At 37.0% G+C, this 508505-nt stretch overlaps 1 protein-coding gene, 3 long non-coding RNA genes and 1 pseudogene across 9 annotated transcripts; 2 read left to right on the top strand and 3 right to left on the bottom strand.

The window, feature by feature from the left end:
* Positions 1-167871: 167871 nt before the first annotated feature.
* On the bottom strand, positions 167872-198538 carry LOC105491114 (uncharacterized). Its single transcript, XR_011606566.1, has 3 exons — positions 198463-198538; positions 193647-193758; positions 167872-168451 (listed from the first exon to the last, which is right to left on the bottom strand). It is a non-coding gene; the product is annotated as an uncharacterized lncRNA (long non-coding RNA).
* A 39532-nt stretch (positions 198539-238070) lies between these two features.
* Positions 238071-279840, top strand: LOC139355914 (uncharacterized). Of its 3 annotated transcripts, none has more exons than XR_011607216.1 (4): positions 238071-238187; positions 238783-238934; positions 239804-239941; positions 279764-279840. It is a non-coding gene; the product is annotated as an uncharacterized lncRNA (long non-coding RNA). The 3 variants fall into 3 exon arrangements; XR_011607215.1 differs by lacking the exon at positions 279764-279840 and adding an exon at positions 241317-241843 and having other exon boundaries at positions 239804-239963; XR_011607214.1 differs by lacking the exon at positions 279764-279840 and having other exon boundaries at positions 239804-240114.
* Positions 274934-289191, bottom strand: LOC139355913 (uncharacterized). Its single transcript, XR_011607213.1, has 3 exons — positions 289064-289191; positions 279783-279929; positions 274934-276120 (listed from the first exon to the last, which is right to left on the bottom strand). It is a non-coding gene; the product is annotated as an uncharacterized lncRNA (long non-coding RNA).
* On the top strand, positions 288663-498104 carry LOC105491113 (tumor suppressor candidate 3). Of its 4 annotated transcripts, XM_011757271.3 has the most exons (11): positions 288821-289144; positions 363875-364044; positions 385556-385673; positions 394779-394919; positions 398857-398997; positions 412555-412644; positions 464977-465040; positions 477775-477849; positions 482522-482612; positions 491247-491311; positions 497659-498104. In XM_011757271.3, exons 1-10 carry the CDS (start codon positions 289007-289009, stop codon positions 491263-491265), a joined length of 1047 nt encoding a protein of 348 aa, XP_011755573.1. In that variant the 5' UTR covers positions 288821-289006; the 3' UTR covers positions 491266-491311; positions 497659-498104. The 4 variants fall into 4 exon arrangements, with proteins under 4 accessions (XP_070924711.1, XP_070924710.1, XP_011755573.1 ...); XM_071068610.1 differs by lacking the exon at positions 491247-491311 and having other exon boundaries at positions 288663-289144; XM_071068609.1 differs by lacking the exons at positions 491247-491311; positions 497659-498104 and adding an exon at positions 485266-488286 and having other exon boundaries at positions 288819-289144.
* Positions 423488-424539, bottom strand: LOC139355912 (clathrin light chain A pseudogene; annotated as a pseudogene).
* Positions 498105-508505: the final 10401 nt, after the last annotated feature.

Genomic DNA, 508505 nt, shown 5'->3' with positions numbered 1-508505 from the left:
GGGAAGGATCCATTGGGAGGTAATTTGAATCATGGCGACAGTTTCCCCCGTACTGTTCTAATGGTGGTGAATAAGTCTCACGAGATCTGATGGTTTTGTCAGGGGTTTCTGCTTTTGCATCATACTCATTTTCTGTTGCTGCTGCCATGTAAGAAGTGACTTTTCCCTCCCACCATGATTCAGGGGCCTCCCCAGCCATGTGGAACTGTAAGTCCAATTAAACCTCTTTTTCTTTCCGATCTTGAGTATGTCTTTATCAGTAGCACGAAAATGGACTAATACAAAACTCTTCTCCTCTTCAAAGGCGATGATTTTCTAAATGAATGTTCACATGAGTGGAATTTCTAAAAATCATAAATTGAACATGTGAGTGTCTTTATCTGTGATTAAGCCCTTTTTGTTTTGATTTGTAAAGCACATATGGACAACGTGCATGTTTATTACAGGTCTGAACATTACAGACAGAATGAAACATTTTTATGGATTTTTATTTTGATAATACATTTTAGAAGCAGTCTCAGTATATAGTGAATTGCAACTCATGTTGTAAAATCACCTTCATAATTCCTTATTACTATATTTTTATTTTTCACATGGTACTATTGTAAACTTAAGTTTCTACCTGTTTTATAGAAAACAGCAATATATAAATTTTCTATATTTTCATTAAAAACTAATTTCAGAAAAGTACATTTTTCAAAGGTGTTTTATAAATGTTTGTACATTGAGTACCTATAAAAATGGAGAAGTATTGTTTTTAAATTTCTGCCTACATTCGACTTAGCCCTGAATTACCAAATGCAATTTCTATCCATAATTATATGCCCAACAAACTTAACTGTTATGTGTAACATAAGAACTTGACTCAAAGATGACATTTTTATAGTTCCAGAAATAAACTATTACTTTTTTCTTTTATGATTAAAAACAAGAACATGCCTTCTTAACTTTAATCAACTTACTTGAATGTTCTTTAAAAACAAAAAAGGTAAAATTTTGGCAAAGTAATATTAAGAATGTTGAGACCACTAATTGAACAGAATCTTTATAACAACTGTGTGATTCAGGTTAATCAGTAACATTATTGAAAATCAATATGCTTGAAACCACACAGTTTTAAGAAGTGTAAGCTACTAAGCACATAGATTTTACAATATAATCAATAGCAGACAATGGAAAAAGCCAAACACCTCTTCTAGACAATCATAAAGGACATATACGAGGTGCCATAATCCAGTTTTAAGTGTATAATCAAGGACTGACAAAATCTCAACCTTTGCTTTAGGATTTCAGGTGTAGAAAAATGTGTTCATATTATTTTTACTCCCTCAAAACTTTTAATGTGGAATATGGTGGAAAGATAACTAAAATAGAAATCAGGAGAAATAGATTATTGTCTTGGCTTTGTACTTATTAATTTGTGACTTTATGACTAGTCTTACTTCACGTTTCTATAAAATAATGAGGTTCTCTTAGGCTTCTATAAATTAATGAGCCACATAGAAATTAGAAGAGTTATAATTACTTTATATCATGCTTTTTAAAAGATATTGAGTTAAATTAAAAAATACATGTAAAGTACATTACCACAAAGCCTATTATGTTATAGATACTCAATAGATGTTAGTATATTTCCCTTTAAAAAACCTTCTCATTCTAAAAATCTATGATAAACTGTCATTTCCTCACAGGTTCTCACTAAATAAAAATATACCAACTATTAAGAGTTGCTACCTTTACTGGTAGGATTATTGTGAATTTTTGTTTTCCAAATTTTCTACAATCTGCATATATTAAGTGGATTAATAATATCAATTGAACACAGATACCATAAAGAACACATACTTCAAACTGGGAGGAGATATTTGCAAGATATATAGCAGACAAAGAGTTAGTAACTATGTGTGTTGGTAGGGGGAGAGAGAGGTCACAAAGAACCTAACAAAAAAAAAAATGAGTAAAAGACTTGCACAAGTGTATCATGGAAGAAGTTAACCAAAGAGTCAATAAGCATATGTCCATTCTCATTAGTTACTCAGGAAAATTCAAATTAAATCTGTGTTCAATATTTTATACCACTCTATTGGCAAAAATGTTTAAATCTGACAACAGAAAGTGTTGGGGAGAATATGAAGCCACTAGAATACTTTCATAGTGTACTCATGTGACTATACATTGATTCAACAATAATTGTAAAGTTTCATTTTCTAGTAAATTTGGACCTACTCATAGCCTGTGATCCAGCAAGTCTACTCATAAGTCAACATAAATTATACTAGTTATAGCAAACAACACTCAAACTTCAGTGTCTTACTGCAACAAAGTTCTATTTCTTGCTCATATCACATACTGATGTAGCAAGAGTTCTACTCCACACAGTTACTCAATCTAGTAGTTATTCTGAGTCTTGAGACTTCTCCTGGATTACCTTCACCCAGTCAGGAGACAAGGGTAAAGAATAAATGAGGAGTAGGGAATTTTATGCAATAGACCTGGAAGTGGTTATACATCACCCCCTTCAAGATTCTATCAGCCTAAACTTAGTCAAATGGCTTGACCTAACTGTAGGGGATACTGGATAAGGTAGTGGAGTTTTGTAGAGAGAAGGGACAGGAGAATATGGATACTGATGAGCATTAGCAATCTCTGTCACAATTGATCCTTTTGGTCACCAAATAGCTTCTTGCTTCCTTATTAACCACAAATAGAAGGCAGCACTGTCTTCCCAAGGAAGACCAACTCATCTGAACACTTTATCAAGCTCAGTGTCTAGGATCTCTGGCTTACGTGCAATCTTCTCCAGATATGGTCCTCAGAGTCCAGTCACATGGAAATTTAAAAGACAATCAACTTTCTCCAAAACTCCCACATGTAAATGTGCAACAATGACAAGATAGCAGTAAGAAATCATGCCTGTTAAGAAAGAGGAAGAACTGGAGACGCCCAGTATTCAGTGACCTAGAGCCATTAGGAAGAACCCTTAAAAGACACTGCACAGATCCCTTATCCTGAAAGTAGAGTGTTCCTCGATTTGACCCTGATGTTAGCAGGCAGAACTCTCCCATCCAATGCTGTTTTACCTCCATGCTCTGGAACCTTATTTCATGTTAACCATCCTCCTTGCCCACATTTGAAATGAGTGTTGGAGAGTAGGCTTTGCTCAGAGTCTGGAAAACTTTTGCAAGCCATTCCCTGCTGAAGTTAGCTTGCAAGTGTGTTAGTTCACTAGGATTGCCATAAAAAGGCACCACAGACTGTGTGGCTTGAACAACAGAAATTGATGTTCTCACAGTTCTGGAGCTAGAAATCAAGGATCAAGATGCCAGCAGGTTTGGTTTCTTACTGGACTTGCAGGTAGCTGCCTTCTCACTGTGTCACTGACCTTTCCTCTGTGTGTGCACCTCCATGATGTCTCTTTGCGTGTCCATATTTCCTCTTCTTACAAGCACTCTAGTCAGATTGAATTAGCCCTGAACGAAAGGTCTCATTTTGACCTAAACGCATCTGCTAAGTCCCTATCTCTGAATATAGTCTCATTATGCATTGCTGGGGTTCGATTTCAACATGTGAATTTTGGGGGCGGGGGTACAATACAGCCCACATCAGGAGTCCAAATGTTGTTTAGCAGTTGGAATATCCAATATTAAAGTTAGTTTCTTTGGCAGTGAAATTCCCTCAAGATAGGAGTGGGCATATGATCTATTTGTTTTTGTTTAATTTTATGTATCAGTGACCACACCCAAATTTCTTTCCTAGAATTCTTAGACATGCTTTATTTATTTGCTTACTATTCAATGCCTCCTTTGCTAAACTAATGGGTGATTATGTGATGACATGGGACAGTAGGCTTGGGAGGCAGACACTCATCTCCATTTCCCCCTGAATCTGACTTTTATTAAACAGATTTTTTACTGTCCCTTTGCCATGCACAGCTTCTTAGACGTTTTCTCTCTTCCCTTATGGGTTCTAGAAGAACTGATAACTCCACCTTTGTGGTGTCCTAAGTTTCTAGACTGGCTCTGTTTCCACTGTTTTCCCTCTTAAATATTATTCTTATAAAACCTTTTATTTTCTACTTTTAAATTTTACTATAATACCTATAATAAAAGACACCTAATTGTAGCAAACCCACTGTAAACATTCTCTTTTCTAATCTTCTTGAGCTGAAAGTTCAGCAGGTGAGTGATCTGCCTTCCAAGTTATCAATAGCAACCATCTTACTAGATTCTTGCCATGCTGTTACAGGGATCTCCAACCCTTTTTTCTTTTTTTCTTTTTTTTGAGACGGAATCTCACCCTGTCGTTCAGGCTGGAGTGCAGTGGCACAATATCAGCTCACTGCAACCTCCGCCTCCCAGGTTCAAATGATTCTCCTACTTCAGCCTCCTGAGTAGCTGGGATTACAGGCGCCTGCCAACACGCCTAGCTAACTTTTGTATTTTTAGTAGAGATGGGGTTTCACCATGTTGGCCAGGCTGATCTCGAACTCCTGACCTCGTGATCTGCCCGCCTCGGCCGCCCAAAGTGCTGGGATTACAGACGTTAGCCACTGCGCCCGGCCAGATCTCCAGCCTTTAAAGCTTTGATATTTGATCCCTTGCTATGGTGACTGCTGAGCCAATGCCACATGTGAGGTCTTTCTGGTTAGGAGATAAGGAAAGAGAATGAGGATGGGATTTCTGGAAATAAGCCTGGAAGTGGCATACATCACTTCTCTTCACATTGCCTTGACCACAAGGGAATCACACAGCCCCATCTAGTTGCAGAGGAGGCTTAGAAATGCGGTACTGGTGCATGGCTTGAAAGGAGAGGAGAACATGTGAGCACAGGCATTCTCTAACACAAGACCTTAGAGAAGCTTTTGCTTATTCATTGGTTGTAGTCAAGACAAAACAAACAAAAAGCCGGAAAAAATAACTCAAGTATACATTAACACAAGAATGGATACATACATATATACACACCTACATAGTCACATTATATATACTTAAGCACAAAATCATGCAAAACTAAATAAAATATTAAGATGGTTAATATTTAATTATATAAGCATCTGTTGTAAAATTATCAAAAAATTCAAAGGGTTAGAAGATGTATGTGATGGGCACATTTCTTCATACCATCTCATGGAATCCGAGTTATTTAAAACTGGGAAGAGACCGTTAAGATAGTGTAGGTTAATTCTCATTTTACAGGAAAAAAAAAAGATGCATACAAAAATACAACTGTCTAAAGAAGATAGCACCATATGCAAAATTAGAACCTCTCCAAGGAGAGAATAAGAAATATTGAAATGGGGCACTATCTCAAAAGATACCAATATACGTATGTGATGGCAGCAAAAATAAGAGAAATTGTGGAATTAATGAGCTTACTATTTATAAAATGATGATTTTTCACATGTAGGAAATGTGCCTATGTTCTCTACAAATAAGTCTATTTTTCGCCCTTTCGTGTTGCATCTGTAACTTATTTAGAAGACTCCTTATTTACTTTCAGTGTTCATCACTTTCTTGCTCCAATTACAAACTGAATATTATTAAATTTTATTACTATTAATAGCTCATCATTGGCAGATTTTTCTACTCAATTTTTAAGGAAGTAATAGCAATTTTTTTTATGTTATGGAATAAATACTGTTACAAAATATGGCATAAGCACAGCCATTTAACCATACCGGAATTTCCTCTTCTAAGCTCGGATAGTAGCATTTTATGTGTTCTCATCTCTCTGCCAGGGTTTTAAACTGGTGCCCACTTGTCTAGCGTAACACCTTGCACAGAGTAAAAGTTACATAATTATTTTTGGAGTAAGGGAATTTTTACTGATGGACAATCTCTCCCTCTCTCCCCACCATTACACACATACACATACACACACACACACACACACACACACACACACACACACAGAGTTACAATGGCTGATTGTTAACTTAAAGTCCTTATGGTTTACTTTTGTGTGTTTGACTTTGGGAATATAGATGTAGTCAGACATCTTTTGATGACAAATATGAGAAAACCTAGATATTTATTACATTATTCAGTATTTTGTATTATTACTATGACAATGTGATATTAGTCGGGGTGGGGTGGCTTCATTTCACAAATTATGCTTAAAAACTTAAAAAGCATGCCTTGTCACAGCTTGGTCAAATCACACTGAGTCCCATGGGATTGGCAGGGAAAGGGCAGAGCAATGGCAAAAGTTTCTAGTTTCAAACACTCTTCTCTAAGACAGGAAGGGGGAATGAGGGAAGTTGTTCCAGGAATATCAGACTACCAAGAGCATCAGTAGAAGAGCATCATGAGAACAGCTCACCAGAAAGGACCCTGAGGCTAAGCCAGTGAAGGCAAGGCAAAAATTCTAAGTGGAAGTATCATGCACGGAACAGAGATGTGGCCTCTAGATTCCAGATCCCCCATTAGGAACTCTGGACTTGAGGGGAGTTACTTCATTTTCTATGGCACGATGTTTTAATCTGTAAATTGAGGCTTTTGTGAAAATTAATAAATTCCAAGTACTTAGAACAATCATGGGCACCTGGTAAGCAATGGATAAATGTAAGCCTTTATCAACCCGATAATAAAATATTTTGTCATCAACCTGATCATAAAATAAAGGTTTTTATTATCGTCATTATTATTGCTAACCCAGGCACCACAGGCCCAGGAGTCAGTGGTAAATCCAGAGACTGGGCGTCAATGTGGTTGGTTGAATATCTGACTCCTAATGGAACTGAGATGAATGATCAACAGAGGATAAGATACACATGTGGAGAAGGGATGGTCCTTGGACAAGAGATTTAAGTGAATAAGGAACATTTTAATTGTTACTGCATGCTTTTGTCTTTCTGATTTGACACCGCCTCATTGGGCTGGGAAAGGTGCTTTAAGTGTTTACAACTTAGGGGGATATTATTCAAATGGACTTGCATTTTCTTGCTGTCACTGTTATTGGGCTTTCTAATATGCAAACATACATATATTTTTTGTTGATGTATCTCTCTGTTGGCCAAACCAATAGCCCCTTGCAATATCTGGATAATATTATGGAGTGACTGAGAAAAATTCTATTTTGTTTACTTTGCTTTTCAGAGATTAAATGCTTTCAAAATGAAATTGTATTTCCCTTTTTCAAGTTTTAATAACAGTGAGAGAATTTAGATTTTCTCTAGTGGAATGATTGAAAAAGACACTGTTGATGATCTACTCACAATTCATTAAATGGGAACCCAGAGGATGCTATGTACCATGAGGTAATCATAATTTTAGGGAATTCCTATTCGTTAAATGTATCAAGAGTAATATTTTAAAAGGGCAATTTTAAAAGTAAAGTAAAATCCAGATGTATCTGATTTCCTTTGTTAGCTACATTACTACCCACTTATTCTCGTGTGAGTAACCAGTGTTGTTTCTTCATGCTAATAGTAAATAACTTATGCCAGAAAGAGAACTTTCATTTTTTAGAGCGAAGTTTGAAAAGTTGTTCAAAATGAAAATTTTATCATGTTAGCTTTAAAAATAAGAGTAAGAAGCATAATTAGGAAGGAGTAAATATTATTAAATGTATTTAATACACACATAATATTATAATCGTATTATGAAAAGGCAAAACTATGAATATAAAGGATTTGGTGTTACTGTTTTATTCACAAAGAGATAGCTTAAGTGTAATGATATATTCCAGTGAAAATAACCAAATTCCTAATATTCTATAGCAATATAACTTTAACAACTGCTATTATTGGTTTAATTTGCATAATTTCATATCCAATTTCAGCTTTTCATATAATGTGTTCTTATTTAGACAGGTTAATTAAATTTTCTTATTCAAAGACAAACATAAAAGCCTAGTGCAGTGACTCATGCCTATAGTCCCAGTGCTTTGGGAGGTCAACGCAGGAGGATCACTTGAGCCTAGCAGTTCGAGAAAAGCCTGGACAACACAGCAAGACCCCATCTCTACAAAAAATTTTTAAAAATTAGCCAGGTGTGATGGCACGTGCCTGTAGTCCCAGCTACTCAGGAGGCTGAAGCAAGAGGATCGCTTGAGCCCAGGAGGTTGAGGATACAGGGAGCTATGATCATGCCACAGCACTCCAACCTGGGTGATAGAGTAAGACCCTGTCTCTAAAAACAACAATACAAAGACAAAAAATAGAAAGAGGAAAGCATCTCTCACAGAATATCAGCCCACATAGGACTTTCCTTGTTACTGTACCATGTAGGTTTATAGTACACAAAGGAGCAGCTTGAGATGTAAGGTCACATCTGCAGTAAGGGGTGAAAGTCATTTTAGCATCAAGAACAGAGTTAACAGTTTTTAGCCCTAGCTCCACAAAACTAGGTATGCAAATGTGGCTATTGATGTTCATCTCTTCGAATTTCAATTTCACAATATAAACCTGCAAAATAAGGATATTACCTCTCTTCTGGGGTTATATTTTTGAGGCTGAAATGAGATGATTGAGATACAGTTATTAACAAATATACACTGGCACGTAGTAGTAGATAAGTATGCTATAAAATGTATGACTACTATCATTTTTGTTACTTTAGCAGCGGTAGTAGTCATTTTAAAAGATGGATACAAACTTAAAAGTAGGAGAGGAAAAAGGAGGATTTAAGGCCTGTGAATATGAAGCCCTTGTTTTCCTGGTTATCTCACTGGGGGCTAAAATGAGGATCTACATGTCAGCTATAACACAGTTATTCTCTTCATCTGCTTTCTGAACACCCTAAATCCTTCATCTCGGTTTCTCGGGTAATGCTTTTGGGAATACCACGGAGATGCCTCTGGTCTCCACAGATGAGTTTGCAGATAATTACATGGAATGGGTCTTGTCTCCCTCCGCAGCACCCCTGGGGTGTCTGTTGTGTGTGTCAAGAGCTATGCTTCCAGTGTCCTCTGACCAGATCGCCACTGAGCATCCCCCAAGGTGACTCCACTGTTCACAAGCCCTGCCAATGTCAAGACCACTCCTGCCAAGCCTACTGATGTCTGCACTGAGGCTGCAGAGCCCAGTCAAGAGTGCTGATGCCTCCAGGACACAGCCCAAAGTCACAAAGGGCTAGAACTGTGCCAGGGACTGGCTCTGAATTTGGCCCAGCTTCCAATAGATACCTGGATTCCCCAAACACTGACTGAGTGACTCCTACGTGTGAGGCATTTTCCTTGACTTTTTTCCTTTTTTACTATAGCATGCTCAAGTGGCGATTTTTGTTGTACTTCATAATTACCAAGAGACTGGTGAGTAGAAGGTGATCTATTAGATGGTTTTTAACGCATAAAATGGGATAATCTTTTCTTTACTTAAAGGCAATGAAAATATAATTATGTGTTTCTGTAAGATAATTGCAAAAGAAAACAATTTTAGGAATGATCATATTAAAAACAAAAAGAATTCTCGAGGAGAGAAAAATTAGAAAACTATAGATATGTATTTTTAATTTTTTATTGATTCAACTTCAGGGAAATAAATAAAACACTCTAGAAATAATCCTCTTGCGAAGCAGATATTCTCTTAGTAAGTAAAATGCAAGAGTCAATACTCAAGAAGAGATTCGCATCATTGGTTTATAAATCTGCTTTTAGTCCAACTCTTCTTTTTTTGGGCCTCAGTGGCACTTCTTAGTTCAATTTAAACAGTAAGCCCTTTACCATTGCTTCAGTAATTGAAAATCGCATAATGAGTTTTACTAATGCTTTTCTGCATTTTTGGTCAACAACAACCCTTCTATTTCAGTACTCTGCTTTTCAACTCCATCTACGAATTCATTTACCTCTAAAACCATTATTACTTTATTTCCTCCTGTGGCAGAGAATCATGTATTTCTCTTGCTGTCTGGAGTTAATTAATCTCTGTACTTGTGTTGTGGTTTATTTTCCTTTTTCAAGCAGAATTTTCGGACTCTTCTCTTTTATATTTTCAAGCTCTTTCTGTTCATAGGTTATACAAAGATACAAGTCTTTGTACCTTTGAACATATAAAAAATTTTAAATCCTATGATTCCTCTGTGTCCAACTTCCCTTCCCAGTCAAGCACTTAGAAATAATTTTGTAAATTCCCTTCCTCCAATTGCTCATTTTCCATTCTCTCTGCAATCCCTTATAATCTAAGCTCCAGAAGGAGAGCAGACAACAATAATGAAATGACTCTCAAATCCACTGGCTACTTTTTGGCTTTTACTTAATATTTCTGCACTTTTTAATTGAATCAATCTCTCTCCCTCTCCTCTCCTCTCCTCTCCTCTCTCCTCTTCTCTCCTCCCCTCCCCTCCCTTCCCCTCCCTTCCCCTCCTCTCTCTCTCTCTCTCTCTGTCTCCCTGCACTGGCTCTCTTATTTCATCTACCTTCTCAGTCTAGACAATCCTTCTCATTACCTTTGTAGGTTCATCTACTTCTGTCTTTCCCTTAAAAGTTGATCCATCCAAGTCAACACCACAACCTTCTTTCTAAAATGCAAATCAAATGTAACTCTTTCTTTTAAATTAAAGTTGCTTCCCATTGCCTACAAAGCTTACTTTTTCAGCTTTACATTCTACTCTATAAATCCAACTCTCCACTCTCTATCAGACCCATAATCATGTTTGCAATATGCCAGAACTTTTCACGCTTCAGGGCTTGTGCACGTTGTTTCCACTGCCTGAGATATTTCTGCGATAGGCCTAGCATATTTGCTTTTGGTCAGCAACTATTCATTAAGCATCTATAATACACAAGAAAACATGCTGGGCACCAAAAAAGCAAGGAGAATGACCATGTGTCCTACTTTTAGTACAAGCCATCTCATAGCCTTAGCAAGGGACATGTTTTATGTGCTATCATATCTGACTTTATTAGCCATTCCTTTAAAACTTTTTGATGGTTTCCCATTATGTTCCACTTCTAATACCATTCACAAGGCTGTCATAAACCACATAACTTCCTCTGCCCTTTCTGCTTTTGCAGGTTTTCATTCCACACCTGTCTCTAATACATGTTCAAAAAAGTCAAGAAATATGCTTTCTTCACCCTATAAGTCCATACGTTGACAGCTCATGAAAGCATATCCTTTCTATAGTCTTCTCAAATTAAAGAATAAGAACTATATGACACTGAAATATAGCAAAAAGTACATGAAATTTTCAGGACTGAACTTTCTGAACTGCGACCAATTATATATTTATTACTCACAACTTTTGTTCCCCAAACCGTAGGCACACATACATTCCAAATATACCTATTTTTAAAGAGGGATATATACACTATAAATTGTTATTTTTACATAATTTCAGGTCTCATTTTATCTCTTCCTTGTGTGTAAGACAATGTGACAAAGATTGATAATGCAATCTTTGTCACTATCAGCTGTTCCTTTCTTTAACTTTTCTTCTTCTTTAACATTTGATTTTCCTCTTACCTTTCCAAACTCAGCTTCTCACTCTCCTTTGTAGGTCTCACTTTACCAGCCTTTGAAGTTGCTGTTATCAGTGTTTTTTCTTTGCATATCTAGGTCCCCTTTACATTACCCCTCTCTGAAAATGTCATCCAAAGCATAACTTCGATTATTACACAGATAGTAATGAAACCCGTATTTTTATCTGCACATCAGATCTTTCATGCTTTGGATTTATATAATCTTACTTAGCATCCACCCTTGAACACACCACCAGTACCTTGTATACAACATAGACAGAAATATATCTACATATTCATCTTCTAAATTTGTTTATTTCCCTGCATTCCTAATCTCAATTTAGAAGTAATCATTCTCATATGTTTCTCCTTCATGTTCCACCATCCAATTAATTTTCCAATACTTTTTAATATTTTTTCTAGGCACATTTCTCCAAATTTTATCCTTGAACCATTTTCTTGCTGGCCACTCTCCAATCTGATTTCTTTTCTACTACCAGGGTTATGTATCTCACAATTCTACTTATTAAGTGCAAAATCTATGACTTAGTGAGAATCACTTTCCCTAGCAGAAGGCCTGGGACATAGAATTAGCACAGCATAAAGCCTTGGTCATTCATTCATTCAACAACAATACAATGAGTAACTACTATTTTCAAGGCACTATTCTAGATGCTCTGGATATATCAGTATCAGAGACCTGAAGTTTACATTCTAGCAAGGGTCAACAGAGAATAAATAATAAGGAAAATAAATAAGTAAATTACTAGCATGTTAGAAAATGATACGTGACACAGAAATAAGAAAAGGAAGCTCAAATGAATGGGGTCGAGGAAAACCAGGGGTGGACAAGTTGGAAACTGTCAAGGTAGCCCTGTGCAGGTAGAATTTAGTAAAAACTTTAAGGCGATGAGGGAGTTACACATGCATTTAATAGGAGTAAAAAAGATTCAGGCAGGAGAAACAACTGATACAAATGTCCTAAAATGAAAACAGTGTGTGTTCAAGAAACAGTAAGAAAGCCATGGCTAGAAGAGAGTTAAAAGGGATTCAGATGTAGGAGGTGAGATCAGAGCTTATAGGCATCTCAGATCATTGTGAGACTTACTCTAGGAAAAATTGTTGAATAAAAGCAGGAAAAGCTAATTGAGAAAGAAGTACACTGGAAATGCTAAAATCAACTGAGGCGAGAGAGAAGGGACATGACGGCTTCATGAACTGTCAGTTAACTCAGTGCATCTAGTAAAATATCCTCATTTTAAAATATGATTAGATAGTTAATGCTGGATTCCTTTAATATATCTTCTAAATTTGGATGAGTCAAATAAGTCAACAATCTTTTGACTGTGCCATTTTGGAAGCTGATCTTGGATGTGTTTCTGACACCATAGCATTCTGACCACTGTTGTTCTAGCTTCCTTGAGCAACAGGGACTATGAAATATTCCTACTGGTCTAGAAAGGAAAAGCAACACCAAACACTGATTAAGCTCTATGAAGTCCTGCAAAGAAACCCCAATTTTAAAATTGCTTCTATAATTGAGTGTGAATGAAAAAGGTAGACTCTTAAAATGGTGATGCAAACATTCATGATTCACAATTAATTAGTAAGAAATGTCACTTTATTTTGAAAACTACCTTTGAAGCCTAATTTTTCTGCATCTCTCATTTAGAGAGCTTTGATATTGATGGGAAACTTGAAGTTTGAGGGTGGAAGGAGTTGTAAGCCCTTTACAATTCCATTAGTGACCTGGTGCACAGACAAAACACCTTATTTGGAGAAAATGGCTTCATCTTGACACTATGCAAGGCTTTAGATGACCTCCTGTGCCATAGGCAGGCATCCAACAAGGTAGTTACAGAATAAGAAGATATATCCACTGATTAAGAAAACCTACTGTATGTGTTCCACTTTCTAATGTGTATGCAACCTAAAATTTAATCTGATCTATCTCCCAGTATAACTCTAGGTATTATTTTCCCAGTATAACTCTAGGTATTATTTTGCCAAAGCTAAAATCACATTAGATAAATGAATTTTGTTTCATATATCTTTAAATCATTATTATCTACATGTATAAAAAGTAAATCCAGGGATGTATAGTTTTGGCAACATGTCAAGAGTATGGAAGCAGGCCAGTTGCATTGGCTCACGCCTGTAATCCTAGCACTTTGGGAAGCCTAGGCAGGCAGATCACTTGAGGTCAGGTGTTCAAAACCAGCCTGGCCAACATGGTGAAACCCTGTCTCTACTAAAAATACAAAAAAATTAGCCAGGCATGGTGGTGGGCACCTGTAATCCCAGCTACTCCGGAGGCTGAGGCAGGAAAATCACTTGAACCCTGGAGGCAGAGTTTGCGGCAAGCCGAAGTTGCACCACTGCACTCCAGCCTGAGTGACACAGTAAGACTCCATCTCAAAAAAAAAAAAAAAAAAAAAAAAAAAAAAAAAAAAAAAGAGTATAGAAGTCATCATTCCCCCTCTTACAGCAAGAGAGAAAATATGACAAAATAAAAATAAGTGGCCTATCTTTGACCCATCAAGGAACCATGGTTGTAAGGCAACTGTGGTTGTAAGCCATCCCCAAATCTGGAGAGAGAGATCAGACAGTTACCTCCAATATCTGCATCTGCTTTCCCAGAGCAGAAGCCATAAAACAGTAGAAAGAGCTAAATGGTAGTTGCAAGAAATTGCTGGAGGCTGAGTGTAAACTAGCATGAGAATGAGAAATTCCAGGGACTGCAGTCTTAGGGGGTCCACATATTTCTGTGAGTTTTAACTCTATGATCCCCACCGGGATCTTATGTTAAAAAGTTAAAAGACTCTGGCTTCAGCAGGGGTAGGAAAAGAAAAATCATTATGCAATCTTCCCAGGGTGTTCTTCATAACAAAAGCTTACTCTCCAAAGGAAAAGATTTTGCCAGAACCTTATTTCACCTAGAGAAATAGTATTTCTTCCAGTCTATCCCTCTTTACCTTTCCTGTCTCACCGGATCAGGGAGGAAACTATGCTATTGGAGCTACCATTGTGAAAGTCACAGTCCAGGAAAATAGGCCTACTAAGGGACTAATATTTAATCGAAAGGCACACAGTGCTTCCCCTATAGCACACCTGACCACCACAGGTTGTACAAGGCTCCAATATGTTAGCAGTGGATTACAGCAGAAAGAAATACAAAATTCAGACTTTCTCTGAGAAGTAGTACTTAGGAAACCCAGTGTCAAGAGGGGAGACAAAAACAAGGATGCTAGATAAATTTTAAGCCTCTGCCACTTACAGCTACAGGAAATATTAACACAGCCCAACTCCTAGCCAGATTACCATAAATTCCTACAGTAAAGACCTATTTGCTTTAGTTCTCCTTACTCAGTGTAAAATGTCTAGCCACTAACAAAAATGACAATGCATACCAAAAGGAAAAATAAAATTCTAAAGTGACAAAGCAGTTGTCAGACTGAGACAGAGCTATGACACAAACATTCAAATTACAAGAGAATTTTAATTAAAATGCTAACAACTGTTCAAATTACAAGAGAATTTTAATTAAAATGCTAACAACTGTAATGAATAAAACTATACAGCATGAAAGAACAAATGCATAATGTAAGATGTAAGCATAGAGGTAAATATTGTAACAGAGCATCAAAAGGGGATGCTAGAAATTAAAAACACAGTAACAGAAATGAAGAATGCCTTTGATGGACTCATCAGTAGATTGTACAGATCAGAAGAAAGAATCAGCAACCTTAAAGATAAACCTATGGAAACTTTCCAAATAGAAGTGCCAAAAAGAAAAGAGAATGGGATAAAAGTATATCATCCATAAACCTCTGGACAATTTTAAAAGGTGTAAATATAAATTAAAATATCACAAGGTGAAGAATAAACAGAGGTAGGAAGGGAGGAATGAAGGAAGAGGGGAAGGGAGAGAGGGAAGGAAGGAAGGAAGGAAATGGGAACAGAACAAATATTTGAAGTCATCATGACCAAGAACTTTCCAAAATTAGTAGCAGAAACCAAAGCATAAATTATGGAGCTCAGGAAGGACCAACCAGAAACAGTAATTTCAGAAACTATACTTATTTATAGTGTATTTAAACTGCAGGAAGCCAGAAACATAGAGAAAATCTTGAAAGAAATCGAAGGGAAAAAATCACTTTGTCTATAAAGGAACAAAGATAATATTTTTCTTCTTCATTAGAAACCATGAAAAAGTAAGAAGCAAGAAAATAGTAGAGTGAAATATTTGAAATATTGAAAGGAAAAAAAATACTAATCAAGAATTTTATTTCCAGCAAAGTTGTCCTCAAAGTCCAGAAGTAAATATGTTCACTGGCAAACAAGGACAGAAAGAATTAGTTGCTACTAGACTTTCCTAGCAAGATATGTTAAAAAAAGTTATTGAGGCAAAAAGAAAAAAAAATACCATTCAGAAACTCAGGTTTATACAAAGGAAGAGCTATAAAAAGGATTTCTTTTTTTAATTTCTCAATCTTAATCTAAAAGATAACTATGTTTAAAGTTGTAACAGCAACAATGTATGCTTATAGCATATGGATAACTATGTAATTAAAAGGAATATTACAAGGGACTAGAAGCAGGAATTAGGGGAATATTCCCTTATAAGGTATCTACCCTACACTTAAAGGAAGATAGTGTTCATTGCAGTTGGACTTAGATTGGTTTAAAAACCCTAACAGAAACCCTAAAACAACCAGTAAAAAAAGTTTTAAAAGCCGTATAATTGATCTACTAAGGGAGGAGATAAAATCAAGTGTCTATGCAAAAAAATAGTAATAGAAAAGCAGTAGGAAGTGATTTGTAACAGGACTCTCAGATGCAAACCACAGAAGCTGACTGTGGCTGGCCAAGCAAAAACGGAGATTATGGGGTGGAAATATTAGACAAGTGGCCCGGAGAACCAGATTGAAGACCACACTTCCAAAAACAATGCTCTAAACTACATTATAGAAGGGGCCAATGAGAAAACCACTGCCGTGGACACTCCATTAACATGCAGTAATTATTTCAGTTTTTAAAATTTGTGGCAAGGAACTTGATTTTACTGCAACTGCTCCTGACACCAGCTAGAATAACACTCCTATCCCAGAACCCAGAACAAACATCCACCCCTACCACCTAAGTTAGATGCTTCTGCCATCATCCTCCCCACAAAAACGGGTTCACCACTTTGAGTCTTTCATCAAATTGCCAACTTCCCAATTGGATTATCTTATTAATACGCCCAGTGAATGGAGATTTGTACACATGTCTGGGCTCCGCCACAAAGAATGCTGGGAATCTGTTTTCTGGTTTCTATCATGGGAAGATGAGACTCACAGGGAAGAAAATTTCCAAGCGGGCAAGATTGTATTAAAAAGTTCTCAGCAGACAGAAAAACTGAAACTAAGAGATGTTTACAACATTTCAAACTTTTATCACTGGCAGAAATTCAAAAATATAATGATCACATTTCTTAAAGGAAAAGAATATGATAATGTTTTTACTCAAAGTTACATAGGGAGTGGAAAAGCATCTGTGTTTGCAACACACTCATGGAAATTTCTGTGTAAAAAAAAAGACCTTTGTAGCCCTTTAACCAGCATAATAACTTAAATAAAGTTACGATAAAGTAGATACAGTGAAGCGTAGCACCCAACTGCCATAGTGTGAAAAGCTATAAAATAACTCTTTGTCCAGCTTTCTAGCATCAAACTTTTAGTTGTATGTAAGTCTATATTCACTGAACTTGCAGTAAATATTTTAAAACTCAAGAAACAACATAAAAGTTGCTGAATACACAAGAGAAATTGTATATATAATAGAAATGAGGGCTAGATTTTTAGTCGTACAAACTGCTATGTTTGTTTTTTAAATTTAAATATTCTGGTTTCAAAAAAAAAATTTTTTTTTTTTTTTTGAGACAGAGTCCCGCTGTGTCGCCCAGGCTGAAGTGCAGTGGCGCGATCTCGGCTCACTGCAAACTCCGCCTCCTGGGTTCACGCCATTCTCCTGCCTCAGCCTCCCGAGTGGCTGGGACTACAGGCGCCCGCCACCACGCCCGGCTAATTTTTTGTATTTTTAGTAGAGATGGGATTTCACCGTGTTAGCCAGGATGGTCTCGATCTCCTGACCTCGTGATCCATCCGCCTTGGCCTCCCAAAGTGCTGGGATTACAGGCATGAGCCACTGCACCCGGCCTGGTTTCAAAAATTTCATACTGACTTCCATTTTCTGGTTTTGTGTGTAAGTAGCTTGGAAGTGGCCACTCTGGTCAAACAACAAGTAATAAACTGGACAGACTGAAAAATCAACTCCTCCTGGATCTATAAAAGAGGTGAAGATAGCGGGCAAACCATTGCGCCCAAGGTTAGAGAGGCAGACAGGCAAATACAGGAAGCTACAGCTTGCCAGAGCAGAAACTGCCCTGGGAACCAGTGCAAGCACAGGAAAACTTGAACTGTAGTTAACAAATTGCTGGAGACTCAGTGTGAACAAGTATGAGAGTTTAAAACTCCATCATTGACCAACAACTCACAGAACATCCCCAATAGTTTAATAAGTTTTACCTCCAGGAGCTCAACCAGGTTCTCACAGTAAATGCTGGAGGAAAATCCCTTCTTGTTTCTCGAATGAGGAGGGGAAAAGAAACCATTCTGAAATACACCAGAGAACTCTCTTCTTCTTAACAAGGCCTGCCCTCAGGAGAAACTATTTAACCAGAGCTAACCCTGCTGGAATTTTATCCAGACCTAACAGACCTGGGGGAAGCGAAATCCAAACTCCAGCTGGCTTTAGCCCTCCATGAGGTGGAAGGAAAATAATCAACTCCAGCCCACTCTAGCCATCCTGTCTCATATGAGAGAGGGCTGGGGAACACTGGGAAGCACTTGTGAAACCCACAGTCAAAGTTACAGGCTCATTGAAAGACTGAGATCTAATCACAGGAGGATAGAATACATTCCCCTTACCTTCCTACCACCCTATTACAGCAGTAACTTTTACTTCCTACACCATGTCCGGCTATCAAGAAAAAGCTACAAGACATACTAAAAAGAAAAGGATACAATTTGAAGATACGGAGTGTATTAGTTTGTTTTCACATTGCTATAAAGAAATACCTGAGACTGGGTAATTTAAAAGAAAAGAGGTTTAATGCCTCACAGTCCCACATGGCTCGGGAGGCCTCAGGAAACTTACAATGATGGTGGAAGGCAAATGGGAAACAAGGCACGTCTTACAGTGTGGCAGGAAAAAGAGAGAAAGTGAAGGGCAAACTGCCTCTTGTAAACTACAAGATCTCATGAGAACTCATTCACTATCATAGGAAGAGCATACAGAAAACCACCCTCATAATCCGATCACCTCCCACCAGATCCCTCCTTTCATGTGTGGGGATTAATAATTTGAGATGAGATTTGGGTGGGGACACACACAGCAAGCATCCAAACAAGACTCAGATATAACAGGGATAGTGAAATTATCACAATAAGAATTTAAAACAACTGTAATTGGAGTGACATCAGTAAGATGGTAAAATAGGACTTACTGGGCTTGTCTCCTCACAGAAACATCAATTTGAACAACTATCCACATTCAAAACTACTTAACAAAAGCTAAGGAATTCAGGTGAGAGACTACAGCACTAAATGTACTATAAAAATAAGAAAAGACACATTGATGAAGATAGAAAGGACAGTTTCACGTTACCTGCATTACTCATTCCCCAAGCCCAGGCAGCATAGCATGGAGAGAGGAACTCTCTGCATGGGAGAAAGGGAGGGAAATGAGCAGGCATCTTTGCTATGAACCCCAGCAGCAGGCCTGCCCCAATGAAATCTGATCCCAGGTCTGCCCCACAACCAGGCTATCCCCCATGGCCTTCACAGACACAAGCTGTAGTCCCACACCAGATTTTGTCTATTCCTCACGGACCGAGGCTCCAAAGCAGTCCTTTTGGCCCCAGGATCCAGCCCAGCACCCCCACTGACATAGTATCCAGACCAGGTCCTATGGAACCAGGCTCCAGGTCAACCCCAGTGTCAGGCTTGATCCAGTAGGCCAAGAGTCCCAGTCCAACTCTGCAGACCTACGCCCCAGGCTTGTTCAGGTCTGTCCCTGCAGACCCAGACTTCAGGCTTGTCCCATGACACTAAACTGGACTCAAGTTCCAGGTCTAGCCCTACAAACCAAGGCGCAAGGCTGGTCCACGTGGACTCAGTCACCAGACCTGCCTACCTGCTGACCCAGATACTAGACAGACCTACCCAAGGACCCTAACAGCAAGCTTGCTCATGAATCTCTGGAAGGGCCAACTGGTGAAGCACTTTTCCTACTGAAGTCAGCTCACAAATATTGAAAGAGGTGCCTCTTTCCTCCGACGCACAGATACAAACACAAGGCCACAAGGATCATGAATAATCAAGGAAACATGACACTGCCAGAGGAATGAAATAATCAACGAAACAAGACACCACCAAAGCACTAGTAACTGATATGACATGAATGGAGATCTATGAACTACCTAATAAAGAATTCAAAATAATCATATTAAAGAAGTTCAGTGAGCTGCAAAAGAACACAAACAGAAAATGAAACAAATTAAGGAGAGCAATACATGAACAAAATAAGGAGTTCACGAAAGAGATGGAAAACAGTATTCTGAATTTGATTATATTCTTAACTTTATAGTGAGTTTTACCCTTTCATAGGTTTTTATCTTGTTACTTAGCATCCTTTCATCTCCACTTGAAAAACTCCACTTAACATTTCTTGTAAGGCAGGTCTAGTGGATAACCTTCCACTGTTTTTGTTTTATTCTGGAAAATTCTTTATCTCTCTTTCATTTCTGAAGGACAGCTTTGCTATGTATAATGTTCTTGAGTGGCTGGTTTTCTCTTTCAGTGCTTTGAGTATATCATCCCATTTGCCTCTGGCCTGCACCTAATGGCAAATATTAACTGAAAGGAGATAAAGACAACAATTCCATAATAGTGGAGACCTCAATACCCTACTTTCAACAACAGATAGGTCATTCAAACAAAATCAATAAGGAAATATCAAACTAAACAACACAATAGAACAAACAGACTTAACACTTAAATAGAACATTGCATAAAAGCAGCAGCGGAATACATACTTTTTCCAAGTGAACATGAAACATTTTCCAGCATAACTCATATGTTAGGCAACAAAACAAGTCTTAATAAATTTGAGAATATTGAAATTATATCAAGTATCTTTTGTGACCACATGATATAAAGCTAGTAATCAATAATTGGAAGAAATTTAAAAATTTACAAATGTGTGAAAATTAAACAACATTTTTATTAAAAAATCAATGGGTCAAAGATGAAATCAAGAGAGAGAAAAAAAATCTTTAGACAAGTGAAGAGGGAAATACCACATACCAGTACTTATGGGATGCAGTGAAAGTTCTAAGAGGAAAGCTTGCTTGCAGCAATAAATGCCTGCATTAAAAAAGAAGTATCTCCAATAAATAATATAGTTTACATTTCAAAGAACTAGAAAGAGAAGAAACCTAGCCCCAAGTCATCAGAAGACAGGAATTACTAAAGATAGGGGCAGAAATAAATGAAAGAATACTAGAAAAACAACAGGAGATATCAAAGAACCTAAGAATTGTTTTTATACACCAATAAACAAAATTAACAAATCTATGGTTAGGCTTAAAAGAAGAGAAGATTCAAATAAATTATAAATGAATGAGATGACCTTAGAACTGATACTACAGAAATATAAAGGATCATAAGAGACTATTGTGAATAATGATGCACCAACAAATTAACCTAGAAGGAATGAATACATTCCTGGACACATACACCCTAACAATATTAAATTACAGAGAAATAGAATAACTGAACAAATCAGTAACAAGCAAGTGGATAGAATCAGTAATCTAAAATATAAAATCTTCCCTTCCAAAAAAAAAAGAATCTGATGTCTTCACTCATTAATTTACCAAACATCTAAAGAGGAATTAATGCCAATCTTCTCAAACTCTTCCAAAACAAATGAAGAGGAAGGCACACTTCCAAACACTTTTTAAAAGGCCAGCATCATTCCGATACCAAAGCAAGGCAAGGAAATAATAAGAAAAAAAAATACAGGACAATGTTTCTGATGAACATAAGTGCAAACATGTTTAACAAAATACCAACAAACTGAATTAAACAACAGGTTAAAAGTATCATTCACCATAATCAAGTGGGATGTATCCCAGGGATGCAAGCATGGTTCAGCATACACAAACCTATAAATGTGATATGCCACATTAATAGAATAAAGAATAAAAATAACATGATCATCTGAATAGATTCAGAAAAGGCATTTGACAAGATGCAACCTGCTTTTATTGTTAAAAAGAAAACACTGAACACATTATGTATAGAAGGAACTGATCTCAATAAAATATAGGCCACATGTAACAAGCCCAGAGCTTACATCATACTCCACCATGGAAAGTCAAAAGCTTTTCCTCCAAGATTAGGACAAGATAAAGACATCCACTCTCTTTCTCCTTCTCTAGTATAATACTAGATTTCCTCGCCACGGCAATTAGTCAAGGAAAAAAAGTAGAAACAAATCAGAAAGGAAAAAGTTAAATTGTCTCTGTTTTCAGATGATAATGTTTTATAGAGAAAACCATAAAAACTCCACCAAGAAACTCTTAGTCCTAATGAGGGTACTCAGTAAAGTTGCTGAATACAGAATCAACATAGAGAAATCAGAACTGTTTCTATACACTAACAATGAACTATCTAAAAGAAATTTTTAAAATTCCATTTACAGGCCGGGCGCGGTGGCTCAAGCCTGTAATCCCAGCACTTTGGGAGGCCGAGACGGGCGGATCACGAGGTCAGGAGATCGAGACCATCCTGGCTAATATGGTGAAACCCCGTCTCTACTAAAAATACAAAAAACTAGCCGGGCGAGGTGGTGGGCGCCTGTAGTCCCAGCTACTCGGGAGGCTGAGGCAGGAGAATGGCGTAAACCCGGGAGGCGGAGCTTGCAGTGAGCCGAGATCGCGCCACTGCACTCCAGCCTGGGCGACAAAGCGAGACTCCGTCTCAAAAAAAAAAAAAAAAAAAAAAAAAAAAAAAAAAAAAAAAAAAAAAATTCCATTTACAGAAGTATCAAAAAAAAAATGAAACACTTGGTAATATATTTAATGAAGAAAGTTAAATCTCTTTATGATAAAAATAAAAGGTTGATGAAAAATATTAAAAAGACAAAAATAAATGGAAAATATCCTATGTTAATGAACGTCTACTGATAGAATTAATAAAAGAATTAATATTGAATTAATATTCTTTTTTTTTTTTTTTTTTTTTTGAGACGCAGTCTCTCTCTGCCGCCCAGGCTGGAGTACAGTGGCCCGATCTCAGCTCACTGCAAGCTCCGCCTCCCGGGTTTACGCCATTCTCCTGCCTCAGCCTCCCGAGTAGCTGGGACTACAGGCGCCCGCCACCTCGCCCGGCTAGTTTTTTGTATTTTTTAGTAGAGACGGAGTTTCACCCTGTTAGCCAGGATGGTCTCGATCTCCTGACCTTGTGATCCGCCCGTCTCGGCCTCCCAAAGTGCTGGGATTACAGGCTTGAGCCGCCGCGCCCGGCCTGAATTAATATTCTTAAAATGTGGATACAATCAAAAGTGATCTACAGATTCAGCGCAATCCCTATCAAAATTTTAATATTTTTCACAGAAATAAAATATACTTTTTGGAAATCATTAGATATCACATAGAACCCCAAAAAATCCTGAAGAGTAAAAGCAACCTTGAAAAGGAAGAAGAAAATTTCAGGTATCGACTGGGTACAGTGGCTCATGCCTGTAATCACAGCACTTTGGGAGGCTGAGGCAAGCGGATCGCTTGAGCTCAGGAGTTCAAGACCAGCCTGGAAAAGATGGTGAAACCCTGTCTCTACAAAAAATACAAAAAAATAGCTGAGTGTGGTGGTGTGTGCCTGCAGTACCAGCTACTTGCGGGTGCTAAAACAGGAGAATCGCTTGAGTCCAGGAGGTTGAGTCTGCAGTGAGCAGCAAACTGCACTCCAGCCTGGGTGAAAAGGTGAGAACCTGTCTCAAAAAACAAATAAAAAACAACAAAAAAGAAAGAGTTATCACACTACATTATTTCAAATAACTACAAAACCATAGTAATAAAGCTGTATGATACTGGCATAAAAATAGAAATATAGACCAATGGAAGAGAATAGAGAGGTCAGAAATAAACCCACACATTTACAGTAAGTTGCTCTTTGGCAAAAATATCAGGGACATGCAATGGGGAACGTTCAGTCTCTTCAGTAAAAGGTGCTGAGAAAACTGGATATTCACAGAATAATAACATTGAATTCTTACCTCACACAATATATAAAAAGAAATTCAAAGTGAATTAAAGACTTAAATATAAGATCTGAAACTAAAAACCTATTAGAAGAAAACATAGGAAAAACCTTGACATTGGCCTTGCCAATAATTTTTGGATATGCCTACAAAAGTAAAGTCAGCAAAAGCGAAAATAGATGAATGCAATTCCATCAAACTAAAATGCTTCTGTACAGAAAGGAAACAGTCAACAGAATTAAGATATGACCAAGAGAATGGGAGAAATATTTGCAAACCATACATATGTTAAAGGACTATTATCCAAAATGTATAAAAAAATCAATATCCTATGTTCATGAAAGTCTATTGATAGAATTAATAAAAGTGTTAATATTGAATTAATATTGTTAAAATGTCTATACAACCAAAAATGATCTACAGATTCAATACAATCCCTATCAAAAATTTAATGACATTTTTCACAGAGATATACTTTTTGGAAATATTTACAATATTCAATATTTCAATAGAAACAACCCAATTTTTTAAATGGTCAAAGTACCCGAATAGATATTTTCCAAAAGAAGACATATGAATGGCCAACAGATATAAGAAGACACGCTCAATATCTCTAGTCACCAGGGAAATGCAAATTAAAGCCACAATGAGACATCACTTCACAGATATTAGAATGGCTATTGCCCAAAAGAAAAAAGATAACAAATGTTGATGAGACTGTGGAACAAGGGAACTCTTGTATGCTGTTGGTCAGAATGTAAATTAGTATAGCAATTATGAAAAAGAGCATAGCGGTTCCTCAGAAAATTTAAAATAGAACTAATATATGATCCAATAATTCCACATCTGGATATATATCCAAAGATATAAAGTCAGTATGTCAAAGAGGTATCTTCTGTGTGCATTGAAGCATTGTTCACAATAGTAAAATATGGAATTTACCTAAATGTCCATTATTAGATGAAACAATAACATAAATGTGTTATATATACCATGGAATATTATTCCACCTTTAAAAAGAAGAAAATTCTGTCTTTTTGACACATGGATGAAATTAGAGGATGTTATGCCAAGTAAAAGAAGTCGGGCCTACAAAGACAAACACTGCATGATCTCACTTATATGTATACTCTAAAAAATGTTGGACTCATAAAAGCATCGAATGGTGCTTGCTCAAAGTTGGAGACTGCAGGGAGGGGACAAGGAGGAGATGCCAGTCAAAGAACACCAAGTTATAGCGAGAAAGAATAAGTAATTTTTACAGATCGATTGAAAAACATGGTGACTGTGTTTAATAATCATGTACTATATTCCTGAAAATTGCTAAGAAAGTAGATCTTAAATGTTCTGACCACAAAAAAAAAAAAAAAAAAATTGTGATCAAAATGTGAGATGTTGGATATATTAGATTACTTGTGGTAATCGTTTCAAAATGTAGATATATACCAAAAACAAACCACCTTATGCAGGGCTGGGTGTGGTGGTGGCTCATGCCTGTAATCCCAGCACTTTGGGAGGCTGAGGCGGGTGAATCACCTGAGGTCAGGAGTTTGAGACCAGCCTGGCCAACATGGCGAAAACCCATCTGTGCTAAAAATACAAAAAATTAGCCAAGTGTGGTGCCATGCGCCTGTAGTCCCAACTGCTCAGGAGGCTGAGGCAGGAGAATTGCTTGAACCAGGGGAAAAAAAAAAAAAAAAACACCTTATGTACCAAAACATGTCCAATATTTATTTATCAATTATATCTCAATAAAGATGGAATAAAAAATTTAATTTTTTAAAACATGAAAAAGTGTAAAAGAAAAGAAATTAAGTTAAAATAACAATCATTAATATGGCAAGGGTTGTACAGAATACACTAGATGAACAGATAGAAAATGTAAGAAAAAAAGATACAAATCCCATTAAAGAACCAAGTAGAAATGCCAGAGATAAAAAAAACTATAACAAAAACAGTGATTTTGATGGGCTTATTAACGGGCTGCTCACAGCTGAGAAAGACTCTCTGAACTTGAGGATGTCTCAATAGAAACCCCCAAAACTGAAAATAAACAGAAGAAAAGACCGAAAAAAAAAAAAAGATATCAAGGGACTGTGGGACAACCACAAAAAGTGTAACATACTTGTAATGGGAATATCAGAGAAAGGAGAGAGAAAGGAATATAAAATATTTGAAACAATGACTGACCGAACTTCCACAAATTAATGTCGGATAACAAACCACAGATTCAGGTAGCTCAGAGAATTTCAAGCAGGATAAATGCAAGGGAGAAAAAAAAGGAAACAAAACAAAACACACAAACAAAAACCAAAAACAAATACACACAAACTACACCTAGGTATATCATTTCCAAACTACAGAAAATCAAAGATAAAAAAATTGTGAAAAGCAGCAACAGGAAAAAATCACATTATCTGAGAGGAACAAAGATCCAACTTCCCCATAGGACCATGTAATCAAAAGTCAATGGAATAAGATATTCAAAGTATTGAGAGAAAAAGAAAATCACCAACCAAAAAATTCTATACCTTTGTGACATTATCCTTCAAAAGTGATGGAGAAAGAAAGACTGTGTCAGACAAACAAAACCAAAAATTTCTTTGCCAGTAGACTTGATTTGCAGGAAATGATAGAAGCCATTCTTTGAGAGAAAGAAAAAAATATATAGGTCTGAAACTGGGATGCACATAAAGTTTTTATTCCATTTCCACTTGTTGTTTCACACATACTCATTCTTCTCAAGCTCGCATGGAACATTCACTGAGATAGACAAGTAGGCCATAAAACACACCTTAACAAAGCTGAAAGAATAGAAATTATATAATGTGTACTGTGAGATAAAAATGGAATTATTGATTAATAATTGCCCAAAGTAGATATCAATAACAGAAGTATAACTGGAAAATTCCAGAATGTGTTCTAAATAACACAGTGGTCAAAGATGAAATCTCAACGGAAATTTTAAAAGATTTCAAACTAAATGAAAGTGAAAACACAACTTACCAAACATTGTGGAGTGCAGCAAAAGCAGTGCTTAGAAAGAAACACAGCTTTGGATGCATGTATCAGAAAAGAATATCTAGAATCAATAATGTAAGTTATTACCTTAGGAAACTAGAAAAGGAAAAACAAATTCATTCCAAAGTAAACAGAATAAAAGAAATAAGAATTAAGTCAGAAATCAATAAAATTGATACACAAAATCAGTAGAGATAATAATACCACAAACTTTTTTTTTTTAATATCAGTATAATTGATAAGCCTCTAATGAGGCTGACCATGAAAAGAGAGAGAGAAGACACAGGTTACACAGTAATTAGGGGATATCTCCACAGATCCCATAGACATTCATAGGATTAAAAAGAATATTATAAACAAGCCTATGCCCCCAAATTTTACAATCTAGATAAACTGGGCAAATCCTCAAATGACAAAATCTGCCAAAACTCACACAAGAATAGACAATCTGAATAGGCCTATATCAATTAAAGAAATAGAATCAATAATTAGTTACCTTTCATAACAAAAAGCAGCATCAGGCCCAAAGTGATTGATTCACTTCCAAATTATACCAAACGTTTAAGAAAGACATTATGCCAGTTTTCTACAATCTGTTTCAGAAGATAGAAGAATACGGAATACTGTCTAACTAATTCCATGAGCCCAAAGTTACTCTAACACCAAAAACAGACAAAGAAAATAAAAGAATTTTTTAACCTTCAGATCAATATTTTTCGTGAATGTAAATATAAAAATCCTTAAGAAAATATTAGCAAACTGGATCCAACAAGACATAAAAAGAACTATATACCATGACATAGTAAAAAAATCCTGAAACAAAAGTAATTATAGTAAGGTTACAGGATATAAGGTTAGTACAGAAAAGTCAATAACTTTCCTATATACCAGCAATGAACAAGTGGAATTTTAAATAAAAATATGTAAGATTCATGATAAGATATGTAAGGCTGGCACAATATTCAAAATCAATTAATTTATCACATCAATAGGTTCAAAAGAAAAATCACATGGTTATATCAATAGACAGTGAAAAAGGATTTGATGAAGTCTAACAAATACTTATAGTTTAAAAAAGAAAGCTAGAAACAGAGGGAAATGTCCTCAACTTAATGAAGAATGTCTACCAAACAGCAACAACAACAAAAGCCCTATGGGTAACATCATACTTTATAGTGAGAAACTATAAGGCCCCCTCTCTCAACTCCTTTCCAGCATTATACTGAAAGCTCTAGATAGCAATAAGACAAGGAAATATAACATATACATATTGGGAAGGAAGAAATAAAATTATCTTAGTTCACAGGTGACATGACCTTCTGTGTATAAAATCCAAGTATAAAAATTCCTAGAACAAATGTAATTATAGTAAGGTTACAGGATACAAGGTTAGTATGGAAAAGTCAATAACTTTCCTACATACCAGCAATGAACGAGTGGAATTTTAAATTAAGAACGCAATACCATTTACATTAGCATTTCAAATAATGAAATACTTAGGCATAAATCTAACAATATATATATAAACTCTATATGATGAAAACCAATGAGCTCTAATGAAATAAATCAAAGAACTAAGTAAATGAAGAGATATTACATGCTTATGGATAAGAAGACTCAAGATTGTTAAAATTTCAGTTCTTCTCAAATTGATCTACATAGTTAATACAATCCCAATAAAAATCCCTGCAAGTTATTTTGTGGATATCAATAAACTGATTCAAAAATTTATAGAGAGAGGTAAAAGATTTAGCATAGACAACATAATACTGAAGAACAAAATTAGAAGACTAGCATTACCTGACTTCAAGATTCATTATAAAACTACAGTAATCAAGACAGTGTGGTGTTAGTGGAAAACAATAAACCAGAAATACATCAACATAAATATGGTCAACTGATCTTTAACAAAGTGGCGAAAGCAATACAATAGAGCAAAGATAGTATTTTCAACAAATGGTGTTGGAAGAACTGTGTATCTATAAGCCAAAAAATGAGTCTAGATACAGATCTTATACCCTTCAAAAAAATGAACTCAATTGGATCATAGACCTAAATGTAAAACGCAAAACTATAAAACTCCTATAAGAAAACATAGGAAAAAGCCTAGATTACATTGTATATGAGATGAGTATTTAGATACAACACCAAAGGCAGAAATTACAAAATAAGCAATTGTTAAGTTGGACCTAATGAAAATTAAAAACTTCTCTTTGAAAGAGGATGTGAAGACAATAAGAAGACAAACAACAGACTGGGAGAAATATTTGCAATGACAACATCTAATAAGGGACTGTTTCCAAAATATACAAAGAACTCCTAAAACTCAACAATCAGAAAACAAGTCAACTAGAACTTGGGTCAAGAATCCTAACAGACCTCTCACCAAAGAAGATATACAGATGACAAATAAGTATATAAAAAGATGCTCCACATCATAGGTCATCAGGGAAATGCCAATTGAAATTTAGCTATCACCACACACCTATTAGAATGGGCAAAACCCAAAACACTAGATACACCAAGTATTGGTAAGGATGTGAAGCAACAGGAATTCTCATTTACTGCTGGGGGGAGTGCAAAATAGTACAAGTACTTTGGAAAACAGTCCGAGAGTTTGTTATAAAAATACATATACTCTTGTCATATAATCAAGCAATTGCACTCTTTGTTATTTGCCCAAATGAGTTGAAAATGCTACAACCGTATTTGCCCAAATGAGTTGAAACACTGCAACATTTGGCTATTTCTAAATTTTTGCAATTGTAAATACAGCTGTTTTTAAAAGCTGTATTTATAGTTGCCAAAATTTAGAAATAGCCAAAATGTTCTTCATAGGTGAATGGATAAACAAACTGTGGCACACCTAAACAATAGAATACGTATTACTCAGTGCTAAAAAGAAATGTGCTGCCAAGCCATGAAAAGGCATGGAGGAAAGTTAAATGCATATTACTAGGTGAAAGAAACCAGTCTAGAAAGGCTACATACTCTATGATTCCAACTAAATGATTCTGGAAAGGGTAAAACTATGGAGACAGTAAAAAGTTCAGTGGTTTCTGAGAGTATGGAGGAAGAAGTGTGGCTAGGGATTAGATGAATAGGTGGAGCACAGGATTTTTAGGGCAGTGAAATACTTTGTGTGATATTATAATGGCAGAGGCCTGCCATTATACATTTGTCTAAACCCCTTAGAATGTACAACATCAAGCGTCAACCCTAATGTAAACTATGAACTTTGGGCAATCATGGTGTGTCAATATAGGTTTACAAATTACAATAAAGTTCCACTTCTGGTGGAGGATGTTGATAATAGGGAAGGCTATGCATGTGTGTGGGCTGGGTTGTATGGAGAATTTCTATACTTTTCCCTCAATTTTGCTGTGAACCTAAAACTGCTCCCAAAAAGTTATTCAAAACTGCATGCAGTTTGAAAGGGGCTTAATTTATAATCAGGGATTATTTTCTAGTTTGAAAGAATTTATTTCAAAAACTAAAGTATCATAGATTAGCATGAAAGATAAGGTTAATTGAGATATTTTTTGTGTAAGCTGCTAACTGGATGTAGAATGTGAAACATGACTAATAATAGATATTTCTCTAAGTAGGTGTTTGATGTCTTCATATAAATGAAATCTCTTAATCCTTCAAATCATTGAAATATGAAATACAGCATATATTTTTATATGTTCTGATGAAAATACAGTTGGAAACATGGCATAAAATGAAAAGTTAGATGGATTCCAAATGAATTGTTTCTTAGAAATACGTTAATGTTTCATACAATATATATCTTAATTTTATATTTACCTATTCCAACTATGGTTCAATAATTCAACAATAGATTTGTCCTAATTTTATAAACCTAACTGATGTGTATGTCAAAGTCAATAAACATTTTTTTGAAACAAATCAGCCTGTTTGGCTGTATACCCACAACATCACTTAAGTTCCTAGGCTCCCAGAAGTGTTTGTTTACCAAAAGCTGCATTCACAGAACAGTCTATAAACATGCCCACACTGACAATCTTCAAAACTTCCAAAAACGAGAATTTCTGCACTGAACTCACTTCATATGTGAGCTGTTTGTAGACAAATAAATAATTATGGAAGTAAACTATAAAAAAAGATAAATTAGAGTTTCTTTTATTCTTGGTACTGTTAGCAAAGGGACTTGTATTATGGTAAACCAAATTCTCTGAGTGCATTAAACAGTCCCTGGAAATAAATTAGGTGCTTTGGGAAGCTACATTAACTCTTCCTACTCACAAGAGTCCTATTTGTTGCCAGGAGACATCGGCACAGGATGGCTTGCCCACACAAGAGTGCTAGAGGACGCACTGATTCTTGCCATTAACCACTGACTCTCCATTATGGCGTTTCTTTGGAACATACTTCCAGTTTTTCATGTTGATAGTTTTTCATGTATTATGTTTTGTCTGCTTCTGTAATAAAGACTTTTGATTGCCTAGGAGGTCAGAAACTTTAGCAGAAAGTCCACGGATCAGAAAGACTTGAAAATAAGATATCAGGTAAAATGCTGAAAGAACTGTTAAATGTATTCAAAAAATAAGAAAGTTGAAGGAAGTGTTGAAAATAACCTGAAATACCTGAAGGTTGTAATATATACATGATGTTTTGCACAAAAATAGTAATTAGCTGTTCTCTATCTCAAGTTGAGAATAAAAAAAGAAAAAAATTGTCTTCACAATAACACAAGAAAGTGGATGCAATTTTTAAAATCTGACAGTATTTACCTAAAAGTATTGTTTTCTTCTCATTACAAAAAAATGTATTCTATACACAGAAAGTTTTTTTAAGGTACAAAAATAAAATTAAAAATTAAAAATCACATATATTTCTATTACCCAAGGATGATCACTGATAACGTGTTGGTTTCCTACATGATTTTTAATTCAGTTGTAATATCTCATGGATGTGTCATAAGTTATTCAGTAAGTTACATATATCACATTTTGACTATTGATGAATATGTTGTGTTTAATACTTGAGGAATAATATTGTGCAATAATCTCTGTGCATATACAGGCAGACCTCATGTTATTCTGCTTCACTTTATTGAGCTTTGCAGATACTGCATGTTTTACAAAGTGAACGTTTGTAACAACCCTCTATCAAGCAAGTCTATCAGTAGCATTTTTCCAACAGCATGACATCGATGTCCATGTTTCACATTTTGATAATTCTCATAATATTTCAAGCTTTTCCATTATTATTATTATGTCTGTTTTAGTGATCTGTGATCAGGGATCTTTAAGGTTATTATTGCAATTGTTTCGGGGTGCCACAAACAACACCCATAAAAGATGGCAAATTTAATCAATAAATGCTGTGTGTGTTCAGCCTGCTCCACTGACCAGCCGTTCTTAGATCTCTCTCTTTCTCCTAGGGCCTCTCTGTTCCCTAAGACACAACAATATTGAAATTAGGCCAATTAATAACCCTATAATGGCCTCTAAGTGCTCTCAAGTGAAAGAAAGAGTCACATGTCTCTCATATGAAATCAAAAGCTAGAAAAGATTAAGCTTAGTGAGGAAGGCATGTTGAAAGCTGAGACAGACCCAAAGCTAGGCCTCTAGTAGCAGTTAGACAAATTATAAATGCAAAAGAAAAGTTCTTGAAGAAAATTAAAAGTGTTACTCCAGTGAACATCTGAATGATAAGGAATCCGTTTTTTGGGGATTTTTTGTAGACAAAGTCTCACTCTGTCACCAGACTGGAGTGCGGTGGTGCGATCTCAGCTCACTGCAACCTCTGCTTCTCAGGTTCAAGCAATTCTCCTGCCTCAGCCTTCCAAGTAATTGGGGCTACAGGCACGTGCCACCCGCCTAGCTAATTTTTGCATTTTTAGTAGAGATGGAGTTTCATCATGTTGGCCAGGATGGTCTCGATCTCTTGACCTCGTGATCCACCTGCCTCATTCTCCCAAGGAAGCATTCTTATTGTTGATATGGAGAAAGTTTTAGTGGTCTGGATACAAGATCAAACTAGCACCACTTTCCTTTAGGCCAAAACCTAACCCAGAGCAAAGCTCTACATCTTCTCAGTTCTATGAAGGCTGAGAGAGGTGGAGTAGGGAAAGCTACATAACAAAAGTCGGAAGCTAGTAGAGGCTGGTTCTTGAAGTTTAAGGAAAGAAATTATCTTTGTAACATACAACCGCAACATGAAGCAGCAGGTGCTATTGTAGAAGCTGTAGGAAGTTATCCAGATAATCTAGCTAGGATAATTGATGAGGCCAGCTACACTAAATAACAGATATTCCATGTAGATAAAACAGTCTGCTATTGGAAGAAGATGCCTTCTAGGACTTTCTAAGCTAGTGAAGAGATGTCAGTGTCTGACTTCAAAGACAGGCTGACTCTAGTTAGGAGCCAATGCAGCTGGTGACTTTCAATTGTAGCCAATGCTCATTTACCATTCTGAAAACCCCAGGGCTCTTAAGAATTATCCTAAATCTAATCTGTCTGTTCTCTAGAAATGGAATAATAAAACCTGGATGACAGAACATCTCTTTAGAGCATGATTTACTGAATATTTTAAGTCTATTGTTGAGACCTAAAAGAAAACAAAATTCTTTAAAAATATTACTGATCATTGAAAACGCCGTTAGTCATCCAAGGGCTCTGATGGAGATGTGCAAAGGGATTCATGCTTTCATGCCTGTTAACACAGCATCCATTGTGGAGCCCATGGAGCAGGGAGTAATTTCAATGTTCAAGTCTTTATTTAGGAAATACATTTTGTAAGACTGTAACTGTAACTGTCATAGATAGTGATTCCTCTCGTAAGTTTGGGCAAAGTAAATTGAAAAACTTTCTGGAAAGCTGTCACCATTCTAGACATCATTAAGAATATTCGTGATTTATGGGAAGAGGTCAAAATATCAACATAAACAGGCATTTGGAAGAAATCGATTCCAGCCTTCATGCTTGACTTTGAGGGGTTCAAGACTTTAGTGGACGAAGTCACTGCAGCTATAGTAAAAAGAGCAAGAGAGCTAAAATGCTAAGTGGAGCCTGAAGATATGACGGAATTGCTCTATTCTCATGATAGTACTTTCAGAGATGAGCAGTTGCTTATTAACAGTAAGCAAAGAAAGCAATTACTTGAGATAGAATCTACTCCTGGTGAAGATGCTGTGAACATTGTTGAGATGACAACAAAGGATTTAATATATTCCACTAACTTGGTTGATAAAGCAGTGGCAAAGTTTGAGAGAATTCACTCCAAGTTTTAAAGTTCTGTTGTCAATAAAATGCTAACAAATAGCATGACATGGCACAGAGAAGTCTTTCAGGAAAGGAAAAATCAATCAGTATGGCAAATCTCATTGCTGTCTTATTTCAAGAAATTGCCACAGCCACGCCAACCTTCAGTAGCCACCATCTTGATCAGTCGGCAGCCATCAGTTGAGTCAAGATCCTCCAGCAGCAAAAAGATCACGACTCTCTGAAGGCTTAGATGATCATGACCAATTTTCAGCGATAAAGTATTTTTAAATTAAGGTATGTAAATTTTTTTAGACATAATGCTATTGCACACTTAATAAACTACAGTGTAGTGTAAACGTAAGTTGTTATGTACTGGGAAATCAAAAAATATGTATGAGTTGCTTTATCGCAATATTAGCTTTATTGGAACTATCTGGAACCAGACCCGCACTATTTTGGAGAAATTCCTGTATTTGATTTTTGTCAGTGTAAATCACAGAATACAGAGGTTTAAAGAGTATGAGTATGCTGTTTTATGTTGTAAAAGTGCCCCCAAAATAACTGTTTCAATGTAACTTCTATCATCAAATGTATGAGTGTTCTTGGTCTATATGAAATTGTGTTTCCTCCATCTTGTTTTGCTCTGTAGTATGTTTGATTTTTTCCTTGGATGCATGGGTCTCATTCTTAGTATTCTGCAGGTGTTTTTCATATATGTGGAGTTTGCTAATTTATTATTTGCCTTTTACTTATGGGACATGTTATTGTATGTCTTCTTTTCTCTTTATGACTTCTTTCTCTTTATTATTCCTTTAATAATCATCTCTTGCAGTCATGTTCTAACTAATGTTAAACAATATTTTCAAGTACCTTTATTTATTTTTAATGTTTGATTATTATTATGTTGAGTAATATGATGTGGAGTTATAACTTTAATTGTATAGTTGGTCATATAGTTGACCAAATATATCCATTTAGTGAGTAGTCCATATTAGTTCTTCTAACTTTAATTGCAACCCAAGAATATCTCCAAAATACTTTCATGAATATTTATCTTTTTTTGTGCTTTGTACTTCGTTTTACTGATTTCTTTTGCCAATACCATATTATTTTAATAACTAGGTTTGGAAATACGTTTTAACATTCTTCAGTTCTAGTTAGCCCCCTTCCGCAATTATTTTTATTTTTACAAAGTTACCTTAATTGTATGTGCTTCTTGTAAACTTTAGTTCCAAAATATAATTCATTTAGTTTTTTTTTTTTTTTTTTTTTTTTTTTTTTGAGACGGAGTCTCACTCTGTCGCCCAGGCTGGAGTACAGTGGCATGATCTTAGCTCACTACAACCTGCACTTCCCGGGTTCAAGTAATTCTCCTGCCTCAGCCTCCCAAGTACCTGGGATTACAGGTGGGTGCCACCATGCCCAGCTAATTTTTGTGTTTTTCAGTAGAGATGGATTTTCACCGTATTGCACAGGCTTGTCTCGAACTCCTGACCTCGTGATCCACCCACTCGGCCTCCCAAAGTGTTGGGATTACAGGCGTGAGCCACCACGCCCGGCCTTCATTTAGTATTTTTACTGCAATGAAATTAGAAATATGTCAACCTGGGTTTTGGTTCACTCTTCAATATATCTTCTTCACAGCAAACATATAATAATAATGAATAAAAGTGTAAAAAACAATGAAAAATAAATAATGAGATGATCTGAAGCTAAGCATTTGCTCAGCTTTGAACTCAGGATCAGCTTTTGCGAGTCAAAGACAACCAAAGTGCCTCGCTTGAGATGAGTATTTCAAGCTAAGTTTACTGTTTAAAGTCAACAGCATAGGTAAGTTAAGAAAAACAAGAGATGCCTTCAAGGAAATTTACTGTAGCTGTATGTTACGGATTAAATTGCGTCCTCCCAAAACTCATAGGTCGAAGTTTCCGAATGTGACCCGCTTTGAAGATAAAGTCTTTACAGGGGTAATCACATTAAAATTAGGTCATTTGGGTAGGGCTTAATCCGATATGACAGGTGTCTGTATAGAAAGGGAAAATTTAGAGACACACTCACAGAGGGAATACCATGTGTAGATGAAGGCAGTGATTTATGGTGATATTCTATCATCCAAAGAAACCAAAGATGACCAGCAACCTTCTAGAAGCCAGGAGAGATGAATCCAACAAAATTTTTCCCAACACCCCTCAAAAAGAACAAACTCTGCCAACACCTTGCTCTCTGACTTCTAGACTATGCAATTGTGAGACAGTCAAATTCCGCTGTTTAAGCCACCTCAGTTTGTGGCACTTTGTTACGCTGCCCAAGCAAACTAATGCATAATGAGTTTATAGAAAAGTCTGGACCTAGAGAAGTTGAAAGACAAAGACATGGTATATTGAGCAGGAACTGAGCCAAGTCAGCTGAGCTTGGTGACAAGATCTGTGATATATCCAGAGCCATAGGTGGTCATTATAAGATGTGACTCTTGCCTCAGAAACAATGAGAAGAGGGGACAATGGGGAGACACATACAAAACTAAAACCAGGCTGAGCACGATGGCTCATACCTGTAATCCCAGCACTTTGGGAGGCCGGGTGAGCAGATCACTTGAGGTCAGGAGTTTGAGACCAGCCTGGCAACATGGTGAAACCCCGTCTCTGCTAAAAATACAAAAATTAGCCGGGCGTGGTGGCGGGCGCTTGTAGTCCCAGATACTCAGGAGGCTGAGGCAGGAGAATCGCTTGAACCCGGAAGGCAGAGGTTGCAGTGAGCCGAGATGGTGCCACTGCACTCTAGCCTGGGCGACAGAGTGAGACTCCATCTCAAAGAAAAAAAAAAAAAGAAAAAAGCATATAGCAAAGAAATAACTAAGAAATGGTTATAAGAACATGCAGAAATCTTGAATATGAATAACAACCATTGAATTAAGGTACTACATAACAGATAAATTCTAAACCAGAACCGATTGAAAAGAGAAGAAACACAGCAATGGCATATATATTCAAAAATCAATTCATAAAGAGGTAAAATGTGAAAAGTACAATTACGATACATGAGTAAAAGTTTGAATGGCCACAGTCTATGTTCAATCAGAGTTTCAGGTGAAAATGAGACGAATGGCAGAGAAGGCTCTACTTGACAGGAACAGAGTTGAGAGTTTTCCAGAATTTAAAAAAAAACATGGTTCTCAGATCAAATGTTTCTATAAGACTGAGTAGCATATAAATAAAAATGCAGATTTAGGCATAACATTGTAAAACTTCAAACCATCAGTTTTGTTTTTTTTTTCATTCTTTAAATTTACCAGAAAGAGAAGACAGATTACCTATAAATTGTTGCAAATTAACCTGAAACTGACATCTTGACAGCAATTATAGAAACTGAAAAAATAATAGAGTATCTTCAGAGTGCTAAGACAATGAACACAATGTTACATTCTTCTAAATGGTCATTCCACAGCACAGGCGAAATAAAGACATTGCAAATATACAAAGGCGAATGTAGATCCTCCTTCAAATTTTTAAAAATAATATAAGCTCAGAGAGATAGCATGAGACTAAAATAACATCAATAAGTGAAAATGTTAATAAAATTATGTTGGAAATTCTAGTTGACAGCTGATAGTAAAACTAATTACAGATTTTTTTTTGATGAAACTAAAATTCTAGGAAGCAATATACCTGAGGACTTTAAGTGTGGAATTTCATCCTAAAATCCTTTTTATGTTTAGGAAACATAAATAATTACAGATTTGCAGTAATAACTTCTGTGACTAATTAAAGATTAGTTAAATTAAAAGAAATTACTAAATGAATATATTACTTCAAAGTCAGCAGATGAGACCAATGTACATGTAGAAAAATTTTATTCAGCAGAACACAGTAAAGGAGCAAGAATAAAAGAAAGAAACATGATTATAGACGATAGAATGTAAGTTGGAAGAAATAGATACAAATATGTCAATAATCACAATAAGTGCAATTTAATTATTTTCATCATTTGAACTGGAGAAAAATAAATCTAGTTTGTGATATTTTACTTTAAGAAGAAAACCTAAACAGAGTAACATAGAAGGTTAAATATAATGGAAGAGAAAAATGGTAAACTATTGCAGGTTCTCATCGAAATAAATACGATATAGCGATGTTAATACAGGGCAAGTTAAACTTTACGGTAAATGACATCATTAGAAATGCAGTGAATGGCACAGAAGTAGTGTGATATGTTAGAAGGTGATGGGTGGCTCTTTTAGGTTGAAATCTCGGTTATGCGGTGATATGAAAGCTGAGACCTAAATTGTAAGGAGAGGTCAGTCATAGCAAGATTTGGGAGCTGAACGTTACAGCCAGCAAAAACAGCAAGCAAGTGTGATGAGTTTAGTGTGTTGGAAGAGCCCACAGAGGGCTGTGTGACTGGGTCCTCAGGAAAGGATGAATGGCAAATGATGACTTTAGAGGTAGGCAGTGGATAGATTCCAGTGGCCTTTGTAGGCAGTGGTAAGAAGTATGCTTTTATTTTTAAAAATTTTACTTTAAGTTCTGGGATACATGTGCGGAACGTGCAGGTTTGTTAGATAGGTATACATGTGCCATGGTGGTTTGCTGCACCTATCAACCTGTCATCTAGGTTTTAAGCCCCGCATGCATTAGGTATTTGTCTTAATGTTATCCCTCCCCTTCCCCTCCCCCGATAGTCTCCAGTGTGTGATGTTCCCTTCCCTGTGTCCATGTGTTCTCATTGTTCAACTCCCACTTATGAGTGAGAACATGAAGTGTTTGGTTTTCTGTTCCTGTGATAGTTTGCTGAGTATGATGGTTTCCAGCTTCATCCATGTCCCTGCAAAGGGCATGAATTCATTCTTCTTTATTGCTGCATAGTATTCCATGGTGTATATGTGCCACATTTTCTTATTCTAGTCTCTCATTGATGGGCATTTGGGTTGGTTCCAAGTCTTTGCTATTGTAAATAAGACTGCAATAAACATCTGTGTGCATGTGTCTTTATAGTAGAATAATTTATAATCCTTTGGGTATATACCCAGTAATGGGATTGCTGGGTCAAATGACATTTCTAGTTCTAGATCCTTGAGGAACTGCCACACAGAAGTGTGCCTTTAGACCAAGGGTCATGGAAACTATTGGTACATTGTAAGCCAGAATACGACAAAATTCTATGAATCAGAAAACAGGCCCTTACCCGACACCAGATATGCCAACATGGTTCCCAGCCTTCAGAACTGTGAGAAATTAATTTATGTTGCATATAAGCCACACAATCTGTGGTACTTCATTGTAGCAGCTAGAAAGAACTAAAACGAGATGTGTTCTAGTCACTTCTCTTACAGAACAAGTAACCTAGTTCTACATAAAGCTGGGCAGTTGCTAGAGACAAAAAGCAACCAGCAAACAATGTGTCAAGACATGTAAAAATAATGTTAGAAAAGCATTGTTCATAAAAGCAAAGTAACAGAAATTATTAAATGCTCACGATTTAATTGGAGATTAGCTAAACACATTGTGGGAAATCCATCAAATAAAAAACCAGGTATAATTAACTAGAGAAGCTCCGCTCTGCGTCTGATAGAAATGTTTTCCAAAATAAATTGAAAAGTAAAAATGCATGATGAAGATGATTATGTTTATGAACATGAAGATAGAGATAATAAACCCTGGGAACTCCAGAAGGGGAGATGTGGAGAGGGGGGTGAGGGCTGAAAAATTACCTATTATATACAACGTTCACTGACTGATAGCTACATAGAAGCCCAAACCCCACCATTATGCACTATATCCATGCAATAGACCTGCATATGTACTTCCTGAATCTAAAATAAAATAAAAATGTTTAAGGACTATTGTATTTAAATAGTATGCCCATTATGCTCACTTGTGTAAAAAAAAAATAATACACTCACCTGTATGGCAAACATTTTGAAGCATTCAAAACAAGCTCTTAATAATGACTACCCCTGCAGAGGTTGGGAACAGTGGAAGAGCTGTCCTTTCTACCTTCATGTTCAGTTTTGGTTTTGGGGTTTTTTTGTTTTGTTTGTTTCTTTTTTTTTTTTTTTTTTTTTTTTTTTTTGAGACAGTCTCATTATCTTGCCCAGGCTGGAGTGTAGTGGCGCGATCTCAGCGCATTGTAACCTCCACCTTCCAGGTTCAAGCAATTCTCCTGCCTCAGACTCCTGAGTAGGCAGGATTACAGGCAAACACCACCACGCCCAGCTAATTTTTGTAGTTTTACTAGAGATGGGTTTTTGCCGTGTTGGCCAGGCTTATCTCAAACTCCTGACCTCAAGTGGTCTGCCCACCTCTGCCTCCCAAAGTTCTGGGATGACAGGTGTGAACCACCGCACCTGGCCCAGTTTTGCATTTGAATGGTCAACATGTATTCTTTCAGTTTTTGAAAACTTTAGTCATTTTAAAATTTACTTTATTATGCTAGCCCTTTCCATTTTGCTCATGTATCCTGTACTTGAATAATTTGCCTGTCAAAAATCCCCACATGAATTCTGTGGCAGGAAGGATGAAAACAAATTACTTAAGGATAATCTTATTTTACATATAAGTTTTGCCTATACTAATAGAAATAAGAGGTGTGAAACATGTTAATACTGTACATTTAAGACTAAAATTTTTTAGACAGAAATATTTATAATTCCTTTAAATGGGTTCTTTGAAGTCATATGAAGGTATTTGTTTTGACAGATAATTTTCTGTTCATGTTTAAAATCTACTCTATTTCTGACATTTTTTCCTCTGAAATTGTGGCAAGTGAGTCACTAAAAAAATTCACCTAACATTTTCCTCTTGAACAAATTGAAAAATTAACATATATGTGACAAAAGACTCAATTCAATTTAGATAATATAGGATTATATTTATTTCTGCAGAATCAATAGACCAGTAATCTTCTATAATTATGTGTATGTATTGACATACTCTGTATTTACTAATACATGTCTTTATTATTAAAATCCATTTTCAGGCAAAAAGACGCATATAACTACTCTAGGTTTTTACTTGAACCCAATAGTAAGCTTCTGGGAACACGATTTGGTGGGGAAGAAGGAGTTTATATTTTATAAATACAATAAACATATCTGTACATTTTGTAACTTTTATGTGTTTTTCTGTCTCTGATATTGCCAGTATGAAATCGGATTTTATTAATAATAAGATTAAGTAATGACAGCGTGAACAAATGAGGGATGATACTTAGTAGAAAGGACTGTTGATAGTGTAAACATTTACTAAGTCTTAACATATCTTCTTTCCTTGAGTGATTTTCAGTGTAAGAAAGTGAAAAGAAATTGACAGCAATTGCATATCTGCATGTACCAGACATTCTATTTGTTTCTTATTTCATTTTATTTTTTTGAGACAGGGTCTCGCTCTGTCACCCAGGCTGGAATGCAAAAGCGGGAAGATTGCTGGAGCCTAGGATGTTGAGTCTGCAATAGCTGCATTCATGCCATTACATTCTTGTCTGGTTGTTTTTTTAATCATATAACATATAAGATAGGTACTAGAGCCCACTTCACAGATGATACAAGGGAGAAGAGAAGGACTCATAACAATATGGGGATGACTAGGCTATAGGGCACTTTTTCTCAAAATATGTTCTGTGGAACATGATCCTTTTACCAAGTTCGGGGAAAGAGATTTCCAGAGTGAGTGTTATCTGAGGGTGAACATGCCAAGCTCTTTCCCACCTGGGCTTTTCTCATGTTCTCTTATCTCATCTGGAATTGTCCTGTCTCAGAGCTTTGTAGAACCCTTTTCTTCTCATTCAGGGATGTTTCCGTATCTACCAGATCACTGTGTGTTTTTTTCTTCTCAACACTTCACATGATCCCAAAGTATTCGTTTTTTGTATTTGTTTACTTGCATCTTTTATTTTCTGCTGCCTCCTCCTCTAAACCACCACCACCTAAGCTCAAGCCCTGAACTGTCAAGTTCATGAGAACAACGATCTTGACTTACTCAATACTATTGCCATCAGCACCTAGGACAGTGCCTGGTGCATAGCAGATGCTCGATAAATAATTGTAAAATGAATGATTTTCAGTGTAATCACTGTACACTCCTTGTCTACAGTGTGCATTACCTCTTAAGGCCTCCAAGCAGGATGACAGTCAATGAATCTGCTTAATTTTGTTTAACACAGTCTCTCCACAATACATGTGATCATTTTTTTCCTTGTTACATCTAAGTAGTCAATTTTTAAAATCCTTTGGTAAATATTGTCACAACGAAACCAAAAAGGACCCATGTCCCAAAATCCCCACCTCATCTGCTAAACTTCCTGTTCAAATGCAAATGTCACTTAGAAGGTGTATTTTAGGAAGCTTTTGGCAGCCATCAGTACCACACCAAAATGAGTTTGTCGATTTAACTAACAGAGGGTCATGTGTAGAGAGAATGGATGCCCCCACCACCCGCAGAGCCAGCCTCAGGACACAGGTGAGGTAGGAAGCAAGATTACAAGGGAAGACTTCAGCCATCCAGGGGACCCAAGGAGGTTACCATCCTGGGAGGAGCCGATGCGGAAAGTTACACTGGTGAAGAAAAGAGCTTCCCACATTTTCCCCTCCACCAACTGTGGCTACTGGGCTTATTACATGGTTATTTTTTCACTCTGCCAATCTAGTTTGAGGCACAGAAGCGTTATACAACTCCTTCGACTTTAGGGTAGTTAATGAAGCAGTTAGAATTCAAACCCACGACTAACTGACTAAATCACATTGTCTTTCTCTTCTTCCATGATACCCTTCCTTTTCTCTTTAATTCTTAAGACATACAAAGGGGAAAAATCAATGATCACCCATTTTCTTAATTAGCAAGAAATGCAGAGGGGAAAGAAAGATCATTGCTCCACCTGCAGCAGGTGTCTACCTGGCTCTGCAGTGTCCTTTGCTGCATGATTGGTTAGTTGGTTGCATACCATACAAGGTGGAAATAGGACATGCTCTTAAGGGTAAGTCAATGTAAAGGAAGAAAAGGAGAGAAACACGCTAAAGAGTTCAGCATTGATCAGTCATCTATGTCCATTTCTTGATGCTTCAGAAAAAAAAATCATGATTTTTAAAAATCTAAGTGGCTATTACATAAGAGAAAAGGAAATTAACTCATCTGATTCCTTAAAATTTTATAAGCATCGAACGACCTTGAGAAATGTCTGCAATTTGTAATTCTTAACTATGTAAGAAAAGATATTGTACAGAGTTAATATCAGGTTCTTTGTTTGTTTGTAGTTTAGAATTTACATATGCCTACTTGATTTTGAGGACCCTTACAAGATTTTATGGTATATTACACAAGGTAATCAAATTACATTGATCATAAACCAAAAATCCCAATAAATGGTAGACACACAGATGTTTTTGGAAAATTAGAATAAGTCCGTTACACAGAACTCATGGTTAATTAGAGAAAATACACAGGTATATCTACAAAGGCAAACTTTTTACTTGAACTAAACTTCAAGGAGAGATAAATATTTTAATAGGTCCCTTACATAAAAGGTTTCTTAGCAAATTAATGAACAGTTTCCACTAGGAGTGAAGCTTAGAGCTTGGCAGATTTCAAATTCTTTGTTCTTAATAGGTTCTAGAATGTTAGCCATGCATTGATTACCAAAGGATATTTTGGGCAACATTTGGAAAGCAAAGTAATAAGCAGATCTGGTCAGGTCTCTCCTAAAGACCCTTTGAGAGTAATCTCAACCCAAGCCATTTATTGGCTTTAATAATGAGAAAAGTGAGTTGGGAAATACCAGATGTTAATGAAAATCTGTTCAAATCTCTGCCGTGAATGGGAGCGTCATCAGTTTATTCAAGTCTAATTTAGACTAGAGGCAGATTATTTAATTATTATTCAGTATACTTCCTCCAAAATGTGCCATGAAAGTTCTAAACAATCTGTTCACTTTTTAAAATTATACCTATATAGGGCAGATTTAAGGTAGCTGTTTTCAAGCCATAATTTCTGGGAAAGCATGGATTATATGAAAAAATTTACAAATCGTGGACTTTTTTGTCCAAAGTAAATTGAATAAATAATAATAACCACAATGTTTTAAACTCATATAGTACTAACTAGGTACAAAGAAGTAGTTTTTCATGTATTATCTCATTCACGTATATCGAATTGAGATGTCTGATCTGAAATTAATTGTATATTAATTTGCAATTAAATGTGCTCTAAACCATGGCTCTTTGACATTTTGAATTGAGCCTTTTTTATCAATTAAGGTTGAGCCTTTGAGGTTACCAAATGGTCTGATTACTTATTCTTGTACTTATGTATTCCACCATTATTTATTGGACACTGTGCTAAGTGCTGGGGATACAAAAGTAAAAAAGACAGAATGTTATGATGAAATGCAAAATTAATTATTTCATAATGATTGTAATTAAGTGCTCTCAGCAAAGAAGTATAGGCAGTTATATTAGTGATTAACAGGAAGATTTGACACATTCTTGTACATTAAGAAAGACGTACTCCAGGAAGTAATATTTTCCTGAGGTCTGAAAGATAGGTAGGAATTATGAAGTGGAAATACTACTTTAGGTAGATGAGAAAACAAGTATAAATTCATTTAGGTAGAATAAAGTGGTCAACATTTCAAGATAAGAATTTAGCAAAAGCAGGTACGCTGTACTAAAAAAGTATGTGTGGAAGAGGTACAGTAGTAGACGGAGTTACAGAATAGCCAAGATAAGTAGTGGTCAGGTCATGCAAAATCCTACTATAGATTTTCATCCACGTCCACATAACAACAGCAATAAATGCTTATTAAGCCTTAATACATGCCTGGTAGTGTTTTAAGTATTTGGCATGCTTTAAACTTCACAACATGCCTTTGTATTAGATCTTTATATCATCCTCATTGTACAGCTAAACACACAGAAGAGTTTAGGTCACTTGCTTACACAGCTAAGAAATGAGCAACTTGAGTTCTGATGGAGGTGGTGTTGCTCCAGGACCTCCTATGCTGAGTGATAAAAAAACCAATGAAGGCTTTGAACAAGGAATGGACATACCCGTCTCCCACTTACCTACCCTTGCACTAAAGGTATGGGTTTCAGTCAATGAACATTTATCGATGTACACACCAGTGATGTACAGAGCACTGTAGTAGATACTGTGATATCTTATGTACTCACATCCACACATTATTCTGTTAGTACAAACCCTTCAAGAAGCAGCACAAATACCAAGATTAAGGAGGGACTTTGACAGGCATGGATTGGTGAGGAATATGCAAAAGATTGTTATCATGATGATGACATGAATCTTTTTCTAGTCTGTCATTTTACCAAGTTTCTATAATTTCATTCAATTCTCACAATAGTTTGCTGATGTAGACACGACAGGGATTATTTCCACTTTATACGTAAGGAAGCTAAAGTTTTAAAAGGGTGAAGCACCTCTGCTAAGCACACATACCAGTGATGGAACTGGATTCAAATTTAACTTTCCTGACTCTACTTGAGGCCTGCTTTTATGCAATGTCTGTACAGAAGGGAGAGCCTGTGGAAAACTAGAAAAGAGGGAAACATAAAGTACTGTGTGTGATAAATATTGTAAAACATTTAGAATTTTCCCAGAAACTATGAAAATAAAAAGAGTAATAACGTCATAATATTTAATTTTCTAGTTAAAATATGCTCAAAATATCTGTCACAGAACCACCTTTATGGCTCCTAACTGCAATCCTACTCTTTCAAATGCACCTTATGTTTTATCATATTTCCCTAAACAGATGCAAGTCTTAGGAGATTATTAGAGATTATTAGGAAGGAGTGATTTCTTAAAAAATGAAAGCCAAGTGAATTAATTGAGTTTGGAAATGCGACTAGTTGGCATGGCTTGTTATAATTTTTTTTCTCTGTATAGGAGTAATTAATCGTTAGAGAGCATGAAGAAAAGCTGTGTAGTTATCCACATGCCTTTTTTATACAATGACTCATTTTATAAAAGAAAAGTGCAATCAGTCTTGAATTGTGAATTGTGATCTTGGGCCAATATGCTGGTAAAAGACGGCATACATTAGGCCAGTGCCGGTGCTACATTAGGCCAATGTCACTGTGGAAAAATAACTTCTTGTGTGTGGGAGGGTGGTGGGTGGGTGTGTGATTTATTTCCTACCTGGGTTTTTGTTGTATCAAGTACCCAAGGTGACACCTCTGCCGTGAACTTAACAAACCCCGATTTTGGTCACAGGTTCTCACATCTTGGGGTCATGAACTTAGGAATAAAAGCAATTAAAAGATATACATTTGTCCCTTTTGAATTATTGTTCATTTTGGCCTACCTCCTTTTCCTTCATTAGTTCTAGGCATGAAGCCAACATGAGATTTATTTCTCACTTATGGCCTCTCTTTTCCAAATTGTCTTTCTGTTATTTATGGGCAGTAAAACTAAGGTCTGAACAAATGCTGAATTCCACTTAAACCCTTACTCACCTCAAATAATGAATGATCAAGTTATCTGACAGCTTGTGAACACATTTCAAGTGAGATTATGGCAACTTACTTACGATAATGCCAACAATTTTGAAATTATTCTTTGGAGTCATTTTCTTTTCCATGTATTTTAAATTAACTCATTAGTTCTCAAAATGTTCTATTCGTAAGATTTTGCAATATTTTCTTGGAGTATTGCCAAAAGTCCTTGTGCTAATCAGTAGTACATCAAGCCAAAACACAGGAAAATTTAAGTTTGGACAGCAATTTTGCTCACTATATCCATCTTAGAGGTTTGTAATCCACATTAGCATTTACTTTAATTTTATTTTTTAATTAGCACATAAAACACATTTTTGGTGTACAATGCTATGAATGTTAACTAATGTATGGAGTCTTATAACCACCATCCCAATCAAGACACACAATAGTTCCATGACACTCTAAAACACACATTGATTTAATCCATTTACATTTCAACAACAATCTTCTAAAGTAGATGCTGTATCAATCTCATTTTACAACTGGAAAAACAGAGGTACCAGGAAGTTTAGGTCGCTGTCCCAAGGCTAAACAGCTCAGAAGTGAGCAAATTGGGATTTGAGCCAAGAAGCCTTGCTCCAGGGCCTTCTCTCCTAACCCCTATGCTTACGAACAAATCCTCCCCACACCTCCAAAGCCTGGAAACCTGTTATCTTCTCTATCACTACAATTTCATATTTACCAGAACGCCATATAAATGAAGTTGTATAGAATCATATAGTATGTAACCTTCAGAAATGGGCTTTTTTTTCACTCAGTATAAAGACTTTGAGATTCACCCATGCTTCTGTGTGCATTAATAGTTTATTATTTTTATTGCAGAGTCCATGGTATGGGCATAGCATAATTTGTTTTTCTGTTTACCCATTGGGGGACACTTACATCATTTTCAGTTCAAAGATCACAGAGTCAACTGGTAAAAACATTAACGGATAGATTTTGTGTGCACATATCTTTTCATTTTTCTAGGATGAATATGTAGGAATTGGATTGCTGGGTAATAGGGTAAATGGGGGTTTAATGTTAGATAAAATCGCCAAACTGTTTTCTAGATGGCTGTGTCGCATTTCATTCCCACCACTAACATATGATAATTCCAGTTTCATCCCCTCCTCGCTAGCTCTTCATATTGCCAGTTGTATTTTTATTTCAAAATTTATTTTTTATTTTAAAATTAAAATGGCTAAAATATAAACTACTGACAATATGAAGAACTGGTAACTTGGTAAACTCACAAATCACTTACTAGATCTGATTACATCTAGAGTATTCTTTTTTTCTTTTTGGAATATTCTAATAGCTGAGTAGTGGAATTTCATCATGATTTTAATTTTCATTTCCCAATTGTCTAGAGGTGCTGAACATCTTTCTGTGTTCTTATTTGCCTTCTGTATATTGTCTTTGTTCATTTTTAAAATCAGATTGTTTTCTTACCTGTGAACTTTATTCTTTATGTATTCTGAACATAAACCCTTTGTCAGATAAACTGCAAATATTTTATGTCAGACTAGCTTCTCTTATTTTATCTTTTGGGGAGCAAAGTTTTTCATTTCCATGAAGTCCAATTTATCAAGATTTTATGTAATGGATTTTGATTTTTGTCATCACATCTAAGTACTCTGAGACCTATTCTTAGGTTATAAAAATTTTCTCCTATTCTACTGGAATATTTATACTTTTATTTTTTTACATTTAAATATATAATCTTTTCTGAAATAATTATTGTATAAAATGTGATGAATGTCAAGGTTTATTTATTTATTTAACTCAAAGCTGTCAATTTGAGCACCATTTGTTGAAAAGATTACCTTGTCTCCATTGAATTACTTTTGCACAGTTGTCAAATATCAATTGACCATATCTGTATGAGTCTATGCCTGAAATTTCTATTCTAATTAGTTTATCTAAGTGTCAATCCCTTTAAGAACACCAAAGACTCTTAATTATTGGAGCTTTCAAAATTTTTCTGACTATTCTACTTCCTTTCCACATAAAGTTTATAATAAGCTTGTCCACATCCATAAAAATTATTCTGGGAATTTTGATTGGAATTACAATAAATCTCTAGACCTAATTCAAGAAAATTGACATTTTTTTGTAATTTGAGTCTTTGAATGCCTGAACACAGTATCTCTCTCTACTTAGAAGTTTTCATTGATCTATTTTTCAGCAGTGTATTGTAGTTCTTAATATAATGATCCTGTACATGTTTTATTATGTTTATACCTAAGTATGTTGCTTGAGAAGAGTTACTGTAACTGATACTTTTTTAAAATATCAGTTTCCAGTTGTTTGTTGTTATAATATATAAGTAAAATTTCTATCATGTGATAATGTTGCATCTTGTGACCTTGGTAAACTCACAACTTACTTACTGGGTCCAATTATATCTAGATGCTTTTTTTTTTCTTTTTTAGTATATTCCTTGGGATTTTCTACAGACAATAATATACTTTGTACATAAAATGAGTTTTATTTCTTCCATTCCTGTCTGTAGAATTTTCACTTCTCTTGCCTTGTTCAACTGGCTAGTGTTTATAATAATATTTTGAAATGGAGTAGTGAGAATGGTGGACATCATCATTTCATTCCTGATGTCAGGAGGAAAGAACTCAGTCTTTCACAATTAAGAATGGTACCAAATATAGGTATTCTTATAGATAACTTTTATCAGGCTGAAAAAATTCCTTCTAATTCTAGTTTGCTCAGACTTTTACACATTTTATTAAAATGCCTTTTCCACATCAATGGATTTGATCATTTTTTTGGACAGTTAATGTGATGGAGTTCATAGGCAGATTTTCAGTTGTTGAACCGGTATTGCATATCCATAACCAACTACACTATATCCATAACAAATTACACTTAGTTATGACACGGCCTTCGCCAATTTTCAGTTGTTGAACCGGTATTGCATATCCACAACAAACTACACTTAGTTATGATACAGCCTTCCTTTTATATGTTGCTGAATTTTATTTCAAAATATTTTGTTGAGGATTTTTACATCTATTTTCATGAGATATATTGGCCTGAACTTTTCTTATATTGTCTTTATATGCTTTTATCAGAGAACTGCTAACCTTATAAAATAAATTAGAATGTGCTCTTTCCTCTTCTATATTCTGAAAGAAATTGAGTAGAATTGATGCTATTTCTCATTTAAATATCCAGTAGATTTCACTTGTGAAACTATGTGAGCCAGATGCTTTACTTTTGAGGGTGTTTCCAAACTGGGAATTCAATGTATTTAATAGTAATAGAACTATACAAGTTTTCTATTTAGTCTTAGGTAAGTTTTGAGAATTTAGTTTCTGAGGAATTAGAGCTATGCGTATGCAACTCAGGGTGAGCACAATAAACAATTTTACTGAGTCACTTTTTTGAGCTCCATAATGTCCCTGGTACATTTGTTCCCCTTTATAGCCTTGGGCCAAAAATTGGAGCTTTATTTCTCTTCTTCTGTTGTATACTTTCCTCAAATGCACTCATGTCTGCAGCCAAGGGACAGAGGACAGAAAAGGAGAGAAAGAAGTAGAGTTTTACTCCCAACTTCTTTGTATTAGTCAGTTCCCACATTGCTATAAAGAAGTACCTGAGACTGGGTAATTTATTTAAAGAAGAAGTTTAACTGGATCACTTTTCTGCAGGCTGTACAGGAAGCATGATGCTGGCATCTGCTCAACTTTTGAGGAGGCTTCAGGAAAACTTACCATCATAGCAAAAAGGGAGCAAGGCATCTCACATGGCGGGAGCAGGAGCAAGAAATGGGGGATGCCACAAACTTTTAAACAACCAGACCTCAAGAGACCTCACTCACTATGGCAAGGAAAGTACCAAAGGGGAAATCTGCCCCCATGCTCCATTCATCCCCCGCCAGTCTCCACCTCCAACATTGGGGATAATATTTCTACATGAGATTTGGATAGGGATGACACCCAAACTGTATCACTCATACCACAGCTCCTGAGAAAGAGCCACAGCTCCTCTGAAAGGATATTAAATGTCTTCATGTCTCTGCTGCCATCACTGTTGTGGGGACCCCTTTCCCATTCCTTGAATCTAAACCAGAAAGATTCTCCAGGAACTCTCTCGGTCATGCACAAGTCTACTTGTGGGTTTCAGATGCCTAAGATACAGGCCAGTAGACATAATAGAGGGAAACACGGTACACCACAGCCTTTCTGGTGGTATTTTGATTCTGATTTTTAAAAAATTCATTTGCTGCTGTTTACTTTTAAGAGCTGCTCTGTTCATTCTGCCCTAATTCTGTGACTACATTCAGTAGGAGAAACAGGGAGTGGGAGGAGTATGCTTACTCTGTCTTACCGGGAATTGCACTACCGTCATTAGCATTTTTCAATTCTACAAGGTCCTGCAAAAGATTTCTTTAATTGTTTTAACCTCTATGTTCTTCAGAACCCAATTTTTACCTAACATTTACTAACAGCTTGTGGAACCTTTATTCCTGGAAAATGCATTTTCAAAAGCACTGTTCTAAAATAAAACTGACATTTAATAAAATTCTTGAACTATTGGTGATCTTATTATGTAAGTGCTAGAAAAATAAATACATGGAAATTATGTGACATTATCGACTTATTTGGCTAGGTCTGTGTTTAAGAAAAGAATGACTTTTTTGTTTTGTTTTGTTTTCTTGTTTATTTGTTTGGTTGTTTTTGTTGTTGTTGTTTGTTTTTGAGATGGAGTCTCACTTTATCGCCCAGTCTGGAGTGCAGTGATGCGATCTTGGCTCGCTGCAACCTTTGCCTGGTGGGTTTAAGTGATTCTCCTGCCTCAGCCTCCCAAGTAGCTGGGATTACAGGCACCCACCACCATGCCCAGCTAATTTTTGTGTTTTTAGTAGGCACAGGGTTTCGCCATGTTAGCCATGCTGGTCTCGAACTCCTGACTTCTGGTGATCTGCCTGCCTTGGCCTCCCAAAGTGCTGGGATTACAGGCGTAAGCCACCTAATCCGGCCAGAAAAGAATGACTTTATAGTAGCTGTATTTAAGAATCCCAACAGTACATGTAGATTTGCCTATGATTTGCTTAATATTAGAATATTAATATTCTAATATTAATATTTGTCTTTTGACTTTATGATAGTGGATTTAGAATCATTAATCAATTTAGCTCAATGTGGATTTAGAATCATTCATCAATTTAGCTCTCTATGGTGATTCTACAGACTCAATGTACAGCCTCCACTTGACTCATGTACTACATTGCTTTATGTAATGACTTTTGTTTATATAGAAACATAGTGACAGGCTTAGTGTTAAAGTCTAATAAAAGAAAGCAGGGCTGCAAGATCCATGCTTGTGAGTGTAATCCACCCAGGATTTTCCTACAAGTATGTCAACAGTAGATTCTCTAATTTTAGATTTCTACTAAACAGAGGAGCCTGTTAAAAGGGACCCTAGTATTTTGTTCCATTTCATGAGGCCACATATACAAAGACAGACAAATGAACAGGCATCATTTTATTGAGCAACCTACAGGTGCTCCTCAACTTACAATTAGGTTAGGTCCTAACAAATCAGTTTTAAGTTGAAAATATCTTAAGTTAAAAATACATTTAATCCATCTAACTTACTGAATATCATAGCTTAGCCTACCTCACCTTAAACATGTTCAGAATATTTATGTTTGCCAGTAGTTGGGGAAAATCACCTAAAACAAAGTCAATTTTATAATAAAAAATAAAAATAATAAAATTCAAAGTACCATTTCTATTGAATGTGTATCACTTTCACACCATCGTGGAGTCAAAAATTGTTAAGTTAAACCCCCATAAGATGGGGACTTTCTGTATTTCTATTTATGGCATATGAATTGTTGAATGACTTTTCTTGTACTAGACACCTAAAACATCCCTTGACTTCTTTTGACAAAACCTATAAACATCTGCACTATTGGTTATTTTCTTAGTGACCTCTCTGGAAGAGTCACAGTTTGACTTGGGAAAATTTGTGGTTATCAGTAATCAATCCAGAAATGACGACATAAAGCATTGCTTTATGTAATATCCTTTCACCATAAAACATAAAGCAGAATTTCTCTTTTTGGCAACCCAGCATCTGTTAATAACAGATTGGCTCACCCATACACAGTTTATGAAGAAATATTAAATCGCAAGGGCTTTCTTAGAGTGGCTTTAGATGTTCTGATGTTCAGAGCCCCTTTGTAGTAAGAATTTTACTTTTATTTTATATCTGATATTTTTTATTTTTGCCTATATTTTATCTGTGTTCCTGTCTAAGAAAAACCGATTTCTAGTGTACTTGCTCCTCTCCTTGAAATTCTAACTATACAAAGATATAATTTGTTCGTGTCTGTGGATGTGTGATATAAATTCTTTCTAATTTGTTCTTAAGGTCTTTCTCTGGAGAATAACTATAAATTCTCGCACTGCCCTGTCAGGGCTCAATGGAGGTGGTTCTGGATGTTTTCAGTGTACTTTTCATGGGATTCTTGTTTATCCTGGTTGACGGCCTAATGCCTGAGTGTCCAACCCATAGCCATGTGTCACTGTCACAGGAAATTTGTTTATACTGGCAGACACCTGTGTGACTCCTGTCTGACCAGGATTTGGATTATTCCTACCAAGATAACCACTCTCTAGGAGATCCTTCACCAGGAATGAACTTAGGTCTGAGTCTGTTGGTCAGATGAGGCACAGAGGAGGCAACTCAAGAAAATATATGAAAAAACAGAAGCAGTTTATTACTCACAGATCCCAGAAACAAGAAGGCAGCATGGCTCTCATGGCCAATGGGAAGGACGGAGTTGTCTGGGACATACTCAACAGATTAAAAATATGTCCCTCAATTAAAGAGTGGATAAAGAAATTGTGAGAAAGAATCTCTCACCGTGAAATACTAGTCAGCCATAAAAAGGAATGAAATAATGGCATTTGCGGCAACCTAGATGGAATTGGAGGTCATTATTCTCAGTGAAGTAACTCAGGAATGAAAAAGCAAACATCAGATGTTCTCACTCCTAAGTGAGAGCTAAGCTATAAGAATGCAAAGGCATAAGAATGATACAGTGGACTTTGGGACTTTGGGTAAAGGGTGTGAGGCAGGTGAGGGATAAAAGACTACAAACTGGGCACAGTGTATACTGCTCAGGTAATGGATGGACCAAAATCTCAGAAATCCCCGCTAAAGAACTTACTCAGGTAACCAAACATAACCTGTTCCCCAAAAATCTATGGATATTAAAAAATAAATTAAAAGTGTTAAAAAATATATGTCACGTACAGTAAGCCCTTCTTATATTTTTTTCCTTTATTTGTACTTTGAGGGCTATCGAATTGGTTTGGAGGAGAAAATGAAATATCCATTGAGATAAATTTCTCAAATATATCATTTTGTCTATTAAAAAAATCTGCATGAGGCATATGTTTTCCTTTTATAACAATTTAAATAATCAGTTATACGAATTCATAGTTTTTCCGTTCTCTCTTTAAGGTTTCGTTATATTCACACAAAAAAAGCAATTTAAAGATCAGAAGGTTCTGGAGTCTGGAATAAAACTACACTCCATTGTCCGATTAAAATTTTGATTTTTCTGGGTTTCAACATTCTAATAAGTAAGACAGTAGAATCAGCTATTTTGTTGAATAATTCTCGGAGGGAAGTTAGAAATCATGTCATCTGCCCTCAGGCTTATAAGTGAAGATGATCTTACATTATATTCAAGTAGGAAAAATTACCCTAATTATATAATTAAGGAAACTATACGAAGGGTTTTTTTTCAAAATTGGCTATTCAATTCATCATAACAGAGATTTATTTAGTCCCCACTATGTACTGCACACTCTATTACAGGCTTTGAGAGACACAATAGTGAATAGTATCTATCATGTGCCTTCACTTTATTATTTGGTAGAGGAGGCAATGTACACTCGTGAGTATCTCGGTTTGAGAGTAAGGTTGGATGTAAGGGTGGGGACTCATGACTTCTGAGTGCTTTTCTAATCTGTACGTGACACCTCCACTCAAATTCTAGGGTCCCTTATCATCATGGTGCTCATCATGGTGCTCCCGAGCCACTCCTGCCCCAACCACTGAGATTCACTGCCATGGCGAGTCACTATTAGAAATAGAAATAATGTAAATTGTTGTGTTTATAAGTATAAAAAAAAAAGTAGGGAAACAAGGATGATACAGTTAACCAGAATTTAAGAAAGGGCATACAATATGCCATTAGACAGTTCTCTAAAAAGGGATAAGGGATTCAAGTCAGGCATGATTTGGTAAATTACGCTGTGAAATAGTTAAAATATTAAAATTGGCTTTGAAACATCACTTGAAAGTTTACATTGCCTTCTGGCGCCCCTGTTTTCTGTTGGATTATTTAGTTTGCCACTTTCTTATATTTGTTCCCAAAGCATTAGAATTTACTAACCCCATTCAGCTTTTGGCATCTTGTGTTAAGAAGCCCAGTAATTGACCTTGACTTTTCCACGTACTCGTCTCTATCAGATGATCACCCAGCTTACCTGTTAGCGTACCCGTAATTTATGTCTAGACTTTAATTAAGAGGTAACTTTTTCAAGGGAGGCAATGACTTCTAGTTTCAAAAATCAGAAAAAAATAAGATAAGGCCTCATGTGGCAGGGTAGTTTTAAAATTTCGACAAATAGAAACAGAGAATTAAATTTACCAAGCAGAGGAAATAGCAAGAGAAATTAGTAACTATGTTTTTAAGAAATAAAGGGAATATTCAGAATTTGATGAATACTGTCATTTGGGTGGCAAATATTTCAAAAAATGGAACATAAACTTGGAAAGGGAAATTGTAATCACACTTAAGTTTGGATATATATAACTTTATTAAGCAAGAGAGTGACATTTTTGCTTTGAAGAATTAAATAAATCCATGCTTTAGAAAGATTAACATGAAAGAAATATAAAAATTGTGTGGATCCATAAATTATATTATGAAGAAATAGGATATCAAAGACAATCCAGGAAGCAGCGTACAACTCCAAGCTAGCAGAACTGGCAACTGACGAAGGAAATTGAGAGGGACAGACAGAATCCAGAGGCAAAGATGTAAAGATCTGGATCTCGAAATGTGGCCATTTGTTGGTGAAGTGACTGGAAGGGATGAGCAACCACAAAAAGTACAACTACTTTTCTGGAAGTTTCTGGCCTGAGTGACTAAAACAATGATGCTATTATGTTATTATTTAATTTAATTGTTTGAGACGGAGTTTTGCTCTTGTCGCGCAGGCTGGAGTGCAAAGGCGCGATCTCGGTTCTCTACAACCTCCGTCTCCCAGGTTTAAGTGATTCTCCTGCCTCAGCTTCCTGAGTAGCTGGGATTACAGGCTCCCACCACCACGCCCAGGTAATGTTTTTATTTTTTAGTAGAGATGGGGTTTCACCACCTTGGCAGGCTGGTCTCAAAGTCCTGATCTCGGATGATCCACCCACCTCGGTCTCCCAAAGTGCTGGGATTAAAAGCATGAGCGACTGCGCCTGGCCAATGATGCTATGAAATTTTGAAATCAAAATTTCAAAGTTAGGGGAAACAATTAGTTTGGAAGAAACAGAATGCTTCACTTTTATGTCTGTTAAGTTTAGGGTGCCAGTAAAAAATAAAGCAGGATGTAGATGCAACTCTGGCATCTACATACGCAAGGTAAGATCTCTGTAGCTCTGTGGAGAAAAAGTTTGGAAAGAAGAAACCTTGGGGGTGTAAAATTGTGAACAGGGAAAGAGATGATAACAGTGGTGATGATGATGATGAAGATGATGACAGCAATAACAGTAAAAATTAATGAAACAAGAGAAACAAAAACAGAGGGTGAAAAAATAAGAAGAGTAAACACAACAGAGAAAAAGTTCAAAATAAGTGACAAAAAAATAGGTTAATGTTCTGGAAGCAAGGGAAACTCACAAAGGTAGGTGGAGGCGGTGATCATGTGAGCAGAGGAAGGAGGAGGAGAATTTGAAAAGTTATGAGTAGAATTGGTGATTAGGGAGTCATTTAAGTAGCGGGCTAAGAATTTGAACAAGAAGAGGTGGAAAGGAGGAAATGTTGTGGAGGCAGCAAGTGTAAACTATTCAAGATGTGTGATCATGAAAGAAAGAGATAAAGAATGGTAACTTGAGAGAAAGATGTTTATGAGAGGAAACGCCAGGTAGGATGGCTCATGCCTGTCATCATGCCTATAATCCCAGCACTTTGGAAGGCCAAGGCAGGAAAACCGCTTGAGCCCAAGAGTTGGAGATAGCCTGGGCAACATAGTGAGACTCCATCGCTCCACTATATATATATATATATACACATACACACACACACATACACACACACACACACGAATATATATATATTCAAATAGCCAGGAGTGGGTGGCATGCACCTGTAGTACCAGCTACTCAGGAGGCTGAGATGGGAGGATCACTTGAGACTGGGAGATTGAGGCCACAGTGAGCTGTGATTGTACCACTGCACTCCAGCCTGTGCAACAGAGCAAGACCCTGTCTCAAAGAGCAAAAACAGGAAAGACCTAAATACTGTGTTTGCAGGTAGAGGGTGGCAATACATACGCAAAATTAAATGTATACTAAAGAAGAATTTGGGGAAAGTAACTGACAAATTACTAAGAGAAAATCAAAGAATGGGAATATAGAGCATATGGGTTAGAACTGAATAGGAAAGGAAAGAATATCAAAGAATGGAGTGAACTGAAGGGAAGATATGTGAGGTTATAAGAATTTGGTGTAAATGTTGCTACAATTGGAGAAAAATACAAGCAGTATCTCCTGAGAGTAAAAGAATGGAAAATTGAAATGGACCTTAAAAATAACGGCACATTTGCAGAAAAACCACACTGATAAGTAGGACTGATGATGAATAAGAGGTAAATTAAAAACTGCCCACGATAGGAAGGCTCATATCTCAAGTCCATCAGTTGTGTGTAGAAACCAAGCAGTTGCAGAGGACACCACAAAATGCTTTTGTGAATTACTGCAGTGGTGTTCATTAGTTTAGGACAAGGAACTGTGAAACTAAGTGATAAAACTCATCTAGAGCTGAGGACTCAAAGACTACACAGAGAAAATTCACAATCAGGAATTTCATAATTCTAATAAAGGTATTTTCGTAACAGCGACCAGATTAGGAGAGAAGCCAAACAAACAAAAGCAGAAGAGGACATGACAGACTTTGGAAATAAAGAAGAATTAAGGGTTTAAAAGTTATAAGAATAGTGGAAAATACAGTAGGAGTTATTGAGTGAGCTAAAAATTGATAGGTTGTCATTAGAACTGGGATCTTTGGACTCCTGGACCTAGACTCAAGGTAACGTCCTGATCCTGTGGGCTGAAAGTGAAGGGAAGGGGTAACTGTCCTCATCTTCTTTGCAGGACGCAGCCACTTGTGCATAAGCAATAAATACTGGAGTGCTCAAGTGCCACCTTTTTTTCTCTATATACACATTCCTCTAAATTATATCAGTGCCAAATCTTTGCATATCATCTATATGTGCATGACCCCCAAAGCTATTTCTCCAGCTCTTTCATCATGTCTGAATTCCATTGTTTTTGTATTCAGCTGCATTTCTGACATCTCCGGTTAGATGCCATTTCAAAACCAAACTGTTCACCCTCATAAGCCTGTCCCTTCCAAGCCTTCCAATTACATTAAATGGCACAATCATGCCCAAGCTGCTTAGCCAAGAGCCTAGGAATATCATTGGTGCTTCTTCCCCCTACTGCCTGCAAACACATTGAAATCACCAGCAAATCTTCACTACTCTCTTTCTAGTACCTATTCTGAATCTGAGCACTAACCCACCTCCATTCCCTCCATCACTTATCAACTGGACACCAGCAATAGAATGGCATCTGATATTTTGTTTCCACTCTCAGAACCACCTCCAACAAACCATTTTACACAAAGCAGCCAAAACAATCATTTTAAAACCAAGATGAGAATTTTTTTATCTGTGGATGGAAGCCCTTGAATGAATTTCATTTCACTTTTAATAAAATTCAGACTTCTTACCATGCTCTATATAGTTTTCTCTGACAAGTCCCCTGACAGCATTCTCACCGTCATCTGTGACCATTCTCTCCCTTGTCCGTTCCTTACAAGTCACACTGTCTCTCTTCATATTACAAGGTGATTCTCTCCTCTTTTCACCTGATGGTTTTTATGCTGCGCTCTCTCTGCCATGAAGGGTCTTCCACAGCTGTTCCTCTTGACTCTTCAGGTCTCAGTTTAAATGCACTTCAGTGACAAAACAACTCAGTCTGATGTTACCTCCTGGTCACTATTTAGCTCTTTTCATTCTATGACTTTTCTGCAGAGCCCTCTAAAGGGCCTGAACTTTTATTGCTAATTTACTTACGTTTCTATCTCAAATACTAGATTTTTAAGCTTTGTCTGCCTTACCAATCACTATATCCCTAGCACCTAAAACAGTGCCTGATATATAAAAGGCACTTACTATCTGCTCATCAAATAAGTGAATAGATCCTTAAATCGTTAAAGTTGAATTTGTCACTATAAGTAATCCACATTCAGTAGGTAGTGACAAAAGAACATTAAAAATGTATTTTATTCAGACCAATCCTTACACTGTGTCTCAATCATGGCACCAAGGGAGACCATATCTACTTTATTCCAGAATGATTTCAGCTAACAGTGCAGCCCTACCCTTCCATAGTCTCTTATTATCTCTGATCTATTCATATATATAGTATTTTGGACTGTACAACCTTTTGTAGTGATGGCTACGATATTTACTACTTGCTACGATGGCTTTTCACATGGGAATCACTCAATAAATATCATACTAGTGATGCTTACCACTTATTTTATAACAAATAGTCATGTTTATTTGTCCTAAAATTATCTTTGACTTCTTTATGGCTTTCTGAAAAATAAGAAGTCATAATTATTAACTAAAATACATGGTTGAAAGAAAATGTACATGGCATTTTATTACTCACTCTCTACTTCTTGGTAAATTCATGAAACCTATTCACCAGGAGAAGATCCCTCAGATATTCATCTCAGACTTACAGCTAGTGGTGATACCATCCCTGATTCTCTACATTTCAGTTGGAAGAAATAGAAATAAAAGAGCTAGGCCAAAGTTTTGCAAGATGGAATTACATAGGGTTGAGGAAGTCTTGGTCTCTTTACACTGGATGATTTCATCTTTTTCCTCCACAAAATCTTTTGCCTTCAGGAGCTTCCATAGAGCAGAATAAAGTGGCTGATTCAAATTCTATGTCTTAGAAATTTATTTTTAAATCAACTTTTTCTTCTAGAGTTTCCACTGATGAAGGAAATGTTTTCATTTTCAGTTGGAAAAATTGCCTCCGTGATCCTACAAAATAAAGCTCCAAGAACAGCCTTGAGGAGATTTGCAATTAAATGTTTTCCAACGGGTTGAAATTCTTTCATTTATCAATTATTGGCACTTATCATTTCTAGCATCTTATTTATATGCCTTATTATAGGCAGAATTTCATCTATAACATTCACAAATGCGTGCATCATTTATATTGTCAGCTATCCACCATAGAACCTTTGCTACAACTGCAATCAAATCACCATTGCGAGGAGAATGGCATACAGACATCTGCACAGGTTACTGTCAACGATGGAGTGTTAATGGGTCCATACAAATATGCCATGATTTTATAGTTGCAAAATCATGGACTCCTTTTAGAAGTAAAAAAAAAAGATAAACAAAACTGGTCATGGTAATCTTCATAACGTGTACCACCATTTGTTTTGCTGAATACATTCTTGTCAGTGTCCATTGAAGTGGTTTGTAGTGTCTATAGACAATACTGTTGCAAAAATGAAAGTATAGAGTGTTGACATGTTGACAAGTCTCCATTAATCTTTTGTCATCAGTATCTCTAGTGTCTTGCAAGTTTGGCTTGTCAAACATTTTCACTATTATCAGAGATTGTCCAGTTGAGTTATATTGTTGTCTTCTTACCCTGCTTTCTTCATAATACAAAAATTCCATTTTACATAATAGTTTTTACTCAATTTTCTTCAAGAATGTAACAAGGAGCTCTAAACTATTTTCTGCCATGTAATGAAAAATTATTTTACACTCTGTAGTCGCTGTATTTGATCGGAGGTTTTGGTGATGGGCATTCAAGAATTTTTAATGCTGAGCTCTCCACACTGGAACTTCCAAAATGATTTAAGTCTTCAAAGAGTGGCAATAACTGATGCTATTTCTGAAGAACACACCAGTCACACACAAGCCAGGGTCAGGGAAGTCTTGAATTAAACTCAAGATTTTCTTCAGAAATACACTGAGATGAGCAGTTCCTGCATTTTTCTAATGAAACCATGCAAGTTAGCAAATTAATAAAAAACAAAGTTCAAAAGACTCTGTTCTTTGAAAGGTGGGTATGATTCAGAAGTGGATACTTCAAAGTAGTATTTTAATTTAGACCTAAAAATTAAGCTAAGTGGTGTTTCTATCCAAATTTAGCAACAACTTAACTTTAAAAGAAAAACAAAACAAAGCAAACAGAAAAGAAAAATATACTGGATTGAGAATCAAGTCATAGGTTTCAAATGTTTATTCTGACACTTCCTACTAGCTGAATCTAGGGAAAATATTTAAATTGGTAAAATATAAAGATTAATTTATTCGATGGTATTTATTGAGCATATACTGTGGGATAGCTATGCAAAAAGGAGAAAGATAGTGTCTCTCAGGTGCTCCCTGCAGTAATAGCCTATGCTTCCAAATAACTGCAAGATCTAGGGAATAAAAACTGAGTGGCTTTATTTTTCCAATAGTTGTTATCACCTTGGGCTTTATTTACTCTTTCCCTGAGTAGTGGGCACTGGGCTTCCTTAAGAACTAATCAATCTGGTTCTTAAATTTTTGATCACTTTTCATTTCACATACTTTAACTCTTTCATTTAAAAATCTCAAACTCACTGTAATCCCAGCACTTTGGGAGACTGAGGTGGTAGGTTACCTGAGGTCAGGAATTCGAGTCCAGCCTGGCCAACACAGTGAAACCCCATCTCTGCCAAAAATACAAAAAATAACCTGGGCGTGATGGCCGGTGTGGGTAATCCCAGCTACTAGGGAGACTGAAGCAGGAGAATCGCTTGAACCTGGGATGCGGAGCTTGCAGTGAGCCGATGTCGCGCCATTGCACTGCAGCCTGGGCAACAAGAGGGAAACTCTGGCTGGGAAAAAACAAAACAAAAAAAAAAACAAAAAAAAACCCTCGAACTCGTATTCAAAGCAAAGTTCTCAAATAAATAAATAACAAAACACAAAGCAAAGTTCTCTCTTTGGTCTGCTCTCTTCTTTCCCCTCCTACTCCCTCATTCCCCACACATACTCTTCCCTGCACTGACCCATATGGTTTTGGAGTAGAGACAGAAGAGAGAAATTTCTCCTTGGGAAAGTACCCATGGTTAGGTAACTGTCTCTTTATTTAGTTCACGTTTATAGGCCCAATGGGGAAGAGCAGAGAATGCAAGAGGCCCTGCTGTCCACCCAGGGACCAATCCCAATCGGCACCCAAGATACAAACAGTTCCCTCTAAGACTCAGCTCCATTTTCTGCCTGCCCCCAGTCAATAGCCCTGACGCTTCTTTCTTTCAAGGGGCCAGTGTCCTTGTCATCCTGTAGTGTTTCCTGCAAGATTTCAGCCAGCTATTTCATCACACTGGAACCTGTGGTCACAGGCGGGGTTCATCTTCCGCTTGCCTCAGAGCCTGGGCACTCTAGAAAGTAGCCTATTCCCTCCATTCTGATTCAGCATCCCACTGTGCCATCTCTTCCCACCTGTCACTTGTCCAGAGCACCAAGGCAAACCAGCAGACTTGGGGTAAAGCAGATTTCTAGCTAGGGAAGATGGCAGCCTACCCCAATGGAGACACGACCAAACTTTAAGAATTATTCTTCGGAAGACCTATTTCCTTAGCTTTAACAAAGAAAACCAGGTGAGTGTACCCAATATTGCCTCAAGAGGTTAAGCAAAGGCGTAGGTTTTCTGCACTCTCCCTGTGCTCCCTGACCTTCTTTTTTGTTCCAGATGGTAAAGGCTGCTGTTCCACTATTCCAGTTAGTCTCCCTCACTCCTGATGGGCAGCTAGAGTCTTGTCCAAGATAACTGGGTAAGTTTGTTCTCAGAAGTCTTCTAATATTGGCACTGTTCAGTAAAGCCTGAGGGAAACAAATAATTTTGCAGTATTTTCTGTAACATAGAGTCCTTGAAAGTTTTCACTAACATTAGCCATAATTTAGTAGCCACCCTCAACGTAACTAAGAGAAATACTTTTTTACACTATTGGCATCTTAGTAGCAACAATATTAATACTTCTTTTTTACATGGCAAGCAAATTAAAAGTAACCCAAGCCAAGAAGCAGGATCAAAGTAATCTTTAAATAATCACAAATCTTATAAAGAAAATTATTAGTTTCAAATTCATATTGAAACCATGAATGTAAGTGGTCAAACCTAAAGCATGTGATGTCTCTGGAAATGTCAAGGTACATCATTTAATAATTATTTGAGTGTTCGAGATTGCTGAATTTTAAACCTGTCATGGCAAAATGAGAATTAATGTGATTAATATGAAAGCACATATAATACATGATTTATCTAAATAATTTCTTTGATTTCTGCATTACTTAACTGTACTGGTTATATTTGTGGTTAATATTAGATTTTTTTCCTTTTCCACTTTTTTTTACAGAAGATAGGTGGGTGTTAAAATTACAGATTATTATTTTTAAGTTATCACTTATTAAATAAGAATAAATAATTTACTGAGAAAATTAACACCAAATTTATAAAAAATCAATGTATATTTTAAACAGCTTTCTTTAGCTAGCCATAGTGAGCAAAGGAACAAAATGTTAACATCCTAAACCCCAATACAGAGAAAACTAATCAGATTTAGTTTATAAAACTTTAAACATATACATAATACATTCACACATAATTCTTATACTGTACTGCTTGAAATATAAGTGGCAATATTGTTTATGAATCTTTTTTAGGAGAGCACTATGTTCAAAAATCATTTTTCTTGAATATAACTCATTAAAACACTATTTTTTAAAAATACATTCTATTTATGCATTCTATATCTGGAATGTGACGTAGGAAATATTTCAGTCAAGGAGATTATGTCCTGGGGAAAGATCAGGAAATTCAGATGTCAGAAAGTTAAGGCTGCTAGAGCCACAAATGCAATTTTAACACATGAGGAAAATGGGAGCAGAACTCTTGAGTTCTCTCATAGCCTGTGTTTGTCAGACTCACTAGAAAAGATATGATGTTAGATAAACAAAAGCTATACAATCACGACTTAACAACCAGCCGTGAGAGTTTAGTTTAACAACATTTAGCTGAAACATCTTGAACAATATATACATAAATCTTATAATCTGAATGTAGTTGAAGCTTTTATTAGCTCTAACACAAATACTCCATGTCTTCGAATTATAGAAATTATGATTTCATTATACCTTTTTGAAAGTCAATTTATGTTAACACAAATGTTTCACAGTATTTTGTCTAGAGATGTTACAACTAATAACTATTGTTGCATTCAAGTAAAGGGGGAGAAAAGTAATTTTTAAAATTCTGTACACACAGTGTCTTTGGAATTGTATGCTCAATTGTGATATTTTTCCAAAACGATCAGAGAACATGTTGAGAGGGTCTAAAAAAATGCACGGGAATTTGGCACAGAACCAATATTTATTGAACAAGTAGAGAAAATGTGCAAATAAATGAGTAAAAGCTCTGATACGCTGACAAATAATTATCTGATATGCTGACAAATAAAACAATAAGAAAATCATTTTCAGGACTTTATGGCCATACCAGTCACAAATTTTACTTTTTCCCAAAAATGTTCCTATTCTATTTCTTGACCTATTTTACTCAAACTTAATATAAAATTTATTGCAGCCAATTCAGAGCATGAAAATTTTTATAAACTGAGCAATTCCAAGAAACATGTTTCAGGATCTGAATACAAATTCAAAGCAGGATTTTGAAGAATATTTTTCAGCACTGACAACATCTGTTTTCATTTTTGAGATGGAAAACCAGAGAACACTGAGGTATTCTTTCCTAGCTCAAACCCTAGATACAGTTGAAAAGATAGTTTTTAAAAAATGGCTACAAAGCCCAGTCTCTGAAAACCAAAAGTTATGGAATAGCCACAACACTAAAAGCCAAGGAGTCATAAATTTGAGAAGAAAACATCAGTCCAGCATGCAAGAATGAGATCAGAAGGTACAGCCAACAGAAGTCAAAGCAAATCCTGTGAGGTTTGAGAAACCTCAAAGAAACCACAGGGAACAAAACGATAGGTAAGTTTCAACACATCAGTAAGAGGACCAAGGTGGTAGATCCCTTCTGACCACTACTCCTTTACCCAGTACAAGCAGCCTCTCTACATCTGTCCAGCTCCAACGGCGGTGCCCGTTTGCTCTGTTTAAATGCTGCTTCTTCGGAACCAAAACCACTATCTCAGAAAAAAATTATTGAATGAGAGGGTAAAGTAGAGAAAGTTTAAGCCAGAAAAGAAAAAAAGTGAGCTTTTTGGTCATCTAAATTCCAACCAAATAAATGGCAGCATGAATTTATCTGTCTCTGTCTGTCCGTCTATCTACTGACCTACCAGTGTGTTCCTTCATTTATTTAATTATTTAATAATTGGCTGCATTTGAAATAATGGCATTCTCAGCAAGCTGGATGAAATTGGGGACTATTATTCTAAGTGAAGTAACTCAGGAATGAAAAACCAAACATCTTATGTTCTCACTCACATGTGGGAGCTAAGCTATGAGGACACAACAGCATAAGAATGATACACTGGACTTTGGAGACTCCGGGCAAAGGGTGGAGGATGGCGAGGCATAAAAGACTGCACATTTGGTACAGTGTACACTTCTTGGGTGATGGGTGCACTGAAATCTCAGAAATCACCACTAAAGAACTTATTCATGTAACCAAACCCCACCTGTTCCCCAAAAAACCTACTGAAATAAAAATAAAAAATTAAAAGAAAAACAAAAAATAATAATTTACTGCATTTAGGTCAGAGAAGCCCACATGGCAAGTAAACCTTTCATATGAAACTGTCCTGGGCCTGGCAGGGTGTGGCGTCTCACATCTGTAATCCCAGCACTTTGGGAGGCTGAGGAGGGAGGATCCCTCCAGTCTAGTTCAAGACCAGCCTACGCAACATAGTAGATCCCGTCTCTGGAAAAAAAAAAAAAAAAATTAGCCAGGCATGATGGCCTGTGCCTGTGTTCCCAGCTACTCCAGAGGCTCGAGGGGAGAAAATCACTTGAACCCAGAAGGTCGAGGCTGCGGTGAGCCATGATTGTGCCACTGCACTCCAGTCTGGGCAACAAAGCAAGACACTGACTCCAAAAGAAGAAAAGTTTTAAAACTATGGTGAGCCTGCCGCCACCCTCAAGGTGGCTGCGGATTTCCATGTGAACGAGGCTCCTGAAACTGTCTTCCCATCGTATGTCCAGAGGAGTCAAGCCTAACCACACTGAAGTACTGCCGAGAACGTGCCTTTGATGATTACCAAATTATATTTTAATCCCATGAGTTGTCAGAAAAAGTATTCCAGTGTCTGCCGGTGAATGTTCTGCGGTGTTAGAAGCAGCATTAATAGCAAAGTAAAGAAACCATCTTTTTGTGTAAGAGAGGAATGGGTCATATTCTCAATGAGGGCAAGGCCCAGGGCAGAGCAGCCTGAGTAGCTAGCTCCACATGCAACCTTGAGGAGGGTTCACAACCTCCTTCCACTCCGTTTTCGCATCTATCAAATGGGAAAAATAATAATTATGCCTACCTCGTGGTATGAGTTAATAGAAGTATAGGTCTTAAAATAGTCCTTGTCAATTACTGTTTAATGAATAGTGGCGATTATTAAAGTGAGTTGCAGTAAAAACAGAAAAAAAAAAACTTTCTAATTAGGATTTCACTGATTGTATTTGAGACTTAGTTCCTTTCAGTTATATCCTATAGCGTTTTCACTGGATGGTAAGTAAAATCTTGTTCCAGTTCAGTACCTTGCTGCTATCAAGGAGAGTGGAAAAATCTTAATCTGAGGTCTTCAAAACTCATTTCCTTTTTTTTCTTACTCCTGTTTCACTAATCTCAGTAGACTCCCTCTTGGCTTCTGCATCTCTGCCTTACCCCATATAAGATGTTGTCCATCAGGACTAGAAAGACAGAGAAAAAGCGTCTTTCAACCTTCTGTTGCTTTAGCTCTAAAATAGAATAGAAAAACAAAAACAGTATTCCTGAAAGCAGGCAATATTCCAGTTGCCCATCTCTAACTCTCATCTATACATTTTTGGATACTAAAAATTAGGAAGAAGAAAGGGCTTCAGAGTAACATATAGACAGAAAATCATGCAAATAACATTTTCTTTCCTGAGTTCACCTACATCTCCTGTTTACTTTGTGTTTCTCCCGACTGCCAGAGACATTCAAAACAGACTGGCCATAGCACCAGGGGACTCATTGAAGAAGAAGAGCAAGTTGAGTTATGTTAATTGAGTGTCTACACCAACTGTCTTAGGGTGTAGAGGCAGTTTGTTTTTGCTGCTTCATCATCAGTTATGAAGCTCTGCCTTAAGTTTCTTCACTTTTAAAAGAGCATAATATCAGTTTCACAGCTCAATTAATTCTCATTAATTTCTAGAAAATTAATGAGATTATACAACTGTTAAATTTTTTAAAAACTCAAAAACCGTTGGGAGTTATAACTGATGTAAATGACAAGTTGATGGGTGGTGACGAGTTGATGGGTGCAGCACACCAACATGGCACATGTATACATATGTAACAAATCTGCATGTTGTGCACATGTACCCTAGAACTTAAAGTATAATAATAACAAAAAAAAACTTCAAAAACCTCAGGAGAGAGGCAACCAGCAAATAAATCTGACATTCTAGCAAGCATAGGGGAAGGGGTTTCAAACCCTTCTGATGTATTGCTTGGATGCAGTCTTACCAAAAAAAAAAAAAAAAAAGACCGTATGTTTAGGAAGCTTAAGACAATTTAGAATCCCTTCTAAATTCTTCCTACAAAAAGGTTTTGCAGTTACTTCTGAATGATAGACTAAAATACAGTTGAAAACAATTGGAGGAAACTGTTCTATCATTCATACAAGGAAAAGAATCTTACAAGAAATGACAACTAGATATGGAAAAGTATTTGGGGTTTTTTAGTTTATACATTAACAGCATGTAAGTCTGATGCTACATTCTATTTTCAGGTCTCTCACTCATATTACTTGAACTTTTTTCAGAAATAAATATTTTCCAGCTCGTCCTTAGAGACACCTAGTTTTCCATCTCTGTTTAAATGCTACACACATTTTCCTTCTTTTAATTATTTCAATTCTCTTTGGAAGGTTTTTCCTGAGGATAGCACCATTCTGGTATTCATAGGACAATGCCTATTTATATATTAATTCAGTTTCCAGAGTTTCACATTACCCCGAGTCTTAGTTTGGGAATTAATGTTACTCTGTATCTGATGCAGTAAAATAAACACATCCCTTTTCGAAGGACTCAGATTACGATTTTTCCACTCTCCCTGATAGCACCAAGGTACTGAACTGAAACAAGGTGATTTTACTTACCATCCAGTGAAAACTTGGTAGGATATAACTGAAAATAATAGAGTTGACCTTGAGATCTGATAGGAATAAAGCAAACTTTGGTGTACTCCCAAACAACAATAAACCCAGGAATTGCTAACATTTGTATTAGGTAAAGATACTTGCCCATAACTCGAAGAGCTCTTTTTGCAGACTTTGATGATATCCACTTCACCTCTTAATAACTTGTGCTGCTTTCCATTTCAGAAAGGGACAGTTCCACAGCTGGCAAACAATGGCTCGCAAATATGTTCTTCTTCACTGGATGAAACCTAAAATTGTCAAATGCAGTTTACTAGGTATTTGTTCAGTAGTTACATAGAAGTACACTTCCAGTTAAAAAACATTTTGTCATTGTGGTAAAATACACATAAAATGTTTCATCTTAACAATTTTTAAGTGCACAGTTCAGTGATATTAAGGACATCCATGTTGTTGTGTAACCATCACCACTATCCATCTCCAGAACTTTTTTACTTCTTTTTTCTTTTTTTTTTTTTTTTTTTGAGACAGAGTCTTACTCTGTCACCAGGCTGGAGTACAATGGCACGATCTTGGCTTACTGCAACCTCTGCCTCCCGGGTCCAAGTGGTTCTCCTGCCTCAGCCTCCTGAGTACTTGGGATTACAGGTGCCTGCCACCTGTAATCTGGCTTATTTTTGTATTTTTAGTAGAGACGGGGTTTCACCATTTTGGCCAGGCTGGTCTTGAACTCCTGATCTCAGATGATATGCCCATTTCAGTCTCCCAAAGTGCTGTGATTACAGGCATAAGCAACCCAGCCCAGAACTCTTTTTATCATGTAAAACTGAAACTCTACATACCCCTCTTCTCAGTCCCTGGCAACCACAAATCTACTTTCTGTCTCAATGATTGTGAGTACTCTCAGTACCTAAGTAAAATCATACAGTATTTATCGTTTTTCTTTGTGACTATTTCACTTAGCATGATATCCTCAAGTTTCATCCGTGTTATAGTATATATCAGAATTTCAGAAGGTTGAACAACATTCCACTGTATATACCACATTTTGCATCTCTATTCATCTGCTAATGGATACTTGGGTTGCTTCTGTTTTAGCTATTGTGATTAATGCTGCTGTGAATATGTATGTACAAATATCTCTTCGAGACCCTGCTTTCAATTCTTTTGGGTATATACTGTCCACTGAAGAATGATGAAGTTCATAAATTCAGAAAGGAGAGTTTCCTTTCTAGGACTTTTGCAGCCATTCTGACAGGCTGGGAAACGTAGCCTCTGGCCAGAAGCCAGAAACAGGCACTTTGAGGGAAGGACAAAGGGAACTGAAATTGATGCTGAGCAATAGGGGATAGGAGGATCATGAATATTTATGAAAGTAGAAACATGTACATGTGCAGTTGAGGTTCATGCCCTTTCATGGGTCTCGTGTACAAAAAAAAAAAAAATGGCAGCATTGGCATGATCCAAGGGTGGAGTTTTCAACTGTCTTGTGTCAAAAGGTAAAGTAGAAGACATGAAAACTCTTACTGTGCATTCTCCATAGAATGGCCAGAAACTCTGTGGTTGGTGGTCTCTTATCAGGAAGGAATACCAATCAATTGTTTTTGTCAAAACCACAACAGGGAGGGGAAACAGTCAGGCTGTTGATACCAGAAATGGAGTCTTTAGAAAGGACTGGTTTCTCATTAGCCCTGTGGGGAGAAAGGCTAATTGTGGTTGGCAAGGGAGGGGGTATGACAAGGTCTGTCTGACCTCCTATTCCATCGCAGCCAAGAAATCAGTATTTTTTAAGGTTACTCTGGGGTCCTCTTGGCCAAGAGAAGGTCCCCTCAATTGGTTGGGGGGCTTAAGATTTCGTTTTTGTCAATACCCATAAGTGAAGTTTCTGGATCATATGGCAATTCTATTTTTAGTTTTTTGAAGAACTGCCATGCCATTTTCCATAGCAGCTGCACCATTTTATATTTCCACCAATAGTGACAATGGTTCCAGCTTCTTTACATCCTCATCCACACTTGTTATTTTCTGTTTTGTTTTGTTTTGTTTTGGGATAGCAGCCATTCTATTCCATGTATGAAGTGGTATCTCTTCTTGGTGTTGATCTGTATTTCCCAAATGATTAGTGATGTTGAGCATCTTTTCCTGTGCTTATTGATCATTTTTATATCTTCTTTGGAGAAATGTGTATTTAAGGCCTTTGCCCATTTTTGAATCAATTTATTTATTTTTGTTGTTGTTGTTATTGAGTTGTAGACGTTCTCTATTATTCTGGATATTAACTGTTTATGAGACCTATGATTTACAAATATTTTCTCCCATTCTAAGGGTTGCCTTTTGACTCTGTTGACAGTGTCCAGACCCTTCATCCAAAAAATTCAGTTCAAATAACATAAATATTCCTTTCAACACAATTGGCAATAAGAATGGGATCATCCTAAATTTGGGTAGGAAGTCCCTCAAAAATGCCCTTCAACTTCTCATGGCTCCCTAAGTGACTAGCTTGATTGGGTTCTACCATTTGGGAGAGCTCTTTATCCTGCTGGACACTCTTACATGCTGTTTCACATGGCTTTGTGTTGCCTCTTCCGAGTTCTGCCACAACTCAAGACTCTTTATCCTGACATGCACGTCCTATCCCACTCCTAGTAACTCACCACGAGATACCATTTCTCAGACATGATCCCAGCAAGAGGGTAATAATTATCCTACCACTCCACAGGATCTAGAGTCCCTGGGTCATGTGAATTTGCTATGTTTCTGTGTGTCTTTTAATGATGCAATTTGAAGAAGGACCCCTGCGGAGTACATATCTCTGAGTGCTAGCCTGGAAGTTGAATGGGATGGTGAGCTGGTCTGCAGCACAGGTGGGTGACCCCTTCCTCACCATTCAATGTGTGGTCATTAGTAGCACTTGGGAGAAGCAGATAATTTTTCTCTTCCCTCTCAGCAATCAAAATTTGTGCACTATATGAATGGAGCTGTTAACCGTCATGTGTGGTGGAGATCAGTGGAATGTTTGTTGCTGCTTTCCATTCCTCAGCTGAATGTCCTTGATACAGGATGGAACCCAAGAAACAATCATTTGGCCAAACTTGAGGCAGTTGTCTTACCTCTGGGTGCCATGGCTAACAAGTGGTTCTATTTTCACTTTTATTTAAACTATCGAGCCATTGCCAAAGCGTTGTTCCCTTCAAGGTAAAAAATCCCTAGGAATATCTTGCCTCATAGATACTCACATTAAAAAATCAAAGTCATCCACATCTCTACATATATCAAGGCTACAATACAAGGCCTTACCAGAACACTCCTTACTCCCTTCAGAGTTACAGACATTACTAATTGTAACTAAGACATACATTTCACTTGTTAGACTACACAATGGTGAGCTTTTGGAAAAGGCATTTAATGGCACTCTCGTGTCCTTAGTAGGTCCCCAAAAGTACTTTTAACTCAGAGACATAATGGTGTCCTCGAACAACTACTTTTCAAATTCTAGCCCAACAAGTAAACCCCTAAAGATCTCTATCTTGTCCAACATCTTAACCTATCTTTATATATATTCAGTCTTGACCCTATTCCACAGGGACTGGAAGCCAGATTGAGGGCACATACTCTCCTGAGACGCATTAACCATAGATAGTGCCATGGTCCAGGCAGGTGCTCATCTCACAAGAGACCCATTTGAACCTAAACTTCCACTAAAGGCAAAAACACTATCATATGCAGCTGTACACAATTCTATTGACTATTGGTCTATCTTTACTGATCTAGGTGCTTTCATTGGTTTACAGTCAGGAGGCCCACATCAACCAGAGTGGGTACCCACCTGGAAAGGCTACTCCCGTTCCACATCACAGATGACATCACCCTGGTCCAAAATCTCACGGCTGGAAATGACATTACCTCTGATGACACTGTCACAACCCAAAATCTTGCCTTTGGAGATGACGTTTCTCACTGTGCTGGAAAGGAATTTCCCCATTATTCTGAAATATCCACCCCAGCAATGCCCATAGACTTTCTCTTCCTAAGGCACAAATTGGGCACAGGATATATTTTGCTTTTCTTTCTGAGCTCCCTGTCTCCTTAACTCATGATTCTGTTATACCTCTTGCTGTCTGCTAAAAACATACAGACAGAAAATCTCACAGAGGTTACTAAAATTAGTCGAGATTGTTTCTTTCTCCAGGAGGCATCTACCTCATGTCAATAAACTCATTGACACCCACTGGGGAAAGGATCACCCACTTCCTTATGCCTTTTCTTGCTACTCTCCTCCAGATTTTTCATTTTCACCCCTTGAGTCTCTGATCATGACCACCCAAACCACTCTTTCTCCTTGGCTAAACACAGCACGCATTCTCAAGGGTACATTATACCCTGAATAATGACACTTTCAGGTTCTATTGTGATCCAAACACATAGGCACAGTCCCTAATGTATTTTTCCTTGCCAACTCTTCTGCATGCTTTCCCTGATAAAACAATAGCCCAGTGTACAGTTGTTACCCTGGGGATTCCCATAGTTTATTGTCTACCAGGTTCCTCCCCATTTCCATTAACCTAAGGATGTAGGGAAAAACAGACAATATTTGTTCCTCCCTTAATAGGACTTGCCATAACCACAGGCACCACCAGCATTGGCCATTACTGCAGTCTTTGTCAAACAAAATCATATCATAACTGCCAACTACTATCTTTCAGTAGCCCTTTTAGATTGTATTCAAAGGTTGCATGAAACATGGTCCCTTATACAACAAGCCTATGAGTCTATAGCCCAAATGATGATAGATAACAGACTGACTTTTGACTACTTACCAGCCAGGGCGGCAGGAATTTGTGCCATTCAGGGTCCCTCCTGTTGTATGTACATTATTAGCCCTTGATAGCTACAAGCCAAACTGTAAGGAATGGGCTAAAAGATAAAGATATTTTATAATGTGGCCCAACAAGTTCCTTTAAAATGAGAGATTTATGACCTTTTCTCTTGGCTATTGCCCCCCAGGGACAATTACTTCCACTTCTAAATAAATGATAAGAGTATTGAGAATAGTATGAGCAATTGGATGTCAACAAATTAGACAATCTAGATGAAATGCAAACTGTTAGAGACACATAACCTGTCAAGACTGAATCACAAAGAAATAGAAAATCTGAATAGACCTATAAATTGTAGAGATTGAATCAGTAACCAAAAATCTTCTGACAAAAAAAAAAAGCACTGGACCTGATGGCTTCATATCTGAATTCTCCCAAATATTTAAAGAACTAACACCAATCCTCCAACATTTTCAAACATTGTAGAAAAGGGAACATTTTCCGACTCATTCTAAAAAGAAAACTCAAGACCTACTTATCTTATCAACATTGATACAAAAATCTTTAAGAAAATCTCAGCAAACCAAATTCAACCATATATCAAAGGGTTGTATACCATGGCCAAGTGAGATTTATTCCTGAGATGCAAGAATAGTTTAACATATGAAAATTGATCAATATAATACACCATATTAACAGAATGAAGAAGAAAAAAACAACATGGTCGTCTTTATGCAGAAAAGCATCTGAAAAAATTTAACATCCTTTTATGGCAAAAAACAGTCAAGAAACTAGAAGTAGAAGGAAATTACCTCAACATAATAAACGCAATATATGTAACATCCACAACAAACATCACACTCAGTGGTGAAAGGCCTAACGCTTTTTCTCTAAGGTCAGGAAACAGACAAGGATACTTTTGCCACTTCTATTCAACATTACTGAAAGTCCTGACCATAGTAATTAGGCAAGAAAATGAAATAAAAGGCATTCAAATTGGAAAAGAAGTAACATTTTCTCTGTTGGCTGATTATATGATCTTATGTGTAGAAAATCCCAAAGATTTCACCACAAAAAAAAAACCTGTTAGAACTGATAAATTTAGCAAATTTGCAGATACAAAGTCAACACACAAAAATCAATTGCATTTCTTTACACCAGCAATGAACAATGTGAAAAGGAAATTAAACAACTCTGTGTACAATAACATTGAAAAATTAAAAGACTAATGAATTAACTAAGAAATGAAAGACTTAGACAATGACAACTATAAAATATTGCTGCTGAAAGAAAATAGAAAGGACACACATAAATGGAAACACATCCCTTGTCAATGAACTAGAAGATTCGGTATTATTAAATGTCAATACTACTCCGACCTACAGATTTAATGAAGTGCCTATCACAATCTCATTGATGAATTTTTTGCAGAAAATGATCACCCATCCTAAAACTCATATGGAATCTCTATAGCCAAAATTATCTTGAATATCTAAAATAAATAGAAAACACAAAACACGCAATAATTTTAAAAATCTTGACTAGCCAAAAAATACTGGAAAAAGAAAAACAAAGTTGGAAGATTCACACTTCCTGATTTCAAAGATTACTACACCACAATAATCAAAGCAGTGGTGCTGGCATAACGATAGATATAAAGACCAACAGAACACAATAGAGTCCTCAGACTTTGTATACATAGTCAATTGATTTTTGACAAGGGCATCAAGATCATTCAATGGGGAAAGGATTGTGTTATCCACAAATGCTGGCTTCCCTCAGCATCCCATTCTAGGCCCACTATTTTGTCCAGAACAGCTTTGAACAGGTGCTTTTGAGGTCAATTTGGTCCTGCACAGTTTTACTTAATTAGCACAGTGATTAAAGGTGTCTAGGTCCAACCTTAAATTCATCTTTACTTACTTGTCTGACTAAATACTCCTTCCCTGTACTCAGAGAGGCTACAACTCCACCCAGCCTAGATCCTTGGTGTCATCATTGTCTACTCCTAAACTTTCCTTCCTCACATCTAAGTGATGACTGTGCATCCAACCACTTAAGCTCGTGTATTTCTCTGTGTCTAATCTCCTCTGTGCTCTATTCATTCCTTTAGTTCTCTTGCTGTAATATCTCAAGCAGATTTTAGCCAATCCATCAAAAGCAGCCTCCCTCCCTTTGATATTTTCCCAAACCTACACCCAGAGCGTACTTTCCTGAAATGCAAATGTGACCATGACACTTCTTTGATTATAACCCCGACACAGTTCCAAACTGTCTTCAAAACAAAATATGAACATTTAGTTTTGATATAAAAGGCCCCTCGTGATCTGCCACGTAGTGATCTGCATTTATTTTATGACTTTTTCACACTGTCACAGAAAGGGCTTTAGAAGTGGGCAGTTTTGATAGGCCACCAGTTTTTCCCTGAGTCCTGCCCCTCTTCTAGAATAATAGAGGGTGGCTGGCCACAAGGCCACTCTGCTAGAGACTGTACATTCCAACCTCCCCTAAAGATAAGTGCAGCCATATAGCCATATTATTACCAACCGAAGATGAGTAGAAATTATGCATAAAACTTCTGCATCATTTCCCCAAAAGAAAATTGCTATAATCTTAATTTCTCTCCCTCTTCCCATGGACTAGAAGATAGACAAGGAGCTGTCAGTGTTAAACAGTCAAATGAGGACAATTTCCTGGGAACGAGAAGCTGAAAGAAACAATCTTGAAATAACTTTCTGGAATGAAAGCTACTTTCTTTCCCTAAACCACCACCAAACTCCAGACTATTACATATGAGATAGAGACATTTTAGCTCTTTGAGTCACTGTATTTTGGAATCCTTTTGGAGCAACTAGCTTAGCCTGCAACTTATCCAGTGCAGCAGCTGAAGAGGAAATGCTTGTGTATTTCCAATATACAAACTATATTAAGAAGAAATTGCAAACATAGTTGCAAAGAATAGAAAAAAAATGAATGAATATTTCTGTCTTGAGTACTTGAATTTTGAACAAGTCTGTACCAATTCCAGTTAGATAAAAGACCAATTCAGTCTCTCATGTCTTGGCCCTTGTATACATTATTTCCTCTACGGGAACACATTTTCAACCTTCTTTTCCAGAAAAAAAAACTCTGCCAATCTTTCAAGTTTTAACATAAATGACACAGTATATGGGAAGTTTTTTTGCTAAAATCCATACCATGTATACATGTATCCCACTGAGTTGTAATTACTTGTTTAGTTGCCTATATTCACCACTAGATTGTATACCCCTTGATGACAGGGACAGTGTCTATCATGTGTGGTATTTTATAACCAAAGCCTAGTTTAATGTGTGGTATGTAGTGGGTTCTCAAATAATATTTGTGGAGTCTTGATTATATCGCTCAGTTAATTATACAAAATGAATCTATTATTGCAACCTCCACCTATGTCAAGAATTTTGTATGGTCCAGTTAAAGAAGAATTATACAAGAATGTTTCAAAGTCTAAGAAGCTGTATCTATAGGCTTTTCCCAATCATAGCTGCCCCTCCTCTCCAAAGATAATCACTATCTTGACACCACTGATTAGCTCTGCTTGTTTTTGAACTTTAGTAAATAGAATCATTCAGTATGAGGATATAAATTATGGGAGGAAATAAGAGAATAAATCAAAGCATTAACAGATGAGAACTAAGTGTTATAAAATCTGAATAATTATAGCTGGAAGCTCACTTATATGAGAATAATTAATTTACTTTAAAAAGATATAAATATTTCCTATTTACATTGGATTTTTACTTGTCAAATACCTAGTTTTAGCATCAGTGTTCACTTTGTAAAGAATCTGGCTTCTGGCTAATATTAAGAAAAACAAGTATCTGCTCTTTGAATGTTTTTTAATTATGAATTTAACAGATTAAATTAACAAGGCTTAAAACTTAAGATTGCTAATGTTCTGTCTTATAAAACTATTTTATTTAAGTGAATTTATTCAAAAGATTATTTTAAATCTAATATCAGATGTTCGTAAACTTCATCAACTTTAACGTTGGAGTGTGTATTGATCATGCGTACTCATATGTATACATATGAATATACATACTCATATGAATGTATAAAAGCAGTGTAAACTTTTTTCCTTCTTTAAGCTCACTTAAGTTTAAGAGAGTAACTTACACAAAATGGTTCCCTCAACTGCAGTCTCCTAGAAAGAGCTTTTCTCTGTCATTTGTGTTATTTTCAACCTTAAGCCACTATACGATCCACACAGACCTTTATTAAAGATATTTACGTGCCATTCCAGTATCACAAAAGATTATCATTGACTTTATCTAAATACTATCATCCTCTTTTAAACATAAAAGATATTTATTTTCCTTGAAATAAGAAAACACGTGGATGTTAAAGAAATGCACTGTTTCCAAATATCTCTCCTTTATCTTCAATGGTCTCACTAACTCAGTAGGCAATACTCAATCAGCTTTTGTATATCTGTTACTCAAAATAGATCTTTATCTGTTCTAAACTCTACTATCTCCTTGTCATTGATTTTTGACTTTAAAGGAATATGAAGAGATTGCAAATACTTACACTTTTCATGAACAAATGATTAGAAAGATCCATTTTGTATTATTCTGCTTTCTTACATATATATAATATGTATATAAAATACATATTCATATAAAAAGTTTGAAGCCATGTAAATATAGACACAGGTATAGATATAGATAGCTGTTTTTTATTCAGGTCATTTTTCTTTAAATCATATATTAAAAAAAACAACAAACCTGCATTATCGTAAGTGGCAAGTTTCATAACATTTAAATTCCAGAACTTGTTCTCTGAACCTACTGACTTGATATAAGTTGGAATAATCTTTAGCTGTTCATAAAATTTAACAAGAGGAATAATTCTGAAGTCTGAAAGGAATATATTAATATTTGCAAAATAATAGAATTTTACCTCAATATTGGTGACTTTAATTTTAAGGTAAAGTGAGTAAGAAACTAACTTCACCAAAAATAATACATCTTGAAAAACTAAACAGATACAATATTATATGAAAGAAGGTTTGTGAAAAGATAACTAACTATATTACAAAAATAGAAGATATATTGAGAGACTATTTAATAAGTCCTTGACTTTTAATAAACTTCACACCACCCAACATCTGAAAATACTTTAGGCATATAACTCATTTAAAAAAATTTATAGAGAAAATTTATAGACTTCCACTTATTATTCTGTAATGTGAGGAAATAGAAATAGCCTAGTTACCATTATCTGCTTAAGAGGAATCACGTCATTCCCCAGCCTTCATTCTGCAGACCAAATCACCCCAATTTCCTTCTTTTTTTTATTAGTTGAATTTTAATCACCTTTTTGGAGCTCAACCGCATAGCTATAAAATGTAGCCTCTGAGAAAATTAGAGTGGGAAGATAAGAAGTTAATCTAAACTGTATGTGGATGAAATCCAAACCATAGCAAGCTTTTCATGGTCTATATTCATTGTAAACTTCAAGACATAATAAGAAAGGTCACCACATTACATTTAAATTCAGTATTACTATTTTATTGTATCCAACTCTCATGCTAGTTTTCTTAACCATGATTTATTCACTATTGTATTTTGCCCTCTATTTTACGATTGCTAGGTTTTCGTGTTACATTTGTGCATTGTAAGGTATGCCCAGAATTATATTTGTTTAGCATCCTATTTTATAACTTCAAACTTATTTTAATTTGCTATCTGACGCATATTCCCATTTGAATTTACCATGATTAGTTAAGTTTGATTAGGCTTTTCACTATGACTATGTGGGCTTATTCTGTCCATGGGTAAAATTCTCTATATTCTAGTTATCAGTCAACTCACTCATCTTTACAAAAATAACCAACTTACTTAATTACAGCTGCCTTTTCTGACAGTGTCATCCTTCTAAACAATACATGCATCACTGTCCTCATTCCTCTCTGCACCTGGGAACTTAGACCTTGACTTTTCATTTTAATCATCAGTGTTAGAGAGCTGTAATAAATTACAGTAGCAAGACTACACTGTGATAACGTTAGTAACTTATTAATGTGAATGTGGATAAAGAATATTCCAACATCCATCGGTCTCAATATTCTTTCATTAATAGTATATGTACCAGATAATCTACATGTCTTAAACTTCATAGAAGCATAGATGTTCAGTTTGAATAAATGTGTGACACCCGCTAATCCAATTCCTAGTCTTATACTTAAATTTCTTCAATTCACTATCTTGGGAAGCAGCCTATTTTATTTTCAGATTTTCAACTATTTTACATGTTGAGACCATTTATCAGGTACAAGGCCAGCTTCACTCGTGGGCCATAGTTCTTCCCTTGAGGCGTTGTAGACAGTTCCTTTTGCTGTTCTGAAGAACAGGTGTTCTCATATTTGAAGACAGCTCCCATTTCAGCTTTAAGTCTCTTTTCTTTCAGGGTAAGTGTTTTCAGGTTTCTCTCATTCAAAGCCTCCTCAACTTTCTGAAAGACCTCCTCTACAAGCTTTAATTTGTTGAAGTCCTTCCTAAAGTTCACACAACATATCAAGTATCATTAATCAGCATACAGTTGTGCAAGAGCTCTCTTATTCTAAATATTTCACTTTATTTAATCTACTGAGCAAGTACATTAGCACGTACGCAGTTACAACATTTAACTCTTCAAGTTAATCTTCAACAAAAAACTTTAGAAGTTGTAACCATGAGAGGGATCCAAATTTCAATCATGCATCATGTTAAAGTCCTTGAGAATACATGGTCCTAAAACATGATGTACAAAAAATAATAATTTAGGTTTATAGCAGACCAATTGCTTATTAGAATTAGATGGATGACTTTTATATAGCTTAACAGGCAGACGCAAAATCCAATCCAATGTTCAACTGGATTGGAAACAGCCAGCTTGGGAAGGAATGGAAAAATTCAGGTAACTTGTTTTACTGAAACCTTAAGGTCCTGGAGTAAATCAAATTCAAAGCATTATACAATCATTGATACAAAAATTTCCACTGGGGTCTGTGCACACATCTCACTGTAGTCACCAACAAGAATCCAGTTGGTGAAATGGCCAAAATTTGGGGTCTTTCTGCTTTGTCCAGCATACTGAGAAGGTAACTCTCTAAGTGATGATTCTTTAGTGGGGGTTGAGATCAATCACCCTGGATGTCTTCACCTCTAGATGTCACACTGAGGAGACATCTCTGGTCAAAAGTAATCTCCATTAACTGAGAATCAAAACTATAGCATTAATATTTTATACATAGGAAGCTGTGTGGTTTTGATACTTTATTTGAGAAAATGGCCTAGTAGAGTGATGGCTTTGTAACTTCCATTTAAAATGTGTAATTGAGTACCTAATTTAGACTTGTGATTGTTAGAAGAAATGTTACAAGTTTATATGTAGAATTAGATCAATTAGAAGAACTTTTAGTTTCACTATGTTTATTAAAGTTGATTAACCTTAGAACAATTATTTGAATACTTGGAAAACATCAAACAAGATGAGATAAATTGAATACATTTAACTTACAAATCCAGTTGTAAACAGAAACTGATATTATTCAAAACTCACTACAGTGATCATTAAAAATTGCACAACTTATATATATAATAAAAAATTCACAAGCAAGACATATAAAAAGAATAATAATATGCTAAGGATTAAAAGCTCAACAAAAACTTGAGTTTATGAATCTCGATTTTATTAAGTTGCCTATCATTTTCAAAAGCTAGAATAAGATTCTCAATAGTCTCTTTAGCACACAATTTCTTTGGTAAATCACATTAACAGTTTTCAGGATTTATTGAGTGTTCACTGTATACCAGGCAATGTGCTCATTATACCATTTATGTGTATATTCAAAATATTTGTATACCCTTTGTGGCCAATTTAGCCACTCTGCCCAAATAAACTGATAAATCTTTTCGTTATATGTTGGGCATTCATAATTAATAGTTTCCATTCAAATGTAAGTATATATATGTAATTTTCTCCTTTAAATTGAATCCAGTTTAACTTTCTAACACATGCAAACACACATACACACATACACACACAATGAAGTACAGTCAGTTTTATGAGTGAGTTTTACCAAACTTCCAGTGAACAGTTGATAGCTATGCTATGCACATTCTTCGAGAGAATAGAATAAAAGGGATTTCCTCCAGTCCTTTTCATGAGAGTATGGTTGCTGATACGACGCAATCTGGAGCAGATGAGAATTTTAACTGGGCACACTGCCAGCCTGAACAGAATCAAGATTCTGCATGGAAAGAAAAAGGGTTAATAGGCCGGGCGCGGTGGCTCAAGCCTGTAATCCCAGCACTTTGGGAGGCCGAGACGGGCGGATCACGAGGTCAGGAGATCCAGACCATCCTGGTTAACACGGTGAAACCCCGTCTCTACTAAAAAATACAAAAAACTAGCCGGGCGAGGTGGCGGGCGCCTGTAGTCCCAGCTACTCGGAAGGCTGAGGCAGGAGAATGGCGTGAACCCGGGAGGCGGAGCTTGCAGTGAGCTGAGATCCGGCCACTGCACTCCAGCCTGGGTGACAGAGCGAGACTCCGTCTCAAAAAAAAAAAAAAAAAAAAAAAAGAAAAAGGGTTAATAGAAACTAGATGGTGAGCAATGATCAGTGTCTTCAGAAAATAGTTAGAAGATTGTGGCAAGGTAAGGAACTATATAAAAGTTCCTTTTTAAACATGTTGATTTTAAGTTGCTTCTGAAACATCCAAAGAGACCTGTCAAGTGGTAGTGGGACATATTATCTATATGGACATATGAATCTGCAGTTCAGGGAAGAAGTTTGCAAAGAAACTTTTGTGTGTATGTGGTATATAAAGCCTTGGGAATGGGTGAAATTGCCTAAAGAATAAGTGAAGATAAGAAAATCCATGGTAGAAAAGTGAAACCTTTGAGCAGGCCAACATTCAAAGGATAGAAAGGAGAAAAGGGCCTAGCAAGCATCCTGTGAAATGCTTCTTCACATGACCCAGACATGTGTAATGAAAAGCTTAATCTGAGTGGGTTCAAGAAAAATAAAAACTTTCAAGATAGGGAAGAGATTATACAGACGACTTTGTTTCAATAGATTTTATTAGAAAAAGGAGCAGAGAAATGGTGGTCACTGAAGGACAAGCTGTAATTAAAAGAAGGGACTTTTCCATAAGACTGAAAATATTTTATGATGTTTGCATGTTGATGGAAATGATCCATTAGGTGAGAAAAGAACTTGATGATGCCAGAGAGAAAAAAAAGACAATTGTAGGAGTAAAGATCTTTAACAGAAATCAGAGCATGAGTTTCAGTGTTCACGTGAAGACTTAGGCCGTAATGATGAGCAAGGATAATTTATTTTGATTGGTGGGGAAACAGAGGAGTCCTAACTACTATTAGACTGGACATTTGTGGCAGAAGAAAAAAGGCGCTCTTTTCTCGAAAACAGAAGTTGGAGAGATGATACGACGAAAAATAGTTGACTTAACAAAGCAGAAGACCAAATTAACTAAGAAAATAGTTAGGCTTGCCAAAGCCGTGCTGAGTGCTCAGCAAAGGTTTGTAGCAATACATGAAAAGCAAACCCAGTCCATGTGATGTTCCCTCCGAACACATTCTGCATATGCAGAGCAGGTGATCACGCATTAAGCCAATGTCGGGGTTTTACCAGGCCGGTATGATGAAGAGAAAGAGAGGAAGTTAGAAATTACATTTGAAATAGTGATGAAGTTCTCTATATTTTTTACATGGAAATATGCCCTTGCTATATTAAGATGATTTAAAGCTATTTATAAAACAGCATATGTAGTTTGATCCTCTTTGTTTCTATCTATATTTGAGTGGGTAGGTGTGAGCGTATATGCATATATGGAGAAAAAAGTAGAAAAATATATACCAAATTATTACTAATTATTTTCTGTGTTTATTTTAGAAGGCTTCTTTATAGCTACTCTAATAGTGTGCTACATGATCCCCAGAGATGTCAGAGGAAAGTATCCTCTGTTCTAATACAGTGACATTGAGCTGAAATATCAACTCAGATAAGGACGAATTAGCCTGGATGACAACGTTGTGCCTAAAATGTTATGTACCGCATTTTGCAATCAGATGATGCATTGATAAATTCCAGAGTTTATCAGGTACTTGTGGCCCAGGTCAAGCGTTGCCCACATCTAGTCACATAAGGCCGTGGGCAGGACTCCAACTTCTGGAATTTAAGATGCACGTATAAAAAGCTGAACCCAGCAGTAGAAAGGGACACTTCCAGAAAATTTCATATGACTCTTATTCATCCATTCAGAGTTGTTGACTGTAAATCTGTGTTCCCTAGTGAGGCCTTTTTTGAGACAGGGACCTTACACATTTTTGAGTCCTTGATAATTATGCTGAGTTCTGAGCTATGTATCCTGACTCTACACAGTACAAGTCTGTATAAGTTAAAGAAGAAAAACATGATTGAATTACAAAAATATTTCCTATGCATCGTTTTCCATTTAAACAATAATTATTTGATAACCATCAATACAGCATTCATGAATACATGGTCAAAAAAGGAAAAATTCTGTTTCTCCTTCCCACACATATGCCGCACTCACAGTCTAACCACTCATTATGTTTCTCATATGATCTTTTCTTCTATAATCAGAAAAGAAATCATGCCATTTCGACTTTGAAAAATACAAGCATGAAAACTCTTGTTTTTAATTCATTCCGAGTGACAGTGAGGAAAAAGCCAGAATTCAACTCCAGAGGCAGGGCTTAGACACTCAACCAAATTGAGGACCTGCTAAAACAGGTCAGGGCGGAAGCACCTCCCCATAAGACATGCCCACCAGTGTGCCATGTCATTTTATTACTGCCATGGCAATACCTTAAAGTCACCACCCCTTTCCATGGCAACAACTCAAAAGATAGAAAGTTACCACTGTCATCCTAGAAATTTCTGCAAATTCCACCCTTTAATATGCATATAATTAAAAGTGGCTATAAATATGACTACAGACCTACCTCTCAGCTGCTACTCTGGGCACACTGTCTTTGGGGTAGCCCTGCTCCACCACCCCTGCTCTGCCTCTGCTGCACACTGCCGCTTCAATAAAAGTTGCTGTTTAACACCACACCACCTTGCCTTTGAATTCTTTCCTGAGCAAAGCCAAGAACCCTCTTGGACTAAGCCCCAGTTTGGTGACTTGTCTGTCCTGCATCAGTAGAATTTCTAAATTTTTATCTGATTATCCAAATTGTACACATTAATTGAGGTCCAGATCCAAGGCAACCTTGTCCATAACTACCTTCCTGATAAATCTGTCTTTACTAATCTTTTGGGTCTTTGACCTCCTACCTCATCACCATCACAGGCAGTACCATCATCTAATCAAACTTAGCATGCAAAATGGTACCCTAGAGCTCCTTCCTATTCACTGTGTGGCAAATACTAATAATATCAATAATTACAATAGCTTAAAGAGTAAAAGATCTCTAATACCATGAGTTGCTTTTAAAAATATATTTTTATATTTGATCTTTATTTCAAATGAAATTTAAGCTTCTGTATGACAAAGATTTCATTTACATTTCCTGTTAATAGATTATCACATTTTTGACAAGTATTGTTTCACTATGCTAAATTCAACAGGCTTTGTCTAAGTCAACTCATACACTAATCATTTTTTAGAAATTGAGTACTAATTTATGCATGTGTTATGTAAACAGAATTAAACATGTGTACACAAGAGTAATTTAAAAAGAGCTTTATATATACATGCACATAATTACATATTTCAAGAATAATCTATAGATTGCATAAAATAGAGATTGTAGAATCATATTTGACTAAAGGTATAATTATTTTCATTTTATTTCTTGACACTTAGTTATCCTGGAAACTTAGCAATAAATTCATGAAATTGATGGTCTAAATTTAGTCTTCCATGAATAATGTAAGTCTAGAATATACTTCGTCTTTATTTTCTGTGCAGTTCTTTATATGTTCATATGCACTTGGTTAACTTTAAATGACATTGCTCAGGCAATTAAGGCAATTGCATTGCCCTAGTGTTATTAAATGAATTTCCTCATGCCAGATAAAGGAGTTACCCGACTCTTTGTTAACTCTCATTAAAGGTTTGCATAATTTTTGCTGGGTTCACAAAGGTCCTGACAGGACGGCTAATTGGATCCTACCAAACAGTTAAACACAGTGACAATTTCTTCAATTGCAGAATTTAGAACTGGAAAGGTTTAGAAAGGTTATCTGGTTTAACCTTCAACACAATAGTAAATCCTTTCTTCAGCATCCAAACATTTAAACATGGATTTTTTTTTTTTAGCTTGAGCTTATTTTTCTTTAATTCATAAAGTATGTTTAATTCTTCAGTGTTTTCACTGTAGTTATAAAGCTGAAAAAAATTACCTGGAGTAATATAAAAATAGCTTCTTTCACTCTCTTGTAATGTAATTAGGATGACTTCTTCAAAGATGCATGTATCTAGTGAAGATAAAATGTTAAGAAGGGCTGCTATCTTTAGTATTTTCTTAATTTAGGCAAAAATAATTTATTCAAAAAAATGAAAAGTATTGTGGTTGATTTCCTTTGTTTCTGTCTTAGTCTGCTTGGGCTACCACAAAAATACACCGTAGCCTGGGTGGTTTAAATAAGGAAAATTTACTTTCTCACAGTCTTGGAGACTGGATGTGTGAGATCAGTGTGCCAACATGGTCAGTTTCTGGTGAGGCATCTCTTCCCGACCTGCAGATGGCCTCATTCCTGATGTGCTGTTACATGACAGAGACAGAGAAAGAGAGAGAGAGAGAGAGAGAGAGAGAGAGAGAGAGAGAGAAAGCTCTGGTGTCCCTTCTCATCCAGACACTAGTCCCATCATGAGGACCCCAGTCTCACAACTTCATCTAAACCTAATTACCTTTCTAAGGCTCCATCTGCCGAAACCATTAAGTTGGGGTTAGGGCTTCAACATATGAATGGTGGGGCAATGCAGTTGAATACATGGCAATTTCCCCAAGTGGTGTCTGTTTTTGTTTTCGTTTTATGACAATGCAAAGACATAGAGAAAACATTTCCTCAATTGTTCACTGCTTGTCAAACTATTTTCAACCCAATGGCCAAGCCACTAAAAAGAGTATGTTATGTTAAAATACAAAATGGTGATGGCAGCACCTCAACACCAATTATTAAGCCAATTCATCTTAGACATCAACATCTATTAAACTACTTGTTGCCCTTATAATCAGAGGCTTCCTCCAATAACTTATGAGAAAATTGTTTATAAAGTCAGTCTAATCTAAGAACAAGGGTTTTCCTTTTTTAAAGAAAATGTTTTTGGTGTGTTTTTGCTTCTAAATTCATTATTTATCTAATCCTATTTACAGATTACATTTTCTGGCAAGTATTAAGTAGAAGACACTGCCTGTTATATGAGCTCAAATGATTCAATCATTCCTCAGACACAAAATGAATCCTTGTAGGCACACTTTCTCTAGCTGTGTCCTCTGGAAAACCAAGACGCTTATTTTCTCTTCCTTGAAAATGTAGACAAATCCACATTAGTATCTTAACTAGTTTGGGCTGCTATAACAAAGTACCATACACTGAGCGACTTATAAATAACATACATTTATTTCTCACAGCTCTGGAAGCTGCAAGCCTGTGATCAAGGTGCCCGTGTAGTGAGATTTTGATGAGGGCTTTCTTCCAGGTTGTAGATAGATGGCCATCTCGTCAATGTATCCGCACATGGCAGAAAGAGTAAGCTAGTCTTCTGGCCTCTTTTTATAGGGACATTAATCCCATTTATAAAGTTGCCACCCTCATAATCCAATTTGCTCCCAAAGGTACAATTTCCAAATATCATCGCAATGGGGATTACCTTTCTTCTATTTATTTATTTTTTTGAGACACAGTCTCATCTATTGCCCAGGCTAGAGTGTGTGGATGTGATCACGACTCACTGCAAGCTCCACCTCCTGGGCTCAAGTGATCCTCCCACCTCAGCCTCCTGAGTAGCTGGGACTACAGGAACACACCATCATGCCGTGCTAATTTTTGTATTTTTTTGTAGACGCGGGATATTAATCAATATTAATAAACCATAGTTCCAACATATAAATTATTGCAACACTTAGCTCTGTTCTTAGTACCACATGTTCCACATTCTCTCTGTCATCATGTCATCATATTTGTAAGTGTCTGCCTCTTTGACCACATCCTGGTGGTCAAATAGTCAAGCATCAGAAGCATTTAGAATCCTACCTTGCAGTTATTTCCCAAAATGTCATTATTACATTGGATGGCTTGAAAATAGACTTCATGGTGCCATTGTAAAGGGTTTTTATTTTTTTTCTTTGCACTTGTAACAGAAACATTTAGTGTTAGATAAATGTACTATGATGTAATCCTGAGATCTCATTATTTGAGAGCCTAGATCTTCATATATGGTCTGTAGTTAATCTTGATCAAATACTAGAGTTGTATATAGAATAACTGTATAATTTACTGTCAAAGCCCTAGACTCATTTATGAATGAAAGAAAGCACTATCAATAATTATGCCAAGACAACTGGCATAAACCAGACCTGTCCTGGGCAAACCAAAATGTCTAGGCATCCAGTTATATGTCACATCTGGAACAGGTTCTTTTTCTTAGAAGAGCTAAATTGAGTTAAATTATGGAGATGTCTTGTATAACTTGTCTTCCCAGAATAATGGTGAGAACAGATGAAAATTTCAACATGGAAATTTGCTTGCTTTTATCTCATGTAACATTACTTAAATGCAAATATTTTACTGACCGGCATAATAGATGCATATGCGCTTGCAGTACTTTACTAAGAAAATATTTACTGAGGAGTTCTAAGGGCACAATTTGCAATTAAAATCATAGAACAAATACATTATTACTCACTAGAAAGGCTTGAAAATGAGTGGAAATTTACTGTATGCCATTGATGTTTTAGTGTGTAAGAGCAAATCCTGCAAGCTAAGCAATAGAGAGGCTATTCAAATGGCTTGTGAGGGCATTTTGGTAACATACATTTTTGAGGACAAAGTTGTTTTTTTAATAATTATTTGTAATGAAGGTCTATTTTTCTAAAACTTATACCATAGCAGAGCCATTTGCTAGGTAATTACTCCAGAAAAAGGAATTTTTAAAAATAAGTATTTGTACTTAGTCATTGCGTAAGTATAGCGGGGAGGGTTATGGAAAGACATAAACAAGCAGAGAGTGAAAAAGAATTCACAAGCACTACGATGTCCATATCATACTCCACAGCTGTAGATTTGGAAATCTGGAGCAGGACAGAAGTTGATGTTAAAGAGGAATGTTTCTTCACCACTCCTGGCATTTCCTCCCATCCATGTGCAAAGAAAGCTATGAGGGTAGTTCCTGGCCCCTCTCTGCCACTTGACGCCCTGAGTTCCAGGGGTAGTGCTCCGTCCCGCTTTGCCAGTCTGTTTTCTGGAGCAGATGAAGGCATTACCAGACTAGTAATGCCTGGGACTACTGGTGTAATAGTGTAACAGGGATTCAGCGTTTGGAAATGTCTTCAGTTCTATACCAAGTTAAGACCTCCAAATAGCCTCAACCAGTAATTGTGGTAATATCTTCATGCCTCTCCTCACACACATCTTTAATTTTTCATGTGGTTCAGAACAAATGCGGTAAAGAAGGGTATTAATTATTGTGCCTTTCAAATACTATCTTTTTTTGCATAATTTCAACTTTTATTTTAGATTCACGGGGTACCTGTGCAGGTTTGTTACATGGGTATATTGAATGAGACTGTGGTTTAGGGTCCGACTGGTCCCGTCACCCAGGTACTGACCGTAGTACCCAAGAATTAGTTTTCCAACCCATGTCCCTCTTCTTCCTTCCTTCCATTAGCAGCCCCTGGTGTCTGTTATGTCCATGAGTACCCAATGTCTAGCTACCACTTACAGGTGAGAACATGTGATATTTGGTTTTCTGCCCCTGCGTTAATTCACTTAGAATAATGCCCCCCCACAACTGCATCCATGTAGCTGCAAGGGACATGATTTTGTTCTTTTTCATGGCTGCATAGTATTTGGTGGTGTATATGTGTACGTTTTCTTTATCCAGTCCACTGCTGGTAGGCACCTAGGTTGATCTCAGGTCTTTGCTATTGTGAATACTGTTGTGCTAAACATGCAATTGCATGTCATTTTTTTTTTGTGTGTGTGTATTGATTTATTTTCCTATGGATATATTCCCAGAAGAATGTATTTCTATTATTTTAAGACTTTGAAATTTTATACACAACATAGCACTGATGTAGGTACTTCTTTCTTATTCTTTCTCCCTTTTCCTCCCTTCAATTACTCTTTTCCCATACCCTCTAAATCCCAATGCCTAAGATGTTGACAGATATGAGAAGATGTTTGATGAGAGGGAGAACACATATACACTTGGGGAAAGAAGAAAAGTTTGCTCAAGGTTGAATGCTGGCTTGACTAAGCATTGGGTCGAATGTTAGCTCTGTTTTAAATTCTTTGAGAAACCTCCATAAGTGGCTGAACTAATTTACATTCTCACCAACAGTGTATCAACATTCCCTTTTGTCCACAACCTTGACAGCACCTGTTGTTATTTGACTTTTTAATAATAGCCATTCTGAGTGGTTGAGATGATATCTCATTGTGATTTTGATTTGCATTTCTCTGATGAAAAGACAATTGTCTAATGAGGAGCACTTGTTATCCCACAGCTGAGACTTGTTGATATGGTTTGGCTGTGAGTCCCCACCTATATCTCATGTCGAATCATAATTCCCAATGTTGGGAGAGGGACCTAGTGGGAGGTGATTGGATCATGGGGGCAGATTTCCCCCTTGCTGCTCTCGTGATAGTGAATGAGTTCTCGGGAGATCTGTTTGTTTAAAAGTGTGTAGCACCTCCCCCTTCACACTCTGTCTCCCGCTTTGTCTTGGTAAGACATGCCTGCTTTCCCTTAGCCTTCTGCCATCATTGTAAGTTTCCTGAGGCCTCTCAGCCATGCTTCCTGTACAGCCTGAAGAAATGTGAGTCAATTAAACCTCTTTTCTTCATGAATTACCCACTCTCAGACATTTCTTTATAGCAGTGTCAGAACGAACTAATAACACTTGTCATGATTAGCAAATGATAAGAGAGGCATGCTTTGGAAGGAACCAATGTATTTTAAGTTTTCCTCTTTCTCCAAGTGTGTAAGAGTAATTGAAGGTAGGAAAAGGGGAGAAAGAATAAGAATTAAGCACCTATATTGGTGCTATGTTATGTATAAAATTTCAAAGTCTTATAATAACACTAGCAGCTAATTATAATTATCTCAAGTTCATAGATGAAGAATGCTTTCTTTATCTATTGCTGTATAATAAACCACCCCAAAACTTTGAAACTTTAAACAGTAATGATTTATTAGTTATCATAATACTGTGAGTTGGCTGGGCTCAGCCCAGTGGTTCTTCTGCTCCACTGGGTGAAGACAGAGTTCACTCATATGACTGCACCCCAGATGGCTTCATTCATTTGTCTGGTGCCTCAAATGGGATGACTGGAACTAATGGGGGAAGGATGAGCCTCTATCTCCATCAGGATAATTGGACTTCTTACACAGTGACCCATAACTCCATGTGCATGGTAACAGACACCACCTAAACTCTTATGACCTAGTTCCAGGACTGGCACTGCATCTGTTCTGCCATATTCCATAAATCACAGCAAGTCACAAAACTGGCTCAGATTTAAAGTAGGGAGAAACAGACTGTACCTCTGGATAGGATGAGCAGCATATGTATAAAGAGATAGTAGATATTGTCAGCAGCCCCTTTTGAAGACAATTTTGTACAAAGACATTAAAGGTCAGAGGAGACAAATAATTTCTTCAAGATCACACTGCTGCAAAGTGGCAAATCTGGTATTAAACTACCCTATCTGCCTGATTCTAAAGAAGGGTCTTTCAACTACAGCAGTGGTTTTTAGACCATGCTCAGTTTACAACCCTGCAGTGCCAACTGGGGCAGTTCCATCCTTAGCTGGGTGATAATGTATTGTTTATGTATGGTTTTCTTTGAAGGGAAGACTCAGAGGCTAAACAAATTTGAAAAATAACACCCTACACTGCATTTGCTTGCTTTGAGAGATGAAGCAGTAACTGTGTCCTCAAGTACTTTACAGCCACTCAAAAATAAAACAGCAGAATTTTGGTCACATAGAAAAGAGCTGGAAGTTTTCTCACCCAGTCCTAAGAACTTTTGTCCTGATCTATACAAATATAAATACAAAAGTTCTTTTAACATTTTTCTATAAAAGATCTTATAATTTTTTTAATGTTTTTGAGTAAATTTTGCCACCTAAAAAATTTAATACCACAGCATAAAATAATTTCTAATGAAATTAAGAAAAAAAATCAAAACCAGTTTCACGTGGCTTTTTATATGCTTCCAGATTATTTTTATCTTCTATCAGTTGGTGGCTGTGTACAAAATTGGTCTGTGCAAATGCATGGTCCATAAACAAATGAAAGTGATTTGGCTGAAACAGAAGCATAATTTGCACACTTTTAAATCGAATAGACTACTTAAATAGGTTCCTACTTTATATAATACTACTATTCTAGTCTCCATAAGGTGATGCTCAAAAGATAATTGTAATTACTCAAATCTTATTTTTATGGAAATAATTGAGAATATCTAGAAACATTATGTATAGCTTTGATGTTTTGATTGATAATTAAAGTTAAGTAAATATGGACAAGAAGTTTTAGAGAAAATTCTCTATTCATTTGTTTTCTTACTCATGAGAATAAAAGTAGCCCAAATAATAACAAATGAGGTATTTTCTCTTTATATTTATAAAATTTGGAGAATATGAATTATTGTACAGCTTACAGGAAAAAAAAATTGACATTTAGAGTGTCGATGACACATATTTGGGGAAGGGATTTTACTGTGAATAACAGATTTGGATATTAGTATAGTAAAACTGGAAAGGATATTAAAATCATCTAGTTTATCTCCCATTTTAATTTGGGTAGCTAATACCGAAAGACTTGTACTTAGCTTCACATAGTACATCTAAGTTGGCAGTAACCCTGGGGATAATCTCAGGTCATCTCTCCATCACACCATACTATGTAATACATGGGTTGCTTTTTCTCTCCTTGCATTTATCTTGCCACTTAATAAACCTCAACTTGCATATTGCAGTGGAAAGGAAGCTGAAACACAATATAAGATAATTAGGGTATGTGAGGAGACATACTTACCATAAATCAAACTTGAATGACTGACCTAACATACCCAAGCCTAAGCTTAAGTGGGGTACTGTGTCATTTGAATGCTGTCATGTTTTAGAATATTCTTCTGTTCTTTAAGAAATGATAGAACCCTGTAATTTTACCCCAAGGCTGTCAACGCATCCAAATTCTGATTTGAAGACTTTAAAATAACAAATAATTGAGTTGTGAGTAGGTCTGAAATAATTTTATTTTATTTGATTGCAGTAGAGTGTGCCTAGCAACCTATATATAAGGTATTAGTAAAGTGAATTCTGTTCAGACTAGTGACTTAGATTTGTTCTTTTCATGCATGTACTTTCACATATATTATTCTCATAAGTTTAGAAGGTGTTATATTCCTACTTATATACTGAGGTACAAGCACTATGATATTGTTCAACAAAAATTGTATTTACATGAAGTTATATCTCAACTTACCCAAAACTTTAAGAAAATGCTTCTCTAACAGTATGGCTTCTGCAATTAGGATGTGGAAATAAGTAAATACTGAACATACTTTTTAAATGAATGTAATTATTTTTCATTGAGTCAAAGATGAGGAAACAATCTTTCCTGTCAATATCACTCATCCAACGTAGCACCCAACAAAAAACAATTTTCTGGCTATCAGATTATCTAATCTTTTCCTGATCTTTTATTTCGTAACAAAAAGAAAAATGTTTGCTCTTCATGGTAGCATTTCAAAGACAATTAATTAACCTCTAACCCCTTGTACTGTAGTACTCATTGAAGCACTATTTTAAAGCTGCTCTCGGCGTGTATTACTCGCTCAGTTTTTATTTCATTTATGCATTCACTCAAGTAATTATTGGATGGGTAATATGTAAAATGAAACATTAAGATATCATCCTTGCTCTTGATGAATTTACCACTAATCTAGCAGGAGGAAAAATAAATTGTTACTCTATTAGCAACAAAAACAACACACTGCAGTTTTTGCTGCTTCGTGAGTGGGTGACACAATTCATATTAATGGAAAAAATAAAGCTCTACATTTCTTTCTTCCACTTAGATGGACAGGGATGGAATAAGGAAAAACCTGGACTGTCGGAGCTTTAGTGACGCTAAAGAGCGAAGTCTGAAATGATTACCTTTTTTTTTTTCGTTAGTAGAACATATTAATTTCTGACAATGCAAAGTGAATCCCTTAGCTACATAGGATATGGAAACAAAGATTGTGTTGTGTGAAAATGAAAAGGGAGAGTTTCATTTCAATCACTGGCAGGCTAGGTTGCTCGAGAAGCTGTAAAGTCAGGACAAAATATACAAGCATATATTTGAATACATCAAGTCAGAGAAAAGATAACTCAGAGAAGTAAACCCAGCAATTGAGGCTGCTTTTCCTCCTGATGGTTCTACTAAGTCTAGAGCACATAGTAAGAGACTAAGAAGCTGAGAATAGGTTTCAAAAAACTCATGAAACTATAAGGAGAAATAACGGATTTCAGAGCCACCAGTAAGGAGTGTTTGGATCAACCCAATCAGGTGGATGTTTGAAGATAGACTGATCTGGAAATTCAATAGACCAAAGCTAAGACCCAGTTTTGAATATCCCCAATTATTGATTGAATTAAGATTTACTGGAACTACAGGTACCCATGGAGTAACAGGCAACTATAAGCAAACATTGCTTTCTGAAGAAAGATAACATCATCCAAAGCTTCAGATTATCTCCAATTTTTTTTTTTTACCATGTCCAGCACTCAATTAAAAATACAAGACGTATGAGATCATGTTACTGAAAACCAGTGAAACAACACGATATACAATCACATCCACAGGTGATCCAGTAAAAAGAGGTGTCACACAAATTTGAAATAATTTGTCTTAATAGACTCAAGAAATTAAAATCTGATTAATTTTGGTAGACTACTAAAAGGTATAAAAGCTATAAAAACAGTCTAAGTGTAACTCAACACTGAAAAATATAAAAACTGAAAATAAAACTCATAGGCTTTTTTTGTTTGTTTGTTTGTTTTTTGTTTGTTTGTTTGTTTTTTGAGACAGAGTCTCACTCTGTTGCCCAGGCTGGAGTGCAGTGGTGTGCTCTTGGTTCACTGCAACCTCTGCCTCCTGGGTTCAAGCAATTCTCTCACCTCAGCCTCCCAAGTGGCTGGAATTACAGGCGCCCACCACCACACCCAGCTAATTTTTGTATTTTTAGTAGAGACAGGATTTCACCATGTTTGTCTCGAACTCCTGACCTCAGGTTATCCACCCTCCTCGGTCTCTTAAAGTGGTGGGATAACAGGCATGAGCCTCATGGATAGTTTGTTGTTGTTGTTTATTTTTTTCTTTTTTTGATGTTGCTTAATATATTTATTATAAATTGATACTTGCTTTACAGAAAGGATTATTGCTTTTTCTCCTTTCTTTTTTTTATTTTTTTATTTTTTATTTTTAGTTTTTATTATACTTTAAGTTCTAGGGTACATGTGTACAACATGGAGGTTTGTTACATAGGTATACATGTGCCATGTTGGTTTGTTGCACCTATCAACTCATCATTTACATTAGGTATTTCTCCTAATGCTATCCCTCCCCCAGCCCCCCACCTCCCGACAGTCCCGGTGTGTGATGTTCCCCACCCTGTGTCCATGTGTTTTCATTGTTCAGCTCCCACATATGAGTGAGAACATGCAGTGTTTGGTTTTCTGTCCTTGTGAAAGTTTGCTGAGAATAATGGTTTCCAGCTTTATTCATGTCCCTGCAAAGGACATGAACTCATTGTTTTCTATGGCTGCATGGTATTCCATGGTATATATGTGCCACATTTTCTTTATCCAGTCTATCATTGATGAAGATTTGGGTTGGTTCCAAGTCATTGCTATTGTGAGTAGTGCCACAATAAACATACATGTGCATGTGTCTTTATAGTAGCGTGATTTATAATCCTTTTACGTATACACCCAGTAATGGGATGGCTGGATCAAATGGTATTTCTAGTTCTAGATCCTTGGGGAATCACCACACTGTCTTCCACAATGGTTGAACTAACTTACACTCCCACCAACAATGTAAAAGCGTTTCTATTTCTCCACATCCTCTCCAGCATCTGTTGTTTCCTGACTTTTTAATGATCGTCATTCTAACAGGCGTGAGATGGTATCTCACTGTGGTTTTGATTTGCATTTCTCTAATGACCAGTGATGATGAGCATTTTTTCATGTGTCTGTTGGCTGCATAAATGTCTTCTTTTGAGAAGTGTCTGTTCATATCCTTTGCCCACTTTTTGATTTTTTTTTTCTTGTAAATTTGTTTAAGTTATTCATAGATTCTGGATATTAGCCCTTTGTCAGATGGATAGATTGCAAAAATTTTCTCCCATTCTGTAGGTTGCCTATTCACTCTGATGATAGTTACTTTTGCTGTGCAGAAGCTCTTTAATTTAATTAGACCCCATTTGTCCATTTTGGCTTCTGTTCCCATTGCTTTTGGTGTTTTAGTCATGAACTCTTTGCCCATACCTGTGTCCTGAATTGTGTTGCCTAGGTTTTCTTCTAAGGTTTTTAGAGTGTTAAGTCTTACATTTAAGTCTTTAATCTGCCTCATGGATAGTTTTGATAGAAGATTAGACATAATTGAAGAGACATTTGGTAGGCTGAAAGATTGATAAGATTAAAATAATTAGAAAGAAACACAGAGAACATGAGTGATACATAATAATAAAAGTGTTTGAGACATACATAGATGTAATAAAAATGTCTAATTTATTTGTAACTGGAGTCCCAGGTTGAGAACAAAGATAATGGGTCAGAAGTATTATTTGAAGAAAACAGCTAAGAATGTCCCTAATCTTACAGGTCATTAAACCACACTTTGAGGAAGTACCACATACTCCATCTAGCACAAGACACACACATAAGAAAACACACTTAACCATTGTATTATTTTCCCAGGGCAGTCATTTAAAAAATCACCACAAACTTAGCAGCTGAAAACAATAGAAATGTATTCTCTTACAGTTCTGGAGGCCAGAAGTTCTTAAATCAGAATATTAGTAGGGTCGCATTCCCTCTGAAGCTTCTAGGGAGGAATCCTTCCTTGCCATTTCTTGGTTTCTAGCGTCTCCTGTTTACATGACACTCTTTGGCTTGTAGCTGCATCACGACAGCCTCTGCTCTGTCTTCATATGGGCTTCTTCTGTCTCTCTCTCTCCTTTTTTTTTTTTTGAGACTTTGAGACTGAGTCTCACTGTCGCCAGACTGGAGTGCATTGGTGCTATCCAGGCTCACTGCCAACTCCGCCTCCTGTGTTCAAGCAATTCTCATGCCTCAGCCTCCCAAGTAGCTGGGATTACAGGCACGCACCACCACACCCAATTAATTTTATTTTTAGTAGAGACAGGATTTCACCATGTTGGCCAGGATGGTCTCGATCTCCTGACCTCATGATCCACCTGCCTCGTCCTCCCAAAGTGCTGGGATTACAGGCGTGAGCCATCATGTCCAGCCCTTCTTCTGTCTCTTATAAGTACAAACAGCTTAGATTTAGGACCTAACCAGATCCAGTATGATCTCATCTTGATCCTTATCTAATTACATTTGCAAACATCCCATGTCCATGTAAGGCCACACGCTGAAGTTCTTGGTAGAAATAAATATTGGGAGAGATGATATTTGGCCTGCTACAAACATATAATAATAAAATTGTTGAAAATAAGTGACAAAGAGGAATATTGAAAACTTTGCATAAGAAAGGACAGATTATCTTCAAAAACTGCAAAACAAGACTAATAGTTGACCTCTCAAGACAAATAGAAGTCAGAAGACATAAAACTATATTTTAATAGTGCTGAAAGAAAATAATTGTCAGTCTAAAATTCTACACATAGCAAAATATCATTTAAAAATGAGGTTAAGATGAAAACTTTCAAACAAACCAAATCAATAGCAATTGTATAGAATACTCTTGCATTAAATGAGTCTGTGATAAGTACAGATATCAGATATCTATACTTATCAGATAGAAGGAAATTTATCCCAGCAGGAAGCTCAAAAATTCAGGAACAGATAAAGAGCAAAATAGAATAACTATGTGGATAAATGTAAACAAATACTAACTGCATAAAGCAATTATAATAATTTATCATGTTTTTTAAACATACACACACATACACACACATATATTCACAGTTAAAAAAGATGAAAACAGTATCCAAAAGTAGTAAATTTGTCCAAGTATCAAACTAGACATTGAGGCAAAAATTAATAAATTTAGAAAGAGATACTCTACAACAATAAAAGAATTAATTCACCTGGAAAATAATTAAAAATTTCTATATATAAAAATTATTTGATTTCAAACATTTAAAGCAAAATGAACAAAACTAAAGGTTAACTATCAGGTCAGGTGCGGTGGCTGATGCCTGTAATCCCAGTACTTGGGGAGGCCGAGGCAGATGGATTACAAGGTCAGGAGTTTGTGACCAGCCTGGCCAACATGGTGAAGCCCTGTTTCTACTAAAAATACAAAAAAAATTAGCCGGGTGTGGTGGTGGGAGCCTGTAATCCCAGCTACTTGGGAGGCTGAGACAGGAGAATCACTTGAACCTGGGAGTCAGAGGTTGCAGTGAGCCCAGATCACACCATTGCACTCCAGCCTGGGTGATAGGGCAAGACTCTGCCTCAAAACAAAAAACAAAAACAAAACAAAACAAAAGGCAGCTATCACAGGGAACATGTCTAATATGCCCATGTCAGAATATAACAAGCAGGGAAAAAACAGGAAATTTGGGCTACACAATTAAGAAACCTGGCCTTGTAAAGATAGAGAGCTCTACTCCAACAACTGCAGAATATGTATTTTTCAAGGATACATGGAATATTTATAAAATTAATTATTACCTGGTCCATAAACTCTCAACAATTTCTAATAGAATTTGAAAATGGAAATATGTGGACTATACTCTTTTGATACGGTGGAGTTAAAGTAGAAGTCGCCACAGAAAGGTAGCAGTAGATGTCCAATCATTTAGAAATTAGTTTACTTATAAGTAGCACGTGTCAAAGGAAAAATTATAATGCAAATTTAAAAATATTTGAACCAAATGAAAATGAAAACAAGTCATAGCAAAGATTGTTGGTTGCAACTAAAATCATACTTAGATGAAAATTTATAGCTTTAAGTATAATTTTTAAAAAGCTAAAATTATCAAGCTATCCATTTAAGATTTTTTAAAGACAGCAAATAAAAACAGACAAAAGTAAAAGAGAGGGAAGAGTAAGGTAAATCACATAAGATGAAGTAGAAAATACACAAAAATAGAGAGGATTAATATATCCAAAAGTTACCTTTTGAAAAGCTACTAAATTGGAAAATCCTTACTGAGACTGAATAAGAAAAAAGCGTACTAGGTACAAATAGTACCATGGTAAAGATGGTATTACTACAAAAACTACAGATATGAAACAGGTCATAACAGGATGCTATAAGCAACATTATTGAATAACTTTGAAAAATTTAGATGAAATGGCAAATTCCTTTAAAACTCAACTTACCAAACTAACACAATAATAAGTTAAAATTCTAAATAGCCTTATAGCTATTAAGGAAGTTGTATCTATAATTTTTAAATGTCCTACAAAGAAAACGATGAGACCCCAGATGGCTTAACCAGTGAATTCCTTCAAATGCTTATGGAAGAAATAACATAAATGTACAGAAATTTTTCTACAAAAAAAGAAAATACTTTCTAACTTATTTCAGGAGACTAGTGTGACATTGACACCAACTGAAAAGAACATTGCAAAGAAAGAAAATTACAGATTAATTTCCTTTAAGAACATTGGTTTTAAAACTCCTCAATATACTATTAGCAAAAGAAGAGCAATAATACGTAAAAGAAAGAATAATACATTGTGTTCAAGTTGGGTTTACCTTTGTAATGCAGGGTTGGTTACACATTTAAAAAGCAATATTTTTATTTACCAAAGTGACATAATAAGAGTTAAAAATCAAATTATTATCTCAATAAATATAGCAGTCTATGACAACTTCAGTGTCCACTTATGATAAACATTCATTGCAAACCAGAAATAAAATGGAAGTTCCTTCTGATAAAGAGTATATAAAAATCAATAACAAACACAGTATGTGAAGATAAAATGTTGAAAGCTTTGTCTCTGAGATTAAGAAGACCCTACTGTCTACTTTCAGCATTTTTATTTGACGTGGTGCTAGAAATCCTAATGACTGCAATAAGGCAAAAAAAAAAAAAAGATTAGAAAAAAATAAAGCTGCCTATACTCTCAGATATTATTTGTACATAGAAAATCTAAAAGTATCTACTAACAAACTTAACGATGTTACTAGAGATTAAATCAATATGTAAAATTAATACTATCTTTATACCAGCAACAAATATTTAAAAAGACACTAAAAATGTCAAATAGCCAGGACTAAATCTAATGAAAGATGTGCACATTTCCTACAATAAAAACTACAAAACATCATACAGAAAAATTAAAGGCCTAAATAAACAGAGGAACATAAGTATACATGGGTTAGAAGACTCAAGATTGCAAATACATCATTTTCCCCAAAATAATCTGTAGATTCAAAGCCATCACAAAAAAAAATCTAAATAGAATGCTTTGGAAAAGTTTATATGTGTATTCTAAAATTCATTTAGAAATATAAAGGGCTAAAAAGAGTCAAAGCCATCCTGAGAAAGAACAGTACTAGAGGTTTTACCTTACCTCTCAGTTATATGGCCTGCTTTAAAGCTATTGCAAAATTAAGACAGTGGAGGAATTGCTTTAAGAATAGGTACAGTGATCAATGGATTCACTGATCAGAAACAATCCATACAAACATAGTCACCTGACCAAGAGGACTTTGCAGGGCATTTGTAAAAATGATGGTCTTTTAATAAATAGTCATTGGGCAATTGGATGGTGCCACCTCCCAGTATGTACTTAGAAATCCTTTCCAGATGAGTTACATTTCTAAATATAAAATTTAACACAGTAAATATTTTATAAGAAAACATCTTTATGGCCTGAAAGTAAGCAAAACTTTCTTCTACAACACAAAAATGCTAATAAGTGTAAATGGGGAAAAAATGATAAATTGAGCTACTTTAATCAAGAACTCTGTTCAACTAAAGTCACAAATAAGAAAATGAACAGAGTAGAAGAAAAAGACAACATATATCTAATTTTAAAATAAAATTTAGGCCAGGCACGTTGGCTCACCATGCCTGTAATCCTAGCACTTTGGGAGGATGAGGCCAGTGGATCACTTGAGGTCAGGAATTCAAGACCAGACTGGTCAACATGGTGACACCCTATCCCTACCAAAAATACAAAAATTAGCCAGGTATGATGGCAGGTGCCTATAATCCTAGCTTCTCAGGAGGCTGAGGAAGGAGAATCACCTGAACCTGAGAGACGGAGGTTGCAGTCAGCCAAGATCACACCATTGCACTCCAGAGTGCATGACACAGTGAGACTCCATCTCAAAAATAAAATAAAATAAAATAAAGTAAAATAAAATTCATAGCCCAAGTAGATTAAGAACTTTAAGAAATAAATAAGAAAAGGCAGATTGGAAAAGTGGACAAAACACTTGAACACATACTTCACAAAAGAAAAAAAACTAGGAATAACATATGAAACTTGCTTTACTTCATTAGTCATAAGAGACATATGAAGTAAAACCACAAAAAAATACTACTGCCTACTCAAAAGAATGACTGAAAGTAAAAATTCTGACAATAACAAATGTTGATGAAGGGTATGGAGCCTCAGGAACTCTCCAACACTGTTAGTAAGAGAGTCAGTAAGTACAGGGTTTCTTCATCTAATGATCCCATTACAATCGTTGGAAATGATGCATACCAATATCCACCAAATGCTTGTAGTAGAATAGTCCTAGCCACAATATAACAGAAAAAGAAAAGCGTAAATTACCTAAATGACCACCCATTGTTTTAAGGATAAATGAATTCTAGTATAGCCACGCAATAAAATACTATAAATAAGAATTAAAAGTTTATGAGTATATTCAGTAACATGGATGCATCTTGCCAATTCAGATCCCAAATAGTACATATTGGATAATTGTATTTACGTAGAGGAGAAAAAGATTGATTGTGATTTATGAAAATAAAAATATTAGGCATCAAAAGAGCAGAGAGGTACGATAAAGGATTCTGGGGTTGTGGTTATATTCTCTTCTTTAATCTATGTGTTGTAATATGGTTGTATTTGACAGTAAAATTTCAGTACACATACAAATACGTGTATACCAAGATATGGAAGTGGATGCTCATGTTCCTTATTCATGAGCCTTAAAGTAGAAATTGCCCAAATATCTACAAACTGCATAATGGCTAAAAAATTTACATTCAGCAATGAAAAGCAAGGAATAATCTCATGAAACAATGTAGATCAAAGCAATACTGACACAATAGAACACATATGCTGACTTCATTACACAAAGTTCAAAAATCAAATAAACAGACAAGTCTTCTACAGTGTGAAAGGTTGAAGTGATGGTTACCTCAGAGGAGGAGGGAGGCTGAGAAATTTAGGCGAGGGCATAATGGGGTGTTCCAGGAACTAGTAATAGTCAATTTTTCAACTTAACTGGTGGCCACGTAGACAAGTTCATTTGATTATTCATTGAGCTGTATGTTAAAGATCTGTGCACTTGGCCGGGTGCGGTGGCTCATGCCTATAATCCCAGCATTTTGGGAGGCCGAGGCGAGTGGATCACCTGAGGTCAAGAGTTCAAGACCAGCCTGATCAGCGTGGAGAAACCCCGTCTCTACTAAAACTAAAAAATTAGCCAGGCGTGGTGGCACATGCCTATAATCCCAGCTACTCGGGAGGCTGAGGCAGGAGAATCACTTGAACCCAGAAGGCGGAGGTTGTGATGAGCCGAGATGGCACCATTATACTCCAGTGTAGGCAATAAGAGTGAAACTCTGCCTCGAAAACAAAACAAAAAAATATGTGCACTTTTTCTTTGTATGTATAGTGTACTTCAATGCTTTTTAATTATTTTTAATTGACACATAATAATTATACATATTTATAGGGTACATGTGGTATTTAGACATATCTATACAATGGGTAATAATCAAATCAGGATAATTGGTATATGCATGATTACTAAGATTTGGCATTGCAAAAGACTTTAAAAGGAGAGAGAGTACTGGTAGGAGTCTGCCTGAAGTTATAGGGACCTGGCAAATAAAGCCTTCCAATAACATTCTCAGTGTTTGGTTTGAAAGTGAGAACTGGAGTCAGATGGGCCAGATAGGAAGCTATGGCATTACTCCAGATAAAATCAATTTAAAATCTAACTAGGAGATGGGAATGAGAAGGAGAAGAAGGATAAAAAAAGAAATTGAGATTAAAAATAGATAGAACTTAATTGTTTGGACATGGAGAAAAGCAGGAGGAGGAAACCAAGGTGACTCCCATTTTCCAAGTTGATAGGGCTAGTTAGCCTCATTTTTTTCTTTTCTTCTTTTTTTTTTTTGAGACAGAGTCTCGCTCTGTCGCCCAGGCTGGAGTGCAGTGGCATGATCTCGGCTCACTGCAAGCTCCGGCCCGCCGGGTTCATGCCATTCTCTTGCCTCAGCCTCCTGAGTAGCTGGGACTACAGGCGCCTGCCACCTCGCCTGGGTAATTTTTTGTATTTTTAGTAGAGATGAGGTTTCACCATGTTGGCCAGGCTGGTCTGGAACTCCTGATCTCAAGTGATCCGCCGCCTCGGCCACCCAAAGTGTTGGGATTACAGGCGTGAGTCACCGTGCCCGACAAAAATCATATAATAATGTGGGCACATCAAAGGACTAAATGAGACTACACAGGCACATCCCTTGGGAAAATCCTGGGCTATACTAGGCACAGATAGAATACAGTTCCCTTTGCTTCCTCTTTCTGCAAAAATAAACGACCATTGCGAAAGTCACTCTGCAACTGATATGGTTTGACTGTGTCCGCACCCAAATCTCATCTTGAATTGTAGCTCCCATAATTCCCACGTGTTGTGGGAGAGACCCCGTGGGAGATAAGTGAATCATGGAGAGGTTTTTCCCATGCTGTTATCATGCGTGAATAAGTCTCACAAGATCTGATGGTTTTATAAGGGAAAACTGCTTTGGCTTGGTTCCCATTCTCTGCTGCCATGTAACACATGCCTTTCACCTTCTGCCATGATTCTGAGGCCTCCTCACCCACGTGGAACTGTGAGTCCATTAAACCTCTTTTTCTTAATAAACTACCCAGTCTCAGGTATGTCTTTTTCAGTGTGTGAGAATGGACTAATACAGCAACTTTACAGAATTTTCCTTTTGGTCTCTGTTTTACCGAGTAAGAAAACTGAGATACAGAGACACTGTTGGTTAGGTATATCCGCTAAGTTTATCGAATTAACTGAAAATATCTCGTTAACAAGTTGATACATATAGTCATTGTTATTAAAATTGTTTTGTGTGAAAAAGTATTTCACTCGTTGGGCATTCTTACTGCTAAAATGTGCAGTTTTATGCTTGTGATGAAAAAAGGAATTGAGCCAAATTACTTTCCAATGAGCCTACACAAGAATTCCCAAATGCGTGTATACTGCCTTGTTGTTATATCTACACTTTGTTACCATCATGGTAAATATGTTAGGATTTAATTGCCAATTAGTTGATAGAATTTTATACAGCTTTGTTCTGAGGCTCTTATGATCTTATAGAAAATAATTTTTAAACATACAACTTAGATCACAGATAGATCTTAAAGAAATAACACAGTAAGGTTATTGAGAGCTGTGCAAGAAACTGAATCTTCTAAAATGAGAACATTATTTTAGCAATAACACAGCAATAACATTTCTAATTGTCACTACTAAAGAAATAGGAACATCTATAAGTTGCCATTTCTGTTCAGATTATACATTAATGGTATCTTGGATGCTTGTAACGTGAAATCATATTACATGTTAATGATACCATTACAGTCTCCCGTGATAAAACCTCTTGTAGTTTATACGTGTTTTTGCATATGTCTACAGTGAATTTATTATTGCATAATAAACATATGAGGCTGTCGAATAAATCAATGACTAAATCTTATGCTTTGAAAATGGGTATTATCCTAAAACTTCCATTTATTTACTCCACGTAAAATGGTCTGAAAATTTTACCTTCATTTGCTCAAGTTTCTATACACATAAACTTACTCTCTGATTTTCTTCCGCCTTGAAAAGGAGTTTCCAAACTTTAAAAAATTACTTATTTTAGAGTCTTTTTAATACTTGTATTTTTGACCTACCAGCATAAAATGAATATATTATAAATCTGACAGATATAGAGCCTATATCACCTAAATGTAGCAAATAATCAATAACTATTGAATTTAATCTACATGGGCATGTCTCACTGAAAACCGTTCGTAAGTTTATTTTTTAAAGAAGGGGGAAATTCAATAACAAATATGTAAAGTATTTCCATAAATATTTTTATATTTAGTTTATTCTGTCTTAAAATAGAAGCAGCAGTTAAAACATTTAAAATAATTCTTTAGATGATGAGCTAGGCACATGCCTCTAAATTCCTTCCATTCTCATTCCAAATGCCACTGGATGATAAAAAGCTGATGCATTGGAATTGAAATTAAGGAAGGGTGGCCCTCATATGCCTTGTGTTTAGAAGGATGTCTGCTAGAAATGTGGCACAGATAAAAATTAGGAGGTACAAACGGGTCAAAGTTAGCTACATAACTCTATTTTATGAAAAAGGAAGGTACATTTCTGAGAAGTGATAATATGGAATTGCTGTCTGATTTAGTTCTAAGGACAAAGGCTGGAAGTAAAAAGAGATCATGACACAGACCTCATTCTAGAATGCCTACGACTTACCAACAAAATTAAAACAACACTTCCTGAGGCTTAAAATTTTACATAGTTATAAGTAGAAAATCAGGAGGGTAAGCAAGGCTTCTCCAGGGACAGCCAAGATGAGACCTGACAAAACAGGTATTAGTGCTAGGAGAGTGCAGAGAAAGCCACATCATTTACGTGACATACGAATCCAGCTCCTATGATGGGAGGACAATTCTCCATAGATTTCTCATGTCCTATTAAGAAAGACATGTTTAAATGGGAAACAGCCTTAGAAGCTACAGAATAGTGTTTCCCGATGGACAGATTTAAAGATGGACTTACTAAGTCATCCCAGGATAGTAAAACAGAACTCTCTCCTTTCTCAAAGACATTTGCTTATATTCCAGAGTGATAAATCTAGAAATGCCCCTCCCCACTCCCTTAAAGGAGATGTGTTTACATTCGAGGATACTGAGTATAATCTCTCTGGAGAGAAAAACAGGCAGATGCTCCAGCAGCCCCGTAAAAACTCAGCTTCCCAATCACAGAATTCCTCACCTGTGTTATGTCCAGTCCTCATCACATCACCCTGTAGGGCTTAGAGCATGGAGATTTGGTACAAGATGCTGCTCTGGCTGCCATATATTCATATACATTTATATGTGTGTGCATATGTATATGAATGTGTATGTTTGTATCTGTTTACATATGTGTGTGTCTACATGTATATGCATGCACATACAAATGTGTATGTACATGTTTTTATATACACATACACATGCATATATATACACATATATGCACACATATTTTGTATACACATAAAAACACATATATATGCATATATAAACATGTAAACAGATAAATATGTGTAATATACTTATCTGTAGACACAACCAGACTCATATTGCCTCAATTACATCCTTTTTAGCTTTTAAAAATGAATGTTGAGTCCCATGCTGTTTCTGGCCAATGCTATTTCATGTTGGCATATATACCCTATTTCAAATTTCTTCAAGAAATTTGTCAGAGTAAGCATTAACCAGCTGCTCAATTTTACAGTGACAGTGCAAAACCCAAATTTCCACAGGACAAAAAGGCACAACTATTCAAAACATAAATTTACAGGTTTCTGTGTGTATATATATATATATACACACACACACACACACACACACGTACACACATATATATGTATATATACACACATATATGTATATATACACACACAAGTAAACATATGTATACACATGTAAATAAGTAAATAAATAAAAAATATATATATATAGGCAAGCTAACTTGTTAACTTGAAAAGAGAACAAACAGTTTCCAACTTAGTAGCTCCAAAAGTTTCCAACTTAATAGCTCCGAAAGAAGACTGTCTCTTGGCAGAACAAATTCGTCAAACACAGAGGAAAATTTAGACAAAATTGAAATTACTACTGAGATTACTTACAATTCTGGGTTAACCTATTTTCTGTCAGATCTCTAAATCACTAAGTTAATAATATAAACAATAAAGAGGACAATTCTAAGGTCATTCAGGTTTACATTTTGAAAATCCATGGTACACCCATGCACAGTGCATTGCAGAAAATGCCATCTTGGGGAAACTCACAGCAAATAGGCATGTAGCCTGTGAAAAGTTTCTGAAAAATAAAAGGTGACTTAGGCATTTATAAGAAAAAGAAAGAGCATACTTGCATAAGGAAAGTATGAGGGAATATATTTTGTGCTTTCATGCAAAGTTTTTTAAAAATAAAATTTGTAACCAAGATGTGATAAATAGGAGATATGACAAAATATTGAAATGAAAGAATGAACAAAGGTTAAGCAGAAATTTCAAGGAAAATTATGAGAGAAAGAGTGAATGAAACAAATACAATGAGAGGATTTACCTTAGAGAAAGTTTGAAAGAAAAGTGGGTTATTACACATGGAAAAAAAAAGAAAAGTAGGTCATTATATATTTCCCAGAATGCAAAGGAAAATGCTTTAAAAATGAAAAAAAAAAACAAGAAAAAGAATGAGAGATATGGAAGCAGACAATAGTTATTTGACAACACAGGCCATAGATATTCCTGAAGAAGGGCTAGTAACCATTGGAACAGAAAAAAAATACTGTATGATAGTCAAAAATATTGCTAAGCTGAAGAAAATCCTGTGTTTACAGATGAGAGAAATCACTATGATACAGTCTGTTTGAGTTTGCCTGGAAGGTGCTGATTTTGGGGTGTCATTTTTATACCAAGGACCGGAGGAAGGGAGGCATCCACCCCAGGTGACCAGCCATTTTTAAATAAAACCTTTTATTAACAGTTCTCTGGTTGACCTTTCTTTTTGTTCTTTCTTTTTCTTTTTTCTTTCTCTATTCCTTTCTTTCTTTTATCCTTCTCTTTCTCTATTCTTTCTCCCTTCCTTCCTTCCTTCCTTCCTTCCTTCCTTCCTTCCTTCCTTCCTTCTGTCTTGTCTTTCTCTCTTTATTTTTCTCTCTTTCTTCCTCTCTCTCTTTCTTTTTTGTTTGAGACCAGGTCTGGCTCTATCGCCCAGCTTGAAGTGCAGTGGTGCAATTACAGCTCACCGCAGCCTTGACTTTCCAGGCTCAAACAATCTTCCCGCCTCAGCCTCCTGAGTAGCTGGGAATACAGGCAGGTGTCACTACATCCAGCTAATTTTTTTATTTTTTGTAGAGACTTGTTAATTTTGTATCTCTAAAGGAACAAACCAGAAAAATGAAATGTTGCATTAGCTGTATTATTTATTCATTGCCTGAGTTATACCTTTTGTAGACATTTTGGTTTTAATAAAATGTACATTATATAAGACTGTACCAAATGATTGAAATTCAAATTATTGGAAATAAAAACTATTGTATAAATAGTTGTGCTCTTTTCCTATGGAAATTTGGATTTTGCATTATCACTGTAAAATTGAGCCATTGGTTCATACTTACTCTGACAAATTTCTTGAAGAAATTTGAAGTTGAGTATATATGCCAAGATGAAATGGCATTGGCCAGAACAAGCATGGAGCTCAACAAGCAAACATTTTTAAAGTCCAAAAGGATGTAATTGAAGCAATATGAGTCTGGTTGAATCTACCTGGAAAATATGTAAGTTCATCAACATTATATATATTTAATAAACACTGTGAAGAAATACAAGCTAGCACATCCAGAGAACAAATACTGGAAATGAAACAAACTTCAATGACATAGGGCTGAAAGATAACAAGGAGCCACCTCCTTTTTGTAAGCACTGACCATGAAAAAGAGAAAAGATATCTAAACGTGATCGAATGACAATAGGGTTAAAAATAGTAATAATAATAATAAAAGAGAAGAAAGAGACTTTTAACCATTTTAACCATTTTAACCATTTTAACCATTTTACTGTTGCATTGTATAAAATCAAATTTCAAAATTAAAATTAATAAGCATACTTCAAATAACTAAGCTAAGGTAGGCTGACAAATACATCTGTGCTATCTATGGAACACAAATATGCAAAGAAGATGCATTTTAACCAAACTATTGACTTATTTGCACAGGTCTCAAAAACAGAAATCTCATTGTTACTATTTATTACTACAACAGCCACTACATATACATTGTTCTCTTTTTACAAAAACTGCGCATTAATGTAATTTAAAAGCGTTATTCCTTTATTCCTTTTTGTACTGTAATATTCATTTTGTTTTTCATATTTTTAAACTGACACAATTATAAATACAAATTCAAAATAAGAACATTTTCATTGTCTACATTTCTTTTCTGGCCATTACTATTTCTTGTTTCATTTTGTCATTATCACCAAACAACATGATATCTGAGGGGCATCTGTGTATGTGTATAAATATACATATACACACACACACACACATATGTACACACATATTAAAAATTACCCCAAAACCTAGCAGCTTAAAAACAAGCATTTATTATCTCACAAAGTTTCTGAAAGTCATGACCAGGTCCGGCTCCTCTGAGTAGCTCTGCTTCATTGATAACAGCGAAACTGTTGGACATAGCTGCAAGCTCTAATAACTCGATCGGGTCTGAGAATCTGATCTTTGAGCTCGCTCACATGGCTGTTGATGGGAGACTCCACTTTTTTGCCTTGTGGGCCTCTCCACAGGGTGCTTCCCACATGGCTCACCCCAGAGCAAGTGATTTGTGACTGCAGAGTAACCAAAATAGAAGCCACGGTTTGCTTTAATTTTGTAGGTTGGTGCAAAAGTCATTGAGGTTTTTGCCATTAACAATAATGACAAAAACCGCAATTACTTTCGCACCAAAGTAATAAACTACTAACCCAATCTTCGACATAGGTAGAATCACTTCTGCCAGTTCAGTACAGAAGGATAGAAGGAGACCACACGAGAAAATTAAGATCAAGAGGCGGGGATGGTCAGGGCCATCTTAGTGACTGCCTACCACTTGGCAGATGCTGACAAATTATCTGAGTTTCAAATATCCTAGGTATGTCGCTGGTTCTTATTATCTGGAATAATTACTAATATTAATTACTTTTATTCCCCGCTTTCCATTCCACATTCCACTCATCTTCAGACCGTATCTCAGCCAGTCAGTGTACCCCTAATTTTTTTTATCTTTTAAGTTCAAGGATACATGTACAGATTTGTTACACAGGTAAACTTGTGTCATGAGGGTTTGTCACACGGATTATTTCATCACCCAAGTTATTAAGCCTAGTACCCATTAGTTATTTTTCTATTCGTTATTTTTAGCTCTACAGAATGAGAGATTTTGGTGGACGGGCTTGCTTGTGATTGCTAGAGATTTTCATTCCCTGGGCTTGGCAAAATGAGAAAGTGCTTAGAGTCTGATTCGCCATCCCTAGACAGACTTTTCTTCTGGCACTGTGTATAAAACAACCTATGTCTTCCTGCTGCTGAGGTTTATACTGTGACCCTCTTAGTTATTCATTCGGCTTGTACATGAGAAGAAAGAAATGGCCTGGGGGTGGGTAGACAGCATCCAATTCCCTGAACCATTGTCGTGTAGCCTGGTGAAAGAACTCTTTTGCTGGGAATAAGGACACGTAAAGCAGAATAGTGCAGGGTTGCAGGGAAAGGCAACAGAAAGTTTACAATTCGATTATTCTTATGAGGTAAGAAATGTCATTTGCATTTTTATCCCTGATAAGTTGGTTTGTTAACATTGCTGCCCTTCCACCCACTATGCTTGTAAAAGCCAGTTGAAGAGAAAACTTCAGCGTGAGCCATGGAGTGGTAAAGAGAGCTACTCTTCACATCAACCAGAAACAAAAACAGAAAAACGAGTCTTCTGAACTCTTCAAAGTATAGCCACAGACACACTCTACAGCTCAAAAGGGAAACCACATACTGCATAGATTATGAGTAATTTTCCAATTTAGATACACAGTGAAAAAAATTGAGTATGTGCTCTTGTATCCTGTACTAAAAGAAAAATTTTCCCTTGGGTCAAAAATAAGTCATGACTACTAGCTCCTTTTTCCATTATCACTTTTCTTGGGTTATTGAGGAAAAGTCAATACAATGTTATGTATCCCTTTCTTAATGCTCCTGTTTGGTCTCCCCAATATAGGACAGGCTGGAGGTTGAATTTGCTTCCCCATCATACCTCTTTTCCTTCAACATGAGAAAATAATTTCAGACAAATGATGAGAGTATAACTGTCTCATGATCCATATCCATGGTCTTGGTTTTGTCTTTTCCTTACCAGTTCAGTAAGCACATGATTAAAAGAATTTTATGACTTTTGTTTTATTCAATCAATTTTCTCTTGTTCTATGATTGCTTCCCTAACGAACACACAGCACACACTCTAAGTTAATAACAGTAGCTACAGGTTGACCCAGGTAAAGTTTGTGTTAACTATGTTGATAAAATCAAATTTTGATTGGATTTTCTGCTCCCTTGTAAGGACTATCTTAACTTTAATGTTTAAAAAACTGATTAAACATTACAAATGATGAAATCGCTAGTTGATTGATCTAAGGGGAATTTCAGCAGACAGCAAAAGAAGGCACTTAGCCTCAACAGCAGACACGAAGCTCCAGAAAACACAGACAAGCAGGCTGGGCATAATGCGCATGACTAATCCCAACACTTTGGGAGGGTAAGGCAGGTGAATTGCTTGAACTTGAGAGGCAGAGGCTGCAGTGAGCCAAGATTGTGAGATTGTGCCACTGCACTCCAGCCTGGGAGATAGAGTAAGACTCCATCCCTCCACACCGCCCGCCCCCGATGCCCACCAAAAAACAGAGACAAACAGAATACTTGTGAGTGGTAATTGCTCAAAACCACTGATTGATTAATGAATTATTTAATTAGTTAAGTCACCTCGTTCCTGATAAAGGAACACAGGCTACACTTGTCTGGAAGCAAACATTTAGCAAATATCTTGAGATACTATACTTATTCTACTCAACATCGGCTCCCAGAATTCCTCACTGCCTCCAGAATGCCAGAGCCAGGAGGTAGCACTAAAAGTCAAAAACAATTCCTCACTGTCTCTCAAAATCTGGGATCAGGATAGTCCGAGCAGAAAAACAACCTTAAAAAAAAATCTAGATTTTTTTTTTTTTTTTTTTTTTTTTTTTTGAGACGGAGTCTCGCTCTGTCACCCAGGCTGGAGTGCAGTGGCCGGATCTCAGCTCACTGCAAGCTCCGCCTCCCGGGTTTACGCCATTCTCCTGCCTCAGCCTCCCGAGTAGCTGGGACTACAGGCGCCCACCACCTCGCCCAGCTAGTTTTTTGTATTTTTTTTAAGTAGAGACGAGGTTTTACCGGGTTAGCCAGGATGGTCTCGATCTCCTGACCTTGTGATCCGCCCGTCTCGGCCTCCCAAAGTGCTGGGATTACAGGCTTGAGCCACCGCGGCGGCGGTTTTAATACTAGATTTATAATACTTATAAAAGGGACCGGGCGCGGTGGCTCAAGTCTGTAATCCCAGTACTTTGGGAGGCCGAGGCGGGTGGATCACGAAGTCAGGAGATCGAGACCATCCTGGCTAACATGGTGAAACCCCGTCTCTACTAAAAATACAAAAAACTAGCCGGGCGCGGTGGCGGGCGCCTGTAGTCCCAGCTACTCGGAGGCTGAGGCAGGAGAATGGCGTAAACCCGGGAGGCGGAGCTTGCAGTGAGCCGAGATGGCGCCACTGCACTCCAGCCTGGGTGACACAATGAGACTCCGTCTCAAAAAAAAAAAAAAAAAAATACTTATAAAAGGAATAAAAGAAAGAACCTTACTAATATATGTTATCAAGATCCTTTGAACTACAATGGGTGTAGAAAATAGGTGGATTAAGGCAGAGTTTGTTGAAATGACTCAGTCCAACATTAATGGCAAGAAGACTTGTAACATAGGCTAATACACTACTGGTATGGCTTTTTTGGAAACTTAGACACAACAAAGGATTATAGTGAATGAAAGTGAACATTAGCAAACTGCTTCAGCAAAGCGCTAAGAAAGAGACTGAAAGTCTCAGAACGGTAGCATTGTTAGAATGGATATATAGATGAGTCCGAAGGTTTCTCCCCTCTTCAATATATTCTATGCAATGGCCTCATGGACATTTAGGCAATAAAAGTTGTACTAGTGAAATGGACATTGGCATCTTGAGTTTGGTAATGGTGGCTTTCTGTAGTTACCGACAGGACATACTCTCATGACACTGGGCTCTCTGGTATCACTGGGGAGACGGAATTCCAGAATGCCAGAGCCACGAGGTAGCACTAAAAGTCAAAAAAATTTTTTAATTTTTTATTTTGAAATAAGCTTACAGAGAAAAATGCAAAAGTAATACAGAGATATTTTTAACAAATTGTGTTGGTATGACTGTTATCCACATGCAAAGGAATAAAATTGCACCCCTACCTAACACCGTATACAAAATTAATTCAAAATGAATTATTGACTATAAATCTCTTAGAAGACAACATACAGGTAAACAAATATACATGACCTTGAATTAAGCAATGACTTCTTAAATATGACAACAAAAGCTCAAGTGATGAAAGAAAAACTAAGTAAATTTTCCTAGATCAAAATGACACAATTTTGTGCTTTACAGGATACCACCAAGAAAATGAAAAAATTCAGTGAATGAGTGAAAATATTTGCAAATAATATATCAGATAAGGGACTTGTATGCTAATATAAAAAGAATTTTTACAATTCAACAATAAAAATATAAATAATCTCATTTTTAAATGGGGATAAGAATTTGAATAGACATGACTTCAAAAAGATATACAAATGGTCAATAGGCTAATGGAAAGGCACTCAACTGCATTATTCATTAGAGAAATGAAGTCAAACCCACAGTGAGAGATCACTTTACACCCACTAGGATGGCTGCAATTAAAAAGGAAGACAATAAAAAGTGTTCAGGTGGATTTGTAGAAAGGAAAACCCTCATATTGCTGATGAGAATGTAAAATGGTACAGTCATTTTAGAAAAGATGACAATTCCTCGAAGTGTTAAACATAGAATTACAGTATGAACTCATAAGTTCACTTTCAGGTATATATACAAAGAATGGAAAACATATATCACATTTGTGTTCATAATAGCATTATTCATAATAGCTAATATCTGGAAACAACCCAATGCCTATCAACTTATGAAAGGATAAACAAAGGTGGTATATAAACCCAATGTACTGTTATTCAGCCATAAATAAGAACAAAACATTGACTCATTACAATGTTGATGAATCTTAAAAACATTACACTAAGTGAATGAAACCAGTCACAAAAAGGCACATGTTACATGATTTCGTTTCTATGAAATGTACAGAACAGGCAAATCCATAGAGACAGAAAGTAAGTTATTGGCTGCCAGAGGCTACAAGTGGGTGAGATGAAGGAGGAAAATGAAGGATGACTCCTATGGATATGGGCTCTCTTTTGGATAGTTATGAAAATGTTCTGAAATTAGATACTGATCATGGCTGGACAATTCTAAATTGCATATTTTAAGAGTGAAATTTATAGTGTGTGAATTATATCTCAATAAATCTGGTATTAAGAAAGCAAAATGTCCAGCATTTGGGAGGCCAAGGCAGGTGGATCATGAGATGAAGAGATCTAGACCATCCTGGCCAACATGGTGAAACCCCATCTCTACTAAAAATACAGCCACTCAGGAGGCTGAGGCAGGAGAATCGCTTGAAACCAGGGAACTGAGATGGCACCACTGCACTCCACTCCAGCCTGGCAACGGAGTGAGGCTCCATCTCAAAAATAAAAAGAAAGTAAAATGACACAACATGTAATAGAAAGTCTGAAATGGGGGGCGTGGGGAAGGGAAGGGAGGACTGGGAGAAGAGGGATGAGGAGGGGAAGGGAGGAAAGAAAAACTCTCCAGGTAGAGGAGCCAAGATTTCCTACAGGCCCTGAAAGTGCAGTGGAGATACGAGTTTGAATCTCGGTTCACAAACATGACAATACAAGATATATGGCATTTCTTAATTTTCTTTAAATCAGCCTAATCATGTTTCCTAGTCCTCACCTCACTAGTCTGGCATAAAGCTCACTATCAGTCACTCCTCTCACCCAACTTCCTACCCCGTGTCCAGAGGGATCCGTGTGGTCTTTATCTGACCACATGCATTAAGTCCCAGTCCCATTCCTTGTGGTCTCCCCCTTATCCCACCCACTCTGAGGCATCTGTATCTTAACCTTGAGGTTCTAGAATTCTGGATGAGGCTGCAGGCCCCTGTGTTTAGGGTACAGCTGCCCTTGTTCTATCAGTGCCAGGGTCTGAAATCTCATTCCTTTTTTGGGATGCTTCCAGCGAATAAGGCACAAGATCCCACTTCTTGCAGCATCGACACAGGAAAATCACCTTTATTTTCAAGACTATCCCAAAGTTATTTCTACCCTAATCTCTTCAGTGAATTTAGATTTTGCAAAAGATAAGCTCTTTTAGCTCTGTAAAAATGCCCAAGACAAAGAATATGCAAGAAAACTAGCTTCTTACTGGAGAAGGGAAATGAAGCAGATGAAACGCAAATCATACTAATAAATATGCAATTTATCTTAGACTACAAACAAATAGAAAATTCAAACAAGAGGTAAACGCTGGCTGGGGAATTATAAAATGTTATAGAAGGGGTGTCTTGACCGGACGTGGTGGATCGCACCTGTCATCCCAGCACTTTGGGAGGCTGAGGTGGGTGGATCACCTGAGGCCAGGAGTTGGAGAGCAGCCTGGCCAACATGGTGAAACTCCATCTCTCCAAAAAAAAAATACAAAGAAAATTTAGCAGGGCATGGTGGTGAACGTCTGTAATCCCAGCTACTCAGGAGGCTGAGGCAGGAAAATTGCTTGAACCCAGGAGGCAGAGGTTGCAGGGAGCTGAGATCAGGCCCCTGCACTCCAGCCTGGGAAACAGAGTAAGACTCCATCTCAAAAATAATAATTAAAGGTGTGTCTTTACTACAGACTTGGGGAGACCAGAAGAATCTCATGGAGGGACTAATGTCTATATTGAAATCTAGGAGGTGAACAAGAGTTAGCTAGGGAAAAGGGAGTGAGAGTAGAATGTCTGCATGAAGTTTCTCAGAAGTGATAAAAAGCATGAGTGGATTCAATTAGTCTACAGATCATAAAGTGAGATACAGAAGGTGTTGAGTGATGAGTTACACAGACTAGACTGAGCTAGAAGTTTATCAGCCATAGTAAAGAGTCTGGTTTTTCTGTGAGCAACAGAAAGTCTTTAAAATGGTTTATGCTTGGCAAAGGCAAACTTAGAATTTCACTTGAAAAAAGACCATTTTGGTATCAATGTAAACAAGGGTAGGGGATGGAGAGTAACCTTGGGGGCCCGTGAGCAATGCTAGAATCCAAAGGACCCATCATGGAGGCTGATGCAATAATCTTCGAGAGCAATGATGGTACTGTGACCTGGAGAGGTGGCAGAGAAAACAGGGAAAAGTGGACATATCTCAAAGATACTTGGTTTTTCAGACTACTAGTCTGTGAAATTCAATACTGAATTTTGTAAAATCTAAAACTCCACTAATTTATTTATTTATTTATTTTATTATTATTATTATTTTTTTTTTTTTTTGAGACGGAGTCTCGCTCTGTCGCCCAGGCTGGAGTGCAGTGGCCGGATCTCAGCTCACTGCAAGCTCCGCCTCCCGGGTTCCCGCCATTCTCCTGCCTCAGCCTCCCGAGTAGCTGGGACTACAGGCGCCCGCCACCTCGCCCGGCTAGTTTTTTGTATTTTTTTTAGTAGAGACGGGGTTTCACCGTGTTAGCCAGGATGGTCTCGATCTCCTGACCTCGTGATCCGCCCGTCTCGGCCTCCCAAAGTGCTGGGATTACAGGCTTGAGCCACCGCGCCCGGCCTAACTCCACTAATTTAAAACCATCGTTTGTGACAACATGGATGAACATAAAGACATTATGTTAAATGGAATTAACCAGGCACAAAGAGAGAAATATCATATGATCTCACTTACATGTGAGTCTAAAAATGTCAAACCGTAGAAGTAGAGTGTAGAATGGTGGTCACAGGGTGGTAGAGCGGTGTACAAGAGAGAGAGATTGGTCAAAGGGTACAAAGCTTCCGTTAGATGGGAGGAATAAGTTTCATCGTTCTATTGCACAGCATAGTGACAAAGATTAATAATAATGTATATTTCAAAATAACTAAAAGAGAGTTTTAGATGTTCTTACCAAAAAAATGATAAATATTGGAGGTGATAGATACGTTAATGAACCTAATCTGATCATACCACAGTATATACATGCATCAGAATATCACACTGGACTCCATAAATAATGCAATTATTATCTGTCAGTCAAATTTAAGATTTTATGTAATACTAGAAAATAAAATCTTGAAGTTAATAAACTGTGGCACACCATTGTTTGAAGCATCAATTTCAGAAATGGAAAATGTGGGGAGGAATGAGCGTTGCGGACTTGATGAAACAGTGGATTGGGGGTAGGAAGAGAGGAAGGACTCAAAGATATGACTGGGCAACTGAGTGAGAAATGCGTATTAGTGGGGAACTGAGACAAAAATATCGAGAGTGAATGAGAGGCATGAGAAATAATGGTCTCCATGTTGAATATGTTGCTTTTGAAGTGTTCATGCGATACCCAAGTGCAAAGGTCTAGTAGACAGTTTGTTATGTGGGTCTGGAGTTCAGAGACCTCAACTGGAGATAAAAATATGGGAGATTTCAGAAAATGTATGAAAACTGAAACTGATATAAGGGATGAGAAAGTGGTCACCAATGTCAAATAAGAGCTAAACAGTTACATCAAATAAAAACTTACTCATTTCAACAGCAATTTTTTTAAAATTTTTTTTCTACGGACTCTCGCTCTGTCGCCCAGCGCCCAGGCTGGAGTGCAGCGGTGCGATCTCAGCTCACTGCAAGCTCTGCCTCCCGGGTTCTCGCCATTCTCCTGCCTCAGCCTCTCCAGTAGCTGGGACTACAGACGCCCGCCACCACGCCCGGCTAATTTTTTATTTTATTTTATTTTATTTTATTTTATTTTATTTTATTTTTATTTTTTTGAGATAGAGTTTCTCTCTTGTTGCCCAAGCTGGAGTGCAATGGTGCGATCTCTGCTCACTGCATCCTCCACCTCCCGGGTTCATACAGTTGTCCTGCCTCAGCCTTCTGAGTAGCTGGGATTACACGTGCACACCACCACACCTAGCTAATTTCCAGTAGCATTTGTTTTTAAATAACGGGCACCGGTTTTAGTGTCTGAAAAACAATTAAATCCTCTCTAGGGAAAGCAAGAGAGTTGACCACCTGAGAGATAAAGAAATCAGCAGAAGAACTAGTTTACTGGGGAAATTAATGTTAAAAGGAGTTAAAAAGATAAATGAAGACAGGAAGAACATTAGAAACAAACTTTATCTAATTTAGAAATTAGCCAAGATGGAGCCTCATGAATGTGGCAACTGACATGATTTAGAATCTTGATTTATTTTTTGATTAAAAATTCTGTTGCACTTAATACTTCAATATTTTAATTTGCTTAAGTACTTTGTATAGTCATAAGGGAATAGAAATCCTTATCAATGATCCTATTTACATATATGTTACGGACTGAGTTGTGTCTCCCCGGCTCCCCAAAATTTATGTACTGAAGCCCTAAGCCCTGTGACCTCAGAATGTAACTATATTTGGAGACGCAGGCATTAAAGAGGTCAATTAAGGTTAAATGAGGTCTTCAGGATGGGATCTTAATCTAATATGACTGGTGTCCTTCTAAGAAGTGGAAGAGACAGCAGGAGTGCAGGTGCACAGGAAAAGAAAAAAAAAGTCATGTGAGGACACAATGAGTAAGCAGCCATCTGCAATCCAAGGGGCGAAACCTCAGGAGAAAGCAAACCTATCAACACCTAGATCTTGAACTTCCAGCCTCCAGAACTGTGAAAAGAGATATTTCTGCTGTTTAAGGCTTCCTGTCTGTGGTATTTTGTTAAGGCAGCCCTAGCAAAAGAATACAACAGAAAGGGAGCAATTTCATGGAGCACAGATAAAGGACGGACTGAAGGGAGGAAGTAGGAAGAGAGGATGGAAGGGGGAGCCGGTGAGAGAGAGGGAGAGAAAGAGGCAGATCCATGCCGCCCAATTCCCTATTCATAAATCGCAGTAATGGTCAAGTTTCACTAGCTCTTTCCCCTTAAGTTAGAATTTAATATTTAATTACAACTTGAGTTTCAAATGTTCTGAGTTTCTTTTAAATTGCTTTTATTAATATTTTAAAGTCTGATGTTTAAGCCAAGAAAATTCTAACTAGAATTATCCTAATTGGAACATCCAGAAATATTCAGCTTATTACCTGGAATACTTAGCTTAGATATTGGCAGGGATAACTTTTGGCATAAAACTGGGATTGGTTTCCAAAGTATCAAAAGATAGCACGCGCTCTCTGTCTGTCTCTCTCTCTCTCTCTACATATATATATATACACACACACATATATATATATACATTTTTTTTTTTTCTGAGATGGAGTTTCACTCTTGTTGCCCAGGCTGTAGTGCAATGATGCGATCTCGGCTCACTGCAACCTCTGCCTCCTGGGTTCAAGTGATTCTCCTGCCTCAGCCTCCCAAGCAGCTCGGATTACAGATGCCTGCTACCACGCCCAGCTAATTTTTTTTTTTTTTTTTTTTTCAGTAGAGACGGGGTTTCACCATGTTGGCCGGGCTGGTCTCGAACTCCTGACCTCAGGCAATCCACCCGCCTCGGCCTCCCAAAGTGCTGGGATTACAGGCATGAGCCACTGCGCCCAGCCAGCCATAGATTTTAATGATTTTATTGATAGGAACTTTTCTGGCCCCAACATTCCTAAAACTCTACTCCCAGGGACCTTACCGGCCACGAAGGAGTGATGAACTTCAGGGTTTGGTTTTCACTCACTCAGCGCTTCTAGTTGGTTTACTCTCTGAGCTCAAAACCAATCCCTGCCTTCCTTTCCCAATGCTCAAGTCAATACATTTCTACGAGTGGAAAGACAAAGTTGACAAAGTTGGTTTGGGATCATTAAGCACTTGGTACTACCTTTAGAGACATTGGTTGTGTGACACACTTATAATAATTATGGATAAGCAGGTCAGTTTTAAATTCACACATTGACGATAAGCTATTCAGTGAAGCAGAGCTCCCCATGAAGGAGTAGTTCCCGTACAGAATAAATACAAGGCATTTTTACTTCGGTGTGTCTCAAATCTGAAATTCATACCACCTTCACTCCAAATTTCTATATTATTTGGTTATATAATAGAATTCTACTTTGACTATTTGCTTTAAGTGTTGACATTAATCCTTGTCTTGAGAACAGCAACCATTTTAGAATGATACCTGTTAATATAAAGTAGACAGTATTATTGCTGGGTACCCAGATACCTACTGAAAAAAAATTAATTAAAGACTTTGCTTTCCTCCTAAACTACACTGTTAAAAAAATTAATGGAATATTTATTTGACAGGTTTTACAGCTTACACTTTTGTCCCTGCCTTGGTGTGTGTATCAGAATGCACTGAAAGATAATACTATCGAACCTTCCGGATGGACCCTATCACAGAGAGCTTTCCAAGCAGCCTTGGACTGACCAAGTTATCTCCCGTCTCTGGTTTGTAGTTCTCGAGAATAACTGTAATAAATTTGTTAAAGGATACAAAATTACAGCTAGATAGGAAGAATAAGTTCCAGTGTTCTATACCATTACAGGATGACTGTAGTTAGCAATAATATATTACAGTTTCAAATAGCTAGAAGAAGGATATTAAATGTTCTCTATACAAATAAATCAATGTTTGAGATTATTGATATGCTAATTACCCTAATCTGATCACCGTACACTGTATTTATCAAAATAGTACTATGTACCCCAGAAATGCGTACAATTATTATTTGTCAATTTAAAAATAAAACAAAAAGGCCAGGCGCGGTGGATCACGCCTGTAATCCCAGCACTTTGGGAGGCCGAGGCAGGCGAATCACAGGGTCAAGAGATTGAGACCATCCTGGCCAACACAGTGAAACCCTTTCTCTACTAAAAATACAAAAATTACCTGGGTGTGGTGGCGCATGCCTGTAGCCCCAGCTACTTGAGAGGCTGAGGCAGGAGAATCGCTTGAACCCGGGAGGCAGAGGTTGCAGTAAGCTGAGATCACTCCACTGCACTCCAGCCTGGTGACAGAGTGAGACTTCATCTCTAAATAAATAAATAAATAAATAAATAAAATAATTGTAGAATGTGCTGGAAATGGAACATCCTGAAATAAAGAGGGACTGGCTAGAACCACCCATGCTCTCTTCCTGTCCCTCCTAGAAACAGGATGTCCCTCAGTGCCTTAGCATAGTATATCAACTTGTCCCCAGGGTATAAAAGCCAGAGTGGGCTCCCATCCAGGGTCCCTCAGCTGCAGTACAAGTGGGTAAGTCACAGATGAGACTCCATCGGTCCCCAGCAGCTTTCCTGAGCCTCAGGGGACTGGCCCACAGCGAATCCTCAGCTTCGGTTGTCCTTTGCTGCTTATCTATAACTAATAAACCCACTTCCTGTAATCTGGTATGTGTGGGTGTCCGGTCTCTCTGGGCTCAGACAAATTGGTACCCAGTGCACAGTGCCTGCTTCATACCTGTATCTCTTGTTTCTAGAGTTTGGAAACCCTGCAAGGGACATCCGGGTAACAGAAAACTTGAAATAACGAATTCATTGGATCAAATCTGATGATCTGATTTAGGGGATAATTCTAAAAAAGATATCAAAAGCTTAGAAACTCTATCTCTTCAGGAGAAAAGGTGGGGTGCTATACTTATATCATGCCTGCCACAAATGATTCTAAGTCAGTAGAAAGGTCAGGCGAAAAAAGGTCTGTGATAGTAAATGGTTCTTACTTCAATCTAATCCTCTTTGGATCGTTTTTACATTGGTGTGAATTCTCTTTATCCTCAGAAAACTCAAGAAGTGCGCACATGGGGACACACCTGAAGCAAATGTAGAACAGACATGTTTAGCAAACAATAGGGAAATGAGTTTGCTTCCTTTGAGAGACTGGAGGATAAAAGCAGTGGCCTAGCCTGACAAGAGCCCTAGACAAAGGCTCCTTTTAGGGAACTTGTTTGGAAAGTGAGTCCAGGGAGCATCGGGAAGAGTCAAAGTGTATGAAGAAATGGGGAAGAATGTGTCATCAAGTAGAGGACTGAAATTCAGTCCCAGGAAAACTTCTCAGGAGGCTTAGGAGGTACATTTCAGAAGGAATGAAAGGGAAAAGCAATCATTGACTAGTTTCCACTTCTCAATGGTCAAAGGTGACCCCAAGGACATTAATTCTCCTGCTCTTCTAGTTGAGGTATGAATGGGTGCTATGTAGTTGCTATGAACATTCCAAGCTCTGACATCAAAGAAGCCCCAAGGAGCTGCCTTGTTGTACCTGTGCGAACACAGGTAATGCTGATCACCATAACAGGGGTTGGCGTCAGAGCAGGAATTGAGAAGGTTTAGATGTGCTGCGCAAGACTTTACTCCTTTTACTTCTCAGATCCGCTTGTGCCTGCTGTTAAGTCCGATGCTTCTGATGGTGGCCGGTCACAATACCTGAAAGAACTTGAGATTATCAATGATCGATTGTCTTGTCTTGCTGGACCCAAAGCCGTATCTGATATTCATCATTCCCTCCTCCATCATCCACTCTCTATTTCTCTCGTCCTACACTAATTCAGCTGGTCTAGCACTCTTGCTGGTTGCATTGATCCAGACCTTCAGCTCCTAGTCATCAGTATCTGGGATGATTAATTTTTTTTTTTTTTTTTGAGATGGAGTCTTGCTCCGTTACCCAGGCTGGAGTGCAGTGGCGTGATCTCAGCTCACTGCAACCTCCCCCTCCCAGATTCAAGCGATTCTCCTGCCTCAGTCTCCCTAGTAGCTGGGATTACAGGCACCCACCACCATGCCTGGCTAATTTTTGTATTTTTAGTAGTAACGGTGTTTCACCATGTTGGTCAGGCTGATCTTGAACTGACCTCATGATCCGCCTGCCTCGGCTTCCCAAAGTGCTGGGATTACAGGCATGAGCCACCCCACCTGGCCGGGATGATTAATTTTATGTTTCAACTTGACCGGACCACAAGGTGCCTAGATATTTGATCAAACATTATCCTTGGTGTTTTGTGAGGGTATTTGTGTATGAGATTAACTTTTAAATTGATAAACTGAGTAAATCAGATGGTCTTTGCTTCTGTGGGTGGACGTTATTCAATCAGCTGAAGGACTGAATAGAATAAAAGGCTGCCTTTCTCTCGAATAAAAGGAAATTCTTCCTGACTGCCTTTCCAGCTGGGATACTGATTTTTTTTTAACTGCCTTTAGACTTGAGCTGAAACATCAGCTCTCTTGGTTCTCAGGCCTTCATTCTCAGATAGGAACTACACCATCAGCACTCATGGGTCTCTAGACTGTCAAGAGATTGACAAACTTGGGACTTGTCAGCCTCCATAATCATGGGAGCAAATTCCTTAACTAGCTCACATGAATCAACAATAAATCTCTTTCTCTGTCTCTCTCCATATATAATTTATATACATATATATGTACATGTATATTCTCTTGTCTCAGCCTCCTGAGTAGCTGGGATTACAGGCACACACCACCAAGCCCAGCTAATTTTTCTATTTTTAGTAGAGACAGGTTTTCACCTTGTTGGCCAGGCTGGTGTTGAACTCCTGACCTCCAGTGATCCACCTGCCTCAGTCTCCCAAAACGTTGGGATTACAGGCGTGAGTCACGGTGCCTGGCTGATACAACATATTTAATTGGTTTGCTCTTATTGAGTCACTGTCGTCAAAATGTCCATTCACAGTGACTTCTGGACCATACTTTCTGGAATGCTTGCCTTCTAGTCCCCTACACTGTACTTCTCATGCCTCTTCTCCTCTTCTTTTGTGCCAATGCCTGGCTATATACTGGGTGATTTCCTTCTTCTTCAGCATTTCCCAGAGGTTGTTTAAGCTCTTCCTAGAAAGTTGCAGGAACAAGGATCTCACCATTTTGTAACCTAGCCTAATTATCTTCCAAAAGCTCTATTAGAAATTGCCTCCTTACAGCATTCCTAAATTTGTTTTTCTCTAACTTGGCCCATTACTACTTTGATGTATCTAGGACAACATAAAATGTTTATTCCTTCTTCCTCATGACAAGTCTTAAAAACTTGAGAATAGAAACCGTGGCTTCCCTTCAACCTAAACACACCTAGCTTTCCTTGTGTGCTATTTTGGTTTTCAGTTCTCCCATCTCTCCGTGTGCTTTCTTTTAACACAGGTCATTCCGGCTGTGGTCCTTTTAAAATAGCATTGCCTTGAAGCAAGCACAGGACTCAGTTGTAGGACTCAGTGTAGAAGGAAGACGGACTATTTCTGTGTTTAAGAATTGTGTACCGGCTGGGCGTGGTGGCTCACACCTGTAATCCCAGCACTTTGGGAGGCCGAGGTGGGAGGATCATGAGATCAGGAGATGGAGACCATCCTAGCTAATACGGTGAAACCCCGTCTCTACTAAAAATACAAAAAATTAGCCGGGTGTGGTATGGGCGCCTGTAGTCCCAGCTACTCGGGAGGCTGAGGCAGGAGAATGGCGTGAACCCAGGAGGCAGAGCTTGCAGTGAGCAGAGATTGCGCCACTCACTCCAGCCTGGGCAACAGAGGGAGACTCCATCTCAAAAAAAAAAAAAAAAAAAAAAATGTACCATATTAATCAACACATTGTGGGACTCTCTACTTGTATATTTATTTACCCTCTGCCATATCCCTTTTCTGAATGTAAGCATCTTAAGCCTCACTGTATGTCCTCCACAGATACAAATGCATCTGGGTATAATATTTCAGTCCTCATAGTCACAATGAATATGGTAAACTCTGGCCACCTGGCTGAGACATCGCCGCCCAACCTCCTAGCAGAAGTTTGAGGAGCTAGAATATCAATTGGTATACATTTTAAAACTTGCGGCATATTTTAACTGTCTCTCACATTAGGATGCAAAACGCCATCTGCAAATAAGAAAAACTGGCTTTGGCCCCACTGGCTGGATACTTTTACAGAGGCTTTGAGCCTGTAGGCATGTTTACTTGTAACCAATACAACCAACCCACTGAAGAGACGCTGAAATAACTTTATTTCTCCCAACTCCAGTATTACAGACAAGCCCACTCAGCCAGTCAGTCTTTCTCTCAGAATAAATATGATTTACTATCATAGGTTCCATGTTATCAAGCCTTTTAGCCATGATTTAACTGAACTGAACCGTTTCATTTTACCTACAAGGAATAGTAAGTGTTCTGCCAATTGCATGATAATAGAGTTTCAACTGGAGTTTGCCACAGCCAATCAAAAGTCTAATACTTCAACTGACGTGGGAGCACCTCCTTCTTTGAAATATATGGCCAGTTATGGGCAGGATACATTTCATACTACTCCCAAAAGTGAAAACTACTAATTTGTTTAAATATTTGGAAAAAAAAGAAGAATTGTTTCATTTTAATAAACTTTTTATTTTAAAACAGTTTTAGATCTACATAAAAATTGTGGTGATAGCACAGAGGGTTCCCATAAACCCAATACTCAGACTCTCTCGTTATTAACACTACATTAGTGTGGTACATTTGTCAAAATCAATAAATCAATACTGATACATTATCATTAACTCAGGTCCAGTCTTTATTCAGATTTCATAATTTTTTTTTCCCTAATGTCCTTTATCTGTTCCAGGAACTCTTTTGGAATAATGCAATCCATTCAGTTATAATCTCCTCTCAGGCTCCTCTTAGCTGTGACAGTTTCTCAGGCTTTTCATATTTTTTATAACGTTGTCAGTTTTGATGAGTACTGGTCAGGTATTTTGTAGATTATCTATTAATTAAGATTTATCTGATGTTTTTTCTCACAATTAGACAGGGCTCATGAGTTTGGAGGAGGAATATACAGAGATACAGTAAATTGTCATCACAACATATCAAAGGTGTGCCAACCAACAACATGACTTATCACTGTTGATATGACTTGGTCACCTGGCTGGGGGAGTGCTTACACACAGTGTTTAATGAGTGGGCAGCCATGTTCCACCTTCTTGAGAGTGGAGTATCTACATAAATTATTTGTAATTCTTTTGCATGGGATATTTGTCTATTCTCCCCCATTTATTTATTTATTTGATTACTAATTTGTATCAATTTAGATCCTGGAGGTTTATTTCATATTCTATGTTAAAATCAAATAGAACTTTGTTCATGTTGTTTTTGTTCAAAATAGTTTAGCTTTGGCCTTTGGAAACTGTTTCAGTTGACTCCTATGACCTTTAGACTTACTCCCATCATTTTGTGTATATATATACACGTGTGTGTGTGTGTGTGTGTCTGTGTTTGCTTTTGAGTACTTCCTCACTTTCTGGCACTACAAAATACTCCAGGCTCATCTTGTGTATTTCCTGCTTCCATCCTAGAATCAGCCATTGCTCAAAGGCACCCTGGTTCCTTTTATTGAATAATTCTGGTAGAGACCAATATCATTGTGTTAGGTGTGGTCATTGCTACTGTGTGTCATTGCTTCAAGGCCCTTGAACCATGTATATTCATTTATAGAAGAGTCTATATAGATAGATACTATGTTAAGTAATACAATTTTAATTAATGAAATGTAACTTATTAGGTCAACCCATATCAAATTGCTATATTGTCACAAGCAAAAATTGCTATGGTATCAAACGTGCTAAAATATCAATAATTGTACATGGCTCAACCTAATACTTACAAAAAAGTGCATAAGCAGGTATCCATGCCACATCCAGTTCATAAGAGAAAAGAACAGTGCCAGCACACACCCATCTACCATACACTCATTTCCCCTAGAGGTAATTACTCTCCAATTCTGTAATGACTGCTTTTTCACTCACTTTATCTATAGTATAAACTTTAACACTGAAGTGTGCATTACAAAAATATATAGATTTTCCTGTTTTTCTTTTATGTAAATAGAATCAAAATACATGTAGCATTTTGTGTCTTATATTTGTCATGTGCTACATAGAGCTTTCATTCATTTTCAGTCTCACTGTGTATAATAATTTATAGTATGAATGTGCAACAATTTATCCATTTCACTGTTGATTGATACTTGGTGATATTATTTCGAATACAGAAAGAAGGAGCAGCATAATTACATTTTGACTGATCTTCAGGTTTCTTGGTACCATGAAATTTCACATTCATTGCTATTTTAAAAGGACCCAGATTAGGACTACCTCTGATTTAAACAGTATCTTAAAACACATAATTACCAAGAGACCTTGCAATTATGATTTGTCCTCTCAGGTAATTCTGCCCACAGGGAGAAAATTATATGATCCAGCAGAAAGATTCCAGTTCTCACAATCTGGACTGCTCATTGAGAATAAAACAAATTGGCATTATGTTTTCATATATCTGTCTCAGGGGTTTGGTTAATAAGTCCATCTCAAAGAGATAGATCTCTTTTTGGTGTGTTGATAAAATCAGGTAATGAATTCCAGCTCATGAAGCCTCTTGAGAGGCAGGCAGGCAGCCAGGTTCCACAGGCAGGCATATACTGCTTGATTTCAACAGTGAACACCACCAAACAAGAGTCTAATTCTCCTATTTGAAATTGTTCGATATAAAACTCCTATACCCCCAACTCTGGGCAAATTAAATAAGACTCTTCAACAAAAAATCTCCCAAAAGTTTAATATTTATTTATAAGAATTTTTATAATATTCTTTCAAGTAATCTGTATTTTCAATAATTCACTGATTCTCTTCTACCTGTCCTTATTATATACTATTATCTGTGACAACATTCTTTTCTGAGTACGAAATCCAAAATACAGCATTTTAAGCAAACTGCATTAAAGATTTTAAAGAGAAAAAAAGCTATATTTCTAAAAGTGCTGTGTATGTTTAAAATACCTTTAGGAGGTTTCATTTAATTCAGAGAAAAGTAGGTCAAACCTCCTAAGATAAATTTCCAATCAAATAGCTGCTCTGTACTCTTATAATATTTATTTTATAGCCCTTTCATTAATGTCATTCTATATTTCTCTCCCAAACCAAATTGCACAATTTTGTGCTCGCCACCACCACATTCTTCATTTCTTGTATAGATTTGTTCTCTTATAACAAAAGCAAAAACTCTACACCTTTAACAGAAATTGTAGAGGGAGGCTTTAATTTTAATCCTCACTAAAGGCACTTTGATTATTTTGATGACAAACTGGGAAATTGAAGAATAAAAATCTATTTGTTTAATTCTCTCTTGTCATACTCAGGTCTTCAAATGCATGAGTCTACAGATGAAAACAAAGCTTTACCAACCCTATCAGATAAGTTCAATGTCCTTCAAGTGTCTAGTGAGTTTCTGGGAGCAGTATTTACAGTCTTGTTACAAAGCATACAGATTGGAATGACGACTGAGAAATGGGACAACTTGGCTCGAGTGCAGCTGTCAATCGCTGTGTATCGCCATCTGCTGGGAAACTTGTGCACTGCACTTACGTACAGGACCACAAGCAAACAGCTTAGCTTAGGTAGAAGGAAAAAAAGCAAGAATTAAATTAATTTCAAAATACTAAATGTGTTAAATAAATTTCATAACTTTAATATTTTATGTTAAATTCTTAAATGTTATTTTTCAAAAATTCTATTACAATAGTCATTTTAGCAGGAAAAAAATATGGTACTTTTCACAAAAGCGGTCAGACACCATTCCCTACTTTGCCTATTTTTCAGTTACCAGAAGGGGGCGCCCAGCACAGTTTCTATAGCATCGCAGTAAATGTAACAACCAAAAATTATTTGTTGAATGACTGAATGAAAGAATGGGAGCCACTACACCCAAGAAGATTTTAATTGAAATATTTTTTATGTCACAAGGTTATTTATTTAAGGCACAATTTGAATAGAAAACATTGACTAATTGAAAACATTGTTAATTTCTACTATTACAGTGGTCCATGGACTCATTTGAAGCAAATTCGTTATAAAAGGAACATTGCCATAAATTCGATGGGATTTCGTCAATACCTTAAAACTGTACAATACTTTGGAATGATTACAAGATTTTTATGAAATAAAAGTGATGAAAAATTGTGAAATTATATGATCAATTATGGTGTCAATGTAAATATGTACATGCCCAAACACCTTTAGACAGAATACAGTTGACTCCTTTATAAACTTGTAAATTTAAGATTACTATAAACTATGGCAGAAATGGCATACTATCTGGTATAAATGAATTTAGACCTTTTTTAAAAAACAATAAATGGTAAGGCTAATGCTTTAAATAAGAATAACATCAATAATTCTTCTTGAAGCACCATAAATTTGTAACCCTGGCTCCTAACATAAGGCCTAGCATAGTGTGGACACTCAAGTAGTTATAGAGCTGTTTGAATTTACTTTAAATATTATATGTAAAAGTTTAATATAAGTAATATATGGAAAAATATTGGTATGCCCTTTCTCGCAATAGAATATGAAAGCTTATTGAAAGCAAAAATACATATATATTAATTTGTTTTATATACATAACCATCTGTTCAGTGCTAGTAAACAATAGGCGCTTAATAATGATTATCATTTACAATTGATGAGTGGAGATGACAAAATATTTTAAGAAGTAAATAAAGACTGCCTTTAATGTGGGTCTAAGGGAAATTATGAACTCGTTTTTGGATACAGAATCCTTTTATTTTTCTAGAAATTTATCACTTCTCTTAAAGGTGTGATAAATGAAGAATGAGACTTTGTTTGATCAAGGTCATGTGACCAGGGAGACTCCAGACTCAGGCCCACATCTGCCTGTAATCCCCCCTCCTCTCCTCTTCATCTCTGGTCTGTATTCCCCACAACACAGTCCCCACTGACAACTCTATACAGCGGTTGTAGCCTGCACTAAATTCCACAAGTTCAACTTCTTAAAGCAATATCTCTTTTCATCTTCCTAGCTTCTCTTAGAAAGCAAATATGTGCTGGAAAGAACTGGTAAGCTTTAGGATAGGTATTGTATGGGCAAGCCTTACAGAAATAAGTCACAGTAAACTTTCTTATTTTAGAAATAAAGAATTTCAGTCAAGCGCAGTGGCTCATGCCTGTAATCCCAGCACTTTGGGAGGCCAAGATGGGAGGATCACGAGGTCAAGAGATCAAGACCATCCTGGCCATGATGAAACCCCGTCTCTACCAGAAATACAAAAATTAGCTGAGTGTGGTGGCACGCACCTGTAATCCCAGCTACTCGGGAGGCCGAGGCAGGAGAATAGCTTGAACTCAGGAGGTGGAGGTTGCAGTGAGCTGATATCACGCCACTGCCCTCCAGTCTGGCGACAGAGCAAGACTCCATCTTAAAAATAAATAAATAAATGAATAAATTCTTCTCCTTTTCTACAAACTACAATGTAAAGGTGCAATGTGTTGTTTTAAAAGCGCCTAGAAAAGACGATGGATGTACAAGTCTATTCAAACAACCAGAGTTCTGGGCCAAACTGTGTCTCCCCCAAAATTAATATGTTCAAGTCCTAACCGCTAACACCTCAGCATGGAGACAGGGCCTTTACATTGAGGTCTTAAGGGTGAGACCCTAATCCGATATGACTGGTGTCCCTAGAAGAAGGCAAAAGACACATGATGTGCTTTTGCACAGAGGGAAGGCCATGAAGGACGCAGCCAGAAGGTGTCCATCTGCAAGCCAAGGGGAGAGGTCTTAAGAGAAACCAAACCTGCTTCAACGTTAACCTCAGACTTCCACCCTCCAGAACTGTGAGGAAATAGATGTATTTAAGCCTCTCCTCCCAGCCTGTAGTATTTATTATGGCAGCTTTAGCAAACTGATCCTACAAGGGAGATTATGATTTCAGCAGAATCTGTGGCTTTTGGTTACACAAGTGAAGCAAAGTGTGTGTGTGCGTCTGTGCGTGTGAGAGTGTGTGAGTGTGTGTGTGCGTGCGTGTGAGTGGTGTGTGTGTGACACTGTGTGCGTGTGAGTGGTGTGTGAGTGTGTGAGTGTGTGTGTGCGTGTGAGTGGTGTGTGTGCACGTGTGAGCAGTGTGTGTGTGTGAGTGTGTGTGCACACACGTGTGAGTGATGTGTGAGCGTGTGTGAGGTGCATGTCAGTGGTGTGTGAGTGTGTGTGAGGTGCATGTGAGTGGTGTGTGAGAGTGTGTGAGTGTGTGTGTGTGCACATGTGAGTGTGTATGAGTGGTGTGTGTGTGTGAGTGTGTGTGAGTGTGAGAGTGTGTGTGTGTGAGAGTGTGTGTGTATGCATGTGGTATTGATTGGGTGGTTGGTTGTTTTAGTTCTATTGAATCTTTAGAAAAATACTGATACAATTAGTATTCATTTCCATGATTTACATGTCCTATATTTATTTAAAAATCTGAGAATAACTCACATTAGTTTTATTACAGCTTGCTATAAATGAAACCCTTAAAGATTCAGGAATGTTTTTATAAAACTGTCACCAACTGGGAGGTATATGATGCTCTCATAAAATGTGCCTGCTAGTGATTTGTTGGTCTGTTTCTTGGCAACTGAATGGCTTCTGGGATGTCAAATGATTAGGTAGAAGAAAAATAAGGTTTCATTAAACAGCAATGCAAGCTGAATCTGTATTATGAGAAAATATGCATTTATAATTTCTTATTTAGAAGCTCCAGACAGAATTCTGCCAACCTAGGTCATGCTACAAAAATTAACCTCTCCCTTTTGAGCACCAGCACAGCTTTTGAAATGCTTTGGTTGAAGTTTTATGTTTTAAGAACTGTTCCTACCTCTTCCTCTATGTCAGTATGCTTGTGGTGAGCTGCAGGTGTCTAGGCCAAGGTAAGACTGTCTTCCCCTAAACTCAAGTCACCTTCCCCCTCCCAGTGTGTATTATAATTCTGTGCACCCTGCAGATTCTCAGTAAATACTGGAGGCATTTGCATGATGAAAGTGTTTTGAAATTAAACTTCAGTTATGTAGACAAGTCCTATGGATTTAGATAAAATGGGCTGAGAAAATTAAGCAATTTTCAAATAAAATGATAAAGGAAGTGTGTCCATGTACATCAGGTGGGGAGAAATCAAGATTTCGAGGAAAAGTAGAGTCTTCGGAGCTTTCATTACCTACACTGAAGTAAGGGAAAGTTTCCTTAATTCCAGCACATGTGCAAAGCTTAAAAACTGTGAAAATGTACACTAGATTGATGGTTTTCTTTTTGCATTCTGATGCAAATGTGTTCATTCCTGTATTACAATTGGTGTGAAGGGCATACATTGTAACAACTGTCATAGGATGAAAGAGAAAAATAATTAATATGATTCACAAGCAGTATCATGGCATTCACCAAGAGTGGGTAGGAAATTGCTTTTAGCTTGAGCCCGAAGTAAAAATTGGTCTTCCTGTTCAAATGGAGCCAAAGAAAATTTCCTTTTTTGGAAAAAAAAAGAATAAAAGAACTAGAATGAGCAGCAAACTATCAAAATGTAGCTGATAAAGGACAGAGAAGCATTGAGTACTCAGATTAGAAAGTGCTGCAGAGTCAAATATAAAAGGGCAATAGGTAGGGCAGGAAGCAAGCATCTTTGCTGAGCATTACTGGAAGAAAATTAGTTGATTTAAACTCAGAACCCAGTTTTTATTGCATCCACCAATGGTGGTTATATTCCCAGAATAAACTACAAAAGTCTAGCTAGAGTGCTTTATTAACAGTATGACAAGCCCCAATGTCATTTAAATAGTATTGCTCTGGCAAAAAATATTATGTAAACTCTAACCTGAGGTGCATGTCCTCTTGCGACATATTTTTACCTAGGTGTCTTTGTAAATTGGGTTTTCTCAGATGAAGGATTACCTGCAGTAGCTCCTCTGGCTTGTCTTAGATCACTGTTTCCCTCACCTACCCCTGAACAGCTGCCTTTTAATAGTATCCCATTGAGAGTTCTACGCTGCTGTTGCTTTTATACTAACTAGGCTACCAAGAGATAGTCACAAGTTCAGCAATGCCCTTGGTCAAGTTCTACCTTGCCATTTCAACACAGCCAGGCTTTCAAAAAAAAATTTTTTTTTTTTTTCTGGGATAGACTGGAGTTGTCACGCTTCAGAGGCAAAACCTCAATGTGTTCCGTTCTTTTGAAGTAGTTCTCTCCCTGAGATCTCTCGGATACACGTCTCTGAAGTCAGAGTCCATTTCTCTTTTGATCCGTTAACACTAGTGCGAGCTGTGGAAGTCTTTCTCCAGGCTGCCCTTTATCATATCGAAGGTTCACGGTGAGTTTATTCTGCTGGACTGGGGTCAACTCAGTCATTCATTCCACCAGCACATGAGAGCTCACTATCTGCAAAACGCCACAGTGAGACGCATACAAAGATGATATCTTATACATTTGGAATTTGGGATTTAAAATTCAGAATTTAGAGACACACCAATAAGTGGTTAATGCTGCCTGCAGAATCCAAGTCATGCTTTATGGAGTGCTTCATTCTTACTCTGGGTCTTAACGGATGAAAGAGATGTTTAAAGCTAATTCTGGCTTTTAAACTAATGAGGAGGATGAAGTGGGGTGAAGGAGCAACTGGTGTCATGGAAGCAACTGTTCGTTGTATATTAGGCTCAGCTGTGAGTAATAGACTCCAAGAAACAGGACTAAAACGGATGTGCAGTCCTGAGCTGGTGAAGCAATTTGGTTCTTCAGAGTCCTCAGGGACTTGAACTTGGTCTCTGGGTTGCTTTGCTTTCAACGGATGCCATTACCAAGGTCACCTCAAGGTCCAACCAAGATGGATCTTTCAAACTCAGGAATATGTTCACATTCCAGCCAGAAGAAGGGGCATTTTCAATATATGCCCCTCACTTTCTTGAACTGCCGTGTTCCAGTAACCATATCCTTTCTTCTTCCCCAAACATGCGTTCAGACACTGATGCTCATACTCAGGACCTTGTCATTATAAATACCTGTGACCATTCCATAATCTCAGTGACATCCCACCCACTGGCCTCCACTGCCTCCCTCCTCCTCCTCATGCATCACCGGTACTTCCAGCCCTCTAATCTCACCAGTTACCTCAATTTCCCCAAGTCCCCAGTAAGCTCCTGACTCAGCTCAAAATTCACTCTAAGACATTATAATCACCCCTTGCATATATAGTGTGAGTATCCCTCATCCAAAATGCTTGGGACTAGGTGTGTTTCAGAGGTTGTGTTTTGTATTTTTTTATTTTGGAGTATTTGCATATACACAATGAGGTATCCTGGAGATGGGACCCGAGTCGAAACACAAAATTCATTTATGTTTCATGTATACCCTATACACATAGCCTGAAGGCAATTTCATAAGCTATTTTAAATAAATTTGTGCATTAAAGTTCTGACTGTGTTTTGACGGCAGCCATCACATGAGGTCAGGTTTGGGATTTTCCACTAGCAGCAGCAGATTGACATTCAAAAAGTTATGAAGTTTGGAGCATTTCAGAGTTCAGCTTTCGGGATTAGGGATGCTTGACTTACACTCCCAGCTGGCTTACCTCTTTCTGAATTTATCATACTTCCTTAGCAAAACCACAGCCTTGGTTAAATTTAACTTTCTGCCTTCTTTGTGCCTGTGCCTATACAATTGAATGTAACTGCAGAAGAAAACTATACAGCTCTTCTCATTTGCAATAAATAATGCATTGGAAGCAGGCCTTGCAGAGCCCAACAGTTACGCTGTAGTTACCTATCTCATTCTTCCCCCGCATGTCCTAGATGTATTTTATACTTTGTTTTATGTCTTCGAGGCTCCAACACTTCCTGATCCATCCTCTCTCTCCACTGGTGGCTGATTCCTGCTCATCTGTTTCTGCACCTGTGCACCATGTTGGCACTCCTGACTGTTCCATCTCCTAAGACTGGTCCTTATCAACTAGGCCCCATTGCTCTCTTTCATCTATCTCCTATGTTGTCGGTTTTTCCTCCTACCTTGGTTCATCTCCGAAAGTACTTTATTGATCCTAGTTTTCCCGTGAGCTACTAATTCTGTCTCTCCACTACTCCATATAAAAACCCTGCCTCCCCCACGCTTCTTGCATATAGTAGGCACGATTCTACATTGACATTGGCTTGTTGCTCTGTCTGGAATTCTCCACCTCTAGGTATCTTCCTACCTAACTCCTTCATCTCTTTTAAGGCTTTGTTTACCCTTTAAGAGAAGCCCACTGTAACTGCCCTGTTTCAAGTCATTTTCAGAACTCATTCCCACTTTGTCTCCATGGTTTCTTGTCTCCTTATTCTGCTCAAAAATTTTCCATAGCATTTATCATCTTGTAAGATACATTAGAATTTACTTGTTTGTTATGGTTATGTCTTATTGGCTATCTGTCCCAGCTAAAATGCAGGTTTCAAAAAGACAGAGATTTATTTTTTCTAATCCCATCTCCCTAGGGATAGCGCCTGGAATGTATTTGAAGCTCACTAATATTTGTTAAACACAGTGTATTTATTTTCAATTTCCCAAGGCCTTGTGTTCATATAGAATAATGTGTTTATACCAAGCAGGACTCTTGATTTGAAATGACAGAAACCCAGTTCCAACCAATGTGAGTAAGAATGTTTTGTTTATTTGTTCCATTGTGATCTACTGTCTATTTGTTCTATTGTGGTTTCCTTCTGGTTTGGTCTGGGTTTAGGTTAGAAGATAACCCAAGATTTGCACTTTCTTCAACCACAGTTAAATCCAGGTCCCTCAAGATGGCCAACAAAACTTGATCTCTAGCTCTTGACTCTGTTCTCCTCCCTTCTGGCTTGGTCCCCCAGGAGGTTCACTCCACCTAGAGGACATATGAACACGAGCAGCTTTAGGTTAATACGATCTTTAAGTTCCAGAGATCACAGAGGCACCTCAGAAGCCCCAAAAGGGACTCTGCCTGGCTCAATTAATGAAGCAGGGAGGTGGGAAGGGATATTACTCTGCTTAAGCCAGGCTTACATCACAGTTGCCTCCCTAAAAGCCAGAGTGGGAGTGAGGCACAATCGAATGCTGAAGTCCTGTGGACTGCGCAGGCTAGCTCTAGAAAGGGTAAGAGGTGGTTTCCCTAAAACGGAATCCTGGACAGACAAATTTATACCTACTGTATAACTAAAGAAGACCTTAGTGACATACATGTTTTATTTCTTTACTTTTTAGTTTTTTGTTTGTTTGTTTGTTTTGGCAGGGGGAAGGGGGAGCTGACATGACATTCAATCTTTGGAAAATCTAACATTGTTTAAAACTATTCTTATGTGAGGTGCACCATTTTCAAATTGGCAACATGCCCATCAGAAACATTTCCACAATTTCTTAAACCAAAAAATAAACACTATTTTAAAATACGTTTTCTTTCTGTTTCAGGGGGGAAAAAAAGCTAAGCAGAGACACATATTAAGCAAAAGATGTAGTTTTTTGTTTTGTTTTGTTTTGTTTTGTGCAAAGCAAATGTAAGAAAATCTCATCTAAATTTGTAGTAACATTCTATTATTATAAAACGTAATTAGCTTTGTGTATGCCTTAGTATGAGATCAAGTCCTAGACACGCTAGTGGTATTTTTCACTTCCACATGTTTTCTTGTCTGCATGTAATGTAGTTTGGATATTTGTCTCCTCCAAATCTCATGTTTAAATTTGATTCCCAACACTGCAGGCGGGGTCTGGTGGGAGGTGTTTCATCACAGGGGTGAATCTCTCCTGAAGGGGGCTTGGTGCTGTCCTTGCAGTAATTGAGGTCTCGCTCTATTCGTTTTAGCCAAAGCTAACTGTTGAAAACAGCCTGGCACTTCCCTTCCCTCTCCTTTCCTTCCTTTCCATGTGATACCATCTCCTCTTCACCTTCTGCCACGAGGGGAAAATTTCTGAGGCCCTTCCCAGGAGCAGATGCTAGCACACTGCTTCTTATACAGTCTGCAGAACCATAAGCCAAATAAACCTCTTTTCTTTATAAATATTCTGCCTCAGATATTCTTTTATAAGAACATAAATGGGGTAGGACAGCATGTAAGCAGTTAAAATTTAAGTAAGCACATTACTAAATAAGATAATGTTTTGGAGAGCTCAGAAATAATGATTCGGTTTAAAATTACTTAAAATGTGTCTGAATTTCAACAACTTTTAAAATCAGTTATTCTTTGTATATAATCATTATATGATATAGAGAGTACCATCATAATTTTTTAAAACAGTACATAATCCAAAGAATCACAGTTTGTCTTCTTATTAGGAATCATAAATGTGTATAAGAGAATTATTTACATAGTATCACATTATTAAACTCATTCAAAAGCACTAATTACCTGTATATACATGAATTTTATAACTAATCAAAATATTTAAACATTTTCAAATTCATTATTTCCTAACATATATAACCACTATAACATAGTAAAAACCATAATTTACTTTGTGTAGGGTTACCCACTAATTAATATTTTATCTATGGCAAAAAATAATTATAACTTCAGAATAACTAAATAAATTTATGTGCCCTAAAGGCTAAATACAAATTATAATTGAATGTAAGTAAAATGATTATGGGAAAAAATCTACTATTATGTGGATACACCACACTCTATGCAACCAGTGCTTTCCTGGAAAGTTGTATGTAAGTTTAACTATATTTGAATTATATTTTAAAAGATATTTAAGGAATACTGCCAATTGCTATTTTTATAAAAAGATTTCTTATAGGCCGGGCGTGGTGGCTCACGCCTGTAATCCCAGCACTTTGGGAGGCCGAGGCGGGCGGATTACAAGGTCAGGAGATCGAGACCACGGTGAAACCCCGTCTCTACTAAAAATACAAAAAATTAGCCGGGCGCGGTTGTGGGCGCCTGTAGTCCCAGCTACTCGGGAGGCTGAGGCAGGAGAATGGCGTGAACCCGGGAGGCGGAGCTTGCAGTGAACCGAGATCCCGCCACTGCACTCCAGCCTGGGCAACACAGCGAGACTCCGTCTCAAAAAAAAAAAGAGTTCTTTAAGTCTGCAGGGTCTTAGTGAAATGAAGAAGTCTTAATTTCCTCTTTTAAATGTCTGAATTTTCTTTTTCAAAGACGCATATGAAGTAGTCTCCTCTCTAAATCACTGAGCTCACAGGCTGAAGCTGTGCACCCCAAGCTCAAAGAGAACAGATGGATTAATGCTGCCTAGGAGATGTGGTTGACATTTGTAAGTAAGTAGCCTGATATTTTCAGATTCTAAAAAAATTACTGATCCACCACACTCCTGATTTTTTCAGGTCACTTGTCTAGCTGTCCCTAATATGTGATAACTTGGAAGACCATCCTTAGCCTACAGATTTTCTGTAAAAATTGACTGTACAGATATGGCATAAGATTCCAGGTAACACCACATATTTTTTTTACTATATTTATCTCTTCAACAAAATATGTACTTATCCCCTTCTAATATAGAAATGACATGGGTGTAACGGAAAAACATGAAAATTATTATGTTGAAAATTCTAAAATTTCTAATTTAAATTAATGAGTTGGATACAGTTAATTCTTAAAGTACACATGTAAGCTTGTTAACACTAATTTGTACTCCATGTAATCTTTCTTAATATTTCTACCATTTAGACTGAAACTGCTCTTTAGAAATTCTTGATCTGGATTAAATATATATTTAGATATCTGTAATAATGTAAATTGTAATGTTTCTAATTTTTAAAAGTCAATTTAAATAATTAATTATAAAAATATAAGATTTGGCCAGGCGTGATGGCTCCCACCTGTAATCCCAGCACTTTTGGGAGGCCAAGACAGGCAGATCACTTGAGGTCAGGAGTTTGAGACCAGCCTGGTCAACATAGTGAAACTCCATCTCTACTAAAAACATAAAAATTAGTTGGGTGTGGTGGCACGGGCCTGTAATCCCAGCTACTGAAGAAGCTGAGGCAGGAAAATAACTTGAACCCAGGAGGCGGAGGTTGCAGTGAGCCGAGATTGGACCACTGCACTCCAGCCTGTGCGACAGAGTTAGAAAAAAAAAGAAACAACAACAACAACAAAAAAAACAAGATTTACCATTAACATCCTCGTACTTCAAAGAGTTGCCTATTACCTATGTTATAATTTCTTTTTTTTTTTTTTTTTTTTTTTTTTTTTTTGAGACGGGGGCTATATAACACTCTGTCGCCCAGGCTAGAGTGTAGTGGCGGGATCTCTGCTCACTGCAAGCTCTGCCTCCCGGGTCCAGGCCATTCTCCTGTCTCAGCCTCTTCAGTAGCTGGGACTACAGGCGCCTGCCACTGAAAATAAGAGTCTTGTGATCCTTTATGGTTTCGGGATGAAACTGTTCCACCTCAGATCATCAGGCGTTAGTTAGATTCTCATAAGGAGCACGCAACCTAGATTACTTGCGTGCATAGTTTTCAATGGGGTTCCTGCTCCTATGAGAATCTAATGACCCTGTGGTTCTCACTGGAGGTGGAGCTCACGCGGTAATGCTGGCTGCCTGCAGCTCACCTCCTACTGTGCGGCCCTTTGCTAACAGGCTAAGGACCCCTGCCAGTCTGCAGCCTGAGGGCTGGGGACTCTTGTCCTATGTGGAAGCTCCAAAAGAGTGATAAAGAAAAGTTCCCAACAATGTTTGCTAAGAATTTCTTCTTTCGCTGGGCGCCGTGGCTCATGCCTTTGGGAGGCTCAGCACTTTGGGAGGGTGAGGGGGGCAGATCACGAGGTTAGGGGATCGAGACCATCCTGGCTAATACAGTGAAACCCCGACTCTATTCAAACTACAAAAAAAATTAGCCGGCGCGGTGGCGGGCGCCTGTAGTCCCAGCTACTCGGGAGGCTGAGGCAGGAGAACGACGTGAACCCGGGAGGCGGAGCTTGCAGTGAGCCGAGATCACATCACTGCACTCCAGCCTGGGCAACAGAGCCAGACTCCGTCTCAAAAAGAAAAAAAAAAAAATTTTCTTCTTTCTTATTTTTTGTTTTTATTTTTGTTTTTACCTGTTTGAAAAATATTTGGGGACCCATGTTTCTCCAAATGATCTAATGATCTTTAGGGAAGGAATCATGGCCTGTAATAGCAACATTTTGACTCAGTAAAATTTCACTAACACCAGAAATGGCACAACAAGAATTCAGAGAACCCCAGTGCCTCCTGCAGCAACCTGCAGGCTATTTTCAGACAGTGCTTGATTTTGATGCGGGAACTACTTAACTATTCTTATAATTTGGATCCCTTGATTCTGCCCCTCTTTGGGAATTTTTTTCTTCATTTTTGTACCTTGGGATATATTAGTGCCTGGTATAAAGTGCAGGGTAAAGAGATACTTGCTTAATGAATAACCTTAGTTTGAGTCTCACTCAGGTACTTACCATCTATGTGATATTGGACACTTTGTCTAATCTCTTTAAACCTCAGATTATTCATATGTATAATGAAAAGAATACTACTACTTTGAGATCTGCTAGTATTTGCCCCAACAAAATAAGTCGCAGTAATTGTCGTAATTAAATACCACTGACTGGGTGGCTTCAAAAACAGAAATTTATTTTTTCACAGATCTGGGATCTGGACATCCAAGATCAAAGTGTCGGCAGGTAAAGAGCTACTGCACAGCAAGAGAAGCTATCAACAGGGTAAACAGACAACATGCAGAATGATAGAGAATATTTACGAACTATGCATGCAACAAAGGCCTAACATCCTGAACCTATAAGAAACTTAAACAAATCAACAGGCAAAAAAAATAGTACTAGGCCGGGCACGGTGGCTCACGCCTGTAATCCCAGCACTTTGGGAGGCCGAGGTGGGCAGAGGTCAGGAGATCGAGACCATCCTGGCTAACACAGTGAAACCCCATCTCTACTAAAAATACAAAAAATTAGCTGGGCACGGTGGCAGGCGCCTGTAGTCCCAGCTACTCGGGAGGCTGAGGCAGGAGAATGATATGAACCTGGGGGGCGGAGCTTGCAATGAGCCGAGATCACCCCACTACACTCCAGTCTGGGCAACAGAGTGAGACTCTGTCTCAAAAAAAAAAAAAAAGGAAAAAGAAAAAGAAAATAATAATAATGATAACCCCATTTAAAAATCGACAAAGGATATGAACAGACACTTTACAAAAGAAGACATGCAAGAGATCAATGAATATATGAAAAAATGCACAAAATCACTAATCATCAGAGAAATGCAAATCAAAACCACAATGAGATACCATCTCACACCAGTCAGAATAGTTAACATTAAAAAGTCAAAAAAATCATAGAGGTTGGCAAGGCTGAGGAGAAAAGGGAATACTTATGTACGGTTGGTGGGAATATAAATTAGTTCAGCCATTGTGGAAAGCAGTTTGGAGATTTCTCAAAAAACTAAAACAGAACTACCATTCAACCTAGCAATCTCATTACTGTATATATACCCAGAGGAAAATAAATTGTTACCCCGAAAAGACACCTGCATGTGTATGTTTATCACAACACTATTCACAATAGCAAAGACATGGAATCAATGTTGGAGCCCATTAACAGTGACTGGATTTTTTTAAACTGTTGTATATATATACCATGGAGTACTATGCAGCCATAAAAAATGAAATCATGTCTTTTGCAGCAAAGTGGATGCACCTTGAGGCTATTATCCTAAGAGAATTAACAGAGAAACAGAAATCCAAATACCACACGTTCTCACTTATAACTAGGAGCTAAACCTTGGGTAAATATGGACATAAAAATGGGAGTAATATACCCTAGGGACTCCAAAAAGAGGGAGGGAGGGAGGGAAGGGGACAATTGTTGAAAAACTTCATATTAGGTATTATGTTCAGTATCCGGATTGACAGGACCAATAGAAGCCCAAACCTCCGTGTCATACAACGTCGTACAATATACCCTTGTAACAAACCTGTATGTGTACCCCGTGAATCTAAAATTAAGAAGTTTTTTTGAAGTGTCAGCAGGTTGGTTTCATTATGAGACCTCTCTGCTTGGCATGTGGTAGCTATATTTTCCCTTTCCCTTCAAATGGTCATCTTTCTGTCTGTGTGTGTGTCTCTGTTTTAATTTCTTCTTCTTGTAAGGACATCCATCATATTGGATTAGGAGCCACCCATGTGAACTCGTTTTTCCTTCATTCTCTCTTTAAAAGCCCTCTCTCTAAATAGAGTCACATTCTGAGGTACTGGGTGTTAGGACTCCAAAGTATGCTTTGGTAGGACACACGATTCAACCTGTGAAAGTGGCAGACACCAGAACGAAGTCACTCTTGCCAGATGCAGATAAAATTGGTTAAGAAAGGCATAAGGGAGGAGGCTCATACTTGTATGTCTGAGATAAAAACTGTTTCCAAGAACTTTCTAAAACTTCGTAAGAAATCCCTTCATATCTTTCATGCATCTCCTGCTTTACAAGGCTTCCATGTTTCATACCCACATATTCATTTCTATGAGAAGGTTTCTGATTCTTTTTTTTTTTTTCTGAGACAGAGTCTCACTCTGTTGCCCAGTGTGGACTGCAGTGGCAAGATTTCAGCTCACTGCAGTCTCCACCTCTCAGGTTCAAGTGATTCTCCTGCCTCAGCCTCCCAAGTAGCCAAGATTACACATATGCACCACGACTCCCAGCTAATTTTTTGTATTTTTAGTAGAGACGGGGTTTCACCATGTTCGCCAAGCTGGTCTCCAACTTCTGACCTCAAGTGATCCACCCACCTCAGCCTCCCAAAGTGCTGGGATTACAGGCATGAGCCACCATGCCTGGCCAAGAAAGTTTATCACTAGATACTCTTTAGCACCACAGTAATTCAGAATAAGATGTTCTGGAAAGAATACTTGCCCAGTAATAGCACCTTCCCCAATGCACTGTTGTCAGCTCTAGTTCTGAGCCACCAGAACCAATGAACTCTCTTTCCAAGCAGCTTACATTAACTTCTCCTTTTCTGCCAATGAAGTTTCTACTTACTCTTTCCTCACCAGATACATCTGTGGCTTGCCATAATGCATTCTGGATTATAACCCTCTTTTCTTGTTCCCCAATATATTCAAAATATTTGGAGATAATTTTCTCTAATATCTTTGTTTTTTGGTTGATAAATTCACAACAAGTAACTACCTCACTGACTTGCCACATAGATTAAATAACACCTGCACAAATTTTAGCACAAGTTCTGAAATGTAGCAAGAACATATTAAAGTTTAGTTAGTTTTATTCCTACTGACCTGGAGTGTCTCTATCTGAAAATGTAATGTTCTAAGATATTCAAGTCAAATTCAAGTATCTGGGAAAAGGAACTGTAGGAAAAATATAAGAAATGATACAATATTGACCCTGAAGAGATAGATATTGAAAAAAAAAAAAACACATGCTTACCAAACTGGCAATCTTCAACTTATCCAGAAAAATCACATTCACTTTTATATTTTAACTACAGCATATTCTTATAAGCAATCTGTAAAAGGTGCAGTTTCTAAACACAGTTGAAAGTATAATCTGTATACAAAAGTCATTCTGGGTGGATAATCATTAGAATTATATGCTCATATTGGGCCACATTCTTCCAGCTTTCAATCTCCTATTGTAATTAATGGAAGCACCCAACAAGACAAGAGATTCAGCTAACAAAATCAGGGTCTTTGCAACGCAGGTAGTGAATTTACTCTCTGAATATTACATCACTTTAAGTGGAAAAGTGTAAATACCAACGAATGAAGAGAAATTTTTTAAGATTCAAAAAGAAAGTTGAAGTAGATCCAGTAGCAAGAGTGAATGAGCATAAACTGAAGATGTCAAACTTTTAGTGTAAAAACAGAATTTGTCATTCTACTTAGAAATGGGCTCATCACACTTTAAGTTTCACCAACTTCAAACACGTATGTTTCCATGACTTCCAGTTTCATAACAAGTAGTGACTAAGTTGTATATATAGCCACAGAGGAAGAAATATTTGTTAACAAGACAAATCAACAAGTCAACCAAGAGCCAAGAGATAGAGCTGACCTCAAAAACAGGTTTTATTAATACCAACAATAGCTGCCAACCAGACTAATTTCTAAAACATATGTAAAGAACAACTATACCCATACTCAGATGAATAACAACAGAATCTATAGCTTTAATTTGAGTACAAACAATTACATGTTGTGATTAATTAAACTGGTAAGGTAGAATCAATGTCCATTTCCCACTTTACATCGGGCTGGTCATTACTACTCACAGACTCTAACACAAGTCTGTATTCTCCAGTCATTTAAGCCAAAAGTCCATTCTCCCACCACCTAGCTGCCTGATGTTTTCTAACCACAATGCTTGGTCCTTTTGCATATCCTGTGGTTCTAAGTTATGTCCAACAGCCTCTCTTAGTCTTTTCTATTTGTTTTGCTGTGCACAGCTGTATAATTCCCACAATTCAGGATGTGAGATCAAATAGGATCAGAGATGGGCTGCTGAAAGTTTAACAACCGACTCTTGGAGAAGATACTGATTTGTAGATTTGCAAATTTCTGTGGTATATTCTGGCCGATTTCTTGCTATTAACATGTTGTCAGTTGGCTCTCTAAACTGCTGGAGATTTAATAATTCACTCTCACCAGTTTGTGTGAGCTGGCTCTGCCTTCTCACCAATAAAGGGCAAAATGAGACTTTCCCCCATTTCTCTAGCTGAAATTATTGAGGCACTAAAGAACATTCTAGAAGCTTAGAACTAAAAGGGTCTTTAAAAGTCACTGCCCTACATCTCTTATTTTACAGGTGAAGAAAGTGCTGTCCACAGGGGTTAATTGTTACCTTTCCTTAACCTGTATTTTTATGACTGCTGTCTTTGTGTCAATGTGACTTAACAGACTGGAGTGGGTCAAATATTCTCTCTTCACAAGACTGGATTAAAGATCAGCCTTTGATTTGTAGCTACTGTCACTGTTTGCTGAGTTTTTGCTGTTTATCAATTAAAATAATAAAATTATAAAATCTTACTCCCTCTTAGGTATATAGACACTTCATTACTGAGTGACTCTAGCTCTAAAAAAGTATTTTGAAATAAAAGACAGGTAGTGATAACCCAGTTTTACAAAAGAGATAGCAGAGGAGAATTCAATAAGCCTAAGTCCAAAAAAAAAAAAAAAAAAAGCCAGTAATATAACTAGAATTAGAACCCTGCATATAAATCTAAGTCAGTAATCTTTTTCCTCCACCATATAATACCTCATTCTTTCTGCATATGATTTGGCAAAGGTAAGGCAGGCATTGGGCTGTGTAGATTGATTTTACAAAATTGGTAACTTTTTTAAAGAACAAGGCAGTTTTCTAGCCACTTTTTTGTTTGTTAGTTTGGTTAACTGCAATATGCCAACAAAAACCTATCTAAGTGCCATGCAACACCTAGATAAAAGGGCTCTTCAAGAATTTACAAGCTATTTGGAGAAATGACAGATACATATGAAAAGATGATGGCAAAAGACTTTAAATAATAAATGCCTATGAATGATACAGATGCAAATGATAGTAGGGGTCCAAGGAAAAAATGAGCTTTGATGGATGACAAAAGAGCCCAGAAGGTTTGGAATTAGACCCTTGGCAATCTGATCTCAACCTAATTTTCCAGAAAATGATGGTTTTTTTCACCTTCCTACACATACAGCTTGAACCAAAGTTACTATCACATTGAATACCTGGCATTCTCCTTTCTCTGGGTGCATGCTTACTCCATTTCTAGCTCTAGAAATGCATTTCCTACTCTTCTGCGCTGTGGCTACCCTAGCAATTTTCAAAGTTCAGTTTTATGCGTATCTCCTTATATTTACCATCCTTATTTAACCGTACCAAAGAAGTCACCTCCAAACCTCTGAAATGCTATGGCACTGTTTCATAACCTTTTTAGGATAATTTTCTTTTCAACAAAACATCAACATTTGCATATGCAAATATGTACTTTTCTTCAAAGTAAAACCTAGGGAATATCTACATATTTATTGCAATGAGGTTACCATTGCTTAAAACTTTATTTTTAATTCTACTTTGAAATTGCCCTCAGAGCAAGTTTTAAAATTAAAAAAAAAAAAGATTATACCTTATTATTTTACCATCAGTTGTCATTTGGTGTTTGGTTAATCCATCATTATTTATGGTTCTATCATTACTTTAGGACTACAGTAGACTATAGTCTTACTGGATTTAACTTTATAATTTTAACTATTGTGGGTAACATAGAGAAGTTGTGAGTTATATGATATGCGGTTTTTCTAAGGCAAAATTTGAGTAGTAGATGATGTGAGATTATGGCGTGAAAGCAAATTATCCACCTAACTGCCCCACATCCATAGGTCAATGCAGATTTTTGTTGTTATTCCTTGCTCATCACCCTATATATATAAACTCCTCTGAAGTGATTCTTTTTAAATGATTATGAAAATAAACCCAATTCTTCATGCTAGCATAACCAGAATATAGACCTTTGGATTTTTTTAATGGAATGCTGAAATTGATGTGAATCAAATCAATGACGTGAATGAGTATACCATTTGTTTTGTATGAAAACAAAAAAAGCTAGTGAAACTGTTACAGTGAGTGCTCCAACTCGAACAGAATCTGTGCAACAAATGACAGATAAAACTTGAAAGAAAGTTGAAATGGTGAACTGTTTCACTTGGACGTAGTATTATTCAATTGAAAAGTCTAATATTAGTTATTTAGATTAATTTAGATTCATAGTTACATATTCACTGAGGGCAGGAAAAGTCATTTTCTATATTTTGTCAAAGAAATTATATATCCAGTTCAGTAGTTCTCAACTCCTTTGAGGTAAAGAAAACATTGGAGAATTGATGAAGGAGCGTTCATACAAGAAAAATATGTCTATATACAGAAAAAAAAACTTAGCATACAATTTTAGCGATTTTCTAGATCTTAAGGATCACTCCGGGACCCCAAGATAAACACATCAGTTATCTCTAAATTTGGAGTTTATACAGGACACAGAGGAAATACATCAAAAATACCAATGGGTACTTTAGTTTATCTTTCCCATCATGGTTAGCATATTGTTTTGTATGCTGTTATCTGTGTTCAGGAAAACCAACAATTTTCAAACATAACACCTTTTGTGTCTAATCAACAAAGATCTACAGGTAATTTTCAGTAAATGTTATTCTTTATATTTAGCTAATATACAAAGTATGATTCTATTAAATTTGATCATTATCCACATAATTACATGTGGGTAATCCATTATTTCCTTCTCTTTCAAATGCTGATAACCTCCAACCTGAATTCATGACTGTAAGATTAAGTCAGACAGACCCCATAAGACATGATTAGCAGCATGTTATTGTATACTAAATGGTCTTCATCATTGTTTTATCTACTTGACATGCAGCAACAACTCATCAAAGTTATTAAGATTAATGGCCTGATGATGAAAGCTAGAATACACAATTGTAATCAGCCTGTGAAGAAGACAGCAGTGAAGCATGTGGAAAATATCTGAAATATAAATTCACTGACCCTCCTGAAAAGATATTTAGTACAAAGTTAATATAGATGTGAGATCATGTATGTGAAAGCAATGTACACTGTAACTTGAAATGTTAAATCAGGGATTTTTGTCATTGCTTCCTTGCCAGTTTAGGAGTTCGTGCTAAATCGTGTGAGTGACAAAATGGAATCCAAACAAGGTGAAAGAAATAAATATGAAATGAAGCAGGTTCATTTGGAAGCTAACCTCAGCAATATTACTCTACTATATAAATGAAAATATGATCTGGTTACAAGCCCATGATGATAGTAAATTATAGGTCCTGGTCAGTAGATAGCTTCCCATTATAGTTGTCAGGTAAAGATATAATCAAAGAATAAACTGGTAAGTGTTTTTAGAAAGTTCTTTCATGGCTCATCCATAAAAAGTCTTCAGAGAGAAAATGACTAAGTTTTAAATTCTACAGGAATTTGTTTTAATCCACAAAGTATTAGTAATCATGCCCCTTGGTCTTCTAACATTATAGCCTCACATCACATTCAGATCAAAAAGCTCGGATATGGATTAAAATAAATTGTAAGATGCCACTTTAAAACATGGAGACCATGAAACAGATTTACATTTCTCTCCAAATAGTCTGGAAAGAATAATTGGAATTCACTAAGGGAGATTTTATCACTAGCAAACCTGAAGTCTGAATGTATCTTTGCATTGTAAATATTTCACTGGCTTAAGGATGAAGTAAGCTTCGTTCTGAAAAAAACACAAGGTAACAATGAAATAGCCTTTCCTATAACTGCTGTCTTAAGTCTCGTAATCAGTAATGAGATCCTAGCAGTATTCTTTTATCATTCTCAATCTATATAGGATAGACATTTTAACTTGGCGTTAGAGTGAATATTATTTTTTAAAAAAGAAATTAGAAGTGGTAAAAACTGTATTTATATTCTTATGTAAGTACACTCTAAAAGACCTATGCCTAGATAAGCCTCTCAACCCTTTCTTTTATTTGAAACAGGAAATCATTTGAGGTTTATCCCTGTAGGCTTGAGGATAACTTTTACCTTGAAGAACTCATCTAAACTCACAGATCTTTTTGAAGACAGTTACTCAGTTACTGCTGCTGATGGAATACAAAAGAAAAGAGCTCTGAGTTACAGGCTTTCTATATAAAAATAAATAATTCACCTCCAAAAATATTACAGACATATTCATGATTAATATTCTACACTATTCACATTTCTGCAACTGGAAGGAGATTAAAAGAAAGCAAATTTTCCATTGTTGTAAATACCAGCGCCCTCTGAGAAACCTGCTAACTACACACTGTACAGTAACTGATGGTAATTCCAGTTTCTCATCCTAAAGCTGTGTTGGGATGAAGGGACTGAGGACAGCTCAAAGTGTACGTAAAGGGACTGAGGACAGCTCAAAGGACACCTCATCTGAGTTCCAGTTCAGTAGCTTCAAATGCCCATTAAGTCTTCAGTTCCTGGAATATTCCACTATGAACTCCATATCATAGTTTCTAAAAGTAACCCAGTCATCTTTCAAGAAGCAACAGTGGGCTGGGCATGGTGGCTCACTCCGGTAATCCCAGCACTTTGGAAGGCAGAGGCAGGCAGATCACTTGAGGTCAGGAGTTTGAGACCAGCCTGGCCATGGCAAAAGCCCATCTCTATTAAGAATACAAAAATTAGCTGAGTGTGGTGGCACATGCCTGTAATCCCAGCTACTCAAGAGGCTGAGGCAGGAGAACTGCTTGAACCCAGGTGGAGGAGGTTGCAGTGAGCTGAGACTGTGCCACTGCAATCCAGCCTGAACAACAAAGTGAGACTCTGTCTCAAAAAAAAAAAAAAAAAAAAAAAGCGACAGCGGAAGCAACATCTTACCCAGGGAGCTTTTACTGTCCCTACTATCCAGTTTGATTTGATAACTCACTTCTTACTTATCCTATAGTCATTATAAAACCATTTTGCCATTATTTGTTAAAATTGTTTTCTTTTATATAACCATGAACTTCTTGAGAATGGCTAATATATCTTACTCAAGTTACTCAAGTTTTTATGTTAGTACCTGTTAGAGTACTTCAAAAACACTGGTTAAAAGAATGAATTGAGTAAATAAATTGTTGAATGAGGGAAGAGGTGAGGATGATAGTAAACCAGTGAATGACCTGTCAGTATATGGAATAATATCTTAGCAAAATATCCACCACAGATTTTATTTTAAGGGATTTCAATTGAACAATGATATGGTTTGGCTGTTTCCCCACCCAAACCTCATCTTAAATTGTAACTCCCACAGTTCCCATGTGTTGTGGGAGGAGTTCAGTGGGAGGCAATTGAATTATGGGGGTGGGTCTCTCCTGTGCTGTTCTCCTGACACTGAATGAGTCCCATGAGATCTGATGGTTTTAAAAACGAAAGTCTCCCTGCACAGGCTCTCTCTTTGCCTGCTGCCATCCTGGTAAGATGTGACTTGCTCCTCCTCACCTTCCAACATGATCATGAGGCCTCCCCAGCCATGCAGAACTGTAAGTAAAATAAACCTCTTTCTTTTGTAAATTGCCCAGTCTTGGGTATATCTTTATCAACAGTGAGAAAATGGAATAATACAAACAGTAAATATCCACTTAAGTCAGGACTATTAAACTCACAATTTGGTCTTCATTCTCTCCCCAGTTTTTTTCTGCCATCTGCCAGTCTGGCTTAATTACAATTTCTACCTCAGGGTAGTGAAAATTAATTGGCATGAAATTAGTCAATGTTCATAAATTGCTCTCAAGATGAAAAGCACTCCATCACTTCTAAGCATTTTTATTTATTAGAAAATAAATTGATGCATTATCAGTATCTGGACCATACTTGTGATTTATGCTATAAACATAATTAAGCTTTTCTCTATCTAGTTCTAAAATCTAGTTCTGCCTTTCATTCTGGCATGTAGACCCTTATATCACTGCCACTGTGGTAAGATGGATGATGAAATTCAATGGCACATACTAAGCCTGAATCAATGACGTGGATTTTAGAATTTAGAGCAGTTGGCATGGCCAGGGTCTCATTCTGACAGTCTGGGCTAAGTTTTACCCTGTATCTTGGAAGGCCTAGGGCTGATTGAGCTAAGGCAGAGTTTTGTTGAGGGCTGGTTCTGGAAGTATGTTACTTCGAGCTCAGGATGCCCCTGGAGATATCCATATCCAAGGGTCTTGCAAAACCAAAACATCACGCCCAGAAGCAAATGTAGGGTTTGCAGAAGATCCTTTATTTAAAGGGGATCAGACACATGTTTCAAAGGAGACCACATCTAAAGGATGTATAAGAATATAAAGCTAGATGTGGAGACATATGCCAGAGAGTGAGAGACCTAAAAAGTTCCCAATTTTTTCCTTGATAAATGCAGTTGTATATTTTATGTGTTTGATGATAAACTGTAATTTCTCTCATGGAATTGAGGCAATAGTAGATAATGTTACTTGGCAAACCTTTGTTGCTCTCCCTCCTCCCCTTATTTTGTGTTATTTTAGCGATTCACTAAATCTAGAAGTCTTGGGAAACAACACAATACCTCATCTGATGTTCACAACTATGATCGTGTCCACTTTCTGGATAAAGAAACAACCTTTGAGAGACTTCCAAAGATCTGTGTCGAAATGGAGGCATTAGTCCATAGCAGAGCTGGGTCTCAAAACCATGAATGGCTTAAATCAATATTCCTGCTGATAACTACTATGTTATACTCTCTTTATGATAGTAATAAAAGGCCAGGCATAATAAGCATCAAAAGCCAAGACTGAGTAGGACAGGGATTCTCAATACAACTTATACAAATCTTTCAATGTGTTCCTACTCCAGTTTCCTTAAACTCATTTTAGAGTTATGAAGATGCTGCGATGAAAGAGATTAAAAATGTGGACTCTACATCAGTGGATCTAGCATTGGTAAAGTGGCTTTCATAGCTTCTAGGGAGGGTACTTTGTAGACAGATATCAGGTACCTAGCAGATTCCATGTGGTCAACACAAACAGAAGCAGTAATGGAGCCACCTTTAATGAGCACCAGCCGAAGCAACATTGTCTTTGGAGGGCATCTCTGAAGCATGGCTTCAAAGCAACCTCTTTGAGCTCCAAGATGAGATTGGAGATAAGGGGGAAATGTCTAACACTATGGCAAAGCCAAGACGACTTTTTCACAAAACATATATGAGATAAACCCCAAAATTACTTGACAAGAATTTTTTTTGTATATCATTGTTCTCCTAAAATGAATTATTACGTCTGAGCTAGAAAAAAATTATGACATTTGTATCATGACTGTATTTACTACAGCTATTCTAGTTTTTGTTATTTTTAAAGTTTCTTCAAGATCTTATACTCTGCAACTTTTGGATATAATGTTCTATATTATTCTTCCTTCTACTCAAAATAATCACATTGAGTTTGAATCTCCAAGTCAAGAAAAGCAGACATCAGAACAATGTTAGTGTACAAGGAGTTCAAAAAATAAAAGAACAACCACGTTTGAATTTTTTTAAGTACTGATGCTAAACAATAAAATGAAACATGAGTTACCAACAGCTTCTTGTTGTTTTCTACTCTCAAAGACTAAGAAACTTTAGAATGATGAATTGCTTCCTATGTATGAAAAGTTATATAGTTTCACATCTAGAATCGTTCTACATAAAGTCTAAGACAATCAAGAATAGGTACTGAAGCCATTTGATGACCCAACCAGCCCATGATTTTATCATTTTTTCTCAAGAACTGTGATGTATGCAGCTCTGTGGGGCATCTTAGGGCAAGCTGATCCCCAGAAGAAAATTACCTATGCTGATCCTAAGCCTTTAAACCACTTTTAAACCAATTTTATCATTGACTGGTAGCCAATAAAATTAATCATCTTCATCATAACCCCATGTACAAAAGGCAACTCTCTAAGTCTTTCCGCTTGATCCACTTTATCCTACTCTTTCATTCCTGCTCAGTTCCTGTGTCAGCCTGCTTTTATAGATCAGTTCTTCCAGGAAAAAGAGTCTAAGGTGGCGAATTGCATGCAGGAGGTTTATAAGGAGCTCTTCAGAGAAAGGCGAAAGAGAAGCAGAATGGAGCGGAGGGAGAGGTTGAACTATAACGCTGTTGCAGTGGAGTTCTCGGCAGATCCTATTGGGATCAATGGAATTAGAAGGGCTCTTCAGAGTTATCCTGAATCGAAGTGAGGAGTCTGAAATCTTGTACCCTGCATTGACTAGTCATTGGGTGCAAGGGTGCTACCATACTAAAGCAGCATCCTTCAATGAGGACAATTTCAGCAGAGAAATTCAGCTGTGAACAGTCAGTAGACAACACTCTTGGAAGCTGGGGAAATGAGAGGCCTGGTCCTGAAGGGAATCCCTGGACAGCACATCACAGCGTCCCCTACAACGTGGCTTCTAAGCTTCCTGACTTCGTGACCCGTGGTCAAGCCTCTCCTTCTTCTTGGTTTCCTTGTTGTGATCTGATGTACTCTCTTGGACACTGCTTTTGTCTTGTCCTCTGGTTCTTCTTTTTCTTCTTCTTCTTTTTTGTTGTTGCTATTCTAGATTGCAAAATGTACCTGCTCTATGCAAAGATAAGCTAGAACAATAGGACTGGGGCTTAAAAAGTTAAGGCAGAGTTGCCAATCCTCCTGCAAAGTAATTCCTCTACATTCCACTTCAAGGATTATGCATAATTAAATTGAAGGCGTCTGACTTTCCTGCCTTTATGTAACTGACTTTCCACCTCCCTTCACTACCTCTTTACTGCAACAAAGCAAGCATTTCTGCCTCTAGGTCTTGGCTGAAGTTTTTACCTTCATGGTGATGTCCTTGTCCTATATTTATATCTAAGTATATTGCCACAGTTGAGACCTTCCTCTGCCTTTAATATTTCTCCAAATTTCTTGCCTCCTTCAGACTCTTTTAGCACACGTCATCTCTGTCACTCATTACACATTTAATAATATACCTTTGACTTTACCTTGTTATGCTAACTGTTCTTCATGTTAATAGCCATGAATTTCTTATGCTTAAAAAAAAACCTCATTGTCAAACACAGCATCTTGCCTATTGCAGGTTTTAGTGGGGGTTGTTCATCTCTCATGTTACTTAATTTACTTGACTCTTATTTATATTTTTGCTCAAATGTTACCTTTCATAAAGAGACATTCCCTGACCACCTAATGAAAGTAATTCCAGTCATACTCAGCTATTCCACCTTAACTCTCTACCTCCTTATGATGACAGCTTTTTATTCATAGCCTCTTATCTCCTCACTATAGTACTCCCAATGCCAAGAAGTATACATAGTATGTAATAAATGCAATAAATATTAATGAAATCTCTTATTAACTGATATTTATTAACTGCTGTGTGTGTGGCGCACTGTTTATAAGTGAATAGTGAGGAGTATGATAGTTACATTTCCTGTCCTCCAGATAGAATATAGTCCAGTTATTGAAACAAACATTAGTCAAAAAAAAACTTTATTATATATTTTCAGGTCAGTAGAAGAGAGGATATTGAACGTTCCCAACCCAAAGAAATGATAAATGTTTGAGATGATGTATATGCTAATTACCCAGCTCTGATCACTGTACTGTTTATGTACAGAAACATTACTGTGTACCCCATAAATACGTATAATCATTATGTATCAATTCAAAAATAAATTTTAAACTTGCACAAATAAATATATAAAGCCAATACTTTATTTCAGATGTTACAACCGGCATCTAGATGGTGCTTCTGTTCAACCCTTCAGATTCCTGATGGAACACTATCCACCTCCAATGAGTCTAAAGACTTCAAAGCAAAGAATACTTGCAGAGGCATGGAAAGTGCTAAGGTAAAATACAAAGAACTTGAGATGCTCGGAGACCACCAAGAGCAGAAAGCCATTGCTACCCTTAAGGGCAAAGGGTTCAGGGGAAGAAATAGCATTATTGGAACCCACAGAGTACTTAAGCCATGGCAAGGGGCCACACAACAGGTGCAGTAATCAAGAAGAGATGGTGGCCACTGCAACAAAACAGCTGAACAGGAAGTCAGGAAGATGCTTCTCAGCCTTCCTCTCTTACCCTCCTCTGATCTCCTGCTAGTGCATCCCACTGGTCAAATCCAACTGGAACCCAGGTGGCAAGGGAGTTTGGATAATTATCTTAGTCTGTTCGGCTACTATAACAAAGTTCCATAGACTGGGTAATTTGTAAACAACAGGAATTTCTCACAGTTCTAGAGGCTGGGAAGTTCAAGGTCAAGGCACCAGCAGGTTCTGTGTCTGCTAAGAACCTGTTTCTCTTTACAGCATCTTCTTGCTATGTTTTCATGTGGTGGAAGGGGAAGCAAGCCTCCTCCAACCCCTTTTAAAAGGGTGCTAATCCCATTCATAAGAACAGAGTTCTCATTACCTAATCACCTCCCAAAGGCCCACCTCTTAATACTATTGTATTGAGGATTAAGTTTCAACATATGAATCTGGGGGGACCCATTATTCAGACCATAGCAGTGATGAAGTCTCTAGGTGTCCATCTCCTGGGATGCAGAACAGGGTAGAGGAAGGTGGAGATTGGATATGAGTGTGTATGTGGAATGGTGGAGGGTGGGAGGAGGCCTGGGACAGAAAATATCCAGGAAGACTTGGAAGGGCTGGGAAATATAGTACTAGAAATTGATATGCTCCCCTCCCCATCCTATCACTCAGGAGTACAATGTTAGCACCTTGACAAATACCTGATAAAAGACAAAAGTGAGTCACTTGTTTCACACAGTTTTAATGTTTAATTGTATAAGTTTTATTCTCATAATTTGAGTACTTATTCATGATCCTGAAATGTTCTACTAATAAATGTTTTCTGACCAGAAGAAAAAGGTTTTTGTTTTTGTTTTTTTGTGTTTTTGTTTCTCTGTTTGTTTGTTTGTTTTTTGAGATGGAGTCTTGCTCTGTCACCCAGGCTGGAGTGCAGTAGCACGATCTAGGTTCCCTGCAACCTCCACCTCCCAGGTTGAAGCAATTCTCCTGCCTTGGGCTTCCAAGTAGCTGGGATTATAGGCATGTGCCACCACTCCCAGCTAATTTTTTTTTTTTTTTTTGTAATTTTTAGTAGAGATGGGGTTTCACCATATTGGCCAGGCTGATCTCAAACTCCTGACCTCAGATGACCCACTCATCTCAGTCTCCCAAAGTGCTGGGATTACAGGTGTGAGCCACCACATCTGGGTGTATTTTCTTTTATATCTAGAAAATTATCTTACCCAGAGAATATCAAGGCGAAATAATTTACTAATTATGATTCTGTGGAAAGAGTAACAAACTAGTACCAAAATAATCATTATGTAGAAACTTCTATGTTAAAAACAGCAACTATTAAAGGTCATATTATACTGAATTATTTAAATATGAGTTATTATGTTACATATATTTTTCCAAGTGTCTGTGTTATTTCTGGCAGTTTATTGGAACAGGAGGCTTCATTCTTCCTCTAACTCCCTGTGTCAGTTATTAAGCTATTGTGTCTCAGCCCTATACCTACCCATTTATATTCCACTCTGTAATGCTCAGGCTGGAAATTCTTCAAGCTACACTTTTCCTTTAAAGTTGTTACACTCTGCCATTAGGATGAAGATGAAAAGGCAGATAAAGGGAGAGAGACCCACTAGTGCTTCCTGTTCCTATCAGCATCATCCCAGCAGTCACAGATCATTCCAGTAGCAGTCGGTTCCAGTTTTCAACCTTTTGCTCACTCCAAGACCAGCCTCCTTGTAACTCTTATGAGATACCAGCACCAATCAAACAGCATAATCTCCCTGGAGAGCAGAGTCTCAGATTCAGAAAGCCCCTCCTCTAAACTTCTAGATTCCAGTAACTCCAACTTCTTCCCTCTGTTTCCAGCCCTGAGAATGGCAGTTGCCACCTGTATTTGCTATTGCTATTGTCTGAAATGTTTGCTTTTCAGTGCCATAAAGAAATAGCACTTGAACATAAATTTAATTTATTTAGTAGGGCGATTTTTACTTCCTGCGGAAAGGGTACACTCACCAGCAGTTTTGCCACAAGAGTACACCAAACAAAGGAGACAGGGTCATTTTTAACCTGACGCGTCCTCCCTACTGCTGTGTCTGGTTTCCATTGGCTGGAATGAGACCTGACGTTCTGTATTTGGCCCGATTGGCTAGCAACTTAGAACTTTTTAAAAGAGGCAAATGTAGAGGAGAATAAAGAAAGGAGGAAGTAACTTGTGGAGTGCTGAGAGAGGTAAAAGCACTTTTAAATAAGAAAGAGGAACAGGCTATGATGTAATGCTTGCTTGGATCAGTATAAGCATGACAGGGCAATATTTATGCTAAATTGTGGGAGCTAGGAACATAAAGTATATTGATTTCTTTATTACAGCTAGCAGATATTTAAGAATGCTAGCACAGGTCTCTGAATAAATTTTGCTTCTAAGAGAAGTTGAAGTTACTATTTATTCCTAATTAGAAGGGAAGGAAAGTCTTTGAAGAGGAACCTCTCTTTACTTTTTACACTATGCTACCTTATTGCTCCCTTTTCACTTATTCAATTCCTCATAGGTGGTTAACCATTTTCCTGTATTAAATCATTTGTTACAATAACTTGTGTGCTTTCTGTTTTCCTACCTGGACTTAACTAGACAGATGTGTTAAAGGAAAATATTTAGGGTGCCCCAAATCACTAAGCTAAAGGGAAAATTCAAGCTGGGAACTGCTCAGGGCAAATCTGTCTCCTATTGTATTCAAAGTCATTCCTCTGCTCACTGAGATAGATTCACATTCTGATTGCCTGCTTTGGAGAGGTTTATCAGAAAGTCAAGAGAATGCAACCACGGGTCTCTCACGCACTTGTGACCTGGAAGCTCCTCCCCTGCTTTGACTTGTACTTGTTATAGATATTGATTGATGTCTCATGGCTCCCTAAAACATACAAAACCAAGCTGTGCCCCGACCACCTCAGGCACATGTCGCCAGGACTTCCTAAGGCTGTGTCATGGGAGCGTCCTCAACCTTGGCAAAATAAACTTTCTAAATTAACTGAGACCTGTCTCATATTTTGGGTATTCACAGACGCAATCCTCCCTGTGCCATTACCCCAAACTCCCTTCCCTAACTCAGTCCAACCCATATTTTTTAAGACAGGAGCAGTAATCTTTATAGCTATAAATGTACCACTTCATATAGCTTGAGAATCTCAAACCCAGAAACAGACCAAGTTTATTTGTGCATTATGTATGTGTCAGGTGTTGTCCTCAGCATGATGGGAAGTATCTGTATCATCACAAACCCACACTTTTGTAGGGAAGGCAAATTTTCAAAGTGTTGGGGGGGAGCTGTGGAATAAGTTACCATAAAATGCAAAGTCACATATATCCATGATATGTGACATTGAAGAAAGAAGTGCTTCATGCAGGAGGCAGGGCTTGACCTTTCTCAACTGATGCAAGAAAGTAATCAAAAGATTGAAAAACCAGAGGGCATTATGCGCAGAAGAACAATTTGAGACAAAATGTGGAAGCAATACTTAAAATGAAAAGAACATTTTTTATTCATTCATTTATTTCCTCCATTGATCTACCTACTCATTTGTCTCACACATTTTTACGTACCTTTTCTAGGCCAGGGCCTCTGAGATTAATGTGAGGCCCTGAGATACACTGGTGAACCAAAGCAGACTTACCTCTGCCCCTGTGAGGCTCACATTCCAATAGCGGAAACAAAGTTAATCAAAAAATCATGTTCACAAACATGTAATTGTCACTGTGCTGTGTCCCATAAAAAAAAAGTTTATGGAGATATGGGAAGTTGGAATTGATGTAATGAAGCAAAAAAGAGAAGGAATAGTCTTCCAGGTCAAGCAATTGGCATGTGTGAAGAGGCATGGGGAGAAGAAGTAGGTACAAGAGCCTGGAAGAGAAGCTGAATGGAGTAGGGAGCAGGGATCCTTGGGAGCTATGGAATGATTTCCATTGCTATCTTACTATGCTCATATTGCAGTTCTGCCTTTGCAATTACTGCCATTGCAATTACAGCTTTTGCAATTACTTTCGCACCAACCTAATAATTGGAAGCACTGGAACTCAATGGATACAGGGAACCAATGCAAAACAGGAAGTAGCCCTTGGTCAGGGTTACAGTCTCAGAAAATAATATTCCGGGCCACACGCTGAGAAAGCAGAGAAGATGACTCCCTACCCCTGTATGCCATAGAGGAGTGTTGCTCAGTAATGATTCCGCGGGGGAGAAAGAAACAGAAGCAGAATTTGATGTGGAAAGGAAGGACTACCTCTCTCCAGCAGGGCTTTTCAATTTCACATTTAGAGTAAAGCCACGCTACACTCCTTTGCGGACGTATCCTGTTGGATTCCAAAATTCATGAATTTATGAAGAGTCCAGATGAGTTAGTTATGGAAAACAGTTTCAGCATTTGGCATAATTAATGTAAATATTGCATGCAATATAAAAATAATCTTATACTTCCTTTTTTAAAAACAGGTTTAATTAATGTCAAGTGCTGTAACAAGTGGTAATCTCTGCTCCTTGCTTCTCTCCTCACACTGTGTGGAAATGCTCCCTGCTGTCTTGTTTACCTGCAGACTTCAGAGTCTAAATGCACAGGAGGGAGTTTATATTTTATTTCGAAAGCTTTCTCTTTTCTTTCCTTCAGAGATGGCTTATTTCTTTCAGCAAGAGAAACTATTCCCAAAGCACCTTGAAAATTCCTTTATTGTAGACAAGTTCTGCGTCTTGCACTCCTTGCAATGACCTACACGGACCCACTCCAGGTTGACGGGCCTAAGCATCAGGAGCAGGAATGTAGGTCATCTTTATCGGCCACTGCTTAACAACTGGACTCCTTTCTCTTCTCATTCTGCCTTTAGATTGACTCCACGGGGATCCTAAACAAGACAAGAAACTGGTTGGGGTGTCAAAAGCAAATGTCAAGAAAACAGAGAGAATTGTATTAGGCTTACAAAATAGCCAGGAGGGATGCTTCTGTGAGCTGCCTGCCTTTCTTCTGAATGAAAAGCCGTACCTATTTAGCATCCTCAGCTTGACATGGGCAGAGGGGCTAAAATTATGGAGGAATGTGTCTCTCTGTCTATTAAACATTGATATCATATTTTATATTTTTTAAAAGAGAGTACATTCATTTTCTCAGGGATCTGCAATACAATATTTTAAGACAGAAAAATGGAGAAGTTTTCAGAGACGCTCTTCAAATAAAATTCACTTTATCTCTTGGCTGGTGGTTGAATACCATCACAGAAAGGAATGTGTTATATTCCAGTTTCTTGTAGTATTCAGGAAAATAGTCAAGGTAACAACTAGGTAACGTGACATCAACAGCATGAATGATTGACTGGGAAAGGCCAGTTACTTAACATTGCCATACCAATGGTTTAGAGGAGTGTTATCTGCCTGATGTTTGCAAACTGCAGATTTTCTATCTTGTTTAACATAGTTTTGTTAAATGACAAATTTAGGACAAATTAAATTTAACAGAGTTCAATTGATCGCAGAACAATTCACAAATACACCAGCCCCCAGAACCAAAATAGGTTCAGAGCAACTCCAGGGCTGCCACATGATCAGATAATAGTTACAAACAGAAAAAGGAAAGTCATATACAGAAAATGGAAGTAAGGTACAGAAACAGCTGGGTTGGTTACAGCACACCATTTGTCTTATTTTAACTCGGTTAAAACAGTTGGCCACCTGTGATTGGCCAACGCTCTGCGATTGGCCCAAGAGTAGGTTACGGTCGGCTTCCACCTCTAGTTAACTCACAGTTCACTATGTTTGTAGAAATCATTAGGCCAAACCTAAAAATATTTAACAACGCATCTTTAGGCTAAAGTTAATTTAACAGTTTCAAACTACAGTCTTCATAAATCAGAAAGATCCGGACAAACACGAAAATCCGTTTAGATCAGAGACTTGCAATTCCAGCGTCCTTAATTTTATGAGATTATTTCTGAGCAATACAAATCTCAAATGACTGGATGTTTTCTTTGGGAGTAATGTTAGTACTTCAAGGGTTACCTGCTGTTTCAAAAATCTAGTTTTCCTTTTTATTTAAACATGAAGAAAAATATTGTCATCAAAAAGTACTTTTCTTATAGTGAAGTTTCATGTTAGTACAAAATACTTTGATTTGATTAAAAATCATTTAATAATTCCAAATTAAAATATCCTCCTAATTTATGGGGACTTTTTATAACTTACACACTGCAGCTAATCCTGATTTGTCCTAAATATAATTTGAGGACATTTAGACTTTAAAATGTATATTTGGGGTTGTGAAATTTGCTGGCTATTTTTATAGAAGACTCAAGTGTCTGATTTAAAACCAAAATACTGCAAAGAAGTGAATCAAAGCTGAAGATGCTTTTAATTGCTTCTATGAAAAGCTCCCTGGGCTCAGTTAAAAAAAAAAAAAAAAGATGATAAAAAACGCATTCATCGTTAATTTTCTGTGATGTTAAAGCTTTCACAAATGAAGCAGGAATCCAGACATTTGTGCCATGAAACTACGGGAAGCCCCATCATGGGAAAGAAATGGTCCTTACTGTGGACACCTCAATTTTCCCACCATGTGTCGGCCTTAAGAAATTGGCAAATTTTGGGCTGGGCACAGTGGCTCACGCCTGTAATCCCAGCACTTTGGGAGGCCAAGGTGGGTGGATCACCTGAGGTCAGGAGTTCGAGACCAGCCTGACCAACATAGTGAAAACCCCTATCTACTAAAAATAAAAAATTAGACAGGCGTGGTGGTGGGTGCCTTTAATCCCAGCTACTTGGGAGGCTAAGACAAGAGAATCGCTTGAACTCTGGGGGCAGAGGTTGCAGTGAGCCAAGATTGTGCCATTGCACTCCACCCTAGGCACAAGAGCAAAACTCCATCTCAAAAAAAAAAAAAAAAAAAAGAGCAACACGGCAATACGTTCCCTATAGCTTCTCCTTTTACCTTTTGACTTTTGCTATCTTCCTGCTGATTAACCTCCATTCGCTCTTGAGGCCCCCAAAATGCCTTCAGTCATTCAAAGACTACCTCCTGGAGGTAAGGGAGATTTTTATTTTTTATTTTTTTTACTCAATAACTATTTCTTCGTGATTGGAACTTCACTTCCTCGCCTTTTGTTCCTTCTGGGCTGCATACTACTGAAGCAATGAACGAATACTCACACAATAGCATTTCTCCTGTGGTAGTTTCCCAATCTTTTAGGTCACCGTTTACAAGGTAAAATTGAGTAGCTCTCAAAAATCATTAAGTGACACTAATGTTAACCATTCCAGGCCCTTTGGTAGACTTCTGGGACAGACAGTCCTTGGACCGTAGAGGCAGCTGCCTTGCTAGCTCTGTGTAATGCATTTTCCCTCCCTTCTATATACCCTTCCCCACTGCAACACCACCACCTATAAACAAACCTACAGAGAACTTTCTCCACAGATTTATGACAAGCCTTTCTCTGATGAAAAGGTCAAGAATCAGTTAATCAGCAAGTTAACAGCACCAATATGTTCCCTACAATGTACTAGGCACCTTGGGGCTATTTAAAAAAAAGTGAAACTTTGTAAGGCAAGAATCCTAATCCCCTTTGGTAGCTTGAGAACAAGCTAAGACAGCAGGCTCTCGTGGGGGCACTTGTAACAAATGTTGAAGGAGTTAGAAGGGAGAAGAGGCTGCAGATGTATACATATTCTACAGTGGCTTCAGTGCTTGCCCAAATGTCAGAGGAGGTGCGACTTGCTGAAAGCCTCAAAAGGTGAAATTATTTGGATGGATAGTTAATAGGTGGCCACACCAGAAGGTGCATAGACATGAAATATGTGATTTTGTTTAAGCCAGTGAAGTAACCAAAAACAGTCAAAGTGAAAATACTGTGAGCCAGTCACTCTGGAATCACTGATGTTGGCACCCTCTTAGAAGCACAGGTGCACAGTGAATGAAAAGCTCCAATAGTCCCAGGAGAATGGTCTAAATAAGACGTGGGTTTTGAGAATTTTTAAAAAGCTATGCTGTAAGTTCCAGCCCCACAGGGTTGGTGGGTTTTTCTCCCTGTGTGTGGAGACGAGAGATTGTAGGAATAAAGACACAAGATAAAGAGATAAAAGAAAAGACAGCTGGGCCTGGGGGACCACTACCACCAAGACGTGGAGACCGGTAGTGGCCCCGAATGCCAGGCTGCGCTGATATTTATTGGATACAAGAAAAAGGGGCAGGGTAAGGAGTGAGAGCCATCTCCAATCATAGGTAAAGTCACGTGGGTCCCTTGTTCACTGGACAGGGGGCCCTTCCCTGCCTGGCAGCCAAGGCAGAGAGAAAGAGAGGAGAGAGAGAGAGAGACAACTTATACCATTATTTTTGCATATCGAAGACTTTTAGTACTTTCACTAATTTGTTGCTGTTATCTAAAAGGCAGAACCGGGTGTATAGAATGGAACATGAAGGCGGACTAGGAGCATGACCACTGAAACACAACATGACAGGGAGACGGTTAGTCCTCCAGATAACTGCAGGTGGACCTGACTAATGTCAGGCCCTCCACAAGAGGTGGAGGAGTAGAGTCTTCTTCGAACTCCTCTGGGAAAAGGGAGACTCCCTTTCCTGGTTTGCTAAGTAGCGGGTGTTTTTCCTTGACACTGACGCTACCGCTAGACCACGGTCCGCTTGGCCACGGGCGTCTTCCCAGACGCTGGCGTTACCGCTCGACCAAGGAGCCCTCTGGTGGCCCTGCCCAGGCATAACAGAAGGCTCACGCTTGTCCTCTGGTCACTTCTCACTATGTCCCCTCAGCTCCTATCTCTGTATGGCCTGGTTTTTCCTAAGTTATAATTGCAGAGCAAGGATTATTATAATATTAAAGAGTAATTGCTATAAACTATTAATGGTAATTATACATAATCATATCTATTATCTATATCTAGTATGACTATTCTTATTTTATATATTTTGTTATGTTGGAACAGCTCGTGCCCTTGATCTCTTGTCTCGGCACCTGGGTGGCTTGCCGCCCACACTATGCCATACCTAGAGAGGTGGTCACAGAGAAAAAAAGATCAAATAGTGGCTCTAGTTCTGGCAGGCTTCAGACATTGCTACCATGCCCAGGACAGCTCTCCTGGGGCTAGTCCCACCCATTACTCAATTCCAAACCCACCTCTGCAAACTGGATGGCTTAAAACAACAGAAATTTATTCTGCCACAATTCCGAAGGGTAGAAATCTAAAATTAAAGTGTCCACAGGTCTGGTTCTTTCTGAGGGATCTAAGGGAGAGTCTGTTTCATGCCTCTTTCCTAGTAGGATTTTGGCAGCAATCTTTGGCATTCCCTAACTTGTAGACGAAACAGTCCAATTTCTGCCTCTGCCATCTCATGGTCATCTTCTCCCTGTGTTTCTCTATGTCTTCACATCGCATTCTCCCATGTCTCTCTCTTCTTCTAAGGATATCATTTGCCTTAGTTCAGGCTGCTGTAACAGAAACACCAGTGACTGGGTGACTTAAACAGCAAATATTTATTTCTCAGAGTTCTGGAAGTGGAAAGTCTGAGATCAGGGTGCCAATATGGTTGGGTTCTTGGTGAAATCCCTCTTCCTGGTTCTGGTTTACAGGGCTATCTTTTTGTATCCCAACATAATGGAACGAGCAAGCGAGAGACAGAATATGTTATCCCATGTCTCCTCTTATTAGGGCACTAATCCCATTCATGAGGACTCTACCCTTATGACAGAATCACCTCCCAAAGCCCCGCCTCCTAATATCATTACATTGGAGATTAGGATTTTAACAAATGAGTGGAGGACCACAAACATTCAGTCTACAGCCTCAGTCATATTGAATTAAAGTTCCACCATACTTCAGTATTACCTCTTCTTAACTAACAGCATCTGTAATGACCCTATTTTCAAATACGGCCACATTCTGGACTACTGAGGGCTTGCACTTCAATATATTTTTTGAGGCACGCAAGACCTATAACCATCTGCCCTCTGTCCCTGCACCCCAAATTCATGTCCTTCTTGGAAGCAAAATACATTCACTTCCATCCCAACATCTTCAAAAGCCTTAACCTATTCCAGCATCAATTCTAAGACCAAAACCTCATCTAAATATAGCCAACTAAAAAAGTACTAGCTCTCATGATCTAAATCATCCAAATCCTACCCACATACAAGTCAGATTCTAGGTAGGCTCCATCTTGCGGCAAAATTCCTCTCTCCATCTATGGACCCATGAAACCATACAAGTTATGTGCTTCCAAAATACAGTGGTGGAACAGGCATAGAATAGATATTCCCATTCCAAAAGGGAGAAATTGGAAGGAATGAAGGAGTCACCGGTCTAAGGCAAGTTTGCATCCCAGCAGGACAAATTCCACTGGGTTCCAAGGCCTAAGAATAATTTACTGAGGCTTCATGTTCTGTCTTCTGGGACTGCTAGGGCGGCCGCATCCCCTCAGCTCTCGGTGGCAGCAGGATTTTCTGGAATTAAGGAGGCAGGAGCCCTCTTCTGGTTATGTACCCTTTCTGGCCTCTGCATTCATAGCTCTGCCCCCTGAGTCATTCTTCCTTCATTTTATTCCATCTCTGTCCCTTTCAGTCCAGGCTGGCTGTGTTTCTGCTAGTATAAAGGTCTCAAAAATGTGGTCTTTGACCCTATTGGTTGTGCTCCTGTAGATGCTGGCCTTATAAGAGATCCACACCATTAGATACGAGGACTCTCCACAGATATTTCCTGGATAACAGCATCTCTGTTCCTAGCATCTGCTGAGATGGTTGAATGGTTGATTGGATATAAGAGTCACACACCTAATCTCTTTAGCAAACTCTTGTCTAGGCACACCCTTGACCGTTAATAGAATATGCTACCTGGATATGCTAAAGGTTTTTCCAAAATATCAAGTTCTGGCTCCTTTTTGCTTACCACTTAATTCTGCATTGTATCTGTTTCTTCTAGTAGTTTATAATAGGCACCAAAGAGAAACCAGGTGGCACCTTCCATATTTTTCTTGGAAATCTCCCCAGCTAAATATCCGGGTTCATTACCTGCACATTCTACTTCTCACTGCTGAACAGCAGAACACAACTCAGTCATACTCTCGGCCACTTAATAACAAGGGCTGTGTTTCCTCCACTTTACGACAACATGCTCCTCAGATGTGCTTGAAACCTCACCAGAGGCAGCTTTACCCTTCCTATTTTTAGTAACATTCTATTCGTGTATTCTCCGAGATGGTAGAAGATTTCTTTGCAGCCCTCCTCACTTCTTTCTGAGCCCCAGAACTGCCTTTAATGTTCATATTTCTGCCAAGAGTCTCTTCAAGCAATCTAGGCTTTTCTATCATGCACCTCAAAATTCAGCCTCTATCCATTGCCCAAGTTCAAAGCCACTTACACAATTTTAGATATTTGTTACAGCCACACCCCTCTTCTTGGAACAAAAATCTGTATCAGTTTCCTAAGGCTGCTGTAACAGAGTACCACAAACTGGTGCCTGAAGACAAGAGAAACTCCTTGTCTCACAGTTCCAGAGTCTAGAAATCTGAAGTCAAGGTGTAAGGTGTTGGCAGGGTTAGTTTTTTTTTTTTTTTTTTTTTTTTTTCTTAGGGTTCTAAAGGAGAATCTGTTCCATGCATCTCTTCCAGCTGCTGGCATTTATCAGCAATCCTTAGCATTCCTTGACTTGTAGACGCATCACTCCAATCTCTGCCTCTGTCATTTGATGGTCATCTTTCCCTGCATTTCTCTGCTCCTTCACATTCTTCTCTCCACATGTTTCTGTCCTCTTATAAGGACGCCAGTCATATTGAGTTACTCCCTACTCCGTTATGACTTCATCATAACCAATTTCATTTGCAAGCCATTTTCAAATAAGATTACATGCTAAAGTACTGAGGGTCAGTACTTCCACCTATCTTTTGGAGGGACCCAATTCAAGTCACAATAGTATGTCACTTGAAAAATGCAGTAACTCAGAACTCCTGGGCATGATGTCCCCTCAATTAAGCATGATAATGGTGAATTATCCTTCCAAAAAGAACCTGATAAAGGCAGCAGCTGGCGCAGAGAAATGTCTATATAGCTATCGTTCACACATGAGCTTCAGGGAAAGATCCGTGATATGGCAAGGGGTGGGGAGATTCTTCATACCCCTGTAGTCCTCATCTTTGCCCAGAAAGACTTACTTGTTACAGGGATGCTCATGTGTGATTAGTGAGCCTCTGGTCGTGTCCACTAGATCATCGTCTGCTTAATCAGAATCAGTCCAACCTCCCTTACCTTGTGTATTTAAAGCAGTAGTAACTGAAAAAAATCTTTAACATAAAGGTTCTAGCCACTTTGGCTTGGAACCTAACTCTCAGTGATTAGTGACTCTAGTGTGGCATATTGATTCTATTAGTGGACCAAATTTTTCATGTCTTTCTGTATCTATGCCCTTTGGTATACACTCTGTTTCTGAGCTTGGCCAAGCCACTTGCTTTGGCCAATGGAATAGTAGTAACTTTGATTCCAGCAAAGGCTACTTGAAAAAACCCTTGCATATTTCTGCTCTTCCTCTCTCCATTTTGCTCCTCTGCCTTTGACTTGAGAACATGCCAATATGGCCAGGCTGGGAGACTGGAGGATGAGACACATTAAGCACAGTCTAGGCAGTTATCGTAGGTGAAACCCTAGACACCTGAGCAAGCCCTGCCAGTGTCAACAATACCACCTCGTCAACCCACAGCTAACCACAGACACAAGAGTGAGCCCCACCATGCCCAGCTCAGCAGAACCAACTTGCCTATTAGTTTGAGAGACATAATCAGTAGGGTTTTTTTTTAATCTACTAAGTTTTTAGGGTATTTGCTATGTACTAGTATTATGGTAACAGTTTACTGAATCATATAACAACCAACGCCATTCTATTACCCATATTTCTACTGCAGCAACAGAATATGGCCAACATCTGTGCTTCAAACAAAACTCAGGACAGTTTGACACAAGTGTTCATAATAGAAAGAGTACATTTTGTGAGGGGATAGATTGTATTTCTGCATTTCTTATGGACAGCAGTCTTCTTCCTGTAACTCAAGCCCATTGCCCAGTCCCTAAAACAAATCACATTCTCAATAAATATTTTTAAATTAATGAATGAATGATTTTTTCATGAAGCATCTCATAAGTAAATGGAAACTGCAAAAAAACAAAATCATGATGTGTTACACTTCTTATATTTCCCAATTTTGTAATTACAGTGCTGACCATGTAGTAAGAGCTCAATAAATAGTACTTGCTAATTTGTTAATTGATTGATGAGACTCAGCCGCTATCAATTACCCCTGAGGAATGAACCAAGAAGCAGAATTAAACTTCATTAAGAAAGATTTCATTAGGCTCACAAGACTTTTGTGACTTTCAAGGTTCCTAACTACCAGAAAAGGATATTGTATTGCCTCTCTGGGGAACTGAAGCCTCCTACATGTTTTGCAAAGTAAACTTTCATATGGGATGTATAATATCTTCCACAGTTATGTCATAGATTAATTATTGTTCATTATTGTTTTTCTTTGATTCTATGTTCTTTCTATGCTCACATGTCAATTACAAGTTCTTATATAAGACAAAAAGAGTGCCTCAAATAATGCGCTATTTTGGTCAATAAAATAAAGAAAAATTTTATTTCAGATATAAGAGAGTAGTATTTTATGAAATAATATCAAAATGAAAACACTGGCGAGAGTCACACATTCATTAAGTATTGATGGAGCATTCACAATGTACAAGGCAAAATACTTGGGGCTGGACAAAGTATAAACTCTAATTTCCACCCTTGAGGAGGAAGAAACAGGCAAATAACTGATTATGACAATTACGATGTTATCAGGGGCATCTATACGGTAAGAGGAAATAATTAACTTTGAGGAAAAAAGGGAACGATTTCATGGGGGCATCAAAATTTGAGCTGAAAATAAGCAAAAACTAACCAAGTAGAAAAGGAGAGGAAGACCTATACGGTTTGAATGCGTGTTCCCACCGAAATCCCATGTACAACTGTGATTTCCAGTTTGGGGGAGGGGCCTGGTCGGAGTGAATTGGTCACGGGGGCGGACTTCCCTCTTGCTGTTCTCGGGATAGAGTGAGTTCTCGCGATATCTGATTGTTTAAAAGTGTCTAGCACCTCCCTCTTCACTTTCTTCCTCCTGCTCTGGCTGTGGGAAGATCTGCCTCCTTCTTCTTCGGCTTTATCCATGATCGTAAGTTTCCTGAGGCCTCCTCAGCCATGCTTCCTGTATAGCCTGCAGAAATGTGAGTCAATTAAACTTATTTTCTTTATAAATTACACAGTCTCAGGTATTTCTTTATAGAAGCGCAAGAATAGACTGATACAAAGAATATCTAGGCAAAGATAACAGACTCTGCAAAGTCACACTGAGTAGCTCAGTCTGATGATTCATGGACTAAATGAGGTCAGGTGTCAAGAGAGGAGGCTGAAGCAGACTTCAATCCTGACCTGTAAAACTACGTCCAGCTAAAAGGTCATTTGAAGGCAAGTCACTGAAGGCTTTTAATTTCATTTGAAATGTAAACGCTTAGTCTAGAGAACATTGTAAAGAAGGAGTTAGAGTAAATGTATGCTAGAGAGGAAATATTGCTACATATTCACACGTGAAGATGCTGAGCACTCATCATGGGAGGGCTACGCTTCAGTACTTCAAAGCTATAGTATGCACAGCTGGTGAAATATTCTGTGGCTAGCCAGCTGTAATCATTTACAGTTAATGTTCATTGGTGTTGGCTTATGGTTAAGCTGTTGTGCTGTTAAATAAGACTGTGGCCTTTCTCTTTCACTCTCAGTATGGAGCTATCTTAATTAAGTCAAGGAAAGGAAGGAAGGTACAGGAGCCTGCCGATATTAATGAGCTGTGGGAAAGTTCTTTGCAACATTACAGAAACAATTATTAAAACTCTACATGCCTGGGAAACTGTGACACTTTATAACACTTGAAAACAAAAGCTTCCCAGGTATCTATTCCATTAGATAGACAGTTATGAGAATTTCATACTCAATAAAAAAGGAGAAAACTGTACTATTTTATGTCAAGGAAACTGAGAATCAGTAACAAGCACAGTAAATCAGCTAATCAACAACAGTCGTTGAGCACCTACTATGTAATTCGTCATTAAATGTGTTTTGGGGCTTTTGTGGGTTGATCAGCTTCTATAGTAGCCTATTAGTAAAATGCAGTTTATCTGCCCTGTTATAAACATAGGTGGTATTCGTAACTGCACACAATGAGTAATGTAAACGAAAGGTATTTTTTAAAATATATAGTTTCCCAATATAGATGATGCATTTTTTTCAAACAAGATCACTTTTTATCTGCCAGAAACTCTGAAAGTTTTAGGTCTTTACAAGTATTTACTTCAAGCAGTATTTCTCAAACGACTGCTACGTATGAAACGCTTGTTTTACAGAACTGTCATTAATCCCACAGGGCTGTCAAGAAAAACTATTAATAGCTAGAGAGCGAAAAAAATGAGAAGTTGAAAGATTTTATATCAGAAAACAAAAATTAAAAAATCAGCAACAAAAGACAAGAAGGAAGAATATGAAATAGAAGGAGAGTAATCGGTCAGATGAAATTTAAGTCAACAAGGTTAAGACGAAGAGCTCCGTGTTGTTTTTGTCAATACTTAAGAGTTACAATTAAGAATTAAGAAGGAGGCCAGGCCCAGTGGCTCATGCCTGTGATCTCAGCATTTTGGAGGCCAAGGCAGGAGGATTGCTTTAAGTCAGGAGTTCAAGACCAGCTTGGGTAACATAGCCACCCTCATCTTTACAGAAAATTTAAAACTTAGCTGGGCATAGTGGCACATGCCTGTAGTCCTAGCTACTTCAGAAGCTGAGATAGGAGGATCACTTGAGCCCTGGAGGTTAAGGCTGCAGTGAGCCATGATCACACCGCTGCACTCCAGCCTGGGCAACAGCGCCAGACCGTCTCTCTTAAGGATAAAAGAAAAAAAGAATTAAAGGTTAAAAGTACCCTGGGGCTAAATTTCCTGTGGGTACCATGCAACAATGTTATATTTCCCTTTCTCCAAATAACCCCTTTGATCTTGCTGTCCATTTTGTCTCACCTCTGCCAATAAAGGAACTGAATGTAACTGTGAGAAGGGAGAAGAAAGTTTTCTGTTCCATAATAAAAGATTTGGCAAGAACAGAGATTAAAAATACTTTCACCAATTGTCAAGTGTCACAGTGGTTTAATTAGGGAGAGAAACAGGTGACAGGAAAGAATGAGCTATTGCAGTACCTTAGCTGTTGCATAACTTTTCATGCAATCAATGTCTAGAAAGACATTTGAGTTCAGTATATCTTATCCCTGAAGTCGGTTATCTTCTGATTTTTAGTCCTTGCTTCTTTGAGGAGCTAGCAATCATAATATTTTAGAATGTTTATTCATAAAGTTAGCAAACATTTGTGGAACACTTGTGCCAAATTTGATGTGGCAAGTGTATGAAATATGACAATAAAATTCCTCCTTTTAAAAAGTTTTCAGTCTATGGTTATACATGTGTGAAAAAAATACAAAGCAAGCAGTGAATTCAATTAAATAATGTAAACATAAATGCCAAAGGTGTTCATCCCTTACATTTAAAATTTAACTGAGGGTTTTAGAAAGAAGGCAGAGTATCTTTATGACTTTATACAGGTTGTTTTTTGCATAAACTAAGTCTCAATTTCCTAATTTGTAATATAAGGGTAGGTGTTTAATATTAGATACTTCTCAGCCCATTGTATGGTAAGAACAGTGGGGGAAAAGATTACTTCATACAATGCATTATAAACATATGGAGAATATCTATATTTTTCTGAGTATTTGTATTATCTTTTATAAATCTATATTCTTAGATTTCCCAAAGCATTCTACATATTTAATTGAAGTCAGTGAGTAAAGGATAATATATTTCAGTGAATTCATTCATTGAATGAATTTTTGATCCCATTATATGTATCTGTGTATAGCAGGAAATAAATATATTCTTTTTGATGTAATAATGCAAAAAACATTTTTAACAAAGCTTTTACATACACACTTTATGGAGTATTGTTCTGGCCTTAGCGAATTCACCTTCAGAGAGTTATATTTTGGTGACATATCATTGGCTTTTATAAAGGTCACATTAAATAAGAATTCTATGTGGCCAGATATGATGGCTTATGCCTGCAATCCCAGCACTTTGGGAGGCCAAGGCAGGCAGATCACTTGAGGTCAGAGGCTGGAGACCAGCCTGGCCAACATGGGGAAACCCTGTCTCTACTAAAAATACATAAAAATTAGCCAGGCGTGGTGGCATGCACTGGTAGTCTCAGCTACTTGGAGGCTGAGGCAGGAACATCACTTGAACCTGGGAATTGGAGGTGACAGTGAGCTGAGATCATGCCACTGCACTCCAGCCTGGGTGACAGAGAGAGACTCCATCTCAAAAAGAGAAAAAAAAAAAAAGTTTTGTGAAATCTGCTTCTGTATCAAACAGAACTTCTGAAGTCATTTCCCCTAACAGGTAGTACCACTTTTGTCTGCCTCAATTTTCTGCAAAATTCCTCTAAAGATTATAATTCTCCTCTTTACCTGAATTTGTCCCTTCTCTCTCAAACCATCTCTAATCATGATTCACTTTCCCACTCCTACAAAGTACCTGTCTGGAGGTTACCAGCAGCTTCTTGTAACAGCACATTTTCACAATGGTGTTCTCTATCTCTTCAGTGATGCACTTTCTTCACTTGGCCTTACCGCACGCTCCTTTGTCTTAGCTCATAGATCACTTGTTCTCAGTCTTTTGTGCTGATTCGCTTCTCCCTAGACTCCTAACTTTAAAGTGACCTGTCTCGGTCTTTAATCTACTCTTTAGTAACACACAATTCCTTGGTGATTTAATCTAGTCTCTTTGATTTAATACCCTTTATATCCAAGTGACGCTAATTTTTTTTTATCTCTTGCCAAGACTTCTGTCTTGAACTCTGCACTTATATATCCAACTGCCTACTCAATACCTCTGCCAGAATGTAACATAGTCATGTCCAAATTAGTATATCCAAAACTGAACTACTGATTCTGCACTTCTTCCCCAGAGTATTCCATTTATATTCTTCCTTATCATAGTTGATGGCAACTGTGGGCTTCTAGTTACTCAAGTCAAAATTCTTGAAGTTATTCTCAATTCTTTTTCTGTATTTCCTATACAATCAATCATAAAATCCCAATGCCCTTTGAATCGCATGTGCATACCTCTTGTCACCAATTCCACTGCCTCTCTTATGATTGAAGTCACCATCATCGTTAGCTGGATTAACCCCGGTAACCTTCGAATTGTTCTTTTCGCTTCTAACATTGACTCCTGGATAGCCTATTTTCATCAGCAGCTAGAGTAATCCTTTTAAAGCAAAAGTTACATCTTGTACTCCTCTGCCCCTCCGACATCCCCCTCATCTCATTCAAAGTAAAAGCCAAACTCCTCACAATGGCCTACCAGGCCCTACCACATCTGACTCCATCACCTTTCTAATTGAATTTCTACTATTCTGAGTTTATTCTGCCAAGAACACAGGAGACACTAACTACCTTTGCACCCTGATGGTAGTAACTCTGTCTTGCTGCACCACTCCTTTAGACACGTTCACGTGCCAACTTCTTCCCTCATCAAGTCTTTGTCCAAGAAGACAAGCCCATCTTACTAAAAACAGTAACCTGCACTCCTAGTCTAATCCCCTTTGCCCCATTCTACCTTTTTACCACTTACTGCCACCTAAAACACTGTAAAATGTATTTATTTATTACACTTATTTGTTATTGTCTCTATTTCCCGGCTAGAATGAAAGCGCCACACAGAAGGGAATTTTTGTGTTTTGTGCGCTAATGGGACAGTGAGAAAAAAATACATAACAGATACCGATTGTTAAAGGTATGTATTCATTCCATGCATGCATGAATCCAACAGAGCCGAAAGACAGAGAAAGAAAATGAGGTCCGCACATCATTGAAGACCCTGAATCATAGACATAATGTGGCATATATGGTATAGGATGACACGTGCCTAGTCATATCGTAAAAAAAAATTCAATTTAAACTAGTTTGATTTTATTTTTTCTGAAAATGAAACGTAATAATTATTTGTCAAATGCATCTTGAATTCAATTGTTTTCTTTTTAAAAATCACTGCCATGTCTTCTCTGGGAGCGTCATAATCTACTAATTATACTTATTGTTCCTTTCTTGTCTTGTGTTCCAAACTACATTGCGCTTTAACTGACTCTAGATTCTTTTCTTTACCTGTCTTTTTGATACTCTTATACCCCCACTCTGCCCAAAATACCTCTTTTCTAAATTTTGCTAAATAAATTCAAATTATAAGCAATGAAAAGTTTACAGACACTATGGTTTTTTATGTACTGACTAAATCAGTCTCATGTTACTATTATTCTTGCGTGAGATTGTGATACGAAGTAGTAAGTAAGGTCCTCAACACTTCCATTGGTTTATTCTGTTTTATCCTATTCTATTCTATTATGTTTTGTTCCATTGTTGTGTTTTTTCCCCTTTAACCCAATACCACATGGTATTCATTTCTATCACTTTGTAACAGGTCTTCTTATCTGCTAGAGAGATTACTCCTTGTTCTTCAAGAATGGGGACTGGCAGAGTGGGTGGCAGGGTCGTGGAGGAGATGGTCAAAGGATGCAAAATGTTAGTTAGAAGATAGAAGTTCAAGAGCTCTAGTGTACAATATAGTAACTATAGTTAATAACAATGTCTTGTATTCATAACATTTGCCAAGACAATAGATTTTAAGTGCCTTCACTACAAAAACAACAACAACAAAAAGTGTAGTAATGCATCTGGTTTTCAGTTTATTGGTTAGTTGGTTGATTTTGTGACAGGGTCTCACTCTGTCACCCAGGCTGAAGTGCAGTGGTATGATCACAGCTCACTGCAGCCTCGATGCCCCCACGCCTCCCACCTCAGCCTCCCGTGTAACTAAGACTACAGGCACTCGCCACCAAACCCAGCTAATTTTTGTATTTTTTGTAGAGATGGGGTTTTGCCATGTTGCCCAGGCTGGTCACAAACTCCTGAGCTCAAGGGATCCACCCACCTCGGCCTCCCAAAGTGCTGGGATTACAGGCATGAGCCACTGCATCCACCCACTATTCATTCACTTAATTTACCCATGCCACAATGTATTTGTAGTTCAAAACTGCATGTTGTAAATGATAAATTTATACAATTTTTATTTGTGGATTTAGTAAATCTATAGAAATTTCTATCAAAACATGAGGTGGAAATGTTTTTTTTTTTTTTTTTTTAAGAAGAAAGTGTTTCTTAGTTTCTTAAAATGTTGGACCTTTGCATTTTCACTACATTTTAGAATCCGTCTGTTCATTTGCACATATACAAGCACAGATTCAGTGCATACATGATACAGACACATAGATACATATGTGGGATTTGGATGGCTAATATTTCTGCATCTATGATCATGAGAGCTGTTGCTCTGTATCCTTTTTTGAAATGTTTTTGTAGGATTTGGTTTGATCAATTTATGTGAGTTGGACTATGTACCCTCCTTCTGAATGTCAAGGTCAACCTTAGTTTTAGGATGCTGTCTCCTGGATTTTTCTACCTAGTGGGTTTCATAAGTCTGTCATAAGTTCAGTCTCTTAGTGAATCAGGAAATGTAACCAGGGGAACAGCATCTTTAAATTCAAAATTTTATTCTTTCAATTTCCAAATTTCCGTCTTCTGGATTTGGCCCAATAATTTTTCAATTTCTTGTTAGCTGCCAGTTTGTGTTCTTTTTTTTTTTTTTTTTTTTTTGGAGATGAAGTCTTGCTTTGTCACCCAGGCTAGAGTACAGTGGCACATTCTTGGCTCACTACAACCTCCACCTCCCTGGTTCAAGCGATTTTCCTGCCTCAGCCTCCCGAGTACCTGAGATTACAGGCTCCCGCCACCCTGGCCGGCTAATTTTTGTATTTTTAGTAGAGATGGGGTTTCACCATCTTGGCCTGGCTGGCCTTGAACTCCTGACCTCTTGATCCACCTGCCTCAGCCTTCCAAAGTGCTGGGATTATAGGCGTGAGCCACTGTGCCCAGCCCAGTTTGTGTTAATTCTTATTCAGTTTTTCTAGTTGTCCTTAGCAGATGAGTAGGTTTGAAATATCTATTCACCATTACTAGAAGTGCACATCCTTGCACTGGTTCACTCTTGATCCTCCTAAAACAGGCAGAGTGGGCTTACTCCAAGTGAAAGACAAGGCAGAGGTTTACCTTTACCCTCATTCTGAAGACATAAGTCTGAGATAAATGGAAATTGTCCTGAACTCCATAAACCCACCTTGCTGTCCGGAGCCCTCATGATACAGGAAGGACTAGAAGGCTCAGTTTTTTTCTTGATTGAGGGAAGGCGGGATTACCCCTGTTGTGTGGGGCTTATTGACCAAGATGTTTCCAGGAAAGTTTGCATTTTTCTCCTACAGCATTCATACCTTTCTTTTTTTTTTCTTTTTTCTTTTTTTTTTTTTTTTTTTTGAGAAGGAGTTTTGCTCTTGTTGCCCAGGCCGGAGTGCAGTGGTGCAATCTTGACTCACTGCAACCTCCGCCTCCCAGTTCAAGCGATTCTCTTGCCTCAACCTCCCAAGTAGCTGGGACTTACAGGCATGCACCACCACACTCAGCTAATGTTTGTATTTTTAGTATAGAGGAAGTTTCACCGTGTTAGCCAGGATAGTCTCTATCTCTTAACCTTGTGATCTGCATGCCTTGGCCTCCCAAAGTGGCATTCATACTTTATACAATCAGAGAAGGTGGTCACTGGCTGTCTCAGGAGTGTATCACCGCCCCTCCGCAACTCTAGAACAATCTGGAGGGTTTTTATTCCCCTTCCAGTATTTGTTTATCAATCTGAAAATAGGACATGACTAACAAAATCTGAATTATGTCTAGAGGGAGGGAGGAAAAAATAGGACACGCTGAATAATAACTCACAAAACTAATAGGAAATGGGATAGATGTGGTTTTTGAAATGAATGTTTCTGGGCAAACAAAAATGACATCTGCCCACTGCAGCAGGCCCAGAACTACTATGGTGAGCCTTATGGATGTAAAGTTGAATAAAAAATCGTTCGTGGCTGGGAGCAATGGCTCACGCCTGTAATCCCAGCGCTCTGGGAGGCCGAGGTGGGCAGATCACAAGCTCAGGAGATGGAGACCATCCTGGCTAACACGGTGAAACCCCGTCTCTCCTAAAAATACAAAAAATCAGCCAGGTGTGGTGGCACGTGCCTGTAGTCTCAGCTACTTGGGAGGCTGAGGGAGAAGAATCGTTTGAACCCAGGAGGCAGAGGTTGCAGTGAGCCGAAATATCGCCACTGTACTCCACCCTGGGTGACAGAGCAAGACTCTGTCTCAGGGAAAAAAAAAGAAAAAAAAATCGTTAGTGACCTCCACAATTGCTAGCATTCGGGAATGGGCAGACATGTACAAAATAATTACATCAGTGATGGCGTTGTATATAACAAAGGTCTTTAAAACGCGCTATTTGCATGGGGTAGAAGTGCTCAACTCTGCTTGTGAAGGTCAGGAAGAATCTTAGAAACGAGATTAAAAACTGACATCTCTTTAGGAATGAGTTAGCTTTCATAGGTAAGCAAAGGAAAAGCGTGATTACAGTGAAGGGCCATGTCCTGCAAGCCAGGAGAGGGAATTAAATGAAGTAGTCAAGTTTTCCATTTGCAATGAGAAATGTTAAAAGGAAACAGTGGAAAAAAACACAAAGCACTATTCAGGGCCCAGTTGAAACTGGAAACTATAACTTGGTTGTGTTACCAACCTCCACAGTTGTGTGATTCTTCTTTCCCCTTAAGAATGCTTTGGCAAACTGTTTAGTATTGATAGAGACAGATGGCTATGCAACAAAGTGACATTTCCTCCTGAAAAAAAGTGCCATAATCCTATGATGAAAATTAAGGGAAGACTTCTGGACCGAGAGAGAGAAAGATTTCTTTATTGAGATACAAGAAGATGCAGAAGGCAAGAGAGATGGTTTTTCAAGTACACTGTGTATGTTGCCTGAAAAAACATTCATGCCGCCACTGTGGGAAAGCCTTGGGAAACAGATGTTCATATGTAAGTTCAAAGCGTAGCTGAGTCTGAGCCATCAGGGCATGAAGTTAGAGAGGCAGCATGCTGAGGACCAATGGACAAGAGCCAAAGATTATATTATTCTCTACCTTCTATTAACAGTTCTCTCATGGCCTTGATCTCATGGCTGAAAATTTCTGCACTAGTTAACCATTCCTATGAAAAACAGAAGTTATTCCCAGAGGCTTGATGACTTAGACCCTACCACAAATACAATCAATGTATCCTATGTCACACTCCCAATTAAAATAGAAAAACAGGACAAGTGTGGTAGCTCATGCCTATAATCCCAACACTTTGGGAGGTCAAGGTGAGAGGACCACTTGAGCCCAGGAGTCCAAGGCTGCAGTGAGCCATGATTGTGCCATTGCACTGGAGCCTGGACAACAGATTGAGACTCTGTCTCTAAAAAATAATAAAATGAAAGCAAAAGATCAAATAAAATAGTAAAATATATTCGTTTATTTTTTAACAGCTTTATTTAGGTATAATTGATACACAGAAAACTGCATAAAGTATACATTTGATGAGTTTGATATGCAAACGTGTAATCCCATCATCACAATCAAGGTAACAGTCATGTCCAAAACCTCTCAGTTGCCTTGTATTCCTTTGCTTTTGTTCTTGTTTTTCTGTGAAAATAACATCTAACATAAAATCTACCCTCTTAACAAATTTTGAAGTCCAAAATACCATATTGTTAACTATAGGCACTACATTAGACAGCTCATTTCTAGAACTTACTCATGTAGCATAAGTGAAACTTCATGCCCATTAAAAACTCCCCAGTTTTCCCAAACCCCATTATTCTTTGCTTCCTTGAGTTTGACTGTTACAGATATCTTATGTAAGTGGAAGTCTACTGTATTTGTCCCTCTGTGACTGGCTTATTTCACTAAGCATAATGTCCTCCAGGTTCATACACCTTGTCACAAAGGACAGAATTTCTTTCTTTTTCAAGACTGAATGACAAATACTGCATTATATGTGTATACCATATGTTATTTTCCATTCCTCCATCAATGGACACTTGAGTCGTTTCCATAACTTAGCTACATGAATGTTGTAGTGAACATGGGTGAAGCTATCTGTCCAAGATCCTGATTTCAATTCTTTGGGACATGTACTCAGAAGTGGGATTGCTAGATAATAAGGTAGTTCTATTTTATTTTTACCTTTTGAGGAACTTCCATACTGTGTGCCATAGCTACTACACCATCATACATTCCCAGCAGCATTGTACAAGGGTTCCACATTTTCTACATCCTTTCAAATATATATATATATATTAGCCATCCTAACTGGTGTGAGGTAAAATATAATTGTAGCTTTCATTTGCATTTCCCTGAGCATTAGTGATGTTGAGCATATTTCCATATACCTGGTTGGCCTTTGTATGTCTACACTGAAGAAATGTTTAAGTCTTTTACCCATTTTTAAATTAGTTTTTTTTGGTTTTTGTTTTTTTGTGTGTTTTTTTGTTTCTTTGTTTGTTTTGGCCATTAAGTTGTAAGAGTTTCTTATATACCTTGGAAATTAACCCCTTATGAGTTATATAGTTTACAAAGATTTTATTTCATTCTATAGATTATCTTTTCATTCTGTTGAATATTGCCTAATGGTGCAGAAGGTTTTTTTTGTTCATTTGTTTGTTTTTTAGTTTAGTTTAATATAGTCCTGTTAAAGGAGGTAGCTGGTTAGGTATGAGCAGGGCAGGTGAGGACTCCCACACACATACACCAGGAATGTCAGGCAGCCATCAGGTGATGGTCAAGCGCTATTAACTGCCTCTCTAGAATAATAAATGGTCACAGCTGGCAGCAGGGAAAGGCAGTGTCCAATAGAAAACACCTGAAACTGGTGACGAGCCGCATCCTAGTAAGATCTCAGGAGTGGAGAGAACTAACACCAGACGCTGTAAGTACGCCAATGTATAAAACCCCAAGTCAACAGGTCAAGTCATGCAGCTGGTCTTTCAAGTCGCCTGGTTGGCCTTCTTCCAAATGTACTTCCTTCCTGTCATTCCCGCTGTAAATATTTTTAATAAAGTTTCACTTCTGCTCTAAACTTGCCTTACGCCCCTCAGTCAAATTCTTTCTTCTGAGGAGGCAAGAATTGAGGTTGCTGCAGCCTCATATGGATAACTACCACTGCTAACAATCACTCTTGCCTATTGTTGCTCTTGTTGTCTGTGCTTTGTTGTTATATTCAGAAAATCATTGACAAGACCAATGTCAAGAAGCTTTTCCCCTGTTTTCTTCTGGTAGTTTTATAGTTTCAAGTTTTCCATTTAAGTCTTTATTCCATTGTGTGTTGATTTTTGCATATGGTATGAGAGATAAGGATTCAATTTTATTCGTTTTGCATCTAGTTATCCAGATTTTTGTACATTGGTTGCTAAAGAGACTATCCTTTCCCCATTGTAATTATTGTTGACTATCCTTTCCCCATTGTGATTACTATAATATTTGGTTAAAGATGAGATGATAAATGTCTAAGATTATTTTTGGGCTCTTTATTTTACTCCACTGGTCTATGTATCAGTCTTTGTGCTAGAACCATATTGTTGTAATTATTGTGGCTTTTTAATATATTTTTGAAATCAGGATGTGTGATGCCTCCAGATTGGTTTTTTTCTCAAGATCACTTTGGCTATTCTTGGTCTATTGTGGTTTCCTATGAATTTTAGAATTTTTTTTTCTATTTCTTTTTTTAATTACATTTTTTAAGTCATTGGAATTTGATGGGCATAGCATTGTCTCTGTGGATCACTTTGAGTAGTATGGATATTTCACCTATATTAATTCTTCCAGTCCATGAACACATATATCTATTTATTTGTGTATTCAATTTCTTCCATCGATGTTCTCTAGTTTTCATTGTACAAGTCTTTCACTTCCCTGGTTAAATTTATTTTTATTTTATTCTTGCGAATGCTCTTGTAAATGGCATTGTTTTCATAATTTCCTTTACAAATTATTTGTTGTTAGTGTATAGAAACACATCTGATTTTTATATATTGGTTGTGTATCCTGCAATTTTACTAAAGTCATGGATTAGTTTTAACAGTGCTTGGCAAACTCTTTAGAGTTTTCTATATATAAGATTATGTCACGTACAAACAGAAATAACTTTGCTTCTTCCTTTGTGATTTGGATTCCATTTTTTTTTTCTTGACTAATTTCTCTGGCAAGGACTTGCAGTATGTTGAATAGAACTGGTAAGACTGGGCAACTTTAGTTAGTAAGATTAGTCTTCCTCCTAATCAAACAGGAAATGATTTCAGTTTTTTACCATTGAGTATTACGTTAGCTATGGGCTTGCCATATGTGGCCCTTATTATGTTGAGGTACATTCCTTCTCTATTACGTTGAGCCATTTTATTATGAAAGTCTTGAATTTTGTTCAAATGCTTTTTCTGTGTCTATTAGAAATTACATTATCACATTTATGTTGAATTATCTTTGCATTCCGGGCATGGATCTCACTTAATTGTGGTGTATGATTCTTTTTTTTTTTTTTTTTTTTTTTGGATATGGAGTCTTGCTCTGTCAGCCAGGCTGGAGTGCAGTGGTGTGATCTCAGCTCACTGCAAGCCCCGCCTACCGGGTTCACACCATTCTTCTGCCTCAGCCTCCAGAGTAGCTGAGACTACAGGTGCCCGCCACCATGCCCAGCTAATTTTTTATATTTTTAGTAGAGACGAGGTTTCACCATGATAGCCAGGATAGTCTTGGTCTCCTGACCTCATGATCCGCCTGCCTCGGCCTCCCAAAGTTCTAGGATTATGGACGTGAGCCACCACAACCAGCCTATGATTTTTTTAATGTTCAATAGCATTTGATTTGCTAGTATTGAGGATTTTTGCATCTATGTTCATCAGGGATATTGGGTTGTAATTTTCTTGTAGTGTTCTTGTCTGGCTTTGGTGTCAGAGTAAAACTGGCCTCATAAAATGAGTATGGAAGTTTTCTTCCTCTTCAGTCATTTGGAAGAGTATGAGAAAGTATGGCATTAATTCTTCTGTAAATGTTTGGTAGAATTCACTTGGAAGCCATCTGGTTTTAGGCTTTTTATTGTTGTTGTTGAGAGGTTTTTGATTACTGATTCATCTCCTTACTCCTTATTCATCTGTTTGTATTTTCCATGTCTTCATATTTTTTATCTATAGCACTTATGTTTTGCTTTCTTAAAATTTCCATTTCCTTGCTTACTTATATTGCCCGTCTGTTTTCACATTCTGTCTACTTTATCCATTAGATCACTTTTATTATCCATAGTTGTCTTAATTTCAAGCCTGATAATTTCAGCATCCTCTGACAAGTCCGGTTCTGATACTTGCTCTCTCTGTCCTCAAACTAATGTTTTGCCTTTCAAAATGTCTTGTAATTTTTTCTTGATAATGAGACATGGTGTACTGATAAAAGGAAGTGCTGTAAATAAGCGTTTATTATTGTAGTGGTAAGGTCGGGGACAGGGAGTATTCTGTAGTCCTATGGTTATGTCTCAGTCTTTCAATGAGTATTCCCCTCTGAATTGTGAACTTAATGTGCATCTCAAATCCCTTTACCCCCCACACCCCACTTAAGTGATGCAGGATGGCTAGAGTGGGTTAAAGTTCTGGTTTTTGCTTCCTCCACATGGAAAACTACAGAAGGCTGCCTTTGTGTATTTCCTCTCACCCAGGTCAGTTAGGGGCTGATAAACCCCCAGTAGGTTAGCCTCTGGCTAAATGGTTCTCCTAAGGGCAGACCTTGTTAAGAAGAACAGAATGCTTTCGTATATTTCAAAATGGTTTCTTTTTCCCTTCCCCTGCCAGGAGTACAAAGGGATTCTTCTCCAATTCCCTTAGAAACCGAAGGGAGTTGATAGGGGAATCCAGTCTCATGACCCAGTCTCCAGATCAACAAATGTTACTCTGTTCCTGCATTTGCTAGTCCTTTTTGCATTTATATTGTTTCAGGTTTTTATTATAATTTTTTAAAGATGATATTTTGGTACCCAAGTAACTTCTTTCATTCTGGAGAAAAGTTCTTTTCCATTTTGGAAGTGTATTCCCCTATATATTTAAAAAAACAACATAGTTCATGTGTAGACTGGAACGTGGTCAGATTGAGGCCACGCCAGTGAAGTCAAATTTGTTGTCAGTGAGTGTCAATATAGCTCTTAATTTTTAAATATTTTTTCTTTTTAAAATGTTTCAGCTATAACTTACATAACATAGAACACAGACTTTTTATTAGTTTGAGTTTTGACAAATGTATGTCATGGATAACCACGCAAACAACCAAACTATAGAAAATTACCATTATTCCTCAAATTTCTCTTTATTCCTGTTCTCAGTCAAAATAGCTCCCCATTCCCCCACCTGTATAACAGCCCCTTCACACATACACACACACACACACACACCACCACCACCACCACCACCACCACCACCACATGCCAGGGCTTAAGCAATCCTCTGATCTTTACTCTGTCACTCTAGAGTAATTTGTCACTTGCAGAATTTAACTAAATGGAGTCATACAGCACATACTCACTTCGCCTGCCTTTGCTTGAGTGTTTTTGATGTTAATCCACATTGTGTGTTTTAGTTATTTATTCCTTTTTATTGCTGAGTAGAAATATACATTATATGGATATATCAACACTTATTCTATGTTTGGATTTTTTCCAGTTTGGAGTCGTCATTATAGAAATCAAGCTAGACATATTTTATATACACATAAAAACATAAAACTAAGAATATTTTGTACAGAACTTTCTGTGGATGTGTGTTTTTATTTTTGACGGGTAAACAAATAAAAGTGTAATTACTGTGTTATATACTAAGTATATATTTAACTTCATGAGAAACCAAAGAGTTCTTCAAGGTGACCTTTCTGTTTTGTAGTCTCAGTAGCAATGTGAGAGAATTCCAGTTGCTGCATATCTTAGCTAATCCTTAGTATTATCAAACTTAAACTTTAGCCATTCTAGTGGTATGTAACAGTACTTCATTGTAGCTGTAATTTTTTTTTTTTTTTTTTTTTTTTTTTTTTTTTTTTTTTGAGACGGAGTCTCGCTGTGTCTCCCAGGCTGGAGTGCAGTGGCGTGATCTCAGCTCACTGCAAGCTCCGCCTCCCGGGTTCACGCCATTCTCCCGCCTCAGCCTCCCAAGTAGCTGAGACTACAGGCGCCCGCCACCACGCCCGGCTAATTTTTTTGTATTTTTAGTAGAGACGGGGTTTCACCGTGTTAGCCAGGATAGTCTCGATCTCCTGACCTCGTGATCCACCCGCCTCGGCCTCCCAAAGTGCTGGGATTACAGGCTTGAGCCACCGCGCCCGGCCTGTAGCTGTAATTTTTATTACCCTAATTAATAACAATGATTTTATGTATTTGCCATTTGTACACTATTTTTTGTGAAGTGTCTGTTAAAGCCTTTGACTAGTATTAATTGGCTGGTTGTCTTTTCATTATTTGAGTAGTAAAACTTCTTTAGTTTGGATACAAATTCTTTGTCAGATATATATATTGCGAATATTTTCTTGCAACACAAATTGTACTTCTTCAAAATCTTCCAGATTGTGACTTTTCTTCTTTTTAATAATGTCTTTCAAAGATTAAATCTTGTTTAATGGGACTAGTTGGTTTATTCACTAACCTGAAATGCTATATGTGCTCAAATTATAAAGCTGTTCCTTATATGTTAATGGAAAGGCCTCGAAAATTTTTTTGATTTTAATATATAAACTTAAGGAATATAGTGAATTACTCAAGTGTGTACATGAAATATTTCATTAATATTGGTAATGCATGCATATTTCAAATAGCATATTATATAAAACAAAATGCTAATATAGAAGTACTGGACTTTGTCCAATTTCCAATGTCATGAAGCAATTATATTAAAACTCTTTAGAGGTACCTAGTGCCTAAAACATATGAAAGACTTTATTAAAGTGTATATATACATTGACTCCCTCTTTTTAGCAGGTTAACTTAGAGGAGTAAAAATCTCACCTTACATTTGAGCATATAAAGTGAGAAATAAGGATTTTTAAGGAATTTAACTTGCCCTACATTGCTCTTGGAATCTGGATAGGCATAACATTGCAATTTCCATATAGAGTTTAACTAACAACTTGAACGATTGTTCTTTTTTTAAAAAAAAACTATTTGCTATCTTTGTAACAGATTACCCCCGAAGCTTAGTGACTTAAACAATAGTACTTTTATTTCACATAGCTTCTGTTGGTTAGGGTTTTGGAGAAGCTTTGTCTAGGGAGTCTTCTCTGAAGCAGAATCTCTTATGCCATAACAGACATATGTTGGCTGGGGATGCAATCATCTGAAGCCTTGACTGAGGCTGGAATACCCGCTTTCAAGATTGCTCATTCACGTGCCTGGTACTTTGAAGTTAACCATGGACTGGGGTCCTCAGTTCTTCTCATAGGGTTGCCTGACTGTCCTCATGGAATGCTGGCTTCCCTCAAAGAGAGTGGTCTGAGAGAGAAAACATGGCAGAAGCCACATTGCCTCACAATCTACCCATAGAAGTCACACAATCACATTGGCTGCCTGCTGTTGGTTTCAGTGGTTATCAAAAGGAAAGGAAATAGATCCCTGCCAGGTGGACTTACATCAGTGTCAGTTTGTAATGAGAGCATGTGGGATGGAGTGTCTGTTGTTCAATTATCTTTTTAAATGTAATCGGCCATAGTTCTAAATTTTAGATTTGACCAACAGTGAGGATCTACCATGTGTTAGACCTCTGCTTTGCTCTTTTGTTTAGGCTAACTTGATCTTCAGCATGACCTTGTGAGCTAGATATTATTTTCATTTTATGCAGAGGAAATAGGCGTTAAGAACAACTAATTTTTCTGAAGTCTTCATATAAGCAGTATGGCGTACAGAGCATGATTTTTTATGTTAATCATGGGTTCAAATTCTGATTCCATTGCTTATTGACTATGTATGTAAAAGAGGCTATATATAAAATAAGTAATTACCTGCAAAAAAACCCAGAACTTTCACAAAAAATACATATTTCATAACAAAATGACCAATTTTTATATGTGTTTCATGGTTTGCAAGTGTCACTTACCTCATTCACAGCTGTAAGACTGTCTTACAGATTAAAAAAACAGGTTAACTCATAAGTATGTATAGGAAGAGGCACAGTCTGAAGTATAACCCAGGTATTTTGACTTTTAGGGCAGTACATATTTTTTATTGTTTACATCTTATTGCTAATTCAGATCAATCTTTTCCTGTTAAGCAAATTTGAATTTATAGCGATTCTCACAATAGTACACAGTTGGCCATTTAAAATTGATGCATGAACACAGGAAATGGGAAAAACTTTCTAAAAAATTGTTTTTCATTACTCAAAATTTTGAAGAAAATTAGTCTTTTGAGTCAAATTAAAACATCTCTAAAACTGCAGAGACCTGAAAAAGTTCTGTTTCCCCTAAAACATGACTAATCATGCACTAATCATTAGTCCCATAGTAATTGTATTAATTATATTACGTGAACAATAGGAGATAATTTTAAAGTTTAGTGGGCAAAACTTTCCCAGCAATTCACATGTACCATTTATTTCATCAGATAAAAGCAAAAGGGGATATAAACTTGAGGCTGTTTAGATGGCACATATCTCTGTTCACTACATTTCTAAGCAGCTTTTATTTTCCCTAATGTTTCTGACATGTCTCTTAATTTTGTATGGCTTATGTCATCCAGAAAGAGATTTGTGATTTTATTCTGTGGCTATCGTAAGTGCTTAGAGCTTCTAGTATTAATATTTGGTTTGAATTTGAAGGATGCAGCAAAGAAAAGAATTTTTAACTTTCTCTTGTACTATTTTAGAACTTCAAAAGCATTAAGAAAATGTAGTGCAGATGAGATACATTAAGACAATCATCTCCTATTAAGATCCAAAGCTCTTCCTAAGATATAAAAAGGTATGTGCATAACTAAAAGCAGAACTGGCTTTGAAATAACAGAGGCAACACTTGTCCCTATATCCTTCCAGCTACACCCTTTGGAAGCGCTGGAAAGTAGAAATCTTGTTTGCTCGTGGAAACCCGGATCTATACCTTGAGTTTCATATTTTCTCCTACGGTCATGCCTTGAGGACTCAGAACACCTGCACTGAGCTACTTATCTGTTAAATTCACCTCTGCTCATGTATAAAACGAATTCACCGTGTTCAGATAACAGGATAACTCCAACTTGAAAACGTTATTCCAAAATGGTCATATGAGAAGCAGGCAGAATAAAAGCTTTGGAACTGTATAGACCTTTGTTTTAAGGTCTTTCTACTTCTTACCAGCAGGTTGTTAAATATTTCTGAATATCAGTTTCCTCTTCTGTGAAATGAGATTGTTGTGTTTTCTTTGGTTTTGTTATTGTTTGTTTTGTTTTGTTTTTTGAGATGGAGTTTCACTCATTACCCAGGCTGGAGTGCAATGGCACGATTTTTGGCTCACTGCAACCTCCGTCTCCAACGTTCAACTGAATCTCCTGCCTCAGCCTCCCAAGCAGCTGGGATTACAGACATGTGCCACCACGCCCAGCTAATTTTTGTATTTTTTTTTTTTTTTTTTTTTTTTTGAGACGGAGTCTCACGCTGTTGCCCAGGCTGGAGTGCAGTGGCGCGATCTCGGCTCACTGCAAGCTCCGCCTCCCGGGTTCCCGCCATTCTCCTGCCTTAGCCTCCTGAGTAGCTGGGACTACAGGCGCCCGCCACCGCGCCCGGCTAATTTTTTGTATTTTTAGTAGAGACGGGGTTTCACTGTGGTCTCGATCTCCTGCCCTTGTGATCCGCCCGCCTCGGCCTCCCAAAGTGCTGGGATTACAGGCGTGAGCCACTGCGCCCGAACAGGGGTTGTTGTGTTATAGGAGATGCTGCATATAAAGTGTGCACATGGTGCCTGGTATAGTCCTGGGACCTTTATAATTGGAGGTATTATTATTAGAATTTCAGAAACTTGAGGTAGACTCGTGGGTGAGAGATTTTTGGTGCTCCTACAAAACACTTAAAGGCCAGTCTATTAATGCTATTCATGAGACCACTTTTGCTCACCAAAGATGGTTTCATCTGTAATACGTTGAGTAAATTGAATACTTTATACCAGAAAATTGAATGCTGATCATGTGCTGAGCATAATGTTCTATACAATAACAGTCCTTGCCTTTATAAAGGACTTCATTTAGTGCACTTCTCAAATTGCACTGAAAAATATATTGGGTAAATTTCTCCTGACAATCCTAGGAGCTAGGCAGAGCAGATATTATCCCCATTTCAAAGATGATGAGTGAATATGCAGAGCCCTGGCAGGAAACACACAGTACATTCAATTTAGGTAATTTGAGGACAGTTTAATAAGCACCCAATTTACAATGGTGTGGTCGCAAGGACAGGAATCCACAAAACATAGTGCAGTAGCCAAGTGCTGTTACTCAGGTGTCGGTCAAGGCAATCTGTACTCTCTGACCTGAAGGAGCAAGGAGTGAACCCAGAGAGAAAGGGCTGTCTGACAGCACTTGTGACTTTAGTCTGGGAATGCAGCTAGTCCGTATACATCCATTGGGGATGAAGTCAGGGAAAGAAAGGCCTGACTTCAGTTATCTCCCTTTGACCTATGACAATTGCTTTCACAAACCAGACTGAATTGGTAGCCAGGGATCTAGGAAACCCATTGATGCAGCCCGCAATAATCAGCCAACTAAATTACAGAGCAAGATGGTGAAGGACAAAACAATGCCAGGCACGATGGCTCGTGCTTGTAATCCCAGCACTTTAGGAAGCTGAGGTGGGAGCCCAGGAGTTTGAGACCAGCCTGGACAACATAGCGAGTCCTCATTTCTGCAAACAATAGCTGGGTGTGGTAGGATGTGCCTGTAGTTCTAGCTACTCAGGAGGCTGAGATGAGAGGATCACTTGAACCCATGTGGTTGAGGGTGCAGTGAACTGTGGTTACATCACTGCCCTCCAGCCTGGGTGGCAGAGAAAGACCCTGTCTCAAAACAAAAACACAAAGAAACAAAAAAACGTGAAAGGGCAAATGGAAGTCATACACAACACTGTGTTTTAACACAGTTAGATACATTTGCTTATACAAATTCAGGAGTGAGGACTAGATCTCAAGGGCTTTGAGTTAGAGTAGTTCTTTTTTATTTTTTACATATACTGTGTTATCTCTTTTATCTTAATAAGCATTTCCCTCCAATGTTTGATCCTTCTGTATAGTCTTTATTCATTTCTGCCTTGCACTAGTCTGTCACCATACAAATCTGTCTACTCCAAGTACATTCGGTCTCTTGGTTCATTAGTAACAAAAATCTTTCTTTTGAATCATTGCATCATTTTGCTTCTTACAAGTTATGCAATAGATACTAGTTAAATTCTTTGATCCATTCATTTAACAATTACATAGTGTCCACTCTATACTAGGTACAGGGATAAGTAAAGGCAAACCTGGCCTCTGCTCTCGTGGCATTGTGAGATGGGCTTTCATCATATGATCCCACTTATGCATGTATAACTACAAGCTGAGATAATTGCCCTGAAAGAAGGAACATTTGTATGATTTTGGGCTGGGATTTAAAAAACTGCTTCTGTGAGGAAATGAGGCTTCACCTGAGGTCTGAAGGGTGAACAGAAGTTAACAAACCAAAGAGAGGAGTAGAGTTGAGAACTTTATGGGCAGTAGAAACAACACATGCCAAGTCCCTGTGGCCATTGGGAGCATGACGGGTCCAACAAATAAAGCTAATCTGGGAGGGGCTTGGAGAAAGGGAAGGACCTCCGAGGTGGGAGGTGGGCCCAAGGAGAAGCCCAGAATGATTAGACAGTGTCCTGAGGATCTGTGCAGAATTTTGGTATTTTTTACAAAAGCAATGGGAAACAATTGAAGGATTTAAACCAGAGAATAACATAACTAATTTTTATTGCAACAAATCTCACTGATGTTGCAGTGTGAAGGATGAGTTGGGAGGGGCCAGAGGAGAATCAAAGAGATGAGTCAGAAGTCCGTTAAAGAAATTGAGGCAGAGCGTCTTACAGGATGGAATATTAGAATGTACTTAACCATTCTTTTATTGCTTGCGTTTCTCCTCTATTTTAAACAATGATACAAAAAACATATTTCCATGTGCAAGCTAGTTTGTGCAGGTGAGTGTGAACTTCTCCAGAATAGACACTCTCATTTTCTTCAGGAAACTATGTCTCTTCATTCCAAGGATTGTTCAGGAACTATTGGGAAGAGAGGGACTACGTTTGATGGGAATGTTAATAAATACCAGCTTTAGGTTGCAGATGCGAGCAACTGCCTCCCCACACAGAGAGCTTGCTTGAGAATAACTCTAACAAAGAGGAAAGCATTGCCAAGTTATGGTGATGGACCAATTTCTAATAAGTTTTTGGGGTTCATAGATTTAGAGATGCTGGAGGCAAGTACTGTTTCTGGAATTACATGGTCTAATAGATTCTCCATTTTTCTTTAAGCCAATTTGAGTTTGATTTCTTTCATTTGCAACTAAAAATGCCCTAATAATTCTACATTAAAAATCAAGTAAGTGACAGCCAGGCACAGTGGCTCATGCCTGTAATCCCAGCACTTTGGGAGGCTGAGGCAGGTGGAACGCCAGAGGTCAGAAGTTCAAGACCAGCCTGGCCAACATGACGAAACCGTGTCTCTACTGAAAATACAAAAATTAGCCTGGCATGGTGGCACATGGCTGTCATCCCAGCTACTCAGGAGGCTGAGGCAGGAGAATTGCTTGAGCCCAGGAGGTGGAGTTTGCAGTGAGCCAAGATTGTGCCATTGCACTCCAGGCTGGGTGACAGAGTGAGACTCTCTCAAAAAAATAAATAAAGTAAGTGAGATCTGTCATTACATTCCTATGAAAATAATGTTTATTAAATTCCAAAATATTGTTTAGCCCCAAACAATATCAGTTATATTCTTGGAGCCATAGGTACTTGAATGGAAAGAAAATATGCTCATGGACATGGAGAATTGTTAAAATGCATAATAGGCTATGCCGAGAATTAACAAAAGGACAACTGTTCTCTTAACAATATTTGGGACATTTCTCGTTCCTTAATAAGCGTGTCTACCAACAGAAATCATTCAATTATTCAGATGTGAAGAAGTGTAAAAGGTACTTGAATATTATTACAGAGAACGTGGGGGATGTATTGAAGAAGTGATGAAAGCTTACAAGAGGTGCCCTGAGTGTTCCAGATTGGATGGCTCAGCAGGTAGGGTGATTTAGAGCTTCTTGATTGTGCTTCTCTAAGCAGAGTGTCAACTAAACAAGTGATCTTAATATGTACCAACTATATGAATGGATCTTGTATTCATTTTAATGATCTGAAAGCAAGTCCCCAGGAGAAATTCCTATCCAGTCTCATTCCCCCAAAATAGCTAGTTGTTTCCTGGTAAGTTGGTTTGTTTTTATCATATAGGGACCCTTAAATCATATAACGTACTGGGTTTCTTTTTTTTTTAAATGGCTTTCAGAATCCATTTAGTATCAACAGTGACACCAAACTATTAGGATTTGAATATGTTTAACTCTTTTATGGATTTGGGGTTTTTTCCTCCATTCTTACTACTTTTTTGTCAAATATAGTATATATATGATTTTTGTCAATTATCTCAATTTATACTACCTATACTATTCATACCAATCATGTATTTTATTTTTAATTTTAAGTTACATTAATTATTTCTCTAAAAAAGTAATCTGAAGAATCCCTAAAAGTGACTTGAGGAAGTAGTTTTAAAGGTAAAGGTTTTATTTATTTGATAAATAATAGGAAAGCATAAAGAGTAGAAAAAAGATAAAGTTATTAGAAGGGCTAATTTTAAATCCCCATAAAAGAAATATAGTGCTAAGTGCTCATTTGTTGCTTTCTAACAAAACTATTGAAGTTTTATAAGAAAAGGTTATCTGAATAGCTGTTCCCAGTGAATTATTTGTTTACTTTCTTACTAAAATACACATAAAAACATGGTATGGGAGGAACATGCACAATACTAAAACGTAAGACTGATAAATGCTTTACTCCTGATGTTTCTCATAGTAATTTTCTACCCACAGACACCTCCCCAACCCCTTTGTTATTAATGACAGTCATTCCTTCTAGATTCTGTCATCAGGACAGGATGACAGAATGATCCTGATGGAAGAATATAGGAGGAATGAATGTCGTTGTTAAAAAAGACTTCCTCCTTGACCGAACTTTAGTCAGGCTCCTCTGAACCCTCTTCCCAAGTAAACCTCAAACTTGGTCTTCTGTATCCATGGTGCGTGGAGCCCAGTTTTAGCAACAATGTTCCCAACCTTCATATTTGATCATGTTTCTCTTCCCCCACTCTTATTATCTAACTCCTCAATCTGCCTTTAGTTGGTCAAGCTAGTTTTGCAAGAATCCTCTTTATGCTTGATGTTTCCCTTTTGTGATTTTCTGTCTACTAACCCCCTCACTCCACTGTGGGCTGTAAATCCTCAGCCGTTTTTGCTATATTCAGGGTTCAGTTCAGTTGTATACTGAAGTGTCTCTCCCCTACTGCAGTAGTTGAAATAAAATCTAACATTTTTTTCTTTTTTCTTCCTTCCTTCCTTCCTTTTCTTTCTCTCTCTCTCTCTTTTTTTTTTTTTTTTTAAAGAAAGCATCTCACTCTGTCACTCAGGCTGGAGTGCATTGGTATGATCACAGCTCACTGCAGTCTCGAGCTCCTGGACTGATCCTCCCACCTCAGCCTATGAAATAGCTGGGACTACCGCTATGCACCACCACACCCAGCTAATTTTGTGTGTGTGTGTGTGTGTGCGTGTGTGTGTGTGTGTGTGTGTAAAGATGGAGTTTCACCATGTTGCCTAAGGTGGTCTTGAACTCCTGGGCTCGAGTGATCTGCCTGCCTCAGCCTCCCAAAGTGCTAGGATTACAAGAGTAGTGAAACTACCTTTGAGAATTATGACTGAGACAGTGAAAGAGATCTAACTTAACCGAATCCATCTTGCTTCTGACCTTTAAGCTGTCCTTCTTCCTCCCTGAATGTAGGCTGAACTAACTTCGGGAGGAACTTAGTTTATAATTTAAAACAAAGACGATAACAACCGTTTCCCAAAACAAAGCTTATTCTTGCCTGGGGAGTAGACTGCCTTTGTAGGACTAACAAACTAGCCACAAGATGAGAAATCATGGTTTAGGAGTCATGCAGCTGGAGGCTACAAGATTCTGACCCTCCCTAAGCTGCTCCAAGATTAGTGTTTAAGATATTTTGCAGACCCTGAACTTAATGGATCAGCTGGTACCACCCAGACTGATACACTGGCTCACCCGATCTTGTGGCTGCCACCCAGGAACTGACTCAGCCGAAGAGGACAGCTTCAATTCCTATGACTTCAAATCCTCCCTAACCAATCAGTACTCCTGGCTCACTGGCTTCCGCCAGCCCACCAGGCTGTCCTCAAAAACTCTGACCCCTGAGTGCTGGCGGAAACTGATTTAAGTCATACCAAAACTCTGGTCTCCCACACAACCAGTTCCGTATGAATTATTCCTTCTCTATTGCGACTCCCCTGTCTATTGTCCAGTGCCAGTTTTTTAAATTATATTCATAAGCAATTAATTGACACAAAGCTAAAGTACTCCAGCTGCAGTATATGACACACTGCATCTTTGCTTCATGAAATAGACTACCTGAAAAGTAAGATGAGCCTTCATACTATTAAAGACAAGATTCTTCATGACATTTGTTGAAGGAGACTATTCAAGGAGACTGTCATGATAGGTGTAGGGACTACTGCAATGCGCTTCTGCAGTAGGGGGTAGAGAATGGACTACAACTTCAATACAAGGAAAAGTGGGAATTTATAGCCAAGGAGTGGGTCAGGGGAGGTGTCAGTAGATGGAAAATAAGTAAGAGGAAATACCAGGTGTAAGGTTAAAGCGACCTAACAGGATTCTTGCTGTAGGCAGGTCAGGGTAATCAGACATTACCTGGGGATGGTGGAAGATGAGGAACTTGATCAGATAGGGAGAGTGGGGAATTATGGCTAAAATGACTTAGCAAGATTCTTGCTTAAAGTTAGACAAATGCAGAGATGAACACGGAAGCCCCAAACCAGAGCCCATTTTAGAAGAGTGTTCAGCAGAGGCTGGCTAGAATTTGGTCAAGGAGAGAATCTTTGTCAGTATCTCCCAAGTATCAGTTCTGTAACTCAGAAATGTAGCATTTCTTATATGTATAGAAAAAATAAATAAATATCTTCCTACCCTCTTAAAATGATGACCAGTGAGGCAAGTGGATACTATTTCTTCTCTACCTCATCTTTCCATTTGTTGGTTTTCTTCATCCTGGGAGAAAGGTCAAAGTCCCGGCCAACTCCTGGAAGGGAAGTAAGAGCAGAGTGCTGTTGCAGTGCAATCTAGGAACTTCGGATGCAGCAGAAGGACAAGCTGGGAAACTTACTTTTCCTGTGCTATGTCAGTGTAGGTACCGGATAACTAGGCAATGGAGGGAAAAAGGCAGATTAATGGAGAAAACTCTTATTAGAAACAGCAACAAGAAAAATGACAGGAAGCTATGAAGATAGCCCTGCAGTTCTGAAAGTCCTCTCCAAATACATGGGTAGAAAGCAGGAAGAAGTAAGGAAAATTCAGTGACCCTGTGTCTGCATGGGATCTCCTGAGATCAGGGATGACTAAGAATGACAGCCAAGTGTAGGCTATTCAATAGTTTGAGAATAAGGAGAAAACTATCATCTCTTCTGGCCTCTAGGAAAAACTCTAAAACTGATCTATCCCAGGATCTATTTTTTAAAAAAACTCTAAGAATAATCTACTGATTAAATAAAGACATGGCCTCTTTAAAGGAGAGGCAAAAGTTCATGTGGAGAGAAAAAATGGAGATGAAAGTGAACAAATAGGATGAGTAGGTAACAAAAAAAAAAAGGAGGTAAAGTTAATGTAGATTTAAAATAAAAACACAATATTAAAATGGAAATTCACACACCCAGTGAAGAATGGAAAAGCTTTTGAAGAATAATCAAATGTTGACATGGAGAGTAACTTCAATACTGTTTCCCAAATGCAGAAGAAAAAAATAGAATAAGATAATGAGATAAGATGACAATATAGGATGTTCATATGCATAATAAGTATACCTAAATCTAATTAAAGACAAATTATAAAGAAAAATATCAAGAATAGCTATTCAGGAAAACCAGATTTCCAAAAATTCCAGAAACAACTGCTATCATATTTCAGTAATGCAACCTCAAAATCCAGAAGTCAGTCGAGCAAGATCTAAGGAGTTTTGAAGGGAAAACGTTATAACTCAATTAATTTATATGCATGTTAGTACTTTAGCTGTCAGAAAACTGAAGACAAAAATTAAAAATAAATGAAAGCACATGAATGAGGAAGATGTGACATTAATGGAGATTAAAGACGCAAGTTTAAATTACTTCATTATAAAACTAAAAATGAATGTTAAAAAGTTTCCTAGGAAGGAATTTTAAATGTCATCAAATATTTCTAAATGGAAACACTCAAAACCTAAAGCTTTGGTGGCTGTGAAGCAATGAAAAAAGCAATAAAAATGTACTGAATTCATGTTTAAAATAGATTCAACACAAAGATTCTGTCACTTTTGACACTCTTTATACTAACATGTTTCAGAATTAAAGGCTAATGATTACCTTTGAAAAGCATGAATGTAGTTATGTCTTTTTTATTTTTTTTTAACTTATTTTTGTTACTGAGGGAACGTTACCCCCACCTCTCTGTAGGAAATAAGTGTACATGATGGAAAATGTCAAAAAACGATTACAAACAAATGAGACAGTAAGGGATATCATGCGAGAACCCATAAAAACAGACTCCCTCATCATATTTATATATCACAATGTATCATCAAAAAAACATAAAGGATGTAAAGTTACATTGTTCAACGTGGTAGATTCTGGCTACGTGTGGGTATTTACATTACAGTTCATTTAAATGAAAAGTTCGGTTCAACAATCACACTAGCAATATTTTAAGTAATCAATAGCCAGGCGTAATTAGTGGCTACTCTGTCACACAGCACAGATATAAAGCATTTCTGTCATGGCAGAAAATTGAACTACATGGTAGTATCTTTTTTTTTTTTTTTTTGAGATGGAGTCTCGCTCTGTCACCCAGGCTAGAGCACAGTGGCACGATCTCAGCTCACTACAACGTCTGCCTCCTGAGTTCAAGCAATTCTCATGCCTCAGCCTCTGGAGTGGCTGAGATTATAGATGTGTGCCACTGTGCCCGGCTATTTTTTGTTTTTTTTAGTAGAGATGAGGTTTCATCACATTGGCAAGGTTGGTCTCAAACTCCCAGCCTCAGGCGATCCACCTGCCACGGCCTCCCAAAGTGCTGGGATTACAGACATGAGCCTCCACGCCCAGCTTGAAGTATAAATTTACACTGATAAAAGGTAAAATGCATATATCAGAATCACCTTTGGAGCTTTTACCCTTTCACAGATGTCCCTCTCAACTCCCTAGTCTTTCAAATGTTCTACTCTTAAGAAAATAGTAGAGCAGATGTAAAAAGTGTATGATGTAGAAGATTATTATATTAATAGTATTTCTAATATTGAGGTGTTAGAAACAGTGTTTTAGCCAATAATATTGCAGGATTGGCTGAATAAATAATGTGTCTAACATGTAGATTATTAGACAAGTATTAAAATTTGGATTTGGATTTTTTCATTGGAATAAGGTATTTATGCATTGTAAACAAAAAGAGTAGTGCTAAAATATGTATGGGACACAGCTTTCCATACAGTTATACATTTTGGTCAAAAACACTCTATATATGATCGTAATCCCATAAGACCATAGTGGAGCTGAAAAATTTCTGTCACTTGGTGACGTAGCCATTGTAACATCATAGTGCCATTACTTTATTTTTTTAAATAAATTTAGCATAGACTAATTGTAGAGTGTTTATAAAATGTATAGTCGTGTCTAGTAATGTCCCAGGCCTTCACATTTACTTACCACAGTCAAGAATGAGGTCTATAAATTTAGAAAGGAGAGCTTTATTTTTCATAAAGTGTTGCAGCCTGCAGATAGTCATTCTGACAAGCTGGGAAGTGGAGCTTCTGGTCAGAAGCCGAAAACAGGTATTTCCAGAGTGGGAAGAATAGGAGAGGGATTTGTGCTGAAGGAAGTGGCCAAATACACATATTGAATAAGCTATAGGAGGAATCGTGAATATTCAGGAAAGAAGGAACGTGTGCATGTTCAATTAAGCTTCATGCCTTTTCTTCGGTCTCATGTTCGAACAATGGCAGTGTTAGCATGACTCAAGGGTGGAGTTTTTTGACCCTCTGATGTCAGCAGGTGAAGCAGAGGACACGGAAACTCTCATTGCACATCCTCCGTAGAGTGGTCAGAACCATCCCGCCATGGCTGGTGGTCTCTTATCAGGAAGGAATGCTGGTCAGATCCTGCCTCAAGATAGCAAAAGGGAGGGGCAGCTTCACGCCATTGGTTAAAATCATTGGTGGAGGACTTTCAAAAGGGCTGGTTTCTCTTTAGTCCTTAGGGAAAAAAGCCTAATGGAGGTTATTGAGGGAGGGAGTATAATGAGGCATCTGACCTCCCATCCCATTATGGACAGGAACTCAGCCTCCAGGTTTTCTCTGGCGTTCCCCTGGCCACAAGGAGTCCTTTCAGTCAGCTGGGGGCTTAGAAATTAGTTTTTATTTTTCATCACTCACTCACTGACTTATGCAGAGCAACTTCCAGTTCTGCAGTTTCCATTCAAGCTAAGTGCCCCATGTAGGTGTGCCATTTTTTTAATCTCTTACACCATATTTTTTTTACTGTACCTTTTTTTATGTTTAGATACACAAATGCCTACCATTGTGTTATGATTGCCTACAGTATTCAGTGTAGTCATGCGGTACAGCTTTGTAGCCTGGGAGCAGTAGGCTAGGCTATACCACATAGCCAAGTGTGTAGTAGGCTATGTCGTCTAGGTTTGCGTAAGTTCACTCTGTGATCTTAGCACAACAACAAAATTGCCTAACAATGCATTTCTCAGAATGTATTCCTGTCACTGAGTGGCATGTGACTGTATGTATATCTTTATACACATGTATAAAAAAAATAAGTGTGAGGCCGGGTGCGGTGGCTCACGCCTGTAATCCCTGCACTTTGGGAGGCCAAGGTGGACGGATCACGAGTTCAGGAGGTTGAGACCATCCTGGCTAATATGGTGAAACCCCCTCTCTACTAAAACTACAAAAAATGAGCTGGGCATGGTGGCGGGCGCCTGTAGTCCCAGCTACTCAGGAGGCTGAGACAGGAGAATGGCGGGAACCCGGGAGGCGGAGCTTGCAGTGAGCCAAGATTGTGCCACTGCACTCCAGCCTGGGCAACAGAGTGAGACTCCGTGTCAAAAAAAGTGTGAGAAGCTTTACTCCTAACATTATTTGTTCCTGGATACATTTTAAAGTATGTGTGTGTTTATCTGTTTATCACTTTTCTCTTTTAGAAGAATCGGGTTTTACTTGTATAACAAGCTTTAAAGAGTATTGATAATGATTTAGAAGACTGCCGCTTTATACATATTTGGTGCAAACATTTTTTGGTAAACTGAGTTTTCAGGGCTCTCTTTCCCACTCAAGGTGCTGTTTAAAAGTATACAGTTGGCTGGGCACAGTGGCTCACACCTGTAATCCCAGCACTTGTGGAGGCCGAGGAGGGCAGATCACAAGGTCAGGAGTTCAAGCCCAGACTGACCAACATGGTGAAACCACATCTCTACTAAAAATACAAAAATTAGCCCCGCCTGTAATCCCAGCTACTCAGGAGGCTGAGGCAGGAGAATCGCTTGAACCCAGGTGGCGGAGGTTGCAGTGAGCCAAGATTGCACCATTGCATTCCAGTCTGGGTGAGAGAGCGAGACTCTGTCTCAAAAATAAAGAATAAAAATAATAAAAGTATACAGTTAACACAGGCTTTTGGAGAAAGCCTCAGTAACACAGAAGTTCTATTAATCAGAGATCTGAATTGAATGTAAACAGAAACAGAGGTTGGCTTACTGTTTTCAGCAGAAAAGAAACTTGTTAAAAGGGGAGTTCATAGAACCTCCAGAGGACTTAAGAAGTCGGCTTAGAACCTCCACAGGCAGAAACAATGCCTGAAACATTCCACTGCTGAGTTCTGGAGTGAGCAGCTTGCCTAGCAGATGTTTCTGGAAGTGAACTTGACCCCATAACTAGCACCATGGTCAGTCCTGCCTGAGAACTGCAGCTGCCGGAGAGGAGACTTCACAAACCTTTTTCCTGAACATCACTAGCTTTGGGTTCAAAATCGAATACATGATGCTGGGTCATGAGCCTGCATCCTAGCTACAGAGGGAAGCTAGAGGATCAAGTATGTGGTTGTGATATCATGATATAATAAGATATAAGACACATATGTATGTCTTATTTCTTATATCACAGTATAATGTTACATATATATATATATATTTGGTGTTTCTTTTAGTTTCCTGGCATACACCCCCTAAAACCCTTGGAATCCCTTTAGTAATAAGCGTGTTTCTGTATGCTAATGAGATGATTGTGGCTGGGGCCTCGTGGGTAGCTGAGGATGGGGACTGAGCACCAGGGAAATCAACCATGCAATTAGAGAGTTGGAACTTGCAGCCCACTGACCTTCTGAGAGGAGAGAGGGACTGAAGGTTGAGTTGATCACCAATGGCCAATGATTTAACCAACCGAGTCGACATAATGAAGCCTCCATAAAAAGCCAAAAGGATAGGGTTGGAGACCCTGCAGGTTGGTTAACACTTGGAGGTGCTGGGACAGTGGCACAGCGGGAGAGTGCGTAGAAGTTCCACACCCCTTTCCCCATACCTTGCCAGATGCATCTCTTCCATCTGGTTGTTCCTTAGTTGTATCCTCTTAGAATAAATGAGTAATAGTAATTGAACCTGAAGAAGGGGTAGCAGGAACCTGTAGGTCAAAAGCAGAAGTGACAACCTGGGCTTGCAGTTGGTGGGAGCAATATTGTGGGACTGAGTTCTTCACCTGTGGGGTCTGATGCTGTCTCCAGAAAGATAATGTCTGAGTTGAGTTAAATTGTAGGATGGTGTCTAAGAAATGTAGAAAATTGCTTTGTGTGGGGGAGAAAATTCCTCATACATTTTGGTGACCAGAAGTATTGTGAGAGTATAGAAAAGGAAAAATAGTTTTTTTCCTATACAGTAGCATTTTCAGTTTGTATAATGTGAGGCCTTTCCACATAAAAGGCAGCCAAAAGAGTGATGATGTCTCACAAGAGTAATTAAAGTAAAACATGAAAGCATTCAGCACCATCCCCATTGCCTGGCTCCCTCCAACTCCTTCATGTGACTCTAGTAACTGAACTTAATGGTAATAGTGTTTTACATGACACTAACCACGAAGTTATTGAGTGTTTGTTATGTGTGAGAAAAACATTTTAAAGTGCTTTAACTGTAATTTCACATTTAATTTCTACAAACAACCATATTCTGAAGTTATGAAAAATTTTCACTGAGTTCTCACTTCCTCCTCCTTTCTAAACCTGTTTAATGTGTTGAGTTCTAGGTATAAATGCTGAATTTCTCAAGGTCAAACACAAAATTTGGATGAATTTGTAAATAGTGAAAGATCAAATGAGGGCGAAGAACAATTGATTACTCATGCTTTTAATTAAATTCATATGGAAATTACCTTTTTTCTTCCAGAATAAAAATTTATCAGTTGTAGATGATATCTACTTAAATTCTTCTCTCGGACTTTGAGAGAAGGTAAAATATACTGGTACTGTAGAGCCCTAATTAGGGAAAATGAGCCAAGCTAGTGGGAGTAGGGGAAAGCAGAAAGAGAAAGCAGATAAGCTATAAGTTTGCCTTTCTTCGTGGTCCAGGACACATAGCTCTCCTGTACAAATAATCTTTGCTTTGTGTATCATAATCTTCCTGTCCCCAGCTATCACCAGACCCTGAGCTGATAAAAAAAATTCAAGTCGGCTCACTGCAGCCTTGGCTTTATCAGTACTGTTCGTAGCACTCTGCAGCCCAAGAACCGTCCTGTGAAATCTCCAGGAAGCTTTTGTTCGCTTACAGTCAGCTCCTCTTCTGCTGGTCTTCCCATTGCCTTCTTGCAATGTCATTTCATACATTCTTTAATAAATCTGCCTTTCTTTACCTACAATTGTCTTGGTGAGTTCTTTTATCCCTGCACCACTAGGCCAGATAGTCACCACTCCCCTGTGACATATAAGCTTTGTGACACCACTCTACTTTTCATAGAAGAGGACTATAGTACCCTGAGGAACCACGTAACTAGAAACAGTATCTAGGATTGAATGCAATATATAGATAGGTTGGAGATTTGGGTATCTAGACATGAGTAACTAGTTTCATCCATGGTGCTTTTTGTAAAGGCCAACACACGGCTTATACATGTGATTGCTCGAAAACTGTCAGCGGGGAATGTTTCTGAAGAATGTCTGTATGACTTCACATTAGTGTGGTAATGATTATTGCTTGTCATAATTATTTCACATTTTAACAATGCCCTCAAGCCATGAAAGCAATAAACTCTTCTTCCTAAATTATTAAAAAATAAGATGAATAAGTATATATACTTATTCAATGTTCATTTACTGTAAATGGCATTGCCTGCTTGCTTTTATGGCACCACTGAAAAAGCAAGTAGCTCCTAGCCCCTTTTTTTGTCAGGATCTTTAAATAAACAATGGTGATTTCTCTGTCAGGCTTTTGACTCCTGTAAACTTGTGCAAATTGACTTAATGCAACTGCTGTGAAGCATTTAGCAAATCACTTTCTTCTCCCATCCAGCTGCAGTTTCATTAATTATGACTACCTCATTTTCAACAAATGCATAAATGCATGAATTTGCTGACTAGCCAAGACATAGACAAACAAAACTTAAATATGGAATATTTTACTTACATTAATCACTTGGGACTTAATATAATTACACAGAGAATTATTCTTGTTACAGTAGGTAGCTAGTCAGACATGAGCAGGACAGGAGAGGGCTCCTCCTACCCTCAACCAGGAATGTCAGGTGACCACCACGTGGTGTCATGTGGTTAACTGTCTCTCTAAAATAATAATTGGTTGCAGCCAGCACCAGGGAAAGGCAGTCTCTTTCTAGATAGAAACAGCTGAAACTGGTGAACAGCAGCTTCGCCATAAGATCTCAGGAGCTGGGCAAGTGGGCTCAAGCATGTACACTAAGAGGCAAAATGGCAGAGTTTAACTGGTATATTACCTCCTGGGGACATTTGACTGGTAAGGGAGGAATGCCTCAAGTGAGCATGTGTATACCTCCAGTAAATGCACTATGCATGCTCCCCTCCCAAGTGCTGGCAGGCCACTGCACATGTGGACAGCCCACCCCAAGGGAAGAATCAGGGGAGAAGGGACACAAGACCCCAGAAGCATGCCAACATGTGAAATATCACGTCAAAAGTCCAACCACACACTTGATCTCTCAAGTTGCCCACTTGGCCCTCTTCCAAATGTACTTTACTGCATTTTATTCCCAATCTAAAGCTTTTAATGAACTTTCACTCCTACTCTAAAACCTGCCCTGGTCTCTCCTTCAGCCTTATGTCCCTCAGTTGAATTATTTCCTCTGAGGAGGCAAGCATTGAGGTTGCTGCAGATGCATATGGATTTGCTGCCACCAACATTCTCAGGAGTAGAGTGACTATTTGTTACTGATGTTGGCCAATAGGTTATGCACAGATTTGATTTAACTAAAGGAGTCTATTTTGCTTTGCCAGGGTTTCTGTCAAGTGTCAAAGTTCCAACTAGTTTCCATCTCGCTATTTGTTTCAACTCTGTCTTCCATCGGGAACAGAAGTTTCTCTGGCTAGCTGCTGCTCATTTTTTATTTCATGGGTCCTCTTGACTTGTGAAATCCATCAAACATTACTGACTCAGATGGAGCCCTTACTATGTAGGTATTACATAACTGAAATCATTTTGATCAGGAGCTAGTAAACTGGCCTGCACAAGTCTTAGAGCAAAGTTGGTAAAGTTAGTTTGGAAGCTTATATAGTAAACTTGCTGGGATCTGATTTAATCAATGATTTACATAAACATGTCCTTTTCCTTGTATGCATATTTTATTGTGAATATTAACTTTTGAGGCATAATTTCCAAGTTCCTGTAAAGTATATCAGTTTAAAATTTTACAATGCATATCTAGCAGATATTACAGGCTCTCTCCTCCAAAATGAATTCTAGAGGAATTGGAGGCAAAAGACCAAGAAAACGATGGGGAACCTTAGGGCCATGGGAAGTTGGAGGGTAAGATGTTTTGAGATCTTTGGGGAAGTTGATGACTTTGACCTGGGCTAGGAGCCAGCCTCAAAGGGCAGGAGAGTAGCAAAGGCAGTATTTGTTAAAGCTTGCTTATCCCTACCATTGCGTTGAGTAGACATTTGGGTATGGAGATCCTAGAAAAATAAACACGTGCCAACTGACCTCTGGCATTTGCCCTCCTATTCCTCCTCCCACAAAGTCCCAGGACTGGTGGATCATAATCTAAGAAGCTTCTGATGTGGCTGTTTTGGGAGGCAAGAGAAAAGCCCTAACATGTAGTCGGTTTTATAGATTGAGGAGCTATGGTTGGTTTTCTGGTACTCCATCATGTATATGTATGTATGTGTGTGTGTGTGTATTTATGTATATGTACACATACATATGTATACATGTATATATGTGTACATACCTATAGACATGTATGTATACATATACACGTATACATACACATGTATAGGCACACAAATATATGTGTATGTGTATATGTACACATATACTTTTTTTTTTTAACTATTTGCAATGTAAAAACCATTTTTAGCCTCTGGCTATAAAAAATAGGTTTCCAGCCAATGAAACCACCTTTGCAAAAATTATATCAGTGAGAAAATTGTGTCAGTGTAGGAGATCTGATCTAGCCAAACCCCCATCTTGCTTTTGGCCTTCAAGCTGCCCTTAATTATTCCTGGTCTTAGGCCAAGCTAACTTTGGGAGATATTTACAGTTTAAATGATAAAATCCCTTCCCAAAAACTCAGCCACTTTTGGAAAGTTAATGAGAGACCACTAGGCTAGGAGGATAGAGGAGCCTGAATTCTGCTAAAGTGCAGCTTCCCCAGTTACTCCTGCAGATAACATCCACTACTGTAGAAGCTAACACTGGCCTTTTGAAAGACCTTTTCAGGTTTTTTGCATGTCTGATGACCAGTGACTATACCAGGACCTACCAACCACTCCTGACAATATGACTAGTCATTCATATGGATAAAGACAAAATCAGATTCCAATCCCACTGCATTAAAAATAATCAATTTTGGATGGATTAGAATAAAACAAACCAAAACAGAGAAGGAGAAGAAGAGGAGAAAAAAAACTAAATGACAACCTTAAAACTCTTTAAAAAACATTTTGTTGTATACAGTTTATATCTTGTAATAGAGAACTATTTCTTAAATACTGAAAGCATTGACTTGAATTAAAAAGATTATAATAAGAAGAACATTCACTAAAGGGCACCTTTATGAAAATAAAGACAATTCCAAGTGTAGAGGAGATATTCATGATATAGAAAACCAGCAAATGAACTGAATAAATTATAAAGACAAACAAAAACAAATAAAAAAAGTAGACTTTTCTGAAGAGAAAAACATATGGACAACAATGAGGTGATTGGTATAATACAAATCAAGACCATTGTTATGGGAAGTCAGGGACCCTGAACGGAGGGACTTGCTGGAGCCATGGCAGAGGAACATAAATTGTGAAGATTTCATCTTAATATGGACATTTATCGGGTCCCAAATAATACTTTTATAATTTCCTATGTCTGCCTTTACTTTAATCTCTTAATCCTGTTATCTTCGTAAGCTGAGGAGGTATGTCACCTCAGGACAACTGTGATAATTGTGTTAACTGTACAAATTGTTTGTAAAACATATGTGTTTGGACAATGTGAAATCAGTGCACCTTGAAAAAGAACAGAATAACAGTAATTTTTATGGAACAAGGGAATACAACCATAAAGTCTGACTGCCTGTGGGGTCGGGCAAAAATAGCCATATTTTTCTTCTTGCAGAGAGCCTGCAGAAAGCCTATAAATGGACGTGCAAGTAGGAGAGATACTGCTAAATTCTTTTCCTAGCAAGGAATATTAATATTAATACCCTGGGGAAGGAATGCATTCCTGGGAGGAGGTCTATAAATGGCCGCTTTGGGAATGTCTGTCTTGTGCAGTTGAGATAAGGACTGAGATACACCCTGGTCTCCTACAGAACCTTCAGGCTTACTAGGGAGGGGAAAACTCCACCCTAGTAAATTCGTGGTCAGACCGGTTCTCTGCTCTCGAACCCTGTTTTCTGTTATTTAAGATGTTTATCAAGACAATACGTGCACCGCTGAACATAGACCTTTATCAGTGGTTCTGCTTTTGCCCTTTGCCCTGTGATCTTTGTTGGACCCTTATCAGTGATTCTGCTTTTGCCTTTTTCCTGTTCCCTCAGAAGCATGTGATCTTTGTTAGACCCTTATTAGTGGTTCTGCTTTTTGCCCTTTGAAGCATGTGATCTTTGTACCTACTCCCTGTTCTTACACCTCCTCCCCTTTTGAAACCCTTAATAAAAACTTGCTGGTCTGAGACTCAGGTGGGCATCATGGTCCTACTGATATGTGATGTCACCCCTGGCGGCCCAGCTGTAAAATTCCTCTCTTTGTACTGTTTCTCTTTATTTCTAAGCCGCCCGACACTGACGGAAAATAGAAAGAACCTATGTTGAAATATTGGGTGGGTTCCCCCAATATACCATGATCCAAAACTATTTTATAACACTTTCATAGTCAAAAATTAAAAAGTCATAATCATACCAGATTTTGGAAATAGTATGGATTCACATTTATATGCCGTATGAACTGGCAATTATGCAACCAAGAGAACTTTTTTGTACATTCGCTACAACACAAATGTATTACAATGTTCATAGCAGTGTTTTTCATAATAGCAAAAACCTGGTAACAATTCCAAAGCCTATCCATAGGAAAATAAATACATAAACAGCATTGTATTCACAAAATAAAATAATTTACAGTACTCCAATGATGAATGAATCTTTACAATATTGAATATTTTTAAAGTTTCAGATAATCACATACAACATAGTACACTTTGTATAAAGTTAAAAAGCCCTAATATTTCAAAACATACTCTTTAGGAACACATCTAGATGCATTAACGTTATATAAACAGGAAAGCAATGGAAGAGGGAATGAAGGAATTTAGGATGATGGTTATGTCTAGTGAGAGGAAGGAAGGTGATGGGATGTGTTAAAGTCATATAGAAAAATGTAGGTTAAAAGTCAAGGCCCTCACTTCTGTTTATAACATGCTTACATATGCTTCTTTTTTTTCTTTTTGAGACAAGGTCTTGCTCTGTGCCCCATGTTGAGGTACAGTAGCATACTCACAGCTCAGTGCACCCTCGACCTCCCAGGCTCAAACAATCCTCCCACCTCAGTCTCTCAAATAGCTAGGACTACAGGAGCAGGCCACCACACTTGGATAATTATTGTACTTTTTGTAGAGATGAGGTTTCACCATGTTGCCCATGCTGTTCTCAAACTCCTGAGCTCAAGTGATCCACCCACCTCGGCCTTCCAAAGTGCTGGCCTTACAGGTGGAAGCCACTGATCCCAGCCAGTGCTTATTTCATTATTATAAAAAACGAGTTAAATAAAAGCAGGCCAATGATGAGTGCATTGTGTACCAATAAGGACTGAGATTATAGATTCACCTTGTATATAGATCAAGGTGAATCTATAATTGAATTCTTCCGCCTGAGGTCTAATTTTAAAAGTTCTAGTGCATACTGCTTCTCCCAACTTTTCAGGATAAATGAACTAATTTTTCATAGAGTTCTGAATGATAAGTAACTGGGGACAAAAACCCAATCTTCACTAGGGAAGAGTCATCAGTTTATCTTTGCAAGGACAAAAGGTCAAGTCCTTCTAAGTTATATTGAAAAAGCTGTCTTAGATTTTAGCTTTACAGGTGACAAAGTATTAATACGTAAGCTCCTCTACTTTTGAAAGGCCATTCTGAATCCACTAGTTCCATAAGACCAAGAAGACTGAAAGGGGTTTAAGTGAAGCTTTTCACCAAATAGACCAGGTTCATTTTTATTAAAGACCTGTTGAGATAGTTAACCCCCTTTTAGGATATCCCCAAATGTTCTAGATTTGATAATTCTTTAGCAGTTATAGTATTTACACTCCTAGCCTTATGAGTCAAGTGTATGCCTTGATTTTATTAAATCCCTGCGAATATGACAAAAGTGACATGACAAAGTTTTGTCACTATGATAGTTACCGGACTCAGCATTAAACTATCACCAAATTTCTCACTGAATTAATATTAGTTTATATCTATTAATGGTGTTGACTTTCTAGTTCGAGAAGATTTTCTATTCTAAAGTGACAATAGAAATCTAAATGCTTTCATTGCTATTAATAACTGTCAGTATTGCTTAACTGGGATTTGAAGAAACTCTTCTTTTATTGACATTAATTTCTTTACACTTTAACTAATAAAGCAAAAATTAGAAAAATAAAGCAAGAATACTACTGTATTTGATAATTTAATTTTTTATTTTTCTGTAGGTTATTAGGGTACAGGTGATGTTTGGTTACATGAGTACATTCTTTAGTGGTGATTTGTGAGGTTTTGGTGCAGCATCGCCTGAGCAGTATACTCTGCACCCTATCTGTAGTCTTGCTTTTACTCCCCACCCTCCCACCCTTCCCTCCAAGTTTCCAAAGTCTATTGTATCATTCTTATGCCTTTGTGTCCTCATAGTTAGCTTCCACATATCAGTGAGAAAATACGATGTTTGATTTTCCATTCCTAATTTACCTCACTTAGAATAATAGTCTCCATTCTCATCCAGGTTACTGTGAATGCCATTAATTCCTTCCCTTTTATGGCTGAGTAGTAGTCCATTGTGTGTGTGTATATGTATGTGTATATATATATCACAATCACAGTTTCTTTATTCACTCATTGATTGATGGGCATTTGGGTTGGTTCCACAGTTTTGCAGTTGCTAATTGTGCTACTACAAACATGCATGTGCAAGTATCTTTTTCATATAATAACTTATTTTCCTCTGAGTAGGTACCCAGTAGTGGGATTTCTGGATCAAATGGTAGTTCTGCTTTTAGCTCTTTAAGGAATCTCCACACTGTTTTCCATAGTGGCTGTACTAGTTTACATTCCCAGCAGGAGTGTAGAAGCTGTTCCCTGGTCACTGCATCCATGCCAACATCTACTGTTTTTTGATATTTTGATTATGGCCATTCTTGTGGAGGAAGGTGGTATCACATTGTGGTTTTGATTTGCAGTTCCCTGATCATTAGTGATGTGGAGCATTTTTTCATATGTTTGTCATTTGTTTATCTTCTTTTGAGAATTATCTATTCATGTCATTAGCCCACTTTTTGATGGGATTGCTTGGTTTTTTTAATCTCTGATTTAAGTTTGCGGTAGATTCTGGATATCATCCTTTGTTATATGTATAGATTGTGAAGATTTTCTCCCACTCTGTGGGTTGTCTGTTAACTCTGCTGACTGTTCCTTTTGCCGTGCAAAACTCTTTACTTTAATTATGTCCCAGCTATTTTCTCTGTTTTTGTTGCATTTGCTTTTGGGTTCTTGGTCATGAAATCCTTGCCTAAGCCAATGTCTAGAAGGGTTTTTCCAATATTATTTTCTAGAATTTTTATAGCTTCAGGTCTTAGATTTAAGTCCTTAATCCACCTTGAGTTGATTTTTGTGTAAGATGAGAGACTAGAAACCAGTTTTTTTCTCCTATATGTGGTTAGCCAATTATCTAGCATCATTTAATGAAAAGGGTATCCTTTCCTCCACTCTGTTGTTGTTTGCTTTGTCAAAGATCAGTTGGCTGTAAGTTTTTGGGTATCTGAGTTCTCTATTCTGTTCCATTGGTCTATGTGCCTATTTTTATACCAGCATCACCCTGTTGTGGTGACTATGGCCTTATAGTTTGAAATCAGGTAGTGTGATGCCTACAGATTTATTCTTTTTGCTTAGTTTTGCTTTGACTGTGCAAGATCTTTTTTAGTTCCATATGAATTTTAGAATTGTTTTTTCTAATTCTGTGAAGAATGATGGTGGTATTTTGATGGGGATTGCATTGTTTGTATAGATTGCCTTTGGCAGTAGGTCATTTTCAGACTACTGATTCTACTCATCTGTGAGCATGGGATATGTTTCCATTCGTGTCGCCTATGATTTCTTTCAGCATTGTTTGCTAGTTTTTCTTGTAGAGATCTTGCCTCCTTGGTTAGGTATATGCCTAAGTGTTTTGTTTGTTTGTTTGTTTTTGCAGCTATTGCAAAAAGGTTGAGTTCTTGACTTGATTCTCTGGTCACTGTTGTTGTATAGGAGATCTAATTTGTGTACATTAATTTTGTATCCATAAACTTTACTGAATTCTTTGATCAGGTCTAGGAGCTTTCTGGAGGAGTCTTTCAGTTTTTGAGGTGAATGATCATATCGTCAGCAAACAGCGAGAGTTTGACTTCCTCTTAACCAATTTGGATGCCCTTTATTTCCTTCTCTTGTCTGATTGCTCTGGCTGGGACTTCCAGTACTATGTTAAAGAGGAGTAGTGAGAGTGGGCATCCTTGTCTTGTTCTAGTTCTCAGAGGGAATGCTTTCAACGTTTCCCCACTCAGTATTATATTAGCTGTGGGTTTGTCGTAGATGGCTTTTATTACCTTGAGTTATGTTCCTTGTATGCTGATTTTGCTAAGAGTTTTAATCATAAAGGGATGCTGGATTTTGTCAAATAGATGCTGGATTTTCTGCATCTATTGAGATGCTTATGTGATTTTCGTTTTTAATTCTGTTTATGTGATGTATCACATTTATTGAGTTGTGTATGTTAAACCATCCCTGCATCTCTGGTATGAAACCCACTTGATCATGGTGGATTATCTTTTTGATACGTTGTTGGATCCGGTTAGCTTGTACTTTGTTAAAGATTTTAGCATCTGTATTCATCAGGGATATTGGTCTGTAGTTTTCTTTTTTGGTTAGGTCCTTTCCTGGTTTAGGTTATGTCCTTTTCCTGGTTAGGGTGATGCTGCCTTCATAGGATCATTTAAGGAGTGTTCCCTCTTTATCTTGTGGAATAGTGTCAATAGGATTGGTACCAATTCTTCTTTTAATGTCTGGCAGAATTCTGCTGTGAATCCTTCTGGTCCTAGACTTTATTTTGTTGGTAATTTTTAAATTAATGTTTCAATCTCACTGCTTGTTAATAGTCTTTTTAGGGTATCTAATTCTTCCTGATTTAAGCTAGGAGGGTTGTCTTTTTCTAGGATTTTATCTATCTCTTTTACGTTTTCAAGTTTTGTGCATAAAGGTGTTCATAATAGCATTGAATGATCTTTTTGTATTTCTGTGGTGTTTTAATATCTCCTGTTTTGTTTCTTACTTAGGTTATTTGAATTTTCTCACTTCTCTTCTTGGTTAACCTTGCTAATTGTCTATCAATTTTATTTATCTTTTCAAAGACCCAGCTTTTTGTTTCAATTATCTTTTGTATTTTTTGTTTTAATTTCATTTAGTTCTGCTGTGATCTTGGTTATTTTCTTTCTTCTGCTGGGTTTGGATTTGGTTTATTCTTGTTTCTCTAGTTCCTTGAGGTGTGACCTTAAATAGTCAGTTTGTGCTGTTTCAGTCTTTTTGATGTAGGCATTTAGGGCTATGAACTTACCTCTTAGCATCGCCTTTGCTGTATCCCAGAGGTTTTGGTAGGTTGCGTCACTATTACTCAGTTTGAAAAATTTTTTAATTTCCATCTTGATTTTGTTTTGACCCAATGCTCATTCAGGTGCAGTTTATTTAATTTCTATGTATTTGCATGATTTTGAAGGTTTCCTTTGGAGCTGATTTCCAGTTTTAATCCTCTGTGGTCTGAGACAGTGCTGGGTATAATTGCAATTTTCTCAGATTTATTGAGGCTTGTTTTGTGGCTTATCATATGGTCTATCTTAGGAAAGCGCCATGTGCTATTGAATAGAATGTGTATTCCGTGGTTGTTGGATGGAATGTTCTGTGTGTATCTGTTAAGTCCATGTATTCCAAGGTATAGTTTAAATCCATTGTTTCTCTGTTGTCTTTCTGTCTTGATGACCTGTCTAGTGCTGTCAGTGGAGTATTGAAGTCCCCACTGTGAGGGATAATTGGAAGGACAGCCCAGAAAGGAATGAGGCTAATAGACCCAAGTTCAGGCAAGCTGATTGATTGTCAGTCCTGCTGGGCTATCTCTTGACAAAAGCAGAGGAGGCATTCCCACTTACAGGCTATAGCAAGGTTTCATAGGGTGTAGAATTGGGTCAGGGTGAAGGAAAAAGAAAACAGTGGACGGGGTGCTTTGTGCCAGGTGTCTGACATCCTGGAGATGTTTTTCTTTCCAGTTCTGTTGTGTAAGGTACACATCTTAACCACATCCTGAGACAGATGGCCTCTAGTCAAACAGTTACAGGTAGGTTTGGGGTAGAGGGTTTTACTTTTTGGCCTTTGGTGCTTAGTCCATGGGAGGGGGAAACAGTCCAGTTGGGTGGACCCTAACACCCACTATTATTGTGTTGCTGTCTGTTTCATTTCTTAGATCTATTAGTAATTGTTTTATAAATTTGGGAGCTCCAGTATTAGGCACATACATGTTTAGGATTGTGATATTTTCCTGTTGGACACATCCTTTTACCATTATATAATGCCCTTATTTGTCTTTCTTAACTGGTGTGGCTTTAAAGTTTGTCTTGTCTGACACAAGAATAGCTACCCCTGCTTGCTTTTGGTGTCCATTTGCAAGAAATGCCTTTTACCACCCCTTTAAGTTTATGTGAGTTCTTACGTGTGTTAAGTGAGCGTCTTAAAGGCAACAGATAGTTGTTGGTCATTCTTATCCATTCTATGCTTCTGTATCTTTTAAGTGGAGCATTTAGGCCATTTACATTCAATGCTGGTACTGAGCTATGAGCTACCATTCCATTCATTATGCTATTTGTTGCCTATATACCTTGGGTTTTTTTTTTTTTTTTTTTGTGCTTTTTAAACTGTGTTTTTGTTTTATAGGTCCTGTGAGATTTGTGCTTTTAAGAGGTTCTCTTTTAATGTGTTTCTAGGATTTGTTTCAAGATTTAGCAGTTCCTGTAGTGGTGGCTTGGTAGTGGTAAATTCTTTCAGCATTTGTTTGTCTGCAAAAGACTGTATCTTTCCTTCATATATGATGCTTAGTTTCACTGGATACACAATTCTTGGGTGATAACGGTTTTGTTTGAGGAGGCTGAAGATAGGGCCCCAATCTCTTCTAGCTTTTAGGTTTTCTGCTGAGAAATCTGCCCCTAATCTGACAGATTTTCCTTTATAGGTTAGGTGATGCTTTTGTCTCACAGCTCATAAGATTCTTTGCTTCATCTTAACTTTAGATAACATGATAACAATGTGCCTAGGTAATGATCTTTGTGTAATCAATTTCTCCGGTGTTCTTTGTGCTTCTTCTATTTAGATGTCTAGGTCTCTAGCAATGCTGGGGAAATTTCCTCCGTTATTCCCCCAAAAATGTTTTCCAAAGTTTCAGATTTCTCTTCTTCCTCAGGAATGCTGATTATGCTTAGGTATGGTCATTTAACATAATCCCAGACTTCTTGGAGGCTTTGTTCATATTTTCTTCTTCTTTTTTTTTTTCTTTTGTGTTTTTCGGACTGGGTTAATTCGAAGACCTTGTCTTCAAGCTCTGAATTTCTTTCCTCTATTTTTTCAATTGTATTACTGAGCCTTTCCAGAACATTTTGCATTTCTATAAGTGTGTCCAGTGTTTCCTGAAGTTTTTATTGTTTTTCCCTTATGCTCTCTATTTCCTTGAATATTTCTCCGTTCACTTCTTGTATCATTTTTTGGATTTCCTTCCATTGGGCTTCACCTTTCTCTGGTGCCTCTCTGATTAGCTTAATAACCAACCTCCTGAATTCTTTTTTAGGTAAATCAGGGATTCCTTCTTGGTTTGGATCCATTGCTGGTGAGCTGGTGTGATTTTTGGGAGGCGTTAAAGAGCCTTGTTTTATCGTATCACCAGGGTTGGTTTTCTGGTTCCTTCTCATTTGGGTAAGCTCTGTCAGAGGGAAGGTCTAGGGCTGAAGGCTGTCGTTCAGGTTCTTTAGTCCCCCGGGGTGTTCCCTTGATGTGGTACTCTCCCCCCTTTTCCTATAGATGTGGCTTCCTGAGAGCAAAGGTGTAGAAAGCAAAGCTGTAGAAAGCTCTTCCCACCTGGCCACCCAGCAAGTCTGCCAGGCTCCAGGCTGATCCTGGGAGTTGTCTGCACAGAGTCCTGTGATGTGAACTGTCTATGGGTCTGTCAGCCGTGGATCCCAGCACCCGTTCCGGTGGAGGTGGCAGGGGGGCGAAATGGACTCTGTGAGGGTTCTTAACTTTGGTGGTTTAATGCTCTATTTTTGTGCTGGTTGGCCCCCTGCTGGGAGGTGGCACTTTCCAGAGAGCGTCAACTGTGGTAGTATGGAGAAGAACCGGCAGTAGGCAGGGTCCTAGAACTCCCAAGAGTATATGCCCTTTGTCTTCAGCTACCAGGGTGGATAGGGAAGGACCATCAGATGGAGGCAGGGCTAGATGTATCTGAGCTTAGACTCTCCTTGGGCAGTCTTGCTGCAGCTGCTGTGGAGGATGGGGGTGAGGTTTCCTGGTCAATGGACTTGTGTACCTAGGAGGATTATGGCTGCCTCTGCTGAGTCATCCAGGTTGTCAGGGAAGTGGGGGAAATCCAGCAGTCACAGGCCTCACCCAGCTCTCACGCCATCCAAAGGGCCGGTCTCATTCCCAGCATGTACCCACTAATAGCACTGAGTCTGTTTCCAGGCCATGGGTGAGCAGGGTTGAGAACTTTCCCCAAGCTACCCGCCTCCCAGCTTCAAAAGAAAAGGGCTTTAGTTATTCCGATGCCCTCCTGCAAGTTTTCGCCAGGAGGCTTCTCAGCTGGTTCAACTTGTTACCAAGTTCAGCTAGATACTCCTTCGCCCTGTGGCATTTCCCCCTGTTGCTGGCTGCCCTGCCGAAGGATCCCTGTGATGCCAGGCCGGAATGGCCTGCTTGGGGACCCAGTGAGTTCCCAGAGCCTTTCCTGCTGCTTCCTCTACTCCTGTATTTCACTTGGCTGTCTAAATTGATTGAGCTCCAAGTAAGGTCAGAATCTTCTCTCGCAAACTAGACCTTCAGTTTCCCCAGTGGGGGGATGTGTTGAGGGGCCGAGGATGTCTCTTTTCCATTTCTGCAGTTTGTGCACTCATAGCTTTTGGGGTGTCTCTTGGGTCTTGCAGGAGCAGTCCACTTCCTGCAGAGGATCTGTGGGTCCTCTCGGGATTCCTGATTTATTCCTGCAGTCGCTCTGGTGCTAAAATTCATGATGCAAGCCTCGGCATGCTGCTTGGTCCGGTCCAAGTCAGAGCTGCAATCTATTTCTGCCTCCCATCCGCCATGTTCTGAAGAAACTGTTTCTTCATAACCAGTGAATGCGGCTGGGCGTGGTGGCTGATGCCTGTAAATCCCAGATCTTAGGGAAGCATAGGCGGGAGGATAGCTTGAGCCCAGGAGTTCCAGACCTGCCTGAGCAATAAAGCGAGACATCGTTCTCCACAAAAAGGGAGGAAAAAAAGACAAAAAAACAAAAACAAAAACAAAAAAACAATGAATGCGGACATTGAAGGTATATCAAATTAAAAGATAGCAAGCATAAAACATTTGTATATATAATCAAATTAAAACATTAATGTACACTTTTATTTTAAAATTTACTAAACTGAATATAAAAAGACTATGAAACTATAGTATGGATATGTGATGATTATAGCAAAGTTGTGAAGATGAAATGTAAGTCCGTCTGGTGATGGAACAAGCATCAACTCTTTACTTACAATTGTTTTCTTTCTTTACTTTCTTTTGAGCCAGTCATAAGACCCCTGAATTCTGTGAAATATCAATCATTCTTTAATGGACAAAAAGTGTTTAGCAGCCAGGAGAGAAGCATTTAATGGCTTGTAGGTTACTAAGAGAACCTGGTCCAAGCTTTATCATAATAACTTTAGTATGTACCATATGCCAAACCTACTTCTGAGCACTTTGCATGTCATAAACTATGTAATCATCACCATTCTATGTGGTAGAGAATTTTGACAAATTATTTGACAAATGACTTTTATCTAGAATATATAAATAACTATTACAACTCAATCATAAAAAGACAGATAACTATAAAAATTGGGCTAAGTATCTGAATAGACATTTCTCCGAAGAATATATGCAAGAGGTCGACTGCTATTTTCATTGTATAGATAGGTAAACTGAGGTTCATAGACTAAAGAAATTTCCCATGGTAGCAGAGTCAGGTTTTGAAGCTATGCAAACTAGATCATAGCCTCTACACAATGACTGCCTGTTATTATCATCTCCCTATGATATTAAATTCATTTTCCACATTTGGGAAGATATTCCTGCCTTAACAAAGTGCACTGTTTTGCATAGAAGCTAACTCTATGTTTAAACCAAGATGGTAGATCTTGTACAGACATGGCAAAAAGTTGGTTTGCAGGCATTTAATTCTTAAAAGTTAGTCTATTACACTCTTGTGTGGTGGTACTGATACCTATTTTCCAGGCTGACAATTTACCTTTGCATCTGTACAAAGCTGTTGAAGCTCTTGCTTCAGAAATACCTTCCAACCATGAGCCGAAAGGATGCTGTTCTCTTATTAATAATTCTGAACACTAACTCCCTGGGCCAGAGAAGCCAAGGGAAAGAGAATTTACTTTTTTGTAGCAAGTGTAGAACAAGTTCAAAACCAATTTTTCTGGTGTAAAGGGTTAGTAAAGGGAGAAAATAAAAAGAATGTCTTTGGGCGATGGCTTCAATTCTTTCTTTTGTTTTCTTCTCTTTATTTTGTCTTTCTCCTCCTCCTCATCTTCCTCCCCCTTTTCCCCTTCCTCTGCCTTCTTTTTTTCTTCTTTCACCTCTATATGTCTGTCTCTTTCTCTGTTTTTCTGGTATACAGACATTTAGAAGACTCCTGTTTTGATCCATAAAAACATAAGTTTGCAACTGAGTAATTACAGAATAAAATTTTCCATCAGGAGACTGATTTACTACAAATTACTTAGCGTGAATTTTAAATAACTTTATACATATTGGGAAGAATAAAAATATATGCTGTTATTTTAGCTAGCCTAAATTAGAGGAGTCCTTCATCACTATGAATCACATCATAAATCAAAATCAGAGGAACTTTCTCTAGTGGCATAAAATAGTCTCAATATAAACATTGGAAAATTATTATGTTCTGGTCAAAATTATTTTTAAAAGATAGTATTTATTATGGGTACCATAATTGGACTTGATAAACTCACCTGATTGTGCAGTTTATGCTATTCTCATTTTATGTGCTCTTAATGAGGAAGCATCTGGCAAATGAATGCCTGAGTGGCAGGAAGGTGGTAGAATGGAATAATAGCTCTTCATATTGTTTAATGGGCTGTACTGAAACAACTTTTTCAGATCATGAAGGTTTTTGATTATTACCAAATAATTAGTGCTGCAAAGCACCATTAAGTTATCTTTTTCATTCACCTGCATTAAAGAGAATATAAAGGGAAAACCCACCTAGCTTGGCTTATCTTCTGTTATCAGTTCATAGCTTCTCTACAACCAGGACGATTACACTACTATAGCCAAGCGATTTATACTCATTTCTGAGTACCCCAGAATATGCTGTGACATCACAGCTTTTCAAAACCTACATATGAAGTTGTTATTTCCTTCCCGTGGAGCTTTACTTGCCTATTTGATCATTAGTGTGCTTGCACATTTCTTTAGCAGCATTCCTTGACGATAATGTTACAGATGAAGAAACTTTTGGACTTCTTAGGAAAAACATTCCTAAAGTACCTGTAAGATGTTATTTAGTAAGAGTCTATGAAACTGTGCTCTAATAGCCTCAGACTTAATCAAGACATAGTGAGTCTAGTCAATTGGAGCATGGCAAATTGGCCAAAATGCTTTACTGGTTACCATGATAACTGATTCTTCCAGGTGAGAACCAGGGTCTATTTAACTAGAGTGTGTTTCAACAGAGCAGATAGCCAGTGACTAATGCCTGCCGGCTGGACGGTTCTGCTTATTGGGTTGTAGTCTTACTACTCCAAGAATGAAGCAAGCATGAATTCAAGCCCTGAACACTTGATAATTCAGGAAGAACCATATGGTTATACATATACAATAGCAATGTATGACTGGGTGCAACTCAACCCATTCATTCATGAATTCAACAAATATTTCTTGGATCCCTATTATGTGCCAAGCAATGTTGTGAATCTAGCCATAATAGCAGGAAACAGTGCAGAGAAAAACCTTTGCTTTCATGGTGCTTTCTATCTGGTGATCTGTTTGAAGCCTGAAACAAATATATGTGTTAAAGCTATTCAGCAATTAGATATGTTGTATCATGCTAATACAGCAATCTTTTCCTCTAATAAAGTTTAATTTACCTCTGTATATCAACTAGCTTTACTTTTTCAATTGGAGATATGGGACTTTGGTTTTTAACCAAAAGGTATAATACAGTTAAAACTTTTACTGTCTATAAAGCAAATTGAATTATCATTTAATTACAGCCAGTGTCTAATGCCTCAGAGACCATGCCTTCGTGAGGCACATGATGGCCCTTCTTTCCTGTCCAAAACATGGTCACGACTGATAACTTCTTGGAATCCTTGAAGACTTCTTTTTTTTTTTTTTTTTTTTTTTTTGAGACAGTTTCACTCTTGTTGCCCAGGCTGCAGTGCAATGGTATGATCTTGGCTGACTGCAACTTCCGCCTTCTGGGTTCAAGCAATTCTCCTGCCTCAGCCTCCCAAGTAGCTGGGATTACAGGCACCCACCACCATGCCCAGCTAACTTTTGTATTTTTAGTAGAGACGGAGTTTCACCGTATTGGCCAGGATGGTTTCGAACTCCTGACTTCGTGATCTGCCTGCCTCGGCCTCCCAAAGTGCTGGGATTATAGGCATGAGCCACTGTGCCTGGCCAAAGACTTGTGATACAAATATCTGCTTTATAGAGAATTTAAGAAATTTTCCAGTGCCAAGTGTATCATTATTTTCTATAATATTCTAAAAGCAAAAATGCCCAAGATGGGACACCATAGGATTACACTCTTAGTGTAAGGATAGAAATAAATGAAACTACTATGTGGAAAGAAACAGCAGGGAAAGTTACATATCTCAATCTTAGCACAAAGTAGGGAGAGGTTAAAAAAGATTTTGAACCACAAGCGGATTTATATTCTGAATTCACACCACCAATGTGGTCCAAAAACTCATGAAGAAATTTTCACTTAAAATGGTCTCAGTCTATACCAACAGTGATCAAAAGACATTATTGATTATAAACAATGCAAATTGACTTGAGATGTTAAAATGCTTTTTAAAAATACACCTTATATGTAAAAAAATGTGATCAAAGTTTTGCTCCATAAAACTGCATTTAGTGTTTCTGATACTGAATTATAAAAGGCTTAATTTTCAGATCTGGAAGTCAAGTTCCTGTAAAACTTTCATCTGCAAACACCTTTCATCAAAACATGCTTAAAATAACCCATAGGATTTTGGAATTAAAGATCAAACATAAAGGTATTTTATGAATTAGTTACTTCTCTGCAGTGCAACCCTGTCTTTTTCTCTTAAATGACTTAGATGCTGACTTGGCTGATTTTTCTCTGTAGTCTACTTTAGGTTCAAGGTGACCTCAAAGTCAACAGACACTTCCTCCTTTTCTGTCACAGTCAACTTAGTGGTCCCTCATTCATCGTGATATGCTCAGGAAATAAAATTGAAATTAATTTAATCCAGGTGTTTGAAACTCAAATTCAAATTTTAAAACTCAAATTCAATCCCATCGTAAAAACTCAAATTCAGCAGTTTTGTCTGAGGGAACTTGTGAATTTATAGACTCAGTATATCCTGCTTTTTCTTCCAGGGAACAATGCTTCATGTTGTAAGTAGTCAGATTGTCTTAGATTATTTTTACTGAAACAAACTGTAATGACATCAGTATTATTTTGAAACATGTATTTTAAAGGTTGTTTTTCTCCTAAAGGCAGCATCTTTTCTGCCAGGGCCTGACTGTAGCAGACGCATTTCTTTGGAAAAAATGTCAATACATCTAAGAATTCTACATCAAGAGGAAATCACTGGAAAATTACCTTGTGAATTTCTTTGGAACTGAGGCAGTTATTTTTTAATTGTTGCACAGAACCTGAATACTCAAAGCAATTACATGACTTTCTATACCTTAGAACCTAATGTAAGTTAATCTGGTATTTTGAAATTGTAAAAACCTAATTTTAAAGTCAAAGATGAGTGCCCAATGTAGGAAAAAAAAAATGCTTATATAAAATTAGAAATAGTTCTTAGCTTATTTTTAAAGTTATATTTAATAATGCATTTATAGTTAAGCTTGTAAGGATCTTAAAATGGTTTTTATCCTTAACATTTGAGTTAGGAGACATTCAGTCTTGTCTTAACTCATATACTAACTATCCGACTTAGAGAATGTCTCAAATAATCTTTTGCATTGTCTGAATCGTAGATGAAGGAAAAAGTTCTATGAGATATTCCTTCATTCCTGTTTTTGTTGTTGCCATTGTTTTGCTTTTAAAAATCAACTCATCCTAGTAGAATTCAGTTTTGTCGCTTTCTGATTTTCCTCCGTGTTGTGATGGAGAGTATGATTCTCTGTCGTTCCACTGTTAATTGGTCACTGAGAGGGCCATTGATAATTGAATATTGTTTCTTTCATCATTTTTTGTAGAAGATTTCTTGCCTTCAGCCTAAAGGAATTAGTTCCTGAGTATAATATTTAAATTCATGACTTTACCCTTCTTTTGATGTCATTTCACTGATGTTTGAGAAGCGATCTTATTACATACAGCTAAGGACAAATCGAGATTAAGTGTACAGTCTTGGCTTACAGTTTAAGAGCTTGGCCTATTTGGAAAGGATTCAGAAAGGAGGCATAAATGTTATTAAAAAGTAATAAAACCTACGGGAGAATGACTAAAACAACACTGTTGGGTTTTTTAAGGGTAGTCAACAAGTGTCATTCTACTTGGGGTTCATTATCTACAGTCATTCAATAGCATTAAGTAGGAAAGTTCTTTAGCCCAAAAAAAAGTGATTCTGAGCTTTTCTCTCTCTTCTTTGACAATAATCCTTCTACATCTTGAACTCACTAAGTCAAAAACTATATCTGAAAGCATGGTGTATGGGAATTTGAGTGAAAAAATTGTCAACAGAATTAATTGCAGTAAATTATACATACTGCGTTAGAGTATAATTCTGCTTTGGGCTAGGACACTTCTAATTTCTAAGCCTTGCAATTGTAGTTATTTGCACTAATTGATCTTATTCTGACCTCCCAGTTTCATTGGGAGATGACAATAATATTAGTACTGAAAGGGTAAAGCCTTTTCTCATTTGCACCTTGGGAAAACACTGATTTAGTTTCTGTTGGAACCTGCTGTCCATGTGGTAAACTCCACCAAAATCAGGAAGTGACTTTCTGGCTTTGAATGTATTCCTTCTTAAAGTCTTTGACCATCTAACGTTCTTGGATATGTAATCAGTCATCTTGAATTATGTTTGTTCTCTGTGTTTCTTTTTATCTCTCTGCTTTTTTTTTCAGGACACAATATCTTTTCTACATAGGCTTCTAACATCGAGTTTATTATCCACAATATCTTTCTATAATATTCTACTTAGAATTCAACAATATAACTCCGTTTCCCATAAAATAAGCACTTAACTTTATGTTATACAATTTAAAAAAAAAATAGTTAAAATCTAGATTTCTTGGCAAGATGGTAGTGTCAGCAAAGGAATGTACTACAAAATAGAAAGCAATATATAAATAGGTAAAATACTGATTAGTAATTAAAAACAGAAGGAGTATCATGTACATTTTAGAGCTCTAAAGTATTTTTGCTAAATGTGTTCTTGATGAGTCTCTGCTGAAAAGCAAAAATAAAGAGTATCATATAATTATCATCTTGAGAGAAACAGAATTTTGTTTGTCTGGTTGGTTGGTTTTGTTTTTTTCCTGAAGAAAACAGGACAGATGCCCCGGTGGAATCCTGCAGACAACTTCTTAATGTGAGAGGGAAAAAATTGTGTTTTCCTAAGAAATGGAAGCCCACTGGGTGTTGAAGGGCTAGTCAAGGGTGTTCATTTCACCACCCCCTTCCTTTTTGGACAAGAACACTGGGGCAGATGCATGAAGAGTGAACTGCTTCATGATCGAGAAGATCAACATAGCCATGACCCTCTCCCTAAGGGTTCCATCTCTGCTTATGCAGAGACTTGATTCTTGATCATGCGTCTGCTAGTTATTAGATGTCTGTTTTCCTCTTCACTCTGTCAAATTAGCATGAGCTCTACATTACTAGATATTCTTTCTTTTTTCTCCTTCAGTTTAGATCTGATGCCCCCTCTAATAAACATTTGGGGTTTTAGTAATAATCATCTTAGTTTTAACCCATTCAATTCTTGCCAGACTATAAAACATCTCTAGGCCAGTCTAGAGACTCTACAAAGGAATACAGAAGCAGAGAAAAATCACAACAGATATGAAAACATTCTTGATATTAGAAGTGATGCTTTCAGGATATCCAAGGGATTTCTGTCTCTTGAATATATAAATTAAGAAATATTTATCAAATATCTTCTATTTTAGAAATATATTAAAAGATTTTACATGAGACTCCAATAAAAAAGGAATAATCTGAGTTAAGAGTGCAGACAAATTTAAAAAAAACCCAGGTGCTGACTTAAAAATAATATAGGAGGGTAGATGAACAGAAGATTTGACCCTGAAGAGAATTAATTAATGAAGGTAAAGGCATGTCACACAAATTCTCTCAGAACACAGAGGGGAAAGTCAGAATAAAGACCAGAAGGCTTGTAATAAAATTCCCTAGAGATAATAAGCTTCTCAAGCAATAATGAAGCAATTGGAACCACCAAAGCATGATTTATGAAAGAATTAATTGATAAGCTAGATTTCATTGAAATTAAACTTCTGCTTTGTGAGAAACACTGTCTAGAGAATGAGAAGACAAATCACAGACTAGGAAAAATACTTGCAACAGACACATCTGATAAAGGACTGTTGTCCAAAATATACAAAGAACTCTTTAATTTCACCAAAAAATATCAAGTCCATTAAAAATGGGCAGAAGATCTGAATGGACACATCACCAAAGATATACAGATGACAAATAAATGTTATGAAAATATATTCTATATCAAATGTTATAAAAGATGCAAATTAAAAGATGCCACTGCAAAATCATTAGAATGGCCAAAATCCAAATCACTAACACGAAATGCTGGAGCGTATAGAACAGCAGAAGTTCTTTCATTGCTGGTGGGAATACAAAAATGGTACAGGTACTTCGGAGAACAGTTTGGCAGTTTCTTTTAAGACTAAAAATATTCTTACCATGTGATTCAACAGTTGTGCTCCTTGGTATTGACCCAAATGAATTGAAAACTTACGTCCACAGAAAAGCCTGCACACAGGTGTTTATAGCAGCTGTATTCACAATTTCTAATACTTGGAAGCACTAAGATGTCCTTCAGTAGATAAATGGATAAACTGTGGTACCTCCAGACAATGGAATATTATATAGTGTTAAACATATATGAGCTATCAAGCCATGAAAAGACAGGGAAGAAACATAAATGTGTGTTACTAAGTAAAAGAAGCCAGCCTGAAAAGACTCTACACGATATGATTCCAACTATATGACATTCTAGAAAAGGAAAAATATGAAGACAGTAAAGAGATCAGTGGAGGCTGGGTGAGGTGGCTGACACCTGTAATCCCAGTACTTTGGAAGGCTAAGGAAGGAAGATCGCTTGAGCCCAGCAGTTCAAGACCAGCCTGGGAAACATAGGAAAACCTGGTCCCTACAAAAAAAAAAAAAAAAAAAAAAAGCTAAAAATTAGCCTAGGCGTGGTGGTATATGCCTGTAGTTACAGTTACTTGGGAAGCTGAGGCGAAGAGATTGCCTGAGTTCAGGAGGCAGAGGTTGTACCACTACACTCCAGGCTGGGCAACAGAGAAAGACCCTGTCTCAAAAAAACAAAACAAACAAAAAAAGAAACACTGGTTGCCATGGGTTGAAGGAGGGAAAGATAAATAGGTGGAACAAAGAGATTTTTAAGGCAATAAAACTAATGTGCATGATACAATAGTAGATGCCTTCCTTATACACTGTCAAAATCCATAGAATGTGGGTTTGTAATGTAACCCTAATATAAACTATGGACTTTGGTTGATAATGACATGTCAATGTCGGCTCATGGATTATAACCAGTACCATTCTGATGTGTGATGTTGATGGTAGAGAAGGTTGGGTATGTGTCGGCACAGGAGTTATATGGGAATTCTCTGTACTTTCTGTCCAATTTTTCTGTAAACCATGAATAATAAAGTGTATTTTAAAAGTAGTACACAGCAGGTGCTCAAATAAACTCCTTCCATTCGAAGTCCTTTCATTAAAACAGATGAGAAAAACAATCCCTGCCAGAGCCACTGTCTGTGTGGAGTTGGCATGTTCTCCCACTGTCTGGGTGGATTTTCTCCAATTCCTCTGGTTTTCTCTCACATCCCAAAGATTCAGGAAGTTGCTGTGTCTACGTGGTCCCAGTGAGACTGAGTGTGGGTGTAAGTGGCTCTGTGATAGGACGGTGTCCTGGCCAGGGCTGGTTCCTGCCTTGTGTCCTGAGCTAAGGGGACAGGCTGCAGCCACCCCCAACCCTGCAGTAAGTGGGTTAGAGAATGAATGAATGAATGAATAAAATTATTGTCAAAAATTCGAGTAGATGATAATCATAAAAATGCAAGACAATAAAGATGCAGTAGAAATGTGTTCAGCAAGCTCCCTTCTTTACAATTACTGTTTTGTAACTGTGTGGTTGGAGGAGGTGCTCCTCACAATTTTCGTTTTACAAACATTTCTTCTTTGATTTAATCCCCCACCACTACAACCTCCACTCATTGATTCACCAAAACTTGGTAAATCATTATCTTAGTTCCTTTGATTTATCTTTCTTAAATGTCTGTATAGCTCATGTTTATTTCGGCGTTTAGTATTGGAAGTGATTTCGTCTTTAGAAATTTGGTGATGTTCTTGTGACCAGAAATATGCCTTAGAAACTTCACTGTTGTTTAGATAAATTACTTTTGGTAAAATTGGTTTTGTTATACATCTTTTCACTTAGGGCTGCAGTTTTCAAGGACCTATTGAGGATTTTAAGTGAAGATTTACTCTATTAATTGTTCTTGGAAGAAGAAAATAGCTATCTTAATACTGTTAAAACTTTTCCTTCTCTGAGATCAGATATCTTAAATTTAGTTAAATTTTTAGGAAGGGAATGAACAGTCACAGAAAAGACTTTAGGAATCATAGTGTTATGAGTTTACTTATAACTGAAATTTCTTTCCAGTTCTGATTTTTTTTGCTGTTGTTGAGATGGAGTTTCACTGTTGTCACCCAGAGTGGAGAACAATGGTGTGATCCCAGCTCACTGCAACCTCCACCTCCCCAGGTTCAAGCTATTTTCCTGCCTCAGACTCCCACATAGCTGGGATTGCAGGTGCTTGCCAACACATCCAGCTAATTTTTGTATTTTTAGTAGAGACAGGGCTTTTGCCACGTTGGCCAGGCTGGTCTTGACCTCCTGACCTCAGGTGATCCACCTGCCCCTGCCTCCCAAAGTGCTAGGATTATAGGTGTGAGCCACTGCACCTGGCCCCCAGGTCTATGATTTAACATCATAGTTGAATAACATAATTTATGAATTTCAGTGTTTCATCTGGTTATGTGCACAAGAGAAAAAATGATTAAAATAGGCTAAACTATGTACATAATGTATAACCAAAATATTTCTAATTTTTCAAAAATATATGTGACATATATAAAGTCCTTAGCTTTGAGAAAAGTTTTTTGGTGTATTTTCTAATGGGAATATCTGGCAGGAATTTTCCAACCTGGAATTGACCTGTTTCAAATATATAGAGAAAGTAAAATAAAAGTCTTAATGCCTAAAACTTGATAAATTTCCCTTTCTATGGTGAGCTTCCAAAATGTCTGTCTCAAATAATTTCTGTAATTTAAAAGCCTAAGAGATTCTGGCAGACTTTCAGATGAGACAGTGGACCACAGAAATGAACATAAAATAAATTTCTGAAACTTTTCTCTCTAGAAAGTTAAATTTCTATATTATAATTAGGTAATTTATGATATGCTATCAGTAAATCTTTTTGCAGGTGACTTTTGAAGGTCTGTGTTTTATCTCTGGCCGTTCCTTCCGTTAGAGGGAAAATGATGTTCAAAGTAGTTTAAAAGCCTCTCTGGTCACCTCAATTTCTTCCTTAAGTATTCACCAAACCCAAGCTTGTAGTTCAGAGTGGGACATCAAAGTGAGTAACTTTTTCTTCTGGAACACAGCTCATTTCAGTATGTTAAGGATGGTATTAGGGCCATCATAAGGATGTAGTTGCCACAGACTCTCCAGTCTTACACTAGAAACCAGGTTAATTATAAATGTTTTACTTCATATGGTGTCGATAATTCACATTTTACTTCTGACAAACAAGATCACATCTATTATGGAGTAGAAATATTTTCACATATTTTATGCCATTAAATGGTAAATGCTTTATAGACATAAAGAGAATGACTATGTTTAGGGTGGAATATACCCACTGATCATCTCTGCAGCTCCACATACAGAAGTTGATAATGTCTTGGTGATTTTACAGCTAAGTCAATAGACTCTCAGTGAGGTTATGCACCCTGCCGAATGTTATCTAACCAGGAAATTATAGAAGTAGGGTTCAAAGCCTAACCCAGAGTGTTAACAATATATGTTGCCTTCATGAAGTTGGATGGAAAATAGTTCACCTTGGACCTGTGTTTCTCATTCTTTTTACTTGCCCCAAATAACTGCTAATACAGTAAGTGCTCAGCAAAAGAATATTAACTTATTTCTGACTCAGCACCCAGTTTCACCGTGGTGAGTTGTCAATATTAGTTTTGGAAGATGTGGTATTTGCGTGCTTTCTAGCATAACTGGTCAATAATTAAAATAGTATATGATTATAAGGGCTACAACCTTGTCTGTTTACAACACTGCAGCAAAAATAATTTCTCTTCAATGCTTCCTGCAGGAAATATTTGATCCCATCCCATGTCCTTGCTAGTAGAATACATGTCACTCTCCTATGAAATGCTATTGAAAAAAACTTGGCTTCATCTGAATTTGCTCTCCAACTTGAAGTCTTGTTCCATCGTCACCCAAAGCATTGGTTTTCAGTTACAGGTTCATAAACTAGATCGCTGACACAGTAATTAAATCTCACTAGGTGTAGCAAATGGAATGGGTATCAGAAAAGCCACATGCATCATGGAATTTATAGTCCTGAGAAAATTCAGAGAAAACAATGCATCATTTTACAGTGGGGGGATTAGGATGATATTTTTTAACAAGTTAATAGGTATGTTTGTTTTCTCTTAGAATAGCTTAAATTTGAATGTCCAAAGAAATAAAAGAATACTTTACAAAAATAAGTGAAATAGCCAGGAGATATTGACAGTTTAGAACTTGGTGTTTATTTCACAGTCCCACTTCTCACATTGCTCCTTCATACTCACACACTGCTCATCCCAACCCTGACCATCTCTACCAGCCTCCCAACATCCAGTATTATCACAGTGTTTAAATTACTTGGCTAACTAAAGGAATTTCTTGTTTATATTGAAGTCATGTCCCTTCTGTGACACTTGCAGATGAAGAGATTAATTTCCTTTATTTTGATATTACCTTTCCAAATGTTTTGAAATGACCAATTGCTATAATTCAACTACTATATTTATAGGTGCCCCCTTTATACCTGGTTTGCTGCTACCTGATAATAACAGCTAATATTATTGCGAAATGATTCTGCTGTCAGGCACCATGCTACACCTAAAGGCTTAAACTATCCTATTTGGTCATCAACAATCCAAAGCAGTCCTTATGATTATTAAATCCATTTTTTTGATGAGCCTAGAGACAGAGAGAAACTTGCCTGAAGTTATAGAAGTGGCAAAGGACAGAGATATCTCCAGAACCCAAATTAGCCTGTCATCGGGGATAGTATTACTGTTCTGCACTGTTTCGTATGCCTTTGTGTGATGCTTATACAGTTAGGGCAGTAGTTGAGATCTTTTTAAGTAGTCTGGATCCAGCTGATTATTACCAATATTATTCTTCCCATCTGTCAGTTTTCTGTTTATCTCTCAGTCTCTTAGCCAAGTTTCCAAAGAGATTTTTTAATTCCCCTAGATAAACATTGAGATCAGAAACTGTTTAACCGCGTACAGATAATGTCACTTCTACAGAGTTGAAAGAAAACATACAAATAAATAAACTGGAAAATGGGAGCTCTAGAGTAGTTTGGAATATATACCATTACAATAGCTACTTTTTACGTAATCATTTTGGTTTTATATGAAGATTATTGGCTTAAGTGTGCTGTTGCTTAGTTTAAATTGTACACACTAACATAAATACAGAGTAAAGGGAAGTAACTATTTTGCATTTTATAGAAGTACTTGGCATTAATAGGATGTATGCACTCAGAAAGTCTAGATGATACAGTTGCACTAATTCTCTTCCTCTGATAGATTTAGATGATTCCAGAATATAGTCCTTTCTAATTAGATTGTTCCAACAAAAATAACTCAGTGTGATGTGCATTTAGAGCTCAATAGAACAGGACTTTTGGAATTTTAACAACATAATGACGGTCTTCGTTTTGGCTTTCTGTACATCCAGCTTTGAAAGATATCTTTAAAATTATTCCTACAAGACTTGTTTGCTCCTACTTAGAAATTTCATTCTGAATAAAGTAAATTTTTTTAACCAACAAAGTGCAGGCTGTACCCAAAGCATAACTAATTGTGTAATTTTTTCAAATAGGTTTTATGCTGTTATGTAAGAGAAGAATCCATTTAAAGAATTTTTAAAACCAAGTAATGTCTAATTCAGTGTGAATACTGAGTAGCATGAAAAAATATCTACAGGAATTCACAATAAATACATTTAATTACCCAATATGTATGTCTTGTTTCTTAATGTGTTCTATTCCTCTGTGTTCTATTATACCTTATCCTTTTTGTATAACTCAGAGGTTGAAAGGATGTGCTGACTTTAACATACACACTTTTGGTCTTTTTATTTATCAGCTAAAGTTATTTTTTCTAAGAACATAGTAGCTACATTGCCAAAGTCAGTAAATTCTCAGATATTAAGGCTTAAGAGAGGGCTCACTTACATTTCTTAAGTGTTATTTACAAAGCAGTTTATTCTATATTGTGCTTAAAAATTAGAATATTCCAATTCTGTTACCGGGGGTGGGTGTCCAGCTTCTTGGCGTTTTGAACAAAGAATTGCACAAAATGCACAAACAAAGCTGGGAAAGAATGAAGCAACAAAAGCAGAGATTTATTGAAAACAAAAGTACACTCCACAGGGTGGGAGCAGGCCCGGACATAGGGGCTCAAGAGCCCGGTTACAGAATTTTCTGGGGTTTAAATACCCTCTAGAAGTTTCCCATTGACCACTTGGTGTACACTCCATGCAAATGAAGTAGTGGCCCACCATCAGTCTGATTGTTTGCAGAAAGCTTTTCACAACCAATCAGAGGCTGAAGTGAAGTTACAAAGGTTACACCCTATGCAAACATCTGATTAGTTGTGGAAAGCAGCCAGTCAGAGGCTAAAGTGAAGTTACAAAGTTATACTTCTGTGCAAAGGAAGACTTGGCCTGCAATCAATGTGATTGGTTGTGGAAAGCAACCAATCAGTGGTACTTTCAATTTTCCATCTGACACTCATCAAAAGAAAGGGTGGGTTGCAAAGGAAGTAGTCTCCAATGTGTTACTTTGGTGTGGAAAGTTGGGGGGGTTCCTTTTGATTTAGTTCTAGGAAGTCACCATGAATCGACCTTAGGTTCCCTGACTCCAGACCCTGTTCTGCTGCCTCAATTCCATTGACCAGATTCCATTTAGTTGTCTGTGAGGTTACACGGTGTACCTTTATGTCCTTTTCTTTTCTACAGTTTTCTAGGATAGAGCCTCAAGAAACTTTGCCTATAACCTAATACCACTTACTGTAGAGATAGTTAATTCTACTAATAATTACTTGCAATCAACTAATTAGGATAATTGCCTCACTTTTCACATTGTACAGCTACAGCTTATAAAATACAATTATGGTGGGCCAGGCAAGGTGGCTCACACCTGTAAACCCAGCACTTTGGGAGGCCGAGGCAGGCGGATCACAAGGTCAGGAGATCGAGACCATCCTGGCTAACATGGTGAAACCTCATCTCTACTAAAAATACAAAAAGTTAGCCGGGTGTGGTGGCAGGTGCCTGTAGTCTCAGCTCCTCGGGAGGCTGAGGCAGGAGAATGGCATGAACCTGGGCGGTGGAGCTTGCAGTGAGCCGAGATCCCATGCTGCACTCCAGCCTGGGCGACAGAGCAAGACTCCGTCTCAAAAAATATATATAATAATAATTATTATTGTAGTGAGAAATATATTTATGTATACACATACAGTGTTTTCATATAAGTTGTCAAAGAATTCTAGATGGGTTGGTATTGAATAGATTATCTTCTTGCTTTCCTGCTGTTTTTTTCTTGCTTTCCTCTTTCTTGACTATTTCCAACTAGGCTCCATGACACTACACAAACCAGTAAAAGATCCATAGAAATTTTCTTTTTTAAAAATTTAATTTAATTAAGTAATTTGGCGTTTTCGACACAGTGGCATGATCTTGGCTCACTGCAACCTCTGCCTCCCAGGTTCAAGCGATTCTCCTGCCTCAGCCTACTGAGTGGCTGGATTACAGACATGCACCACCACACTCAGCTAACTTGTATTTTCAGTAGAGACCGGGTTTCTACTAAATGACCATGTTGGCCAGGCTGGTCTCAAGGTCCGGGCCTCAAGTCATACACCTGCCTCAGCCTCCCAAAGTGCTGGGATTACAAGCATGAGCCACCGTACCCGGCCTTTTAAAATTTTTATTTTATTTTATTTTAAGTTCTGGGATACATGTACAGGATGTGTAGGGTTTTTACATAGGTAAACGTGTGCCATGGTAGTTTGCTGCACCTATCAACCTATCATCTAGCTACTAAGCGTCACATGCATTAGCTATTTATCCTGATGCTCTTTCTCCCCCAACTCCTGCCAAGAGGCCCCAGTGTGTGTTGTTCCCCTCTGTATGTCCATGCGTTGTCATTGTTCAGGTCCCACTTCTAAGTGAGAACATGCAATGTTTAGTTTTCTGTTCCTGTGTTAGTTTGCTGAAGACAGTGGCTTTCAGTTCCATCCATGTCCCTGAAAAGGACATGATCTCATTCCTTTTCATGGCTGCATAGTATTCCATGATGTATATGTACCTACCACATTTTCTTTATCCAGTCTATTACAGATGGGCATTTGTGTTGGTTCCATGTCTTTGCTATTGTGAATAGTGCTACAATGAACATGTGTGTGCATGTATCTTTATAACAGAATGATTTCTATTCCTTGGGTACATATCTAGTAATACGATTCGTGGGTAAAATCTTATTTCTGGTTCTAGGTCTTTGAGGAATTGCCACACTGTCTTCCACAATGAATGAACCAATTTACATTCCTACCAATAGTATAAAAGCATTCCTATTTCTCCACAGCCTCTAGCAACTGTTGTTTCTTGATTTTTTAATAACCATCATTCTGACTGGTGTGAGATGCTATCTCATTCTAGTTTTGATTTGCATTTCTCTAATAATTAGTGATGTTGAGCTTTTTTTCATGTGTTTTTGGCCTCATAAATGTCTTCTTCTGAGAAGTACCTGTTCATGTCCTTTGCCCGCTTTTTAATGGGGTTGTTTGATTTTTTTTCTTGTAAATTTGTTTAAGTTCCTTGTAGATTCTGGATATTAGACCTTTGTCAGATGGATAGATTGAAAAAATTTTCTGCCATTCTGTAGGTTGTCTGTTTACTCTATTGATAGTTTCTTTTGCTGTGAAGAAGCTCTCTAGTTTAATTAGATCCCATTTGTCAATTTTTGCTTTTGTTGTAATTGCTTTTGATGTTTTTGTCATGATATCTTTGCCTGTGCCTGTGTTCCAAATGGTATTGCCTAGATTTTCTTCTAGGGTTCTTACAGTTTTCGATTTCACATTTAAGCCTTTAATCGACCCTGAGTTAATTTTTGTGTAAGATGTAAGGAAGTGTTCAGTTTCAGTTTTCTGTATATGGCTAGCCAGTTTTCACAGCACCATATATTAATTAAGGAATCCTTTTCCCATTGCTTGTGTTTATCAGGTTTGTCCAAGATCAGATGGTTGTTGTTTATTTCTGAGATCTCTATTCTGCTCCATTGGTCTATGTGTCTGTTTTGTACCAGTACCATGCTGTTTTGGTTACTGTAGCCTTGTAGTATAGTTTGAAGTCAGATAGAGTGATGCCTCCAGCTTTGTTCTTTTTGCTTAGAATTATCTTAGCTATATGGGCTCTTTTTCAGCATAGTTTTGGAAGTTCCGGCCAGGCCTATCATGCAAAAGAAAGAAGTAAAGGTATTCAGATAGGAAGAGAGGAAGTCAAAGTGTCTCTGTTTGCAGATGATATGGTCCTATATCTAGAAAACCCCATAGTCTCAACCCAAAACCTTCTTAAGCTGATGAGCAACTTACGCAAAGTCTCAGGACACAAAATCAATGTGCAAAAATCACAAGCATTCCATACACTAACAAAAGACAAGCAGAGAGCCAAATCATGAATGAATGCCCATTTACAATTGCTACAAAGAGAATGCAATACCTAGGAATACAGCTAATAAGGAAAGTGAAGGACCTCTTCAAGGAGAACTAGGAAAGTAAAGAACCTCTTCAGGGACCTCTTGTTCCCTCTTTTGCTCTTTCCTTACTCTTCCTTCACGGGATGATGTATAACAAGGCCCTCACCAAATGCCAGTTCCTCAGTCTTGCACTTCTCAGCCTCAAGAACCATGATCCAATAAATTTCTGTTCATTATCTCAGCATTCCACAGAGGTATTGTAGGTTTAGTTCCAGACCACTGCAATAAAGCAGATATCACAATAAAGCAGGTCACATGAAGCTTTTGGTTTCCAGTGCATATAAAAGTTAAGTTACAATGTACTTCGGTCTGTTAAGTGTGCAATAGCATTATGACTGAAAAACAATGTACATACCTTAATTTTAATATACTTTATTGCTTAAAGTGCTAACAATTATGTGAGCCTTCAGCAAATAATCTTTTTGCCTGTGGAGAGTCTGGCCTTGATGTTAATGGATGCTAATTGATCAGGGTAGTGGTTGCTAAAACTTGGGGTAGCTGTGGCAAATTGTGAAAATGACACAACAATGAAGTTGGTTGCACTGATTGACTCCCATGAAAGATTTCTCCATAGCATGTGATGCTATTTGATACTATTTTACCATTTTGAAAATCGGAGTCAATCTTCTCCAGTCCAGCTGCTGCTTTATTAACCCAGTTTATGTATACTTGAAATCATTTGTTGTCGTCTCAGTGTTCACAGCCTCTTCACCAGGAGTATATTCCATCTCAAGAAATCACTTTCTTTGTTCATCCCTAGGAAACAACTCCTTATCTGTTTTTTACCATGAGATTGCAGCAACTCAGTCACATCTCAGGCTCTATTTCTAATTCTAGTTTTCTTGACATTTCTACCACATTTCCAGTTAAACTTCCTCCACTGAAGTCTTGAGCCCCTCATTGCCATGTATGAGGGTTGGAATCAACTTCTTCCAAACTCCTATGCTTAATACTGTGATCTCCTTTCATGAATCACAAAGTTCTTCGCGGCAGAGAATGGTGAGTCTCTCTTAGAAGGTTCTCAGTATACTTTGCTCAGATCCATCAAGGCAGCTATAGCTTTGTGAATGATAGCAAGCCTGTTTAAAGTATGGTTTACTGACTATTTTAAGCCCACTGTTGAGATCTGCTGCTTAGAAGAAAAAGATTACTTTCAAAATGGTACTGCTCATTGACAATATACCCAATCACATAAAAGCTCTGAAGAAGATGTATAAGAAGATTAATGTTGTTTCCATGCCTGCAAATACAACATCCATTCTGCAACCCATGGATCAAGGAGTAATTTCAAAGTTCAAGTCTTATTATGTTAGAAATACATCAATGAAATAAATGCTATGGTAAAGGAAAACATAATTAAAAATGTATGTACAGAATAATAGCGAATCTGTATATACAGAAATTTGTATGAATGGGAAAAAAATAGGAAAAATCCAGCAAACATAAAATATTAATTGCAAGATCTTTGTATGATAGAATACATGACTTTCTTCACCTTTTTAAATTTTCTCATGTGTCCCAGAATTAGTATATTTATAACACATTACTTTAAGCAGTGAGTTTTAATAAATTAAAATAAGACCTGTATAAAACACAGATAATTAAACTGTATTAAAATTTCAAGTCAAAAGAATAATAATCATTTAAAATCACCAGTAGTCACAGACTAAAAGCCAACTTTAATATTTGCAGAACATTATAGAAAATATTCCTCTATTCATACATACTGAACAGGAAAAGAGAAACAGAAGAAAAGAATAATGTGAGAAGAAAGTGTTAACAGCATATATGCTCTTTTTAACTTAAATTCTATTAAATTTTATTATATTTTGCAAAATAAAAAGAAACAGGAGTAAATAGGAATATACTTCTAATTTTTAGGCAAATATTCTTAAGCAACATCGGTTATTAGTTTCTTTAAAAATCCTCTGAGATTAAGAATAAAGAAAAGCACTGTGTGTGTATGTGTGTTTTTTTTTTTTTTGAGTTGGAGTTTCACTCTCATTGCCCAGGCTGGAGTGCAATGGCGCGATCTCAGTTCACCGCAACCCCTGCCTCCCGGGTTCAAGCGATTCTCCTGCCTCAGCCTCCTGAGTAGTTGGGATTACAGGCATGTACCACCACACCTGGCTAATTTTGTATTTTAATAGAGACAGGGTGTCTCCATGTTGATCAGGCTGGTCTTGAACTCCCAACCTCAGGTGAGCCACCCACCTCGGCCTCCCAAAGTGCTGGGATTATAGGCGTTAGCCACCATGCCCGGCCTAGCACCGTGATTTTTAACTATGTTGATTGGCCCTCTGTATAAATGATGAGGTAATTGACATTGCTATGTGTTCTTTTTTTCTCTCCCATCATAATTAGTATGTATGTTATATTAGGTCTGTTTTTAGTGAGATTTTTAATATTTACATGCACTTATGCAACCATAAATTTTCTAATTGTTTTCTGACTCTTTCTCATGATTCACCTCTTAACTCAAATGCCCACTCTGCTCTAGCCCAATTTCCCAGGAAGCCTTGTATTATCACATTAATCTCTCCTTATCAGAAATGAATATAATATAATACTTAATTGTTTTCTAGTTGCTTCATTTGTGCTCATTTAGATTTATGGTTATTTTTATAAAGGTACGGAAGTAAATGCTTTTGTTTTCTTTACATGTGCCAGCACAGTGTAGAACATAGAGCAAGTACTAAATAATCCCATAAAAAATATTTTTGTGAGATACATCTAAGTATTCAGGAAAATATCTAACATATCTGTCTATTTCTCATTCCGGTGTAGGGCATAGAGAAAAAGTAAAATTAATCTTGAGTACCTTGCTCTTCACAAAATACAATTGGGCAATGTGTTGTATTATTCTAACATAGAAATCAGATTAACATAGGCAATTCTCGCTTTACACAGTAGTACAGAATCAGAAAACTGAATTTCAGCTGAAACTATGCAAAGCAATTTTAATAATCAGTGGGGAAAAATGCGACAGTTCCATCACTTTTAAAATGTTCATCAAAATATTAAAAATTCTTACTACCATTTAAAATATATAGGGAAATGGAAAACAACATAAAACGTGTATATTTTTACATTCTAATTTAAAACATTAGGAAATTGAGAAAACTGTTTCTTTGTAAAAAACTTACTAATTTGAACTTTGGTTATTTTCTTCTCATAGTAAGGCGTATGGTGTGGCGTGAGCATCTTTTCTATGTATCAGTGAATTGTCATCTTCTGCCCTAAGTGTATCTCAGCTCATTTATTTATTATTTGCACTTTCAGTCAAGAAATATTTCTGAGTTCCTTGAAAGTGAAGTCTTTTTGCCAGCATCGATTCCTCTAGGACACCGTTACCCTTTTTGTCATCGTCACATTCCTCATTTGTATCTATAAGGACGCCTTCAGCAAGTTCCTCTGGCTGCACTTCTAGTTTTTCAGACATCTATGGTGCAACTTTCCCATTATCAGCTACTTCTTCTATAATTCCACTGTGTTCTATTAGAATTTCGCTTCCAATGTTCACCAGGTTTTGTTTATCTGCTGCATTGGTATCTTTATTGGCCCTTGACCATTTTTGATCACCTGTTTTGTAAAATATGACATGGGTTTTGTAAAATGTAACATGGGGTTATTACAGGCAAGCAACGTAATTCTACTGTTTTTGTTTTTGTTTTTTTGTTTTTGTTTTTGTTTTTTTTTTTGAGACGGAGTTTCAATCTTGTCGCCCAGGCTGGAGTGCAGGGCCTCTTGTATTCTCTGGTCTTCCCCATTGGGCCTATAAACGTGAGCTAAACAAAGAGACAGACAGCTAACCATGGGTACTTTCCCAAAGAGAAATTTCTCTCTTCTGTCTCTGCTCCAAAACCACATGGGTCAGTGCAGGGAAGAGTATGTGTGGGGAATGAAGGAGCAGGAGGGGAAAGAAGAGAGCAGACCAAGGAGAGAACATTTGCTTTGTATTTTATTATTTATTGATTTGGGAACTTTGCTTTGAATACGAGTTGGAGTTCTTTTTTTTTTTTTTTTTTTTTTTGAGACAGAGTTTTGCTCCTGTTGCCCAGGCGGGAGTGCAGTGGCGCCATCTCGGCTCACTGCAAGCTCCGCCTCTCGGGTTCAAGTGATTCTCCTGGAGTAGCTGGGATTAAGGCGCCCTCCACTGTGCCCGGCTAATTTTTTTTGTGTTAATAGAGTGGGGTTTCACCATGTTGGGCAGGCTGGTCTCGAACTCCTGACCTCAGGTGATCTGCCCACCTCGGCCTCCCATAGTGCTGGGATTACAGGCGTGAGCCAGCTCCCCCAGCATACTCTGTTGTCTTTAAGTGAATTGAATAACATATGCACAGTGACCAATTAGCCACAGACTTTGAAAGAAGTGATGTGATTGGTCATTGCTCATGATGTGTTTATGTTATTTATGCAGTGATTGGTCAACTGTAAAGCTAGCTATAATAAGTCTGTACTTCATGCAGTTAAATGTATAGTAATAACTAAGACTTGAAGCATGTTTTTCAGGGGTAAGTGGTAATTAAAATGTGGTAACTGAAATTTGTGCGTATCTGGACTATGCAAAATGACTGCTGGTACTTGGTTTTAATATTATTTTGGTTTGATCATTCTATAATTCTCAAGAATAATCTTTCTTTCCTCTCCTACAGTTTTCTTTTCCTACGGAGCCTCACCCTGTTGCCCAGACTGGAGTACAGTGGTGCTGTCTCGGCTCACTGCAACCTCCGCCTCCCGGGTTCAAACGATTCTTCTCCCTCAACCTCCGGAGCAGCTGGGATTACAGGCACCCACCACCACGCCCGGCTAATTTTTTTATTTTTAGTATATAGGGTTTCACTATGTTGTCCAGGCTGATCTCAACTCCTGACCTTGTGATCTGCCCGCCTCAGCCTCCCAAAGTGCTGGGATTACAGGCATGAGCCGCTGTGCCTGGCCTCCTCTCCTACAATTTTCTAAGATAACATATTATTTTCCTTTTACTGGTTTTCAGGAATGTATTCTATATTCCTTTCTCATTGAAGCTGGTAGCACTGCAAATATATCTTTAGGTCCATAAGTAAGCCTGGATATGCAGTAATAGCAATATATCCAGGAGCTCTATTTATTTTCCTAATAGCTTACATCTTGTATCTTTGTAATACAACTGTTAGTTGATTCAGCCAGTCATCTAACACACTGTCTTATTTGAGGAAGCAGAAATGTATGCATTGAAAAGCTTCAGTTTTTATACCACCTTATATTACTAGTTTTCCCTTCTTCTTTGACAAACCAATAAAATACTATCTATTCTTTCTTCATTGCCTACTATATTTGAGGAATATTTTCCTGTTTGCTTGTTTGTTTAGTTTTATTGCTGTGTTTTAATGATTTTAGTTCTTTATATCATTCTTCTTTCAATGATCTGACCTTATTTCAACTACTTTGAATTTTGCTCTACTTAATCTGAAAATATTAACTTTAAACATGCCACGCTCTTGGTTTTTCAAAGCTTCTAAGTATCTTGAGAACAAGATTTGTCTCATGATTTATTTCCTCCTTCTGTTGTGTTCACGAGTTGTTCGTATTTAAGTCTAAATACCTGATTATTTTCTGCCTCAATCAGTTTCTTCTCTAGCATCCAATTTGATAGCCACAGTCACTGACAGTGGCCAAAGTCTATCTTTTTTTTTTTTTTTTTTTTTTTTTTTACTGAAAAATGTAGCAGCATGTTGTTGAAAACACACTCATCTGAAATTCACGTGATCTGAACTCTATTCCTTAATCTGATATAGGCAGTGTGGTCCCTAAAAAGTCAATTTTCTAAGCATCAGTTTCATTATCTATAAAATGATGTGCATTTGAGAAGGGAAGGAAGATTTAAAGTAGAAAATTTCACGATTCTTTGACTCTAAGTCCCCTCTTGATTGAAGTTTCCTTTTCCTGAGTCACCTAAAATTGTTCTTCAGTATCCACTTTGAATACACTTATTTATCTCTAAAGTGTTTTTGTTGGCTGTGTGTGGTGGCTCACACCTATAATCCTGGCAATTTGGGAATCTAAATTGCTTGAGTTCAGGAGTTCAGGACCAGCCTGAACAACATAGACCCCATCTCTACAAAAAAAAAAGAAAAATATTAAATATCTAGGTGTAGTGGCTTGCACCTGTAGTCCTGGCTACTTAGGAGACTGAGGCTGGAGGATTGCTTGAGCCCAGGAGGCCAAGGCTGCAGTAAGCCATCACTGCTCTACTGCACTCTAGCCTGGGTGTGAGAGTAAGAACCTCTCACAAAAATAAACTGTTTTTTGTCATCTTGGTAATAAAATAGACAATGTTGTGTCCCCACCAAGTTTATATGTTGAATCCCTAATCCTCAATGTGTTGTTTATTTGGAGGTAGGTCCTTTGGGAGCTCCTTAGTTTTAGATGACATCATGAGGGTGGAGCCTCTATGATGACATTAATGTTTTTATAAGAAAAGAAAGACATCATAGCTCATTTTCTCTCTCTCCCATATGAAGATGTGGCAAGAAGGCTGCCATCTGTAAGCCAGGAAGGGGGTCCTCACCAGACACCAAATCTGACGGTGCCTTGATCTTCGACTTCCCAGCTGCGAAACTATGAGAAATAAAGGTTTGTTGCTTAAGCCACTCAGTCTATAATATTGGTTATAGCATTCCAAATTGACTAAAACAGTCATCTTTCTGTCAAGTGGGAATATGAATAAGTATGTTGACTTTGAGACTCCCCAGTAATCTCAGTCTCTTGGCTCTTTGGGATAGAGTGTGTTGATGAAAAAGAGACAAACTGTAAAATATTTATAGAGACTTACTCTGAGTAAAATATGAGTGACCAAGGCTGAGGGCAGAGCCTCAAGAGGTCCTGAAAACATGTGTCCAACGCGATTGGGTTACAGCTTAAGTTTATACATTTTAGAGGAACAGAAACTCCAGGTACACATCAATCAATACCTATAAGATGTACATTGGTTCAGTCGGGAAACTCAGGACAACTTAAAGTAGGGGCTTCCGGTCATACGCAGATTCAAAGATTTTCTAATTGGCAATTGACTGGAGGAATTAAGTTGTTATTTAAAGACCTCAAATACATAGAAAGGAATGTCCAAGTTAAGATAAGGGGTTGTGGAGACCAGGGTTCTTATTATGCAGATGAAGTTTGATAGATGGCCACCCTTAGATAAAATAGATGGCAACTGTTTTCTATTCAGACCTTTAGAAGTTGCTGGACTCTCAGCTAATCTCTTCAGGATCAGAAAAACACCTGGAAAGGGAAGAGGATTCTCTGCAGAATGTGAATTTCCTCTACAAGAGAAAGCTTTGAGGGGCCACTTCAAAATATGTCAAAGAGTTACTTTTTGGGGTAAGATATTTAATGTCTTTCAGGAGCTGTTGTCATGTGATGCTATACTACAGTCAGGTTGGAATTTGGTGTCTTACTGCTACAAAGGGTCTGTTTTGTCAGTCTTAAGATTTCTGTTTTAATGTTAATGCTGGCCAGTTGTGCCTCAATTCAAAAGGGAGAAAAGTATAATGAGTTATGTCTGACCCTCTCTTCCCATCATGGCCTGAACTAGTTTTTCTGGTTTACTTTGGAATCCCCTTGGCCAAGAGGTGGAGTCCATTCAATCCCTTGGGCTTAGAATTCATAATATATTCTATTCTGAAACAATTCAGATACATAAGGTAAAAGATTAATTCAGATATGACTAGAAAATCCTAAAGTGTAAAGTTGTGTGATTCTGTTGGTGCTGAAATAGTCAAAATAAAAAATGTATCTTCTTCTGTGTTGTTTTACTAGAACATTCTAGCAGTGAGGCTTTAATCAGCAAGATGGTGTCCTTAAGTATGTAAAACAGAAGGAATTTGTTAGAATTTTTTGTTTGTTTGCTTTGGTTTTATTTATTTATTTATTTTTACATGGATATTGGAAAAGCTAGAATAACAAACAAGTGGTGGTGAGTAATCCTAAACATTAGGACCAATCTGAAGCCATCACCATCTCTAGGCAGGAGAAACAAAGAGAAGAGATACAGTTACCAGAGGGCAGGAGATAGAGTGATATCCAAATGCAAATGGAATTCTGGCAGGATTGTCTTTTGGGAGCTCAGTCATAAAGAATTCATGACTTCTACCAGAGAGTTGCTCAAGATGGAGAAGGAGGAGAAACACCCTAACTTTATCCTCTCCTGTTTCCCTACCATCACCACCACCATCATCACCACGCTGCAGTTTTCCAGCAGCCCCTCCCATTGGCTGCGCCCATCTGGAGCCCTGCTGACATTGAGGTTTGGGAAATGCAGCCTGCAGAAGCCAGTACTGTAGGAGAACAGCAGAGACGGGATTTGAGAGCTCCCAAGCGCAGCTCAGGTACAAAGTGTGCAGCTACCAGGTGTGCTGGTGTCCTCATCCTATAAAACATGATACATTTGGCCTAAAACAGATGTTGATTTATGTGTGACAAATCACTTCCTTCTGCAATAAAGGGTGCACTCATCAACAATAATACACTGTTTTATACTGTTTAACAAAACAAAAGTCACAGAAACAATCTGCTGCAAGAGATATTATGAAATCTCATAATTTCATAAGCTAGATTTGTGTTGTAACTCTAAGAAAATCACTGAGACAGGGCTTAACCATTCTTAGAAGTTTATTTTTCCAAGGTCAAGGACACACCCGGGATAAAAGAACACAGAACATTAGGAAAAAGCTACAGTGCTCCATACTTTCTTTCAAAGAGGGTTTGCCCCCCACCCCCGCCCCGCCAATATTTAAAGAGAAAAGAGAGGACATACCGTTTCTTTCTTTTGAGTCTTCGATCAGCTTTCACTGAACACACATTTTACATGTGAGAAGGAGGTAGAAGAATAGTCACAGATGCATCGTGCTCAGTGAATCTGCATTTTTATGTAAGATAAAATAATCATAGGATAGAGAAAGCAGTCAGACATGCCTTTGTCTCAGTAGAGTGAAGGGATGACATTGAGTTCTGTCCTTTGTCCTGTGTCTGTGAGGATAAGCTATCAATTTACATTGTCAGTGTGAAATTTGACAGAACTGTGTGTTAGGGTAAAGATCTTGGAGCCCACAAGGAATTTCCTTGTGAGCAATACGTGAGGGAGGTATGTAGCTATCTAGGAACAAAATGGAAGGCAGGTTTGTGTGACCCAGTTCCCAGCTTGACTCTTCCCTTTGGCTTAGTGAGTTCAGGATCCCAATTTTTATTTTCTTTTCAGTGTTACAAATCAGAGTGAGTCTAGCAAATCTACCCAAAGGCTTGGGTAACTAAGTCATGAAGAAATTTCTAGTCAAGAGATAGAGTTACTGACTTTTTTTTTTTATGAGACGGAGTCTCGCTCTGTCGCCTAGGCTGGAGTGCAGTGGTGTGATCTCGGCTCACTGCAAGCTCCGCCTGCTGGGTTCACACCATTCTCCTGCCTCAGCCTCCCGAGTAGCTGGGACTACAGGTGCCCGCCACCGTGCCCGGCTAACTTTTTTGTATTTTTAGTAAAGATGGGGTTTCTCCCTGTTAGCCAGGATGGTCTTGATCTTCTGACCTTCTGATCCGCCCGCCTCAGCCTTCCGAAGTGCTGGGATTACAGGCGTGAGCCACTGTGCCCAGCCCAGACCTATTCTTTAATCACTGAATTTTTGTCTTTCTGCTTACATACACTGTGACAAATAGGGCTAATAGTTTTGGGAAGTGATTCTCTAACCTTTCTGTGCAATATTCTTTCTCCAGCTGATTTACAAGGAAGAGGGTGGAAAAACTAAGGCTAAGCACCATCTGGGAACCTTGCACATTTTTTGGTTACTACCGGCCAATGCAGAGACATTTGCTGAAGAAAACAGGCTGAACACAGCCCGCATTCCTCAACAAGTTCTATCACTAAAAATAAGTTAATAGCTAACATTTGGTGACAGCATTCCATATGTTAGACTCTCTCCTAAGTAGTTTTTAATGCATTAGCTGTTCCAAATAATTTACATTTCCTTTATATATTTACAACTTTAATACTCTTTACTGTGGCTACTTCTGTCTCACTACTTATAGTTACCTCAAATCCCTGAGCAGTCTCACACTTCCAGGTTTTTGCATGTGGCTCTTGCTTCCTGAAATGCCTTGCTCCTCATATTCCCGGCTATATCTTACTCACTGACTTATTTGTAAACCATTTATTGAGTAATTACCATATGGCAGTCTTTTTGGCTGCCATCTTGGAGTTACTTGACCAGACCATAGATATGTACAGGGGGTTGTGGAGCACAGAGAAGAACCTGAATCCTGCGTGGGTACACTGATAATACGAAGGGCAATGGGAGTTAGCACCAACTCAAGAAGAGCCTCTTCTCTCAAGTCTTTCTTGACTGACCACCCTCAGATCAATAACATTTAATATTAAAGTGACAGTTAACATTAACCTGTTGGTATTAATATCATTCCCACTTTATTATTTAAAGAGCTTCTATGCAATACAGACTTGCCTACACAGTTCTAGAAGGCAAGATTAAAGTCAGTAAGGGGAAAGTCACAGCATCCTAATTTGTTTTCATCCTAAGGATGAAATATTCTGACTTTAAGACTGCCCCAAGACTGACGACTTGAGTTAGTAAGAGCCCTGTTTCTGGAAACGTTTAAACAAAAACTGGAAGGAATGGGAGATTCAACTTGGTGACTTCAGACACAAATTAAATAACTTCAGACACAAATTAAATAATTTTTAAAATGTCACTAACAGGCTGGGCACAGTGGCTCACACCTGTAATCCCAGCTCTTAGAGAGGCAGAGGTGGGAGAATAGCTTGAGCCCAGGAGTTTGAGACCTGCCTGGGTAATATGGCAAGACCCCGTTTTCCACAAAAAGGCAAAAAAAAAAAAAAAAAAAGCGTAATGTCATTTAACAATATCCATATGAGTTTTTATCTTTGCATATATAGAATATGCAACAAATATTAAAATTAGATAGTTGATATCTACTGATAATTATCTCTTCAAGTCCTACGACATCATGAAGAAAAGACAAAACTGGTGTCACTGCACTCCTGTACAACAGAGAAAGACCCTGTCTCAACAAGTAGACAAAACTGATAATAGTGGCTACCATTTATTAAACCTCTACTGTGTTCTATGAACAGTGCTAGGTATTATAATCTGTAATATGCAAAAAAATCCTGCAAGGTAGATATTATTAAGAGAATAAGAATGAGCGTTATTATGTGACTTACCCAAAGTGACAAAGTGAATGAAAGAACCGAAAATTCCACCCTAGTCTCTGATGTTTCTGTATTATTTGACTATATTGTATGAGTCCAACTTTCAGACATCAACTTTTTTTTTGTTTAGTGACTGGAGACAGCGTCTCTCTCTGTTGCCCAGGCTACAGTGCAGTGGCTCAGTCATAGCTCACAGCAGGGTCGAACTCCTGGGCTCAAGTGAGCCTCTTGCCACAGCCTCTTGAGTAGTTGGGGTTACACAGACATGCCCCATCATGCCTGGCTACTGTTTGTATTTTTTGCATAGACAAGATCTTCATGTTGCTCAAGCTGGTCTCGAACTCCTGGCCTTAAGCGATTCTCCCATCTCTGCCTCCCAAAGTGCTGGGATTATAAGTGTGAGCCACTGAGCCCAGCACAGACATCAACTTAATAAAAAGAATTACCTAATATTTGCCAAACACCTGGTACTGGAACTATACTAGGGAGGTGCAATGAAATTCACAAATAAACATAAAACATAGTTGCTGCCCTCAGGGAATGAACTATCCACTTAGAAAAAGAAAACACTGCATATTGAAAAGCTAACTTAAGACTCAAGTTCAAAAAATAGCCCCCAAAATAATACTTACATTAAGTGTACATCTGGAATAACCAAGTAGACGATTATAACCTTTCCGATTGAGTTTGGAAATTGAAATATCAAAATGTCTAAATATCACCCTTCTTCATAGCTGAAGGACTATCTTGATGATTTTCACTAAAGAGACCAATAAATATGCTTTAACCTGTTCAGTGACTTCTGGACATACAGTTTGCCCTTTGATTTACAAGGCCAGCTGCTATTTACATAACGTGGTATTATTTGCACTTCTTTCTCTTATACTCATGGCATGCTTGAGATCTTTGTTCAAAAATAAGCCCACCATGCCAGCCTGCTGCTCTACCAGCTGCTCTGCTCTCTGCTGCCGCTATTGTCCTCACAGTCTTTATTTGGCTGTGCTCTTTCAAGTTGTCTTTCCATTATCAGATACAGTCAATGAAATATGGATCTGAATTCCTTCATAGTCCGTGGATGTCATACGGCGTTTATTATCTAAATGGTGTGAGTGACATGGAGCAATATATTTTACTGATGTCTCAGGCCCCTGAATCTCCATAGGGCTTATCTCTCAATTTTTTTTTTTTTTTTGAGACAGAGTCTCGCTCTGTTGCCCAGGCTGGAGTGCAGTGGTGTGATCTCGGCTCACTGCAGCCTCCGCCTCCCGGGTTCAAGTGGTTCTCCTGCCTCAGCCTCCCGAGTAGCTGGGACTACAGGCGGGCGCCACCACACCCGGCTAATTTTCTATTTTTAGTAGAGATGGGGTTTCACCATGTTAGCCAGGATGGTCTTGATCTCCTAACCTCCTGATCTGCCTGCCTCAGCCTCCCAAAGTGCTGGGGTTACAGGTGTGAACCACCACGCCCGGCCAATTTTTTGTATTAAGAGACGGGGTTTCACGGTGTTAGCCAGGATGGTCTCTGTCTCCTGACCTCGTGATCCACCCGCCCCCGCCTCCCAAAGTGCTGGGATTACAGGCGTGAGCCACCGCACCCAGCCTCTCATTTTCTTATAAAGATTTCCAGCACACTAACCACCTTTGCATGTCCTATTTGAACAACATTGTGTAATACCTGTAATGGAACAGTGTGGCATCACACAGAATATCCAGACAGAACGAACCTTTTTGGACTGTATTATGACAAAGGGTAAAACAGATAATGCAGCCCTGCAGCAAAAACTGGAAATAGGGCGTTTTCTTTTATTGTGTAACTGGAAACTCTTTGTTTCTCCATTTTGATAGGAATGATAAAGAACTCATTCACTAAATCTACAGCTGCGTATTATCTACCTGGGGCCATTTTAAACTTTCCTACTAATAGCAAAAACAGATCCTGTATGGCATAGCAGATACATTTGGAAATTCAGTTTGGTTGAGTTGATGGCAGTCATTTCCTTGGGTCCTTGTAGTTTTTGCATGAGCACCAAACTGGAAAATTAAATGGAGGTATAGTAGCAACTAGCACCCTTGTTTGCACCCTTTATTTATTTTTTTCTTTATTCATGTGAATCGTGATGTTATTTTAACTTTTCTTTTAGGTCCAGGGGTACATGTGCAGGTTTGCTATATAGGTAAATTGCGTGTTGCAGGGGTATGGTGTACAAATTCTTCCATCACTCAGGTAATATGCACAGTACCCTGTAGGTAGTTTTTCAGTCGTCACCCTCCTCCCACTCTCCACCCTCGAGTAGGCCCTGGTATCTGTTGTTCCCTTCTTTGTGTCCATGTGTACTCAATGTTTAGCTCCCACTTATAAGTGAGAACATGCAGTATTTGGTTTTCTGTTTCTGCATAAGTTTTTTTAGGACAATAGCCTCCAGCTCTATCTGTGATGCTGGAAAAGACATGATCTCATTCTTTTTTATGACGGCATAGTATTCCAAGGTGTATATGTACCATATTTTCTTCATCCACTCAACCACTGGTGAGCATCTAGGTTGATTTACTTATCTCCCACCCTTTAGATATTAAAGAGTGACCTCAAAATTGCCATCCCTCTCTGGGATAAAATATTTGTTTTGATTTCAGTCTTGGCTGGAGTAGAAAGGGGCAGTTTCAAAGGCTTCTACTTTGTATACCCAAATGTGATAGATCTCACCAGACAAAGAACCCAATGTTGGTGTTTTGCCGAACACCGATTATTTATATTCCTAGTATATACTTTAAAACCATGAAAATGACCTTCAGGTAAGTTCACATACCTAGTGGACCCTCTGTGCCTGAACCTCAAGTGGGACTTCATTTATTATCTGTTCTACGTATGTCCTACCTCTAGCAAGACCCCAAGATGATGCTTTTGGTTTCATATTCTTTGTCTAGCAGCCCATGAAATGTTTGTGTATTCCCCTCCCCTAGTGCCCAATTCTACCCAAGAAAATAAGCACAGGTCCCTTTGGGGCAGTGTAGGATCCTCCAGCAAGTATACGTGCCATGATCTTGCTGGGTTACTCTTCCAAGGAAAATGGACTTTTCTTGGAGTCAGTGGGTTCCATGTCCAAAAACTAGCAAAGGTACAGAAACTGGGAAAGAGATCATAGCCTTATACTGGAGAAACTGCCCTCAGACTTATAACTGTCCACTTTTAGTTTCTTTTGATAGTACAAATGGAGTAGTATCCTTGTTTACTACTCATTTATTTTGCCTCTGAGATCACCATTTTCTATTTAAATTTGTAGGCCCCTAGCTGATCCTTCTACCTTGCGTTTAATATAAAAATTGCACCTACCTGATTTATGACAGTGAATCCAACCAAATGGCCTCTACTGTTCCAGAATCCCATCACCTTTATTGTTATTCATGAGCCTAATTATCTAATACATTCTCTTATGATCAACTTTGTCCTGTAGAGGCTTTAAAGCCACAACCAGTAAAATTAGTGATGCTCATGCCCCTCTCAATAGCATATTCTATACATCCTTGATAAATGATGTACCCTCTGTGTCTCACCATGGCACAAAATCATCGGCTGCATTTTCTAGCTTTACATAGCATGTCCACTCCGGCATATTCATTTCTCTGTGCCTTTTAACATATGTTCTTCCCTCTGCTAAAGCAATATCTGGCACTCCAATTTCACTTAGTATAGGCCATTCATTATTCCACAATTCTAGGGGCCATCCTAACATGAATTTGTACTATCTCCTAGGGTCCTTGCCAGAGTGTACATTCCAACATTCTGGAAGAATGATCTCAAATTAGTCATTTTCACTTATCCAACCTTAAATATTGGCCATCTTGATCAAAGAACCTCTGAGTTCAACCCCATGTATACTTTCCTAGCTTCTGATACATGCTCACAAAGTCTTACTTTTGGGAGAGAGTCATTTGTCTCCCTTACCAGGCTCAGGACATTTCCAGCTAGGCTGTTCTGTGCCTTGACCCTCGATACAGGCCCATTGGTTAAGTAGGGAGTAGGAACAGATCCTGAGAAACGCATATGCTGTCTTGGATGGAAAAAGCATCTACATTACCTCTAAGCAAAGGAGTGTGGGTCATTTTAACAGGGAGAGCTGGGTCATTTTAGCACTGTCATTATACTTACTGTTTCCCCCATATTTGTCAGACTCTGATACATCACATCAACTAATTCATTCCTTTCCATTGGCATACCTTAATAGAATTAGAAGAAGCTGGTAGTAGAAATTTAGGAAGAATAAAAGATGAATTTACTCATTTATTCCACAAATATTTGTTGATAACTTACTACATGCCAGATCCAGTTTTAGATATTAGGAATACATCAGTGAACAAACCAGAAAAAAAAAAAAAACTCTATCTCTAAAAAGATGGGGGTAGCAGATGATGAGAAATAAACATACTAAATAAGGAAATGACAAAATATGGAAAATACGGTAAGTGCTATCAGGAAAAAATGGAGCAAAGTAAGAGGGATAGAAAGTATGGTGGTGGTGGTTTCAAATTAATGGGGTGTTCATGGTAAGCGTCTCTGAGAAGTTCGAGTTTGAGCAGGGACTTCGTAGATAAATGAACCACGGGCATTTAGAGTGTTAGCATCTGCTTCTAAGCTCCAATTCCCACAGGGTGATTTAAAGAGGACCCAGTGATATCTAGAAAGCAGTGGGTCATATTGGAAGAGACATCCCCTCAAGCTTAGGGTACCCGCATCTTTTATAATGAGCAGTAAGCCTGCCTCACTCTTGCCCTGAAAGAGACACTATCCAAGGATGTTTGCTAAACAAACATTTTAAAAATATATTCCAGAACTAAGGGAGCTAGTGCCTTTTCTTACAAAACTTACACAAACACTATAGACCCATAAAGAATTGTCTCCCAGCAAATGGACCTTGACAAGGGCAATTCTTTGGAGGGATGGCATTTAAAGCCTAATTGAAGTGAGTTTTGGAGGGAATGAGAGGAGAGGATTTAGAGAATATGAATATAGACAATTATTTTGTGGAGTTTTGCTATGAAGGGGGACAGGTAGATTGTGTAATAGCTGGAAGGAAAATGCATGCGAGAGAAGTTTTCTGTTTTCTTTCTTTTTCTTTTTTTGAGATGGAGTCTCGCTCTGTCTCCCAGGCTGGAGTGCAGTGACGGGATCTCAGCTCACTGCAACCTCTGCCTCCTGGGTTCACGCCATTCTCCTGCCTCAGCCTCCTGAGTAGTTGGAACTGCAGGCGCCTGCCACCATGCCTAGCTAATTTTTGTATTTTTAGTAGAGACGGGTTTCACCATGTTTGCCAGATTGGTCTCGAACTCCTGAACTCAAATTATCCGCCCCCCTCTTGGCCTTCCAAAGTGCTGGGATTACAGGCATGAGCCACTGTGCCCGGCTCTGTTTTCTAAGATGGAAGGTTTGTATGCTGATGATCACGTATCAAAAAGGAAAACTTGATAATTTAGGATGAGAGATGCAAAATTGCTGGGATAGTTACCTTTGAGTGGAGAAAAACGGATGAGTTTATTTAGGAATGTAGGTTTTCACCTTAAGATTGCTCCTTCCAGTGGATAAAGATCATAAGAACACAGATTAAGTAGAGTAATAGATGCAGTGGAATTTCTGGAAGTTCTCATTTGATTGCTTCAGTTTGCTCAGTGATGTAGGAAGCAAGAGCAAAAGCTGAAAGTGAAAATAAGAGAGAGGGTGTAGGAGATCTGAATAGAAGAATAGATGTATTAATAAAATAGTACTGTAGGAGAATGGGAGCAGGGAAGCACCAGAAAACTACAGTTAATATTTAAGAGCCATGAAAATGACCTTCAGGTGGCCTTCAGGTGACTTGCCAAGGAATCCACCTGAGGATCCTAGCCATGAATTTGAAGTGGAATCGCTCTACATGGTTTTGTCTATTTCTAACCTTGATTAATTGCATGAGTATATATGTGAATTAGGTGGAGAGTTGGAAATAACCTGTTTTAGATTTTCCCCTCTTCCACCAATCGCCTTCTTAGTCAAGGTCAGAAACAATGAAAATGATGCTGCTTCTGGTTTGTTCTAATGCATTCCAGTTTTGTTTGGTTTCCTTTCCTTGAAATAAGGGTTTTCCTCCTTCCTGCTGACTCAGTTGACATATAGAGACTTTCAGCCACCATCAGAGGCAGAAAGATAACCTTCCCCAGCTCCTTCACCAATTCCTACAATTGTGTATAGTCTAATCCCTACAGTAAATTCTTATATCTCATATTACTTATAGTGTTCCTGTTCTGTTTGAATTCTCAACTGATATAGGTGCCTTTTATTTTTTCCCACAGATCTTATGGAACTGGTCCTGAGAGTAGGTAGTTATTTTTTTCTCTATTTTCTCCTGTGGGTTCCAAATTATTTTCTCCATTCTTCTCTAACTTGACCCAACTCGTGCCATCAGACTTCATCACCCACTACTTTTCACGGTTACTGTCATCTTGAGGCTTTAATTTCTGGTTCACTGTGACTCTTGTTAATGCCAAGCCCACTAGCCCCTCTCTCTCTGTTTTACTCTGTCTCCTTCTGTCTCTCTCTTACCTGAAATTATTTAAACATTTCATTTGCATTTCTCTATTTTCCTTATCGACATTTACTTTCCAAACCATAAAAGGCACAGGTCAAAGTGTGCTTTTAAGTCAGTTTTGTCATATGTATACACCCATGTTAACATCATCAAATCAAATCTAGAACTTTTGCATTATCTCAGAAAATTCTATCATATCCATTTCCAGTCACACTCTATGCCTCTGACCCCTGCAATCAGGTAATAATTCTGATATCTATCACTACAGAGCAGCTTTGCCTATATTTGAAGTTCATGTCAATGAACTTATAAGAATAAGGAGATAAATGGCATCTCTTTTGTGTCTGCATTCTATCATTCAACATAATTTATAATCCAATGCTCATGCTTGGTATGATGGTTAATTTGATGTGTCAACTGGTCCATGGGGTGCTGAGATATTTGGTTAAACATTATTCTGGGTATGTCTGTGAGGGTGTTTCCGGATGAAATTAGCATTTGAATTCGTAGACTGAGCTTTCTGCCTGTCTTTGAGCTGAGACATCAGTCTTCTCACTACACCATTGATGTTCTTTTGCCTCCCTGCAGCTTGTCAACTGTAGATTCTAGAACTTCTCAGCTTCCATAACTGTATGAGCCAAATCTTCATTTTACGTACGCGCGCGCGCGCACACACACACATATTCTGTATTCTGTTTCTCTGTAGAACCCAGATGAATACACTTGGCGATTTCAATACCAATGTGGATCATATTTCCAGCAGTCTACATTTTAAACTCCATTCCTTCAATAATTTTGTTTTCTACCCCATCTTAGCCATTCATTCTGTTAAATTGTCTGGCCATCATTACAACCATCCCTTTTCATATACCCTCTATTACTTTGACCCTCTTTCATTGTTTCCAACATTGACAAAGCAGGTGACCTGCAAAAGCTGTTAGAGTCTTTGTCTACGGAGCTGTATAAGTATCTGGTGGTGGCTGAAAGCCCTGTATGTCAACTGGGTATTCTATGAAGAATCTTGATAGAAGTTAGCACATCAAAGGAAATCAGTTTTGTTTTGTTCCATATCTAATGCAAGTTTTTTTTTTCAAAACCCATTATTTTTACATTATTTGTTTTCAACCTAAATTACCACCAAAGGTCCCATAGACTATTTTCCCTCTATTGTCATCACATTTTTAAAAAATCAACATTGGGATTTTTTAGTCAATCAGAGATCTAACTGCCAATCATAATTTTAGATCATTAAGAAGTGGTCACTTTTATCACACAAAAAAAGGAAACCAACGTCTTAGTTGATCTAAGTTCACAAAGAATGATTGTCTTTTATTTGCTTAGCTTTTAAAAATACTGAAAATGATGTAAGCACCAGTTGAACCTGGTAGATTAATCAAATCTTTCTAAAATTCCCCCTTTAAAACAAACCCTAAAACACTCAGTAAAAACATTGAATCATTTTTAAGTTATTAATCTACAAAGAGAGAATGTGACAGGAAACATCAGTAGATAAATTATTTTTACAAACTTTTGGAACTTGAAAAGTCCCATGATTTATTTTCTGTTCATGAATATTAAGCCTTCAGCAACTGTCAAAATGAAAGAATCTCAGTTTTCTTTCTTTCAAGTGGTCACTAGCCTTGTTCTTGTTAACCTTTTTCAAGAGCAACCAAACATAATAACTTTAAATTCTTAGGAGGTACAACAAGTAACTCTTTGTATATAGCTGTAATTCCAAATAACAGTTTTCCTATGTATTCTTGCTATCTTCCTTGACTCACCCAAGTCTAAGATAGACAGTTTATAAAAACTTAGGACACTGTAAACATTTTGCCCCTAGCATCTACTTACATCACTTTTGGTATTTCTACATTCCTTCACCCTGATTTTCAGCCGCAAAAGACTACAAGGTTTCTCTAACATGTTTTTCCTTTTTGAGGATCTGGTAACCAATTTTTTCTCTCTGGACTTTCCTTCTCTTTACTTCATAATTATATCTATGACCGCACTCTCTAGGCTTAAGTAAAATGCATCCCTTTTCCATGAATCCTTCTTGGGACCCAGAGTTTGGAGCAGTTGTCCTCTCTTTGGTGCACGTGTGGTACTTTACTTCACTTTGGCAATGAGCAAAACTTGACACATGTTGATTACACCAGGAAGTCTTAAGTTACAGGAAAATAGGACAGTGTCATATTCATCTTGAATCACTGGTGCCTTAACTACCGTAGCTGCATAGTAAATGTTTATTGAATCTGGAATCATGGTAGGTTTTCTTTTCATCTTTTCAAGTTGGTGATGATGTTTTGGGAACGGGAAAGAAGAAGCCACATTGGTTTATGGCAATGGGCTTAACTTGACTTCCACAGGTACTCAAGCATTTTCATCAGAGTCTGTATATTAGTCTCTTTCTGTCCTGCCATGTTTCTTCATCAACAAATGGCAATTGTAATAGTGATAGGTAACACTTACTGAGTGCTTAACGTATATCTAACAGGATACTGATTGCTTTATTTGTTTGTTTTCAGTGCTCTTTCAGAAAGTTATTTTTACCAAAGTCATACTGGTACAAAGTTAAAAATCAAATTGTATTTGAAAAAGTATTTAATAACACAGTCTCTTATCCTACCTATTTCCACCTTAGTTCAGTCTTGATCTCTGGAAGTAACCACTGATAACTTTTAATCTATTGCTTCTGATGTTTACCTTTGTATATTTTAATCATCTATTAGTTTCATTTATACAACCATCACTTATGTGTTACCACCATCTATCTTTACAATATAGTTATGCTATAACTTTTAGTTGAAGCAGCAGAGTTTAGATTGTGTTGACAGTGTAAACATTGTTCACATGTAAGTCCAATTGCAAACTATGATTTTGTCTTCCTTTGCACAAGTTTTTGCTGAAGTCTACAAAGTGCTTATTTCTTCACTTGCTTAGTTTTGTATATACATTCTTATTTTTTCCAAAATGCCCAATTAATTTATTAAATATCTAAGCAATATTTTTTTGAAATTCAAATATATCATAATCCATCTGTTCTATGATATTCACCTTCTTCAGCCCTGAGACTGCTTTTCAGAATGCCATCCTTCTGCAACCATCAGGACTGGATTGACACTTCTTTTTATTAGAGCTCCTGTGTTGAATCATCATTTCCTTGATCCCATATTTTTATCTATCTTTTGTTTATCCCACATTTTACAGAAGCTTATCTTTCAGTGCCTTCCCAAAAAGAATGCCAGCGAGTTATTCATTTTACTCCTTACATGTTTGAAGAAGTCTTTATTCTATTTTTTATTTGATCAGTAATTTGGCTGAACTTAACCTTATGATTTTAAAGTTATTTTACTTATCGTGAGATTCTGAGACCCATCCTTGTGTGAAACCAATTATGGGTTTATGTCCACTTCCCCGCCATTTATATGCTGAAGTCTTAAATCCCCAGGACCCCAGAATATGAGTATATTTGGAGGTTGGGTATTTAAAGGGGTAATTAAATGGAGAGTATTATGGTGGGCCTTAATCTAACATGACTGATGTGGACACAAATATATACAGAAGAAAGACTGTGGGAAGATACAAGGAGAATATGGTCATCTACAAGCCAAGGAGAGAGACCTCGGAAGAAACCAGCCCTGCTGCCTCCTGTATTTTAGACTTCTAGGCTTCAGAACTGTGAGAAAATAAATTTTTGTTTGAGCCACCCTGTCTGTGGCACTTTGCTATGGCAGCCCTGGAAAACTAATACTAGACATATTTTTTTTTCTGGATACTTCTAGGATCTTCTTTGTATGCCCTATGATCTGAAATTTCTTTATAATATGTCTTTTCAATTTAACTGGGCTTTGCTTCCTTCAACTTAATGAGACCCTATCTGTAGAAAAAAATGAAAAATTACCCAGACACGGTGGCTCACACCTATAGCCCCAGCTACTCACGAGGCTAAGAAGGGAGGATTGCTTGAGGCCAGGAATTCCAGGTTGTGGTAAGCTATGTTCGTACCACTCCACTCCAGCCTGGGTAACAGAGTGAAATCTTGTGTCTTAAACAAACAGGAAAAATTTGGTCGACCACGATGGCTCATGCCTGTAATTCCAGTGCTTTGGGCGGTTGATGCAGACAAATCCCTTGAGGCCAGGAGTTTGAGACTAGCCTGGGCAGCATGGCAAAACCTGTCTCTACTAAAAATACAAAAGTGGTAATGGCTTCCCAGCTGGGTGTGGTGGCACACACCTGTAATCCTAGCTACCTGGGAGACTGAGGCATGAGAATCGCTTGAACAGGGGAGGTGGAGGTTGCAGTGAGTAGAGATTGCACCACCGCACTCCAGCCTGGGCAACAGAGTGAGATTCTGTCTCAAGAAAATAAACCAATTCTGTAGAAAAGAACATACCATTTATTGATCCTATCCACTGCTCACTTCACACTAGAGTCAAATGAAGCACACATGCTTCCAGCAAAAGAAAGCCATAAATACAATAGGGTAGAGGTTAGTAGTATAGGCCTCAGAGCCAGACTGCCTGGGTTCACATGCTGGTTCTACCAATTGCTGGCTGAGTAATTTTGAGAGCATCAGTTTTCTCAGTTACAAAATAAAGATCGTTAGAGATCCTACCTCATAGACAATTGACAGTGCAGTTTAACTTATTGATATAGACTTCTAAAACCTCGTGGAGGTTTTGTGATATTTTAATAAATCCATTAAACTACTGAGCATAATGCCTAGTACAAAATAGGTGTAAACACCCAACAAGGGCAAGTTGTTGTTAGTGTTAGTTACCATCATTATCATTAACATCAGTTCATTAAATTATTCCAAAGGAAACATATTTCTACTACTGCCATATTAGTTACTGCCCTTGCTTTAGGTTGCCAAACAGAATTCCTATTTTGTTCTATTTTAGTCCTATTAAAGGCAACATTCAGGTTATATTTTATTTTATGTTATTTTTATTTTTTATGGTTTTTTTTATTTGTTTTGAGACGGAGTCTCGCTCTATCCCCAGGCTGGAGGGCAGTGGTGCATTCTTGGCTCACTGCACACTCCGCCTCCTGGGTTCAAGTGATTCTCCTGCCTCAGCCTCCTAAGTAGCTGGACTACAGGTGCCTGCCACCACGCCCGGCTAATTTTTTGTGTTTTCAGTAGAGACAGGGTTTCACTGTGTTAGCCAGGATGGTCTCGATCTCCTAACATCGTGATCCGCCCACCTCAGCCTCCCAAAGTGCTGGGATTATGGGCAGTTCTGCTACTCTCTTTTTGTAATTCATGTATTTTCTATTTCAAAGGAGGTGCAGGCTTCCTAAACAATACTGTATCAACATCTATTAAACATTAACCAAAATAATATAAATATTGCTGCCAAAAGGCAGGAGTCTAGAAATTCCGCCTCCCACATTGTGAAAATATGACAGATTGCCCTCCATCTACCACTTGGAATAAATCATCTGTTATTCATATGAGAACTGGCTTTACTTCATGACTGTTTTCCCAGATGACTCAGGTTATTTGCCACAGCTACTTTTGGATGATAAAATATTTTAGGAATGCTCCTTCCCAACAAGAACGCTATGTCAATAAGTTAAGCTGCACTGTCAGTTGTTAAAAAGAAACCTAGAATGCTGTTCTGATGGCCAGACTTCTCATCTGATATAATGGCATTGTGCCAAGTCTAGTTATTTTCAGGTTTGTACTTAATGTACTATGTCTATTCCTTTGTCAGTCAGTTTGAGTATTAATTGCTGTTGCATAATCTTAGCACCATTTTTATTCCTGTTGGTAAAATCTCCAGCAGGGAACATCTGTACATTTTTTACTGTGTTTTCCATTGCCACACTAGTTGAATCTTCCGATTCCATAGTTTCCTTTACTACAGTATATCCCAAGCTTGTCTGTCCTAAGAATCACCAACTAAAAATAGAAATACCCAAGCTTCTCCCTGGGTAATCTGATTTAGCAGGTCTGAAATGGGGTCACAGAAACTGCATTTTTAACTGATGAACACTATAATCAGACAGATTGAGAGCACTACTTTATATTTGTAAAGTTAAAATTTGATTTTTTTTTTTTTAAACCCTACAGGGTAAACAACAGTTCCTAGTGAATACATGAAAAGATTCAATAGGCTTCCATAGTTGAGGGAACATTTCTTTCCCTGTACTTGGATACAGAATTCCTATAAAATCCTAAGGGACGTATTCTTCCCCAATCTGGTCATACAGACATACAATAGGATACAGTGATGAGGCTAAAAGCAATTTTTAAAAATCTATTTTACCGACTCTTGATCCCTGTTCATAGCACCCTGCTGTGCTAGTGTTTGCTGTAGCTTCTAGATGAGAGATTTTGCATCAGTGTTTGTAAACCTGCCTTGACTGGAGACTATTATAAGAGAGGGTGAAAAAGAGTAACTTCCACGTCATACCAGAACACACAGTGTATTATCTGCTGGGGCTTAGAAAACAATACCCCAAAATAAAGGCCTCCAAAGCAGCCTCTGAAGCAAACGTTTTACTCTGAGCTTCCCCTGCCGTCCTGTCTCTCAGTCCCACTCTCCTCTGAGGCTAGTTCTAGAAACTAAATCCCTCTTTACCAAGGTGGATCATAGAAACCAGAATCCGTTTTCCCCACAGCCAACCATAAAACCTGAAAATATTACTCCAATTTTCGCTCCACGTTTCTGTGTAAAAACTGACCTTCTAAAGAAATTATCTGACCTACCTTGTTTGACTGTATGTCGTAAGACCTCTTGTATTAGTTCATTTTCACACTGCTAAGAAGAAATACCAAGACTGGGTAATTTATAAAGAAAAAGAGGTTTAATGGACTCATATTTCCACATGGCTGGGGAGGCCTCACAATCATGTGAGAAGTCGAGGGAGGAGCAAAGGCATGTCATACATGGTGGCAGGAAACAGGGCTTGTGCAGGGGAAGGGCCCTTTATAAAATCATCAGATCTTGTGAGACTTATTCCCTATCATGAGAACAGCACAGGAAAAACCTGTCCCCATGATTCATTTACCTCTCACAACATGTGAGGATTGTAGGAGCTACAGTTCAAGATGAGATTTTGGTGGGCCAAAGCAAATCACCATCATTCCAGAAAGGGCCCTGTCCCTTACCCAGAAGGAAGGAATGCATGCTCAGAGAAGCCAGGAAGAATCTAGACAGACAGGCCTTGCTGCATTTCCTGACTTGGTCTGCTAGGCTTAGATCATACCCTTTTTGTCCAGTCATATTTCTAGATGTCTGTTTATGCTTTGTTGAACTTAAACATGAAAATGGACAATTTCCTCTGTATCTTTGGTTCTTCATTTTGAAGGCTCCCATGTACACATATTAAATAAATTTGTTTGCCTTTTCTCCAATTAACTTGCCTTCTGCAAGTTGATTTTGTGGCCAGCCTGCAGAGAGCCAAGGGGAGCTTACCCTTGGCCTCTGCAGTCCAAACTATAGAGGAACTTGGGTTCCGCATTCATTAAAAGAAAAAAAAAATGATATTGTTACTGTAGCTTACATTTAAAAACATGGTTTGTCCTATTGCATATTTTAATTCCTTGGCCTCAGGGTCCTTTTTAATTAGGAGGAAGAGGAAAGGTACTTAATTTTTTTTTTTTCAGCTATCTCTCATATATACAACTTTGATCCCTTTATAGTTCATGCCTTATCAAAATCCTCTTAAGAACTGTACAGTTGAAAGTGGAATATTAGCTAAAAGTCAGGTAGATAGTTAAGTGGAAAAATAAATGGGAAAGCATCTTTTCTTTGTATTTTTCAGATTCTAGCTAATTTCTATAATTAAAGAAAATCAGGAGTCTCTGCCTTTTTTGAGTTTTATCAATTCTTAAATGTTAATTAAAGGTCTTTTAAAGTCAAAAGAATCTATAAACATGTAAATCAGGATGATTTTGGAAACCTCCCATATCCTAATACAAAAATATGCTATGAGCACTAAGTATTGAGAACTTGATTGGTATTGGAAATTCAAGAAATAAAAGTCTTTGTACTGTTTAACAGTCTACTTGGGAAAAGAGAGAGAGAGATGTAAGGAAAAAATTATAGTTAAATAAAAAACATGCAAAAGGAACAAGAAGGAGTAATGGCCTCACCAAGAGGTACAGCCAGATGGAAAGGAGTGGAGTTGGGCACATTTAACTAGAGGAGGTAAAACTTGAACCAAAATAACAAAAGATGAGTCAAAGCTTGCTCTGAAGCCAGATGCAGTAGCTTGTGCCTGTAATCCCAGCACTTTGGGAGGCCAAGGCTGGTGGATCACTTGAGGCCAGGAGTTCAAGACCAGCCTGGTTAACATGGTAAAAACCCGTCTCTACTAAAAATACAAGAATTAGCTAGGTGTGGTGGTACGCCTATAATCACAGCTACTCAGGAACCTGAGGCAGGAGTATCTGCCTGAACCTGGGAGGCAGAGGTTGCAGTGAGCCGATTTCACGCCACTGCATTCCAGCCTGGGCGATGGGGTGGGACTCTGTCTAACAAAAACAAAAAACAAAAAAAAAAACAAAACTTGCTCTGGACAAATTATGGGTAATAAAAATTTTTGCTAGATGGGATGTTTTATTAACTGACGTGAAGGACTTTATGGAGAACAAGAGAAATGAATAATTGACAAGATTTCAGGGAGGGAGAAAGGGCATTGGATTTAGAGAGAGTGTAGATAAATGTCTAGGTTCACAAGCAAAACTTTGAGGTAGTTTAGGAACCTGAAGCTTCCTTTTTAAGTGGAATAGGAAAAAAAAGTAGGCATTAATAAAGACAATAAAAACCAAAGTATATTTAGCTTACTCTGCTATTCACTGTATCAAGAGCTTTTAATATATTACCTTAATTCTTCCATGTAGAGTTGGCATTGTTACTGTCACCAGTTTGCCAAATAGGAATTTGAAAATTTGGGAAGTTATGTAACTGTCTCAGGTTCCAGAATTTGTGCCTGGTAGAGTTGTAATTCAAGATAAGATCATCAGCTCAGAATGACAGGGAAGTGTTGAAGCGTGTGAATGAACTGCTTTGGGGAATGGGAGAAGAAGCTGAGGGGGACAGAGAAAAAGAATAGTTGAAGAACAGTATGGGCCCAGGTAAGGATGCAATCCTTTCCTCTGCTAAGAATCCACATTCTTTTCCAATGACAGAGTACAGAAGAGCAAATATTGGAGAATCGAAGATGATAGTCTTTTCTCCTTTCTTAATGCTTTTGCCAATAAATAAGCCACAACCCTCTAAGTTAGCTTCCTTTTATTTTTTGACTGAATACCACGTGAAATTCAAAATCATAATAAAGGCCAGGAGCGATGGCTCACGTCTGTAATCCCAGCACTTTGGGAGGCCGAGGTGGGCAAATTGCTTGAGGTCAGGAGTTTGAAACCAGCCTGACCAACATGGTGAAACTCCATCTCTACTAAAATACAAAAATTAGCCAAGTGTAGTAGTGGGCACCTGTAATCCCAGTTACTTGGGAGGCTGAGGCAAGAGAATCACTTGAACCCCAGAGGCGGAGGTTGCAGTGAGCTGAGATTGTGCCACTGCACTCAAACCTGGGAGACAGAGTAAGATTCCATCTCAAAAAAGAAAATAAATAAAAAAATAATAAAAATTAATCCAATGTTTCTGTGCTTTTTTTTTTTTTTTTTTAAGAGCGTGACAAATTTGTAGTCTTAACTGTAGCTTTGTACTTCTTAATACTTTGGACTTTACCTATTCATCTCTAAACGCAGATTATTTTGAAGCTCATATTCCATCCCTATCCATTAAGTGGCCTAATATAATAATCTGTAAGTGAGATGATGTGAATCTATGAGGAGACTATTTTCTTGCATATTAGTTGACCAAAATATGTATTTTCAAAATTTTAGGCCGGGCACGGTGGCTCATGTCTGTATTCCCAGCACTTTGGGAGGCTGAGGCGGGTGGATCATGAGGTCAGGAGATCAAGACCATCCTGGCTAACATGGTGAAACTCCGTCTCTACTAAAAAATACAAAAAATTAGCCAGGCGTGGTAGCGGGCGCCTGTAGTCTCAACTACTCTGGAGGCTGAGGCAGGAGAATGGCGTGAACCCAGGAGGCGGAGCTTGCAGTGAGCCAAGATCACGCCACTGCACTCCAGCCTGGGTGATAGAGCAAGACTCCATCTCAAAAAAAAAAAAAAAAAAAAAAAAAAAATTTATTTCCTTAATTACCTAATACTAGGAGAATCCAGAAAGCTTTGGTTGGCCTAGGCAGGAGGATTGCTTGAGGCCAAGAGTTTGAGAACAGCCTGAGCCACATAGCAAGACCTCCTCTTTACAAAAAATAAAAATAAAATAGCCAGACATGGAGGTGCACAACTGTAGTCCTCGCTCTTTGGGAGGCTGAGGGGGAATGATTGCTTGAGCCCAATAGTTCAAAGTTATAGTGAGCTATGATGGCATCACTGAAGAAAGATCTAAAATCAATGCCTTTAGGTGAATACATTTGCAAATCTAGAAAATGAAGTGCAAATTAAAGCCAAAAGGAGAAAAATATATACAATAAAGATGAAAGTTGGAACCAATGCAATAGAAAACCTAAAAGAAGAGAAAAAGAAAAGAATTGAAACCAGAAGCAGTTCTTCATGAGATCAATAAAATTGATAAAGTTCTAAAAAGACTGCTCAGGGAAAGAAGAGAGGGTGCAATTACCAATATCAGAAATGAGAACAATGACATCACTACAGAAATTACAGATACTAAAGTGATAATGAGGAAATATCATATGTAAATGTATGCAACAAGTTCACAACTTATGTGAAATATACAGATACTTAAGAGATAACTACAAAAGCTCACTTAGGAAGAATCAGATAACCTATAACACTATATATACTTTTCAAAAAATCAATTTGTAGTTAAAAGCCTTCCCACACAGAAAACTCCAGGCCCAGATGGCTCTCTTGGTAAATTTGATCAAACATTTGAGGAGGAGATGACACTGATTTTACACAAACTGTTCCTGAAAATTTAAGAGGAGGGAATGCTTTCTAATCTATTCCATGAAGTCAGTGTTACTCTCATTACAAAACCAAGATAATATTTTACAAAAACAAAAAGACAAATATCCCTCGACTATGGACAGAAACATTTGAAACAAAATGTTAGCAAATTTAACAATGTATGGAATCGCTATAAAATTGGCAGAGAGCTCGTGTGTAGAATGCAAGATTTGTTTAATAGTTGAAAAATCAATGAATGCTATTTACCTTATTAGCAAACTAAAAAGGAAAACCATTTAATCATTTCCATAGAAGCAGAAAAATATTTTGAAAAATACATGATCCATTGTGGATAAAACATTTGGCAAGCTAGGAATAGAAGATAACTTCCTCCACCTGATAAAGAACACCCCCTAAAAAACAAAATCCAAAACTTACAACCCAAAACAGCAAACTTAATGGTGAAAACATGAATGCTTTCTCCTGTAAATTCAAATACAGGACAAGAATGTTCACTCTTACCACTTCTATTCAATATAGTGCTGGAATGAATTTCTGTCTAGTAGAAGGAGGGAGGAAGGGAGGGAGGTGAGGAAAGGAAATTCAGATTGGAATAGAAGAAACAGAAAGCAACTAGTTCTGGTAAGTGATATGATGATTATATAAATAGAAAATGCAATGGAGTATACGAAATAGTTACTAGAATTATGTGAATTTAGCAAGTTCGAAGAAACCAAAGTCAATATACAAAAATGGATTGTGTTTCTATATATTAGCAATGAACAGTCAGAAACAGAAATTTTAAAAACAAGGCCACCAATTATAATAGCAAAAATATTAAATACAGATAAAGTTGATAAAAGGTATATAAGAAAGGGCTGGGTGCGGTGACTTATGCCTGTAATTCCAGCACTTTGAGTGGCCAAGGTGGGTGGATTGCTTGAGGTCAAGAGTTCTAGACCAGCCTGGCCAACATGGTGAAACCCTGACTCTAATAAAAATACAAAAATTAGCTGGGTGTGGTGGCAGGTACCTGTAATCCCAGCTACTTAGGAGGAATTGCTTGAACCTGGGAGGTGGAGGTTGCAGTGAGCCAAGATCACGCCACTGCAGTCCAGCCTGGGCGATAGAGCAAGCCTGTCTCAAAAAAAAAAAAAAAAGAAAAATGTGTAAGAGAGACATGTTCTCTGAAAACTACAAGACAGTACTAAGAGAAATTAAAGAAGAACTAAATGAATGGCGATATATACTGCGTCCATGGATCAGTAGAGTCAATATTACAAAGATATCAATTGATCCTAAATTTATCTGTAGATTGAATACAATCCCCATCAAAGTTCCAGTAAACATGTTTAGAAATTGACCAGCTGATTCTAAAGTTCATATGAAAATGCAAAGAACCTAGAAGATCCAGAACACTTTTGAAAAAGAGGAACAATGTTGGAAGACTTGCTCTACATAATTTCAAAACTTACCATAAAGCTACAGTAATTGAAACTGCATGATATTTATAAAAAGATAGAAAATAGATGAATGAAACAGGAGAGAGATACTCTGGATATTTATATGAAGGTGTTTTTTTTTAGATGAGATTAACATTAAATTGGTGGACTTTGAGGAAAGCAAGTTGCTCTCCATAATGAGGGTGGGCCTTGACCAATCCATTGAAGGTTTTAACAGAAGAAAAACCGACCTCCTCTGAACAAGAAGGAATTTTGCTAGCTCACTGCCTTTGGGCCAGAACTGCTACTCTTCACTGAGTCTCCCGTCTGCCAATCTACTTCTTCAGATTTTGGACTGCCCAACCCTCCACAATCATGTGAATTAATTCTTTAAAAATAAACCTCTGTCTGGCTGGGCACAGTGGCTCATACCTGTAATCCCAGCACTTTGGGAGGCCAACGTGGGCAGATCACTTGAGATCAGGAGTTTGAGACCAGCCTGGGCAACATGGTGAAACCCCATCTCTACTAAAAATACAAAAATTAGCTGGGTGTGGTTGTACACGCCTGTAATTGCAGCTACTCGGGAGGCTGAGGCAGGAGAGTCACTTGAACCCAGGAGGTAGAGGTTGCAGTGAGCCAAGATTGCACCACTGCACTACAGCCTGGGCAACACAGCAAGACTCTGTCTCAATCAATCAATCAGTCTCATACTCTCTTGCGGTGTGTGTGTGTACGTGTGTGTATAAGTGTATATATACACACAATTCTCTCTTGCTGTGTATATATATATAATCATATATATGTATCTATATATGTATATATGTGTATATACATATATGATTCTTTTTCTCTGGAAAATTGTCACTCATACATAAGTCAAAATTTTTTTTTTCCCAGATTGCATGCTGTAAGTTTAACCCCATATATTCAAGAAGTTAGGAATTACAATTATAACATTACTAAAATTATTACTCGAAAAATTAATCTAGTCACTTAAATAGTAAATGAAAATAAGGAACTCACAAATGAGTGTGACATAATATATAAAAAATGGATTATGATAAATATCTCTAAAACAGGGATTAAAGCTAACCAACTTGGTAGCTACAAATATAGTATAATTGTAGTAATTCATAAAAGAAACTACACAGTAGATGAGCAACTTGATTATAGTAATGGGTAAAAAAAAAAAAAACTCAGAAAAAAATAATTTTTTAAATGACCATTAATGAGGAGATGGAAGTTGCTGGTTGGAAGTAAATTTTTCATTTTATCTTTCCTAGGGATATTTGCTGGATATAAATTGAGAACTGCAGACTATAATTTAAAAACATGAAGGCAAAATCTAATCTAATACAAGATTATATTCAAAGTTTTCAGGAACTGCTTGTAAAACTGAGTCAAGAGGCAAAGAAAAAATATAACCAAACTTAGGTCATTTTTAGACTCAAGAATGTAACTGATAATCTTGATGCTGTCTTAGTGACATTAGATTTAATGGTGGTCAAGTGCCTTGTTTTAGAAAAACATTTTCGATAAATGAGTTACAGTCGTTCTGGGTAAAGTGTGGTGTGTCCCTGGGTCTGCACACATTTTCTCTTCCACTCATAAGCAGCAGGTTGGCTCTGGGGACAGAGGAGGCATCTCAGGTATGTAACAAAACTCATAGGAGCCAACTACACGTGCATCTCACCAGAGCCAATGAGCAAGCTCTTTCTCTTTTCAATCTGCCTTTTACTTGCTCCCAACTTTTCCCACCTTGTCTCTTCTCCATCTCCTTTGATGCCTCAGCTTCTCTTCCTCTCTCTTCTTCCTCTTTCCACCTTTGTGCTCTCAGCTCCCTTCCCCTTCTCCTTTACATGCGGTAAAGCTCCTCTTATGGCCTAGAGGAACATAACCAGTACTTTTCATCCCAGCAGGGTCATGCTCCATTCTATGTGCCACCACGTCCCAAATATGCGTTAACAAAGAGAGGTGTTTTCTGTTGGTGTAAAGTCTAGTTGGATTTAATGTCATGTCATTTAGATGTTTTACATTATGTAGCATTACTTAAGGGAGTGTTTTGTTCTAGTAATTATGTAGATACTCAGATCTGGTTGGTTTGTGTGTATTATGAGTGAATGATGAAAGTATCAGGTGTAAGCTGACAAAACAGATGTTTTATTTCAAAATAGAACTTAGATTTGTGGTAGTAATTTATTTTTACATTTTAGATATCTTTTCATAACATTGTGCAAAGAATGAAGTTGAGCAAGAAAATAACAGGGATACAGAAACTTGCTCATCATTACAAAGCATATAAAATACAATATATTTCTTTGGATGCTGTAATACTTTAAAATATTTGAAGCATAAAAACCAAAAGTAGAAGGTTGTGAAATCTGAACTGTAGACTCACCTTACAGTCACGCTGAAAGTGGAACTCCATTTCTTCACAATGCAGAGCTTCATGCCTCGTGCATATTCTAGATATGTAATTGCAACGTTTTATTTTGGTTTGCTTTGGCTTTTGATATGGTATAGCCTACTACATTTGGAGTTTATGAAACTATCTTTACAATTATGTTTTAGTGTTAGTATTTTTTAATATTCACTTATTTATTTTATGAAGAGATGTCAAAGTAATCACATAAGATGGTGCTCATGAGCCCTTTGGAATTGGGCTCTGGCATCAGGTGGACCTGGGTTCAGAATTATGACTCAGCCAGTCGCTAGGTTGATTGATTTCAACTCTGTCAGCCTCAGATTCCTAATCAATAAAATGGGTATAATAAAAACTATGTTTCATAGTTGTGGTTAAGACTGGAAGAAAATATACAAATACTCTAGGTTCAATGCCTGACATATAGTGAATACTCCATAAATGATAATGTTGTTTAATTTTGTTTGGAGAATCTATCAATACATGGTTTGTTTTGTTTTTTTTTTTCTGGATTCTCAGTTCTTTTCCATTGATGGAAAAGAATTGGCTGTCTTTAAGCCAAGACCACACTGTCTTAATTTTGTGAAAAGTTGAAATCAGAAAATTGGAGTCTTCTGACTCTCCTTTTTCAAGGTTGTTTTGGCTGATTGGGGGATGAATTTTGGGATAAGTTTGTCGATTTCTACTTTGATGTTTTTCCAAGGACAACTAAAAAAATGAACATCTAGCTCTGTCCGCTGCCAATATTCAGTGAGACAACAATATTACCAAAGTGAAATATACTTAGAGTTTTTACTAACATGGTCCACTGAAGAATGAAGACAAGAATATTAAATGATGAACTTACAGAAGACTCCCTGAAAATCTAACTGTGCATTTTACTCACATTTTTCTCCTTTGTTCATAGTAGGAACAGTCATTCAGCATCTTTCTGACTCTAACAAATGACTGACTGTAGCAAATTTTCCTTGGTTCATTAATAGGTATAGATTAGAAACCAGATTTGAAGACTCTCAAATTAATACCAGCCTAGAGCCAACTGTCAGCGAAGTTTTTATTCTGATAGAAACATTTATACAGTATATTGTATAATGTAAAAATAATATATATATGCATATTTCTTGAGATGGAGTCTCACTCTGTCACCCAGCCTGGAGTGCAGTTGTGCAATCTCGGCCCACTGCAACCTCTGCCTCCCAGGTTCAGGTAACTCTCCTGCCTCAACTTCCCGAGTAGCTGGGCCTAAGGCTCCCACCACCACGCCCGGCTAATTTTTTTTTTACATTTTTGGTAGAAATGGAGTTTCACCATATTGGCCAGGCTGGTCTCGAACTCCTGACCTTGTGATCCACCCACCTTGGCCTCCCAAAGTGCTGGGATTACAGGCGTGAGCCACCATGCCCAGCCCAAAAATTATATTCTGTAAAAATTGTTTACTATGTCCTTAGCATTTTCCCCAAATTTTCTATTGTGTGAAATTATCTTAAACAAGTTTTAGAGGACTTCAGAAGAATGTATAAAGAGGTAAGATTAGTCTAGATTTTTATAGTTACTCATTGTTAAAGACTTCCATGGTTGAGTCAACCGAATTTGACTCACCCTCATCTATTATATCAGAGATACTTCACTGATCTTAGAATTGACATATCTTATATTCTGTCCTTGATATATTCAACATGTAGTTAGTATTAAAACAATTACAGAGGAATGCATTGACAATCAGTATACAGAATTTGTGGTTTATTTCAACTTTTTAAAGCAAGTTATTTAAATGTTCTCATTTACCTTAATCACTGATAATTTCATTTTAAGTACTAGCTGGATTCTTACAGACCACTTCTCACTTAGATTACTTCAGGGCGTTATTCAATTGCAAAGCATTACACTTGGGCTGTCTGTATTTCTCTTGATATATACATAGGTTCTTGATGCTATGGCAGGTGGTATTTTTCCCCCAGAAAATGGTTTGAGTTTCCTTTACCGTTCAGATTACTCTTCTTAATTAGAGTAGGTGGGTTTATAAATTGGAGCTGAAAGCATTTGGCTCCTCCTTGAAGTGCTTGTTTTGCCATTCTTTACTTGAAATGTTCTCTCTCACATTTGCACTACTATTAACCAGAGGGCAAAAATCTTTCCCTTTTGGCAGGCCATGTTTAGACAAATTAATCCTATGAAATATGAAAGGTCATTCACTAATGTTTGTTGAATTAATCCTATGAAATATAAAAGGTCATTCCCGTAATGTTTGTTTAAGAATAAAAAAGATGAGTAATAGATATTCAAACAAAATATAAAAATGGGGACTATCGGTTACAAAGATTACATTTCCAAATAAGTCTATGATTTTCACAGTAGTACAAATATTAGAATGTTCATCTTATTTAAGTATCATTTTAAGGAGTGAGATTAATAATTTCATGCTCTTGAAATTAGTTGAATCAAATACTGTATAAAAATTTTAATTAAATTTGATAGAATTTTAGAAATAATAAGTTCCTTAGAGATCATCCAGTTCACGGTACCAGGGCTTAGATCCTTTTCTTCCCTTATACCCATGGCTGACGTCACTAACCAATAGCTGCATTTTCATTGGGAGCTTGGCAAAGTTTCTGAACAAAGAACTCCAGGGATTCTCTACCAATAGCTAAGTTGTCACTTGAGATTACACCAATTTGCCATAATTTATCTTGATCCAGTTTTTAAAAATTTTTATAGATGGAGAAACTGAAGAACAAATAATTGATGTGTGTAATGTTGTAAAACGTTACTTCCATAGCTAAAATGAAAACTCAAGTCTCCTTTCTAGCAGTGCTCTATTCATACCTCATCACACTGAATTACACCCCTATCTTTGCTATTTTATTGCCAATCCCAATTACACACACAGACTTACAAAGTCAGACAAGGAACATGGATACATTTACCTACATCTGTGCACCTGCTAGGGAGAAGGTAAGTAATAACTGAAAATCTACTTGTGAGAGCTTCCTAATATTTAGCATGAGGCAAAAAAAAAAAAAAAAAGTGCACAACATTCACACTTAAGGTTTACACAGCTGTTGGATGAGTGTACTTCCTGGAAAAATTACCAAATTAAAGAATGTATACCTCAAAAGGAGACTTTTCTTGTATTTCAAGTTACACTGCGCACAAAACAATTGCTAATCATCAGCTGTATTATATAAATAGTTTGCTTCAATTGTATATTTCTGGGCGTCATGCTTTTTCAATTTCTTTACCTAAGAAATTTGCAAGTTTCTACCAGTGTTATCATACATAATGAATACGTGTTTTTAAATTTATTATCACTTTTTGTTCTAATATAATTCGCATACCATAAAATTTCCCTTTTAAATTGTACAATTCAGTGGGTTTTACTATGTTCCTAAAGCTTTGGTACTATCACAACTATTTACATTTGAAAACATCCTTACAACCCTCAAAAACAAAAAAACCATACATATTAGCACCTGTTCCTAATTCACCGTTCCCCTTTTTGCCAACCTCTGGTAACCACTGTGCCACTTTCAGTCTCTGTATATTTACTTCGTCTGTAGATTTCATATAAATCTACATAATACCATATGGGCTTTTGTACCTGGCTTCTTTCATTTAGCACAGTGTTTGGGCTTATCTCTTGAAATCCTCCTTTCTAGTTTTATGATCTGCTTAGTGCTTTTTTGTTGTATTACCTTTTATCATGTAAAATATAGTATTTTTTCATCAAAATACCATATGTTTTTAATTTGCTGGCTCTTTTATTTGCTAAAATCTCAAATTATACATGTTACAGTTTTATTTGTATCGTGTGTGATATTGGGAAAAAAGTTGAATATTAAATGGAAAATAGAAAAATAGTAGGAAAAATAGGAAATGTTATCAAGGCCTTCTCAAATCTGTATTTCTTCTCTGTATTAAAGGAACTATATATGAAATATTATATTTATTAAAACAGAAAAGTGTTTAACTAGTTGGGTTGGATTAGTATATCAAGTCACTTCTCCTTATGAAAATAGAATCTCAGCTTTTAAAATATTTATATCCTTTCCTTTTTTTCCATAGGATTATAGACATTAAATGAACTGCATATTTGTAGGAATGGTTACCAGTCTTAGCAGCAAATTTGAACTTTCAGTGAAAAACATAGGGTTAAAGCTGCTTAATGTCATTAATGATTTATGTAGGGGTAAATGTAGTATGTACTTAAAGGAGTATTTAATGTTAGCACTGTTAATAATCCCTCTTCTTTTTATAGAATTAAACATAAATTGTATGCTCAAATTTCCATCTAAATATAAAAATATTCCATTTAAAAATAAAAGTGGAATCAATCTAAATTATACTGTTCTTTCTTCTCTATTTGGAAATGTTCATTGAACTTTGCCCATGATTCTACAAGTCTAACCTAAAATCAAATCAGTATATTAAATCTCTGTATGCAAATAAAACATGAAATAACATCTGCTTATATAACAAAACATTATGACAACAGTGTTGTGTGGTCCTGGATTTTGGCTCATTGATTTGGCTTCCTGCTCATTCTGATATACACATCTGCTGACATTAAGCTTTATTACTTATTTTTTAATTAAATTGTTGAAGCATGATGGAGAAGTCATGATTTCGAGAATAATGATCATGTTATATTCTCTTATTTGGCTAATTTTAGGATAGTTTTAAAAATTTTTTAGAGATAAAATCCTAATTGAAACTTATTAAAGTTGTAAAGACATTTATATCTTTTTGTATTAATCCCAGAAGTGTATTTCATATAATCAGCATTTTTTACAGTTTTTATTTGTTCAAGCTATGTAGGCTTTCAACTAAGCTTATTACTCTTAAATTACAGTAACTTTTAGCTGTAATAGATTTAAGTCAGGGGTCCCCAGTCCCTGAGCCACATACCAGTCCCAGTCCATGGCTTATTAGGAACCAGGCCACACAGCGGGAGATGAGTAACAAGCCAGCATTACGGCCTGGGCTCTGCCTCACAGCTTCTCATAGGAGCAGGAACCCTATTGTGAACTGTGCACCTGAGGGATCTAGGTTGTGCACTCCTTATGAGAATCTAATGCCTGATGATCTGAGGTAGAACAGTTTTATCTTGAAGCCATCCTTCTGCATCCTCACCATCCATGGGAAAATTGTCTTCCATGGAACCAGTCCCATGGTGCCAAAAAGCACTGGATTAAGTGGACCACTGGATTAAATAATTATATAATTATAGAAAGGTATATATTTACTATCAAAGGCAAGTGGATGCCTGTTCTATGTTAAAATACTTATATGCATGAAAATTCTTGAGCTTAATGAGTGGGCTATTCATATGGAATAATAGTCTTGCCATATTGTCATAGATACTATAATTCTCAGTATATCTGGATGGAGAGATTGGAGGGTCCCATGGATAGAAGAATTAACAATGTCTTTGCTCACTGTCGGCTCTTAAAAACTACTGCTTCACTGATACTGTCCTTGGAGCCCCCCAGTGTATACCTAATAAGATTCAGACTCTGAGATTTTATTCTTCCAATTCCCCTTTGATCCTGCTATCCTTTCCTGTCCTAATTGTTCTGTAGTCACACAATTTCTTTGTCACCCAAATTCAATAAGCACCCCTTTTCTGAAAGGCGTTATGAAACACTGAGAAAGAGGAAAAAAGAGTGAGACATGGTCTCCGTCAATAGGGATTCCTGATTTTGTAAGGATCTAGATATGTTTAAATATCTTTAACATCATGAAGACAAATGAATGCTACCATACAATTGGATTTTCCTTCCAGTTGTGCTACTTAATGAGATTGTAACCTTGAGTAAGATATCCAGCCTCTGAAAGCCTTCATCTCTTCATTTGTAAATGGGATAATTTATTATGCAAACAACTTAGTCCAGGGCTTGATACAATTCTACAAATTGTTGGCCATGGTTAGCTTCTGTTATTTAAATGGCATTTATCTATATTTCTGTGAAATCAAAAAAGTTGTATAACATGCCTTGAAACATTCCTGCTTCCGTGTTATATTAAACTTCTGCATTGTATGATAACCAAAATTTGTATTGAATGTACCTGGAAATATAGAAACATATAAATGATAGAGGAGATTTATCGGTTTATCTCCTATGGAGATAGATAAAGGAGACAGATACTATGGAGGAGATACAGGTTTAACTCCTCCATAGTTTTCCTCATGCATTCATATTTCTCTCTACCTATGCAATTCCAACCTGCACCTTGTTTTTGCCTTTACCCACAAGAAATTTCCTACAAACACCATGAAGTATTCAACAAACATACAGTAAGGTTTTTCTGTGTTCTAGTTCTAGGGGTTGCAGAAATGAATAAATTGAAGTTCCTGTCCTTATAGTCTCATTGGGAGAAAATAAAAGTAAACTACTCTTAACAACGAAATGACAAAACTGACAGCCGAAGCAGAGCCTGAAACAAAGGCTATGTACAGTTATTTTACTTGGGAATTGTTATAAGAAAAGCTTGGAAGTGTACCACTCCCTCACCAAACTGGGAAAGTGCCAAGGGACCAGATTGAGTCCGGCTTGACGAGTAGATGAGTTTATTAAGACTTACATACAGGGCACTCCTGGATGGCAGCAGGACAGTGCTAGAGATCCATGCCACCTCTCATTTCTAAGCTAATTTTAAGCTAATTTTCTGGCTCTTTGCCTATGGTATATGTATAATGGAACTGTTTTCCTTGGTGTGTTTCCAGATAGCCTCTGGGACGCTTGGGTTCTTAGCCATGCTTGCTCCTCGGCTGGGTACCATGGTTTTGGCTTACCACTGGCCTTCAGGGTTCATGCGGTGACAGTACACCCTTAACTAACCTGGTAGGGGACCTGTCACACTACCAGAGTGATTATAGGGAAGGAGTGAGGGGCAACAGGAATGAAACAGAGAAAAGGGAAATCCTTTACAAGGATGGCTGTAAATCTGCAATCAACCGGCCATAATAGCAGTTTCATTCAGTTGGCCTCAACTATTGGAGACTGGCACATGATCCATCCAGGATGTCCAATCTTTTGCCTTCCCTGTACCACATTGAAAGAATTCTCTTGAGCCACACAAAGTACACTAACACAATGATAGCTAATTAGCCAAAAAAAAAAAAAAAAGGTCCATGCATAAATCTCATTATGTTTTAAGAAAGTTTACGAATTTATGTTGCGCTGCATTCAAAATTGATGCAGCCCGCAAGTCACTGGTTAAACAAGCTTGCGTTAGGACTTCTGATGCACTTTATGAAATGTGTCTCAGAACTGACACCTCCATTTGGCCATTGACTCCTCTTTCTTATTGGTCCTTTTAACTATTGGTCAAGGGTAGACCCAAGGTCTTAACTGCTCTGCTCTTTAAGGTTGTACATGGTAGAGTGAGTAGCAATTAGGTTCGTGCAAAAGTTACTGTGGTTTTTGCAATTAAAGTAATGGCAAAAACCGCAATTACTTTTGCACCAATCAAATAGCTGATCTTCTAGGTAACTCAAGCTACTGGGATTAGAAATTAGAAGCGTGTTACAATATTCCAACCTCCCTTGCTTCTGATTCTTTCCTCAGTACTATGGTAAGGCATTTCTGAAGTCTTCACCTCATTTACAGTGGACTGTTGTTGTGTCCAAGCTTCAAGGAATCAGGTATTTTTACCAAGCTGTTCCACCACAAGTCGTGGGTAAGTGCTAGTAAGTCCCCCTTTTTTCCCCCCTTTGAGACAGTCTTGCTCTATTGCCCATGCTGGAGTGCAGTGGTGCTATCTTGGCTCACTGCAACCTCTGCCTCCCGGGTTCAAGCAATTCTTGTGCCTAAGCCTCCCAAGTAGCTGGAATTACAGGCCTACGCCAGCACACCCATCTAAATTTTGTATTTTTTGTAGAGACAGGGTTTCGCCATGTTGGCCAGGTTGGTCTTGAACTCCTGAACTCAGGTGATCCATCCACCTTGGCCTCCCAAAGTGTTGAGATTACAGGTGTGAGCCACCATGCCCAGCCTATTCAGCCTTTTTTTTTTTTCTCACCTTGAGACAGTAGTCACGATCCACTCCACATGTGTTCCACTGGCCAGATTGAGAATACTTTGGTGGGTAAGCTATTCCTCCCAAAGGAGGGGCTGTTTCCGTACTCCATCTCTATAGAAATCCAATCCAGGATACAGGATTGGATGCAGTGAGGAGGAAGAGCATCATGTTTTGAAGCTCTGGCTTCACTCAGGGCTTTTGTGACATCTCTAGGCAAAAGGAAGCTCCTTTTTTCTAGTGAGGAATTTACCTCTGACAGACTCAAGAATTCTGATGATATAAATTCTCAAGCTTGTCCACACAGATGCGCTGTGTCAGTGCTTAAATGCAGATGGTTTATTTAAGAAGTGATTTCAGGGAGCAGAGAGAGGGGCAGTGAGAGTAAAAAGGGAGAAGTTAAAATCACTGCAAAGATGCATCGTTAAGTAATCTATCACAGGAGACTGATGCTCAATCCTGTAAGACTCCTGGAACTCAGAGAAGGTTCCAGGTACCTTTTCCAGGCTGTTCTATCACAAGTCGTGGGTAAGTGCTACTAAGTCAATAAAGCATCTGCCAGCATGATGACATAGGAAAGTTTCTTTCCATTTGTTCTCCTCTCCTAATGGTCAACGGTTATACGATGGCATTAATCCACTGCACCAGTGAGTGAGATCGTTTGAGTTGAGGTATTGCCCAATGCACCTGTGTAAAGCCTGAAGGAAGTGGTCACCAAAAAGATGGCTGAAGAAAGGCAGGGGAGTGAGGGTGTAAGATGAGAAGTGGCACACAGGGATCTCTGAGAGTGCTATAATGGAGGTATATACTCAGATTACCATTTCCCACTATGTGATATATATTTTGCAGTATCCTTTGTGTTTTTACTTTCTCCTTATGTGGTTTTCATAGGAGTTTCATTTGTCTTCCAAAAATACGCAACCTCTTTGAGGACCAACACTATTTATTCTGCTTATTTCAAATTCTAAGATCACCCATCAGTGTATTCTGTTTTCTAATAGTATAGCATGTTAAATTTAACTTTTGGTTAAATAATAAATGCCTTACCAACTTTCCAAATATTTCACTTCCCAAATAATTGGCTTAAAAATCCTTAAAAAAATATATATAGTTGTTAGAAGAGGAAATGAGATAAATTAGAAAGTAAAAATAGAGGCAGGGCACGGAGGCTCAAGCCTATAATCCCAGCACTTTCAAAGGCTGAGGCGGGTGGATCATAAGGTAAAGAGATTGAAATCATCCTCGCCAATATGGTGAAACCCTTGTCTCTACTAACAATACAAAAATTAGCTGGGCGTGGTGGCGCACACCTGTGGTCCCATCTACTTGGGAGGCTGAGGCAAGAGAATTGCTTGAACCCAGAAGGTGAAGGTTTCAGTGAGCTGAGATTGCGCTACAGCACTCCAGCCTGGCAACAGAGAGAAACTCCATCTCAAAACAAAGAAAAATCAGAATTTGTTTGGTTTGCATTTGATTTAGATGCTTTTTTTAATACTAAACCAGCGCACAATCCTAATACTGTTTTCTTTGCATAGGTTAACTGCTGTGATCATACTGCATACTTTGTTTTGAATTCTTAAAAATACAAATATTAAATAGGAGTTAATTTGCAGTTTTTAAAAGTAATAGGTCTATTTACACAATATATTTCAATAAATCTACAAACCAACCCACCATAATAGCAGTGAATAATTTGGGATAATTCATAGACTTAATTTTCACTTACCATGTCTAATGGAAAGGAGTTGTGCTATAAATAATTCCTGTATTCATTTACCTTTGAGTTTGGAATAGTGTGAACTTATAACAATAATAATGTCTTACATTTCCATAAACTCAGAGGGTTTGAGTAAACTCATATTAAAGCCTACATATTTTTTCTTAAATAAATAATAGACCACGTGGAAGTGATATCCAATATTAATATTTAGAGGAAGTTTATTTGAGATTTAAAGTCTCAAAGAGGATAATTGGTGCTTGGATAATTGTGACCATGTGTGACTTCCTTGTTCCTTTTATATTTTGCAGGTAGCTAAAGATAAAAATAGACCCAATGGAGAACCTATTTTTATACACCCAAACCTAAAGTTGATGCTATGGTAAAACTTTTTTCACTGTCATTCTCTCATGAGTGCATAGTGAAGTTTTGCAGACATGCTATAATATGTGCTATTACAACAGATTAAATATAGAAAGAGATCCCAGAATACAGTTGTCTTTTATTAAGCGAGACACTGGCAAAAATGTAAAACAATGTCACTCTTCTGTAACAGTGAAATGGTAAAAGACTAACACAGTTAACTAAATTTTAGACTCAAAGGGGGGGCCTCTGGCCTCTGCTCATGCTTGCCCAGACATTAGAATAATTTTAGAACATTGAAAGATGACATAGGAACAAAAGCCTGAAACTGTTGAAACTAACTCTCAAGATAAAAGATGAAGTATGTATACTAGAGTTTGTTAAAGATGTGAAGGAACAAGGAGACCATTAGCCAGAAAGAAAGAGATTTCACAACTTTTCCTACACTCCCTGCTGGTGCCCAGATATGTATGCCTTTCTTGGCCACTTGATCTTTGACCCTTCTTTTCCTCTACACCTAAGTAAAACTGTACAAAGCATACAAACACTATGATAATACTTCAGGATGCTAGTGACATCTTCCTGGTTTGCTGTCTCTCTGAGATAAAGTTGTTTTCCTTGCTTCAGCTCCTTGTTTCTTGACTTTATTGGCTGTGGTAAGGTGAGCAGAACAAGTTTGGATTTCTGTTAAATTCTTACAAGTTTGTTTTAAATAAAAATGTTATTTATGTTAACAAGCAATAGGCCTATTATTATTTTTAAATAAGTTGCTTAATTGTTCTCAGTTTTAATGTGTAATATGGCAAATATTGATAGATATATCTCACATAAACAAAAGCTCTTTGGGTCCTCATTAATTTTCAAGAGTGTAAAGTGGTCCTGAGAACAAAAAAGTTTGAGAACTGCTGGAGTAGATCACTGATTTTCCCATGACAGGGCTAGGCAAAAAATCCAGAAAGAGAGCTCATGGTGGTTGGAGGATTCTGTGAAGACTTGTGGAGAAACAGACACTCACGCTGGGTCTTCAATGATAAGGAGGATGTTAGCAATGTAGAATGGAAAAGACCTCTAAGTCAGGAAGCCAGCAAGAGCAGAGACACAGGTGAGAAAGTGTGGGCTGGGGTAAAGAGCTTGGATCAGTTTGGCCATAATGGGGGAAAAAGTAGTCACAAAGTATGTAAGAAAAGAAACAAGAGACAGGTTGGGAAGAGAAAAACTGGAAAGCAGAACTGGTGTTTAGATATAATTATTTTGGCTGTAGGGAGACAGTGAAGGTTTTCAAGCAGGTGGTAGTAGGGTGAAATAAATGTAATTCCGCTTGTGGGAAATTCATCTTGATAATGATTACATCCTATACAGAGGGAAACTAGTAAAGATTTTCTCATAGGCATGTGATATGGTTTGGCTGTGTCCCCACCCAAATCCCATCTTGAATTATAGCTCCCATAATACCCCCATGTTGTGGGAGGCACCCAGTGGGAGGTAATTTAATCATGGGGGCAGTTTCCCCCATGCTGTTCTCCTGGTAGTGAATAAGTCTCAGGAGATCTGATCATTTTATGATGGGCTTCCCCTTTTGCTTGGCTCTCATTCTCTCTTGTCTGCCGCCATGTAAGATGTGCCTTTCACCTTCTGCCATGATTGTGAGGCCTCTCCAGTTACTTGGAAATGTGAGTCCATTAAACCTCTTTTTCTTTATGAGTTACCCAGTCTCAGGTATGTCTTCATCAGCAGCATGAGACTAGACTAATACAGAGTCCATATATAAAATGATAAGGACCAGCACGAAAGTTTCTGGGTTTGAAGTCTGAATGATGAGGGAGACTGGGGATATTATTCAGAAAAACAACCCTCTGCAAGGATGAGAAGAAAAGATAAACCCATAATGATTAGAAATCACCATTTGATGTTGAAGAGGTTTCTAGATCATAAATACTGAAGGACATTTTAAAGTATTAAGTGTATTTTTGTCATATTCAAATTTTGTCGTAAATTCATGGCAAAGTGCATGAAAAATAGAAACGTTTGAATAATTGATTAATCAGAATTCTTCATTTTCAACCATGCTAGTTAACAAAAAGTTTACTATAATTTGCACATTGGCATGCACTGCTTAGCTGTCACACTTAAAATAATAGTTCTTGTTGACTTAAATTGTTACTTCACACATTATGAATTCTTTTCTATGTGCAGCTTGAATACTTATTGATTTATTTAGAGACAAAGTCTCACTCTGTCACCCAGGCTGGAGTACAGTGGAATAATCTTGGCTCACTACAACCTCCATCTCCCAGGTTTAAGCAATTCTTCTTCCTCCACCTCCCTAGTAGCTGGGATTACAGGTGCCTGGCACCACACCCAGCTAATTTTTCTATTTTTAGTAGAGATGGGGTTTTGCCATGCTGTCCAGGCTGGTCTCAAACTCCTGACGTTACATGATCCACCTGCCCCGGCCTCCCAAAGTGCTGGGATTACAGGTGTGAGTCACTGTGCCCGGCCTTGAATATTTCTTTTTAAAAAACATTTTTGTATTTATAAAATTAATTTAAACTTTGATTTTTATTTTTTGGAGAGATAGAGTCTCACTATGTTCATTAGGCTGTTCTCAAATGCCTGGCCTCAAAGGAACCTCCCCTGTTGGCCTCCCAAAGTGCTAGGATTATAGGAGCGAGCAACTGCACCCGGCCTACAGCTCGAATACTTCTGGAGCTCACTTTATTCTCAGTGGGAAAGGCACTGTATACAGTAACTGAGCACTAGTTACTGATTATCATTAGACAAAATAAATTCTTCACTTAAAATGCTTTTTCTGTCAGTTTTAAACATTCCATGTACATTCTCCTCTTCCTCTAGCCATATTCATTTGTATACACTTTGTAATGAGTAAAACAATTTTTTAGTAATAAAACCAATATAGATGAAATCCCATTAGCTAATAATTTGGTGTACTTTAAATAGAGCTTTTTGGTAAGTCCTGATTTTAGCACAGATAAATATTCTTTGACATATTTCCTTATAAAGAATTTAGTCCCTGAAATAGATGATGAACTGTTACAGGAAACCAGCTGGATTTGTTGTAATTCTTTACCAATAAAACATAATGATTAATTATAATTTCAATTAAACACAATTTTGTTACTATAAAAAAATACACATTCTTAGCTCAGCATTTGTGATGTTTGAAAAAAACTATCCATTTATTTCCTTGGAAATGACAAGGTTAAAATTAAAATGAACATTTATTCAGTGAAACAAAATTATTGGCATGCAAGTTATTACCTCATTTGGTGAGTTCAGGAAATGAATTAAGAAAGCTGTGTATTTGAAGATTCAGTATATAGTTTACTCATTAATTTTAAAAGTTCAATTTAAACTTTTTATATAATTCAAAAGAGAATAATTGAAAGGAAGCCAAGTAAGTTGAATCGGTCAATGGTACCCTAACAAATTACAGCATTTTTAAACCTTGAGAAGCACAACTTCAAATACACTGTGAAGTATTCTGCAGCAAACTGCTATCTGTCCAAGTTCACACAATTTATTTGACCTAATAAGGCTAGCAAAATTATCTCTGCTGTTCACCTGGCTTCACAGCTACCTTTCCAGTGTTTTCCTGGCTTCTGTAGAACACGTCTTCAATTATTTCCAGAATCTCAGAGATACTCCCTGCATACTCCTGTGACCCTCTTGGATTCTTTTTTTATTTTTTAAAAATTGCTACAGATTGCTTGAATTAAATAGCTTCAATCATTTGTCCATATCCCTACCTTCCCTCTATATAATTTCATTAAGATAAGGTGAATTTTCTTAGTGAGTCTAGGAAAACTCTGGATGCATTATGCCAAAAAGCAGTCAGACCTTGAACTTTGACCTGAGAGCATCTGATATAACAGAATTTAAGACAATAATGTCCTCTACCTTACTCTTTCATTACTCCTCTCTCACCCCAGTTAATAGCCAATGAACAGTTCTTTGAAATTACATTTCTTAGCCCTACCACCTACTCCACTGACCTTTCCTGATACATAGAACGTGCTAAACAAGTAAGTGACATACTGTTTGTTTGAGATAACCAAATGATCAATATAACCAAATCACATGCTGTTTTTTCTTTCTGAAAATATGCAAAGCACAAACACAAGTTCTAAAATGCAATCACACAGGTGCATGCTTTTCAGTACCATAATTCCATTTAGTAAATCTTTTACTAAGCGGTTCCTTAATACTGTGTTTCAAATGTAAATTTACATTGACTTTGATAGAAATTCTAGGGCAGAAATCAAACAATAATGAAAAGATCATATGCAAGGCTTTTGATAAATGCTACTAAATTATATGAAAAAAGGGCAAAGTTAATGTAATATGGAAAATGGCATTAAGTTGAGATTTAACAATATTATTACAGTACTTTAATTACTGTTGATTACATAGACATAGCTATTTGAAATTTCACTTAAGATACAGTTTAAAAATAATTGAATGAAATTTATTGTAATATACAAAATCAGTTTTGCTTTAGAATATTTCTAGAAAACAGTCATTATAGAAAATTTGCTTTAAATAGCCAACTGTTTGAAAAATACTAACATTACTTAGACAGATGTACTATCTAGCATATCAATATGTTTAGAAAAATGACTAGGATTAAATATAAATGCATAATATTTCTAGGCATTGGTTTTCTGTGTTTTTGGAGCCTTCAGGATTTTCCTTTTATAATGTCCTCTGTAGAATACAGGTTGCCATATATATAGTAGTTCTGTGAAAAAGTTTTCTACATTCCTGTATTACATCTTATACGGTACTTGGAATATGGGGCTGAAGTCTCCGCTTACACCTTTGCTCTCCACAGAGCAGCTATAAGGACACTTTGACAAGTCACTGATCTGCTTGCTTCTCTAAAGGAAACACGCTGAATATCTGTGCATTTTCTCAGATGAGGACTTGGCTTATCATTTCTTTCTTGCCCCTACTCCTGGATTTACCCTAACGTCTGGCGTAGTGGATAAGTTCATGTCTGAAATTTGGTTAAATATTTGTAGAACAGGTACTATCTTATAATGGGAGTTGATATGTAGCATTTACAATGTGTTAGATGCTGAAGACTTTGTGTGTATTCGCGTGTTTCATCTTCATGGTACCATTATTATCCTCATTTTACAAATAAAGAAACTGAGGCACAGAGACATGAAATAATCTGCCCGAGGTCACACAGCTGGTAAGAGACAGAGCAAGGAGTGCAGCTCCAGGGTTCATGCTTCCAAACACTCTAATGATTAGAGCAGGGGCTAAACAGACAAATCAATCATGGTTCCTCTCTTCAAAGTGTTTATCATTCATCAGGAGGGAAACAAACATATTTTCAATGTAATAGTAAATGCTCATAATAATACTAGTACATATTAAGAGTGTATCTATTCTGAGGTTTGTAATAAGTTTTTTATATGTATGGTTTAATTTCATCCTCACAAGAGTCTTCTGACTTTTTAAAATTAGGAAATAAAGATAATTTTACCCAACGTGAGGAAGAACTGATCAGCTCCTGACCGTAAACTCACTCCTTGTGTACGTCTGTGTCCTTAATCTTCTTGGCGTGTGATGACGAACCTTGGGTGTCACTCAGGAAAACGTTGCTTCAGTGTGACCTTCTGGGGACATTCCACTGGAAGAGGGAAGAAAGCCTTAGGTGAGCATGTGTATAACTCCGGTAAACACACTGTGTTTGCTTACCTCCTGGGTGCTAGTAGGCCACTGTGCATGTGGGCAGCTTACCCTAAGGGAAGAATCAAGGGAAAGAAGGTTAAGTTGCCAGAAGCAGGCCAGCAAATAAAATCCTAGGTTCAAAGTCAAAGGGGCATTAGACCTCCAAGATGCCTGCCTGGGCCTCTCCCAGGTCTACTTTCCTTTCACTCCTGCTCTAAACCTGTTTGTTTGTTTATTTATTTATTTATTTATTTATTTATTTATTTTTTTTTGTGAGACGGAGTCTAGCTCTGTTGCCCAGGCTGGAGTGCAGTGGCCGGATCTCGGCTCACTGCAAGCCCCGCCTCCCGGATTCACGCCATTCTCCTGCCTCAGCCTCCTGAGTAGCTGGGAGTACAGGCGCCCGCCACCTCGCCCGGCTAGTTTTTCTGTATTTTAGTAGAGACGGGGTTTCACCGTGTCAGCCAGGATGGTCTCGATCTCCTGAACTCGTGATCCGCCCGTCTCGGCCTCCCAAAGTGCTGGGATTACAGGCTTGAGCCACCGCGCCCGGCCTATTTATTTATTTAGAGACAGAGTCTTGCTCTTTCCCCCAGGCTGGAGTACAATTATTTATTTAGAGACAGAGTCTTGCTCTTTCCCCCAGGCTGGAGTACAATGGCGCTCATTGCAACCTACATCTCCTGGGTTAAAGCAATTCACGTGCCTCAGCTTCCCACGTAGCTGGGATTACAGGCACCCGCCACAGTGCCTGGCTAATTTTTGTGTTTTTAGTAGAGACAGGGTTTTGCCATGTTGGCCAGTTTGGTCTCGAACTCCTGACCTCAGGTGATCCACCCTCCTTGGCCTCCCAAAGTGCTAGGATTACAGGCATGATCCACGGTGCCCGGCCTAAAGCTTTTTAATAAATGTTCGCTCCTCCCTTAAAACTTGCCTTGGTCCTTTCTTCTGCCTTATGTCCCTCAGTTGAATGCCCCTCATGCTCTCTTCTGAGAAGGCAAGAATTGAGGTTGTTGCAGACCTGTATGAATTTGCGGCAGGTAACTCAGTTAACCTCCACTATTAATGTATTTTGGTGCCATGTAACTTGGATACCTTCTGCCTGTAACATTTCCTCTATGTTTTCTGAAATGTAAGGTATACTTTCTGACTGGTGAAATTTCCTAGAGATAATTTGGAATTGTACTGACTACTTGCGGAACCTTTGACATTAGCAAGATGTTCATTTGATAGTTACCATCAAAGAAAAAGGAAAGAAACTGTCATGAAACTGTGCTTTCTATAAAAGAAATTATTTTATTTCAGGTACAAGATGCCATTTCCATTTTGCTTCAGGGTCCAATAATCCCTGACTTTTTAATTATATGGCTTGATAAAATTGTCAATGACTTCCTCTTTTTTGTGTGTGTATATGTCAAATGCACCTAAATTTTCTTTCTTTTCATTGCAGATAGGAGATAACTAGCTTAGTATAGTGATTTTTTTTTTTTGTTTTTTTTTTTTGAGACAGAGTCTCTCTCTGTCGCCTAGGCTGAAGTTCAGTGGTGCCATCTTGGCTCACTGCAAGCTTTGCCTCCCGGGTTCATGCCATTCTCCTGCCTCAGCCTCCGGAGTAGCTGGGACTACAGGCACTCGCCACCACGCCCGGCTAATTTTTTGTATTTTTTTTGAATAGAAACAGGGTTTCACCGTGTTAGCCAGGATGGTCTCGCCCTCCTGACCTCGTGATCTGCCTGCCTCGGCCTCCCAAAGTGCTGGAATTACAGGCGTGAGCCACCGCGCCCAGCCAATTTAATATTTATCTGAACTTGGCTCCTTTTTACTTATTTTTTCTGTTTCTGTTCCTCTGCCCCTCTTTTTCTGGGACTTGGGAAATTTTAAAGAATAACAGATCAAAAAATTCATTTTCTTGGTATACACGAACTCTGGGAATAACTAGCATAAACATTCAAATTGCTTAAAAAAAGAAAAATAGTGTGTTTCATTTACTTTGTAATTGCGGAAGCTGAGAAGTACATTATGTAAATCAAAGAAAATGAGGCAAGTCTCAATCATTTTAGGAGGTTTATTTGCCAAAGTTAAGGATGAGCCCAGGAAAGACCATAGATCCACAGGAAAAACTGTGGTCCATGTTTTTCTGAAGAGGGTCTGGGAACCTCAATATTTAAAGGAAAAAAGGCAGGTATTGGGGAGAGAGTAAGAAATTTAAAAAGGGTGTGGGCAGATATGAGATAAAAGTTTGCATTTTTTGAGTCTTTGATTAGCTTTTCACAATTTGCATGTGATGGGGTGATACGGTTTGGTTCTGTGTCCCCACCTAACCCTCATCTTGTAGCTCCCATAATTCCCACGTGTCATGGGAGGGACCCAGTGGGAGAAAGTTGAATCATGGGGGCAGGTCTTTTTTGTGCTGTTATTGTGATAGTGAATAAGTCTTATGAGATCTGATGGTTTTTAGGGACAGAGTTTCGCTCTTGTTGCACAGGCTGGAGTGCAATGGTGTGATCTCCACTGACTGCAACCTCTGCCTCCTGGGTTCTGGCGATTCTCCTGCCTCCACCTCTTGAGTAGCTGGGATTACAGGTGCCTGTCACCAGGCCCAGCTAATTTTTGTATTTTTAGTAGAGACAAGGTATTGCCATGTTGCCCAGGCTAGTCTTGAACTCCTGACCTATAGTAATCCCCTGCCTTGGCCTCCCAAAGTGCTGGGATTACAGGCATGAGCCACCATGCCCAGACCAATCTGATAGTTTTAAAAATGGGAGTTTCTCTGTACAAGTTCTCTTTCTTTGTGTGCCACCATCCACGTAAGATGTGACTTCCTCCTCCTTCTGCCATAATTGTGAGGCCTCCCAGCCACATGGAAGTGTAAGTCCATTTTTCTTCCTAGTCTTGGGTATATCTTTATCAGCAGCATGAAAATTGATTAACAGAGAGGGGTAGAGGAATAGTCACTTATGCTTTTGTCTAGCTCAGTGAATCTGCATTTTTACATAACCTTAATACAGGGCAGAAGAAGCAATCAGATATCCATTTGTCTCAGGGGAACAGAGGGATGACTTTGAGTTCTGTCCCTTGTTCAGTACCTGTGAAGATAAACTATCAATTTACATTGTTAGGGTGAAATTCAATAGAATGGTTTTAGGGTAAAGATCTTAAGGCCTACAAGGAATTTCCTTGTGGACAGCTTGTGAGGGAGGTATTTTACCTTTGTTGCTGTCTTATTTAGGAACTATAAGAGTTAAAGAAGGGAGAAACACAAAAAGCAGCTCAACAGTCAAAGGTAGGTTTATTTTGGAAAATAAATCTGAGAGGGGCTTCTGGCCAGCTTCAGTCAGGAGCACTGTCTCCTACAGGCTAAGAGTATTTAAGGGTTCACGGTGAGAGAAGGCTCGGAATGTTTCTGTGTGGAGAAGTTTGTTGCGGGGTTGGAATGTCTCCTGCCAGACGGGAGGTTATTTGAGTGCAGTTTGAACATTCAGCAGTCTATGAGTGGTTGAAGTATGGCTGCTGGGATTGGCCAACACTCAGCTGTTGTTACATGTGCAGATTAAGTGAGGTTTCAATTTTGTCTATTAAGCTAGTTTACAGTTCATCCACAAGGACTCAAATATAGGAGTATGGAGTCCTTCTCAGGCCATATTTAGTTTGCTTTAACATTTCTGAAATTGGTGTCATGTGTTAAGTAAATTATCACTCTTTCTATGATAACTTTTTAAAAATATAAAAACATACTCAAATAAATAGAATGACATATAGCAGGTTAGATTCTGGAAAATAATTCTTGTAAACCCATTGAGACTGTATGGGTCTTGGAAAATCTTTGTGCACTCCAGTTTGAAGGCTTATGTTTTAAAGCAAGGATCAGGAATTTGGGTTAGCTGTAAATCACTTTCAAGAGTTTGGACCTCCTTTTGAACCTAGTAGAGTGTCACTGACGATCTTTGGAATAAGGAGAGTGACATGATTACTGCTGTTCTTTAGGGAATAAACAGAGAATGGGTGGAATCATCCATTCATTCAATAAGTGCTGTACTCTGGGTAGTGTGGACCAAAAGGTGTAGAAAACAGGGTCTCTACCATCCTAGAGCTTACGTTCTAATGAGAAAAGACAAACAATTATAGGGCAGAGGAAGCAATCAGATATACATTTGTCTCAGGTGAACAGAGGGATGACTTTGAGTCAGCTAGTGATGGATGCTATTGAAAACATAAAGCAGGCACTATTCTTGACAGAATGAATACATACCCCGTGTCCCATGGAGTTTACATCCTAACGGGGAAAGACTAGAAATAAATGAAACAGTAGGATAATGTCAGGAAATGATAATAGCAATACTATGAAAAGTTAAGGAGTGTGTATGTCAAGGGTAAGGAGTTCATTTTTAAGACAGGGAGGTTTGGGAAACTAGGAGATGACAGGTTGGGAGATCAGAGCCTTGACCTGAATAAAGTGATGAAATACACCATGGGAACATCTATCTTGGTCAAACTTGTCCAACTCGTGGTCTGTGAGCTGCATGCAACCCAGGACAGTCTTGAATGTGGCCCAACACAAATTCATAAACTGTTTGAAAACATGAGTTTTTTTGCAATTTTTTTTAAAGTTCATCAGCTAACATTAGTGTTAATAAGTGTATTTTATATGTGGCCCACAACAATTCTTCTTCCATTGTGCCCCAGGGAAGCCAAAAGATTGGACATTACTGATCTAGGTGAAAAGGGTTCCAACAAAGGGAACAGCAGTACAAAGTGTAGAGAAAGCGTATGCACGGCATATTTGGGAAAGCAAGACAGCTAGCCTTGCTGGAGCAGTATGAGAAAGCAGAAGAAAAATAGGAAATGATGTTGGGAGAGGTAGCCTGGTAGAAGGTGATGTAAAGTCCTGAGGGCATGGAAGATTTTGCATTTGCTGGTGAGGAAAGAGATGATACTTTACACTGATTTATGTATTAAAAGGATCACACCAGACACTTTACCAAGAAAAGAATGCAAGAGGGCTGGGCACAGTGGCTCACGCCTGTAATTCCAGCACTTTGGGAGGCCGAGGTGGGTGGATCACCTGAGGTCAGGAGTTCGAGACCAGCCTGGCCAACATTGTGACACCCCATCTCTAGTAAAAATCCAAAAATTAGCTGGGTGTGGTGGTGGGTGCCTATAGTCCCAGCTACTTGGAAGGCTGAGGCAGGAGAATAGCTTGAACCCGGGAGGTGGAGGTTGCCATAAGCCGAGATTGTGCCATTGCACTCCAGCCTGGGTGATAGAGCAAGACTCCGTCTCACAAAAAAAAAAAAAAAAAAAAAAAAGAGGAATGCATGAAGGCAGGATTAAGGAGTCTTGGATTATGCCTGTATGGGAGGATGGTGAGGTTGTAAGTGAGGACTAAGCTCTGATTTTCTATCTTGCCCAAATTTCTTCTAAGGGATCTGGGGAGTCATGCCCTACAAACCATAAATTCTCATCAGATGGATTTTATTTGACCCTATATATCATGACTGACTTTTCAGTCTGACTATGGCATAATAGTATGAGACAAGGAAAAAGAAAATATTTCCTTGCCATACCTTGAAATTGCCCTGCAAAGTCTCTTGTGGGAAAAATCCACATTCTACACAGAATCCCCTTCTCCCTTTGTTTTTCTTCCTTTGCAGATCCAGTAAGATAATCAGCTAAGAGCCAGGCACCCTTTCAGGTCTGATAAGAAACATGTTACAACCTGCTGTCTCTCTCTGAAGTCTGCTATCTGAGATTCCTCTGCACAATAAACCTTGGTCTCCACAATCCTTTACCTTAACCTAAACGTTCCTTTCCATTGGTCCCGGGTTTTCAGATAAACTCAACCAATTGTCAGTCAGAAAATGTTTAATTTTATCTATAGCCTGCAAGCCACACTCCACCGTGCTTTAAGTTGTCCTGCCTTTCTGAACCAAACCAATGCATTTCTTAAATGTATTTGATTGATGTCTCATGCCTCTCTAAAATACATAAAACCAAGCTGTACCCCGACCACCTCGGGCACATGTTCTCAGGACCTCCTGAGGCTGTGTCACTGGTCATGGTCACTCATATTTGGCTCAGAATAAATCTCTTCAAATATTTTACAGAGTTTGACTCTTGTCATCAACATAAGTCAGGGAAGGAGGGTCAACTAACAATGACATCTCATGTGTTTCTAATGAATGCTAGAGTTACAAAATGGGAAATAGAAAACAAATTCCCAGGACCTTGTAGAGGGAGCGTAACTTGGAAACTGAATATAAAGGCAGCATGTTTGGGGAGAATGGGAAAATGGAAGACAGCTCCGAAGCTCTGAAAATTGGTAATTAGAAGGATGGAAGTACCATTGTTTACAATAAAGAAATTGCGACAAGTTGGGGAGAGAAAGGAGAGAAAGATGATGAGTTGTGATTATGTTGAGTATATCTAGATGTCAGTATTTTACTCATAAAGATCATAAATTTACTTGTCTCCAAACAGACAGAAGTTGACGCCAGTTTTATGTCTCAAGGAAAAAGTGAGGAGCCATTCTTTTGGGAGTATTAGAGCAAAAATACACAAGAGGTAATTAGCTTGGGGTGGTTGTGTACCTGGAGCTCTTATGTAAGCACATAGGAACTTATCTTGGAAACGGTTCTTGTAACTGACTTATTAAAAAACTCACGAGCATCAGGGAATCACAAACAGCCAACAGGATGACTGCTTATACAACTAGGGACCTCCCATCAGACCCCAGTCATATAGGTAAATGCCTTATTACACCGTGACCAAGTAAGGGAAACGTAGCTGTAGCCAATCAGGTAATTTCCTTACTTTGTTTCTATGTTTAGTCTATTGAAGCTTATTCTCAGGCCACTGGAGCTGAGCTTTCTGAACGCTTCTGGTTCAGAGTGCTAGAGGTTTATGAATTGTTCTTTGCTGAAATAAGGTGTAAAGTTTATTTTGTCTAAAGGTTTTCTTTTAACAGGAGTGATAATTCGGGCAAAATGTTCACATAATAGTGAGAAATGAAAAGCCTGCAATATAGAAAAGTGAGATGTATTTGTAAACTTCTTTAACAAAGGCATCCTAGCATAAGCATGGCTGTAGAGCCAGACTGTCAATGTTCGAATTCTTTCTGGGCCTTAATTTCTTTATCTGAAAATGGTTACAATGAACCTAGGTGATAGGGTTGTTGTGGAGCAAGCGTTCTTAATCTGGAGTCCACACAATTTCAGCATCTGTGAACTTTGTATTGAAAAAATTGTAACTGTATGTCTATTAACCTCAACAGTTTCAGTTTTCAATTACAAAGGCAGGCAACAAACCACAGTAGTATTAACAGTACCTACAGGTTTGTTTCCTATAGAAATTAAAGATATTGTCATACTCAGTAAGTTGTTGCAGATATCTCGAACCATTATATGTATATATTCCTTAAGTTTTATATATATATAATATTTTTATATTCTACATATATTTTTGGAGACAGTGTTTTGCTGTCTCCCGGGCTGGAGTGCGGTGGCATGATCAGAACTCACTGTAACCTGAAACTCCTGGTCTCCAATGATCCTTCCAGACTCAGTCTTGGAATAGCTAGGACTACAGGTACTCCCCACCATATCCAGCTGTTAATTTTTTTTCTTTTTTTTCCTAAAGACAAGGTCTATGGTGCCCAGGCTGCTCTCCAACTGTTGAACACAAGCAAGTCTCCTGCATAGGTCTCCCAAAGCATTGGGTTTACAGGTGTAAGCCACTGTGCCTGGCTAATCCTATATATTTAATTTCATGCATTTAGAAATATGTGCTATTTTAAGACTGCATGTATAGGTTTTATTACATTACCAAAGGTGTTCATGGCACAAGTGAAGAAATCTTTAGGAGAGTAATAAAAACCATGATGCATTAGAACAGATCAGGCCCGGTATCAAACGTTCAACATACAGTCTGCTGCTGCTGTGGTTCCTTTTTTTTTTTTTTTTTTTTTTTTTTTTTTTTTTTTGAGAGGGAGTCTTACTCTGTCTCCCAGGCTGGAGTGCAGTGGCGTGATCTCGGCTCACTGCAACCTCTGCCTTCCGGGTTTATGCCATTCTCCTGCCTCAGCCTCCCAAGTAGCTGGAACTACAGGCGCTCCACCATGCCTGGCTATTTTTGTATTTTTAGTAGTAATGGGGTTTCCCCATGTTCGCCAGGCTGGTCTCGACCTCCTGACCTCAGGTGATCCACCTGCCTTAGCCTCCCAAAGTGCTGGGATTACAGGCATGAACCACCATGCCCAGTCTGCTATGGTTCTTAAAATATTCAGAGAATAAAAATTGAAGTAAGGCTATTCGTTTTTATATTAAAAGTACCTAGTACAGTGTTCCGTACTTATGCATTCCCTGGATGCTGAATGAGTCACTAAATGAATGGAGTCTAGGCTGTGCCTCAGGCCTTCCAGTTGGGGCTGGAAGAGTTGTGAAGTTCTGAGACGGCTTCTGTGCATCGGGGGGCTCTGGAGTATGTTAGAAGGTTTCGCAGGGCTCTGGAGGAGAAGAGCTGTGTTCCTAATCACGATCACAATGGGAATGCAGATTGCAGGGGACTGCAGGGGCCAGGTTCTCATTCCCCAAAGCTTCCCCTTCATCATCCAAGAAGGCACTCAGGTCTGTCTGTGCAAGGCCCCAGGTAAAGTGCTGGGCTACCCAGTAATTGGGTTCGGTAGCAGGATGGCCTCAGATTGAGGTCACAGGGCCAAAGGACCGCCCCTCTCCCCAGCGTGGGTTCAGGAAAGACAGGCTCCAGGCGGGAGCACACGCCGCGCCCCTGGAGCCCTGCTCCCTCGCCACGCCCACTTCCTGCCCCCATCCCGCGCCTTTCCAGGTCTTCTCCCGGTGAACCGGATGCTCTGTCAGTCTCCTCCTCTGCGTCCTCGGCCGCGGCCCGTGTCCCTAGCAAAGCCGCTGCCACCCCGGAGGGCCCAGCCAGTGGGCTCCCGGAGGCTGGCCGGGCAGGCGTGGTGCGCGGTAGGAGCTGGGCGCGCACGGCTACCGCGCGTGGAGGAGACACTGCCCTGCCGCGATGGGGGCCCGGGGCGCTCCTTCACGCCGTAGGCAGGCGGGGCGGCGGCTGCGGTACCTGCCCACCGGGAGCTTTCCCTTCCTTCTGCTGCTGCTGCTGCTCTGCATCCAGCTCGGGGGAGGACAGAAGAAAAAGGAGGTAGAATGGATCCCCTTGGCCTTCCCCTGTGGGCGGGGGCGGGCCGGGGTGGGCCGCGTTGCCAGGCAGCCCTGCCGTGTTGCTAGGCAGCCTGGCCGCCGGCGTGGGCGGTGCCGGCGCTGGGGCGGGAGCCGCGTGGGTGGGAGGCCCTGGGGCCTTTCCGGGACGTGGAGTTAGCAGGGTTCTGACTTGAAAAACCACGGCAAAGCGTGCACTTGACTCTGCTTCTGAGCTTCTCACACCTTTCAGATCCTGGACGCTTTTATTCCCAGCTGGAAACCCAGCTTGGAGCAATTGTGTCACTAAAAGGGGTGTGTTGGATGTGAAAATACCCTTTAGAAGTATTTATAAGCCTGCAGGGACTATTTGTTCCTTGTTTTCTTACTCTGTTCTCTTCATTACCCATTTCAAGAAGCAACAGAACCTGTCCAGAGTGTGTTTTAAGTTACTCTGTATGTTTTTCTTTATGTTGAACTCGGTGTGTACTTGTGAGAATAAGCCTACATTATTTATTTTATGCAAGTACAACAGAACATATTGAGAGTGTGTTTTAAGTTGTCCTGTATGTTTATTTTTCTTTATGTTGAACTCAGTGTATACTTGTGAAAATAACCTGACATTTATTTTATGCGGATTTATTTCTGAAGTTCATTCAATCTGATTTCAGTCTTAATCCAGCATTAACCTTGAAGAGGATGAGGTTTGAAGTGACTGTTTGTATTTAAAGTAGTTGTAGTGTTTGCAAGTTCCAGTTATCCGTAATGGATAGTTGATCTAGCTGCTTCAGCAAAAATAGTTATTTCGGGAATGTGACTAAGGTTTCTAATTGTGGACCATTTTGGTAAGAGTGCTCTGCTTATACAATTGAAGATAGTTTTTTCTGGTTAAGTTGTACACCCTTACAGGGCTCAAAATCTGAATTGGGTTTAAGATATTAACAAAATTTTGATAGCTGTGTAGAGACAGTGAAAAAATATCCTCATATGCTGAGTAATTCTGTTTCCCTTTCTCTTTATTCTTTGAAACAAATATTGTGCGTTCAATATTAACTAATGTACCTCTCTTCAGCTTTTAAATTTTAACATGAAAGTAGGCCATATGAAATTACTGGTGAAGTTCTGCTAAGGGATTTAGATAACCACTGTTAAATTGAAATTGTATTTACAAATATAAATTAATATATTTTTTAGCACTTGGTATTTGTATACCATATTCCAAGGGTTTTAGATTTAGTAGTTCACGAGAAAGGTAGAAAAGTGAAGAAAAAGTAGACAGCTTTTTCTGGATTACCAAAGCAAAGGGCAATAAAAGATGATGAAGAACTCCATAGAAATTGTGATGTTTTATCTCCTAGGAAGATCCCTAGGACCACGCCAGTTTTCTTTTGAAGGGTGTGAACCCCGAAGTATTTAAGACGGGCCTCAATTTTTTTTTTTTTGGTCAAGGTTAAGGATGCACTGGTGACACAGCCTCCGGGGGTCCTGATGGCATGTTCCCAAGGTGGTCAAGGTATAGCTGGCTTTTATACATTTTAGAGAGACATAATACACTGATCAATACATGTAAGATCTACATCGGTTTGATCTGGAAGGGTGGGACAAGTCAAAGGGGGAGGGGCTTCCAGGTCATTGGTAGGTTTACAAATTTTCTGATTGGCAGTTGGTTGAAAGAATTGTTACTAATAGAAAGGAATGTGGAGACCAAGGTTTTATTAGCCAGATGGAGCCTCCAGGTGGCAGGCTTCAGAGAGAGTAGATTGTAAATGTTTCTTATCAGACCTAAGGTCTGTGGTGTTGTTAATGCTGGTTGGCTTTTCCCGAATTCCAAAAAGAAGGAGGGTATAATGAGCATGTCTGGCCCACTTTTCCCATGGTAGCCTGAGGTGGTTTTTCTGGTAATCTTGGGAATATGCCCTTGGTGGAGAAGAGGGGCCCTTTCAGATAGTTGGGGCAGAGGTCGGAGGGTGCTTACATTTTTGTTTTTGGTTTGCAAGGGGGGAAAATAAAAAGTGTACATGTTTACAGCATGTGAGTATCTCCAATGATAAGATGACTTTAATATATGAAAACGTTTGTTGATTTAGTATAATTAAATCTAAATTACAGTGACATCTGTTTCTGTTAAAATATTTTCATGAAATATATTTTTAAAATGAAAAACCAGGGAGAACATTGTTGAAGATTAAAAAAGTTTTTCTTGCAAAATTAGTTTTATTTCTCCTAAGCAGGAGTGCTTGATTTCAATTTATGACGGTATTACAGTGTATATATATTTTACTGAAGGAAAAGAAGAACAAAATAAGAGCTTAAATAGTTGATGTTTTCAAGACTATACTTTCAGGGATCATTTCTATAAAATAGTTGGTGTTCTGGTACTTTACTCAATAAGCATGCGTATTTCTGAAATATAGGCCATTCCGTATCTGGTAGTCACTAAGTTCACAAACTGTGATCTCTTCCAGTATTGGAAGGGAAACACTCTTATATTGGAAACATTAAGCGGTTGGTCACCCATGTGGTATTTTGCTAGTGATAGCCCTGGGTTGTTTTGACAGTATGTGGTCTCTTTCTCTCTTGCTGACTTTAAAACCTGATGCCTATGATAAGATTTGACACTATGAAACCTGAAAGTATAGCAGTTAAAGCTTAATTTACTATTAATATAATATTATTGACATATATACCAAAGTAGTTGATTTAGCATGAAGAGTGTTTTTCTTCCTTCTAGAGAGGAAGCCAAATTGAAGTCTTAAAGTTGAGCCTGGAATCAGGAATGGACATTAGTTGATTTAAAGGAAGTAATATTTAATGGTTATGACAGTAATACCACCATGGATGGATTTTTAACTCATACAGATAGATGGTCGAGTTACAAGTCAGCCTCTAATTTTATGACAGGCAAACGACGAACTCTGAATTTTAGTTTGCTTGTTTTAAAATGTAAATATAATACCCATATCTCAGGTATTATGTATACATGTATATAACGTAAAATATATAACCATATGTATATAAAGACTGTATATAAAATGCTTAGTGCAATGCCTAGGATATAACAAATGGTCACTAAGTGGTCGCTATTACTATATATTCCTCATTTAAATGAAAGCGTTAGTATAATGAGATTCTGAAATGTGGTAAGGGTTTTTAAAATTTTTTTTTTGCTAAAGAAACTAACTTTATAATAATAAATTATATGTTCCCTGGAATAGTCTGTTGCTTATTATGAAGCACTGAGAATTCCAAATTCTCTTATGTTGTTTGAAAATTTCCCAGGAAGAGATTTTGTATCATAGAAGATTTGGTGATATCCCATGGATTTCTGTGTGTGTGTGTATATATGTATTATGTTTATGTTTATACACATCCACATATGCTTCTTCATGAAGACATTTTCATTCATTAAAAGCAATGTTTTTTTATATTCCCTATTTGAGAATGTGGTTGAGAGAGTTAAGTGAATAGGCAAAGAAGATTGGAGATTTTTATAGTCACTTTTCTTAATTACGTTGAATATAGTCATTAAAAACTAATTTCTGAATCCTCACTGATGTTAAGTGATGTGAGTTTCTGGGAGACTTTGGCTTTTTAGTAGTGTATCATTTGCCTATCTAGTGCATCTTGTGTTTCTTTTATTTTGACAGTTTCTCTTTCTTACATCATTAACACTTACCAGTTAATCAGCTTCACTTAGAATTGTTTTAATTTATAATGACCTCCTCTGATAATGTGAAAAGAGCTCCAATTCTGTAATTATTTCCAGTACACTTATTGACTTTGCCGTCATCAAAAGCAGCTCTTATAATAATTTATCTTATCTGCAAAGAATATGAGTAGCTGATAGGCCCTGATGAATATGCAATATGAACAATTGAACAGCTTATATTTTCTAAGCGATAAATGGACTAAATAAAACATATTTCAATTGCCTTTGACATAACTTCTATATGTCATTAATGTTTTTAAGTGCATTTTATATTGAGATGTGTAATATCCAGTTAGTTTTCATGGCACATTTGTGAAAGGGAGACTTTCGTATCTTAGTGAATGATAAAAGGGGAGAGGAGGGAGGTAAGCAATGGATGTTACCTTTAAGCAGAGAACTTAAGTGGAAGAAAAAGTTGGCAGTCATCACACAGGAAATCATGGTAGTTATGCATTGATATGTATGCATATATGCACAGAATATATCAGTGCAGGCAGTTATTTCACTTAGGTTAGATTATATATATGACTACCCCTTGAAGCATGGTTGGAAATAGCCAAAGCTATTTCCAATGTCAGGAATGCCACAATGTCATGGATGACGGCAGAAGACATGGGATTCTTGTGTCACAGATGATGGAGAGTTTATTATAGCAATAGAATAGTCTCTATGTACGTATAGTTATATATTTTATATGTTATATACGTATTATATGTTACACCCACGTATACATAATACGCAAGATATAGGTTTCATATTTTAAAACAAGCAAACTAAAATTCAGAGTTTGTCATATACCTGATGTCATACAATTAGAGGCTGAGTTGTAACTGGACCATCTATCTGTCTGACTTAAAAATCCTTGGTGCTTAATATTGCTGTCATAACTATTAAATATTACTTCCTTGAAAGCAACTAATGTCCACAGCAATAGATGGTTTATTACTCAGTATTTGTACTGGTTCTTTGAGCTTCAGTTCACATTGAACAACATGAAAGGGGCTAGGTGATGCCCACTCGTGTAGTGAATTACACTGCGGGAGAGGAACCTTCCTTCCATTTAAGAAACCGAGGTCTGTGAAAATGGGCTGTACGCTTATTTGACCTCTTCCCTAAAGGGAGATGTTGTCTTTATTATACTCAAAAGTAAACACTCATTTTTCTGGAGGAGGACTCTGTCTTCTTTGACTGTGTGCTATATGCAGATATCCTTGAAAAGATGGTCCAGAACAAGTCAGTCAGTCCCTACACCAATAAGTTGTGTTAGAAATCCATGAGGAATTGTCTGTCTATGTAAGAAGTAGGAGCTTGGTCAAAAGACAGCATTTTCAGGATATTTTTCTCCACATACACCACCAGCACGTTTAGTCCCGTATATGTGCCCTGTTCCACACATAAGGCACAGAGAAGGGGAAAGAGTGGAAACAACTCGAGCTAAAGAGTGATCAACTCTTAACCTTTGCTGCATTTACTTTTTTGTTCTCTCCCTCTTTAGGCCTAAGTACTCATTGACTTTAGATGTGAGTGTGATCTGTTATGCCTGTGACTGCCGTGGATTGTTTCAGTGATCTTCAGTGTTTACTTGGCATATCAGACTATCTCAGACTATCAAATATCTCTGATATTTGGCATATCAGACTATAGATTGCTCATCTCCCTAAGAATCCCTCCTGGAGTATCATGCTAATCCCACCAGGATAGAAAATGGACTTTTCGTTAAGCGTAGGAATATTGTGTTCCCCAGCTGGAAAACAAGTACATGAACAAAGGTTTTTATTTGTTACATAACATGTGTGTATGTGTGTAACAAATGGATATTTCTCCTGGTCTGTATCCAGTCTTTGTTTCTATCTGTTGGGCAAGATTTCTGCAGCTTCTCAAACTGAGCATATCTGAAAGGGAACTCTTGATCCTTCCCTCTGCCCATCTGGCCCATCTGTTTTCCCATTGCTGTTAACAGTGCTGTTTTATGGAAAACAAATTTTAACATTCTAGCACATCATTTTTTATCTAATCACTTGCCGGTATAATATATCTTTGTAGTTCTTGCCCTGTGTTTTGCAGATAGTACACAGGGATGCTGGCTTCATATAATTTCTTGGGGAGTTGTGCGTGGACTTTCTATTTTACAACAAATATTACTGTGTTTTTTTTTTTTTTACATAGATAAGTAAGGCATATATAAATAGATTGAATGTTAAGGCTTCAAAAATGTTATTCAGAAGAATAATTTTTTCTTTTTTTTTCGGGACGTGGAGTTTTGCTCTTGTTGCCCAGGTTGGAGTGCAATGGTGCGAACGTGGCTCACCTCAACCTCTGCCTCCCGGGTTCAAGCGGTCCTCCTGCCTCAACTTCCCAAGTAGCTGGGATTATAGTCATATGCCACCATGCCCAGCTAATTTTGTATTTTTAGTAGTGATGGGGTTTCTCCATGTTGGTCAGGCTGCTCTCGAACTCCCGACCTCAGGTGATCCGTCCACCTCAGCCTCCCTAAAGTGTGGGGATTACAAGCATGAGCCACTGCACCTGGCCCAGAAGAATAATTTTTCATGGTAATTGGTATCTGTTTGCCTGCCTGCCTGCCTCCCAGTTGGCCTGTCTCTTATTTCTTTTTAATGTTGGAAGGCACAAGGTCAACAAGAAGTTTAGAGAGTGTTTTGAAATCTGTTATAAAAGTCTTAAGATATGATAGCATCCTGTTAGTTAATGAACAGAAAAAAGTTAAAAATAAAGTGAATTATTTACTGGTGTATTTATTATTATTAAAATTTTGGTTAATCATGTAAAGATGCCTACCAAGTTTGATATTTGAAGGTGAAAAATAAATTTTCTTTCCACTTCATGTTACCATGAGAACTCAAGTACCTATAATGTAATGGAAAGTGCACTTTAGTCTAGGTTAGGTAAGTTGTAACATTGATTTTATTTAGTGGAAATACTTGTTATTTTAGCAGTATAATTTTTAGGGACGGCATAACATTGTTGTCATTGTGATTTGATTCAACTTTTGGAAATATTTTGGTACAGAGTTTTCTCTGCTTGGAAACAGATAAACCATTGGCAAGTTAGTTTCTAGGAGTTTTGCAGTAAAAGTAAAGGTCATACATTGTGAAATCTTTTTGCTATTCATATTAAGTATTAAATTGAATGAAATACCTCAGGATAACTTACTGAGTTTAATGAACTTGGTGGTTGATAATAAGGCTTAAATTATATCAGAAAAATAAAAATAAAACAAGCTATAAGCGCACAGGATGCTAGGCATTTGACTTAGTTGGATTATTGTCATAGATTGAATGTTTATGTACCCACAAAATTTATAGGTTGAAATCCTAACTTTGAGAAAGTATTAGGAGGTGGGGCCTTTGGGAAGTGATTAGGTCCTGAGGGTGGAGCCCTCATGAATTAGATTAGTGCCCTTATAAATGGGACCCCAGAGCTCTCTGGTCCTCGTTCCACCAAGTGAGGATACAGTGGTGAGAAGATAGCTGTGTGAGCAATCTGCAGTTAAGAAGGGAGCTTTCACCAGAACCCGACCATGCTGTAACTCTGATCTTGGACTTCCAGTACCCAGAACTGTGAGAAATTTTCCGTTGCTATCTAGTTTATGGTAATTTGTTATAGCAGCCCAAAGGAACTAAGACAATCACATATAATTTTCACAGTATCTTTGCATGATGGTTGTGACAAAGTGTTTGTCTAACTTTTGTCTTTGTTCACAGTAGGTTGGTTTGGCTTAAGTATTGAGAGAAGCTGGGACACTTAGCAGCCCCAAGCAATAATTCGTATTAAAGATCATCATTGTTTCAGCATCTTGCAAATTATTGTTTTAGACGTGAGTATATGATACAGTTGTACATGACTTTGGGGAAGTTTCCTTCTTCTTTACGGAGGACACACAAGGAAGGGAAATTTTCTTAACCTGTCTTTGGACTGTGTGTATGAGAATGTGACGCTTGGGCTGCTGAAACCGTCTTATTACCTCAAAAGTACAAGCCTGAGGGCAAAAACTGGCGTTGAAAAATGGGAAGAACTGGGTAGTTGATGACATGTCTTAGCCTTGTAATTGCTCTCTCAACTTCTTGCTTTGTGAGTTAATAACTTTCCTTAATGTTTAGGACATTTCAGATTGGATTTCTGATTTTTTTAATCTAATATCACTCTACTAAGGGAGGTGTTGTTGAATTAAGAGTGTTGCGCATGATTGTACAACTTGTATGTTTGCAATTTTACTCCAGAATTCTCCTTCTACACTGTGTTTTAATAAATAGCTATATAACCCTATTTGTCAGTTAGACATTAAATATCAGTAGGAGCTTGTTGAGGTAGATGTAGCCCTCCCTGATCCTTGAATCTCAGTGATTAGTATTAAAAAATATCTGTGTGTGTTTGGAAGAGAATTTTCCATGTGTTCCTTTTATTGAAATAAGTATTTTTATTGAGTGAATTGAAGCTCTCTGTTAAATAATGTATGAATCAAAAAATTGTAGGAAAAAGATTGGAAAAAAATTTAATATGTACCTTAAAAATTGTTAGTCCAAGGAATGGGTGGAAGAGTAATTTATACCTCAGATATATTTGCTGCATACAATGTGTTTTCAATATGAATGCTTTTAAAGTACTTATTTCTTATTTTATTTTTTGAGACGCAGTCTTGCTGTGTCACCCAGGCTGCACTCTACCCATTCCTTGGACTGTGAGTTAAGATTAAGGAAAAGAAAATGGGACCTCCCTTAAGGAAGAGAGAATGCTGATTGGTCCACGTTTTTAGAATTTTCAAGGGGAATAAAAGTTTTTCTCATACTTATAAAAATGAAGTAGTTGTGCTGTTTCTTGCCATGGTTTGCTGTACATTTTTCTTCTTGGAGCATTTGTGAGGAGGAAGGATGACTGAATCAAGGTTGAGTACTATCATAATTAGGTGTAGCAGGACGAGCTGCAGACAAGAACCCCTCAGACACCGAATTGTACAAGGAAAGGGCTTTATTCAGCTGGGAGCATCGGCAGACTCACGTCTCCAAAAACCAAGCTCCCCGAGTGAGCAATTCCTGTCCGCTTTAAGGGCTTACAACTCTAAAGGGGTCCGTGTGAGAGGGTCATGATCGATTGAGTAAGCAGGGGGTTCGTGACTGGGGGCTGCATGCACCAGCACCAGGAATTAGAACGGAACAGAACAGGACAGGGATTAGGTCAGGGGTCGGTCTTTACCTACCAGGCCCAGGGTGTGACGCCAGGCTGTCTGCCTGTGGATTTCATTTCTGCCTTTTAGTTTTTACTTCTTTTTTCTTTGGAGGCAGAAATTGGGCATAAGACAATATGAGGGTTGGTCTCCTCCCTTAATGGCCCTCTAATTCAGCTTGGGTTTCCATTGACAGCCACATGAGTCGCATGCTTAGATGTTGGAGCATAGTGTAAATCATAAGAGAGTAGTAACTGTAGAATATGATTTTAAAAAATACTGCATTATAGAATGTTAGAGCAGGAAAGTCAGGTTTCAGGCTAAATAACAAAGGTGGGACTAAAAACAAGGTTTCCTCATACCAGAGTTTATGTTACTATGTTCTCATGCTTCATTACAAGAATTTATGCTGTCAGGGTCTTACCCTCCTACCCTGCGCCCATTCCCTGTTCTTTCACTACTTTCATACTGTTTCATGACTATCATGATTCTTTCCTCTGTCTTTTTGTAGCTGATCTTTTTTTAATTAATTAATTATTATTTATTTTTTTTTAAAGACGGAATCTCACTGTGTCACCCAGGCTGGAGTGCAGTGGCACGATCTCATCTCACTGCAACCTCTGCCTCCTGGGTTCAAGTGATTCTCGTGCCTCAGCCTCCCAAGTAGCTGGGATTACAAGTGTGTACCACCACACTTGGCTAATTTTTGTATTTTTAGTAGAGACTGGGTTTCATCATGTTGGCCACGCTGGCTTCAAATTCCTGACCTCAGGTGACCCGCCCACCTCGGCCTCCCATTGCTGAGATTACAGGGGTGAAATAAAATGGTGACTTACAAAGTGTTAAGGACCTTATACAGTTTCTAGAAAAAGAAATGTGGATTCTAGTTCCTTTGATTTAAATTCTGTGTTCTTGGTAAAGTCACTTAACAGTTTGGAGCGGCAGTTTTCCTCAAATGTAAAATGAGAGGGTTGAACAAGATCAGGATTTCTGAACCTGGTAAACACAGGAAAAGTTTCCCATTGGTTCTCTGAAATTACATACGTTTTTCATTTATGGAATAAATGTGTTTTTCTGGCATAGCTATAATTTTTATCAGATTCTAAAAATGCCTAGAAATTGCTAGAGTAGACTTTTTTAGATCCTTTCTAGATTTTTAAGATTATATAAAATATGGTAATAGAATGATTTAGGTAGTTTCTCTATATATCAAAGCTAATTTTATGTTTTAGAAGTTGACTCATGGTAACAGTCCTGCTTTGATTTGATTACAACTTTCTTATCATAAAGAAGCCTAAATAACATTAATTTTCAGCAATTTAATTGAGTTATATGATCCGTAGGGAATAACAAAAACTAATTGTGGCTGAGCTGTGTAAGTTCTTTTATTTGGCTATCAAATAGCAATTAAATTTACACTCTCATTATTTTTGTCTGTTTCAAATACCTAATCTCCAAAGCCATAAATTAAATCAGTAAGCTACTTTTGTACAGTGCTGTAGTTTTCAAAGACTTCATAGGTGTTATAACCACAGTAACTGATGAGAAACAACACAAGAAGTTATTGGTCTAAGTATAGTCATTACTGGCAGACTCTTGTGTTCAAGGTACGTGTTATAAGAGTAATAAACAAAATATTCTGCAAGCTTTTAAAAAGGAATGGGAGGGTACTTGTTGTATTACTTCCCCTTTCTCTGTATTCCTTTTCCTTGAAAAGTTACTTCTGTTAAGTTGAGTTAGCCTCATAGCGTTTCCCTACATAGTTCATAATCTTTGTTTTTGGATTTTCACAGGGGTTCCATCATGACACAGTAAATAGATGATCCCAGGGAACTGTATACTGTGTTTTACTGATTCTTACTAAAGTAGAAACTTCTTGAGACTTCTTTGATTTGATGTCTATGCCATTATAGTTACGGCAGAACCCCAAAGTAGACAAACCTTTTATGTTTGATTGCTGTTTGGCTGTTGATTTCTTAAGCATATTGTAAGTGTTTTTCATATTATGTATCTTTTGGTGATTTTTACATAGAAATACTGTTATTGATGTAAGCAGTACAAAATAAATATATTTGAATATCATTTTCCTAAAATATGGCACATGTTATTGAACACAGTGCCAAGTTATTGAAGTTTCTCCAATATGTGAGCTGTCATTTTTTTTTCAACAAATATTTATTGGTGAATACTACATGTTAGGTAGGTACTGTGCTGGATTTTGAAGGTAGAGTGATGAACAAGGCGGCCATTATCCCTGATGTATCCTACTGCTCATAGCTCAGTGGGAGATTCAGACAGAAAATCAGGCAGTTATAATGTAATACGAGAGGAGAATAAACTGGGAAATAATGGGTGCTATACTAGCATATTGATGTGAGCTGAAAACTAAAGAGCTAATCATAGGAAATAACCCAGTGAAGAGGGCGAGTGCTCTAGGCCAAGAAAAACAGCACTGGTAAAGGTCCAGCAAGTTCAGAGAACTCAGAACTTGATATGGCTAAGTTTAGAATACACTAAACTTAGGGTGGGGGAATAGTGGTTGAGGCCAGGGTGGAAGTGAGGGTCAAATCTTGAAGACTCTTCTTAAGCCATGTTAAGGAATCTGGATCTGAACTTGATCCTGAAATCAGTGGGGAGAATTGCAGGGTTTTATCTTGGGAGTGACAAGGTGAGGTTTATACTGAGAAGGATTGCTTTGGCTGTGCTGTGGAGAATAGCTTAGGGGGGGATGCAAGACTGGAGAAGAGGCTTCTGCAGATGTCAAGGTGAAAGGTAATGATGACTTGAAATTAGTTGTGGCAGTGAGAATGAAGAAAAATACCTGGATTTCAGAGCTGTTTAGGAGCCAGACTAGATAGTACTTGGTAATTGGTTGTGTGTGGAATGAGAGCGAATGAGACAAGGGTGATGACTACATTTCTTGATAAAAGGGAAATTCTATTATTGAAATAGGAAACAAGAGAAGGAGATTTTGGAAGGAAGATAACATGTTCACCTTTGAGAATGTATGAGATGCCTGTGTGAAATCTAAATTGAGATGTTTGAAAAGCGGAATATGTGGAGATGAAGCTTTGATCTGGGCTGAAGATAAAATAGACTTGAAAATCATTAGCCTAAATGGGAATTGAATTCATGGTGGTGGATAAAAATCACCCAGCCAGAGCACATACAGTGAAAAATAGAGGACCTAATGCAAATGCCTCAAGGATACCAATATTTCAGTGTGCTGCAAAAGGGATGTTTGCAAAAGATCCTTGGACTTTGTTGGTGGAGGAGCTGAGAAGGAAATGCAGCAAAATTTTGGATGTCACAGGAAGAGAATGTTCCAAGGAGAGGTCAACAGTGATAACTTTGGACTTTGCTGCTGGAGGAGCTTACAAGGAAACACAGGAGAAGTTTGGATGTCACAGGAGGAGAATGTTCCAAGCAGAGTTCAACAGTGGTAAGTGGTGACTACTGAGAGGTTAAATAACAACTGAACAGTTCTTTGGATTTAGCAAGAACAGCTTCACTGCAGTGTTACAGTGGGAACTAGAATGTGGTAGGTTAATTAATGAGTGGGTTGTGAGGAATTGGAGGCAGCCAACACTTCTTAAACAATTTGCTGTGAATGGGAAGAGAGAGTTAAGTGGTGGTAGCTGGAGAAGAAGCTGAAATGAAAGAATCTAGTGTCAGGTGACTGAGAAGGTAGGGGGAAGGAATGGGAATTGGAGAACAGCTGGTAGCATTACCCTTATATGGGAATGTGGTGGTTTTTAGGGTTGTTTGTAGATACTTCGGTTTTCCCCATACATATGGTAGTGTCTTAGGCCATTCAGACTGCCGTAACCATCAACTGGGCAGCATATACACAATACAAATTTTTTTCTCACAGTTCTGGGGTCTGGGAAGTCCAAGATCAAGGTGACCTCAGATCGGTGTCTGGTGAGGCCCACCTTCTCAGAGATGGCCCCTTCCCTGTCTTCACATGATTGAAAGGACGAACGAGCTCCCTTGAACATACGGATTTTTTGTTTTGTCATCTCTTCAAAGCCCCACCTTCCTCGTATCATCACAATGGTGGTAAGGTTTCAACATAAGAATTTTGTGGGGATACAAACATTCAGACCCTAGCACGTAGGATATAACTTTCCTAATATTTTGAACTCAGCATGGCCACATGACTTACTTTACCCTGTGAAATGCAAGGCGATGTGTTGTGTGTCATTGCTAGGCAGAAGCTTGCAGCATCATTGCATGCCGTATTCTCTTTTCCTGTCTCATGCTGACTGGGAGTGTTTGAGATGGTGTATTTTGTATCACCCTGGGTCCCTGAGTGACCAGGGTGAGCAGCCTCCCTGACAACTCACAATGAAGAAATATCCTTTTATTTACTTATTTTTAAATACTAAGATATGGAGCTCTTAGTGCACTAAAGTCTAACCTATTTGGATTGTTTCAAGGACTGTTGACTTTTACATTTTACTATAATTTTTTTTTTTTTTTTTTGAGATGGAGTCTTGCTCTGTCACCCGGGCTGGAGTGCAGTGGCGCAGTCTTGGCTCATTGCAAACTCCGCCTCCCGGGTTCATGCCATTCTTCTGCCTCAGCATCCCGAGTAGCTGGGACCACAGGCACTCATCACCATGCCCGGCTAATTTTTTTTTTGTATTTTTAATAGAGACGGGGTTTCACCGTGTTAGCTAGGATGGTCTCGATCTTCTGACCTTGTGATCCACCCGCCTCAGCCTCCCAAAGTGCTGGGATTACAGGTGTGAGCCACTGCGCCCGGCCAACATTTTATTATAATTTTAAATAGCTACTGTGGAAACAGGTAAATTGACTCAGAAAGCAGTGAAGCGCTGCTAAATCATGTTAGGGGCCATTTAAGTTTGGAGTTTTGGTAAAGAGATTAAAGGAACACACATAGATAAACAGGATGGAAGGTGATTTTGAAAAATTTACGTAAGATTTCTCCTTGATTAGGTAAGTAGGTGACAGTATTGACAGCATTGCAGTCTTTTTTTTTTTTTTTGGAACGGTGTCTCACTCTGTTGCCCAGGCTGGAGTATAGTGGTGTGATCTTGGCTTACTGCAACCTCTTGCCTCCTTGGCTTATGTACCACCATGCCAGGCTAATTTTTTTTCTTTTTTTTTTTAAAAGACATGGTCTTGCCCTGTTGCCCAGGCTGGAATGCAGTGGTGGGGGATCACAGCTCACTGCAACCTTTACCTCCCAGGTTTAAGTGATCCTCCCACCTCAGCCTCCCCAGTAGCTGGGACCACAGGCACGTGCCACCATGCCTGGCTAATTTTTTTGTATTGTAGAGACGAAGTCTCCCTGTGTTGTCCAGGATGGCCTTGAATTCCTGGGCTCAAGTGATCCCCCTGCCTTGACCTCCCAGGGTGCTGGGATTACAGTATTACGGTCTTAAAATGAGAAATTGTTAGGCAGTTAATGGTAACCTTCGTTTCTCTCATGTTTTACTTCGAAGGTCTCAAACCCATTTCCTGATGTTTTGATATTTTTATGAATCAGATAAACCTTTTCATGTTTGTAATATTTCATAACTGTTGGGATATTGCATCTGTCTGAAGAATCTTGTAGAAGTTTAGCAACTTTTGATTATTTGTTCTGAGGAGCCTTTTGTTTAGAAGTATTAACTTTAGCTAAATTTCTTATGGACTTTTTCAGCTGTGGGTCATTTTATGAAATATAAGCCAATGTTGATTTATAATAATTTATACTTCTCTGATAACATATATCAATAATGTATGCTTTCTGGTTATAAATGATCAAAACCATTAGCAAATAGAGGTAGAAATCAATTTTTAAGTAGGCCTTCATACCTAAGATGGAAATGGAAAAACAGCAGCCATAAGAACAGCTAAGCAGAAGTGTAGCTTCAGAGATCTTGGAGATAAGAACTTCCCAGCATTTTCATATAACCTGGAGGGGTATCACTACACAATTACTGCATGAGGTTAAGTACTGTAGTGATTTACCAACACTGTTATCTTATGGTTTTCTTCTGAGATGTTATCATTCATGGATGTGTATAAGATATCCTGTTCTAAAAAATCCTATCTTTTAGTGTGGCGTAGCTAATAAAACCGCTTTGCAATTTATCTTCCCATCCCTCTTATCTCCTCTCCCTTAAGATGAATAATCCACTTTAAGCATTGAGAAATAGGATATAAAGTGCAAGGGTGGTTTGTGGGTATATTAGTTTTATATTGATGCATAAAAAATTGCCACAATTTAGTGGCTTAAAATAGCACCCATTTCTTATCTCCTAGTTTCTAGATGTCAGAAGTCTGGGTATGGTGTAGCTGGATTCTGTCTCTGTTAAGGGTCTTAGGAGGCTAAAAATAAGGTAACGTCAGGTTGCGTTCTCATCTGGATCTCTGGGTCCTCTTCACAACTCATTCAAGTTATAGGCAGAATTCAGCTTTTTGTAGTTGTAGGAAAGAGTTTCCTGTTTCCTTCCTGCTTGTGTTGCTCTCAGTTCTTTGCAGCCAACACCAGGTTCTAGCCATGGAGCACCATCTGTAGGCCGTTCACAGCATGGCTGTTTGCTTTATTCCAGGTCACTAGGATGACTTTCTTGACACTTCTTTTAAAATGTGTACCTGATTAGGTGAGGTGAATCCAGGAAAATCTCTCATTTAAATAACTCAGAGTTAATAGATTAGGGACCTTATGTTTGCAAATATTTGCCATAGAAGGTAACATAATTGTGGGAGCGCTATTCTGCTATATCACAGGTCCTGTTCATACCCAAGGGGAGGCAGTTACATTAGTATGGTTCATTGGGGATTATTTTATTTATGTCTGCTAACGTGGGCAAGCTTATAGTTTTAGATTTTATGTAGTTTTAAATGGTGGCTTATAAAATCCACAAACAGGCATGATAGTCACTGTATAGGACAGCATTATTTAATGTAAGACATTTACTGATGACTATAAAATTAAATTCATGATAACTTGATCATCACTTTGCTTCTTAAATAACTTTATGTGTGTCAGTCAGGGTTCAATCACAGACGCAGGACCACAAGAAGGTGAATCTCTCTATCTCTCGATTAATTTGCAATGGGGTGAACCTGTTAAGTAGTCTCCGAGAGGCTACTGTTTGCATGGTGATGTTGGAGATTGTGGTCTGAAGGCAGGCGGTTGGGAAGGAAGATTGCTGTAACATAAGGAAGATTCAAGAACAAGCTGGAATCCCAGCATTTTGGGAGGCTGAGGCGGGCGGATCACGAGGTCAGGAGTTTGAGACCAGCCTGGCCAATATGGTGAAACCCTATCTCTACTAAAAATACAAAAATTAGCTGGTGGTGGTGCCGGGCACCTGTAATTCCAGCTACGCAGGAGGCTGAGGCAGAAGAATCGCTTGAACCTGGGAGGCAGAGGATTCAGTGAGCGGAGATGGCGCCACAGCACTCTAGCCTGGGTGACAGAGCCAGACTCCATCTCAGTGGGGGAAAAAGAAACCAAAAAAACAAAAAAGAAAAACAAGGTGGAACTTACAAGGGTGGACTGAAACCATCCTCAGAGTAGTTTTAACGCTTATAGTTAAGTTGCATGGTACTGACAAAATAGTTGTTCACAAAAGTAAGCAGTTGTAAATAAGAATTATTTCAAGTAGTTCACGTATCTTGTAGTCTCAGAATACCTATTAAACTGTTCCAGAAGTTTGGAAGATTAATAGATAATTTCCTTTTCACGGGGATATGAACAATTAAAATTCAAAATTAAAATTTACAAATTTTCATTGAGTCTGAAACAATTGTTTGGTGGGACATACTTTTAAAATAGATTTTCATATATTAAATGCTTTAAAGAAATGTTTTCCTCTTCCTCTCCATTATAGGATAAACCATTATTATTCTGTCAGACATTTACTTGAAGTTTCAAAATTTTTAAAAAGTGTTTAGATTTTAGTTTAGATTTTTTTTTTTCTAATTTTTGTGACTGGCACGTCGAATGTTAGAAACCTCGTAACAATGGGGAGGGAATTTTCAAATCGAGGTTATGAATATTATGGAGACTAGTAGATAACTAAGTTTGGGCAGCCGTGTTGTTTTTGAGTTAACATTTCTCTATCAGCTAAAACAAAAAATAAAGATAAAAAAGTGATTTATTGTCTCATTTGAAATATTCATATAAAAATCTTAATGTCATCCAGCTGCCAACAGAGTAGTAGGATACAAAAGAAAATTATGGAATCCACTATCTACCATGTTATTACTAAGTCTGAATAGTGTCAAATATGAGGATAATGCCTTAATAAAATTAACAATTTATGTAGTATTATCCTCTACTGTGTTGAAAGATATTTACATCTTTTTAATACCCCCTTTTGTTTGTGAATATGCAGTGTCTATTTGAACACATTTTTCAACAGCTTTAGAGCTACTTGTTACGTCATTTTCCTTCTGTGGTTTTCATTCTTTTATCAGGTTTTATTATGTTTTACATCCGCTGGTGTCTGGTGTGCCAGAGCTGTTTACTATATGAGTTTTCTCTTCCTCACGGACACAAGCGAGATGACATTTCCCAGTGTCGCCCGTGTTTACGTGGGACAGTGGGACAGAGTTTTAGGCGATGGAGTGTAAACAGAAGTGACCTGTGTCATCCGCAGCCCGGCCCGTCAGGATTTCCCCACGCTGGTGCTGCAGTGTCCACTCCCACCCTGTTCTAAGGACTCAGTTTGTTTGCATCACAAGCTTCCCTGTGTGGTTCTGTTAGTGTGTCTCTGAGACGTGGAAGGTAGAAGAGAAGGGGAGAGGCCACTCTTCTTCATAGAGAGCTGAGGCTCATTCATGGGCAGATACGAGGTTTGAAGCGTTGTTGAGGGAAGTCCAGGATGACCATTGTATGCATTTCATATGGTTGCTGTAACACATTATCACAAATTTAGAGGCTTAAAACAACAGCAGTGTATTATCTTACAGTTCTGGAGGCGGGATGTCCGAGTCAGTCTCACTGGGCTAAAGTCAAGGTGTCTGCAGGTTTGTTTCCTGCTGGAAGCGCTGAGGGGAGAGCCCTGTTTTTTTTTTTTTTTTTTAATCTTTTGCAGCTTCTGGAGGCTGCCTGCATTCCTCTTGATTTCTTACTTGGCATCATTCCAGTGTCTGACTTCCATTCCCACATCTGAAAAACTAACTCTGATTTTTTTGCTTTCCTCTTACAGAGACCCTTATTATTTTGGAACTATCTGACTAATATAGGTTTATCTCTTCCCATTTCAGGATCGTTTGTTTAGTCACATCTTGTGTCAGGTAAGGTAACACATAACCAGTTTCTTGGAATTAGAACATGGACATCTTTGGTGGGGTGGGGGAGGTCCCACTTTTCAGACTACCACAACTACCTGCTAGCTGTTGCAGACCAAGGTAGTTGGTGGAAGCTTTTAAGAAATTCACACACTCCAGGTGGGCTTTTGAGAATCGCCTGCTTTGGAGCTATAGGCAGAGATTGTATCTGTTTTCTTTAGCTTTGTTTCTTTTGTCCTCCAGTGGTGGTCTAAGCTGCAACTGATTCTCTGTATTAAATACTTTAATGCTTGGAACACATGCATTGGTTATTGTTTTTCTGACTGAAGTCTGATACAAAGCTCTTTCCCTATAACTAGGCTGGGAATGTAAAGAGGGACCTGGAAAGCCATGTGTTGCGGATGGCAGAGCAGCCGTCAGCCTAGGTGTGGGTGACTGTGTGGTACAGTCTTCTTGCTTTCCTGAATTTGGCCCTGGACTGTTATATGGATGTAAGCCACTAAAATTTTGGGGTCTGTCTGGTACTACAAAACTTTGTATAGCTGAATTCATTCTTACTAATGAAGATGGCTTATTGAAAACTGAATACCGAAACAACTTTCATCGCTTACGATGTATTTAAACACACCTGATTTAGAGTAGTACATTTTCCTTGTATTTTGTGTCCATCATTTGTTAATAAAGCCACTCAGCCCCGGAACTAACTTACTGGTATATGCATTCTCAGTGTCTTCTCTAGACAGCATTATCAGAAGATGCTACAGTTTGCGTATTTAGAGCAGTGATTCATGTGATAGATTTTCTTGCCATGACTAGACTAAAACATTGCATTCAGAAGCCATTCTTTGATAGTATGCCCCCTCTTATATGAGATGCAGCAGCTTTATTGCCAATGTGTGTCTGTCATCAGCTTTAATTTTTTCCTGGAGCTCAAAAACAGATTTTAGTGGTTGGTGTTTTGAGGAAAACAACTTTAAATCACTTTATTATTCCTCGTAGGATTATTTTGAACATGTGCTATTGTTACCATTTGAAGATGAGGAGACCTGAGTTCAAAGATTTTTGTCACATGGTAACACAACTGCTAAAGGAAAGAGCTGGACCACAACAAGTGATCATGAAAAAAGTTACTTTTTTCATCATATATTCCTCATAGGAGGTATATGTACTTGTTTATCTGGCTTCACGGAAGACACATACTCTTTTTTTTTTCTTTTTTTTTTTTGAGTCAGGGTCATGCTCTGTTTCTCAGACTGGAGTACACTGGCACAATCATAGCTCACTGCAGCCACAACCAACCTCGTAGGCTCAAGCAGTCCTCCCACCTTAGCCTCCTGAGTAGCTGGGATTATAGGCATGTGTCACCATGACTGGCTAATTGTGTGTGTGTGTGTGTGTGTGTGTGTGTGTGTGTGTGTGTGTGTTTATAGAGATAGGATTGTACCATGTTGCCCAGGCTACTCTTAAATTCCTGGGATCCAGTGATCCTCCGGCTTTGGCCTCCCAAACCATTGGGATTGCAGGTGTGCCCGGTCAACACATACTCTTAAAAGTTGTAACATGAGTTGTATTTTGGTTTTTACTTAGTGATAACCACCAGGAGGGGCTTTTATTGCATGTGCTCTTGGCTAAGACAATGGCATATTGGGAATCTGCAACAAATTCTAGTCATAGCTCTCTTAACTCAGTGATCTTGGTTAAGCCACCGTATCTTTCTGAGTCACAGTACTTTCAGCAGTTAAGAATTAGACTTGAGCCAGATCGAAGATTCTTTGAACGCTCACATTTTATCATTCCTTTTAATGAAGGAACTGGAAAACATTTCAGGGCAATGGGGAAGGGGAAGCATTATTTTCAGAAGAACACTGAAGTTAGTATTTTTTCAATTAAAAAAAAGTTCTTCCTAACTTACTGTTTCTTTACTTAGCCACCAAACATTAATCACTGTCTTAGTTCTAGCACAGTAATTTAAAAAGTTTTCCTATCAAATATTAGCATAAGGTCCTTTGCATTATATATCTTCAAATCACCCGTGGAACCTTGCCCAGAGTAGATACTTATTTAAAATTTAAAATAGTAGCAAACATTTTCAAGTACTTAAGATTCCTTTTCAGTAGTTAAGTATTATAATCCTAACAGGTCCTCAGTTGTCAATGGCTTTGCGTATAAACATGACTAGCTCTCTTGTATCACTTTTAAAATATCAACTTGATGAAATCCTTTGTCATATATAAGATTGCAGTCAAGCATGAGAGTGACCAAAAAATAATGTGACATGATGGGTTGGGATAGATGATAGGGTGAAATGAGAATGGATGTATACATAGGGACAACTTTTGTAAGTGTTTGCAATGTAACAAATGGTTTTTGCCTCTCTACAAAATTTTGTGGTTATTGTGTGCACATCTCCTGTGGCATATGCCGGACTAGAAAGCACTAAGAAATTACTAAGATGAATGCCATGTTTGCATTTGGGTTGCTGGCAATGAAAGACACATTGAGTAATGTGTGGTACCCCTTATTTTTGTCCTCTGTAGGCCTCCACTCCTTTTTCTCCTCTTCGTTTTCATATTAACAACCCCCTTTTAATGACCACATTGGTAGCATATTATCAGGCAAGGCTACACATATTACTCATTCCTCTTGTCATGGTTGGCACAAGGTTGGGAAAGTGACTAGAGCCATTCTCTGAAATGTGTCCAAATGGAACTAGCAGAATGATTACCTTGCTAATTGGCTTATGAAATTGGAAGAATGTGTTTTTAGTTTGTTTCTCACTTCTGGCATGAAAAACTCTGGTGTGCAGACGCTAAGCAAAAACACAAAGAGAAGAGGTATTCATTTATTTCATAAATATTTAAGCACTAACTCTGTGCCAGTCCTTCCTTGTTCTGGGTGCCATCAATGCAGAAATAAACAAAACGTATAAAAATCGTTGCCCTCATGGAGCTTCTGTAGCTAGAGGGAGTACTGACAATACCAGTTAAGTTCTTGTATCTGGTCATTCCTGAAACCAAATTTATCTTCATACCTTCTTATTATATGAACTTATAAAGTCCATTTTGCCTAAACTAGATGAACTAGGCTTATGTCATTTGTAATTTAGGATGTTTTGATAAACATGAAAGACATAACTTCTTTCAGCTTTCATTAAGAAGATAATACAGAATTTAAAAATACATAAATTCTTTTTTTTTTTTTTTTTTTGGTGGAGTCTCGCTTTATCGCCTAGGCTGGAGTGCAGTGGTATAATCTCAGCACACTGCAACATCCATCTCCCAGGTTCAAGTGATTCTCCTGCCTCAGCCCCACAAGTAGCTGGGATTGGTGCATGCCACCACACATGGCTAATTTTTGTAAAAAAAAAAAAAAAAAAAAATGTAAATTCTTATTGATATATTTGTGTAAAACGTTGTCATGTCTTTTCACACTTTTTTCCATTTTTGGTACTTGGAGATTACATTATCCTTTATTTTTTTTTCCTCATTTCATTCTAAGCTTTAACCTCATGGTTTCCTCATATTTCATTCTAAGCTTTAACCTCAAGGCACATGGGTTTACTACTTTCTTTAGTCATTCAGGAGGAAATAACTATTTTGTTTAGTAAATATTGCCAAGTAGACCTGGTTTACAGTAGATAGTTTTGGTAAGTCATTGTGTGACTTGTTACATATTAAATGATCAAATTTTAAAAATTATGAAAAATCAGTAAGTTTCCTTTATTACTGTAGGATTAAGAGTATCATGCGAAATGTTTATAGTCTTATAATTGTTGACATTTTTTGTCCCATCTGCTTCTACATTTGGCATACCTAGTACTGTAAGATAGAGAAGCTACTAAATTCTTTTAGTCATTCTTCCATTGCACTGTTATAGCTCTATGTAGTTTTTCTTGCTACTTGCTGGAAAATACATGGGCAGTTTATTTTCATAGAAAAAATATACTCCATAAATGTAGATGAATTGAGGTGAGAGTCAGAGAGTTTCCTTGTGAATTTGAGATAAAAAATTACAGCATCATGATAATGAAACTACATTATTATAGACACACACAAAGTTTATTTAACTTGTCTTAGAATATATGTATAATTATCCTGACATCTGGACCCGGGCAAAGATAATAGCTTGTGGTCAGAAGAAGCCAGGTATTTAGAAGGAGGGTGACTAAATAATTTATCATTCAAACCAGGACACGTGGGAGAGAAATAAAGTGCAAGTAATAATTTTACTGAGATGTTAGGAGCAAACTGGGGCTCTCCCTGGACTAACAGGGACATCTGGTCACCTGAGTTAGAGGTGGGGTAGAGGGTTTGAAAATGGATAGTGTTTGATGCATTTTTGTTGATTAGGATAATTTTTAGGAATGTCAGTTGAAAATTTTTCTTTCTTGTCTTTTTGTATTCAAATACCATGTTACACTCTTGTGTATGATTTGTAATCCATTTAGTGCGGACCAAGGGTTTAACATGTTGCTTTGGTTGCTTTAGTGCTGCTTATTTCTCTGATTTTTAAATTCAGCATTTAAAAATTTGTCATACTACTTTAGTCATTTCATTGCTTAAGAGGCAATTCATTTTCTTTAAAAATAAATAGGTGTATTGTATCCGTTATAAATAATTTTGGATCCTATATATATTGATGGAAAATTTTGCTCAAATAGAAACTTCAGGTTTATAAAAGATTCCCACGTTATCATTACTCTTGATTATAGCTTGTCTGTCGCATTATCAATTCGTGGCTACTTTCTCATTGTAGGGAAGTTCTGATTTTGCATGTCATGTGTCATCTGTGTAGAGTGATTTATTTCACAAAACACTCCACATCTTTTTCCAATGTTAAAGTAGTATTGTTTTGTAATGTATTTTACACAAACACACGCACACATTCTTACTGAAACACATCTAATTGAATGTTGACTAATTTTCCTAATGATGCTTGCTGGAAATTGGTTGAAAGATTGTATTCTTTGGTTTGAAATAAGCTGCAACTATATTTATAGCATGTGAAGCTACATAAATTCAGATAGAGGCCTATGTCATTTTTTCTCCCGTGTGAATCAAAAGAGCTTGGAAGAAGAAATTGGAAATGACTTTTAAAACATGTAATTGTTTAGATTTAATTGAGTGGCTGCAACGATTTATATTTTGTTGTTACATTTTAACGTAGTTGAACTAATGATAACCACAATTTAATATTTGCTAACTGTTTTGCATGTATTATTTCATTTAAGCATCATCACAACCTTAGCATGATTTTATTGTATAGATGAAGTTCAGGAGTTGAAGTAATTTGCCTGGAATCATGAAACTTGTAATTGGGCCAGTATTCAAATGCAGAATTGACTTCAAAGCTGTTCTTCTGATTTAAGTACCCTTTTATCTGTGCTTCCCATACTGAAGAAAGAAGAGAGTGAATGCATACCTCTGGGAATGTGGAGGTGCAGCATGAAGCTGCCTGATTGTTCAAAATATATGTTTGATCTTATATATAATAAAACATTTTGCAAACTTTGCTTTTTATTCCATTGCCTATTAGTATTTTTTTTTTTTTTTTTTTTTTTTTTTTTTTTTTTTTTGAGATGGAGTCTTGCTCTGTCGCCCAGGCTGGAGTGCAGTGGCATGATCTTGGCACAGTGCAACCTCTACCTCCTAGGTTCAAGGGATTCTCCTGCCTCAGCCACCTGAGTAGCTGGGATTATAGGCACCCACCACCACACCTGGCTAATTTTTGTATTTTTAGTAGAGATGGGGTTTCACCATATTGGCCACGCTGGTCTCGAACTCTTGACCTCAAGTCATGCACCCGCCTCGGCCTCCCAAAGTGTTGGGATTACAGGCGTGAGCCACTGCGCCCCATAGCTATTAATTTTGTTTTTTAATGAAATTGCTTATTTTTATACTTTCAGTTGAATACAGGTATAACTTTGAGACATGGGTTTGGTGCCAGAGCACTATAGTAAAGCAAATAGTATAATAAAGAGACCATGTTTTTGGGTTTCTCAGTGCATATCAAAGTTATGTTTAAACTGTATTGTTGTCTGTTAAATGTGCAATAGCACTCTGTCTAAAAAGTATATATACCTTAATTTAAAAATGCTATAATGCTTAAAAAATATGATCTTCTGAGCCTTCAGTGAGTCATAATCCTTTTGCTGGTGGAGGGTTTTGCTTCTTGTTGATGACTACTGACCAATAAGGGTACTGGCTGCTGAAGGTGGGAGCAACTGGCAATTTCTTAAAATAAGAAAGCAAATTAAGTTGGCCACATTGACTCCCTCTTTATTTCATGAAAGATTCCTTTGTCGCATGGAATGCTGTTTGACAGAATGTTACCCGTAGTCTGACTTTTTGCAAAATTGGAGTCTGTCCTCTCAAACCCTGCCACTGCTTTATCAACTAAGTTTATGCAGTGTTCTTTCTCCATCAGAGCTTTTGAGTGACCAGGTGCTTTGGCTGTGAACTGTAATATATTGAGAGGAAATCTTTTTTTCTGAGCAGTAGGTCTTAATACTGGGCTTCAAATATTCAGTAAACTATGCTTTAAACAGATGTGCTGTTTTTCACCCAGGCTTTTTTGTTCCTTTTATAGAGCACAGGCACAATAGATTTAGCTTAATTGCACTGGACCTTAGGCTTTTCCAAATGGTAAATGAACGTTGGCTTCAACTTCGAGTCACCAGCTGCATTAGCCCTTACCAAGAGATTTAGCCTGTCCTTTGAAACCGGACATCGACTTCTCTCTAGCCGTGGCATCGCCTTCCAGAAGGAGGATGTTTAGTCTACTCTGAACATCTGTTGTTGAGTATAGCCATCTCCGTCAATTATGCTAGCTAAATCTGGGTAATTTGCTGCAGCTTCTTGCTGCATAAACACTTGCTGCTGCTTCTTGGACTTTTATGTTACAGAAATGGCTTCTTTCTTTAAACCTCATGAAGCAACATCTGCCAGGTTTAAATTTTTCTTCTGTAGCTTCCTTACCTGTTTCAGCCTTCATTGAATTGAAGAGAGTTAGGGCCTTACTCTGAATTAGGCTTTGGTTTAGGGGAATATTAATATTGATCTGATCTATCCAAGCTATTTAAACTTTCTCTGTATCAGCCATAAGGCTATTTTGCTTTCTTACCATTGATGTGTTCACTGGAGTAGCACTTTAAATTTCCTTGAAAACATTGCCTTTGCATTCACAGCTTGTCTAACTGTTTGATGCAAGAGGTCTAGCTTTTGGCCTGCCTGGGCTTTCCACATGACTTCCTCACTAAGTTTAATCATGTTTAGCTTTTGATCTAAAGTGAGAGACGTGTGACTCTGCATTTCACTTGAACACCTAGAGGTCATTGTGGGGTTATTCACTGGCCTAATTTCAATGTTTTTATACTTTAGGCAATAGGAAGGCCTGAGAAGAGTGGAGGTGGGGAATGGGTGGTTGGTGGAGCAGTCTGAACACACATGACATTTATCGATTAAGTTTGCCATGTTTTACAGGCACCATTTGTGGTGCCCCAAAACAATCACAAAAGTAACATCAAAGATTACTGGTTACAGATTAACATAACAGAAATAATAATAATAATAAGGAAAAAGTTTGAAATAATGGGAGAATTACCAAGATGTGACATAGACACTGACTGAGCACATACTGTGGGAAAAATGACACCCATAGACTTGCTTAATGGAGAGTTGCCATCACCCTTCAATTTGTAAAAAATGTGGTGTCTGTGAGGCCCAGTTAAGCAAAGCACAATAAAAGGAAGTATGTTTGCTTAACTATTGCTTCAGGATAGTGCGCGCGCTCTCTCTCTCTGTCTGTCTGTCTCTCTCTCTCTCTATATATATGTGTGTGTATATATATATAGATATATTAACTATTGCTTCAGGATAGTGTATATATATCTATATATATCTATATATATAGAGATTATATATATCTAGAGAGAGTCTATAGATCTATATATAAACTATATACAGTTTATAAACTCTACATATATATAGATCGATCTATATATAGATCTATCTATAGATCTATATATAGAGAGAGAGAGTTTTTTTTTTTTTTTTTTTTGGTATTCTGTCAAGTCACTCCTGGGAGGCCTAGGATTCTTCTGTTTGAGAAAGGGAGTCAGAGCTGCCTTCCAGTGGAATCCACATCCAGGGTAATTACCAGCTTTAACCTTACTGGGCTTGTTTGTGTCAGGCAGTTAAGCTGTTCCTACACAAGAGTGTGGTGGGAACGGCTAGGTTGGCTTGCCACACTTCCATAGATTCTGCTGCTAAAGATAGAAGGAGCCCAATGGGTTTGTAATTCAGAGCACAGTAGTTAGCTGAACCTGAACCTAGCTGGCTCAGGTTCAGATGGTCTCTTCTTCCCCCCTCATCCCCTGAGGGCAATGCAGAGGGAGCCGCTGTTGGATGCTTTAACTCAGTGAGTCTGTGTCACAGCTGAGGAAGTTGTTTATGAACCCTCAGACTTTTAAAGGGGCTGCTAGCAAACCTCTAATTTTGCCATGCAGGAGATACAGCTTTATTATTCTGGTGAGGAAACAAAACAAATCTGTCTTCTGACTCAGGGAAGCCCTGCCTCTGAAGCCTGTTTTTTTTTGTTTGTTTGTTTGTTTGTTTTGTTTTTGTTTTTTGCCAACATCATCTAAACGTATTTTGGAAGAAGACTGCAGAAATGTCATGGAGAATTGTTTCGCCAGAACATTTCATCTTGCAACTTTCCTGACAGTTCCAAATATGGGGGGTGATAGGATGGGGGAAAGCATATTATCTTCTTCACAGTAGAAGGTAGAGAATGAAGAAGCTGGCTAAGCCAGTCCTCTTTTTGGTAATTTTAGGCATTTCCATGCCATTTTTTGGTGATGTTTTGTTCCTGGAAGATATTCCAGACTTTTTTGTTTGAATCCTTTATTGTCTTGGATGGACGTAACAAGAGAAGTTCAGCATTCACCCTCAAGGGAAGCTTACTGGCATTCAATTGTTAATCCATTTCACAGTCACCTGTTAGTGTTTTGTGCACAGTGAGTGCCCTTAGTAATTTATAGTGGCTCCCTAATTCCTTCCTCCCACGCTTCCTCTTGGGTTTCTCCTTCTCTCTCTCTCTCTCTCTCTCTCAATCTATAGAGATTCCACTTTTTGCATTCTTCATTGTTGCTACCAAAAGTATACAATTATAAATAAATATGATGAGTATGGGTAAGTTGTATAGATTATGGAGTTCTCAAGAGGCATTATATTTTAGTGGTCAGCTTACATTCTTACATGTTTTGTTGTCATCCTGCTCTTATTTATTCCCTAAAACAGTGTTCCTCAGACTCTCTCTGTTGCTTAGGCCCTTTCCTGTAACAGGAAGATTGTTTTCTATTTTTACCTATTAGGTTAGGGTGGGTCTGGACAATAGGGATTATTTAGTAAAGCATTTAGCTGCCTCTTCACCCCTTGAGAGTAATTTATAAGTTGGTAATTTTTCTGATAACTGTCTCACAAAGCTTACTTTTAGGGTTTTGACCCATAGTTGCTTCCATGAGAGCTAGCTTTTATTTGATAGCTAACATTTTTTCATTTTCTCTTGAGAATTTGAGAGAGTTTATACTACAGAGAAATGGATCAATGAAACTTTTTTTTTTTTTTTTTTTTTGAGACGGAGTCTTGCTCTGTCGCCCAGGCTGGAGTGCAGTGGCCGGATCTCAGCTCACTGCAAGCTCCGCCTCCCGGGTTCACGCCTTTCTCCTGCCTCAGCCTCCCAAGTAGCTGGGACTACAGGCGCCCGCCACCACGCCTGGCTAGTTTTTTGTATTTTTTAGTAGAGACGGGGTTTCACTGTGTTAGCCAGGATGGTCTCGATCTCCTGACCTCGTGATCCACCCGTCTCGGCCTCCCAAAGTGCTGGGATTACAGGCTTGAGCCACCGCGCCCGGCCTGAAACATTATTTTAAGCTACATGTTACACTTTGTGTTCAAATGGGTTTTTATCTAGGTGTAAATAACTTGAAAAACATTTAGAGCAATCAGCCAATTAGAACCTAATAAACATATTCAACTTTATACTTTCAATTATAAGGAATGTCTCCTGCTGTGAAACTATTCTAGTGTTACTACATTTTAAGGTTATTGTGAAGGAGAAAAGAGAGTTTAACTTTGGGATGGTTCTTTTTCTGCTGTGCTTCATTTTTATGTAAATATTTCTTGAATTATTTAGAAAATTTTTATACTTTAAACATGCATAGCAATTAATGGTTTAAAAATATTAGATTGTCATTTAAAATGCACATTTTATGTGACATTATGAACTGAATAATTTTGGGATAGATGTATACTTTTTTGTATATAAACCTATACTACTTTATGTTTGGAATTAAAAGGAATTAAAGTGGATTTTGTGTACTTGATTTTTAACACGTTTTAAAAGGACTAAGGCTGCTTTGTCACGTAGCCAATGTGTTGTATTAAGATTCCTCAGTGAGAACTATTTGATTTTATTTTGCAGTGGTATTCAAACTTATTTTTCAAGTCAACTGGAATTTTTATGTGGCAACTAATTTAAATATTAAGCTAAATATCTAATATATGTGTGTACATTCATTGTTTCATTGTAAGAGGATAATATATATTTTATTTCAAAAATTCTTCTGAGGCCCGGGTGTGGTGACTCACGCCTGTAATCCCAGCACATTGGGAGGCTGAGGTTAGGCAGATCACTTGAGGTCAGAAGTTTGAGATCAGTTTGGCTAACATGGTGAAAACCCATCTCTATTTAAAACATAAATATTAACTGGGCATGGTGGCGGGCATCTGTAATCCCAGCTACTCTGGAAGCTGAGGCCGGAGAATCACTTGAACCAGGAGGTGGAGGCTGCAGTGAGCTGAGATTGTCCGACTGCACTCCAGCTTGGGTGACAGAGCGAGACTCTGCCTTAAAATAAATAAATTCTTCTGAAAGGTACTTTTGCCAATATTATACATAGTTTATATCATTTTTTGTGGAAATTACACATGTTCAGGCTTTAAAAATTGCTTCCTTGCCTAAGATTGAAATGAATTTTACATTGGGGAAAGTGTTATAAAGGGATAATCAAATTTATGATGTATATATTCAGTAATATATTGTGAATTGACATCATAACTGAATAATATTACTGTTTCAGGTTTTGAAACTGATCTCAGCTTTTACCTCTTGAAATTTAGAAGTTATGATGAAATTTCTTTATTTGAACCTACCTGTTACTAAAGTTTCCATTTTAATTTTTCTAATTAAAAATATCCTGTTAAATAATGAATCAGTTTTTGAATTATGTGTGCAGAATTCTTGCTTGCTTATGAGACACTGGATTATTAGTTCATTAGTTGATGAACTAGTTTTCTTTTGGTAGGTAATTAAGAATCCACTGCTTTTTCTATGAAGGTGTAAACACGGAGCTACTTGAGGGATGAGACTTAAACCAGTCTTTTATGAATTTGCTTTTTACTGTTATTTGGAAATGTGTTGAAGATTACATACCTTTATGCTATAATGAAGGACATTTTGACCACTCTGAATATCTACACTTAATACGTTTCTAAACATTTATATTTACATTTTAAATGGCAATTAAAAATTAAAGCTGAAAGACACTAAACATTAAAGATGCTATAAATAACATTGTGAAAGTTGATCATACAAATTGGGTCAATCTTGGCACACCCAACTAAAACAGAGTCAGGAGGCTAGGGGGATAAAGTCCTGGTCACATAACATTGCTCTGCAAGCCTGCTGCTCAAACTGCCTGCTGTAACCTGAAACCAGTTTTATCTAATAGCTGCTGGAACAACCTGCTGCAACTCGATTAGTCTTATCCCTTATAGTCACTCACCAGCTCCCCAGAACTTTACTAGAGGCAGTGACCTTTCTTTAAATATGATATGTAACACTTCTCCTTTTTAGAAAACCTATAACCTTCTCTTTGTTCTTCAGACATATGGAAGACCACTCAGTCTATATATACCCCAAATTGCAATTCTTGCTTCCCAAATCAAATGTTATATTTAGAGATTTGTCTGTACGTTTTTATTTTGATTTCAACAACATGTAAAGATACATATAGCTAGGTGACCACAAAATTGATCACTACAACTGGAATACATTTGAGAATGAAAGGAGATGCTAGTAAAAATTACCCCATGGCAATAAGAATAAACTAGAACTGTTCTAAACAAATCTAATGCAAACAGGGTGCGACTTTATGTCATAAAAACGAAATTAAATAGTATACTTTAGAAATCTTTTAAAAGCAATGTGTAAGACATTAAACATTTAATATTTGATCATGGTGATTATAGAATTCAGAATTATTTTCAATTCTTTTCTATGCTTTTTGGTTTAAGTTCATAGTCATTTTGTAATAAAATGCAGAACTAATAAAACTCACTTTAGATTTGAAAGCTGGAGCTAGTGCAGAGAAGATAGACAGTGATGGTAAAAAGTGAAAGTCATGCTACATGAGGATTACTGGAAGTAATTTGCTAAGTTTAGCTTGGAACATGAAAAATAATAGGCTTATCATTGTTCCCTTTGAATTATAATAGTGTGTTCTGTAGTTAAGGCTTATTCTTTGTAGCTCCAGAGGGCAAAACTAGATCCCATGGATGGTAAATATATGCATTCAATGTAAGAACGAAGAATTTTGTAATGTCATTATTTTGAAATGGAATCGGGTGCTTAGTGGGATAGCAGGATATCAAGCTAATTTGTACTGCAAGTGTTCACTTTTGGTGATCAACTGTCAAGGTTGTACATGCCGTATTGTGTGGGAGGTTTAATTAGATTTAATGGATTTTCGTTTCTTAAGCAACTATTGGAAGAGTACATTATGAGAAGTGTAAGCCATTTATGTATATCCTAAAACCAGAAAAAAAAACCCAGAAACCCTTATTTTGTTAGAGAAGAGATCTTTCTTAAAATGAGGATGGAGTTTTTGGAAGGAAAAATCAGGAAAGGAAATAAGGAAGAGGAGTATCACCTTAGTAAGCAGATGTGCTGAATTAAATCTCATGATAGTGTCACTAGTTTGTCCTCTCTATTGCAGGGGCAGTATTTTCTGGGCATATGTTGTTTAAACAGGTACTTAAAGGAAGTGTAATCAAACACAGCAGCTTAACTGTTTTAATATTTCTGTGGGAATTTAAAATATTTAGATGTTTAATTGATATTATACTTATTTAATATTTCCTTAACATTCTTAATTGTCAACCTCATAAAATTATTTTTATGGTTAATTTGAGTAATTAGAGAACAAATGTGTTGGTGTGTAGTTAGTTATAAAACTATCAGTCTCAGCAGAACATTGACTTAAAGGCAGAGTGATCCAGAAGGATACGGGTGTTTGTCATTTCCCCCCTCCTTTTTTTGTGTTATAAAAACAAGAAAAGATTCTGCTTACCTGTAGGAATTGTCTTATAATTCTCTTATCTGTTTTGATTAATTTGGTCATTGATCATGCATTAAATGAGTGCTAGCCCTCTTACATGTTCAGGGGAATCTAAAGGTAAAGAAAGTACATCCTATTCAGAGACTCTTTAGTGAGGGAGACAGACAGGAAAACTAACAGCAGCAATGTAAATGCTATGATAGAGCCGCTTTATAACCTAATGAGAAGTCTGTATCTCTGAATGGTAAGAAATGGAAAGGCTTCCTAGGTAATTTACTCAATATAGTTTTGACCAATGAGGAAGAGTATGACATGATGGAGGCCGCCCGTTGGATCAGGAATATGTGTGTATGGGTGGGGTTGGTGAAGGAGGACGGTGGATGTAAAATCCCAGGTAGTGAGGATACGATTCATTGACGTAAGGCAGTCTGAAAGTATGGTGAGTTGAGGGAATTTCAAATAGTGGGATCTTTTACATGTACAGGGTTCTATTGGGATTCATGAAGTGAGTCTGGAAAGATATAATTGAAGGCAAAGCCTTGAAAGATCTGAAATACTATTTGAAGTGTTTGAAGTTTATATTGTAGGAGACATAAAGACATTGAATGATAATATACAGATATATGAGATATTACGTATCTGTGTATTAAAAAGATAACTTTTACAGTAGTGTAGAAGGAATTTTGTGTTAGCACGAGGTCAGGAAATCGAGACCATCCTGGCTAACACGGTGAAACCCCGTCTCTGTTAAGAAATACAAAAAACTAGCTGGGCGAGGTGGTGGGCGCCTGTAGTCCCAGCTACTCGGGAGGCTGAGGCCGGAGAATGGCATGAACCCGGGAGACGGAGCTTGCAGTGAGCTGAGATCCGGCCACTGCACTCCAGCCTAGGTGACAGAGCGAGACTCCGTCTCAAAAAAAAAAAAAAGAAATACTCTAAAATAAGGTTCTTGAAATCAAGGTTATGAAAGTATTACATTGGAAGAGATAATGAAAGGCTGCTGCTACTATGTTAGAAATGAAGAGAAGGGGATAGAGTAAACAATTCATCAGTTGCCTAACTGGCATTAGGAATAGAGTGGCATTAGGAATACAGATGTGGGAGCTATATAGGGGGGCACATTAGTTCACTTTTAGATCCATGGCATTTGAAGTCCTTGGCAATTTCATTTAATAAAGTTTCAAGAGAGAGGTACAGATTTGAGATTGATAATGTTAGCAGTCTCGCCAGTGCACCACAATGTAGCAATTTCTTATTGTGAGTTATTACCTGGAGTTCTTTTTCTCACCACCTGGAGAAGTAAGAAACGTGGACACAAAGGGTGAGGTTGGAGTGAAAGTTTAATAAGCGAAAGATAAAAAGCTCTCCGCTGTGAAGAGGGGACCTGGAAGAGGGTTGTCCTTTTTTAAGTTGAATGCAAAGGCTTTTATAGGAAACTGATGAGGGCTGGGCATCTCATTTGCATAAGGTGTGAATTTCTTGTAGCTCCACCCTGTCCTCCTCATGTGCCCATGGGCCCTTAGCTTGACTCACTCCCTATTGGTTTGTTCCCCTTATAGTGGATGTTTTAGGAGATGGAATTTTCCATTGTGGGAATATCTGGGCAAGTCACCCGTGTAGCCTTTCTTATCTCTTCGACTGTGGGAGTGTCTTAGTCAAGCCGGTCAGTGTCTGTGCCTGCAGACTGTTCTTTTGTTTGAAAAGATTCAACTGAGGACCCACTCTAACTGCCCACGTGACCGTGACCGGGTTTTTTCCCTTCTCCTCTCTCAATAATAGCTGCCATAATGCTAAGCGGATACTTAAAGCCATGAAAGTAGATGGGATCACCCATAGAATTCATACAGAGTAAAGAAAGAAGATGGCTGAAGGAAATGGAATTCTGAATAAAATCAGTGAAGAAGGTTGAGAAGTGGTCAGGGAGTTACGAGGGGAACTAGGAGTGTATGGTATGTCAGAAACCAGGAAAAATATTTTAAAGATGGAATGATTAACGGTGCTAAATACTATGTTCATATAAGGTCAAGTCAGAAAAGTATCCTTATATTTGCTTGTTAAAAGGTCATTTTTAGTTGGTCAAAAACAATTTAAGTCAGTAGTGACTGCGAAGGACTGAATGTTGTGAGTTAAGAAGTGAATTCAAGGTGAAAACAAACAGCTTACGTGTTAGAACAGCTCGTATAAGTAGTGGGTAGGGGAACCACACCGTTAACTTGGAGTCAATGCAGGTTCAAAAGAGGAGTTGGTTCTTGGGTGGGCTGGGATGGAGAGACTGCTTGGCTTTTATAGGAGAACATCAGAAGGAGCTACTAAAGTAAGATCCGAGGGTGGGATAGAAGAGGGCTAAATGGTTAATCAAAGTCTGGGAATGAATTGGTTTCCTGGAACATGAGTAAAGAGGGTTGCATTACCTCAGGCCCAGGCAGGACACACACTTCTATCTAGATCAGGAGGGCTAGAGGTCAGTGGTGTGGATGCAGGTCATTTGGAGTGAGAAACTTAGGAGATTAATGCAACATGGTTTCAATTTTCTCTATGCAGTAGGAGTCAGGAGAACGAATGCTGTTCAAGTATATGTCGCTCAAAGCTGAGCATACCTGTTGCTGTGGGGCCAGGTCTGATACGGACGAGCATTTGGGGAGCAGGATCAGTAGGTGTTTAAGTGATAACAGCATTAGTTTAAGGCAGTGATTTCATTGTAATTCTTAAACTCCCACATTCGGCATTATTGGGAACTTCCTGGAATTAAAATTCTTGGGCCCACTGACCTCCTGATTTTGAAATTCTTAATTTGGAAAAAATAAGCCATCCTAGTGATTGTGATGGATGCTAAAGTTTGAGAACTGCTGGTTGGGGGATCACACTTTGAAACTCACTGTTTTTCTTAATATGTTAACAGCCAATTTTTCTTACTCCCTTCGATATGCCTGACATGTTTTCTTCTATTAAAGAAGCTCTGTTTTATTTTGTCCTGAAATAAATTATTTAATAGTAATTTCATAATTAGCTTGCTGTGTTAATTGGATTATACTACTTATGAGTTGGGTTTCCTTTAAATATGGCACAGAACTGAAACTAATGGTAGTGGACCTTATTCCTTACACTGCTCTCCCTGTATCCATCCTGATCTTGACTTTATTTTTTTAAGAAACTTCTCTCTAGATATGCTAGCATTCCAGAAACGTACCTTTTTCACTTAAGGTAGCATTGTAACATTGTTTTGTTACTGCTTCCATCTTTACCTTAAAAAAGCATCCACAGTCTTTTCACTCCCTTCATATTTTTAAATCTTTTAGTTGACATGTAATAATTATATATATTTATGGAGTACAGAGTGCTATGTCCATGTATGTATCCAATGTGTAATGATCAAATCAGGGTAATTAGCGAATCCATCACCCCAGATGTTTATCATTTCTTTGTATTGGGAGCATCCAGAATCCTCTCTTCTAGGTCTTTGAACATATACATTAACTTACTGTTAACTGTATTTACCTTACAGTGCTATAGAACACTAGAACTTACTCCTCCTTTCTGGCTGTCATTTTGTATGTATTAACCAATCTTGCTCTGTCCTCTCCTTCCCCCTACATTTCACAACCTTTCATAACCATAATTCTACTCTCTATTTGTATGAACTAATTCTTTTCACATGATTGAGAACATACAGTATTTATCTTTCTGTGCTTTAGTTTTTAAAATTTAAGATAATGTTCTCTGGGCTCATCCATATTGCTTCTAATGACAGGATTTCATCTTTTTAATAGCTAAATAATATTCCATTATATATATATGCCACATTTTCCTTATCCATTTATCCGTCGGTAGACATTTAAATTGATATCATATCTTGGCTATTGTGAATAGCGTTGCAGTAAACATGGGGCTGCAGGTATCTTTTTACTATACTGATTTCCTTTCCTTTGGATAAATACTCAGCAGTGGGATTGATTGCTGGATCATTTGGTAGTTCTTGTTTTTAGTTTTTTGAGGGCCCTCCATACTGTTATCCTTAATGGGGGTAATAATTTATATTTCCACCAACAGTGTATAAGAGTTCTGTTTTCTCCACATCTTCATCAATATTTATTTTTTGTCATTTGATACTTGTCATTCTGGGATTAGATGTTATCTCACAGTGGTTTTGATTTGCTTTTCCCTGATGATTAGTGATACTGCACATTTTTTCAGATACGTGTTGGCCATTTGTGTATTCTTTTTAGAAATGTCTATTCAGATCTTTTGCTCATTTTAATAGTAGATTATTTGTTTATTTGCTCTTGAGGTGTTTGAGTTCTTGTGTATTCTGGATATTCGTTCCTTGTTGGATGAGTAGTTTGCAAGTATTTTCTCCCATTCTATGGGCTGTCTCTTCACTCTGTTTATTGTTTCCTTTGCTGTTCAGAAGTTTTTTAGTTTTATATAGTCCCATTTGTCTATTTTTGTTTTTGTTGTCTGTGCTTTTGAAGTCTTATCAGTAAAATCTTTGCTCAGACCAATGTCCTGAAACATTTTTTCAATGTTTTCTTCTAGTAGTTTTATAGTTTTGGGTCTTACACTTAAGTCATTATATTTTGACTTAATTTTTGCATATGGTGAGAGACAGGGTCCAGTTTCAGTTTCTGCAAATGGACAGACATTCAGTTTTCCCAGCAGTGTTTATTGAAGAGGGTGTCCTTTCCCCAGTGTTTGTCTTTGGCACTTTTGTTTTTAAAACAAAAAAGTATGAGGCTTGGCATATAGCAGGTGGTGAACAAATGGTGGTTGTTTTTATTTTTGGCATCATTAGGTCCTTTATTTGGTTATTTCAGAAAAAGTATTTGAAGATTTAAAAGTTGCCAAAAATGAACGGGTCATTCCTCGGAGTTTTTCAGCTTAATCGTTCGAGGTTTTAATTAAATTAGTTTTTTTTTAAAATAACTTTTTATTAAAAATAGTTTATCAATTTTTAAAGGTTTGGATAAATTGAGGGTTTATTATGTCTACATTTATGTATTTAAAAAGTTATCCTCACTTAGAAAGGCTTTCTCCTATGAAACATGTCATGTAGAATAGGTTTTTGGACAAAGTTTTATCTTTGTTTATTAATTTCTGTACCAAAGTATCTGTTGGGTAGTTACTGTGCAACAGGCAGTGTACAAAACTCTGGAGAAGTATTATGAACAAGATGTGAATACTTCCTGTCAATGTTAGTTCTGGTAGAAGACAGACATGTCAAGCAAGTAAAGATACAGTTAAATGTATAAATACTGTCATGAAGTGCCGTTAAAGGAAAATAATAGATTGTTGTGAGAGAATAATTGGGAAAAGCTTTACTTTTGACTTGGGGAATCCACATTTCAATGGAGATCTGACTTTTAAGTAAGAATCTTCCAGACAGAAAAGTTCTGTGTAGGGGAGGAATATATGTTAGTTACAATGCAGAATGAGCCAAGGGGAAAGTGGTTATAAGAAGATTGGAGTGATAGGCAGAGGCTACAACATTGTAGCGCCTTCTTAGGAATGTTAAGAAGTTTACTTTTTAAGTGCTAAGAGTAGATGGTCAAAAGTTTAAATCAAGGAGGTGACATGATCTCTTTTACATTTTAAAGTAATTACTCTTCCAGTAATGCAGAGGAAGAACGGGAGAAAACGAGTGAAAATGGGGAAAGCCTTCAGGAGGCAGCTATAGTAGTCTTAAGAGATATTGAGGGCTTGACTAGGCAGCTAATAGTGTAGATGGAAAGAAGAGAAGGAAAGTTAGTCGTTGGACTTGGAGATGAAGGAGCTGAGGAAGGAAGGTAATGGCAGATACTTAGTAGATTCTTGACTTGAGTAGTTGTTTTCCACTTAGTAAAATGGGAAAAAGTGGAGGAAGAATAGGTTTTGAAAAGAAGTCAGAAGTTCAGTTTGGATCTGTAAATTTTCCTATTCATTTAACAGTGTAGCTCTCAAGGCAGACAATTGCATATTATAATAGCAGTAACAACTAATGCTTATTAAGCTTTTTCTCTGTGAATAGCACTTGATACGGTGTGGATATTTGTCCTCTCCAAATCTCATGTCAAAATGTGATCCCCAGTGTTACAGGTGGGACGTGGTGGGAGGTGTTTGGGTCATGGTGGTGGATTTCTCGTGAATGGCATAATGCCCTCCTCGTGGTAATAAGTGAGTTCTCATTGTTGGTTCATGTGAGAGCTGATTGTTTAAAGGAGTCTGCCACCTCCTCCTCACTCTCTTGCTCCCTCTCACCATGTGATACATTGGCTTCCCCTTTGTCTTCTACCATGATTGTGAGCTTCCTGAGGCCTCATCAGAGGCCAAGCAGATGCTCACACCATGCTCCTACAGCTTGCAGAACTGCTGGCCAAATAAACTTATTTTCTTTATGAATTACCAAATTTTAGATATTCCTTTGTAGCAATGCAAAATGGACTAACACAGCACTGTTGTGAGTTCTTGTAAATGTATTATCAAGCCTTACAACAAACATGTGATGTAGGTGCTACTCTTAATCCTCATTTTAAAGATTAGGAAAATGAGGCAAGATGAATTATTTTACTTAAGCTAGTCAGTCAGTAGTGTTGTCATCAGGATTCAAACTCAGGCTTTTTGGTTCTTGAGCCCATGCACTTAAAACCACTTAGCTGTAGTGCTTATGAATTTTGAGTGTGAGGAAAGGTCAGGATTGGGAGTATGAACATTTTTTGATTCATTAGCCTAAAGATAATATTTAACATAAGCTCTTTATTATATAGTAATGTGCTTTTTAAAAAAAATTTTTTTTTGCAACAGAGTCTCACTCTGTTGCCCAGGCTGGAGTGCAGTGGTGAGATCTTGGCTCTCTGCAGCCTCAGCCTCCTGGGTTCAAGTGATTCTCCTGCCTTAGCCTCCTGAGTAGCAGGGATTATAGGCACATGTCACCACGTCCGGCTAATTTTGGTAGTTTCAGTAGAGATGGGATTTCACCATGTTTACCAGGTTGGTCTCGAACTCCTGACCTCACTCAGGTGGTCTGCCTGCTTCCGCCTGCCAAAGTGCTGGGATTGCAGGCGTGAACCACCACGCCCGGTCGGTATATTAGTGTGCTTTTAAACAATGTTTATCACTACTAAAATAATGTGAACTATATTTTTACCATGCGAGTAGCATTAGAGCATTATTATACTTCCACTGAGATATCCAAGTAAGCCATTAATAGTTGTGTATACATCATCTACATTCCGAGTTCATTGTTGTTTTTTAAACTTTTAAAGTTGAAACCATTTGAGTTATTTGCCATGTGTTGTCCCAAAGATTAATTTAATAATACAATTGTAATCCACACAGCCATAATTTTTTCCTCATAGGTCTGTTATCTGTGCCTTCATTTCTTGTAGTCTTTCCTCATTTCTGCCATTATATTGAAATTATTTTGTAATTTTCAGTTTTTCCCTTTCTACATCCACAATCCTTTCCTTTGATTCTTTATGCTCTGTGCACTATTGTTTACCATTGTCCAGTCCCTCCTTTCTTATTCTCTTCCTTGCAATTTAACGGCTGCCATCTCTTTTTTTCCTTCTTCACCAATCAGAATGTTAATTGTGAGGATCTACTATAAGCATTAATCTACACTATAAAGTTGTTCGTTATCATTAAAATCAGTATATCTCCCTGTTAACTATTCTGTATAACTAACTTTGGCATGTACTAACGATACTATATTATGAGATATTTTATATATCTTTTCTCCCCAACTTGTATACTATTTGTATACCCTTTCTCCTTGACTTGTATACCCTTTCTCCCTGACTTGTATATTACTGTAATTACACGTTTAATAGGCCACTTAAAGTTGTCCCACAGTTCTCTGTGCAATTTTTAATTTGCCTTCTTTTTTTAGATTCCTTTTTTTTGGAATGGTTTCAGTTTAATCTTTTCATCTGTTGTTAATTCCTTCCACTGTATTTTTTATTTCAGATGTTGTAGTTTTCATCTTTAGAAGTTTAGCTCTTTTTTATATCTCTATACTTAATATCTTGAGCATGTGGATTACAGCTTAATGTGCTTCTCTGGTAATTTTTAACATCAGTGTCAGTTCTGGGTTGGTTACGATTGATTGTTCTTTTTCCTTATGATGAAATGTATTTTCCTTTTTTGCATGCCTCAAAATGTTTAATTGGATGATAGGCATTGTGCATTTTGTTGGATGCTGGATAATTTTGTCTTCCTTTGACTATCATTGAGGTTTGTTCTGGCTGTGATGCAAGCAAGTATTTTGATCCTTTAAGTTCTTGATTATAAGATTTGTTAGGCAGGATTGGAGCAACATTCATTGTAGGGATAATTATTCCCTACTATTGCAAGAGCATCTGAATACTCTACTAATGTCTTATGAATGAGATTTTTCAGCCTGGCTGGTGGGAACAGGCACTGTTACTGGCTGTGTGAGTGCTGGATACTACTGTTATGAAGCAGGTTTGCTGTGCACTAGTTATCAACTTGAGTTTGGGGAGATGGAATATCTTTTTATGCAACAAGTTACATGAAACCAATTTATTACTTACGGACAGGCAGCAACGGACCACAGAACCCTAGTATGCATTGCTGGTTGCCCACGGCTCAGGGAGACTTCATGGAACAGATGGAGTTTTGACTGTGTGTGCATCATCTGCACTGCAATTGAGGGACCCTGGAAAGTTGTCTACCCTAGGTTTTATACTTTGGGGCAATATGATACTCTGGGCTAAAGCTCTGAAGGACATCCTGTTTCTAAGACGGACTGGAACAGAACTTGGGCTACTCCCACCAGTCCCTCCCTAGTTCAGAATCTTGCATTCCCATCAGATTATTCTTCTCAAACTGCAAGTGAGAAAAATACGGAAAGCTGGGCTCTGAAGGCCATTTGGAGAACTGTCCTGTAGTTCTCATTTTACTTTCAGATAGATACTTTTCCCAGCCTCTGGTAATTTCTTTACATATAGGATTTGATCAGCTCTCCGCTGAATACTCACGGGGAATCTCGAGATTTCCAGGCTTCTCTTTGTGTAAATCTTTCCTCTCTAGTACTCTGCCCTGTAATTCTAGGTTCCTTGGTTACCTGGACTTTCTGCTGTGTTTCCATAGCTCAGGAGTCAGCTGATCTCTGCCTGTACTCTCCCTCTCTGTGCTGTAGGCTTGAATCTCTCTCAAGGGAGTAGGGTGGAACAGTCATAGGGCTCACTTTGCTCCCTGTCTCTTAAGCATCAGTGTCTTTTATATCCTGATGACTGGAGTCCTGAAAAGTGTTACATATATTTTGTTTCCTTTTGTTTGTTTGTTTGTTTGTTTCAGGCAGGTAGGCAAATCAGTCCCTTTTTTTGTATCTTGGCCAGAAGTGGAAGGAGTATATTTACTGTTGCTGTTTCAAAAGCATCCAGAGATTGATAAGGGAAATGGGAGGAAGTCATTTCTAAGCCTAATGTAATACAATGTAATACTTATTTTAGCTTTCTACTTCTGTAAGATTTTCTCAAAAATTCAAGAAGTAAAATTCTTTTCTAGTATGTGTATGGAAAAAAAATAGACATAAGATAATTTTTTTAGTCTTACAAGTTGTACTTCTGCTATCTTTACTGTGAGAATTAAAATGACAATCTTGATAAGGTCCAGGTATGCCATAGGAACTTAGTGATTTGACCAATTGAATAGTAACGGTCCCAAAGGTGTATCTTTAACATATTTCTTCAGGACTTTAGAATTAAGGTTATGGGTAAAATAGGTCCAAGGTTATAGCCAGTATTCTTACATGTAGTTAGAAAGTTGTCTAGTCTCTCATCTAAAGTAATACAACATTTATTTTCTCAGAATGAGTTTACAAGAGGCATTAAAAAATCTAAGTGTTCTTTCCTAGTTTATAGTCACACATTCTCATTGGAAACATATATCCATCTATAATAATCAAATCGAGTTTTTGAAATGTTTGTATTTTTAAAAGTTTACTTCATTTGGATAATTGCTCAGAGAAAGAAAAATATGCCATGGTTTTAGGGGTGTTTTAGTAAAAAATTATTTGGAACTTCATTTAACATGCCATGTAAGAGTAGTACAGTATATGGGTTTGAACTGCACACATCCATTTTTACACAGAATTTTTCTCAACCAAATGCAGCTAAAGACCCTGTGTTCCTGGATGCAACGCCTGTGGATACAGAGGGCCGACTTTTCTTTTTTTTTTTTTTTTTAATTTATTTATTATTATTATACTTTAAGTTGTAGGGTACATGTGCATAACGTGCAGGTTTGTTACATATGTATACTTGTGCCATGTTGGTGTGCTGCACCCATCAACTCGTCATTTACATCAGGTATAACTCCCAATGCAATCCCTCCCCCCTCCCCCGTCAACATGATAGGCCCCGGTGTGTGATGTTCCCCTTCCTGAGTCCAAGTGATCTCATTGTTCAGTTCCCACCTATGAGTGAGAACATGCGGTGTTTGGTTTTCTGTTCTTGTGATAGTTTGCTAAGAATGATGGTTTCCAGCTGCTTCCATGTCCCTACAAAGGACACAAACTCATCCTTTTTGATGGCTGCATAGTATTCCATGGTGTATATGTGCCACATTTTCTTAATCCAATCTGTCACTGATGGACATTTGGGTTGATTCCAAGTCTTTGCTATTGTGAATAGTGCCGCAATAAACATACGTGTGCATGTGTCTTTATAGCAGCATAATTTATAATCCTTTGGGTATATACCCAGTAATGGGATGGCTGGGTCATATGGTACATCTAGTTCTAGATCCTTGAGGAATCGCCATACTGTTTTCCATAATGGTTGAACTAGTTTACAATCCCACCAACAGTGTAAAAGTGTTCCTATTTCTCCACATCCTCTCCAGCACCTGTTGTTTCCTGACTTTTTAATGATCGCCATTCTAACTGGTGTGAGATGGTATCTCAATGTGGTTTTGATTTGCATTTCTCTGATGGCCAGTGATGATGAGCATTTTTTCATGTGTCTGTTGGCTGTATGAATGTCTTCTTTTGAGAAATGTCTGTTCATATCTTTTGCCCACTTTTTGATGGGGTTGTTTGTTTTTTTCTTGTAAATTTGTTTGAGTTCTTTGTAGGTTCTGGATATTAGCCCTTTGTCAGATGAGTAGATTGCAAAAATTTTCTCCCATTCTGTAGGTTGCCTGTTCACTCTGATGGTAGTTTCTTTTGCTGTGCAGAAGCTCTTTAGTTTAATGAGATCCTATTTGTCAATTTTGGCTTTTGCTGCCGTTGCTTTTGGTGTTTTAGACATGAAGTCTTTGCCCATGCCTATGTCCTGAATGGTACTATCTAGGTTTTCCTCTAGGGTTTTTATGGTATTAGGTCTAACATTTAAGTCTCTAATCCATCTTGAATTAATTTTCGTATAAGGAGTAAGGAAAGGATCCAGTTTCAGCTTTCTACTTATGGCTAGCCAATTTTCCCAGCACCATTTATTAAATAGGGAATCCTTTCCCCATTTCTTGTTTCTCTCAGGTTTGTCAAAGATCAGATGGCTGTAGATGTGTGGCATTATTTCTGAGGACTCTGTTCTGTTCCATTGGTCTATATCTCTGTTTTGGTACCAGTACCATGCTGTTTTGGTTACTGTAGACTTGTAGTATAGTTTGAAGTCAGGTAGCGTGATGCCTCCAGCTTTGTTCTTTTGACTTAGGATTGTCTTGGAGATGTGGGCTCTTTTTTGGTTCCATATGAACTTTAAAGCAGTTTTTTCCAATTCTGTGAAGAAACTCATTGGTAGCTTGATGGGGATGGCATTGAATCTATAAATTACCTTGGGCAGTATGGCCATTTTCACGATATTGATTCTTCCTATCCATGAGCATGGTATGTTCTTCCATTTGTTTGTGTCCTCTTTTATTTCACTGAGCAGTGGTTTGTAGTTCTCCTTGAAGAGGTCCTTTACATCCCTTGTAAATTGGATTCCTAGGTATTTGATTCTCTTTGAAGCAATTGTGAATGGAAGTTCATTCCTGATTTGGCTCTCTGTTTGTCTGTTACTGGTGTATAAGAATGCTTGTGATTTTTGCACATTAATTTTGTATCCTGAGACTTTGCTGAAGTTGCTTATCAGCTTAAGGAGATTTTCGGCTGAGACAATGGGGTTTTCTAAATATACAATCATGTCATCTGCAAACAGGGACAATTTGACTACTTCTTTTCCTAACTGAATACCCTTGATTTCTTTCTCTTGCCTAATTGCCCTAGCCAGAACTTCCAACACTATGTTGAATAGGAGTGGTGAGAGAGGGCATCCCTGTCTTGTGCCAGTTTTCAAAGGGAATTTTTCCAGTTTTTGCCCATTCAGTATGATATTGGCTATGGGTTTGTCATAAATAGCTCTTATTATTTTGAGGTACGTTCCATCGATACCAAATTTATTGAGCGTTTTTAGCATGAAGGGCTGTTGAATTTTGTCAAAAGCCTTTTCTGCATCTATTGAGATAATCATGTGGTTCTTGTCTTTGGTTCTGTTTATATGCTGGATTATGTTTATTGATTTGCGAATGTTGAACCAGCCTTGCATCCCAGGGATGAAGGCCACTTGATCATGGTGGATAAGCTTTTTGATGTGTTGCTGAATCCGGTTTGCCAGAATTTTATTGAGGATTTTTGCATCGATGTTCATCAGGGATATTGGTCTAAAGTTCTCTTTTTTTGTTGTGTCTCTGCCAGGCTTTGGTATCAGGATGATGTTGGCCTCATAAAATGAGTTAGGGAGGATTCCCTCTTTTTCTGTTGATTGGAATAGTTTCAGAAGGAATGGTACCAACTCCTCCTTGTACCTCTGGTAGAATTCAGCTGTGAATCCATCTGGTCCTGGACTTTTTTTGGTTGGTAGGCTATTAATTATTGCCTCAATTTCAGAGCCTGCTATTGGTCTATTCAGGGATTCAACTTCTTCCTGGTTTAGTCTTGGAAGAGTGTAAGTGTCCAGGAAATTATCCATTTCTTCTAGATTTTCCAGTTTATTTGCGTAGAGGTGTTTATAGTATTCTCTGATGGTAGTTTGTATTTCTATGGGGTCGGTGGTGATATCCCCTTTATCATTTTTAATTGCGTCGATTTGATTCCTCTCTCTTTTCTTCTTTATTAGTCTTGCTAGTGGTCTGTCAATTTTGTTGATCTTTTCAAAAAACCAACTCCTGGATTCATTGATTTTTTGGAGAGTTTTTTGTGTCTCTATCTCCTTCAGTTCTGCTCTGATCTTAGTTATTTCTTGCCTTCTGCTAGCTTTCGAATGTGTTTGCTCTTGCTTCTCTAGTTCTTTTAATTGCGATGTTAGAGTGTCAATTTTAGATCTTTCCTGCTTTCTCTTGTGGGCATTTAGTGCTATAAATTTCCCTCTACACACTGCTTTAAATGTGTCCCAGAGATTCTGGTATGTTGTATCTTCGTTCTCATTGGTTTCCAAGAACATCTTTATTTCTGCCTTCATTTCGTTCTGTACCCAGTAGTCATTCAGGAGCAGGTTGTTCAGTTTCCATGTAGTTGAGCGGTTTTGATTGAGTTTCTTAGTCCTGAGTTCTAGTTTGATTGCACTGTGGTCTGAGAGACAGTTTGTTATAATTTCTGTTCTTGTACATTTGCTGAGGAGTGCTTTACTTCCAATTACGTGGTCGATTTTGGAGTAAGTACGATGTGGTGCTGAGAAGAATGTATATTCTGTTGATTTGGGGTGGAGAGTTCTATAGATGTCTATTAGGTCTGCTTGCTGCAGAGATGAGTTCAATTCCTGGATATCCTTGTTAACTTTCTGTCTCGTTGATCTGTCTAATGTTGACAGTGGAGTGTTGAAGTCTCCCATTATTATTGTATGGGAGTCTAAGTCTCTTTGTAAGTCTCTAAGGACTTGCTTGATGAATCTGGGTGCTCCTGTATTGGGTGCATATATATTTAGGATAGTTGGCTCTTCCTGTTGAATTGATCCCTTTACCATTATGTAATGGCCTTCTTTGTCTCTTTTGATCTTTGATGGTTTAAAGTCTGTTTTATCAGAGACTAGTATTGCAACCCCCGCTTTTTTTTGTTCTCCATTTGCTTGGTAAATCTTCCTCCATCCCTTTATTTTGAGCCTATGTATGTCTCTGCGTGTGAGATGGGTCTCCTGAATACAGCAGACTGATGGGTCTTGACTCTTTATCCAGTTTGCCAGTCTGTGTCTTTTAATTGGAGCATTTAGCCCATTTACATTTAAGGTTGAGATTGTTATGTGTGAACTTGATCCTACCATTATGATATTAACTGGTTATTTTGCTCGTTAGTTGATGCAGTTTCTTCCTAGCCTCGATGGTCTTTACATTTTGGCGTGTTTTTGCAATGGTTGGTACTGGTTGTTCCTTTCCATGTTTAGTGCTTCCTTCAGGGTCTCTTGTAAGGCAGGCCTAGTGGTGACAAAATCTCTAAGCATTTGCTTATCTGTAAAGGATTTTATTTCTCCTTCACTTATGAAACGTAGTTTGGCTGGATATGAAATTCTGGGTTTAAAATTCTTTTCTTTAAGAATGTTGAATATTGGCCCCCACTCTCTTCTGGCTTGGAGAGTTTCTGCCAAGAGATCTGCTGTTAGTCTGATGGGCTTCCCTTTGTGGGTAACCCGACCTTTCTCTCTGGCTGCCCTTAAGATTTTTTCCTTCATTTCAACTTTGGTGAATCTGGCAATGATGTGTCTTGGAGTTGCTCTTCTCGAGGAGTATCTTTGTGATGTTCTCTGTATTTCCTGGATTTGAATGTTGGCCTGCCCTACTAGGTTGGGGAAGTTCTCCTGGATGATATCCTGAAGAGTGTTTTCCAACTTGGTTCCATTTTCCCCCTCACTTTCAGGCACCCCAATCAGACGTAGATTTGGTCTTTTTACATAATCCCATACTTCTTGCAGGCTTTGTTCATTTCTTTTTCTTCTTTTTCCTTTTGGTTTCTCTTCTCGCTTCATTTCATTCATTTGATCCTCAATCGCAGATACTCTTTCTTCCAGTTGATCGAGTCGGTTACTGAAGCTTGTGCATTTGTCACGTATTTCTCGTGTCATGGTTTTCATCTCTTTCATTTCGTTTATGACCTTCTCTGCATTAATTACTCTAGCCATCAATTCTTCCACTTTTTTTTCAAGATTTTTAGTTTCTTTGCGCTGGGTACGTAATTCCTCCTTTAGCTCTGAGAAATTTGATGGACTGAAGCCTTCTTCTCTCATCTCGTCAAAGTCATTCTCCGTCCAGCTTTGATCCGTTGGTGGCGATGAGCTGCGCTCCTTTGCCGGGGGAGATGCGCTCTTATTTTTTGAATTTCCAGCTTTTCTGCCCTGCTTTTTCCCCATCTTTGTGGTTTTATCTGCCTCTGGTCTTTGATGATGGTGATGTACTGATGGGGTTTTGGTGTAGGTGTCCTTCCTGTTTGATAGTTTTCCTTCTAACAGTCAGGACCCTCAGCTGTAGGTCTGTTGGAGATTGCTTGAGGTCCACTCCAGACCCTGTTTGCCTAGGTATCAGCAGCAGAGGCTGCAGAAGATAGAATATTTCTGAACAGCGAGTGTACCTGTCTGATTCTTGCTTTGGAAGCTTCCTCTCAGGGGTGTACTCCACCCTGTGAGGTGTGGGGTGTCAGACTGCCCCTAGTGGGGGATGTCTCCCAGTTAGGCTACTCAGGGGTCAGGGACCCACTTGAGCAGGGAGTCTGTCCCTTCTCGGATCTCAACCTCCGTTTTGGGAGATCCACTGCTCTCTTCAAAGCTGTCAGACAGAGTCGTTTGCGTCTGCAGAGGTTTCGGCTGCGTTTGTTATTGCCTTGTCCCCAGAGGTGGAGTCTACAGAGACAGGCAGGTTTCCTTGAGCTGCTGTGAGCTCCACCCAGTTCGAGCTTCCCAGTGGCTTTGTTTACCTACTTAAGCCTCAGCAATGGCGGGCGCCCCTCCCCCAGCCTCGCTGCTGGCTTGCTGGTAGATCCCAGACTGCTGTGCTAGCAATGAGGGAGGCTCCGTGGGTGTGGGACCCTCCCGGCCAGGTGTGGGATATGATCTCCTGGTGTGCCTGTTTGCTTAAAGCGCAGTATTGGGGTGGGAGTTACCCGATTTTCCAGGTGTTGTGTGTCTCAGTTCCCCTGGCTAGGAAAAGGGATTCCCTTCCCCCTTGCGCTTCCCAGGTGAGGCAATGCCTCGCCCTGCTTCAGCTCTCGCTGGTCGGGCTGCAGCAGCTGACCAGCACCAATCGTCCGGCACTCCCCAGTGAGATGAACCCAGTACCTCAGTTGAAAATGCAGAAATCACCGGTCTTCTGTGTTGCTCGCGCTGGGAGTTGGAGACTGGAGCTGTTCCTATTCGGCCATCTTGCTCCGCCCCCCTCCCGACTTTTCTTATATGCAAGTTCTGCAAGACCAAATGCAGGGCTGGAGTATATGCAGATTTTGGCATGTGGGGTATCCTAGAACCAATACTCTGTGTATACTGAGGAATGACTATAATTTTAAGATACTGTGGGACACACTGTAAGTTGTAACGTTAATTTTAACATTGTTATGTGGATGTCTTCATACGTTAATTACAGTTATATTTTTCTTTAGTTGATTTTATTTAATTGATTTATAAAGAGGTGTTGAGAGTGGGAGATGTGGTGTGAGTATTCGGAGAGTTTATTTCTTAACTGATTGGATATAATGTTTTGGTTGGGGTTGAATATAGTTGTGTTACTGATAACTCTTTTTCTCCCTTCCCTAAATGTTAAATGAAATAAAAATCTTCTAATTTTACTTAATTATTACTTCAAATAATAGAAGATCTTTCTTGATTTAACATAGTTGACTGGAGGTTGTGATTGATACTGTGTGGTAGGTAACAAGGTTAATAGTGCAATTTAAAGCTCGGTTAGGTGGCACCAATTGAAAGTTAGTACATAGGTGTGGAAGGCTAAAGAAAAACTGGGTCAGTTCAGCAGAATTCGACTTGTCTGAGAATGTCAGCAGGGGTAGTACAGTAGGAAGAGGGCAGAGATACAGTGATAAATAGAATATGGAGATGAGGTAGCACCTTGTCCAAGGTCAGAATCATGACAGTAGAAAGAGAGGCTAATTTGATAATAGAGATTTGCTGCAGATTTTAATGGAGGTGATTTAAGTTTCTCTCAGTCCAACCCAGGATCTGTCTACACTGATTTTGAAGCCTGTGGCCCTTAGATCTTAAGAGATCTAAATTAATATCATTTGGTTCAGCAGAGTATAATCTGGGAAGCTTTTCCTCAAGGGAAACTTCATATTCTTCTTGAGCCAATTGGACACTGCATTCCTAAATACTAGTTGCTAGTATGTGTATGTTTTTCAGTTATGCTTTGCTAATTTATTGAGAACATTCACACATTTTTTCTTTTTCTTTAAATTATTCTGTTTGGCACAATGAACTTTAAGTTAAATAAAATTCTTTGCAAATCATTTTTTAAAAGAATCAAGCCTATAAAATACATCTAAAATACTGCTTGTATAAGCTTTGAGCATTGGATATGTATAGTAAGCTAAATACACATTGATATTAGATTGACAGTAGTTAGAAAAACAAAACCTTCATGAATTTGTTCTTTGAAAATGACCAGATATCTGACATTAGAATTAAGACATACACTTGAAAGCATACGGCTAAGTCTTAATTTCTTGACCTCTAATGATTTCGTACTTTATCATTCGTCAGAAATGAGTATGGCCCACATTTTTAAGGCATTTGGAATTCTCAATTGGTAATGGGGAAAAAGCATTAGTTAATATTGTCCCTTAATTTTAGATAATAGTATATAGTAAATGTTTATTGATCAGCATTTATATGTGTATATTTATACACATGCACACATAACACTTATTCTGTGTCCTAAGATTGATATTTTCAAATTGTTTTTCACGTTAGTGTGTTGTTTCTAGATTCAACGTAAATAATTGCTTTGAGCATCAAGTTACTTCAAGAGTTTCTGGTTGAGTAAGTCTGGTTGGAGGCAAGAGTTTGGAGAGCATAATATCAATTGGGATTTTATGTGATCTTTGTCGTTATCTAGAACCTTATCTCTTCCATGTCCTCGCACTCCATCCAAATGTTTATTAATTAATACATCGAAAGTTTTTCTTCTGGCTTTTTTCTTTTTCAATACATATTTTTGCATGATACTTTACCATTAAAAATAAAATACCTTTTTGTTTGCAGTAGATTTATATTCATAGCAAAGTTGAGATGAAGGTACAGAGATTTTTTTGTATATCTCTTGCCTCCACGCATGCATCATCTCCATCATTATCAATATTCCTACCAATGTGGTACATTTGTTAAAATTCATGAACCTACATTGATACATCATAATTACCCGAAGTCTGTAGTGTATTTGGGTTCATTCTTGGTGTTGTGTATTCCATGGGTTTGGATAAATGTATAATGAAGTGTATCCATCAGTATAATGAATAATGCCCTAAAACTTCTCTGTCTCTCACCTGTTAATACCTCCTCCTTCTCCAGTCTCCAACCTCTGGCAACCACTGATCTTTTTACTGTCTTCATAGTTTTGCCTTTTTCAGAATGTCATAAAGTTGGAATCATACAGTACATAGCCTTTTCAGATTGGCCTTTTTCATTTAATAATGTACATTTAAGTTTTCTCTATGTTTTTTCATGGTTTGATAGCTCATTTCTTTATAGCACTGAATAATCTATTGTCTGGGTGTACCAGTTTGTTTACCCATTCATTTACCAGAGGATGTCTTGGTTGCTTCTGAGTTTTGGCAGTTATGAATAAAGGTGCTATCAACACCAATTTACAGGTTTTTATGTAGACATAAGTGGTAAATTCCTTTTGAATAGATCCCAAGGAATGCGTTTGCTGGATCAAGTGGTTAAAATTATGGTAATTTTGTAAGAAATTGCCAAACTCTCTGTACCGTGCTGTATTCCTACCAGCAGTGAATGAGAGTTCCTGCTGCTACACATCCTCTCTGGCAGTTGATGTCAGTGCTCTGGATTTTGGTCATTCTAATAGGTTTATAATTGTCTTAATTTGCATTTCCCTAATGACATGTAATGTGGAGCATCTTTTTATGTGCTGGTTGCCATTTGTGTATCCTCTTTGGTGAGATGTCTCTTAAGGTCTCCTGGCCATTTTAAAATTGGGTTGTTTGCTCTTATTGATGAGTTTTAAGAGGTCTTTGTATATTTTTGTAACAGTTCTTTATCAGATGTATCTTTGGCAAATATTTTCCCCCCGTTTGTGGGTTGTCTTCTTATTTCTTTGACCATTTCTTTGGGATTTTAAATTTTAATGAAGTTTTAAATTTTAATGAATTTTAATGAAGTCTAGTTTATTATTTATTTCATGGATCCTGCCTTTGGTATATCTAAAAAGTCATCGCTATACCCAGTTATCTAGGTTTTCTTTTATGCTATGTTCTGGTAGTTTTATAGTTTTGCATTTCACATTTAGGTCTGATTCATACAGAATTAACTTTTGTGAAGGATGTAAAGTCTACATTCATTTTTTTGCATGTAGATATCCAGCTGTTCTAGCATCATTTGTTGAGATTATCTTTGTTCCATTGTATTGCCTGTGGATTTTTTTTTTTTTTTTTGGTCAAAGATCAGTTGATTATGCCAGTCTGTTTCTTGGCCCTCTATTCTGTACTATTGATCTGTTTGTTATTTTGCCAGTATCCCACTGTCTTTATTATTGTAACTTTTTAGTGTATCTTGAGGTTGGAGTTGGGAAGTATCCTCCAAGTTTGTTCTTCTCCTTAAATGTTGGTTGGCTATAATGGCTTTTTTACTTCTCCACATAAACTTTGTCTGTCATCACTTACTAGTTCCAAGAGGTTTCTTGTTGATTCTTTTGAATTTTCTGCAAGACAGTCATGCCATCTGCAAACAAAGACAGTTTTATGTCTTCTTTGGTAATCTGTGTACCTTATATTTCATTATCTTGTCTTACTGCATTAGCTGGGACTCCCAGTATGATGTTGAAAACAAGTGATAGTGGGGACATGAACAATGCTTTTTAAAACAAAACAATTGTTTTGTAAGCTTTTGTCCTACAAAATTCTAATTCATTTTCTAAATATATTTTCTTTTGAAAGCTATACTCTATGGAAGACCATTTGACAATAGGGAGAATAATGGCCTTTGTAATGACAGCAAAATAAAATAATATTGTGGTAGTAATAGTAATTAAGAAAAACGTTGAATACTGAATTAGAATAAAAAATAGAGATGCTTCATCTAAGGACAAACAGGTTTGATAAGGATGTCAGTAGGCTTAGAGAATATGAACATAATCCTAACCCACTGAAAGGAAAATTAGAATTGGGTAGTGATTCTTAGTTATTTTGTGCGTAAATTTCTCTTCATTACATTTTTATCATTATTGTGACTGTTAAGTTTGTTAGGCAAGTAGAAGATACTGTTTTATTCTTATTTGTTTTGTCTTAGTGGGTTACAGATTAAAATAAATTGGATGGGAGATAGGGGAGAGGGATAAATATACATGAACATTTGAGGAGGTGACTCAGTAATGGTTATAAGATACGAAGTATGAGATACTGTTTTGCCATGTAAGTTAAGAATTAAACTCACTCTGTCTTCTTGCACCCTCTCAACAAATAGCTCAGCTACTAGCTATAGATTCTAAACTTTTTAATGTTTATTTTGTTAGCATTATTGATCTTGCTTATAAAGGAATTTTATTCTTTGTAGAGTAGTTGAATGTGCTATCAGTGTAAAATTGCTTAATAACATTAGAAATGATGAACCCAAATTACAGAATAATAATATTACATATTGAGAGCCAGTGTGTACAGATACTGTACTAAATACTTTGTATTTAGTGGAAGTAATATTTTTTTCTCAGAAGAAATACACAAGTTCACTGAAATCAAGAGAAGTAATTCAGAGTGCAAGCTGTAACACTAGAGAACTGTGAAATATGAATTAACTTTGATAAAGGTCAGCAGATTTGTTATAGTATCTGTGGGTAGCAAGATTAGGGTTAGTCTGTTACCTAAAAGATTCTTAGGTGGAGGAGTTCTTAACTCATTTCCAAAGACTGTTATTTTAACAGGCAGTGTTTGAATTTATTATCATGGCTGGGTAATTTATATTTGTATTTGTCATTCTATAAAATCTGTTGTCTCCTCCCCCTTACCTATAAAAAAACATTTCCTCAAATCGTTCTTGGATCAGTATGCACCTGTAGTAGAGATGCAAGGCCTAAGTATCTAAAGCAGCAGGTTTATAGTTTGAATGAATCCAGGGAGAGATCCAGGCACAATGAGCAAGAAATAATTTAGTGGTGACTCGCTTCTAGTGGCAGAACCTGGCAACCCAAAACATTACAGCAAAACTCAGATGCTTTCTTTGGAGAATTTTTGGTGGTTTTACAAGTTAATAAGCTGGAGTCCACACAGCTGATCAGGGGTAGAAACTGGGTTACTTCCATAATTATTTATATTTAAATTTGATACCTTTTTCTTAAGTTTATTGTATATTTATAAAATCTATTCTGTAGCAGTAGGGACATTGCTTTATTATTAGGTTCAAGGCAAATCTTAGGAGACTGAGAAGGAAGTAAAGAAATGTGCAGTGGTAGTATGTATAGTAATGTTGGTTCTAATGTAATGAATGGTACTGATTAAGAGCTTGCCTGAGTTTCTGAAGTATTTATGGGTTTTGAGACTTTGTGACTTGCTTTCTTTCAGTTTTTATGGATATATTTGTGTTGTGTGTATATATTATATGAGAATATATTCATATAATATTGTGGTTATTTATATTGTATTTTTTTAGTTTCCAGAATTAACTGACACGCAGAACTAGCATTTATTTGTACATTATAATTTGTATCAATTGAGCATCCCTGATCTAAAAATATGATGTCTGTCTGAAATCTGACCCTAAGCCCAAAACTTTTTGAGCACTGACATGATGCCCAAAGGAAATGCTAATTGAAGCATTTTGGATTTCGGATTTTAAGAATCGGGATTCTCAGTCAGTAGCCATCCTGAAAATATTCCAAAGTCTGAAAAAAGTCTGAAATCCAAAATGCTTCTGTTCTTGAGCATTTTGGATGAGGGATACTCAGCCTATATATAGGACTTCTCTTATGAATAAATCTGTTTTCTTATTGCCTGTTATTCGTGCAGAACTATTTAGTTTTTGTGGATTCTAGCAGAGAATATATGATTAAAGTTTGATTTGTCTGGACAAAATTTCCATCATGAATTTTAATACAGTTATGAGGAAAAATACTAAATAGGTTTTATTTCTCCACAGTTTATCAAATGGGTTTCACTTTTTTACATCTTACATTTTACATCTACTTGTGAAAAGTATTGTGTTTATTTAGAGGGGATTTCTCTTGGTGGAAGGAGGAAGTAATGCAGGTCTGAGATAAGTAACATGGGGTTTGTAGTCAGACAGTCACAAGTACCTATCTTTGTGATATTGTGCAAATTGCCTAATCTTGTTGAATGGAGTTGTAATAGTTGCTCTCTTTTTGGGCTGTGAAAATTAAAATACTATGTGTGTATGTGTATATATATATGTGTATGTATATGTGTGTATACATACACACAAAATGTGGGTTGTATGGAACCTAATATGGAGTGTGAGTTTAACTTATATTGGCAATTTTTATTATAACTTGTTATTAATTGCATTCATTTTATACAAAGGAAAGTGGAACTGAAAGTGATCCATGGAAGAGTAAAAGTAGATTATTACCATATAACATAAATAAAAAATAAAAACCTAACTGTTAATAAAATTTTAATGTTAGTAAATTAGGGGAATATTTTATAATATCAAGGTAGGGAAGATCTTTTGAAATAAGACTCAGAGGAGTACAAGTTACAACTAAATGGATTCAGTTGGACCACAGTAAAAAACAAAAGTCTTTGTGACAAAGGAGACCATAAGTAAATTGATATGTCAAGTCCTAGACAGACGATATCATAGTTGCCACACATGCAGTTAATTACTAATACCTTACTAGTTAATTACCAATAAGGAACAAATTAATAAGAAATGAGAACCCAGTTGAAAAATAGATAATCCGATCAGAGTTTATTACCAGAACTTGAGTTGTTAATAAACAATATATGTATAATATCATTAATCATGGATATGAAAATTAGAAGAATATTGTGATGCTATTTGTTACTTATCACCCTGGCAACAGAATGCAAAATGTCTGACAGTATTAGTGTTGATAAGTATGTGGGAAAATGGGAACCCACATGTTGCTGGTAGGAGTTAGTTTGGAAAAACAGTTTGGCAATATCTTGTAACTGGTTAGTAAGTTTTTGTATTCCATGGGCATATTTGACAGTCTGGTGAATGAAGCCAGTGTACTTCTTTGCAGAAAAAATTTTTAAATACATACAATATATAGGATTATAAAAGATAGTCATATTGAAATGTCATCACAGTATAAAATATATAGTAATATTTTTATGAAGAAATTTTATAACAAGAATTTAGTGACAGGTCTGATAACTGTTACAATTTCAAAATGATGAACATGAACAATATCTTGAGATATCAGCAACAAATGGAATGGAATAGGAAAATACCTGTGATGCCTGTGGTTTACCAAGTCACAGGGACTGCTAATTCTAATTTTTTTTTTTGCCTCCACTTATAATTGAAATGTTAAATTTTAGAGACTTATGTAAATGAAGATGTTTTTTCCCCCTTTCATCAGCTCCTTGAGTTAGAATCATAGAACTAACTCAACTAAAATGCCATTTTAAGAACCCTTTTAGAGTGACTTTCACTCATGAACAGTGATAATGATTCTATTATTGATTATAAGAAAAGTGAGAAATCTTACGTGACCATTATTAAGAGAAATGGAAACATGTAATATATTAATATGATGGGGTGCCCTACAGCAATGGAAATAAATGACTTACCTATAAGCGTCAATATGCAGAGGTTTCTAAAACAAAAGTTTGAATTAGAAGTTTTAATATGATATTGAGACAGAGTATTATGCAAATTAAAGCCATATGTCACATTTTATTGTATGGTTTGTGATTTTATGTACCTGTTTATGTGTGTGTCTTTATATACACATAAAGACAGGTTTGAGAAAAATAATGTTTTTAGTTTAGTGGAAGAGAGGGAGAGTAAGATGGGATAAAGGAATTCAGATGTACCTGTAGTATTTTAATTATTTATGTTAAGAAATAAACCAAATAGATTGCAAATAAACAGACCTTATTCAATGATAATTGTCATTGATGAGTACATGGGTGTTTGTTTTATTATTATTTGTACTTTTCTGCACTAAAATGGTTCCCAAAATTCTCAAAATAATAGTTATTAACAAGAAAATATTTTCTTCTAATTATTGTAAATAAATATTTTAATAAAAATACAAGTGGCACCAAGATAGATTATCAGTTGCAAAGGGGATTAACTTTTGTCATTCGCTTCAGGTACATGTGGGTTACTCAATAATTACTGAATTGATTGTTTTCTAGTTAATGCCAAGTCTTTGTTGCATTTTGATCTTCTATTTAGAATGTCAAAGTAAGCCTTTGAACAGTGGTTGATATTTATGGTAGCAGAATGTAAACTCCCTGAATATGGTTAGGACTGTGGTACTCTGCAGTAACTTAATAGCCCTAAATTTTTCTATATTTGGCATTTTTATCACCAGAGAATCTCAAAACTTTATCTTACAAGACCCAGGAAAATGGTTTTATTTCTTGGGCTTATATTGGTTTCTTGTATCTCTCTCTCTTTAATGGTTCACTAAATTAGTTTTGAAATATCTGGGATTGCTTTCTTCAGTTTTTTGGTAGAGAGATACATAAAACTCTGGTTATTGTAGAGAAGTTCTGATACTCCAGGTCATTTTTACTGAAATGAGCTAAGGTGTTAGTCAATAAAGATGAATGTAGTAGTGACTGTGGAAGTTAGAATATAATGGAACATCCTCATTTTCTCACATAGCAGCCTGACCCCAAGCGTGAAGTGAACATAGCTTCCAAAAGAGTAGAATCAATCAATAGATGGGAAGATTAGTATAGGAACAGCAAAGAAGCACAGGGTAACTAATGCCGCTGTCTGGCTTTGTTTCATATCTTCTTCTAGAGGAATCAAAATTACTTGTCTTTTAGCTACTCTTTTTTTTGGATGTCTCTTAAACTGTCTCGAACTGGCAATAACTGTTGTTCTATTGTTTGTAAAGCAATACAGGTAAAAATTTCAAATCACATTATTTTAAAGTAAAAATATAACCATATATCTTCTCCTCTAGAAGGAAACCATTATCAATTTGCTACACAGTTGACCCTTGAATAATATGGGTATGAACTGCGAGGGTCTATTTATACATATTTTTTTTCAAATCAATATATTGGAAAATTTTATGAAGATCTGTGACAATTCAGAAACATTCTCAGATGGAGTGCATTGCCTACAAATACCAAAAAAATGGAGAAAAAAGTATGTCAAGAGGGCATAAAATGTATGTACATACTAGTCTATTTTCATCATTTATTACTATAAAATATATGCAAGTCTATTATAAAAAGGTCAAAACTTATCAAAACTTAGACACACAGTTACAAATCACACATGGCACCACTTGCAGTTGAGAGAAATGTAAACATAAGGTTGCCATATTAAATCACACCTGCCTAAAATTAACTGTGGTACATAATAGGCTACTGTCATGACTTTGTAGCCACGTTCTGTTGCTACTGGGGTGAGCTTAAGTGTTGCAGTAGCCACTTAACATGCCTTATGACACGGATCATCTCCATGTGGGCATTTCATCTCTCCAGTGAGTTGCATATTGCATTAAACAGTGATCACCCGAGGTTCCCCTGTATTTTTCATTCTGTTTAGTGTAATAGTGTAAAGCTTGAGTAACACCATGGGACCCATACAAAATGCCACTAGTGATGCTGGAAGTGCTCCCAAGAAGCAGACAAAAGTCAAGATACTACAAGAAAAAGTTGAATTGCTTGATAGATAGCATAGATTGCAATCTGTACCTTTGGTTGCGCCCATTTTAAACAGATGATTCATCTTGTAAGTAGGTGACAGAAACTTAACAGTATGAGTAAATACAGTACAGTACTATAAATGTATTTTGTTTTATGATTTTTAAATAACTTTAGCTTAATTTATTGTAAGAATATTGTTTATAATACATGTACAAAATAGGTGTTAATTGACTATGTTATTGTTAAGGCTTCTGGTCAACGGTAAGCTTTTAGTAGTCAGTTTTTGGGAGGTCAAAACTTACACATGATTTTTGACTATGTGGGTGCCCCTAACCTTCCCATTGTTCTATATTATTTCAAATATTCAGCATGTATGTAAAAAAGTTAATGAGTGAATAGGTACACACAAATTGTGGATATTCTTGTAGGTAAGTCTGTTTCATCTTGTTAAATAACTGTAATACTGTCTTGTTTCATACCATATTATGATGTAATCAGATTCCTCTCTGTAGGCGTAAATATTATATCCAAATACTTGGAATTATAAACGGTGCTTCAGTGAATATCATTATATATATACATGTGTACTTTGTCTGATTGTTTTTTTAGGGTAAATTCCTAGAAAGGACATTGCTGAACTAAAGGAAACACACATTTAAAACTTCATATGTATTATAAATGTGACTTCTTGAAAGATGTTAACAGTGCATAGCCATATTGTATTCCTTGATACAGTGCGTTTTCCAGTGGTATTTTTAATAAAACATTGTGTGTTTGTGTGTGTATATTTATAAAACATAGCACAATGTTTTATAGTATATTTTTCCAGTTAATATTAGCGTTAAACATGGTATCTCATGTGCAGACTACCTGCTAGTTTCAGTAGTAAGCTTTTACCCTGGGCTGTTCTCTCTGATCATAATCCCAAATGTTTTAAAAAGGATATTTCTCCTGCCACAAATGGTTGGGGGAGGGTGTCTGAACCAAGGAAATGTGTGGACCAGGAGAGAGCTGTGTTAATTCTATTTCTGTATTTTCAATACATTTGTTTCATTACTTAATTAGTTATATACAGATGCTTATTTAATGAGGCAGGCACCGGCCTGGTCACTGGGCATACAGTGATGATAAAGGCAGTTCTGGGCTCTCAAGAATTTATAATTTAGTGATAGAAACTTATAAGTGGATCAAAACAGGCAACTCATTTACAAACTATGGTTATACATTTGTAAAGTATGTGTACAGTTTACATACATTTGTAAAATCATTTATTATAACAAAGCAAAATAGAAATAAAGATGACAAAGAATTTTATTGAAACATTTCACCCCCTAGAAACAACTGTCACTAAGTAAAATTTACTTCTCCTCTAACATTTTGTTATGAACTTTTCAAACATAAAGGTAAGTTGAGAGAATTTATAGTGAATACCCAGGTGTGGACTACAATTAACAGTTGACTGTGCTTGCTTTATCGTAACTCCATCTTACATATCAGCAACCATTCTTTCTTTTTAAATGCATTTTAAAGTAAGCTGGAGACAAGTGTCCTTCCTTCAATATGCATAACGTGAATTGTTATTTTAAACAGCACTGTGTTTCAGTGAAACCTATATTGATTGACTATATGCTCTTAAAAATGTAGAAATTTTGGACTTTGACATTTCCTCCCTCGTTCTCTCCCCTGTCAGCAGATATTTGTTAAATTATTTTGTCTAGTTATGGAACGTAATGTAAGTGTCATATCTTGAATGCCCATATAATTTATCTGAACTGGAATATTTTTGATAGCTGTGCAGCGATACAGCAAGTGCAGTTTGGGGTTTCCTTGGCAAACCAGAATGGTGAGAATGTCTATAACAATCAATGCTAGAGTTGTTTATTCTTGGTTTTACATTTAAATGTATTCCTTTTAATTAGCACTATATTCAATATTTAGTCTTTTACCATAGCTTATTTCCTGAGTTCTTGATTTTTGATTCATCTGTTGGCCGAATTTTATCCATAGCTTCTCTTTTCCTGAGTTCCTTATTTTGATTCAGTTTTTGATTATATTTTACCTTCAAGAGGTTCCTGTCTTTTCCATGACGGTCTAATGTGTGCTGAATTCCTTAATTTTTTTGCTTGCTTTGGTACATTTTATTGGTGCTTTTTGTAAACAGTAAATTCCAATATAAAATAGTTGTTTATCTTACAGGGATAAATTGAACAATAGTAGGGACATCCTAGGGCTAGGGGTGAGCCTAGAATCTTATCTCTAATATTACCCAGTCTTCCACATGAAGTGCGTGCAATGTAAGAAGTGTCTTCAGAGATTTTCACCTTTGTATATTGATATGCTTTGGTTCTGTGTCCCCATCCAAATCTCATCTTCATTTGTAATTCCCATGTGTCACAGGAGGAACCTGATGGGGGGTGATTGGATTATGGGGATGGTTTCCCCGATGTTGTTCTTGTGATAGTGCGTGAGTCTCATGAGATCTGATGGTTTTAAAAGTGGCAGTTTCTCCTGTGCTTGCACTTCACTTCTCTTGCCTGCCATCATGTCAGATGTGCCATCTTCCCCTTCCATCATGATTGTAAGTTTCCTGAGGCCTCTCCAGCCATGCATAACTGTCAGTCAATTAAACCTCTTTCCTTTATAAATTACCCAGTCGTGAGTATTTCTTTATAGCAGTGCAAAAACTGGCTAATACATATACCTTTATACAAAATAACCAAAAGAAATCTTTGATTCTACCCCAAAAAACTTGACTTGCTCTTGCCATTTGGAAGAAACTTGGTAGAACTAAACACTATTTAAGTTGATGAAAAACAAGCATTGGAAATTTTTTAAAGTACATTTAAAGCTTTGTTCTTGGCTGATTTTCTGTTGGATTCTATTGAATTTTTCTTAGTTTTAACAATGTAAGCATTATATATTTTACTCACTGATTTGTGTGAATCAAGAATAAAGTCTGAAAAAATTAACTCAGTTTTGCAATTTATGAGTATAATTTATGAGTATAGTTATGTGGTTTTGTTTTCCCACATTCTTTTAGTAAAATTTTTTTCAGCTGTGACACATAATATATTGCCATTGATAGTGAAGAGTTATACACAATGGCTTCTAAAGCAGTGCAAGATAATTTTATGATATAATATATTATTACAATAGAGTACTTGCTATACTCATTTACACTGGTAATAGCCATCTTGCTTGGATCTGTGTTCCCAAGAGAGGCAGGCCAGATGGCTGTGTATAGCTGGAAGTAGATTTTCCTCTCAGCTTTTAACAGCTGCCCTCATTTCTTATATCTGGTACTTGTTTTAAAATGAGATATTTATTTATAAATGAATGTCCAACAGAAGGATATGAAAGAGTTCAAGAAAAATGGTGACAGAAGCTAATGCAGTGGTGAAAAAAAAAATGGGATGCTCATTTGACCCATTTTATGACTGTCCCTGATTAAAATGACTTCATATTTTGACTCTTTCAGAGAAATTATCATGGTTCCCATTATAATGATACTGTCTTTTGACAGTAGGGTATTGTACTTAAGCAATTTTATAGTGAAAAATTGTCAGGGGGACAACAAACATTAAAAAAAAAACATGTTTTCACTGTCTATTAAAAATAAAACAGAGTAACTCCCAAAACAAAAAGACCATTTTCAACTATTTACATGACTTCATGACTTATCTTTATGAACAAACAGATATGCTTTTGTGATAATATATTACTATGAATCTATTACCTTCTATCATTCCACTTACCGTTGTGATAGAATTTTCTTACTAGTCACTGACCATGTTTCATTTTAGTCTCTAATATTTTATTGCATTATTATGCTCTTTATTTCCTAGCTGTTTTTATTTTTGTTGCTGTTAAACACACAACTATGTTTATATGATTTAACTATTTTTCTTTTGAAAAATTTTAAGGTATATTAAGATGTGTTGAATAAGTTATAATCAGTTTAATGTATTTAGTATCATTGTTTTTATGAGGGGCTTTACATTTTAGGCATGGAATTTATTTCATAGTATACTTTGAAATTCGTAAAATTCCATACCTTCTCTGATCCAATTTTGTTCTTACCACAAGTATCAAATGCAAAATATTTCAATATACTGCATGATGTTTGCTCTGATAAAATTAAGGTATAGCAACATCTAACATTAGAATTCTTAAAATTATTACTGCAAGGGGATAGTTAAGTTTCTTATGGAGAAACAGTTCTGGTATTTTCAATGTAGAATTTAATGTTGATGTGTTTATGTGAATTCACTGCTTCCTTTATTAATTTTTATGAATAAGGAAATCCTAGCAAACTTAAAATTCATATTAAATCTTTGGAATATTAATTTAACATTTGGCAACAGTAATTCTTAAGTTCTTGTTGTTATACTGATTTTATATATAAGTGAGATACATATGCAAGTTTCAGAAACAGTTGTTACTTCAAAGTACCCTTTTCTACCTTTAAACTAGAGAATAAACAGAGCAAAGAGACTGGCAAATTGAAGTAAACCCCTTTAAAAAAGTGACATCTGAATACGGCTACTATGTTACCAATTCCTATATTAGAGCGTAAAAGTTTTACAAATTTTCCATTCATTTAGTAGAGGTATAGGGAGGGCTAGAGGACCTCTCAGGAGCCACCAGTGTTCAGGACACTCTGCGGGGTATAAACATGGTCAAAATGTGGATCTCTCCTCAGGGAAACTTTCTGAGAAGAGTTCCGGTTGATAAACACACAACCAAAAGAGTGTTACTGGAATTATTTTTAATGTGTCTTGAGAAAAAGTTCACTTAATTGAATATTGTAGTACCATCCACTGACAGCTTCTTTTTCAAAAAAAGTGTGATGTCAGAATAACTTAATTTCTCCATTTCTCGTTAGATAACTTTACACAAAAGATCTTTAGGATCTTCCCAGAGGTGAAATTGGTTTGGAATTTTATAGTATTTCTTTCTTTAATTTTATAGTGCTCTCTATCAAATATTTTAAATGTTTTTTTTTTTTTTTTTTTTTTTTTTTTGCGAGAGTCTTACCCTGTCACCCAGGCTGGAGGGCAATGGTGCGATCTTGGCTCACTGCAACCCCTGCCTCCCGGGTTCAAACGATTCTCCTGCCTCAGCCTCCCAAGTAGCTGATACTACAGGCACCTGCCACCACGCCCAGCTAATTTTTGTATTTTTAGTAGAGACGAGATTTCACCGTGTTGGCTAGGCTGGTCTCAAACTCCTGATGTCGTGTTCTGCCCGCCTTGGCCTCCCAAAGTGCTGGGATTACAGGCGTGAGCCATCGTGCCTGGCTATCTTTCTACTTTTGAATGTAATGAAAATTGTTTTCTGATGGAATGCTGATTACATTTTCTCTGGAGATACCATGATTTGCTGAGTTCTTAACTGATTAACCTCTTGGAATTTTTGCTTTCTTTATGGCATGTGTGCTCTATGCATTTTATATTTCTGATACAAATGGTGTATTTGTTTTATTTATTGTGTAGCTTATTGTGGTTTTCTGAGTGCCTTTGAAGGTATTGGTGGTCTTTACTGAACTATCAGTTTGTAATGTAGATAAGGTGGTATAGTGCTTAACCTCTGATTTTTTGGTTCCTGGAAGCATTAATTGCCCTTTATATATTTTTAAATCTGATAAGTATGACAATATTAAATATGAATATGGGGAGGCTGAGGTGGGCGGATCACAAGGTCTGGAGATTGAGACCATCCTGGCGAACACGGTGAAACCCCGTCTCTACTAAAAATACAGAAAATCAGCCAGGCGTCACGATGGGCGCCTGTAGTCCCAGCTACTCGGGAGGCTGAGGCAGGAGAATGGCGTGAACCCGGGAGGCGGAGCTTGCAGTGAGCCGAGATCGCACCACTGCACTCCAGCCTGGCCGACAGAGCAAGACTCTGTCTCCAAAAAAAAAAAAAAGAAAAGAGATATGAATGTGGATTTTTAAGATCGAATTTCCGACATGGAAGATAACTTTTCTACTAAATGCAAAACGATATGCATCTGGCTGCTCGTGTTTGGTGTATCATTGGGTTTTGATTGAACTCCTTAAATATTAGAGTCTTGAAAAGTAAAGGCTTCTTTTCCGCTCAGAGACTGCTTTAAAAATATGAGAAGAACAGAAGGGGTCATGAAATTGTTTCTGTGTGTTACCAGTTGATACCTTCAACATGGACCTCTTGTTCTCATTCCTGATCCGCATGCTGTGAATTACTATAAGCAACTTATATTATGGCTATTTTGATGGTTACCTGCTATCTGAATGTTTCTAGGGAGAAAATGTTGAAAGAAACAAAAAATAAGTTAAAAATATTAAATGAGTGAACTCTTACTCTCTTTAAGCTTCACTTTGGAATGAACCATTTTATTATGTATTGTTTAATGTAATGTACTATTTCTTGTATTTTTGGTTATAAATTGGTTATTGTAGTAAAATATTAATTGAGAAACAATGGAGTGATGTCATAATTTGGAGATTGGCATATAGATTATGCCAGCTTGTTTATTATAGTGAGTTGCTGTAAAGTTAAGCCTTCGTAAAATATTAAGATAAAAATATAAGAAAGAAAAAATATAAGAAAGAGGAATGGGCATCTGAATTTACTATGACTGATTCTGTTAACTTCATTAATAGATGTGACCTGCAAACCTTTGTTTTTTATAAAGTAACAAGGATGGGCTTGTTTTGTTTTTGAAGATTCTAAGTTACAGATTTCTTTTTCCTTTTCTGATGTGATAGGTTTATGGCATCTTTGTCTCTATGTCCCATCCTTGTACCAGTAACAGACAGAGCCAACTGTTACCCACTCTTTACTGATAGGAACAATCTAGGCTTCAGAATCTTCTTTGCTGAATTTAAAGGAGCCACAATATCAGTTAATGTTCACAGAAACAATACATTCTTTACCATCCCTTCCTGAGTTGGCACTAAGGCATTTACTTTACAGCAAAACTACAGCCATCACACATCAATATAAGCTGTATTTTATATATACATATATATGATATATATGTGTGTGTATACACATGGACACTTTTTAGTGCTAGAGTTTGCCTTAAGGCCTTGAGAATGATCTGTCTTACTTGTGCCAAATTTGAGGACCATGAGATAATCTATCTTTTCATGTAATGTGTGTGTGTGTTTTTTTTTTTTAAGTAAATTTAGCACAATTCTTCTCTTGTAATACTCAGAAACCTTAGGTAACTCTGAGATTTAAGATATTAATGAGATTTTAAAAAATTCCCACTGCAGATAATTCTTTTAGCAACGTGATCTGTGTTGTTGATAGATCATGACCTGAAGAAAAGGAAAAGAAATTTGAGTGTCTTATCATTTGTAAGATGCTGTGCTAGGAGTTTTCCACACATTGGCCCATGTAATTTTACAAACATCAAGTCTCATGAGATCTGATGCTTTTGTAAAGGGGAGGTTCCCTGTACATGCTGTCTCTTGCCTGCTGCCATGCAAGCCGTCCCTTCGCTGTTCCTTCATCTTCTGTCATGATTGTGCGGCCTCCCCAGCCACGTGGAACTGTGAGTCCATTGAACCTCTTTCCATTATAAATTACCCAGTCTCAGGTATGTCTTTATTAACAGTGTGAAAACAGACTAATACAAATACATATAGCATTGTCTCAGTTTTTGTAAGGGTTGTATTATATTCCATCTTATAGATATTTCTGTCCTCCTTTAACTACAGAACATTCCTTTTAACCATGAACTTTTTGACCCAACTTTCATTTTTCACTGGGAATAAGGAGCTGAGATCCATGAGCATAATTCTCTTCAGAAGACTGAAAGGGACACCTGAACAGAGAAGTTTGAATTAGGCCTTTGAGATCTATTTTAGAGATTCACTCACTTTCCCTGTGTTATCTCCCACGTGTTAAGCTTCTACTGTTTTGTGATTTATTTATTTATTTATTTTTGGTGGGGGTCTGTGTTAAGAACTGTATGAAGGATAGAAGAGAAAATTATTCTTTTCTCCCCTAAAGACCTGAGAATTCTCAGATTATTTAGTACCAAAATTTTGTTTCTGAGAGAATTAAGTATTGTCTCTGCATTAGCTCATAACACATATTATTTTAATTAAGGTTTCTGTTTTTTTAATCACCTCATGGAAGCACTGAGTCTATAAGGACAAGCAGAGAACAGTTAATCTAGGCTGAGATGGGGGTCTTTAGCGTTGGATGAGGCTCACTTATGCCCACTAGCCTTTGCGTAAGTTTATTTAACATTTTTTAACATGCACTCAGTGACCAGGCGCGGTGGCTCATGCCTGTAATCCCAGCACCTTGGGAGGCCGAGGTGGGCGGATCACAAGGCCAGGAGATGGAGACCATGCTGGGTAACACGGTGAAACCCCGTCTCTACTAAAAATACAAAAAATTAGCCAGGTGTTGTGGCTGGATGACAGAGTGAGACTCCATCTCAAAAAAAAAAAAAAAAAAAAAAAAGCACCCATTTAAGTGTACAATTAAATGACTTTCGTTAACTTTAGTGAGTGGTACAACCATCAGTAGAAATCAGCTTTAGAACGTTTTATCTCTTCAGTAAGATATTTGTGCCTGTTTACAGTTAATCCCTATTCTTACCTCCAGGCTTAGACAACTGCTTATGTACTTCTTGTCTTTATAAATTTGCCTTTCTAGACATTTTATATAAATGAAAGAACAAAATGTGTGGTCTCTCGTGTCTGGCTTCTTTCAGTGAGTGTAATGTTCCGGAGGCTTATCCATGTTGTGGCAGTTACAACTTTGCTTCTTTTTGTTTCCCAGCAGTATTCCATTGTGTGGACCTACCACAGTTTGTCTGTCCATTCAACAGTTGATGAACATTTAGGTTTTCATGATATTTAAATTTGAAGTCATGCTTGTACAAATTTGTAAATTGCTTTGGACATAGTAATTTGTGAAATGCCAGATTATTATTATTTTTTGTTAAGGATATAATTACATAATAATTTATACATGAAACAGACTCTTTGGATTAGAATTGAAATTTCGATTTACTCTTCATATGTATTGAAAGTATAGAAATACAGCTATTCAGGCCATTATTAAAAAGACCAAAGGAAAAAAAAAAAATACGAAAACCACCCCCAAATTCTGAAAAGGATGCGTAGTAACGGGAACTCTTGTACACTCTTGGTGGCAATTTGAATTAGTACAGCCATGATGGAAAACAGTATAGAGATTTCTTAAAAAACTAGAAATAAAAAACCATAATATTCAGCAGTCTCAATGATGGTCATTTATCCAAAGGAAAGGAAATCAGTATATCAGAGAGATATCTGTACTCTCATGTTTATTGAAGCATTATTCACAATACGCCCGATGTGGAATCAACCTAAATGTCCATCAACAGGTGAATGGATAACAAGTGTCATATATATACAATGGAATGTTATTCAGCTATAAGAAGAAGTGAAGTCTTGCCATTCACAGCAACATGGATGAGTCCAGAGGACATTGTGTTAAATGAAGTAAGTCAGGCACAAAAAGACAAACATCACATGTTCTCACGCATATGGGAGTGAAAAAGAAACCAAAAACCAGATTGAGCTCACAGAAGTAGAGAGTAGAATTACGCTTATTAGAGGATGGGAAAAGTAGGCGGGAAGGGAGGATAGGAAGAGGTTATTTAGCCACAAAATTACAGATCAGAGGAATAAGTTCTGATGTTCTGTAAGCAATGTGGAGTGAATGTAGTTTTCACTAATATGTTACATATGTTCACAAAGCTAAGAGAGGATTTCAGATATTCACAGCACGAGGAAATGATAAATGTTTGAGGTGATACATATTCTAATCACCCTGATTTAAATCATTACATATTGTATATAGAAATATCCCTCCATACCCATAAATATGTATAATTATTATGTGTCAACTGAAAAGGAAAAAAGAAAATACAGGACATTTATACACTAAAATATTATAAAATACTACAAAAATGAGTTAAACCCATAAGTACTGAAATGAAAAAATGAAGAGAGGCTGGTTAATGGATATAAACATGTAGTTAGAAGGAATAAGTTCCACAGTTCAGTCACTTGAACTTGTGGACTCAAGTGATCCTCTGGTCTCAGCCTCTTGAATAGCTAGGACCATATTCACACACCATGAAGGTCGACTCATTTTTTAAAAAATTTTTGTAGAGTTGGGGTCTCACTGCTGCAGTCCAGGCTGGTGAAGGAATAAGTTCTACTGGTAGGTAACAGAGTAGGAAGGTAGAATAAAAGTAGATAATTTAGTGTGGTATAGGAATAGGTTCAGAAATGAAGACTCTTAAAGAATAAAAGTAGAGATCTTGATTTTTTTTTGCTTTTTTTCAGTAGTGACTAATTTCTATTATAGAAGTTTATAGTGACATGTATTTTTATACAAAATTTACTCCTAGAAATTTGCATATTATATATGTCTTCCAGAATATCAGGCCAGGTGCGGTGGCTCACGCCTGTAATCCCAGCACTTTGGGAGGCCAAGGCAGGTGGATCACCTGAGGTCAGGAGTTGGAGACCAGCCTGGCCAACATGGTGAAACTCTGTCTGTACTAAAAATGCAAAAATTAGCCAGGCATGGTGGCGCATGCCTGTAATCCCATCTACTCTGGAAGCTGAGGCAGGAGAATCATTTGAACCTGGGAGACAGAGGTTGCAGTGAGCGGAGATGGCGCCACTACACTCCAGGCTGTGTGACAGAGTGAGAGTTCATCTTAAAAAAAAAAAACAATCTGTTTTATTGATTTTAAAATAAATTCAAATATGTTAACACTATCCAGGTCAATTGGAAATATTTTTCATTCATTCTGGCTGTGCCGTGGGTGGCAGGAAGGAGAGAGCGCTGCAACAGTGCTTGGGGGCTCTGACCTTGAGACTCCCTGAGCAAGACCCGTAACACCCCTTGGGGCTCTGCCGTTGCTGGCATCTCTGAGTTTTTAGGTGCCGCTGCGTTCCCCTCATCCAGATGTCGATTTCCAAGTCAGAAGCAGGTCGGTGCATGCCTGGCCCAGCCACAGGCCAAGCATAGAGCTGCAGGGGACATGGAATCTGGGCCAGTAGCACGGGGCCAGCACAGCCTGCTAGGCAGAGTGGGCAGAATGAGCCCACCGAAGCCTGAGCAGAGGCGCCGCTGGCCACAGAGATTTCCGGCTAGCGAAGGGTCATGGAAAGAATCCTGTGTAATCAGCAGGCAGAGGGAGGAAATACATGTACAATAATCCACTCACTCATACAAGTCTACATTTGTTTCTGTATCTATCTGTAAAAAATATATGTATGTATATATGTATGTATGTAATATAGATACACACACACACACACACACACATATATATATATATTTTGAGACAGAGTCTCGCTGTGTCACCCAGGCTGGAGTGCAGTGGCGTGATCTCGGCTCACTGCAACAGCCGCCTCCCAGGTTCAAGTGATTCTCTTGCTTCACCCTCTTGAGTAGCTGGGACTGCAGGTTCATGCAACCACTCCCGGCTTATTTTTGTATTTGTAGTTGAGACAGGGTTTCACCATATTGGCCACGGTGGTCTAACTCCTGACCTCGTGATCCACCTGCGTGGGCCTCCCAAAGTGCTAGGATCACAGGCATGAGCCACCGCTTCTGGCCTATATTCCTGTTTTAAAAGCCACAGATTAATATGGATGCCTCCAGCTCCTATCCAGTGACACAAGATTCATTCTGGCCCTCCCCCTTTCCTTACTTGTGAGTTCTTTTCTGACAGTGATACCAAACCAGATGTATATTTATTTCTTCAGCTGTGGTGTACTCACAGAGTAACAGAAGTGATAATACATACCTTCCTGAGAAACAAAAATAAATCGAGTATGTTATTTGTCTACAGTTTCTTTTTCTCTTTGGCTTTAAGACTATCCAGCTAAATACTGTTTTCCAAAGTTATGTTTATGTTAGTAATGCAGTCAAGTTCAGTTGTTGAAGTTTGGTTTTCATTTTGGAACCATCCTCCCAACCCTGGCTGATCATTTAAAAATGGGTAAGGCAGAAGTCATTTTTGTGGTGTTTACTGTTGTGTTGTTTAAAGACAGGGATATGTTCTGAGAAATGTGTCATGTGCAAACATCGTAGAGTATGCTTACAAAAACCTAGATGGTATAGTTTACTACACACCTAGGCTGTATGGTGTAGCTCCTAGGGTGCAAAGCTGTGCACAGTAGTACTCTACTAAACATTGTAGGCAGTTGTAACACAATAAGATGTATTTGTGTATCTGACTACGTCTAAATTTAGAAATAGTACAGTAAAAGTACAGTATAAAAGATAAAAAATGGTCCACCTGTCTAGCACACTGTCCATGAATGGAACTTTCAGGCTTGGAGGTTGCTCTGGGTGAATCAGTCAGTGAGTGGTGAGTGAGTGTGAAGGCCTGGGATGTTACTGTACACTACTGTAAACTCTCTAAACACTGCACGCTTAGGCTGTATTGAAAAATTTTTCTTCAGTAATCAATTAACTTTACCCTATATCACTTTTTTTAAAGTTTTTAATTTTTTTAACTTTGTGACTCTTCTAATAACTGTTAGCTTAAAATACAAACACATTTTATAGCTGTACGAAAATATTTTCTTTATATCCTTATTCTATAAGCTTTTTTTCTGATTAAAACTTTTTTCTTTATACTTTATTGTTGAAAACTAAGACACAAACACATACATTAGCCTAGGCCTATGCAGGGTCAGGATTATCAATATCACTATCTTCCACCTCCACATCTTGTCCCACTGGGGGGCCTTCAGTTGCAATAACAGTTATGGAACTGTCATTTCCTAGGATAACATTCTTTTCTGGACACCTCATAAAGGACCTGCCTGAGGCTGTTTTACAGTTAATTTTAGAAAACAAATGAGAAGAAGTACAGTCTAAAGATAAAAAGTATAGTAAATACATAAAACCAGTAGCAAAGTTGTTTGTCATTATCAAGTATTATATACTCTACGTAATTGCATGTGCTATGTTTTCGTATGTTGGGTAGCCAGTAGGTTTGTTTACACCAGCATCACCACAAACACAGGAGTAATGCAGTGTGCTGCAGTGTTACCATGGCTACCCATCATTATTAGACGGTAAGAATTTTTCAGCCCCATTCTAATCTTCTGGGACCATCTTTGTGTATGGAGTCTGTTGTTAAGTGATTAATGTCACTATGCGATACATGACTGTATTTCTGTGGGTTTTGGCAAATGCAGCCATGGCTCTACCACTAGTCACGAGTCGGAACGCTTCCATTATCCTATATGCTGTGTTTTGGAAGAAATTATTACAAGTTGTTTGATACTTAAAATTCAAAGAAAAATCTTTTCGTGAATTTTACAGATATTCTAGTCTAGTTTAAGGGAGAAATGTGTTTGAATAATCAGGCAGTTGGGATACTAAGAATAGGAGAGAGATTTCAGTTCTTCCTTTCACTATGATTTGAAATTTATTGCTGTTCCAGAGCATGGATTTGTTTTTTTAGCTTTTAAATAATTGATATTTTTCATGTAATAGATTGAGACTTTTAAAAGAAAAATAATTCACAAAATGTAATCAAATATAGTATATGCTCTTAAAATGCTACTTTTCTCGGTTATAATTGCTCTCTGCTCTTTCTAGTTTACCCTATAAGCAAAAAGAAAACAATTTAGAAGTGACAAAATTTTATGCTAGTTTTAACATTGATTAGTCTGGAAAGAGTTTTATTCCATGTACTTTTTTTTTTTTTTTTTTGAGACAGAGTCTGGCTCTGTCGCCCATGCTGGAGTGCAGTGGCGCGATCTTGGCTCACTGCAAGCTCCGCCTCCCGGGTTCACGCCATTCTCCTGCCTCAGCCTCTCAAGTAGCTGAGACTACAGGCGCCTGCCACCACGTCCGGCTAATTTTTTGTATTTTTTGTTTGTTTGTTTTTTCAGTAGAGACGTTAGCCAGGATGGTCTTGATCTCCTGACCTCGTGATCTGCCTGCCTCAGCCTCCCAAAGTGTTGGGATTACAGGCGTGAGCCACCGTGCCTGGCCTATTCTGTATACTTTTTAATCTCTTATATAGGACAGATTATATTTATGAATAGATCAAGGATAAAGGAGGAGAAAAAATTAGTAACAAAGAAAATTAGAGCATTCAGAATTGTGAAAAAATGGCTGAATTTTGCCGGAAATAACAGTGCAAGGCTCAGGCATGAGAATCCCTTGAACCCTGGAGGTGGAGGTTGCAGTTTGCTGAGATTGCACCATTGCACTCCAGCCTGGGTAACAGAGGGAGACTGTTTCAGAAACAAAGAAACAAACTGCAAATTAAAATAGGATACCATTTTTGATTAATTTGGAAGTGTGTGTGCATATGTGTATACCATAAAGAGATATAGAAAATAAGAATGAATATCCTAATCTGATGAGGGTATAGTGAATCTCACACTGTAATATATTAATAGATTGCAGATAGTGTTAGAATTTCACACTGATACAGTGTTTCTAAGGAAGTGTAGTCACGATAATGGAAAAGTACCAATTTGTCAAGATTGATGCAAAATGATGAGCCTAATAGGCATTTTCTTTAAAAGTTTTTTTCCAGAATATTTGTAATGGGAAAATTACATATAGTTGGAATTCTACATTTTTCAAGATGTGATTGTGTAAAAGTTATATTTTACATTGATTTTTTAATATTAAACATGACTGTGTGCCCTGAAATCTGTAGCACAGTGGTTCTTAATATTTAGAAAAATGACATATTTATATTTGCCTAATTCTGAAGGAATATAGTATGATAACTAGAAGTGTAGTACAAAAAGGAGTTCAGTTAAGCCAAGTTAAGAGTGTGCATTCTTGTGTTTTGTTTGTTTTTTAAAGGCACGTGTAACTTACCTAGTCCTTTGTTGCTTAAATAAGAAATACTCCTCTGTGAGGAATTTTCATTTGTGATCAGCCTCGTAAATGAGTTTCATACTACATTGAAGGTGGGAAGCATGGGAAACAGGAGTACCAGACTCAGAAATCTCATTCCTTTCAGCATCCATGAAACTGGGGCTGGCTTCTTTGATTACTTAAAAGTAAAGTGAAATCTTTGACCCTTTACAGTTATTTACTGTTTTCATAGATAGATATTTGGTATAAATGGGATTTTAAAATAAGAAAAACAGTAAGATTATTGTAGAAATTCAAAGAGTATTAAAAGAGTGTGTGTGGTGTATGTCTGTGTGTGAGAGTGTGTTGTGCATGTATTTAATGAGAAAAGTACAAAATACTGAGGTAACTCATAGGTAAGTAACTTTCTTAGACCAATTCTCTTCTACACTCATTAGTGGATTACCCTGCTTGATTTCCACTCTTTTCATAGAGGGTCACAGTCTCTAAATATTTAAAAAACAAATATTCATATAGTTTTTATCTTATTACTTTAAAATGTTTTCAAGGCTCAAAAGAATTTATATAGTGAGTTAGTTCATTGCATGTATTGGTAAATATTGGAGGCTTTAAATCTTATTAAATATATAACAGTTTTCTGTAAAGCAAACACTATTAAATTATCCTTAACATGGAAAACAACCTTACTTTGCTTCTCAAAATTAAAACTAAGAACAATTAGGAGAAGTCCTTCTGTGTCATTTTCTACTGTTTTAGGTATATTGATGAGGCAGAGAAGTAAGTTTTCATTTTCAGTTTAATAAGGTTATTATTTTACTTTGGAAATATATATATATAAAATATAAATATATGTAAAAATATGTAATATATATAAAGTACATTTCCAAAGCTATATATATATATTTAACCCAGACTGCAAATATATATATAGATTTATCTATATAAGTTATATATAAATATATATATTTATATATAAATCTAAATGCAAGTAATCTGTTTTGAGGTTAAGATCAATTTCAGTTGATGCCCTTTGGTTGTGGCAAAATTGTGTCTTTTAAAAAAACAAACACAGCCGAGTCATTAACTTATTTTTCTTTTTCATACAGTTAGCATGCATGCATATCTGAATGTTCTGTCTCTGCCGGTTACTATGCTCTTTGGCCAAGTTACTTTCGTTTCCTTCCTCCCTTCCATTTCTTTCCATTTATCTTCTTTCCTGTTCAGGTGGGTGCAGAGCACTGCAACAAGTCTTTTACCTTAACTCAGGGTAAGATGTCCACCTTGCCTTCTCTCTCCTTGGTGTGTATCTGCCCAGTCTCTGTGAGCCACTTTTCCTTTTTCACCTGAGAGGAGAGGGGAAAGAGATTGCTTTTCTCTCTGATTTCTAGAGGAGAGCTTGGTTAAATGGCACAGTTCAAGCCTTTCTCTCCTGACCACTGGTACTAGCTTGGTTTTAAAATGGCAGGGAATTTCTTTTTCTTGCAGGAACACAATGTTGTAGAGTTGTTAACTTCTCAGACTTGTTCAGGTAAAATGAATGATCTAAAGATAAGAGCCTTTTTTTTTTTTTTTTTTTGGTAGAGACAGGGTCTTGCTATGTTGCCCAAGCTTATCTTGAACTCCTTGGGCTCAAGTGATCTTCCCACCTTGGTCTTCCAAAGTGCTAGGATTAGAGGTGTGAGCCACCATTCCCAGCCTATAAGAGCCTTTTATACAGAAGCTACAGTGCTATCTCCTCCCAAACTTCCCTAGGAACAGAATATTACTAGTAGCCCAGCTCCACCTGTACCGTCTCCCAGTTACTGTGCCTCCCAGACTAGTCGCCATACTGACTTTTACCAGAGTGGATCGGTTTTTCCTATTTTTGACTTTAAGTAGAATCATACAACACTCTTTTGTGTATAGTTTCAGCTTTGTATTTGTGGGGGTGGTTGTGAGATGGTAGTTTTTGTTGTTTTGTTTTCCTTTTGCTGTGATGTTTGGCTGGAGAAGAGTAGAGCAGTTATTATTTTGTTTTACTGGGCTTCCCCTTTCTTTGGCTTTTGGATAGCAAGAGCTAACTTTTCTTGAGCCTTTTTTTTTTTTTTTTTTTTTTTTAATGTCTGCCCCTATTGGCATTCTTGGATTGCTGACTTCTCTGTCAACTGGTGTGGGATATATAAGGCCAAAAGAAAACCCAACATTAGAAAAATAAATGTTTTTTCTATCTTTCTGGGAGCAGAAATATGGTCTTACTTTTCTATAAACTTGGATATCATTAGGAAAAAGAAAAAACATTTTATGCATTTATATGAAATTCAAACAAAAGGACTTTAACTCTTTGTAAATGTAAATTTCTGTGTTTAATTGCAGAATCTTTTAGCTGAAAAAGTAGAGCAGCTGATGGAATGGAGTTCCAGACGCTCAATCTTCCGAATGAATGGTGATAAATTCCGAAAATTTATAAAGGCACCACCTCGAAACTATTCCATGATTGTTATGTTCACTGCTCTTCAGCCTCAGCGGCAGTGTTCTGTGTGCAGGTAATTTATGTCTTTAAAAAATATTAAAAACTATTATCCATGGTTTACATATGTATTTTTAATGTTCATTTGAAGATAAATATATGTAAGATAATTAAACAGTTGTTTAATAGTCAAATATAACTATGTGCGTTTAAAAATAAGCTGAAAAATCATTGTATTTTAGAAAATGATATGGATAGGCTAATATTCTTTTATTGTGGGCATGTAAAATATTCATTGACCAGTTGCACATATAGTCATAAAACTGCTTTATCATGTTTATATCCTGCAGGTTACCTTGTAGGTCATTCAGTTATAGCTATGCTTAATGAAGTAGCCCCCTTAAATATAATCAATTTTTAATTTTTAATAGCACTCACTTTTACCTAGCATAAGTATAGCATAAGTAAAGTATAAATACTTGTCCAAAAGTATGCAACAAACACTTTTTTAAATGGAAATTTTTATTTTGAGATAATTGTAGGTACACATCTTTTACCCAGTTTCCTCCAGTGGTAACCTGTTATAAAACTATAGCACAAATTCACAAGTAGGGTGTTGGCGTTGATGCAGACAATGCGGAACAGCTCTGTTACTGCAGGAATACTTCTTGCCATTTAAAGTCACACCCACCCTCCGTTGTACTTCTTACCTGTCGAATTTGACCTCTGACCTCTGGCAATCACTAATCTGTTCTCCATTTCTATAATTTTGTCATTTCAAGAATCTTATGTAAATGGAATTATATAGTATGTGACCTTTTGGGTTTGGCTTTTAAAAATTTGCCATAATTCCCTAAAAAAAAGTCCAAGTTGTTATATTTCTCAATAATTAATTTTTCAAATTACTGAATAATATTCCATTATATGGATGTACTGCAGTTTATTTAACTATTCATTTGTTAAAGGACATCTGGGTTGTATTATAGAATGATGTGAATTTCAAAGGGGCATCTGTTAAGTAACTGTGGTAGAGAAGTGGTCTTGAGATCTATTGTTACTGAGCCAGGAGAGCTCTGTAATCCATATGATAGTGGGCAGAGTGGACCAAAGAGATCTCAGGGTGACAACTAAGATGAAAAGGCAAAGAGGAGTTTCCACAAATATTTTTCAAGAAAAACTATTCAAATTATATTTCTGAGTAATAAATGAAGCCTCAGAGGGAGTTGTAGATGCACTGAGAAAGGCACCCTGTCATTTGCGGCCATCTTTTTTTTTTTTTTGTTCCTCACCTGAATTACTCCTCCTGAGTCCTTCTGTGTCGTGTACTTCTTCTGTAACACTGCCGTAATCTTTATAATTGTATAGGATCTTTGAAGAGTTCATAGTTACAATTTAAAAATCATAGGACTTTCCTTTGTGAGACTTCCTTGCTTTTTTCTTTTCTTTTAAAAAAAAAGTGAAATTTTCTTCTAGAGTTAGCTTGCATTTAGATTCTTCAGTTGATTTTCCTTGCTTAAAGGCTGGTGAATGAGCTGTTGGCTTCCTTGTAAGCCCTTTTAGCAGATAATTCTGCTCTTCCTTCACACAGTCAGTTTATTCACAAATTTTGGAATTCAATTCTCACCTCCCTCAGTGCTAACATCAAACTCCTCGGCCAAATAAAGTTGTTAATTAAGACTACTCGATATAATTCTCACCTCCCTTAAGTGTTAACTCCAAACTTTTTTAAAAATCAAATTATACTGTAGGGAATATTCTTCATAATTGCTATCTCTTTTAGATGTATTCTTCTACAAAATTGCTCATCTCTTCCAGGGTTTATTACAAATTCTCAGAACGAAATATCCTCATCGAAGGATATTACTATGGATCAGGAGGCTTAAGAAGAAAATTCAGTGGAAGGGAAATAAAAAAACTGGTGTAGAATCAAGCAAGTTGCTTGTATAACAAAAGTTTTGGTGATGTGTTGAAGATTAATATATAACTGGACTCCAGTTAAATGAAAAATTGGTAAATTAAAAAGTATTTTGAGAAGAATGATGAATAACTTATTATATTGATATATTAGATATTAACCAACATCCATTCTGCCCCAACAAAATAAAATTATTGTTTATTTTGTGTGAACTATTGGGGACACTATGTTAAGTCATTTATACATACAGTATATATATAGATATATATATATAATCTTATGTGATTCTCATTGTGAGAGTTAGATATGAACAAAACTCGTTTTATAGATGAGAATGTTAAAGCTGTGAGGTTATAATTTTTCTAAAGTCACACAGCTAATAGCTGTTCAGGGTTGGGATTTGTGACTCCAGAGCTATTAGAATTTAATACTTTTCTTAAGTGCACATGTTCATTATTGTCCCTATTCTGTAAACTGTAATTGTATCTTGTTTTTGTGTTCCTAACCAAGATTATTAGTGTTTTACGGCAGTGATCCCTCTGCCAGCATATTCTAAACTCGTATGAACATGAAAAGCTTTCATTCAGGGGTGTGTCTCATGATGGGGACTGGTGAATTGAATACAGCTGGCTAAAATCATGTGGAGAAGAGCGTATCACCCTTTTGTTTCATTACAGAGAGGTCACACCTCTCATGGGTTTAGAGTGTGAAATTAACAGACAAGGTGAAACTTGGGTATAGATAAAATTACCCTTGTATATCACTTAAAGCGCTTGTAAGTATATTACTTTATTTGGGTTTGGTACTACAACCCTTATAATTTCCTGTTACCTTTGATAATATTTCTTCATGGCCCTTCATTTTTAAGTTTCCTTTATTTACTTGACTATGTGAACAAGGTATTTCACCTCTTTGTCAAGACTGGGGAACTGTCATGCCGTTCACATGTTCTTTTTCTGGTTTGGCTAACATGAGACATGTTTCGTTCTTGAGTGAATCATGACCAGTTTGGTATAAATGATGCCCTCAAGTTACTGCTGAGCTATGTAGTTTAATTTTCTTATATTTTATATTGAAGGCATATGATGTAACTTCACTGTGTTAACTTTCTATGTTTCTCTTCTTCAGACAGGATAATCCCAACATTTTTTTTACTGTTTACAACAAACATTCATTATGTATGTGACATTGTAGCATTCCTTGAATTCTTTTCTATGTTCTATATTTTTTCCATTTAAAGTCCAGCTGTAGTCTCCTCTTCTTTTTAATTTCAAGCTTATAGAAAATTGAAAGTAGTACAGTGGACACCTGTGCTAGCCTTTACAAAGATTCACTAATTATTAATGTTTTGCCACTTTGCGTTTTGCTCTAAGTATAGGTAAAAAAAAATCAGTCAAATATTAGCAAAAAACTACCTATGAGTTACATACATCATGGAATATTGTCCCTAAATACTTCAGTAATACATCTCTTGAGTTTAAGACTGGTGTGTGTGTGTGTGTGTGTGTGTGTGTGTTTTAAAGAGACAGTCTTGCTGTGTCACCCAGGCTGGAGTGCAGTGGCGCGATCATGGCTCACTGCTACCTCCGCCTCCCTGGTTCAGGTGATTCTTCTGCCTCAGCCTCCCAAGTAGCTGGGAGTACAGGCACCTGCCACCATGCCTCACTAATTTTTTTTTGTATTTTTAGTAGAGATGGGGTTTTACCATGTTGGCCAGCTTGTCTTGAACTCCTGACCTCGTGATCTGCCTGCCTTAGCCTCCCAAAGTGCTGGGATTACAGGTGTGAGCCACCGTGCCCGACTAAAGCTATTCTTCTATAATTAGAACACCATTATAACTTTTAAGTAAATTAGTATTAGTTCAATGATAAAATCTTACTATGCAGTTTATATTTAAATTTTACGTTTGTCTCCAAAATGTCTTTTATTTCCTTCCCCTACCCACATGCCATGTGAGATCCATTCGAGGTTCATCTGTTACATTTGATTGTTGCACCTCTTTCTTTTAATCTATAACATTCCACACTTAAAAAAAAAGTCTGTGTTTTAATGATATTGACTTTTCTTTTTTTCCCTGAGGAGTCCAAGTTACTTGCCTTTTATGGTGTCCCTTGCTCTGGATTTGTCTGATTGTTTCTTCATGATTATATTCAAGGGAAGAGTACGATATTGGTTAGTTGGAATACCTCTTATGGTATATTATCAGGAGGCCCATAATATTAGCTTGTTCATATACCAGTGCTGAGATTGATCACTTGATTAGGGTGATGGTTGTCAGATCTCTCCACTGTACAAGGATATTGTTTTCACTTGTATTAAGTATTTGGGGAGATAAGTGGCTTGGGAGGAAGGATTCAGGGTGATCATGTGAATATCCTGTTTCTCAGAAGTAATGTTTTACCCAGCACTTGTAGCATTCATTGATAATCTTTGCCTGAACTTGATATTACATTAGTGATCGTGAAATGGAGATTTTCAAATTCTGTCATTTCTTCTACATTAATTAGTTGTCATTCTTCTGTAAAGGTAAGCTTTGCCAACCTCACTTACCTTTTGTTTTGAGTATTCCAACCGAAAGATTCCTTTCATTCCCTAATCCATTACTAGGATTATTCTTCAGGTTCAAATTGTCCTAAATTTGACCAGTGGGAACCAACTCCTATATCATGGCATATCTCCTTTAGTCTGCTTTCTAGCACAAGATATTTACTAAGCTTACTTTGTATGTTCTCTGCCATGGAAATGTAATCAGCAGTGTTTTCAAGGAGCCCTGGTTCCTCTTAGTAGAAAATGATATTTAGAAAGCAAAAGCTTAGCTACATGTACACTTTACTGCTGAGGTAGTGTCATTGCTTTGAGGCCTTTTTAGTGGACAAAGCTAAGAGATATGGTTCTGTGGGGATGTGCTTGTGTATGTAGATGTAGATATGTATTTTAAAATTACGACTTCAATTAGATACGTATGACTGTAGCAGGACATTACATGTTTTCTTCTCTCTTTCCCTCATTCCATACTTTTATCTCCTTGGCCTGAGACATTAATACAGGTGTAGCAGAATCTGTCCTGGTCCATAAAGAAGTCGTCTAGGGTAGTTCTCTCATCCATAACAACTCAGTGAGTTGAAGCTGATGTGAATGCTTCAGTGAGTTGAGGCTGAAGTGGTATTATTGATGACTTCAGTGAAACTTAGTGATAAATTTCTTACCACCTGTTATAGATGGAATTGTTTCTTTCTAAAAAGATATGCTGAAGTCTTAACCCCCAAGTATCCCAGAATGCAGCCTCATTTGAAAATAGGGTAGTTGTAGATGTAATTAGTTAAGATGAGGTGATACTCAGGCAGGGCAGGCCTTTAATCCAATATGACTGATGCTATATCAGTGAAAGAGCGCGCTTTTTTTTTTTTTTTTTTTTTTACTAAATTCTATTTTATTACATTGTTATAGACACACAGGGAGAATGCTTTGTGATGGCAGAGGTGGGAAAATGGAGTAATTTAGCTGGAAGCCAGGGAATGTGAAGTATTGACAGCCATCACCAGAAGCTAGGAAGAGGCAAGGAAAGATTCTCCCCTTCAGTTTTAAGAGGTAGCATGGCCCTACTGATACCTTGATTTTGGTCTTCTAGCCTCCAGAACTATGGGTTTTGTTTTGTTTTAGCCATTCAGTTTGTGACACTTTGTTACGGCCACCCTGAGAAACTAATACACCACCTTTTACCTATTGGATGATTTTCACCATAGACAAAACATCCCACAGGGGATGCATAAACACAAGTCAGTTATCCCTCTGGGACAGCTCCCCCAGGTATCTGAAGGCCAGCCTCATTTTAGAGAGATCTCTACAGTGATCTGAGGGCTATATGCTTCCATAAACACTTGAAGGTCTCTTATAACCCGTTCCTAGGTATAGTTCATCATACCTAGTGTGGTATTGGAGCAAAGACAAGATAGTATTAAACTTTTGCATGAGAAGTCCAGCCCTGGGAATGTACGTAGTGCCCTTGTGAAGTTTTGCTTATAATCATTGAGGTCTCACAAACGGGAGCTTCATCATAAGAAACGCAGGTTGGCAGTGCCTTCAGTGTAGCCTCTTGGCTGGCTGGTAGACTTTGGTTCCTCCAGCTCAGTTTGATGAAGACATTGTGTCCACAATCCTAGACAGACTGGCAGGGAGTAGTTAGTCCAACCTGTCTTATTGCTATGGCACTAACAGGCCATCCGTTATTCCCTCCTAAGAAAGACTGAGCTGTCGCCATGGGAGTGCGGCTGAGAGGAACATGAGAGAAAGGGTAATTGATATTTTGCGTGGAAGCCGGGGTCTTCCATTAACACTTCCATAAATTCCTTCTTAAGATTAAGAAGAATGACAAAGTTAGTTCAGACCCCACTGGTGGAAGATGGCAATCCAGCAGTTGATGGTTTCAGAGAGCTGCACCACTATGTTTTTTCATGTGAGGAAGTCTTCAAAGGTGGATCTCAAAGACAGAAGATTTTACTATCCCTCCCTCTCCTTTACCTCCTAGGATCTGAATTTTCATCTTCACATACTAGAATTTTTGCTTGCCGTCATAAAATCAGGGTCTCCATCTGAGTATCTGTAACTTCATCTTTTCTCCAGTTATCCCCTGCTCACACCCACATTATTAGATGTTCATCTGGAGAGTTTTAGTATGAAAGATACAAGGGCCTTTCAGTGAAATTTATAGAGACTGATTACATCCTTCACTTTGGCCTCCGTAGGCCACTGCAGGAGGGCTTAGTGTGTAATACACTCAGCCAAGTGGTCATTATCCTTATTAACTAAGACCATGTCAGTAAAAGAAGAGAACCCAGTGACTGAACCCAGATTAAATTTGAATTTCCTAAGTCTTTTTTTTTTTTCAAAGCTAGGCTGCCACCCAGGGGATATACTGATTGAGTTTCCTCAAGGTAGCTGTCAAGTGGGGAAAGGAAGCATTATCCCGGGAATGGTCAGGACAGAATCTTGAATTTCCAAAATAGGTCTGAATAATGCCCATGTCTCTTGTATTGATTATTTCTTAGGAAGCAGCCAAGAAGAGATGACCTCTTTCTTGGGATAGATGTGTTGAGTCACCAAACTGCCTTGTTAAGGTGTGTGGACAAAAAGAGGAGAGGAAGTCGAGTCACACATGTTTTCATGGTAATTTTTGAGCTGGCTCAAATGCATGTCGCAATGCTGGATGCTAGCAGATGTTAGGGCATGTGGAATGACTGCTGAATACTTTACCTGTTGGCTTATGTTTTGGTGGCTTTTGTGGCAAAAGGCACGGTATTATTAGACTGTAAAATAGTCTAGAAAGCCAGAAGTGTGACATATTTTAATTTAAAAATTCATAATGGAATGACTAGAGTTAACTAGCACAATGTACTCCAACACACTGTACTCTCACAGTGAGAGTCTTAATAGTAGCAAGGTGCCAGTGGTGGCCCCAAGGAAAGGACAAAGGCTCATTAAAGTCAGTTTGCTAAAAACAGTTGGGTATGATGCCTTCACTAGCATGGCTCCTGCCCTGCAAGGTAAACAGGCCGTTGTTTGATAAGAGTCTCAAGTCTGGTATTCATTGCAGCTTCTGCATAAAGTTCCACTAATGGAGCCAGGTAGCGCTGGTGGTGATCTGGTAAGTGTACGTTTAATCAGCAGCTTGATTCCCTATGGCTTATCAGATTACGGGTCCTCACTGTGGGCATCTTCGTTAAGTGACCTCTTGGTGACAGCTCGGCCTGTGTGATTTGTTGTCCGGAAGATTGATGTTTCAAAGAGAGGTATCTTTATCTCTTAGTCTGTAGTCTTCCAAGCGGCAGACCATATCGTTAGGCCAGTGGCAGTCGTCAGTGCAAATGTAGGAAGATTTGTCAAAGTGGGTCTTTGTCAGGACTGTGAGGACTTGACTGCCTTGAGTTCTGCCACTGAGCAGAACAACCACACCTGCTGTTGGTGTTACGCAGCTGTTTCTGAGGGAAATAGCCACAGCAGCCCATCAAACAGCATCAGATTTCAACTTAGCAGAATCATCAGTAACCCAGGCCCAGGCATTTAGGGAACTTCTGTGAACTGAGGGCTCCACTGGGCCATTGACTTTTGAGTTGGGTGGCAGAGTTAGGGATAAAGTTTCCCACAAGAGATGGCTGCTGTTTTTTAATGTAAAACTGATGGTTGCACTTTGGGAGGCCGACACAGGCAGATCACGAGGTCAGGAGATCAAGACCATCTGGCTAACACAGTGAAACCCCGTCTCTACTAAAAATACAAAAATTAGCCGGGCATGGTGGCGGGCGCCTGTAGTCCCAGCAACTCGGGAGGCTGAGGTGGGAGAATAGCGTGAACCCGGGAGGCGAAGCTTACAGTGAGCCGAGATCGTGCCACTGCACTCCAGCCTGGGCGACAGAGCAAAACTCTGTCTCAAAAAAAAAAAAAAAAAAAAAAAAAAAAGATGGTCAGGTCAGCTGCACTCTGAAATATACCATTTCCACAAGCAAAGACTGGTGGACGCTTCATACTTTAGTCATCAGATCCCAGTAGACCAACCCCAAAATAGAGATATTAGGCATTTATTTGTACTTGGTGGTCATGTCAGGCTGGTGCTGTCCAGAAATCAAATTGGGGTCGGTACGTGGAAGACAACTCATGTTGCCATAGGCATTAGTCAGCACAGTTATCAGTCATGGAGACTGTAGTTTGAAGCAGTCATTAGGTTTGTCTGTCCCCAAAGATACAGGGTGTGGTTTATTGGACATTTGCAGTGTAGCCTGTTGGATTGTTTCGTTTTCAGAGGACACTGATTTGTGGGCTGGTCTATATAAATGATGAAGAAGAATGCTCCAGTAGGAGATTAACTTATTTCAGTACCTAAAGAGTTCAGTAAGGTGTTGGGCCTTCTTTTTGGGGTCAAATCTGAAGAGATAACAGTTTTTCTTTCACTGCTTGAGAAATTGAGTGTTTGTAGTCTGTTCACATAGTCCCAAGAAATTTTATTTGGTGCTGTTGAGAGATTGATGCCAATCCAGTTTTCTTACTTTGAATGTGATTTGTTTTTTTGCCTTGCCGGCCAAAGTATATTTTAAATTTTTTCACTAAAGGCTGGTAATTTTGCTATACACTACGTCTTACATTTGACTATTCTGGGTTGCCTTTTTCAGGAACGCGAATAACTCTTCAATATGTATATAGGGACTTTATTTTTAGAAATGTTATTGTATCGTAGTTTAAAATACCAGTTCTCTTTCATTGTTTTTTCTACCTCAGGGACTCTAATTCTCCATGTTTAATCTTTTAAAATCTACCCCATTCCCTCTTAAACTTTTATTTTGTTTTTGTTCTCTTACCTGCTTTTAATCCTATTCTTAATGTCCTTTATTTATTTTCAGTCAACTCTATTTTTCTTTGAAGACTTTGTAATGCAGACATCATTTCTACATGGATTCTGTTTTGCTTTTTTGAAACATACTGGTTTCCTGAGTCTTACTAACTGTGATGTAACATCTTTCTGTTTTTTTATTTCCTTCTATTTCTAGTTGTTTAATTTCTGATTTGAGATTTTCTGTCTTCAACTGCTTGTTTAATGATATTTACTTTAGTTTGGAGTATTTTGTTTCAGTTTTCTCTTCATAATTTTGTTTTCAGGGAAATTTTTTATGAGTTGAAGAATTTTGATTCTTTCTGATTTCTTTTTGTAGTAGCCTTGTGTAGATGCTATTGATCATTTGCTGCTGCTTAAAAAATTTTTTTTCTTTCTTATACCAGACTAGAAACCATAGTTTACATGTGGGTGGTGATGGCTAGACTTTTGGGTGGCCTACTGATTTCTTAATTCAAATATGCCTTCTCCTCATAACGTGAAATAGGTTGAGTTCAGCAGGCTTATTTTTCTCCCCTGCTCACTTCTCCCTTCTCTTTTTCTTCCTCTCCTCCTCCTTGCAGTGGCGTATTCTGATTCTGAGATGATGTATGTTTCCATCGGTCCCTTAATTTCCATGACTTCTCTGTTTCACTGTATTGCCAAGCTACTAATGCATGTCAGCTTCTTCTAAGTTGTCCCCTACTCCCACAAAGCGGTGCATTCTTAAGACTGCCACGTTTGTTTCTGTATACTTCCAAGCCCCTTTATGTTCCGCAGTAGCCACTGTTCTTCCCCACCATATAGACCTGTTCTCAGTGTTTTCCAATTCAGATGAGATTCTCTCTTTCTTGGGGTGATTCCCACCCCACCCAACCCCCCATATTTTGCCTCTGCTAGGATCCCTCTTACCCGTTTTTCCCCATATAGTCTCCACCTTCCTATTCTTGGATGGATTACTGAAGTTACAGGTGTTCATTTCCTCACTTCCGTTTAAATTTATATTCTGTAGGATTCTTTTTATCCCAGTTACTGTATTGGCATTAGTAGTTTTGATTATGCTTTTTGGAGAACTACATGGTTTTTGGAGTTCTTTGTTATCATTATCCTACAGGAACTCAGTAATTTTCACATACAGTTTTAATCTTAGTAGGAGAAATTGGAATCTGACCATAAATAAGAAAGTTCTTTGAGGACAAACTATTTGTTTTCTTTTTTCTTTTTTTTTTTTTTGGAAACAAGAGTCTCACTCTGTTGCCCATGCTGGAGTGCAGTGGCGTGATCTCAGCTCGCTGCAACCTCTCCGCCACCTGGTTTCAAGTGATTCCCCTGCCTCAGACTCCTGAGTAGCTAGGATTACAGACATGTGCTACCACACCTGGCTAATTTTTGTATTTTTAGTAGAGACAGGGTTTCACCATGTTGGCCAGGCTGGTCTTGACCTCCCAACCTCAAGTGATCCACCCATCTCTGCCTCCCAAAGTGCTGGGATTACAGGTGTGAGCCACGGTGCCCGGCTAAGGACAAATACTAGCATTACAGTGATGATGATGATCATGTGTAGATACTAGATCACGTGATGTTCAGGGCTTCATTGATGATGTGTTGATGCTAGATCACGTGATATTCAGGGCTTTGGACTTTCTATGTGCTTAGTAGGATTTTATTGAATGAAATGAATGAGAATTTTTTGATATTGATGAAAAACTCATTGAAAAGTTTCTTGATATACAGATACAGGAGTAAATATATAAAACAGTGCTTTATTTATCTAAAAATGCTTTATTTATATAGGTTATAACTGAAATAAATGAAAAAAATGACTTTTAAAAGTATAATCTTGATAGCTGCACTTAACCATTTAAATTAAAGATAAAACTTTCTGCATTTTTATATCTAGAGCTGCAACAATTATATATAATAAAGTCATAAATTACAATTAATCTTTGTATTATTTTTAAGCATTTGTCCTTGGTTTCCATGATTTCAGTTTATATTAGTCATTAACATATTAAATGAGATTTACTAGTTTTCATGGTCTCAGACCTTAGTCCTCAAATAATTTCTCTTAGATGCATAAGAATCATTTTGGGTTTTTTTGGACTCATGAGGATGACTTAGTACAATCCAGTCAATACAAGTAAAACCACTTCAGATATGCCCCTTTCTTGTGATAGGTTGTTGTCTTTGTCACCGTAATACAATGAACAAAATACTATTCTTTTTATTTATCAGAAGATAGTGATTATCATGAGCCCATGCAGAAGAGAGTTAACATAGCAGGCCTGAGATTGTTATCCTTAGAAAGGGGAGCTCCCAAATTTGGCCCTTGCCTGTCATGGGAACATGGATTTTGGGACATTTTCTACCACTCCTTAGCTGAGAAGGGTGGTTCACTGTCCCTGAACTGTTTACAAACAATGTGGTTAATGCTGAACACCTGCTTTTTTTGTGTGGGTCTGGAATTTTGCCATCTGCTCTACAGAGGGCATCCATATGACCAACCTTCTTGGGCACTGAATCTGTAATGAACTTCCCTGGTAGACAACACTTTACACGTGCCACAACAGAATTGATCCTGTGTGACCTGACAGGGAGTCACTGTTGGAAATTTACCTAGTTCACTTCAGACTATACCATGTGCCTTTTCCCTCTGCTGATTTTGCTTTGTGTCCTTTCACTGTAACAAATCTCAACCATGAATGTGACCATGTACTGATTCCTCTGAGTCCCCTTAGTGAATTACCAAACCTGGTGATGGTATTGGGGACCCCCAACGCAGAACCATTTAATAATTCTGAAATGTTTTCTCCTGGTCTTGGCAAGAAGTTATATATTTAATACTCATTTTAGTTTTTATTTACTTTTTCAGATCTGTAGAATAAGCCTCCCCCATCCCTTAAGAATCTTGAGTAGAACTAGAAATAAAAAAGAAACCTTATTTTATAAACTTGTGGCTTTTTACTGTGGAACTGGATACTAGTATGGTAATATTATATCGATGCTGGCATATATTTTTGAACCATTTTTATTGAATAGTCACTATGTATAAATACTCTCCTGGATCCTAGGGGAGATGATGGCAAACAAACTGACCTAGCTGCTGCTCTCATTATGTCAGAGTCTAGTTCGTAAATGTCATGAAGGGAAATCACAGAGATTTATGAGAGGATCCTGGTTTTTCCTGTTAATTTGTGTGTTCAAAAAGGTTTAGTTAAGGGAGTGATAATTGAAGTGTTAAGTTATACAGAAAGACGAGGAATTCACAAGGCATGTTTATCTGCTCCCGTTTACTAGACATAACTCTTTGCTATGTGTACAGAGTGTGCCATGTGTGCTCTGTAGCTATAGAAAAGTTGGGTTGAGGCTGGGCGCAGTGGCTCACACCTGTATTCCCAGCACTTTGGGAGTCCGAGGTGGGTGGATCATAAGGTCAAGAGATTGAGACCATCCTGGCCAACATGGTGAAACTCCTGTCTCTACTAAAAATACAGAAAATTAGCTGGGTGTGGTGGCATGCACCTGTAGTCCCAGCTACTCGGGAGGCTGAGGCACGAGAATCGCTTGAACCCAGGAGGTGGAGGTTGCAGTGAGCCAAGATCGTGCCACTGCACTCTAGCCTGGTGACAGAGCAAGACTCTCTCTCAAAAAAAAAAAAAAAAAAAAAAAAAAAAAGAAAAGGAAAGAAAAGAAAAGCTGCATTGAGAAGAAGGAAGGAATTTCACTGAAATCCTGTATCAAGAGTAAGTCTAGTTTATGAAAGGAAATTAAACAAAATTTGGGTCTGGTGCAGAGAGTTGAGAGGGGAAGAAACTAGAAGTAAGGTCTGCGAATGCAAATAGTCAATGAATTTTAAGCTAGATGCTGAACACCCCAAGGTTTGCATACCCATTTGCCATTTACTAGAGTCTTTGTTATGCCTCATGTTTTTAACCTCATGAGAACTCTTGAGAGAGATTACTAGTATTGTCATGCTAAAAAGGGGGAAATAAACAAAGTATTTGTGACTTTCTCAAGTTTATACATTATAAAGTGGAAAGCCAGTCCACAAGTCCCGATTTTCAGAATTCATGTGTTATCTGTGTTCTTTCTACTTGGCCACATCATAATAATAAGTGTAGTATTACATTGTTTGGAAGTCATGTGAAAATTGTTACGGTTTTTTTATGTGTATCTAAAGGCCTTAACAAAAATCAAACCCAGACAGAAAGAGACACAAGGAAATTTTTGGAAGTGATGGAACTGCTTATGAACTTGACTGTGGTGGTGGTAACATGAGTGTATACTTATGTCTACACTCACCAAATTGTACCCATTGTATACATTAACCGTGTGGGTTTTTTCATATACCAGTTATACCTTAGTGAAGCTAGGGGAAAAGAATAGTCCAAGAGCATTCCCTTCAGTGTTTAGCGTAAGACATTCCTATGGTGGGCTGGCAGTTCATTAATAAAATTAGAGATGTCTGGAACGGTATCACTGGGTAGAAAAGTTGCTTGTAATGGAATTTTGTAGTATCAGAAGATAGATCTCTCTATATATAATATATAATTCATATACTCAGTTAACTGGTTAATCAGTCGTCCAAGTAATAGTAGTCCAATTATTTAAAAAAAGTATGTGAAATCTCTATGCCTTTTATTCAGTTTTGCTGAGAATCTAAAACTCCTCTAAAAATAATCTATTAAAAATAAGTTTGATGAGAGAAAAGTTAAAAAAATGAAGATAAGTATGTATAAATACACGAAAGGATTCCTGGCACACACTAAACCTCCATGAATGTTTCTTGTGATGGCAGTACTTTCAGTTGACCAGAAAAGACATAATCTCCATCTCTTGTGACACAGTTTCTATAATCTTATGTCTGCCTTTTTGATTCATTATAATAAAGGTCTTTAAAGTCAGCATATATTCTGTTCTTTACCACATGAAACTAAAGAATAGACTTACTGGGAAGTCCTGCAGGATTTAAGGTATGAGTTAATGCTTTCCTCATTTTGACTTCTCAGGTTTTACAATATATATATATGAATTTATTTAACAGATATTTTTTCAGTATCATGATAGTTCCTGGGCATGTTATCATAAACAAGGTTTATATTATTATTTAAGATTATAAGTGTTACCATAATGGATTGAAGTATCTTGAGGCAGTGGCCTGTATGTCTTACCTCTTCCAAACATTGAATTAATTCGCCCATTTATTCATTCATTTGTTAATTCTCTGTCATTAGTTGCACAAATATTAAATACATATTATGATCATATGTACTAGATAAATGGTATGGTTTGGCTGTGTTCCCACACAAATGTCACCTTGAATTGTTCCCATATTCCCCATGTGTTGTGGGAGGGACACAGTGGAAGGTAATTGAATCCTGGGGGCTGTTACCCCCATGTTGTTCTCGTGATAGTGAGTGAGTTCTCACATGACCTGATGGCTTTATAAGGGGCTTTTCCCCTTTCTTTGGCACTCCTTCTTCCTGCCGCCATGTGAAGAAGGTGCCTTGCTTTCCCTTTGCCTTCTGCCATGATCATGTTTACTGAGGCCTCTCCAGCCATGCTGAACTGTGAGTCACTTAAACCTCTTTCTTTATAAATTACCCTGTCTTGGGTATGTCTTTAGTAGCAGCATGAAAACAGACTAATAGAGTAAGAAAACTTGTTAAAGGAACAATGTGTTAATTGATTTCCTTACTATTGTATGACATTCTTCTTGGCATACCACATTTAAGCATTTATATGCTACTGTTAGTTTCTTTTTTTTTTGTAAGGAGAACTAAAATTCCCTTGACTTTCAAGAGCCAAGTGCTAACTATGCATATTGCATACACTGCAACATATTTTATGTTCATATACACTTTTGCTTTAAAATATGTATTTGGATCACATAAGTTACTATTTTCCAGGGAAAGATCTACTTAGGTCTGATGAAGAAAATGGATGCACAGGAAACAGCTTTAAGAAACACAACCTCTTTATCTTATATCTAGTGAATTATTCAGTCAGTTACAATATGGTAGTGAACTGTTGATTTCTCAGCTCTTCAGAGGCCTTGGGTCTATTTATTATATTTCAGTATATTCAGCTGGGCCTTGGTATGTATAGCACAACCAGAGGAGCAGCCGTGTTAGAAATCTTTGTGCAGGGTGTTATCACTTTATTTTTCTTCTCAGGGTACCAGAACCTTAAGTAATAGGTGAGTTCGCTCACTCCAGATCTATGTATATCACTGTCTGTAGAATTTTTTTTATTTGGGGTTTTATTATGGCATAAGTGCAATTCATTTTACATATATAACTATACAGACATACAATGGTATTTTCATATGAATCTGCTATAAGAAGTTTGATTAACATTAAAAAGAGAAGCTAGGCTTCTTAAAACAGCTCTTTAAAAATTATATTCATCATGGGAAATATATTAAATATGTATAACTGTAGATAATTCTTTTTAGTTTTACATAACCTTTTAAAAAGCATTATAACATAAAAAATTGTAGCATTTAGATTGTGATTTTTTTTCTCATAATAAAATACGGAGAAGATTTAATATCACACATTTAACAGAACAGTACCCTGCAGCTATTGCTTAAGCCTTCCTGTATCCTTTTGACGCAGCGTGACTGCCCTCTTCAGGTTGCATAAGTATATATTAGAATTTACGGCATTCCCTACATTCGTGAAGTTAGGCCTTTACTATTACTATAACTACCACAACAAAATATTTTTTAGATAATAGTGTTGGAAATGTGGTTATTTTAGTTAAGTGCTTGGAGTATTTGTGGTTTTTAACTTCCAATTTCAGATGGTAGTGAGGTCAGAAGTGTGCTTATTGTTAGCGCACGTAATGTCTCATTTCGCTCATCAGTCCAGGCTGACAGAAACATATGCAAGGATCCTCTGAATGTCTTTATCTGTCATTAGTTAAGTTTTCTCTGTCCCCTATTAAACGTTAAGAAGTTGGGATATGGAGGGCACATAAGGGAATGGGGTAAGCACCGGGTCTTTGTTATTGGGGCACATTTTTTTTTTCCTAATGAATCTTTTGTATTCTGAAGAGATATCGTTAATATTAAAATACATGTTCCTTGGGCTCATTTATTTATTTTAAATGACATACACATCTGTTTAGTGATCCTATTTCTACTGAATTACACACAGCAGAAAAAAGCCCCCATTTGCCTTGTCAGTGTTAAATTTTCTGTAAGCATTGTACTTGAGTCAAGAAAATGTAATTTGTTTTGGCTCCTGTGGAATTCTTTATTCTAGCCAGAGCTATTCCTAAGTATATTGTCTAGAAAATGTTGCTGGATGCTATGGCCTGCTAGGTTGCAATGGAGAATTTATGTGAAATAGTTTACATCTTCATTTACATAATATTTTAATAGCCTTATATGTTTTCCCAGCCAGGCCATTATAGTAACATTGAAAGTGGTTTCCAAACCTTCATTTTCTTCTCCTCCAATGTATCATACGTAATGTTGTGAGATACAGCATTCTGAAATATATTTTGCATAGTCTTCTTTCAGAAACACTTGTTTGCTATTTACAGAATAAAAGCAGTGTCCTATTTATCTTTCTACCACTTCCAGTCTTTATTGTCTAACCTGAAACTTACATTCTATTACTTGAACACAGAAGACGCATTCCAGACAGGGTAGTGTTTGTTTATACTGTGTCTGTTACCTTGCTTTTCTCTCCCTGCCTTTCTTGCTTGTTCTAAGTGTAGTCCTTCCAGACATACCACCATTATTTTCCAGTTTTTTTTTTTTTACATTCATACTTTGTTGAACTGTTCCAGCTCACTATGATCTCATCCTCCTCTGTATGCTGTATAGCACCTACAATATGCATTCGTCTTTGAAATATATATACCTTATTGATGTACTAGAGTGCATATCTATTCTTTCCTCTAACCTCTTAAAGGTGGAGACTGTGAGGTATACTTCTTTATTATTGCAGCACATATGAAAATGTTGAGTATCAGTTTCACTGATGACTAAGATCTGGATTCTACATTTGTTGTGAAATTGTCATTACTAACAAGATATCACATGATGATGTAGTCACTGTAACCTTTGAATCATGAACACTATTCCTTTGACAAACAACATATGTTTGTGATAGTACAGATTTAAAATTTCATTTTTTCTTCCCCTCAACACCATAACTAGAGTAAAAGAAATCTGCCTTAAAAGAGACATTATCCAGTGACATAAATCTGACTAAATGAGTTGTAGTAGACTCTCTAGAATTCAGAAATTCTAATGTGGTAAACTTAGCTTTAGGGTATTTATGATATAGTGACTGGTTATGAAACTGTATTGTTCATCATCAGTATCATTATACTTTTATTAAATGCAGCTTCTGTACTAGATCCTAGCCATTGGACAATATGTAATAAGAACAGCTATGCATAAAATCAGTAGTGCTACACAGTCGCTGAGAATTTCTGTTTCAGATAGTTGCATCAACAAGTATTGTAGGTGTAGAGATTTGAAGTGACTTCCAAAGGAGAGGCAGTTTTTGAGCAAACTTCTGAAAGAAGGGAGGACATTCTAAGTGAAGTATTTCATGCACGTGGTTAAGAATGGACATAGTATGTTCATGAAACAGACTCTTTGAGTGTGGTATTTTTTTTATAAAGACATAGATTATGTAAGTTGTGGCTAAGGTATGGAGGATTTTGACTTTTATTCTTCCTGTTGTCTTCATCATGTAGGTAGTGGGGAACATTTTTGGATTTTAGAGCAGAGGCTGGAATCTACAAATTGGTTATTGGGAAATGAAATCTGAAAAAGTAGAGTAATATGGAGTACAGAGTTCGAAGGCAAATTGAATTCATACTCTTTGACTCCCCATTACTTTATCACATTTTATTTTTAAATTTTTTCTTAATTACATTTTAGTATTTAATACTTGTATTATGTTGAAAGTTTTCAGATTGTAGTACTGTTCAAATTTAACCCTCTTAAAACATAATATTTTAATGAAAACAGTGATATGTGCTTCTTGTTTATAAAACAGAACTGCAAAAGAGGACCTTGCACTCATCTGATTTGCACACAGGTAGGCTAGGCCAGAGATGATCACTGTTACTGCTTTGTGATTTTTTTCTTCTGTTGTTTTTTAAAAATAGCTCTAAATGTTATTCTTATAACAACATTTTGTACAGTAAAGTTATCTTTACATTCTTATTATGATAGATGAAGATTTAACTAATCTCACCTTTCATTGCTTTTTTTTTCTTCTTTTGTTTATCATTGTAACACTAAATAACATCTTTGTTTTGTTGTTCATTATCTATAGATAATGTTTTTTGATTCCCTCATTTGTGATATGAAGATTAGCACGCATATTCTTCCCCATCACCTCTTCTTCTTCTCTTTTACCTACCAAATTCTGTTGGCTATCCTTCTATACTGTCATAGTTTATATTATGTACATTCCATACGGTAACCATAATTATTACATCTGTGTTCTGTGTATAGGTTGATTTAGAAAGTTAAAAGGGAGTAAACAGCACTTACATTATTATTTCTGCATAAACAGCATCAATGGCAAAGTAGTAGGTTATTATGATTCCTTTCTATAGCACCATTGTTTATAACCCCTGACCTGCACAAAATATTATATTTAAATAATCTTTCTAATCAGTTGATCAAAATTATGATACATTTTAGTAAGCTGCATATTTGGACCTTATCTCATGTTTTTGTTTTTTTTTTTTAATTTTTCCTGTTGTGGGAATAAATACGGTTTTCTTACTATAGATTTAATATGTTCTAGTTCTTTCTGATTCTAATGATTATCCTTAGAATCTATTCTTTTCATCTTGAAGTCTAAAATTCCTGTTCTAGTTTGTATTGGTTGCATCATAGCTTCACAGACTACAGCTTCTTTATATCTTCTCCCCGTGCTACCTCACTGCATTTCTAGTTGCCCTTTTTCCTCTCTTATAGTGCTCTATCATAGTATTAAGTTTTCTTAGTTTTTCATTCATACTACCTTTTCTATCAATTATATTTTAAGTAAATTTTCTAAGAATGTGGGGGTAAATTTCAGATTGCTTACATTTCCATGAACATGTTTATTTCACTTATTTATTTGTCTCAACGTGCAATTCTAAATAGAAAATAATATTCTGAAGAAATTCTTCTATTTGCCGGTATCTAGTGTTGCTAATGATCAATCCATTCCCAATCTCATTGCTTGCCCTTGTTGAGGAAATTTTTTTCTCTGAAAACTTTTAGGATCTTCTTTTTTATCCATGCGTTTTGGTATACCCTGTTATCTCTCCAGGTTGTTGTTTTCTCATTTCTCTTGTTCAGAACTGGGAAATGATTTTAATTTGAAGATTTAATCTCCTTTAATTGTATTGTTTACAGAAATACCATTTTCTCTGTTTCATCTCTCTTCTATTTCTGTGACACCTGTTTGAAAAAGGACTTATTGGATTATGTCTCTAGGTCTTTCTCCTTCCCTCATATGTCATTTTTGTTTTCGTTCTGTGAATTTTATTCGACTCTGTCGTCTAATATTGGTGTTTTATTTGAGCAGTCATATTTGAAATCTGCATAAGTGCTCTCTCTTTTACTATCTTTGTTCCTTTTTTATATGATATATATATATATATATATATATATATATTTTTTTTTTTTTTTCTTCTGTGAATACCACTGAATAAAGCAGTCTGCATGTTTTCACTGGGTATGTCGACAATACAAAGGCCTGACTAGACCTGGGCAGATTCTAGGGGTTGTGTGTGCAGTGACAAGCCTTAAAGAATAAGATGACTCCCACTGAACAAAGCATCATCTTGTTATCACTTACCATAAAAACAGTAATTTCCTTAAACCTAGTGTTTCTCTCCTGTAACAGTCACCTGTATGTACAGGAGTCCATGAAGAACTCTTTGTGTTACCCTTTGAGACTTGGGGGATAGGGAACTGATGCAAATGAAAATGAACTAATAAAGTCCCTTGTCTCTGACCCAGGAGGCTCATGTCTTCTGCAAGCATCCATGAAATAGTAACAGGCTACTTGTTAGCTTGCATTATATATGTGGTAAAATCTCAGACCCTGCACAGTTCCTGACAAATACATTTTTTGACAGAATTTTTCTAAGTATGTTAGTTACAGTTCCGCTTTCTTTATAATGTTTTCTGATTGTTCTTTTAGAGTCCGTTTGTTTTGAGAAGTTTTTAAGAAATCGCATAAGGTTTTCCTCAAATACATGATTTTTTGGGGGGCAGTGGGTGAAGGCTAACATTGGGACTGGTTGGGGAGGGTGCAGAAGTTTGGTCTACTACTGAGTATGAAGAAGTTTAATTAAGACATCTGTTTTTAGCTTCTTTTTTTTTTTTTTAAATCTCCAGACTCTGCTGCTTCTGAATCTAATGTTTTTCTAGCTTCTTATTGCACTGTAATCTCCTTTGAGAGTCTAACTTCCTCTCAAAACTTTTCACCAGCTTTCTGTTTTTCAGCTGTTTGTGGAAATCTTTCTGCTGCTGACTCTGCTCCAAGTCCTTTTGTTATTGTTACATTGTACCTTTTTATTTACTTTCATTTTGGGGAGGGGAAGGAGGTAAACTCCAGAGAATAGTCAACCATACTGAAGAAGCAATTTTATTTTTTAAAAATGTTTTCATCTGGAAAATTAGGAAAATATCTAATAAAAATGTGTTCAAAATAGAAGCAAATATCATCTTAGAGAAGGAATGTTTGTGGCAGCTGGTTTAGCTACAAAGAGAAATCTGCTTCCTGTTGGTTTGAATGTAAATGCATTTTTAGATAAATGGAATGAATAAGGTGGAGTATAACTATTTTCAATTTTAAAACTACTTATGAATTTTGTTTTTCTGTTAAACTAAGTTGCAAATATTCTTAAAAATTGGTCTTTGCATTTTACTAAACATTATTGGTAGATATATGTGTATAGGGAATGCTGCAAAATGTTTTTATTCCCTAGAGTAAGAGTTGGCAAAATTTTTATTTCAAGGGCTAGGCTTTGTGGTACATGTAGTTGCTGTGGTGTTGTTACAACTTTGCCCTTATAGTACATAAGCAATATGTAAATGAATAAATGTGGCTATGTTGCAATAAAACTGTATGTATGAACATCAGAATTTGAATTTTATGTAATTTTCACGTCAGAATACTTTTTTAAAAAAATACATTTTAAAAACTATGCTTTGATTGCAGTCTATACAAAAACTGGCCAGTGCTTGTCCTCGGCTTGTCTGTTTTAATAACTGCTTTGTAGATGCTTCAGTACTGATGTGTTTCTACTATGACCCATTGTTCTTACCAGGCAAGCTAATGAAGAATATCAAATACTGGCAAACTCCTGGCGCTATTCATCTGCTTTTTGTAACAAGCTCTTCTTCAGTATGGTGGACTATGATGAGGGGACAGACGTTTTTCAGCAGGTAAAAGAGTTATATCTTATTCATATATTTAACATAGTTGTTTGTGGTCGATACATTTTTGTTTGGCACATAAAAATAAAATTCATTCATCGCCTGAACTCAGGAGGCGGAGGTTGCAGTGAGCCGAGATTGTGCCACTGCATTCCTGTGGGGGATAGAGCAAGACTTTTTCACACACACACACACACACACACACACACACACACACACACACACACACACAAAATACAATTCATTCAATACGTTAATAAATACAATAAGTATTTATAATAAATTTTGTGATGTGATTAACATAATTATGGCTAAACTGATTTTTATAATTGTACAGGTCTTTGCCATTATGATAAATTCATTTTAACTTTTGCATCATACAGGAAATGTGTTTTTTCAGCATGCAGTGGCAGTTTACATGCAGTAGTCTTATTTTGGCATTTAATTATAGGTGGTAGTATATTATAGATAGTATTTTGCACAGATTTGTGACATTTTATATAAAATTCATTGCAAATTTTACTTAACTGTTATTTTTTCCAATGGGGCAGAATTTTACATATAGAGGGTTAGATATTTATTTACAAGTATTTTCTCTCTGTTATGGATTGAATTGTATACCCCCAAATTCATAAGTTGAAGCCATAGCTTCTGGCGTGACTGTATTTGAAGATAGGGCCTTGAAGGAAGTAATTAAGGTTAAATGAAATCATAAAGGTGGAACCCTAGTCCAAAGGGACTGGTGTCCATATGAGATGAGGAATCAGGAGCAGGAGTGCATGTGCACAGAGAAAAGGGCCATGTTAGAACACAGTGAGAAGATGGCCACAGGCCAGGAGGAGGAGCCTCACCCAAAACCAACTCTGCTGGCACTTTCCTCTTGGACTTTGAGTCTTCAGAACTGTGAAAAATAAATTTCTGTTAAGCCGCCTACTCTGGAATTTTCTGTTATAGCAGCCCAAGCAAACTAATCAGCGTATTGACCCAGTCTTCTCGCTAGAGCAAGGTGTTGGACTTGAGACCGGAATTCTCATTATCATCAATGTTGTCATGCTTGTAACATCATCATTGTTGACATCGAGAGCTTATGTCCAGGCACCGTTCTAAGGGCCTCTTACGTATTATTTCATGTAGCTTCACAGTGAGAGAAGTGTTGTTACTGGCTCCATTTCATAGGTGAGGAAATAAGGAGTGAAGAGACTGTTGCTTGTCCAAGGTCACCAAGTTAGTGTAATGTGTAACTAGAATTTGAACTCAACTGTCTGGCTTCCAGAGCCCTAGTCCTTAATCATGCTATTACCTTGCAGTTTATTATTTATTTTTTAACATGTTTTTACTGTGCGATCAATCCATTTAAAGTGCAAAACTTAACTGCCATCCCGGGGTTAATCTTTTCGGGTCTATTTAATTTGGCCTATTTAATTTTTCTCACATGTGATACTCTTTGGCATAATGCTTACCAGGTCATGGAAAAGCATGCAGTTCTGTGAAGAATCTCTCTTACTAATTGTAAATCACCATTAGTGAACATTTATACTTATTTGCATCCAGATCATTTGTTCTTGCCAGTTTCTAGTTAAATAAAATAAATTCTCTCTTTTTGCCTTCAGCACTTCTTCTGTTAGTATTCTTCACTTATTTCCTCCAAATTTATTTTGCCTTTTTAGGTTGTTTCTTTATATTCATCCCTTCAGCAAATAGTTTTGCTCCTATAGTGCCTATTCTATAGGAGCAATAAATTTGGCAAGAATAACATACATAGTTCTCCTCTATGAGCAGCTTACAGATTAGGAAGCTAATAATAATAATAGTATCATAATAAAACATATAAATATGTAATTTCAAATAACCTTATAAAGAATAATTACAATACTATAAGAACCAAATATTATTTCATGTAAATGATAGATCTCTATAGCATCTCAGGATAATTGGCCTTAGAGCTCATCAGATAGAAGTGCTATTCAGTATATACTTGAATCCTCTCTGTCATATTGGCAAACAGTCTTCTAGGTCCAACAAGACTGCTAGAGCACGGTCTTGAAGCCCATGACTAGACCTGTGGACTAAATGAAGACAGTGAGTTGGGTTAGTTTAGTTTCGTTGTATCTTTGTTGTGCTATTTTTGTTGATACTATGTTATCTTTGTTTTGTTGTGATACCTAATATACTAAGTACATACTTAGCATATTAAACATCTTATTTACTTTTACAAATATGCTTTCTCCTGCTTTTATTAAAACAATGCCTTTATTGGTATGTCTTTTTAAAAATCCTTAACAGAAACACTCATTTTTTGCTTTTTAAAAGTACTTTTATTTCTTAACTACTGTAAGAAACCAAACTGCCAAAACACCATGTATCTGATCCTTGGTATCATTGTTGAGGAAGCAGTATGGTGTGGGTGGGGACTACAGCAGATTGGAGAGGGGATGTGCTTGACCTCAGTGGGAGAGGTGCAGCTCAGCATCAGCTTTGTAGAAGAAATGTAGGTCACATGTATGTAGGCCACATGTAGCTAGATCTCTTTCAAGAAAAGACCTAAAGAATAATTTTTATATGAAATTTCTCTCTTTAAAATGTTGGCAGTTAATTCATATTTTTTTAAAAAAAACTTTATGGGATATTGTTATCTTTGTGTTGAGTACTGAATGTAGGCTGCTGGTATATAATAATATAAATAAATGGTTATATATAATCATTAAATTCTTTTGTTTGCTTTAGACATAATTATTCTAAAGTTTGGTCTATAAGAGTTGAAGTCAGTTGTTTTTAATTGAAACATTTCCTCAGGTTAATTTTGATTCAGCAGGAATCCTGCTATAGAACTGCCTTGTCTTTCCCAAAATCTAGCCCTTGGGTTAGCAACAAGAGTTCTCATTTTAAAATGCAGAAATGAGTAAAAGTTATAGCAGTTAATGAGTTTTATGAGGAATTTTAATCTACAACAATGCAGAAGTATATGTTTTGCTTCAGTTGAGAAACACTAAAATATTTTTAATGCTTATTTTTTTCCAACTGACTATTAAATCATATTTTGCTGAAGTACTGTCTCTGAATTGATGTTTTAAAGCACTGTCAGCAGTAATGTGGTGTCTGAAGATAATATTAATAACAAGTGCAGAAACTTGGTAATTTCTAGCTCTTTGGGGACTTACTGGGAAAGTAGCTTCAATTATATGTGATTCCCATAGGAATGGCTGAGGCTAGGTGTCTGATGACAGGCCAGTGGGTTAATGAACATGGTGTGTTGGAAGGAGCACTCAGCTAGGAAATAGGTCTATGTTGTGCTCTGCTGTGGGTAGCCTTGGGGAATTGGGTATTTTAATTAAGAAAAAGGACTGAATTGTATGAATTTTTAAGAACCTCTGAAGTTTTACCACATGAGGCCTTCGTATGGATTTTCTGATAGTTTTCATGTGGGGAGTGAGGAAGATGGGGACGTTCAGCTTTATAGTTTTGTATTGACGTGGTTTCCGTAGATGTCTCTTGTGTATCCATGAGAGAAATGGACAGGAACAAAGTATGGGATGGGAGAAGCCCAGGGAAGAAAGAAGGAACTGGTAACCGTGTGCTTTGTTCAGTTTAATGAACGTCCATTACATGGAAGCCCACTGCTGGGAGAATGGAGTAAGATAGACTCCTGATGTACAGGGCCATGTAACACTTATTATATACATTAGAGACATATTATTTTTATTTACTTATTTATTTTTGAGACGGAGTCTTGCTCTGTCACCCATGCTGGAGTGCAGTGGCGCAATCTCGGCTCACTGCAAGCTCTGCCTCCCGGGTTCATGCCATTCTGCTGCCTCAGCCTCCTGAGTAGCTGGGACTACAGGTGCCTGCCACCACGCCCGGCTAATTTTTTGTATATTTAATAGAGATGGGGTTTCACCATGTTAGCCAGGATAGTCTCGATCTCCAGACCTTATTTTTTTCCAACTGACTATTAAATCATATTTTTATATGATATAATTTATATATAATTTATGTATGATATAATTTATATATGATTTATATATGATATAATTTTTATATATAATTTATATATGATATGATTTTTATATATAATTTATATATGATATGATTTTTATATATAATTTATATATGATATAATTTTTATATATAATTTATATATAATAGGCTCCTCGGCCTCCCAAAGTGCTGGGATTACAGGCGTGAGCCACCGCACCCGGCCCCTATATACATTAGAGACATATTTTTATATATGTTATATATGCATGTTATATGTTATAATCTGTATGATGTTTATACTGTATTGCAGGAGCTTGTGTTTTCAAATCAGTCTTCTAATGAACTTACTAAAAAAGGTTTATGAAAAAAATATTGTTAAAGCCTGGCAAACATGGTGAGAGCCCCGTCTTTACTAAAAATACAAAAATTATCCAGGCGTGGTGGTGCATGTCTGTAATCCCAGCTATTGGGGAGGTTGAGGCAGGAGAGTGGCTTGAACCCAGGAGGTAGAGGTTGCAGTGAGCTGAGATCGTGCCATTGCACTCCAGGCTGGGTGACACAGCAAGACGCCATCTCAAAAAAAAGTTTTCATTAAATGGAGGTAGAGTTCAGAAGGTATTATGATATCCTGGTAATGAAGTGTCTAGAGTCAGAAAACCTGAGTTCATCTTCCAGCTTTACTTCTTCATTGCTGTATGACCTTTGGTAAATCACTTTATTTTTATATGCCTCTACTCATCTGTAAGAGAGGGAAAATAATATTACCTTTCTCATAAGACTATTGGGAAGATGAAAATAAGATGTTAGCGTTAGAGTAGGTAGCTACGCAGACATGAGCAGGGCAGGAGAGGGTCCCTCACCCCAGGATGTCAGGTGACCATCATTTGATGATCAGGTGATTGTTAAACTGTCTTGCTAAAATAATAATTGGTTGCAGCTGGCTGCTAGGAAAGGCAATCTCCCAGTAGATAGAAAACACCTGAAGATGGTGATCAGCCGCTTCTTGATGAGATCTTAGGACTTAAGCAGGCTCAAGCATGCGCACTAAGACAAAATGGTGGCGTTTAACTGTTATATGACCTGCCTCTGGGAGCACTCGACTAGTAAGGGAAAAATGCCTCAAACGAGCATGCGCACAACTTCAGTAAACACACTGCATACGGCCCCTCCCAAGTGCTGGCAAGCCACTGTGCAGGCACATAGCCCACCCAAAAGGAAAAGTCAAGGGAGAAGAGACAAACCCTGGGGTTATGCCAGTGTATGAAACCCCAAGTCAAAGGCCAAACAGTGCACTTTGATGTCTTGAAGTTGCCCACCTGATCTTCTTCCAAGTGCGCTTCTTTCTATTCCTGCACCAAAACTTAAATAAACATTCACTCCTGCTCTAAAACTTGCCTCAGCCTCTCACTCTGCTTTATAACCCTCGGATTCCTTTGAGGAGGCAAGAATTAAGTTGCTGCAGACCCCTACGGATTCACCACTGCTAACACTAATATATGTAGCTGTTTAGCTCTGTGCCTGATGCATAAGTATATGCTAAATAGTTCTTATTACTATTACATAACATTAGCAATAAATACTGGTGTGTAGCGTTCCCCTTTCCTAAAACCACCTTATTTTTGCATAAGTTGGTTAAATCTAAATTCTATAGAAATAATTAAAAGTTGTGGTAAAGGAATGAAGAGAAAGGAAAGAAGCGATGAAAAGATTACCTCGGAATCCCTTTGGAAGGGTTAACTGCTTGAGCATTGTCTTAGTTCATTTTGTTCTGCTACAACAGAATACCTTAGACTGGCTAATTTATTCAGCAGGAGTTTGTGGGGAGGGCAGAGGCAGAATATGATGGTTTGAATGTTTTGCATTCAAACAATGAGTAAACAACATTCAAACCATCATATTCTGCCCCTAGCCCCACCAAACTCATGTCTTTCTCACACTCAAAATACATTGATTTTGTCCCAATACTGTCAAAAGTCTGAACTCATTCTAGCAGCAACTCAAAATTCCAAAGTCCCAAGTCTTAACAAAATCGGATACAGATGAGACTCAGGACATGATTCATCCTGAGGCAAATTTCCCTCCAGCTGTGTATCTGAAATCAAACAAATTATCTACTTCTAAAACAAAATGGTAGAGCAGGCATCGAATAGACATTCCCTTCCTAAAGGGAGAAATAGGCGAGAAGAAAAAAAGGGGTAACTGGCTCCAAATAAGCCCAAAACCCGATTGGGAAAACGCTATTAAATCTTAAAGCTGGAGATTAATTTTTTTTCATTCCACCTGCCATCATCTGGGCACACTGGGGCAAAGGTTGAGCCCTCAAGGCCTTGGGAAGCCCCACCCCTATAGCTTTGCGAGGCCCAAGCCCACACAGCAGTTCTCCCAGGCTGGTGTTGCATGCTCTTGGCTCTATAGTTTGGGGTTTCAGCAGAGGCCCTGCTGCCGTAGATCCACTAAGGGGGATTTTTTACAATGGCTCTGCCTCTGCAACAGGTCTCTACCAGGGCTCTTGGGCTCTCCGCAAAGTCCTTTGAAATCTAGGTGAAGGAAGACATACCTCCTCAGCTCTTACATTCTGGGCACCTGTAGAGCTAGCCCTTTATGGATGCTGCCAAGGCTCATGGCTTGCACCCTCCAGAGTAGTGGGTTGAGCAACACTTGGGCCTACTTGATCCATGGTGAGGGCAGCTGAGGAGAACTACACTAGAATGCAGGGAGTGGACACCCCACGTGGCTCTGAACAGTGAGCTTTGAGGCCCCGTAGATACCCTAGGTCTTCCCCTGAAGAGCTCTGAAATGCCTTCAGGGTCTTTGTCCCATTGTCTTGATGAGTAATACCTGGCTTCCTTTCCATTTCTGCTAATCTCCTTATAAATAGTCCCTAGGCCACATTCTTGATACTCTCTCCTGAACATGTTTTTTATTGTTTACATACCCAGACTGGGAGTTTTCCAAATCTTTATGTTTTGCTTCCCTTTTAATTATAAAGTATGTCTTTAAATAGTTTTTGTCTTCTTGTATTTTATATGCATTTGAAATAAGCCATACTGCATCCAGAATGTTTTGCTGCTTAGATATCTCTTCTGCCAAATATCCTCATTCATTGTTTTTAAGTTCTGCATTCCATAAAGTCCTAGGACACAGACACACTTCAGCTCAGTTCTTTGCAGTTTGTAACAAGTATGGTCTTTTTTTCCAGATTTCAATACCTGTTTCTCATTTCCATCTGAGACCTCATCAGAATGTCTTTTACTGTCCATATTTCTTACCAGCATTCTGAGTGTAACCACTTAAATATCTGAGATGTTTAGACTTTCTCTGCAGCTTCCCTCTTCTTCTGAGCCCACTCCAGAATCACCCTTAGTGATCCATTTATAGCAACCTGGGCTTTTCCTAGTATGCTTCTCCAGATTCTTTTAGTCTCTACCCATTATCCGGTTCCAAAACCATTTTCACCTATTCAGGTATTTGTTGTAGCAGCATCCATTGCCTCTGAGACCAGCGTTTGTCCTAGTCCATTTTGGGCTGCTATAACGGAATACCTGAGACTGGATAATTGTAATGAACAGAAATTTATTTCCCATGATGCTAGAGGCTGAAAGTCCAATATTTAACTACCAGCATCTTGCAAGGCACTTCTTGCTGCATCATCACATGGCAGGAGGTGAAAGTGTGAGACAGAGTCAAGAGGACGCTCAACTTGCACTTTTATAGTAGCACTAATCCCACCCATGAGAGTGGAGCCCTCATAGCTTAATCACCTCTTAAAGTTCCCACATCTTAATATTGCTACAATGGCAATTAGACTTCAACATGAGTTTTGGCGGGGACAAACATTCAAACCATAGCAAACATGGACCAACTATTAATCTTTAGCAGTAGTGTTTGAAGAGTACTAATGTAGATAACATGGAGGTAAGTAATGGAAATTTGATTGCATTTGCAGTAGTAAAAATGAGAAATTTTTGATATAGAGCCATTTATTTTGGGTATTCAGCTTGTTTGTGCTAAGTTGTGTGAAGCTCTATAAAATGATTTGGAGCTGTCTTGTAAATATGACTGCTGTAGCCACAGTTCATTTATAGGGCAAGACCTGTTTTGGTCTTGAGTATATCCTTGGTTATTAAACTTCGTTGTTATGGGGAGCTAAGCTTTTACTGTTGTATCGTTTGCTTGATGTCAACTGTGATCTAATATATATATATTGATTTTTGTTTTCATTATTAGAAAATACTGAACTATGTTGCAAGTCAAGGGCTGAAAAATCTCTTGGCCTTTCATTTTAAAACCTTTTTTTGGTAATTCCTGGGCAACAGAAATTTTATTCGTATATATATATATATTTGTAGTTTATTCCTTACTGCAAATTAACCTGATACATGTTTTTAGATATTATATTGTTAAATAAGCACCATTTATATTAGGGTAGTGTTCTGTTTAGTATACTTTTCGAATAGAAATTACTAGTAGAAAATATTTCTGAAATATAACCAATTTAAGACAGTTGAGTTAATAGACAAATTGAGCGGAAGAAGAGTGTTATTGAGGATTTCTTCTTCATTCTCTGGTAAATTTAACTTGTTTAGAGCAGAAATGTTGGTTTCTCTTTCATAGTCATCATCATTACACAAAAAATAAAGTCTTTTACATTTCTAATAGGGAATTCAATCTACTTGTAGTTTGTTGGAAATTAATTCCATAATATGCTTATTTTTTTTAAACGAATTCCAGTACTTTTTAAAAATAACTGCTTAGGAAGTGAAATAATTCATGTAATACCAAATTGCTATATTTCTACTTTGCACTTTCAGACACTTTTTTTACCCTAATTATAGAATTCAAGAAAGGAAAAAGAATGAAATGACTTATAAAATATAGAGAATATAATGCATGGTATGAATGATGTATGTTAAATGTGAGGATTCAGATAACTTAGTCAAATTTACAAGTTCTTTTTCATCCAGTAGTGAATTAAGATAAATAAAAACAGAAATTTACCTCTGGAAAACCACTTGGATTTTCATAATAAATGCTGTTTTCCCCAAATTTCTACAGAAAAAGCATAAAATGTTGGATTAATGATCTATAATGTGGAGATGATACTATATTTAGTATTTTTTTCCTCATGTTTTACAGCTCAACATGAACTCTGCTCCTACATTCATGCATTTTCCTCCAAAAGGCAGACCCAAGAGAGCTGATACTTTTGACCTCCAAAGAATTGGATTTGCAGCTGAACAACTAGCAAAGTGGATTGCTGACAGAACGGATGTTCATGTATGTTTTTATTCCCCGCAGTTTTAATAATTGGCTGGTTGGTTTGTTTGTTTGGAACATTTTAATAAGGCTACACTAATATTTTTGAATTTCTCTATCATTATTTCTCCTTGCATAGAGAAAACTCTGTTCAATCACTGCAAATGATAAGTTGAACTTGGACTGTTAGGTGTATTCAGATGGTTTTTAAAATAATGGTTCATTGATCTTTTAAAAGCCATTAAAAAGTACAGGAGTTAAGCACAAGGTAATTTCAGAGGCTAAAAAACATATTTGAAACGTTTCAGTGGTGGTAATCAAGGAAATTCTAATTAAAAAGCAAGTTATATAATTTTTATCTATCTTTTGGGCAAAGAGAAAAGGTTAATAGCCACCTTAAAGCTATATGGGAAAATATCTACTCAGATTTACTGCTTTTGAGACTATAAATTGGTGTAACCATACTAATAGCATGTGTCATGTCTTTATATAATATAGCTTAACAATTCCACCTCTACGAATTTAACCTAAGGATGCTATCAAGGATGATTTCAATTTTTATCCATAGAAATTTTGAAAATAATACTCATTTTATTGGGAAAAATTGGATATGAATCAAATGTCTAAAAATAAGAATAAGTAAATATACTATGGCATAGCCAAAAAATGATTTACAAGAATATTTTACCTAGAATGAAGCTCAAGGTGTAAAAAGCTTCCAAGTAGGTTAGAAAAATAGTATTAGTTAATAGTATGATCTATTAGTTTGTTGTAAAGGGTAAATATGAGTATAGATAGACATATACAATTTATTATGGAAGGAAATGAACCTAAATGTTGATGATAGTTGATACTTACTTGGAGGTTTTATGACCATGTTTTCCCTACTCTCACAACTGTTTTTGACAGTAAACAATTGGAGCCAGTTATTTTAAAAGTATGTTCATGCAGGCAGTAATACAGAAGCATTAATTTTTACTATAAGGTAGAAACACATTTATTCTGAGTCAAGGTGGTAATCGCCCATATGGTACCACAGTCATTGTAAAATTATGTCATTGGTTTTAATGACATTTTGGTGACTAAACTTATTTCCTAATTCTGTCATTTTTTAATGATTTGGCAAATATTTTGTTGTGCAATGTATCATTTAGTTGGTGCAAGACATTGAGTAATATTTGAAGGGTACTATTGTTTCCTTATAAGAAATACTAAATTTTAATCAGAAATTATTCAAACCTGTCTCCCTAGCAGACTTAAACATTTAGTCGATAAACGTTTGTTAAAAAATAAAAAAAAAACAACCCAAAAAACTATATGTGGAAATAATTTCTAAAATGTTTTAGAAATGAAAACAGTACAAATAACGCCAATGTATATCCTTTATTTAGGTTCAGTGATTGTTAACATTTTATTCCATCTGCTTTGTGATTGTCATTATCCCTGCTACCCCCATTGTCTCTTTACCTCTCCACACATGCAGACACATATACACAGTTCTTTCTTTCTGAAAAAAATTAGGGTGAATTGCATTTTGAAAGAAATAAGCAAAGCAGTTATCAACTTCATAGGTTTACATTTACATATTACTTTTATTTGAACTACCACTACCCATATTACAATTTTGTCAAGCGACCTAGTAATATCCTTTACATTTTCGCCCTTCAGTACAAGATTTGATCTAGAGTGAGATATTTTGTTTAATTGTCATGTCTTTTAAGCTTCTTTAAATCTGGAATATTTCTACAGCCTATCTTTTCTCTTTAAAAGCATTGACACTTTGGCCAGGCGTGGTGGCTCAAGCCTGTAATTCCAGCACTTTGGGAGGCCGAGACGGGCGGATCACGAGGTCAGGAGATCGAGACCATCCTGGCTAACACGGTGAAACCCCGTCTCTACTAAAAATACAAAAAACTAGGCGGGCGAGGTGGCGGGCGCCTGTAGTCCCAGCTACTCTGGAGGCTGAGGCAGGAGAATGGCGTGAACCCGGGAGGCGGAGCTTGCAGTGAGCTGAGATCTGGCCACTGCACTCCAGCCTGGGCGACAGAGCGAGACTGTCTCAAAAAAACCAAAAAAAAACCAAAAAAAAACCATTGACACTTTGAAGAATATAGTCCTTTGCTACTTTTTAAATAGAGTGATCCTTATTTGTTCTGCCTCATGTTTGTTCATGATTGACTTCTGCTCATGCATCCTTGAGTATAATACTATATAGGTCCTGTTTTGTTTTAATCACCTCAATAAGCACGTAATGTCCATCTGTCCTTCACTGGTGATATGAATTTCAAATATCAAGATGTTTCCCATTTTTTCATGGTATAATTACTGTTTTTCTTGGTAGTAATAAGCTATCTATGTGGAGATACCTTAAGATCATGCAGATATCCTCTTCCTTCAAAATTTTCTTTTCGATTGAGCATACATTGATGATTCCTGCGTGACACAGTTTTTACCATTATGGTTACAAAATGATGATTCCAATTCTAGCTCTTTCTTCATATTTGTATTTGGCCCTCAGCATTCTACTGTAAGAGTCCCACTCCATCTATCCATCCATCCATCCATCCATCCATCCATCCATCCATCCATCCATCATCTAATTTATCTGTCATTGGTATGAACTTATGAATTGTGTTTTCTGAGTATTTTGGATTTGACATTCTAAAAAATCTTTCCGGCTGGGGAGAGTGTACCTCTCTTGGGGCTAACCAGTTCCTAAAGATAACAAGCCCAGCCAGGAATAAGTCTTTGATATACTACTAACCAGTCCATAGCCACACTTCCTGTCTCTGGTCCGTACACCCTAGGACACAATATTCCTCTGCCTTAATCATCTCAGGGCCAGGTACCAGACAACTAGAGACCACTCCTATAGCCCACAGCCCACCAAAATTATTTACACTAGTAAATCCTAAAGTGTTTACTCTGCCCTGCCTTGCCTTTCCTATGCAAACTCCAAAAACGAGGGTGGCTTAACTTCCCTTCAGTTGTATCTTCTGCCACCTGACCACTCTGGTGTCTCTCCCATGTGACCCTGTATGGCGTAGCATGCCTCCTGTTTCCAGGAGACCTGTGAGTATAATCAACCTTGTTTTCATCTGATCTCCTATGTCATCTGTCCTGGCTGCACCTAATTGATGTCTTGTAGAAGAATACAAGACATGTTTTTCCTCTGGTGGTTTGTAATTTACTGCTATTCTGAACTATTTTGGTACTAAAATTGTTCTAGATTTGACTAGTGAGAGCCTCTTCATGCTGGCCCCTATGCTCTTGTGACATCTTTCCATCATTTTTCTTTTAAGTATTTTCTTATTTTATGACATAACAATTTATTCCAGGCTCATTTTGTATCTACCTATCTATTTTGCCCAGCACTCAGTTAGTCATCTCTTCTAGGAGTCCTGCTTTCTTTTAGTAGGGAATGTTATTGGAACCAAGATAGGTATACACATTAGAAGTCATGAGTTCAGACCAATTAGACCTATTTCTAAAGATAGTCTTCATGTTTTAAAGGATACCATCAAAAAAGTAGCCCACAGAATGGGGGAAAATATTTGCAAATAATTTTTCTATAAAATACTTATAGCTGGTATGTCTATCCGTATGCATATATATATATATATGACTCTTACAACTTAAAAAGAGAAAACCCAATTAAAAATGGGCAAAGGATCTGAATGGGCATTTCTTCATGGAAAAGATACAAATAGCCAATAAGTACATGAAAAGATGCTCAGCATTGTTAGTCAACAGGGAAGTGCAAAGTCATTTTATATAGCCATTATGTTTTAAGGCATATATCTTCGACTCAGAATGTAAGTAGTGCTAGTGCCACATGTGAAAATTTGGATGGCATGTTTCTGAGTTCTCTGTGTTGAAAGTTACGAGGACTGGAATATGATCAAGAGAAGAATTTTATTTTTCTTTCACTTTTAAAATTTTCATTGCATTTTTGCAGATTCGGGTTTTCAGACCACCCAACTACTCTGGTACCATTGCTTTGGCCCTGTTAGTGTCGCTTGTTGGAGGTTTGCTTTATTTGAGAAGGAACAACTTGGAGTTCATCTATAACAAGACTGGTTGGGCCATGGTGTCTCTGGTATGTTAATACATTGTGCTTTTTTTTTGTTTGTTTCCTGTTCTTTGTATAATAGTATAAGTTGTATAATATTAACAAAATGAGCCAGATTATAACTATAATAGAACTCAAGTCTGAAAGAGAAGTAACTTTTTAGAACTTGGATAATGTAGTTTGAGTTTTCTGTCAGCCAAAACTATGCTATCTTCCTTCAACTTTTCACTGCTAAAATGTACTGTCCCTCTGTGCTTTGCACAAGTGCTAAATAAATACATGTTGAATACATCTAGAGATATGGTAAGACTTGATCAGAATTAATAGCTCAGAGTAATTTGCAAGTGGTTTGGAAATTCAGCTATTTCTGAATTTCTTATTCAGCTGTTCCTTTTCTGACAACTGTTTCTTGTGTATCTTCTATGTGACTGATATTTGTTAGATACTGGGGATATAAAGTTGAGAAATACACTCTGCGTATGAGAAATGCATTCTGGGGATACAGAGTAATCAACAAATGGAGTATAAGGTTATGTGTGCTATCATGGCAGTAAGTAACAAAGTATTGTAGGAACACACAGGAAAGAAACCTAACCTAGAGTAAAGGGAATCATGACAGGCTTCCCAGACTGTGACAAGAGCTGAATTCTGTAGAACAAAATGAAATTCTAAAGTCGTTAAGGCCAAGTGTTCAACATAAGTGAAGCCTGGGATATTTGGAGAACTACAGTTGTGTGGGGCTACAGCAGTGATGGCAAGGTAGGAGGGGGAAGAGATGACATTAGAGTTCAGCAGTTCCCAGCTCACAGCCACTAGACAAAAATCATTAGGATTTTATACACAAAACAGTTCAGGTATAATTGAAAATAAAATCTCTTTCACAATAGGAAAGAAAAATGTAAGGTACTTAAAAATAAATCTAACAGAAAATGTATGAAATATTTATGAAAAGAATGTTGAAATTGAGACTAGATAAATATATGTAGATAAATACGTTATATATTATGTCAATGTATATCTATTATAGATAAGTATTATCTGTAATATAATAAAAATGTTATTATATTAAAGATATAATGTATTATAACTACATACAATGTATTATATCTGTAATAACATAATAGATTTTTTACAGCTAATTGTCAGTTTGTTTCTTTTGCTTTCTGGCAGTAGCTCTTCATCGTTCCTATTTTATTTTTACCAAAAAATTAGGGGTCTTGATGACTAAGTTGGAAGTGATAGGACAGACTGAGAAGCCGCCCAGGCAAGAGTCACCTTGAAGCAATTTCATTTTCTGCAGTAATACCTAGAGCTGAGAAATTCAGACAGAACCTCTGTGGCTTTCTAGTAGATAGTCAAAATACAAATGAGATGTTTGGCCTTTTCAGAGCAAGGAAGATACGATTTTTTTAAAGGAAAATGTCTTAATGTTGTTTTCTCATTTTTGATGAATGAGTTAAAACGGATTAATTAATTGTACTGTATTTAAAGTTATTGGACACTACAGGTGACCTTAATTACCTTAGTCATTAAATTAAAAAATGTTTTGGCTTTTTTCCATGCTAGTTTTCAAGTTGCTTCACTCCGTAAAGCCTCCCAGGTTTCTTGGTAAAAATGCAGTACTTTCACTGTGTCGCTGGAAAATTAAAACTTCTTTGGTATTTAAGAGTTAATGTCACATCAAATCTTGTCACTGCTTTAGTCTACCAAAAATTGATATAGTCTCATCTCTGAATTACATTCAGATAACATTAACATACTTACATTATTCTTATTCCTCAAGAAGAGGCCCAGAGCTATTGCATTGTAAGCTAGTAATAATTGGCATTACTCTTTACGGATCTCTTTCTTCTTTGGGGTATGCTTCATAACTGCGCAGAGGAATTTATATTGGCCTCATTTATAAGAAAGGAAACAAAGATTCAGTAATCTCAACTTGCAAAAGCTTACATAGCTAGAAAGCGATTGAACTGGGATTTGATCTTACTCATCTGATTGCAAGTATTGTTTACACGAAGCTGGGCTTCTTTAAATCCGGACATGTATCTTATATGTTGGTCATTCTACTCAGTAGATACAACGAGCCATTATGACTGCAAATAAATTCATAGAGGAACATTTATATGATATATAGATGTTAAATACTTCAGTTGATCAATTTTCTTGAAAACCTCTGCTATGTTATACATATTTTTTATTGTTATTATTTTGCTGTTTTACTGTGAATCTTGGAAAGTGAATTAACTTGGCATGGAAGAAGATAAATTCCAAGATATCTTGGCAGGTATGCCTGCTCCCCAGTCACAGCCTTTTAGAAGTCAATAACAGGCTGCTGAGAACAGACATGTTTTCAAACAATGTGTTTTAAAACACTACCCTGATAATATAATGTTAAACAACTTTTGTAATACTTTTCTGCATCTCTTCCAGTTTTTCTCATTAATACAGAAATACTTCTGTTTGATAGTCTTTGGAAACTCTTTAAATTATTTAAACAATGAGATTAAATATATAATATATAAATTACATTATATATTTTATGTATATAATTTATATTATATAATTTATATTACATATATGTATATATAAATATGTACTTTGGGTCTTCTTTACCATTTCTGCCTGATACCACCACCATTACCATCACCACCAAACTTGATTGTTGCTTATAAATTGAAAAACTGAATTTGTTCATATGCAATTTTTCTTATCCTACTTTTGAGGTTTCCTTAGAAAGTTAAGAGACTGTCCAAAATGCTGCCCTATTCATTCAGATTCTCAAACATTTGCCTATTTAAAATAACTAATATCTCATTTTTCCTTGAAAGTAAGGAAAAAATATATATATTTTTAAATTTGCCAAAATATTGTCATCTGACTTACACAAACTCTGATGAAAGCCTTTGACTGGACAGTAAAAGGACAGCTCTTAAAAGGAAACAGTAATGAACCATATAAGAGTAGATAACTTCCATAGAACAACAAAAAAAATGTGTTCAAAGGAAGGGAAATGAATGAGAGAAATGTCTGCTACAGAATCTCTAGCCCCATGCTAACTTTTTAGTAAAGAACAAGTCTAGGTACAGTTAGCAGTGGTGTCTTTTAATCATTTAACCTATACAAAAGTACTTCCAAGGAAAATTATTTACTATTACGAACACTTAGTCCTGGGTAGACTGTATTCTAAGGCTGGTATTTTTTTTTTCTTTTTTTACTGTGTTATTTTATTGTATGTGACTTAAAGGTAGGATAAGAATGAAGTGTATGCTGAGGCAGAGGAAGTTATATGCTTTAGGGTGTAGGATGGAGACAGAAAGGTTGCAATTTTCTGAAATAGGAAATTAGTATATGTAAATATTAATATATGGAAGTAATATGTACAAATATATTATTTTGCAATATATTTAAACAATGAGATTAAATTTGCAGTATATTGCAATATATTGCAAAGTAATATGTGCAAATATTAAAACATACATATATGTTAGAATTTCCTGGTTCTGAGTTTTAAAAAAGAGCTACAGGTATTCATAACTAAATCTTCCTGGTCTCATGCTTTCTAAGGGGGAAAAATTTTTATTAACTACTATTTATAGATCCTGATGATTGTTTGTGGAACAGAATATGTATCATTGATTGGTTCTGCTTTCACTCCCTTCTGCCTTCCCTCACCCCCTAAACATGGAGGATGATGGACAATAAGCATATACATTACTGGCTTTATGATAAATTTAAGGTAGAATTATTGAGTAAAATATTGAAATATACTAGTACATAATTTCAAAGATTGTAGCATAGATACGTAGTTTATGGTCTTGGGAAAACAATATTGACTTGGAACCAAAATGAGTTAAAATAGTATGTTTTGTAGCCCATAATGAAGATCTTCATGGCAACCTAAAGGTCTTCATAGGTTACTGTCATTTTAAGCCAGAAAATATTAGTAGGATAAGTAGTAACATTCATTTTGAACCCAGGAAAATATCCTAAGGATGTGCTTCTAAAAGCATGAAAGATAAAGCATCATTAAAATAATCTAATAACGCAACCTTATTATCACAGTAAATCATCGTAGGATAGAAGCTGTTTTCTACCTTTTAATACTGTGTATTGTAGGATGATTCATATACCCTCATGTTTCTGTTGCCCCAAATAAATTATGTCATTTTAATTAATTTTTTGGAAATCTTCAGCATTGGAGATTACTATACAGCGTTTTACAATATTTACATTCATGAAAGGTACTTTGGCATGTACTCATTGTGATTTATCAGTAGAAATTTATTTCTTGTGACCATTCAAAGCTACAGATGACTTTGAGTTCAGATGGGGATAGAAAAGGGTCTTTTTTCATCCAAATTTATTTGAATGAAATTACATGACTTTTATTATATACATATGATCTTTATTTTGTTCTCTTTAAAAATGAGAAGCAAATAATTTCTGATAATATTTTTTTCAATAAAGTAATGTTGTTTTTGGATGGCCCCAGACAGTTTTGCTCATCAGGCGACTATGTCATTTGGCCATTTGGAGTTGGTTATGGTTTTTGCAAACAGGTATTTCTATGTGTAGCCATTTGTGTAGAGTTAGGAAAACAGAAAATTAAATGAATTCGTATATTTTTAGGATATACTTAATATAGCTAATTCTTAATTTTCTGTAGTAAGAGGAAGCATTGGCCTCAGTAACTCAAAGTACATTTTAAAATTACTCATATATGGATAGATTTTAGCATTTGATTGTTGTTGGCTGAGTCTTTGCTTATCTTAATATAAAGTCACAATTGAATAAGCCTCACTGCGAAGTTCCATGCATGGATCTACTACACTTCGTGCACGGCTCATCTCCTTAATCCAACTCAATAGGGGTTATAAATACTTGTTGAAATTGTTATCCTCAATGCATAATTTCCTTTCCATGGAATTAAAGACTTAAGCTTTTTTTTTGTTGCTGTTGCTGAAATGACTGTAAAGATACTTCCCACCTTTTTTTTTTTTTCTGTAATGAATGCAGTATATCGATTGAGTTTAAATGAAAGAAATAATGATAGTATTTCTGTTTAACACTGAAACCAAGTTATAAAAAATCAACAGTAAATAATTCACTTGTGAACAGTAGAAATGCATAGTGTATAAATTCACTGATTTGCATGTCTGCTGTTACTCTGCTGATTTATACCACCTGTTTATTAAATAATGTCATTAAATTACTTAAAAACATTTTTATATTTTTAAAAACATGGAATACACAAAGGATTGTATAAAATGTGTATAGGATATTACATATTTTCTGCATAGTTAGCATTAAAAATTTCACTTTCACTAGCAGTTTATTTTAATATTCAGCTGATGAAGATACCTTCAGATTAGCTCGGGGTCTTATTTAAATTTTGTATTTTGCAGAAGAAAATGAAAACTTTTGATTTGTAAAGCTATATCAACTGCATAGTGGAAATCTGTGAAATAATTATGAACCCAACGTGTTGAAAGCATATAATGATTATTTTTCTTTTTAAAATACAATGTGAAATGTTTTCCCCAAACCAAATCCCTTATGAAAGTTCACTGTATAAAATAGTTAAAAGCAAAGTTGCTGTAGTTGAAGTGAGTGTGAACATCTTGAGCCTTTGGAGAACTGTGGGATCTGAGCAGTTTGTTTTGAAAAACAAGGACAATAGACGCTTAAAGGTGGGTGCCTTGAGCCGGTGGTGTTCTCAGCTCACCACAGGGCTGTGGAAACCTCTAGATGTGAGAAAGATAACACATGGTTGTGTTCAGTTGTGTTTATTGAATGCTTGCCTGTTATATAAATGTAGTGTTCTCCGACTTATATGAAAGTAAGTGTTCTCCGACTACAGTGAGGTGTAAGGATTGGTATCTGTTTTGCACATGGAGCCACAGCATTTTGAATTGTACCTCGCATGTAGAAAGTGTTAATTATTTGTTGAGTGAGTGAAAGTTACATGAATAAATAGGTTTAAGGACGTTGTAAAACATGGTTGTTTTTTTCACTGTTACTTAGAGCATTGTAGGTCATGGCTGGGACTAGTACATTTATCTTCTAGAAATCTTATATATTCACATATTGATCAGTCTTAGAATAGTGATTCTTTGTTTCAGTGCATTTACCTTTTCTATGTTTTTCGTGTTTATTCATTTATTGACCATTCAACAAGAGTTTGAAAGCTACGATGTATCAAAATCTGTGAAGAACCATGTGGAGATACAAAGATAAGACAAGTTAAAAAGACTAGCACATGAGCCCTGCCCACAGGGACCTTACATGTGTAGTGGGGAAGGTCAATCAGATATGTACATCAGTAACATACAAATGCTTTGATGAACATATGTCCAAAATCTTGGTGTCCCAAGGTGGTGGTATTTGTGACTCTCAAAGAAAACCCAACTGTACAAAACAAAATACTTCCAAAAGCACTACCTTTGAAGGTGTTCTTTGAATTAACTGCAACAAATATCTGAGTAGCTGTTTTATTCTTGCTCCTTTCAGGATTATTGTCTAGTGTCACATTTGTCCTGAAGCCAGAGTTCAAAAAGAACCATTTCCGAGGCTGTATGAAACTAGATACCTGAGTGTCTGATTCTGTGGAGAAGCAAAAAAATAAGCAGAGTTTTTGGTAGAAACTTCACAAGTCTCAGGTCTCGGGATGTGTGCTGGTGGTAAATGGATAAAATGCCCAAGTGGAAAGCTTAGAGTATTTTGCAATCTTGTGAATTAGAAATTACAATTTGGGACCCACTGGTCTCTTGCTGGAAAACCTTTAGTGGCTGAGATCAAATGTAGACAGAACTTTGTTGGGGCCATAATCCAGCCATGGCTCAGTACATTCCCCAATTAGATTAGGGTGATTACACATCACTCTTAAGGTTGACAATGTCAAGGAAGTTGAACTTTAAACCAGTAAACAAATCCAACATGAGAAGAGTGAGAAAGTCTGCGTACTCCAGTATGGATCAGATCCATTGTTGAAACAGTTGAATCCGTTGCTAAAGCAGTTGAATCCATTGCGAAAACTTTCATTCCATGATGAGTCTTCTAAACAATTGAGAAGAAATAATACTAATCTTAGGTAAACTTTTCTGTGAATAAAATAAAGAGGAAATGCCTCTATTCTCTGAAGCAAGACTAACTTTGATTCTAAAATCTGACAGGGACATATACAAATAGAAAACTGATAGGCAAGTCTTTCTCATGGATATAGATGCATTTATTCTAAACAAAGAAATTACAGACAGTAATAAATAAGAATGGTAGTACGTTGTCAAGTTATTTCACTAATACAAGGATGGTTTACTATATGGAAATTATCAGTGTCGTTCTCTATGCTAATAGTTAAACAGAAAAAAATATCATCTTTGATATATGCATATCAGCACTTAATAGGTTCAGTGCTTATGTGGGAATAAGAGAAATAGCAAAATAGAAGGAAATTTCCTTATTTTGACTTTAAAAAAATACAGTAAACGTCGTATTTGGCAACTTATTGAAATTCCTGAGATAAGGAATAATACAAGATGCCTGTTCTTGAGTATTTTACTGGGACCCTGAGCAGTGCATTGAGACCAAAACAAAAAACCTACACACATCCCAGTAAAAATAAAATTGCTCTTGTTCGCAGATGATTTGATTTTGTATATAGAAAAAAAATTAGATCTAATTCATAAATTCAGTAAGGTTAATGAATACATAGTAAATCATAATTCATATAATGAATCATAAAAGAAGTTTTTAAATCTTTTGTCATAGCATCAAAAAAAATCTTGAATCTAATAAAAGATATGCACACTGAAAACTGAAAAATTTATTCAAATAAATTTTTTAAAAACTTAAATGGCAGGTTAATCTGTTAATGGATTGGTAGACTAAACATTGTAAAGATACCCAACTTGATCTTGAGCAGAATTTCTGCAGATTTTTTGGTGTGGAAATTGACTGTGAGATTTTAGCAGCGGGTAATGAATAGAGTAGTTTAGACAATATTAAAGAAGAATAATGCTGGAGAACTTACACTTACGGGTATCAACAATTATTATAGATCTTTAATATTTAAGCCTTATGGTATTTATTTCACAAAAAGCCATCTGGAACAGAATCTATAGTCCAGAAACATATTCACACTATAAAATCACTTGATTTGTAACGAAAGTGGCCTTACAGTGCAATGAGTAAGTATAGCACTTTTGATAAATATTGCTGGACCAACTGGATATCCATATGGGAAAAAGATGAATTTCAGCTTTTGCTTCCCACCATACACAAGAGGAATCATGAATCTAAAAGTAAAATGTGAACATTTAGCAGTTTTAGAAGAAAGTATGGATATGTATCTCCATAATTGGTGGGGGGGCAAAGATTTCTTAGAACATAAGAAGTGGTAACCATAATAGAAGCAGTAATTGATAAACTGAACTACATTAAAATTAAGAACTTCTGTTTGTCAAAAACACGATTAATAAGATGAAAAGAAAGACAGGCCTCATGTTTTGGTGAGGACTATTTGCCATGTATACATTTAACAAAGAACTTGTATCAAGAAATATAAAAAGCTTGACAAAACGAGAAGAAAAAGACAACCAAGTTTTAAAAGAGGTAAATGGCGTGCTGGGTACTTTACAAAAATGTCCAAATTTCAATAAACATGTGAAAAGGCATTCAACCTTATTAATCAGGGAAATGCAAATAAAATGACAATGTGACACTATCATGCCTCTACCAGAAAAACTAGAATAAACACACAGAGGCACACAGCTAGCACCAATAATTGGTGAAGATGGATATCAGCTGGATCTCTCATGTGCCGCTATGTGGAATATAAATTTCATTCAACCTCCTGAGAAATGTATTTGGTTATATCTATTAAAGCTGAGTACTTACATACTCTGTGATACAGAATTTTCCAGAAAATGTTCCTTACCTTGGGCAGGTTATGTAGATGATGATTAGGAAGAGACACAGGAGAGCTCCTGTCTTTCTGATAGCGTTCCTTTGCTTGACTTCAAAGCTAGTCGCAAGGATGTGTTTGTTTTGTGAAAATTAATCTAGCTATAACTATGAATCATGCCTTTTTTGTATGAATATAGTTAAATAAAAATATTTTAGTCAGATTAATTGCAAAACTAAAACTTCCAGATTGCTGAAAGTAGTGAAATGGTGACATGTCAGTTGTTACAACCAAAAAAGGATGCATCAGTTACAAGAATTTTGATAAACTGAAACCTAGGCTGTTTTGCATTTTAGAAGTGCATGTTACTTACTGTTTTCTTGTTTCTTATGAAAAGTGCCAGAGCTGTATGAATAAATACATTTGTCACTACTTCAAATGATTCTGCATGTTATTCCAGGTTTGAACCTGGTTTTGTTTTATTAAACCATTTCCTGGCATCTTGAATAAATCATGTATTAAGATGATTTTTTAAACTTGTGACATACCATAACTAGTATTGCTACTGCTGTTGTCTCTTTTCCTCCGTGTAGAATGTAAGCTTCTTGATGACAGTTTTCTATCTTATATTTTTGTTCATCGCTTTATTCTCTGCTTCTAAATCAGTTCTTAAATATATAGTATCTTGAGTGAATAAATGAATCTTTTTTAAATATCAGGGCACATGCTACTTATTCAAGATTTCTAGCTGAGGATGGGAAGCCTCTTGATTTTACTTAATTCTTACATCTCTAGTGTCTGGTATACAGTAGTACTCCAGTAAGTAATTGTTAAATAAAACAAACTGGAAGGGTTCTGTGGAGAACCATCTATGGGCCATGAGTTAACCCTGTTTTAGTAGAAGATTGACTGGGTTGACATTAGCATTAACAAGATGTGGATGCAGGCATTACCATCATGGATGCAGGGGGAAGCAGGAAGAGTGGCCTGAATGGAGAGTGCAGTGCCAGTTAAGGCGTGCTAGCACATAGAGCCATTTAGGAGTATGGGAGCAAATTGTGGAGGGCTTTGGAATAATAATAATATTTATTGAGCATGTGTTGTGTATTGTGTGCAATTTTTAAGTACTCTACATGGATTAACCTACTTAAAACCCCTGCAGTTTAGGAAGATTGATACCAGTATTATCCTAATGTTTTAGATAGGAAACTGAGGCCCAAAGCAATGGACTTGCTCAAGGTCGCACAGGTGCTGAAGATACGTCTGCAACTTGAGTATTACAATTTACAAGCCTCCATTCCCAACTATTATAATAAAGTTCTAGGCAAGGTACTTTAAACATACCAGTGGTAGGTCTTAAGAGCATAGAAGGTTCTTGGGTAGATACTCCTGTTTGTGAATATCTTAGTTGGTTAAATGTTTTTATAGCCAAAGAAAGACTTTTTATATTCTCATTCTCTCTCTCTCCTTCTTCCCCTCTCCCCCCACCTCTCTCTCTCTCTCTCTCTCTCTCCTCCATCTCCCTCCTCTCTCTCCCTCCTCTTTCTCTCTGTTTCTCTCTCTTTCTCTGTCTCTGCCTCTCCCCCCTTCCTTCCCCTCCCCCTGCCCTTAGGAGATGTCCAGGCTGGAGTGCAGTGACATGATCTTGGCTCACTGCAACCTTCACTTCTTGGGCTCAAGTCATTCTCCTGCCTCAACCTCCTGAGTAGCTGAGACTACAGGTGCACGCCACCATGCCCAACAAATTTTTGTGTTTTTTTTTTATAGAGACAGGGTTTTGCCATGTTAGCCCAGCTGGTCTCACCCCTGGGCTCAAGCGATCCTCTTGCCTCACTCTCCCAAAGTGCTGGAATTACAGGTATGAGCCACCACGCTCAGCCAGTTTACCTGCTTTCTTCATTTTCTTTCTAACTCTCTGACTTGTGCGTCCCAGTTTCCTGGGCAGCTGTTCATGAACCAGCTTATGGGATTATTTTCTATGCCTGCTTTTCTTCTCCCACCCTACCTACTGTCCTAGAACAACTTCATCCATTCCTATGACTATAGTAACCAACTATGTGCTCACAATCCCCAAATCTATAGCTTTTTCCTAGATGACTGTTATTAAACAGTATATGCAAGTGTCTCGTAGACATCTCAGTGGTTTTTTGAAGTGAATGTTTTGAAAGCACATTAGAATCAGTCATTTTAAAACTGAACTCCAGATCTTTGTAACCTGCTTCCCTTTCACTTACATGCTTCTGTCACTCTGTATCTCACTGGGCCATACTACTCTGCTGCTCCAGTCATATCAGAAACAGTGGGGTTAGTTTTGATTCTCTTATTTTCTATCACATCACTCAATCACCAAAACTTACTGACTCCACCTATTAAATATTTGCCCTGTATGTCTGCTTCTCTCAATTGTTACCTGTATCATGAAGTAGACCACAGTAGTCTCTCGTATTTATGCATCAGCCTCCAAACTGATGTCTCCAGTCTATTCTCCAAACTGTGATTAGTGCCTCCTTTCTAAAATACATACTTCACCATGTGCTTTTGTAATTCAGTATTGGAATATTATGGAATCAGTAAATGGAGGGAGAGAAGGAGTGAACATATACATAAAAGCAAAACCAAAGGTATATACCATAGTTACTGTTGCTGTTTTAGTGACAAGGGTTAGGGCATAAAAAGATAAAACTGTAGTATTACCAAGTGTTTATTAAAAACAAAAGGTAATTTGTTTATACTATAAATGTTTTTGCTCACAAGATGTATCTTTTCCTGGATTTTTTTTTTTTTAAGATAGGGTCTTGCTCTGTTGCCCAGGCTGGAATGCAGTCACATGATCATGGCTCACTGCAGTCTCGACCTCCCAGCTCAGATGATCCTCTCACCTCAGCCTCCTGAGTAGCTGGGACTACAGGTGCACGCCACCATGCCTGGCTAATTTTTTATTTTTATTTTTATTTATTTATTTTTTTTTGTAGAGATGGTTTTGCCATGTTGCCCAGACTGGTCTCAAACTCTTGAGCTCAAATGATCCACCTGCCTCAGCCTCCCAAAGTGCTGGGATTACAGGTGTGAGCCACTGTCCCTGGCCTGCAGTTTTTTTTAAGGGCTCATTCTGTTGCCCAGGCTGGGTTTGAAATCCTGAGCTCAAGGGATCCTCCCATCTCAGTCTTCTGAGTAGTTGAGATTATAAGCACATGCCACCATGTCTGGCTCCTTTTTCTGGATTTTAAAATATAGTCTGCCTAAAACACTATGTTATATTTATAGCATAAATAATCAACTTTAATGTATACTCCAAATTTACTGATACGATACTCTTATACATTAAATATAGAATTTATTTCTCTCATATAACAATTTCAAATTTTTAATTGATGTTTTTAGATGGGGAATCACTCTCTGTGCTCACCCTGGGCTTAATAGTCTATCTAGTCTGTTTACCAAGTTTAAGTGAAAATATTTTATAAAATCCTGACTCAGAAAATATTCCAACCTAGGCTTAGTCTGTAAGACAAATCTGGCTTTTAACAAGTCTGAGTTAATTTCAGAGTTATTCTCAAGAAAGTCAGAAAGGGCTTCAGATTAACCCCTCTAAAGCTGTGTCATTATCTGTTGCAACACTTTGGCTGCCAAGCAGAAAACACAATCCAAATGTATTTTCTGGGTTTAGATATTGTTTCTTATTTGCCCCACTTTACTTCTTCCCTTTTGTATCCTTTTCTTCTTTAAAAATTGTGCTAACCTAGAACATTTAGACTCCCAGTCATATGTTGCTCATTCTTGTCTTTGGTGTTTGTGGTGGTGGTGGTGGTGGTCCTGTTTTTGGTACAAATGCCTATCAGAGCCAGGAAGCTGAAGTAAGGAGTGATTGGGCAAGATACAGGACATCAGGAAGTCCAGGTACCGTTTTGACCTAGAGAACATATTTGGTCTAAAGGAGTCCCATTTCATTAACTTAAAAATATTTTATGATTTAAACAAAACATTCTGACATCTCAGTTACACTGATTGAACTGTGACTTCTGGTTTATACATTCTCTGCCCACCCTCCCTGCAATGCCTTGATCTTCAATATTAGTTTTCCAAATACAGTTTTTTCTGATACATCCAGCAAGTATATAATCTCTGTGAGTTATTCCTGGCTGTGTCTTTTTGTGATTTCTTCTATCTCTTAACATCTTCTGAATTTACTATGTCGTACACTTTGCTGAAAGTATTTAGGTACTTAACAGAGATTTAAGTACCATAATCCAAGAATGTAGGCTTTTGGTTATTCAAACTAATAGAAGAATGATGTTTAGAGGATATAGAAGATGATTATCATATCCTTTAAAATATCACTAAAACATCAAGCGTGTCATCTGTGCTTCTGACTGGCTCAGGTGAGCACATAATATCAGATTGCCTGTCACCAGGTCAGATGCTTTACATATGTTACCCGATGCAATCATTAACATATTTCTTTAACAGAGCTGGCATCCCAATTTTATAGATATGGAATCTGAGATGTAGGGAGAATAAGTAACTTACTCAAAGTCACATAGTTAGTAAGTGAAAATTTTTTAAATGGGTGAGCTGATATATGATTTTTAAAAGGTAGTTTCTTGATGACCATTGTCTTTTAGAAATGCATTATTCTGGTATTCTTTGGTTTACATATTGATATATTGCACCCTGTTTTTCAGTGTATAGTCTTTGCTATGACTTCTGGCCAGATGTGGAACCATATCCGTGGACCTCCATATGCTCATAAGAACCCACACAATGGACAAGTGGTAAGTATAATTTGTAAGCATGAATATTCTGAAGTTTAATCCAGCTTAATTCAGGAATAAGAAATTATGTTTAGTATTTAGTAGGAAAATATGCTGTTTGTAATTCAAAATATATATTCTTTCTAATTTACTACCTGTGTCAGATATACACATACGCACACACACACACAATATTACTTTTTTTAAGGATGAAGTTCGCTTTAATGTTGATTTTAAAAATTAGTATCTACCGTATCAAATATACGTGCATACACTATTTTTTCAAGTTTATCTACTGCTATGGCAATAATATATAACCGCACTAGAGGAAATTGGAACAGTTTGTAGTCAGTGTCCCTCCCATCCATGGTAAATTTAATTTTCTTCAGAAGAGATTAATTACGACATTGTCAAAAACCCTAGTGGTCAGTGTATTAGAATGTTAGGAGCTCTTTGCCACAGAAGTAAAAGTGAAATTGATGTGCTGTTACATTAGTAGCAGAGTTCACATTAGTGACTGCCACTGAATTCACATAACTGAGTTTGTTGCCTTCTCCTTACATTCCATGAGTAGGAAATACTGTGATAAATCAACATAGAAACATACTGTCTTTGAGACAGTATTAGGGTGGTGAAGATGAACAGTTTTTCATTTTCTCTCTGACTTTTTCTACTTTTTCTTTTGGAAAAGGTACGTATTTTCCTACTACAGTGGTGAGGGAGCTGAGGTATTTATACACCAGATCTCATCAGTCATTTGCTGAGTGCTATTCTCTTGGCAGAGTTATTACTTCTCCAGCACTGGTGGACTTCATCTGTCAAAGAAAGCCAGCCAGTCAAAGAAATGCAGGTGCTGGTGGTGGAAGTCAGGCTGGAACACACTAAGGCATTAAGGGCAAAGAAACATGGGCAGTGTACTACTCATAGACTGTATTTACTACAACTTAGGTTAGTTTATTCTGTTTTAGTAGATTCCAACGGAGAGGACAAAAATCATGAAAAAAAACACATTTGGTATTGGTTTTATTTCAAGCTGTGCTCTGGATAACAAAGCAACAAAAGTCTCATCAATTAAATACAGTTTTATTTATAAGCCAGTATCATATGTCTTGTAAACAGTCCTTCAGAAAAAAGTATAAAAATATATGCATATTTAAGAACATCTATCTCTATAAGAAATTTTATCTTTATTTCACATTTTAACAGGTCTTTTTAAAAATTTTAGATTGATGGAGTACATGCGCAGGTTGTTACAAGAGTATATTGTGTGGTGCTGAGGATTGGGCATTGCTGAGGCCATCACACAGATAGGAAGTTTTTCAGATTTTGGCCTCCTTCCCTCACTCCGTCTTTTTGGAGTCCCTAGCATCTGTTCTAATGTATATGTCCATATGCACCCAAGGTTTAGCTCCCACTTGTGAGAACATACAATATTTGTTTTCCTGTTTCTGCATGAATTTGCAACTCCAGCTGCATTCATGTTGATTCAGAGGACGTGATTTTGTTGTTTGTAATGGCTGCATAGTATTCCCTGGTGTATATGTACCATATTTTCTTTATTTAATTCACTGTGGATGAGCACCTAGGTTGATTTAATGTCTTCGCTATTGTGAATAATGCTACAGTGAACATACAAGTACTTGTGTCTTTTTGGTAGAACTGTTTATTTTCTTTTATGTATATACCCAGTAATGAGATTGCTAGGTAGAATGGCAGTTCTCATTTTAGTTCCTTGAAAGATCTCCAAACTGCTTTCCACAGTGGCTGAACTAATTTACATTCCCAGCAGTGGCGTATAAGCATTCCCTTTTCTCCACAGCCTTGCAAACATCTGTGTTTTTTTGACTTTTCTATAATAGCCATTCTGACTTGTGTGGTGTCTCATTGTAGTTTTGATTTGCATTTCTCTGATGATTAGTGTTGATGAGCCTTTTTTTCATGTTTATTGACCACTTGTATGTTTTCTTTTGAGAAGTATCAGTTCATATCCTTTGCCCACTTTTTAATGGGGTTCTTTATTTTTTACTTAAGTTTTTTAAGTTCCTTATAGATTCTGGATATTAGTCCTTCATCAGATGCATAGTTTGTATTTTCTCCTGTGCAGGTTGTCAATTTACTCTGTTGATAGTTTCTTTTGCTGTGCAGAAGCTCTTCAGTATAATTAGGTTCTACTTGTCAATTTTTGTTTTATTTGGATTGCTCTTGAAGACTTAGTCATGAAATGTTTGACTAGACCAGTGTCCAAAAGGATATTTCTTAGGTTTTCATCTGGGATTTTTATAGTTTTAGGTATTTTTAAGTCTTTAATCCATTTTGAGTTAATTTTGTATATATGGAAAGCTAGGAGTCAAGTTTCATTCTTTTGCATATGGCTAGCCACTTACCCCAGCACCATTTATTGAATAGGTGTTTATTCCCCATTGTTTGTGTAGACTTTGTCAAAGATCAGGTGGTTGTAGATGTGTAACTTTACTTCTGGGTTGTCTGTTTTGTTGCATTGGTCTGCATGTCTATTTTTGTACCAATACTATGCTGTTTTGGTTACTGTTGCTTTGTAGTATAGTTTGATGTTAGGTAATATCCCTCTAGCTTTGTCATTTTTGCTTAGGATTACTTTGACTATTTATGCTATGTTTGGGTTCCATATGAATTTTAGAATAGCTTTTTTTTTTTTTTTTGTAATTCTGTGAAAAATCATGGTAAATGGAGAGGAATGGTACTTAACCTGTACATTGCTTTGGGCAGAATGGCCATTTTAATGATAGTGAGCCTTCCAATCCATGAGCATGGGATGTTTTTCCCTTTATTTGTGTCATCCGTGATTTCTTTCAGCAATGTTTTGTAGCTCTCCTTATAGAGATCTTTCACCTCTTTGGTTACATGTATGCCTAGGTAATGTGTGTGTGTGTGTGGCAGTTGTGAATAAGAATGTGTTCTTGATTTGATTCTCAGCTTGAACGTTATCTCAATAACTCAAGCATTATTTAGAAATGCTACTAATTTTTGTAGATTGATTTTGTATCCCGAAACTTTACTGAAATCGTTTATCAAGCCTTTTGCTAGAGTCTTTAGGGTTTTCTAGATATAGAATCATATGGTCTGCAAAAAGAGATACTTTGACTTATTCTTTTCCTAAATGGATGTCTTCTGTTTCTTTTTCTTGCCTTATTGCTCTCATGAAGACTTCCAGTACTATGCTGAATAGGAGCAGAGAGTGGACATACTTGTCTTGTTCCAGTTCGTAGGGAGAATGGTTACAGCTGTTGTCTCTTGTTCGGTATGATGTTGCCTGTGGGTTTGTCTTAGATGGCTCTTATGATTTTGAAGTATATTCCTTTGATGCATTTGAGGATTTTTATCATGAATAGATGCTGGACATTATTGAAAGCTTTTTCTGTGCCTATTGTGATGTTGGTATGGTTTTGTTTTTAAATATGTTTATGTGGCATATTACATTTATTGATTTGTGTATGTTGAACCAACTTGGCATGCCAGAAATGAAACCTCCTTGATTATGGTGAGTTAACTTTTGAATGTGCTGTTGGATTCAGTTTGCTATAATAATATTTTGTTGAGGATTTTTACATCTATGTTCATTAGTGATATTGGTGTATAATTTTTTGTTGTTGTTGTGTCTTTGCCAGGTTTTGGTATCAGTGCTGCTGGCTACATAGAATGTGTTAGGGAGGATTCCTCCTTTGTGTTTTTTTTTTTCTGAGTAGTTTCAGTAGGGTTGGTACCAGTTCTTCTTTATATATTTTACAGAATTCATCTGAATACATCTGGTCCAGGGCTTTTTTTGGTTAGTAGGTTTTTTATTACTGATTCAATTTCGGAAGTCAGTATTTGTCTGTTCAGGGTTTCGGTTTCTTCCTGGTTCAGTCTTGGAAGAGTGTATGTTTCCAGGAATTTATCTATTTACTCTAGATTTTCTAGTTTTTGTACAATGAGGTATCAATATAGTGCCTGAGTATCTTTTTTATTTCTGTGGCATCAGTTGTAACGTCACCTTTGTCATTTCTGATTGTGCTTATTTTGATCTTTTCTTTTTCTTCTTTGTTAATCTAGCCAATAGTCTTTTGATCTTGTTTATCCTTTCAAAGAACCAACTTTTGGTTTCATTGATTCTTTATGTAGATTTCTGGGCTTCAATTTCATTCAGTTATGCTCTGATTTTAGTTATTTATTTTTGTCTGCTACCTTTTGGGCTAGTTTTTTCTTGTTTTTCTAATTTCTCTAGATGTGATGTTACATCGTTGAGATTTTTCTGTCTTCTTGATATAGGTATTTAAACACTATAAACATTTCTCTTAACATTGCTTTTACTGTATCCTAAAGATTTTGGTATGTTGTATCTTTGCTGTCATTTGATTCAAAGAATTTTTTATTTTCTGCCTTAATTTGTTATTTACCCAAAAATCATTCAGGAGCAAGTTGTTTAGTTACTGTGTAATTTTGTGTTTTTGAGATTTCCTCTTGAAATTAATTTCTATTTTTATTCCACTGTGATCTGAGAATATGCTCGGTATGATTTTGATTGTTTTGAATACTTTGTGACCAAGGATGTGATTGATCTTTGAGTATGTTTCATGTTCAGATAAGATAAGAAGAATGTTTATTCTGCAGTTGTTTTGCAGAGTATTCTGTAGATGTCAGTTAAGTCCATTGCATTTAATTTAAGTTCAGAATTTCTTTGTTAATTTTCTGCCTCAGTTATCTGTCTAATGCTGTGATTGGGGTCTCGACATTCCCCCACTATTGTTGTGTGCCTATCCAAGTCTTTTTGTAAATCTAGAAATTTTTTATGAATGTTTTATGAATCTAGGTGCTCCAATTTTGGATGCATATATATTTAAGATACTTAAGTCTTCTGAATGAACTCTTTATCATTATGTAATTACCTTCTTTGTCCTTTTTTAACTGTTGTTGATTTAAAGTCAGTTTTATCTCATATAAGTACAGTCTCTGCTCTGTTTTGTTTTTCTTTTGAGTGTTAGATCTTTATCCATTACTTTGAGCCTATGAGTATTGTTACATGTGAAATGGATCTATTGGAGATGGAACATATTTTAATGCAGTTTTCCACTGTCTATTAAGTGGAGCATTTAGACTGTTTACATTCAACGTTAATACTGATATGCGAAGTTTTCTTCCTGTTGTGGTGGTGTTAGCTGGTTAACCTTTAGTCTTGATTGTGTAGTTGCGTTATAGGGTCTCTGGGCCATGTGCTTACGTGTGTTTCTGTGGTGGCAGCTATTATTCTTTTGTTTCCATGTTTAGAACTTTCTTAAGTAGCTCTTGTAAAGCCAGTCTTGTGGTAATGAATTCTCGTAGTGATTGATTCTCTGGGAAAGATTTTATTTTTTCACTTATCAGCTTATTTGGCATGAGATGAAATTCTTGGTTGGAATTTTGTTTCTTTAAGAATTCTAAAAGTTGGCCCCGCTCTCTTCTGGCTTGTATGTTTTCTGACAGGAATTCCTGTGTTAGCCTGATGGGGTTCCCTTCATAGGTGATATGACCCTTTTCTCTAGCTGCCTTAAGATTTTTCTTTTGCATTGTCCTTGGAAAGGCTGATGACTATTTGCCTTGGGGACAGTCATCTTGTGTAGTTTCTTGCAGGGAATCTCTGCATTTCTTTTTATTTGCACATTCATTTCTCTAACGAGATTGGGGAAATATTTGTGGGTTATATCCTCAAATATGTTTTCCAAGTTTTCTGCTTTCTCTTAAGAATGCAAAATGAGTCATAGATTTGGTTGTTTTACATAATCTCTTATTTCTCAGAGGCTTTGTTCATTTTTTAAAATTATTTTTTCTTTATCTGACTGGGTTGATTTGAAGGAGTGATAATCAGGCTCTGAAATTGTTTCTTCTGCTTGATCTAGTCTATTGTTAAGACTTCCAACTGTAATTTGAAATTCCTGTAGTGGATTTCTCAATTCCAGAGGTTTAGTTTGTTTCTTTCTTACTATATCTTTGTTGTCTTTCAAATTTTGAATTGCTTTTCTGACGTGCTTGAAGTGGATTTCAACTTCCTGTTGGATCTCATTGAGCTTCTTTGCCATCCAGCTTCTGAATTTATATCTTTAATTTCACACATTTCATCCTGGTTAGGATCGATTGTTAGGGAGCTAGTGCAATCCTTTGGACATTACAAAAGACGAACTTTTTCAATTCTTGTACTTCCTACACTGATTCCTTCTCAGAAAGAACTGGTGCTGCTTTTTCTTTTTGAATTTGCTGTTGTTTGGTTGGGGCTTTTTATTTTTATATTCTTTTTTCCTTGAAGGTTTGACTATGGTGTATGGTGTGTATAGTCAGTTGGCTTTGTCTCTGAGTGCTTTCATAGGGCCAAGACTTTTTACGGTTTCCTTGGTTGTAAATAGGTTCCTGTGGTGGGTTTCACAGGCTCTGAGTGTTGAAGCAATGTGGTTTTGTTTGGTGGTGTAATTCAGAGTGCAGTCCACTGGATGACACTTAAGAGGTAAGGGCATGCAAATAGGATCTTAGTTGTGCTCTCCACTATTGTATTTCATTGCATCCACAGTAGTGCTCTGGGGAGGGAAGGCGGGGGCGAGATATGACTGCCTCTCTGCTTTCTGAGCTTTGGCGGTAACCCATTCAACTACTGGTGCCTTTCCAATGTTTTCCTTGCCCTGGGGGTGGGTAGGGGGTGGGCTGTAATGGACTATGCTTCTGCCTCCTGTAGAGCAGTCCAGGAGAGTCACAACTCGTTGGAAACCCACTCTTCTCTGTATTTGCGTGAGTCAGAGCGAGTTGTGGAGTGTGTTCACTGGTGGTCTGGTGATGCAGCAGATGAAGGGCAGAGGATCCTGACCAGGGCAGCAGTGGAACCATATGTACAACTGGTATATTTTCAACCTGGCAGCCCAACAAGCTTGAGTTCTCCTGACCTGGTGGGTCTCCCTCCAGTGTCTGCACCAGGAGCAGGCCCAACCGGCTAAGCTTGTCCTAAGCCTTCTGCACCCAGATAACTGTTCTAGACATTTGATGCCTTGGGACTCCTTGGGGAAGAAGCTGCAGCTGGCTGTCAGGCTGCATTCATCCCGGACTGGTCTTATGGAAGGGAGGATGCCCAGCTCTGATGTCAGCACATGAGCCCATGCCACAGTCTTCTCTGTGTTCTGAGACTGAGGGCTGCTTCCCCACTCAAGCTAAGGCCACAGATCTCAGCTTGGTATCCCTGGGTGGTGTCGTCAAGTCCTGGGGAGTTGGGACCAGATTCAGGGGTTTGTTCTCTAGCCCCTGGATGTCAGGCACCAGCTGTGCTGCAGGAGAGCAGACTGCTCCTAGGCCTGCAGCAAAACAGATGGGGCAATGGAGGCTGTGCTGTGGGCACACTTCTGCAAGATCACTCAGGCAGGCAGGCTTAGGAGAGGCCACGGGGTTACATGGATCAGATGCCCCCCAGCCCTGTAGCAATGGTGGCTCTGCTCTCTTCCAGCCTAGCAGACAGCAGGAGCTGCAGCCACTCAGTACAGCATGGCAAGCCTTGGGGCATGGACACCTGTGGTCCCACATTTTGCTGCAGCTGCACTGCACAGTGAAACATTTGGGGATGTATGCAAGTTTGAGCTGTGCTTCTGCCTGTTCTCTGGGTGGCTTCCCTGCCAGTTCAGAGGTCTTTGGGGGTCTTGGGAAACCTGTAGCTGGGATCCCAGAGGTATGTGGTGGGAGTGTGGTGCCGAAGTTCCTTCACTCACTGCTTCTTCAGGTCTGGTTCAGTACAGGGGGCCGGTCCTAGTGCCCAGCGACTCTGAGTGGCCTCCTAGCTTCCTCCCTCTTTAATCACAATGTCCATCTCCTCTCTGTTGACCTGATGCTTTCTCACAAAATCTTTATTCAGAGTGTGATGGTTTATTTGATATTTTGGTTCCGCTTGGTGGAATAGACAGTTCCCGGCTGTTTCTAGTTAGACATCTTGAAGATTTAAAAAATTCTTAAACAGATGGATAGATAATTTGTTCCCTTATCAGAAAGTTTATTATTGATGCTATGTCAACAGGGCCTTTGTTTTGAATTGTATTTTTCAGAAGTGGTGTTCACTGCAGTCCTCTGAGCCATTTATTTCTACTGCACATTGACCTCAACATCAACAGTGTACATTTGGGGAAAACACTGTTTAGAATGGCACATAGTTTGTGGCAATCAACAGAATCAGTGTATAACAGACCTGTATCAGCTCTGATATTCTGATTCTATCTTTAATAGCTGAATTTTCCAACTGCAGTGAGCAAATTGGGCCTGACAAGCTTAATAAAAGACAGGAGTATTTTGCTGGGTGTTCTTTTAGTTCTTTGTTTTTTTTTTTGAAAAATTAGTGGTATTTGTAAGGCTAGTGACTCCGCTCACATTTTCATGTTAATTGTGAAATCAAACATGTCTAGGAAAACCTGAAGATATTGACAAAGTGTTTCTTCATTGAACTTAAATGTAAATGAACACAGAGAATATAAAGAAAATTAATAGTGCAGGCAGTGTGGTGCTGTGCTGATTTGCAAGTTTATTTGTTTGTCACTATTAAGATACTATATAATGGCACAAGTCAAGTACTAATGGTCCACTGAACAGCATGAAAGTCAACACAAAAGCAGTCATTATTGTGTAACTAAAGGGAAACTATACAAACGTATGGTTACATAGGACATAGAAACAATTTCTGTTGTTAAAAAAGCAATAATCTTTTAACAATATGCACTTGACGAAATAAAGCTTATGCGTAGGCTGTAACTCCCACCATGAACAAATGCGTTACTTTCAAGATTGGGATTTTAGCTACTGCTTGACAAGAATTTCTCTGGGTTTGCCAGATATAGTCCAAAAATTTTCACTGCATTATAATTCAGTTGTGAGTAAAACTGAGTGTTATATTCTACATGCACATGCAGAACATTTTATTGCAAAATGACCTGCTGATGTAGTCTAAAATTTATCATTGAGGCATTTTTTTCCTATTTCTTAGGCAACCATATTATACTTTATCCAACTTTTTTCACTTTCATGCCTCAGGGATTTTGTATATGCTAGGTCTTTGAGAGCCATTAAGGATGCTATCATCCCATTTTTTAAAAAAGTTAAAAATCATATAGACTGATTTAGATTAAATGTAATGCTTTCAACAGAAATATTTACAAAGGGCATTCAGTAGCTTTATTACAGTCTTCATATCACCAGGAAAGAGAATGTTAACATTATCCTAAACCAAAAAACCCAGCAAGACAAGAGTAATTGACACACGTTAAGTATATACAGAAATCTTGGTGGTAGTATTTGGAATTGAGATTCTTCCCTTTTATTTATTTATGCCTTTATTTTTCTATCCACCTAACGTATCTGTTATGTACTCTGTTTGCACTAGTAGTACAGATGTATCATGCAGCTCATTGTCTAGTGGGGATACATAATATGATATCGGTTAGCCTAAAGTCTCAGTCTTCAGAGCTTCACTTCTTATTGAGTTGCATGATATTTGAGACTGGAATTGTTTTAGAATTTTGCCTCAGCACCATGGTCATTTTATGGCTGTGACACTGCATCTGATCTCTTACAAACTCTGCCTTATCTTTATATTCCTTTTTATTTTTTCATATTTGTGTCTGCCTCTTCATTCCTTCTTTCCACCTGGTTTTAATTTTTAGTGTCACCATTTAAACTAAACTATATGCATTCTTTATCCTAACATCTGACTGCATCTTGATTGCCAGCCCAGACTGCTCTTATACCTCCCTTCAATTGTTGCTACCTACCTATGATCCTGGCAATTAATTACAATGAAGAACCATGTGAATTGTACCCTTACTTCATAAAAAAGCATTCACACATGGTAGATACTAAATTAACGATATTGCATAGATAAATAAATCTTTCTTTGCAAATAGGAACTCAAATTATATCTTTAGCCTTTCAAAATGTTAAGTGGATCAGAAAAAAATTGTTTTCTCTGCTAACATTTGTTTGTAATTAAAACCACATGCACAGTAGGATTATAGAACTACATAATGCGAATGTGTCTTAATATATCAAACTTCATCTAATATAGTTCATTATTCTCTGAGTATCAAGAAGAAATACTACATCAGAGGAGAAAGTGTAAGAACCAAAAGACAGAATCAGTGCTCCCACAGAGAAAGGGATAAACTACTTGTTAACTTTTTCATATTCTTTAAATTTTTTCCTGTTAGGTAAATTGTGTAGTACATTGGAAAGAGTCCTATGGTCTTAAAAAAAAAAAGAAATTATTTTCACATCAATGAAGTTAAGTATAATTATATTAAAGATAATTCATAATTATGTACATTCAGGATTGAAAAAAACATTTTTCATTTATAACTCTACAATTTCAAAACAAGATGTACATTTCAATAACTCAGAAAAATTCTTTTCAATGCATGTTTATCAAGCGTCATTAGGTTTTGATTCCATATCATGCTAGTCTATGATTTTAGTAAGTTTTTCGTAGCCTTACATGAGATGAACATTCAAAAACTAACACTTAGTATTCTTTGTTTTTAACTTTTAGGTTCAAGGGTACACGTGCTGTTATGTAGCTAAACTGTATGTCACAGGGGTTTGATGTACAGATTATTTCACTGCCCAGGTAATCAGTATAGTACCTGATGGGTAGTTTTATGATCCTCACCCTCAAGTAGGTCCTAGGGTCTGTTGTTTCTGTCTTTTGTTTTTTGTTTTTGTTTGAAATAGAAATGTATTCTCAGAATAATACACAAAAGCACAGGTTGAAGCTACTGTTAGGAGGCTTCCCTCCCTTCCATTTCCTCCTTCCCCCTCCTCTCTGTATGCCAGGGAGGACACAGTTGAAGGAAACATGCAATCACAAACAACAATCAGCTCTAAACACAAAAAAGTTTGGTCCAAAAGAACTCAGCATAATTAATCCAGTTACTTTGTAGAACTTCACTGGGTAGGATGAAGATACTGCAGATGTAGTGTTTCCAGGGGCGGTTCATCAGTGCACCAGGGGTGCCTGCCCGAGGGAGCTGAGGACTGAGTGTGTGCGGGGGACCTCTTCGGCCTGCTTGCTGGACCTGGGGTTACAGTCACACAGCCAGGCCACTTGATGCCACTCAGTGCTGGGGGATGACTCATCAACGTCATTTACAAAATCTTCTGCCCTTTGCCCTTTGTTGTTTGCCTTTGTTTTCTGTAGCTGCTCGTCTTGTCTTGCACACCACTCTTCCAGCTCCTTTTTCATGTTTTCTTTCCACTCTGCTTCTTGCTTCTGAGAATAGCCAGCAAGTGCTTCTAAGCGTTCCATTTTCTCTTCTTTCCATTTGCAAATATTTTCAGGCTGTGATTAGAATCGATCCACTTGTGAAATAGCTGCATCATTGTCTCTTGGACCATTAATTTCCTAGTGGTAGTCACCATCATCACTCCGTCAACAGCATCTGGACCCCTAGCTGTTTGCCTTGTGGCTGGGGCCAGGGGGCGACACCATCCAGGATGTCGAAGGTGACCTTGTTGTTCTTGATACCCGTAGTCTTGCTCTCTTGCTGTGCCAAGAAGGCCGCTGCTGGGTCTTCTTCACTGGTGCCGGCCACTCCATTCCCCAGGACAGGATCCCCAGGGGTGCCAACAGGGACACCGAATGGATCTTGCTCAGCCATGTCTTGCAGTTTAATGGCACAGACACCAATGGTAAGAGACAAAGTAACCAATCCACCAACACCATGCCTGGCAATCATGGTTGTGGTACCAATTGGGAGAGGTTGTTCCTTTCTTTGTGTCTATATGTACTCAGTGTTTACGATCCACTTATAAGTGAGAACATGCTCTATTTGGTTTTCTGTTCCTGTGTTAGTTCACTTAGGATAATGGCATCCAACTCCATTCATGTTCTGCAAAGCACATGATCTCATTCTTTTTTATGGCCGCTTAATAGTCGTGTATATATATATATATACATATATACATATATATATATATATGTATATATGCACCACATTGTCTTTATCTGTTCTACCATTGATGAACATTTAGGTTAATTCCATTTCTTTGCTCCTATGAATAGTGTTGTGATGCACATACACGTCTATGTGTCTTTATGGTAGAACAACTTACATTTTTTGGGGTGTATACACAATAATGGGATTGCTGGGTCAAATGGTAATTAATTCTGTTTTAAGTTCTTTGAGAAATCGCCAGACTGCCTTCCACATTGGCAGAACTAATTTATACTCCCACCAGCAGTGTATAAACTTTCTTCTTTTCCACCATCTCGCCAAAATCTATATTGTCTGTCTTTTTAGTAGCCATTCTGATTGGTGTGAGGTAGCATCTCATTGTGGTTTTGATTTGCATTTCTGTAATGATTAACGATGTTGAGCATTTCTTCTTATGCTTGTGGGCCAGGTGTTTGTCTGCTTTTGAAAAGTGTCAGTTCATGTCCTTTGCCCACTTTTAAAGGGAAGGGTTTTTTTGCTTATTTTTCTTACAAATTCTGGATATTAGACCTTTGTCAGATGCATAATTTGCCACCACTTTCTCCTATCCTGTAGGTTGTCTGTTTATGCTGTTGATAACTTCTTCTGGTGTGCAGAAACTCTTTAGTTTAATTATGTCCCATTCGTCAATTTTTCTCTTTCTTGCAGTTGCTTTGAGCGTCTTCATCGTGAAATCTTTGCCAGATCCTATCTCCAGAACGGTATTTCCTGGGTTATCTTCTGGGGTTTTATAGTTTTGGTTTTACGTTTAAGTATTTCATCCATCTTGAGTTGATTTTTGTGTAGGGTGTAAGGAAGGGATCCAGTTTCAATCCTCAGCATATGGCTAGCAAGTTATCCCAGCACCATTTACTGAATAGGGAATCGTTTTGCCATTGTTTGTTTTTGTCAGGTTTGTCAAAGATCAGATAGTTGTAGGTTTGCAGCATTACTTCCAGGCTCCTCATTCTGTTCCATTGGTCTGTGTGTCTATATTTGTACCAGTACAATGGTGTTATGGTTACTGTAGCATTGCAGTATAGTTTGAAGTCTGGTAATGCCAAATGCTTCCAGCTTTGCCCATTTTTGGTTCCATATGAATTTTAAAATAGTTTTTTTTCCTAATTCTGTGAAGAATGTCCTTGGTAGTTTTATAGGAATATCAATGAATTTGTGGATTGCTTTGGGCAATGTGGTCATTTTAACTATAGTGATTCTTCATAATCATGAACATGGAATGTTTTTCCATTTGTTTCTATCATCTCTCATTTCTTTGAACAGTGTTTTACAATTATGAAATATTTCAGAGATCTTTTACTTCCTTGGTTATCTGTATTCTTAAGTATTTTATTCTTTTTGTGGCAATTATGAATGGGATTGCATTCTTAAATTTGGCTTTCACCTTGGATGTTGTTGGTGTATAGGAATGCTATTGATTTTTCTACATGATTTACTATCCTGAAACTTTGCTGAAATTGTTTAGCAGATCAAGGAGCTTTTGGACAGAGACTATGGGGTTTTCTAGGTGTAGAGCTATATTGTCAGCAAACATAGATAATTTGGCTTCCTTTCTTTTTATTTTGATGCCTTTTATTTCGTTTTCTTGCTGGATTTCTCTTGCTAGGACTTAACAGTACCATGTTACATTGGAGTGGTAAGAGAAGGCATCTTCATCTTGTTCCACCTTTCAAGGGGAATGTTTCCAGCTTTGCCCATTCACTATGATGTTGGCAGTGGGTTTTTCATAGAGGGCTCTTGAAATATGTTCCTTCAATGTCTAGTTTGTTGAGGGTTTTTAACATGAAGGAATATTGAATTTTTTTGAAAGCCGTTCATGTATGCAGATGATCAGGTGGTTCTGGTTTTTGTTTTGAGACAGAGTCTCGCTCTCTTGCCTAGGCTGGAGTGCAGTGGTATGATGTTAATTCACTGCAACCTCTGCCTCTTGGGTTCAAACGATTCTCATGCCTCAGCCTCCCAAGTAACTGGGATTACAGGTGCTTGCCACCATGCCTGGCTAATTTTTGTATTTTTAGTAGAGACAGGGTTTCACCATGTTGGCCAGGCTGGTCTAGAACTCTTGGCCTGAAGTAATCCATCCGCCATGGCTTCCCAAAGTGCTGGGATTACAGGCGTGAGCCACCGCACCTGGCACATGTGGTTTGTTTTATTAGTTCTGTTATGTTGTACATCACATTTATTGATTTGTGTATGTTGAACCAACATTGCATCCCAGAGATAAAGACTTCTTGATCATGGTGGATTAACTTTTTGATATACTGCTGGATTTAGTTTGCTAGTATTTTGTTGAGCATTTTTTGGTCCATGTTCATAAAAAATGTTGGCCTAATGTTTTCTGGTTTAGTTGTAACTCTGTCAGTTTTTGGTATCAGGATGATGCTAGCCTCATAGAATGGGTTCTGGAGGAGACCCCTCTTTTTTATTTATTTATTTATGTATTTATTTTTTGGTGTAGTTTCAGTGGGAATGGTAGCAGCTCTTCTTTATACATCTGGTAGAATTTCACTTTGAATCCATCTGGTCCTGGGCTTTTTCTTGTTGTTAGGCTTTTTATTACTTACTCAGTTTCAGAACTTACTGTTGGTCAGTTCAGGGATTCAGCTTCTTCCTGGTTCAATCATGGGAGGTTGTATGTTTCCAGGAATTTATCTGTTTCTTCTAGGTTTTCTAGCTTGTGTGCATAGAGGTATTTGTAGTAGTTTCTGAGGGCTTTTTTTTATATTTCCGTGGAGTCAGTGGTAGCACCCCCTTTGTCATTTCTGATTGAGTTTATTTGGATGTTGTCTCTTACTTTAGTACTTTAGCTAGTGGTCAATTTAACTTATTAGTTTTCCACTATCGGACTGTGTGGTTATGTCAGTCTCTTCATAGGTCTCTAAGAACATGTTTTATGAATCTGTGTGTTCCTCTGTTGGGTGCATATATGTTTAAGATAGTTAGGTCCTCCTGTTAAATTGGGCCGTTTGCCACTATGTAAAGGGCTTGTCTTTCTTGGTCTTTGTTGCTTAAAAGACTGTTTTGTCTGAAATTAGAATACCAACCTCTGCTTTCTTCTGTTTTCCATTTGCTTGGTAGATTTTCCTCCATCTCTTCACATTGAGCCTGCAGATGTGATTGCGTGTGAGATGGATCTGTTGAAGACAACTTACCATTGGCTCTTGATTCTTTATTCAACTGGCCACTTTGTGCCTTTTAATTGGGGCATTTAGCCTGTTTATATTCAAGGTTGATATTGATATGTGTGGATTTGGTCCTGTCATCGTACTGTTAGCTGGTTATTATGTAAACTTGTTTGTGTGGTTGCTTTACAGTGTCGCTGGTGTATGTATTTAAGTATATTTTTGTAGTGGCCAGTAATGATATTTTCTTTCCACATTTAGTACTCCCTTCAGAACCTCTTTTAAGGTGGTGCTGGTGGTCACGAATTCCCTTAGCATTTTCTTTCCAAAAAGGATTTTACTTCTTTGCTTATGAAGCTGAATTTGGCTGGATATAAAACTCTTGGTTGGAAGTTAGTTAGTTTTTTTTTTTTTTTTTTTTTTTTTTAAGAATGCTGAATACAGGTCCCCAGTCTCTCTTGGCTTGTAGGGTTTCTGCTATTTTAAGCCTTATTAGAGGTTCCCTTTATAGGTGATCTGGCCCTTCTCTCTAGCTGCCTTAACTTTTTTCCTTTCATTTTGACCTTAGAGAATCTCATGATTGTGTGTCTTGGGATGGTCATCGTGTATAGCATTTCACAGGGGTTCTCTTCATTTCCTGACTCTAAATGTTGGCTGTTGGCCCCTCTAGCAGGCTAGGGGAAATTTTCATGGATGATAGATATCCTGAAATACACTTTCCAAGTTGCTTGCTTTCTCTCCCTTTCAGGGACACCAATGAGTCGTAGATTTGGGTCGCTTTACATAGTCCCATTTTTTACATAGGTTTTGTTCATTCTTCTTTATTGTTTGTTCTTCATTTCTGAATGAGTTTCAAAGAGCCAGTCTTTGACCTCTGAGATTCCTTCCTCAGGTTGCTCCATTCTGCTGTTGATACTTGTGATTGTATTCTGAAATTCTTTGAGTTTTTTAGCTCTATTACCTCAGTTTAGTTCTTTGTTGAAATAGCCATTTTGTCTTTCATCTCCTGTATAATTTTATTGTATTCCTTAGAATCCTTGGACTGGGTTTCAACTTCCTCTTTAATCCTGGTGATCTTCGTTTCTATCCATATTCTGAATTGTATTTCTGTTATTTTAGCCTGGTTAAGAACCATGTTGGCCAGGCGCAGTGGCTCATGCCTGTAATTCTAGCACTTTGGGAGGACGAGGCGGGTGGATCACCTGATGTCAGGAGTTTGAGACCAGACTGGCCAACATGGTGACATCCTGTCTCTACTGGAAATACAAAATTAGCCAAGCGTGGTGGCGTGCGCCTGTAATCCCAGCCACTCAGGAGGCTGAGGCAGGAAAATCACTTGAACCTGGGAGGCTGCAGTAAGCCGAGATCATGCCATTTCTCTCCAGCATGGGCAACAAGAGAGAAGCTCTATACAAAAAAAAAAAAAAAAAAAAAAATGATTGTCGGGTAACTAGTGTGGTCATTTGGAGGTAAGAAGACACTCTGGCTTTTTGAATTGCCAGAGTTCTTGTGCTGGTTTCTTTTTATCTTTGCGGGCTGATGTCCTTTCAGTCTTGCAAGTTACCATCCTTTGGATGAGTTTTTTGTTCTTTTATCCTCTGTGATATCCTTGGGGCCTTGATTATGGTATAAGGTGGGTTTGGTTGACTGGCTTTGTTGCTGGAAGATTTTGGGGGACCATGGCTTAGCTGAAGGCTCCCGAGCTGCATGCCCTAACTCTGGGGCGCTGGTTTCAGGCTCTAGCTTTGTTCTCTGGTTCCTCCTGATTACTAGAGGGGGTGAGTTGTTCCCAGATAGCTGGTCACAACACTCCCATGAGTGGTGTCAGCCAAAGTGCTTGATGGGAAGATGGCAGTGAGATTTGTGCTGGTTTACTCATGGCAGCAGCAGCAGCAGCCTGGCGGGGTGCGTGCTCGTTGGCCAAGCTGAGGTGTTGGGTGTGCTGGCATCCAAGCATGTGTTTGCACCATTGCCAGTGCCAGAGCAGGGGCAGAGATCTTTTGGGCATGGGACTGGTGCCCTCCATTCACACAGGCAGCAGTGGCAGTGCAGCATTGGGGGCAAGGCCACTAGTGTCAGCGCAGCGGTGGTGTCAGTGGAAAGAAAGATTGGGCACAGGAGGGCACGCAGTTAGCACCCTCTGATGTGGTTTGGTTGTGTCCCCACCTAAATCTCCTCTTGAATGTTAACTCCCATGGTTCCCACATGTCATGGGGGGGACCCAGTGAGACATAATTGAATCATGGGGGCAGGTCTTTATCATGCTGTTCTCATGATAGAATAAGTCTTACAAGATCTGGTGGTTTTATAAAGAGGAGTTCCCCTGCATTAACTCTCTCTTGCCACCATCCATTAAAACGTGACTTGTTCCTCCTTGTCTTCTGCCATGATTGTGAGGCCTCCCAAGCCAAGTGGGACTTAAGTTCATTAAACCTCTTTTTCTTCTTGTGTCTTTATCAGCAGTGTGAAAATGGACAAATACAGTAAATTGGTACCAGTAGATTGGGGCGTTGCTGAAAAGCTACCCAAAAATGTGGAAGTGACTTTGAAACTTGGTAAGAGGGAGAGGTTGGAAAAGTTTGGGGGCTTTAGAAGAAGACAGGAAAATGTGGGAAAGTTTGGAACTCCCTAGAGACTTGTTGAATGGCTTTGACCAAAATGCTGATAGTAATATGAACAATGAAATCCAGACTAACGTGGTCTCAGATGGAGATGAGGAACATGTTGGGAACTGGAGCAAAGGTGACTCTTGTTATGTTTTAGCAAAGAGACTGGTGGCATGTTGCCCCTGCCCTAGAGATTTGCACAACTTTGAACTCAAGAGAGATGATTTACGGTATCTGGTGGAAGAAATTTCTAAGCAGCAAAGCATTCAAGAAGTGAGGTGGGTGCTGTTAAACACATTCAGTTTTATAAGGGAGGCACAGCATAAAAGTTCACAAAATTTACAGCCTGACAATGAGATAGAAAAGAAAAACCCATTTTCTGAGGAGACATTCAAGCCAGCTGTAGAAATTTGCATAAATAATGAGGAGCTGAATGTTAATCCCCCAGACAATGGGGAAAATTTGTCTAGGGCATGTTAAAGGTCTTCACGGCAGCCCCTCCCATCACAGGCCCAGAGGCCTAGGAGGCAAAAATGGTTTCAAGGGCTGGGCTCAGGGTTCTTGTGTCATGTGCAGCCTAGGGACTTGGTGCCTTGTGTCCTTTTTGCTCCAGCTGTGACTAAAAGGGGCCAAGGTACAGCTCGGGATGTGGATTCCGAGGGCACAAGCTCCAAGCCTTAGCAGCTTCCATGTGGTGTTGAGCATGTGAGTACACAGCAGTCAAGAATGGAGGTTTTGGAACCTCTGCATAGATTTCAGAGGATGTATGGAAACACCTGGATGTCAAGGCAGAAGTTTGCTGCAGGGGTGGGGCACTCATGAAGAACTTCTGTTAGTGCAGTGTGGAAGAGAAATGTGGGGTCAGAGCCCTCACACAGAGTCTCTACTGGGACATTGCCTCGTGGAGTTGTAAGAAGAGGGCCACCATTCTCCAGACCCCAGAATGGTAGATTCACTGACAGTTTACACTGTGTGCCTGGATCCCTGCATCCCTAGTATGAAACCCACTTGATCATCTGTTCAGGTGGATTATCTGTTTGATAGCTTGTTGGGTTCAGTTAGCTAGCATCTTGTTAGGAATTTTAGCACCTGTGCTCATCAGGGATATCGGTCTGTAGTTTTCTTTTTTGGTTATATCTTTTCCTGGTTTTGGTATTAGGGTGATACTGGCTTCATAGAATGATTTAGGGAGGGTTCCTTCTTTCTCTGTCTTGTGGAATAGTGTCAGTAGAATTGGCACCAATTCTTCTTTGAATGTCTGGTAGAATTCTGCTGTGAATCTATCTGGTCCTGGACTTTTTTTTGTTGGTAATTTTTAAATTACCATTTCAATCTTGCTGCTGTTCAGGGTATCAAATAAGCTAGGAGGGTTGCAGCTTGCCAGGAATTTAGCCATCTCTGTAGATTTTCTAGTTTAGGTATGTAAAGGTGTTCATAGTAACCTTGAATGATCTTTTGTATTTCAATTGTGTCAGCTGTAATATCTCCCGTTTTATTTCTTATTGAGCTTGTTTGGATTTTGTCTCTATTTTTCTTGGTTAATCTTGCTAATGATCTATCAGTTTTATTTATATTTTCAAAGAACCAGCTTTTTGTTTCATTTATCTTTTGTATTTTTTTCTTTCAATTTCATTTAGTTCTGCTCTGATCATGGTTATTTCCTTTCTTCTGCTGAGTTTGGGTTTGGTTTATTCTTGTTTCTCTAGTTCCTTGAGCTGTGACCTTAGATGGTCTGTTTGTGCTCGTTCAGACTTTTTGATGTAGGCATTTAGGGCTATGAACTTTCCTCCTTGCACAGCCTTTGCTATATACCAGAGGTTTTCATAGGTTTTGGCTGTCTTTGTGAGGGAGCCAAGTGCTGGGGGTCTAGTTGGCTGTATTGCTACAACGTTCTCAAATGCAAATATCTTGACCACAGAATCAGAATTTTACTCATCTTTATAATTCTCTCTGTAAGGCTGCACATATCTGTTGAATGAATGAATGAATGAGCCAAAGAAAGTGCATGTAAAACGACCAGACCTAGTGGGTTATGTTTATTATCTGTTTAGGTCATAATGCTGCCTGTGTTTTCCTATGTATTTATAAAATGTAAAGGACTTTGTTTTTGTTTGCCTGTTTTTGGAGTAACTTGAGAAATTGTTTTACATTTATTTTTATTTATGTAGTAACTAGGAGACTTTACTATATACAATGCAAAGATTATTATTTGTGAAATTATTTCTAGCTATCTAACAATATCAATGTTTAGTCTAGTTAATAAATTACCTTATACAGGGTATACCAGAGCTTAATATCTTTGAAAAGTTTTGGACTTATCCAAAATATATTTAATTTGGTTTACCCCAAACTGTGTGTTGAAATTCAAAGTTAATATATACCATACAAATTTAAAAACAATTTAAAATATTTCTTATTTTATCCCTAAAAATGAAACTTAAAAAATACTGTTGAAGATTATAATATTCAAAGTAAGCCTTGTTCCTAAAATGAATTTTATAATAGATGTCTAGCAAAGCTGCTATGTTAATAATGCAAAAATGCTGTAATTTTCTCCCAAATTAGCAATTACTGTGAAAAGCAACATTTTATTTCTGCCAAGGAATAAAATTATTGTGTTCTACATCAAATTCTGCAAAAATCTGTTAAAAACTCTGTAAGTTAGGTGACTTTACAATTTCTTTCACTAAATGTATGAAAACAATCAATTATGAAATAAGTAGTAACTGTATATTGCGTCTGAGACTTGATTTTCTGTTTATATACTTACTAAATCCTTAAGTTGTAGTTTTAGGTTCAAAATGTAAACTCAACTTCAACTTCAGGAATGCTTTTCCCATTATATGAGACTGCCTCAAACCTCATTTATGGTTTAGAAATGTCTTTATTATGTTATCAAGGTAATCTCTACGGCACCTAAATTGTTTATACTATTACATCTCAGAATATTTGCTATTAGTTAATTAGAGTATCTGACAATATTAGATATTTAAGATATTTTTTCTATGCCATTCTCTCATTACTAGGTGAAAATGAAATTTTTTTATATGTTTGACTGTGATACATCTTCATTATGCTCTTCTGTTGCTTACAAATAGAAACCTTTATTGTTCTCCAGTTTGCTTATCAGTTAACATATTAAGTTCTAAAAGCATGGACCATTCTCTTCTTTTCTTTTCTTTTGTTTGAGACAGGGTCTCCTTCTGTGGCCCAGGCTGGAGTTCAGTGGCATGATCACAGCTCACTATAACTCCAAAATCCTAGGCTCAAACCATCCTCCCACCTCAGCCTCCTTAGTAGCTGAGACTGCAGGTGCATGCCACTATGCCTAACTAATTAAAATTTTTTTTTTTTTTTTGTAGAGACAGGGTCTTGCTGTATCATCTAGGCTGGTCTTGAATTCCTAGCCTCAAGTGATACTCCAATACTGGCCTGCCAAAGTGCCCGGGTTACAGGGGTGAGCCAACCATGGGCAGCCATCTTCGGCCTATTTTAAGTTAGCAATTTTATTAAAATACATTGTAAATATAACTAGCAGTCATTTAACTGTAACAACTATTCAGTGAATTGTAATGTATATTTCATTACTGGTTATTAAGTCATTGCTGAAGGCATTCTCATTGTTTTTCATTTTCTCCTAGAGCTTTCATTCACTGTAGTTCTTGAAACTTTTAGACTTCACTCTCTCACAACTCCTCTTGCTCTCTCTGTACTATTTCATTGATGGTAGTAAAACAGACGACTTGGATTTTAGTCTCCATCTGTCAGTATTCAGAATCTACCATAAAACCTAGCATTAACAATGGTCATATGATCTGATATAATTGATGTGACTTTTAAAAAATGCTGTTTGCTCCAGTAATAAGATTATATGCAGCAAGTAATTTCCTTATTAATAGTTGTATTTTCAAATCAACTTTAGATCCTGATAGCACATGACATTTTCCCTTCAATATGAGTTTGAAAGATGAGGAAGTTGACAAGAGCGAGAAGCCACTGGAATACTTCGTTGCTTGTTAGATTTAGTGCAGTTTACAAAGAGTATGGACTTTGTTTAGGGCAGTGTACAGGAAAAGTCTAATTCAATGTTTTATAAAGCACTTAGAGGTTAAATAGAACTTTTGAAATAGATTTTTTTGGCCAAGTGGTTAGGCTTTCAACAAGTGCTATAGAAGCAAGAATTATATAAGCATCTGCAAAAGCCTCTATATTATGTCTCCCTAGCCCATTTTTTAATAAACAGGACTTGAGTCAGCAGAAAGGGCATTCCAATACTGCAATATGAGAATCTTTTTATAATCTTTTTATTATCTACTTTTGAATAGAATCTATTATTAGTTGTAGAGATTAAATACCCTGTCCTTTGCGTATTCCTTAGATTGAAAACAGGACAAGATTACAGTGAAAGCAGCAGCTTAGGGTATGAAATTCTAAATCCAAATACATTTCAACTCCAAATAATCTCTGGGTCCAGAAAGGCAGTTGCACTGACTCAGGAAAAAGTTTGTCATGCTCTTCCACCAGACATACTCACACTTAGAGTCATTTATTTAATTCAATTCAATGAATAACTGCTGTGTGCTTTTCCCTCTTTGTAGCTCTGGGGATGTAATAATATTCTGGTTTCAATTCCTGTATTTGTGAAGTTCACAATTTATTCAGGGCTGTAGGTGATTCTACAGATAATTTCTGATAGAATATGAGACTAGCTATAATCATAATATAAGCAAAGTGCTGTGTGAATAGAGTAAGTAGGAGTGAAAGAGCTTTTTCCTTAGGCTGGATATAGGAAAAAAATTAAATTTCTTCAGTTAATGGACAAGTGGAAAGATAGAGAGGACAGAATGAACAAAGGCCATATGCCTTGTTGAGGGAACAGAGAGTAATTTGATGTGGTTAGTGCCTGTGAGTGTTAAGAAATGAGACTAGAAAGATAATTTGTTACTAGATTATGAAGGACCTTGAAAGCTTTGTGGTAATTTGCTCCTAATCATCTGAGCGGTAGGAAATCATGGAATGATGTGAAGAAAGAGTGGTGTTGGGCAGTTACCTAAGAAACTGTTTGTCTGACAGAGACAGACGTCTCTTTCAGTGTTTGTCTGAAAGAGAATGTTTGTTGTCCCTTTTCTGGTCCTTTGGCTAGAGAGAATGGCTGGAGCTTTTTTTTTTTTTTTTTGACTTTGCCTGTTGGTGTTTCTGGGTTGCCCGCTTCTCCAGTAACATCCAGTCCAGGATATATTAAGTAAGAATCATAGTGTTAGTCCGGAGATCCCTATTCTGTATGCTTTCTTCTCTCTGCCTTTCAGAATCTTATGTTTGTTTTGTATGTGATATCCAGGATGCTTGGCAGTATTTAACCAGAGAGACAGACACAAGTACCTCCATTCATCTTGTCTGGAATTAGAAATCTTAAATGGACTTTAAAAAATGTTATAGAAGTAAAATGTACAACTAGTGTAATACATGGATCTTAAATGCCTATTTTAATAAGTGTATATTTCTCTGTAATAATCAATATAAAGCCTTTTTATTCCCCCACATAATTTCCTCAGGGCCTCTTGCATGTACACCTGCCATTCCTCATAGGAAGCCACTGTTAGGATTTTTATCACCATAGATTGCCTTGCCTTTGCTTGAAGTTACCATAAAGTGAATCACATAGTATGTGTCTGGACAGTTCTACTTAACGTACTTTTGAAATTGAAGATGATTTGTAAAATACCGTGTGTGTGTGTGTTTTATTTTTAAAATTTTGCCATAGAATAATATAAGAATAGTGCTGCAGGAAGGAAGTTAATTTTGTAGTCTATATAGTAGCCGTTTTGGGTTTGGGGGTTGTTTGATGGTTCAGTACAGAAGTAGGTGCATGGAGATGCTGAATTCCCCACAGTTGTCATCGATCTGTTAATAAAGCAAAGCCATATGTATTAGAATGTAACTGCAGTAAGAAAAACTTTGCAGTGTTTCAGAAGGAAGAAGTAGAAGAAGGATATTTATAGGGCTTTGGGATCTGCGCTTAAATGGTTTAAGGTGGGCTTTTTAAGACAGGCTGCTTATGTGGATTAGGCAAATTCTGTGACGGAACAGTTTAGGTTTGTTGGACACTAAGGCAAGAGTCTTAAAGTAAGCTGTTTATCCAGGTGTATGGACTGTTGTCTCTGAAAAATTGATCTGTGAGAATTTCTTGAAGCAAACAGTAGGTTATTTTTTTGGTTTATAGTCTTATCTTTGCCAGGCAAAGATTTCCGTTAACAAACTAGTAAGTCATGTTGACACAGATGGTCTCAGTTCTCAGAGATAAGAGGTTGTTGATGAATTTGAGATTTTTAAGGCCACTCCAAGGTAATGGAAATGGGATGAGAATGGAAGAGCTATTATATAAGGGACCAATCAGGGCTGTGTGGAGAACAAAATCAAGAGAGCCTGTTTTCTCGGCCTGATGGGGCTTCCTTCTGTAGACTCTTTTTGTTTACTCTGGCATGTACTCTTAAAAGACTTTTCATAGATATTTCAGATGGAAAAGACTCTAATGTTACCACAGCCAGAATCTTCTGTTTGAGTAAGAACCCTTTTTATAAACGTCAGTATTAAATAATAGTTTTGAGCCTCTTCTTAAACAATTTAGATAGGGAACTTGCTTTCTCGGGAGACAGCCAATTGTAGCTTTAGAATGCTTTATTTGTTGAGAAAATGTTTCATATATGGAGCTGAAAACCGTTCCTTTGAAATGCTTAATAGTGCTTGCTTTCCTCCCTCTGGAATCTCATGGTATAAATACCTTCCAGGTTTCGCATATCAGCTGAACAAATATTTGAGGTGGGCGTTCACACTGGACTCTCCAGGCAATCTATTTCCAGCTCTTTCAGCAGTCATCATGCCACAGATTGGTAGAGTCTCACTATCCTGATTTCTGTTCTCTGCTTTGCTCTCCAGTTTGTCAGTGTCACCATTAATACCTGCAGTGTTCAAGTTGAATATTATTCTCCAGATGCATTCTGAACAGGGAGGAGTGAAAGTATTACCTTTCTTTCTGTGTACCAGACTTATATTACTTAAAGTAACAAATTGAAACAAACAAGCAACAACAACAACAAAAAACATAACTTCTTTTTAGCTTTTCTAATAGCTTCATCATGGTTCACTTGGTTTCAGCATTGCTAGGCATAGTTTACAGTGATTGAGAGTTTCAGAAGATGAGGTGAAATTGTTTATGTGCATGATGCCAAGAAATATACTGTCCCTGTTTACTAATTAAACAAACAAACAACAGCCATGCAATGGAGGTAGCAGTGAGGCTGTCTTACTGTTTGTTTAACTTAAACCGTAGTATAGGGAAGAACTGCTGAGATTCTTTCATGTTGATTCCCCAAATGATTATAGAATCTCATTTTAGTTGCATAGCTTGCTATTATTAGGGAAGAAAGTGTCTTTCTAAACTCTTTATGAATTCAAGAATGTTGTAGAGGAAGTATCAGGGGACATTAGTATAGCTATAAACTTTAAAGAGATTTGTGACTTGAGCCTAATTAATTATAGATTTCAATATTACAGAAATAGAGGTAAAACAAATAACATATTCCAGCTACTCTATACTTTTAATTTCCTTTTCTGAACCCTTCTAAGTGGGAATTTTTTCTTCAAATTTAATGTACTTTGGGTTGCAGTTGAGTTGGAGAATTTGAAGCTGGTCTTGTTTTTAACATTTTAAAAATATTCATTAGTGATATTGAAAATAACAGCTTTGGGCAGCCTTGCTGTCTTTGGCTATTTGGGTTGCTATAAAGGAATACCGAGACTAGGTGATTTTTAAAGAAAAGAGTTTTATTTGGGTCACCATTCTGCAGGCGGTACAAGAAGCATGGCACCAGCATCTGCTTCTGGTGAGGGCCTCGAGCTGCTTCCACTCATAGCGGAAGTTATGGGAAGCCGGCATGTGTAGCAATCACATGGCGAGTGAGAGGAGGAAGTGCCGGAGTCTCTTAAATCATGGGAACTAATAGCGGAACTCATTCATTACTGGGAGGGTGGCACCAAGTCCTCCATGACCCAAACACCTGCTGTCAAGCCCCACCTCCAACTTCAACATGAGATTTGGAGGGGACAAACAAACATACAAGCCATAGCACTGTATTCATTAGCTCAGTCGCTCAGCAGAAGTTTACAGAGTGTCTGCTGTATGCTGCCTTAAGCAGTCTGGCTTGGCACTGCAAAACAAGTGATGAACAAAATAGATAAAGTTATAACCTCAAAAAGCTTTTATTTTAGCCAGGGGACACACAGTGAAAAAGCAAATATGTGAGGTGGTAGTAAATACTTTGAGAAAAGTAAAGCAGACTGATAGAAGGTTGAGGAGAATGCTTTTTTATAGTGTTCTGAGAAGGCCTATCTGAAAAGGGGTCATGTAGGCAGAGACCTGAAGGAAATGAGAGAGTGATTTATATAGTATCTGGAAGATGGAACAGCAAGTGCAGAGGCCCCAAAGTGGAAACATTCTTAATGGTTTTTTGGATTATTTTTTGGAATAGCAAGGAAGCCAGTATGATTGTAGTAATGAGAGTGAGGAAGACAGTGGTAGATATGGTGACAGTGACAGGGTGCTGTGCTGTGGGGCAGGGGCAAGAGCATAGGTTGACATGTGTTCTATGTAAGGTCTTGTAAACTCTGTTAGGGACCTTGAATTTTAATCTTAGTGATGTGGAAGCCATTTGAAGGATATCAAGCCAAAGAGAGAGAGAATCCGACATTTTAAAAATCACTTGCTTTTGAGAAAGATAGCTACATAGCTTTATTGGTTATTTGTTCTCATTCAGTTTATGGCAACTGCTAAACTAGACTGTAACGCTGGTTCTCCACAGAACACATAAATACCAACTAAAGGAAACTTTCTTCTTCTTTTCTTTTCTCTTTCCTAACCCACCGCCCCTGTGTCTGTCTGTACATCCAATCCTTCCCCTCTTTTTCCTTTTAGCAGCAGATACATGATGCTTGGGATGTAAAAAGAATGAGCTTTGTTTCCTCCTGTATTGACCTAACTTTGCTATCAGAGAGTTTTACAATAGGAAGGATCATTACTTCTTACGTTTGAATTTGTAGATAAATTGGGAATCAAAAGGGTTGAGTAATTTGCCCAAAAGCACATAACAAGTTAATCACAAAGCAGTTAGAATCCTTTGTTAATCCTATATTCTTTAAAAAAAAAAAATAGCCCTTATTATTTGGATCACTTATTATATAACTTATTAGGTTTCTCTGTGGCATCTTATATTTTATACCTTTATTTTATTAGTGTATTATTATTATTTACATCTTTGTATTTTCATGACCCATTTCTTGAAAGATAATTTAAAATGCCCTGGAGGCATGATTTTTTTTTTTTCTTGGACCTTCTTAACAACAGGAATTAGAGCCATAGTTACCAAAACAGTTATATTAAAGAAAGAGTACAGAGACATTGATTTGATGATGAAAGGAAGCACTGCTGGAATGTTTTCTTAGCTTCTTAGGATGAGTGGAGTTTCACAGTGGTATATTTGTTTAAAATAAAACAGATTTACTTGGAACAAAAACTAATTAAACAAGAAGACTGCTCAAATTTTTGTTATGGAAAACCAATCCAAAATCTATTCATTTTTATGAAACCATTTGTAGAAATCAGAATGACTATAGTATTCCATTAAATTAGATTGATGACCTAACAGTAATGTGTAGTGTATATAAATAAATTTTTTTATACACTGAGTAAAATATTTTCTTGTATGTAACCAATTTTGGTGGGTAATATGTCAGAGCTACCAGACTTACCTTTAAAATGATTCTTCACAAAGTGCTGATAGCTTGCTCTCATACAAGTTTCTCAGAAGGCTGAATTCGAACATCCTTGAGCATGACTCTGTGTGATAGAGTGGAAGAAACAAGGTCTTTGTGCATCTCTTCGATATTTAGTGGGTTTTTGTGCATCTATCCTGTGTAATACTGCTTCAGCCCAATGATGATGGCAGGTGGGCCATCTTCAGTCCGTCAGAGTTTCTAGGTATGACAGAAATAGCTTTTCTTTTGGTTCTTATCCCCTCCTTCATGCTTTACGACTTACATATTATCAGGTAAAACTCTGCTGCCTTTCTTGCTAGCGTATTTTGAATCTCTGTGCTGTGACGTAACAGAGGCATCCATTTTTCACTACTTGTTTTCTTATATTTTGGAAGTTTGGATTTTAGATTCCAGTTAAGTACTCTTTAAAGATACTCATATTATACATGATTGGATCTCTCAAATTTTAGCTGTGAGTCTAACAAAAATAGTTACCCTTTGTACCTAATTAAACCAGATTGTAATCTAGAGACAGGAGTGTTAATTCCTATTGTCTCAGTACTTCTGATGTAGTAGAATATTGCATAATGTTTCCCTAAATTTTCAGTAAATAATAAATTACTATTATTGCATATATATGGTATATTTTGGTATATATTTGTGTGTTTACTGTGTATTTTCATTTGAGAGCCTAATAGTGTTCTCTGCATTTATGTTGTCAATAAGTCAATTAAGGAAGCAAAGGAAAATAAAGTGTTATTTTTCATGAGCAGCATTCTCTTTTGCAGTGCTTTCCTCAGGAAATGAAAGAAAGATTTTTCATAATCTAACAAGAACATCCAATTAGATATTAAAATATTGGTTTTAAGTAAGCCAATTAAGAAAGTACCCTTCAAACTTTTTTCATGACTTTGCTGTTATCAAACAGATGTCGGAGTCATAATATGAATACTTAAAAAGGGTTTGAAATGTCAATAGAAGAAGCTTCCACTCTGAAATTCTATTTGCAGGAGTGGAGAAAAGATAACAGTATTATCAATTTCGTGTTGCTCATACTGAAATGTGGATTTTAATACAAGATGTTAATATACTAATAAATATTTCATAACTTGAAAATAATTATGCCTTCTGTATGGATGAAACAAACTACATTGAACTCTTGATTGTACAAATATCATGAGCATTTTCTAAGCACTCTTCCATTGTACAATGACATTTTAGAAAATTAAAGTACTTCTAGAGAAGCATGTATCTCAGCTATCAACTTTATTCTTTTACTATTTTGTCCTTTTAAATTTGGGAAGTTAAGTTGTAGGGCACATGAAGTTGATTCAGCCATCCAGAGCAACATAAAGAACTGATAATTAGAGAAATGCTACTTCTGATCACTGAGTCATAAGTTATCATTTGTTGCTATAAAAGGAGTATACTTTATGGGTTTTGGGCTCTATATTTTTTTCTGAGTGCTGACTTTTTTTGAGTTACTATGTCTCAAAGCTTTATCACCATTGGTTAGTAGTATACTAAAAGTCTGTGAAACTAACCTAATTTTATGTCAGATAGTATTTTTTGAGATGCAGCCACTTTCATAATGCCTACATAAAGTAATTGAACTGGTAATGTCAATGCATATACAGCTGAAAATGCTTATGCGAAGCTATTCTCAATAAGCGTTAAAATTTACATTTAAGAAATCTGAAATTTGGTTATGTTGGACTTTTGTTTCCTGTCCTGTACTTCTGCAATAAGCATTGTAGTAAAGAGTCCCATCATGTCTTTTCATCGATTGAGTACAGGAGAAGAATGTGTAAGTTTTGGGCCTTATGTTTTTTAAACCTATATTTTTTATATTTTAGCAAGTCATTTTTGACCATCTGTTAGGACAAACACCACCACTAAATACCAGAAATCAAAGCACAAGTCATTTTTCTCTCTTGATATTTTCCCAGGCCTGTAGGGGAAATGATATGTAAGTAGACAACAGCCATGCAGCTTGGTGACAATCAAATATAATGTTGAATGTACTTCTGTGGGAACAAAGATGGAGCAGCAGCTTATTGCCTAGATGACTCTATAGGAGATGTGGAAAGGGAAATGGAAAAGCTTAGATGTTTACATTTAAGTGAGAATTTGACATGTGCATCACTGGGTGTATGAATTTTCTACAGCTGCCACAACAAAATGCCACAAACTGGGTAACTTTAAAACAACACAAATTTGTTCTCTCACAGTTCAGGAGGCTGAAGTACAAAATCAAGAGATTATCAGGGTTGGTTTTTTTGGAGGTTCTGAGGAAGGAAGCCAAGCGTTCCTTGGCTTGTATTAATAGATGCCCCACTCCAGTCTTTGCCTCCATCTTCACATTCCCTTCTTCTGTGCTTCTCTGTGTGTCCTTTTCTGTCTCTTGTAAAGATACTTTCATTGGATTTTGGGCCCACCTAAATCCTTAACTAATTAAATCTGTTTCCAAATAAGGTCACACTCCAAGTTAATTTTTGGAGGAGGACATGATTCAATCTCATTACACGGGGCAGAGTAGCATAAGAAAGTAAAGAAAATACCCAAAGGCCTAGAGGCATGTAAAGTTATTGGTAGATTCAGGGTAGTAAATTTAGAGGAAATGGAATAAATGGAGTGCAATTGGAGGAAATACTGAGAAAGTTGATTGGGAATAGATTGAGAAAAACCTTGTGTGCCACAGAAGATGTTTAGACTCTGCTGTAGGCATTTGGGTACCAGAAGCCTGTAAACCTTTGAGGTGCATGAGCAGATATGTATTTTAGAAAAGTGACACAAGACTGAAAGACTTAAAGGACTAGTTTGAAGACAGAAGTAACATATAATGGCTTCCTAAATGAAAGTGTAGTAGTGATTTAAGAGTGATGATTATTAAGCCTCATCTGTGGTTCAGTGAGCAGTGTTAAGAGAGGGTTGAAATGATTTTGAGAAAGCTTTTGGAAGCAAGTTGATAACATATGCCATAACTAACAATTTTGGTGGGGAAGAAAGATTTTTAAATAAAGAATTGGGTTAAACAGTCAATCAGTGTTTATTTAATAATGCTTTCTGTCTAGCATTAGTCTAGATACTTTGGAGAGTTATAATCATGGCTTCTATTTCAAGATCTTTATGAGATTCCTGGAGTCATGATACTGATAAAAGTGAAACAGAAAACAATCCAAATCAGTGTGTAAACTTGATGATTCTGACTGATAAATACATCAGAATTTCAGATTAGAAGAAGATCTGCGTGGAGTTAGGTGCTATAAAAAGGGTTTCCTGAGTCTTAGGTATAGTAAATTAACAACTTCTGATCTAAACTGACAAAGTAGTACTTAATTTAGATTTGATATATTTGAATTGGTTCAAAAGAAGATAGAACTCCAAGTAACAGTTATCATTACGACTGGAAGGCAGATATAAAAATGGTGTTTTTATACAGGAAAGAGCCTGACTAGAAGAGAGAGGATAGCCAAATGTTAGATTGTATTATGTTTGGGAAGGTATCCTGCATCCAACATAACCTATCTTGGAAGATCAGGTAGGTAAATTTGTATTCACTTCACAGCTAATTAGTTACTATTGGAAAAAAGTTTTTTGTTAGTAATATTAGCTCAACAGTAATATGTAGTTCTTGTACTTTTTAGAAAATAAAAGACTGGAGGAGTGCCAATTTGAAAGCTTTTATCCCAATCCAAATATGAGATGAGTCCTGCTAGAGAAATTAGATTTTGTATATTTTGACTATTTCACATATTTCCTCGCTCTTCTTTGGCTGATTGAACTAGCTCTGGTTAATCCATATTCTTACATGTATTTTATGCCTTCTTCATTTTTTCCCCTCTGACTTCCTCATTATTCCCAGCCAGAATTGAGCTCCAGACGAAACTCCCATTGAGACATTTATATACTCCATATCTAAGAGCATGGGGAAAGCCTGAATGATGTGAAAATGTGGACCATGATGATGATGATGATGATGATAAATACCTCTAAAGTGTTAGGAGCTTTGTGTGTTGTCTCCTTCAGTCCTTATATGAAATTGCCACTATTATCTCCCAATTAGGTAAGGAAAATATGGCTTAGAGAGGTTAGGTAGCTTAATTTAAATAGGGTTCCACTGGAACTAGACCTATCTAACTGCATAGTCCAGATTCCTAATCACTTTAATATAGCAGACTGGCTCACCTACATCTTTTCCTTGTTGCAATCCATTAAATTATGGCATTCAGATTCAGCTTCCTAAAATGACATTTTTCCAGTTATCACATCTCCTTTCTGTTCAAAAGTCTTCCGTGCCTTCCTTATACTTAACAAAATTCGTTATTTCTCTCCTATTCCAGGGTCCCTCCAAATGTACTGACAGCCTCTTCCCTCCTGGTGGACTTCCTACAGTCTATACTGTTTTTTACCTTAGTGCTTTCCTCCCTGCCCTTTTCAAAGTCCTGCCTCCTTTTTCTTCTGTTTACTGAAATCTTACTTTAGGTTTTATCTGGAGGCTAGAATCATCCTGTGATGATCTCTCCCAAGAAACTTTGTCTGTTTCTCCACCCTTCCTCTTCATTGAATAATGCTTTATTTGCTACCACTTATGCTACCTAATTTTTTGCTTGGCTTGTAGTTTAGATAATATACAGTTATTTAAGCTGGAGTGTAAACTTAAACTTCGTGAAGTCAGAAATAATTATTTCCTCATTTTTGTGTTTTCTTAGTATAGGGCCTCGTGCTGTTTCAGCCTAGATAAAATGAAGAGTGGGGGTGGAAATGAGTTTGGACCCAATAGATAAAATGAAGAGTGGGGGTGGAAATGAGTTCGGACCCAACAAGGGCCTTCATTCTACAATGAGTAATCAATCTGCGGCTTAAAATCAGGAGATTCATTGAATGGTCCAGAAATTCCTATGGCAGGAAAATATATAGCTGACATGAAAAAGGAAATAGTTGTTTACCTCTCCACTGTCATTTTTCCAGTTATGTTCCAGAGGTTGGCTGAGCAAACCCCCAGGCTACTTATTAAAATGCAGATTCCAGAAAACGGGATCCAGAAATACACCTTTGTAGCAAGATTCCCAGGTTATTTGAGTGAAATTTCTACAGAATCCTTATATATAGGCATAAAAATGCACAAATCATAAATGTGCAGCTTGGTAATTTGCATGAAGTGAATCTATATATATATATATATAAAACTAGCACCAAAGCAAGAAATGGAATTTTGTCTGCATTCCAGAATTTCTCTTTCCTTTGCAGTTAACATATCTTCCACCCAAGTTGCCCTCAAGGGTTTCCTGACTTTGATGTGTAGTAAAGTAAGAACTTCTGATCTAAATTCAGGCTTCTCTCTGATAATGTAGAAATTAAAACAGTAGTCCCCAGACTACTACCTCCATTTTCTTCACTTTCCCTTGTTCTTGGCCTCTCCTCTCACTACCAGCATTTTCCTTGGCAATAAAAAGTAATGAAACATTTCTCCTGAAAAATTCCTATAAGATTTTCCTCGATGTTGACCTACTTAAGCTGAGGCAATATCTTAAGGGTTCTCTCCCTTCTTTTGTAGGATTCCTAGAATTTCTTCATTAGGCATAGAAGATTCTGCTCTTTTTTCCAAATATTATTTAGAAGACTGAAAGGATGAACATAATTTCAAAGGATCTATGCCATTGATAATTTAGTTTACTTTTTCTAAACCAAAAGCTTATCTCGGAAAAGAGGTTAGTTACTAGGTTTTAGAGAAACAAGAAGGTATGTGTGTGTGTGTGTGTATTTATTGTATGTATATATATTTGTATAAATCGCATTAATGCATTAAGCATTAAGATTCTTAACTTTGGAATTTGTGATAGTTCAGCATCATACTTAGATAATTTACCATTGCACTGTGTAGACATGGTTTACTAAGCAAATTAAAGATATAACCTGTTTTGTCTGATCTGCTCAAGAAAATAACTTTTCGTGAACAATAGTATCTTATTTATATCCATAAAGATAATGCTAATTGCATTTATATTAAGCTTTAATTTGAGCTTTCCATTTGAGAATTTTATATATTTAAGCTTTCCATTTGAGAATTTTAGTTAACAATTAGAGTTATTCTACAATTTCAGAGTATATTTTAAAATATATAGCTTCCTCCTCCCTGCCATCCCCAGTTTGATTGTCAGGTTTTTACTATAGTTTTAGGAACTGAAAGGAAATAATAAACAAGACACTAACTTTATGAACTTGATAAGCATTATTTTTGTGATTTGTTCAGACCTTGATTTTTAATGTTTTCCTTCCAAGAAGAAAAAATATTAAGTTGCTGTGCACAGTTTCTTCACATAATTTTTATTTTCTAGGATTGAATATATCTTATTAATAGTATTTTTAGAAAATACAGTCTTATTTTACAAATATTGAAAAATATTTCAAATAATAGCTTATTTGAAAAATAAGATTAGAGGCTCTTAAGGGACTTTTAAAGGTTATGTAATTCATTCCTCATCTTCAGACATAATCCTTGTTTTAATGCTTTTGTTCAGAGTACTCATGCTGTTGATTCTTTTAGCAAACTATCTTTGTATTATCGTTTTTCTCTTTAACTTCTGTCACTACCTGTTCATTCCACTTAACCTGCTCTTTTCAGAACCATTTGAAACCTCATAAAAACATGTAACAGTTCCAAAACCAAGATCTTCAACTTGAAATTCACATCATTGAGTTTAACTTCAGTTTCTCACCTTCTCTTATTCCTGCTTATTTTGATCTTTATTCCTCAGCCGTTTTCTTAGATCTCTTTTATGTTCCCATTTCCATCACCCCTTTTAAAAGGATTTACGTGGTCTCCAAAGGACACTAAGATTTCCTGCTCCAGAATCTCAATCCTCTTTCTTTTCAACCGTATCTTCCTTGCCAATCCCCAATCCTTTTAAGCTTTACTGTCTGCTTTGTTGCTACTTGTAAAATACTGTAGAAAATCAGAAATAACGTTTTGATTTAATACATTCCACAGTATTTGTTCCTAAAGTTTCTCAACTGCACACCTTTATTCTCGTCTTCACAGGTCACAGTAAAGATCACTTTAGATGACCTTGTTTCCTGTGTGAACTGCTAGAAGAGTTATCTGTGTCCATTAAGTTTCTTCATTTCTGGTTCACTCCACAGCACAGTTCAGTCTGGCTCCTTTATTTGTAGCTCCATTGATAATTACACTCTCTAAGGTCACCAGGTATTTCCATGTCATTAAATCAGATGGATGTCCACAGCATTTATAAGTAATTCTTATTTTTCTAGTATATTGCAAACTTGATGGCAACAGTAAATATTTTTGCTTTTCTTTAAAGAACATGTTGATCCCAAATAATCCACAAATGCTTTTTTGTAAAAGTCGTAAAAGATTCAAAGAATACGCAACTATATAAAAGAAAACATAAAAGCCTCCCTTTCGTTATTCTCTTCCCAATTTATCATACTCATTCCAAAGGTAACACTGGTTTACAGTTTAATGTGGTCCCTTCTCATTTCTTTTCTATGCTTTTCCACACATATTTACACTTGCAAGTATATATAATACATGTGTTTAATTTACATGCGTGTAAGCATTTCCAGTTAAAATTAACATTTTTAAAAGTAAAATCTAAGCATACTGTTGCTATTATTGTTCAAAAGAATGCTGACAATAAACATAAGGCATTAGTGGCATCAATTAAAAGATTTTAAGAAAACTAGCATAATTTTGTCAGTTGTAATAGATGTATTAGTTTGCTAGAGCTGCCGTAACAAGTACCACTGACTGGATGGTTCCAACAACAGAAAATGTATTTGCTCAAGATTATGAAGCCTACAGGACCCACGAGTCAACAGGGCGAGTTTGTTCTGTGGTCTTTCTTCTTGGATTGTAGATGGCTGCCTTCTCCTCCCTGCTTCTTCCCATGGTCTTTACTCACTGCACGTCTGTGTCTTGATATCTTTTTACCAGTCATATCGGATTAAGGCCCATCCTAGTGACCTCATTTAATGACCTCTTTAAAGACTCTACCTTTTTAAAGACTCTCTCACCAAATAGTCATATCCTGAGGTACTGGGGGTTTAGGACTTAAGAATTTTTGGGAGGGTCTCAATCAGCCTCTAACAGAGCATTAATATTCAGTTGACACTTGTTCAACATATTTCTCATGAAAATAATTGGTCACTTATTCACACCCTTGGTCTCGTTTGAAAAGTACTTAAGCAAATACCAGTTGCATGTTAATGGCTTACTGATTTAAGTTTTATTTTAGTGAAAGTGCACCTTGAAGGATATTACCTCTTCATTGAAGCTACAGACGTCTTACACAATTAAGAACAACTTTCAGTAACGTCTACTTCATGTACTCAGCATGAGATATGTTATTGGTGGTACAGAGCATTTTGAAGACAGCCTGTATAAATTGCATTGTACAACTTAAAATGCTCTATTATTGGAATATGAGGATAGAATTGTGTAGTTCTTTACCTCAAACACACTTATAAAGGATTTGAATGATTAATCCATTAAGTAAATTTGTGTAAATAACAAGTGTACCAGTATATTTGTTGTTTTTAAATTTTGATTTTTGAACCCCAATTTTATTGAAGTTATTATGCCATCATCTAAAGATAGAGGGTTGTAAAAAATGACATCTCATCGCTATTTCCAGCCAGAAAGTGTTTTAATTATCAGAAATTTCTACATTACAATACAGGCACTACATTTTATATAGTAGTTATATTTGGTAGTTTGTAACTGCTGGAAGTGGTTATTAAAGAGAAACTTTAGAGGTAATACTAACATGGTTCTGAAATAATTGTACTAATGAAGAATTGTGAGCTATCTTAAAACATCTGGTATTGATCCAGATGTTTCAGTACTACATAATTTCCAAGGTTATACTTTTTTCTTAGTAGGAATGATAAATATATAATTTCTTGTCCTCTCTCTGCTAGTTTAAGGTTTCTTTCAGTTTGTTCAGTTTGATAAAGAATCAGTAAACTTAATTGAGAAGATGAATGTTCAAAAGAAAGATGTATATTAAACCCAGAGAATGTCTAAAGTGAGAGCTATATAACCAATTCTAGTAGATACTGGTTTTCTATTTTCAGATACTCAGAACTGAATTTTGCATTTTATTGTTAATAGCTCTCTTGGTAGGATTTCTTCCTCTTTGTACCTCTTTATAATTAAACTGGATTATTTTGGAAACTATGATACAACAATAAGAGCATGGAATTGCACATTATACAACTCTGCATTTGAATGCAGGTGCCCCTTGACACTTCTTGATTAAGCAAGTTACTTAACCTTTTCTGTAAAATGGAAGAATCTGTACACCTCAAGGTTTCTTTTTTTTCTGTTTTGATTATTAAATTAAATAATCTTTATACAGTCCACCCTAATCCAGGACAATCACTGAGTGCTTGAAATCTCAGATAGTAGCAAACTCTATATATATTGTGTTTTTTCCTAAACATGCATACCAGGATGAAGTTTAATTTATAAATTAGGGACAGTAAGAGATGAACAGCAATAATTAATAGTAAAATAGAACAATTATAACAATATTCTGTAATAAATTATGTTATGTGGATGTGGTCTGTGGTCTGTCTCTCCTTTAAAATACCTAATTGTACTATACCCATTCTTCTTCTTCCTGTGATCTGTCAACCTGATAACTGAGTGGCCCACTAGGTGACTAATGGGAGGGTAGCATGTCAGTGTGGATATGCTGTGCAAAGGCACGATTCACACCCCAGGGAGGACACAACAGGATGGTGTGAGATTTCATCACACTACTGAGAACAGCCTGCAACTTAAAGCATATGAATTGTTTGCTTCTGGAATTTTCCACAGAATATTTTCGGACTGTAGTTGACAGCAGGTAGCTGATACCACAGAAAGTAAAACCAAAGATAAGGAGGGACTACTGTACATTTCCTGATGTAAAAAATAAAAAATTATTTCACATTTTTCTAGCAGTAGTCTCTGTTTTAGAAAAAAAAAAAATGCTTCCAGATTATGAATGTAAAACCCATGGGCATACTTTTCTGTGGATATGATGAAACAATTCTCATTTGGTTCTCCTAACGTTTTCCAAATAATATTTCCATGAAAACATATCTCTTTTTAGTATTGAGGTATGATTTATATACAAAAAAAAAGCAAAGATCTTAAATATGCAATGTAAAATGAGTGTTGACTGTGCTTAAATATTCTAATGGAAGGGGTGGGCGTGGTGGCACACGCCTGTATCCCAGCACTTTTGGAGGCCAAGGCAGGCAGTTCACTTGAGGTCAGGAGTTCAAGACCAGCCTGGCCAATATGGTGAAACCCCGTCTCTACTAAAAATACAAAAATTAGCTTGATGTCATGGTACACATCTGTAGTCCCAGTTACTCGGGAGGCTAAGGCGGGAGAATCACTTGAGCCCAGGAGGTAGAGGTTGCAGCAAGCCAAGATTGTGCTACTGTACTCCAACCTGGGTGACAGAGCGAGACTCTGTCTCCAGAAGAAAAAAACAAAAATTCTAATTGAAGTTTTGTGAATGTTCTTGTTTTCATTAATACGTATTTCTCATTAAGGACGAATCTGAGGGATTTCATATAAATTAACCAGCTTAAAAAAAGACCAGTTTAAGGAAAAGTTGTTCTTCATTTTTAAATTAAGCATATTTACAGTGTCACACACTCTTATAAGTAAGTATGATTTTGATATTTGCAAGTCAATGTAACCTTTTTGAAATCTATAAAGAAAAAGTTGTCAAAAATAGAAGTATATTTGATACAACCAATTTATGGGTAAAAAAATTGAATAAGTGTGTATAAGTGCTGTGTTGTAATACACTGATAGACTTGTGATACATTAATTACTAATGATGAAATAGACTTTGAAATCTCTGGAGAAATATTTTAATTATATACTAATAGTATATACTAAGTATCAAATATCAATATTTATTTGTTAAGAAACTTCACTGGCAAAAAACTCCTTACCAAAAATGAAAATAATTATTTAATGAGCTCAGTGTAAATATGAAATGAGTAACTCTGGTTTTATTAATTTTGAAGAACATTTACTACATAATTATTTAAATCATCACTCTTTTTCTCTACTGTTTATGCGATTTTTTGAGTTTAACTGTTCTTCATACCCTTTTGAGGACTTTAATAATAGCTTCATTTGAGAAATCAAAAAAATAGAGAATTGTAATTAGATGCTCTGAATTTTAAAAATCCCTGAATATTTTACTGTAGGGTTTAAATGTATTGTATTATTTAATTGTTTTAAAATATATTGAAGGATGTATTTGAAGCCTGTTCTCCTTTATTGTCTTCTGTAAATAATATCATTTTCCCTGCAATAGACAGAATTCTGGATTTACGGCTTGAAAACAACACTATGACATTATAAATCCATATATGTTTAAAATACAGGTCAAATGTTATAGATAGTAAGTATTGGAATAGTTTAATAGCAATAAATATTATCCTGAGGCAAAATTTTAGGAAAAAATCTTCATTAAAGGAGGTGGAATTTGAATTAGCCTTAAAATCAATGTGAATTTTGGTCTGTCAATAAGAGGAAACATCATTTTTTGAGATGAATCAGGAAAAGAGATGGAACAGCCTTAAGAACCTGTATAGAGGTCAAAATGGGGATAGGATTGTTTGAGAATAATGAAGAGACTGCTTTTACTGAAATATGTGATTTTGTTTATAGAGATGTGAAGAAAATTGTACATAATCTGGTATCCCAATCATGTCTGCCTCCAAACTCCTTCCCAGTAAGACCAGAGAAACAATTTTGCTTTCCATCCTCTATTAATTTCCTTGTCACATTGTACCTGTTTGAAATCCTGTCTCAATATTCCTTACTTACCTCAGTATAATCTACATTAAAATATTCTGTTTATAGTTAACCATCTCTGGAGTCTTTCCATGTCAGCCTACTGTAATTTCAACTTTTGTGTTTCTCTAGCACTCATTTGGACATATAGTTAAATTGACCACCAAAATTCTATTCTTCATTTTGTACCATACAACTTAATTGCCAATTTTATTAATTTGTGATCTGCTGAGTCCTATAGCAGCTCTCAAGAAGAGAAACACTTTTATCCCCAGTTACGAAGGAGGTTAACTCAAGCACAGATTTACATCTTACTCTACTAAATCTTGAGTGTTAAACAAAATACTTAAAAGAGAATGAAGATTCTATTTTGCCTTGCATGATTAGACATTTTTAAGTATATATACTGTATTTCCTTTTGAGCCAAGACACTATGTTTTATATTTACTTGCATTTTGTATTTTATGAAACAATATCTAAATACTGAATATTTATTGATTGATTGATTCAAAGATGTTTGGCATAGATTGCCAAGGGATTTGAATTACCTCTAATCAATTTTAAGTTTTCAAATGTTTGTGAGTAATAGATTGATGAAAGTAGTGATTTTGGAAAATTTAACTAGAAGTGAGGAATTGGAAAGTAAAGATGAGTGATAATCCAAGCATGATACGTTAAACATTCAGACAGAATCATTTGGGTCAAAGTAATAGAAAAGTGGCAGTAGAAAATAGGAAATGCCCATTAGCTTTGTGATTGGTTGTAGGGCAGAGATGTCAGAGTTGAAGCTTAGGTCATTAGAAGAGTGGTTGTAATACTGATAGGTTCTTGGCGTGCTGGGAAGATAAATTTGTTTGTGTGGAGAATATTGACATTTATTTGTACGGTTTTGATTTTAGAGTGTTAGGACATTCAAGTGGGATATCAAGTCAGAAACCGGTACTTACTTCATAAATTGTGAAAATATAGACCTGTCTGGGATGGAGTCTTTCATGTAAAAGAGCTGTTGAATTTAAGGATACACATCTTCCAAAGGAGAGAAATATAAAAAGAGAATAGAACTTCATGGACAAATAATGTATCTCTCTTGTAATTAAAGTACAATTTACCATTTTGGTGACCTCTTTAATTTTCATAAACTTAAATATATAACTTATGTTGATTTTATTTGAAATTCATATATCCTCAATTGAACTTAAATATTAAATGGTCTATATTTGTATTACAAATACTCAAATATGTGTTTACTGTGAATTTGGACGTTAAAATAACTAAATCTTTACAACCTATCAGTTTTAATGTTGTTGCTTTTTGTATAAAAACACACAGTAAACAAGAAATCTTGTCATTCTTCCTTCAAATATATATATATATATATATATATATGTATTTTTTCTTTTAAAATATATCCAGGATCAGATCACTTCTTACCACCTGCTGCAGGATCAGATCACTTCTTACTACCTGCTGTCGAACTGCCTTACGTCATCAGCATCTTTGGTCTGGATTACTGTAGTAAACGTTCCCTAGTCTCCATGCTTCTATTCTTGCTTCATTATAGTCTGTTCTTGACATAGTTCATGTCACTCTTCTCACAGTCTTCCTTTTATGACTCACCATATAATTCAGCATAACATCTAAGTCTTCACCAGCACATTAACCCTCTTACTGTTCCTTGAACATATGTCTATCTTAAGGCCTTCGTGCTGACCATTATTCCATCTTTCTTGTATGTGCTTCCCCCAGAATCCATATGACTAACTGCCTTCCCTTGTTCACAACTGTGTTCAGATGCCAAAGACAGTCTCTGTGGTGTTTATCCTGACCCTCTTCCCATTTAAATTGCAACCTGCTCCCCATTGTCAATACTTCTGACTCCCTTACTTTTTTCTGGTTTTCCTTTTCTTACAGCACTTTGCACTTACAGTGTACAGTTCATTTTATATTGTACACATACACATATTTTTAGAATCACTGTTTTTTGTCTGTCATCTCCCAAACACATACACACACAGCCCCATGAGGCCGGAGATAATTGCTTTGTTCACTATTTTATCTCACATGCCTAGGAATGTAACCTGCCATGTATTAGACACTCAATACATATTTGTAGAATAAATAAACATGATAACATACAACCACAATAGCTAACACTGAAAGCTTACATCACACTTTTCTAAAAACTTTAACTTACTATAACGACCTTAATTAAGTACAGATCCTTTTATCCCCATTTCACATGCCAGGAAACTGCACCATATGTTGGCTAAATAAAATGCTCAATTGCACACAGAATTCAAGCCTAGAAGTCTCGCATGGAACCAGAGATCCAAACCATTAGAGTATGGGATTTCTGTTAAACGTGATTATTGTGTTTAGTGCTATAAAGTTTTGTGTTTGTTTGTTTCTGTACAGACAAGCTCTTACTCTGTTGCCCAAGCTGGAATGCAATGGCATGATCATCGCTCACTGTAACATCAAACTCCTGGGCTCAAGTGATCCTCCTGCTTCAGCATCCTGAGTAGCTGGGACTAGAGGCACTTGCCACCACACTCAGCTAATTATTTTTTGTAGAGACAGTGTCTCACAGTGTTGCCCAGGCTGAGTGCTATAAAGTATTTGTAGCAGAAGCAGAAGTGATATATCATTGTTAAATATGGTATATATATATACACAGAACATTTCTTATATACCTTGATTCACACTGATAGTTTACTGATTAAATATAAAAATGAATTTTGTTCATCTGTAGCCTTCAAGTAGCAAGCTTAAAGAAATATAAAATTACCTCTAAATTTAAGTTTCATTAGGCAGCCTCAACAAGTAACACTCATTATTAAACTCAGTCTGAAGGCCTGCAAAGCCATGGTACTGTCAACCATGTTATATAGGCCTAATATCTGAATCCTTAGGGCCATTTTTATTTCTTAGACACATTTCATTTATCATACTGTTGTACTATATTTCATATCAGATGTCAAGATAAAGTCTCTGATGTCAAAGATTTAGAAGCAGTGACTTTCCAGATTTGCTCATCACAATGCAGTGGTCCTGGACATACAGAGCAAATGGATGACATTAGAGTTCCAAAGCTGCTGGCATTAGGTGAGCTTTAGGGGAAATGTCATTCTTGAGACCATATAAGAGAAGTTTCAAGAATGTAAAGTAAAGCTATCTGAAGTACTGGACATAGTAGTTTAGGATGATATAATGGCACTGAGAGAGAGATTTTGATTATATTGCAATTGAGGCAGTGACCACAAATAAATACAAATCCAGATAATGATCAAAGGGCAATATAACAGACATGTGAAAAGGTTCCTTATTAAAGAGTAATTCCCTGGCCACCCAGGGTTCTTGTCATCCATGTTCATGTGCTTATAGAATTGTCAAAGCATTTTCATGTGAATACTGAGAGTATTATGGACATTCATATTCATAGGTACATCAAAAGAAAATGTAAGAGACAGACTGCTTTAAAGAAGACAATGATTCTTATTTTTTGTTTAAACACATTTTATAGACTTTGCTTGCTAATAACATCTTTTTTTATCTCCTAATCACCCCTAAGTAAGAAAAAATGTTTTGTACTTAGAAAATGAATTACACAGTGGTTACATAGCTTTCCTGGGGAAATCATTCAATTTATTGGCAAATCTAGATTAGGGCACAGAGAACCTGTTCCTAATTCATTTCTTAGAGAATCACAGTACAAAATATTTGGTGATATGAAACGAGTAACTTCATCCTTAATGCAGAATTATGAAAATTTTAAGTTATTTAAGTTTTTTTCGGTTTTGTATTTTGGATTTACATTTATAATAATGATATGAGAATATTAATGTTCCTTGATATAGTTGCTTTTTTCCCCCCAGGATAAAAAGTAAAATACACACACACACATACACAGAGATTATATTATACTTTTCATGTATACCCAATGTGACAGCTACAAAAGCAATTCCAGCATAGATATACATATTTTCTGTATCTTACATTAAAAGCTATTCAGTTGAATTTTAAAATGCTGAAGGATGTAATACTTTTTCATTTTGAACTTTTAATTTCATTTACTTGCACAAGAAAATTCTATGCAATTATATATTTCCATTTTTCTTTGTTAGTGAACAAAATGAAATCTATAAGTCTAGAAATGTATTATCAACAAAACACAAATTACTAAAATTACTTAAGCAGTTCATGGGACAGACTTTTAAAGTTTGTATTTAGAAGAAACTTCATCTTATTGTGTTGTTGTATTTTTGTTCTCTCAACATTTATTTGGAAAATACAGTAGAATGAGAAGCTCTCTAATTGGTCCTATTAACAGTTTTGATCAAACAGTATAAAGTGTTTCCTGAAACACAGTTGATTCCCATTAGCTGTCTCACTAGTGTCTGGGGCTTAGGGTTGTTTTGTGTTATCCTAGGATCCTAGGAGTTTTCCATACTTGCAGTCTGTGTGTTTGTTGACTGACTTTCTACAGAGGGCCAGTTATCGTGAATTATTTCAGTATATTCTGCTTAGGGTTTCCTTACCCTAAGGATGGGTTTTGTTTTGTCTCTCTTATTTTTTTCTTTTATCTTTAACACCTAGACTACCAGTCTTATTGACAGTGTAATAAAGGTAAAACTCACCAAGAGAGCTATTTCTCCATTTTACTATCAGGACAGATAACTTTTTATGAAGAAGGGACTGAATAAGACCAAGCATGGGGCCACAGTTAACCAAAAATCCGTGGACTTAATCCAGTCTCTGGTTAGAAGCTACTAACCCACCATTTGGTTCTTCCATCTCCAAAAGGCTCAGTTTCTCTCTTCCTGTAATATTTACCATGCCTCTTATAGTATTCTAGAGATGCTCTGAAAATACTAGACAGGATGACTGCAATATGAATTTTCAGAAATATGTTAGTTGTTATGTGGTGTTGCTTACCTGCCTGATTAACTTCATGTATGTAGAATCTTCTATTGCTTAGGCGCAATTTGCCACAAGCTCTCTATATGGCTTCTGTCTGTAGAGCTCTCAACTCCCACTGTTCCAGTGGAAATTTTTTTATTAAAAAACAAATCATCTTACACTATTAAGATATTTTATCTGGATGTGTAGCAGTTCATTTATTATTTTAAAAAACTTTTAAAATACTAGTGAGAAGTTTCTTCTTCTTCTTCTTACTAGTGAGAAGTCTTCCCTGAATATATAGCCTTTCTGAAAGCTTTTACAGTATTATACATTGCACCTTCCCATACAGCCTCCCACAAAATGTAGTTATTTAGTGTTATTTAATCATGGCTTATAGCTCTTAAGTAGTACATATTTCTCGTCCTACCACAGACCTGATACATTGGAATTTCCATATATACAGCCTGAAAATCTGTTTCTTAAACAAATATCTCTGGTCAATTTCATGCACACATTATTTTGAAATTCTTTTGAGAACCACTAACTTAGGTTAAGTATCAACCCTTTTGATCCTCAAATAGGAAAATAAAATTCCAAGATGACTTTTTGGAGTATGGTTGGGCCAGGTAAGGATTTCGTATTCCATAACAGAGTTGCAGTAAATTCAGCTGAGACATTGCTAAACAATGTCCTGCAGCTTCAGATGAAAAGAGAATGGTGGCTTATTGCTGACACCTCACAGAAAAAAAATTCTTTGAGTGGCAAGTAATCAAGATTTGTCACTGTTTTCATGAAGAACTGTTTTATTTCTCTGTTGTAATCATTTTTTAGTGGAAGCCAAATATTTAATGAAGTGCTTAGGAATTTCCAGCAGAAGTTATGTGCAGCGTCTGGGAAATCAAACAAGTGGCATTCTTTGTTACCTGGATGGAGATGATACCCATTTATATCTCTTCTTTCCGGCAAATCCAGAAGGACTTGGCCTGAGTATTTTATCATCTATATCACATCTGCCATTTGGTGTAGAGCCTAGTAAGAACTAATGCTGCCTCAAAGAAGACCCCAAGGATAGGACTACAAACATGTAACTAGTAAGAAACAGGAATCTGTTATTAGAATGTTAGAGTGGGATTTAAGCTTACTTTGTGCAGTTACAGTGATGAACCAAGATACTTCCTGTCTTAAGAGTTCAAAAGTATCCTTTCCTGGACATTAGTATCCTAAAAACGAAACTGAAAAGAAAATAATTCATAGTATTTTAGCACACAAAGGAGACTTGGGACTAGTATCATGACTACATTCCCACTAGTTGATAGGTTTTGAAATGCTATCTTATTCACTTAGAATTACTGAGAGGTATGAACTGAATTTTGTTCCTCTAAAATTCAGATGTCGAAGTCTTAACTCCCCAGATGTTACTGTTTGGACATGGGCGTTTAGGAGGCAATTAAGTTTAAATACGGTCATGAGAGAAGGTCCCTAATCTGATTGGATTGTTGGCCTTAGAAGTAGAGGAAAGTATCGAGACGCCTACCTGTCTCTATCCCTCACAAAGAAGAGGTCATGTGAGCACACAGTGAGGAGCTGGCTGTCTTCTGCCCAGGGGGAGTCCTCACCAGACACCAATCCCATTGGCACCTTCACCTTGGACTCTGAATCTCTTGAACTGTGAGAAAATTATTTCTGTTGTTTAAGCCATCCAGTCTATGGTATTTTGTTAGGGCAACCAAGCAGACTAAGACACTCAGCAAAAATAAACTGATTCTGTCATGCACAGAAAAGCAGATCTCTCATTTTATGTAGACATTGATCAGGAAAACTAGGACTTTTCTACTGGAAAATCTTAAGTAGTTAAGATGAATTTCAGAGATAGTTAGGTTCATTTAAAAACAGTAAGGCAACCCTCTGACTTCTGAGAAGTGTTGTCAAGGATAATACAAGGTTTTTTTCCCCTCTTGTTTTTAGGTTGACAGTAAATTATCATATTTTCTTCCTTTTCTTTTCTATTGCAATAATTTCTGTATTCATAAAGATTACTGAATCAGATGCTAAACAATTGAGAGATTATCACTTAAAAGATTTTCTCAGATTTTGCGTGTCCATTGCCCTTGTTCTGGCAGGTAGTGAATAAAGGACTGAAACAGACTGAAAGGATTTACACTAGTACTTTTTCATGATGTTTTCAAGGAGGATGAAAGAAAATAGATGGAAAAAAATTTGCATATCATTTCATACTGATTTGCGTAAAACTGCATGACAAGATTGGACTGAAAGAATTCATATAGTTAGTCAGAGATAATCAGCCTTGTTTCCTCTAGCTGCGGACAAGCTCTTGGTTTATTTTGCAATCATGTATTATTTTAAAATGCAAGAAGAAAGGACCAAAAAGTGTTTTTGTGGATTTGACCCAAACTGAGACAAATCACCATTTGGGTATCATCCAACACTGTCAAATCTTAGTTTCATTTGTCATTTACTTAATGTTATAAATGGGCCTTTTTAAAATAAGTTATAATTTAAAAAATGATCAAAATTCGGAAATTTCATGGGATTGATTTAAGCATTTTAATTTTTTTTTTTTTAGTAGGGATTATATGCCAAAGCAAAGCGATACCAGCACTGCTTTATCAGTGAATAAGAGAAATAATTAATTTTAACACTGTGTATTATTGTCTTCAAAATAGCTATTTTCTGGCAAATATGTATTACTGAACAACTTTTTGCACTCTGCTTATATTAGAATTTGGTTTTGATCCAAAGCCCATTTAACTAAAGCAGTCATTGTTAGGGTTAAACAGGCTGGTTGTTAATATGTTTTGCTCTCAAGGCTAATAATATCAGGTTGGTATATAAGGGATTTGCATAAATTTACAAAAACAAATTACTCACTGGCAAGAGAATTAACTCAGATATAGTTTGCTATTACTGAATTAACAATGGGCATAAACCAGTGGAGACTAATTTTATCTATGAATCATATGTCCTAAGACATTAAAATTTGGAATCTCATTTGAATCTTAGATGATTGGTGATGATGATGGTGGTGGTGGTGGTGGTGATAGATTATATTTATTGACTTCTTACTGTGTTTCAGGCATTAGGCTATTTTACATGTATTATCAATTCACTTGTCACACTTTATTATTTCGATCAAAGAGCTTAACAATTTGAAGTTTAGAGTAATTTGCTCAAGGTCTTTCTTGTGAAACTTGACTTCAGGGAATTTGACTAAAATCTATTTTATAAACTACTGCACTACACTGTTTCCTTCGTGCTGTCAGTTTCCAATTTGCAGATTAGGAAACTGAGGCCCAAACTACTGAACTCATTAAGTAACCACTACTTCTTTAAATTGAATGGCCATTATTAGCACTGGAAACTGACTTCTAAGTTCAGTTTGCTTTTTGTTGCCATAGCTACCTTCTCAAGTAACAACCTATTGGTCCAGTGTAGCCATTCTTATTTTCAGAACATGTGTTTAAAAAGATTCCTTAAGGAGTATTTACTACCAGCAGAATTTAAAAATGTTGAAAAAGCAGAACATGCTGACTGGTGTCATGTTCCCAAGAATTTAGTAATAACTTAAGTGGAATCAGGTTTATTTCACATACTGATATAGAGTATATTTAGCTTCATTTCCATTTTATGTTTACTCATTCTTGATATTGCCATATAAGAGGTATAGAAACTATATTAAACAAAATATACAATTTTTTATTTTCAAGTATGTTAGTTGAAATTAAGAACATATCATTCATATATATTGTTTTCTCATATTATGCTATACTGTTTTTCTTCTACATAAAATTGGGCTTTAAGTAAGTCATGAGTCATGGCAATGAATTTTCTTACAACCTTATTTTTATGAACCATTTTTTTTTATTGAACCACTTTTTATTTTATGTTGGTTCATATGCTCTATGAAATATTCAATGACGCCAGGTGCGGTGACTCACGCCTATAATCCCAACACTTTGGGAGGCCAAAGTGGGCGGATCACTTGAGGTCAGGAGTTTGAGGCCAGCCTGGCCAACAGGGTGAAACCCTATCTCTACTAAAAATAAAAAAATTAGCCAAGCATGGTGGTGTATACCTGTAATCCCAGCTACTCAGGAGGCCGAAGCAGGAGAATCGCTTGAACCCAGGAGGCGGAGGTTGCAGTGAGCCGAGATCACGCCACTGCAATCCAGCCTGGGCAAAAAGTGTGAAACTGTCTCAAAAACAAAAGAAAAAGAAGAGAAATATTCAATGGCCTACACAAATAAAAAACATTGATATTAATGGTTTGTTGAAACATTTGTTCCTGTGGAAGAATTGATATGTATTCATTATCAAAGCCTGCACACATTTTTTTCTTGACTATTCACCTGATCTGAAAATGCATTGCCCTTATTAATACAAGTTAAATATATATTTTGGAATAAATTATCCTGAGTTACTGCTATTTCCCTCACTCATGAGAATTAGTAAAAAATCAGAGAGGAAAATAAATAAATGAACACCATGCTTTAGCTTTCAGGGAATTCATTATTCAATATTCCCTCTTTCAAAGGATTTTGAAAGTATATACATCTGTTAGAGACAAATTTTTAAGACCAGGTTAAAATCGCAGACCTAAGGTTAATTTTAAGTGAATTAAATCATTGCTTTAAGGGCCCCATAAATGAAAGCTAACTATCTAAGTTCAATGTTTAAGACTTTTGCAATACTTACTCATTCTTATTCTTGTGCTTACTCTTATAGCTTTTGGTGTATGCCAGTAATCTCTTTGTTGCACATTAGTAGATAAAATGTAATCTTGTAATTTGTGTGTGTAAGCTGCTTGAGAACATAGGTATTTTTTCCTATAACTGCTGGATTTCTGTTGCCTGAGGTGGTGCCTGATACATACTAATTGATGAATTAAAAATTTGCCAACAAATTCAAGCTAAGTAAATCCTGAAGGCTCTTAGGGTATCTACTTTTGATATGATTTTGAAGACAAAAATAAAAAGATGTACAAAAATCAATGTTTTTATAGTATGTTAGTATACATTCCTGAATGTATTTTATAGAATGTTAGTATACATTCCTGAATATTATCTTTTAAAACTATCAGTTCAACACACTAAATTCACTTACGAAAAGGAAATGAATTTCTGAATGCTGTTTGTTGAGAAGATAAAAACAGCTTTTCGGCCTTTTGGCTAAGATCAAGTGAACAAGATACAAAGTTTGTTGAAGTGGAGACTATGAAATGATTTCTATTTGATCAATTACACTATTGTATATCATACTATCTTATATGATTTTTAGGAAAGTATCTTGAGGAATATCCTCTTAATCCTATTTTAAAGATAATTGAGGCTAAGTAGTTTGTTTACAATAACAGTTAGTAGGTGGCAAATTCCGGACTGTCTCCAAAGCCGTTCCTCTCTCCTGCCTTATGTATACAAGAAATAAGCTACAACGGTTATAGATCAGTTTCATGAACCAAGTCTCTAAGGACAAAGTGTGATTTATTTTAACCTAGCTGCATTTTTAAATTGAAAAGAAATACATAGGTTTCTGGTTATTGTGACTGGAAGCACAAAATGCATTGCATGATATGATGCTTTTCTCACACATTTGAGAAAGCATTGAAGTGTTTTGAGCAAAGTAATGATAGGATAGTTTCAGCAGTATTCATCTGAATGACAAATCAACTCCAGGGTAGAGGCAGAGAGAATAAAGGAGGCTGTTGCAATCGTCTAGGCAAGAGATGATGACTGGTTGGATCAGACAGATCTTGGGGCCTTATTTTTTAGCCTCCTTTGCTAGTTCTTCCTGGGAGGGGTGAAAAGTGGTTGAATTTGGAATGAATTTTGAAAGTAGAGCCAACAGTATTTTTTGAATTACTGGATATGTGGAGAGGGAGGGAGGGAGGAGGAAGGAGGGAATAAAGTCAAGGAAAAGAGTGAAAGAAAAGTAAGGACAGAGACACAAAGGTGATTCCAGGATTTTTACCTAAACAACTGGAAAAATTAAGTTATTCTCCTGAGTTAGGGGAGAATGGGAGAGAAGCAAGATGCTGGGACAGAAAGAGAGGCAGATCAGGAGTTGCGTTTTAGCTGTTTTCAGACTTCCAGTATATCAGACTAGACACCAATGTGAGAATCATCAATATAGACATAATTAAAGCCATGAAATTGGATGAGAACACCTGGGAAGGCTGAGTAGAGAGAAGAGGCCTAAGCCTTTTGAGCTCTGAGATACTCCAGAGTCTAGAATGTAGGAAGGGAAGAGCCTCCTCCTTCCGGAGGAGGAAGAGCCAGTGAGGCAGAATCATCTGCAAGACTAGGGTTCTGGAAGTCAAATGAAGAAAATATTAAAGAGAACAAGTGGTTAGATGCAGCAGAGTTTTCAGGTAGATTAAGTCCAGTAAGACTTAGATATGACCATAGGATTTAGTAATGGGGGAGTCCATTGATGACCTTGACAAAAGATTGATCAAAGAAGATTCTGTTACTGAAAATAAACAGAAAGGATTATAAACCACTCACCTAGAAGACGTCTGAAGTTATTCCTTAAGTTTGCGATCCTCATAGAGGCAAACTACTTTGCAGTTGTTATGTAAATTTGGTCATATTATCCTGTACTGTTAAACTCAGATATGTTCGTCAGTTATTTAAATACTGATTTTAATTACTTTAACTGTCAACATTTAATTAAAGTTTTTACAAAGTTTTACTTGAGGTTCCTCCTGTGTTTTGGTAAGTTACTATATGGTGGGAAGGGCCTACATACCTATACAAACAGTCCTGGGTTTCAGTCCAAACTTCACCGATTAGTAGTTGTGCAGTCTTGAACAAGTTAGGTAAATTTTTCTAAGTCTTAGTTTCCTCATTTGGAAGTTGACAGGTAATAACTACTTTATATGACTGTCAATTAACAGTGGACTGGATTAAAAAAAAGTGGTACATATACACCATGGAATACTACACAGCCATGCAAATGAAATTATGTCCTTTGTAGCAACATGAATGCACTTGGAAGGCATTATCTTAAGCAAATTAATGCAGTAACAGAAAACCAACTACCACATCTTCTCACTTGCAAGTAGTAGCTAAACATTGAGTACACATGGACAGAGAGCGGAACAGTAGACCCTGGGGTTTACTTAAGGTTGGAGGGTGGGAGGAAAGTGAGGATTGAAACACTACCTATCAGGTACTTTGCTCACTACTTGGGAGACAAAATCATTTGTACATCAAATCCTGGCGACATGCCATTTACCCATGTAACAAATCTGCACATGTACCCCCGAAAAAGTTTGAAGAAGAAGAAAAAACAAGATACTGTGAGCATACTATCTGAAGCATATGATACAATTATACATCATAAATGATGTAAAAGTTGAGTCATTGATTTGTACTGTAAGCTGCTATATTTTTTCTCCAGTATTTTTTAATATAAATAGAAAACCTAGACAAGGACGTTTATTTAAAACAACTGCATAGCAACTGATATAAGAGAGATTAACAACAGAAATAATCATGGGAATCAATTTAGAAACCAGATAATCTAGATGGAGATTTGTGTTGGATTTTCTATAATCAACTGTATGCTACTCAATAGGGTAAAACAATTTTAATAATTTTGTTTTGAAAAAATGTAAATGCTATAATGAATTATGTGCATTTATAAAGCTGACTCCTTATTTTAAAAACTTTGATAATGTGGGAAGTAGTGATTAGACATTTGGTCACTTCTAACTTATTTTAAAGGATGAAAAATCATAAAAATGTTCTACTTTGTACTTTTGCAGTAATTCTACAGGAATTATATTTAATGTGTGTATGTTTGTGATAAATCCCTTAACACGTTATATTGTTTGCTTTTGATACTAAGATGCCACCTACAGTTTACAGTAGTATCATCAACCAACATTGTCATCTAATTGCATTTAACTAATAATTATTTAAAATAAGTGGAACCTAGTAGGAAGTAATAAAAATTTAATTAGTAAAAATCTAATTGGATTTTTCCATTGTTTATTTTCATGACTTAAAACTACAAAATAATTATGAGGCTTTCTCAAACTGTAATTTCTGTTTCTTTGTCTTCTTTTATAGAGCTACATTCATGGGAGCAGCCAGGCTCAGTTTGTGGCAGAATCACACATTATTCTGGTACTGAGTATCCTTTTAAAATATTGATGAATTGAAAAGGGCAAACTAGAGCTACATGTTATTAAATTGACATTTTTCCTGGCAGTAAATATCAAGATTTTTAAAATACATTAAATTTTAAGCTGTTCTGTATGAGTAATTTTATTTTTTTGTTAATTATTTCCTACTACAGAGTAATTTGTTACTATTCAGTATCATTAACAGATCATAATTTATTTTTTACTGACTGTTGAATTTCAAAGTATTACTCTTACTCTGCATTGATGATCTCTGGCTAGATTTTTTTGTGAAATTTATATGGCTTTTCCCTATGGCATCTTAATGGTGAGAAAAAAGTGCCTTATGGTATAAATAGCAGCTTAAAAAAGGGATTATCATCATACTGCTTCCCTTAAATATATGGTATGTCAGAAGGAGGAGATTTTGAGTGGTTCAACATGCCTTTTTGGAACATACCAGACTGAGTCAGACTAAGTGTTGTGAATCAGATCATACAATGTAATTTATGATTTAGATTTAGAAGGGTAAAGAATGTAGCACGATAAGAAATAGTAGCAGGATAAGAAAAAGGTAAGGTTAAGCATCTAATCTGAATATTCTTAGAATGAAATAAAATTAGTTTGGACACTGTTTTGGGGGAACATTGATGTTTGTGTGAGTCTTATGAAAATGTTTGAAATTTAAATTCATAGTGTTGCTTGAACATATTGAGCCATTATGAGAATTTAACATGTGCCTCTAGTATCCTTTATAAAATTTGATTACTAATATCCTGGTTACTAAGATTCATATTCAAATGAAGTAGTCTAGACCAAATTCTCCAGTACTATATATAACTAAAGCTGTAAACTTTTAAGTATCTTAGAATTTGTCCAGGCCAAACCTCATTTTATATGTAGGAGAACTAGAGCCCACAAAGGGCTTGTGTTAGGGAAGCCTACGTGAGCTAGAATTAGAATTCAGTTTTTTCATGGTCTATTGGTTGTGCAAGCACTTAAGTTTTATGTACAATACTTTATTATGGTGTGTGATGTATAATTTCATGAATGAATGTTAGTCATGCCTACTCTTTTTAATCTGGATGAAAAATCTTTTTAACAACACTGAAGTTTTTGGATTTTATTACTTTGTTGTGTCATAACAATGCATTTTTAAAAATCTACCAGCAAAGACTGACCACTTCAGTTTATTCAAGCAACCTGTTTTATTTGCTTACTGTGTTTTAGGCACTGCATGAAGTGGTGGTATACAGTGATTACTGTATGGTGGGGAAAGAGGGATGGAAAATGTTTAAAGCGCTTGGAATTCTCGAGAAACTGAAAGTCTTCCTTGTTTGTAAAATCAGGATTAGCAATACTAACCACACGGCATTTTTGTGTGAAGAAAATGAGCTAGCACACATTAAGCATCCAATAATCACAAAAGGCTAGTTGGTTTATTCCTCTCTCTGTTTTTCCTTCTTTCTTACTCGGAACTTTGGTGGCCACAGATAATATGCATAAACACATATATGTGGGTTGATTCCTAGTGATATTGTTTGGCTGTGTGTCCCCACCTAAATCTGACCTTGAATTGTAATAATACCCACATGTCATGGAAGGGACCCATTGGGAGGTAACTGAATTATGGGGGTGGGTTTTCCCATGCTGTTCTCATGATAGTAAGTCTCATGAGATCTGATGGTATCATAAAGGGTCGTTCCCCTGCACGTGCTCTCTCTTGCCTGCTACCATGTAAGATGGGCCTTTCACCATGATTGTGAGGCCTCCGCAGCCATGTGGAACTGTGAGTCCATTAACCCTTTGTTTCCTTATAAATTACCCAAGCTCATGTATGTCTTTATTAGCAGCATGAGAACGAATACACCTAGCTTTTGACAAAGGTGTAGATGACCGAAAAAAAAAATCATCTTCTAATAAAACTTATCAAAATTCTAAAACTTGAACTGTAAACAGTGAAATGACTTAATTTTTCTAGAGCAAAATTTTTGAACCCATTAAATCATATAACTTGTAATAAAAATGCAGTTTTTCAAGGTTTAATGAAAATGAAGGACATGAAGTTGAGAAGAAAATGATTATAAATCTCCTTTATATTGCAGGAGAACTAAAAGATACCTTTCTAAAACTCATTGAACAACACTGACCGTGTTCTTCCTATGTCTCAATTCTCAACATTTTTATTTCTTCCACCCTTGATTATGCATGTTTGGATACATACATGAAATTGGGCATATCTGCAGCCCATTTCTTGCTTACATTTGTTTACTTGCCTGTATGCTTTATGGTTTCAAAATTAAGAAACTACTATGAGGAGTACTTGTTTGGCTCTAGTTTGTCTCACAGACTGGAATCGGAAATACAAATTTTGCTATATTTTTCAACAAATACCGAATTTCTGCACACCAGCTTTAATATGGTAAGAGAGTAATGCTTTCTGCACATCAGAGGGGCCTTCGGTGAGAAAAGGAAGTATCTGTATATGTTTGTAGACATACCCACTCCTCCCTATTAAAAAATAAGGGCAAAGCTGTATTTACTCTCAACTTATTATTTAAAGATATTCAGAAAGCAAAATATGTTAACATTAAAGCAAATTGATAGAAACATAAAGCATTTGTTGCAGGTAAGTTTTTAACTCTCATTTATTGAATTATTGTAGTTTCTTTTTTTTTTTTTTCCTAACTTGTTTCAATCCATGATGTAGCATTTCAGCAGTATACTTTATCTAGATAAAGTGATGAGTTTATTGAAACACATCAGGAATACTGAGCAGAAGGATGAAAAGCTGTGTTGAGATCATAATTTTATTGTATGGCAGGAATTCTCCAAGGTTTCATTTCATGGATCATTGGCATCAAGCCGAGATTTAGGATTCAAAGAAATTTCACAAGCAGTATGAATTTTTTCATATAGATCTTAACAGTGATACATAAAAGAAAAGCCCCATTCTCTTTTTGGTAATAGTCATTATTTGTTGCTTCATTTTTCCCGTGTTTTTTTTATTTTAGACATATCTGGTACTAAGAAAGAGAAAAATTCTTTTAAAATGCTGGACTCATTATCAGTAAAATTTTAAAAGAAGTCCAGGCACAGTGGTTCATGCCTGCAATCCCAGCACTTTCGCTGGCCAGTCACTGTAGCTGAGGAGTTTGAGACCAGCCTGGGCAACATTAGGGGGAACGCTGTCTCTACAAAAAATTACAAAATTAGCCAGATGTGATGGCATACACCTATGGTTCTAGATACTTGGGAGGCGGAGGCAGGAGGATCACTTGAACCCGGGAGATCAAGGCTTTAGTGAGCTGTGATCACACACTACACTCCAATCTGGGTGACAGAGTGAGACCCGGTCTCAAAAAAAAAAAAAAAAAAAAATCAATAATTTCTGATTCTAGTTTCATTTGACAGTCTACTGCTGCTTTTTGAACAATCTATTTTTTTTTTTTTTTGTCATTTGTGTATTTTTTTTTCTTCAGGCAAAAAGTTACAAATACCAGATGATTACTTTTCATTTATCTGTAGAGAGAACATTTCTATCTTTTGGATTTCTTGTCCTAATTTAGTAAGTCAGATTATTAGATGCAGTTGCTATATAGAAAGATTTGCTGAAAAAACCTAGGAGAAAACAGATGGAGTTATTTTGTATCATAGGTTACAGATTGATATTTACTAAGAATAAAATTGTCTCCATATCAGTAGTGTTTTATTTTTTCAGTACCTTATTTAAATAAAGAACAATCTTAAGTCGTCTTTGAGAGAAAACTATATGAAAAAATAAGAAACATTATATTTTCATATGGAATATATGTAAATCATCTAAAAGTAACTTACATAGGACTTTATGTTTTTGCAAGTAAATTCATTTTTATTTCACTTATTTTTCCTTTTTTAATATTTTCACCACCTAATGCAAATGTGAATGAGATATTTGCTGTTTACAGAAAGGTAGGATGACAGAAAAATACTTAAAATACAGTGAGACAAATATGCAAAGGAGGTAGCAAGAGAGTAGCTAACTCCTTATCTAGAGAATTGGCACTGACTTTTCAGCTGGATGTGGAAGTAAAAAAAGGAGTTTCAGAGACAGAGAAATGAGTGAGGAAGCTATTTTAGTAGAAGATACAGCAGGTACACAATCATAAAATGAGAGTGAATACTCTTTATTTCAGGAAGATAAATACATCAAAGCTGGAATACACATTTTGAAGAGATTGGTGAAAATTTGATTAGGCTGAACAATGAAAACCTTGCTGAGAAATTTGAATCTTAGCTACAGGTGGTAGATGCAGTGCAATTAATATGCCAATTTTACATATTTGGCATTGGGTAACCTAAGAATTCTTTCTGAAGTATTACGAGGTTGAGCCCCACATGTCTTCTTGATAAATTTGGCTGTGGAAAGGGAAATAGTGGCGTCATGCCTGTTTAGGGAACAGAAAGCCAATGGAGGTTTGCTCCAGTAACAATATTAAGGATAGGGTAGAGAAGGCAGAGCAAAGGAAGCAGGAATCGCTGGCAGTCGTTCTGGCTGCTGGCAATGGTTTATCCTCAAGGATGAACCTAAGTAAAGGAATGGATGAGTGACTCAGCTGCTGTTTGAGAGGAAGAAGAATCAAAATTGATAATAAATGTCACAAGTAAGATTCAGGAACAGAAATCAGAGATGATTCTGAAGTTCAGCTATGTGTTGTAGGATAGAAATATGGAGGAAGACAAGGTTTGGAGGGGAATGTTTAGCCCAGAAAAGTTCCTAAGATTGATTAGGCCTCATTATTGGTTGATGAGAAAGAGATTAGTTTGTTTAAATTGCTTAAGATGATAAAGCCAATCAGTTGAAGAGTCAAGAGCTTAAAACTGTAAACGCATTGTTTTTCTACTTAGTAATACTTTGCCAATAAATCAAAACCTCTGTGAATAGACCAATAATATTCTAACCAAACTGTATATTGTGTGTATTTGTTGTATACATCTGAAAAGATCATTTTAATAAAGATACAGTGGATATGTTGATTTTATTTTTTATTTTTATTTTTATTTTTTGAGATGAAGTCTCGCTGTCTCCCAGGTTGGAGTGCGGTGGCAGCGATCTGGGCTCACTGTAAGCTCCACCTCCCGGGTTCACTCCATTCTCCTGCCTCAGCCCCCCAAGTTGCTGGGACTACAGGCGCCCGCCACCACGCCCGGCTAATTTTTTGTTGTTGTTGTTGGGTTTTTAGTAGAGACGGGGTTTCACCATGTTAGCCAGGATGGTCTCGATCTCCTGACCTCGTGATCCGCTAGGATTACAGGCGTGAGCCACCGCGCCCGCCCATATTCCTTGAGTTACTCTATCATATTTTTGTATAGAATAAAACATCGTCTAGCAGTGTAAAAACAAATATGTGTGGGGCATATGTAAATATAAATACACACATACACGGAGGCATATGTGCCAGGTGCTGAGGTACAAAAGTCACAAAACCCCACAAGATGTCTGATGGTGTGGCATTTACAGTCTAAAGGTAGAGGAAGACACACAACAAATGAAAGTGCCAGTAATTCTTAAGTTACAATTATGTTCTTAAAAGTTTTCAAATGTCCACAATTCAGTAAGACTTAGGCTTGAGGCACATGGATCTTAAGTGGAATATCATGAAGTGCAAATATGCAGTTTTTGAAACCATAGTTGGAAGAATTAGTATGTATATGAAATTATGTTTAAAACTTTTTTTTTTAGACGGAGTCTCTGTCGCCCAGGCTGGAGTGCAGTGGCGTGATCTTGGCTTACTGCAAGCTCCACCTCCCGGGTTCACGCCATTCTCCTGCCTCAGCCTCCTGGATAGCTGGGACTATAAGCGCCCGCCACCATGCCCAGCTAATTTATTTTTTAAATAGAGACAGGGTTTCACCATGTTAGCCAGGATGGTCTCGATCTCCTGATCTTGTGATCCACCTGCCTTGGCCTCCCAAAGTGCTGGGATTACAAGCGTGAGCCACCGTGCCCGGCCTAAAACTCTTTATATAATTTCCCAGAGTAGAGAGTTTCTGCTGTGGTGATCCCGTGATAAAATTAAGGTCGGATATGGTTTTGATTATAGAATGTTCTTAAAATTCAAAACCTCAGGTATGATTTTAATGAGATAACCTGAAATCTGCTTTTCTTACTACACCTATAAATATGGCACAATAAAGCAGACATGTAATTACAAGTAGTAGTTTTCCAAAATAAAAAGGCACCTTCGTTTCATATTTAGAGAAACGTTTGCAGAAATGTATGATTTTATTGTCCTAACTAATCTGCCTTTTTTTTCTATCAGTAGGCAGTCCTGGAGGGGCAGAACTAATGTCATTTAAAAATTTATTTAAAATTTCAATCAGATCAAATTAGTTTCCATAGACAGTAATGTTCCCACTGAATTCACCAAGATATGCTCTCTCTGTATGAGTGGATCCAGAACACCTGAGTTCTCGGATCAGCTTTAGTGTCAACTACCTAATCTCTGACCTGCCACTGCCCCTTAATTCTCCACATGTTTTTTAAGTTAGAGGATCTCAAGAAAATGACATGAAATAAATATTAGTTGGAAGTAAAATTATTTATATAAAAGTAAAGGTTATACCAGCAATTTAAAATGTTTATTCTTACAAAGATCACATTGCATTTTCTATGAGCAAAACATTTTTTTCCATTTATTATGAAATAATATGATTTCATTTGGCATGTTTCTAGTCTATCATATAGTGAAAACATTGCTTTTAATATGTTATATCCAAGGAGAAACATACTATAGAAAAAAATTAATGATAGATGCAAGTTGAAAATTTTAGATTTAGATTCCTTTAAGTCTTCTATAATGTGCTAACAGTTTTTTCAACGTCTATTTACATTTATCTTTAAATTGAAAACATCTTGAGTCCATTCCTAGGAGCAACAGAAAACTTATCATATGCATTTGAGAAGGGATTATAATGTTTTGTAAATGTATTTGTTACTATCTCCGTAGAATGCTTAGTGCCTCTGGGTATTGTATGTAATTTCCACAAATAGCAGCTTTTTTATGTGGGATCATGTCAATATTTTGACTAAGCGTAGGAAAATGATCAACAGGATCAGCAAAGAAACTGTAGTGTGCACAGTAGTTTAAATATATATTGCTATGATATTAATAAAAATGTGCAAAGTAATACAAAAACTAGGCCAAAGTATGTGTGTATAGGATAAAGGGTAGAGGTCCGTCTGTTATTTTCTTTTAATGTTGGGATATTTCACTGAGGCACAGCTAGATGGCTACACCCATCAATTTAATGACCAAAAAGAATAACATTCTTTTTCGTCAGAAGTAGAATCTTGTCAGATTTGGAGGGTCTTTCATTAATCATTCGGCCTTCCACTCAATGCCACATAAGAACACTGAGAGATGATCATCTAGCTTCTTCCTCTGTATAAAAAGGAAGATTTTTACATTACAAATGTAATTTTCCCCAAATGGTAAGTATTATGCAGTCTCTTTTTCAGCTGAAAATGTTTGAGTTAATACAATGAAATTTAAGCCAAATGATTCTCAACTCTTAAAGGCCTTGAGTTAAAACATACATCTTTAAGTAATAGAGAGGGAGGGTTAGCAAGCTTAAAGCCATTTTAGTATAATTCATACGTCTTAATTTCAGCCATCAGGTTTTTAAACGGCTCACTGCTCTTTTTTTTTTGTTAAAGCTTAGAAAACTCACTTTTGCAAGAAACATTATGAGGAAGAGATCATAGTTATTTACTGACCCTGCTGATTTCTAACAAAACATTTTACCTTGAGGTTGTATATAACCTATGTCTGGTAATCCCTTTGCTTTAAAATTCCCACTTTAAGGTTGTGTGCACAAATGTTTACTAAATTCTTGCATTTTTAAAAATTGTGAAGTAAGAAGAAAGCTAAATTCCAGTGAGACATAATGGTATACAGTGTTTTTGATACCACCTTAAAACCTTTACAGCAGGGGTTGGCAAACTAGGACCAGTTCAGGCCCAATCCATCCTGCCTGCTATTTTTGTAAATAAAGTTTTATTGGGACACAGAAACAGCCATTCATTTATATATTGCCTGTGACTACTTTTGCACTACAACAACAGAGTTGAGTAATAGCAACAAACTCCATATGACTTGCATAGCTGGAAAATATTTACTTTGTGACCCTTTGCTGAAAAAGTTTGCCAGTTTCTGCTCTGTAGGCTGTGGTCAATAAAGAAAACAAAAATCCACAATTTTATTAACTCACCCATGAACAGTTACTGTTTTTATCTTTCATTCCCTGCAATCATTTCTTTGTATTTGTTTCAAAGGAGTCAAGGTTTTATACATAGTTTTCTACGTATTATACATACATATACATCTTTTCATTTGGTATGGTGACAAAATTACTATTAATATATCTTGCTTTGTTATTAAGAATTTTTGTGAATTTTTTATATGGCTAGTTAACCTATTACAAAAATGTCCCATATGTTATAGACATTTACATTTTAATTTTTTACTATGTAAATTGTTCTAAAATAGATTTTTGTATGTATATTAAGTTTTTTAGTATTTTGTATTTTGTCTTATTTGGGAATAGCTTTATAGGAGTGGAGTTCATGGGCATACTTCTGGCACATATAATTAATGATAAATGATGATTTGCTGAGGTTTTTGACATGCTGAAATCTTAAAATTTTGATGTTAGACTTGGTGTTTCTGGTCCCTTTCTGCCCTGTTGATAGGGAGTTTGCGTATTTTTTTTAAGTTGTATAATTTGAAAAATACTATATTGTTACTGCATTTGCTCCCAACAAAAATAGTAAATTATAAAAATGTGATTTAAAGCAGTGTGAAACATAAGTGATATAAAGGTAAAATCATAGACATGTTTGAAATGGCAATTTTGTAAGTTATTGCAAACTTCTTTGTAAAATCTAGAATATATTTATGGAGTAGTAAAATGTATTTGAATGCTCTGTGCTTTATGAAAAAGATTTTTATGCTCAGCATAAAGATGTTTCATGCTGAAACTGGGCTAGCAATTCTGTTCTTTGCCTAATGCTTGTTATCATTTTCATTTAATCCTGACATCTTACTTCATTACTTTTGTGCTTTTTTGCTTTGCATCTTTCACTCTTTAGTTTTGTGACTTTGAGCAAGTTGTTTAAACTTCTCTGGGCTTCAGTTTCCTTATTTGTAAACAGATGATAATATCTACATCAAAGAATTGTTGGTACTGGGTAGGACAGTGGATGAAACAAAGTTCTTGCCCTTTTGGAGCTAAAATTGTAGTGCTAGAACAAAGACAGTGAACTGTAAAATGTATACAATCTGAAATTTCTTTAAAAAACAGTGTTAAAGAAAAAAAATCAGAATAAAGGTGAGAAGAGGCTTCTCTAACAAGACTGCATTTGAACAGAGACCCGGTGGAAGTGAGGGAGTAAATTACATGGCCATCCCAGGGAAAAGTACCTCAGGCAGTGGGAATAACAGGTTCAAAGATCTCCTTATTACCTGACTTGCTTTGAAGGTATGAGGAAAAAAGGCTAGAAACCTAGGAGGAAGATTTAATTTCTAAAGCAGGAAACAAGCACCAAAACTCATAAAGGAAAAGATGAATAAATTTGGCCACATTAAAATTAAAGCTTCCTACATGACAAATTAATTTAAAATACAAACTATAAAGGAGAATCGGAATGCAATACTTCAGTCAATTCCTATCTAGAAAAAAAAAATATTGTCCTCCAAGTTAATAAGAAAAAGCAACTATGCTTTTGGAAAAATGGGCAAAAAAAAAAAAAAAGCCGTGTACCAAAGACTAAACCAAAAAAAGAGGAATGAACATATCAAAAAATGCTCAGAACCAAGTCAGAAGCTATTGATACAACTCTTTCCTTACCAGTTTGATAAAACCAATAATTGGGTAGTATTGTGTTAGTGAAATGTAAGAAAACCTGAACATTTCTCTTTTTAGAGAACAGTATGATTATACCTAACAAATTTGAAAATACACTTACTGAACCTCTGAAAAATTCCACTTCTGGTTGTGGACCATAGAGAATATATCGCGCATATACACTAGGAGACCTGTGAAAATATATTCTTTGCAGGAATATTTGTAGTAGCAAGCATTTGGAAACAAATGCCATCAGTAAGATAAAGCAATAAAATATGCTATACTCTTACGAAAATATACATAATTTTCTGTTACCACATTGATTTAATGTAAGCGATTGAAATGAGAAACATGTTACTGATAGTTTTCAACATTGTAATAATACGGAGAGAGAGTAGTAAAAATGTTAGGAAGATACATTTATAGGGACATGTTATACTTGGGTGACCATAGTTAATGCCCAGTAAAATATACTTTTCCCTGAGTTCATGTCTTTGTGTATGAACCGATACATATATTTGTGTACATGTGCATTTGTGTGTATAAAATTGGACCGTAAGAACATGTTAACATATGGCTTTACTCCCATTAAAATTGTCATGCATTTTATTTTGTAGGCTTTATTTTCCCCAGTAATAGAAATACTGCCATTTCCCCCATGATTCATTAATGGAATAGAGGAAGCTGCTTAGCAAATGGAATCATAAGATGAATGTATGTTTTCCTTTTAATGTCTACATAAATTCACCTTAAATGCCATTTATGTTTTGAATAGTTAAAAATGTCATAGCAGCTGGGCACGGTGGCCCACAACTATAATCCTAGCACTTTGTGAGACCGAGGCAGGCAGATCACTTGAGGCCAGGAGTTCAAGACCAGCCTGGCCAACATGGTGAAACCCCATCTCTACTAAAGTAGTAAATCTATCCAGGCATGGTGGTGCACTCCTGTGATCCCAGCCACTTGGGACGCTGAGGCATGAGAACTGCTTGAACCTGGGAGGCAGAGATTGCAGTGAGTCAAGATCCTGCCACTGCACTGTAGCCTGGGCTACAAAGTGAAACTCTGTCTCTAAAATTTTTTTTAAAAATTTAAAAAGTCATAGTAAAATAATCTGCAGTTCTATTTGAATTATTAAATATGTGTATTTAAATGTGTAGATAAAAATTTATGCATGAATATAAAAGGTATTACAGAAAAAATGATTAAAGGGGAAACTCAATAACTCCTTGTTAAGGATCCATATCAGTCACATCTATCTGTTCCAGAAAACTGATATGAACAGTTTTAGTGAAACAAGTTTTTAATTTTTATCATGTTGTTAACAATGTCCAATGTCTATGGATTCAGGGTAATGTATACAAGTAGATGGTCCAAAATACTTCAAGAATACAAAACAGTCATTCTCTTAAAATATTCTTTTCAGGCTACTGCTGCATGATTGAAAGGCAGGAATTTCATAAAAGTTTCAGTGTTTTTCAAGCTGTGTAGCAGGGATCTCTAGAAGTTTAGTGCTAGTCTATGGTGTGTATGTGTGTGGTGGGGAGGGTTGACACTATGCAGGGGTGGCAGGGGCTTTTTCGCTTGTATATGTTAGGCTTCCAAACAGGTTTTCATTTTCCTTTTTCCTAGAAAGAGTTCCAATGATAAAACAAATACAATAGTTTGAAAACCATTTGTATAGAGAGGTCATGGAAGCATAAATGCCTTAATAGAGAAGTCAGGCATTTATCATTATCCAGAAGTTGGATAATACGGTCATGAAGACGGACTCAAATATGAGCATTATAAATAATCAGAATTTCAAAGACTCAGAGGAAATGTTCTCTGCAGAATTTTCTCACACCTCCTCCACTTGATCATATATTGCCCAATATTATCCTTTGAGCTTTTGTTGATAGATCCAGCACAGGAGATTTATTGATGCTGTTTATACACAAATAGCAGTAGAAACAAATACAATGGAATCATAATGAAATTAAGCAAATTGAGGAAGTTCTGGCCTGAATTGTTTTATTTTTCTCTTCAATTTTTAATCCATTAATCGCTTGGGCAAAATACGTAATAAATATATTTTCAGAATTGATGAGTTCTAAAAACTTAAGAGTCGATGATGTCAAAAATGTTGTAATAACATGGCAAAGAATGTTTTTATGAAGGTGAAAATTTCCCATCATTTTCTTAATTCTGGCATTATTCAACATAGCATGAATATATCCATCCTGTTGGAAGCAGGTATTAAATACAAAAGTAATTTTGTGATCTCATTCTTAAGGTATCAGTTAGCTGACTAGCCTCAGGGTCCTGCTAGATTCATTAAATTGTTTTATTATATTGTGCTCATTTGCTTTTGTAAGATTTTTAATTTTATAGCCCCAGATTTTCAAGTAACATGACACCTGAGCTTCATAAAGATTTCAGCTAAACAAAATCTATGAAAAAACACATTGAGAAGAAAAAGCTATGTGCACACAATGAAAATGAAATGTGTCAATGACATGAGTCATCATGTCTATAAGCAGTACATATCTTTATGTATAATGTGAAATGTTGTAACTGGTTTTGAGAGTCCATATAGTTTATATGTGCTATGAAAACCCTGGAATTTAAGAACCTTTAGCATTAGCTTCTCAATATATCACAAATTGAACTTTCATGTTATAAATTTTTTTAAAATTATGGCATATTTGCTCACGCAAAGAATGGTAATTTTATCTTTATTATAAAGATAATTGATTTTATTTACCTCTTTGTGCACTTAAAATTTAACCATTCTGGAACATTGTGTTCAGAGCCAGAAAAATTAACAGATTTTATTCACATCTATTGTCTATGGCTTCCTTGACAACTACTGCAGATGCCGCTATCACCATGGGGATGGTTCTTCTAAATGAAGCAGCAACTTCGAAAGGAGATGTTGGAAAAAGACGGAGTAAGTCTCTGTGTTGCCATTTTTGTAATTTCGTTTTAGTCTTAAGATTCATTTAAGTCAAATGGGAAATACATAAAAGCCCTTTGTAAACAAACTTCTAAAGAAATGTTCTGGTTTGAAGAAGATTTTAACTTTTTTCTGTTTCTGGGATGTGTTTGTATACTTGCAAATATATTTCTTCCAAAAGCGGACGGGGTAGTTTTCTGTGGAATTGCATATAAAGTGGAGCTGTCCTTCACCCTTGTCAGGGTGCTCTAATCCATCCCTGCGAAGCCATAGTGTTTGTTGTAATTCCACGCGGCAGAGAGAGATGGAAAATTCTGGGGACAGAGTCTTCAGATATTTTATTGTCATATAACATACTCTCTCTGCTACAAGAATCAGGGGTGCACTCAAAGCCTGACTTAGATGAAACTTCTGCATAGGTATTGTACACTGACATATATTACCTTTCCATTCGTTCCAAAGCTTCCTTTAACATTTTTTAAAGGGCATCTGTTGATACTGTCTCTTCCAGGGTCTTTGCCTTTTCCATTGATACACCAAGATTTACAGCTCCATCAAGTTTTCCAGCATTATGTTTTTAAGCAAGTTAATTCTGTGGTTTTTCTTTGATGGGACCATTTCTCTCTGAGTTGTAGAAAAAATATGAGGTTATTGAGAAGTAAAGAATTTTCTAGCAAAAAGAGAAGAACACACAGGGAAAATGTGCTCTGAGGAGCAAAGGACAGTCACTTGTTTCCTGCCACAGACCTTTTTATAATTAATATCAAGTCCCTATATGATTTGATATGTCCACAAACCTATCAGTTTTTCTATTATTCTTTGCATTTCTGAACTCTTTAAAAACCAAAGTTTGTGTATGAGCAGCATAGGTATCTGAAAGAGTATTTATTAGGAAATTTAAAATAGAAATCCGGACTTCGTGGGTTTTTAGCTAGGGTGACGTGTATAAACAAATCATAGTGCTTTCTAAATACTTAAAAGTCTTAGGGGTTGAAATGTTTTTGATGTAATACACAGTTTAGACTGCCCTCTTTTCCTATGGTATCATCTATTAAAGAAACTACAAAAGAAATGAGCACATTATCAGGTTGAATATAATTTTATTTATGTATCTTTTGAATAAACATCATGTCCTGAGGATTGACATTATCCCTATGAGGACATACTATTTTTTTTTTAATAATTTCAACTTTTATTTTAGATTTGGGAGTATATGTACAGGTTTGTTCCATGGGTATTTTGGATGATACTGAAGTTTAAGTACGGATCCCATCACCCAATAATGAGCGTAGAATGCAACAGGTGATTTTTCAACCTACACGCGCCTCCCTCCATCCCCACTCTAGTCGTGTCTGTTCTCATCTTTATGTTCATATGTATGCAATGTTTAGCTCCCACTTTCAAGTGACAACATGTGGTATTTGATTTTCTGTTTCTGTGTTAATTTACTTAGGATAATAGCCTCCAGTTGCATTCATGTTGATGTAAAGGACATGATTTTGTTCTTTATAGCTGCACAGTATTCCGTGGTGCATATATACCACATCTTCTTTATCTAGTCCATCATGGATGTGGTATATAGGCACCATGGAATCGACGTGGGTTGATTTTTTTTTTTTTTTTTTTTTTTTTTTTTGCTATTGTGCATAGGGCTGCAGTAAACATAAGAGTTCATGTGCCTTTGTGGTGGAATGATTTATTTTCCTTTCGGTGTATACCCCGTAAGGGGATTGCTGGGCCAATGGTAGCACTACATTAAGTTTTTTGAAAAATCTCGAAACTGCTTTCCACAGTAGCTGCTCTAATTTATATTCCCGCCAACAGTACGTAAGCATTCCCTTTTCCCTACAACCTCACCAGTATCTGCTTTTTGACTTTTTAATCATAGTCGTTCTGACTGGTGTGAGATGGTATCTCATTGTGGTTTTGATTTGCATTTCTCTGCTGGAGTAGTGATAATGAACATTTTTTCATATGGTTACTGGCCACTTGTATGTCTTTTAAGAAATACCTGTTCATGTCCTTTTTCTGCTTTTTAATAGAAAAAAAAGGATGGGGTGGGTTTTTGCTCATGGATTTAAGTTCCCTGTAGATTCTGGATACTAGATGTTTGTCAGATGCGTCGCTACCAAAAATTTTCTCCCATTCTGTAGGTTGTCTGTTTACTCTGTCTTGTTGTTTTGCTGAGGCTCATTAATCAGTCCCACTTGCCAACTTTTATTTGCAACTGCTTTTGGAGACTTAGTAAAAAAAAATTCTTTGCTCGAGCCAGTGTTGAGAAGGGCATTTCCTAGGTTTTATTCTAGGATTTTTAAAGTTTTAGGTCTTACATTTGAGTTAATTTTCACATATATGGTGAATGGTAGGGGCCAAGTTTCATTCTTGTGCATATGGCTAGCCAGTTATCGCAGCAACATTTTTTGAATAGGGAGTCCTTTCCCCATTGCTTGTTTTTGTCAGCTTTGTTGAAGATTGGATGGTTGTGAATGTGCAGCTTTATTTCTGGGTTTTCTATTCTGTTCCATGGGTCTATGTGGAGGACATCCTCTTAATTATGTGTTTGTTGTATATCCTGTCTTAAGGTAAATAATAGTAAGAAATGTGTAGTAAATTTTTAAATCTTAGAACATTTATTATAATATGATACTGAATTTATTAAATCACCATTTCCAACTTCCCTCTTTGTAGATGTTTCTTTAACTCCAGCTCCCACCCACACCTAAATTGTTTATTCATGTTATGTGTGTGTATGAGCGTGAGCTGGAAAACATTTTAAAACTTTTAAATTACTCCTTTTTGATGTGATTTTTGTTTTTGATGTGGCACAACTACTATGATTAGTGTTTCCCAGGTCAGAATGCATCTGCCTCGCCACAGCATTTTCTTTCAAAAGGTGGAGTATCTCATGTGACTGCCATGGTTCCTTTAATAGTTACTAACCCCTCACTACCCTCAGTTCCTCTCCCTTCCCATATACAAGTACTTGAGTAGCATTATTTTGTTCCACTGCAGAGGATCAAGTAATTTTCTTCTTTCTTACTTGATCACATATTTCGAGCCTCATTTCCCATAGAGCACAACCCAGGGGAGCTACTAAAAAGGAGCAAAGGGAATGAAAAGAGTGCTTTATTCTTCTTTTGAAAAATAAAAAAGGAGATGGAAGGAAAAGAAAGAAGTGTTAGATAAAATGCCAGATTTGGGAAAGTATAGAGTAAATCATTTTGTAATTCATGATGGGTTTAGTAAGATTGTTCTTCGCAAAGTTGTTATGCTGTATCTGGGTCCTGCTGTCTGTCATATGGGGATATTCTATAATTTTCAAAAACTTATGATATTCACAAACTCATTTTTTGGTTTATTTTCTCCTAATATTCATTTGAAGTTCAGCTGCATGAGTGTTGTCTGAAATGAAATGTCAGAGGCTACACTTGGATGCTATTAAATGCTTGTGATGTTTCACAATTCATATTGAAAACTTAGAAGATATTCCTGCAGAGTTGCATAAAAACGGACACATTTGCAGACCATATTTTGACAAAGCTGTACCTTGTGTACTCCATGATTGCCAGAATTGCAGTTAAACTTGGTTTCATTTATATATTGGAAAAAATTTTAAAAATCATAGTTCCTTATAGAATCATATAGATCTGTTTGATTTTCCTTATTCTGCTTTAGTGTTTTTAATCTTTTTAAATCTTTTTTATTTTACAAATAATTTCAAATATTTGTTTAGAATTCTCTGAAATAAAAGGTGTATTGTGCAAATATTTGTTCTTAAAAGATGTTCAGATATTTCTTGAGATTAACAATAATTTCTACTTACAGAACATATTTAAGTATTTAAATTTTATAAGCATGTTTAGATTGTACTAATAATTGCAATGAATCTTAATTAAATATCCAAAATATATGTGCAAAAGAAACATTTTATTATTCATCTGCTTTAGAGTAAAATCTTCTCAATCATAATAAAAAGGAAATGAGAAAATAAAGTACTTTTCCTATTGTTAGCTTTCCTGGGACAGAGGAATATTGCAAACCTAGACCACAGCACATTTGACTTTAACATGTGCCCTCAGTTTGTTTGTAAGACAGACAACATTTTGACACTATTACCTGCCATGGAGGGAGTTTCCTCCCTCTGGTTCTCACTTAGACCGTATTTTCTCTCTCCGAGCTTTTATTCCTTGCTTTCTATAACATGCTCTCACTGAGGCGATACTAACGAATACCTAAAGTTACTGCCTAGCATCTGAAAAGATTAAAATTATATTAAGCATTTTAACAATGCAAATGTTCCTGCTGATATAGCCAATGCTTAATAATGCAAGAGCCAATAATCTTGTTTGTGGTTTATAACATGGTTTGTTTTGATCACTCTGGGGCATGTTAGTACTTGTAAGAACTCTATACGAGAAGAAAACCTCCAGAAGACTTAGATCAGTCAATCTTGTTGTTTTCATACCCCAAATAGTACATTTTCATTGAGAAGAATGTGGAAAATATTGAACACATTGTATTGTGGATAATCTGGTTTGTTGTACCTGTATGTGCCATGAACTATTAAATGTAAGTATACTGTAATTGAATGCATTTAAAAATATAAACAATTGGGGTTTCATTTGCATATTTTTAGACACTAATGGTATTTTCTGTCTATTTCTAGTAATTTGCCTAGTGGGATTGGGCCTGGTGGTCTTCTTCTTCAGTTTTCTACTTTCAATATTTCGTTCCAAGTACCACGGCTATCCTTATAGGTAATATCTTTATACTAACATGAATGTTTTTAACTAATAGAACAGAATTTCAGTGGTTAATATATAATTAAGGATGAATATAAAGTTGCTGTGTAATTTTTAAATTCAGTTAAGCAAGTGTTTGAGCACCTGCCATGTGTTCAGCATAGTAAAGTACACAAAGGAGATATACGACATACTTCTTGTTCCCTGACAGCATATAGTTTATTTTTAGACATACATATTTTTATATAACAAATGAGGTTGAAGCTCATTTTGATGACTTCAAAATTTTATCTTCCCTTAGTTTGTCATGATTTTGACTTCATTCGCAAGATGGTTTTCTCATATAATTCACTGTTCATTGTCTAATAAACTTTGTATTATCTTTGGAATTCTACAAAATTTTCACTTTTCAAAATAAGAGCCAACATGAAAGGGAAAAATTAAGTGATAAAATAATCTCTGGTCATTATAAATCATAATGAGTATCTCGTAAAATTTTCTACAAATTGTCATAATTGGAGATGGAAAGATATTGAAAATTCAAAGACCACATTATTATTAGCAAACTATACTTTCACTAAAGCACACTGTAGTAGATGTGCCAGATTACAGTTGTTCACTTTATGAATTAGGCCTGTATTCATTCTTGAGCTTTTTCCTCCAAGTTTTCTTAAATAACTTTCATTTTCTCTAGGCAGTCCTTCTTTTAGCTTAGCTCATCTCTCTAAATGAGTAAAAGCTCAGTATTTCCTTTTTCAGAGATTTTGAAGATTCTGTTTAGGTAATAGAACCAGTGATATGTTGATAGAAAATAAAAGCCTCTCAAAGCCTACATTTCTCCTGCCTGTGAACAGTGGACATTTTTAGAACATTTCTACACAGATCATAGTAACAATATATAGCCTTATCAGGGAGAAAACTAATCCCATAAAAGGGAGATCTAACCATGGGATTATAACACAAGAATATGAGTCTTCAGCCCCACCCCCTCTATTTTCATAGATGGCCAGAGGTACATTTCCAGTTCTCTTCTTCCCATAGCCATTAAAAATAAATATACTAAGGGAATGGAAGGAAATATGGGTATGAGATTTCCTGACACCCTGCTTGCCGTGTAAATTTTTAAAAATACCAGTTCTGAGGACAGCAAGAGTTATGAGAGAGGCAAGCAGAGTCTTCAGGTTTTTCATTTTATTCTTGACTTTAGATAGCCAGCCAATTTTGGTGTTGATAATGTGAAATAATCAAATCTAAGATTAAGTAATACCCAAGAAAGATGAAGTTTTCTTTTTTCTTTCACGCTGCTCTAGGATTGAGAATCATGTTTCTGTATGATTGATACTTAGTTTGACATGTGTTCTATAATGGAAGATGTAAAGTAACAAAAATAGAAATACTCTGTTTTATCTATGATGCCAAAAACACTTGAAAATTAATCCATTTTCATCTCTAGTACTTAGTTTCAAAGGAAATACATACCTTTTTATGAAAAGATAAACTATACAGTAAGTGATACTGTGAGATTCTTAAGCCCTAATTAGTTGACAGGAAGTAGGGAAGGGTAAAGGGCAAATTCTAACTTTCCTCATATATCAGAGCATGTAATGATACCAAAATATCATTCCCTATCTAGATTATTATCTGACACAGCAATATAACTAGGAAAAGTGCAGAAAAAAAATATTTTACTCATTTTTTTATAATGTTGCATTTGACAGTACTATTTTTGTTACGATATGAAGAGTTTAAGTTTGTACTTTTTTTTCAAGTAGTAGTTGTCATTTAGTGTAATAACTCTCCAGTGCTCTGGGGTTTTGTGGCTGTTTTTTAACTGAGGTTGGACATAGAAATTACCTGGGGAGCTTTTCAAAATACATATCCTTGGCCTCTCCATAGATAGGAATAGTAAGCACATCTGAACCAGCATATATGCCACTTACATTATTTCTGTGTAAATGTGTCATTTGAACATTCTTCTTATGTAACCAATCCCACACTCCTGTCAGCTCCCCACCAACCTAACAGGAGATGGATTTGCCTTCAGCAGGCCTCATAATGCTAGAAATATAGATGAAACTCTTGTAAGAAGTCAGAGATGGAAATTATGCCTTACAGTGGTTTGTGAATGTGAAATTTGACATAGTTTAGATGAAAACCCTAACAAGGAGCTGCCAAGAAACAGAATCAGAAGAGAGCCTATCAAAGAAGCTTGGGACACCAGGTGTGCTAAACAGTGTGCCATGCTGTGTGGAGAAATGGCAGGCAGGCCTCTGACTGCTGTAACAGCTCTTCAGAGTGCTCCATCATTTGCTGTGCTATTGTGTGGATTTACCAGATTGACCTAGACAAGCTAAATAGAGTTTGGTTACTCTGTTAGGCAATTTTAGATTCAAGAAGCCAAAAGGCAATCGGAGTATGTTAGATAATGGGAGGTTTATCGGAGAGAGATACGGAGAAGCAAGGAAGACAATTAAAAACGTAGTTGCCACATAGCTAGATCTCACAGATGTTGGAAAAGGTTCAGAAAATAGGTCATTCAACAACAGAAATCCATTGCTTCAGAAGTAACTCAGTGACTAATCTCTTGCTCCAATTCTTCCACTATTATTACTGAGTAATGTCTGTATACCATTCTCTTCAGCTGATTAGAGCCTTCTCTGTCCCTTAGACTCCCACCTATGCTACCGGTTCTCACTCTCTCAACATGATTTTGTGCATTTTCTTTTCTAAGAGGAAGGGAATGATTGGCTAAGTTTTTCACTCCCCAGTATTGGGCATCTGATGTAAGTAGAACTTTCACCCCAGTCTACCTCCTATGCCATAGTCTATCCTCTGGAGTCCTTGAAGGTGTCTCCTTTACCACCTTTTGTTGGAGCTATTCAAAGAGCCCAATGAATTACATTAATTTTCTGTTTTCTAAGCACATCCAACAGAAGCCAAATACAATGACAAACACCTATGAAAGAAAAACACCAAATATGTGAACAGAGTAGTATTTAATTCAGCTCATGTATTTGGGAAGAAGGTGGTCAAGATAGATCTTTGATCCTAAGAGATGGTTCTCAAAACTCTGTGGCTTCTTATTCCTACACCATGTGCAACTGAGTCAGAATCTGCAAGTGTGGGTTTTAAGAATCAGGTGAATAGTTACCCAGGTGAATCTGATATAACCATTTTATGAGCCTGTCTTAGGGAACTAAGTGATAAAGGATTTCCCAATTGCCTCTCAGTTTTAAATTTGAGTTGTTAAACAAATGCTTTATAGACATGCCATGATGTTTACTGTGAAGTCATTTGTTTGGAGAAAGTACATACAACCGTGAACCAGGGAATAACAGTGTAAAGTGTCAAAAGCTAAGTGGAAGATCTGTTGTATGGAAATAATTGAGAAAGATCACTGTGGGTTTGAGAAAGGAAGGCTCCAGAAAAAGGCTTGAATTAGGCTAAAATTCAACAAAGCATTTAGACAAAGAAGAGGGGCTCAAGATATTTCATGGACAGAAAGTCATAATTTGTATACAGAGGAATGGGAAGAGAAATATGTTCATGGTATCTTCTGAGGATTGTGAGTATACTAAATAGTGAACATGTTTCTGGCTTAAAATGCATTAATTAGATAAAGAAGTATATGAAAAGGAAGATATATACACAAAAGGAAATATTCCTAAGCAATTTGGGTGAATTTTACGACAGTTCTCTAATTCAGATTCTAGAAATTTGCAAAACTAATAATTACTTTTCCAGGTGAGTTTTTGGGATTTTTTTTTTTCTGGAACATCATAGTGTTCTGGGATTTTAGTACTGCACAGGATCATAGAGATCATATCGTTATTCATTTTACAGATGCGACAAAGAGAGTGTCTCTATTTAAAGACAGAAGCAGAAAATCTGACTCTTAGCTCACTTGTCTCTCCTATGCCATATTTTGTGTAGAAAAATATGATTTGTATATTCATATAAGTGGAAAATTATCCCAGAATCAAAGTTGAAAATAATGTGATAGCCAAAGCCTCTAAGAAAAATGTTGACAATTAGATAAATGTTCAGCACCAAGATAATAACTTACTTTGGCCTCTGGAATTAGTTCGAGAGATGACGATTTTACTCAAAAGGAAATCTACAGAAAAACTAAGGGACACTGACAAAATCTACTTATTAAACAAATTTAAGTAATTTTTATATCTTATGATTTACTAGTGAAAGCTGCTATAGTTTACATAGATGTGATGCCCTTTTTATATTTTTTAATCTTTATAATACTCTCTTCATGTATCCTCAGATCATATCTGAGATTGTTCTTATGAATTTCATGACTTAGTTATCGAGCTATTGTACTGTCCAATTTAAATAATCCCTGTAATTATAGCTTCCCAGAGCACATTAAAGCCTTCTAATATGTCCCTTCAGCTCTTTTGAAAACTGTCATTTATCTATTTTCCTACATTCTGTTGATATACTGGGAAATTGTTTAGCTAACTTCCATAAATCCTTATGGTGCTCATAGATAACCCTTCTTATGATCATTCATATTTGAATTATTTTGCTCTCAGGTTTACATAGTATAATTTTTCCCTTCATGACATTTACAGTATCCTTCCAAACCAACAAAATACAGTGGACAGGGGAGAATTATGAACAAAAACAAGTTTTCCATTTAAAAAGTTTTAATCCCTTTTGTTAGTCTAGCACATGTATATATGCTAAAGTCAACTTAGTAATAATATATTTTACTTTGAGTCATTTTTTTATTCCATGGCATTATTTTCCTTTTAAATAAGCTTTCGTTTCCTTCTCAGTTGTTTTATCCATTCTCTTGTGAATGATTATGATAATTCCCTGACAAACAGCAAAAACAAATGTTACTAAAAGACTGCAGAGAGTATATACCAGACATTTGGGTACACCCTGAGCCAAATTACAAAAAGGTGACAGTACAGGGAAAGCAAATATATATCTATTCAATTAGTTAACTAAAGAAAGAGCAAAGGTGATGGCAAAAGCAAGTGTCAAAGAGGGAACAAATGAAGGAGAAGAAATAATTCTGATACTAGTTGAAAGGTGACATGCTGATAAAGAACAGAAAGACCTTTTCCCATAGAATTATCCTGTGATGAACATAGTACCACATTGTTCAAAAATATTTTTGTATTCCTGGAAGCATTTACCTGTGGCACCAGCATTATATGTTTTAAAAACTGCTCACATCAGATAAAGGCAGTTTGTAGAAAATGAGAGAATGAGATGCAGAAAAGAAGTATTCTAGGAAGAGGAAAATCCACAACACATATTCCAGAAGGTATTTCCTGGCCTTTGGTACTTCTGCAAAGACATTTGTAGATGTCCATTTTCTAAGAGCATTAGACTGTAAAATAGTAAATCGTAAACCCTAGGAACCCAGACCTGAACCACTCCAGCCATCCAAGACAGAAATACATTGAAGTAGGCTGACAAGAGGAGAAAAATAGTTTCTCAACCAAGACTGTATCCTTGGCTTTCCCAGTTTTAACAAGAATACATGTTGCAGAGATCAATTACTAATACAGATGCACGTTGTTCTTCACAGTAACTCTTGGGAAGCTTCCTACTTCTACTTTAGATCATACCTGTACTTGGGATAAGACACTTGAGTTACCCTTCAGTGAAAATGCACATTTGAACATAACACCTTCCACTTTTTTTTTTTTTTTTTTTTTTTTTAAAGAAACTCACCTTTCTTAATGGCCTTTAGCCTCCAATGCCAAAGTAGTTGCTTGGGTGTTATGCATCCGCCTTTTAGCCCTCAATGTCTTCATTTTGAATTTTTCTAAATTATAAACTGTTGTGGCACTGATACACAGGACTATATCCATAATTATCTTTATGTACAGAACCATGATCATAATTGTCTTTGAACTAATTTTTTTACATTCTGTCCTCACAATTTTTAATTTTATTTAAAATACAGTCCTTAATTTCTTCTGTATGAAGTGATCCTGTTCTGTTTATTCATTTTTATTTTAATCTTAAGCCTTATAAAACCTTAAACATCTATGCCCTTCATATTTTTTCAGTACTTCATAGTGCTTTCAAAATTGCTGTTTTCTTTGCTGATACATGTACCTGCTAAAGGGATAAATATCTACTTTTTTAAATATTTATCCTATATTCTTAAATCTTCCCTAAAGTTTACCATTAACACTTTACAGCATGAATCTGTTTCATGCCATTACTAAATTCTCTCAGATTGTCTTCTAAATTTAATACGCAAACTTTCCCGATTGGAATCCCCAGTGTGCTGGTTACTGACTGTGTGACCTTGGGCAGGTTAACTTTTGTCAACCTAAGTTCTCATTTATAAATGGAGATGATTTGTCATATGTCATTCAACTATTACAAAGATTCCATGAGAGAATGCTTGCAAATCACTTAGCACATTGCCTGGTACATAGTACTAATTATTTAAATTCATTTTTATTTAATCTTTTGCTATAAAGTTTTTCTTTATGCTAAAGATTAAGTAGTTTTCTCTTATTTTTGATGAATGTAATCGGGCTCCTGAGTCTCTTGAAGCTGTCAGTGAAATAGGAGGGTTACTATGAATTTGATCTAATTACCATCTGAGCCATAGTTCAGAAAGGAGGAAATATTACTTCAGTAGTAGCACGGAATTCATTTTATATATTACATGAACTTTGGTGCTTGCCCCATTTTCTAAGAAGAGCAAAGTGCTAGCAAGGACATCATATTCTTCACATATGGTTAACTACCTTATCAATATTTTTCACTGGCACTCTGTGTTCACAAAAGTTTCCTTTAGAAGATGTCTGTAGTAACATCTAAGGTACATCAAGTGTGTTTTCTCTGTTAGGAAAATAACATGAGACATTTCTAGTAATTCTGTCACTTTGCTTCCTAACTGTTCATTAGACTCTGTCTTAGACAGGTAGTATAATCTAACAGAAAAATAACAGTAATTAGGAGAGGTCCCGAGTTCAAGGTTGGGGTTTCATTCTGTGTATTAGCTAGAGCTCTAGCTCTGCATTTAGACAAATCTAGGTTTTAATTTTGGTTCCTCTTAACTTTGGGGCTTAAAGTTAGTTACTTAACTTCCAAGTCTCATTTTTCTGCAGCTCTAGTTACTTCTCTATCTATCTATATTGAACTTGGTTAAGCCTGTTTCTGGATCTGGAAACTTGGTATGATAAAACCTACCTCAGAATTTTATGGGGATAAATTATATAATCAATTTGTAGTCCCTGAAATGTAATGGGTTCTCAATAAAAAGTACTCACTTTCACCTACCTCCTCTTCAACTGTACTAGCCACGTCAGCAATTGACTATTCAGTCGTACTTTATTGCATTATGTTTTTCATTAAGTATTCATTTACAGTTGTTTCATGTGTTTGTCTTTTTTTCTTCTAGATTATAAGGTATTTGTGTCTTTGATAAATACCTTTTATATATCTCCAAAGTGCTATGCACATAGTAGGTGCTCATCATATACTTGTTAGTTGAATCTGTTTACTTGAAAACTTTATTCCTTGTCTACTTCTATTAAATGCAATCGGAACCATTAAAATAGAAATATAGTGAAGATTACTGGCTTGCCCCAGCTCCAGAAGATGCAGTTCATATCAGATGACACCCCCTGGAGTTGTCAGGTTGTTCTTCATAGCTGAAGGTGTGTGGAAAAATTAGTTTTTCCCCAAACTTGAGCTCTAAAGATAACTATCGTGGCTGGGAGTGGTAACCTCAGGCCTCATGCCTAGCACTTTGGGAGGCTGAGGCAGGAGGATTGCCTGAGGCCAAGAATTTGAGACCAGTCTGAGCAACACAGCAAGATGAGTCTCTACAAAATAATTTTAAAAATTAGCCTGGCATGGTGGCACATGCTTGTAGTCCCAGCTGCTGGGTAAACTGAGGTGGAAAGATCGCTCGAGCCCAGGAGTTTGAGGCTGCAAGTGAGCTATGAGTGTGCCACTACACTCCAGCCTGTGCCACAGAGTGAGACCCTGTCTCTAAAAAATCTTTTTAAAAAAGAGGTATTGCCGTTCCAGTTCTGAGCTGGGTGATATCAAGTGAAAAACAGAATATATAAATTAAGCTTATAGTGGACACAAAGTGCCTTCCATTGTCTTAAAACAAAACTGATAGTTCCTAATGTCCTTGGTTACCTTGAGATGAACAAAAATGGAATGGTACTCAGTAAGGAAATGTACAGAATAACAGCTAAAAATGAAAGGCATTCATAACAATTTTGAAGAAAGTATGATAATGAACAAGCACAGCAAGACAAAAATTCCAGAATGTAGAGTGTATAGCAATATTGCATTCATTTGTACATCTTAACAACCTTAAGCTGTACAAATAGAACAATAATATCTAAATGGTGTGATCAGCCCATAGTACACATCATTGATGAGAATTTCACTGGTATTAACCTTTCTCATACTGAGTCCTAGCTTTGTAGAATGACTTATAAAGGTCCAAGGATTTAGAGATGATTAAGAGATAAGCTGGCATTCTGTAAAGGCACCATTGTCTATCCCCTGTCTTATCTAGATAAAGAATGTAGTGCTAAATCTTGTAATAATATTGTACAAATGGAAATTCAATCTTAAGGATTATTTTTTCCATATTGTTGTATTTCATTGTGGTGTATTGGAAAGTGATCTGGACTTTGAGTGAGAAGATGTGATTTGGACCATGGCACTTAAAAACTCTATAACCTCAGGCAAGTCTTTTAATCTTCTCTGAGCCTCAGTTTTCCTCATTTTCAAATATAGAGACTATAACATTTATCTCATAAGACAAGTTTAGTAAATTACTGTTTTACAAATGTAAGGTAACTTAACTTTTAACTGTGAGATTCCATATTCCAGTCTTACATTATTATGTTTATCTGCTCTAGGAAAAAGTCCTCAGATAAAAATTTCTACCAAAAGACTGACACGTGAAGTTAATCATTTGACAGATGCAATCCTTCCACTCCCAACAAATATACTTTCTTAACTTCTGTTTGTTATCACTTAGGGGAAAAAGGCAGTCAACAAATATGTTTAATTCTGCCTAAGAAAAATGTAGCCAAATCTTTTTTCCCATTAACAAATAATGTAAGTCTTAATATCCAAGGTTAATAAAAAATACAAGTGTTCCAGGCCGGGCGCGGTGGCTCAAGCCTGTAATCCCAGCACTTTGGGAGGCCGAGACGGGCGGATCACGAGGTCAGGAGATCGAGACCATCCTGGCTGACACGGTGAAACCCCGTCTCTACTAAAAAATACAAAAAACTAGCCGGGCGAGGTGGCGGGCGCCTGTAGTCCCAGCTACTTGGGAGGCTGAGGCAGGAGAATGGCGTGAACCCAGGAGGCGGAGCTTGCAGTGAGCTGAGATCCGGCCACTGCACTCCAGCCTGGGTGGCAGAGCGAGACTCCGTCTAAAAAAAAAAAAAAAATACAAGTGTTCCAAACAGTTAACTTACTGAATACTTTAAAATCAACATTTGCTACATTCAGAAACAGATAGTAGGTTCATATATATATATACACACACACACACACACACATATATATATATGTAAAATATAAATTTACGGTAATTTTTTGCAGAAAATTCACAGTCCAGTTTTTGGATCCCACACTACACATCCCACCCCCTCAAGCCCAGAAAACCAAGGGTCTAGGCTAACACACACATCAAAAGCAGCTCTAGAGACTTAGTTCCATTGTGGTAATACAACTTTCTTACTCTGGCAGAAACTCCATACCATTCAGCAACCCACTGAAAGCAGGGCAGGAGGATTACAGGCGTGAGCCACCACGCCCGGCCAGGCCTAGATTTCTTCAGGCCTTTTTGGAAGACAACTTGTTTCAGACTCGAAGACTTTTCTGGGTTTAGTAATCTTGTGTTACAGAGAAGAGAGCCCCAGGACTTTCAGCTAAAGAATTCTAGCTAAGGGCTACAATGTCCTTCTCTGTAGCATTCTCATAGAACACATGTGAATGTAAAGATTAAAAGGAATAAGTCAGTGAGTTGCAATATCCACAAGGTCAATGGATAGGAATGAAAATTCAGCCACTGGCTTGTCTGTTTGGTGAACAACCCAAACCTTTTTTCCCCTTTGCACTTTTTTGGATCCCAAATGAAATCTGAGCAACTGCCCCTTACCCACATAAGTGATTTCTGTGAGACAGATGACATTGTGTAACCACTGGGTCTCCCTGACTTCCTCCCCAGTTTGAGAACAGGAAGAGCAGTGCCCCGAAAAATTCTGTTGAGCTGAAGATATTAGAATCTAACCAACTCCCACTTGGACACAGTACATTTGTTCCGGAACACTGTGTACATTCTGGTTTTTCCAAATATGAGAAACAGATGGAGTCATTAATTCAACATTAAAAAAAAAAAAAAAACCCAACAGAAAGCCATTATTTGCTACCTGTTCAGATATTTCACAGAAAGGGAAAAGCAACAAACAAGCTTTTGATATATCCTCAGTCTCCAGTAACCACCAGTGACCAAATCCAAAGTTCTCTTCATGTGACCTTTCTAGCATTTTAGTTGACAAGCCCCTCTTGGAAAGTTTATACCCTAGATTTTGTAACATGACTTTCTTACACCTTCCTTTTTTCTTTGAGATTATTTCTCAGTCCTAAATATACATTATCAATACCTGACCTTTGTCCTGAGATCCAGAACCAGACCTGAATACCATATTAACAGTTCACCTCAATACGTTCAAAAATCATTATCTGCCTCCAAATCTGTTTCTCTGTTCCTTTTCCCCATTTTCCCTGACACTGTCATTCTCACAGTCATGCAAGATGGAAATCTTGGAGTCATTTTGTCCTCATCCCACATCCTCATCCTGCTTTGTGTTATTTGGTCTACATTACTTTTCTCTTCCCACAGTTGCTGTCTTAAGTACGTTGTATCTTTTTCTGACTATCACCGAACCTCCTAAATGGTCTCCCAATGTCTAGTCATTATCCCCCATAATCCATCAGTTATTGTACGGTGGTGTCAGAATTGTTTTAAGATACGCACTGATTATGTTGCTTCATTAAAATTCCTTAATAGCTAATAAAAAGGAGGAGGGGAAAGCTAATACATGTTCCTTCTAGAAGATACAGATAGATAAGCAAAGTGAAGAAAATATATTCATAAATCCCAACACTCAGGTCATCAGCTATCATCAGTTTAGCCTGTACATATTTTGTAAGCTGCTTATTTTTCTTTTATACATCATGAGCATATTCCAATGCAGTTAACTACATTCTACAGTATATATGATTTTACTAGCTATATAGTAATACCATTGTATGAATTGCCACAACTATTTTAACTTTCATGCCATTCAGCTTTTTATGGTATATCCTTCAGTACACCCTCTGGTTTAATATAAGACTCAGTAACTGCTGTCTGTGTTCGTTTATCCTACAAACTAAGAATGGCTTCTCCAGTTTTAAATCATCGGGGGGTGGGAAGTCAACAAAGAATATTTTGTGACATGAAAATTATGAAATACAAATTTCAGTGCCTATGAATAAAGTTCCATGGAAACGCAGCCAGGTTTGTTTTATGTGTTGTCTGTGGCTGCTTTTGTACAACAGCTCAGTTCAGTGGTTTCAGCAAAGACCCGTGGCCCACCACAGTTTAAAATATTGACCTTCTGGCTCTTTACAGAAAATGTGCTAACTCCTAGCCTAGCCATGCTGAACACAACACTGAGTATGTTCTCATACTTTGATACCTGTCTCCGTCCAGCTTCTTTGGTCTACGCTGCTGTCCCTTTATCTTACTTGTTCTCAGAGTTTTGCTTTTTCAATTCTTGTAACACCATCATCATATCAAACATGTCACTGTATCATACTTAATCATACCCAGGTCTTTCTCTCCTTTAGCTAAAAGAAACATAAGGGCCACGACTTTCAATCATTTCATTTTCTGCAACACGCTTCTATGCACAGAATTCTAGTACACAATACTTGTTAAATGCTGACTGAAACAGACTTCTGGGGGCCCCGAGTTTAACACTTGCATGTTTCTCTAGAAAAATATTTTGAATTTCAAGTAATAAACTTGCTAATAAACCTATGGAATATGACTCCTCAGCACATCAAAGACAATATTTTCATCTAAATCGTGGTTTTCTACCATGAGGGAGTGTTGAGGAGAGAGCCAGCCTCAAAGAGAGAAATGGTTTGAAGTTGTCATCCCATTCCTTCTTTGTGTAGACAGTCTCTTTCTGCATCCCTGATGGACTTTAAGCAACAATAAAGTGACACAGACTAGAAAGGAATGGTTGCTTCCCTTAGGCTAGGGGAAGTGGGAGCTTCTGAGGTCACATTTGTGCTAGTCCTAGCCTTCTATCTTATCCCTTGTGTGCAACTTGCTACTCTTGCCAACTAGCTTCCATTATCTGTTACCACCTGAGTTACAGTTGACCATGCATATATTCACTTCAGAATAAGCAAATAAGCCAGTCACAGCAATCAGTGCTATGCACATGCTGACTACTACTGTGAATAACTACAGTGCGGTTCATTCATGACTGAGAGTGGAGCGGACTCCATACAGAAGTTGATGGTGGTACCCAAGGCTGCTTCTCACTCACTCTGGAAGCAGACCGCAAAACTGAAAAGCACACATAAGGGGAATACATTGTTTTCAGTATTCTTGACAGTTTTTTTTAAAAAGTATGATACAAAGGCATTTATACATTTTTGTGATAAGCATTATTAGAAAAAACAATATCCAAGCACTATTGAACCATAAATCTGTAAGAACTATTACACTGTTAGATTATGCAGCAAAATTATTAGACAGATAAATGTGAAAAGGGAAAAAATACACGTCCAATCTTGATTAGAAATGAGAGACTAATTTCTCAAGTGATAATAATCAATATAAAACATTCATACTGGAACATACCTTGGACATTGTTTATATAATGAAAATAAAATGAAACCTAAAATACTGATTAGAGAACAGCAGTCCATACTTTTCTCAGAAACATTTGAACCAGCCAAACATTTTTGACATTTTTGTGCTTCAAGTGTTTCCAGTGTCTTGAACAAATAAAGACATTTTTATAACATTTTAAAATGAAAATGATAGCTTTGAAAATAAAACCATAGAAAGTACTCTACTTGTTAGATGTATCCTCTATTGTAGGACAATTAATCAGTTTCAGATTAAATATATACTTGTCATTTCATGATATAAACAACTGATTGTTATAACAGCTTAAAATTACTATTTCAGTTTTGAAAACCATAAAATGAAAAAAACAGCATAACTAAAGATTATATTAATAAAGTACTCACAGAGATCCTTTTACTCTGATTATACTTAAGTATCATAAAACTCCTAAAAAGTTAAAAGGTATAAAATTACCATTACGGATCAAATTAGTATTTTTGCTTTCACAGGGGTAATATCGTTAGCAATAATAAATACTATCTTTAGTGCTCCATAACTCGAAAATTGCAGATCCTTTAAAAACTAAACAACAAAAAGCTACAAATCCTTACTTTTAAGTATCAGTTTATTTTATGATTAAGGTTTCTTTTTTCATTAACCCTCATTCTTCAGTTAGCTTCATCTTCAGAGCAAGCTGATGATAGCTTGCGTGCGCTAGCAGGATGAATGCTATCTTTTCAAAACATAATGCCACAATTAATCTACAGCTGGCACATCTATCTGCTTTACCAGCAGTGTTTTTAAGGATCATGTGGATTGAACAGCAACTACAGCTTAAGACCCTGACGAGGTTTACTGCTGACATTCTTCTTCATGGAGATGGTCACCCTTATAGTACGCTTTATTCATTACTTCTTATCTTGAAAGTAGAGGTGATGTCTCATTGCGTCCTGATAGCATCATATCATTTTTATCTTCTAATTTAACAATTTCTCAGAAACAGCTAAGAAGAGTAATTTTTCTGGTTTGTACTGTGCTATGACGTTATTTACATTTTAATTGATGCTATATAATATACACTGTATATTATATAATTTAAATATATATTATATATATTTTATGTTTTATACTAAAGTGTTGTATTTTAAAATATGTATTTATTTTTGCACATAGTATCACCAGAATCCTAAAATATTAGCACCGAAAAGAACTTTGGGAATCATCCAAAACAAACGTTCTTTTCACTAATGAGGAAACCGAGGTTCAGAAAGACAAAACAATTTATGCCTAGGATATTATGATTTAAACATCCAGATAATAAAACTTACCAACTTTGGACATTTTTCCAGCTACATGTTTTTTGTTATTGTTGTTGTTTTTTGTTTTTTGTTTTTAACTACAGGAACTATTGATTTCATTTTTGCTTTCATATTTAATTAAAAATTGGTTTGTCTCTGGTTGCCTTGCAAAGTTGTCCTGTGTTGTCAAGACTCAAAAAGAACATGCCACATGGTAGCAGAAAGATACAGATATAAACAAAAACTTCATAAATGTTACTTAAATTGATTTACCATCTTACAAAATTAAAGTTTGTTTCATAAAGCTTTGCTTAGGGAAGTTTAAAAAAAATAGTTACCTTTTATATGTACAAGTATCTCTGCTGATGTTTCATCAGAAGTTTTATGATTTATGTATACTCTTTTTGGTTGTTCAATATGATGAAATTGTAGATTATATTAACAAAAGACCAAGTGATTAAATTATACATTTAGAGAAAAAATATTTTTAGGACATTCAAATGACCCACTTCACATGTTTGTTTCACTCCATTCCCTTGTATTTCTTCTACATTACCATTTAAAATGCTGATTTAACTATTGCTCCAGCCAGCAGTGAGAAGAATGTTTATGTAAATTTAAACCACAAATTAAAGTTTTCAGCATCGTCTCTCACCTGACCCTGTTCCCACCCTAAGCCCGATCTGGTTAAAGGCACTAGAGTTCAGAAAAATTGCCCTGATGTAAAAATTACAATTAGCTGAATTAATACAATTATGACATTTTAATGTTATATTTACATGTGCTAATTTAGAATGGAATAAAAAGCATACTGTATTTCCCTTATGTTCAGCACATAATAATTTTCTTTCTTTTTCAGCTTTTTAATTAAATGAAGCCAAGTGGGATTTGCATAAAGTGAATGTTTACCATGAAGATAAACTGTTCCTGACTTTATACTATTTTGAATTCATTCATTTGATTGTGATCAGCTAGCTTATTCTTGTGTACTTTTTTTAAACTGTGGGTTTTCCTAGTAAATTTAATTTATAGAAATCAATGGTAGCATTTAGTGTTCTACAAAGGAAATATCAAAGTGTTTTTCAAGCCTATTATATTCAGTGTGTGCCACAGGATTGAAATAAATGACAATGTAATTATGAATTCATGTTTTAGAACTGTTTACTTATTAGTAAAGGACTGCAATGTTAGTAAGGAAAACCTATGGCATGTATGTTAAAGATTCTTAGTATTGTACAGGGATAAAGCAAATGCATGAAAATATGTACTGAAAATTAAACTTACTGCAGTTTCAGTTATAAAGGACGTGCACTGTTATAAATAGTCTTTTGTTATTATTAACTAGATAAAGGTATATAGGACAGGGAACTGGATGAGTGGTACCTATAATTTGGATGCCTAACCAAGGCCTAGAGCTTCTTCTTGAGATCTGAATCTAAAGTAAGTATGCATTAGATCAGTGTGCTTCAAAGGCATCAGACAACAAAAGCAACATACCACAACTAGGAGTTAATTCTCAAACTTTAGATGTCATCTGGGAATACAGACTTACAAGTAAGAGCAAACTTAACACGCTATGTCCATTTTCGAGGTCACAACCCACTATGTCCATTTTCCTCATGTGTTTTATGGAACCAGCTTTCCATCAAAGCCTCAATCCTCGAATCCAGACAAAAGGTGAATTATCCTAGGATTAGTGAATGATTCAGTGAAGTTTTCTTGAAAACAAATGTAGGAGTGTAACGTACTATTATGTTTGCATCCTGTTTTAGTTTATAAAGCACTTACACATAATTATGGTATTTCTTCCTCACAATAACCTTGTAAATTAGTCAGGAAATGTAAATTTTGTCTGACTTACAGAAGTGATGGAAGCTGAAAGCCGAAAATAAAGTTTATAGCCAGGACTTAGAACTCTCAAATAGGGATTTTTATATTCTGTGGAGTTACCCAAATTATGGTTTTAAGAAAGCAGTTCTTCAGTCAGTTCAGTGTTTGCTTTCTCTTTTTAAGGTTTATTATCTAATTTTCATTAACATTTGAATAATAGACCATGGAGGATTGTTTTCATTGCAAGTTCCAGCTGTATAGCCTCAAACAAGAAACAGGTATACAACCACTGAGTTTACTTATTTAAATCTATGAATTTCAATGAAGAATGGAAAATACAGAGGCCTACTGGGGCATGTTTATCAAGTTATATCCCAGGGCAGTGTGTATGTTAGCAGGATGAATGGTATCATCTTTTCAAAACATAATATTCAGTGAAAATCACATAATTTTAAGTTCATAGTCATAATCCCAAATCTGTTACTAAAAATAACATTAATTTTCCCAGTTCTTGTACTAAGATGAATAAATTTAGTTTTGGAATAACATTTATGCAAAAGCAATAGATGACCTTAGTCATTTGTTCACTGCCTATCCCTAGCCAAAACTTGACCTGTAATTCTTAATTCATTGCAGATTTTTTACATTTTACTCAAAACTTTGGAGATTACACAGAGAATCTCAGGTCAAATTTTACAAGTATTAAACATGTGTTAATTATAATCACTTTTGTTTGTATCCTTAAATCTCAGAATTATCTTGCAGTTAATATGCAGCTGATTAAATGATACTACAAATTATCTCTAATCTCACTGTAAATCTTTTAATCATATCAAAGTCAGGTCATTCTCAGACACTATAACTAAGATAAGTAGTACTTTCCTATACCATATTAGTAAACGTTTTCTAGCTCCTGTTTTGTAATTTCCTATGAGCATTTAAAATTTCCTCTGAGCATTTAAAATTAATTGAGCAATTAAAATTAAAATTTCATGGTTTAAAAAGCTGTGGCTTCTCTATAGACAACTGTTACATTAGGGAAGTGATTCTAGAGCAAAATATACTGCCTCAGTATAAGTCATTACTGAATGGAAAATGCTCTAGGCAGAATTGTGAAGAGTGGCTCAAACACATAGTTTGCTTACAGAATGTAACATGCACAAAATTACATACCTATGATGTGTTTACCTTTGCTAAACAATGAGAATTGAATAATTGATTTGTACCTGGTATGTTATATCCTCCAGTGTCATTTTTTAACCAGACTCACTGTGTGTTCCAGGCTGTCATAAAAATTGATTATATGTTTAACAATTATTTTTCCACTACAGTGGAGAGAAAAATCCTAATTATAAAATTCCACCTAAAGGAGTTTCATTTTATAATAACATCTGATTAATAACTTGTTGCGTTTTGCTCAATATACTGTTCCTGGCATTAGATATTCACATGAGTAAGCCCAGTAGCATTTTGTGCTTACTGCGGTTTTCTTTTACACATGAAGTAACATCCCTTGTCAATTACAATTCAGCAAGCATGGTGATTTGGGGAGATTAGATGTTGCTGTAACCATAGAGTTTGACAAGTATTCCCTTTCTTGCTATCACAAGAACCTCCCTAAGGGTACATGAAGGGAGTGGTTATTCTAAATAAGGCATGACATATTTTTCAACCAATGACATTAAAAATTGTGTTTTAAAAAGGACTGGTCACTGGGGCAAACACATTAGCTGGAGTATCTAGGGACAAAATATTTGAATTGACGCTTGAAGACTCAATGTTCTCAGAGTCCACAAAGCTCATTAAGTTTAAAATAGTAAAACAAGGTCGTCTTCATACTCCAGCAATATACTATATTGGATCAGACCAATATATGTAATAATGTTTTCTCTCATTATGAACATTGTAGAGGATGAACATTGTAGCTACTCACACTCAAAGGGTACAAGTATGCATTCATTAGCTCCTAAATTCCCTGATATAATTCATGAGCATCTGCCATTGATGAATTTTCCATATTCCTCTATGTCTGAAATAGATGCATATATTTATATCACATACCAAGGGCCCAAGTACTATATAAAGTTTTAACAAAGCATCTCACCTTCTGGCCCTAATAGGAAAATCATGTCACATTTACCCAAATGTTGATAACGTCTATCTATTTCCATTAAATATTATGCGTAGATGTGAGGAAAAATGACAACAAGGAACTCCAGGTGCATACCCATCCTTAGAAAAACTGGAAAAAAAAACCTGTCAGACTCCAACTTATTGGAAATTTGGTTAAAAAAAAAAAATTTACCAAACAACTGCTTAAATTAAAAAGGCAGCTGAAACTCAGCTGGATAGCTTAATGGCATTTTATCTTGATTTGCCCTCTTTCCTCCCCAGTCAGGAATGGTCTTGAAGAGTGCAGCCTGCATTCCTTTTGTGGGCTCCTGGTTTTGGAGGGACCAGAATAGACCCCATTCTTAAGAAATGGTGTTCGCTTTGACCTATCTAGGGGCTTGCCTTTGGTTCATGTAACTCAGAAGTCTCTCCAGGTGAAAAACTGACCGTGCTGAGAATGATTTCTTGAAAGCATTGAAAGTAAATGAACAAGCCACTGCTGCCTGGAGAAGAGATTGCAGTTGGGACAAATAGCCACACACTGAAAGCCTGGAAAAGAGAAGCTGGGTAGTGAAATAATTTGGAAAATAAGGACTTGGAAACAATCCTACATATAACAGGGACTCTGGAAGGATGTACCCATACCCAGGGCAGGATCCATGTTCAGAAAAGTCCTGAGAAGATTCTAAGCTTTCACCTCTTGCTGATACGAGTATTTACACCCAGACCAAACAGGAAGTGAAGACTAAAACAGAGTTGTAAACAGCCTGGATAAGTGTTGAAGGAGTTCCTCAATAGAGAACCTGTCTGTAAAGGTGGGGAGAGTACGTTTTCTTTTTATCCTTTTTTTTTCTTTTGTCTCCAGGTATTTAAGGAAAGTTCTGTCAAACTACTGACTGACCACTAAGCTAATGGAATAGATACTACACAGACAACACGTGACAGTTTAAAAAAGTCACTAAACAAATCACTACTGCACAAACTGCAATTCACAACAAGCCATGATGGCAAAACTTGGGGAGAGGGCAGAATCTAGTTTCCAGAGTTGCCACATTATAATGTTCAGGCTATCCAGTTTATAAAAATTTAAAAACTAAGGCATATAAAGATACAAGAAAGTCATCTTATTCACAATAAAGAAATTAATAGAAACTGACCCTGAGGCAGCACTGGCACTGGACTTGCTAGACAAGGACATTAATGTCTTCAGCATATTCAAAGAGCTAACAGAAACCATGGACAAACAACTAAAGGAAACAATGATATATCATTAAAGAATATCAATAAAGAGATAAAAATTATAAAAAGGATAGGAACAGAGGAAGTCACATTGTCTGTTTGCAGATGACATGGTCGTATATTTAGAATACCCCACCGTCTCAGCCTCAAATCCCCTTAAGCTGATAAGCAACTTCAAAGTCTCAGGATACAAATTCAATGTGCAAAAATCACAAGCATTTGTATACACCAGTGACAAACAGCCAAATCATGAGTGAACTCCCATTCACAGTTGCCACAAAGAGAATAAAATCCCTAGGAGTACAACTTAACAAGGGATGTAAAGGACCTCTTCAAGGAGAACTACAAACCACTGCTCAAGGAAATAAGAGGACACAAATGGAAAAACATTCCATGCTCATGGATAGGATGAATTAGTATCGTGAAAATGGCCATACTGCCTAAAGTAACTTATAGATTCAGTGCTATCCCCATCATACTACCACTGACTTTCTTTACAGAATTAGAAAGAAACTACTTTAAATTTTATGTGGAACCAAAAAGGAGCCTGCATAGCCAAGACAATCTTAAGCAAAAAAGAACAAAGCTGGAGGCATCACTCTACCTGACTTCAAACTATACTACAAAGCTACAGTAACCAAAAACAGCATGGTACTGGTACTGAAACAGATATACAGACCAATGGAACAGAATAGAGACCTCAAAAATAATGCCACATGTCAGCAACCATCTGATCTTTGACAAACTTGACAAAAACAATGGGGAAAGGATTCCCTATTTAATAAATGGTGTTGGGAAAACTGGCTAGCTATATGCAGAAGACTGAAACTGGGCCCCTTCCTTACACCTTACACAAAAATTACCTGAAGGTGGATTAAAGACTTAAATGTAAGACCTGAAACCATAAAAACCCTAGAAGAAAACCTAGGCAGTACCATTCAGGACACAGGCATGGGCAAAAACTTCATGACTAAAACACCAAAATCAATGGCAACCAATGCCAAAATTGACAAAGGGGATCTAAACTAAAGAGCTTCTGCACAGCAAAAGAAACTATCCTCAGAGTGAAAAGGCAACCTACAGAATGGGAAAAAAATATGTGCAATCTATCCATCTGACAAAGGGCTAATAATCCAGAATCTACAAAGAACTTAAATTTACAAGAGAAAACCCCATCAAAAAGCGGGCAAAAGACATGAACAGACACTTTCAAAAGAAGACATTTATGCGGCCAATAAACATTCAAGAAAGCTCATCATCACTGGGCATTAGAGAGATGCAAATTAAAACCACAATGAGATACCATCTCTCGCCAGTTAGAATGGCAATCATTGAAAAGGAAACAGATGCTAGAGAGGACGTGGAGAAATAGGAATGCTTTTACACTGTTGGTGGGAGTGTAAATTAGTTCAACCACTGTGGAAGACAGTGTGGTGATTCCTCAAGGATCTAGAATCAGAAATACCATTTGACCCACCAATCCCATTACTGGGTATATACCCAAAGGATTATAAATCAATCTACTATAAAGACACATGCACAGGTATGTTTATTGCAGCACTGTTCATAATAGCAAAGACTTGGAGCCAACCCAAATGCCCATCAATGATAGACTGGATAAAGGAAATGTGACACATACACCATGGAATGCTATGCAGCCATAAAAAAGGATGAGTTCATGTCCTTTGCAGGGACATGGATGAAGCTGGAAACCATCATTCTCAGCTAACTAACACAGGAACAGAAAACCAAACACCGTATTTTCTCACTCATAACTGGGAGCTGGACAATGAGAACCCATGGACACAGGGAGGGGAACATCACACACCGGGGCCTGTCGGGATGAGAGACTAAGGGAGGGATAGCATTAGGAAAAATACCCAGTGTAGATGACGGGTTGATGGATGCAGCAAACCACCATGGCACGTGTATACCTCTGTAACAAACCTGCACGTTTTGCACATGTATGCCACAACTTAAAGTATAACTTTAAAAAATTATGAAATGGAGTCAAATATAAATTTTGATGTTGAAAAATATAATGATCTTAAAATGAATCCATTGAAATTATAATAATATAATAATAATTGGAAAAGTCACTACAGAGGCTTGACAGGAGAACAGGCAGAAAAAAGAATCAGTGAACTTGAAGCTAGGTTAGTTGTTGAAATGATCCAGTCTGAGGAGACAAATGAAGAAAAATGAACACAGACTAAAAGACCTGTTAAACACCATCAAGCATATTAAGTATGAACAGGAGTCCCAGAAGAGAGCAGAAAGGACAGAAAAGAGTATTTGAAGAAATAATGTTCAAACTTACCAAATCTGAAAAAAGACATGAAGCCAATATCCAAGAACTTCAACAAATTCCACGCAGTATACAAACTGAAAGAGATCTATACCAAGACACATTAAAATCAAACTGTCAAGAGATCAAGAAAGAATCTTGAAAGCAGCAAGAGAGACGTGACTCAACATGTAGAAGAAATCCTCAGCAAGATTAATAGCTAGTTGCTTTTTAGAGGCCATTGAGGCAGAAAGGCATTTTACAGTGCTAAAAGAAACCACCGGCCAAGAATTCTGTACCTGGCAAAGTTATCCTTTTAAAATGAAGAATATAATAGTACCTTCCCAGGCAAAGGGGTCTCTTCTACATAGACGCACCCTATAAAACATGCTAAAGAGAGTCCTTCAAGCTGAAAGGACAACTCAAGAGCCATACAAAGAAATGAAAAATATTATTAAAAGAAATAAGTGCATGGAATATAAAAGACAGCATTATTTTTGGTTTGTAACTTTGTTTCATGTAATTTAAAAGATGATTGCATAATACAGTAACTGTAAATCTTGTGAACCCATAAATTAAAAACTCTACAATATATAAATGAACTGAAAAACTAACAAATATGTGGAAAATAAATAATGTAAAACAACCAGTGGATCACAGAAGTCACAAAAGAAATTAGAAAACACTTTAAGACAAATGAAAACAAAAATTCTACATACCAAAATGTATGAGATGCAGAAAAAGCAATGATCAGAGGGGGATTTGTAGCTGGAAATGTCTGTATTAAAAAAAGAAGAAGAAAGGCCAGGCGCAGTGGCTCACACCTGTAATCCTGGCACTTTGGGAGGCAAGTGCAGGCAGATCATGAGGTAAGGAGATGGAGACTGGCTAACACAGGGAAACCTTGTCTCTACTAAAAAAATTTTTTTAAAAATCAGCCAGGCGTGGTGGCAGGTCCCTGTAGTCCCAGCTACTTGGGAGGCTGAGACAGGAGAATGGCATGAACCCAGGAGGCAGAGCTTACAATGAGCCGAAATTGCACCACTGCACTCTAGCCTGGGCCACAGAGCAAGACTCTGTCTCAAAAAATAAAAAGAAGAAAGATCTTGAATTAATATTTGAACTACACCTTAAAGAACTGGAAAAAGAAAAACCCAAAACAAGCAGATGTATAGAAATAAAGATCAGAGCAGAGCTAAACAAAATAGAAAATAGAAAAACCATAAAGTCAATGGAAACCAAAAGTTGGTTCTTTGAAATGCAAACAAAATTGGCCAACCTTAAGCTATGCTAAGAAGATTCAAATTACTAATATCAGAAATGGAAGTGGGAAGATTAATACCCACCTTGCAGAAGTAAAAATGATTATAAGAGAACAATTGTATACCAAAAGTTAAACAACCTAAATGATATGGATATATTCCTAGAAACAACCAAACTACAAAAATGTACTCAACAAAAACAGAAAATCTGGACAGACTTCTTAACAAGAGATTGAACTGGTTATAAAAAACCTCCCAATAAAGGAAAACCCAAGACCAGATGACTTCACTGGTGAGTTACACCAAATATTTAAAGAATAAACACAATCATTCTCAACTATTTCAAAAAATAGAAGAGAAAGTAACACTTCCTAATTCTGAGGCAACTATTACCTTGACACCAAACCAAATAAACTAAGAAAACCATCTCCTATGTAATTAAGTATCTCTTACGACAGTACATGTAAAAATCCAACAAAATACTAGCAAACAATCCAGCAGGATATTAAAAGTTTTATACAGCATGACCAAGTGGGAATTATTCCAGAAATGCAAAGGTGGTTCAACATATGAAAAAGAAAACCAGTGTAACACACCACATTAACAGAATGAAGGGGGAAAGCTACCTAATCATATAGTTGATGCAGAAAAAGCATTTAACCAGATCTAATACCCATCTATCATTTAAAAGTGAACACAAACACTGAACAAAATAGGAATAAAAAGAGGACTTTCTCAACATTATCAGGTTGAGATTTGTGAAAAACCAGCAGCTAACATAACATTGAATGGCTAAAAACAAAACTTTACACCTGAAATCAGGGACATGGCAAGAATGCCCACATTCACCACCTCTATTCAGCATGATACTGTATGTTCTAGGCAGGACAATTAGGTAAGGACACAAAAAGACAACCAAATTGGAAAGGAAGACATAATACTTATTTCCTTTCACAGATGGCATGATATATATAAAGTAAAACGAAGAATTTTTTAAATGATTAAAAATAAATTCACCAGACTTGCAGGATACATGGTTAACATGCAAAATACAATTGAATTTCTATATACTAGCAAAGAACAGTCTGAAAAAGGAAATTAAGAATCTCATTTATAGCAGAACCAAATAATAAAATACTTTGGGGCAGATTTAACCAAGGAACTAAAAATACAAAACATTGCTGAAAGAAGTTAAAAGATGACATAAATAAATAGAAATACATCAAGTTCATACATTGAAAAACCTAATACTGTTAAGATGGAAATACTCCTCAAAATGATCTACAAATTCAATTTCCTATTATAATCTAATGGCCTGGCCTTTTTGCAAAAATAAGAAAAATGATTCGTATGGAGATGCATGGGGTCATGAATAGCCCAATATTGAAAAAGAACCAAGTTGAAAGACTCACACTTTCAAAACTTAATACAATTCTACAATAGTAGAAACACAACTACCAGGTACCAAACATAGGCACTAATATAAGGATAAACATAATAGATGAATAGAATGGAAGTGGGAATCCAAAAATACACCCATAACCTCTCTACTGATTTTCAACAAGAGTGCCAAAACCATCAGCTGAATTTCCACGTGCAAAAGTAGGATCAAGTTGGACCCTTACCTCACACTGTATACATAAAAGTAACTCAAAATGGATCAACAATGTAAATTTAAGAGCTAAAACGGTAACACTTTTAGAAACATAGGTGTGAACTTTTTTGACCTAGGGTTTGGCAATAGTTTCTCGGATACGACATCAAAAGCACAAGCAATAAATAAAAATATAAATTAGACCTCAAAATTAAAAACTTTTGCACATTAAAAACACTATGGAGAGTGAAAATTCAACCCATGGTAATAGAATATTTGCAAATCATGTATCTGATAAGGATTTAGTATCCAAAATATATAAATAATTCTTACAAATCAATAGCCAAAAGACAAAATCTCAATTAAAAATGGAGTTTAAGGGTCAAATTTTGTCTCCTCAAAAAATATAAGTTGAAGTCCTGATCCGAGTACTTCAGAGTGCATCTTTACTTGGAAATCGAGTCACTGCAAATGGAATTACTTAAGATGAGCTCATACTGGAATAAGGCTCCTAATCCAGTATTACTGGTGCCCTTGTAAGAAGGAAACCATGCATGGATAGACACAGGGAGAAAACCATACAAAGATGGATGATTGGCCTGATGCATCTACAAGCCAGTAAATGCCACAGATTGCCAGCAAACCAATAGCTAGGAAGAGGCAAGGAAGGATTCCCATGAAGGTCTCAGAGTTAGCCTGGCTTTGCCAACACCTTGATTTTTCACTTTTAGTCTCCAGAACATTAAGACCGTAAATTTCTTTTCTTTTAACCCATCCATTTTGTGGTACTTTGTTAACAGCAGCTCTAGGAAACTAATACAGTGAGCAAAGGTCTTGAGTAAACATTAGAGTAACATATACAAATGTTAACAATCACATGAGGCACTCAGTGTCATTAGTTACTCCAGAAATGCAAATCAAAATCAAAATGAGATATCACTTCACACCCACCAGAATGTCTGTTAAAAAAAAAAAAAAAAAAAAAAAAAAAGGAAAATATTGGTGCAGATGTGAAGAAAATGAAGCTCTCATACATTGTGGGAATTTAAAATGAATTGGCCACTTTGGAAACAAATTATTAGTTCTTTTATGAATGAAACAGACTTACCATATGACACAGCAATTCCACTTAGGTATATATCCAAAAGAATTGAAAGTAGGTGTTTAAACAAAACTTGCACAACTGTTCATAGCACTATTCACAATTGCCAACAGGGAGAACCACCCAAATGTTCATCAGCTGAGGAATGGATAAACAAAATTGATAAATCCATGCATTAGAATGTTATTTAGCCATTAAAAAGTTACAAAGTACTGATACATCCTGCAGCATGAGTGAACTCTGAAAACAAGTGAAAGATGCCAGACACAAAAAGCCACAC

Source organism: Macaca nemestrina, chromosome 8 (assembly GCF_043159975.1).
Source record: "Macaca nemestrina isolate mMacNem1 chromosome 8, mMacNem.hap1, whole genome shotgun sequence".
NCBI lineage: Eukaryota > Metazoa > Chordata > Mammalia > Primates > Cercopithecidae > Macaca > Macaca nemestrina.
The sequence above is the reverse complement of the archived record's forward strand: the minus strand, read 5'-3'. Positions and strand labels throughout refer to the sequence as shown.

Excerpts from the sequence above, each read along its gene's own strand:
- LOC105491113 (XM_071068609.1), top strand. The coding sequence starts at position 289,007 with ATGGGGGCCCGGGGCGCTCCTTCACGCCGTAGGCAGGCGGGGCGGCGG. Across the intron at positions 394,920-398,856 it reads CTGACAGAACGGATGTTCAT|ATTCGGGTTTTCAGACCACC; the intron begins GTATGTTTTTAT and ends GCATTTTTGCAG. Across the intron at positions 477,850-482,521 it reads AGATGTTGGAAAAAGACGGA|TAATTTGCCTAGTGGGATTG; the intron begins GTAAGTCTCTGT and ends GTCTATTTCTAG.